The 576,716-nt window shown below is 39.4% G+C and overlaps 1 protein-coding gene and 1 pseudogene across 1 annotated transcript; one reads left to right on the forward strand and one right to left on the reverse strand.

Moving 5' to 3' along the window:
• Positions 1-1,274: 1,274 nt before the first annotated feature.
• PKHD1 (PKHD1 ciliary IPT domain containing fibrocystin/polyductin) lies at positions 1,275-485,579 on the reverse strand. The gene is given in 67 exon segments (XM_043591641.1): positions 1,275-4,135; positions 4,137-4,570; positions 30,862-30,984; positions 35,905-36,063; positions 42,794-42,901; positions 50,782-50,869; positions 51,852-51,987; positions 62,080-63,094; positions 136,356-136,513; positions 138,083-138,251; positions 139,387-140,265; positions 144,643-144,795; positions 146,175-146,329; positions 164,526-164,613; positions 166,997-167,110; positions 186,013-186,150; positions 228,770-228,898; positions 234,943-235,008; positions 246,009-246,204; positions 247,600-247,777; positions 261,487-261,733; positions 264,252-264,387; positions 270,215-270,349; positions 274,752-274,857; positions 276,107-276,219; positions 289,851-289,981; positions 290,232-290,288; positions 292,965-293,090; positions 296,384-296,575; positions 298,816-298,973; positions 299,366-299,576; positions 320,509-320,721; positions 340,134-340,290; positions 395,839-395,989; positions 402,497-402,716; positions 408,271-408,414; positions 410,485-412,092; positions 413,825-413,892; positions 414,565-414,760; positions 419,185-419,320; positions 421,549-421,679; positions 437,245-437,520; positions 438,005-438,110; positions 439,902-440,024; positions 440,927-441,111; positions 443,602-443,729; positions 446,478-446,616; positions 449,319-449,494; positions 450,748-450,878; positions 452,751-452,893; positions 453,780-453,870; positions 454,197-454,286; positions 455,291-455,569; positions 456,773-456,887; positions 459,993-460,134; positions 462,759-462,854; positions 464,326-464,427; positions 467,634-467,704; positions 468,545-468,584; positions 469,069-469,133; positions 469,792-469,866; positions 471,145-471,223; positions 474,564-474,621; positions 478,892-479,000; positions 482,783-482,927; positions 483,757-483,834; positions 485,447-485,579. Coding segments are annotated over 67 exon segments (12,237 nt in total). The 5' UTR covers positions 485,499-485,579; the 3' UTR covers positions 1,275-4,114.
• On the forward strand, positions 281,055-281,139 carry LOC122490743 (annotated as a pseudogene).
• Positions 485,580-576,716: the final 91,137 nt, after the last annotated feature.

Here is a 576,716-nt window from a genome sequence, read left to right on the forward strand (position 1 = left end):
TTATGGAGCTGGGCTAGAAGTACACAGTATGGCACTGATCCAAGGGAGAGAAACATACAACCCATGGTGGGCACTTCTCGGTACTGTGGGCATTGTGTTGTGTCTGCCCTTGACTTAGGGTGAGTGTTTGCTTCCCCAGTGTTTCCTCCATATGCATGATGGGAAGGTGGCTCTTTTATAATTGAATCTGATTGAGAAATGCCAAGTCTGTAGCCATACACAAATTTTCCTTATAGGTCCCTCACATAGATGGGATCCTAGGTGGCATGCCCTGTATGACATTCCAGTGATATTCTGGTGAGAACACAGATTTGTTAGCACTCTAATCACTGTCCATCAAGAAACATTCCTTTCCCAAGCTGGAGACTTTACCTTTTCCTTTCATTCCTCTCTGGCCTCTCTTTCTGGTCCATTCATCTTACACTCTCTACCCTCTTTATCTTCGCCTATATATATGTAAGTCCTCCATCCAGAACTAAATGCATTTTATATCAGCAAGTTCTACTCTTGGATGAAAATTAAAGAGATTGCTAGCCTCTAATCAATCATAAGTTGCAGAAAATATTTTTAAAAATTTGTTTTGGTAGTAATGGGTCCTATAAAAACATTGAAATACCAAAAGATAAAAAATTTGAGGTGAAAATCTACCCATATTACTGCTCCATTCCCTAAAGGTAACTATTTTTTTTTCAAAACTTTATTGGTTTCCTTTCCATAATTTTTCTATACATTAACAAACTAGAGGTAAAAGCATAATAAACACATTATTTTGCAATTTTATGTTTTTTTTTTACCCTAATAGTATAGCTTGAATAATTTTCTACATTATTCTACTGGACGGATGTGCCATTAAAGTTGAGGAAATCTTAAAATCAGATACAGTCCAAACAAATTTCCAACTTTGCCTGGACCATTGCAAGAGTTTAGTAATGACTGTTCCTTCATCTATGCAATGTAGAGACAAGTGGCCATTTCCCACATTTTTCAAAAGGAGATTGAGTCTCTTTCCCCTTGTTACAACTACTAATATTGAAATAAAATATATGGTGATAATAAATTAATGATCATTTTGATACTGAAATAAAAGAGAAAAATGATTCTTCAAAACCCAGTAAATTCTAGAAAGTCTTCCAAATGCATTAAATGAATCTTCTGTCTCAAAAGAGACCAGATTGATGGTCTCTTCTTGAGTTGTTCTAAGCAAAGAGAACCCTGGTCTTTTTTCATGTATAAATATAACAAATGTTAGAAGAATATTTGTAAACACGCAAATCTCCATATTCTACCAATTAGACTTCATTTAATTTTATAAAAGTGATTTATCCCTTTTAAAAGATTACATTCAGGAAATGTGATTCATCTCTCAAATATATCTGCAGTTAATCAGAGTGCTATCACATAGGTTGAAATCAGCTGTGTTCTACACTCAGTAGAGTAATTCCTTCTGCTTATAGCTCCTTCAAAATTGACACTGAATACATTATAAATCCTGGAAACAAAATATGGAATAAATGCATGAATTTTAAATGACAGAATTAATTAAAATCCTTTACTGTTATTGACATGTACGGTTTTATAGAAGCTTGTATGAATAATATTTGCATGTGATTTACATTCAATTTCCCCATACTCATTTTTGCATACAGTTTGCATACATTGCAATGTATAGTAATTTCATACATTTAGACTTAGACTGTGAGATGGAAGGGAGCTATTAACTAATCTTTGAAAGGTCTGGGCCTTTTGGTTCTCAGTAGCCTCACTGGGCAACAATATGGACAAATCTGCTGCAAGATACAATTGTGGTCAAACTGGCTCAGCCTGTCACTCTGAGAGACATGAAATTCTGTCTCTGGTACCTTCTCTGAACACAATCCCTAAAACTTCACAGATTGTGGAAACTACCTTATCTCTCATTATCCTTCCCTCTCAGTTTTAATATCCAGAAATATTTGCAAATATTTTTGAACTCTTTAGAATTTTAATTTGTTCACTATCTTGGGGGAAAAGAAGCCACCATATATAAAAAATCAGAAATGGGAAGCAAGAAGAGATTCTTTGAAATAACAGAGGAACATGATACTTTTCAATTATTTATTTCAGTAAAGAGTAAGGTTGTTGCTGCCGGGAAATATTTTTTGAACTAGCCATGTTAATGGTCTGAATAAGTTTAGGTTTGGCCAATAGTGGTGCTTTATGTAACTAGCTCATCTCCAGACATAAATGAACCAAGAGCTAATTGTCCCGTTTTCTGAGGAGAAAAAGAGGACTAGCTTAATTATGGGTTAAAGGATTCTAACTAGACTCCAAGATTCCATGCCATATGCTAGAGCCCTGCTAGTTACTCTGGATATTTCTGGCCACTGTTCTGGCCCAAAGAGTCCATTTTGGCCTGAGGGATTCCAAGCATGGCTAAGGGAGCTTTGATAGATTAATTATGGTTATTCCTAAACGGAGGGATAGGATCACACTTGCTTTCCAGAAAGATTAATCTTTTGGCACATGGATGATTGGTAAGAAGCTAGTAAAGGTTGGGAGGTGGGTAAAGGAGTAGAAATAACCAGTGGTAGCTGACTGAGAAGGATGAGATAGAACAAGGAGTCCTGGTTGACTTCCAGATATCTAGTCGGAGTGCAATGATGCTGTGTATTGCATTAGGGCAGGCATGAAAAGAAGGAGTATGTTTTAAGGCCATCTTAACTTCTCAGTGTCTGTGGGATAACCTAGTGGGAGTTCTCAGTAGGCAGCTAACTATATGTTATAGAGCTCAGGAAATAAATTTGGGCTGGAATTTGTGGTGATAAAAGAAGTCACTGGAATGAAAGGGAGAATGTGTAGACAAACCCAAAGCAGTAGTGCTAAGAATATCATTTTAAAATTCTCAAAAGTCTTAACTTCTGAATTGTTTTTGTACAAAATATTACAGATCTCCAACAACTCCATGTATCTACCAAAGAATGCAAATAGGAGTAACCTCAGAGATCAGGAAGCTACAAAAAAGGTTATAGCTGGGACTAATTAAACTGGAGGAGGCATAGTCTGCCTAAGTCCATCAAGTTATTTCTTTGTAATGTTTTTGAACACTATTAGTGCCCAAACAAAACACAAAAAGGACTTACCCTGCAGAAAGACAGTTTATGCCTCCAGAGTAACTTTCTATAGACCAGATTTCCCACCAATGCCCTTCTTAAACACAGATTACTTGGATTCCAGTTTCTTGATGAACATCAATCTTGATACCTAATTGTTTCTCCCTCAGAATCTAATACAGTGTCATCTTCTTTTCTGAGCAGCTTTAAGGCTTGAAATATCTATAATACATCTAAAGAGTAGACAAAAGGCTGAGAATGTTCCTCACGGTACAAAGATATTTTCCCATTGATGCCTTGCAGATGATGACTTTCTGCCAGTACCCACTATGGGATTAGTTACAGAGCATCATTATTGAAAATTCTGCAATAGAAGAGTATGTTTCCTTCCTCTGTTCTAATTCAAACATAAGAAGGCCTCTGAATCTTTCAGAGATTAGAAAATCCTGGTTTATATTTTGGGAACAGCTGAGAACAGGTTGTTTCTGGAAATTCTTCTCACCTCAGCTATCTTTGCATTACTCTCTTGGAGCATAAATCCTTCTGGATCCAGAGCCAAGGACACAATCAGGCTGCCTAAAGTGTCCTTTTGTTTGAACACTGATGAGCCCTCTGTGAAATGTATGAATTAGGTGAAATTGCCTTTAGCATCCTTCCCCAACTTGGTATGAGTTGACCTTCCACTCTGGCCTTAATTAGAACCCTTAGAACACAGTCTAGAGAGGCTGCCATGACACAAGGTCTTCCCTCCTTCATTGGGCAGCTGTACACATTATCTTCTCCAAAAATCAGTTCTCTGAAAAATGAGTTCACTAATAATCTGCTTGGGCACTTGGTTATCTCTGGTCTCCCCAAATAGTTTTATTCTGTTGTAAATTTGACCCAGCTACTAACAGAAAGAACTACTTAAAATATATATATAACTTTGGTCCATGGACAATTCCCTTCCCCAGATTGTGTTTATATCTTTGCCCTTAATTAAACTCTCAACAAAGCCCCTAAGAACATGAATTATCATGCACCTATCACAGCTGTTCCTGAATAGTTTTCTGGGTGAACTGAATGAAGAGAGAATGGCTAGGTAGCACCACAAGAGTCTTTCTTCTCTTGAGAAAGCCCCACACTGCCTCTTTCCTTGCCCAGTTGGCTCTGCCCCTGCAATTGCTGCCTCTCTTGTCTGAAGTCTGGGCAGAGCAGTAACTGGTGATCTTGGCCTGCCAGCTGGTATCTGACCAACTGTTCTGGGGCCTCCCTTCAGTTCCCAGTCTCCTGCAGGTATACCTGCTGAGCAAAAGAGCCTGGAGCACACGTGTGCCCCTGGGATGGGACGCTGGTAAGACCAAGAGCAGGAGCAACAGCCTCTTCTTGGCGGCAAACTTCCTTCTGGACAGCACGGTGGCCGACCTTCCTTCTGGACACTCCATTCAGTGACTGGTGGGGGAGCTGGTTCAGTTTGTCCACCATCACCTTCATCTTCTTATCTGTGAGAGAAAAGATGTAGGGGGAGACATGGATTTAGTTCTCAAATCAGTTGAGAACCATCACTTTAATCAACAGCATCTTTTCAGGAATGTTAATATATAAAGATTAGGTTGTATCAGCTTATTGATTTGCAAATACCTTTAGAAATATATATTTTTCTTCCTTAAAACAAACAAAAAACACCGCAGGGGTGCTTGGGTGGCTCAGTCAATTAAGTGTCTGACTCTAGATTTTGGCTCATGTCATGATCTCATGGTCATGGGATTGAGCCCACTCATTGGGATCCATGTTGTCAGCATAGATCCTGCTTGGGAGTATCTGTCTCTGCCCGTCCCCCACTCATGTGTGCATGCTCTCTTTTTCTTGCTCTCAAAACAAATATTTAAAAAAAAAAAACTCACTGTATCCCATGCCCAATTTATAATTAATATTATTTAATAAAAATTTGATAATATCACTTCCCAGGAAAATACTTTTTATGATCTAGATAAGTCATCAAGGATTTCTCCTTCTAAGCACAATGTCTTAAATCCCAAAACCAGACCACAGTCAGGCCTTACCAAGCATGCCAACTCCCATTTGTATTAAGAAATTTGAGCTCTAAAATCCAGTCTTACCTAACACTGGTTTTTATGACAAATTCACAATCTGAATATCTTTGATTTTATAAAACATGAATATAAACATATGTAGAGATAATACAAACATATCAATAAACATGTATCCATATGAGTGTGTACACGTATGGTTATATAATAGTGGAAGGAGAGAAGGAGCACCAGACTGGGGTCCCAAAATAAATGTTTAAGTCTCTCTTCCCTGCTAGCTGGCTCTGTGACTTTCATCATGTCTCTTAGCCTCTCTGGACCTCGGTTGTAGAATTTCATATTACTCTCAGGTGCTACTTAACAGTTTACTAAAATGTATTTCATTTTAGCAGTCTTAATTTAATTATAGTTTTCTTCCCTTGACATTTCATTTGTACTTCCACTCCCCACCCCCCCAACCCCCCGCCATTCAACGGAATTAATCTTCAACTCCGAAGAGTACAACATTGGTACTAGCCACGGTAACAGATGATCTGGGCACTTTTGCCCTAATTTGATCCAATTCTTTGAAGGATGTATTATATAAGCAATAACACTTCTAGCCTTTAAAATATGATCATGCCATAAGTGAATGAGCTAACTTACCTATCATATTACTTAGAGAATAAGTAAATGATGATGAACTAGAGCTAGATAGAACTAAATACAGTTAAATGAAACCTACCAAAACAGTTGTTTATGGTATTAAATATGTGAAAGATGGCCTCTAGAAGTGACATAGCAAAGGAACAAAGAATGCAAGCTTAGAATCAAACAAGTATGGTTAGATATCCTGCTTGGTCCCTTACTTGCTGAATATATGTGCAGACTGTACTTACCCTCTGTGTGCCTGTTTCCTCATCTGTAGAACAGTTAAATTGATAGTATCTACCTCATAGAATTGTTTGAAGGTTAAATAAGATGAATCATGCTAAGCACTACCCAGAATCTATGATGTAGTGAAGATTAGATAAGTAATAATCATCATAATTCAAATTGCTAGTACTCAGATAGTACTCATTCTTGCCAGGCACTGTTCTTAATGCTTTATGCCCATTCACTCGCTGAATCCTCATAGCCACTCCATGAGGCTAGTCCCATTATTGTCCTCATTTTACAGATGGAAAAACAGGTATGGAGGGTTGAGTTACTTGTCCGAAGTCACAAAGCCTCCAAGTGTAGACACAAGATTCAAACTTAGCTAGCCTGGTCTTTACCATTTAACATAATTACTTAATATGATTCCATACACATAATTTTTTACTTTGTCCATGTTTTACCTTAATAAAATGTATCCTAAATTAATAGCCTTTTGAATATCTTTATCTCACACAGATGGATATATTATACAGATTCACCTGAAAATAAACAAATATGCACCATCAACAAGAGAGACCCCAGATGTCTAACTTGGGAGTGTCTTTTTTCCCAAGTTTGCCTAAATTTGTATATACATTCCATTCTCACCAATTTTCTTAAATGTCGGCTCTTAGATTTGCATTTATTTGCCAAATATCTGGTTGCTGAAGGTTTGAAACATTTTCATTCATAAGTTTCAAAATTGCCTCAGATTCAATATCTCAAAAGAATGAACTTGTTAAATTCTTCTCAAATTCTACCTTTGTCTTTCTTTACCCTTTTTCAATCATGCTGTCCCTTTCAGGTGCTCCAACTACATTGTAGGAGGAATCATTCTGAGCCTCCAGAAATTCTTCATTGTAGAACTCATCTATTTTCTCACTGGCTTATTAGTTCATTGTTCATTCATTCATTCATTCATTGTTTTCTGAGCACCTGCTATATGATAGGCCTAGAAATACAGCAGTGAACAAGAAACAGTCCTGATAGCCTTCAGTTTATTCTCCAGTAGTGGGGGCAGACAGAAACTAGAATATGCATGGATGGAGCCTGTACTAGGTCCTACTAGAAGCTCCTGGGAACTTCTCCCCTGCTCTCCAGGAGCTCCAGGAAACAGATCTCTAAGCTGATTAAGGTGAGAGCCTGGTAATAAGTGTGATAGCAAGTGTCTAGGTAAAATACTAGGGAAGACAAAAGAAGAATTACTTTATACTTACTGCCTGAAAGATTAGGAAGACTTCACAATGGAGATGACTTGGTTTTGAGGGATAATATTGTGGGAAGATATTCCAGTATACGCTTTGGCATATGCAAAGACAGGAAGCAAAAAAAAAAATAGGTCAAGACACTGAGAACTGAGGTTGTGTATATAGATGTGCCTGTGGTGTGGGGAGTGTTAAAAGAAAAAAAAAAGTAATAATACTTGATAGAGGCAATAAATAAATAAATGCTCTTGAAAACTCTACCAAGGAGTATGGATTTATTTCATAGAAGATGGGGAGGTGATTTTGGAGTAGGGAAGTGACATCTTATTTTCATCATGGGAAGAACAGGCTTTCTATGAGAAGAAAATGAACTGTGAGAGAAAGAAGGTCATTTGAAAGCCTACTGAAATAGTCTGAGCAAGATATAATAAAGAACAATAGGCCAGAGTCAAATATGTTGAAGAGAAGAATAGACAGATTCTGAGTACAAGTTATAACAGTGGTAGTGGAAGGGAAGGTTAGTATTTATTGAACGTCTAGGTATGCATCAAGGACTTTAGAACTATTCTCAGAGATTCTAAGACAGAAGACATCTTGTAATCTAGGGAAAGCAAAACAGTGTATCTCTATTGCATCAGAAGAAAACACAAAACATTTGTAGGTGCACATAAAGATACAAACCAATTGAAAAAAATATTCCTGTCGGGCTGTATTACCACTGGTGGTTATCCAACTTCCTGGTAGTTATATGGGCTAATGAATTTTTCTTGAATGAATACTATAAATATAAGGATGTGAATATATTTTATATTTCCCCCAAGAAATTATAGCTTTTTTGAAAACATGGGCTTGTTCTTACTTTGTTTTCATCTTTTATAGAAATTATTTCATTGTTAACTAAACACTGATATTAGTTTCCTTTTCTGCTAAAGGAATGTTAAAGAAAGTGGGAAGCTTTTTCGGACTAGGTATCTGTAAAGTCATGTCACAGTAACAAAGTCCTTAAGTTCACATTCTGGCTAGTGTTCACAGTGTGTGCATACACGCGTGTGTGTGTACACGTGTATGCGCTCACATGCTCAGGACATGTGATAAGAGTTCAAGTTTTGGAATAGGACAAACTATTGAACCTATGGTTCAATAGTTCTGGGTTCTGGGTTTAGTAGAAAAAGTAATTGAACCTTTGAATTGCAGTTTTCTTGTTAGCAATATGGGATAATTTGGTCTACTATCTCATAATGCTGTCATGAAAGCATAGGAGTTACAACATGTTTTAGCATATTGTAACCTAAGAGGGGCCCTATAAAGCTAAACTCTTGTGTTGCAGTTCTGTTATTGTGATGATGATAATGAAAGTGATGATAATGATGATGACAATGAGGATGACTTGAGGAAGGAACAACAGAATCATTCATAGGAGTATTTCATGGAAATTTAATGTACATACTAGTTTATTCATTATTTTCACCTTCTGTGATTTTTATTGAGATTGGTAGATCAGTTTGGGGGATATTGACATCTTAACCATATCAAGATTTCGAATCCATGAAGATGGTATATTTCTCTATTTATTTAGATCTTCTCTCAGCCATGTTATGTAGTTTTCAGTGTAGAGGTTTAACACATCTGCTAAATTTAGCTCTAAGCATTTATATATTTGATACTGTTTATTATTTTTTAAATATGTAATTTATTGTCATATTGGTTTCCATACAACACCCAGTGCTCATCCCAACAGGTGCCTTCCTCAATGCCCATCACCCACTTTCCCCTCCCTCCCACCCACATCAACCCTCAGGTTATTCTTGGCTATTAAGAGTCTCTTATGGTTTGCCTCCTTCACTCCCTGTAAACTTTTTTTCCCTTACCCTCCTTCATGGTCTTCTGTCAAGTTTCTCAGGATCCACACATGAGCGAAAACATATGGTATCTGTCTTTCTCTGCCTGACTTATTTCATTTAGCATAACACTCTTCAGTTCCATCCACGTTGCTATAAAAGGACATATTTCATTCTTTCTCATTGCCACGTAGTATTCCATTGTATATATAAATGACAAATTCTTTCTCCAATCATCACTTGATGGACATTTAGACTCTTTCCATAATTTGGCTATTGTTGAAAGTGCTGCTATAAACATTGGGTTGCAAGTGCCCCTATACATCAGCACTCCTGTATCCCTTGGGTAAATTCCTAGCAGTGCTGTTGCTGGGTCATAGGGTAGATCTATTTTTAACTTTTTGAGGACCCTCCACACTGTTTTCCAAAGCAGCTGTACCAGTTTGCATTCCCACCAAAAGTACAAGAGAGTTCCCGTTTCTCCAGATCCTCTCCAGCATCTGTAGTTTTCTGATTTGTTCATTTAATCCACTCTGACTGGCGTGAGGTGATATCTCAGTGTGGTTTTGATTTGTATTTCCCTGATGAAGAGTGACATGGAGCATCTTTTAATGTGTCTGTTGGCCATCTGGATCTCTTCTTTAGAGAAGTGTCTATTCATGTCTTCTGCCCATTTCTTCACTGGATTGTTTGTTTCTTGGGTGTGGAGTTTGGTGAGTTCTTTATAGATTTTGGATACTACCCTTTGTCTGATATGTCATTTGCAAATAGCTCCTCCCATTTCATTCGTTGCCTTTTAGTTTTGTTGATTGTTTCCTTTGCAGTGCAGAAGCTTTTTATCTTGATGAGGTCGCAATAGTTCATTTTTGCTTTTAATTCCCTTGCCTTTGGAGATGTGTCAAGTAAGAAATTGCTGTGGCTGAGGTCAAAAGAGGTTTTTTTCCTGCTTTCTCCTCTAGGGTTTTGATGGTGTCCTTACATTCAGGTCCTTCATCCATTTTGAGTTTATTTGTGTGACCGGTGTAAGAAAGTGGTCTAGTTTCATTCTTCTGCGTGTTGCTGTCCAGTTCTCCCAGCACCATTTGTTAAAGAGACTGTCTTTTTTTTTCCATTGGATACTCTTTCCTGCTTTGTCAAAGATTAGTTGGCCATACATTTGTGGGTCCAGTTCTGGGGTCTCTATTCTATTCCATTGGCCTATGTGTCTGTTTTTGTGCCAATACCATACTGTCTTGATGATTACAGCTTTGTAGTAGAGGCTAAAGTCTGGGAATGTGATGCCTCCCACTTTGGTTTTCTTCTTCAATATTGCTTTGGCTATTCGGGGTCTTTTGTGGTTCCATACAAATTTTAGGATTGCTTGTTCTAGCTTTGAGAAGAAAGCTGGTGCAATTTTGATTGGGATTGCATTAAGTGTGCAGATTGCTTTGGATAGTATTGACATTTTAACAATATTTATTCTTCCAATCCATGAGCACGGAATGTTTTTCCATTTCTTTGTATCTTCTTCACTTTCCCTCATAAGCTTTCTATACTTTTCAGCATACAGATCTTTTACATCTTTGGTTAGGTTTATTCCTAGGTATTTTATGATTCTTGGTGCAATTGTGAATGGGACCAGTTTATTTCTCTTTCTGTTGCTTCATTATTGGTGTATAAAAATGCAACCGATTTCTCTACATTAATTTTGTACCCTGTGACTTTGCTGAATTCACGTATCAGTTCTAGCAGGCTTTTGGTGGAGTATGTCAGGTTTTCCATGTAGAATATCATGTCGTCTGTGAAAAGTGACAGTTTGACTTCATCTTTGCCAACTTTGATGCCTTTGGTTTCCTTTTGTTGTCTGATTGCTGACACTAGGACTTCCAACACTATGTGAAACAACAGCGGTGAGAGTGGACATCCCTGTCGTGTTCCTGATCTCAGGGGGAAAGCTCTCAGTTTTTCCCCATTGAGCATGATATTAGCTGTTGGCCTTTCATAAATGGCTTTTATGATGTTTAAGTATGTTCCTTCTATCCCGACTTTCTCGAGGGTTTTTATTAAGAAAGGAGGCTGAATTTTGTCAAATGCTTTTTCTGCAGATTGACAGGATCATATGGTTCTTATCTTTTCTTTTATTAATGTGATGTATCACGTTGATTGATTTGCAAATGTTGAACCAGCCTGCAGCCCAGGAATGAATCCCACTTGATCATGGTGAATAATTCTTTTCATATGCTGTTGAGGTCAATTTGCTAGCATCTTGTTGAGAATTTTTGCATCCATATTCATCAGGGATATTGGCTGTAGTTCTCTTTTTTGCTGGGTCTCTGTCTGCTTTGGGAATCAAAGTAATGCTGGCTTCATAGAATGAGTCTGGAAGTTTTCCTTCCCTTGCTATTTTTTGGAACAGCTTGAGAAGGATAGGTATTATCTCTGCTTTAAATGTCTGGTAGAATTCCCCAGGGAAGTTATCTGGTCCAGGACTCTTATTTGTTGGGAGATTTTTGATAACTGATTCAATTTCTTCGCTGGTTATGGGTCTGTTCAAGTTTTCTATTTCTTTCCATTTGAGTGTTGGTAGTGTTTGGGTGCTTAGGAATTTGTCCATTTCTCCCAGGTTGTCCAGTTTGTTGGCATATAATTTTTCATAGTATTCACTGATAATTGCTTGTATTCCTGAGGGATTGGTTGTCATAATTCCATTTTCATTCATGTTTTTATTTTTTTGGGTCCTCTCCCTTTTCTTTTTGAGAAGCCTGGCTAGAGGTTTATCAATTTTATTTTTTTCAAAACAACTCTTGGTTTCATTTTAGATTCTATATTGTTCATTTCTGCTCTGATCTTTATCATTTCTCTTCTTCAGCTGGGTTTTGGGTGTCTTTGCTGTTCTGCTTCTAGTTCCTTAGGTGTGCTGTTAGATTTTGTATGGGATTTTTCTTGTTTCTTGACATAGGCCTTCATTGCAATATATGTTCCTCTCAGGACTGCCTTTGTTACATCCCAAAGTGGATTGTTGTATTTTCATTTCATTTGTTACCATATATTTTTAAATTTCTTCTCAAATTGCCTGGTTGACCAATTCATTCTTTAGTAAGGTGTTCTTTAACCTCCATGATTTTGGAGGTTTTCCAGACTTTTTCCTGTGGTTGATTTCAAGTTTCATAGCATTGTGTTGTGGAAGTGTGCATGGTATGATCTCAATTCTTTTATACTTATGAAGGCTTATAAAGGGCTGTTTTGTGACCCAGTATGTAATCTGTCTTGGAGAATGTTCCATGTGCACTCAAGAAGAAAGTATATCCTGTTGCTTTTGGATGCACAGTTCTAAATATGTCTGTCTGTCAAGTCCATCTATTCCAATATATACTTCAGAGCCCTTGTTTCTTTATTCTCTGTCTAGAGGTTCTACCCATTGTTGTAAATAGAGTATTAAGTCTCCTGCAATTACCACATTGTTATCAATAAGGCTCCTTATATTTGTGATTGCTTTATACATTTGGGTGCTTTCGAATTCAGTGAATAGACATTTATAATTGTTAGCTCCTCCTCATGGATAGGCCCTGTAGTTAATATATAATGCCCTTCTTCATCTCTTCCTATAGCCTTTAAAGTCTAGTTTGTCTGATATTAGTATGGCTACTCTAGCTTTCTTCTGACTTGCAGTAGCATGATAGATAGCTCTTCACCCCTCCCTTTTTTTTTTAAATTTTTTTTAACGTTTATTTATTTTTGACACAGAGGGAGACAGAGCATGAACGGGGGAGGGTCACAGAGAGAGGGAGACACAGAATCTGAAACAGGCTCCAGGCTCTGAGCAATCAGCACAGAGCCCGATGCAAGGCTTGAACCCACGGACCATGAGATCATGACCTGAGCTGAAGTCGGACAATTAACCGACTGAGCCACCCAGGCGCCCCCCCCCCACTTCAATCTGAAGCTGTCCTCAGGTCTAAAATGAGTGTCTTGTAGACAGCAAATAGTTGGGTATTATTTTTTTTATCCATTCTGATACCCTGTGTCTTTTGGTTGGAGCATTTAGTCCATTTGCCTTCAGTGTTATTATAGAAAGATATGGGGTTAGAGTCATTGCGATGTCTGTAGGTTTCATGCTTGAAGTGGTGTCTCTGGTACTTTGTGGTCCTTGCAACATTTCCCTCACAGAGTCACCCTTAGGATCTCTTGCAGGGCTCGTTTAGTGGTGATGAATTCCTTTAGTTTTTGTTTGTTTGGGAAAACCTTTATCTCTCCTTCTATTCTGAATGACAGACTTACTGGATAAAGGATTCTTGGCTGAAAATTTTTTTCTGTTCATCATGTTCAAGATTTCCTGCCATTCCTTTCTGGCCTGCCAAGTTTTAGTAGATAGGTCTTCTACTACCCTTATGTGTCTACCTTTGTATGTTAGGGTCCTTTTATCCCTAGCTGCTTTCAGAATTCTCTCTTTATCCTTGTATTTTGCCAGTTTCACTATGATATGTTTTGCAGAAGATCGATTCAAGTTCCATCTGAAGGGAGTTCTCTGTGCCTCTTGTATTTCAATGCCTGTTTCCTTGCCCAGATTGGGGAAGTTCTCAGCTATGATTTATTCAAGTACACCTTCAACCCCTTTCTCTCTCTCCTTTTCTTCTGGAATTCCTGATACAGATATTGTTCCATTTGATGGCATCACTTAGTTCTCTAATTCTCCCCTCACACTCCTGGATTTTTTAATATTTTTCTCAGATTTCTCTTTTTCCATAATTTTATCTTCTAATTCACCTATTCTCCCTCTGCCTCTTCAATCCCCACTGTGGTTGCCTCCATTTTATTTTGCACCTCATTTATAGCATTTGTTAATTCATCATGACTATTTTTTAGTCCCTTGATCTCTATAGCAATAGGTTCTCTGCTGTCCTCTGTACTTTTTTCAAGACCAGCAATTAATATTATGACTATTATTCTAAGTTCTTGTTCAGTTATAGTGCTTAAATTGGTTTTAGTATATGTGCTGCCGAAGCAAGCACTTGCTTAAATTGGTTTTGATCATTCGTTAGCTGTTGGTACTTCCTGGAGTTTCTTTTGAGGAGAATTAGTCTGTTTCGTCATTTTGGCTAGATTTCTGTCCCTTATGCCTTTTTAAAGCTTGTGTGCTCTGCACTTGCGAGCACTGTTATATTAAAGGAGGGTCATACCCTGTCCAGGGCCTGGCCCTTCAGGAGGTGTTTTTTCAGGGATTGTTACTTGCTCTCTGTTCTTGTGACTTTGGTTATTTTATTTGCCTACTTGTAGTGATGTTTTGGGCCCTCCAGGTGTGCTTTGATTTGTTCCTTGGAGAAGCCCTGTAAAGGAAAAACTGATAGACAAACAGGAGACAAAAAACATGCAAACACATAAACAAATAAAAACAAAAACCTAAAGACTAAAAACAAAAACAAAAAAAAAACAAGAACACTGACTACAAGTAAAGAACAGGGTGGACGCGGTGCTAATGGAAGAGCACATACAAAGAGAGAAATGACAGGAGTGGGGAAATAGAAAAATAAACATTGACTAGGCAGAGAGACTAAGAGGCTTAATCCAGAGAGAAAGGAACATAAAGAAGGAGGCAGGGAAAACAAAACGAAGATAAAGTTGCCCAAACAGAGAAATTATATGGCTTGATTATTCCAGAGAGAGAGAGAAAGGAGTGTAAGTACCAAGGTGTAGAGCATCTATTAAGAGACTGGATTAAATATGTCTGTTTAAACAAACCAGTAACAAGAGTAACCAGCCTCAGGGAAGGAAGAGATAAGGAGGAGAAAAGGGGGGGAAGGAGAATAGTTAATCCAGACAATGCTGCAGCGCTTGTAGGTAGTAGCTGTCCACAGGGTGTGCTGCTCCAGTGGATATGCAGTTACCCAGCTCAAAGGGGCATGGTTTGGCATTTTCTGAACCCACCTCCACTATGGGCCCTTGGAGTGATCCCTGAGCCCGGCCTTGGCCGTGGGGGCAGGGAATGGTGATCTCCTAGTCTCTTCTCCACAGAACCAGACCCAGTGGACTCTGTTTGAGTCATCCTCACTGTGCTGTGGGTGCAGACAGGGCAGTCCTTCTCACTCCACCAACTCCCCTGACCCTGCACTTGGCTGGGATTCAAAGGCCCACTCCATGCACTCTGGCCCTGGGGAAGCCCCTCTCAGTGTGGGGATGTGTGGTCCCGGTGGCTTTGTGCCACAGCACTTCAGGGAGAACCGCCTTCTCTTACTGTTGACTGAGAGCCTCTGCCCTCACCGCGAGTCCACGGGGTGGTGGACGCAGGCAGGCAGGCTTTGTCTTTTCCCACAGCACTCCAGGGAGATGGCTGCCTTTTCCTCCTGCAGACTGAGCCCTGGATGCAGGCAGGTTTGGTGCTGTCGTGCAGCCCTCTAGGGAGGGAACCACTTTCTCCAGTTGCATATTGAGCCTCTGACCTACTACCACACCAAGGGCTGGCTCACCTCCTCCCCAGGTGTGCAAACAGGGAGCTGACCCTAGTCCGAAGTAAGCCCTGCAGCTAGAGATTGGATTCATCTCAGTCTCAGTCTGAGGTCTTTCTCCTGTCCAGCTATGGTCCCGCACCTCCCTAGCCGTTCTTTCTCTGCCCTTTGCCTCTCTGCAGAAGGGGGTCCCTCCCCTCTGTGCCAGTGCAGCCTTTATTTTTTTTTATCACCCCCAGTTCACAGTTACCCCCCTATCTTTTTTCCAGCTTTCCCATTTTCTTCCTATTACATTCAGTCTCTTTTCTTCCCAGGCTCTGGTGTTCAAATTCCTTTGGCTTCTACACTTCTTTGTTTGAGAGATGCGGGATGTATGGATTCCCCTACTCCTCCACCATGTTGGCCCTGTACATACTAGTTTAAACATTACAAGCATTGTTTTCAAAAAGTATATTTATAACTCTGACATCTTACAGTCCATATAGCTGAGTGTTCAAGTCCAATTCTTTTAAGTACTTTATGTACACATAGTGCTTAGTCTCTGACTGCATTCTCCTCTGAGCCCAAGTCTGAACCCATTCCCCTAATCACCACAGCTCCCACCTGTAAGAATTACCTTAAAAAACACCCAAAGCCTGAAATAACATTTCATCTTATCCTTCAGCATTTTCTGCCTTTTATTCATCTCCCCAAATGCCTCACTTCCTTCAGAAATTACTTCCTAACTCATGCACTCCTTATTGTCACAACACATTGTGTGTAGAGAGGTGTATCAATCTATTTCTTATAAATATTAAGGTATTATGGCTCGATTTAAAAAACAATTTTAGGGGACCTGGGTGGCTCAGTCAGTTTAACTCATACTATATTGATGTATGCCTCAATACTTGCTGACTGGAGTTTCTCATTTGACTTGGGCAACTCTTTCTATCATTGGTCACCTTTCTTTGTATGACAGCCTCGTCTTCCTATTGGGATGTTGAGTTCCTACCAGGAGGGAACTTTTTGTGCCATCAACTTATCTCCCTATTATGCCCAGTCCTATGCCAAGTACTGAGCTTGGTGTCATCTCCATAATTACTGCTCCCACTAGGAGGAAAAGACGTAGTTTATTGAGATGAGCAACTAACCAAAGAACAAGAATATTAAGTTTGCTCCTACCTGACAATTTATTAAAGGAAAAACAGGGCTTTGAATTTTTATTCTTTGGTAAAACCAATACCACTTCATACAAGAGGAATCAAACACAACACGTCACCTATTTTCAACCCATTAAAGATATTGGTATCATGTTTTTGAAAGATCGTCATTGGAAATCTGTTCCCCCTTGTTCTTCAAGTCAGCATCTATTCATAAAAGACTAACACAAGTGTATCTTTCCTTTACAGGCCCAAAACATTTAAAAATCTCCCATGAATTATTTACATGGAAGCTCCAATCAGCAATATACCTGACAGGCTCCCTAGCCAAAATGAAAGTGCGCTGTGTAAAGGTGCCCAGGGAGGCTGGCCGCCTCCCACTGTGAGGTTATAGACAGAACTAAGTCAGCACACATTATATGTCAGTGCTGACATCAGAAGGAATCAGATCCTTTGATCTCAGAACGCCACAGGAAGCTTAGATCTCAGACAAATTAGATAAAAAATGAATTTATAGCAGATATGTGTCCTAAGGCATTCAGCTGAAAGTTTGGGTTTTAGGGAAGGAAGACTAGTGAATAGCAAAACATATGAATTGGCATGTCTCCCCTTTACCTCCACCTTATTGCTGAGTCCCCATTAAAATGGAAAGATAAGATTTCAAATTGCCCCTCCATGCCACATAGAGTCCCATTGGTGGATTTTACCAAGCTTCTGGAAAAAAGGAATAAAATACAGGAACATATATCACTTATCTATGAAAAGGTAGACTACATGGTTTTGGACCCTTTCAGGTTCACCATAGTCAGCTATAACTTTTCCAGCTACTCTTAACCTCCTTTGTCTTCCAAAACTTTCTTGGGCAAAAAATATACGGTGTGCTTATGATTGTTTTAAATTTGTGTGGGTACTACTCACTGGCTTCTTTTGCAAGGGGAACGTTAAGAGTGAATCTCTCCTCACTCTCCCACTACCCTCACTGCTCATATTTTCCCAGCCCAGTCTTTATGTCTTACAGTTTGTGTTGGATGAATTGGATTCAGCATATAAGATTTAATATAACCACATGGATCTTGGAGCCTAAATAGGGTCTGAGGCAGATGGACAACTGAAAAAGCAACATAAAGAATGTACTCCACCCTTGAACTGGGAGGGACCAATTTGGGGGAACAGCATGGAAGCTTTGTTGCTTCTCTCATCCCTGAAATACAGCCAGATAACACTAAACCATCCTGCACACCTAGAAAACTGTTGTATTAATCCTCAAATCTTCACAACCTGAACCAGAGAACTCAGCAAGTACATGGCGTGGAGAGGGGAACTCGGGGAGTAAGCCACTGAGGGCAGGGAGCTGTTTTTGCTTGCAGAGAGAGGATGGGGATGGCAGGAGAGTATGGAAAATATCCCTCCTGCCCAAAAGCAGCTGGAGAGAAAAGAAAGAGTATACAAGGGACTGAAAAAAAAAAGTGAGAAAGGAGAGTGTTTAAATTCTATTAAGACTCTATAGGCAGGGGGCGTGCAGAGTCAAACTCCACAGCTCGATACCTGGTGGTGCTCTGGTGGGAAGGGTTAATCCCCAGGTGTGGAGAGCAAGGTCCTTGGGCCACACAGGGAGAGGCGGTTCCCCTGCTGGGAGGATATTTGGTAGAGGCTGTGCAGCCTCCCCACAGGCAAAGGACAAAGTGGACCTGGGATAACAAACACATTCGTTGGTGATCAAATAAGGACATTAAGTGTAAAGCCTGGCTCCAGACGTGTTTGTGATTTTCCATAATTTGTGAAATGATGCTGTTACACGATCATGCAAACTTTTTGTGGGGTGGGCTGGCACCCAGCCACAGTCTCTAGGCATTGGCACCAGCATGGTCCCACAAACGTTCCTGGATGTGGGCAGAGCAGCCGGCCATTGCTCAGTGAGACTCTCCCCCAGAAGGTCTGAGCAGGTCAAATGTGCAGTCCCTCAAAATTGAGGGGTTGGGAAACACAGTTGCATCTGAGATAAAACTCAGGAGGGAGGTGCTGCATGGCAACCTGACGGCTGGGTCACGGACAGTGTAAAAGCACGGAGTGGATGGAAGCTAGATACCAAGGAGGGATGCACAATTGCTGGTTGAGGAGAGCACAGAATTCTGATACTAGACACTAGGTAGCTGGGTGACGCCATTCTCACCCCTCCCGCGCATGTGCATACACACCTATAGGCACCACAACAATCCACCAAGTAAGCTAGTCAGTGCCATCTAGTGGAAAACAGAGCCATTACACTAAGTCTCACCTAACTGGGTCAACCTCACTCTTCAGGAACACAAGTCTCTCTGCCTGATTAGTTTATGGACTATAAAGTGCTTCATAGTTCAACTTCTAGGGAAAACTGATGTATTTCAATTGTACGTCAATCTGTTTGCTGGGCCATCTATTCAATTTCCCTTTTCTTATTCTTGAATACAGAAAGAGAAGTAGAATATTTTTATTTTCTATTAAAAATGTTTTTAATTTTTTTCTACTATATGTTTTACCTTTATGTAAATTTTTCAAATTCTAATTTTTTACTTCCATGTTTCATTTTATTCTATTTCATTGTATTCAGTTTTTTCAAATTTTCAAACATTTCCTTTTTTTCCTTTTGTTACCATTCCCTTTTTTCTCTCATCTATCAAGCTCAACAACCAGACCAGAAAACCCCTAGCATCCTTTATGTGATTGTTTTTATATTAATTCGCCCAAAAGAAAGAAGAGGAAAACAATGACAGCCAGAGACTTAACACAGATACGAGCAAGATGTCTGAACCAGAATTTAGAATCACGATAATAAAAACACTAGCTGGGGTTGAAAACAGATTAGAATCCCCTTCTGCAGAGATAAAAACTAATCAGGATGAAAAAATTCTGTTACTGAGCTGTCATCTCAAATGGATGCCATAGAAGCAAGGATGGATAAGGCAGAGCAGTGATTCAGCGATACAGAGGACAAATTTATGGAGAACAATGAAACAGAAAAAAAGAGGGAGACTAAGGAAAAAAGCATGATTTAAGAATTAGAGAAATCAGTGACTCATCAAAAAGGAACAACATCAGAATCACAGGGGTCCCAGAAGGTAAAGAGGGAGAAAAAGGGGTAGAAGGGTTATGTGAGCAAATCTTAGCAGAAAACTTTCTTAACCTGTGGAAAGACACAGACATCAAAATCCAGGAAGCACAGAGGACTGCCATTAGATTCAACAAAAACCGACCATCAACAAGGCATATCATAGTCAAATTCACAAAATACTCAGGCAAGGAGAGAATCATGAGAGCAGCAAGGGAAATAAGTCCTTAACCTACAAAGGAAGACAGATCAGGTTTGCAGCAGACCTATCTACAGAAACTTGGCAGGCCACAAAGGGGTGGGAGGATATACTCAATGAGCTGAATCTGAAAAATATGCAGTGAAGAATTCTTTATCCAGCAAGGCTATCATTCAAAATAGAAGGAGAGATAAAAAGTTTCCCAGACAAAAATTAAATGCGTTAATGACCACTGAACCAGCCCTGCAAGAAATTTTAAGGGGGACTCTGTTAGGGGAGAAAAGACAGGGAAAAAAATACACCAGAAGCAACAAAGACTAGAAAGGACCAGAGAACACCACCAGAAACTCCAACTCTACAGGCAACATAATGGCAATACATTCATATCTTTCAGTACTCCAAACATCAATGGACTCAATGCTCCAGTCTAAAGACATAGGGTAACAGAATGCATAAGAAAACAAGATCCATCTATATGCTGTTTACAAAAGACCCACTTTAGACCTAAAGACACCTTCAGACTGAAAGTAAGGGATGGAGAACCATCTATTATGCTATTGGTCAACAAAAGAAAGCAGAGTAGCCCTACCTATATCAGACATTCTAGACTTTAAAATACTGTATGATGAGATGGAGAAGGGCATTTTATATATATATATATATACATATATATATATATATATATATGTATATATATATATATAAAATAAGGGGTCTATCCACCATGAAGACTTAACAATTGTAAACATTTATGCTCCAAATGTGAGAGCACACAAATATATAAATCAATTATTCACAAACATAAAGAAACTCATTGATAATAGTGCCATAATAGTAGGCGACTTCAATACCCCACTTACAACAATGCACAGATCATCTAAACAGAAAATCAACAAGGAAACAAAGGCTTTGAAAGACACACTGGACCATATGCACTTAACAGAGATATTGAGAACAGTTCATGCTATAGCAGCAAATACACATTCTTCTCCAGTGTACCTGGAACCTTCTCCAGAATAGATCACATACTGGGACACAAATGAGCCCTCAACCAGTACAAAAAGATCGAGATCATACGGTGAATATTTTTAGACCATAATACCATGAAACTCAAAATCAATTGCAAGAAAAAAATGTGGAAAGATGATAAATACTTAGAGACTAAAGACCATCCTACTAAAGAATTAATGGACTAACCAAGAAGTTAAAGAGGAAATTAAAAAGTACATGGAAGCCAATGAAAATGATAATACAACAGCCCAAAACCTCTGGGACACAGCAAAGGCGGTCATAAAAGGGAAGTATATAGCAATCCAGGCCTTCCTAAAGAAGGAAGAAAGGTCTCAGATACACAACCTAACCTTAAACCTTAAAGAGCTGGAAAAAGAACAGCAAATAAAATTCAAAATCAGCAGAACCAGGAAATAATAAAGATTAGAGCAGAAATCAATGCCATAAAAACCAAAACAAACAAACAAACAAAAAGGAAAACATATCAATAAAACCAGAAGCTGGCTCTTTGAAAGAATTAACAAAATAAACCCGTAGCCAGTTTGATCAAAAAGAAAAAGGAAAGGACCCAAATAAATAAAATCAAGAATGAAAGAGGAGAGATCACAACCAACACAGCAGAAATAAACACAATAATAAGAGGATATTATGAGCAAATATGCACCAATGAAATGGGAAATCTGGAAGAAATGGACAAATTCCTAGAAACATATAAAGTACCAAACTGAAACAGGAAGAAATAGAAAATTTGAACAGACCCTTAACCAGTAAAGAAATCAAATTAGTAATCAAAAATCTCCCCAAAAACAGGAGTTCAGGGCCAGATGGCTTTCCAGGGGATTTCTACCAAACAGCCAAGGAAGAGTTAACACCTATTCTCTTGAAGCTGTTCCAAAAAATAGAAATGGAAGGAAAACTTCCAAACTCTTTCTGTGAAGCCAGAATTACCTTGATTTCAAAACCAGACATAGACCCCACTGAAAAGGAGAACTATAGACCAATTTCCCTGCTGAACATGGATGCAAAAATCCTCAACAAGGTATTAGCCAACCAAATCCAACAATACATTAAAAGAATTATTCACCCCAACCAAGTGGTATTTATACCTGGCATGCAGGGCTGGTTCAATATTTACAAAACAATCAATGTGATCAGATCAGTAACAGAAAGCACAAGAACCACATGATCCTCTCAATAGATGCAGAGAAAACATTTGACAAAATACAAAGTCCTTTCTTAATAAAAACCTTGATAGAAGGATCTTACCTCAAGATCATACAAGGAATATATGAAAGACACAACACTAATATCATCCTCAATGGGGAAAAACTGAGAGCTTTTCCTCTGCGGTCAGGAACAAGACAGGGATGTCCACTCTCACCACTGTTATTCAACATAGTATTGGAAGTCTTAGCCACAGCAGTCAGACAACATAAAGAAAATAAGATGCATCCAAATCGGCCATGAGGAGGCTAAACTTTCACTCTTCACAGATGACATGATACTGTATATGGAAAACCCAAAAGAGTCCACCAAAAAACTGCTAGAACTAATTCATGAATTCAGCAGTCGCAGGACATAAAATCAATGCACAGAAATTGGTCACATTCTTATACACCAATAATAAAGCAACAGAAAGAAAAATCAAGGAATTGATCCCATTACAATTGCACCAAAAACCATAAAATACCTAGGAATAAATCTAAACAGAGTGAAAAATCCATACATGGAAAATTATGGAAAGCTTATGAAAGAAACTGAAGAACGCTCCTAAAAAAAAAACAAAGAAAAATATTCCATGTACCTGGATAGGAAGAACAAATATTGTTAAAATGTCAATACTACCCAAAGGAATGTAAGTATTCAATGCAATCCCTATCAAAATAACACAAGCATTCTTCACAGAGCTAGAATAAACAATCCTAAAATTTTTATGGAACCAGAAAAGACCCCAAATAGCCAAAGCAATCTTGAAAAAGAAAACTAAAGCAGGAGGCATCACAATCCCGGACTTCAAGTTGTATTTCAAAGCTGTAATCATCAAGACAGTTAGGTACTGGAACAAAAACAGATACTCAGATCAATGGAACAGGATTGAGAACCCAGAAATGGGCCCATAAACATATGGCCAACTAATCTTTGAAAAGCAGGAAAGAATATCCAATGGAATAAAGAGAGTCTCTTCAGCAAGTGATGTTGGGAAACTAGACAGCGACATGCAGAAGTATGAACGTGGACCACTTTCTTACACCACACACAAAAATAAACTCAAAATGGATAAAAGACCTAAATGTAAGACAGGAAGCCATCAAAATCCTCAAGGAGAAAGCAGGCAAAAACCTCTTTGACCGTGGCCACAGCAACTTCTTACTCAACACGTCTCCACAGGCAAGAGAAACAAAAGCAAAAATGAACTATTTGGACCGCATCCAAATAAACAGCTTCTGCTCAGTCAATGAAACAATCAGCAAAACTAAAAGGCAACTGACAGAATGGGAGAAGATATTTGCAAACGACATATCAGATAAAGTTTTAGTATCCAAAATCTATAGGGAACTTATCAAACTCAACACTCAAAAAACATATAATCCAGTGACGAAATGGGCAAAAGACATGAATAGACACTTCCCCGAAGAAGACACACAGATAGCTAACAGACACATGAAAAAATGCTCAACATCACTCATCATCAGGGAAATATAAATCAAAACCACAATGAGATACCACCTAACACCTGTCAGAGTGGCCAACGTTAACAACTCAAGCAACAACAGATGTTGGCGAGGATGCGGAGGAAGAGGATCTCTTTTGCATTGCTGGTGGGAATGTAAACTGGTACAGCCATTCTGGAAAACAGTATGGAGATTCCTCAAAAAATTAAAAATAGAACTACCCTATGACTCAGCAATTGCACTACTGTTTATCCAAGGGATACAGGTATTCTGTTTCAAAGGGACACATGCACCCCAATGTTTATATCAGCACTATCCACAATAGGCAAAGTATGGAAAGAGCCCAAATGTCCATCTATGGATCAATGGATAAAGAAAATGTGGTATGTATATATACATATATATACAATATATATACATATATTATATATATGTATATATAATGGATTATTACTCTGCAACCAAAAAGAATTAAACTTAGCTCTTTGCAACTACGTGGATGGAACTAGAGGGTATTATACTAAGCGAAATTAGTTAGAGAAAGACAAATATCATATGACTTTATTCACATGGGGACTTTAAGAGACAAAACAGATGAACATAAGGGAAGGGAAGCAAAAATAATATAAAAACAGGAAGGGGACAAAACATAAAAGACTCTTAAATATGGAGAAAAAAATAGAGGGTTGCTGGAGGGGTTGTGGCGGGGAGGATGGGCTAAATGGGTAAGGGGCTTAAGGAATCTACTCCTGAAATCATTGTTACACTAGGTGGTAATTTGGATGTAAATTATAAAAAATAAATAAATTATAGAAATAAAAAAACATAAAAAAAGAAGACATATTAACAGTGGGAAAAAAAAAGAATGTACTCCACTTTGGTTTCTCATTTGTCAATCAGGGCAGCAGTTCTGCCTACATGTTTAAGAAGGTATATGCAACAATTAAGATTCATTAGATTTTTTCCTTGAAGAGAAAAATTATATGTTTTGAATAATGCATTGCAAATAAGCTACGGAAATTTTAAAAATATGAGAGAAAAATGCCTTTAATTCCAAATTATATCATGAGTGTTTATTTATTGTTTTATAATATTCTAGCAGTGGATATGTTTTAGTGAACCTGAATTCACTCATGAATCCATATGGGGTTTACTTTGGTATAATTTTTGAAGTGTGAGTCTAGATTGATAAATGTTGTAAACAGTCAAATTTACTAACCCCATTTAAAGACTAACAGTTGTTTTATTTTTATTATCTCTTATCATGTTACATTTATATATCTAATATCTATATCTCATTTATTTGAACTAACATCTGCATATATGCTTATGTCAGTATTATATTGTCTGAAAATAGTAACATAAATATTATTTCTCTGGTTGAGCTACCCATCCCTACTGCCTAAACTCAATTTCTTATTAAAATTTTGGCTTTGGGAGGCCTGGGTGGCTCAGTTAAGTGTCTGACTCTTGGTTTTGGCTCAGGTCATGATCTTACAACTTTGTGGGTTCGAGCTCCACATTGGATTCTGTGGAGCCTGCTTGGGATTCTTTCTCTCTGCCTTGCCTGACTCACACTGTCTCTGTCTCAAAATAAATAAATGTAAAAAAAAATAAAAAAATTAAAAAAATTGGCTTTGTATCATTGTTCTGTATTATCTGAAGAACTTTAGAATCATGATGTTCTACTTAGTATAAAATAATGGCAGCTGCATTAAACCAAAATTAATTTAGGAGTTACTGATTTCTTTGCAATATTACTCAATCCAATTAGAAACATGGTGCAATTCCCTATGTAATCAAGTCTGCTCTTTAAACTATGCAATATAGTTTATTTTTTATATAAAAGTCTAATATACCTCTTGTTAACATTGTTTTCCAAGACAGCATCATCTTTAGTCACTATTATGCATTTCAATATGCCTTCTAACTGTATGCCACTGGCTTATACAATATTATTTTTGCATAGACCAACATAATTTTTGTGTAAGCAATTCAAATTATTTATAAATTATAGCATTTATGGGTTACATCTTTTAAGTTAGTATTAAACAGTTATATCATCTACAATCATGTATTTTCTCTAACATTCTCTTAGTTTTTTTTTATATTGTATTTCCTAGCATTCTAAAATATGTTATAAAGTTGTGGTAATGAGTTATTTGTTTTATCTTAATGTGAGTAGTACCTCTTCTGATATTCCCTTGCTAAACATGATATTGGATCTTGCTTACAGAGAACATTGGAACTCTCCATCTTATTTAGCTGAAAGTCTCTTACCCTTGGTATTTTAAAAAATATTCCCATTTTAAAAATTTTCTTAAGGAATTAAGTGCTAGATTTTATTTACATTTTTAAATTAGGAGATGTTCATATATTTTTAATTATATGACATGGGCAGGCTATTTATTAATAATTTCCAAATATAGTTCTACTTTCCTGGGAACGTGGGACAATTTTTAGTCCAGAGCTGTTTTGGTCTTCCCTGCTTTTGGACATCTTGTGGCCAGCTCTCTTCTTCCCTCTCCCTGTCATTCTTATAGGTCTGTACTTACAAAGGTAAATTCACAGTCCTTTTTATTTAATATTCATAAAATACACCATATACAGTCAATAGGACCCTAAAGTGGTAGACATAAAACCTTGAAGTTAATGATTATAGTCACAAATCCATAATATCTTGCCATTTTTTCATGAATTTTCAGTTCCCAGCACTGGGAACAGAGGTTTCACAAAAAAAAAAAAAAAAAAAAAAAAAAAAAAAAAGTGGCCAAAGACCTGCAATGTCTAGAGAAGGGAGCACTGGGGTCTGCAGCAGTAGCAGTCACACAAAGACAAAGGCAATAGCAAGGAAACTAAGGTGGCACTAGATAGCATTCTGCCTGCAAGTCAGTCACATTTTGCCAATTGGTAGGACCCCAAAGACGTACAGTCATGATCCTGTTGTTTGTGAACCTGAATAAACTTTCTGCATCTCTTTTAGAAAAATAAGGGGGCTTTTTTACAGCAGTTGAAAAAACTGCTGGAATCCAGGTTTCTCTAGAAAGGGAGAAGGGCAGGAACAGGTCTCATTTCATCTTTGCTTTCACCATTCACTCAATAACAATAATTATAAGCAGTCTAATATCCTAATACCCTATGGTAACAGTGCTGCTGGAATTAGAAAATATACAGAATTTATTCAAAAAGATCAGAACTACATGAACACCCATAACTATATTATATATAAAAGGTGTTAAGTGAACAAGAGGGAAGTGTTATAAAAGTTCACACAAGGGGATTATTTATTCTAGCTTAAAAAAAAAAGGAGAAACTGAATTTGATCTGGGATTGGAAGGAGTAGAGACTTTAGGTGTGTAGATACATTGGAAAATGTCATTTTGAAGCTGGGAGAAGTTGTGTATGGGGAATGTTGTCCTGGAGAGAAAAGAAGGACAGGAGGAGTGGACATCTATAATGGGTGTATTAACTAAGACTGAAGTGAAGATACATCTGTGAAACAATATAGGGGAAGGTGGATACCAAAGAGGTTACAGTGGTGTTGTTATTCAAACTTGGTGAGCAAGCGCACAGGGTGGTATGGGGAGCACCAGGAGGTAAAGAGAACTCTGAGGTGTCTCACCTGGGAGATCTGCTCCCTGTTAACTAAATTAGGGGAGGAAGGGAACAGTTGAGAAGGAATAATACAAAATGGAGCTTCGACAGAGCAAAACTAGACTCCCTCCCTGGCATTTCTGTAAACCTGAGTGTGTGCAAACTGGACAACCAGGCACTTAGCAAATGGGATTTGAAACAGTGTGATATGATTTAGGAGCTTGAAGGACTAAACATGTAACTTAAGATAGTGATATTCTTTTCACTCTTGGGGAATTATCTCCAATCCTTACACGTTCATCAAATACATATTGTTTGTTGTGATTGCTTTACACTTAATTGTTGCCTAGAATTGTTCTTTCATTTTACCCAAAATATTATTTTTGTGTCCCAACCAAATTGCACACTCATAAAAGACAGGGGACCAGATATCACCTCTCTGCAACTAACTATACAGAGAAAATCTAATAAAGTACTAAACAAATATCAGGAGGCAAATAAATACTTATCCAATATTTATCGGGAAACATAATCTAACTACATTTAGTAAGCCATTCCAGCATCTCTCATCAACATATTACAAAGACAATAGCTTCTTCCAGGGTTTCTCAGCCTTGGCATTATTGATATCTTGAGCCAAATAATCTTTACTGTGGGGTGGTCCTGTGCATTGTAAGATGTTTATGGTATCCCTAATTTCTTCTCACTAGATGTCAGTAGTGTCCCCCCTCCCTGTGACAACTCTGACAACAATGCAAATGTCCTCTGGAGGTTGGATAACTGTCCCCATTTGTCTGGGATACAGGGAGTTGTTGAGACACAAGCCTTTGATTTTTAAAACTGGCAAAGTTCTGGGAAAACCAGGATAAGGTGGCCACTCTATTTGGGGGGCCAAAACTAGCCTCTCAAGAACCACTGTCCTATGGGAACAGAGAGCCATCTATGTATAATGAATTCTTAAAAACAAACAAAAAAAAATGAAAAAATACTGCCATCGAGGCACACATTTAATATTTTGGAACCCAAAGAGGAAGTACTCATTTTCATTGAAGTAGGAGGGACTGGGAAAGACTTTATGAGAAAAAAACAAAACAAAACAAAAACATTTTTCAGCTGGTGCTTAAAAGCTTCAGGAGGTTTTAACAGGTGAAGATAAGCAATCCAACTGGGAGAAAGTGTGCAGGGAAATGGGTGGGAAGGTATTAGACACACCTGAGGAGGAGTGAGCTAGTGTAGTGAGTGTGGGCAGTGGGCATAAAGGTGAATTGCAAAGTAAGGTTACAAAGATAGGAAGGAGTCATGCCTTTGAAGGCTCTGAGTCTTAAATAACAAGAACCAACAATAAATAACACATATATATCTTACATACAATATGCCAGGAATTGCTCTGCACACGTTAGTAATATTAACTCACTTAATCAGCACAACAACCTTAAGTGTGAGCAGTGTTATTATAGCAACTTTCCCAATGAGGGAGCTGATGGACATAGAGAGGATAGTTGACTTCCTTGAGGCCACAAAGCAAGTCAACAGGAGAGTCAGGATTAAATTCAGTCTGCCTGACTCCTGGCTTTCATGCTCTGAACTGTCCCATTCTTCTGCCTCTCCAACTAACTTGAGAATTCATTAGATCTAACTAGCAGAGTGACTAGCACAAATAAGAATTTTATAAGCTGACTCAGATGGCTCTATATGTCTGGCTGGTAATGGTAAAATATGAGGGATATATGCACCACTCCCTTCCTCCCCCAGTGTAACTCTCCACCACCCCTGTTATATCCACACAATTTTTGGTAAAAGCCATAACATGATGAGTTTACAGTCTCAATATACTGGATGGTGGAAACAGTTCCACCAGCTGAATAATTTTAGTGCTATGGTATTGCTTAGTAAATGCAGTGTGCTTATGAGAGACAGAGCCAATTCCTTTATTTGCAAAGGCCAAAAGTTTAGAAAAAGAGAGAAAAGGGAAACTAAAGTGCCACGGAAATACTGAAATAAACCAAATTTATTTAAAGCTTGCAACAATTAGTTGTTTTGTAGCTGGCAATAATTTCTGAAGAAAATAGGAGATGCCTCATTACTTGCCTTGGAATTGATGCTCTTCAGATTTGGACATAGCTTAGGGAATAAGGAAACAAATCTGCTATGGTCCCTAAGGGAGGATTTGGAGAACACATCTTTCTATTTTTAACCTGGATGTCCTAATAAAATGGCCCCTAATACTCCCGTCTCTTCAATCTAAACTTTTCCGCAGGAACCCTGTCCCTTATCTCATTCCTGATAATTTATTAATAAGCCACCAGATAAAAAATGTTCCTTAATAAAACACCCAGGCATTGTGGACTGCTTAATGTAGTTAATTTAAGTAGGGTAACCGAGATTCATGTAGATAGCCATATTAGATTAGGGGGAGATTAGCATCACTCTTGCTGTTTGCTTAAGAATGCGGCTAAATATGCTGTTTTTCACAGTGCTGAATTCACATGAGCCTTTTCAAACACTTATGCTGAATTTACATGCAATAATATAGACAAGAGGTTTCTAGAAACCAAACAAAGTGGTCTTAGATGGAATCTGGAAAAAATTCCCGTCCTTTTCTATCTTTCTTCTCACACCTACCCACTCCAAGCCTACTTCCGCCTTCTGGCATAGGTCCAGGCTGAAGTATGGCTGGCTAATTTGTTGGGACATTTCTAAAAAACTAACTTCATTTCCTCCATGAGAAAAAATACAAACAGGCAAACAAACTGATATCTACACACACACACACACACACACACACACACACATACACTTGCCAGAGTTTGCTGAACTAGAGGTAGAACAACATTGAACTGCTACATTTTAGTTAAACATGGTACTCATAATCATTAAAATTCATATTCTTTTTTCAAGCAGAAAATATGATAATTGACTATTCCTTAGAATAAATACAAATATTACTCTTTCTAGAGTGTATACTTCAAAATGTTTCAGATTCATAAAAATTATATGAATATTTTTCATCCACTATATCCATGTTTGGCAAATCCCTCTTGTGCTCTACCCACTGTCCTCCTGTTTTCTGTGTCTTAGAAGGGGAAAGGAAAATCATTGGTCTGAATAAATGCTTACCTTTTCTTTGCTTGGCACCAATTCCAATGGTAATATAGAAATATAACAAGCAAAATCATCTAGCATAATGTGCAATGTAAGCAAATAATGCATTTTGCTAAAAGTAACAAAACAACAAAGCAGAGCTTCATAGAGCTGACTCATTTTTAAGGGTTCTGTATTCAGCCTAATTTGCATAGTTGGTATTTGGCAACACCACTGTCTTATTTCCCAAATTCAATAATGTTGCCAGACTGGCAGCTTTGCAATAGCTAAGGGAAAGATTATATGCCTATGCTTTAGTTTTCCCTTTCTCTATGTAACAAATTCAAATGTTAAACCAATTATCATCTACTAAGAAAAAATTATAAATGTCAACTTGAATAATTGGTTAATAGCTGAGTGAATCAGATGGACTTGTATATTCCTGTATTTGGGTGTAATTTCCTTGAGAAGAAGTAACAAAGAATAAAGAAGGGCCTAACAACTAAATTGATCCAGAAACTAACAACCATGTGGAGAGGGAGGCCACAGCTCATCCACGATGGGTCTCTGTTGTGGAAATCATCCCCATTGTCCAAGCTTACCTTCTCCCATCATGGCGTCTTCCTTTTCAGTCTCTACATGTGATCCTTGGCGTTTGGATGAGATGTGGATGTGATTCTTTTGACCATTAGTCTGGAATTCAGAAATATCTCCACTTTTTATTTCTAGAATAATGAAAAAAATGTGAATGTTTCTTGTTTTTTAGATGAAATGACATTTTTTATTTGCAAATGTGCCCTAAGGGTTAAGGTGTTCCTCTTGTATGCCCTCACAAAATGATTGTGATATACACATGCAATAGAATTCATATGATGTATTTAGAGCTTAAGGAATAATGAAATACAATCCCATATACTGACCAGCAACTTTAAGGTTGGTTCAGTAGCCATATACAGTAAAACTAGCCACCAAATAGGACTACTGAACATTTGAAATATGACTAGCTTAAATTAAGATGTGCTGTAAGTGCAAAATATACACCTGATTTTGAAAAACTGTAAAATACCTAATATTCTTATAGTTATTACATGTTGAAATAACTTTTGATAGATTAAGAGGATACTAGAAAATTACATCATGTGCCTCATATTTGTGGTTCATGTTATATTTTTACTGGACAGAGCTGGTATGGAATGTTACAATACTCTTTTTACCTTTTATTTTGAAATAATGATAGATTCACAGGAAATATAAGGGAGGGTTCATGCATCCTAAACCAGCCTTCTCCACTGTTAACAACCCAAATAACTATAATATGGTATCGAAACCAGGAAATTGACATGGGTACAATCCACAGAGCTCATGAAATTGTGTGTGCTTTTGACTGAAGACTTCTATTTCTTTTAATGTTTTATTATTTTTGGAGAGAGACAGACAGAGAGAGAGAGAGACAGAGAGCGACAGTGCATATGAGCATAAGAAGTGGAGGGGCAGAGAGAGAGGGAGACACAGAATCCAAAGCAGGCCCCAGGCTCTGAGCTGTCAGCACATAGCCCTGAGCGGGGCTTGAACACAGGAACCATGAGATCATGATCTGAGACAAAGTCACACGCTCAACTGACTGAGCCACCCAGGTACCTTGAAGAATCTACTTTTGACTGATGAGATGCTTATATTCTATTCACTTATTTATTAACTACACTAATCAAAAATATATTTACATTGTTCATGCCAGGAACTATTCTAAGCAATAGAAAGACAATGAGTAATAAAGATCTGGTACCTGATCTTATAGAGCTTTTATTCTACTTTGGATAGCAGAGGATAAACACATAAATTTGTAATGTAATGTCAGATGCTGCCAGGCCACAGCATATGATCATTTTTCTCAAGGAAAAGCACTTTTGTGATTGAGTGTAGCTCAAATAGCTGATTTTTTTTCATGTAACACCATTTTTAGACTAAAATAACTTGGAAGAACGAAAGACAGATTCTGGCTATTCATTCTGGGGTATCTGGCAGATTTTTAAGTGAATGAAGCGAGTCTGTAACTTGTATGAAACAATTGATAATATTTGTTGCCAGTGATAAAATTCAAGCTTTCATGAGAGATTTAGAATTTTTGACTTCTATCAACTACAAATATTGCATATTTCTAATTCTTAAAGTTTAATATTGATATTAACAAATGCAGTTTTTAAAAAATTGCAGAATGCAATATATTAGCATTTGGAACATCTTTGTAACTCAGTGAAACAATATTTTCCAAATAGCTAACACATATTTCAAAATCATGCATGGATGAGTCTCCACTCAAAGTATATGATAGATTAATTTTCATGTAACGGACTATAAGAGTACATTGTGATGTACCTTTAAGGAACCATCTCTTGGCCAGTTTGGGTGTACTATGAAATAGGATTATCTGCAATTATCTATGAAGGCTATTAAAATACTCTTCCCCTTCTACTATGTATCTTTGTGAGGCTGGATTTTCTTCATATACTTCAGTCAAAACAATACATTGCAGCAAATATAATACAGAAGCTGTTAAGAGAATCCAGCTGACTTTTTAAAAAATTTTTTTAATGGTTATATATTTTTGAGAGAGAGAGAGAGAGAAAGAGAGAGAGACAAGAGCATGAGGAGGGTGAGGGGCAGAGAGGGAGAGGGAGACACAGAATTACAAGCAGGCTCCAGGCTCTGAGCTGTCAGCTGAAAGCCTGACATGGGTCTCTAACCCACAAACCACGAGATCATGACCTGAGCAGAAGTTGGATGCTTAACCCACGGAACCACACAGGCACCCAATGCTGACTTTTCTTAAGCAGACATTAAAGAGTTCTATAAAAGTGCCATTTTTGTCATTATCTATATTTGAAAACATCATTTAAGAAATGTTTTTGTTTGTTTGTTTATTAATTAATTATTTATTTATTTAAGAGAGAGAGAGGGGAAGAGAGGGAGAAAGACATAGAATCCCAAGCAGGCTCTGTGCTGACGAATTGTGCGATCATGACCTGAACTGAAATCGAGAGTCAGATGCTTAACTGACTGAGCCACCCAGGTGCCCCCAAACATCATTTTTGAAATTAAAAAAAAAAACTGTTAATTATGTTAACATATAACGCATGTATTATTATATATATATTTTTAAATTAATGTTTATTCACTTTTTTTGAGAGAGAGAGAAAGAAAGAGAGCAAGCAAGCAGGGGAGGGGGAGAGAGAGAGGGAGACAGAACCAAAGCAGGCTCCAGGTTCTGAGCTGTCAGCAAAGAGCCAGTCGTGGGGCTTGAACCCACGAACCTCGAGATCGTGACCTGAGCCAAAGTCAGACACTCAACTGACTGAACCACCCAGGTGCCCCAATTATTGGTATTTTAAAATATTTTTTTTCAACGTTTTTATTTATTTTTGGGACAGAGAGAGACAGAGCATGAACGGGGGAGGGGCAGAGAGAGAGGGAGACACAGAATCGGAAACAGGCTCCAGGCTCTGAGCCATCAGCCCAGAGCCTGACGCGGGGCTCGAACTCACGGACCGCGAGATCGTGACCTGGCTGAAGTCGGACGCTTAACCGACTGCGCCACCCAGGCGCCCCCAATTATTGGTATTTTAAACTAAATAAGTAAATTTTACATTTTCTCCTTTAATTTCTAATCTGGAAATATTAGTAGATGAACACACATTGACAAATCTCTTTGGAGTTTTCAATAATTACTGCGTGTAACAAGGTCCTGAGATCAAAATTTTGTAATCTGTTGACACAGACTGTGCAGCTGAATCAGAGAATAGTGTCCCATGATGAAGATGGGGAATGATACTTTTTATACTAAAGTAATGGATGTTATAAGGAAGATATAAAGAAAATAAAAAGCAGAAAATGCAAATTACTCATGGAACTAATTACGTGCATTTCACCCCCCACACCCATTGCTAATTACTATACATTTTTTTCATAAAGTTCCTCATGATCTCTTTACATTTTTGTAAAGAAAGTTAGGAGTCTGCATCCAGTCAGGAAAATGTGGGAATTTAATATAGCAAAAAGTGTCCACAGATAGTTGAAAAAGCAAAAAAGAGGATACTGAGGTAATGACATATTAGTAATGGTAGGAAAATCTTCCTCGATAGCTGAGGAACAAAAGGGAAGAGATGGGGTGAGCAGAGCAGAGCTTAGTGGGAGGTCCCAGCATACCTGGTGGGCTTAGCTCTCTCTCTCTCTCTCTCTCTCTCTCTCTCCCTCCCTCCCTCCCTCCCTCTCTCTCTCTCTCTACACACACACACACACACACACACACACACACACACTCCATTAGATTTTAAAGCAAAGACCACAACTTGCATTCAACAAATCATAGTGGACAGGATGAAATCCCATTCTTCTTGAGAAAAACAAGGTGTCCTTGAGTTTCCTTGCAGTTTGCCCAGCCCTACCACGACAGGGAGAGATATCAGGCTGATGCTTGGTTCAAAATAAAGAGGGCATCTCCTGGAACCTCCCTCCCCGGCATCTCTCAGGAAATCCAAGCATTGTGAACCTTCTAGTAGTGGCACCAGACTTCGTTCTCTTTCCTTGCTTATTTTGACTTTCTCTGTTTGCTTCACCTCTTTTGTACTCACTCTTGCCTATCACTTTGGTTTCCTAGCATCTCCTAATATCACAAATGTTTCGTCCACTCATCTGATGGGGTGGAGAAAGGGATCCAGTACCCGGTCTGCACCTGTATCTCTCATCCTCTAACAGCAGAGTAGAAAGAAAGAAGCCTCGGGGTGCCTGGGTGGCTCAGTCGGTTAAGCGGCCGACTTTGGCTCAGGTCATGATCTCACTGTCTGTGAGTTCGAGCCCCGTGTTGGGCTCTGTGCTGACGGCTAGAGCCTGGAGCCTGTTTCAGATTCTGTGTGTCCCTCTCTCTCTGACCCTCCCCCGTTCATGCTCTGTCTCTGTCTCAAAAATAAATAAATGTTAAAAAAAAAAAGAAGAAAGAAAGAAGCCTCTTTCACAGAACTTGTTTCCTTCAGTGATTCTCCATGTATCCAGCCTATACAAAAAAGATCTGCTTCTGGAAAAATGTCCAAGAACATGATTTCCACACTACTAGAGAGGAAAAAACAAACCCACCAAGCATTCTCTTCCCTCTTTTGAATGAGAAGAGAGCATTCCCAGCTGAGTCTTGAACTTACTTTTTGGAAGATTACCTGGGCAGGGGAACATAGTGTTTGAGAGAGAGTGGGGTATGGAGCCACACTGGCTGGCTGTTTCCTGATTGTGTGACCTTGGGCAAGTTAGTTAGCTGTTTTGTACCTCATGGTCCATCTCCATAACACGGATATAGTATTTAGTACCTACTTCATAAGGATGTTGTAAAGATTAAATAAATTCATGTGTATAAAGTACTTAGAACCTGGCCCATGGTGAATGTTCAATAAGCATGAGCTTCCATTATTATTGCTATTATTATTTAAGATTAGGCAATCTTTGACTCTACTGTATGAACTGAATAATTTGGTTCCATGTGGTATACTGTGTTGCAGTTTCATAAAAATTTCTCTTTGGGGAAAGTAAAAGAAATGTTAATAGAGTATACATGATGATATTTCCACCTCCCCTGATATTTTCATACTGAAAAACAATCTACATACTTCTGCTTTTGCTTTTCTTAAACCAACAGCACACCAGACAGCATAGAGCCAGCCATGAGGCCACTGAGCACAGGGAAACAGCCAAGATGATGGTTGACTTCTCTGACATGGTTGCAGGTGAGACAACGAATGACTTTGATCGAGCTGTAAAATTGGCCCCTGTTAAAAAAAAATCCCAATGATAACATATTAATAAGATGTAAGATGCTCATAGGATAAAAATATTATGGAAGAGATATGTTTATAATACCTGCCACTTAGTAGGTCCAATAAATTTTTATTGAATTAAATAATTAAATGAACCAATAATAAATCTAAGATCCGCATATCTGAAGAACTACAAGAATCCAATTCCAACAATAACATACAATTGTTCTTTCCAATTCTCTCCATTGCTGAGGGGACATTCTTCCAATTCTCCCCTTTTATTCTCAGACTTACCTTTTCCACCAATGCAAAATTTCAATTTCACTCTTATGTTCCACTAATTAGAACAGAAATGCTCTCAGCTCTAGAATGTGTGAAATCACTTGCTCTGACATATGTATCCTATTTAAAAAATGGCATGTAACACATCAAAACAGAGCAATGGGGATTCCTACCATGGAGCCAAGAGAATTTCTAATGTCCATGAGAATTTTGTTATCTGGAAAAGTGGGAGGAGGGCAGTGGCAAATAGATAGAGCCACTTTAGTTATGAAGCTGGGGGAAAATGGGCAACTTCCTTTAGAGACAGCATTTTTCTAAGAATTCATCTCAAATCCTTTAATAGACTGAAAAATTTGGTTCTCACTCCATTATTATTTTTGAAATAATTTTGAAATAAAGCTTTAAAAATTCTAAAAAATTAAAAGCTGGGGTGCCTGAGTGGCTCAATCAGTTAAGCGTCTGACTCTTGGTTTCAGCTCAGGTCATGATCGCATGGTTCATGGGTTTGAGCCCCACATTGAGCTCTACATTGACAGTGCATGGCCTGCTTGGGATTCTCTCTCTGTCTCTCCCCTACAAGTGCATGTGTGTGCTTTCTCTCAAAATAAATAAATAAATTAAAAAATAAATAAAAGCTTGCTTATACACATAAAAATTTGTACATAAATGTTTATAGTATCTCTATTCATAATCACCCAAACCAGGAAACAACCCCAGTGTTTTCAACACAGAAATGAATAAACCAACTATGGTTTATCCAGATATTGAAATACTACTTAGCCATAAAAGGGGAAAAATAATAAGGAACAAAAATAGGAAAGGAGGGAGTGAGAGAGGAAGTAATAAAGTCAGGCAGGCAGGCAAAGGAAAGAAAGAAAAAGAAAAAGAAAAGAAAAAAGGAGGGAGGGAAAGAAATAAAAGAAACAGAAAGAAAGAAAGAAAGAAAGAAAGAGAAAAAAGGAAAGGAAAGGAAAGAAAAGGGAGGAAGGAAGGAAGATAGAGTGGGAGGGAGAAAGAGAGGGAGGGAGGGAGAGAGGAAGGAAGGAAGGAAGGAAGGAAGGAAGGAAGGAAGGAAGGAAGGAAGGAAGAAGGAAGGAAGGAAGGAAGGAAGGAAGGAAAGGAAGGAAAGGAAAGGAAAGGAAAGGAAAGGAAAGGAAAGGAAAGGAAAGGAAAGGAAAGCAAAAGGAAAGAAGGAAGGAAGGAAGGAAGGAAGGAAGGAAGGAAGGAAGGAAGGAAGGAAGGAAGAAGGAAGGAAACAAAGAGAAAGGCTATTAATAAAAAAGTAACAACAGGTTTGAACATCAAAGGCATTATACTGAGAGAAGTGTATCTTCAGAGGGTACATACTTTGATTCCATTTATAGGACATTGTAGAAAAGACCAAATGATAGAGATAACTAACAGATAAGTAGTTGTTAGAGATTAGTGGTAGTGGAAAGGAGAATGTGAGGACTGAGGAATAAAATAAGGGAGGTTAGTTAGTTAGTTAGTTAGTTAGTTAGTTAGTTATGAGAGAATGAGTGAGCTTGCACCAGTTGGGAGAGGCAGAGAGAGAGGGAGAGAGAGAATCCCAAGCAGGCTCAGTGCTGTCAGCACAGAGTCTGATGCAGGACTCAATCTCACCAACATGAGATCACAACCTGAGTCTAGATCAAGAGTTGATCACTTAACTGAGCCAGCCAGGTGCCCCATTTTTTGGAAATGTTCTATATCCTGATTGTGGTGGTGATTACATGAATCTGTTAATGCATTTGAATTGATAAAACATATAGAAATACTGTATGTTATTTAAATAGAATAATTTTTAATTTTGCCTATAATTTTGAGGGTGATAGATATGTTCATTATCTTAATTGTGGCGATGTTTTTGTGGGAATATTATAGTCATCAAAATTTATGAAACTGTATGTTTCAAATATGTATGGTTTCTCATATGCCAATTACACCTCAATATAAAAATGAAAAGTTAAAAAAAAAAAGCTTGCCTATGGACATGAGTTAGTGCTAACCAACGATTTTTAAGTAGCACATTTAAAACAAACCAACCAATACCAAACTTCTGCTTTTATCTAAATAGCACAGGAAAAAAACAGAGTTTTTATTTTCCTACTCTAGGAAACATTGTGTTTTTCTTTGTTGTGCTTTCCTTGGGCTGAATCTGATGATTTGATTGAAAGTCACAGTCAGGTTTTCAGTCTCTTGACTCCTGGCTGACTCAGTCCCAAAGCTACCATAACCAAATTAGCTAGAAATGGTTCTCCTGTGTGTACATCTTATACTTGAGACATACTTGGCTTGTTTGTTATTAATTAGTTGCTTTTTATGAGCATGTGAATAAGATAAATCTAGGCCAGAGACGGGGGAATAGATTTTACTGGGGATTTGCACAAATAAAACAAAATTCCTCATTCTTTTATCCATTTTCCAATGATTGGTCAGTAATTGTTTACTTTGCTAAGTGGATAAGTGTTCTCATTCTGAAGATATTTACAAGCTAGTAAATAAAATGAGATGTATGTACAAACACTTGTTATACAAGTCAGAATGTGACACATGCCAACAGAATAAGACCAATCAATTACTCTGGAGGGGGATATTTTCCATCAATGTGGTCATGGAAAGCATCTCAACAGAGAGAGTATCTAAGTGGATCTTTGAAGGCTGAACAAATAAATGCATAAAGGAGAAAAAAGAAAATTGTTTAGGAAATTAGTGTTGAAAAACACTGGGAATTAATGGTGGGAAGCATTTGAGATAAATTTTGGTAGGCAGTAAATGTCAGCTGTAAGGCTCTTGACTATATTCTGAAGGCAGTGAGGTGTCACAGAAGGAAAAACTCTGAGCTGAGAAGTGACATGAACCAAGTGGGATATAGAAGATCAGGACATGGTAGTGTTTAGAAAACAAAGAATGGAAGAGGGGCTGAAGTCAGTGATGCTAGCTTATAAGCCCAGAGAAATACCTGGGTCTAAGGGTAGAGCCCACCAGTAGCTGAACATTGCAAAAGTGTAATCTTAGATGTAATCTCAATGTCTTCACTTACTCATAAACAAATAGTTGTGCCTATGATGTGCCAAGTTTTTCTACTCTCTGAACATACAGTACTGAACTAAGCAGAATTCCTGTCCTTTCTGGAATGTCATTTCTCACAGGGGACAGAGCACATGGGCAGTGGATGAACAAGCAAATGCACTGATACCCTGATGCCAGGTGGCAGTAAGTGCTGTAAAGGAGACCAGAGAGAGGCTGGCAGACAGAGAAAGACTGGAGATGGACAGGGTTGGGAATGGTGGTGGCATAGACTGAGTGATGCAGAAAAAGCCTCTTGGAGGAAGTGACCTTTGGAAGAAACCTGAGTGGAATGACGCATGAGCCCTGTGCATTTCAGGAGAAAGAGTATTCCAGGCACGGAAATAGCAACTACAAGCCAAGATTCTCTGGATTTGGTGGTAAGGGGCATCCTTAGGTCCCTAGGTCCCAGTAGTCCCCGAGGACCCCCTAAGAACTCCCTGGCTCCAAGGAATGCTCAGAGAAAGCACAGCTAGACCACGGTAGTATTAATGAATGGGGAAAGGCAGGGTGGGAAGTCAGTGGGATAAACACGTAAACCCTTCACTCTTGGCAGTGTCTCAGGACGTTCAGATATGAACACGTGAGCTGGACGAGTCAACATATTAGACAGACTTGTGAGGATCCTATAACACATTTGGTCAGACCTAGTTAGTTTCTCAGTTCCTCCATTTCTATAGTTCTACAATAGGAGTAATGATTTACTCTTCTAAAATATTTGTTTTCTATCTTCCATCTGTTCTCTTCTAATGTAAACTTTGTAAAGCTCATTCTGACAGACCCTCACCTCAGTCTTGGTTTTGAGAATTATGAAGAATAATTTAAGGAGAAATACTAAAGAAAAACTTCTCAAGATAATTCCTCAGCCTCTTTTACAAGTTACAGTGAAACCTAAAATAAAGTAGCCATCTAGTAAATGGGAACACTACAGACGGCTCAAAATCACAAGTGTTACTGAGATCCACCATGTTTTACATTTGGCTTTCTAACTTACTCCTTAATCTTGATGAAATATTTAGTTAGTCTTGGAAATTTAAGGACAGAGGAAATGTAAGGACAAAGGACCTTCAAATAATCGGACAAATCTGGGATAAATTATCCAGCTCTGCACATGTTACTTTTTAAAAGACATACTTGGGGATTCCATGGTCAAGAACACTGAACATGTATTGCCACAAAACTGTACTTCTATAAGGACACTTTCATAGGTACTTAAAGGATATCTTCCCTGCAAAATTAATATTAAGAATAATATACTTGACCTTAGAAGGTATTCCCTTTGTGCAGAAAAACTATTTAAGACTTAGAATTCAGGTAAAAAAGTGATTACAGATCTTATCAATGTCATACCAGAGCATTTTCAAACAGGCCCGTTCAAGGTTTATCAAATTCTATAGAACATAGGGTTTTTTTAAAAATATTTAATATTAATTAGGCTCAGTCTTGTTAACTTGTAGAAGATTGGTAAGCTGTAAATGATTTTTGTCCCAGTAAAGATGCAAATGATATCTGTAGACACGTAACCACAGAGGTTACAGCTTTATTGTTCTGTATCCAGTGTGGTATACTTATCTCAGCTGGCTGGCTATGTGATCGATATCCCTCAAATGTTCTTTTTTTAATGCTTTTTATTATGGTATTCTCAAATGCTCTTGAAACCAGGTTGCCATCTTCCTGGTACTCTCACTAGTGAGTTAAGGAACTTCTTGACAAATGCTGATTCACAAAAGCCACATTTTCACTTTTTGAAAAATATACTGTGACAGTTTTAATCGAAGTTTCATGAGGGAGAACTAATATGTCTCCTTAATTAAGCATTCATGGTTGGTCTTCAGGATATCTCACATCAAAATATGGGATTTCCTGACCATCTCCACTAACTAACTGGTTTAAATCCAGCAATGTTGTTCAAATGTATTATCGCACTGTGCATTAACTGCTTTCCACAGTTGCATAGCTTTATTTTTTTATTTTTTTTTATTTTTGAGAGAGAGAGAGAGAGAGAGAAAGCGAGTGAGCATGAGCAAGGGAGGGGCAGAGAGAGAGGGAGACACAGAATCTGAAGCAGGCTCCAGGCTCTAAGCTGTCAGCACAGAGTCCGACCGATGTGGGGCTTGAACCCAAGAACTGTGAGATTATGACTGAGCCACCCAGCCTTCCCCCAATTGCATGGCTTTAGTATCAGACTAATTTTCCAGACCCAAATTAGTAATTGATTATAAATATGTACTTGTTTAGTTCAAATATAGTGTTAGCATTTTTAGAATTCTTTTTGATACTCTCTTAGGTAAGAAATTTTTTCTGGTAAACATGCAATAATAAATAGAAGAGTTACATCTTCTTTTCAATGGATTATTCTGTCTCTGTTAGAGCTCCATATTTTAAAAAGAGGATGTCAAAATCTACACTCTCAAAAAAAAAAAAAAGAGAAAGAAAGAAAGAAATCCATTCTCACTACTCATTCTCTGTAGGAGGAAACTTGGCTCTACCCTTCATGGAAATGCGAAGGAGTGTTTTGCATAGACTCATTTGAAGTTTAATTAATATGTTACCTACTTCAAACTTACTAAGTAGTATTATCCTCTAATAAAGCAAAAATTGTAAAGAACACTTCAGAAGGGAGAAGATTTCTTTTTAAGGTTTTGTCAAGAAGAAGCATATAAGCAATTTACACACACCTGACACCTGTACTTCTAAAGTACCAGTACTTTGGAGGGCCTGGGTGGCTCAGTCCATTAAGCATCTTACTCTTGATTTTGGCTCAGGTTACAATCTCAAAGCGTTCGTTGAGTTTGAGCCCCGCATTAGGCTCTGTGACGACAGTGCAAAGCCTGCTTGAGACTCTCTCTCTCCTTCTCTCTCTGGCCCTCCCCTGCTCACTCTCTCTCTCTCTCTCTCTCTCTCTCTCTCTCTCAAAAAATAAACTTAAAAAAGGTTTTACAAAAGTACCAGGATTTTAAATAGGTATGGTTGTCATTAATGGAATTGGGGGGATGCAGTGGATGAGGAGGGCAGAACTAAAAGATAAGATTGCATCATACTTAATATCCCATGACTCTCTTTCTTATCAATTAAAATTTTCTAATTAATACCCAGCTACATGCCATCACATGTCATAGAAATAATAATACAAAAAGCCCACCCATTCAAAGTGAATTTTCACAACTAGAAGAAAATGTATATTTGGATTCTTCTTCAACAGAATTCTCCTGAGGCTTAATTTCTACATGTGTTCTTGCTTCTCACACCTTAATGATATAACCAAGTGATTTTTTTTTCTCTAAACTATGATGACTTCTTATTCATGATAGGAGCTATTCCCATTATAAAGGAGAAGGGGCTATTTTTTAAAAAAGAAACAGATAGTAAAAACACACTGTGCTGATATTACCTGGAGGGGAAGTGACAGTAAAAATAAAGTGCCAATTTGACCCAGAGATCAAAACTGCCAAGTTGGAGAAGCTCACATAACCATCTTGACTTTCTGCCTGAGTACACCCTACAAACACAGGAACAAAAAGTAAATGTTAGTTACTTATCAAGAGCAATTTCTTCAAGTCTTCTCTATAGAGGCAATTGGACAATAATGGAGAAAAAAAGATTTAATTAAAGAGATAAATCCATCAGGCTTTTCTTAGATAAGTCTTCGAACCAAATAATCCATGGGGCACCTGGGTGGCTCAGTCGGTTGAATGTCTGACTTAGGCTCAGGTCATTTCACAGTCTGTGAGTTTGAGCCCCACGTCGGGCTCTGTGCTGACAGCTCAGAGCCTGGAGCCTGCTTCTGATTCTGGGTCTCCTTCTCTCTCTGCCTGTCCCCTATTCATGCTCTCTGTCTCTCTGTCTCAAAAATAAACATTAAAAAAAAAGAACCTAATAATTCAAGATAGAGTAATAACAGTAATTTAAAGTTTACTATGCCAGACTGTGCTTTATATACATCATTTTAAATAAACTGCTAACAACCCTATAAAATATGCTATTATTATCTAGGAAATAGATAATCTTATAAAAGGTAACATTACTTGGAACTGGGGTTATAGTCCCAAATCTGCCTGATTTTAGGGTTTGCATTCTTAACCACTACTATACATTAACTATTATACCAATGAATGTCTGTCAAGAAAGAAAGTCTATTATCATCCAGGTGTCAGTTTGTAGGCTCTGCCTCTCTTCTATTCAAGGGATCTGTAGTTTATGTGATGGCAGAGTTAGGTCAATAGAGTAGAACCACAGAAATGCATCAAATCATGACTAATAAAGGCTGTCCTGATTTAACAACTTGGATCGTCTGGGCTATGGTTTCCATGAATAAAATGCAAAAAAAGAAAGTTTACATCTTCTGACAATAGGCCATCCATTTATAAAGTGAAAGAAGGCAACTTAACTCAGGATCACATTCACAGTGCCATTAATTAGTCTTCTGACTCCACCACCCTCAAATTACTTTGCTAATTAACAGCTGCTACAGTTCACTCTGGAAATGTCACTATGATTGATATGACGGACAATGAGTTAGCAGAGTGGTCTTAAAGTTTATAAATTGGTTTGAGATCTTTAAGGCTGAAAGGTATCATAAAGATATAATATGCTTAGTGTTACATTTTTCAATTCAATTGCTTAATTCTTTTTGTGGAAACATTGTCTTTCCTCATCAATTTTGCAGAGCTAACTAAAACTTCTTTTTTCAAAAACATCTTTTCCTTCATCTCTTCAGCATCCCAAAATAAATAAAATGCCCAGAAAAAATGGAAATAAATAAGCCAAGCCTCAAATAAATGATAGGCGCCCAAGATAAATGCAGTTTATACTCTTTAAAACCTATATGCATCAAAATTATGGTCAATAAACTCTTGCAAACAATGAACTGCAGAGTACAGATGTTCAACATGAAATCGTTTGCTGCAGTTTTTCCTTTGACAAACGTCCTTATTGTTCCCATCTTTGGAGGAATACAAAGCAGCATTTAATCGAAATGTGTCCGTCGAGCACAGTGAGTCTGCCTCGTAGAACAGCCGCCAAACTGCCTAATGGTAAGTGTTTTAGCTCCAAATGGGTTTGCTTTTGTGTTAAATACCAGCTTGCCTCAGAGATCTCTACAAAGATTCCCATATATATCTATGATATTCTCAGATTTGAAGCATATGTGCCCAAAAGCTGAGGCAGTTGCTGCCAAGTACAGTACATTACTCCAGGGTTCATCATATCACTGGAATGGTAATTGTGAAATATACAAATGCCATCGACAGGCTCCCTGATCAAGCTGGTATAAGCAATGTACTGGCTGAGGGAACTTAGGATGAGATGGGGTGCTAGGCTTGAAGCAAGATTGAAATTCACTACATGACTTACCAGGGAGTGTTACCTGAATATGTTTCTGCAGGGCATATGGTTTACAAAATCCCTTTCAGCCCCAATTCTCCCCCATGTCTATCCCTCTCACCCTGATAACACTAGCAAACTGTTACATCATTAATGTTGAGACTTTATTTTTTTGTAAAAATATTAAGAACATATTTTTTCTACAACTAGGATCTATAATTAAATATGAAAGGTTTATAGGACCCATAAATAATTATCTCAAGTATATAAATTCCCTTTTTTTGTTAATAGATTACAACCTTCTTTTTATAGAGGAGGACACACTGAGACAAAAGAACATAAAGTTAAATTATAGAATAAAAGATTTAGACTGGACATATAGGTCTGGTTCTGTTGTTATTATTTTGTGTTTCTCCAGGAAATACTTAGAATAAGTCAGGTAATCCATCCCAAATGATTTTGGTTCCACTCTTTCTGAAGTTAAAGAGAAGTATTTCATTATGGCTTCAAGAAATACTTTCACTCATATGAAAAAGGGTGTTTTGGTGATGTGGGCATTCTAAAACCACAAAACTTCACAAGATTTTTTCCGTACATCATGACATACACAAAAACGTGTGCATAGAAACAACTTCAGCTCATTCCTCATACTTCTTCAGTGGATCTTCCAAGGAGGACAATGATGACAATACTAATCCAGGTGACTCAGCTACCTTGAGCATGACATTGTTAACTGAATAAAATAGCAATTTCATTCATTTTGCGTGGTCATAATACGATTCTAAGTTATTCATTGAGGATATCTTTGGGATAACTGAAAGAAAACTAATAAAGGATTAGGGGAGGGTGTCAGGAGTGGGGCAAAATAAAGCATGGGGTATGAATATGGTATGGTATAGAATAAGGTATGGAGGATGGGTAAAGGGGAGTATGAGTAAGGTGGTGGGTATAGGTAATATATGAAGAATGGTGAGTTATGGAGTATGAGTGAAGTACAGAATATGAGTAAACTACAAAGGATGAGTAAAGGTATGAAATATGAGTAAGGTAAGGAATATAGGTAACTGAGCTGTACATATAAAAATGGTTATGACAACAAGTTTATGTTGTATATATTTTACCACAATATTAAAAAGGAATATGGGCAAGATACAAACTATGACTAAGGATATGTAGTATGGGTAAGGCATGGAATATAAATAAGGTACTGGATATGGGTAAGTTATAGAGTATACATATGGTATTGCTATGGACTGAAAATTTTTGTGCCTCCAAAATTCAAATGTAGAAACTTAATCTCCAGTGTGTTGGTATTAAGAGGTGGGGCCTTTGGGGAGTGATTATTATTAGAGCCTTCATAAAAAAAAATCCAGAAAGTTCTTTTGCCCCTATTGCTATGTGAGGACAGAGTGAGAAGATGGCCATCTATGAATCAGGAAGCAGGCCTTTACCAGACACCAAATTTGCCAGCACCTTGATCTTGGACTTCCCAGCTTCAGAACTATGAGAAATAAATTTCTTTGTTTATAAGCCACCTTGTCCATGGTGTTCTGTTATAGCAGCCTGAAAGGACAAAGATAGGTATGGAGTGTGTGTAAGGTTTGGAGTGTGGATAAGATATGGAATATGGGCAATATATGGAGTAGAGAATAGGGGTAGATGAGCTTCAGTATCCAGGTGAGGGTAATTGATGTACACATTAGAACATGAAAAAAGCTAAAAATTGATTTTTTTGACACTGTTGTCTTAAGATCAGAAGGTAAGTGAATTACTGTTATATCTTATGAATTTCACACCAAAATGCCAGCAACAGCTAAAAGGCATTGAAGAATGGACCGAATGACATCACCAAAACAGGTAATTTAAAACTACCTAATGGGGCGCCTGGGTGGTTCAGTTAAGCGTCCAACTTCAGCTCAGGTCATGATCTCAACATTCATGAGTTCACGCATCAGGCTCTGTGCTGACAGCTCAGACCCTGAAGCCTGCTTCAGATTCTGTGTCTCCCACTCTCTCTGCTCCTCCCACACTCACACCCTGTCTCTCTCTCTCTCTCAAAAATAAACATAAAATAATAAATAAAAATTAAAAAATAAAACTACCTCATAATGCAATTTTGAATGTTTAATTTTCACATTGGCCAACCTTGGATAGCTTTGCTTAATTATCTTACTTTCTTAATGATGTGGCTTGACTTTGCAAATTTGTGCAGAGAACATTTTGAGATGTCCTTTTTCCTGTGATTTTAAACCTAAGGAGTTTCAGAGTTAACTGTGTTAGTAAAGAAATAACCAAGAAGAGCAAAAATATGAGTCAACAATATGGGTGTTACTTTCACCAAAAGTGAGTAAAATATGCATTGCTGTAAGTGGAAGAATAGAAAATATAGAGTCTATGAGATGAGTCTCACAAAATAAAAAGCATTGCCTGGGCCTTTAAACTGCATTGTTCATGGGGCGCCTGGGTGGCTCAGTCGGTTAATCGTGTGACTTCAGCTCAGGTCATGATCTCACAGTCCGTGAGTTGGAGCCCCGCGTCAGGCTCTGTGCTGCCAGCTCAGGGCCTGGAGCCTGCTTCAGATTCTGTGTCTCCCTCTCTCTCTGCCCCTCCCCTGCTCATGCTCTGTCTCTCTCTGTTTCAAAGATAAATAAAAACATTAAAATATTTTTTTCTAAATAAAATAAAATTGCATTGTTCAGGGGTGCCTGGGTGGCTTAGTTGGTTAAGCATCTGACTTTGGCTCAAGTCATGATCTTATGGTTTGTGGGTTCGAGCCCTGCATTGGCTCTGGGCTGATAGCTTGGAGCTTGGAGCCTGGAGCCTGCTAGACAGATTCTGTGTGTGTCTCTCTCTGCTCCTTCCCTGCTTGTGCATGCTCTCTCAAAAATAAATAAACATTTAAAAAATAATAAAAAATAGGTTTTTTAAATAAAATAAAATTAGACTGTACAAAGAAAAAGTGGATAGGGTGCTCAGGAGAGTAACAAGACTATGGAAATTTGAGAAAATTACACAGCACAGGCTGAAAAGATTTAGTTTCTTAATAAGTAGATAAAGTAGGGAATTCTTAGGCCAGAATAGTTGAAAGCCAACTTGAAAAGATATAGCAGGCAAATTTATAGCTCTAATAAGAGAGGAACGGAATGAGACAAGCCTGAAACAGTAAGAGTTTTGTAGCTATGGAATATCTACTCATGAACTGTCAATTACCTCCTTAAGAAAATTTTCAGAAGGGACTAGTTCTATTTTCTGGAATTACTGTGTAACTTTGCAGGAAAACAAAAGTATAAGCTAAAAAAAACAGTGATGTAAAAAATATCTGGGATTAATTCATGAAAAATTATGTTGAATGATAGGTCATTAAGTTGGAAACTTTATTATTTTATAGGTTTCCTTTTTTCAAAAATTTTTTTTTATTATTTTTGAGACAGAGAGAGACAGAGCATGAGCAGGGGAGGGGCAGAGAGAGAGGGAGACACAAAATCTGAAGCAGGCTCCAGGCTCTGAGCTGTCAACACAGAGCCTGACACGGGGCTCGAACTCAACAGTTTGTGAGATCATGACCTGAGCTGAAGTCGGACACTTCACCAACTGAGCCACCCAGGCACCCCATACGTTTCCTTTTTTAAGGACAAGTAAGAATGAAAGGGGAAGCAGGTGTTCCATACCAGATGATAGTAACAGTTTAGGCCAAAAAATAAATGTAATTAGCAGGAGAGGCAAGATTTAGTATTTCTATGATGGACTTTTCCCCATACATTTTAGTATTTTATTAATTTTTTTTTTTACAGAATCCATGTGAAAGAGCTTAGGCTCATTAGCCAGGTTAGAGCAAGAAATAATCATAAAGTCATGGCTTATTCTTGGAAGGCAGCAATTTTATAGATAAGCTGATATTTTGAACTGGTGAATAAGTCATTTACAAGTTTGTAAAAAGCATTAAAGGCAACCCAAAAACAATAGAAATGTCCTAACCAATTCATGAAGTATATAAGGAATCTGATAAGCTGATTTTTTAAAAGAGTTATCAACCCTCTAATTTTGCTTCTAGTTGTTGCCTGTGCTTTTAATGTCATATCTATGAAATCATTGCCAAGACCAATGTCAAGAAGATTTCTCTATGTATTTTCTTCTAGGAGTTGTCAGGTCTTATGTTTAGGGCTTTGCTCCATTTTTGAGTTGCTTTTTCTGTATGGTATAAAATAAAGCTCCAAATTCACTCTTTTCCATGTGGATATCAGTTCCCCAGCACTATTTATTGAAAAGTATGTCCTTTCCTCATTAAGTATTCTTGCCACCCTTGTTGAATATCAGTTGGCCATATGTTTTTGGTGTGAATTTATTTCTAGGGTCTTCATTCTGTTCCATTGATCTATACGTCTATCTTTAGGCCAGTACTCAACTGTTGTAATTACCATAGTTTTGTGATATACTCTGAAACCACAAAGTGTAACACTTTCAGTTTTATTCTTCTTTTTCAAGGGTGCTTTGGCTATTCAGGATCTTTTGTGGTTCCATATAAATTTTAGAATTGCTTTTGATATTTCTGTAAGAAATGCTACTGGTATTTTGGTAGAGATTGCACTGGATCTGTAGATCACTTTGGGTAGTATGGACATGTTAAGTAAAGTTAGAGAAGTAGGATTACTTGTCAAACTCAAAAGCTTCTGCACAGCAATCAACAGAGTAAAAAGGCAACCTACAGAATGGGAGGAAATATTCATAAGATATATGTCTCATAAGGTGTTAATTTTTAAAATATATAAGAAACTCTTGCATCTCAATAGCACAAAAACTCATAACCTGATTTTTAAAAATAGGCTAAAGACTCAAACACACATTTCTCCAAAGAAGACCTACAAATGGCCAACAGGTACAGTATATGAAAAGATGCTCAACATCCGTAATCATCAGGGAAATGCAGACCAAAACTACAATGAGATATAATCTCACACCTATTAGGATGGCTATTATTAAAAAAAAAAGAAAGAAAGAAAGACAGCAAGTGTCGGTGAGGATGTAGAGAAGCGATAAGTCTTGTACATTGTTTATGGGAATGCAAAATGGTGCAGCCAATGTGGAAACAGTATGGAGGTTCCTCACAAAAATAAAAATAGAATTACCACATGATCCAGCAAGTCCTTCTGGGTATTTATCCAGAAGGATTGAAATCAGTATCTCAAAGAGATATCCAAACCTCCATGGTCATCACACTGCTATTCATACTAGCCAAGATAAGAAAACGATCTAAATATTCATCAACAGATGAATGGATTTTAAAAATGCAATATATGCATACAATAGCAAACCATTCAGCCTTAAAAAAAGAAATCTGGAAATATGTGACAATATGATTATCCTTGAGGACATGATGCTAAATGAAATAAGCTAGTCACAGAAACACAATTCCATTTATATGAAGGATTCCATTTATATGAAGTATTTAAAATAATCAAACTCAGAGAAACAAAGAATAGAATGGTGTTATTTTTACTTTTATTTATTTTATTTTATTTTTTATTTTATATGCACAAGCCCCAGGAAAAGTAAATGAAGCTACCAGTACCTACCAGTACTAGGAGTGAACAGGAAGGCAACAGAGGACAAAGAATGGTAGAAAGGGGAAAATAAACTCTAAGGGGCTGCTCTGGGCCAGGTGTTTGCATTTGCCATTGAATTTATGCTTCATAACATTGAGAGTGTTTCTGTTTCTCCACAGAAACCACATCATACCTATGACTTGCTCCCTGGGCCAGTCCATGGTACTGTAGTACCAGAACCATTTGTCCTGAGGGACATACCCTTTTTCTTACAGCATTTTGAGGATACGGATATTACGAAAATGTTCCTTCATCAGAAGAGGAGGTAGTTCCTTAAGTATTTAATCCCAGCCAATTCTTCCTTTTTACAGATATGGCACTCTAGACTGAGGAAAAGGAGATATCTTCCAAATTACCCAAGATATTGACCCTTACTCACCTTGCTATGAATTCTAGTGGTTGCAAACATTTTCTTGCAGATGCAGTACTAACGTCTCTGAATGTCACAGGTACCTACCTTTCAGCACTGAATCTGATGTCCCTTCCAGGGAAACAGAAATGGCCCAAGGCTCTGAGGGAGGCCCCAAGGACTCTATTCTCTGATTCTGGAAATAGAAAAAATAAGGTGGGGAGAAGTAGATTGAGAAGAGAACTTGGGGAAGTTATCTAAAACATAAAAAAAAAATCAGACAGAATCTTTTATGAAACACATATTCAGCAGAGACATGCAAAGGAAGGAAAATGATAAATATTTTCTGTCTTATGTTAAGAATGTATCAAAATTAGCTTATCAAGAAAAGAGAATGGAGATTATCAAAGGAGAAGTTTGGGCATATCAGTGAAGAGGAGAAAGGAAAGCTAAGTTTACAGAAGAGAGTGGCATTATGTGTTGAAGGTTCACAAGGAAGGTTTGATTGAGAGAAGAGAGCAGGACCACACTGGCCGAGTGTCAGATTACTTCAAAAAGGACAGGTTTCCAAGTGTGGACCTAAATCTCACAGTCTTCCTCCCTGTGCCAACAGGGCAGGGGTACATTTTTACAATAACGAGTAGAAAGCTGATTCAATTATCTCATTTTACTTCTCCCCCACTCCCATGACCTAAATAAGTATTTAAAAAACTAGAATCAGAGGGCATGGACACTAAAATTAGAATTAAGCACAGACGCCTTTGTTGATGATTTACTTAACCACATATAAAAGAAATCATTTAAAATAGCAAAAAGCTATAATGCAGATGTGGTAGCATAAATTCCTTCATTAGCATATGAAATGACTTCTTTGAGAAGGCTAGATCTCCAAAAGATATGAGAGACCTGCTTCAAGAATTTGGCTGGGGAGGAAAAGTATCAGGATTTGATTTTTACTCTTGATCACATTCTGGGCACTCAGAGAAAGTAGAAGGAAACCAAATGTGAGATGGAAGGAAGATGGCAAAAGGGCAAAAGTATTATTAGAGGTTCTCAGTGCAGCAAACACCGCATGGGGCACTCTGTCAATGTGTGACATGGTGGTGAAATCTAAAACATGTGCCAGATATGACATGCTCCCAGCCCTAAAGAGAGGTTGTTACCCATGAACCAGTTACCTGCTTATCCAGAAAAACAAGCTGTGGTTGTACCCTAAGTTCCTTTCCCACTTCTCCATCCGAAGGCTGGACCAGAACCGAGAGAGCATGGGGCCGAATGTATATCAGATTCCTAGTTTTAAAACTGCTTGTATTTCTGGCATGCATAGACAAAAATAGAATAATCCATAAGGTTACAGATATCATGGCAATAACTATTTCTATAATGCATTATTGCCAGTGAAAATATTTGCAGTTGCTTTTGCTTCTAGAAACTTTGTAATGCACTCTATAGAAACATGATCTTAAAATCAAAAAATAAATATATTTTTATTGTTTATGCTTGCTTTTAGCATGGGCAATGGATGGACTGGGCGTGTGGGAGGTGTGGGGAGAAGCACAAATTATGAACTTAGATTTTGTCACCATTCATTAATATCAGTCCCAAGAATGCCTTATCAGACTAAAATATTTAGAAGGTGCAGATATGTTCACTACTCTGCTCAAAAACCAGCTCTCCCCACAAAGGCTCTGATTTGTAGTGTTTTCCAATTTTGATGGTATAAATACTTCTACCATGGCTGATTCTATGACACCGAGATGACGTCATTGGAACAAGTTGGCAGAGGTGCCTGACAGCAAGCTCCAGCAACGGCGCTGTGTTACTTGGAATAGTTCATTTAATCCTAACAACAACCCTTTCGTATTTACATTCTCCACAGTGTGCTTGCACTAAATAGGCTCAATAACTGTGGAATTAATTGATTAATGTATTTTAATTGAATGAAGCCCTCAGGGAGAATAATAACTGAAAATTAATATATGCCAAGCACGTATGGTGTACCAGGTGCTATTCTAAGCTTTCCACATATAAACGCGTTGCATCTTCAAAATAACACTGTGATGTAGGTATTTCTACTTAAACATGAAGAGACTGAGGCCCACAAAGGCTTAAATGCCTTGCCAGAGGTCTCACAAATGGTTAAGTGTATGATCAGGGTCTAGAGCAGTTAACCAATGAGCTGTATCATTTTTTACCTTTCAAGTACATTAATAACTGATGTGACTTAGCAATAAAATGCAATATATATATATACATATATATATATGTATATATATATAACAAAATGCTTATGTAATTCATGATACCTCAAAACAGCTTTTTACCAAAGCTTTGGTGTTTCTGATGACCAAGATAGCTTCATTAAAAGAACATTATACATTATATATCTATTATCTTATTGTCTATTGTATATTATGTATCACAGTCATGCAATAGATTTCTAGCAATTGAATGGAGATATATAGACATCATATAGCACATATATCACCCTAGTATAGAGCATCCATTGTTGACTTGTTCTCAAAATAGCCTAGGTCAGGTATAATAAGGCTTTGATTAAAAAAAAGAAAAGAAAAAAAAAGAGTAGCCTACCCTGCCCCGAATGCTTGTAAGTCAACTACTTTATTCCCTAACCCTTTTTTCCCTCTTATCTAAAGAGAAAATAAAATATTTATTTAACATGGAAGGTGTATGTCAGGTGTATGCCCCTTTTTGGGACAATTAGTCCCAAAAAGAGGAAAGAGTGAAAGAGCAAATAGAGTGGATCAGGAACCATGAAGGTTCTGTAGGAAGCACTTTCTCTTTCCCCCAAGATTCCTGGGAAATGGGGACAGAGTGGGAACATGTGGTTCTAAGAGTCCCCTTTGGTCATCTACCAGTTAAGGCCCTGACCTCTGTGCTAGAATCACTCACTGGGAATTTAACATACACCAGCCTAATCTCATTTATTACTTTGCTTAGCCTGAGTGGGTAAGGATCCTTTTTTTTTTTTTAAGGGGAACAATTTAAATTGGATTTTTAAAATCCATGCTATTAATTCTAACCTTCCATGGGGCCCAGGTTATTGGAAAATTCTAACATTGTTACAAGATCCTATCTCTCCCCTAACCCATTTCTTAAATGCTTTCTCATGTGGGATAGGGTGCAGGCTAGCAATGCGGTTAAAGAAGCTGGAAGACCCCACCAAAGATCCTGACACATGTACAGTGATGTCTGAAAACGAAGAGATGGGAGCCACCGGTCTCAGCACCCGCTGAAAGGCCTATCCCTGACACACTTTAAAGTTTATTGTGAGCAAACATCTCTTATTAAATGTAAACAGCATCTTACTGGAGGTCAGAGACTTGCTGCTACAGCATATCCCAAGGTAATACCACTTTAAGCTCCACATAAACTCTTAAGCAGTTTCTATCCTAAAACCTGACCGTAGGTGGTACAGTTTTTTACGATATGTTATAATAGTGCAATAAATCTGTTAGCTTAAAATCGAATCTCCGTGGCCTTTTAGAGAAATCATCATTAAATGCAGGGTCCTGTTAATGATGCCATCGAAGTGAAATTGTTTAATCTGCTAAGGGGGTGAAAGGTCACCAAATGAATTTTTTATAATACATCAACTTGACACGCAATAGGGAAAACTGTAATAGATAAAAGCAAAGGAAAAGGGCACTGTCTTCTTCTGATAGGTCAATAGCAGCCAAGAGAGTCACTCATCCACTTTCCTTTCACGATGGGGCTCCTTTTGCATTTAATATGGACACCCAATTAATACCTCAGCACCACAGACAACCTCATTTTAGGTGACTTATAGCAATTTCTCCCCCTTCCCTGAAATGAAAGTGATCACAATACATCATAGCATTGTGCGAATTAACGTTAATTGATTCAAGTTACCAAGCAATGATGGGCCACTTATATAATCTAGGCGTTATTGGGTGCTAGAAGGGATGGAGGGAAGATTAGATTCCAGTGTCCGTTGCTGTGACGACGGGAGTCACCTGACGCCTTGTTAGACAGTTGTAAGGTTCTATTGCTGGCCCCAGTGGGGTCGTCAGTAAACTGGAGTGATGTCCAAACATCATTATACGCTGCTCCGATATTAAAGCAAAGGGATTAGCAACTTATTGCAAGCAACCTGGATTTGTCATGGTGCTGTCGTTATCCAATTTCCAACTGCTAATGTGACTGTAGCCTGCAGGCAGAAGGACCTACAGCCAAACTTTAAAAATGGGGGAGGAGAGTTCCCTCCAACCCTCCCAGTTGTAACTGCTATTTAACAGCTTCCAATACCAAGTCAGGTATGTGAAAGAATTTTTTTTCCCTTCAGTGCTTAAGTACCAGCTAAAAAATAAGTAAAGATCAAGAGAATACAGACGTTTCCCAGTTCTGAGATCACCACTATTTACTCTAACTCTTGCTTTTCAATCTGCCAGACCCGAAATGCTTCCTCTGTAGAGGAGGGGATTGTTTCTATTTGTATGGCAAACCTACCAAGCAAACAAACAAATCCTACTGAAAGCTGGCTCTGGGCAAGACCTGTGGGGATGGGCTGAGGGTAGGGGCCTTAGAGATAGTACCTCATTCTTTCTTCAGACTTCACCTTCTCAAAGTTACTAAGTCAGGTTGGTATAATAGTGCCCCATGTTTTGATCAAATGTTTCAGATGTCCTGCATTTTCATTCATTCCTGTTTTAAATAGGCTAGACAGGGAAGAATCTCTATGTGTCCTGAGGGGGCTTGAATTCCAAAGTTTTCAAGATTCCACACTGCAGCAGAAGAAAGTAAGCTCTCTAATCGACTCAGTTTAACAAACATTTTAACCCTTCTATTATGTACAAGCATTGTTCTAGGCACCGTGAGATGTGCAAAGATAAATAAAACACCATGGCCTCTGCCCCTGAGAAACATAGTCACCCCCTCCTCCACCATATAGTTTGTAAGGCAAGAATGACTTTCCTGGCTATCTCTCAGAGGACACACATACCATTTTCCTTATATTTCATAGTCCTTATGCTCCCTATTAAGATTAGCCAGATGCCTTTAGCTGCTGTCAAGTACTAGGGAGAGAAGAGGGAAGAAATGTCTTATGATCTGACAGTTTCCTTCTGGCACTGTAACATGGTGGTTCCAAACCTTATATATTGCAAACACCCAATACATGTTACTGTGCTAACACTATGACAAATCAGTACCCACTATGTACTTCCTCTGCTCTTAGGTCATTACGTGCCTCTGAAAAGCTACTACCTATCTTGGCCTGGCTAATTTCAAGTTCTGGTACATCCCTCAATTGGTGTGCTTACTGCTATGCTCTTATACTTGTTGTTCTTTGAAATTACTCATTTCAAATTGAGATTTGAACAGCCCTAGGTACAGGTGGCAATGTGCCAGGAGTAAATAAAGACACAGAATAAACATGGCACATCTTCCAACATGGTCAATTGAATGGTTAAAACCTAAGTATCTTAGATGAAAATTTTTAAATACTATTTTATAATAAATTTATCATGACTATCTTATCTGGGATAATGAAAACTCTGAATGCACTTATCAAGATCACACACAAACTATTCAAAATGTCCTGTTTGCCTTAGGGTACTGTAGCCTTAGTCTGATCAGGAAAGCAAGATCCAAGATCTATATAATGGATGAGATTTAATATGGGATATTGGTTACACAGGAGTATTAGGATAGCAGAAAAGCCAAACAGGTTACATTTCACTATTTGAAGCAAATATTTGATGATCACTTACTATTCATAGGCACTCTTGGGAACATACTAGTAAGTTCAAGTGTTGACCATCTAATAACTGTTATACAGATAAAAATATACTAAAGTTAATATAACTGAGGTTAATTTTATGGAAAACTAGATTAATGGTGAAGAAGGTTCATATTGAATCAATTTCTTTGTAATTATATATAGAATGAGATTTCAGATAACATATTCTTATTAAATAGTTCTGCAAATGTTTGTTTTGCCTACCCATGGATTTTAAATCTCTACATTTTCACTTGAGCCATATAATATTTTGGACATAATAGCTGTTCAATGAATGTCTGGAAAATAAAACACATTGAAATGCAGGCTTTTATGAGTCCTTATTATATTTACCTCCAACTTTGCCATCTGTACACAGAAATCTTAGTTACTTGATTTTAAGGTAGCATGGTTTAGTTTTGGGATTCAAACTACATGTGGATGTGATGGGTTAATTGTAATCCAGCAGCACTGGATTACAATTAACATCCTATTTATAAGAAAAATTGTAGAAAAATATAACCTGCAGAAGTGGAGTCAAGGATTTATCAGTCTGGGGCCATTTAATATAAGAACAATGGTACTGAAAGGTATCACTGAAGAAACAGGGCTATGAAATAAATGATAGTTTTAACGATGACCATGAAACATCAATAAAAACTGTGAATGGTCCACATTATTTCCCATTTAATAAGGCTGGATAATATGTTGTTGTTTTGTTTGTTTTTACTTTAAGAGATGAAGGTTTTTTAAGAATGTAGTGACAAAAGGAACAATTTTTAATTAAATGGAAGGTTTGCCTATGTAGAGCGTCTCATTTTCCCACAAAACCACATATATGAAATACCATTGTGACAATTTTGCCATTCATACAAAGCAGAGAATTTGTATTCTAGTGAAAAGAAGAAATAGCGTAGAAACATTCTTTCATGGCAGATCGGTGATTTTGTCATGAAGGAGGAAACAGGCAGCTGGCAGTACAGAAATCTCTCCCAGGAAGAACATTCTGCCAGTCTTGGGAAGAACGTCCTTCCGTGTTGAAAGAAGGATTCTGTTCTTGTATACTGTTTCCTAGAACAGCTAGGAAACAGTTCTTGTAGCTTTTCTAGGAAACAGTATATAAGAACTATACTGTATACTGTTCTAGCTGTTTCCTAGACAGCAGGTGACCAGGGGGTATGGAGTGGTTGCACAAGAGAAGATGCTAAATGAGACTGAGTGACAATAGACTTGTTAGTCTTACCAATGGTCTCAGCTAGTTCTCTATTCTATGTGTGCCTGGAAAGTGCTACTTACACACAGTAAGGGAACTTAAAAAGGTACTAAGTTGATGGGCTCAAAAACACACATACATACACTCCTCTAATGTCTTGCTCACCTTCACTAGAACTGTTTTCAGGAGCCAAGCATCATGGCAATGTCATAAACAGAGAGCTTAACTGGAGATAACATATTGGGTTTCTACTGCTGTGTAACAAATTAACACAAACTTAGTGGCTTAAAATAATACAAATGTATTATCTTTGGGTTGTGGGTCAAGACTCCAGACAGGCTTGGCTGGGTTTACTGCTGGAGCCTCTCAGGAAGAACCCACTTCTAAACTCATTCAGATTGATGCTGGAAGTTATTTCCCTGTGGCTATAGAATGAAGGTCCCTGTTTCCTCACTGGCTGCCAGCCAAAGTCCATTCTCTACTCATTCCACCTGCTTTTTTTCCCATGTGATCCCTTCCAACTTAAAAACAGTGACACTTTAGGTCCTTCTTACACTTTGAATCTCTCTGTCTTCCTATTCTGCCATGCAGGAGAAAGCTCTCTTGTTTTAAGGGCTCATGTTATTATTTGGGCCCAGCTTGAAAATCTTGGATAGTCTATCTTAGGGTCAACCATGCCACATAACATAGTATATTCAATAAAGTGCAATCTGACCATACTCATAGTTTCCTGGGCTAAGGGCAGTATGCATCTTTGGAAGGCCATTTTAGAAATTTCACCAATGCTTTGTTATTTCAGTATTAAACTTCCATAAAAGATACAGATAGGTTTAATTTTACTGTATGACAAAGAATAGTATTTAAAGGTGTTTTTAATTGTTTTTTTTTTTTTTTTGTAATGAAGCAGAGGAAAGGGAGAGAGAAGAGAAAGGAAAGAAAATTAAGAGAGTAAAAATCAAGTTTCTTCTGAAAGAAAGGTAAGGAACATAAAATATGTCTTTCTGGGATTCCAGATAAAGGATAAAATATATAAGTAAGACTCCTGTAGAGAACTGTCAGTTTAAAAAGCTAGACTGAACTTATGTTTATCTCTGTGCCCTCTCCCTCTACACTCCACTGAAATTACTTTTAAGAAAAAAAAATTTTAGGATGTCCCTGGAACCATAGTGGAGGGGACGGCCATCTTGCCAGCGCAACCCAACGGAAAGCCCCAAGCAGCACTCGCGACCTGGCGTGAAAAAAGCACCCCCACCCCAAATGCTGCAGCTTAAAAACCCCACCCCACCACACCTGGGCGCGACTTCCCTGACTCCTCTCTCTCTCTCTCCCTGAGTCACAGAACCTCGCCAGAGACCTTAGTTCCCAATAAAGCCTTTGACTGCTAAAATTTTTTAGCTTCTGACTCTTATCTTTACCCTGCCCTGTGCCTGACTTTAACAAAAATAAATAAAAATGGTGCAAAACATGGGTATAAACGGTGTAAACTAACAAATACAAAGAAGGCAAGAGAGAAGTATTGACAACAGAGGTCAATGAAGTTTTGGAAGATGGAAAACAGATTCATGAAATTGACTTAGCCAAGCAGACAAAATTTAAATCCAGATGCCACTAGAAGAGGATAAAGACCAGGAGAGGCCAATTCACTGTATATTATTTAATTAAAAAGTAGAGAGCACTCCATTTCTCTCCCACCATAAGAAGTTGATTGCTTTTTGAAAGCTGGTAGTACTCCCCTTGAAAACTAAATGCCAGCATGGTCTCAATTTGTTGAAATGCATACAAACCCATTAAGTTAACAAGAGTGAACCTCTCAACATTCTTGGTGCTTTTCACTGAAAGGCAAGTGTCCCTATACTGATTCTTCTGTCTCAAGGTCAGTTCATTAGCTTGTCAATGGCTCTCCAGTGAGTTCAATGGAAGTCCCAACTGACACTGATCAAAGTTGAAAGAAACAGGGCTGGCCTGAGGCTTCCACAAGGCTTCAGGGTTGTTTAGCATATTGTGCAATTCTTAGGACCAGGGGAAATCTTGTTAATTTTCATTCAGTCCCTTAGGACAAGGCATTTCTCATTCTGCAGAGATTTATTCAGATATACTCAAGAAGCAGCTTTTCCTTATCTTCAGAAGATTTGCTTTTTACCTTATGTTTGGAAACTCTCTCTTAAAATACCAGAGGGACAGAGAGAGATGGAGAAATGGAACACATCCCAACAGAAAATTGATGCTATAATATACATGTTCAGCAGTTTCTTATTAAATCAGAAATATCGGAGTCAAAAGTGAAAACATAATGGCTATGATGGATGGTGGGCCATAAAGGTGATCTCTGAAGCTGTCTCGCTTCTCCATAACAGAATGATATCCCCCACATAGATGTGTGTGTACCTGAACTTGTGCTGGTTCCACTTTCTTGGCTGGGCTTCCTCTGCTATACCTCCATTGCTTCTACTCTGACTTTTTCCTCTCCTTCTAGTTAAAGGCTCAATATTCACTGAGTCTTTTTTTATACACAATACAAAAATCAGTTGTTTGGGGATGATGACCTGTTAGAAAAGCTAAGAATTGTAAAATCTAAATAGAATTAAGCAGTGGACTGGACTTTTTCCTCTCTAGTCACCTACATATAATATATTTGTTAGAACTTGGTGGGATCTAAATGAAATTGGGCTAAAGGAAAAATGATTAAACATAAGCTAAGATGCATTGGCAATTTTTTTTCAGATTACCATGCATTATGTTATAATGACATTGATAACATGGTGAACGTTTGGTGGTTGGTAAAAATATCCAAGATTTAATAGATTCTGAACAATCACTTAACTAAGAGTATCTTTTAATTCTATAACAATTCATAAATCCCTTCAAGTTTTCTTTTCATATCTCCTATATATATTAATGTGCTGTCCAGAAGAGGAACAACCATTTATACTGTAAGTCAGGTGAAATATGATACAAAAACACTAGCCAAGCTTTCATTTGGATATGTTGCTCTGTATATAAAAAGGCAATCAATGTATTAGTTAGATATGCCTAATGATGTGATGGTGTCTCTGTTTTTGTTCTTATTTTATAGCAAATCCCACATCCACTGAAGATGATATGTGGAAGTAAGTAACATCCCTTAAATATCAATTGTTTATTTATTAGCACTACCACAAATAAGATGAAAAAGCAGTAATAACAGAGTAATCTAAAAGAATATGAATGTTCTAAAATCTCATTGAATAATAAAAATCAGAATCTAAATAATTTTATCTATTTCAGGGACCTAATATCAACTGAATTTGTGCATGGGTTTGAGCTTATTTTTCCAGTGATGGTGACAAGCTTATAGGGAATATCTGTGTTGCTCACCTCTAACCCTCTATAACCAGCAGCAGTCATTTGTGAGATGGTTAGTATTATCTATATTTCTTAAGCATTACAACAAGTTCATCATGTCTCTCAGTCTAGGGTATCATTTTTGGTTCTTTTGCATCTGCTAAAAACTGGAGCTTGGGACTCTAAAAGCCTTGACCCTGTGACAGATATCTTAGATGCACTTGGGCTGGTCACTTTATCCTTTAACTAACAGAACCTATAACATTGAGAGTAATTTACACTTGTTTTCCCTTATTGTGCACTTCCCATGCTTCTTCATTTACTAAGCTCAGAAAAACATTCAGGTATATTTATGTCTGAAATGTCTGTTGAATAGAAATCTGGTGGAGGACTCCAAAATAAAAGCATTTAGAGTAAGTATAACATAGCACAAAGGATGTTGCAGATCTTACACAGCTCTGTGTCATAAACATAGTTGACAACAGTGATATTCCTGCCTCATACAATTTAACAAAGGCATCCCTTTCATGGCTTTATAATCCTAGGTTAAATAAGACCCAATCAGGGTCACTGAATTAGCCTAGTAAACTCCTAGTCATCCTTCAAAACTTTCCTAAATAGAAGTCTTTTCCCCAGTCCCTATAAGAATTATCATCACCCTCCTCAGGATTCAAGTTTTAGCTTATAGCTCTTTGGAATTATGATAGGTAGTGCTTTTGTCCCTCAAGGCAAAGATCATATCTGTTTCACCTTAGCAATCCAGGAATCCAGCCTACTACTTAAATTCATTACATGTACATTCTTTCAATAAATGAATGAACAAATGAACTGAAAACAGTTGTTTTAGAAAAATTTCTTCCTTCAGGCTTTTCACTTTAAGGTACTGAAATATAACATCTTCAACAATCCAAAATATAGAATACTCATAAGAATACAGACTTACTTTAAAAAAGTCTTAATTGAGAATTTATGTCTATAAATGACTCTCTGAGTTTTTATTCTTATCTTCAGAAACAAACAGATTATGTGACTCAGTGGAAATAGATTAACATTTGCAATACACGCGCTAGAGATCAGCCCTTGTTTAGATGTTTTTATAATTAGTACTTACCCATAGCCAGTGATTCCCTTTGACTGAGTTACCAGTAAGGCACCAATAGTTGTATTCAGAACATTCTCTAGTACTCCAGTTTGTTGAGCAGTGATAATCTGGTGAGCCAAATTCTGTAATTTCTTACTTGATAAAGATGAAATCAGTCCAGTGCTCCTTATTGTTGCCAGGTCACCAATTTCAACGACTACTACTTTTGAGATGGTTTCCATAGTAGTTGGTGGCGGGATCCTATATGAGCTCGTTTGCATCATGAGAGGCCTACGTTGACCAACTCTGTAATGACTGGCACAAGTCACAGTTGGGCAATTGAGCTTTCTCTTTGCTTTATTGTCAGCAATGGCCTTTAAGGTTGCTTCACTGCCAGGCATCTCATGAATAAATCTGATTTGGTTTTGGCTAACTTGCAAGAAGTCAGTTAGTCTTTCAAGGATGAGGATTTCCCAGCCTTTTTCTAGGACTGGAAATATCACAGTGAAGGCCAAATGAATGGAAACACCTGAGCGTATTTCAATAGGCTCTTGTCCTTGTAGGACAACATACAAGAGGTTATCCAAGATGCTGAAATAGTTGGAACCAGAAGACTCATCCAGCAATGAGGAAGTTGATTGAACCAGAACAGGTGGAATGAAACTTTTCCCTATGAAAACACGTGGGCTCTGGAGTTCATGGTAGAATATAGCTAAGAGAAGCTTGGAGGTATTTTTGTTCCCTGACAGAAGAAAACGCAAAACTTGGGGAGTCTGATCCACAAAGCACACCTTGGTGATTTCCCTGATGGGTAAAATGGAATAGAAACTAGATACAGACCCTAAAGTAGAACAAGGGGTATTGGCATTTACACTACTAAAGGTGTCAACAAAACCATTAGTAACAGATACAACTGGATATAACTTCTGCATTGTCCAAGTGGTATCAGCATTGTCAAGAATTAAGATCACCTGGTCAGTTTGTTTGCAGATGTAGCCTTGTATGAAGGGTTGGTATGTGCATTTCTGTTCTTCTCTAAATGTACCTATAAAATAAAGGAAAATAAGTGATGTATAAACTACAATCTCTCAAAGATAACTTGTAATCCATTACTCTTATTATCATCTGTAACCTCATGAAACATTTATTGAACTTTTAAGTGTGTTAGATACTGACTATGCAAAGCAGTCTGGGTAAAATATGAAAGGGTAAAATATGTTACATCACCTGTATTATTTAAAGGTAATAATGGACATAATAGCTAGGTGAAAAAAGAATTGAATAAGTAAAATTATTAAGGAAAAGGAATAATCACTAAGGCCTCCATAGTGGGAAAAGGATAGGGGAGATGGGCATAGTAATATTTGAGTCAATGAAAAAAGAGGTAGATTGAGGGGGCTGGAAAAGAGATTTTATAGAGATATATTAAAATTGAAGAGATATACTGAGTCCAGATTGTGAAAGAGTTTGGATTTCAGACTATATAATTTACTCATTCTCTTTTTTTCCAAACATGAAGAGTAAAAACAATACAAAAGGAAAAGAAGAAAGTAGCAATTTGGGGAGTCCTGACATTAAATAGAGCCCAAGTTGAGGATTATTGGGGCTAATCAAGACATTTAGACAAACAGTGTTGTCCATTATTCCCATAATTCCTTTCATTTTTTTTAAAGTAGACTCCATGCCTAACATGGGACTCGAACTCACAACCCCAAGATTAAGAGTTGTATGCTCTACTGACTGAGCCAGCCAGTCACCCCATATTCCTACCATTCCTAATCCACTTGTCTCTGAACCATGAGTAATTCTTATTCTGAATCTACAGGGATAGTTTAACTTCTAACAAACAGAATTCCTTCAATTTAAAAGCAATATTCACAAAATTATGTTGTGTTATTTTCAAGATATTTTAATTTTCCTTCAAGTGCAATGTCATCAATTTAGCCTAAGGATTGGAACAAAAAAAATCTAATTATTATTAATGGAGGGTGTACTACATTTGGGCATGATACCTCCTCCATATCATACCTTCCATATGATATGTGCCAAAGCTGCCTATGATATTAATAAATTTAATTACCTAAGTGTTGCTTTAGGAGTAGGCCACATTGCATACTTGTGCCTCAACAATAATAGCAACAGTAGTAAAAAATATGAGTCAATATTTCAAACTGAATAATAATGAAATTCTAGCATATCAAAATTTGTGTGATTAAGTGCTTATATTACAAAAGAATTGTGTAAAAGCAATGTATTAATGTTCTGCCTTACAAATACAAATTTAGCAAACAAGTAAAGCAAATCCAGAGTAATGAGGAGAAAGGAAATAATAAGTATAACAACAGAAGTCAGTGAAATAGAAAAGAGAGAAACAAAGAAACAAAAACATAGAAAGTAAACAAAGCTAAAATTTGGTTCTTGGAAAACAACAACAAATTAGTTAACCAACACCCCCCCCCAACCCCCCCTAGACTGATCAAGATAAAAAGAAAGAAGGGTGCCTGGGTAGCTCAGTCAGTCAAGAGTCCAACTCTTGATTTTGGCTCAGGCCATGATCACACAGTTCATGAGATCAAGCCCTGTGTTGACTCTGCATTGACAGCAAGGAGTCTGCTTAGAATTCTCTCTCTGCCGCTCCCCTGCTCACACTTGCTTTCTCTCTCTCTCTCTCTCTCTCTCTCTCTCTCTCTGAAAATAAACAAATAAACCTAAAAAAAAAGATAAAAGAAATCATAAATCACCAATTTCAGGGAGGAAAGGATTATTACTACAGACCCTACAGACAAAGGTTTAGACTATTACAGACTTCATGCCAACAAATTCAGCAACTAAGAGGAAACAGACAAATAGAAAACAGACACATTATAAAAACAGAAAATTCAAATTGCTCTAATTTTCTTAAGTAAATTGAGTTTACTAAATTGACTACTAAGTTATTAATTTAGAGATTTAATTATCAAATATAAAAGAATGGCCACTTTTACATAATATGTTTTCTCCCTGTAGTCATATAATATGGAAACACTAATGTTAAATCACGAATTGTTTTCAAACGCATCACACCAGTCTGAAGGGAATTAATTGCTTGATCTTAACAGACATGGAAATTGTGCCCTGAGATTCTGATACAACGGTCTCTACTATAGATACATCATTTTCAAATACGATAGTTAGGTAGACTTCCCTCATGAAAAACCCTTCAATCACACTAGTTCCCCTTTTCCAGACTTTACAAATTTTTTACCTTGTTTTAACACATTTTTTTCCAGTCATGTTGATTCCTGTTGATTAATCATTCACCTTTCCATTCAGTTTTATAGATCTCTGATTCTGTTCTCCCTTCTTTTGATTCAGGAGATATATTGTCTTTTAAAGTCATCTCTACAGATCGCTAAATTTTTGGAAGTGTCCCAAAATTATCACTCTCTTAGTTGAAATGATTCTCAATCATTCTCTGCTCTTAGCTATATGTAGTTTGATAAATTATATAGACTTAGTAGGCTTCAGTGTCCTTAAGGTGTTATTTCTCAAGGCCAGGGACTATATCTCCTATTTAAATTACCACAGGCCTAACACCCTAACTCAAACACAGTAGATGCTTCTTAATATGTATTAGTTGATTGGTGTGTAAGAACTCTTATTTTTCAAATATGTTTTATCTATTCTTGCCAGGTATCTAGTTATAAGATTATTAGTCTATAGCTTGAATACATTTTAAACCAACATATAACAATAATAACTAAATATACTACAAAAAAATATTGTGAGAATTGCCCCCTGAGTTGGTGCTAATACATGAGATAGCTGAATACTTTGAGAAATCCATCTATTTTCACATGAAACCTTAAGATTGAAATTATGACTGATTATATTTATATTAATTTTCTTATGTTCCTAAATTACATTGATTTGACCCTAAAAGAATTCTGTTGTGACAAAGCATTTTTTTCTTGACTAATTCATTAAATAAATACATATGGAGAAACTTGAGGTTTTATTTATTTCTATTCCTGATGTCAGGTGCCTTCCAAAGCTAAAATTAAAAAAAAAATGCGATGATTTATAATGTAATTCAAATATTCTTTTATATAATAAGGTATAGGAGCTATACTAGTAGAATGCACACCTTCAAAGTAGTCCTGTGATAGAGTTCTTTTCATTCATTTATTTATTTTTATTTATGACTCCAAGAAGCTAGTCCACTAGAAGGCTGGACTCCCAAGCCATCTCTACCCTCAGCATCCAAAGCTCCCTATTCCCTTTTTCAGCAATGGCATTGAAGGGAGAAGAATATGATAAACAACCTATGTTGCAGGTGAGACCTTAAGAGGAAGAATAGGAAGGAGAAAAGAAGGGTTTGAATAGGAAGGGTAAGAGAAGGTTTGAATGCACAAGTTCCAGAAAACACAATCTGTGCTTAATGTCTGTGTTGCAAAGCACATGTACACACTGGAGGACCTAGGACTCAGGCCCATGAACAAGCTCAGGAATAAGATGAGAGAAGTCACTGTCAAATTTTCATAATCTGTTGGAATTTTGTATGAGTTAGATTATGAACCCCAGAAACCCAGGCAAGAAGTTTAATAAACATTTGCTGAATTCCTTTTGCATGCTTAATCTGTTAACAGGAAGAAGATTTTGTCACTATGTCACCTCTCTCTTCACTGTTAGGAGTGAGTTACCTTGTCATTATTAAGCACTGTGATGTGATTAAAGATTAAATGCCAGGCACATATGGCTACTCAGATATGCAGGAATTATTTGTTTATTTAAACTTAGTTATCTTTCTTATTCAGATTAACTAGTGCAATGCCAATTATATGCATTGTGTCTAATCCTAATGTCTTCCTTTTTTATATTTTGAAACTGTGTGTGAATATTTTACTTTAAAAGGAACACATGCTTTCTGATGTCTGAGACATTTGGTTGGAGACTTACCACTATGACCTCCATGAAGTCAAATTACTATTTCCTAAGTAAAAAAAAATTCATGAAGCATTGGTTATTATAAAATATTATCTCTATGCTTTCCTTCCCATACCCCCATAAAATGGAAGACATACCTGTTTGATCCAATTTCAGTATAAAGATTTAAATTATTTGTTTCAGTTCTTCTTGACAAAATATAAAACAAACAGGACACTTTTTTCTCCAAAATCAAATACCCTACAATTTTTGCTATCCTATGAATAACACTATAGAAACCTATAATAAATAATGTATTAATGGGGAGACTTCATGGCTCAGTCAGTTGTGTGTCTGACTTGATTTCAGCTCAGGTCATGACTAGGGACATGGGATTGAACACTGCATTGGGCTCTATGCTGAGCATGGAACCTGGTTGGGTTTCATGTTTGTTCTCATTCTCTCTCTCTCTCTCTCTCTCCCTCCCTCCCTCCCTCCCTCCCCTCCCCCCCTCTCACCCCCACTGCCCCTCTTCCCCGCTCATGCTCGCTATCTCCCTTTCTCTAAAATAATAATAATAATAATAATAATAATAATAATAACAACAACAACACATTAATTATATATCAAGGCTTTCCAGCTTAGGAAAGAGTGATTTCTAGCCCACATGTCTCAGAAATCAGAGCTGAGTTTGTTTGACGGTAGCAGGAGAAAGATGATTGGGATGTGATTGCCCCAACTCTTTGTAAAGGAAATAAAGCTACACACAAATAACAATTACCCACTGAGAAAATAAATTATTTACATGGTGGATAAATTATTATAGTTAAGTAGAAATTTTTTCTTTCTTAAGGAAGTTAAAACAGACAAAACCAAAACCAAAACAATTCCACTCAACCATTATATAGTCATCTCTGGTAGTAAAGGCTCACTTCTAGTAGGGATTTCTGCCTTAGAGTTGTGACAGTAAGGATTCTATACAAAGGAAGCAACTTATGCAAGCTTTAAGGTAGTTTCTTTTAAAATGATACTTAATTTTATTGAAGTACATCAATCTAGCATTCAAGATGAGATTGTGAAAAGCAGCTAGTGCATAACTATGATAATTCAGAGCTTCATAACATGTACTATGAACTTGTGTTTAGACTTGTATTTAGACCCTAGCTGAAATTCTGCAGATTAATAGAGAACCCATAAAAAGGGAGAGACTGGTATTGGGGAAAGCAGAAGAATGACAGAGTAAACTTGAGAAGCTAAGGGAGAACAGTGTCCCAAGCCTTTTAAAAACACGTGGGATATGGTAGGTCAAAAGACTCCATGTCTTCTGGAGCAAAAAGACAGACAGAAAGTGTTTGTGCAGATAGAGATGGAAGACTGAAAGCACTCATCGGCTGGGACACGTGAGGCAAGACAAGGTCATCAACTGGAAGTGTGAGGATGTATATTGGGGGCTGGGGATGTGTGAAGAGAGGATGGGTAGAATACTTGCAGATTGAGAAAATTTTTCTTTTGTTTTTTTTATTTTTTTTTTAATTTTTTTTTTCAACGTTTATTTATTTTGGGGACAGAGAGACAGAGCATGAACGGGGGAGGGGCAGAGAGAGAGGGAGACACAGAATCGGAAACAGGCTCCAGGCTCTGAGCCATCAGCCCAGAGCCCGACGCGGGGCTCGAACTCACGGACCGCGAGATCATGACCTGGCTGAAGTCGGATGCTTAACCGACTGCGCCACCCAGGCGCCAGAGAAAATTTGAAATGGTCATTGCAAGAGGGGTGAACCCAGTCTTTCTGTATTTTAGTGCTTATACAATAAGTGAATGCTATTTAAAATGAGAAATAGGGGCGCCTGGGTGGCTCAGTCGGTTAAGCATCCGACTTCAGTTCAGGTCATGATCTCGCGGTTTGTGGGTTCGAGCCCCGTGTCGGGCTCTGTACAGACAGTTCAGATTCTGTGTCTCCTTCTCTCTCTGCCCCTCCCATGCTCATGCTCTGTCTCTCTCTGTCTCTCAATAATAAATAAATATTAAAAAAAATTAAAATGAGAAATGTAAACCTCAGAAGTACTATAAACATGATAAAATCTAGGGAAAATTAATATTATTAACTAATTACCCAGCATATCACAGTATTACTTTTTCCTATTTTTTGGTTGCACACTTTTGTGTTGCTTTTTAAAGTGACAAAATGTTGTAATATCTTCTACAGGAGGATAGAAAGGTAATTCAGTCTTGCCTTTAACCTGGAAGATTAACATTTATTTTCTATCACTAGTAGTTCAGAAAAGTTACTTTTAGCTTCACAACTAATGACTGGTAATGCATCAATGTTTAGAGTTATTGTCAAATGTGGGAAATTCCTTACAAAGTTTTTGTCATGTAGGAGAGCTGTAATACCTGGATAAATTTTTATAGAGTAACTTTTGTGGCATTGTCATTCAAAAACATAGTTCTCTACTTCTTACTTTCTTCTCATGCCTTAGAATACATTCATAATACATGAGACCTAGGGGCTGGCTCCCATGTGTCACAGTATGGGTGAGTTGACATAAGTGGCTAGTAACAACTTTATATGGAAGTGAATTGGGGATGCCTGGGTGGCTCACTCAGTTGAGTGTCCAACTCTTGGTTTTGGCTAGAGAGCACTAGCTGCAGAGAGGGGCAGAGGGAGAGAGAATCCTAAGTAGGCTCCACACTCAGCTCAGAGACCTACACAGAACTCGATTCCACAACCCTGGGATCATGACCTGAGCCAAAATCAAGAGCTGGACTCTCAACCAACTGAGCCTCCCAGGCACCCCCAGGAAGTCAAATTTCCATCTGCATCAACTAGCCTAGGATTATCAAACAATAACCTTTGAAACAATCAGCCCCAAACAGTTAGCATTTGATTAATAACTACTGACTTCCCTAATTTCCAACTTAGCACCAAATGAAGAAAGCCAAATACGTGTCTCTAATTAATCACATAGGATGCCCCATTTCTAATTAGCCTGCCTCCAACTTCACTGTGCCAACAACAGCATCCAATCACCATATACCTGAAGTCTTCCTTTTTTTTCGACCATAAAGCTTTCTCACTCTCTGCCTTTAAGTCTCTGCCAAATGCAAGTGATGATAGCTAACTCCCTTGCAATAGAAAACTAAGAATAAATAGCCTTTGCTTATTCTCATTTGGGTAGTCTATATTTCCACAAAAGTCAAGGTTTTGGATGAGTTATTCACCTTGATAAGAGTGGTTGCAGAGTTAAAATGGAGAAGGAAACTGTGAACTAGTTTCCATGGCTTTCAGGATGAAAAACAGTGCCTACTATGTGAAATAACACACATATCAAGTAGGGAGAGCAGGTAGTGAGTCTAATGACATCAGCCTCAGAGAAGCAGGGGTTTTTTACTTAGTGTTAAAGAATACTCCATGAAAATGTAAAAGTTTGTTGACTCCAGTTTCAGAGTTCCACACAGTACCAGGAGCAAGATTTGGAGAAAGAGAGTCAAAGGTTGGGTAAGCCTATGAAAGAATCAGGAAAGAGATGTGTATTCTGGAGATGTAGATTGTGGTGTTGACTGAAGCAAGAAGGGATGCTATGCAAAATATTTTGTACCCTGATACTCTCTAAGGTGGTGTGGAAGTTGGTAAGTATCAGATGGGTCCTATAGATTTCACAGCGTGTCAGTGGAGGACTCTGGTTACTACTTAAATAAGTCTCAGGTACCTAGATGGTGAAGACCCAGGGTTGTTTCAACTAATATAAAATGGTTGCTCAGGAGAGCTTCAGGTACAGAAATATCTGACAGGAAGTCCACAGACTAATGGAAATGGTACCTGGAAGGGGGACAGGATGGAATAGGGATTAGAATGGCAGAGAAGACTTATTACTTCACTACAAAGATGCCCTCAAGCCCTAAGGTTGGTGGCCCTTCTTCTCTATTACTTTCCTTCCTTCTTCCTTCCTTCCTTTCTCTTTCCCTTCCTTCCTCCTTTACTAAAATTTCCTCACAGCACATTTTATTACCCCTAGTTCATAGACAGAAAAAATGACTCGCAATTTTGCCTCACATAATTACTTAGCAATAGTAATGAGGAAAAGGGGGAAGAGAAAAGCACACTTGTAGACTTCTACCTATGCTTCTGGAAAAACTAAACATAATCCAAATGACTTCATTTTGGCTTGTATTTAGATGCAGGGTCAGCTGTGATGAGTCATACTAGTAGATAAGTGCTGTAATCATCAGGAATTCTCTCTACACAGTCTTGTGAAAGCAACTCACCAAGAGGTTTCAGTTATTTGTCATATCACATACTTGGTGAGAGTCCATTTGCTTTTCTATACTGCCACTTGGGCTTTTTAACATTTTAGCATACGATCCCTGAAGTCTAAACATATAGCTACAGGGGCACCTAGGTGGCTCAGTTGGTTAAGCATCTGACTTCAGTTCAGGTTGTGATCTCATGGCTTGGGAGTTCAAGACCCACATCAGGCTCAGCACTGACAGTATGGAGTCTGCTTCAGATTCTCTGTCTCCCTCTCTCTCTCTCTCTCTGCCCCTCCCACACTCACACACTCTCTCTCAAATATAAATATTTAAAATAAAATAAAATCATATAGCCACAAATTTAACAAATCACGTCTAAAGACTGTAACATTGATTATGCAGTTTTATAGCCAAACTTGGAAACCTGGTGTTCATAAATAAGAACTTTTATTTTTATTTCTCCAGCCATTAGCAATGATTAAGAGACTGGGTGGTTTATCAGTATCTTTCCATCCACATTCCTATGTCATCTTCAGAGTTAATCAATTCTAGTGTTTTAATTTTGATGTGAGGCAAAAATAAAGCACAGGTAAGCAATGCCTTGGGGTCCCAGAGCTGCTATGCGAGTGTAGTTCTTAATTGTAGAAGAGAATACACACTAACCACTTAAGAGAGGTGTGCACAAAGCCAGTAGATATCATCATGCACTGTCCCGGCCACAGCTGACAAAAGCCCATGGTGACAGTCTACCTTCCCTTCTAAATAGCATTTCATCATTTCTTCCTCTGGATTTCTTTCCCTCTTGGTTCCCTCAGTTGGGGAAGGTTTAGTTTTAAGTAATGATCATCCTTCTCACTTGTTTCTGTCTTTTCTTTTCCCACCTCTCCAAATGGCCTTATCTGCCAGTCACAATTTTTGTGGTCTGCAATTCTGATCACTTTTAAATGAAACCCATGCTGGCTTTGGTAATCATAATGTCATTTACAATTTACCACTAAACACGTTTATTCAGTTAGTAGCACACTGGAGAAAGAGAACTCCATATGAACTCACCGTGAAAGGCCTAATCTGATTATTTCCTCATGAAAATCCAGGCAGGGGTGCTTGTAAGAGGGGCTGAGAGGAGAAGGGGAAAAAAGCAAGGTCTGGCCACAGCTGACTTTCATAATCAATGGGAATAGATAAGTGGCACAGCCTGTCAGGGGCGGCCACCCAGTCACCCCAGGGCATTCTTCTCAAAAAGGCAAGAGTGGACAGGACTTAATAAATGCTGAGTGACCAGTGAGTATTGGTTTGGCATATGCTATTGCATTCAAGGTGGACAAGCACAGTGATAAAGTCCAGAAGCTCTTCTGTAAGTGAGGGAAATTAGATTAAGCAGGTTGTATTTGTGTGTGCATGTGTGCACATGAGCCCTTGCTTTGTGTATATTTTAACATTCTAAAATATCCTAGACATACACTATGCTCCATCCACCTTTCTCTAGATTGGAAACCACAGACCTAAACCATAGACCTAAACACCAGGAAAGGAAGTGAGTTAGTTATGTCCGGTGATGGAGGGGAAAGAGGAAGGGGTGTGTGTGTGTGTGTGTGTGTGTGTGTGCGCGCGGGTGCGCGCGCACGCTCAGGTTGCTTCCAGGGTTCTAACAAATATTAACTTTGTGTCAATATTTGTCCTTCCTGTCGTGAAATGAGGATTTTCCACCTCATTTCACATTTGAAAAGAAAATATGCCAAAGGGGTCGTCTTTGCTAGGAAAAAAAATTAAAAGAAAAGGAAAAAAAGAAACAACTTCTATCTTTTATTTAGAAAAATGGGTCAGAAGGAAAGAAAAAAAGTATTTTTAAAATAAATGTTTTGACTCAAAGGCACATAAAATCCTTCCATCTTCCCCTTTCAACAAAAGGGAAAAATTTATATGTTTAAAATTGAATGAAATACATCAACATTAATGATTTTTTTCCTCGAGGTTAACATCACCATTTCCCTCAATAATTTTTTTAGCCATTTTGTGATAGATTTCCCAATTTGTGGTACAGTAAAGTATAGGAGATTTTGACAAAAACAAAATATATAATCATTCTCTTATTTTCAAGAAACGAAAAGAAATCATTTACAATTCTTTTCTGTCAAACAACATTTACACCTCATTATTTCTAATTTAACAAATATATATGGCCACAGATCAAATAAAGTGTAGACAGGTTGAATTTATCCCCATTTATATATGTTATTGTAGACCCTCAGGCTATGAAGAGTGAAACTCCAAAATCTCAAAGCTGCGTTCCTAACTAAATACACGGAGAGTAACTGAAATCTTGGAAAGAAGTATTTAAAAAAGTATTTTGTTCATACTAGAAATAATAGACAAAAATTGTCCACTTTTTTAGAATGGGGAATTCTAGTTAAACGTTAAAAAAAAAACTTCAAAAAATAATGGCTGTGTGTTATATTTACATGGTGAACTTAGAATGGTGTCTTTATGCATCATAGATTCAATGTAGATGACAGAAACATAAGCTTGCTAATTTGGAGTCTAGAATTAGAGGTATGTAAAGTCTATTAAGTGACCACAATATGGTGTACTAGTCAGTATAAAAGAGATAAGGTAGATATGCTTGCACATACACTCATTGACACAGATAGTATTACAAGAAAATGTAATTTGAGAAACTTAAAGTTCATTTATTAAAAAATTAGTGTATTTAGAATTCAGATCTAGGAGCTTCAAAATTAAGGTATTTCCACGTTGTCTTTCATAATTTGTTGAACAGTGGTGCTTAGGAACATAGTCTCCCCTGACATCATTCTAACTGAAAAATCATTCTTGTTAGAATGGTGATTGGTATAGTGAAGTGGCTTCCAATCCATGGGAGTTATGAGGGGGTGGAAAAGAGAAATCCAAGTGCGGAGATAGCAGTATAGGACTATAGGACTACAGATACTGCACAGGAGGGGTGCCTGAGTGGCTCAGTCAGTTTAAGGGTCTGACTTCAGCTCAGGTCATGATCTCGCAGTCCCTGAGTTTGAGCCCCATGTCAGGCTCTGTGCTGATAGCTCAGAGCCTGGAGCCTGCTTCAGATTCTGTGTCTCCTCCTCTCTGCCCTTCCTCTGCTTGCTCTTTGTCTCTCTCCCTCAAAAATAAGTAAATGTTAAAAAAAAATACTGCACAGGAACAGCAAGCTGGAAGTTGTTAGAGGACAAATACATATCTCTGCAGGCATAATGGGCAGATGGACTTCAGGGGCTACAGATTATACTAGGATTTGCCACAACTTCATGAACAATCTCACCAGAGTTCTTGAACCTGTGTCTATTTTCAGTAGGAATACATTTCCAATCTAATCTGAGAAAAATAGAAAACTATATAAAACCAACCATTACATGAAGGAAGGATGCCTGTAAGGCTTTCTGTGAAAGGTCTTTCTGTCTTTATTAAGTTCTTTTGATGAATATTTCCAAATACTTATTTTCTTTTTATACAGGTGTGACTTTGAGGGGAAAAATGATCAGGAGATTAAGTGATAAAATGACAATGAAGATGAGGGAAGAGCATCAGATTCATATCAAATAGACCCTTCTTCTGAATCAATCATTTTTAAATTAAAAAAAAAGTTGTATCGATAAAGTCCATACAAATTTCAGAAGACTATTTTGTATTACTTTACCATATTGAAATGTCACGTATATTTTGGTTAAAATAAGTGGCTTAGAAAAAGTTTTTGTATCTTTGTTATGTGTTGTATTATGATTTGCCCTGCAAACACCAGTGGGCATGTATGGTCTCAATTATGACTTTTATTCTTTGAATACTACATTGAAAACAGCCAAAGCAAATGCAAGGGTTAAGAGATCAGGTTTTCTAGCCAGAGAGATTGTCATTGGACTTCCTAGCTGCAAAACCACAGTCAAGTTACTTATCCATTGACTCAGTTAACTCATTTATAAAAGGGATTGAAAATAACACCCAATCCATTGGCAGATGGACAGGAATAAATGAGATGATATATGTGCAGAGTCGATAAAAAACACATGTTAATAAATATAAGCTGCTACATTAACCATAATCAAACAAGGAGTATTTTTAAAGATAGTTTGCACCCTTCTTTTATGGCACTATCCTTATCTCAAACTACTAACATTTGCCTTGTAGTCTGAAACCACATCTAGAGGTGTTGCAAGCATTCATGATGAACAGTGTTGAAAAGATACAAGTTACAGGTGAATAAAATGCCAAAATGTAGACATACTATCTAAAATTTTAGAAAATATGTGCAGAAAGAAATACACGCACACACACACATACATGTCTCTAAGTAAGATATCTATTTTTTTCCACCAATAAAGACATCAATAAAAACCTGCAAAATTGAAGATGGTTTCAACCCTTTAATCTAATCTTAACTTTCCCCTTATTCTTTTGGAAATACTCTCCACCTCTCTCCCGCTTTCTCTCCACCCTCGGATTTCTTTTTTTGCTAGCAAACCTTGCCTGCCATCTTTGAAAAAAGTGATGTTCATGGTTAGATTACAGGCAGGGGCAGCCAACAGCATTCTTTACAAATACAGGCTGAACACACTCTTTCCCCGGAATGATAAACCTATCACCTCTCCCACCCTCAGTTTGAAGCGGCAGCAGTAATTCTGTTGGATGCCAAAACTAAAATCAATGTGCCTGTGCCATGCCCAGCTCTGAGCTGTGGCTGTAATGAGATTTGAATGGGAAGCCCCGGACACAATAAATCTGCGCCATATGTGACCATTTCCTGTGTCAGTTCCTTTCTCATAACCAGTGGAGACTTTTTTCCCCTCTCATGACCCCACACCATGACTCTGAAATCTTTCATGGCTGCTTATGGGCCTCGGGCTTTTTACAGCAGTTGTATAAATAAATGAATTTGACAGCAAACATCATAACAGTTAGCAGTAATGTGTGTTTGCCACAAGTGCCTATACTACTCACTGGAGAAATGGCAGAGGAAACAGCTTGTTTTGTTACCTAAACAAAAGTAGTTTCGTTTGACAAGTGCTGAAAGAATTAGTCAAATAAACTTGAAATCCACTAGGACTGTTTCTGCCAATTCTCCCTGCCAGTGAAATGTTCCCAGCTCCTCTGTGCCCATGACTCACAAGAGATAAATTTCCCTCTTTTATTCTGAGATAAAGATCTGGGCTGGGAATACAAAACCTTTGCCTGATATTTTATATTAATCTCCTTTGCAAGGCAAGACTGTCATTTAGGGGAACTCAGGTACAGCAAAGAGTTTCCAAAGGAACTTGTGGCAGACAGACCAAGGAAGATAGTTCAGGTAGGTAGGAGGGGAGGTGACAGTAATGACCCACCCCACTGATTACCTGTTGAAAGCAAATTGGAGGTTATGAGGGTTTCCTTTTCCTTCACATTTCCTACATTCAAGAAACAAAAATCTCTACACCAGAAAGTTGCTAAAAGAAAGCAACTTCATTTTCCCTGTATCTCCACAGTCCCAGGAAAATGAAGTTGCCTATACTGGGGGAATTTGTGGTCAATTTAGATAATCACAAAAAAGCATAGATTTTTCTCAGTCATATGGACTGGTTGTCTATTAAGTCCTTAAATTTTTCTACTCCTCTATGGGAATTTCAATAACTTCTCCATTGTTCCAGCTGTGAAAGAAAGATGTTATAGCTTAGTGATTATTGCTATGGACTCTAGTCCCAACTGCTTAGGTTCAAATCCCAGGTCTGCTACTGACTCTCTGTGTGATTTCAGGCAAGTAACTTACATTCCCCCTGTGCTTCAGTTTTCTCTTTTGCAAAGTAGGATGAAAAATGGTATGGTATCAAGCTCATAAGGTGGCTGTGTCAAGTGTATTTTAAAGGGCTCAGGACACAAAGGATAAATGAGGACATTATGCTAAGTGAAACAAGCTGGTTTAAAAAAATAAATACTGCATGATAATACTTATATTTGTAGTAGTCAAACTCATAGAAGCAGAGAATAGAATGGTGGTTGCCAGAGGCTAGAGAAAAAAGGCTCAGAACAGTGGCTGAGACATAATAAGTGTTGTCATTGTTATTATTATTCCAAACAAAGAAACTTGGATAATGGTCTGTTTAAAAACACTAGAGTTCTGGGGTGCCTGGGTGGCGCAGTCGGTTAAGCGTCCGACTTCAGCCAGGTCACGATCTCGCGGTCCGTGGGTTCGAGCCCCGCGTCAGGCTCTGGGCTGATGGCTCAGAGCCTGGAGCCTGTTTCTGATTCTGTGTCTCCCTCTCTCTCTGCCCCTCCCCCGTTCATGCTCTGTCTCTCTCTGTCCCAAAAATAAATAAAAGTTGAAAAAAAAATTAAAAAAAAAAAACACTAGAGTTCTTCCCTAGGATAGCTTGATGTTGGCAGCTGATCTGGTAAATAAAATTAAAAATGTTGGTGAGAAAACCATAAGAGCACCTTCACTGAAGTCAATTACAATTAGTTGCAAGATATAGTATATCACTATTTAAATAAAAATATCATCTGGACCTTGAAAATATTTTTTACATGTAGGTTATTTTCATTCTTTTTTAAAATAGTACTCTTTGTCATGGTCAAGTAACTGTTACCTCTAGAATCTTCTTATACTCAACAAAAGTATCACTGATTAGGGGAATAAAAGTTGAGAGTTGTTCCCAACTAACAGATCTTAGGCAGAATCTACATTCTTCTCTCTGTTTCTATCTTTTTTACATTTACGTATTAAAATGGCTCAATAAAGTGTTTTGTTTATGTGATTATATGCAAGAAAGCACCTTAATATTTTAGAAGATATAGATTATAATCAATATAATAGAAATATTTCAATATAGAAAGAGCCTACTACCTACACAATAAATTCCTAATGTCTCTGTCTTAACTGACTGACAAATCCATTTAAATATTCATTTTTCCATATCTAGTCAACTATTTCTATGGAGAAAGTCAGAAACATTATTAAATGGAACTGTTTAAAAATAAAGACTCTTTAAGCTTTGCTCTTAGAGCAGTGCCTAAAAATGGAAAGAAGTGTGTCAGCTGAAGGTAAGGAACCATGTGACTTTATAAAACAATGATGAGCCAGGAGCAGGCAAAGTAGGTTTTGGTTTTGATTTGCCAGGGTGGGTTTTGCTAGAAAACCAAATACATAAAGTGACTTCATCCTATGGTAAAACAGCTTTAATTGAGACTCCTTTTACAGTAAAATAAATTGAAAATCTCATCTTACCATTGATTCCTGTGTACAGGCCATAATACTACATCTAGGAAACACCTCTGAAACTGGTCTATGAGAGAATAACTTTGTGCTCTAGGAGCTTTACTGTTGAGGAAAGTCATCTGACAAAATGTTTCCCTTGCTACATCTAAATCCTTTTCCAAGATCTGCTCCTAGGATGCATATTCTGATTCACCTTAGGAATCACAAAGGTGAAGAGCACATGAAATGGATAACTCCAGCTATTCACACTCCACATGGCCACCAAGGATGAATGAATAAACACAAAGCAGAGCCATGTCCCCTTTGGCCACTTCTACTGACTCTCAATTAGCAAAACAATACTGCCACCTTGTAAAGTCTGTTTTGCTGAGTTAAAGAGAAAACTGAGAAGGTAGAGAAATTCTAAAAGACCAGTAGGCTTAATCAAGCATTATGCAACTGTGAAAATAACCTCTCATCTATTTCTTCATCATTTTCTGGATATAGGTATGAACACCTATACAGGCTAGGCTTATCTCAGGAAGTGACAGGCTTGTATTTTCCCATCCTCTTGTGGTTGAGTAGAATCATCATTTAGTCATCTATCATTGAGCAGAGGTAAAAAGTGTCTCTTTGGGGCCATAAAATTTAACTGAAAGAGTTTGCAAACTATAGGCCATAGGTCAAGTCCAGCCCACTGGCTACTGTAAATAAAGTTTTATTGGAACACAGCCCATATTATAAACTATTGTAAACTCTGCTTTTGCACTGCAATAGCAGAGTTGAGTAATTGTGACAGAAACTCTATGGACTTGAAGGTGAAATTGGAAATGCTTACTGTCTAGCCCTTTACAGAAAATGTATGTCAATCCCTACTCTAAGAGTTCTAAGTCTGTCTCTGAGGCAGTGAGCAGCAAAGTACAAGATGAAAGCTTATCTCAGCCTAGGTCCCTGCCAACCAGAGATAGACAAGAGTAAGCAACAAATAGACCTTTGTTGTTTTAAGCTATTGAGATTTGCAAGTTGTGCATTATGGCATCCTAACCTACCTTACTCTGATGGATATAGCATCCTTACAATTCTTATGTGTATCTTTTTCTCTGCACATACATAATATATCCTGCTTTAGGGAAGGGAACAAAAAGCATAAGAGGACTTTGTTTTTCTTTTTCTTTTCTTTTTTTTTTTTTCTTGTCCTCAGGAGACAGGATGAGGACATGAAATGTTTGAGTTCTCAGTCAACATTTGGACTGGAATTTTTCCCTTCCTAAAGCTTATCCCAATATATGTCTCATTTAATACCTGAGAATCCATCTTCTCTGTTAAAGCTCTTTGAAAATTTGTCCCACAAATCTCTACAAACCTGCTTTCTTTGCCATGGCAATATAAAGATGAAATTTCCTAAATATATTGCACACAGAAGGTTGTTGAAGTAATTAGGGGAAAAGATTTCCATAAGCCCAGAATTGGCATGCTGAAGTCTTTCAGAATGAGCTCCTGCATTTGGGCTTTGGCAGTTCTAATATGGGTGGAAAATGCATAGAGCTGGCTATCCTTGCTTGTTTTGCTATGTTCAGATCTTCTCCTTTGGAGGAAAAAGAAACAGGTCCATTTTTTGGCAGAAAACAATGTGATCTCTTTCAACTTCACAGAAGAGCAAGCTAACTGGAGAGCCTGACACTGATACTGCTTTTTGGAAGCAGGAAGTGATGGAGGCCATAATGACAGCATCATGTTCCCAGTGTCAGCCATCAAAGGGAGAGCCAAGGGAAATCTTGTCAAGATAAGTGCTGTGATCTGATGGATAGGGACACTAGTTTGAAGATGGCAATTCCAATTTATTTTCTTCTTACTCCTGGTGACCTCTGACAACAAACAGACTACCATGCACCTCAGTTTCCTCATCATACAATAGAAAGCCATATACATGGATATTTACCTACAGAGAGATTGCATAAAAGTTAACTGCACTAATATTTAGGAAATACTACAGGGAAAAGTGAATTGAAAGAGGAGGCAGCCACTCAAGCAATCTGCTCGCTGAAGGCAATAGATATGAGCCAGGAGGGAGAGCGGATGGCAAACACGATTGGATTAACCTGCTACTGTTCAGTCATTTGAATAAATAATTTGTAAGGAGACTTTCAATTAAGATGCTGGGCCAGGGGCTCCCAGGTAAGCCACTTCCAAGTCATCTCTCAAGTTCAGTGGCTTCCCTTAAAACTGGTACAATGAAATTCAGCAAGGTGAAAGGGTTTTAAGGACATTTGGAACTCAACTTTTAGGCACAAAACATAGCTGTATTACTGAGATGCACAACTGGTACCAACATTCAGACAAAATGGCTTATTTATAGCAAAGGTTGTATACAAACTGGGAGGCAAAGTAGTGGCTGGAGATGTAAAAACAGATACTGCAAAACATATCTACAGATGCCAACAAACACTCTATACAGATTCAACTTGGGAAAGAATAACTGATTGGGGCGCCTGGGTGGCTAAGTCGGTTAAGCGTCTGACTTCAGCTCAGGTCATGATCTCACGGTTCATGGGTACAAGCCCCGCATCAGGCTCTGTACTGACAGCTCAGAGCCTGAAGCCTGCTTCAGATTCTGTGTCCTCCCTTCTCTCTGCCCCATCCCTACTTGTGCTCTGTCTCTCTCTGTATTTCAAAAATGAATAAACATTAAAAAATAAAAAAGAATGGTTTTAAAAAAAAGAATAACTGATTAAGCAAAATTTTAGTTATGCTCAACCATATATAAGATTTAAAAGTTTTTAACAGCTATGTACTATGGTTTATATGCAGGGATACTTCACAATGAGTATCAATTGGATGAAGTCTGGTATAGAATCAGGAAGGCAACAGTGATCCAATGAGTTATCATTTTTAATCTTTGTAAATTCAGGGGGGGGGGTGGTGATGAGAAAAAACAGGAAATGAGTATCATTTTCTAGTTTCTTCATTGTATAGTTCTGACATATTAAGCACTGATTTAACACTATATTTTGAGCATTTACCATTATCCTGATTGTGACCTAGACCCTGGGAATATGTAGTTAAAAATAAAAGGAAAGTAACAATGCTTGTCTTCATGGAACGTACTTAGAGTCAAGTTTCTAGTTTTAAAAAAAAAATGCCTTGTTTTCAGATAGTGAACTCAAGAGAAATCTGAGTACAGATATCTGCCTTATTCATCTTAGTATGTCTTGCTCCTGTCTCAGTGCCTGGTACAGTCAAAGGGAAGAAACATCAACATTTTATGAGTGGGTCCTATGCACCAGGTACTGTGAGAGCCATTCAACGTGTCTTATTTTACTTAGTCATCACACCCAGCTGTGGTGTGTTTTTATCGCTTCTATTTTCCAAATAAGGAAACTGCACTTGAAGCTGGACATAAAGGACCCTCAAATGGCAGAGCCAGAGTAGAAGCAGCCTAGATCTCAGAATCACCACCAGGAGCACAACTGCCAGGGGAGCCACCTAGCCTTCTTTAGGCTGAGATGTGAGTGAAAAAAAAATTGTTTTTTCCTTTTGTTGAACAACAGAGATTTGGGCATTACCTGCTAATTGGAGTTAATTACTCTGTGTCACACAATATCCATGTTTTATATGAATAAAGAAATGAATAAGTACACAGATATAAAGAACAAACAAGGCTAAGGTCCCAGTTGGTTTAGAAGAGGTATTAACAGGAAAGGCTGGATATCCTGACTTTCTGACCTAGACTATACTTATCATTTAAGGAAACTCCATTTAGGGAGAGTATTGTTGCCCTCTCTACGAAGTTCACTGAGAACTGGCTACAGATGAGTTTGCCCTCTAGGTGATCACTAGATGGCCAGCTCAAAACTAATTTGGGTAGCCCTTAAAGACAGTGAAAATTCAAAGTTACCCTAAGTTCTGGAAGACAAGAACACAAACAGCATACCGCATGCCAGGAAAGAAAGTCAGAAGCTATAAGCACCTGGTTTAAACTTTGAAGAAAGCGTGGCAAAAGGTCAAGAGCCTATTTATAATTCCTTAGTGATAGCTCATGTGCTTTCTATTGGACCTGCTCTGTGTCAAAGGCCAATTTCCATCCAGCACAATACACTAAGTTAGTTATATGAATATTATTTTAAGAGAAATTCACACACTGAGTCAAAAGCAAAATTAGACCACATCCATCATTGGGGACTTTATCATTCCAGCAACTACAAAATTCTTTTTGCTTGGAATTAAGGCTGATTTCTCCTGAAATGTAGGATTTTCCAGATAAAACTAGCCACCAGTCTTTCAAGAATGGCTTTACAGGTTAATAGAGGCTGCCTCCTGAGAAAAACTATACCCCATCATGCATCTGGCCAGTTCTTTGGTGCCATTCAAATTGTTAGGGGTAAGAGTGGGAGAATTCCTTCCATATCCTCTGAGACGATCATTTTATGCCCCAAAGCTTCAACCTCATTATTCTTATCTTAGAGCATAATTACAATGTTATTATTGGTCATAAAGTTAACCAGATTTTCCTCTCTTTTCTTTTCCTCTTCAACATTTGACTCCATGACCTCCCTCCGCAGAAAAGTCTATGGACTGATTATATGGGAAGAATAGAAGTATTTCCTTCTATTTGTTTAAAATTTTCCCATTGTTAATTTCATTGAGGGCATACTTGCTCTCATATTATGAAACAAGGTAAAGAAAAAATAAAAGAATTTTTACTGCTCCTATAAAATGTGAAAATTTTCACTGCTGTATCTCAGTGCTTCTAAGAGTCTTTACTTTTATTACCTCACCACACAGATCCTGTTCCGCATTTCTATCAACCTGTGGTACATGGTTCACATTATGACACAAGATCCTTTGCCAATGGCTCCCCTGTACTTTGTGCAACTATTCTCCCCTAACTATCCTCCAAAGTAACTTCTTTCTTCTAGCTAAAATCAGTGGCAGAAAGGTTTTATTTCAAGGGCTGGTGGCAGTGGCTGCCAAAGTACTGTCCTAGAAAGGATTATGAAGTCATGTAAGGACTCAGTAGAAATGTGCAATGATGAATTAGTCTACTGGGGTGAGGGGTGGTATATATAGCGGAGTCTCAACAAACTTGCTGTCAGGACAAATGTCACTATATCCACTATGCAAACACCTCTTATGTGTTACGTGAGCTCTCCTTGTTCACATACCCAAATTTCTAGCCAGAGTCCAATATCCAGAATTCTATCCAAATGCTATCCACCAATCCACATCTGATACTTTTTAATATTCTAAAAAGATTTTTCTAACATTCTTCCTGTGCTGATCTCTGGCTCCCTAAATTTATTCCATAATTTGCTGTAATGTTGAAAGTCATGATCACTGGCTGACAAGACCCATTATACAATTTACTCTAAAATTCAAAGTGTTGTTCCAGATAGATGGCAGCTTTGGCTGACAACACCTAAATCTTACCTCATCTGAATTTAGGAAGGCATTAGAGATTCAGGTAAAATGCCTTTTGAACCACTGATTTATGCTCTCCTTGTAAGAAAGGATAATTGCCCTTTTACTTTGTATGTTCAGGGAATTAGACTTGGTAATCTTTAGAAACACATAAAAGCTGGACTTCTTTGCAAAGAATCAGAGTGCCTTACAACACAGAATTTTCTGCTACTTCTTTTGGTCACTCTTCTCAGACCATTCACCCCATCTGGGGCCGCTACCAGTGCATATCTCTCCACTCTTCTTCCAGATAATCATGTGGCTCATTTCCACAATTCTTCCCACTTAGCTCATGTTTCCTCCTCAGTGACGTTCACCTCGATCAGCCTATCCACATGCATGTTCTCATTGTCTCTTACAACACTCTACATTTTAAAATTTTGTCCATAGCATTTATCACTTTCCAACTTGGAAGATAATCTACTGATTTGTTATAGGTGTCGCTTAGTATCTCTCTCCTCTAAAATGTAAGCTCCATAAGGACAGGGATCTTTGTCTAGTTTTACACTTATATAACCCAAGTAACTAGAAGAGTACCAGAAACACAGTCCACACTCAATAAATACTGAATGTTCATGATCTGTTCATTTGTAGCTGAATTTCCTTTTCACATAGAAGATATATATTTAAACTCTATAAGTAAATATTCCTAAAAATATTTTCTAAGAACGACTGAGTGTCAAGGCTACCATATCTTTACGGTGTCAGTATTTTCTCAATACTTCATTTTCCTTTGGTTTTCAGAAAAGCAGATGTTCTTAGCTTCCTGAAATTCTAATACCACAACTGAAGACATAAGATATCTCATTGTAAAAAGTGAATGAGAAGGAGAGGGACAAAGAGAAACAAGGAAGAAGCAGATGAAAGTATTTCCAGTGCTTCCTCCACAGAGAGGAATGAATTATACACGAGGCAACAAGGTCACTAAGTTAGGTGTACGATTTCATCAGATTGCCTGAACTGCAACAAGATTTCAACAAGAATTAGAAGGTAAAAGAAGAAAAAAAATTCTTTTAATTTTTTTAATGTTTATTCATTTTTGAGGGAGAGAGATAGAGTGCAAGCAGGGGAGGGGCAGAGAAGAGGGAAACACAGAATCTGAAGCAGGCTCCAGGCTCTAAGCTTTCAGCACAGAGCCTGATGCGGGGCTCAAACCCACAAACCATGAGATCCTGACGTGAGTGGAGGTCGGACTCCTAACTGACTAAGCCACCCAGGCGCCCGAGAAGTAAACTTTACATTTGTATGGTACCTTTTAATATCCAGACAATTTTAATTCTTGCTATTATATGTGAATATAGATCCTTTATGTAACAGATATATTGTATGCATTGCATTTTAACAACAACATGAAGGATAGTATCTTTACTTAAATTTTACAGATGAAGAAACTGATGCACAGAGAGGTTAAATAACCATAGACACCTATCTATTCAATGGCAGAGTCAGCATCTGAAGCCCTGTTTTAGTCACCAATCCATGAATTTTGCTACCATTTTACCTGCCACCATTTGCCCTTCACAGCAACAAGGCAGGTATGGGAGGTGGTATTTACATTTGCTTGATGAGAAAACAGTTTTAGATAGTTTAGTACTTGCCTAAAGATAGAGTGAATTAATCAAAAATAATATTTCTCCTGACATCTTAGTCCAATATTCTTGCCACAACATGATGGTCTTTATGTTAGCTATAAAATTAATGATTTACCCAATAGTCACCCAAATAGTGGATGGACTTAATGAGTGAAAAATTCAGCCAGGGCTTGATTCTGTAATCTCTGTGACCCTGAAATTATTTTATATTTTAAAACTATGTGGATTAATACTCAAAACATTTTTTAATTATAACATAGAGGGTAATTAAAATATCAGGCTGAATTCTATAAATAGTATTGCCTTGAGGTCCATCCACTTGAATTAACCAAAAAGCACCACTAATTAGCTAGACTTAAGCAAGGGCTGGTGCTAGGCAATGTGACCTTTTTATGTCACATGTCACCAGGATTACATTTTCTCTCTGATATACAAGTCATCGGTCACAATAGGCTGCCAGGATTTGACACCATGGATTTATTTGATGAAGTGTGCAGAAAGTGTGCCTATTGATTCATTAATTTCTATGCTATCTAGAATCATTTTGCCTTATGTGTCCTCCTTTACAGTGTGTTGAGTATATCACCAGGTGATTTATTAAACACAGCCCCGTATGGAAACAAGGGGACTTGGGTTCTACTAGCACTTTTGCCAAAATCCACTGTTCTTAAACAAGTTACCTTGGCTCTCAGAACTCCCAACTTACTTGGAGTTTAAATGATAAACTTAAAAATTATCTGAGACTAAATAAGTCATCATTGAGGTCCCTTTAAACATTCAGCACAAAAAGGATTTGATCACTCAGAGACCATCCCACTAGTCTCCACTCTAATGACTGGACCCCAGCCCTTTCATTTCTAAGGACCCCTCCATCTCTGACATCTTAAAAAAGAAAACTCATCCTCCAGCCAAACCTCCTGCTTTTCAATTAAAAAAGTCTCCTTTTATTTATGATTCTGCTGCATCTATTCCCTCTCCTGACTTCCTTCCATTACTCACCTAAAGGCTACTTCCTTCCATCCTGCCTTGACCCTCTCTTTCATTAGCATTCTCTGACCTCCCCATCTCTCAACTCTCATTCTTCACTCATGTTCACATATAAAATCCCTGACTCTGACAAAGCTATGCATTCACTTCCATCACTTTTGCTCCCAGGAAGTTCAAGAACTCTATAGAAAATCACATAGCTGAAAAGAGTAAAACCACCTATACCTGAAAACTGTGTCATTTGGTGCTATCACAAATACTTGACCTCCAACCTCAATCAGGCCTTCAATGTTAATGAACCCCTCTTCCAGTCACCTCTAGTAGAAGTTTTCTTCTGTTTAAGTCTTTGGTGTTCCCTATCTTTCTACCTGTATGACCAAGTCATCAACTTCATAAATAGATTTGGGGACACAGAGAATTCATGATCACACTTTTATTTCTAAACTTTTCAAATATTCATTATTTTTTATCTCCTTCTCATCTGACTCACAGAAATGGATATCTTTCCTATTTCCCAAGCTAACCTCTACAAAGGTGATCTCATCCCTGTCTCCTCCTGCTCAAACACCACAAATTAGCCTCATCAATCATTCTCTGTTTCTTAGATCTTCAAACTTCTTCCCATAAACTAAAAGCCTGTGTAAATTTCCCATATGATAAACACTGCCTTTCTTCTTTTCCCTTTACTCTCAAATTCCTTGAAAAGATAGGTTTTCTTTTTTCTTTTGATTTATATTACTTATTATTTAGTTTTTCTCATCTTTTATACAGGTCTCAATCTACTGTAGTCTACATGTTGCCCCAGTCACTCTACCAATACTATTCCCAGTAAAGCTATTAGTAGCCTAAGCTTCAGGTCTAGTTCCAAGGTCCAATTGCTTTTTTTGCTGATTTAATTATATTTCCCATAATTATAGCATTTGTTATTAGGGTTCTTAAGGTGCTCTCTCGCCTTAATTTCTAGGACATCATTATGTCCTGTTTCTCTCTAAACCCTGTTATTCCTTAACTGTTATTGTTTTGTTGGGGAGCCCTCTTTCATCCAACCTTTAAGGGAAGGTGTTCTTCAGGATTCAGTTCTTTGCCTTCTTTTCCTAACACATATTCCTTTTGGACAACCTCATACACACAAGAAAGAGGGAGAGAGAAACAGACAATAGAGACAGAGAAAGATAATAGAGAGACAGACAGCATGAGAGAGAAAGAGACAGATGGATTCTTGTGCTAATGGGCCCTAAACTCATTATCTCTCCTGAATGATAAAATTGTAGTGTCACCTACCCTCTCTTTCAAGGAATTTCACACACACCTCAAACACACTATCCTGCAGCCACTCCATGCTTCAATAGGGACTATGTGTTCATACCTACCTACTTACTTAAGAAATGATTAGATTTAGGGGACCTAGAAAGTCACTAGCTTACTTGTCCCTTATCATTTATAGGAACTTATTGGAAGAGGTTCCAACAGAACAGCTTCTAACATTTAAGCACTGATCATGTGCCTAAGACTGCATGGAGTGGTTTTACAAGGACTGTAACAAGTCTAACCTAAAAGTCTATGCTATTTTTTCTCTCCATATAAAAATGCAGAGACAAACTAAAGAGAAGTTCAACAATTTTCTAACAAATAAATGATAGAGAGAGGAATCCCACCTAGCCCATGGGGTTGCAGAGCTGTTCAGTGTGCGATATTGCATCCAGGACGCATATGGGCACTTTCATTTAAGTTACTAAGCAACAGTGGTATAGCCATTACCTCCTTTGCTCACTGAAAACAATAACAACAATAGTAACAATAGCAGACTGTGTGGATGAAGTGCTTACAATGTGATAAACACTGCTTTATAAGCGTTAATTCATTTAATCTTCATAGTAACTCTGTGGCATAGGTATTATTCTTATTCCCATTTTACAGATGAGGAAAATGAGGCATATATGGTTTAAGCATCTTTTCCCTTTTTAAGTAGCTTGAGGAAAGCGAACACTAGGCAGTCTGTTCCAAAGCCCATGTCCGTGACCTCTATGCTATACTCTCTTGCTATGAAAGCACTTTGTTGTGTTTCTTCAAGTTGCATGGAGTGCTAGTTTCCACCATCCCTTCCCTCACTAGCAGCACCAAACCACCTGGCTTTGCCCCAATAATTAATAGCCCTGCTATTATGATGCTTACTTTTTTCTTTCTCCTTCTCCCTGTTTTGGCTTCTGCAAATGTTTTCCTTCTCAGTCCCCCCAGAAACCTACCATATTCTGTTTCATCCTGGATCATCTAATTTTGCTGATCTTTTTACAAGCTACATACTACCTCTACCATCGAAAATAAGAACCACTTGAACCATGACCACTCTCTCCATATAGCCTTCTAAGTTTGAAATGGCCATGTAATTTATTGTTTACACCAAGACACTTTTGAGAGAGATTATATTTACAAGTATGCTGGGGCAGCAAGCGTGGACGTGGGTTGTCCTGGGCAAACAGGCAGTATGGTCACATCACTTTAGACCCACGGAAGATGCAATTCAGCTGCACCACCACACTGTTGCCTCAGGAGATTTAGCTAACAGCTTACCCACTGGCAATGACCTCATGGTTTCTTCCAACAGCACCGACTACATAAGAAAATTCTGCAGAGGCCTTCAAATAACAACAAGCACAAAGAAAACAAGCTTGCCAAAATTTTAAAACAGAAAATGAAGAATAAAAGAATATGATTTAAGGTTCTAAGTCTATATAACCAATGGCAAGTAGACAGAACTGAATAAAAATGGACTTAAAAGTATTTAGTGATATTTCTTTAAATCAGCAGGGTTTAAAGAACAGAGACCTTACTTCTTAAAGTCTTTCCAATAAAATCCTCGGTTTAATCTCAGTGAAAACACTCATTTCTTGTTAAATAAACATTATCTAATGAACAAAGGATTTTCACAAAATCCTTTCATATCTTGTTATTCTCAAGTATAAATTAAAGCTTTTAACTCATCTTTTTAATGCAACCTCAATCTCAACCCTCTAACCTTTCTCTACAGCATTTAATACTGTTATTTCTGAAACATAAAGAAAGACCAACTTGCCAAAAAAAAAGGATATAATACGAAATCTTGAAATTTATAATCCATTAGATTTGTGGTGATCAAGGAATAACTTTTACCTATTCCACCTAGTTTTACCATTCATTTCTATAGATCTTCAGCTTGAGCCAATGCTGCATTTACTGGAGTCTCAGAAATCAATACTCAAGAACATTTTTTCCCTAGGCTGCGATGTTAATAACTGGTGGCCATTTAACATCATTGGTTTAAAATAATAACATATGGATATATGTGGAGATCTCTGAGAAGTACGTTAATTATAAATTCCTCGGGTTTGTGGACACTGTAATGTGTATAAGATTCTATTATGTAACAGTGAACTCTAGAATGGAAATCTTAATTCCCTCTCCTTCCTGCCTTACTATCTTGTATCTGCTGTACATCTGGATGTGAAGAGTAGAAGGAAAATGGCACAATCCCAAAGTGAAATTGTGAAATTGGAAAAGTTTGCCTTTGATGGCTTTTGGTTCTTGGAAAAACAACCTCTCCCACTTTTGGGTTCCCCCAAATATCCTCTATTCCTACAGAAGAAGAAAGAATCTCTTATCCTTACTTGAATTTTGATGAAAACTTGTTTCATAAGATAAGCTAGCATTCCCAGTTTCTATTTACAAGTTTGAACTTTTAAACTCTCCAGTGGATTTAGAAGTCTATGAGTAAAGGAATTACAAGCACCAAGTTTCAAGCAGTGTGACTTTTAGAAAGGGGTTCTTCCCTAGTCTGCAGACCCTTAGCATCCTGAAGGCTGAACTGAAGCCTGCTTTAAGAATTTGACAGTGATGGACACACTAAGTTAGCCAAGAATGGTTTCTGGTCTGTGGCCCACAGATGCATTATTGATCCCCAAGAAAAGGGGAAATGGGGCTAAAAATTTTAGAAGGCTAGCTCTCACGAGCAGCACAGCAAGATTCATGAAAGCCATCATGAGCCCCCCTTCACTAAGCAAAAATCTGCCCAAATGTGATAAAAAGTGATTTCTTTAGTCCCAAACCAAGGACTGAGATACTCAATCCTGCCCCCTATGCACTCTGCCCCCAGCTGATTATTTATGTAAAATCATGTTCTGGTCCAGAGAACCTACTATTTACTATCGTATTATAAAGAGTTTATTTTCCAGATCCAGAATTCAGAGAGACAGAGAGACAGGCAAATCAACAGAATTTTCTGCTCCAAAATGCTTCAAGTTTAAAGATCAAACAGCTGAAGAGAGGATTAGCAAACTAGACGATTATAGGTGAAACCGAGAACTGCAGCCCACAGCTCTGGAGAACTGTCATGGGAGCAAGAGAATCCCAGCTGGTAGGACATGAGTCCCAGAAACTGTATGCCATTGATAGTAAGAGAGGGGGAAAAACTGATGACTGATCCTTGAAAACTAACTCTAACGGAGAGGAGAGGAAAACAATGCATACTCGCCCAGGTTAAAACCTGATACTGGTAACAGTCCTCTTAAGGAGCTATGCTCCATGTGTGGCTAATCAAACATGCTGCAAAATAATTGTAATGCATATCATGAAATTTGTGATTTTGTATTAGATTAACATTGCTTTGCAATTTGCTTGATTACAATAATAAATACTCTCCCTCTATGCTCTGAGTCTGATCTGAGAAGTCCCTAATGAAAATATCTTCAATCCATATTCTGTACCTACCACGTCTCAGGCACTGTGCTCCATGCTAAAAGCACACATTTTCTTTGTTTTATAGAGCGGGGTTTCTCAACCTTGGCACTAATGACATATTGGACTGAATAAATTATTTGTTGTAGAGTCTGTGTGCACTGCAGGATATTTAGCAGCATCCCTGGTCTCTACCTACTAAATGCCAGTAAGTACACTCCCCCCAGCCTCCAGTTGTCACACAAAGATGTCTCCAGATTTTCCAAATGTCCCCAGCGGGGGGTGGGGGGTGGGGGGGTGGGGGGACAAAGTTATGTCAGTTGAGAACACACTACTGTAGAAGTATTCTCTACATACCTGGTCCTCAGGTTATTTACTGTCTTGTAACACAGCTGCCTTCTTACCAATTAAAAACCTCAGCTAGGAGGCACCTGGGTGGCCTCCTACTCTTAATTTCTACTCCTGATTTTGGCTCAGGTCATGATCTCAAGGTTTATGGGTTTGAGCCCTGCATCAGGCTCCCCACTGACAGCGCAGAGCCTTTTTGGGTGAGATTCTCTCTACCTTCCTCTCTTTCTGTCCCTCCCCTGCTTGTGCTCTCTTTCTCTCTCTCTCTAAGTAAACAAACTTAAAACAAACAAACAAACAAAAACAAAACTTCAGCTAGAACTCTGCTTATAAATAACAACAACAAATATTCTCACTGAGTAGAATGCCTAAATTCCAACCCCTGAATGTTTGCAGAAGTTTGTCTCTCACCTGGCATTCATTTAAAAAAAAATCTTCATTAAGAAGCTGTACATGCTAAATAAATTTGCCGGCTCTAAAGCAATGCCAACACACTTAACATCTACCTAGGAGACAGGCAGGTAGAAAAGGATCAAATTATATTGGCCAATTAAAATGTCCCATTCTTAAGGAATCAAAGCATTATATTAGAAAGAAAATGGCAAAAAGTAAATGAAGAGTTACCAGTTTGAGAACTCTGGGGAAGATTTTGGGAATAATTTGTTCTGAGACCATAACACAAAAAGCACTGAACAGTCATCTTACAAATGTAGAGAGGCTCATTTCCTTTTTCTCTTATACAATATGGGACTTCTAACATATATTAAACCTATTAGGTGAGATGGATTTTTTATCTACCAATTCTCACAGCCTCATAGCAGAACAGAAAATCAAATCCTTGAGAATTAGATCAAGTGTATCACAACATTCCTATCATTTGTGATCTAACCAGTAGCATCAAATGGTCAAAATAAACTTAGCTTTTAAGAATATAAAAGAACTTAGTTGTATTACTTTGTTTCTCTTTAGCCCAGGTTTCTCACCTATATCTCAGCAATGAGAATCAACACTATGTGAAACAATGGTCAATGGTTTATAAGGAAGATTTAAATGTCCCTCAAAAGCATCAGATAATTACCTCAGCCAGAAGCAAGATGTTAGACTAGGCAGACTAATGATGTGATCTAGGATGGTAATTCCCATGGTTCTTAAGGAGCACAAACATCAATCATTTAGTAAATACATGGTTTCCATTGGTCTCCAGACTGGGTGGGGAAAAAGAAAAAGAAAAGAAAATCTCAGCAGTGAGAAAACTGCCTAAGTTTTCCTGGCATATCAATATGCATGTCCCTTAAAGCAAGGCTATTTCTAACAACATATTTCTAATCTTTCTTTCAAATTCTGTTATGTTCATTAATGCCAGAATAAACACCAGAGGGGGAAATCTACATAAATGAACAACAAAATGATGGGTTCAAACAAGATTCCAAGACTCTGCTTCAAAATTTGTATTTTTATTTAAAAATTTTTAATTTTATATATTTGTTTTGAGACAGTGAGAGAGTGCGTCCCCAAGTGGGGGAGGGACAGAGAGAGAGGGAGAGAGAGAGAACCCCAAACAGTTTCCACACTGTCAACACAGAGCCTGACATGGGGATCGAACCTATGAAGTGTGAGATCATGACCTGGGTCAAAATCAAGAGTCAGATGCTTGCTTAACCAACTGAGCCACCCAGATGCCTTTCTGCTTCAAATTTTGAATAATTATAGGAGTTCCCTTCTCAAAAATAGTATTTTATGTCTTTTTGAAAAAATTATACTAGGGGCTCCTGGATGGCTGTCGATATAACATGTGACTGTTGATCTCAGGGTTGTGAGTTCAAGCCCCACATTGGGCATAGAATTTAATTTAAAAAATAATAATAAAATAAAATAAAAATTCTATAGGTGAATTTATACCTTTTCACTGCTCCGAAAACTATCCCATGGCTTTCAAAACCCATGGTCTTCCAGTTGCTATGTGCCTGAGAAGTTACCACCTGATTGTAAGTAAGTCTCAGTTGCTTAAATAATTATCTAAATCTTACAGGCTGAGAGACTTTCTTTATTGTATTTTTTAAATATCATACGGTGTTTTTTTTTTCTTTTGGTGCTCATTTATGTGGGGTTCAATAATGTATCCACAATGAAGATACAAGACAATTCCTTTATGCCACAAAACTCCCTGTGCTACAACTTTATAGCAATATTATCACCATGCCCATACCTTTGGCAATCACTAACCTCTTCACTGGTTTTATGGTTTTGTTTTTTTGAAAATGTCACGTGGCTGAAATCATACAATATGTATCCTTTTCATATGGTGTGTTACTCCCACATGTCTTTGAGAATTACCTATTCTACACTATCGATATCAATACATATTGATAGTTTGTTCCTTTTTACTGAGTAGTATCACATGGTATGCACTTACCATAGCTTGTTTATCCATACCACTGTTGAAGGGCACTGGGTTGTTTCCAGTTTTTGACTTCCACAAATAAAGCTGCTCTGAACATTTGCCTATAGGATTTAGTGTGAACATAAATTTTCATTTCTCTACGGTAAGTAACCAGAAGTAGGATTACTGGGCAATATGTTAAGTAAATGCATAACTCTATAAGAAAAAAAAACCTGCCAAATTGGGGCACCTGCGTGGCTCAGTCACTTAAGCCTCCGACTCTTCATTTCAGCTCAAGTCATGATCTCACAGTCCATGGGTCCGAGCCCTGCATAAGGCTCTGTGCTAACAGTGCAGAGCCTGCTCGGGACCCTCTCTCTCTCCCTCACTCTCTGCCCCTCCTGAACATGCATGCTCTCTCTCCTCCCCCCCAAAATAAATAAACTATACAAAAAAAGCCCTGCCAAACGGTTTTCCAGAGTATCAGTTATTTTGCACTCCTACCAACAGTGTATGAGAATTCCATTTGTTCCACATCTTCACCAGCACTTGGTACTCTAGGCTGGCAGTTTCAATCTAACAATGCCAGAATGCCTTTATTAAAAAATATCTTTATCAACTGTTGTAAGATACTACATGCTTAGTATAAAGCAACTATCTCTCCAATTAAAAAATAGCATTATTTTCCAATAAAGTGTTTTGTAGAAAGTACTTTGATATCACACATTTGAAACCACATAAGGGGCACCTACCTGGGTGACTCAGTCAGCTAAGCATCCACTTCAGCTCAGGTCATGATCTCACAGTTTGTGGGTTCAGGCCCCCAATTGTGCTGACAGTTCAGATTCTGTGTCTCCCTCTCTCTGCCCCTCCCCTGCTTGCACTCTGTTGCTCTCTCAAAAATATTTTTTTTTAAAAAACATAATAAAATGTTGTATTTAAACTATAAGATCTTCTAATATTGTATTATCTAATTTGTCAGGTGAGCTCTAATGCCCCTGAACTACTTATTTAATTCTTTTTTTGTGTCTATGGTAACTATGAAATGGACTCTATGCTTTTGGGCAGCCACAAGGTCCAGAGTCACATTCATTAGTTCAACATATATTTGGTAAGAGCTGTTATAATAATAATTAACTGCATGAGTAATCAACATAAAGATGTGCATAGGAAATATTAGCTAAAGATATTTTAGAAGAACCTGGTCTCAGTTCGATCAGTGTTGGGTACTCACAGGAAGCTGAGCTTTAATTCTAATTTCATAGCAATTAATGAAATGACCAAGTGTTGCTGAGAAATTAGTACATATTAGAAACTAAAATATAACACAAATTGTGATAACTGAACAAAGCCCTTCAATTCCAAGCTTCTGGAGAAAGCAGATCAAAAATGCAAACAGAAAGAAAGCAATGAATGGCAGTTTAAAATATCAAACCTCTTTTGATAAATGGAGGGAGACATTTTAAAACTTAATTCTCATCTCTGCTGAAAAGTGTCACCAGACCGCATCTCCTTCCCCCCACCATTCTTTCTGTGAATGTTCTCTATCTTGTCCAGAGTCCCTGTTTCCATCTCATTATTAAGGATCACACCTCGGCTCTTATTCTCTAACTCCCCTGGATCAGGTCTGCAACTTCCTCGTGTTGGGGAACTGCCCACGAGGGACTGCACCTGCCCCCATTTCAGACTCCTAATTCCCTGCACCTGGCCCCTCCACTGGGTCATCCAGAGAGGGAGCCAGACATTAATAGCTCATTTGTGATTCACTAAGGAAGGGATAATCTGCCAGAACCATTCTTCCGCACGCACTTAACACTGCTCCCTTTGGTAAAATGCAGTCCATTACCTGAAAGCCCTGTGAAATTGGCGGGGAATTGAAAACCTCATGCTTATACAGAAGGCTGAGTTGCTTCCTAAGGGTTAGGCAAGTAACTCAGAGGGCTCTACTGCTAACACGATTCTTCAGAACTGAAGCGGCCTGAACATAATCAGTTCACCCTAATTGATTGCATACAGTTTATTACATAACTGATGGTTTTAAACCCCCAGCCAATTAGTTTGTCAAACAGAAGTTAAATTCTTGACTGGTTTATTCAAACTACATTTAGGCAGGATATACAATACAACCCGCCTAATCCAGGCAGTGGAAAATGCAATCTTTTAACAAGTGAAATTAGCAAGAACTTCCCTAGAACTGAAAGGGAAGAAGGAAAGTTTCACTAAAATGCTAACCTTAACTGACCAAACCATTAATTCTAAGTTTCATTTTACCTGGTACCATTCCTTTGCTGTGTAGTTACCGGATTTTGAGATCTTTAAAACTATTCGTACGGCTGATGTCACTGGTAATGCTGCATTTCCAAGTATTAAATTAGAATTAAGCAAAACCCCATCTCATTGGCCTGATGTGTTAATTCAGACTAATCTCTTAGCTGTCTGAGTTATCACCTCTAGTCCTTCACAGATTTTACCAACTTGTAATGTTTGGCAGAGAGATAAGTCTGTCTGATGATTCTTGCATTTATTTCTGAGCATCTCCCTCATAGTCCAGCCCAGCCATTTAAAATCATTATAAATATTTGTGTTTACATTGCATTTTTAGGATTCCATTAATTAAGATTTTTAAAAAAAAAATTTTTTTAACGTTTATTTATTTTTGAGACAGAGAGAGACAGAGCATGAATGGGGGAGAGTCAGAGAGAGGGAGACACAGAATCTGAAACAGGCTCCAGGCTCTGAGCTGTCAGCACAGAGCCTGATGCGGGGCTCAAACTCACGGACCGCGAGATCATGGCCTGAGCCGAAGTCGGCCGCTTAACCGACTGAGACACCCAGGCGCCCCAACCGTTAATTAAGATTCTAATAAGGTAAGTCCAAGTCTTTTCCTAAAACTGAGCAGCTAGAGAATTAAATCAGATAACCACTTTTTACTCAGTACCTGTTAAGCATTCAGCCCTGTGTCAAGTCAAATAGCACACAAAAGAAGGGTCAGACATAGATGTAGATGAGAAGCAATATTCAGGATTTCAGTGTCCAGGCCAGTGTTATAATGTTGCATTAGGGAAATTTTTATAGACCAATTGTTTCTTAAACCTATAAAGTATTTTATAGGATAGGGATCAGAAAACTTTTCCTGTAAGTATTTTAGTTTTTTGCAGATAGAGGCAAAATTGAGAATATTATATGCATACTTATATAATAAGAAAACAAATTTCTACAATTTTTAATTGATAAGATTAAAAATGTTCAGACTTACTGTGTCTCAGATAATATAATTAGCAAAGTAATGGCTATATATTTTCCTTCTAAAACCTCAACAAAGAATAGGGAATTCAAATATAGAAAATTTTCTCTGGGACTCAGAATTATCAGAAATTCATTTTTTATCTTGGAACTGCCAATTTTAAAAACCACTTTGGGGCATTTGTTTTTAATTAGTTTTTTAAGTAATCTCTACATGCAATGTGAGCCTTGAACTCACAACCCCAAGATCGAGAGTTGCAAGCTCTACCTACTGAGCCAGCCAGTTGCCCCCAGAATTGCCTTTGATTAAACAGGTTTCAATTAAATATTTACTACAATTATCTTGGAATTTGTGCTAGTTTATGAGGACATGAAGAGCAATGGCCCCCTAACTTCAAAGCACTCAAATTCAAGGGGAGACAGACAAATAGAACAAAGTACAATAATGGCATATAATGTGTGCTACAACAAAAGTATGTATATAGTGCTATATAAACATTTGTATAAAGTGCTATGTAAACACAGATGGAGGGCTTAAGAAAATATTGTTAAAATTTTTTCTAAAAATGTGTATTTCACCCCTGGCAGTCTTAGTAATAAGGACATCGAACCTCCAGAATATTTACTTGATTAAGAATTACTGTGTTGCTTCTGAATAATCATTCTGATCCATTTTAATTGTATAGCTTTATAGAGGTGAACAATCTAGGTAATTTCCCTAAATTGGAAGAAACAATGAGGACATGGTCAAGAAGTATTTTATCTATATCATACATCTATCATAGTACGTTTTATTTTCTCCTGACAATTAAGATTCTGATTATGTGAGGACTCTAATTCATGGAGAATTTTCCCCTAGAAGTCTCAAAAAAGAAAATGAGGATTTATAAGAAGAAAGAAACAGAAATCCAGATTATTCAATATAAATCCAAATCAGAAGAAACAGGGAGAAACCTTTAATAGTATTAGTATTAGTTTTTATCTTTCAAACTAATATAGCATACAACAAGCAATATACCACCAAGGTCACACACTTATAAATTCAGAAGGAAACCAAAGTCTACTGTCTTCTCTCTCCTGGGGAGGCCTGTGGTGGATTATTACCTGACATGTGACAAATGCCTGATCGATGAAGTATTCAAGACTCTCATAACATTTTACTCTTCACGTATCAATCAGATGATGACTTCAGAATCTCCTTGTACTAGACCAAAAGGCCCACCTTTGGTTTTAAATGCTGGAAAGCTTATCTGGCAAAAGACGTAAAGACAAGGGTCTAGAAGGTAAGATGTGAATTTCCTAAGGAATGTAGGCTATTCACATCTCTGCTATGATTATCCTACTGTGGAGGGTGCTTGGGACATATCCAAAGTTATTTGTACGTCAGAGTCAGGCTAGTCAGGCCAATCCTGATGAAAGGCAGTAGTCACCAGATGAGAAATGATACATTCTTTGCCTTTCCTTATCCTTCCCCTGACATCCACTTCAGTCAATCCATACCTGCACAAAGGGAGTTCACTCTACAATCCCTTCTATCATGGAGCCTATTTTCTAGATAGGTAGACGAGACATAGACAGTCATGAAACTAAAAGAATGATCCAGAAGAACATACTGTCCAAACGTTGTACTGTGAAGGGATGTGGTGCCTGAAGAGGATGCCAGAGCCTTGTGAAGGTGGTTAGATCACAAAGCATCAGATGTTATGCTAATGAACCAAGAGTTTATTCTGTAAAATAAAGGGAAGCAGGTACATAGTTTTGTGCCAATGTTTACAGATAAGATTTGTATTTTAGAAAACTTTGTCCTTGTGCAAACTCTAGAATTATAGAGGTTTAAAGTAGCAAACAAGATATTACTTGTTTACTGCTTTAGCTCAGTAAAGGCTCACACCAAGGCAGTAGTGAGAAAATGAAAACGTATGAATTTAACAGCTATTAAGGAGATAGATTTAGCAAGACTTTGGGACTGTATGAAGGAAGCCACTGAAAGGGCAAGGTGGCAAAGAATTACTAATTTGGGATACAAAATTAGTATACACCCTGTATACAGGGTGGAGGGCAGAAGATAAGGTAGAATGGAGGTATCTGATAGGTGACTGGATGTGCAGATCTGGAAGAGAGGTGAGCCTGGAACAGAGGTAGAGATTTGGGACCCTGAAGTCAAAAGCCAGGGTAGTGACAAGGTCAGGAGGGGAAAAAAGAGGAAAAGGAGGTGGTTCATGAGGCAACTTTAGTGATCACTAACCTTGGAAGTAAGGGTAGAAGGAGACTCAGATGGAGAATATGAGGGGGAGGCAATGCCTGGGGAAGTGGTGGGTCCAAAATTTCCATTCTGAAAGGATCTAGACCAGCAAACAGGTCAGAAGGGGGCTTGAACATTCATTTGCATAGTACTTGAACTAAGAATTAAGAAAATGCAATTGTCCATATCAAGAAAGGGGAATGAATGCTGCTGGATATTATGTACTCACCCAACCCTGGGCCCACTGGTTCCTCTAGAACTGAGAGGTTGGAGAACCAGGGGAGCACATTCCCATGGAAAGAAACCAAAGAAGGATGAGATTGCAAGAATCAGAGAGCAGACTCAAAGTGAAATTCAGCAGAGATCCCATATGTAAGAAAAAAATATCCAGTCAATTTACAATTGCTAACGTTTGCCAGGGCGAGTTCATTGAAGTGATGGGAGAAGAAGCGAAAATGAGTGGGGAAAGATAGAGTAAGAAGAATGAGTCAGTGAGGGCAGATTTTTCTTCAAAGACATTTGACTATGAAGAGATGAAGAAAAATATGGCAATAGTCACAGGGAGATGCAGAGTCAAGGAGCCTCGAGAATAGTTTGAAGACCTAGGTAGAGACTCTGTCTCAGAGCTACACCTCAGAACCCCAAGTGCTAGACCTGCAATGCCTGTAGTACAAACTGATGGCTGCCCTTCTCCAGAAAATGTCTCTCCCACAGGGCCCATTTCCCTCTCAAAGTCCACTAGGAAAGAATCATTTAGTTGGGCCTTGAAAGCTTTTTACAGGTAGCAGTTTTCTATTAGAGTACAAATACCTGAGTAACAACTGGAAATGAGGCCAGGATGGATGCTTAAAGCAGAAAGGGAAAGTGAGAAGGCAAATGTCAGAGAAAACCTTTGCCTACCTCACACTTTTGCCTGAGTTGGCCCCAAATTCAGTCACTAGTAACGACAGAAAATTACGTGTTCTGTAATGGATAGAGTACACTGATAAATCACAGATGCTGTTTAGCTGAAATTATCCTCCACATCCTACATACAGAGAGGCATCATACATAGATTATCAATCTCTAAGAATAAAAATTCAACTTAATAAATGTAATACTAGTTTGGATCAAAATTAAATCACTTAGGGGATACAGATGGCACTTAAAAATGTTAAATGCCCCAGGGTCAAACTTATAGGAATCAATTGTAATCTTCCCTCATTACAATCACAGAAATGAAGTAAGAATGTGGGGAAATCTAAGTCTGACAGTGGTTACTAGGTGACTTTTGAAAGGTACCAGAACATACCTCCCCAAAATATGCCACCTTGGCATATTGATTATTTTGAGCTGAAGACAACTGAGAAGTAGCAGAAACAAGAAAAGCTCTCTGTATTTCCCTCTCTTTACCTAAAGGTAGGAGATAAATTTGTAAAGGTATCTCCCTTCCTCTCCCTATCAGGAAGGACTGAAGTTAATCATCTGAGACTCTAGACCCCTATCATCCCAGACCTGATACAGAGGAATCTACATAACAAACTTAGCATTGTCACCCTTGTCTATCATTAATTTCTTCATGTATTTGCCTTCCTACAATTTGCCATCCCTAGATGTGAAGTCCCTTTATTTTGTCTTGCTACTTTTCTACACAATTAGTGTTCTTTGCTAACATGTTTTAGAAGTTCAAGTTCTTTATTTATTTTTTTTAATGTTTAGTTATTTTTGAGAGAGAGAGAAACAGAGTGTGAGTGGGGGAGAGGCATAGAAAGAGGCAGACCCAGAATCCAAACAAGGCTCTAGGCTCTGAGCTGTCAGCACAGAGCCTGATGTGGAACTCGAACTCATGAAGTGTGAGTTCCTGACCTGAGCCAAAGTTGGACGCTTAACCAGCTGAGCCACTCAGGGACCCCTAGAAGTTCAAGTTCTAACCACCCTTTTGTGTTACTTATCCCTGAGTCCTCCATGCATATGTGTGATGTACATGTTAGTAAACTTGAGTTTGTTTTTATCTCGTTAATCTGTTTATGTTGGTCTAATTTGCTGGACCCCAGCCAATGAACTTAAGATGGGTAGAATTTCTTCCTCCTCTGCACATTCCTCTCTTGATATTTCTTCAACAATTGAAACAACTCACTTACATTTGTGTCTGTTGTGTCTGCTGTCCCCATCCTGAGTTCTCCTTTGGATCATCAATCCTTAGGAAAAACATTGTTTACTCATATATTGAAGAAAAGTCATTCACAGTTTATGTATGCCCAACCTGATGAGGTTGTGGGGTAATGGTGGGGTTCGTGGGGTTCAGAGCTGACAACCAAGAAAGAATTCTTGAAGATGTCTTTTGTGCAAAAAGGTGATTTTATTAAAGCATGGGGATAGGACCTGTGGGCAGGAAGAGCTGCACTGGGGTTGGGAAGAGTGGCTCCTTATATACTATGGGGCTGGGGGAGGTAAAGTCAAGAGGAAGTTTCATAAGGGGATTTTCCATATGCTAAAGACTCATGAATTACTGAAGGCCTAGCTATTGTCAAGCTAAGGTTGTTTTCCCCTCTGTTAAAGCATTAACACTAAGACAGTAGGGAGTTTCTGGAGAAATGTTTTGCTCTGCTTGACTCAAGTATTTGTCAATGGTCTGCAGGTTATAAGGAAATTCAATTTTGTCTGCCATTTCCTTCTTGCCTTTGTTCCCCACATCACTATGGAGGGGAGGGTGATGTTGGGGCTCCAGAAAACTGAGGCTATAGGCTTCTAGAGATTAGGCTATTGATAAGATTGCCTTTTTTCTTGTAATTTACTAGGATTTTTGTAAACAGATAGAAACTCTATCAGTTCAACCATTTGTTTTCTGTCCTTTCCTTTGTCCTTGGGCAGCCAGGAGTGCCTGAGGAATGTCACACATATCCCACAGGGCAGGAGAAGGAGTGCTGTTAGCCTGTACTTTGCCCTCAGCTTGCACTCTGCTCCCTCATCAAACCTAGGCATGTCCCTAGGTACACATGAGCAACTGGAAAAAAAAAACACTTCTAACCTATATAAGAGGTACTGCAACCCCAAGAAGGATCTTACTCTCTACTTGCAATTGAGTGTCTTTCCCCATCTCTATCAAGGACAACTTTATACACCATCTATAATTCCCATTTCACTCTAGGATTTGTCTATATTGGCAGAAAACGTGCAGCATGACTGGTAACAAAAGGGAGAAGAAGGAAGAAGAGAAGGAACATGTAGAAGAAGAGGAGCAACTGGAATAGGTGGAAGAAGACTCCATGAACACCAGAAACCACTTTCTAGCTATTCAATCCTAACACTCACCCTCAGTCCCTAACCTCTGTCCCATTTTCTCTCTAGTCCCATCTCTGGCCAAACTCTTACATGAAAAGCCTAGGAAAATGTGAATCTGATTCTCCTCTGGAATAAAAATGAATTTGACTTCAATTCATTGAAAGTCAAGGAAGTACTATTACCTTCTATATGTGATATTGCCTTTCTCAAAAGTAATAGTTGAGCCCATGACCCTGTCTTGTGCTCTGAGCTGTGGTTGAGTTGCTAAAAGTTGAGTCATTGTTATCAAAATTATTGCAAAGGATCTAAGGATTCATATGCTAATCAAGCATTGTGTCCACTGGAAAAGTAGTATTTGACATGTAGACTCCCACCTTTTTTCAAATTTACATGGCTGCATGGTGATTACTGAAATATGTTCCTTTAAAAGACTTGCTGAATATAGAGTAGCTTTATGTCAACATGCATTTTTCCAATATTAATAGTCAAGAAATTATTACTACAGTGATATTCTTATAAGTTTTTCACGGTTGAAAGTGGGACAGTCACGTGACTGGGAGTCACACTAAGGAAGAACACTGAACTGTAAATTCTGTCTGAAAAAAAAAATTGAGCAGCATCTTAAGCATCCTTTCTACTTTCTATTGCCTCATTTGAGATGTTCCTATTCTTGCATAAGGCCACCTCTAGCTCAAAGCCTCCTTTTTCTAAAAATAAGAACAAGGAACTCCAGTATGATGCAGCCCCATGCTAGGAAGGATGTCTTAGTGAGCAGAGGATGAGCTGGGGAGCTGCCTTGTGGCCCCACTGGCAACTTTGCATGCTTCCACCTGTGCTCTGAACCCTACATCCTCCTGGTTTCTCAAATAACCTTGCTCCTGTACCTTTACTTTATGTCTATTGACTTTTTCTCCTGCATGTTAAAACATGTACAAGACCACCCCTATTTTAGCGAACCCCGTCCCCATTCCCACATCCACCTCTAGCTACCTCCCAATTTCCCTTTTTCCTCCAACCTTTCAACTTGCTAGGCTTCTTGATAAAATGTTTTACTTTCACCATCTCTATGTACTCTCACTCACTCCTCATCCCACTGTTGACTGACTTCCAGCCCTACCATTTCTCTGAAATTTCTTGTATCAAGATCACCAGTGAAGTCTATGTTACCATATCCAATAATTTCTTCTGAAACCTTATTTTGTTTACCCTAGTTGCAGGATTTTATATTGGCACTACCCCACCCATCTTGAAATACATTCATTCCTTGAATTTACTTCTCTACATTATCCAAATTTTCCTCCTAACATGACTGTCTATTCCTGCTTGGGTGCTTTGTGAGATCTTCCTTGCTTTGCCATTCCTTCAACACTGGGAGGCTCTTCTTACTCTATACGCACAAATTTCATTTAGTCCCGTGGTCTTGGTTCTCATCTATATGATGATCTTCAAATCTGTGACCTCCCATGTGAACTACAGAGCTGAACATCTAACTCCTTATTTTATATCACCATTTGGGTATCTAGCATATCTCTTATTTACCATGTCCAAAACTGCATTCTTATTCTCTAAACCTGCTCCTCCAAGGTTGGTTTTCAGTCAGTGTCACCACCAGCCACCTAGTTGTTTCAGGAGGAAAACTAGTTGTTTAAGGAAGAACCTGGAAGTCATCATTGCCTCCTTTCTCTTCCCCATCCCTTACATTCAATCAACCAACAAATCCATCCAATTTTCCCTCACAAATATCACTGAACCCATATATTCGTCAGGTCATCATCCCAGTCTATGCTGCCTCATTGTCTCTATTTTGGTGTTTGACCACCATACTGGACTGCTTTCTCCCATGCAGGTCTGATCACGATACCCCTTCACTTGAAATCCTTTGTGAATCTGTCTCGACCATCAGGATCTTACTCCCTGGGAAAGAGAGGCTTCCTAAGATCATTGGAACAGAAACCACAGTGAACTTTGTATCAAAAGGCAGAACTCTTCCTATGGGGAAAAGAATCATTCTAACACAGTGTTCAAGATCCAGAAAAATATTTATAAAATACTGAGCTTATGGAACATCATAATTAAAAAAGATTTTTGTGGGGCGCCTAGGTGGCTCAGGTGGTTCTTGATATCAGCTCAGGTCATGATCTCATGGTATCATCGTTTGCAGGTTCAAGCTCTGCATCAGGATTCTCTCTCTCCATACTTCTACCTCTTCCCTTCTCTCTCTCTCTCAAAAGAAATAAACTTTTTTTTAATTAAAAAAAAAAAAGGTTTTTGTTCACTGACCTGGAAATTTGCCTATTTTCCAACATAATCCTTGTGTGAAAACACATCCCATATTATAAGTAACAAATATTTAGAAATCAATCCATCTTGAATTTGGAACAGTCAGTATAACTACATTTAAGGAATATATTTATAACAAGTTCTTTTATTGTCTATGCCGTATACAGGTGAGTCACTTTTTTGGGGGGGTGGGTGCATGACTGGGAAATCATACATTCTAGCTAACCGATATTCAGGAGTGGTAAAATAAGTTATTTTGGAGTACAAAAATTAAGAATTTAAATTAACTTCAAGAATCATCTAGTTCAACACCCTTATTTTATGAGTATGCATATTGAGGACAAGGGAAGCAAATGTTCCTACAGTATGTAAGGCTCCTTTGGAATCAGTGATAGCCCTATTTAAATTTTTTCCTGTAAATTTGAATAAAATTAAACATATATAACAACAAAATATCATATTTATATTGTACTCCTTTTTAAGGATTTTGAATGACTTTGAGATTTTCACAACTGAGATTCATCTTAAAGAACATCACACTTCATGTGCACAGGAAACATACCTATCCAATGAAGGGTATGAATTTTACATCTCTTCAAAATTTCATTTTCCCTTCTCTAAATAGTGTTTTGCCACCACTGAGAAGAGCTGCAAAACAAACTCATCAAATATATATTTAATATTAATACTATTAAATATCAATGATAGTATTTATTGAATATGCACAATGTATTAGGCACTAAGCTTATGTGATTCACTTACTCATCAAAACAACCAGATAAATGCCACTAATTAAAAATGAGAAAACTGGAGTTAGGAGCAAATGACTTGCCCCAGATACAGAGCTGGGAAGCAATCCAGATGGGGCCTCAACTCATATCTGAGTTAACTCTGAATCACAACCCTATAATTACCATCTCTTGAGGAGGCTTATGTTGGATACCTCTCTATGCCACTTCAAATCCCCATGGTGAGAACTTTTTCTCCAGCTACCACTGTGGTTCCCAGTTCCATGCAGGAGAGATCTACCTGCCTTCTGCCTCCAGGTCTCTCTGATGCTACTGCATGATGAACCACCTTTCATTCATACATGTGCAACCAGGAAATGTTTGAGTTGGGGTTACCTTTGACCAATCAGAGACATGAATCTGTGTCTTGTGTCTTCTCTCTTTGTGCATGGTTAGTATTGAGATACATTTCATAAGGGTTTTCAGAAGGTCTCACAAGATCAAGTATCTCCTGCAGGCATCTTGAGTTGTTTTCCCTCCTTTATTTCACTACTGCTGTCCCTGACACTTGTTCCCTGGAATCACCTCCCAAATAAATAACCTATGTGCAAGCCTTTGTCTCAGGCTATGTTTTCAGAGGCATCCAGGATAAGAAGGGGCTATTTCCCCCACCATCTGAAACCATCTTGTCTCTACTCCTGAGCTTTATATCACTAATATGCAACAGCTAACATACTTTATCTGAAGAGGAAATCCCCTGTCTCTGATGGACCTGACTTCTTCATTTCCTGTGAATAGCAGAGCTATCTGCATCTGTAGAGTCTCAGGACAGCATTCAGAATATTTGTCTACCTCTGCTGGAAGCCCTTCTGATTAGTCAGGCTCCTTGAGTTGGAAACATAAGGATTTATAATGAAAAAGAATCACACAGTAAAAACAGAAAGAATGAAAAGAAAACAAACCAATAAAGAACCTATCCTATCATAACATTTGAGGTTCTGGTATTTGCTGGCTTTGGAGGGAGTTCAAAATAAATGAAAGAAATGTGTATTTTATTAAATGCTAATATTTAGAAGATGTGAGGGTGGGGGGGAGAAAGGAAAGATAAATGCTTCCAATCACATTTGCAAATATGAAGTATCTCCTAGCTCCTTTAAAATGGTTGGATGTTTTCCTTGCATTTGAGCCACCTACTCAGCTTTGGAAGTATTGCCCAGAACAACCAGAAAATTGTGTGAGGAGTCGCAAATTTGCACCAGCAACCAGCCAACAGAGATGGGCACTGCACTGTGCTCTCAGCCTGGATGTAATATAATAACCAGTCTTTTCTAGCCAAGCTGCAGCTGCCCATCTGACTTCCTCCACAGGAAGAGCCTATTGCTTCTGACCCCACATAGATCTGCCTATAATAAACTCTATCCTTCCCTTGCAACATCTGCTATTGTTAACATGATCTCTGTTTGTCTTGAAGTATAAATAGGCCCCAAGTTTCAAGAGTTCAGAATACACTGAACCATAACAGCATAGCTTCTTCCTTTTCTTCTTGGAAAGATTCTTAGCCCTCTCTTGGATTGTGGAATTCATTTTAAGAACAACAATGAAATAAACTGGAGAGGAGGAAGATTTGGAAGGATCAGGAGTACTTAAGGCAGTCAGAAATGAAGAGTTGCCCCTTGCTTTTGTTTTTCCTATTTTGTAGTAATACAGATTGACCTTCAATGTGAGACATTTTCTGTATTCACTTTTCTCCACATGAAAGTTAAAAGTTTGGGGCAAAAGAAGAAACTAATTTTATTATTAATTAGTACACCAAGTGTTTTTCACTTTTTATTTTACCAAATTTACAAATTTAAATTTTTGCTTGAGCAAGACACTTCTTCTTGATAATAGTGCTTGTTTTCAACAAGAGAAAAGAGATGAGCATTGGTCCTTTCCTCCTAAGTAGAGTATGGATAAAGAGCAAGACACTGAGACCCAAAAGCCCTAGATTTTTAGCCTAGACCTGCCATTAGGTAAATTGACTTCACTCCCCTAAATCTCAATTACTTATCAAAAAAAATGTATGAAATGAGTATTTCATAGCACTGCTAAAGTAGTAAATGAAATAATGCATGTGAAATACTTGATAAGTGGGCTTAATAAATATTAGATGATAATGATTGTCCAGTAGGTGTGATTTTTATCTTCCAGTGAGACTCCAAAAATCTAACAGTTCAGTTTGCTGAACTACCTTAGATAGAGAGAAATCAGTTCTATATGTATCTCCTGCTGAGGGGCTAAAACAAATAAATTGCTTAGAAGAGTGCCTAGCAGGTTGTAAATGCTTGATAATAAATGTTAGTTATTCATCACCATCACTATTAATTTATCATTAATAATGTACAATTATCCTTAGTATTATAATCAGTTTATTGAATGAGCTGGACCCAGTGGGTGCAAGAGAGGAAATATAGTTTTTCTAACCAATTCTCATTTAAATTCATGCTATCAAATGATTTTTCTCAGATCCAGAATGAAACACTAGGTAGATGACATTGCTTTTTGATTAATTTCACATGAGAAATTCTAGTCTAATACAATCTCAAATTCTTCTGAAAATGTCTTCCTTCCCTCAGTTTGGGTCTGCTTCAGGCTGAGCAAATTTGTGATGGAAAAAAGTATTGTTGGCTTTGCACCACTTCCCTCCCTTGATTCCTCTTCCTCTACTCACTATGAAGCCACTGGTTCTCCAGGGTTGAGCCTGGGGCCCGGGATCAAGAGAAGAAAGAGCACTATAGGATAGAAGAGGTCTTCCTTTACCAAAACCATTTGTACAATCTAGCATTGATATCATCTGAGTATTGCAGATTTCTAAAACAGTCTTTTTGGAGTAAGCACCTCCTATGGGTTCCACAGAGATTTATACTAAGGATCTACAATTGCCTGCTTGACATGGTGACCCCTATTCCTGCTAGCTGTTTAAGACTCCTTTAGTAGGGCCCACTCTCTGATGTCTACCTCTCACATGGGGTCACCCCACACCTCTTGGGTGGGTCTCTGTTAAAATGATGCACAATACTCTCCCCTAATAGGCCCATACCTCGACTACCGTTGGCCATCTTTGTTCAGCAAGATGGGAAGAAGGGCCCTCTTCAGCATCAGCCACTTTAGCCAGTATCTCACATGTAGACTCTTTTTCAGCATGTCAAACAGTCTCTGTCTGAAAACCTCTCCTGGTGGTGCTTTAAACACCAACTCGTTTGGATAGAAATATGAGGGCAAGTACTACGCTCTGCCCCTCTGTGAGAAGAGATGGAGAATTCATAGCACACTGAAATTATCTACAATGTGACTCTCAGAACAGTCTTCTTTCACCTCCCACTGAATGTCCATCTTCTCTTATATACCCTGGAAGTACATAAGGGCTGGGTAGGCAGAGGCTGCACCAAGTTTTAGCCACTTCCTTTGTAAGATCAGCATCAACTGTCTTAGTCTGCACTGTCCAACACAGTAACCACTCATCATATGTGCCTATGTAAGTTTACATTTTAATTAATCACAATAAAATAAAATAAAATAAAATTCAGTACCTCAGTCTAGTGAGTCACATTTCAGGTGCTCAATTCTCACATGTGGCTACTGGCTAGCATATTCGACAACACAGATAATGAAAATTTTCATTGATGCAGAAAGTTCCATGGACAGAGGTAGAATTCTGGCATCTCACTTTAGTAGGTGAACTTTTTGTCATTACTTTTGTTGTTTTTGCTATGGTTCTCAGACCTTGGAGCCTCTCCTGAAGCTATAATACAAGTGAAAATTCACATTTATCACTTTTTTATGTAATCATTAAGTAGATAGATTTTGACATTTGGATTCTGGACAAGGGCTATGTCAAAGCAAATGAATACAAGACCATTTTTCACAATGCTAAAATCTTAGATAAAATGGAAATAATTAGAGTTCTCATGATTAAGCCTCAAGTCTAAAAAATATTTACTCAGGCAGAATTAGCACGTCCATCATTTCTGTCCCTATGACAGGACACAGAACAGCATCCACCAAAGCTATTATCCTTTATATTTGTGGTGTTTTATAGTTTATGAGCCACATGAATTAATCTCATTTTTTTTCAAAAGGCAACTATGAAAAGTAGATAGACAGGTATCACTGTAACAGACTAATGGAGCATAAGTGACCTTCCCAAGGTTACAGAGCCAGTAATTGGGAGAGCCACTGTATCCAAGGTTCTTCCATTTCACTATGCACCTTCCTGGAAGGCCAGAAAATTCTAAAAACCAATTCTTACTAACATATAGAGAAAGCAGGAATTCAGAGTTGAATTACTTTCAAAGACCTCCCCAATTTTGATTTATCCATCATGTATGTTCTTCCAGATACCTAGTATGCTTAGAATTAAAATTAAATGCTCTTCTATTAGCAGGATATTGAGAAACACCTGGTCTGATCAAGAATACGTATTCCATTTCCGTCAACAAAATTGGGAGCTGTGTTTTCTCCTTGAGTATATTCCTACTTTGCCTCTCTGCAGCTTCTTGTCATTTACACAACAATACTAGTAGAGTTGATGCCAGTACCTTGGGAGGACATGCGGAGAAATGTATGACCTAATCTGGAAAGGCATTTGAATACAGATGAGAACAGATTGAGAAATGTCACTGATACTGGTACATTTCTGTGCAGGGTAGAAGCTTGTTTACCCATTCTTTTCTAACCAGACTTAATAAAGAAGAAAAAGTATGAATAAGAAATACCAAACTCAAGATAGTTATCTCTGGGAGGGGCAGTGGAGGGGAGTCAATTGAAATCAAGGAGGAGCCTAAAGGGGCTTCAACTATCCTTGTAACTTTGTAATGTTTTACTTCTAAAGATGGATGGTAGGTACCTGGGTCTTCATTATGTTGTGTTTTTTTTTTTAATACCATTGAACAATAAAATCCTTCAAAAGCAACTTTTAGTAATAAAAAAGGAAAGTTAGCAAAGGCCCATTTGCTAGAACGCAGATTATTTTTAAAGGCCCTTTTGTCTTAAATTGTTTGTTGAAACAAGTTTACTCACGTTGTTTGAAGTGTTTTCACAGAACAAGGGCAATAGAAGGTGTAAACCAAGAATGTTCTCTGAATAGGGCTGGCTTTGCCCAAGTGGGCTGATAAAGTGTGGCATGGAATTGAGATGACTTTCTTGTCATTCAGTTTGACCACATGCTTCCTACCAGTCACTAATACACTCCTGAATCTAGGAGAAGGAGCGTTTATCTGAAAACATTCCAAAAGCACTATCAACTTTTTCAAGCTTGGAGTGTAAATATATGTAAATACAAAATATAATACAATGAGTGGTTCAGATTTATTGATAGGCCAGAGACACAAGGGAAGGGCACTCATTCACAATGCAGGGTCAGGAGAAGCTTCACAAAGTACCTCTTCAGAAGAGTCTCAAGAGCTGACTATAGTATACTGTACAGCTCCTGTTTAGCTTCTCATTTGTCTTTACCCTTTCCCATTCTCCAGGCTATGGATCCTAAGCTCTGGCCATAGGAGCGGATCCATCACCAAGCACTGTCCAATCATATGCCCCCCATCTCTTTGGACCCAGTGATTGGTCCAAAGAGGCATACAAGCCAAATAGGAATTATCAGTATTTCCCTAGGCTTGATATACAAATATTGGGAGACAAAAATTCTTTCTCAGCAGGGATTACTAAACTCAACTAGATAGAAAAGGTCCTTTGGCAGCAGAAGGGAATGAGGCCAAGAGTCAAGAGGAGCAGAGACAGACAGCAAGAGCAGAGAGAGGGGCTGACAGCATTGAATCCTTGGTTCCAATTCCTGGTAGGCTGCAAGGGTCAGGTCCTTCTAACTCTTTCTTCTATTCTGTCAGGAACTGGAATATCCTTGTCAGAGGCATAAGCCTACATATTGCTTAAGGTTCTTAGAATAGTGATTCACCGCCTTGCTCTGATTGATATTTTTGAGTGAACAATCAGCTGATAGGCAGGGAAGGGGATTTTGAGAACAGACTGGAAAGGACACAGGCATGAACGCATGAAAGAGCATAAAAGAGGGTAGCTTAGGTTCAAGGGGACTGGGTCTTAAGAAATAAAGCCAATACTGTAGGCAAAATTCAAGCCAAGAAGACAGTTATTTTGCTTTGACCCTCACTATAAGTACCTACCACATGTATCTCATTTCCAAAGGTTAAAAGACCTCAGCAAGGTATTCCAGCGTACAAACCTTTGTTGGATGAAACCTTGCTAATTAGTTTTTCTTGCTACTGGTTAAAAATCTCTGCTGAAAGAAAAAATTCTGCTGCATCTCAGAGCATTAACATTTTAATAGTGGCCTGGTTAGACAACATTCTTCATTATGCTTAGTGATCAATCTTTTCTATTAGAATGCAGGGCTGAGTTGAAGTTGTGGGAGGGATAGGAACCACTTTGCAGCATCCTTCAAATCATGCCATATAGACCACTGTTTGCTTGGCCTACACACAAACCATACTCTCTCAGAAACTGTTCTCTTCCACTGTGTATACCTCACTGCATCTGCCCAATGATGTGGGCCATTCTTTGGTATTCTAGTAACCATTGGAATGCTTAACTCTGTTGCTTACTCTGGGAAAACAAAATGGGGGAAAAGTTGTCTTAATGGAACTGAATCATGAAATATTGTCATTAATGTTCACAGCCTAGAAATGTGGGTGTAGTCACTGTTGCTTTGGAGGTAAAATCTCTAAAGGATACATAAATATATTAAAAACTTCTTTGCAGATTATTTAGTTGAAGTTTAAGCAATAAGGGTATTACTGGCGGGATTTGAAGTTGAACATTCCCCCATTTATTATCTGTCATATGATTTATAGATAAATAGAGATAGTATCAATGAAAGTGATTTATGATATTTCCAGCTTCTTTCACATAAAATGGAACAAGTACAAATGGAGATATAATCAAATAAAAAAGCCTGTAAACAGCATCTAAAGTTGATAATGCAGTTCAATGTGATGATGCATGCATCAAGATGAAGAGAAATATAAATGCAATGCTCATGTGTTTGGAGTTTATTTCTTATTTATGTTGTGGTAAATTATCATTTAAGTATTTATATAATATAACAGCATGAAGGTTATACTATTTTTGTGTTTATGCCGTTAAGATATTTCATTGTTTTATTTAATTCACTCTACAGCCTACCTGGCTAGAATGACCAGGTCTTAATATATTGACACTGCTGTTTCATAGAAACACATAAGAAATAGCCAATTTTAAATACATCTATGAATACATATTTAACTTGAATGTCAGATACTAAAACTTCTGAGACAGGTAATGCAAAATAGAGAATGTGTCAAATTAGGAGTCAGCTTACATTTTAGGCAATTATTTTTCTTACAGGTAAGAAAGGAAATAACGTAGAGCAAAGTTTCTCATCCTCCTCAGCACAACTAACATTTGGGGCTGGATAATTCTTTATCAAGCGGGGGCGGCGGGGCTAGATTGTGCATTGTAGGATGCATAGCAGCCTGTCTGGTCCCTACCCATGAGCTGCCAGTAGCACACCTCCAGTTATGACAACAAATGAAATGCCTTCAAATACAGATGGTTCCTGACTTACAAGGGTTTGACTTAATGATTTTTTGACTTTACGATGGTGTGAAAGCAATATGCATTCAGTAGAAATCATACTGGGAATGTTGAAATTTAGTCTTTTCCTGGACTAGTGATATGTAGTACTATCCTTTTCTGTGATGCCAGGGAGCAGCCATGAGCACAGCTCCCACATCAGCCACATGATCATGGTGATAAACAACTGTACAGGTACAGTCACTTGTACCCATACAACCACAGTGTTTTTCACTTTCCATACAGTATTCAATAAATTACATAAGATATTCAACACTGTATTATAAAATAGACTCTGTGTTAGGTGATTTTGTCCAACTGTAAGCTGATGTATGTGTTTTGAGAAAATTTAAGGTAGTCTAGGCTAAGCTATGATGTTGGGTAGGTTAGGTGTATTAAATGGAATTTTGACTCAAGATATTTTAAACTTATGAAGGGTAACCCCATCATAAATTGAGGAAGATCTGTATTTCCAAATGTCCCCTCAGAGCAAACTCAATCAGCCCATTGAGAACCACAGACTTGGAGGACTTTTGTGAGAACCAAAGAGACAATATCTGTTACTATATTTATAATGTGTAAATTACCTTCCAGATATTATATCTCTTATAATAGCAGAACTAATTTTCCAATATTTTAATCAGACTAATTACACTGTACAATAAATGGCATCACTCTCTTGTAGCAAAAACTTTATCATGTTCTTGGCAAAATTCATAAACCAAGCAAGGTCTAGCATCTCTTCAAGAGCAGGATCATTCTTTATTCATAGTTGTATCTACAGTATCTAATACAGCTTCTGACACGTCTTATCACCATAAATTTTTGTGAAATAAAAGAAAGTCTTAAAGGAGATATTACTATGTGTGTTTTAAAGAATGCTTTAACTTTAGTGAATCTCAACATATGACATGTATGTGGCATTCCAATTAGGAAAGCTTTCAGATGTACGTGCATGGAGTCAGGGCAAGGGGGCATTGCTGAAGAACAAAACATTTTTAATCAGTTCTATCATCAATCATATTTTGATATCTTCTACTAAATATATTCCAAATTATTAGAAAATTGGATCTCCACTGCTACAAGAACAATCCATTTCACCATATTTTATCACCTGGATCACTGCAGTAGAACTACTAATTCATCTCTCTCTTATCTATTGTTGCAAACTTCTATTTCTTCTTCCATAGTTTAAAGTTATTTTTAATGTTTATTTATTTTTGAGAGAGAGACAGAGTATGAGTGGGGGAGGGGCAGAAAGAGAGGGAGATACAGAATCTGAAGCAGGCTCCAGACTCCAGGCTCCAAGCTGTCAACCCAGAACCCTCTATGGGACTCAAACTCACACACCATGAGATCATGACATGAACTGAACTGAAGTCAGATGCTTAACCAACTGAGCCACCCACGCACCCCTATTCTCCCAAAGTTTTAAAAAGGCTAAGTCAATTACATCAGTCTCCATTGCAGATAGAATACAATCTTATGTTCTCAAAATATCTCACAAGGCTCCTCAGGATCTGGCTCTCAACCACTTGTCCAACCCCATCACAGGCTACTCATTTGTGTCCCCACCATTATGCAGTCCCTCTGGCTTTCCTTCCTCCAGTGTTCCTCCCCTCCTGTCTTGGGGTGTGTTTCTGCCTAGAAGGCTTTCTCCTCCACACATAACCTGGTCAATGCCTACTCAATTTCGGTTTCAATTTAAATATCACTTCCAAGAGCATGTTTCATTGATTCCCTGCCACCCATCTCTACCATTCTAAATTATGGTGCACTTATGACACTCCTATTATAGCATTTATCATATATATAATCAAATATTCACTTATTTTTATGTATACATTTGTCTCTTACTGTTTACTTTCCCTAATAAGATATGAGGGGTGGGAATTTTGACGTTCTGTACACCCAGCTCTATCACAATACCTGGTATATAGTAGCTGCCAATAAATACCTGCTGAAAAAATAAATGAATGAATGAATGTGTATACCTTAACACTGACTTTCTAAGGACTTTCTCTAGCAGCAAAGATAGCAGTTCTAGGCTAAAAAGGAGAAGGCAGTATGGCTAGGGGAAGTATTTAGGGGCTGGCAAGACCCAGGATGAACCAATCTCCTACCTCACACTGTATCTGCACCTATTTCTACCATCAGTGCACAAGACTGGCCCAGCTTCTCCTCCCATTGGATGACACCCCATCCCATCTTTGTCATAGTTATTATTTTTCCTTGAGTACCCCAGAACCCAGCAACTAAGCATATAGTGAGAAATTTAGCTCCCATGGTGGGTAGTCCTACCTTTGTGCCTCCTTGTCTCTATACTAAACCACATGATGCCATGCATCACTCATCTGCTCACCCACTTTCAAACAAAAGTTTTCCTCAATGCCATGCACTCATCAGCACTGTGACTTCAGTTTATTTGCTTTCTCCTTCCTTGGCATCTTTTTTTCCCCCTAATGTTTCACCTACCACCTAATTCCAGATAAATTTCAATTTTTATCTCTAGCTGCAATTTACCTTCTAGTCTCTAATCCCAGAGATTCCAGCCACCAGATGCATATGTGAATAACTCCTACCCCATATAGTGGGCACCCCAAACTGACTAAAGGCACAGCTTAAGCAATCATCCTCTGTATCTTACTTCCCCATATCTGCTATTAGAACCTCCATTCCCCCAAAATATGCTATGTTGACCTCCTCAAGTCAGGAGTAGGGAAGCCCTTTCTACTTCCTCTCTTTTGCATTTCTTTAATCTGTACCATCCTCTCCATTCTGATTGCCATCAATCTCCTCTAGATACTCAATGCATTTCCTCTAAATCTAAACAACTGAAACAGTGTCCTAACAAGTCTAACATTTGGTCCCTGCTCCCACTCAATCTTCACCCTACTTCCTACAGCCTGAGTAATCTTTGTAAACTACAGCTTCCTATAGGCTCCTCCTCTATTCAAAAATCTTCAAAGTCACCCACACCCCCACAGCTACTGAAGTAAATAGAAATACTTGAGTCCAGCACTCAAGGGGATCCAAAAATATGGCTCTGCTCTCCCTTTCTTTTCAATGTCTCTCATACTTTAATCTGTGAAAATATCCACACCCTGTGTTATCTGTGTCCTTTATTCATGCCCCAGTGTAGGAAGTTCTTTATTCCTCTGTCAAAATCCCACCCATCCAGTCTGCTCAAAGGACTCTTCCTGTATTTGCAGGTGCTTACCTTATATTGCTTCATTTTAGTCAGATGTTTGGATTACTGTATTAAATGATCTCCTTGAGGGTCAAAGATGAATCTCACTTACATATAATTCTCCAGACAGCCTATGTACAGGAAGGGTCATGGGCATTTAGAAAAAAAACTTAGGCATTGAATTCAGACAGATTTGGATATAAATTTTGACTTTACCACTGGACATATCATCGTAAACAAAGTCCCTAAATTCTGAGAGCCTCAGTTTAACTCATAGAATAATGAAAATTAGGCTTACTTTGCAAGTTATTATAAAGATATGATATATAAAATACCTAACACAAGGGCTGGTATGTGAGAGATACCCAGTAAATGAAAGCTACCATAATAGTAGTATATATTATTACTTTGTTTTAATTTTTTTTTTATTTTTAAGTAATCTCTACACCCAACGTGGGGTTTGAACTTTCAACCCTGAGATCAAGAGTCCCATGTCCTACCAACTGAGCTAGCCAAGCACCCCTATTATTACTTTGTAATAGAGAATAAACACATATTGGTTAAATAACGAAAATTAGCATAATATATCTATCCTGTCCTCCATGAGGTTATAATCAAACTGGGGAAAGAAGTCACCACCATATGCCAACATAATTAACCATTCTAAAAAAAGTAATATGAATGATTGTCAGAGTACATGGTTAGGTTTTAATAGGATGCCTGGAGGCCAGCAAAGAGGAAGTCAAGCTCCACTATGAAGAAGTCAGAGGCCTGTCCTGGTAGCACTCCAAAACAAAACCACAAGAAACTGGATCAAACCAGACATGCCCAAGATGGCTGACAAGATAAGCCAAAGGTCACATTATTTCTTCTTTACAGTACATGAACATGCTAAAATCTCCTCCTTAATGATGCCATGATAGGAACCGCTGACCAAATACAGAAGAAAAAGCACATAGCCCTGCTTCCAAGAAATTCCCACCTCAAGTAATAAATATTATAGCCCTTGTTAACAACTGTCAGTAAAAGACAGAAATCCAAACCCCTCCTGGGCTCTCCTTTGAGCTTACCCTCTCTCACATCTTGAGAATATACTTTCACTTTGCAATAAAGCTTCTTCTGCTATACTTTACTCTGACTAATGCTTGAATTCTTTCTCACAACAAAGTCAAAAACCTGGAATGGGCTGGTGGTTGAGATCTCACTCAGGTCCTAAGAATTCTTCCAGTCAGTTATCATGATGACATCCCCAGTAAGTTCCAAGGTTTTCTGAGGAGAAAGACTTCATTTGTTCCTGGAGTGGAAAGGGCATCCCCTTGAAGGACAGGTAGGCCCTCCTTAAACTCTTAAAAGATGAAATAGCCATAGTAACAGGTACACTCTGAACAGTAAAGGGTTACTCTCAATTGATTTTCATTTTTTTAAGGAAAAAAAGGAGAAGTTTGTTTTAAATGAACCATTAATCACTTATTTACTTTACTAATTACTTTACTAATTTATTTTTTAATTAACTTTTTATTAAAAGACATTCTAATATGGGTGGGGGGAATACTGGCTTGAAAAGAGACTGTAAGACTGGTTTGCAAAGCTATATGATTGCAAAGGAGTCGTTTTATTCCTGGGATCTCTGTGGTATCAACTAAAAATAAGAAAAATGCCAGATATGCTTTCAACAGGAAACTAGAAAGAGGAGATGAACCCAGCTAGTATTTCCTTCCTTAGAGAGGGAATATGGGGAATTTAGTAGCCTTTCTCATGGCTGAGTACTATCAGGTAGACCAGTGCCATAGTTTATGCCTACAAACTGATTGGCTGCTCAAGAACAATTTAGATTCAGGTGGAACAATTTTGAGGGAAGTGGGTAAACCAATGGTTGAGAATTTCCAATAGTGACGATAAACCTACCTCCAAAACTAGACGTGAAAAATGTTAAAAGAATATTTAAAAAGAATACTTAAAAATATTTTAAAATGATATGAAAAATATTAAAGGAATATTTAAAAATCAATGGTGAGATGTTATTTTGGATTTGTTGTATTTCAATACAAATTGAAATATGTATATATTTAATTTTGGAATCACTGAGCATGTTGTCTGAACAATGGCCCCAAGACACCCATGTCTTCATCATCAGACCCTGAGAAAATTGCCTTATATGGCAAAAGGAACTTTGCAGATGTGACTAAGGATCTTGAGGTGGGAGAGTATCTTGCCTTATCCAGGTGGACTCCAAATATAACCATAAATGTCTTCATATTTGTTAGGAAGCCAAGGAAGATTTAACTGCAGAAGAGGAGAAAGCAATATGACCACAGAGGAAAAATTAGAGCGATGCAGTGACCATGCATTTTGCAAGAGGCAAAATGGATAGCAGAACATTCCGGTCACACAATGGAGGAAATTAAGACAAGACCCAACTATGAGGCTATAGGAAGAAAATGGTTGGAGAAATGAAATGCTATAGAAGTACCTCTTATGCCATGTGGCTCAGCACTTCTTGGTTGGGGCTCTTAGCTATGAAGTTAGAGTAGGACCCTGGAGCAGGAGACGTGGTCCAAAATTAGGCTGCTGGAACAGACATGGCCTTTCTGTGACTACTGTGTGTTTCTGCTGAGGGAAGGACCCCTCCCCAGACCAGGGAAGGTGCCTCATGGGTTCATGTGGTTGGCTTCTCCACAGTGATTATTCAGCCACCAATGTGGGAAAGAGAGTGCCTACCCATCTCAAATAGGCATTTTGATCTTTTCTAAGCAAGGCTAAACCATTGCTCCTTGTTTTAAAACTTTTTCTGTTTCTGTAGCTATTTTCATGTTCATAGAGAACCAGGTTGAGGTTTGGCAATTAAAACCTTGTGCATTTTAGAAGAAATGTAACTCAGCATGGACTTCAAAGGAATTTCCCACCACATACTCCATTATGCCCCTATTCCATTTGGAGATATGGGAGGAAAAAGGGAAATACAAAGAAAAAGAAGAAAAATAAAACGGGAACATGGGGGCGAAAAAGTCCAGGAAAGAGAGAGAGACATTCGGGTGCTTGTGCGTGACTCTCTTTCATATGGAATTAATGGTGGTTTAATGGGGTATGAAAGAATGTTTTACTGGAAACAATGAGGAACAATTGTCTAGCTCACGTTTCATTTCACAGGTCATTATTGCATTAAGAAGTAAATCGACCAAGTCCGGTAAATAACAGTGTGCGTATTGCCGAGAGCTTCAAACCAACAATTTTAGCCATTGCCAACTAATATCTCTGTCATTTTAACCCTTACGGGGAAGTGCTAGGGGGCTAAACAATTACAGTCTTCACCCAGCTCTAGCAGGTGAGCATAATTCATCGCCCCTCTAGTCCCTTCTTTTGCAAAACCCAGGAGGCCATATTTTAGCATTGTTGTTTTGTTGATGAGCCAGCCTGTGCCCACTGCAGCTCTGGGGGCCTTGAAAAACAACCCCCATTTTAGTGAGTGCTGCAGGCATCTTTTTAAACAGACTGCTTTCTCTGCAAAATTAATTGCTGCAAAATGCAGTGCTCCCTCATCTAAGCTTTTGCAAGCTCATACTCAGCTATTTAGGTGGGCCATAGATGTGTCTGAGAGAGCCAGGGAAAATGAGCTGCTTTCCTTTATTATAGAAGTTCACAATGGTGTCACCAAGCATCATCAGGCATCGGACATCAAGGAGTTTCTAATGCCTAAATTCTGTTTCCCTTAACTCAGGGGCAATTGGCAGAGGAGGCAAATGCTAGCATAAGAAATAAATACATCAAAGGTAGGGTACAACAAACAGTTGTAGTTAAAATAAATGTAACAAAAGATATATTTAAAGGCTTACCAAAATAATATTTCTTGCTTCAACTTATAACAAAAAATGAGACAAAATTCAGGTTATGAGTCATAATGGTACATAATCACATCAAATAAATCAGGTTATACTGATAATTTTTCCATCAAAACTTGATGTTCAACCTACAGAACAGACACCGGTCATCCATATTTGTACAATGCCTCTGAAGCAAGATAAACTATGTCTTACTTTTTCCCTGAAAGAGAAGAAATCTTTCAGAGATAACGACAGTATTCCAAGTTAATATTTCTTATTCTTCCACCATTTACAACTAAAGCTAAGACCTTACAAAGAACTAGGGTAGGCTGAATAACATCCTCTAAAACATGTTCTTGCCCTAAATCTAAACATGTGAATATAGCAAAGGGACTTTGCCAAAATGATTAAGGTTATGGATCTTAAAGTGGGGAAATTATCTGGGTGTGCCAGATCTGATCCTATAAACCATTCAAAAGCAAAGAAATTTCTCTGTCTAGAATCAAAGAAATGCAGCAGAAGAGAAGACAGGAGAGATTCAAAGCATGAGAGGAACATATTCCACCAGTGCTGGCATTAAAGGTGAAGGAGGCAACAAGTCAGGGAACGTGGGCAGCCTTAGAAGCTAAACATGACCTCCAAGACTACAGGCAAGGAAATGGGGACCTCAGTCCTACAATACCATAGAACTGAATTTACCAAAAACCTGAGTGACATTGGAAGAGGATTCATCCCTAGATACTCCAGAAAGGAATACAGTCCTACCAATACCTTAATTTGGTCCTTGAAAGACTAAAAGCAGAGAAATCAGCCAAGGCTAACAGACTTCTTACTTGCAGAACTGTAAGACAATACATGGGTGTCGTTTTAAGCCACTAAACTTGTAGTAATTTGTTACGGCAGCAATAGAAAACTAAAACTACTGAATCTTTGAGATATGATGCCTGAAATGTTCACGTAATCACCCCAGCCAGAGCCATGATAAATGGTGGCAACAGAATAGTGGTCACTAGTATTGACTTGGTGCTTATCCCAAGCCAGCCTTGTGGCTAAGTACTTCATATACATTGTGTCTTTTATAGCTCTAGATCTGCTCTTTTGCCTGTACAGCATTCAAACAGAGAGAATATGGCCTAGGTGTACGGATAGTCTGGTTTCCACATGGGCAATACTCAAGTAGAGTTGTATCCCACCAACATCACCCAAAAGGGAAGAGATTATTATCCACAGCCACATAAAAAAAATCAGCTTCAACTCCCTTTCTCCATGGCAATTACTTTCAGAAATTTACATTCAATTTTTATTAATATTTCTCCTGTGAGGGAGTTAAGCAAATTGGAATTGGGTCCTACAGGGAGCCCCTAAATCCATAGTAAAAAGATTGGCTTCTAGGTCTAGGAAAATTTCTTTTCTTCTGTGTCCCTTTTCTTGACATGCTTTACATAATAACCAACTCATTTTTCAGGATTCCATTTGTTATATAAATGAGTTTTACTATCATTATTCTTACTAAAATAAGTAATACATATACATGATTTTAAAAATGGCAACTTCCCAGTTGTTCCCTCAGAGCAGTAGTACAGAAGATCAGAATAGCAGAGGGCTAAGAGGCAGGGAGTGTTTTCTTTTTCATTGCATGTTTTACTGTTTTGTTTATTCATTCAACAAAAACCTCTAGGATAATGTCTTAAAAGCAGAGCCGCTGAGTTAGAACTTTTAGATGGTTACCAGATACCAAGAGGCCACATCAAATGATATTTGAGAACAAAGTCTGAGAACTGTTTCTCTACATTTTCCCCAACAATAGAGATGATCACACTTTTTAAATCATTGCCAAAACAATAATATTAATAGTAATTATGGGAGAAGTGGTCACCACTGTCTTAGTAGAGTGGTGGACACTTTCGTTGAGCTTCTCTATTTTAATCCTTGCAATAATCATGAGTATATAATATGGATGTCTCCACTTCCTAAATAGGGAGATTGAAGCTCAGAGAGAATAAAAAATTTGCTTAGAGCTGCACATCTAGTAAGTAGACAAAATCCAGACAGCATGACTCAGTGTAATAGTTCTTAACTTGGACTTTGGGGAGCCTGGTGGTTCACTTGGTTGAGCGTCCCGACTCTTGATTTCAACTCAGGTTATGATCTCATGGTGAGATTGAGCCCCTCATTGGGCTCTGCACTGATAGCACAGAGCCTGCTTGGGACTCTTTCTCTACCTATTTCTCTGCTCCTTTCCTGCTCGCGTGCACATTCATATTCCGTCTCTCTCTTAAAATAAATAAACATTTAAAAGAAAAAAAATTTGTCCTTCGATTATGACAGAAATTGGGCTTTTTATATCTTTATTGGCATTTGTATTTATTTCTCTGTGAAATTGATTTTGGAATCCTTTGAATATTTTTGAAATTGGTTTGTTCCTTTTTGCTCTTTAATATTAGTGAGAATTTTTTGGTACTATAAGGTAAGTTGCTCTTTATGAGATGTAACCTTTTCTTGGTTGTTTTAGTTTAACTTTTGATATTCTTTGCACAAATTTTTAATTCTTATACAGTCATCGAATATTTATCAAATGTTTCCTGGATTTTGACTTATGCTAAGAAAGATCTCCATAATTTTAACAGTACAATCTCACCAATGTTTTCTAGTAAGTCTATATATTCATCTTTAATCCATATGGAATTCATTTTTATTAAAAAAAGGTATACATTCCTCAATTTTTTCCCTGAGTATTCAAATGTCTCTATGTCATTAATTGGATAATTTCTATTTTCTCATGATTTAAAATGTCATCTTTGTCATGAAGTAATTTATACATTTGGATCTTTTTCTGGCCTTTATATTTTTTTGTTCCTTTGAAACATCTACTTTAAGGATATTTTTAATAATTACATTCAAACCGTTGCAAAATAGCATTTGTTTTTACATCAAATCACTGTGCAAATATATGGAGAAAAACCTGAGAACCAAATCAAAGAATCTTCCAGGTCTATAATATTGAAATGAGAAGATACGGGTCGCAAACTTGTTTAGTACCTATTGGTAAGCCACAAGCATTTTATTTACTTATGGGACTGGTCAAGTATCTCCTTCCATTAAAACACGCATGTGTGGGGGTGCCTGGGTGGCTCAGTTGGTTGAGTGTCCAACTTTGGCTCAGGTCATGATCTCACGGTTGACAAGTTTGAGCCCCACATGGGGCTCTGTGCTGATAGCTCAGAGCCTGGAGCCTGCTTCACTTTCTGTGTCTCCTTCTCAATCTGCCCCTCCCCCACTCATGCTCTGTCTCAAAAATAAATGTAAACATTAAAAAAATTTTTTTAAATAAAAAAAAAAACACACGTGTGCACACACACACATACAAACACATACACACACAGAGACACATAAGAATATATAAAGTAATCAAACAAAAAGAACAAACAACATCCAGGGGCACCTGGGTGGCTCAGTCAATTAGCCATCTGACTTTTGATTTCAGCTCAGGTCATGATCTCATGGTTGGTGAGATTGACCCCATGTTAGGCTCTGCACTAACAGCACAGATCCTGCTTGGGATTTTGGGATTCTCTCTCTACCTCTCTCTCTGTCCTTCCCCACCCCTCCCACACACACATCAGTGCACTCTCTTTCTCAAAAAAAAAAATAATAATAATAATTAAATACAAATTCTTACAAGCTTTAAAAAAAAAAAAGAAAAAAATAACAAACAACATCCATCTGTCTTAGATATAAAGTAAGCTTATGTTTGACCTTTTGTCTTCTAAATCTTTCAATACCACCGTAACCAAAGATCGAACTCAGCAATGCAGGATTCTTCTATTATTAAAATTTAAAGATTAGGGACACAGTTGACTATTGAATGAAGTCCAAGAAATCATCCAGGGAGGAGTGAGGGGAGGGATGAGCAAAAAAAGAAAGAGAGAAAAGTAAAGAAAATGAAGACAAAGAGAGGCAGTATATTATCATGGCAAAAAGTCATGTAATTTCATTTACTTACAGATATTCAAAAATAGTCACTTTTGTGGAATATTGATATTTATTGTTTCTTATACAACAAAGCACAGAAATGTGAATAGACATCTCAGTAGAGTGTCCTTCCTTAACTTGAGTAGCAAATTCCCAGTCTCAGAAAACCTTGATGCTTTATGTGGAGGACTGGATATTTGAATGGTAGCTCCTACTAATGGCAAATTGAGATAAGCTTCTTTATTTTACTGACTTATATTCCCAGAAACAAGTAGGTGGTATCTAGAATGGTTTCTAATTCTGAGCTTAGGATCTAATCCCAAGAAACTCAAGCTGCATCTAATGACCTATAAAAAATTACTCATAAGACTGAAATTTAATAGAGATGAACAGAGTCTACTATAAAGGTTAAAAAAAAAATCAGTTCTCTTTATTTGACCTTCCAGAACTAGGGAAGAAAAGATACTCACACGGCAATCATAGCCACATGTAGTCATTCAGCCCTCAAAATATGACTAGTACAACTGATTATTAAATTTAAAGTTGTACATGATTTTAGTTAATTATAATTTAAAGTGCATATGCAATTAGTTATAAGAAACTATTCAGGTATATTTGGGACAACGTGTACATGTGAATCTACTTTTTCAATTGTAAAGTTTATGAAATCTAGATACACATAAAATATTTCTGATGAAAATGTAGTTTCTGAATTAAGATAGGCTGTAATTGTGAAATACAAACAAAATTTCAAATATATAATATGAAAAAATGCAAAATATCAAAATAGTTTTATAGTGATATTAAAATGATATTTTTAATATATCAGATTAAATAAAAGGTATTATTAAATTTAATTCCATCTATTTCTTTTTATTTTTTTTAACCTGCCCACTAAAATATTTAAATTACATTTGTGGTTTGCTTTATTATCTCTACTGGACAATGAAAAATCATTGACAGATTGAAGAATATCAAAAATAGCCAGTTTAGAAAGTGAAGACCTAAAAACAGTCCAACATATGTTGACTAACAGAAGGAATTTGGAATTTCTTTGCTTGAAAGAAACGTATTGGATTATTATATGATCACTGTTTCACTGCTTTGAATATGTAAAAGGCTTTAATATAGAAATAATTAGATCTATACTCTGTCAAACCAAAAGGTAAACTAGGTCACTGGTAGTGGAAATCACAGAAAGAATCCTAACAATTAAAATTATTCCAAATATATTAGGTAGGCCTGTAAGGGAGTGAATTCCCACTTGGGAAAGTTAAAGGTAGAGACCATCTATGCATTGAATGGGAAGTGGAACATATTAACCTTTAAGGAACGATTCAAATTAAACATCCTATAGTCTTTTTTCTTTCCAATCGGCATGTATTCCTACAAACTAATGAATTAATACATATGAGCCAATATTTCCCAAACTATATTCTGAAGTACAGTAATTCCAATGGACACTAATATGTATGAGCAAGTATTCACTAGTTTAAAAGTTTGAGAAATACTGGGTAAAACAAATTTAAATAGTATTCTTAAATTTCACTGCAGAACTTATCAGAACCTTTAAATCTTTTTTTCAAATTTTTTTTTAACGTTTATTTATTATTGAGAAACAGAGAGAGACAGAGTATGAGCAGGGGAGGGGCAGAGAGAGAAGGACACACAGAATCCAAAGCAGGCTCCAGGCTCCAAGCTGTCAGTACAGAGCCCGATGCGGGGCTCGAACTCACAAACTGCGAGATCGTGACCTGAGCTGAAGTCAGACGCTCAACCGACTGAGCCACCCAGGCGCCCCAGAACCTTTAATATCTTAATATACATGACAAATCTCCAAAATGGGAATAGCCAGAGTTTTCAAAGTTTATTTAGCCATGGACCACATTTTGCACAATTTCCTGAGATTAGTGAATAAGAACATTCTTTGAGAATGCTTAAAAAAATAATATATTGAGTAGATCTATACGATTAACTTTGTGGAACAGCTGACTGGCAACCTAAACTTGAATTCTTGACTGTTTCACTCATTTATCCATCCATCTATTCATTTATTCCCACATTCAACAAACGTTTGCTCAGCATATATTACATTACAGGGATTCATACTAAACATTCAAGGATGTTTGCCTTCAAGGTATTCACAGTCTGGTGACATAGCAGACTTAAACAATGGTGGCAATTGAGCACGAAATGTGCTAAAATAGAATTCGGTGATGGGTACAGTAAGGGCATAAAGATCCAGAGCCCCAGTTGCTCTGGAAAACAGGGAACACTCCACAGGGGAGCTGCTACATTGCAACACACCATGTCTGCTGCTAAACACCCTCTTTTACTTGCCTCTTTCATGTATGCCTTGTAAAGCTTTACCCAACACTCTAGGCTCACGGAAAACTCCATTTCCTTCCTAGAGCCTTTGTCTATATCGCCAGGTATACATGGTCTCTCCAGCGCATTTTATGCCAATTTCATATTAATTTTCTCCATCTCATATCCTGCCCCACCCCCCCGCACCAATGCACGAGGGCAGGGATGGTTTCTTATTTACCTCAATGTGTCTTTTTTAACTTTCACCAAAAATATTTTATTTATTTATTTATTTGTTTGTTTAATTAATTAATTAATTTATTTATTTATATGAAATTTATTGTCAAATTGGTTTCCATACAACACCCAGTGTTCATCCCAACAGGTGCCCTCCTCAATGCCCATCACCCACTTTCCCCTCTCCCCCACCCCCCATCAACCCTCAGTTTATTCTCAGTTTTTAAGAGTCTCTTATGGTTTGGCTCCCTCCCTCTCTAACTTTTTTTTCCTTCCCCTCCCCCATGGTCTTCTGTTAAGTTTCTCAGGATCCACATATGAATGAAAACATATGGTATCTGTCTTTCTCTGACTGACTAGGACACCCCAACAGTACATGGTGCTTTGCTCTCAATGGACTCTCAATAAACATCTAAGTTGGAAAAAAAAAACTTGATCAATTTATTGGGGGAAGAGAGGAATCTACAGAAAATTACCATAATAAGTTTTTGATCTCATGACCAAAGCTTTTACTTCATGTTACTCTATTGTTATCACACAGACTCCGGGAGTTAACAGTGGCAAAACGCTTTTCTTGGATGTGACAGAGTCAGCATATTTTATACATGGAACATGACTAACTATATGAAGAAGAGGAATTAAGTGAGGCTTTTTTGTGGTCATTATTATATTGCCTTTCAAAAAATGTACAATAGGGAGACCCGGGTGGCTCAGTTGGTTAAGTATCTGACTTCAGTTCAGGTCATGATTTCACAGTTCGTGAGTTCAAGCCCTGTGTCAGGCTCTGTGCTGACAGCACAGAGCCTGGAGCCTGGAGCCTGCTTTGGATTCTGTGTCTCCCTCTCTCTGTGTCCCTCTCCTCCTACCAAAGTCTGTCTCTGTCTCTCTCTCTCAAAAATAAACATTAAAACTTTTTTCTAATGTTACAGTAATTGATAGTTACTTTTCTAAACCTAAAAATCTATTTGCTACCATGTAAAATGGAAATATGTGAATTATTTAGTTAAATATCTCTCTGTGCAGCACCCCACCAGATGATTCAGACCACACAATGATAATTATCTAGAAGTGGTTCCAAGCCCAGATTTTGGAATCAGACAAATACAGATTTAAATCATGGTTCTGCACATTCTAGCTGCAGAACCATGAAAAATTAGTTAGCTTCTCTAAACCCTTATTTCTTGAAATGCTGAAAAGGGATAACAATCCTTACATGTTAAGGTTGTTGAAAGGATAAATGGGAATGTTTATAAACCACTTAGCATAATGTTTGACACATGGAATATGCTAGATAAATGGTAACTATTATTATTGCTAGTTTGGATGGATAATTGCTAGAATAATGACACAGTCTCAGTTTGCTTTGTTCTGTGTACACAGGACTCTGTGTGTGAGAAAAGCCAATAGGTCTAAGAGAGCTTACATTGGAGAATGTGGAGAAAGAAGGTGGAGGGTACTGTGTACAGTATTGCAGAGTGGTAAAAACATAGGTTCAGTCCTGAAACTTCTATTAATTAGTTTATGGCTTAGGTACGTTACCAAATATCTCTACATTAGTTTCTATATCTATAACAGGCATGGAATAAGAATGCCTATTTCATAGGCTATATTCTGTTGATGGCATTACATGAGATAATTCATCTGCAGGTCTTAGTACAGAGTCAGAAACATGGTGGATACTTCACAAGTATTAGCTGCTCATGGAAGATTTGAGGATCAAGACAATCTCAGGAATAAAGTGTCCAGATTGAGGAGAGGCAAAGGAAATTATTGCCATGGCCCATATGTCTTTCTACATCATCCTTTACAAATCACACATGAAAAACATTCCAACTCAGAGTATGTATGATTTCAAAATGCAATCAAACACTATTACGCCACTCATGGCCTGGAGACTGGGCAAGCCAAGCAGGAGTGAGGGAATCAGGTGAAGGAAAGGTACTCTTTGGGTCTCACAAAGGATCACTGAAAGCTTTATCCTCTTCTGCTTGGGATAAAACTCCCTGCAGCCACGTATCCCAAAGATTCTAATATTTTCTGAGACTCCACTGTGCCTTTATATTTTAATACCCTGACATCTGGAATCCTAAAAGTCTAATGTTTAACCATAAATATCGGCTGAGATTAAAGAGCTATCTACCAAGTTTCAATCTTTGGGGCCTATAATTGCTTGGGAAAAGAGAATGGTATTTCCCCCTCTAGCTAGAAGAAAAAGGCCTCCGCAAGCACAGATATTGGCAGACAAACCGTTTATTCTCTCCATTCTGTTCCCTCACTCCCTCCCTCCCTCTCCCTTCTCCCATTTTATAATACCATCTTGCTGTCATTCCCAGGACAAATGGGAAGAAAGAGAAGCCTAGAAAGCTTTAAAAAAGGACACATTTCAAGATCTAGCAACAAAGAGTTGAGAACACGCTGGCCACTCTGTCTGTGAGCCGCTAAGCGTATGTGTCCCCATTGCTGGAGCTTTCCCATTATTCAGTTGGAAACCACTTCATCACTCCATGGGCTGACAGTCAAATGCCAGCTTTATTTTCTTTTTTATCAACCTCATCTTTTATTTTTGATTTGGGGCCAGTCACTTTTAAGGTCTCCATAATGGTTTATAACTTTCTTTCTCAAGAAGAGACCAAGAAGTAACACCATTTGAAAAATGTTTCTTACCCTCACGTGGCACAGAATGGGAAACTCTCACCTGCCCTGGAGGTGGATTTGACCAGAAGTCCTGGCCAGATCACAGTACTTTGCTGGGAATGATGTCAAGGAAAGTGTGGGAAAAGCTTATCATGAGTTTAGGTTTTTAATATAATGATTCAATGTAGAATTTAAAAAATAAACTTAGCATTGAACTCATTTTTATCCAGTGTTGTGTTATTAAAGTGACATTTTGAGGTCATTCTACTCACTTCAATACTAGGAAAAATAATCTACAATGAAATAAGTTTAATATGTTCTTATTATTCAAAGACTTAATTTAGATTGTAAATACTCCTATATCTTTGTAGTTCATATTCTTTTCCCCTTCAGAAATATAGCCAGTGTGTATGTAAGCAAGAATATTTGTGCCTTTGGTATTTGGCACAGAGAGCAAATTCTTGATTTTCTGTGAGAAATTGAAACTGTTCACTTTTTTAAGTTAAAAATGTTGTCTTCTTAACATCTTGTCTATTTACTTCAAAGGAAGCATATTACTCTAGAGGTAGTGATTCCCAAACCTTAGCACAGCACAATCACTTGGGGAGGGGTGTGTGTGTGTGTGTGTGTGTGTATGTGTGTGTGTGTGTGTAAGTGAGAGAAAGTATGTGAGTGTGTGTGTATGTGTGTGTGTTTAAACACAAAGGTCTGGGACTCACACATATCTGTTGACTCAAAGTCCTCCCAACATGCAAATGAATGTCTAATGTACTAGATAATTCCGATAAGTCAGTTACAGTAGCCACTATCCTAAACACATCAAATTTACCTCATCTGAAAAAAAATTGGCAGGAGAACAGGATTTTTGTTTTGTTTGTTTTAAAATTTCCAGTCTATTGAAGACAATACTTTAAAAAATATAACATAAATTATCTGACAAATTAGACATACAATATAAAAGCCCCATGCCTTATTTATTAGAGTCAGTAGATATAAAACTACTCTGCCAGTTGCTGTGTTTCTAAGTGATACATGTACGAAATTATCTCACTGCAGACTGGTACAAGACTGTGGGCCAGCACAGGTCGGAAGACCACTTGTGGGGTAATGCATCCCTAAGCCCCCACTAGCTTCAGCTTCCTAACTACACTGCCTGTTTCCAGCCTGACTCCCACCCTTTTCCATTTATTCCATGGCTGCATGATCTTATCAGAGAGTGAATAAAATCTTGTCACCGCCTTTCTTAAAACCCTCCAAAAAACACCATCTTATCAAATCACCCTGGCCTATGAAGGAGCTGATTCCTGGTGACCTCCAACTCCTCCCTCTCCCATTAGTTACACACCAGTACTACTGATTTCCTTTTCCACCACCTCTCAGACACTTTGAGGCCATTTTGTCTCAGAGCCTCTGTTGTGGCTGGTCTCTATCCCCAGGAGGCTCCTACCTCTGCTCAGAGCAGTGACTCTTTGCTTTTCACTCAGGTCTCACTAGAAATGTAACTCTGTTTCAAATAGCAACTCCCTGATACACATATGTGCACGCGCACACACACACACACACACACACACACACACACACACACACCTCTCAATCTACCTCTCTAACCCAAAACTCTATACTGTTTTCTTCCTACCTCCCATCACTATTGGAATATTTTCACTTACTTGTTTATATATATCTCTCAGCCAAAACATAAGCTTGACGAAAGTAGAAACACTGTTCACAAATAGAGCTCCCATTCTTAGAGCTTTGGTAGACTGTGGGTGGCCACAATGCATTTGCACAATGAATAAAAATGCCAACTTCAGCACCCAGCAAGCACACAAAAGCTATTCAAGGAATGCTACCTTCCATTTTACCTCCCTTCTACTTTCAAATCAAGGCCCAGAAATTGTAAAATACCATGGAGAGTAAAGCTCTAATTTCTTCCAGTCTTCTTTCAACCACACGGGTACTCCACACGTACAAACTGGCCTGGGAGGTAAAGCCATCCATTTGGAGTCTGGGACATACTGGAAATGACTAAGAAGCCAGAGTGGAAAGCTCTGGCACCTGTCTAGTCCCACCTAAATGGGATATCAATTTCAAGACTTTGTTTTTGTCAGTGATTCTGAATTGTCAGATCATCAGCTGCCTCCATAACCAAAAGTAATCCTTCCCACAATAAAATGCAAATGGTTCTCAGAGGATCTCCTGCTTGGGATTAGCTGCCTTGCACTCTATTGCCATGCATGCTTCAAAGTTGGCTGCAAATGCAAACTTACAGATAAGTACAAATCAAAATTAACAGCTCACTTTTCCCCTGGCTACACACCCTGCATTACACAGATAGCAAAACCCACTGGCACAGTATTCCTTATAGCTGATCCACATGGATAATTTTTGCTTCTAATGCCAGACTATATGACAATATTCCGGGACCTGTGGATATCTGTCTGGCTTGGTAGTTTTGCTGTGAACTTATATGTGCAAATAAAATCTGTATTTTTCAAATTAAAAATAAACCTCTAAGGCAACGGACTCCAAATTATTTATTAATAAAGTTGAGAAAGAACATAAGGGTGCATCACACTCAATACCATTTGGAATAAATATGAGACTTGGTTTGTAGTAGCCTCCATTTTCGTCTCTGCTGCACACCTCTCCCTGTTCTACAGAAGATTATAGATTCTTGTCTTGGAGAGGAAAAATACAAAATAGACATTCCTTCTTTTAAGATTGAATTTGTGCCTTTCTCATCTATCAGATTGTGTACAGGAATTGGAAAGCAGCACAGAAGGGAATGGTTCAAAAAATAAAAAGGGACTTGGATTAGGGAAGGAGGATATATTCATATTTTGGAAGCCAAAGGAAAACACTACAATCCTGTTAGCACCCAGAAGGCACCATTTACAATGCACTATCTCCTTCATTGCAAAAAGACACACTTTGTATTTCTAGAGCAGTAAACAGCAGGTTCTACTGCAGGAATCCTTGAGGTTGGTACCTACAGCAACCTCATTTAAAATGTTATAAAGTTTTAAAACATCAGGAGTTTAAAGCAGTCAGTCATATGTACCTTTCTATATAAATTCAACCACACACACACACACACACACACACACTCATGCTTGTCCACATGCTAATAGTAACTAATACGTTATACTGTGATACCTTCTGGAGTTTTACCATTGAATCATATTTCACAACCAGGTCAGAGAGTGAAGAAAAATGAAATATACAATCAGCCACAAGAGCATGTTTGTTACCTAAAAAGTACATGTATACCACATGGTAAGCAACCATCTGAGTTCATCAAACCACCATATTACTTCCACATGGAGTATTTGATCAACACTTTAGAGATCCTGTTTGCACCAGACATTTCCAAAGTCAACCCCTATGTTTTTAGCACTCGCCTTCACACACCAAAGACTGTTAGTGCAAAAACCTACCACTTCATGCTGAGAAAGGTTTTTTCCTAGCCACAGGAAGGAGCACAACTGGCCTGTGTTTGGAGAAAGCCAAGAGGCTGGTGAGTTGATGTCCAGAAGCATCCTTTAGCCAGTGACAAGCAGGGATTTGAATTATAAATACCTTAGCTTCTTCATAGCTTAGCAGGGATACGTTTCAATCATGTGCCCAGAGTCTGCAGGAGTTCTCCCCCGCCCAGACGAGCTCCAGCTATCCACAGTGGTCACCAGTTTGATTATACCCTTCCTGGCTTCACATTTTTCCCTGTCTCACTTTCCCACTTCTCTGCTTTCCTGACCTCACCCCCCACATAAACTACTATATTCTAAGCCTTGTATCAAGGCCTGCCTTTGGAGCAGCACAAACTAAGACACTCTTTAGTCCTCATTCATTTCTGAAATGTAATTTTCATTAAATACTCTGGGACACCTGTCCCTTGTTACGGATTCCACAGAAATGTGATCCTCACCAAAAACCACAAGCATAGGAAAACCTCACAATTATGTCTGTATTTCTTTTTAAAGCATAAAGATGTTTTTTCTCAATGGTATAAACACCTATAAAAGAGGGATGATTCTTTTTTTTTTTAATTTTTTTTTAAACATTTATTTATTTTTGAGACAGAGAGAGACAGAGCATGAGCAGGGGAGGGTCAAAGAGAGAGAGGGAGACACAGAATCCGAAACAGGCTCCAGGCTCTGAGCTGTCAGCCCAGAGCCTGATGCGGGGCTCGAACTCACGGACCGTGAGATCATGACCTGAGCCGAAGTCGGAAGCCTAACCGACTGAGCCACCCAGGCGCCCCCAGAGGCATGATTCTTAAAACCAATAGAATAACTTTTATGAAAAGCTATTTGAATAGTTATAGCGGTAAATGGGACAGTAACTGCCTATCTTTTTTTTTCTTTTCCTACTCTGCACATATTTTCTCAATATATACTTTCCCTGAATTTTATTCTTCTGTGAAAAAATGTGCTTGCTGGTTATATCCAACAGGTATAACTAACATATCGAAATGAATATTTACTTAGTGTGTTCCATGCACTCAGCACTGACTTTTTAAAAACCTATACTGTAGTCCCCACAGTTTGTCATTCTGTGCAAGATAAGCCTTCAACCTATGAAAATATTTAAGAGAAATTAGAAAAAGTGTTGAAGCATGAAATAGTATGGTAATTAAAAGACTTATGTAGAAACTTCTCTAAATGTCAAATGCTAAAAGTAGCAGGAGTTCAAAGAAGAAAGGAGGAAACAGGTAAAAAAGAGGTCTAAGAAAGTCTTGGTTCCAGATTTCATGTTATGTATAAATCCTTAAGACACTGACCTACATTTAAGCCTCAGTTTCTTCTGTCTGCTCTTGAATGGTTTGGGACAAACAGCATTAATATTCTCCTTGGTTATCAATAATTAATTCACTTGATCAACCCATCAATTAATATTTGTTGAGCATTCCCCAAATATACAACAAACAGGACAAACTTCTTGCCATCATTAAGATTACATTTCAACAGGCAAACAGGGGCACCTGGGTGGCTCAGTTAGTTAAGTGTCAACTTCAGCTTAGGTCATGATCTCATGGTTCATGAGTTCAAGCCCTGTGTTGGGCTCTGGGATGACAGCTCAGAGCCTGCTTCAGATTCTGTGTCTCCCCCTCTCTCTGCCCCTCCCTCACTTGTGCACCCTCTTGCACTTGCTCTCTCTCTCAAAAATAAATGTAAAAAAAACCCTGCAGTTTTAAAAAATAAAATAAAATAAAAATAAAAGACAAGCAGTAAATCAGCCAGTAAATAAGTGTACTTATAATTTCAAGTAGGGGTGCCTGAGTGACTCAGTCATCTAACTCTTGGTTTCAGCTCAGGTCATGATATCACAGTTTGGTGGGTTCAAGCCCCACATCGGTTTCCATAATAACAGTGTGGAGCCTGCTTGGGATTTTCTCTCTCCCCCTCCCCCATTCATGCTGTCTATGTCTCTAGATAGATAAATAAATAAATACATACATACTTACATAAAAAAATATTATTTCAACTAATGTAACTCTCACAAAAAAAAATGAAGCAGGCACAGTAGGGCTAGAGTAATGGAAGAATAATTATTTTAGGGTGGTCAGGGCTGGCTTCTCTGAGGAGCTATCATTTGAACAAAAGGAGCCAGCTCTGCAAAGAAATGAGAACAGGATATTTCAGGCAGAGGAGACAGCCAATGCAAAGGCAACCCCCAGGGTAAGAATAAGCTTAGCATGGTAAAGAAAGCATAAGACCACGATAAATAAAGAAGAGTGTCACAGGGACCAGATACTATAAGACTTATAGGCTTGAAGTTTGCATTTTATTTTAGGGGAATGGAAAGCAATTGGAAAGTTGAAAATATCACTCTTGCTACCTTGTGAAAAATAGTTTATGGGCTAAAAGAAGAAAAGAAAAAAGACTGTTAGGAAGCTATTCTATTCCCTTGTTGGATGATGGTTTAGAAGTGAGAGGGTTTATATCAAAAAAAAAAAAAGAATAAATGCTCCTAGATTTTTTACTTAAATAATCTCATGAACGATGGTACTGAGCACTAAGGTAGGGTCATCTAGGGAAGGAGCAGATTATGGATGCGGATAGAAATCAAGAACCCACTTGGGGCATGTTGAGTCTGAAATGCTGATTGTACATCCCAATGGAGTCAGTTGGATATACCAGACCAAAGTTCAGGGCTGGAGATATAAATTGGAAGTCATCAGCAGTGAATGGCATGTCAACCTTGGATTTAGCAAGATTAGGGAGAGAATAAAACAGATCTGAGAACATAATCCTGGAACATTCCTTCATTTAGAACTTAAAAAGGGGAAAGGAGACTAGAGGAGAAGTATGGAAAGAATCAACCACTGAAACAGAAAGAAAGCCAGGATAATTCTTTCGAGTTATGTGCAACAGATTCCACCTGAACTCAAATGGAAACTCAGAGTCCAATTGTTTGTGGAAGTAGGACAATGATCTCTCCGGGGGGTCCAGCTATTAAAACTGATCACTAAATGGGCTCTGGTTGTATAAGAGCAGAAGGAATTTTGATTACAGGCCCCCCGGGGACAACCAACAGATGGAAAAAAGGAAGGACAACTGCACACCATCTACGCCACCACCCTGAATGAGCGCCTTCAAGTCTGGATGGAAGAGAATTATTGACTCAGATGGCAGAGGAGCTGGTTCCCTGGCAGACTGTGAAACACTGAGCAGCAAGAGTGCTGCTTCAGGTCCCGGTGAGCTCACTACTGAGATGTTCTCACTTGTGCACAGAGCTGCATGTTAGAAATCTGTACCTTGCACAAAGACACAAGCGATCTCATGGAGGGAATAACAATGCTGTAATGACATTGCTTAACCACTCAACATTCTTGTGATAGCAGACTCCAACTCAAAATCAGTTCCTCTCCTGGATATTTTATTCCTGATAGACAAGCCAGCCAAACCACATGCATGCTCCCTGTACTGGAGGCATAAGTTCACATATAACCAACCTGTGTTGAAGAAGGATCCAGTCCATTCTGCTTCCGTTTTAGGGAATACAGAAACTGGTGGTGGCAGACCTAGGGCTCTCCCATCCAGATCCTTAAAGAGATATTTTCTTGGATCTTCACAATCTGATTCAGGGCAGACCAGTATTCCTAAACTTTTCCTGTGAAGATAGACACAAAGCAACTCTCTCATTCCATAAGCAACACAAAGAAAACATATTTGTAGTGCCGCCATGAAAAATAAATGAGGATTTTATTATTAATAATGTGTTATACATAGATAAAAAGTAAAGCTCTATAGAGAATTTTATTTCCCCGTTATATGGGCAAAAAGAAAGACATTCTTGTAACCAAATATTCCACATATCTGAATATATAATTTTGCTTCAATTGCTAATTTTGTAAGAAGCAAGATATAATGAAGTATTCTTAATTCTAATATCTACTAAATATAAAATAATAATTTCTTTATGAAACTTTGGGGACTTGCAGTATTTTAAGATTATTACTGTAAATTTCAATTCTATTTGTGCTATATACAAACAAGGTAAAAATAGATATTCTCATTCAACATGTATCTATTGAATACCTACTACTTATGTGTTGGAGGATACAGTGGTGATAAAGATAGACATATTCCTATACTTTCAGAATTTAGAGTCAGGCAGGGTATATAAACAAGTTATAGGCAATTATAGCATTGAATTATAGAGAATTTATTCAATTCCCCCTGGTCTAATAATTTTAGGTACCATTGGTAATAACATTAAATATTTATTGTATGCCAACCATGTGTCAGGTATTAATAATATAAAGAATCAGATGCTAATATCATTTAGCTTTATAACTATTTCATCCCATAAGTAAGGCATGAATAAACATAAAGAAAATTGGGCAAAGAAAAAATGATAGAATAACACAAATTGAAAATCTCATAATGTTTTGGTACCATAAAAATGGGTCAGGGATGGGCATTAAAATGAGATTACTGTTGGGCCAAACACATTAACTTTCTAATCAGGACAATTTTTCTTGATTCTTTTCTTCCAGCTAAAGGAGTTTGCCCAATATTGTGGAGGAAAGAAAGTAACCCATTCTCCCTGCTCCTAACTTTCCCACTCTCTTTTATGAGAAAAAGAATTCCTCATGTAGTTTTCAGAGAACATATGTTCAAGAACAGTAGTTACAGAAGGTCTACATGCCAAAATATAAGCCACTTCGTACAGTTCAGGGATTCCTGGCAACAGACACAGTCTCCTTCTACCTCCTAGTCCCTGCTCAAGGGTTTCTGAGCCTCCTTCAGAAAACTAGTGACACCATACTCCATGGAAGAGTCAAGAATTGGGGTAAATTTTTTTCCAGTAATTTTGAAAACATCCCAAAGACATATCTCTAATAAGGATAAACAATGAAACAATATCAATAAAACTTTGCATTCTATCACTTTTGTTCCCTCTTTTAGCTAAAAACTGTCACAAGGCTCAACCCAAATTGAAGAGAGAAATAGCCTCTATCTCTGTTGTGAGAGAGACTGAAAAATCTAACAAAAGGCATGGCTGTAGGTGGGGTAAAGAATTGGGGCCATTCAATCAATCCACCTTATCTTTCCAGAAGAACATATTTCTATTCACATTGATGATTTTATTCTCTTTTTCTAAATATGGTTAAGGATTTGAGGAATTGACAAATATTTCACAAACATGGCTTATTGGAAATACTAAAACTGGTACCTGGTCTGCAAAGGAGGAAAGTAGAACTTGTTATTATCTTTGATATTTAGCATCCTGGTCCTCTCTGCTGTAATAGGATGCACGATTCCAGTGTTCTCTACATTGGGCAGGATGCAGACATCTAGGTCATCATTATAGCAACTCTTCACAAAACTAGAAAAGGTGACATCTGAAAAAAAATTTAAGGTGTCATAATATTGGATCATATAAACTATCTACCACAATATGGACTATACAACTAAATATTCTTATACCAATGCAGATCTAGGAGTAAGTTTAAGCTATCCAGGGTAGTTCCAGGAGTTAACATAAATCCTGACTTAAAATATCTGTAGTTCTGGGGCACCTGGGTGGCTCAGTTGGTTAAGTGTCTGATTTTGGCTCGGGTCATGATCTCATGGTTTGTGAACTGATTTCAAGCCTGGTGTTGGGCTCTGTGCTGACAGCTCAGAGCCTGGAGACTGCTTCAGGTTCTGTGTCTCCCTCTCTCCATTCCCCTATCCTTCTCTCTCTCTCTCTCTCTCTCTCTCTCTCTCTCTCTCTCTCTCTCTCTCTCAGATATAAATAAACATTAAAATAAATACATAAAATATAAAATATCTGTAGTCCTTCAAGATGTAGACATTGTATACAAAAGATAAGAGTATATTCCAACACATTAAAGTCTGAAGAGCAATACTTTTCATCAAACTTTTGATCAATATCCAATGAGGAATGAGTACAAAAGAGACCTGATGGAAGAGTAACATCATGGGTTGTGGCCGGATTCTAATCCAGGCTGCCTACCAACTTTACTAAACCTCAGTGAGGCACAATTTCTGCATCTGTTTCATCCTTTGTATAATAGAAAAAGCAATACCTACCTAAGAGAATTGTCATATAATCAAATTAAATAATCAAATTAAATAAAGTTCTTCAACATGAATAAAGCAGTGACTTTTTAATTTTTTTATTTGAGAGAAAGAAAAAGGGGGAGGGGCAGAGAGAGGAGGAGAGAGAATCACAAGCAGGCTCTGTGTTGTCAGTGAAGAGCTTGACTCAGGGCCATGAGATCATGACGTGAACTAAAATCAAGGGTTGGGCGCTTAAGAGACTGAGCCACCCAGGCGCCCCAAGCAGAGATGATTTAAGGAGCCACTCACTGTCATTATCACCACTGTGGTTATCAATAGCAAGCAGATTATCAATTGGACAAGAGGCCCTAGACTACATTTTACCCTCTTGTTGATATAATTTCAGAATGCTATCAAAGATTCTATGCACAGATATATGAAACTACATTGCTTATAAACCAACCATCATACCTTGAATTTTCATAATTCCTGAAATTGAATGGTCATTCCTGACTCTGTGCCAGGGCTCCTGAGGCCACTGATTTGGTTCTGAGGTGAATACAGGCCATAAAATCCCAACTCGACCTCCTCTTGGATTGGAAGGAGCTCGATCTGTTGAAGTCACATTGGCAGCGCGAGGTTTGACTCTGTCCTGAATGCAATCAAAAGAAGAGCTAGTGGCCACAATGACTGAATTCCTAAGTACAATCTGTAAATTTTCAATGTGCCTCTGAGGAGCATAAGACATGTATACTGTTGCCAAAAGACCAATAGCATTATCTACCAGAGTGATGTTCTCTATCTCCACACTGTTTTCCACATGTAGCATGGCACCGTAGTCAAAGTTCTTAAAAGCTAAGAAGCCAGAAATACCGGTACAGTTGTCTAGTCCATTTTCCTTATAGAGATGAAGGCCATGGAGGCTTGAGTGGGCCACGTTGTCAGACCAATGAGCTTCAGGAGAGGAACACCTGTACCCTCGGATATGAAAGCCCAGTCTTTCTGATCCTGCCACGACATTGCCAAAGAGGTTGATGTTCTTTGCCTGGTTCACTTTGATTCCTGCCACCCAAACAGTGGACCATGATGACTGTGTCATCAGAACCAATAGGTTATTAGAGAGAGAGAAGTTCTGACCCTCCAAATCCATGCCATGGCCAACTGTGCCAAACACTACATTGTCATTTAGAATGATCCCATGGCTGGCTGCAGCACGAATGCCCCCACCACAGCTTTGGTGCAGAGTAGAAGAAATTATCCAGGATCCTTCTGATGCATTAGTAAGTTCAATGGATGAATACAATGGCGACCCAAAGTTCTGAATTTCCACATTTGAAAGTTGAAGAACACCTGAAAACAAAATGAATATTATCAGGTACTTTCTCCTTCCTACAGAAGGCAAAAGATTGGCCCATTTATGGGCATCAGGAGATGCAAATTTGTTAATGTAATAGTTTGTTCTCAACACCAGAACTATATTTCCTATGATGAGTCTCACTAACAAAATATGAATCATTAGAAATATCACAGTAATGCATGAAAGGTTTTATGTGCCATCTGAAGAGTGTGGCAATAGAATGGAAGGACAGGAAGGACAGATAGGGAAGAGAGAGAGGCTTTGGAGATGAACCCAGCCAGCCAGGCAATTCTGGGTATTTGCCTCCAGGGCTGGTCAAAGACCTGAATTACAATGAAGAGAGTGTGGATCCCAGGTTTCCTCTCGGTGACCATGTGAAAAGGCTATCACCATCCCCACAAAGATATTGCGTGAAGGAATATCATGGTCAATTATATTAAACAAATACTTTTAAATCATTTTAAACACCCTGTAAAATCTTTTCTGTTTTTATCCTAGCCACACAACAGCCCCTGTCTCATTTTGACAATAATAAGATTCTCTACATCGTTTATGTCAGGAGAGGATAGTGAATTATTTGGTCATACTGGGAAATTTATTTGTACTAATTTAAGTGGATATTATAAAACCACATTATGAACTACACCCACTAGGTTGATTTAAAAATATAATGGGCATTTATATGTCAATGTATATACTTTTGGTAAAATAGATTAAGAACATGATTATAGAAAAAAATGAGGTGAGTTAACAACTATAACAGGTGACTCTCATATAGCCCTCTTTGGTATCAGGGACTGTTTTAAGTCATTTATCAATATTGTGTGTGTGTTTGTGTACATATGTGTGTGCATACGTGTGTGTGTATGTGTGTGTGTATAAACTTTTACCTTCACAAATTCTATGAGGTAGGTGCAATTATTATCCCCATTTCACAGATAAGGAAACTGAGGCAGAGAAGGTTTAATAAGTAACATGCTAGACTTGGACATAGGCAAATGCATTCAGGGGATATACTACTAACCAGCACGCAGGCACACTAGGGGAAGTGGGAGACATGGTAGAATAAAAGGAATAGCTATTCAATGGGATTTACACAACTGGGTTATAGCTAATGTGCCAGTAAGTAGTCATGTGCCCTTAGCTACCCAGGTCACAACTTTATCCATCACTTGGTTTCTTTTTTTTTTTTTTAAAGGTACTGCCAAAGGTGACCTATAAAGTTATTTCTTTTATTTAAAAGGGAGAAAACTATAGTGTTTTAGTAATAATATTTAAAGCTCAAAGGTAGTCCAGACTAAACCCTCTACCTTCCACCCTCCCTTTTCACAGAGGAGAAACTAACACCCTTGCAAATCGGCTGCCTCGAAGGACCACACCATCATCTGAAGAAAGATGAAGTGAAAGACCATGTATGTCTTTCTTGGTAGCCAGACACCAGCATTCCAACATATCTAAATTTCTCAAATGACAATGATTAAGGAGGCACTGGTGGATGGAATAGACATTATCACAGAATGATAAAACATCCAGAAACTACTTGTCTGGTGGTAACATTTTTTTATATAGTGTCCCTCACCAGTAGCACAGAGCTGAAAGGGCTGTTGAACCTGTCTCCATATGACTATGGCCCAAAGGACACCAAATGCTAGATTCCACACATAAATAGCTTATTTTGTAGAATGGAAGATGGTTCTAGAATTTCAGTCAAGGCAATATATCAGTATTATTTTAATTCGTGTTTTTTTAACATCTTATACTTGCATGGTTATAATTCACAGTTTTAAAATGCACAAAATCTTTTTACTTATATGCATTTTTAACCAATGGCTGAAAGCTAATCAATAGTAAATACTTAAAATGTCTTGAGCATTTAGGTAGAGAATTCAGTAATGTTTTTTCCTATATTTCCTTTTGGAAATAACAATTCTAAGTACAAATTGCTGGATGTTATTGGTCATAAAAAGAATGATGGGGTACCTAGGTGGCTCAGTTGGACACTTAACGTGTCCAACTGTGGCTCAGGTCATCCTCGCACGAGTTTGTGAGTTTGAGCCCGCGTCAGGCTCTGTGATAACAGCTCAGAGCCTGCTTCTGATTCTATGTCTACCTGTCTCCTCTGTTTCTGCCCCTCCCCTGCTTGAGCTCTGACTCAAGCTCCCTCATTTAACTCTTGGCCTCATTTTCTACCCTACGATTGTTCAATACCCATAGCTGGCATCCTTGACCGATAACCTGCAAATTCCACCTCATCCAGGTCCTGAGTTACATTAAAGAAAAATACAAGGCTTCTTAATTTAGTGTGGGAAACTGGATTGTATTCTGGAACAGAAAGGGGACATTAGTGGAAAAACTGGTGGAATCTGAGTAACGTCTTGAATTCGGTTGATAGTAACACACCAGTGTTCACTTTTTGATTTTGACAAACGTACCAGAGATATGGCAGATATTAACAATAGGGGAGACTGTGCAAAAAGAACCCAGGAACTCTCGATACCACAGATGCAACTTTTCTATAAATCAAAAATGATTACAAAATTAAAATTTATTTAACAAGGGCTTTGAAATTCAGGCTTCAATTTGGATGTTACCTCTGCCACTTTCTAGCTAGATGACTTTTTTTACTCTTCACTTTCCTCATTCCCATTTATGCAGCACTTAATACATAACAGTTACTATACTTATGAAGCAGCAATGAAAGACCCAACCTTATCCTCAAATTGTTTGCAAGCTTGTAAGTGAGTTTTACAAATAAGCAGGCAATTTTATCAGTGACTCTGTTTCCTCATCTATAAAAATGTTTCACTCACAAAGATATTAAAATTAGATGAGGGGCACCTGGGTGGCTCACTTGGTTAAGCATCTGACTTCAGCTCATGTCATAAACAGCTCCTGAGTTTGAGCCTTGCATCGGGCTCTGTGCTGACAGCTCAGAGCCTGGAGCCTGCTTCAGATTCTGTGTCTCCGTCTCCCTCTGCCCCTTCCATGCTCACTCTCTGACTCTCTCTCTCTCAAAAATAAATAAGCACTAAAAAAATTTTATAAAGATTAAATAAGATAAAATAGGCGTGGAAACCACCCTTAATCCCAGTCTATAACACCTCTTCCCCTGAGGATGATTTAAGAAACCCTGGATCAGCGATGCCGGAGGTTCAGAACCACATCAGTCTTGCTGCTCATTCAGCACTGGCTTGGTGCTAAACTGTCAGAATTGGTCTTCTAACTTGTTCCCGTGACCATGTTCTAGCTTGGCCTGCAGTTTCAGTGAAAGGAGGCCCTGTCTCATTTCTAGAAGACCAGGATTCAGCCTGTGTTTCAGTCTTCTAAAGCATGGTTTCTCAATCTCAACACTATTGATGTTTTGAACCAGAGAATCCTTTCTGGTGGAAGACTGTGCTTGCATTTGTCGGGTTGTAGAATGCATTGTGGGATGTTTAACATCTACCTACTAGGTACCAGAAACTCCCCCAAGTTGTGACAAGCAAAATGTCTCCATATATTGCCAAATGTCTTTTGAGAGGGAGGCAAGGAGAGAAGTCATTTCTGTTAGAACTCGTGGAAACAGATCCTATGGAGAGAGAGTTTGTTCCATAGGCCAGGAATCCTGAACTTTTGATTTAAGGTACAAACACTGCCCTTTACCTTACTGGAGGAACAGATGTGCCAACAAATGGTGTTTCTTTCATACTCAATATGTTTGGTAAGTAGTTATATCCTTTATTCCAGGCCTTTTCAGAGTCTTTTTTTATATTCACATATTCAGTGACTTTCTAAGATGGAGGTACAGTGACAGCCTTTCCCAAATGTATTTGACCAAGAAACAATTATGGAATAATACCTAAGGAACACAAGTTTAAGAAAAATGTCCTAATGAAATAATTGTGCAGCATTCAAATAGAGTTCAAGCTGCAAAGAAATGAGAAAGATTGAACTGATCATTAAAGCAGTCTAGAATATGGAAATCATTTTTATTTAAATTTACGCTATTAATTTATAGCATGAACTGAGGCCTGCCATCAGATACAGCATGCTACTGGGAAAGAGTAATAGAAATTCAAGAAAGAGATAAAATTCAAGTGGTCATTAAATCATCTATAATTTCAAAGCAGAGGAAATTTCACATCTGCTGAAGATGTTTTCTTTGAGGTAAAAATGTGCATATGTGCTGATCGCTAGTATATTATTTTAACGTCACACTGATAATTAAGCACAGATTAGAACTGAAAATTCATAGTTCCTCAGAGCACAAAGGAGCCATCTAATTTTAATGTTTTGTTTTATAAAGGAAAATTCTCACAGCTGGAATTTCTGAGTCTCCCAGATGAATAGGCTCTAATCGGTAATGCCTAATAACTTAAAATTCCGTTTACCTGAAAATTCTTCACTGTTGGACTTTCTAAAGGACCCCACAAGTAGTCTCGCCCTGCATGATGAATCAGGCTGGATTTGTATATTTCGGGTCAAAAGTCCAACCTCTGCAGCCAAACGAATGTATCGGCCATCCTCCATGACATGGACGCTTCCTGTGGCAATAGGAATTGGGCAAGAAAAAAACTTTAAAAACCTATTTCAGAAATTGCCAGCTGGGGACCCAGAGAACCTGACAAATGAAAACACTCCTTTCCCCTCGGAAGTCCTACCAACATTAAGGATGCTTTTCCTCGGGCATTCTCCACAAATGTCAGCTGAGAAATGAAAAGCTCGTTCACATGTCTCTCTTTGGGATCAGAGTGAGAGTGTTAGAGCAAGAATTCATTTCTCCTTAATAACTGTGGGTACTGGGACAAGGAAGTCAGGGCACACCTGTCCAATTAGTGGGGTCCCTAACCTCCTTCCTTAAATTCATAGGCGTGTGACTTGAGTGTGCGGTTATACATTGTCTGTGGACCTCTTTCATGACAGTGAAGAATTCCAGACCGACTGAGGCAGTGACAGAGCTAAAGCAGCAATATATAGGAGTAAAGGGACAAAGAGCAGGGGCAGCATCCTCTTGTGATGGGTCTTAAGTTCAGCACTACCTGAAGGAGCCTCCTCAGGAACAGGAATGGAGCCCCTTTATGGTTTGTTTCACTGCCCTCCATTTTTAAGGCACCTTGCATCCTACTGGCAAAGAATACTGAATATTTCTCCCCTCTCTTCCACTTAAAAAAAATCATCTTCAGAACTATGATTTAGAAATAGATTTAGACATAATCTTGTTGAATGCATGTATTTATCTCTCTCATATCAGAGACAAAAAGATATTCCCTAACCATTCTGTTTCCATGTTTTATTTTTTATTAGAGTTCTTAAATTAAATGTATTTATTAGACTGAACCAGGAAACTCATGGCTATTTATCATTTATGTGCAAATATTTTAACTGTACATAGTGTATAAAACTCTTCACACTTTTTTTGAGGAAATAAAAGTGTTTGGCTGTTTATCTTTCTTTTTGTTAATACTAGTAGTAGTCAGTACATAAAGTATCTGGAAGGACACATCCTGAGCATGAAAAAAAGAAGTCATTATTTACAGTAAGTACTGTATTCTAAGTGGTTGTGTGAGTCAGTGTGCCAAAAAGTGAACTGGAAATTCAGCTCCCATGAGGTTTATTCTGGCTAAGCCATGAAATTACCCAGTGACCTTGAACAAGATGCTTAATTTTTCTGCTTACTTCTAGATTTGCCATTAAAAATAAAAAACAAAACAAAACAAAATCATTCACATCTAAGTGTTCTTTAAAAGTTAGGCAATAAAATTAATGAAGGAATAGAGGTAAAACCTTCTAGGACAGGTCTAGGGAGCAGCAAGGTATTATCCATCCTTCTGAATGGCCACTGGACACAGGATCCCCAGTCAGGTTGCTGTACACATTCTTCCTGGTCCATCCACTTTCCTTAACCAACAAACCAAAGCCTTACCAATGTGTCGGTGTTTGAGCCGTTCATAGATCCTAATATGGTGAGCCTTGACTTCTTTCACAGTGAGGACTTCTGCTTCGTGAGGCTCATAAGAAGAGGAGCTAAGGATGATTTTGTCATGGGGTTGCCAATCCACTGTGTCCTCAACTATAATTCTGTAATAGCATAAAAATGGTATCAAATATACTGAGAGTGCAACACGGATCACCTACTAGTTCCAAAGAGAAAAGGAAATCCACTACAACCACCAATTCCCACCAAGGAGATTGAGTTAGAAATAATAAGCCAAGACAGAGAAAAAGGGCTTTTGTGAAAAATGTAATGCTCATGAAATCACTGGTCTGGCTTATGCGTACAGGATAGCAAAGATATTCTCCAGCCATGAAGTACATGACAAATGAATAAGAGTAAAAGTTCCAGTTTAATATACGCCAACTACACATGGTTTCTTAGAATGGATATCTTTTTCCCTGATTGGGAAACAGTTTGAATAATAAAGATATTTCTGAAAAAAACCTTTTCTCAAATTTTCTGAAGAACTATTATGCCATTTTTGGACAACTTATTATCATGCATTAAGTCTCATACCTTCATGGCCAGACAGATATAATGTCTATCCTAAAGGTGTCACATATTAGCTACATGACCTTAAGAAGTCACATAACTTTCCTGAGTTTCATATCTTCATGTGAAAAATGACAATATTGAAAGCTTCCCTCTGACATCCCAGTGCTAGTGTAGGGACTAATGGTATACATTTATTGAGTGTGCTGTGTTCTAAGTGCTGTGCTGTCTCCACAATATAAACAGTAATAGTTTGATCATTTTTGTTTGTTTGTTTTTTAACTCCCATCAGGTAAAACTTTTGTTCAGTCTTTCATTGCCGCCTAGCTTTTTCCTAGTGAATATGTCTGCTTCACAGTCATTGCCATCTTCAATGGCATAAGTTTATTTTAATAACCTGACTCTTTTGTTAGCATCCACATTTTATCCAGCATTGACAATAGATTCTCCTCTACCTTTCAATGTTCATCCAGGCAATGGGTCCATGAAACATCTATTGATTGAACAATTGGTATGCACCAGACTCTACAGTAGGTGATAGAGGCAAAATGGTAAATAAAACATGTCATTTGTATTTTTTAATAGACTAGATTTTGACTAGTAGACATCTTTAAAGAGTTTACTGCAAGGAAGGAAAAGTACACAATTTCTATATAATATGAACACTAAATAAATAAATAAATTACAGGGGATCATTTGTGGGCCAATGGTAAGAGTCTGCTATGAACCAAAGATTGTAACGAATTCACATCTGTGCACCTGAGGTTGGAGAGTCAGGGAGAGAGTCACAGAGGAAAATAAAAAGATTACTATCAATTGTTACAGTTTTAATGAAAGAAATTAGTCTTATCATTGTTCCTGATTTGTGGTGATACGTAAGTTACAGAATATTAAAGCAACTGCTGGTTTTTAAAGGCAAAGTAACTAATGTCCAAGAGATAAGAGGCACCTGGGTTGCTCAATCAGGTAAGCGTCCAACTTCGGCCCAGGTCATGATGTCATGACTCATGAGTTGAAGCCTCACATCAGGCTCTGTGCTGACAGCCAAGAGCCTAGAGCCTGCTTCAGATTCTGTGTGTGTGTCTCTCTCTGCCCCTCCCCTGCTCACTCTCTGTCTCTGTCTCTCTCTCTCTCTCAAAAATAAACATTAAAAATATTTTTTAATTATTCAAAAAAATTAAGTCTGAGAGATTAAATAACAAAACTCAAGACTAGTTTGAATTAGGACAAGGGAAGACTCCTGATTAAGTCCAGGTTCTTTCCACTAAATGACATTGCCTCACCTGTCTGACTTGTAGTCCTTCCCTGGCTAAATGGTAATGAAAAGCAATACCCCCACATCTCAGAATGATATAAAGATAATCCATGAAATTATGAAAAGTCTGTGACTTATACAATGTAATACTATGGAGTCATTTAAAAGGTACACTGTTGCAGAGCATGAATTATAAGGCATTTTGTTCATGATGTATGGAGTAAAAAAATCAGAATATAAAACAATATGCCCACTTTGTTTTTCAAATAAAAATAACAGACACACACACACATATACACACACACACACAAGACAGGAAAGATACACTGTAAAATGCTAGCCCACCTATAGATGATGAGTTTAGTAGTGATTTTTCACTTAAATCTAAATTTTCTAATTTAACAGGTAAGAAAAAAATACTTTTTTAAAAAGAAAATAAGCCTATGGATATAAAGTCACACCAAAGTCAATGAGCAGCACAATTGAAACTGATCCTTTCCTTCACAGTCAGTATTACCTGGATAATCTTTTTTATTATTATCTATACTGCTGAATAAAGTTCTTCAGACAATAGGTACCATAATGTTCTGAAGAGTTTCTTGTGAAAAGAATTGAAACTCATTTCTTGTGGACACAGGGAATTTTTAGGGCAGGGTCTGTGAGTTCTAAGCTCACCCCGAGACTATCAGCCACAGTGTGGTCTCTCCACAGGACACAGCACAGCGATACATGAGATCTTTTTCCCAGAGGCCCATGAGGCAACAGGAAGGCTCACACCACTCCTAGGGACTTCCAGAGAGCTCCCCTCAGGCCTAAAGAGAGCCCCTGACCCTGGAGTTGGGTGGTATAAGTGTCCCTCCGCCTCTCTCTCAGGATGCCTGCTTGCAAGCCCCACCTGGTTGGGCCAGGATGTATGTGGATGACCGCCCCCAGCCAGTCAGCTCCTGCTGGGACAGACTCCATCTTTCACGAAGACAGCCCTTGCTACAGCTCTGGTACTTTCTATACTGGGAGTAGTTGTGTGCAATGTTGGTAGGATAAAGAGCCCACCCTGTTTGCCTGTTTCAGACCATTTTTGTTTAGAAAGTAGTGCATGTTCTTTAATGTACAAAAGACAAGAGTGAATGAAACATTCTCACATTTATTTACACCATTATCTAGTTCTTCATATTAACTCTAAGTAGGTAGTAATTTAGGGATTGAAAAACAAATAAAAACCAAAAAGTTATGTTCTACCCTGTCTATTCTACATTGTGTCTACACTGTGTACTCACAGAGATGGCTACTTTTACTTCACCGTGCAGGAATTTAATTGTATATAAAACTGAACCTCTCAGAAGCTGAGAGAGACTAGAAGTAGTGGGTCCATATCCCAGTGCATTATCCTACAATTTAAACAGTGATGCAGCTACCAGCTTGTAACTTTTAGGGACTACAATCAAGGCAGTGTATGATATGGTAAGGATGGATACATGTCCTTATACATTTGCCAAAACCCACAGAATGTACAACTCAAAGAGCAAACCCTAATGTAAACTAAAACAAATAAAATCTCATTCCCCAACTTCCTTAAATAAGGCTTCTGCTCCAGCCAGATGAATTTGCTCACTCTCTCAGGAAATAGCTATGTGCTTCTCACCTGTCACTTAAAATACTATTGTTCTTACCCTGCCCTTCAGCCTCATTCTTAAAAATTGACTGAAGTTCCTTTCCCTTCAAGAAATCTTCCCATGGGAGTCGTGTCACTGAACACCCAACCCCTGCTTCTGTTCCACCACAATCTTGACACAATGGATACTGCTGCCTTGCAATTGGTTTTATACTCTTGCCTTCTGTGGCTATTCAACTCTGATACTGTAAGGTAATATTTAATGAAAATATGACCACCTAGTTATATAAACCCTATATCACATAGCAATGTTCTCAACAAAAAGAAACAAAGACCTATTGAAGTTAGTAGCCCAAATTTTATATTAAACATATAAATGAATTTATGGTGACCTTTTCCATTAAGGCTTCTGAAACGTTTTAAGTTCATGAACATTAATCTCTCCTCTATACTCCAGAAGCCTTGGGAATCTGTATCTCATAAGGACCATACATATATGGCAAAGGAGTATGGCCCCTTCTGCTCTGCGTCCACATAGCCACAGTGGTAACTTCAAAGAAAATGGTGGTCCCAGTTATCAATAACTTAGATGGTTCTGTTGGTCTGGGTGAGTATCAGTTTTCCTTAAATTCCAACATCCACACTTCCCACTGATGGTCTTCTACTATTTGGTTACCCTTCAACTAGCCCAGCTATCTGATTATTACTAATGAGAGTCCTATAGCTACAGGGGACAAGATAGACCTTTCTGTTCTGAGCAAAACACACCTAAAACAATAAATAAACAAAAATATTAAAAGAGCTGTTTGCAACATAACTGGACCCAAATGAAAACCATATGAAAAGACACAGGAAACTATGAATAATCACTGCAAAAGTCTCCCAAAAGAAAACCTTTAAAAATCTATAAACAAGATGCCAGCACAGTTTTCTTTATTTAGGCACTAACATTTTATCTAGTTTTGAGAAAATATCGTATTTTTTGGCCAAAAGAACATAATTACAAAAAAAAGAAAAAATGCATAGTTTCAAATTTCATTTAAAAAGTTTTTACAACCATGCATAAAGCATTCATATATAAACACCTACAACTTAAATGCATTTGTTAACTAAACATCAGGGAGGTCTTAATGATGACAGCAGCATTTGACCACAGGCTCAATGTCCCAGATGCCAACATGTTTTCTTCCCAGGAACAGGGATAGCCATAGATAGACTTCTAACACTGAAGGCTTGCTTTTACACTTCCGTTTATTTTTTTTTCATTTTTTCAGTTCCAGGAAATGTACTGCTGACCCTCAGCTGGCATTACACTATGTGAGGTATTGAAGAAATAGAATTCTGTAGCGATGCAGACATTGACGATGATAGGAAAAGCTATCAAAAATGGCAACTATTTGTCTACCTGGCTTCCTTTCTCCTTTATTCGATGAAATCCACCACGTCTTTTCTGAGATCTGCTCTCCTTAACCGCCAACCTAATTAAATGTCCTAGTGAGCACTACTGATTATAATTCCACAAACCCTTTGCTGACAGGCGGGCAAGGGATCTAACCTGCCTTTGTTTGGGAAAGTCCATCCCTTGGGCTTCATTTTATCAGCTTTGCTGAGGTATAGTTGACCAACAAAATATAAGATATTTAAAGTGCACAATGTGATGATTCGGTATCTGTATACGCTGCAAAAAGATGACCCTCATCAAGTTAATGAACACATCCAACACCGCACATACTTACCTTTCTTCATGTGAGAATATTTAAGTTCTACTCTCTTAGCAAACTTCAATTATACAATACAGTGCTATCAACTACAGTTGCCTGGACTTTTGCACAGAAACTAAGGGGAGAGAAAAACTTATTCTCTCTAGTGGTAAAGCTAGGAAAAGCCTGACAGGTCTGGGTTCACTTGTACCCTACAGAATGTAGAAACCTTTTCTTCCTTAGATGCAAATGAGGTTGAAATAGAGAAATGCGAGAGTTGTGGCAGGTCCTGGCACAATCTCCCGAATGGATTAGAAAGGCTAATTTTACTTATTTTTACTATTAGCACGATAACTGGCATGTCCCGAGACAAATTATGAGCCAGAAACTGGCTAAGCACTTTACATTCATCGATTCACTTATTCCTTATAATTACTCTATTAGCAAGGCAGTTTTTCCTTGTATCATAGAATAAGAACTTGAGGGTTAGAAAGAATAGTTTACTCAAAAAATGACACATTTAGCTCATTACACAATTAGAATTGTTACAGTCTGCCGTTTCCCAAAGTTCAAGCTTTTTTCATTGTAGTATACTATTTCCATCCTACGTTCCTAACTCATGTGACTTTTCTCAGCATGGAGACAATGGCCAGTTTGAGATTAGGGCCCACCAGTTCACTGGACCAGACAGAATCATCTTTTTTTATTATTATTATTTCATTTTTAATCATTATTTATTTTTGAGAGAGACAGAGTGTAAGTGTGGAATGGGAAGAGAGAGAGAAGGAGACACAGAATCCAATCAGGCTCCAGGCTCTGAGCTGTCAGCGCAGAGTTGGACACAGGGCTTGAACCTACAATCTGTGAGATCATGAACTGAGGCAAAGTCAGATGCTCAACCTACTGAACCACCCAGTTGCCCCAGAATCATCTTCTTTTGAAGGCTACATATATAATCCTGAACTCCTGCCAATAAATGAAGAAGGCCACCAAATCTGTATTCTAATATTTCTTGAACTAAATTGTTATAGAATAATAATGAAGTTTGAGTAATAAGTGAAATAAATTATGGTGGTTTTTAAAAATAAATGTAAGATTCTCATTTATTAGATGATATGACACTGAATCAAGAGGCTCAATAAATTCTGATTTCCAGAAAAGACACATCCATTCAAGGTAGCAGGCATTTATTAGAAGTTTTCTTTGTGTACTGCAGTGTACTAGAGGCTGAGCAATATAGAGACTCAATAAAAAATATTATGTTTCTGTTCCTGTAGAAGCCACTTGGAGGAAGAGGACATAGACACCTTAAGTAGCTTAGTATCAGTCACAAGGAAGCCTATTTTTATTAAAATGATAAAGCAAAAAACCACATTCCATCACTGAGATGGTAAGAAAACAATGTGTGCTGGAAGGGAGATCAAAGGTCTTGCGGAAGATGTGGTGGATTATAAGGATAAGCAGGAAATGTAAAGGTGAGAGAAAGTGCAAGAGCACTGTGGTGCCCCTTATTTTATTTATCAAGTTTTTAGGGAGTTGGGTAAAAACAGTTGTTCTTGAGAGTCCTGTGTGAAGTGGGAATATATCAGAAAGGAGAACAGGAAGTAACCAAACAATATACATCCAAAGAAAACCATCAGGAATTTGATACAGGAGACAGTAAAAAAGATAAAGTCGGGGGTGATGTCAGTAAAGAAGGCCAAGGTCCGGGGGGAAAGGTTGAGATGGCAAATGATTTGTTATTTGATTCAGAGATATTTCCTTATAAATAACAGAGTAAATTGATGCATTACTCAAGAAACATAGGGAACAAGAGGATGAAGGGACTGGGTAATATCTATACACTTTCTTTAAAAACCAAATGAGATGGGGCGCCTGGGTGGCTCAGTAGGTTTGACTTTGGCTCAGGTCATGGTCTCACGGTTCTTGGGTTCGAGCCCCGCCTCTGACAGCTCAGAGCAAAGAGCCTGCTTTGGATTCTGTGTCTCCCTCTCTCTCTGCCCCTCCCCTGCTCAGGCTCTGCCTTTCTCTCTCAAAAACAAATAAACATTAAAAATTTTTTTTTCAAAGCAAATGAGAAAAGGAATGAGAAAAATATGAGAACTTCTGAAGAAAGTTCCCCATAAACCTACTTTTCTCCCAGTTTCTTCTTCCTAGTGGATGAGAGCCGTCCTCATTCAGTTGCTCAGGTCAAAACTTTTACGGTAATCTTGGGACTTTACTTTTCCTTCTACCCAATCCATCAGCAAATCATGTTTCCTCTGTCTTCAATGCGTATTTCACCATCCCATCCTCCTCCTTCATGACCACCCTAATCTAAGCCACCAGCTTATGTCACTTGAAAGACGGCAATGTTACTGCAGTGTCCTAACAGTCTCTCTGCTTCCACCCTTGATCCTGCAACACTCGGTTCCCCACACAGCATGAATCAGATGCAAACATAAACTGGACCCTGTCCCCACTCTATTCAAACTCCTGCCATGACGAGGATAAAATCTAAAACCTTCATCATAGGATTGATTAAGTAACAATTGAATTTCAAAGAATACCTGTTCACCTTTAAATGACTCAGAGTACAACATCTACTTAATACTTCTAATGGGTAAAAAAATAATTTCTTTAAATCTAAGTATAAATATAACTTCTCTTGACTGATCTGAAATCCTCAAAATCCAACATGTTCTTCATCAGCCTCCCCCAAGGTCAATTTAAGCAAGCAACTATAAAGAGTAACTTAATTTAGAGATCAATTTGTATAGTATCATATAACAAAAGAAAATAATATTGTTTCAAATATCTTACTAAGCCTACTGCCATTGGTAGTATAAGAAATAAGTATAAGTTTATAAAGTTAACATGAGGGGCATTGGGGTGACTCAGTTCATTAAGCATCCGACTTCAGCTCTAGTCTTGATCTCACAGTTCGGGGGTTCAAGCCCCGCATCAGGCTCTGTACTGACAGCTCAGAGCTGGACACTGCTTTGGATTCTGTGTCTCCCTCTCTCTCTGCCCGCCCTCTGCCCATGCTCTGTCTCTCTCTCTCTCTCTCTCTCTCTCTCTCTCTCTCTCTCAAAAATAAATAAACATTAAAAAATATATATAAAGTTAACATGAAATTTTTCCTCTGGAGATTTCACTTTAACATTCTTCATATAATAAACCAATTATACAAAAATAAATTCAGATATGCAATTCTGTTGTCGAAAGTCCATAAAGAGGTCTGAGTAAAATCTGTCCCCATAACAATATATTAGAAAGACGTATTAAACTGACTTTTTAAAATATTTTTTTAAAGTGTATTAACTTATTTAGAGAGAGAGAGAGACAGAGCCAGCAGAGGAGGAGTAGCGAAGAAGGGAGAGAGTATCCCAAGAAAGCTCTGCACTGTCATCACAGAGCTCAACGTGGGGTTCAAATTCACCAACCCTGAGGTCATGACCTGACCTGAAACCAAGAGTCAGACGCTTAACTAACTGAGCCACTCAGGCTCCCCATAAGCTGACTTTTAAAATAAGGAAGACCAGGGGCGCCTGGGTGGCGCAGTCGGTTAAGCGTCCGACTTCAGCCAGGTCACGATCTCACGGTCCGTGAGTTCGAGCCCCACGTCGGGCTCTGGGCTGATGGCTCAGAGCCTGGAGCCTGTTTCCGATTCTGTGTCTCCCTCTCTCTCTGCCCCTCCCCCGTTCATGCTCTGTCTCTCTCTGTCCCAAAAATAAATAAACGTTAAAATAAGGAAAACCAGAGGTCACTGTTTTAAGAAATGGTTTGAACAAGGTCTGTACTCCAGTTAATACTATACTAACATCACCTTGCTGGATTTTATAATGTTTAGGCTATGAAATAGAGAATTCTGAGTGAAGGGTACATGAGAACTTTGTACTAGTTTTGCAACTTCTTATGAGGCTTCAATTATTTTACATTTTTAAGAGGTTTAAAAAAGGAAGGCTCTCCATAAAATGACTGCACTGTGATCATTACATATCATCCATATAAACTCACTAAAAACTCATCATGACTCATACTAAGAAGTTTGGTTTTTAATATTTGTATCATACAGAACACTAGAATACAAGCAATGGAATCAGACAAACCATGTTAAAAAAAAATAAAAATCAGCCCCAGGAACTCCTAGCTTGGAGTTCCAAACTTATAAACTTGGAAATTTTACTTAACTTGTCTCTCCTCAGTTTTTGTGTCTGTAAATGCATATAACAATACCTGACATAGCACGGAGAGGTTTAAATGAGATAATGTACATAAAATGTTTGGTAGATGCCTGACATGGAGTAAACCCACATAAGAAGAACTCAATAAATGGTAGTTATTATAGATCACTTTCATCAATAAAATTGAATTTCTTTCAAAATAGCCTGTAGCTGACTGTGGATTACATTTCTAACACATTCTTTAAAGAAAAATCCATTCATAATGGCTCGTGCCAAATTCCAGCTTGCTAACCTTATAATTAAAGTTTCCTGTTTATCCTTGCTTGAAATGCCTACTTCACAGATCCTTTTGGGTATCAGGCACTTCAAAGTCAACATGACCAAATCTAAACTCATAATGTTTTCCCCAAAATTTAATCCTCTTTTTGTGAATGGCCCCACCATCCATGTCTGCAGTCCAGAAACCAAGAGAGTATCTCACATCCCATACATCTTATATTTTTTTTTATCTCCTGTGTCTAAATCTGCCCACTTCTCTCCATTGGTACTTCAGCTCCTGACCATAGGTTACACTCTCTCTTGCTTGCACCTCCTAAGTAGTGTCCCTAGATCCATTTTTGATGCCTGCTGTTGTCTGCATTGTACCTAAAACGATTTTTTTTAGATATAGAAATGTGTTTATGAGCACTCCCTCCTATCCATACTATCCTCTTAGAAACTTACAACAGTTTTACAATGCTCTTAGAGGGTAAAAACTAAAATTCTTGATATTGCCAGTGAATATGTCCTGACCCATATCTACTCCTTGGAACACTATTGTGCTCGGCCCTTGCTCTCCAAATCAGTCAACCTAACCTTCCTCCAAGTCCCTTGTGTGGTCCATTCTTCCTCCCAATACAGAATCACCCCTTGGGCCTCTGCTTCTCAGTCATCTGTACTGACTCTTTCTCTATCATTTTCTCTTTTTCTTAAGGTTAAAACAATTTTTTTTTGAGACAGAGGAGGGAGAGGGGCAGAAGGAGAGAGAGAGAAACCCAAGAAGGCCCTGTGCTCAGTGTGGAGCATGACATGGGGATTGATCCCATGGCATCAAGACTTGAGCAAAAATCAAGAGTCAGATGTTCAACCAACTGAGCCACCCAGGTGTCCCTTTCTCTATCAACTTCTAAAGATTTAGACCAACCCCAGTCTCATTTCCAGGCTCCAATTTGCTCCTCTGCCTGTCTTCTTGATCAGTGATATCATCTACTTCCTGGAAGACTCCCATCATTTACTGTAAGAGCCCTAAATTACATATCTAATTGTCTCCTTGATATCTTCAGTTCATGTCTTCCACTTGGCATGTCCCTGCCACCTTCCACCTTGGCATATCTGTTCCTCTTCTGGTCTTCCCATCTCAGTGCATGTTTTCACCATCCACCAGGTTGCTCAAAAAATCTGAAGCACTTCCCTCACCTCAACATTCAGTTCATTGGCCTGTCCAGACATGCTATCTCTTCTCTCCATCTCCATTGGCTCCTCCATGGTCCTCCAAGGTCAAGCTGCCATGATGCTTGGCTTCAACTGATCTCCAAACTCCTAGCCCAGCTTCTGCTTTTTTTTCCCCACCATTCATCATATGTATAGCAGCCAGAGTGATTTTCAACACATAAGTCACATTCTATCAATTGCCTTCTAAACTCCTCAGTGATTTTCCAGTCTGACCTCTCACACCTAAACAAGATATCATGTGACTTGGCATCTACCGTATCATACCACTCTCCCCTCTCCTCACTCTGGTACACCTACAGTGATTTCTCTATACCTACTCCCCAAAGGCCACCTCAGAGACAATACTGGATGTCCCTCCTTCACTGAGCTCTCTATCCCAATCTCATCAAACAGCAGTAAGCCTCCTACCATTCAGATCTCAGCTCAAACTTTTCTTCTCCAGAGAGGTCTCCCACATCCAGTTAGTCTAAAAGGGTACCCCATACACTCCACAGTTATTTTTTATTATACCACTCTGTTGCTTTCCTTACTAGCACACTTTATAATCTGCAGCTATGTTGTTTGTATTTCTGTATTAGCTTCTTTATTGTCTATGAAGATATAAACTCCCAGAGGATAGTGATCTCTCCAAATTTAGCTTTACATATATGGTACTTACAACTACACCTAATACATAGTAAGTACCCATCAGATATTTGTTGAATGACTCAATGCTGTTTGCTCTCACTGGTGTGCTCTTTCCACACAAACCCGACCCCACTTTGCTTAATTAAAAGCCATTCATTTTTTAGTTCCCACCTCTGAAATCACTCTGCAGGAAGCCTTTCTCCAACCTCCATTACTGCCTCAGGATCCCGTATTCATGTTTTCAGAATCCTATAAAGCCCTCCTTCATAGCATTTATCAGATATGTATTTTTACATTTACTTTATATTTATTTCATTAATGTCTGCGTGCAGAGACATGTCAATTTTTACTTATTATTGTATCTCTAGGCCATAACTCAATGTTTGACATAGGGTAAGAATTCACAAAAATTATGTTGAATAAAAACAATAATAATGTTCAAAAGTAATAACTACTTTATGAAGAAATTCTGTACATAAAGAAAAGCATACCAGAGCAGGAGCTAACTATCATCTCTCCCACAGGAATCCTTGCTATGCTGTATGTTCTTCCAGACATCTCTATCCACATAGATGCATACATAAATGCTATTTTAGTTTATTTGCAAAAGTAGGCTAATATTAGCCTGAATGCCCACATATCCTCCCCTTTGTCAACATGGATTTCAATCTTCCCCTTTGGTAATGAAATATTTTTAAATAGTGCTTAATTTTGTTTTAATTAACATTTATTTCAACTCTACTAGGGAAGAACATTTTTCTATATGCTTCATAGTCAAATGTATGTCTTCTTTTGGGGCTCGTGTATTCAAACCCTTTAATGATTACTCTTCTAGTACGTTCATATTGCTTTCCTTTAATTCCTAAGTATTCTTTACATAAAAAATATTAGCCCTCCATCTGTACTATTATAAATTGTAAATATTTTCAGGTTTATCATCTGCCTTCACATTTTGTAATTGGCATGCAAAAATACTGATTTTCATGTTGTCAAATCTATGACTTCTTGCTGTTACAACTGTTGCATTTTTTATAAGAAAGGTCTCCCCTCCTTTAATATTACATAATGCTTACTTAAACATTCTTCAAGTAATTTTATGAGCTTTTACATTTAATTTTTTAATCCATCTATATTTTTTTAAGCGAAGCACAATTTGAGAACTTAATTTTATAGTTTTCCAAAGTGTTTACCAATTACTCCAGCACAAGTCTGCAGCTAAATTGAAATGCTAATTTGTTCAAATTCTAAGTGGTAACGCATATCTGAGCCTATTGGTAGGCATTCTCCTCTGTTTTGGTGCCAACAGCAATAGGGTAATTATTCACATTAAAGGAATATATTTTTTCTAGAAATAACTGGTAATGTTGGCTATCTTTAAGTGTTTATTATTCCAAAAGACTTAGAATTATTGAATCAGATTTCAAATGAATATATTTGGCTTGTGTTAAAATTGCATTAGATTTGGGGCACCTGGGTGGCTCAGATGGTAAAGTGTTTGACTCTAGATTTCCACTCAGGACATGATCTCACGGTCTGTGAGTTTGACCCTGTGTTGGGCTCTGCTCTAACAGTATGGAGTTTGCTTGAGATTCTCTCTCCCTCCCTCCCTCTCTCTCCCTCCCTCTCTCTCTCTCTCTCTCTCTCTCTCTCTGCCCCTCCACTGCTCCCACACTCTCACTCTCAAAATAAATAAAGTTTAAAAAAAAACTTGCATTAGATTTTAAACTACTGAGTCTTTCCACTGATATTATGCACCACCATTTATTTTACTCTTTTATATCTCTTACCAGTGCTTTATAGCTTTGTTTCCATTGCTCCTGTCATTTTTCTTAAGTTTATTTCTAGATAATTTAAATTGAAATTTAAAATAGGATTTTACATTAAAATACTCAAAAGCTATTGATTTGTGCACTTACTGAATGCAACTGGTAGTTTTTCAGATTCTCTACTGTGCTAGGACAAAATATATATAATCTACAAATCTGATAATCTACAAACTGATAATTTGGATTTCTTTTAATAGTGACATCAAACACATTTTTTCCTTGACTCCATACATTGGCTAAAACTTTAATAATAATGTTTAATGACTGTTATAATACACAGTAATTTTTAGTGTCAGTGTTTCCATAAAATAGAAAGTTGCTTGAAACAGATTTTTAATTATCTGTTTTATATCAGTATTTAAAGCAGTGGTAATGGCTAAACCACTCTATTAGGAAACATTGATTTAAAGGAATATCCTTGTAGTCTTAATTTACTGTTTATTCCAAGAATGCAAGCTGAATTTTATTAAATGTGTTTCAGTTTTGTACCAAATTGATCATGTTCTTAGTCCATATATATATGGTCCATATATATATATATATATATATATATATATATATATATGGCTTCAATAAATTATACCAAAGAATTATTTCATTTTAAACCATCCTTCTTTGCTTGAATAAATTACAATCATGATTTTTCTTTTTTTCCCTAACAAACTGTTGGATTTCATTTGTTGCTGTTTTATTTAGGATTTTGTCATTTTATTTACACTTCAATATTGCTCCAGTTTTCTTCCTTTTTTTTTTTAGTTATCTTTACAGCTGTTTTAAAAGTTATTTTACACTTCCTTTCTAATTGAAAAACTTCCATATTTTCCTATTCTATGGAATAGATCATACAACATAAAAAGTGTCTGATATTTTAATGATTCAAAGAATATGCCATAGGGGCGCCTGGCTGGCGCAGTCGGTTAAGCGCCGACTTCAGCCAGGTCACGATCTCCCGGTCCGTGAGTTCGAGCCCCGCGTCGGGCTCTGGGCTGATGGCTCAGATCCTGGAGCCTGTTACCGATTCTGTGTCTCCCTCTCTCTCTGCCCCTCCCCCGTTCATGTTCTGTCTCTCTCTGTCCCAAAAAATAAATAAACGTTGAAAAAAAAATTCAAAGAATATGCCATAAATTTATTTCAGCCAAATGTATTCTTGGGAACAAATCTTTGGTAACTTCATGTCTTTAGCTTTTGTTTCAGCTATATTCTTCTGTAGCCAATTATGATAATTTATATTCATACATATAACTTATATTTTTAAATTTCAGAATGGCACTCTATAATATACACATTTTTGTATTACAATTCTAATCTCTTTGGCATCTGTTATACTTGAATTATCATTTCAGATTTTACATATTGTTTTCTTTGTATAATTAAGGTTGTTAAGGACTAAATCATTATCTCTAAAAAAAAAATTCAAGTCTACTAATTTCCTACTTTCTAATTCACCAATTTCTGCCTTTATCTTGCACCAATTAATTTCACTAGACTTACTGGTTATTTTCTTTATGGTTTCTCATATTGACAGCTTAATTTTTTTTGTACTTTACTATTCAAAATGAAAGTATTTAATGTGATGGCATGTTGGCCATGTCTCATGCAATACTGTCATTATTGTTATTTCCTTAGCAATCTGCTGCTGAAATTTTCATATCTTTCATACAAAAGTTATTTAGAAGGTTTATTCTTTCCTTTCTGCTTTTTTATCTTGCAAGAGATTAAGATTGTTGGTTAAGATGTTTTCAACTTCATATTTATTTTATTGTGATCATATTCGACATCATTTTGGTTTACTAAAATTTATTAGGTTTATATTTATATTCTGAGATAAATTATATTTATATTCCTTGTATATATAAATTGCCTTTATTATATTACTCAAATGTCTTCATGCTTTCTCTATAATTTTTAACCTAGTTTAAACGTTAAAAACTCAAAGAGGTAAGTAAATGTCTTTCATTACCATCATTTTTCTATCATTTTTTTTTTTGAGATCTACTTTATAGATTTCTATATTATGTTATCTGGTATAAAGATATAGGTTTTTTTTATATTCATTTATTTATTGCTGACAGACAGAGACAGAGCACAAGCAGAGGATGGGCAGATAGAGAGGGAGACAGAGAATCCAAAGCAGGCTCCAGTTCTGAGCTGTCAGTACACAGCCAGAGGTGGGGCTCAAACCCACAAACTGTGAGATCAAGACCTGAGCCTAAGTTGGATGCTTAACTGACTGAACCACCCAGGTGCCCCTGGTATAAAACTTTCTTGACTACTGGGATCTCCCTAGAGATTGAGGTCCTATTATTAATGTAAAATGTATTTATTTTATACATTTTATTTTTTCTTTTCTTATAATTTTGAGTCTTTTTGTTTTTATTTCAATGATTCATTTTATTCAGTGAATTTTGGATATTTAATTAAATATTTAATTAAAATATTTTTTCTACAGTGGTTTTGTTTTCCTCCAGTAAAAAAAAAGTTGTGATTACATGTTGATATATTATCTAATTTTTTCCTACATAGGGTCATTTTTAAGAATCATATTTTCTTTTTATAACTGGAAGATTTATTCTTTCTTACTTCCGTTGTCTTTTTACAACTTCTTTATTGTTCTAATTCTCTTACTATTTAATTTTATTGTCTTTTTGTGTTTTACTATTTATTTTATGGTTTCTTTCATTCTCTTATCTGGTGATTTGGAAGGTATATATCCTATTCTAAACAACAAATTGACTCATATTTAATTCATCTGGCACTCATACCCCATTGCCAGTTTTCTATGGCCATAGTCCCAGGTAGTGAACCTAGAGTTTTATCTGAGAATTATGACCTGTGATGATTAGTTTATGTGTCAATGTGGTCAGGCTATAGTATCCAGTTATTCTATCAAACACTAACGTAGGTGTTGCTTCAAAAGTGTTCTGTAAATATGGCTAACATCTACAATGAACTGACTTTAAGTAAAGATCACCCTCAATAATGTGGATGGGCCTCATCAATCAGTTGGAAGGCCTTAAAAGCAAAACTGAAGTTTCCATGAGGAAGAGGAAATTATGCCTCAAGACAAAGCTCAAGAGTTTGCAGCCTATCAACCTGCCAACATTATTTTGAACTTACCAGTACTCATAAGCATGTGAGCCAATTTGTTCAAATACATCTCTTTATATATACTATTATATACGCTAATGTATATACATACATATATATACATACATATATACACATATATATACATATAATATATGTATTCTACATATACACACACATAACCTATGTGTTATACGTATTTATATAAACAGAACCCTAATACATTAACTTTTCAAATTTTATGTAGTTTCTTTTATAAGAACAATTAGACTTTGTCTTATTTTAATAACCATATTTACAGTATGATATTTAACTTATTTCAATGCTTACCATTAAAATATATTTTTATATACCTTTACAGTATTCCTGAATTGTATTTTTATTTGTGAACTTTAAATCAATTTAATCTCTTTATTAGAAAACTTTTTGAGGGACACCTGGGTGGCTCAGTTGCTTTCAAGCATCTGACTCCTGATTTGGGCTCAGATAGTGATCCCAGAGTTGTGGGATCAAACCCCATGTCAGGCTCTTGTGCTGAGCATGGAGCCTGCTTAAAATTCTCTCTCTCTCTCTCTCTCTCTCTCTCTCTCTCTCTCTCCCTCTCCCTCTGTCCCTCCCCCACTGGTACACACATTGACTCTAATTCTAAAAATTAAAAAAATTAAAAAATAGAATACTTTAAAAAAAAATTTTCAGTTCTTAAAAAGCAAAAAATACCTTTGTTTGTTTTTACATGTAAATAGCATTTAAGCAGAGTGTCCAATTCTTTGGTCATAATCTTTTTTTTCCCCTAAACATATATATATTTTACACCACTATCTTCCTATATTTAATGGTGTAGAGAATTCTAAGGTTAACAAGCTTTATGTTCCCTTCTGTTTTTCTTTTACTTTGTTCACTGCTTTTTCTTGCACTGTAATTAAATGTACTGAAATTAAATGTAAGTACTCCAAGGTATTTTAGGTAGAGTTTTCGTTATTCTCTCTGTTGTGTTTACTCTGGGGTCTTATTAAAAAGAGAAATTACTATGTGTACTTTGGATACCTTCTCTTTTATGATTTTTAAATTTTTTTTAACATTTATCCATTTTTTGACAGACAGAAAGAGAGCACAAGCAGGGGAGGGGCAGAGAGAGGGTGAGACACAGAATCCGAAGCAGGCTCCAGGCTCTGAGCCCTCAGCACAGAGCCCGATGCGGGGCTTGAACTCATGAAACGCGAGATGATGACCTGAGCCAAAGGTTTAACCAATTGAGCCATCCAGGTGCCCCTCTTTTATGACTTTTGTCTCCTGATTTTGTCCTCTGCATTCAGGTAGATTCCATCGGTGTGTTCTTCATAGTGCTTATGCACTTTGGGGCAGAGGTGATTTCATTATTTACCACTTCCAGTGAGTGCATTATTAAATTCTGTTGTTGCACTTTAAATTCCACAGAATTCCGGGTTCCCGAGTGGCTCATTCAGTTAAGCATTCGACTTTGGCTCAGGTCATGATGTCACAGTTTGTGAGTTTGAACCCCACATTGGGCTCTGTGCTGTCAGCGCAGAGCCTGCTCGGATCCTCTGTCCCCCGCTCTTTGCCCCTCACCTGCTCTCTCTCTCAAAAATAAGTAAATTTTAAATAAATAAATAAATTCCATAAGATTCTTCATATTCTTCATCTCAATCCTATTTTATTTGTCTCTCTCTTAACCAGCTATCATCTCAACTCAGACTATCATGATTTCATGTTTTACTTCATCTAGTATCTCATATAATTCATATTTCTAAAGATTTATTGATAGCAGTAAACATGCATTATCTAAACTTTGCTCCTTAAATAAACTATAGTCTTTTCTGCCTTTGGTTGCATTATTCTACCACAATTACGTTACAGAGATTTTTTTTTAATCTGTCCCTTATTTTACTGTTTATTCATCCTTGAGTTTTGAGTCTTAATCTAAAATTTAATTTCATGTTGTAACAAAATGTGAAACAGGAGCAAACTAACAAACGAGTGCATTCCCTAACATACTCTCATTTCTTACCTCTCGTTGCCTGGGGCGATGTCAGCTGCAAGACGGGTCCAGGATTTCTTAGGACAAGCACCATGAAGTTGGACTTTCCCATATACCCCTGAAAGTAAAAGGAGGAACTGTTGGACAAGAAATTTTAGAGGATTAAGGCCACCTAAGTAAGGCTCATTAGAGAGGTTACTGTGCAGGATATGTTGTATAGAAACTACATATGAAGATGTCCATCTTATCAGACAAAGAATAATTTCTTCAAAACTTATTCTCATTCTCTCAAAAAGCTATAGAGAAATGCATGCTATACAACATCTAGTAATCCAAAAGTTGGGACCACTCCAATGGCTAACTAGTTACATTCTACCATTGTGTGACTCCAAACCATTTGCAGTTCTGTTGGAAGTTAACTGGTTTTGATATTTTATGTTATCGGCTTCATTTTCCAAAAAGCAAGGGTAATTTTATTCCCTGAGGTAAGGGATTTGGTGCTATTAGCTTTGTTTTCAGTGGTTGGACCTCATATTTTTTTGTATTACAGATATCAAAGGATAGATCTCTAGCTCCTTTGTTTCAAAATATAATTTATTTCAGACTCATAAATTTAAGTCGTACCAGGGATATGCTTGATGCGGTTCAGTTTTATTCCTTCAGGTCTTTCCTCTTACGTGTTTTATTGCTGTTTAAAATCACATGTAGCACAATTCCTCATATTCCAATGCTCTCAAAATGTTTTGAGCAGAACCCAAGCAGTAACAAAATTATGATCATGCACTCCTAATGCATGTGTATTTATTTATTTTTAGATAAACATACACATATATGAATATCTTCACATATGATTCAATAAAAGTTCTAACATTTTCTTCCTGTACCCAAATGTATTGTTTGTTTATGCCTGGATTGGTGCATAATATATCACTAATACTGAAATCTAAAGATTTCACAATTTTTAGCAGAAAACTTGAATTAAAAAAAACCCAAATACCAGTAAGGTGCAAATACTATGCTTTGAGTTTTAATACAATGTAAGCAAAAAAAATTCTCAGTTAGAACCCAACCACCTGTTTATGTCACTATCTATATTTTTTTCCATTCTCTAATTCAGAAAAAGTCACAAAACTAAAAATCAGGATTAATGGAAATGCAACAAGTATTCTAACTTTTAAGACATGTCCTGGAATAATCGATCTTTCATAATGATAGTCATATATATATATGCCTATCTCTAAACATTTCATATGATATCATCATCATCATCTTTAAAAATATTCCACCTTTTTCACTATTGGCTAAGTAAAGTAGGAAGGGGAGGAACGTGAAGTAATTTAAAGAAATGTCCAACAACGATTTTGGTGAAAACCAGTTAATTTCCTTAACTGAGTTATGCAGAAAACTAGACTGATCAGACAAGTAGATTTCTTGATCATTTCTAATCATCAAAGATTTACTATAAAATAACTCCCATTCCTTGTTTCAAGATTATACTATGTAAAAAAATTAAAATCTGTAATTTACCCTGGTATCATACAATTTTAAGCATACAGAGAAATATTTCATTCCTTATTCAATTTAATATCAGAGAAAATTTCAAACACACTAGCTTGGCCATATGGCTGGAGTTGAGGATTAAGATGGGCATCCTTTTATACTAAAGCAAAGTTTAATCCAATGTGGTGCTGCACCAAACAGAGTGGATACCACAGGCAAAAATAAATGGAATGTTCTGTTATCCATCTAGTAAAAAAGTAAAAATATTCTTGAACCTTATATTCGTAAAAAGATAAAAGCATGTATGAAAAATCCTTTTGAAACAATAAAGCCCTCTGAAAGTACAGTACTATATTGCAATGGTTACAGTTTTTGAAACTAGGTTATCAAACTTCATATTAGCCTAACATGACTGCTTCCATTTTACTGGGTTGTTGAAATCTTAGAAAATTAGTAATGCCATACAAAGAAAGCAAAAAAAAAAAAAAACATGTTAGAATAAGCAGCTTCTTATACCTATCCCTTAATATGGAGTTATTGTGAGGCTTCACATCCTAGTTATATAATCCTGGTCCCAGTTTCTATGCTTTTACATAGGTCAACTTTAAAATAGGATTTGGTGCTGTGGCAGTACCAAATAAAGAAACTGCCAACCGTGTTTTTTTAGATCAATTAAATATGTATATCAACAACCACATAATATTTATAGTTGATAACAGACTCTTAGTCCAGGCTTTGGTGTCTGACCTATCTGGATATAAATCTAAGCTCTGACACTATAGAGCTGTGTGGCCTTCTGCATATTGTTAATCATCTCTGAGTCCTATTTTTGACATCTGTAAAATGGACACTGGTACAGAAGACCTGGTAAGTGAAATAATAAATATAAATTATCTAGAAGAGTGCCTGAAATTTAGTATGTGTTCTATGAATGTCACTTCTCCATCACAGAAATATACATTTCATTTCATTTTTAATAAAAAGTTATAGTATACTCTTACCAATTGTTCCTGGATCAACATGAATTCCGTTGAAACGGTCACAGAAAACTCCTTCTGAGGCCCTAAGGAGAATCAGAAGCTTTTGCTCTTTTCCTAAGGGATTTTCCAAAGTACCTGTTTACAAAGAAAAGTAATTTAAATTAATTTGAAATTAAAAGAGAGAGGAGGAAATTGTGATGTAATTTAGAGAATGCAAAGTAGATGCTATCATGTAGACTATACACAGAAGAGCCAATTGTCACATGATGAAATGAGAAATGGGGGGAAAATGAGATGCAGTAAACTTCTCTGAGGTAGAGTGGATTGCTGTTCAGCAAATATTCACTCTTCTTTCTCCATTCAGGAAGTGTATACTTCCCTAACTACTAAAATTTAGCCTGTCCTAGTGACTTGTTTTGGCCAATGAAATTTGGGTAGAAGTGATAGTAATACCAATTCTGAGTTGATGCTTTAAAATACTTTGCAAGTTTTCACCAGGTCATTTGCTATTATGTTCCCTGTCATGAAAGGAGAATTCCTTAATGACATCTAGTGCCTGAATGAAGGCAAAGGTAGCAGAGCTGAAGAACACAGAAGCTGCAACTGATTCTAGCGAAAATATTTGTTGTTGTAAGCCAATGAGATTTGGGGAGTATTTGTTACACATAATTACAGCAAAACCTGGCTGATACACTGTCTATGGCTATATCCCCAAATTGCTTTACATGCATCTTAGCATTTAATCCTCACAGCAATCTGGAGAAGTATTATTATTATTTTTTTAAGTTTATTTATTTTGAGAGCGAGCAGGGGAGGGGCAGAAAGGGAGAAAGAGAGTCCCAAGCAGGCTCCATGCTGCCAGTGCAGAGCCCAACATGGGGCTTGATTTCATTAACCATGAGATCCTGACCTGAGTCAAAATGAAGAGTCATGCTTAACTAAGCCACCCAGGTGCCCTAAGTATGATTCTTAGGTCAATTTTAAATATTCATATATAACAAGGCTAAGAGGTTAAAGGACTTGTCCAAATTTATGCAACTAGTAAGTAATAATCTGAATTTAAACAATGGTGAATTTGAACAGTTTCTGCCAAGTGATTATTAAACATGTACTGGGTCTTTCTCTAAACCGAAATTATTCTAGCAGCATATGAAGAAAATCCATTCAGGATATGAAGGTCAGCACGGCTTTTGGCCTTAATCCATCAATGCAAACAGAGGAGTTTGGTCACTTTTGCAGCATACAAATTGGGGACTTTTGCTGGACTAGTCTTAGTATTGACCTAATAAAGGTTATTTACTTCAGAAAATACATCTTAAGATACAGAAAGTATTACAAAGAATTCGTTTTTCAAGAAGAGCCTGGTGAGAAGATAGTTCCCAAACTATATACTGTATCAAACAGGCTGACAAAGAATATCTGTCACCAGATGAGACTTTCCAATTGAGAAATCCCTGAAAACAACCAAAATGAGGCTGCTGATACACTATGAAGTAACTAGTGAACTTAAAATTGCCTGGTTATCATTTTGCTTAAGCCGTTTTTCAGGGGGTGTAAAATCATTCTCCTCCATTGGCATTCCATATATATACCTGGTTAGCCAAAAGGTTCCCATGTGAGTTGTGAGTTTGCAGCTTGCTACATCTTTATGGTCTAGCCTTCACAGCCATTAGTCTATGAGGCACTGTTGAAAGTAAGCCTCAGAGAGGTAAGTGAATCTGCCTGGAGTCAGACAGTGGGTCAGTGGGCAAGGATCAGACCCCACAGCCTGTTTTCCCAGTGAATTGCTGGAGTACACTGCTGTTCCAGGTAGGAATGCCAATCCTCAGCTGAGTGACTAATGTATCCTCTCGGCCCAAACAAAGATGTGCTAGAGCAGAAAGAAGGAAAGCAGGGGAGGAGGAGAATGTTAAGAAAACATGTGTGGTGTAGCTCTTATCTGGCAGTTTTAAGTCTGTCCAGTAAGCCATTTTCCAACTGTGATTTCATTTATTTCACGGAGGGTAGTTTAGATTCTTTGGGGGGGGGGGGAGGGGGCGGGGAATGGCCCAGCACTAAACAGATACCAGAGAGAAAAAAGTAGGACAGTTTTTGCCCTAGAGAAATGTATGCAGAGTCCCACAAAGAGAGTTCAGCGTTCCTCTAAAATCGGAGATTAAATCAATTATGCAACCCCAAACTGCAGCACATGTGAGCTTTCGCAGAAAGTCTGGGCAAGATTAGTCTCTGCTGTGATATTCTGATATATCTGAAATGACCAGGGTTTGAATTTTTTTGTTGTCGTTGTTACATGGGGTAAGGGGAAGACAGGGGGTAGGGACTGGGTAGAAAGGAGACAAGAATGACCTAAGAGGGGGAAAAAATTATGCCATTTTAACATTAAAATGCAGCACCTCTTGAATTTGTAAAAGCTGTGAATGGGAAGCCCTAAAGGCCAGGCTCCTCTTTTATTCTCTGATCTAGCAATCAAAGACAGGTGAGGGCTCTCACCAGCCTGGGATTGGTCCCTAAATGACTGGAGCTACCACTGAAAGAAAGCTCTGGAGATAATACAGTTCCTCTCAGGTTTCCTTTTTCAAGCTGCTTCAAGCTGCTCTAAACTGTAGCAAAAAGCATTTGTCAACCTGGATGAATTTAGATACTCATAATAGAGGGGAAATCATTGTCATTGCATTGCAGAGAAGCCAGGTATTTTTGCATCCACAATTTCATTGAATTCTTCCAACCCTCTGATGGATTATTGCTGAGGAAACTGAGACAAAGACAAAGAGAGGTTAGGTAACTTGTCAGAAATTACACAGCTAGTAAGTGGTGAGCCTGGGCTTAGACTTAATAAGTACCATCCTAGGACATGTGGACATGAGGAACAGGAAAGAAGTAAAGGGAGGTTGCCATTACTTAGTGCGATGGTGGGCAATAGAGGGGAAACAATATGTTCCAGATGCTAAAATCACCTGAGGAGATGGAAGAAAATAAGTTCTGACATACAAAAGATAACTGTTATAACGATTTCAGGAATATGGTACAAATGGATTCCATGAACTTCAAAGGTAAGAAAAAGGGAAAAGAACCTTATATTATTTCATTAACTAAAGTTCTTTGATGGAATCAAGTATAAACCTAGTTTACACTTAAGCCCACTCTCTCAACATGACTCTCCACACCTTGTAACTAAGCCAACACACACTGAATTACTTACTATTCCCTCTATGCTCTCTCCTCTGTGCACATGAGAGTCCCCAGGCTTTAATATCTACACTGTTGTCTTAACTCCTGGACATCCCTCAAAACATGGCTCCAGTGTAGTTTATGTCTAACAGCCTTCTATGATTTCGAATTAGATGCTCTCTTCTGTGAATAAAGATGTCCACACTCCCTGCTGTCCCCCGCCCCCCCCCAAAGAGCTTGTCCTGACAAAATAGTATGGAATATGGACAAAGGTGATTTCCCGAAGTTCTTTACTGCAGTGTTACCTATTTAAAATAACAAACAATTGAAAACATTTTGAAGTAATAAATGATTGGAAACCACTGTCCATTTAGATCCCCTTCCTTTTCCCCAATTTCCATGACATGCTCAAAAGCTGAGTCATTTAAGTCTTTAACACACCAAAACCCAGCTCTGATGCCACCTTTTTTGGGATTCTTCCTTGTCAGCTAAGATTTGGTCAAGTGGCCCCTTCTATGGCTTATGTCACTACATCTAAACTGTGCTGTAAGTCCCTTCTACCTGATGGCCTCCTACTCTCTATAGTGGGCTAATCAAAAGAAAAGACTGTGTACTGCCAGTAGAGTTCATTTATGTTTTATCAGAAATGAAATGAAATGAAAAATTAGGTAATTTTAACCAATCTTTTTGCAGTAAAGAGAAATAAAGAGGAATACTCCAGAGTAAAAAAGACCCATTTCACCAATGTTGGAATAATCTTAAGCATCTATGTGCCTGGCATCAAAGCTGCAGAATAAAGCAAAAATTGACAGAATTACAAGGAAAATAGATATACCTATAATAACAGTGGAAAATTAACATAACTATGAAGAGAATGAACAAAAAGCAGTAAGGATATAGCAGTTTTGAATAATACTATTGGCAAATCTGACATAAGAGTCCTGGATGGAAAATTAGACGGAAAAGAATATATATCATTTTCAGACATGCACAACAGTCACAAATAATGATCATATGGTGACCCTAAAGCAAGTTTAACAAATTTAAAAGGATTGGAATCATAGATGCTTGCTGACCACAGTTCAATCAAACTGTGCGATTTATACAGGGAAAGGTCTATAAAATGAACTATATTGAAATAAAGATTTCCCAGTTATCTAGAGATATCATTAAGAGAGTGAAAAAGCAAGCCACAGAGTAGGCAAAGACATTTGCAATACATATAACCAACAAAAGGTACATTGTAGAATATATAAGTGTCTCCAATAAATCAATACAAAACAGAGAATTCATTATTTTAAAAGATGGCAAGAGAACATCTACTTCACAAAACGATATCAAATAAACAATAAAAAGTTTTAGAGTGTTAATCACATTAGAGATGAGAGAAATGAAAATTAAACAATAATTAGATCTTACTACATACCTGCTAGAATGGAATTAGGTTTAATTTAACTGTATTTTTTATTTTATAAACTTTTCTATATATGCATATTTCATAAAAATTCAAATTTTATTAAGTGATTATTATGTTTTAGGGACACTGATAAATAAGTATTTATTAATCAAAAGAACAGAAACTGGCCAAAATTATATGTTTTACTGCTTTTACATGACATTAATATTTTTATAGCTCTATTGAGATATAATTGACATACATGAAAATGCATATATTTAATGTATACTGACTAAAATTTTAGATAAAACTTTTTTCAAGTCCTTTTCATTGAATCCAAAGAAACAAACGGTATTTCTACATAATTTGTATTTCTGTCCAAGTAAACCTTGAAATTCCATGAGATATCATGATTTATTGCACATGACAGGTTAGGAAATTATCCCCCAAAATTAATTTTGCACATTTCTTCTGTCCTCTGAAGTCAGTTATATGAGCTTCTAACTGGAACACCGCTATTTTTCTAGAGACTTGCTATGTCTATTTTCTTCAGAGCAAAGCCTCCAGAACATTTTTATGATCAGAACCAAACTAGCAAATAAACAAACTAAACCAATTAAATTGTGAAGCAGATTTTATTATGAATTAAATTTTAATTCCTAGTATACATTTGACCCACCTATCCCTAAAACATTCCTCCCCTACAATCAAAACTAGGTGAAAAGGGGCTTTCAGTCCAATGAAATAATGATTGGTTATAAGAGTAACAAGTAGGCACAAGTGATAATCTCTAATCCCTTGGAGAGTGATTGTATTCCAGCTGACAGGTTGTTATCATTGATGAGGCCTGTCATTTTGTCCAACAATTGATAGAATATTAAAATAAAAGTTAAGGGTGCCTGGGATGTTCAGTCAGTTAAGTCTATGAGACTCTTAGTTTTGGCTCAGGTCAAGATCTCGTGGTTCTTGGGATTGAGCCCTACATCAGGCTCTGCACTGAAAGCACGGAGCCTGCTTAGGATTCTCTCTCTCCCTCTTTCTCTGCCCCTGCCCCACTCTTTTTTTTTTTTAATTTTTTTTTTAACTTTTATTTATTTTTGAGACAGAGAGAGACAGAGCATGAACTGGGGAGGAGCAGAGAGAGAGGGAGACACAGAATCTATAACAGGCTCCAGGCTCTGAGCTGTCAGCACAGAGCCTGACACGGGGCTCGAACTCACGGACCGTGATATCATGACCTGAGCCAAAGTCGGACGCCCAACCGACCAAGCCACCCAGGCGCCCCATGCCCCTGCCCCACTCTTGTTCTCTCTCTCTCCAAACAAATAAACTTAAAAAATAAATAAATAAAAGTTAATACATAATATATTCACTCACATACTTGTAAAATGTATAAAAATCCTTAAAACTTTATAAACAAAGGTGAGCTAATTCACTTCTATAAGCCTTGGTTTCTGCAACTTTAAAATAAACATAATAATAGCATAACTTTATTGGGAGTTAAATGATGTGCTGCATGTTAGTAATACATGGCACAGTGTCTACGTATAAAATGTTTTAAATGCTTTTAAAAATGTTGGCTCTTAGTAGTAATAATGGGGGAAATAGTAGCAGTAACAATAAAGAAATGCTACATTTTATAATTAACATTTAAATTTACAAATTAAGAAGAAAGGTGAGCCCTTCCCAACCAGTAATGTTCTCTTTCTAAAGTGCTAGAAACTAGACATTTCAATAGCAAAAATAATAGGCGAATACTTATTTGAATGTCCAGCCCACAGAACTGCAGGAAATACAATTAAATTTATCTCCAACTCAAACACTCTTAAAATAGTTTTCTAAACAAGGAAACAAATTATTTATTCAGTCATTTATTCACCTATTTGCTTAAAATAATTTAGTTTTTCCATGCAAAAATAATTAAATAATACTTAATAGTTATTTTATTTATTATATAATTCACTAATTATTTGAAAATAATTTCTAAAGGAATTTTACTGTTATTGTGATGGAAGTTCAAGTGTCCAAAATATAGTTTCAGAAACACTGATTTAGAAAATATTAAAATATTAAAGACATTACTGTAAATGTGTTTCATAGAAACTGATACCCCAAAAAATAGAAGAATCATTTCTTGTATCAATGTTTTGCTTATATATATATATATATATATATATATATATATATATACACACACACACACATATATACATACTTATTATTATATATAGTGTGATGTTTATCTATCAGAGAACTAGTATCCATCTAAAGATAAAAGAGATATTTCTGTGTTTAAATTCATTTTGAAATACGTATTATTTACCATTGGCTGCCACTCTTCTTCAAGACTCGAAGAAATGAAGTTTAGTGTTTCCTGAACTTGTAAAGAACAAAGCTTGTATGCTCTTGTCCTTATAGTTAAATAAATACAATATTTTAAAGTAACATCCCATTTGTGTCACTTTTTAATTTTATTGCATAACTAGTAATTTCATTAGCAAACTGTCAGTGTAAACAAAAACTGATTTCTTCACTCATGATCCATTTTAGCCAATTTATAAATGATCTCTTTTGCAGATATTTATGTATACCTATGGTAATATTTACACATTAAATGTGTGGTTTATTTGTATTTTCTAAGCATAAACTTGAAAGAGGATATATATATATATTTTTTTTTAATTTAATATATTATTTTTAAACATCACTACAAGATTCCCTAGCTACTGAATGAGTCTAACTACTGGGTATTGTTGCTTTAGGCTAGAGGATATGTTTTAATCTACACTTTTCTCTGGTTTGTCTCCTTTTTATTACTTAATCATCCAATGAGCCTTACAGAACTGTCAGTTTGGAAGGCAATAAACTGTGTATGGATTTTTCTTCTTTAGGATTGAGAAAGTCCCAATCATAGAAGCAATGAAAGAAACTTCCATAGACCCAGTACTTCATTTCCTGACAATCAAAGTCATGTGCTAATGATGACCTTAGGCACCTGGCTACAAATGTGAGACAAGGCTGACAAATACCCATCACTAACTCTGTAAAACAATATGTGACAAGTTTTAAGATAAAAACCCAGTTCTAAGCATAATTACTGAGCAACTAGGCAGCATGTCATGTGACCTTGTTGTGACAGGCCATGGAAACAATGAACTGCCATGTCCTCAGGGAAATTGATGTGTGGGGCATGTCTTTGCTTACCTAGGGATCAAGGAGGGTTCTATTAACTTTTAAAGACACTAATTATTACTAGTAATCCCTCTCTGAAATTCACCTACAAACCATCAGAAGAGAGTTTTCCATTTGCAATTTTATTTTATTTTTTGTTTATTAATTTTGATAGAGAGGGAGGGGGAGCACATGAGCAGGGGTAGGGCAGAGACAGAGGGACAGAGAGAATCCCAAGCATGCTCTGAGTTCTGCACTGAGTCAGATGTGGGGCTCAATCCCATTACCATGAGATTATGGCCTGAGCCAAAATCAAGAGTTGAACACTTAAATGACTGAACTACCCAGGTGCTCCTCCATTTGCAATTTTAAAACTATGAGCTTAAAACACTCTATTGAGCTGAACATTTGGATGAATAACATGTTAATGTCATTGGTATCTAAGACAAAGAACACATTTCAAAGCATAGGAATGATGTCCTCTCTCAGAAGATACCAGTGTAAAAGATGAGTTCAGACATCTACTCATGGACAATGAAATGCAAACATTTCAAGCAATCAACAAACCAATGTTTATGAAACAGGCTTTGAGTTGGGCATTTTTATGAGTTTTTCTCTCCTAGACAGACTAAAAATTGAAAATAGTTCAGATTTGTAGAATATCACCCATTTTTCATTGTTTTGTCATTATTTAATTCCTTTCATACAGAGGGGAAAAGCATTGTAGTCATTTACGCATTACTACTATAATTCCTTCCTCACAGATGTAGACATTTAAGTCTAAGCTAAGGAGACTGAACATGTTACAAGAAAAAGGCATTGAGCTGAAAGACAGACTTAGCTATATCCATTCATTTATATATACACTAATCAATCACACAGTACACTATCTCAACTCTACTATGTACTAGGCACTAGGGTCACAAAATGTCTAGTCTATCATAATAGGGAAGGTGAAACATACCACCTTGTAACAATAAGATGAATGCAATAATGACAATACGAATTAATAGAATAGACCAGAATAAAAGGCACACTGAAAGCTACTAAATGGAGTCAGGAGGTGCTCACAGTAAAAATAGTCCTTGGGCACTGCCTTCAGTTGAAGGATGAGTATTTAAGGTAACTAAAATAGCCTCTAATCCTGGTCCCGGTCTTTATCAGCTAGGAGATGGGAGAACAAATCAGTTATCACACAGGAGCTCAGTTTCCTTATCCATGCAATGAAAACAGAGGATTCACACAATCATTTAGGTCTGTGATATTACTGTTCTAAATCTACTATTAGAGAATACTCCAAAAGTTGTAGAATGAGTTGCTTAATTAGAAATATAATCCAGTTCTCTAGAATTTCCATGAGGATCCTAAACTAATTTCTCTCTTGTTAATATTATACTTATGAGATTATGAAAAGGTAACCATTTTCAGCATAATTTGGCCTCAATTGTATCTTTAAGACTTTAGAAAGCAACCGGGACTTTGCTTCATTTCGTTAAACAGGAACCTTATCTGTCTTCCTTACTGCTGAGTACTCAAGTCTCAGAAAGAATATTTGCCACTGAGCAGGCCATCAATGAAGTAGAAAGAAATGGAAGGAAGCAAGAGGAAAGGGACAGAGACAGGGACAAATCTATATGTAAAACTTGGGAAAATCATATCAGAGGAATTATTTTCTCCTTAATATTTACTAATTTGCCACAAAATAGCATCCAGAAGAAAGTTATTCATGAAAGCACATACAGGTTTAATGACATCAGTCTTATATGGATTACTGTTCATTTTTAAACATGACATTTAATATGTTCACTTATACTTAAGATTACATTAATGCCAAAAAATGAAGTTGTTAAAGAAATGGTATTCAATGTATTAAAAGTTATTGTCCCTGAAATAATGTGTTAATTTTTTCTTTGTTCCACATACAAAATAACGTTGTGTCAAACCTATATTGAACAGTCATTATAAGACAAAATTTAAAAAAAAGCCAAAATAAGATGGCCAGTTTCCTTTCCAACTTTCTTTGCTCTCTGCTAATTTCATACTAATGACTACTCCTTTTTTCTTATAAATTCCCTTCTTTGTTTCAATATATTATTTTCTTGTCATTTCATTTTCCTTCTCCCTGCATTGCTGTTTCTTTTCCATCCTCCTTCCTGAGCTCAGTTTCTTCTATCCGCCCTTTCTTTAACACCATTGGTACTCCCCCAAATTGTAGCCACTTACATACACTGAAATCTAACCTTGAGGTGTATGAGTCCACCTATTCAACAAAAAACTGTGAGGGCTTTCTATGTGTCTGACACTATTACAAGCACTTTAATAAATACTCAGTTAATTCTCATACAACTCCATGAAATAAGAACTGTTATTATTCCCATTGTGAAGGGAAGGAAACTGAGGCAGAGAAAGATCCTGTAACTTACCCACAGTTGTTCAACTAACAAGTGGTAGAAAGGTGATTCTAACTTCATACTACCATTGACCCAGATTTCCCAACCTGAAATGTGGCATGGGTTCTAAAAAACTCACCTGACATCAAAATTGCTACTAGGTTCTAGTGACTTTTTTACACACTCAGTATTTCTATAATTAATTATTCTTTTTTATTTCCAGTGCCCTAGTTGATTCCTTTACAAGGTCTCTCCTGAAACATCTTACTATCTTCTCACATTTTACTGTGACCCTTCCAATATACTGCCTCATTCCCACCTTCCACTGCCAGGGGTGATCTTTCTAAGACCAAATCCAATTATGTCACTTCCTTACCTAAAACTATTCAGGGACTACCCTCCTCACAGCCTTCATGATAAAATCCAAACTCCTTAATATAATGTATAAGGCCAAAAAGCTTCACTGGCTACCACCATTCTATAAAACCTACAATGCAGACATACATATTCCCTATACTTTCCTGAAGGTATAATTCATTTCCACAAAGATGTGCCTTTTGAGATCTCTTCCTTGATCTTTAAGCCCCTCCAGGTTGGAAGATGGGACTCTTCCAATTATGTTTTTACTTGTCTGTCTCCACTATTATATGGAGACATTTCTTGCAAGCTAGGGCTCATGACTGATATTTCTGTACATCCGACTTCTCCCATAGTACTTGGCAAACAATAGGCAATGAGCAAACACATGACAAATTAAAGAATGGACACAAAAATGAAATACTTTAAGCTTATCTCAAGTGTTGTATCAGATTAATGAGATAATCACTACACAAAGAATGAAACTGAGTTTGGCATTTGTGATGCAAATATAACCCTCTAAGCAAGGCTTTGATATTAAACTTTCCTTCTAATTCTATAGCATTCTATCTTTCTACTCTACTAAAAGTCAGTTGATACCTTCTGCCAGCACTAGTTGACTTAAAAGGACCACCAAGAAATATAATTCCACAATGTTAGGACTTGGATCAAATGGCATCAGACAGCAGACATACTTTGGCAGTGCTCTGTGCCAATGTCCACATCTATTAAGTTTGTTTACTAACCAGTCTTATTATCTATTTCATGTTGGGATTTCTTTAGGGTGTGGTAGAATTAGACAGATGGGTTGAAAGTCTTCCTTCAGGCATAATACATATAAAATTGGGCAGATGGGTTCTAGTAATCAACCTTTAGGCCTGCAACACATGGACAAAGCAGGAAGAAAAATAATACACCACTACCTACTAATAGGTAAAAATATAGTGGGGAATAGACAAATTTTAAAATAAAATTTGAAATGTATAAATCAAAACTGGAAAGTTTCCATGTTACTTCCCTTCAAAAGTATAAATTTTCAGGTAGCAAGCTTTTATTATAGTAGTAATTGAACTGAGAAACCTAAAAATAATTTACAAAAAAAAAGACCAATCTTAGCAATAGCTGTCCAACTGAAATACATTTTCTAGTCAGAAGAACAAGGCTCAGTTTTATTAAGTATTTCTATCTGTGAGCTGGATGAAGATTTTATAAAACATTAAATAAATGAGCAAACAAGCTTAATCTGAGAGAAAAAGATCAGAATTTAAAAGGATTTCCCCATTGTGGAAAAATGGATTGAAATGATAAAAAGGTAAGTTAAAAAGTATTACATTTAGATCCCCTAGAACTGAAGGGAAAACAAAATAATCCTTACACAAGTGTACAATGTAGAGATATGTATTAGAGGCAGGACACAAAAAAGAGTAGGAATTTGGGGGGCCTGGGTGGCTCAGTTGGTTGAGCTTCCAACTCTTGATTTCAGCTCAGGTCATGATCCCAGGGTTGTGGGATCAAGCACCGTGCTGGGCTCTATGCTGCACATGGAGCCTGCTTGATATTCTCTCTCCCCATCTTTCTTTGCCCTTCCCCTGCTTGTGCACATTCTTGCTCAAATAAATAAATAAATAAATAGTAAGAATTACAGTTTACAATATAGTTGGCAGGACCAACTGCATAAAGGGCTGGACAGAGAAGGTAGTTCAATGTTTGGAAATATTAATAAAAAGATGGTATCTATTATGGTAGCTAGAAGCTAATTGTGCTGGAGAGCTTCTGTTGATGCCTCCATTTTCAAAGTCTGCCTTTCTTTCCTCTGCTCAGTGCCCCCAGGATACTGTTGACCTGCAGGTACTACATTGAGCTCTCCTTTACTCTGAGCTCCGGTTGGCTTTAGTCAAATGAAGCACAAGCAGGAGGTGAGGAAACAAAGAAAGTGAGATCAAGGTTTTTTTTATATCTATTAGCTGTTCCTTGTACTGAGTTATTTAGTCCCAGACACAAAAGGTCATGGTACTTTCTGCCAGTTATCTCCATACATCCTCTGCCATCTCTAATTCCAGCAAGGACTTCTTTTTCTCACTCCTTTAGGGCAAAGGGTAGTAAGGATGCTCTGCTGTTACTAGCCATGGGGAATTCCCCATGCCATTTGGATTTTTGTGACTCTCTCCTTCATTAACATTTCCTCAAATAAGTCCAATTCAGTATGACATCTATTTTCTGCGAGCACCCTGACAGATAAACTGAAACATCAAATACTTATTACATGCCAAGCACATAGAAGAAACTGTTATGTTTAATGGTTTTAACATTCCTCCAAGGAAGTTTCCATTTTGCCATGTACTTTACTGCTGAATAAATGGATGTGTCCAGAGGGTAATTTGCTTAAGGTCAAACAGCAAGTAGGTAACCAACATGGATTTGATCCCAAGCCATTTGACTTAGAGCCCATGCTGGTCACTGCTATACTCATTTGACTCTGTCAGGGTCCACCCAGGAAAAATTCTTTCCCTCTGGCTTCATACTCTCATAGGAATTGAACAAAGTAGTGTTTAAAGGCAATGTCAGGGAGTGGGGGATCTCATAACTCTGAGATACGTGAACAGAGTACAAATTTGTAAAATCTTTCTGAAAAGCAGTTTGACAACATGTATCGAGGACTTTAAAACATAGACTAATCTGAAAGAGAAGAACTCCAAAGACAGCCATAAAACAAGTAACAAAATGACAATAAGTTAATACCTATCAATAATTATTGTGAATACAAATGGACACTCCAATCATACAGTCTGGTCAAAAGACATGGAGTGACAGATGGATAAAAGGCAAGACCCATGTATATGCTACCTATAAAAGACTCATTTCAGACTTAAAGATACATGCAGATTCAAAGGGACAGAAAAACATTTATTATGCAAATGGAAGTGAAAAAAAAGCCAGAGTAGTAATATTTATATCCGACAAAATAGCTTTAAAACAAAGACTATACCAAGAGACAAAGGACACTACATAATCATAGAGGGAATAATCCAACAAGATATAACAATTGTAAATATTTATGCACCCAGCATGAGAGCAACCAAATACATAAAGCACCCATTAACAAATATAAAAGAAGTAACCAGTAATAATACAATAATCGTAAGGGACTTTAACACACCATTTCCATCAATGGATTGATCACCCAAACAGAAAATCAGCAAGGAAACGGTGGATTTGAATGACACATTAAACCAAATGGATCTAGTAGATATATTTAGAACATTCCATCCTAAATCAACATAATATACACATTCTTTTTAAGTGCACATGGAATATTCTCCAGAACAGATCACATGTTAGGCCACAAATCAAGTTTCAACAAATTCAAAATGATTGAAGTCATACCATGCATCTTTTCCAAACACAATGCAATGAAACTAGAAATCTACCACAGGAAAAAAATGTGGAAAAAGCACAAATACATGAATATTAAATAACATTCTACTAAACAATGAGTGGGCAAATCAAGAAATTAAAAAGAAAATCAAATAATATATGGAGACAAATGAAAATGAAAACACAATGGTCCAAATATTTGGGATGCAACAAATGCTATTCTAAGAGGAAAGTTTATAGCAATACAGGCCTACCTCAAGAAATAAGAATCTCAAATAAACAACCTAAACTTACATCTAAAAGGAACTTAAAAGAAGAACAAATAAAACCCCATATTAGTAGAAGACAAGAAATTATAAAGATTAGAGCAGAAATAAACTAAAATGAAACTAAACAAAAGAACAAATCAATGAAAATAGAAACTGATTTTTTTAAAAGATCAGCAAAATTGATAAACCTTTAACCACACTCCTCAAAACAAAAGAGAGAAAACACAAATAAATGAAATAAGAAATGAAAGAGGAGAAATAACAACCATATCACAGATACACAAAGTATAAGAGATTATGAAACATGATATGCCAACAAATTGGACACACTAGAAAAAATGTATCCATTTCTAGAAATGTATAACCTCCCAAAAACAAATCAGGAAGAAATAGAAAATTTAAACAGATCAATTACCAGGAATGAAATTGAATCAATTATCAAAAAAATTCTAACAAAAAAAAGTTCAGAAGCAGATGGTTTCACAGGTAAATTCCAGCAAACATGTAAAAAAGAGTTAATACCTCTTCTCAAACAATTCCAAAAATTAAAAAAATAGAATAGAAAAGCTTCCAAATTCATTCTATGAGGACAGCAGTACCCTGATACCAAGTATGACAGAAAAAGAGAACTATAGGCCACCATCTCTGATGAACACAGATGTAACAATCCTCAACAAAAGATTAGCAAACTAAATCCAACAATACGTTAAAAAATATCATTAACCATAATCAAGGGGGATTTATTCCTGGGATACAAGAATGGCTCAATATTCACAAACCAATCATTATGATACATCATATCAACAAGGGAATGGATAAACATCATATGATCATTTCAATAGATGCAAAAAAAGCATCTGACAAAGCATAACATCCATTCATGATAAAAAACCGTCAACAAAGTAGGTTTAGAGGGAACATATGTCAAGATAATACAGGTCCTATATGAAAAAAACTACAAGTAGTATCATATTCAATGGTAAATACTGAGAGCTTTTCCCCTATGGTCAGGAACAATACAGGGATGTCTACTCTCACCACTTTTGTTAAACACAGTACTAAAAGTCCTAGCCACAGCAATGAGACAACAAAGAGAAAGAAAAAGGCAGCCAAATTGGTAGGGAAGAAGTAAAACTTTTACTATTTGCATATGTCTTCATACTATATATAGAAAACCCTAAAGACTCTACCAAAAAACTACTAGAGCTGATAAATAATTTCAGTAACATCAAAGGATACAAAATCAATATACAGAAATCCATTGTATGTCTATACACTAATAATGAAGTAAGAGAAAGAGAGATTAGGAAAACAATACCATTGAGGCGCCTGGGTGGTTTAGTCAGTTGACTTCCTCTCAGGTCATGATCTTGCATTTTGGGAGTTAGAGCCCTGCTGTCAGTGCAGAGCCTGCTTCGGATCTTCCGTTTCCCTCTCTCTTTGCACTTCCCCCCTGCTCATGCTCTCTCTCTCTCTCAAAACTAAATACACATTTTAAAAAAAGGAGAAAGAAAACAATCCTCTTTACATTTGCATCAGAAATAATAAAATATCTAAGAATAAACTTAATTAAGGAAGTGAAAGACCTGTAGTCTGAAAATTATAAAATACTGATGAAAGTAAGTGAAGACAACACAAACAAGTGGAAAGATATTCCATGCTCATGGAATAGGAAAACAAATATTCTTGAAAGGTCCATTTAACCCAAAGCAATCTATACATTTAATTCAATCCTTATCAAAAATACCAATAGCATTTTTCATAGAACTAGAACAAATAATCTTAAACTTTGTATGGTACCACAAAAGACCCTGAATAGCCAAAGTAATCTTCAAAAAGAACAAAACGGGAGGTATCACAATCTCACATTTCAAGTTACACTATAAAACTGTAGTGATCAAAACGGTATGGTACTAGCACAAAAAGAGACACACAGATCAGTGGAGCAGAATAGAGAACCCAGAAATAAACCCACAATTATATGGTCAATTTATCTTTGACAAAGAAGGCAAGATTATGCAATGGGAAAAAGAAAATCTCTTCAACAAATGGTGTTGGGAAAATGAGACAACTCCATGCAAAAGAATGAAACTAGACCACTTTTTTATACTATACACAAAAATAAACTCAACATGGATTAAGGACCTAAATGTGAGACCTGAAACCATAAAAATCCTAAAATAGAGCACAGTAATTTCTCTGACATTGGCTACAGCAACATTTTTCTAGATATGTCTCCTGTGGCAAGAGAAACAAAAGCTAAGAGAAACAAAACTAAACTACTGGGACTACACCAAAATAAAAAGCTTCTGGGCCACAAAGGAAACAATCAATCAAACTAAAAGCCAACTAAATGGGAGGAATTATTTGCCAATGACATATCTGATAAAGAGTTAGTATCCAAAATCTATAAAGAACTTATAAAACTCAATTCCCCCCAAAATGAATAATCCAATTAGCAAATGGACAGAAGACACGAATAGATACTCTTCCAAAAAAGACCGACAGATTCTTAATTATAGAGAACAAACTGATAGCTCCCAGAGCACAGGTGGGTGGGGAGATGGGAAAATAAGTAAAGGGGATTAACACATATCATGATGAGCACTGAGTAGTATATAGAGTTGTTGAATAACAAAAATCACTGTATCATACACCTGAAATTAATATAACACTGTATGTTAAGTATACTGGAATTAAAATTTTTAAAAATGTTTCAGAACTAGAAAAAGTAATTGTTGCACATCACTGTGCATGTAGCAAATGCTCCTGAGTTTAACTTGAGTAAAGTTATGTGAATTTTACCACAATTCAAATAAAAACATGCACTTATCCTTAGGCCCATTAATTCTACTTACAAATGTCTATCCTAAGGAAATAATCAGAGATATGAATAATGATTTGAATTCTAAATTGTTCATTGCATAGTAAGGTACTTGGACAAAAAGAAATCTGAATAACCTTGATATTAACAATAGGAAAATGGTTAACTAAATTATTATACATGCATGTATACATACTCACATAGATATGGAATATTAACATTATTAAAACCATGTCCTGGAAAAAGAATGTGCTGAGGAAATTCTCACATTGTTAACACAGAATCCAAAAGATTATCATATTGTATACTCTATGTTTTAAAGTGTGTATGTGTATGTGTGTATATGCATGTGCCAGAAAAAAAATGATTTAAAGACAAGACTACAAAATATAACTGTGGTTTTCTTTACATTTGGGAATATGAATGATTACTTCATATCTGTTATGTAACTTCTATTTGCTTTTCTCCATTTTCCAGTTTTGTATTGGAAAAATAAAAATTATTTTAAAGTATCAATAACTATGATTAAAAAGATATCACAATAATATAACTATGTAATCATAATAATAACAATGATTATAATAACTATGATTTAACTGTGGTTAAAATATTAGGAACTGCAAAATCTGAAAAAGAGAATATTCAAGAAAATGTGAATGAAGGACTATCAAGGGAAGGGAATTTGAAACTCATCCTGTACAGATCAGATCAAAGAACCTGAACCAACAGATATTAGAGAAAGACAGACTGACTTAATAGAAGGACAGGAATTTAAATAGAATTTTTAAAAATGAGAACAGGTTATCTTAAAATGTTTTGATTTTTCTGTCGTTGGAAGTATTTGAGAAATGGCTTGACCATAATTTTTGAGGAATCTTCACAGTGATTTAAACTCTAGACAGGTGGTTAGACCTAGAAATCTCTTTCACCAGAGATTCTAACATTTGGATGCTACCTAATAGAAATATCTAAGTATTTCCATTCCTCACCATCAGTAACTTACTTCTTTGGGGTAAGGTATTACTGTTCCTGGGAATTCTCTTTTAACTCCTTTGGGGGTGGGGGTGGGAGGGGCAAAGCAGATTGCCTTACTGAGTTCAAAAGTAGTTCCTTTGGGGTCAGAGTACATGTGTTTTTTTTTTTTTAATCATTGTATACTTACTTCTTACAACAGTTCCAAGTATACAGTTCACCTATACGAACTCAGACTTTTTATTTGCATAAGCCAATGCACCAGACCTGACTAATACACTAACCTCCAGATCTACACCAACCGCTTGTCCCTTGGCCTCAGCAACATGCTTCATTTCTTACCCGGGGTAGCCCCATCTCCTGGCATCTACTGAGCCTCTGGCCCCTCCACTAGATTCCCAGAGAGCCATGAAACATAACAAAGAAAGACCAAGTTCATGGGTTTGGGGTGAACAAAGTGAACTTCCACCCTTCTCCCCAGCTGCTCCCCTTATTGTCCCAGGATGTGGTGACTCTATAAGGCTTCTCTCAAGGCACCTCACATAGCCAAGCAAATAGCCCTGTTTCCTTAAGCAGCTGTGACCATCTTGTGTTTGCTTTCCCTCTTTTTTCTTTCACTTCCCTTTTGTCACTTCACTGTGATTATTTGCCCCAGTAAAGCATTAGCACATATTTTGCTTTAAGGTCTGTATTCCCAAGGATCCACACTAAGATAGCAATTGAAATTTTACTGTGAGTTAGTTAACCAAAAAATAAATCCTTCTGAAAGCATGAGCCACAGGTAAACTCTCATACAAAGGACCAAAGGGAAGAATTGATCTGTGGCCTGGAGAAGGACAAGAGGCCTGCCATGTGCAGCAGCTGGAGGTCCCTAGGGCCAGAAACATGGCCTGATGACAGTGGGTGGACATCCAAGAATGACCGACCAATCAAAGTCACTTCTGTCTGTGTTGTCTAAAGCTTGCAGAGGAAAAGTTTTACTAGTAAACTTGCCCCTTGCCTTAGCCTCCCCAAACTCTATTAAGCAACCTGCTAGATGATACCATCATTTCCCAAGGCCCTTCTCACAGAGTTTAATTCCCATTATGCTCCCAATCCTTGTGCCCTCTACTCACCAACTTTCAGCTCCCCGCCTACAATGACCATGCATGCCACACTCAGAACATTGCTTCTGTCCACAGGGAATTCTAAAGTCCCCATCACATAGAGGCCTTTGAGGAATGGAAGATTCATATCCACAAGGACAGTCCTGTCTGAGGAAGAAAAAGAAATTGCTCAGACGCATAAGCAATACAAGAATTGCCTTCTCTCCTCTAGTGATTTACCCTGAGATTCTCTAGGCAATTTAGGAGCTGCTTATGTTGCTACCAATGCCAGGCCGGGTGCAGCAACTAGAACAAGTAGTTTTCAAAGGACTAGGCCTTAATAAAGAGACAGGAGTTTAAAAAAATGCATGATTAATAAATCCTTCCATTGGCTAAAAAAACAAGTGTTATGGCCAAAAGGCAGTGTTTATGCCTCAAACAGCTCCCCAGGCCTACTTTAGTGCACATGTATAGGAAAGTTCCCTATCCTTTGGCCCTTCCCTTCACTTTGACTGTAATTTCAGGGAGGCAGAGAAGCAGAGATATGACCTTGGCTTCTGAAGTCAGATGATTTGGATGTGAATCCCAGAACTGCTACTTATTAACTGTATGAACCAACACACTTACCTTTCTGTGCCTCAGTTATCTAATCTGTGAAATGGGAATAATAAAAATGCCTGCTTCATTCACAGGGTTCTTGTGAGGGTGAAATGAGTTCACAAATCTAAAGTGCTTATACAGTACTAGTAAGTAATTCTCAATCTCCTAATTCCTACCATGTAAAGCAAAGGTCTAGTGTGTGCTCAAGAAATGCTGGATATTTTCATTACTGGTACTGTTGTCAATTAACCTGGCATGCTTGTAGAGCTCCTCTGACAACACAAAACCGTTGTTTTCATCGCCCATTTCATAAAGTTTCCATACAACTTCATAAAAAAAAAGAATCAAAGATTTTTGTCTGAAAGTAATAATAAGGCAATACATGAATAAAAATTCTTATTTAAAACAGAAAATATTTTGTGTATGCCAAAGTATTAAGTGTTACTTTCTGAGGCTTAGTAGTAATTCAACACAAATTAAAGATCTCAAATAAATGTTTCTGCTTAAATTTCAAGTACCATAATCAGTGACACATGTAAAGGTTTTAAGGAATTTTGTTAACAGAATTTCATGTCTCATTCCAGGAAACAATGTACCCTGCTGTTCTAAAGGACCTGCCCTCCACCAAAGTAATTTCTCATAGGGTGTCTTTTCTAGTCCCTACTTCGCTAGTTATAAGACTGCCACACCTTCCTGTGACAGAGACTCTAGGGTTGTAAACCAAACAATTTCTCTTTTCCTACAGGGTTCACAGCTAGACTATCTTTTCTAGCCTCCTCTGCATATGGTGAAGCCCATATGACTGAGCTATAGTCAATAAAATATAGGAAGGATTGAAATGTGACCTCTCCAGGCCTGGTTCATAAACTCTCCAGTAGGCACTTTCTCCTTTCCCTTGTCTCTTGGTCGGACAGTAGAACAATGGTTCTCAAGGTATGGCTGTGGTCCAACAACCACCACCTACTCACCCATTCAAAATCAACCCAAGTTTTAGCTCTGCTAGTAAGATATTCCCAGTCTCCTCACTGGATCCACCGCTCCTGCCATGGAAATCTGTCTCTGGTTTGCTATCCCATGATACCCTATACATTCTAATATCAGAACACTAAAACATACTATAATTACATCCATAATTAGTGTGTGTAAGGAGATGATTGTCACTGGGCTGGTCCTTAGTGTAATTATGCCTTTCTCACCCACTGTAACTTTCTTATGGGAATCCATTTTTAACAACCCTTGTGCTTATTGTGAATTCAGAGATAAAGTTGTTGGGTGGCTCAGTCAGTTAAGCATCAGACTTTTGATTTTGACTCAGGTCATGATCTCATGGTCGTGACCTCAAGCCGCATGTCGGGCTCTACATCAAGTGTGGAGCCTGCTTAAGATTCTTTCTCCCTCTCCTTTTACCCCTCCCCTGCCTGTGCTCTCTCTCCCAAATAAATAAATAAATAAATAAATAAATAAATAAATAACAAAAAAAAAGATACAGTTGCTAAATAAAGATTTCCCAGATCTGCGGAGTTTAGGTCCCTACACAACTTAAACTCAAGAGTACATTGGTAACAGATACAAATGAACCATCAGGCTAAGACGAAAATAAATAAATATTCCAATTTCATCTCTGGTGTTTTAAAAACATTCAAACAGGGGCACCTGGGTGGCTCAATCGGTTAAGTGTCCGACTTCGGCTCAGGTCATGATCTCACAGTCTGTGAGTTCGAGCCCCGCGTCGGGCTCTGTGCTGACAGCTCAGAGCCTGGAGCCTGTTTCAGATTCTGTGTCTCCCTCTCTCTCTGCCCCTCCCCTATTCATGCTCTGTCTCTGTCTCAAAAATAAATAAACGTTAAAAAATTTTTTTTTTAAACATTCAAACAAAAGAGTGAAATATCCAGAGAACGTTCTAGGTTTAACACACATTTTGGAAGTTCATGAGTTTAATATGACTTCAAAATTAAGATGCAAATTATTTCACGCAAGCACCTTTAAAAATTAAAAAAGTTCTATGCCAATAACCCCTATCTATTCCAACCTATGGCCCAAACTACCAACATTTGTCTGCCAAGCCTGATTTTAAAAATGATTAAATTGCTTCAATAAATGTTTTATCTCATCTACAGAGTACTCACACGCACAAAAGCATGATATTAGGCTTCGTTTTAACATACTTATCAGTTAAAATAGGACAATTTCCGTCCTTTTGGTCTTTATCACATACTCCTCTTAGAAGAAATTTCTCCTTTTGATTGCCCTATCCATTCCAAATATACCAACAAATTTCACACAAATCGCAGGTAGCTTAACTATTGCAAGCTCCATGAGAACAAAGACCACAGCTGCAATTCTCACATTTACTTGCTCAGGACCTTGAACAGTAGATACTCAAAAATAACGCCAAAGAACATACACATACCCCGCATGTAAAATCTAATAGCTATACAAGAGGAAGTATAGGATGAAGACAAGAGTAGAAACATTGCTCTTATTTTACTTTGAAATTGCCTGGATCTGTCTAGTCACCTTTTCTTCTTTCTTTTCCTCCCGCGTGATGTGTCAAATCTTGTTGAGTGGTAGGAATTCAAAGATGAGGAAGACATGTTTCCCATCATCAGATGAGGACAGATAAACAAATAAGTACAATGCGATATACTTGAAATGATAATATAATTGACCTTTGAGCAATATAGGTTTGAACTGCATGGATCCACTGTATCTGATAAATACAATATGGTACTTTAAATGTCCATTATGTTCCTTCTGATTTCCTTAATAACATTGTCTTTTCTCTAGCTTACTTATTATTGTAAGACTACAATAGATATTATAAGTAACCTACAAAATATGTATTGTTTCTGTTATTGGTAAATCTTCTGGTCAACAGTAGGCTATTAATAGTTACATTTGGGGGAGTTCAAAGTTATACACAGATTTTTGACTGCACAGGGTGGGGGATCAGCACCCTAACTCCCATGTTGTTCAAGGTCAACTGTATATTTTTTCATTAAATGGAGGTTGACCTCATCTTTACTCCCAACTACTTCAAAATAGAAATTCTATCAATGTGCTTAATAAAAAAAATTCTGGAAGATGAAAGAAACAAATGCCCTATAAATATTTGTATCAAGGATATTTTGTACCATAATAACAGAGACTACAGCTATCCACACAAGAAACATAGGCAAAAGAATCCATTCCAAACTAGTCTCCAGAGCAGATCAGCTACACGTCCAAACTGACCAACCCTGAGCTACAATGACAGCTTCTAGTGAATTTCTATCTTTCCCAGGTGTGGAAAGTTAGGATCAATATGCCACTTTCTTTAAGTAGCTTCATTTCCATGAAATTATTCAAAACATTTCAGAAAAAAAATCACTCAGTAACATTTATACAAACCACTTAAAAACATGAATGATAGACCACCTCTAAATTAACTGTGGCCTGATGCTTTTCATCTTGCCTTGCTTTGACCAAGGCTTTTCCATCCTGCTCTGTCAGTGACCAATCTATCCTACTTGAGAGAATGAACATGGGCATATGGAGGGAACCATCTGGAATTTCTGTTGCTCGATGGGAGGCTGATGGGGGAACAGATCTGGAAAGAGACTCCAAAAAGAATTAATGAGTACCAGATGTAATTAAAGACTGCTTTTTCCCCCCAAAGGAGTTTGGGACCAGCCTTGGGGTGGTGCCTCTTGGTTCCAAATTACACCCCCTTTCCACTTGTTCATCTATCAAACACTAAACATCCCACCATCTTTATTTTGGCATCTTGTGCCAAGCAGTATTTTGTTTGTTTGTTTGTTTTCTACCCTTAAAGAGTTGTATTTTGACAATTATAAGGGCAAAGCTTTAGAAATAATATCTGGAAATTTAACGCTATGAAAGAATCACCTGAAATTCCCCATATATCAAATGCAACAACAACAAAGATGCTTTAGTCTTCTGTACATGCACTAGCTACCCTTATGACCAGAAAGCCTGAGCCAAATCAAAAACCAGGTGCCTCTGGACAGAGGGCTAGGGATTTTTTTGTATCAGGACTAATCTGGTTACAAAGCATTCCATGTCATTTTAACACTAGATTTAAACTCTTTTTTTTTTTTTTTTTGCAGCAAAGTGAGAGAATCAAGGTCACTATTGTGTAGCATTCCAAGGGTCTGACACTTGTCTAAATCCTGCAGAAATGAGATCAAGGGCGAAGGGCACAGATCCTGGGAATAATGATGGGGTCACATTAACAGGCATAATTTAGGGCAGGCAGACCCACTACTTGTATGGTACTCACTGTATCGGGCCCCATAACTTAGGTGCTGAAGACAGTTTCCATTACAACCCTGCTATTGTCAAAAACACAGCCTACAACCAACTTTGGACACAGCTCAGACTTCTGAGGGAGAATGATGGCATGCAAGGGCAGAGCAGGACATACAAGGATTATTTGTGGGCTTGTTATGTTCCTGTACCTTCCATAATTAACAAGTACACATAATCTTTTTACATTCAGCCTTAGCCAAAATATCTCCCATAAACATATGAACTGATGGAAAAGTTACATGCTAATTCCATTTAAAACAGTGATTTGTGGTGGTTTTTTTCCTCTGATTGCTTAGCTTTTGGTGAATCTAACGGTTTATCCAATATTCTGTCTATACAATTTGTGAGAATGACTGGTACGTCCAAAGAAGTACTCCAAAAAGAGTGGAAATTCTCATACATAAATGTTTCACAGAGATGAAAGGTTAACATGATTGAAAATTAGTGTCAAGCAGAATAATATGCAGAGATGATGGTATTCATTTATCAATAACTCATTCCCTTTTAGAAAAAACAGAACAAAGAATGCTAGAAGGGAAGGTTGCATTCGTTCTATAACTAAATTCTTTTCAAAGAGCTGCTCACTTTATACCCTGCCTTTTTTTTCAATCAAATCCACACAGGTGGTTTCTTTATTCTACTCTTACCTATCTTTTTTTTTCAAACTGGTCTTAAAAATAGGCAGAAGAGGCAGTTTTCAAAGTGCCCAGAGGCACATGATTCAAGACTGAAAGCCAACTTCCCTAACTCCTTGAAGAAAAACCATCTGCCTGCCTGTGTGTGGGGGAGAAGGAGGGAGGTTGGAGGAAGAGCTGCTTTAACTTTGGAAAATAAATACCCATCCCACTCCCCACTCTCTGTCTTTCTCAATCACATACAGACATGCATGACTCTCATAGTAGAATCAACATTTTAAATTATGATATTTTAATTGATCAATAAAATGTTTAACATACAATGTTTATCTCTTCCTCTAGTCTATACCATCTGTTCTTCAAAAATATTTGAATCTATTTAATAGGAAGGTCTTTAAGCAAAACTACCAACTGTATCAGATCAATCCTCTGAATCCCAAATTCTGAAAGGAAAGCACCAGAAGGTGCTGCTGTTTTCATAAAAATAGAAAAGAATCTGTGCTTTCTCTCATTCCAGGCTTTGTTTTATCTCTTAAATCTTGAGATGGTGTTGTGCTGCTGTTCTCTCCATTAGACCTCAAAGAATTCAGAATGACCCAATATGTGTTGCCATTTTAAAAAACCAACTTGGATATTAAAAAATAATAAATAATGATATATATATAATTGTATATATGATATCATGATATATATAATGATATATAATCAACATAAAAAAAGCTGTACATATTTAATGTATACAACTTACTGAGTTTGGAGATAAGTATATATCTATAACCATCATTATAAGTTCTATCCATCTTTTTCAAAAGTTACCTCCCATCCTTTTTATTATATTAGTACTATTACTATTATTATTATTTTGTGATAATAACACTTAGCCTAAGATCTAGCCTTTCAGCAAATTTTTAAGGATATAACAGTATTATTTCCTATGGCCACTCTGCTGTACAGAAGATCTCTAAGATCTATTCATATTGCATAACTGAACTTCATATTCTTTGTCTACTACCTCGCCATATCCTCCTCCTCCTAGTCCCTAGCAACCAGTCGATAAAAAAGATGGCTGAGGGGTGTCTGGGTGGCTCAGTCGGTTAAGCCTCCGACTTCACCTCAGGTCATGGTCTCAAGGTTCAGGGGTTTGAGCCTCACATCAGACTCTGTGCTGACAGCTCAGAGCCTGGAACCTGCTTCAGATTCAGTGTCTCCCTCTCTCTCTGCCACTCCCCTGCTTGCACTGTCTCTCTCTCTCTCTCTCTCTCTCTCTCTCTCTCTCTTTCTCTCTCTCTCTCAAAAATAAAATAAACATTGAAAAACAATTTAAAAAATACGGCTGAGTGACTGGGATCTCATATGTGGAGTTTAAGAAACAAGACAAATGATCATAGGGGGGAAAAGAGAAAGGAAAACCAAGAAACAGACTCTTAACTATAGTGAACAAACTAGTGGTTCCCAGAGGGGAGATGGGTAGGTGAATGTGTGAAATAAGTGATGGGGTTGAAGTAGTACACTTGTTGTAATAACCACCAGCTGTTGAATGGAATTGTTGAATCACTAAATTGTACACCTGAAAAAAATATGACACTGTACGTCAACTAACTGGAATTTAAATAAAAAAAATTTAAATAAAAAAATTAAATGGGCAAAGGAACTGAATAAACGTTTATTTAAAGAAGACATACAGGGGCACCTGGGTGGCTCAGTCGGTTAAGCGGCCGACTTTGGCTCAGGTCGTGATCTCGGGGTCCGTGAGTTCGAGCCCCGCATCGGGCTCTGTGCTGACAGCTCGGAGCTGGAGCCTGTTTCAGATTCTGTGTCTCCCTCTCTCTGACCCTCCCCCGTTCATGCTCTGTCTCTCTCTGTCTCAAAAATAAATAAACGTTAAAAAAAATTTAAAAAAAAAGAAGACATACAAATAAACAACAATTTATATAAAAGGGTGCTCAATATCACTAATCATCAGGGAAATACAATCAGAACCACCAGAGATATCATCTCATATCTATTAGTAGAACTTTCATTAGGAAGAAAGAAAGAAAGAAAGAAAGAAAGAAAGAAAGAAAGAAAGAAAGAACAAAAGAAAGAAAAAAAGAAAACAAAAGATAACAAGTATTGATAAGGAATTAAAAGGGTACCCTGGTACACTGTTGGTGGGAACAGAAATCGGTGCAGCCACTATGGAAAACAGAAAGGAGGTTCCTCAAAGAATTAAAAATAGAGCTACCCTAAGATCCAGGAATCCCACTTCTGTGTATAACCCAAAGGGAATGAATGACAACAGGATCTCAGGGAACTATCTGAATTCCCATGTTCCTTGGTGTTGCCATTGGAGACAAGGTCCATGGTGTTCTGATGGCTTGGATGTCTTGAGTACCAAAAAGAAAACCTAGACCTTGTAATCCCCAGAAGATCTAAAAGTGAAAAGTATACATTTTGTTAAATATGAGGTCAGATGTTAAAATACAGTTTGGCTTTATCCACATAATTTTATTACTCTATAGACCACTGATGAATCTGTACTAATCATGTTTAGGGACAAAATCCCTGTTCAATCCTTGTAGTGAAGGATATTTACATACGTGGAAAGACATGAACTAGTAGCTCTCAGGTGATGGAGTTATTACATTTTTTTTTGTTACACTTAATGTCAAAGCCAAAGGAGGCACAGAACTTGTCTCCTTAAGAAAAATAATGAGACAGACTTCTAGTTAACAAATATATTTTCACACTTTAACCCTGAAGAAAAAACAATATCTATAAAATAAATGATTCATTCCTGAAAGAAGCTGTTCAGGCTTAGGCCCATGTAGCAAACATTCTATTCAATGAATTTCATTCCCCCATCAAATATTTTCTTCTTTGAAAATTAATCCACTCTTTATGTCTCTGCTTGAACTGAGAGAAAGCAGTATGTCCAGAAAAGGGTGAGATTTTAATTTTTTTAAGCTATTTTTTTCCTCAGGCTTTCAATTGTTTCTTCTAACTGTAAAAAAAAAAAAATCCTAAAACATTATTGAATTTCTTTTAAAAAGATGTTTGTATGTATTTGTTTTAAAAAATTATATCTATTATTTCATAAATATATAATTAATGTTTAAGAGCAAGCTTAGAATATAGTACCTGATTAATAAATATTGAGTAAATAAACTCTATTCTATATTTTAATATGTTGTATCAAAACATCATTTTTGGACAAACTAGCCTATATTTTATTTCCTAAATTCATAAAGTACTTATATATTAATACAAAAATTACTTCTGTAGAGATATAGTGAAAGTTCTCAATATTTCCATATTTTCCATGGTTACATTTTATGAAAATTCACAAATTTTTAAATAAACTACAACAAATTATTTTTATTTAATGCAAAGAGTTCTTGCTTGGGGGTTCCAAAATAAATTCATCTCCCCTTGAATTTAGATACTGTCCCAGAGACCATGATGTTTCCTAGAACTTTTATTCACAATTCTAAGTATTTCAACAATAACATCCAGATTTTACAATCTCTGCCAAAAATCCCAATGCTCTAAAGTGTCTCCATGCTGCCTGGCAAAGTTACTGAAATCCCCATTTTTAGAGTTAATCCTTTTTCATATCCAGGGTATCCAGAAATCCCTAAGAGAAGAATGATATATAAAAGCAATATTATTGACTGAGAGATGTATTCATTCATCCATTCATTTCACTTAGCAAATATTATCAAGTTGTGCTGTCAGATACTGACATGTGCCTAAGAAACAAATACAAATAAAACAAGGCTCTCACTCCACAAAGAGGAGTGAATATTTTAATGAGATTGAGCAGGTGAGTTTTTGATGGAAGTAAGACATAGATCTGAATATTTTTCAGTATTTCCTTCTGATACCCACCAAAATAATCATGGCAAGACTCAGGTAATGTTTCAAAGTAAAGAAGACACTATCTGTTTCTCCCATCCATTCCTGAGAACTCACTGCTCTCATCTGCTCATAGCTCTCCAATAACCAGAATCCCACTCATGTCCCATCTACCTACACTGCACACACTTCCAGGGTCTAAAGGATTCTATAGTTTCAGTCTCTTCTCAACTTTGCCCTCATTTTATCCAGGCTCCAGTCACTAGTACCTGACTAATGAAGAATTAGTGTAGGAAAAATATACTGGCCAATTCATCTGTGACTCTTTGCCCAAAAAGCAGTCTGGTACAATGGAATCCTCACCAGATTAGAATTCAGACAGACCAAAGTTGGAATTCCAAATAAGCCATTCCTTGAAAAAATTGCTTACCTTCTATGACTTTCCATTCCTCAAGTGCAAAATAAGATCAATACGTTATGGAGGTGACGGTAAGGATTAGGTGAAGTACCACATATACAAGTAGAACAGTGCTTGGCATATAACAAGCATAAAATTATTAGCTATCACCTGTTTTGTATATCCAATATATATTATTGAATATCTACTCTATACCTGTTGCTCTGCTGTTTGGTGAGCCAAAGAGGTACAATCCTTGCTCTTATGAAACTTAAAATATTTCTTAAATGTTTATTTATTTTGAGAGAAAGAGAGAGAGAGCATATGTGAGTTGGGGAGGGGTAGAAAGAGAGAGGGAAAAAGAGAATCCCAAAGAGGCTACATATTCAGCAGAAAGCCCAACATGGGACTTGATCTCACAACCTTAGCCAAAATCAAGAGTCAGCTGCTTAACTGTTGAGCTACCCAGGCACCTCAAAACTTAAAATATTTTAGAGAAAATTGACATTTAACCATAATCACACAAATAAATACATGGCACAAACTGAGCTAAATGGTAAAAAGGAAAATGAATGATGTTATGGAGATATCACACTCTAGAGAAAGTAGTATACATGAAAAGCAAGAGACTGGAAACAGACCCATAAGTTCCAAAGACCGAAAAGCAGCACCAGGGCCTGTAGAATCTTGAGGAGAGCAGTGAGGCGAGGGGCTGGAAAGGTAGTTGAGGAAGGAGATCAAGCAGGACTTTGGAGGCTCTGTAACAAATTGGAGACTTTATCCTAGGAATAACATTAAGGCAGGAAAGGCTAGTAAGCAGGGAGATTACATAAGCAATTTGTGATTTCAAAAGAGTAGATGAGGTCAAGAGCCGCAGAAAGGGAGTAAGAGGAATCCTAATGGTTTACCCAACATGTGATAATGCAATGATTAGGGTGGTGAAAGGAGAGATAAGAAAAGCAGACAGATTTGAAAAATAGCTTGGAATAGAATGTACAAGATTAGTTGAAGTGTCAAGAACAACTCAGAGCAATGGATAATGGAAAAGATGACAAATAGTGAAATAGGAAAAGCTGGAGGGGGAGCAAGCTGGCAGCTGGGAAGGTGAGCCTTGGGAATGGAAGAGGATATATACAGAGGATTCTCTCTGGGTTGTTCTAGTCTGAGATACCTGTAAGTCATCCCAGTGGAGATCTCAAGTTGAAAGTTGGACATACAGGTCTCATGCATGGAAAAAGCAAAAAGATTAACTGGCTTCTGATGTTGTCTGTAGGTTGATGACTATCAAATTTATGTTCTCAGGAATCACCAAGGGAGAAAAGACAGTATGAGGAGAAAATACTCAGTATGTGGAAGTCAATGAGGGCTCAAGGGAATTATTTTAATCATATAGATATATAAAAAGATGAATGTATGCTGCAAGAAAGTACAATGAAGGAGGGAAATCTGCAGATAGGAAAAGAAAAGAGACAATTGAGGTACCTGAAAAGCAAGACTGGTTTTTCAAGGCCAGACACAGAGAAGAGCAGGTGATGCTGACCTTTGAGAGAAGGTAAAGCACTTTCTCTGATAGAGAAAGGATAGAAGGTAGGAGCACGTGCAATCTATATACATTCACCTCTTTTCAAGAGGAACCTGAGGGTTGGTACAAAGCATAAACATTAAATACACTGGAAAAATTGTGAAGTTAGGACACACCTTCAGCTTGCCTCTAAATCATATAATATAAACACCAGACTCCACCTGCCAACAAGCAGTCAGGGATGACCTCTAATTACAAAACCCCGTGTGAAATAAATCTATATATGGGGGCATTAGGCTTAGTATTTCCCTAAGAAATTATATTACCTTAACAACATCTGAAGGGGATTCTTTTTAAAGTAACTGATGAAAATTAAATAAAGATGAAGGCTGTAGAAACACATGAAATTATTAATGTTATTAACATGTGTGTGTATATTTCCACATATCAAACCAAAAATATATTTGAACTAGGGGGTCTTTTTAGCCAATCTCAAAAAGAGATTGGTTCCATACTGCAATGTGGGTAAACCTTGAAAACGTTATACAAAGTGTAAAAAGTCACTGTTTAATTTCTTTTATATGAAATTCCAGATTAAGAAAATCTAAAGAGACAGAAAGTAAATTAGAGGTTGGTTGGGGCTGGGGGGGATAGAGGGATCAAGGAGTGATTGCTAAGGGGTATGGGGTTTTTTTGCTAGGTAACGAAAACATTCTAAAATTGATTACAGTGATGATTGCACAACTCTATATACTAAAAGCCATTGAATTGTACACTTTAAGTGGATGAATTATATGGAATGTGAATTATGCTTCAGTTAAGCTCTTAAAAATGAAGAGGTATTGGGGTGCCTGGGTGGCTCAGTCGGTTAAGCGGCCCACTTCGGCCCTGGTCATGATCTCGCAGTCCATGAGTTTGAGCCCCACGTCGGGCTCTGTGCCGACAGCTCAGAGCCTGGAGCCTGTTTCAGATTCTGTGTCTCCCTCTCTCTGACCCTCCCCCGTTCATGCTTTGTCTCTCTCTGTCTCAAAAATAAATAAACGCTAAAAAAAAAAAAAATGAAGAGGTATTTACTGCATTAATACGGAGAAATTCTCAAATTATATCTTTTAAAGCAAGGTGCAACACAGTTTATAATATACTATCATTTATGTAAAGGAATGGTTAAAGAAAGATATATCTATATAAGTGCAATTTAAAATTTTTTTGTATATGCAGCACAGAATTTCTCTAGAAGGATACCCAAAGACTTAGTAATATTGTTTTCAGGAAACGAAGCTACATGGAAGACAGAGATGCAGGGAAATTTTCCAATGAGTATTTTTGTGTTTTGTTTTGAATTTTGAACAATGTGAACTCATTATTTTTAAACATTTTTAAAAATTGTAACTGAAATTAAAAATAAGTGTTATATTTTTTATTTACTACAGGCAAAATTGTAAGTGTGTGTGTGTGTGTGTGTGTGTGTGTGTGTGTGTGTGAGAGAGAGAGAGAGAGAGAGCGAGAGAGAGCGAGAGAGAGAGAGAGAGAGAGAGAGAGAAATTGAGAGTCTTTTCTTCTTATTGTCTTTGCCAGACTTATAATTTGTATCCTCTGCTAGCGATGCCTTGAGAAAGAGAGTTAACTGTCTGCTTTTTTTTTTTTTTTGACTTTCTATTTCTAGTGTCCCTTAGTTTACATTTTGGTATGTAGTGCTCCTTTTCCCATTTATCTGCATCTTTGCCATTTTTGCATTTGGATATTTGTGAAATGCTTCCTGCTGCTTAGTATCTGTGAATCCAGGAAGACTGACTCTGCCATTGGGATTGGGGTTTGGTCCAATGTCTTAATTTGTTCTGATTTCAGGTTTTGCTTAGTAAATTAATATTTAGGCAAAACCAAACTCCAGTACCTTGCATAGATTACACTGCCCTCTGGAAAGTTCTCCGTATTGTATTTTTACTCACTCTTAGTTCCTGGAGACAGCTTCATAAAACAACGATTCATGGGTAGGCAAACAAGGGATTGTAAACATAAAGATAAACAGAAAAATGTAAAAGAGGGATACTAATAATCAATGATCAATTTAATAATCCCAAGGATACCCAAAGACAAAAAATAGATCAAATAGAAGGATCTAGTTTAAAAACATTTTCAGAGATATTTTAGAAATTATATCCATGAAAGCAAAAATAATGAGATGTAAGATATTTTAATTATCAAGAAATTTTTAGCGAATTATAATTAACATACAATGTTATATCATCAAATTTTTAATCAGTAGATTGAGTAAATAGTAAAATGGACAGTGTTAGAAGTTTGAAATGTAAAATCAAGCTCATACATTTTCCCAAAAACAAAAAGAGTAAAAAGAAAATATCATAGGGAAGCTTATAAAACATAACAATATACCCTAAAGTCCTAATACCTATCTACTTAGGCATTTATTTTATTTTTTTTTCAACGTTTATTTATTTTTGGGACAGAGAGAGACAGAGCATGAACGGGGGAGGGGCAGAGAGAGAGGGAGACACAGAATCGGAACCAGGCTCCAGGCTCTGAGCCATCAGCCCAGACCCTGACGCGGGGCTCGAACTCACAGACCGCGAGATCGTGACCTGGCTGAAGTCGGACGCTTAACTGACTGCGCCACCCAGGCGCCCCTACTTAGGCATTTAAAAAGGAAAAAACAAGCAAAAAATCATTAAGGACATAATTTACCATGGTCAAAGAAAAATGTATTCTGATAAGAAGAGTCCAGTGAGTAAGACAAAATACTTAAAGTTTACCAAAGATTAAAACAAGTTACCAACAAAAAATAAAACCAAATGAATTTTGGGTCATGTGTATCAGAAAACAAAAGAATCATCAAAGTTCTTTAGTTGTTCTGTGAATGAATTACTAGAAGATATATGTCAGCGAATGAAAACCAAATCCAGAAAGATGAAGATGTGGGATTAAAAAAAAGTCATATGCAGAGAATCAAGTAAAATTTACAGAGGTCTACATAACTGTTAATGTATAATGTTAATAACATAACTTTCAATAAAATCGTCATCTATAAAGTATGGTTAATAATCATACATATCTAATAATGTTATTATGAAGATAAGAATGTCGATGTATAAACCACATATATATCAAACAGCAAATACTCAGTAAGTGCTTTTATAATCTCAGTAATTTGTGATTATCTGGGGGCCAAAAAAGGTATCTAACATTTTTAAATTAATATTTTCTTGATTAGTAGTGAGGTTCAGAATTTTTTTTCATGTTTTTTGGCCATTTGGTTCATTTCTCTATGACTGTCATTAGTATTTTTCTTCATTCAGAAAAAAATACAGGATATCTTTGTATATCGTAGATAATAATATGTATTCTCATGTGTATTGTAAACAGTTTCTCCTCATAGCTTGAATTTTAGCTTTGCTTATGATTTCTTTGATCATAGGGAAGTTTTTTTGGAAGATCAAATTTACTTATTACCTGCACTCAAAAACATATTGCACATCAAATAACCAAAGTTAAAAAAAAAGGTAAAGAAAAGAAAAAAGGAAAAGATTCTCAACTGAAGACTAACACGTACTTTTATACAGAATAAAACTCCTGAAAATTGATCTTTTCAGTATTTCATCATAGGGAATTTTTACATTCTTATGTAACCAGAATTTTAGATCTTTTCTTTTACTGCTTCCAGATTTTCTGTTTTCTTCAGGAAGGCCTTCCACAGAATATAAATAAGAATGTAAAAAATAATCTGCAATATTTCCTTTTAATTTCTTTATATTTTGTATAGGGCTTTTTAGCTTACCTGGCATGATATGGCTTGGTAATAGAACAGAATTTTTTTAACATATGGGTAGATAACTTTTCCAGCACTGATTGCTTAAATGTAGTCTTTCCCCACAGTTTTGAAAAGCCATCCTAACTACCAAGTAAATTGTCATCTATTCGTGGATCTATTTCTGCACTCTATCTTGCTTCATTCACTTTAAATTTCTCTGTTCTTTATGTGGTATTCTTATGCCAATCCCACACCACTCTGATGCTGAGCTTTATCTTGAATTAGCCTCCAAAAATTAACCTCCTCTTTAAAAAGTCTTGGCTATTATTGTCTATTTGCTTCAACCTAAAAATGTTATAATCACCTTCTCACATTCTAGTTTTTTTTTAAAAAACTACCTTCAATTCTAACTGGGAATACTTGAATTTATAGACTCATGTAGAAGGGAATCTTTGCAATACTGTATTTTCCTGTACTGGTATTTCATTCAACTTACCAAAGTTTTGAGGGTTTTTTTTATATGATATGTAAATGCCTTGTTAAGTTGATATCTAGATATTTCTTAAATCAAAAGTAGAATCTTTTGCCTGTCACCTTTTAAAATTAGAAATGCTGAACAATGGCAAAACTCGGGAGGCGGCAAGATGGCGGCTTAGGAGGACGCTGGGCTCACCGCACGTCCTGCTGATCACTTAGATTCCATCTACACCTGCCTAAATAACCCAGAAAACCGCCAGAGGATTAGCAGAACAGAGTCGCCGGAGCCAAACGCAGACGAGAGGCCCACGGAAGAGGGTAGGAAGGGCGGCGAGGCGGTGCGCGCTCCACGGACTGGCGGGAGGGAGCCGGGGCGGAGGGACGGCTCGCCGGCCAAGCAGAGCCCCGCCGAGTCTGGCTTGCAAAAGCGGAGGGGCCTGACGGACTGTGTTCCCACCACAAGCGCGACTTAGCGTCTGGGAGGTCATAAGTTAACAGCTCTGCTCAGAAAGCGGGAAGGCTGGAGGACAAAGGGAGGGAGAGCTGCTGAGCCCCCTGACAACAGAGCTCAGTTTGGTGGGGAACAGAGGCGCTCACCAGCGCCATCTCCCCCGCCCATCCCCCAGCCAAAATCCCAAAGAGAACCAGTTCCTGCCAGGGAACTTGCTTGCTCCGCGCAAACACCCAACTCTGCGCTTCTGCGGAGCCAAACCTCCGGCAGCGGATCTGACTCCCTCCCGCTGCCACAGGGCCCCTCCTGAAGTGGATCACCTAAGGAGAAGCGATCTAAGCCTGCCCCTCCTGCCCCCGTGCACCTTGCCTACCCAACCCAGCTAATACGCCAGATCCCCAGCATCACAAGCCTGGCAGGGTGCAAGTAGCCCAGACGAGCCACACCACCCCACAGTGAATCCCGCCCCTAGGAGAGGGGAAGAGAAGGCATACACCAGTCTGACTGTGGCCCCAGCGGTGGGCTGGGGGCAGACATCAGGTCTGACTGCGGCCCCGCCCACCAACTCCAGTTATACACCACAGCACAGGGGAAGTGCCCTGCAGGTGCTCACCACGCCAGGGACTATCCAAAATGACCAAGCGGAAGAATTCCCCTCAGAAGAATCTCCAGGAAATAACAACAGCTAATGAGCTGATCAAAAAGGACTTAAATAACATAACAGAAAGTGAATTTAGAATAATAGTCATAAAATTAATCGCTGGGCTTGAAAACAGTATACAGGACAGCAGAGAATCTCTTGCTACAGAGATCAAGGGACTAAGGAACAGTCACGAGGAGCTGAAAAACGCTTTAAACGAAATGCATAACAAAATGGAAACCACCACAGCTCGGCTTGAAGAGGCAGAGGAGAGAATAGGTGAACTAGAAGATAAAGTTATGGAAAAAGAGGAAGCTGAGAAAAAGAGAGATAAAAAAATCCAGGAGTATGAGGGGAAAATTAGAGAACTAAGTGATACACTAAAAAGAAATAATATATGCATAATTGGTATCCCAGAGGAGGAAGAGAGAGGGAAAGGTGCTGAAGGGGTACTTGAAGAAATCATAGCTGAGAACTTCCCTGAACTGGGGAAGGAAAAAGGCATTGAAATCCAAGAGGCACAGAGAACTCCCTTCAGACGTAACTTGAATCGATCTTCTGCACGACATATCATAGTGAAACTGGCAAAATACAAGGATAAAGAGAAAATTCTGAAAGCAGCGAGGGGTAAACGTGCCCTCACATATAAAGGGAGACCTATAAGACTCGTGACTGATCTCTCTTTTGAAACTTGGCAGGCCAGAAAGAATTGGCACGAGATTTTCAGGGTGCTAGACAGAAAAAATATGCAGCCAAGAATCCTTTATCCAGCAAGTCTGTCATTTAGAATAGAAGGAGAGATAAAGGTCTTCCCAAACAAACAAAAACTGAAGGAATTTGTCACCACTAAACCAGCCCTACAAGAGATCCTAAGGGGGACCCTGTGAGACAAAGTCCCAGAGACATCACTATAAGCATAAAACATACAGACATCACAATGACTCTAAACCCGTATCTTTCTATAATAACACTGAATGTAAATGGATTAAATGCGCCAACCAAAAGACATAGGGTATCAGAATGGATAAAAAAACAAGACCCATCGATTTGCTGTCTACAAGAGACTCATTTTAGACCTGAGGACACCTTTAGATTGAGAGTGAGGGGATGGAGAACTATTTATCATGCGACTGGAAGCCAAAAGAAAGCTGGAGTAGCCATACTTATATCAGACAAACTAGACTTTAAATTAAAGGCTGTAACAAGAGATGAAGAAGGACATTATATAATAGTTACAGGGTCTATCCATCAGGAAGAGCTAACAATTATAAATGTCTATGCGCCGAATACCAGAGCCCCCAAATATATAAAACAATTACTCATAAACATAAGCAACCTTATTGAGAAGAATGTGGTCATTGCAGGGGACTTTAACACCCCACTTACAGAAATGGATAGATCATCTAGACACACGGTCAATAAAGAAACAAGGGCCCTGAATGAGACATTGGATCAGATGGACTTGACAGATATATTTAGAACTCTGCATCCCAAAGCAACAGAATATACTTTCTTCTCGAGTGCACATGGAACATTCTCCAAGATAGATCATATACTGGGTCACAAAACAGCCCTTCATAAGTTTACAAGAATTGAAATTATACCATGCATACTTTCAGACCACAATGCTATGAAGCTTGAAATCAACCACAGAAAAAAGTCTGGAAAACCTCCAAAAGCATGGAGGTTAAAGAACACCCTACTAACGAATGAGTGGGTCAACCAGGCAATTAGAGAAGAAATTAAAAAATATGTGGAAACAAACGAAAATGAAAATACAACAATCCAAACGCTTTGGGACGCAGCAAAGGCAGTCCTGAGAGGAAAATACATTGCAATCCAGGCCTATCTCAAGAAACAAGAAAAATCCCAAATACAAAATCTAACAGCACACCTAAAGGAACTAGAAGCAGAACAGCAAAGGCAGCCTAAGCCCAGCAGAAGAAGAGAAATAATAAAGATCAGAGCAGAAATAAACAATATAGAATCTAAAAAAACTGTAGAGCAGATCAACGAAACCAAGAGTTGGTTTTTTGAAAAAATAAACAAAATTGACAAACCTCTAGCCAGGCTTCTCAAAAAGAAAAGGGAGATGACCCAAATAGATAAAATCATGAATGAAAATGGAATTATTACAACCAATCCCTCAGAGATACAAACAATTATCAGGGAATACTATGAAAAATTATATGCCAACAAATTGGACAACCTGGAAGAAATGGACAAATTCCTGAACACCCACACTCTTCCAAAACTCAATCAGGAGGAAATAGAAAGCTTGAACAGACCCATAACCAGCGAAGAAATTGAATCGGTTATCAAAAATCTCCCAACAAATAAGAGTCCAGGACCAGATGGCTTCCCAGGGGAGTTCTACCAGACGTTTAAAGCAGAGATAATACCTATCCTTCTCAAGCTATTCCAAGAAATAGAAAGGGAAGGAAAACTTCCAGACTCATTCTATGAAGCCAGTATTACTTTGATTCCTAAACCAGACAGAGACCCAGTAAAAAAAGAGAACTACAGGCCAATATCCCTGATGAATATGGATGCAAAAATTCTCAATAAGATACTAGCAAATCGAATTCAACGGCATATAAAAAGAATTATTCACCATGATCAAGTGGGATTCATTCCTGGGATGCAGGGCTGGTTCAACATTCGCAAATCAATCAACGTGATACATCACATTAACAAAAAAAAAAGAGAAGAACCATATGATCCTGTCAATCGATGCAGAAAAGGCCTTCGACAAAATCCAGCACCCTTTCTTAATAAAAACCCTTGAGAAAGTCGGGATAGAAGGAACATACTTAAAGATCATAAAAGCCATTTATGAAAAGCCCACAGCTAACATCATCCTCAACGGGGAAAAACTGAGAGCTTTTTCCCTGAGATCAGGAACACGACAAGGATGCCCACTCTCACCGCTGCTGTTTAACATAGTGCTGGAAGTTCTAGCATCAGCAATCAGACAACAAAAGGAAATCAAAGGCATCAAAATTGGCAAAGATGAAGTCAAGCTTTCGCTTTTTGCAGATGACATGATATTATACATGGAAAATCCGATAGACTCCACCAAAAGTCTGCTAGAACTGATACATGAATTCAGCAAAGTTGCAGGATACAAAATCAATGTACAGAAATCAGTTGCATTCTTATACACTAACAATGAAGCAACAGAAAGACAAATAAAGAAACTGATCCCATTCACAATTGCACCAAGAAGCATAAAATACCTAGGAATAAATCTAACCAAAGATGTAAAGGATCTGTATGCTGAAAACTATAGAAAGCTTCTGAAGGAAATTGAAGAAGATTTAAAGAAATGGAAAGACATTCCCTGCTCATGGATTGGAAAAATAAATATTGTCAAAATGTCAATACTACCCAAAGCTATCTACACATTCAATGCAATCCCAATCAAAATTGCACCAGCATTCTTCTCGAAACTAGAACAAGCAATCCTAAAATTCATATGGAACCACAAAAGGCCCCGAATAGCCAAAGGAATTTTGAAGAAGAAGACCAAAGCAGGAGGCATCACAATCCCAGACTTTAGCCTCTACTACAAAGCTGTCATCATCAAGACAGCATGGTATTGGCACCAAAACAGACACATAGACCAATGGAATAGAATAGAAACCCCAGAACTAGACCCACAAACGTATGGCCAACTCATCTTTGACAAAGCAGGAAAGAACATCCAATGGAAAAAAGACAGCCTCTTTAACAAATGGTGCTGGGAGAACTGGACAGCAACATGCAGAAGGTTGAAACTAGACCACTTTCTCACACCATTCACAAAAATAAACTCAAAATGGATAAAGGACCTAAATGTGAGACAGGAAACCATCAAAACCTTAGAGGAGAAAGCAGGAAAAGACCTCTGTGACCTCAGCCGTAGCAATCTCTTACTCGACACATCCCCAAAGGCAAGGGAATTAAAAGCAAAAGTGAATTACTGGGACCTTATGAAGATAAAAAGCTTCTGCACAGCAAAGGAAACAACCAACAAAACTAAAAGGCAACCAACGGAATGGGAAAAGATATTCGCAAATGACATATCGGACAAAGGGCTAGTATCCAAAATCTATAAAGAGCTCACCAAAGTCCACACCCGAAAAACAAATAACCCAGTGAAGAAATGGGCAGAAAACATGAATAGACACTTCTCTAAAGAAGACATCCGGATGGCCAACAGGCACATGAAAAGATGTTCAGCGTCGCTCCTTATCAGGGAAATACAAATCAAAACCACACTCAGGTATCACCTCACGCCAGTCAGAGTGGCCAAAATGAACAAATCAGGAGACTATAGATGCTGGAGAGGATGTGGAGAAACGGGAACCCTCTTGCACTGTTGGTGGGAATGCAAATTGGTGCAGCCGCTCTGGAAAGCAGTGTGGAGGTTCCTCAGAAAATTAAAAATAGACCTACCCTATGACCCAGCAATAGCACTGCTAGGAATTTATCCAAGGGATACAGGAGCACTGATGCATAGGGCCACTTGTACCCCAATGTTCATAGCAGCACTCTCAACAATAGCCAAATTATGGAAAGAGCCTAAATGTCCATCAACTGATGAATGGATAAAGAAATTGTGGTTTATATACACAATGGAATATTACGTGGCAATGAGAAAAAATGAAATATGGCCTTTTGTAGCAACGTGGATGGAACTGGAGAGTGTGATGCTAAGTGAAATAAGCCATACAGAGAAAGACAGATACCATATGGTTTCACTCTTATGTGGATCCTGAGAAACTTAACAGGAACCCATGGGGGAGGGGAAGGAAAAAAAAAAAAGAGGTTAGAATGGGAGAGAGCCAAAGCATAAGAGACTGTTAAAAACTGAGAACAAACTGAGGGTTGATGGGGGGTGGGAGGGAGGAGAGGGTGGGTAATGGGTATTGAGGAGGGCACCTTTTGGGATGAGCACTGGGTGTTGTATGGAAACCAATTTGTCAATAAATTTCATAAAAAAAATTAAAAAAAATAAAAATAAAATTAGAAATGCTATTGCTCATTGTATGTTGTTGTCATTTCCAGTCCTGTTGCTGATCTCTCCTGTTTAATAGGGTTTCCCTTGATTCTCTCGTATTTTTCTAGAAAAAAAAATGATGTGGGTTTACCAATAATTTTTCCTCCTTCTTTCTAGTTGTTATTCCCTTTATATTTTTTCTTATTCTATTGCATTGTCATGCAATTCCAGTAATAGTAATGATGGTAGGCATTCATGTTTTGCTCCTGACTCTAATTGGATGCAGTTAATCTTTCATGGTTATTTATAATGCTTCCTGTGGATTTCTTATAAATATTTTATATCAAGCTAAGGGAAATTCCTTCTATTTATAACCTACTTATTTTTATTATTTACCAGTTATTGAAATCGGTTAAATGCTTTCTCTTTTATACACTGATCAGCCTTTGGGAAAAGTCTTGATGTTCCTACAAAATCCTCTTGATACCACCATACAATAATTTTTCCTTCATGTAGGAAGCACATAAATTTAACACACTTTGATTATTAGCTTTTCTCTTTAGCCAAGACTACAAATAGCTCTGTGCCACATTCAAAGGGAGCCTACATATTACAAAAAAATAAAAAGAATATGGAGCATCTTCAAAAATCTTGCTTAAAAGAGATGCTTAGATTTTATATTTATTTGCTTTAAATCTTATATGAAATAACTTGGAGAAATTTTTCCCTCTGTGTTCCAAATATGCTGAGAGACTTGTAACTAGATAACCACAATTTCTGTTTTTGATTTGTCTGTTCCTTCTTCAGCCCTTATCATATCCTTCTCTCTGCCCCACTACCCTGGAAAAGTTTTCTCTGCTCACTCATACTTAGCTCCCTACAATAAACAACACCTCCATCATTAACCGCCCAAACCCTGTTGGCTCTGGAGCCTTGGGCAATTTGCATAGTTAAGAAACCCATACTCAGAGAAACAGAACTGTAGACAGAGACTGGTATTGTACTTGATAAGGGAGAGAGAGGGAGAGTTAAGCTCTTACCATTCTCTGATTCTCCATATAGTGAAAATTATGCCTCATTATTATAAAAAAAATCAAAGTGTTTTCTTGGGGAAGGAAGAGAGAAAGTTCTAATCTTGCCCTAATGAATTATGTTAATAGAATTTTCCTGAAGTAGGACTATCCTTGCATTCCTAAGATTAAACTCTATTTAATCATTCATGAGTATTCTAAAGCATGGGCACCTTTGATTTGCTAAGATTTCATATCAATGCCCATTAGATTAGACAATCTAGTTTTCTTTCATTGTGCTGTTTGTCCAGTTTTAGAATTATATAGTCTTGAGAATGAATTGGGAGGGTTTCTATCTTTTTTTTCTGGGCTCTAAAAGAATTTATAATACGGTTATTATGTGTCTCCTTAAGGTATGTTTTGCATTTTTTAAGAAGCATCCTAGTGATTTCAGATATAGGTAGGGTATGGATTCAACTTTGGGAATCAACTAGCATGAATAAATGCTTCCGATTATACAATAAAGGATAAGTATTTTCTGCTGCTGTATTTTTTGTAAAAGCAAAAAACTGATGAAAAAAATCTTAAGTGTTTATCAGTAAGATAAACACATGATTCAATAAATCATGTCACATTCCTACTCTGGAATATTATGCACTCATATCAAAAGGATGTGATAGCTTTCTCTACTGATATGATAGAATCTCCAAGATATATTGTTAACTTTTTAAAAAGCCACCTATGAATACTTAGAACACAGTTTCATGCCAAAATGAAGGAATCCTTAGCATGCCATGTAAGAGCTCCAGAGTCAGACCTCTGGGTCCAAATTCTGTCCCTCTACCAATGAACTTCATGGTCTTTAAGTCTCAGTTTCTTGGCTGATAAAGAAGGATAGTAATAGTGCCTCATAAAGTGATTATGAGGGCTACAAAGTGAACACATCTTAAATGCTTATCATGGAGAAGATCTGTAGCAGTAATTTAATAAGGGTAGCAGTAATCACAGAATGGCATTAATAGTATCACTAGTAATAATGTGCCCATTAAAATAATAAGATAATAATATGAGTTGAATCATGTTTTTTTAATGTGCCAGGCATTGCATTAATATTTATTCTCTACCACAAAAGCTTCATAAAGATGCTGTGACATTAACATCTAACAATAGTAGCAGTAATTACAGTGTGGTATTAACAGTGGTATTACTGGTAATAATATGCTCATTAAAATGTTAAGATAATAATACAAATCCAGTTTTTTTTTTAACATGCCAGGCACTGCATTAATGTTTATATCACCGAAGCTTCATAACGATGCTGTGACATTGGCACCACACCTTACACACAGAGAAGCCAAGACTGAGAGCAGATGTTCTTGAACCTGAGCATTCATGAGAATCAATGGAGATGGTTTTAAAACACTACTTATCTGCATTTTGAATGAGCTCTAAAATTAGTAATAAAACAAGGTGTCCATGAACCATGCTTTTGAAAGCCCTGGCCTTAGAGTAACATTCCCTAGATTACACGGCCAGTAAAGTCTGTGTCAGGATTTAAATCTAGATCTGTCTTATTCCTGCTGCTCTACCCCAACTTTCCTTCATGTTGTTTTACAACCAAATAAAGGATTAATGCTTTCTTTTCTTGTTTTATACACCCAATTTCATAATACTATTGGACATGCTTACAATTAGTTTAGGCTTCTATAACTTTATTCTTTCTTAAAAAGTTTAAATAATACATGAAAAATCTTCCTTGTCTAAAATAATATAAAGATATGCTGGGGTGCCTGGTGGCACAGTCTGTTAAGTGTCCGATTTCAGCTCAAGTCATGATCTCACAGTCCGCGAGTTCAAGCCCCACATCGGGCTCTGTGCTGACAGCTCAAAGCCTGGAGCCTGCTTCAGATTCTGTGTCTCCCTCTCTCTCTGCCCCTTATCCACTCATACTCTCTCTCTCTCTCTCTCTCTCTCTCTCTCTCTCTCTCTCTCTCTCTCTCTCTCTGTCAAAAATAAATAAAAACATTTAAAATTTTTAAAAATAAATAAAACAATATAATATAAAGATATGCAAAGCAAAATATCAAAGAACTTATTAACCTCTTATTGGCACCTCTTAGATACCTGCTATTCTCAATTTGGGTTATATTATTCTTTCTAATGTGTGCATTTACTTATATGATGTATAGCTTTCCAAAATATTAAAGAACAGAGCACTTTATTGTATGTCAGTTTCCATCTGAATATCCTGAATCTGAATATCCTCAATGTGATATATCTTTCTGTAACCTTATATTTACATAATTTATTCCCTATTTTGGCTCAGAAAATTCAATTGGAATACCTGTGCTATTTTCTACATCATTTCTTGCTGATAATTGTTTATGGACTTCTGGTTTTAACCCAGCTTCTCTGACCACTGTTATTCAAATAAGCTGAGATCTTGAAAGGCATGTTCAGCCCTTGGCACTGACAATCTGGCATGGCTCTTATTAACGTGATGTGATTTGGATTGGCCTGTGATGGGAGACAGTGGAATTATATGGGAAAAGAGAAGACACTAAAGTAGTAAAATTTGTAAAAATCGTGGTGGAAATTTTCCTCCCAGAGTGAGGCTTGGACTCAGCCCTGCACAGCACAGCTGCTATCAGTGAAATCTATTCTCTTAATACCAACCCATCTTTCCCTTCTTTTTGTCACTGAAAAACTTTGGCGTGAAAATATGAGCACCTTTGGTCCTAGTTCTTTTCCCTTGGAGGGAAGAATATCCCCATTTCTCCCACAGCTTTGGGGAATAGACTCATAACTGGACTTCATGAATAAAAGCTGTGATTTCCATGCAAACTGCTGCTTTCCCAGAAAAAAAATGGAAAAGCCCTTCTCAGCAGTTTAAAATCCTTTAACTATTTCCTTCCCTTTGAACTTGAACTGCCAAGCTGGCTTGCTCTGCCTCCCCTCAAGTGGTACTTCCAAATAAGTAAGATAATTTAAGGAAGCAATGTTAGAAGCCACTGTAATTCATTCAGACCCTTAAAACGTCATAAAATACACACCGGGTGCAGACACCGGGAATGTAAAAGACTTACCACACCTCTCCGATACCCTCAGTTATTACAAACGATTTCCTCACAGGTACTATGATTTAGACCTTAACTTTTAGAAAATAGCAAAACTTGGGTCCTTTTGCAGTAGTCAGTGTCATGGCTCTAAGCAGGCACCAGTGTGTTTTCTCATTTTCACTCTTCCTTTTATACTTGCACCAGAAAAGAAAACAAACAAAAACAGGTGCATGCACACTATGCAAATGAGAAAAGGTAACCTCTGAGACTATTTCACAGCAAACAGAAGATCCTCAAGCTGCTAGCTAGCTAAAACCGCAGGAGGTTTGTCAACCGCCTAGATGCTGAGCCACGGGAGGCCTGCAGGCTGGGAAGGCAGTAAATCCCCAAAGTGCTCTAAACTCTGATTGGCAAGCCACACCAGGCCCCTCGGTTCCTCAGGTGCTGATCTGCAGGAGGCCCATCAACCGTTCAGGTGGAAGGTGCGGGGAAGGAGGGAGGAGGCAAGCTGTGTAGAGAAGTAGCTTGAATGAAAGGCCACCAGCTCACCAGGGGAGAAGGGAAATGGGAGGCACCTACTGGGAATACTAGAGTTCAGAGAACTCCATTAAGAGAAGGAATGAGCCCATTCTCTCTAGCATAGAGTATCTTCTTACCTGTCGGAAGCTCATCTCACAAAGAGCAAGATCCTGGCTCAAGGGTTCTAAATAAATGCTGGTGTTGAATGGTTCCCAGATTGGGTTTGATGGCAGACCACCAGGGCTTCCCCATTGTGATCAGTTGCAAAGGTTCTCAGGGACCCACCACCCCCTAGCCATCCCTTGTATGACAGGACTCTTAGCATGATAGTGACATCTCTCCCTTCAGCTTCTCAAGTCCCTAGAAATACTTTAGCAGGGACTGACTGGGAGTCCCTCTCACTCTTTCAGCTAATCACTCTCGAATTCACCTGTATCTGCTACATGTGAAATCCTGTGGTATAAAAAGGGTGTGGCCTCTGTCCTCGAGGTGACATAAAAGTAAACGGTAATTGCAGAATACAGGCATGTGATAGAAATATGCACAAGGTGGGGTGCCTGGGTGGCTCGGTCGGTTAAAGGACGGACTCTTGGTTTCGGCTCAGGTGTGAGCGCTTTCGAGAATTCAAGCCTCGTGTCAGCCTCTGCGCTAGCAGCAGAAAGCCTGCTTGGGATTCTCTCTCTCCCTCTCTCTCTACCCCTCCCCCGCATGCACCGTCTCTGTCTCCCTCAAAATAAGTAAGTAAACTTTTAAAAATTAAAAAAAAAGACATATGCCCAAGATATTATAAGAACACAAGGAAGGAGAATTAAATCAAATGGGATCTAGAAATACTTTCTGAAAGAGATGACACTAAGTTCAGTGTTAAAGGTATGACTGCAAGAGAGTGTTAACGGTGGGGAAGGGGAGCAGAACCAGGGGAGAGGCGGGGAGAGGCAGGGAGAGGTGGGTATACATGACAGGAAAGGAGCAGACGTTGATTCCATCCAAGAACAGCAAGCAGATGGGTGTGACTGGGCCACAAGACACACAGGGAAGTAGTGGGCGATGAGGTAGGATCATAGAGGGCTCAGTAGACCAAACAACTGAGCCTGAGATTTACCTTGAAAGTACTGAGAAGCTCCTGAAATAATATACAATATCAATACAAGACACCAAGGCCTTAGGAAAATTAAAACTTGCTGCTTTTGACCAGTTTGGTTTTCCTGATTTCCATAAATGTTATGTTCAAAATAAAATAGCTTCTTGAGGTCAAATTTCTAATTTTATATTTTATCACTTAATTTTGAAAGCTTCTGTAAGGGGCCCTTGGTCGCTCAGTCGGTTGAGCATCCAAGTTAGTCTCAGGTCATGATCTCACAGGTTGTGGGTTCAAGTCCCACATCCAGCTCTGTGCTGACAGTGTGGAGACTGCTTGGGATTCTCTCTCTCCCTCTCTCTTCCCCTCCCCTACTCTCTCTCCCTCTCTGCTCTCTCTCTCTCAAAATAAACTTTAAAAAAATAAATAAAACAAAAGCTTCTGTGAAATCATATACATTAGAATAACATGTACCATCTATAGCACATATTTTACTAACAAGCGCTTTTAAAGGGAAATCTTAACACAGTTATTAAACACTACTATGGTATTAAAATTCAAATAAATGCCAAACCCTCCTTCTCTAGATGAGTATAATTTTAATCATATATTCTCAATATTTATTTACTGATAAACTTAAAAATAAATTGATAAATTATATACACGTATCACAATACTAATGTAATGCATGTTATCTACATAACATAACATATACAAAGGTAATAGTTTCAAAGTATAGGATAAAAAATAAATTAAAATAAAGGATTTAGTATTTTCTATCTGCTTTTCAATGTATTATCTGTCATGCCCCATTTTGGAAGCCACAGCATTAGACAGCTAAAAAATGCCTAGACCCGCCTCCCCTACACTCATATATATGCATGTAGACAGATGTCAATATGTCATTCATGAAAGCAAATCAACTAAATTCTCCAGTCAAGCTAATCACTGTGCAGCTGATAAGACACTGAGGCAATAGATCATAAGTTGACACCCCTCTCTCAGCTCCCTGGGGTCATTATGAGGCTTGAGGGATAGCACAAACTATGAAGCAAGTTCTCAATCCCCTTTACAGCACAAGGAAAGCAACTGGGTGAAGTCATAGGGGTAAAGGCAGGATATTTCACTCGAGGAGTGAGAGGGAGTCGTGGGTCTACCAGGATAGCTTCTGCTCTCCTATTGCCAGAATTCTAGAATCTCAGAGACAGATCCGTATTTCTAGGGGCTAATTTTCCAGTTGCCCCTCAGGAGGGTCTAGGAGTCAGCACTCTGAGACCCACGCTACATCAGAGGAACATGTCTGTATTTCCTTTCCAGAGGTAGCATTGCTCATCTTGAATCCTACTCATAAAATCCTGGCCACTTCCTTTTTCCACATGGTTTTAGTAAGAAAAACTGCCACCGTTGTGAAGATCAGATTATAAATAACTGCACCTGTGAAAGGAAAACTCTGCTCTAGACACTCATTCCCTGGATCTCTCAAGAATAAAGCATTTCCATACTTTAGCCCCTCCCTGTGATGGGCTGAAGAGAAGAGAGAGGGGTCTGGCTTGTCAGTGTCCACAGTCTGATTCAGAACTGGAGCCGTATCCCCAAGGGCAGCCACCCAAGGCTTTCGGACTCACTATGTCAACAAATTATTGCACCTGCTGATCCATCTCATATCCAGCAATCAGTATGATGGAGAAAAGGGGCTGGGATTGAATCACCGTTCTGTCCAATTCACCATTCATTCATTCACTAGCTCACTCACTCACCCACTTACTCATTTAACAAAGATGAAAAGAGCATCTACCCTGTTCTGGGCTATCCTGGACACTGGGAGCACAAAGATAAGAAGATCCCATTGGTACCAACAATGTGCTACAAGACAGCAGGGTGATGCCTGCAGAACAGCCCAGCCAGTCCTGACACAGTGCAATAAGTTCACCACCTTTGTGCGATCCTCCATGCGGGTTTGTTAGACATCATCTCCCCACACACTACCACTGCCTGAGAAATGCAGCCAGTAGGATTGGCCCACCGTCACTAAACCAGGCAAAAACCCAGCTCAATCTACTTAAGAGCAAGGTTTTTATCCAGACACTAAATTGCCATCAGGTGATGTTATCATGTAAATAAAGAGCGGCAAACAGATGGCTTCAGACAGGATCCAGGGCTGGCAAAGCATCACTGATGTTACAAATGAAGAAAAGCGAGGACAAGCCATTTGATACAGAGCAGGCCCTGGAGTGCACAGCAGCCTGGCTAACAGAATACCGGTCTCAATAATGCGACCATAGCAAAAAGCAGTCACACCCCACTTATCGATTTTGTTCTTCAGGTGCTACTCATCTCCAAATATGGGGATATACCTCTAACATATATTCCTACCTTTCCCATAAAGTAAATTTGACAGTGGTGTTATCTGTTTAGATCTCTTGATATCACATTGTTTCAAAGGTTTTATTCTGATCCCTCCCAAATGTGTAAATAGTGATAGTGTAATGAACTAGAGACACTCAAAGAATCTGGAAACTTGGATTTGAATCTGTGCCATCTGTGAGCTTTCTTGGGCATCCCTTTTGGGGTCCATTTTTCTCAGCGATAAAATGAGATATAACTGTCGCAGAGATCATTTGCTCCCTCCTAGTGTTTTCCCTCTCCTCAGTAACAAGAACTCCTATTTCTAGCTCAATATATTGTCACCTAGTCAAAAGATTACATTTCCAAGTCTCCTTTACAACTAGTTATGGTCATTCGACTAAGTTTTGGCCAATAAGATGTATGAAGAGGTGTCATGTGTGACTTATAGGAAGAATCCTTTTTTACTTCTTGCTGTCTAGAATGTGGCTGCAATGGCTGGAGCTCCAGTAACCATACTGGACCACAGAGTAACTTTGGGAATGGGAACAACACATGGTGAAGCAATAAGATAAATGGGATCGAAGCCCCTGACACTGTGGAACACACTCCTTTTACTAAGGAGACATAAACTTCTATTTCTCAGATCTTTGTTATTCAAAGAAGACCTTACCTAATACAAGTGAATACCTAGCCCCATAGAGTGCCTGCAAGGATTAGATTGTGTCAGATTACTTGTACTCAGTGTTTCCCTAAAATTCTGGCATCATAAGCTGCTCTGTGAATAAAAGGATTACATGGTGAAATATCTTTGAAAAACAGCACATACTGTATCCCCCTCTAGAAATTACACAATCAATATTACTACATAAAAGCTTTGAAAAGACCAGAGTGAAAGAAGTTATTTTTCTGGTTTAGTCTAAAATTTTCCAAACTTACTTGACTTCATTATCTTTCTTCCATGTGATACTTATAAAAGAGCCAGGTTCATAGGAAACAATTTGATAAATTCTGTATAAATTTATTATTAGTAATAGTTAATATACAAATCATTGTTTTTAGCATTACAATATGGATTCACCTAGTTGGATTCACTTCCGTTCTAGTCCAGGCCCTCATGGTATATGGTTTCATAACCCCCTGAATGTTTCCTATAGCACAGTTGCTAACTTTATCACTTTATACTTGTATATGTGATTACATTTCTCTCTCTCATACTAGGCAGTAATTCCAGGTAGGTATTAGAACTGTTTTGCTCACCATTTTATCCTCAACGTAAGGCAAAAGGCCTGGAACATAATAAATCATGTACCCAATAAGTGTTTGTTCAATATAGTCATGATTCCTGAACTCTGCTTGAATACCAGGCACACTGTGCAAATGGCATGATGGAATAAGTGTAATTCACTTTTGGGAAAGAACATCAATGTTCACTTTCAGGAGAAGTTTTGTTGTTACTTTTTGCTCTCTTGGATAGCACGCAGGCCATTAACTCCTCCATGGCCCATGTGGAATCCTAATGGACAAAACAAAAAAATGCTCCTTCTAAGGGAGTATTATTTAATCCATAAGAAATCCTGAGTAATACTGACCTAAGGATAAATTTGGAGATTTTTAATATGCTTCCAGATAAAGGAAAAAAAAACTTCAAAGTTGTCAGCAAGACCCTATTATTGGGCTCAATGGGTCTGGATGTCCAAGATACATCACTGACATGGCTAGAAATTGGTGTTGCCTATGAGATGGTGCTTATCTGGGGCCAGCAATCAGTGTGAAAAACTTGACCTCTCCACATGTTTTGGAAGTCCCATAGCCCGAGGGGTGTGTTCTGAAAGCAAGACATTCAGGCAAAAAGGTCTTCTTATATGAGGGTTCTTGTGATCTACTCCTAGAAGTCCCAGAACATCACTTCTACATTCTATCAGCCAAACAACTCACTAAAGCCAGCTCAGATTCAAAGGGAGAGAAGTGAGCCCCCACCTCTCCAGCAGAGGAATAGCATACACTTATCGACAAGGACTATATGGCAGCACTTTTTGAAGGAGAACTACAATAACATTTAAATTATAGTAATTAGAACCAGTGCTAGATATTATAATTTAATGCTCTAATTAAGAAGCATATATATCACAAATTTTATTTTTCATATTTTGATAGCTATATTATTATCACTGGTTTCTTTTATAGTACTATTTTATTTTACATATGAAATATATTATTAGGAGGGGTGACTGGGTGGCTCAGTCAGTTAAGCGTCTGACATCAGCTCAGGTCATGATCTCATGGTTTGTAAGTTCGAGCCTCACGTCAGGCTCTTTGTAGACAGCTCAGAGCCTGGAGCCTGCTTTAGATTCTGTGTCTCCTTCTCTCTGCTCTCCCCTACTTGTACTCTGTCTCTGTCTCTGTCTCTCTCTCTCTCTCTCAAAAGTAAAAAAACATTTAAAAAAATTTTTTAAAAAATAAGGAAAAAGATTATTAGCAGAATGGATCTAGGCTTCACCAGACTACCAACCAGACCTAGGGCACATGAAAAGTTAAGAACTCCTGGGTTGTGTAAAAGTGTGGTGACTCAGGAGTTGACAGAAAGCTACCTATGCTATTCCCACCCCTGCTGGCTGGGCTGTGCCGTTAATCACCTTGTCACTAGACAGACTTCTTATCTTTAAAGCTCAGCATAAAAGGAGACTCCAAAAGCAACCTCAAGAAAGTATAATCAACTCAAGAAATGGCAACTATACCTAAACCAAGAATTGGGAAATCATAAATTATTTAATTCTACGTTCCAAGAATATCTGCATGGAAAAACAGACCATGAAGTAAAAAGAAAAAGATGTAATTCAATTAGAGCAAGTGAAAAAAGCCCTGCTCTACATTAAGGGCCCCATAGACAGCTGTTCCTTACTTGGCTGCACTTTCCCAGCCCCAACCGGGAGGGCAAAATGCATATGCAATCACTCAGGTCTCCTTCTCTTGTAAGAAATGCCTGTGTCTCTTCAAAGAATATTAATTCCACGAGACAAATTACCTGAGGGAATAAAACTAGGTAAAATATAAGTTTATGCATTTAAAGCAAGAAAAAATTCATTAATTCTCAACAAATTTGTAACAATGCAGATCATAGAACACGAGGTTGGTAGGAACTTTAAAAGGGATTTCTTAGTGCAGTGACCAACTCGTCCTAGTTTTCCATAGACTGTCTAGAGCACATCACTGAAAGTCCTAGGTAAACCAAAGTGGTTGGTCACTCTGTTTACTAATGACTTTTAAGAAATTAATTCCTAATATCAACACACTAAAATAAATATCAAAATCTTTGGATGCTGCATTCAGTATTCCAAAGTGGAAAGGAATTTGAAGTGCTCTGATGGCCTGCTTTTGCAGGTATTAAATATGACCTTCAATTATTACCTCCAGAATGAAACCTATTGTAAGTATTACACACAGTCCTCCAAATATTTTTAAAAATTATTTCTTGTCCTGTTCTATAGTTTTGTAATACTGTACCTCTTTAGGAAATGAGTGATATCTTAGAGATTATAGCCTATTCTATCTTCCCAAACCAATTGAACTGTACAAATTGGCCAATACTGTTGGAATTAACCTATCATAGGAGCCTATGAATTTAGAAAACTTAGTATTCTTTTTTTTTTTCCAACGTTTATTTGTTTTTGGGACAGAGAGAGACAGAGCATGAACGGGGAAGGGGCAGAGAGAGAGGGAGACACAGAATCGGAAACAGGCTCCAGGCTCTGAGCCATCAGCCCAGAGCCTGACGCGGGGCTCGAACTCACGGACCGCGAGATCGTGACCTGGCTGAAGTCGGACGCTTAACCGACTGTGCCACCCAGGCGCCCCGAAAACTTAGTATTCTAACCAGAGAGTGACCAGAGACAACCTGGTTGTCACCCTAGAAGTGCTGCTCTCATCTGTGAGTAATTGCTTTTAATTTTAACAAAGATATGGGGATCCTCATAGACAGTGATCTCTACAAGGGTTTCCATAAAGATCCAATGTAGATGTGTGAAACTATAAGACCATTAGATATTGCAGCAGCTTTTGCTGCTTTTTGCAGCAGATTTTGACTTACAGCAGCTTCCAGGGAGTATGTAGTTTATCCTTGGGCAATTTCTAAATTGCCCTCCTTGTCCTCCTTGGCACCACCTCCACCAACTTCCTGTTGCTCTTTTCTTGCCTTCTGTTGTCCTACCTAACAACATGGAGTTTCATGATTGCTCCTTCTCTGGTTTCACTTCTTGCCACTTAAATTAGAATTTCCACCTTAAATTAGAATTGTCTCCTACCTGCTCTATAGAGCTATGTGTGATGGCTTCCTGTTGGCTCTCCCCTAGTTCAATCCCCAAGGCCTCCTCAGTCAATGATTCTGAGGATTACCAAATCTAAATCCAGATTCCCAACTAGCTTCCCTCCCAAACTTCTGGTCCACATTTCCATTAGTTACCATTCAGGCATCTAAACATGACATTTAGTATATGTCTAAGGGAATTTATTATCTTCCCTGTTACCTCTATTTCTCCCCCTGCATCCTCTATCTCTACCAGTGGCATCCCTAGCCATTAACCCATGTACAAAATTGAGTACTCTTTTCCATCTTCTTTACCATTCACAATTAATAAAAGGCCAAGACCTGCCAGTTCTGCTTTCCACCATAGCAGCACGGCTCCATAGCAACCACCAATGCATTTATGACTACAACAAAGCTGATAGCTTATATTGCTAAGGTCAAAGTACACATAAAAGTCCTGGAGAAAATAATGCATTGTCCCTTTAAAAAGTAGTTTTAAACTATGCAGGAAGTATGCAGGGGATATATAGAAGAAAGAAGTTGTTATAGTAGCAAAGAAATCACACCTATTGCAACTGAAGGAAAAGCACCAGAGGTGTTTTCTAGGCATACCTGTTACGTTCCTCTGACGCTGGAACACAGGGTGCCCGGAAGGGTATAAATGAATAAAAGCAGTTATTCTCCAAGTGGGGGTAAGTACCACAATGAGCACTGGGTCTCCTACATACTTCACACTCGCCAACACCACCCTGCCCCCTCACCCAAATTATGACCTGAAAACCCTAAGGAAACATGTCCCCTCCAAGAAAACTACTATGATACTAATACTAATGAGCTATGACAATGTTTCTCAGGTGAGTAATGACAGAAAAGGGTTTGAAAAATCACTCAATTAAAGTAGAACTCTAATTAGTTCCAGCAAGTTAGCAAGCCATAAAGAGTGTCAGGGCCTATATGACATTGGATCCCAAGAGAAGATTCTAAGTGAGTTCTAATTAGCCCAGAAACAAACACCATGATTGAGTCAAGCAGAGATTGACAAAGTGAGATGAGGGAAAGGCTATCAACCTATTTTAATATATTTTTAAAGTAATGTTCCTTTTATTGCTTATAGGAAGTAAAAATATCTGCTCTGCTATTAATTTAACTGAATTTAATTTTTATGGAGAAAACATATATAGCTATAAAAACATATGTATATTTTAAATTCCAACTCCTGTTTGGAATTGTCCACTCCTAACAAGGGCACTCTGTCACAGACTCTGGTCAGTAGTTAGGGTTCTATTAATATTAATTTGTAAGAAGCCATTTGAATCGTGGTCATTGAAACTAGAAGGAACTTCCTAAGTTCCAAGTGTGTCTTGTAGATATAATCTTATTTGAAGGAAATAAATCTAAAACAACAACAACAAAAAAGAAACAGTATTCCTTCTTATAAATTTTGGGAGGCAATTGGCAACACTAGGTTGAAAACAAGGAGGCTGAAATTCTGTTCTTATCCTTGGTACAAACCGTCATAAAAGTCTGGGCAATAATAATGCATTTCACTGCATTTTACGATTTCTAAAACACTTGCATTACCTTAGCTCATTTTAGTTGGATTAGATAGCCACTAAATTCCCTACCAGCTTCAACAATTCTATGTCTCTGTATTTTTCCATACATGTATATTTATATTTACTTAATGCAAGTAAACCCACATAAAGACAACACAAAATAAAACAAATTCCTAGATAATCACTGAGTTCATCAAAGAAATCCATACTACAAAAGGATTTTACACCTAGATTGCTTTCAGTAGTGAGCTTCTATATATATTCTTAAATTAACAGACATATGAAAAGTGAGTTTACATTCAATACTTCAAAACTCTTTGGGAAGGTCTATGGAAACATTTCTACCACAAAGCCTGAGATTTTCAGTTTTCCTTCTTGTGGGAAGAATGTGGCCTTAACACCCTTTACCATTAAGCAATGTTCACGGTCTATATTCTCTGCCAAGGAACTGCCTAAAAGGAAGGAGATTTATACAGTATCTAAAGATCCTTTGATCTTTGGTTTTAGATTTTCTTTTTATTTGTTTTTATTTGACAATAATACTGATTAAAGTATTTGTATCAAAAGTATCTCTTAAAAAATCATATTCATCTCTTCTTTCCCGTAAAATCTTAACAAATAGCTTCCCCATTCATATTCTAAATAAGGTAAAAGAAAATTTTGGCTGCTGTCCCTGCACACTTTTAATTTCTGCCCCGAGAGAAATAAAATGCTCAAAATATTTGTTATCTGCTCTTCCCCCTCACCCCAGCACACTCTTCTCTCCCAAGGAGAGACTTCTGGTCGTGCATGTAAAGATTTGGATGTGTGCTGCAGCCGAACACTGTCGTTTGACCCCACCTCAAAGTGAGTAATCTCAGATCAGGGGCCCACAATTATGTTTGGAGGGTTGAAGAATCCTACTATCGGGCAGCAAAGGGCAGTACAAGACCACCAAGCCTAATAGATTCTAAAAAAAAAAAAAAAAACTAAAATATTTTGACCACTCTGGACTCCTGGTGTTCTTCAATTTCTCATTCAGGTAAGCCAACAGAATCTAAATAAATTCTGCCAAGAGAGGAAAAACAGTACAAATTTAGCAGACCCTAACACTCAAACCTTTTGAATTAAGTCAGGTACATCTGCTCTTAATTACATGCATGCACACACACTCACACACATAAACACATACACAGTGGTAGATTAAAGACAGCTGCACATTCTTTGCTTGTCCTCCCATTGAAAGGTGGAGCTTAATTCTCCTCCCTTGTATCTGGGCTGCCTTTAGTGCCTCACCTGACCAAGTGAATATGGTGGTCATGATATTCGGAGACTGTTAAGGTTGGCTCAGAAGGCATGCAACTTCCACCCAGGTCTCTTGGACTGCTCAATCTTAGAGAACTCCCTCTTAGCCTGCCCTTTCTTGGAATCCAGCTGCCATGCTTTGAGGAAGCCCAAGAGGCTCCACAGAGAAACCCACATGGAAAGAAACTGAGGCCTCTTAGCTGACTACCCTGGCTGAGCCCCCAGCCAAAACCAACACCAACTGTCAGCCATGTGAGTGAGTCATCTTAAACCATGCAGCCAAGTTGAGCTTTTAGATCACTATATCCCAGCCACCATCTGGCTACAATGCCTGGAAGATTCAAAACAAGAATACCTCAGGCTTTCCCACAAAATTGTCAGCAAAATAAAATGTGAGGTTTAAGCTATTAAGTGTCTAGGTGGTTTGTTAAATAGTAATAGATTTCATCATAGAATGGATCCCAGTAATGTAGGCTTAAATTTCTTGCCTTTTCAACTTGCTGGTAGTCCAGAATAAATGAGGTAATGGTTTGCAAGACTCTGGTCCCACCCAAATGGGACAACGCCAGAATATTGAAAACTATTCAGGCTACAGGGATATAACACAATATTTATAACATCTGATTTCTAATTGGTTTTGCAGACTTAAATCTCGGTTACATGTATCTTATTCTAAATTAGTTATAATCTCACATAAGAAAAAGGTAAATCAAGCTAATAATGCTATGATTACAGCATTTTGTAGAAATTCTCCCCCCAAAATTACTTGATAATTTATGATCATTTTACCTCATATCACCAAGTTTAATGTGTCATAATTTAAAAAGAAATGCATTAAATATTGCCACTTTTCAACATCACATGGCTTTGAGGAGCTTCTCTGCCATTTAAAATACCCAAGTATTGAAAATCAGAACAAACAGAAGACCTATTCTAAAAGAAAAACAGCATTATCCCATTCATTTCTTCAAATAAGAACAGTTCAAAGTAATACAGAAAAAAAGGAACACTGTGAATTCTAACACACACACACACACACACACACACACACACGTGCAATCTACGCTGGAGGCTATATGATATCATATCTGTACCGTTCAAAACAGAATCCTATCATTTGGAATTAAAACACATTCTCCTTTCATTAAGCCTACTCTGTGTGAAAAGGGTATCATCCTGTCATGGCTGAAATTCCTTCAAAGAAAGCACTGGAAGCATCTTACACAAATCCTCTCAGGTCCTTTCAGGACAAAACGTGGAGTACAGGTTAGCAGGATTATTTCACCCATTGACCGGCTATGCTTACAAAAGTGTGATTTGTATAATATGTTAGATAGAACTTGTTTCCACTCTATAAGATGTCTAGAATGCATTTATACCAATTCTCTCAATATTTAGGGGGCAAAGACAATCAGATATACTTGTTTGTGTGAAGCAAAGTTATCATAAACTATAATGCAAAGCAAATTCTTCATGATTACCTTAGCTTACTCCATATAATACCACCAAGAAGAATTTACGGCTCTTTCAAAATCCAATGTCTATAAAGACAGAACGCCTTGGAGGAAAATGGTACCATACTTAAGATAGTGATATCTTTTATTAGTACAGTAAAGTCCTATTTTTATGGAATAGGATGGGTCTGAGGTCATTCCATAAAATTGATTTTCCAGAAAATGGAAATAGGCAATTTACCCTAAGAATTTTATTGAAAAATTATGCTATTCTATTTGAATAATGATGGGAATGTTCTACACGTTTCCTTTATTAATGAATTAAAATACACAAAACACCATAAAATTATATTAGAGGTTCAAAAGTATCACTTAAATCTTCTTTACCAGTCACTTTCATTTTGTAAAATCAGCAGTTCCATTAAAATCGTATTATGTAAAAATGGGTTTTTACTGTAATAATAGTTATTACCTATTTAGCTCCCAAGGATGTTGTGAAAATTAAATAATAAGCCATTGGAAAGCAAATACAAAGTGTCGCTAATACCAGGGGCCAAGAGGGGCAGTCAGATGGAAAAATGAAGGGAAAGAGCACCTGATACATTAAAAATCACAGCTTTCATCTCTAATTCCATTACTGCCAATACTCTATGCAGTGGTCATGTGTACTGTTACCTCACTGAATCTTTGTAACATTATGACATACATATTAATTACAGCCCTCATTTTATAGATGAATGTCAGAGAAGTTTAAAACTTGTCCAAGGTCACACAATTGGTAAATGTTAAAATCCACATGTGAACCTAGATTTATCCTAGTCAACAGCCCATCCTCTATATCCTAAAACGTTACTAACTCCCTAATATGCCTTTGTGTCTCCTGACCTTCAGATTCTTACTCCATTTTTTAAGGTCCTCTTCCTCCATGAAGCCACCTCTCTTCCATTTACCTGAGACACTTTGATTCGAAACACTTTGATTCAAAACACTTCTATTGCTAACTCCAGCTATTTGTTGTATTATTATGTATTCTGTGGGTTTTTTTTAAGTTTATTTATTTTGTAAGAGTGCAAGCAGGCAGAGGAAGGGCAGAGAGAGGGTGAGAGAGAATCATAAGCAGGCTCCACACTGTCAGCACAGAGCCCACAGCGGGGTTTGATTTCAAGAAACTCTGAGATCATGACCTGAATCAAAACCAAGAGTCAGACACTTAACTGACTGAGCCACCCAGGCGCCCCTGTGTTTTATTGATTCAGCTAAATCCCTAGCGGTTTGAGGTCATGGCTGTATCTGATTTGCCTTTGGATCCCCGGATCAGGAGCACCTGGTACAGAGCCTTGAACACAGTGAGTGTTCCATAAATGTTGCCTAAACTGAATTGGAAAGAAGTGTTAACTTGAATTACAACTACATTTGCTGCCAGATGTAAAGAACATGCTTTTGCTAAAGGCTCATTACATCAGATACCTCTTTGGGAAGTTTCTCCAGTTTTTTCATGTGTATGTACCTAATGGGGATGTGGTAAGATTGAATTCTTTGAGCATCTGACATATGCTATGTACTCAATAAATAGTTGGGTGTTTTTTCCTTTTTAATACCAAGTGAAGGAGACAATATGAACAATAAGCAGGGAAGTATAAATCCTGTATAATGTATAATCTGATTTGGATGAATCAGAACAAGCAGGGCTGGTAAATTTGTCTTTTTAATGATACTATGAGGAGAGCCCTGGAATCGAATTTCTTGTTGCAGCCTCTTTACTTACTAGCTGGATGAACTTGGGCAAGTTACTCAACCTCTTTATGTCTCAGATTCCTCACCCATAAAAAGAAGGACAATAACAAGATCCACTTATAAAGTAGTTGTGAGAATCAATTGAGAAAATCCACATAGAACATGTAGCACAGTGCAGGTCACACATCAAGCACTCAAATTATATTTGCTATTATTATCATCGTTATCATCATCATCAAAACCTTAATTCATAGGTATCTGCTCAAAGAAAAGACATTATTCTTCACAGCCCTGTACAAGTTATAGCTGTACTGTGTCAAATTCATGAAACAAATTCATGATTTTAATTCTAAAATTAAATTATGGGTGGCAGCTTTGAGATTGTGCACTTCTTTCAAGCAGTATTTGTTGTTGGTTTTGTGCCACACTTGGGAGAACAAACTTATTTGATTCAAGGAAGACTGGGAATGAAAGAAACCAAGAGAGTCAGGTAAAAGTCATAAACACAAAACCACAACTAGAAAGGTAAATTCAAGCTAAAGGTCCATCAGAGGTCAAAATATCAGGGTTTGCCAAAAACTTGAAGGGAAAAGTAAACCATAACAGCTCCTACGCAAGACCCCAAACAGAACAATGGATTCAAATGTTCACTGTAAGATCATTTGTTGGGGTTAAAAGATAGCTTATTAGAGAAGAAAAAAGAAGCAACAGGATAAGAGTAAAAACTTTGTTTATTATGTATCACATACTCATTTTCATTCACTTGTCTTTCCATTTGAAAACTGGAAATAATAAACAATAACTGCATGGCATAAAAATATTAACTTCTCTGATTCTCACAATAAGACTGGAGGACCAATGGAAAGATACTTTCTACATCCAACACCTGTACTTCTCCCTCATGCCCCACTTTTTTCCAAAGCACTGATCTGTGCTATTTTTTAATTCTATTTTATTTTATTTCTTGATCTGTGCTATTTAAGAACTGTTTCATGGAGAATCCAAGTCCATCTTATAAGCTGACCATGCATGAACAAAGGAATGAAGAATGACGGAGAATGCCAGGGGCTCCCAACAGTCAGGGCACACAGTGGATATAGTCAACTGCAGTGCCAAGCGAGATAGCTAACATTACTCCTCTCTCAGCATAAAGGTCCCTAAGGATACTAAAAACTTGGCAACGTTGAAAAGCTTCACTTGCTTCCTGCATGGGGTGGGGGAAACAGCTTGCTTAGTGGGAAAAACCATAGCCCAGGGCCAATCCGCTGGCTACATTCATCAAAGAAATGGCTGCAACAGAACAGATTTTTCCCTTCCGTATGGGAATGACTCATGAGCTTGTTTATTCAAAAAGTTACATTCTCCATTGAGAGAAGTGGATGATAAGGGGAGTAGGATGATAATAATAGTTCAAGTTCATACTAGTCAGCCTGCCCTCTCCTGTCTCTCATCTCTCTCTGCACAGCTGTATTGGCACCACTCCAATGCCCAAAATGTGGTTACCATGTTTTAATCATTCTGCCTTCATTTTTTATCCTAAATAAAGCAAGAAACACAACTACTCTTTCTCATTTACTCTTTGCCCTCTTAGAAAGAGAATGCATTGATTCGGTAAGAATTACAGACTTTGTGTCAGACTGCCAGGGTTAAAATCCTGACTGCTGACTTGCAAACTGTGTGAACCTGGGCAAGTTACTTAACTGCCCTGGGCCTCTGTTTCCTTGTCAGTAAAAATAGGAATAAGAATAATACTTATATCACAAAGTTATTATGAAGAGTGAATTAGTGAACACATGAAGAATAATTCCTGCCATGTTGCTAGTTGTACATTTATTGACATCACTTCACAGATGACCAAATATTCCTCTTCCAGTATGGATGTTTTTAAATTCAGGATTACCTTAGGAAGTTCAAATTAAGCCATAAATGAAAGTAGGTCTTTTAGGGGAGAGATATTTGTTCTCTGAAAAATATTTTCTTTTCAGGCTAGGGAGATTTTCTGGGAGTTTCAAGAACTGGCTCGTAAGAAAGAAGAATTTTGGGGGCACCTCACTGGCCCAATCGGTACAGCATGCAACTTGATCTCAGGGTTGTGAGTTCAAGCCTCAGGCTGGATGTAGACATTACTTAAAAATAATAATAAAATAAAATCTTTAAAACAGAAATAATTTTATAAGTATGGGTGTATGTTTCTGTTTATCTGAAGAATCTTCTTTCTTCCATATGTGTGTATATGTGTATATGGGAAGAGAGTTCTATCATCTAGATAGATGATAGATATATACATACATACATAGACTTTTATTTTTCCGTTTTATTTATCAGTTTCCTTTTCCAGCATCTTTGACATATTGTGGCAACAGAAGAGCTTATTCATCATATTTCCTATATTTGAAAAATTCTATATTCAAAGTTTAAAATTTCTGTATTTAAAATATCCATAAAGGCAAAAGAAAAGAATTTGCAAATTGCTTCTTTCCATACACTATGTCTTTCAAACATAAGGACAGTAGAATTGGCTGAAAATCTGTTCTTTGACATATAAGAATAAATCCCATTAGTGGAGTTTTCTAACTCCTTGTGGCATGGTGACTGCCCATTCCACTTTAATGAAGGTAAACAGAGCTATTTTTATCAGATTTCATAGGATTATTAAATTCTTCACCTATATTAATTCAAAAAAGAAAGTTATAGATATAAGGGCCTACAAATAAGAATGCCCACATTCTTTACATGTTGTACAATACATTTAAATGACAGATAATTCCCAACTGGATTGTCTTGGTTCAGTCTATCTGTGATTATTTAATTAAGGGACTGTTTTACTCACTGGGTAAAATCAGGACGTCATCCCCAGGACCTGGAATGGTATGGTTGTGTCCTCCCCAGCCTTCTTCAAGGCCTATCCATGCTTCAGGAAAGGACCATTTTAAAGCTGACTTAGGTGCAGAGGTAGAAGCTACAAAATGAAAGAAAAATAGAAAAGTAACTATGAAAATATGACTCACTATAATAACTCGCAAATTCTGTCTTTATTTTAGGATACGAATGATATTTTTACCTCCCAAGGTAGCTGTCTTTTGATATTTTATAACCTTCCAAAAACCATTTTATCAATTATAAAGCAAGTATTCAATTCTTCAATTACATCTATTTCTAGGGAAAATACATTCTACTTTTGTTATTACACATTTGTGTTTTGCCTTATGTAAATATGGCATATGCTCATCATGGAACATTGGAAAATGCAAATATAGAAAAAAAATAGTAATAATTACCCATAATCTCAACACCTAGAGATAACTGCCATTAACCTTATATTTGCTTTTCCTTCCAGAATTTCTCAGCATTTTTATATAATTGAGATTACATCATATATGTAATTTATATTCAGTTCTTATTTTAATTAGCTTAGCAATTTTAAGATGCATTTTCTAATGTCATTAAAACTCCTTGCAACATAATTTTAATAGGTACATAATATTCTATCATATACAAGGTCTATAATATCCTTAATGTTTGGCATTTAGGATCTTTCCACTTTTAAAATTATAAATAATGCAGTGTTAAATCTCTTTATACAAATCTGCCAGTAACAATGATATCTTCTTAAAATAGAATCTTGGCAATGGAATCACTGAGTCAAAGGTCTAATCTTCTCATAGTTCTTAATGCATATTAAGGGCAATGCATAATAAATCTGGACACCTTTCAGTGCAGTAGTTTACATACAGTTCATATGTTCCAACTGGTTTTTATTGCTTCTGCCACTGATGGTCAAATGGCATTTCCTTTTCAACCATCCACTGGCCACTTCATGAGGGAATGGTAACATAAATCTAATAATATCCAGTGGGGGCTGCCCAATATCCATCATGCACAACACCATGTTGAACTGCACCCACATGTTCTTTTCAGAAGTATGATCCCTAGCACAGAGACAGAGGGCACAGACAGTCTCTCAAAAGAGGATGAGAAGATTCACAGATGATACCAAATGTTATTTGAGTTTTAAGAGTTCAGATAATGTGGTATCTCACGTGATGGGGGGAGGGGGCACAAAAATCTCACCCATTATGCTAATTTCACAAGGATAAATAATGAGTACCTTCTCTACCAAAATTTCCTAAAAAGTAGGGATACAAAAAGGAATAAAAGGCCATTCTTTCCTCCAAAGGAGCAAATAGTGTTGTGTAAGTTGTATAAATAAATCCTGGGAGGATAGAGCTCTGAAGGTGTTCTCTTTAATGGTACCCAACAGAGAGGAAGTGAGACCTTGATAGAGGAGCCTTCCTGGAGAGGGAGCAGCTGAGCTGCATTTTAGGCTTAGTGATAAAGGGAAAGGGTGTTGTGGTGAGACAGAGAGGATGATCATGAGTAATGGCAAGAAATAAGACATTAAGTGAAGGGTCTCTAAACAGTTTGGTGTTGCTGAAAGACAGAGCAAGGAGGAGGCAATTGATGAGGCTGGAGAAATAATCAGAGACCCAAGCATGATGCAACAAAGATGGTAACAAAGATAGAAGAGACAAAGATGACTCCTAGCATAGGTGGTAATGGGCAGAGATGTCCATTAAAACAGAATTGATGAATTCAGTTTGGAAAATATAGAGTTTTGGGTGTCTTTGAAAAGGCCTCCAGGTGGAGATACACAGCAAGCAGGGATTAGATATGAATCTGAAGAATAGGAGAGAGCTCTAAGTCAAAGAGATGGATTTCAGGGTTGTATTTGAAACTCTGAGGATGGTGAGGATATCTCCAGAGGATTACAAATGAGAAGAAAAAAATGTCTTAGGTCAGAACCCTGGGGAATGCCCAGTTACTTTGTCTACTGGAACCCAACTCCCTTGTAATCATGGTCTCATTAAAGCCCTTGGGTAACTGAAAAGTATATAGATTGTGGTCAAGTAGAAATCCTAGGGAATTTAGGGGTGCCTGTGTGGCTCAGTCAGTTCAGTGTCCGACTTTGGCTCAGGTCATGATCTCGTGGTCCATCGGTTCAAGCTCCATGTCGGGCTCTGTGCTAACAGTCAGAGCCTAGAGCCTGCCTCTAATTCTGTGTCTCCCTCTCTCCCTGTCCCTCCCCACTCACACTCTGTCTGTCTCTCAAAAATATATACACATTAAACATTAAAAAAAAAAGAAAGAAATCCTAGGGAATTTAATCAGCACAAAAGAGACACTCCACCAAGGTAATCAGTCATGGTATTGGCACAAGGCTCACTCAGAAAGAGGCTTTATAAATATCTTATAAACACCAAGACTGTAATACCTAGTTTCTTCCCAATTTTGCCTCCTTTCCAGTAATATAAATATTCAGGTGGGGATGGCATGAAGGCTTTGTTGAAATAGCCACTAAGTAGCACCACAGAGGCCAGAGAGAGATGCTCTGTTGCCTTATTTCCAGTGATACTTCAAAAGGGGAAAAACCAGTTTCCTTAAAACCATATACCAAGCTTCAAAAACTCTTTATATCACAGATATTGGAAACAAATTCCTCACTTTGTCATCTTCATTCTAATATATAAGAGAGCTGAAACTGTCTTTAAATGAACAAACTGAATCTTAATGTTCTAAGAATTATTATTATGAACGACTTTGACCATTCTATACCATTCTGCCTTAAGATAAGAACACTCTCATGGAGACATTTCAGTCTCTTGCAGAGTTACTAGATTTCTATAGTTAATATCAGGCTTCTTTGTGCCTATTACTATTAAAGAAAGGTGGGGAGAAAAAAAGAAGCCTACTAGAATTAAGAAGAAGCAGTCAGAGACATGCATGAAGAACCAGGAGAGAGGAATGTTTTGGCAGCCTAAGAAATAGAACATGACCAGAAGGCATAAGTGATCTTGTTAACAGTGAAGTTCTGATAAAAGAGTTCTGATAAAGGATTGACTGCTGAATTTGGCCACCAGAGCATGGATGATCCAGATGAAAGTGGCTCCAGCGGAATGGTTGAGGTGGAACCAGTGTAGATAATAGCAGATTGAGGGATGCAGGGGAGGGAAGGAAGGGAAGACACTGGGTCAGATCATCCAAAACGCTCACTGAGGATTGAACATTTTATGATTAGAGACCCTTAGTATTTTATTTGTCTTCCTAATCTTTACATAAATGAGTCTTACCTTGAAACCAGACTCCATGAATTTTGGTCAGGACCAACATTTATGAGGAGGCCTCATCTTCCTTTCCTCCACAAATCTGTCACTCAACAAAAGCCACAATTTAAGGTGGTCTTAACTTGTTATCTATCTGAACCAAATATTGCCCTCTCCACCTTGATCCTTCATCCACCAAGCTTTTTATAGCTCTGCATCAAGAGGCTAGTCTTTTGAGAAGTTTGCAGCAGAGGTGTCAACTAGAGGAATATTCAGTATCCATGAATTTTGTTTTGTTTTATTTTAATTAAGAGGCACTGACCAGAAGAGGCCAGCAAAGGAGAGGCTAACTACTCAAGACAGAGTCATTTACTGATGGGACAAAATTCAAAAGATGTTGAAAGATGGATTAACTGTAAATAAGAGAAGGGCTGATAGATTCTCAGAAACGTGAGGAAAGGAAATAAACTTAGATCTGTGGGGAAAGGATTAAATTTAGGAAGAGAATATACCTGATTATATGAATGTTCTCATGGCACTATGCACCATATATCCAGGTACCCCCCACTGAAAATACATCATTGGGTAAATGCTCTTCAGAAATATGCATATCTTCCCCCCAAAGTGGGTTTCCTTGCTCATTTTCTCCTCTCCAATATTGTATAAAGCACTGTGGACATTGAGAGGATATAAGTAAGACCATAGTGTTGGAGGAACATGAATGACCTGTGCATTATACACTCATGTTGAATCTCTGAATGGGTTAATATATACAGAGAACTCCATTAATTGTCCCATTCGTTGCTTTCAAAGAATTTTTGTTATTGTAATAAGTTTACTGTTTTTCATACAACTTTCCATTAAGTAAAATACACACTCATATTTAAATTTTGACATTAGCGGTGCACCTGGGTGGCTCAGTCAGTTAAGCGTCTGACTTCGGCTCAGGTCATAATTTCAGGGTTCACAAGTTGGAGTCCTGCGGTAGGCTCTGTGCTGACAGCTCAGAGCCTGGAGCCTACTTCAGATTCTTTGTCTCCCTCTCTATCTGCCCCTCCCCTGCTCATGCTCTGTCTCTCTCTCTCTCTCTCAAAAATAAATAAACAGTAAACAAATTTTTTAAAATAAATTTTAACATTAGCACATATACCCTATACCATGGGAATCAGGGAATATCTTCAAAGTATATTAATATTTGAAATTTCTTCCTGATGAATGGTCATGTACTAGTTCTGTAACTCTGTGTTTTAGGAATATTTCTTGTTCCAAATTATCTTGGCTAGGAAAACTGATTATATATGATTAATTTTAATCTAGGTCATAAATTAGTATATGCTCAAAAGGTAATTTAAACATCTTAGAGTTTATATGGTATAAACTCATATAGAGTTTATATGGCAGAATGAACACTGAATTGAGTTGAGTAACCTGAGCTCTCATCCAGGCTCAACCAGTGAGAGGAGGGACTTAAGCAAACCATTTTATCTCTAGGCTTCCATTTCCTTATTTGTAAAATGAGGCAATTGGATAGGATAGCATGTGAGGTTCTTTTCCTTATTAATACTCTGTAACTTTATGAAGCTTTCTATTTATTTAGCATGTTATAATTGATAGGTCAAGTGAAACATCTTCCAGTTAAACTGACCCCTGCTAAGAAGTCCTAGATGTTGGCCACCTATAGTCACCTTCCAAAGAGTCCTTAATAAAAAATCTTCCTACTAAGTCCTGAGTGGCATGACACCTTGACTATATAGCTGGCTGAGTAATTAATGGCCACCCATAAACAGTCCAGTATCCTCTGAGGGGGCCTGGCATGAGACCTACACCCAACAGATATGTTCTCTACAAATGGAGACTGACCCAAACAATTGGAAATTTGAATACAGAACTGTCAGAGAAGAGAGAATTCCAAGATACTTTTCTTGGTAACACTTATTTTAAAGGAGATTTATTTACTGATTATTTAGTCATTTGATTGACATCCCCATGTGACCATAAGACCCCATGGAGCCAAAGATCATTGCTCATCATTGTTTCCTTCTACATCTTGCACAAGAGACAATAAATAATGCATTCTGAGCCACCTAAAGGAAAATAAGGATAAAGAACAGGGGACATAAAGAACAAAATGTTATGGCAGCCCAGAAACAGTTTTGAAAACAAAGAACTACATTCTTCCCAGTCCAATAAGCATGGAGAAGTAGCCATCAATACATCTAGTTTAGTTTTAGTCTAGTACCTTTTATTTCATTTATTTATTAATTTAAATGAAGGAGTTAGATCATTTTCTGATTAGCATGGACTCTGCTCTGATGTAACACAAAAAAATGCCTGGAAATCAAAGGAAAACTCGGCCTTTGAAAAGATTTGTCCCTGATGCAAAGGCATAAACTTACTCAGGATAAACAAAAACAAACAATGAAATACATTAGAAGGTGTTTATGAGTCTTTTAGTCTTTGAGAATTTGGCTTTTATGAGTTAGAGAGATTTCACAGAACCATCTGACTTTTGGGGAGGATTTGTTTACCCTGATGTCCTGAAATTACTGGGAACAATTAAAGTTTTGAGATACCCTGAATTTTTCTTTCCATTTGGTAGAAGCCTAATGGCCCATCTGCAGATCTGGACTCCGGTGTGCACATATGGTCCATAATTTATGAAATGTGCTTATTTACATGTTTTAATTCTTACTTTCCAATGTTTTGAAAGGCACCCTTCTTATATCTTTCTTTGAAATGCAGACACATTTTTCAGTTATACGGATGACACAATAGGGAATCGTTAGGCATGAAAGCATTGTCTGTTTATAAAACAATTAGATTGAAGGAATTTCTAGAACTATTATTGGAGGACATTCGGCTGTACCAGGCACTTCTATTTGGTGAGCGGGTTAATACTCACCTGAAATAGTAGGGGGCACACCTTCCTTCACCTGGAGAGTCACTTGGACTTGGCCTTCACCTGAAACTAAACACACACACACACACACACACACACACACACACAAACAAAAACAAAAACAAAAAAACACAACTTGGATGTGATGCAAAGAGCATCTTAATACAGAAGATATTCATGTGATAAAGATGGCTTTATCCTAAATTCCTCCCAACTTAACTACATTTTCAAAAAAAAAGTCCTTGTTAGTTAGTCTAACAATTGATTTCCAACATTTGATTTTGATTGCTTTTATTTGATTAAACTTAATTGCAGTGAGGTCTCCAAGAGAATTGACACATAAATAATTACGGAGGGGACCCTTTAGCCATATGTTCTTTGGAGGCCAATGTTGGTCAGGAGGGCACACCTCATAGCCTACTTCCTCTCCATCATTTTGAAGGCTTGGCTTTTAGAATTCATGTGTTTTTCAATAGAGTTCAGATCACCCATGAAATGTATTTGCTTTACCTTTATCCAAACAAATTGTCCTTTTAATGAAGGCTTTCTTCCACCCCCCTTTCTCCTTCATCTTCCAAACCAACTGAGCACATTTAAAAGGCCTGGGGTTCATTAATTTTAAGTGTTCAATAAATTAGTGGAAATAATCAAAAGGCCTGATTCTTTCTGATAATGACAATTTGATGTCAGTATAAACCAGTAGATTAAGCTGGGAACATATGCTCCTTTGCCAAGAGAGGCTGCTATAATTAAATAGTGGATGCATCTACAAGGTGCTCTCACGCCTGATTAATTAGTAATCAGGTGCACCAACTCCACTTTTCAGCAACACCTTGTCTCTTATTGGTTAATTACCTTTCTGCCTTATCAGATGCCATGTGAACCAACACCTCCCACCCTGGAGGGCCCACTGCCGTTAAGGCTGCAGCCTTGAGGACTTGGCCAAACCCATGCTCTCCACTTGCCTTTCCAAGGAAACCTAAACCCTTTCCTCTCACACAGGACAGAGTAGACCAAGGATCACTTTGTCTAATTACAAAGCATACACTTCAGAATATTACAAAACATAATAGTAATAATAATCCTCAAAGAGATCCATGATAAGACCTCTCCTATGCCTCTATTCTTATTTTGATAATTATTCTCATTTAATTTTTCTTCATTATATAGAATGGCTTTCTCCTTACACTGTACATATATTGCGACTAGGTACAATGACCAACAGGTTCTCTATGTGTTCTACTTTATCACTACTTCCAAGGTTTTGCTTATATTCTTTCTTTATCCTTTGTATATTTTACCCATTTTTCTATCTTAAGTAAATAAATAAATAAATATAATGCCACCAGCGCAGTATTTCATCTTTTTTTCTATAATCTCTAACTTACCCACTTGTGAACACACTGATATTGGTATTATTTATCCCAAGCTTGCTCTCAACTTAGCAAATACTTATCAAGCATCAGCTGTGATAAATTTAGGATTGCATTATCATTAGCTCTGTCTCTACATCTTAAAGGGAGGAACTTTCTCCTGTACCTTAGGACATTAGACATTGCTAGACATGTAAACATTTAATTTTCATGGACTAATCTATAAATCCTAAATTTATAGTGCTCAACTCAGGATACCTAGGACTTAGCTGACAATTTCAACAAAATGAGCAAATAGAGGCAGGAAATAACCCTTTTAAAGGGTTATTAAAAATTGTAATATTTTTAAATATTTTAAATATTGTATAAGAATCAAAATCTAAAGAAGGAAAATTGGGAAAAATTCCAGGAATCATTTGGAAAGGGTTATTAGTTCATTTAAAGATTTTATATAAATCATCCTTGTTAACAGCAGCTTCCAAGTAATTGTAGATTTCAGTACATCTGTGTTCTCTTCCTTAAGACAGAGCCACAGAGGTAAAGTAAAAAAGTAAAGTTTCACTTTAAAAAGTCTTTTTTCAAAACCACTGTAGTCATTTTATAATTATTAATTTAACTCAAAATAAGTATAATTTATACTTGTAAGAGGAATGGTTGGGGGAGGGAAAAATGGAGTCATCATTTTTTCACACTACATAGGTCAATAAATTTGAAGTATAGGGAAAATAATCAATGTATCCAAAATCCCCTGGGTGAAAAAAACCACCATAAGCATTGTGCACTGTAGCCATCATGGTGATGATTAACCTGCACACTAAAAAAGGCTAACCCTCACCATATCCAACCCTGATTATAGCCTGTTCCTCTTGTCCTTCCATTCACTAACTCACTTAACTCAGGCCCTGTTCTTGGTAATCCAAGGCTTCCTGGTCAGTGGGCTATCATATCTGCCGCTCTACACTGATGGCTTCTGAACTGCATGACCACTGAATTTGTTCAGCCTCTACACATGCAAAAATGTTCCCCACCTCCTGGGGAGCCTCTTCCCAAAAACATATATTGAAAAGCAATCACCTATTTGGTTAGAACGAGTGTGTGAATACCATTGAATCTGAGGAGTAGTTTCAGTATCCAAAGAAATGGAGAAAAGTTACCAAAGTAGGAAAGATTGAAAAAGTCTGATTTCCTTCATCATCACTTGCACATGGCCCTCTGCAGGCTGGTTCTGAGATGTGAGTGGGTCAGAGGGTTATTCTTCCCCAACACCATTTCCACACCCTGAGAGTGAAGCCAGAGAGAGTGGTGCTGAATAAGGTCTAACACCTTGGGTTTGAATCCTGGGTCTTCCAGTTCCTTGATGTGGGTAACTGACAAGTTCTTCACCATTTCTGAACCTTACTTCTGTGAAAATGGAAATAGTTGTCCTATCTACCTCATAGCGTTATTGGGAAGAAAACATGAGGTAACTCCTGTAACATGCTTAGCACAGTTCTTGGCACATGAATAATAGTGATTATCAACACTGTTATTATGGCATGCTCATTATTCTAGCAGCCAGTTAACAAAACCCAGGAAATATGCTTCTCCTCTTTTTACAGCTGTACCTAATCATGATGAGCCATAGTATTCAGAGTTGTAAGCAACTTAACCAGATCTGCTAAAGTTTGCTAAGTGCTTTGACTCCCTAAAAGGCAGTGTAAATGTGAAGTGTCACTTCCAATTTGGACAAATACAAAGAGGGATGAAAATACAAAGAGGGATGAAAATCTGAGAAAAAAGGTAACGACTCAGGAAAAAAGCCTTACGCAGGCTGTGATATTATGCATGTGTCTTCTCGGTGCTTATGATTTCTAAGTTTGTAATATGAGAGTGGTGAATCTACTTTGTTTATAAACGGAAACTCATTGCAGTTGATCCTTCCCAGGTTGTAAAAATATCTGGTTGGTCCTCAAAAAGAAAAGAAGGCTTTGGGCCAATTATTGCCAAATTATTCTTATGAGTGATATATAATATAAGGTTGCTATAAACACAGAGATCTAGAAGAAAGTGAGAAATGTGCTAAGGAAGAGGAGAGTTACTCAGCCAAATATGATACTAGTGTCTTCCAGAATTTTGTACTGTTCCCGGCAAATTTTGTCCTCACTAGGGCACTAGGGAAGAGAAAAATTAATTATCTCCTTGAGTAGGTCCCATTCTCTGTTGCAATTTTGAAGGGAGAAATAAGTACTTATCCACGTAAAAAAAAAAAAAAAAAAAAAAAAAAAAAACAGGTGGCATTTTAATGGGCCTTGACTCCTTTTGTATTTCATTCTTGATCCATATTCCCATTCACACTTTGCCATTACGTTTACGCACATATTGGGGCCCCTCATTCAGATCACATTTACATAGCATAAGTCAGCCACTGACTACACATGGAGAGAATCTGAAACAGCATCTGCAATTTGTGTCTGCAGATTTCACCCATTCTCTCCCTGACTCATGCCTTCTCTCTCAGTCTCAGTCTGCTCTGGACCCAGGTTCCAGCTCTCTTCTCATGGACCAGCAGTCAAGCTTGATCCTCTCTCTCTACATTCCAGCTTAGCTTGCCCTATCTTCTACACCCACCTCTTCTCCCAAATCTATCTTGCACACCTGTATACTCCTGCTCTGTGTCTCCCTCCCTGTTCAGCAAACGTAACCACACACCCCAGAAATTAGCCTTTTTCTCTTAACCATTGAGAATTACTGGTCCCTGGTAGCTAAAGCTTGATTCACAGGACCATACTTCCATCTGATTTCAGCTTCACAGGGGCAGCAACACAGCCACCTTGGCCCTTTTAACACAGGATCTTTTAAAATCCTTCACAGAAACATATGAAAATCCTGTGATCATCTTTGAGTCTTCCATTATCCCCAAAAGCTTTCATTCATGGAAGGATATAAATTTTTTTGGGTGTAAAAGAACTTATTCAAGACACAACATGGGGCCCCTGGGTGGCTCAGTCGGTTAAGCGGCCAACTTTAGGCTCAGGTCATGATCTCGCAGTCCATGAGTTCGAGCCCCGTGTCGGGCTCTGTGCTGACGGCTCAGAGCCTGGAGCCTGTTTCAGATTCTGTGTCTCCCTCTCTCTGACCCTCCCCCATTCATGCTCTGTCTCTCTCTGTCCCAAAAATAAATAAAAACGTTAAAAAAAATTTAAAGAAAGACACAATAGACATATCTAATATCTACATTAACTACAGTCCTGAGAGCGCAATTAAACCTTCATTAATTAACTCAGAAAACAATAATGATTGTTATTGTGACTCAGTGATGCCTGCCACACTTGTATGGGGCATCTGTCATGTCCTGGATTCTGTGTAGATCTACAGAAGCAGAACTTCCAAGGGAGGGCCTGGAAACAAGTATTCCAGCTGTTTGCCCATGAGGCATATTTAAAAAGCCTTAAAAGGGGCACCTAGGGGGCTTAATCAGCTAGGCGTCCAACTCTCGATTTTTGGCTCAGGTCATGATCTCATGGTTTTGAGGCTAAGCCCTGTGCTGGGCTCCATGCTGGGCATGGAGCTTGCTTAAGATCCTCTCTCCCTCTCTTCCTCTGCCCCTTCCCCCACCCTCTAAATAAATAAATTAATTAATAAACAGACAAATATTTTAAAAATAATACAATAAATAAAATAAAAAACCCTGAACTGAGGAATTTTACAACTTCTCTCAAAAATGTGGTTTGTTCTCCGGAGCAGGTGTTCTTAGCAAGTAAGGAAAGATACCCAGATAAAAAAGAGATCCCTGTGTTCACATTTCTTACTTTTCATCAGTTATACCAAAAATTTGCAGATCACATTATATTCTCAAAATATAAAATGTGAGGTAATGATTTTAGTAGCATCAGTGTTTTACTTTAATAGCTATGAATGTTACTGAATTTTAGAAAAAGCAACTAGGTCATTGAACCCATGATTTTATGGATATTATTGCTTAAAATGACGTTAGGTTTTAAAAATAAGACAGTGCAGGAATTGATTTAAGACAAATCTTAGGAAAATAAAGGTACAAGAGGCATAGGATGTGACAAATGGTGAAGATGGTATCCAAATACCTAAATTTAGGAAGTATAGAGCCCTCAATAAGTACAAGTTTTTCCTATAAATAGGGGGGAAAAGAATTGGTTTACAAGGGTACACACATGAGCTTGTATTGAAACAAACCAACAACAATGGGGCACCTGGGTGGCTTAGTCAGTTGAGTGCCCGAATTTGGCTCAGGTCATGATCTGACAGTTCTTGAGTTCGAGCCCAGTGCTGGCCTCTGCGTTGACAGCTCAGAGCCTGGAACCTGCTTCAGATTCTGTCTCCCTCTTTCTCTGCCCCTCTCCCCACTTGTGTTCACTGTCTCTCACTCAAAAATAAATAAATAGACATTAAAAAATACCCCAAAACACTAGTATACTAGAAAAAGCACCAAACTAGAGTCAAAAAGGCTGACTTTGAATACTGGTTGTACTACCCATTCCCTACATGAACTAGGGCTAGCCACCAGCATCCCTAAGAATTAGCTCCTTAATCTGAGTGATTCCTAGAAAAAGTATTTGATTCTGACTTCTAAGTTTTCCTTTCTTGCTATTTTCTTTCCTTTTCTCCTTTTTTTCCTTCCTTTTCCTTTTGGAAAGAAGTTTCTTGCAACGGACAGGCAAAGTCTCTTTTCATATCGCCAGCTCCTGTTCCATTCTCTATATTTTTGCCATAAAGGTTAGTGCAGGTCCCCAAAGTCAATCCTCTATATTACTGGCAAAAATCCTTGGGGATCTTTGGGGAATGAGTTTTCTATAAGAATGTAAATTAATTTATTAACTAGAATGCTATGGATTGCCTTAGAGGGCCTCAGCATGGGAATGGCGGCAGAGTTTCAAAGGATTATGATTCTGCTCTGCTTATAAAAACCTCCCAAAATGCTCGGGGGAGCAAGTTGAGTCCTCTCTCCTCCACAGATGCTAACAGAATTCCTTCCAAAGGAGTTGTTGGGGGTCTTCTGGACCAGCTGAACAACAGAAGGATGTAGGCAGCAGCCTGCCCTAATCCCCGAGCCCTGAGCTCTTTGAGAAGACAGAAACCCAGGAGGTACCCATGATCTCCTGGCCGCAACCTCAGGAAGACAGACACTCCTTATTTTCAGGATCTCCCAGGTTAACAGCATCTTTTCTGAGCCTTCTGTATGATGTGACTTGACTTCTTCAGGACAACTGGTGCACACAATAAGATCCATCTGCCTTTCTATCTACAGCCCTCTTGCCCTGGAACACAGGCCCGGCTTCTTGCCAAACAGCCTGCCTTTATCTTGGCGAGGGGGCCGTTTGGAGACAGGCACTGGCCAGCCTGGCTAGACATGTCTTTTTTTCCATCAGATCAGAAGAAGGTGGTAGGCAGGAGCCTCTGCGCCTCGCAGGCGCTGGCTCAGCTGCCGCCTCACACAATATCCAGCCCGGCTGCAACTCTGCTGCGAGAGCGGGGCTGTGTGAACCCGGGAGGGCAACTGTGAATGGCTCAGCATCTGACATGAATTTATCACCGGCTGCTGGGTGGGTGGAGGAGAAAGCAAGGGTAAGGGGCTATGGGCGTTTAATGCACCCTGCCACAACCCAACAGTTTGCCCTAAAGAGCCTTTTCATGATATAAAAGGACAGGGTCAAAAGTAAGTTGACCCCTGACAGAATGTACAATTATTAGGAGAGGACTGTGCACGAGCAGCTGCTGGAACCCCACTGGCTCCGCATCGGGCTTCCAAGAGTCAGAATATGAATAACCAACTCAAGATGGTTTCCTCCACCCCTCTCAACCCCCATCACCTCCCCCCAGCCTTTTCCTCCCTTTTGGGGCAAGTCCTATTATATTCCTACAGGAAGAAGCATAGCCCTCCCTAGCAGCTGCAATAATTGTGTTCCTATTGTGATGAAGGCCTCCTCCCGGCCACCCCCCTACAAGTGGCCATTGTGAGTGGAGAGTCAGTGATTATACGCTCCGCCTGATGCTTTGGGGGGACCCAGCTGCCTGAGTGCTGACACACGAGTGTGCGGAAGGCCAGGGCGGGGCAGGGTAGGGGGCTGGTAGAGGTGGAGGCAAGTGGTCGGGGGATCCCGCGTCTGTGAGACGGGACCCTGACACACCAGACCTTTTTCATAAGTCAAGCCCAGAACAAATGAGGCTTTATCAGGCCCCAGTGATGAGCAGTCTCATCTCCCTTTGAAGTGGAGCTGAGCATGGGGTCTAGCAGCCTTTCCTCCTTTGGACCAAGCAAACATCCTTCTTTTGATATGCTACATGCTCATTATCTCTGCCCCATTTAATGATTTTTGATTGAAGGGTGGCGGCTGGGATGCCGAGAAGATCGTTAGAGAGGCTCCATCCAGCCAAGCCTGCAAGAAAGGCTCTCCTTGTGCCTGGGCCTAAATTTGGAATTTCTTAACAGTGTGCGCTTGTTCTTAGAGGCAGATAAGGGCTGAGCGTGAAATTCTTAATTAAGCAATAAATAGAGAGTGGGGTGTCAGCAGATGTAGCCAGTAGCCATGGCAACGGGAATCACATGGGCAAGAGAGCTGAGACTAGATGTAGGCCTCAGGCCTGGGCCTGACTGACAGCTGAAGAATCCTACAAAGCTTGTAAACCAGATTAATTAGCTGACTAATTATTTCATAGCGTTAATGTAACTAAAAAATAAAAATAGTTAACCATGAACTGAAACATCCCTGGAAAAACAGCAGGGAAAGAGGCAGTGGGGAACTGGCTCTGGAAGGCAGAGACGGGAGCTGCTAGTTCATCAAATCGCGTAAACAGAAAAAATGGGCTTGCTGGATTTGACTCTGACTCTGAAAATAAAAGAACGCTTATCCTGCAGTCTTCCCCATTCCCAAGCATGTCATAGAAGTTACAGTTTGGAACCATTTGTCACCATTTCTCACATCAAACGTTGCTCCTCATGGTCCTACCACAAACTATAGAACACGAGTATTTTGCTATGGTCTGTTCCACAAGTGGCTTATTAGGCAAAATTCTCAGGGGCTTTAGAAAGGCAACCTTAACCAATCTTCTTAAAAGATATGTTTAAATGAGCTAGGTTATCTTATTCTATGGGTAACAATTGCTTAAGTGGTATTAAATCTCGAACATGAAAACAATATATCATATATGTCATGTTATCATGAATCTCAGTTATCTTATAAAATCTAGTCAAGGAAAATGGAATGAGACCATTTCAGAAAGGTCATGACATGTACGCTAAGTTCAAGGTATGTGGCATTGCTAATCTTCTAGGAAAAAAAGAAAAAAAATCTAGAGAAATAATCTACTGAGAAAATGTGTAGTAAAGTAACAGGGTACTCTAATCACATTTGAAGATATCTGGGTGTTTTGTACCACAATTCCAAGAGATAAGTAGATATTCTTAACCTCGTCGTATACTTGAAGCCACTGAGACATGGAGCATTTATAATTGTGCGCCCCAGGTGAAATAGCCAGCCACTGATTAAAACCCTAAACCGTAAGCTCTGGCCATGAGCTTTCAAAAGAACCTACATCCCATAAAGACACATTTGCTAAAGAAAGACAAAACTTGCCTTCACAGAGAAGAGCAATACTCTCAACATGTATTATGTGTGCAGGACTTTTTGGTTTTTTGGCACTGGGGATCAATGAGAAGTCTTCTCCCACAACCCTGCCTAGCACTCCCCACCCTATTTGGTCAGTGATCAATGATTATTTAGTAGGCAGCACACTCTAGTGGGGAGAGCTATAGCCAGGAGCTAGAATGCCTGGGTTCTGATTTTTTTCTTTTCTCAACTGAGTCTAAGATGAGTCAGATATCTTCACAATCACACACAAAGCAGCCAAATGGAGGAAACAGAGATAATTGTGATTTTTTTTTAACTTCCTATCCTGAGGGATGTGTGGTAAGGTTGCAAACAAACAATACAAAAGATGGTCCGCTTAGAAGTGGTCAACAAATTAATGAAACACAGCCAGCTGTCAGTGAAGCAGCACTCTGAATGCAAAGCTAGCCAGGAAAAGGAGCATGGTCTCTCCATCCCCCACCCCTGGCAGGAAATTCAATGGACCTGAAAGAGGTCAAGCAGTCTCACTATGATAAAATGAAACTTCTGTATAAACCACCCTCTCCATATAATTTTTTTTTAATATCAGGAATATGTCCACATAAACTGTGAGGTCTTGACTTATGTTCTCCTCTTAGACGAAATATATTTTATGTAAATTATCCCAGTCACATGGTCCAAAAAAACAATTAGGACCCAGACCTATAAAGTCACGTGGTCCAAAAAAACAATTAAACGGAAGTGACAAACTAATCGGCAAAGAGCCAGAACACTATTGCTCAGGGTCTTGGTGAGGTACCAGCAGCAACTACCTCACTGCCATCATGGCCTTATTAGCTTTCCAGCAATAATGCAAACTTTACGGAAAGGATATCCAAAATCATAACCAAACCCACCCAATCCAACACAGCTGCACAGGACACCACCACCGAGGAGCAGAACAAGGCTCAGTTCCCCCTGAATCCTCACATCCTCACTGGACCGCCCAGAAATGAGAACAGAAGTAGCACCAGCCACCTACCCACCCATTCACTCAGAGGATACAGGTGGCACAAATGACCACAGAAACCACTGCATAGAGCACTGGGGATCCTCCTAAGGACCTACAGTCTCCATGTTTATTAATCAACCAACTAACCCTCTGTGATTTCCTGTCCCTTTTCCAACTCCTATCATTTAAAGGTGGAGACCCTAGGTTATTCTGATACAAAGAATTTTGTTAATTAATAAAGGCTATCTACCTAATAAAAATGTTTTAAACTGAAAAATGCATCTATATCATATATACGCTCATATATGCACACAGCTGTACATCTATATATAAATATGCATACTTACACAGATGTGCACTTAAACCATATATGTGAATAAACAGCTTACTAGTACAACTTGCCATTAATTCAATAAATAAGGATAGCAAAGGAGAAGAAGATCTGTAGTTGCATGACTTGATTTTCTTTATGCCACAAATATTCCTTTACCACATTTGGTTTATGTGGCCATTTAAAGTTTGCAGTTCATGAACAAAATCTGACCAATAGACAAGACAGACTCTTCACAAGCATGCTAAGAAATAGAAAAAACAATTTGAAATTAAAATTCTCTTCTAGAATATATATCAAGTGAACCTTGTCACAGTTAAAGTTTATGTCACCTATTTGCTCTTACTTAATGGCTGCATTCAGCTTTAGTGGTAAAACAGTCTCAGGGATCTCTGTCCATCCTGAGTTTTTATAGTTTATGGTTGATCAAATCAGAAATAAAATTTGAATGGTACAATTCAGTGCAAATAAAATATACAACAATCCATTCGGCAAAGACTTACAAATACCAGAGAATTAACCATACTACCCTCTCTGATGCTATTAAAATTTAATAGTCCCTGAGCTCAAGTGTAGATCAGACTCTGTGGATATATGGCTAGGCACAAGGAGAAGGGACACGGAACTCAGGACAACTGCCCAAGCTGTCAGATTTCAGAGTCCAATCATTTCACTGCAACACACGGCTCTCCCCTCCAGTTCCTCATAACTTCATACCACAAACGTTTAGAATTGGAGAGTGAATGGTGGTTTCCCACTGTGTGCCCTCAAAATTCTCATCCAGTTATACTTACCCAGATAGGTGAGTTGCCTCAACTGGGTATTGAAGAACCAGTCACAACCTTGGTCCTGACCAGGTGATGGCAGAGATGGAAGGGACTGCCCTACCCGACTCCCACACCTTATGAGGATGTCAGGGTAAGGCCACGAGACTGTGTGCACGAGCAGGAGGTAATTCCCAGGCTCAAAGTTGTCAAACGTTGCTGAGTACTTTAAGTGAGAGAACAATACAATAATGCTCATTTAATAAGGAAGGCTTTCCCCAGAAAATAGATACAAAGAAAGCAAGTGGAGTAGGTTAGAAACACAGCAGTTCACACCCAGACTACTCTTCTTGCAGAAAATAGGCTTATTTAAATCCACTCCATAATAAATTCGTAATCAGATTACAGAATTTTAGAACATGAGGACGGAAAGACTCTATAAGTTTCTCTTGTTTAACAACCTCAACAGAGAAGAAAAACAAGACAAGTGAATTGACTTGTCCCAGGTCAAACTGCCGTGAGATACAGAGCCAGATCTAGAATTCTTTTCTACTTTTCCCCATCACCTAAAGAGGCAGGCAATGATAGGAGGGCCATCCATTTATAATAGTAATAAGCTAGCACTGTTGGAGTATTTGCTACATGCTCAAGTTCTATTCATACCAAGACATCCAATCTTTCAACAATTCCCTGTGTTACTATTACTGCCCCACACCACAAAGCAGGGGAGTACTGCACCAGGATAGACACAAGTGTATTCACCTCCAGAGTCATCATTCTGCTGCCTTCACCTCATGAAAATTCTCCAAGATGTTCTCCTGGGAACCTCAAGGGAAGGAAATAGCTGTCCTTTCTGAGAAGGTAGGGGAAGGGTGGGAAGGGTTGCTAGAGAGAGGATCAAAGGAGATTCTGCCTTAAACTATGTCCCAAGTCAGACCTGATCTCATGACCTTAAGAAGAATGTATATGAGGAGACAGGAAGAAAGAAATGCATTACAAGGAAGAAGATGAGAATAAAGAAATCCATCGGATTATCTTTTTTTCATAAAAATGCACCCACTTTCCACATGGCTATTCCTATCTTGGATGCCCCTAACCATTGGACTCTTTCAACCAACCCCAATGAAGGTCCAGACCTTCATGTGCAAGTTAATCCTTGACCACAAGATGGCAGTATGCAATGTAAAAATGTTTTGTTAAGACATTTTCTCGGGCTACAAACACTTCTCCCTGGAGAAAATTGGTTCTCCAGGAGTAAATTGGTTCTTCTCCCTGGAGAAGATTGGTTCTTAATCCCTAATATTATAATAATATAATTCTATAGGAGGCTTAGTAGATGTTTTTCATTGTATTAATAAAGTTAAAATTTCAGGTATAACCATTCTGTTATTCAAAGTAAGATTCAAACAGATTCAGAAATTTTCAAGTTTAAAAAATAAAATAAACAATAACCACCATATCTTATACTCAGATTACATTCACTAGGCCAAAATGCTGTGGTGGTTTTAGTTATCAGTACCAGAAGATGCTAATACTTGCAAACGGCTATTTCACAGAAAAAAAAAAAAGATAAGAATCCCTGGGAAATGGTCCATACCAGTAAATGAATTCCTGGGGTTACCTGCAGAGATCTGTTGATCCAAGGGTTCTCAAACTGCACTGAGTAAGTCTCTTGATCCAAGAGCAGAGCCATCCATCCATAAGGGTTAGACAATGTGTCATGTACATAATTGACTATGGTTGTCTTATTTCTGCTGTCAGTCATGATTAAATCATAAGGAACAGCTGGAGCATTAGCTCTAGGGTAGTTTAAAAAGAAAAAAAATGAGTTGTGAGTTATTTGTTCATTCTGGATCTAATCCACTCCTCTCCCATCAGTGGTAATTCATCTTCTATTCTTCCCATGTGTGTCTTGAGCTATCTTGTCTGTGTATCCATGGAACTTTTAGTAAGCACTCTGTGGGTCAAAATAACCCAGTGGAAAGACATCACTGGATCATTAGTGCATTGCACTGGTCTAGTGGGTTGAAGGTAGTAATACTCAGATATGAGGCCACTAATAAATGCCATCTTAATGACTTCATATAGCCAAGAATATATAATAGTATTTTCATAAAGAATTGTCCCTGGGCTGATTTTTGCCCTAGACCAATTTTATCAGCATCAGAAAACATATCATATAGTTATTAAATATTTTTATTGGGGCAATGACTCAGACCCAGAACTTAACGTGCCTAGACTCTCAGAAGCCCACCTCCAACCACCTGGTAAAAATGGCTTCAGTAGCCTTCCAATCACCTTCCCCAGAAAGAAGAGATGACCTGGCTCCTCTCCTGCGTGCCTGCACAATTCCCAGTGCTTACTCCCACCTAGTGCTGGATTTCTTTATTTATTAACATAGACTGTGAGATCTTGAAGTTAGAGATATTTTCTCCTTTTTAGTATCCTCTACTCTGGCACAGGGCCGACACCTATGGGCACTCAAATGATGTTTATTACATGAAAGAAGAGTGAATGGATGAACTCTCTCCAAAACAGCTGGTGCCAACTTCCTAATTTATATAAAGCATTTCTAGAAGTGCATTTTAGCAAATGAGGAAATTGAGGCAGAGTACAGCAAAATTATTATGAATGTCACAAGGTAGAACTAGAAATTAATTAATTTCTACAAATTATACAGAAAGTGATTTTTAAGACTTCACTAGAACATAAAAAGATTTAGCCACATGCTAAGACCCTAAAAGAAAGTCAAAGTGGAGAGAAAATAAGAGGCAAAAGTAAAAAAAAAAAAATCAATACACATTATGACTGTCCTTCCCCCTTCGGTTTGATTTTCATGAGAATCTTCAACTGTGGCATTTTGCTGCAGGCAGATAATTAAATTCTCAAACTAGAGGGAAATGAGACAAAGGAGGATGTTGGGTTTTCAAAGTAAGGTGTGGCCTGAGCATATCCAAAGCCAATTTACAATCCAGTGCATTTTATAGAAAGAAAACTGTTTTTAGTGTTAAATGCTTGGGTACTATGGTCAAATGGGTATAAATTGGGAATCTATATTTGCATACACTAGATAGATGAATTTGGGTAAATCACTGACCCTCTTTAGGATTTAGTTTGCTTTTTCTAAAATGGAGGCAACAACAGTATGTATCTTTGATATATATCTACTGTGAAACTTAGAGATAATATATGTATTCAGTCATCACCACTAAGCCCAGTAATATCTACTCACAGCTCATTTAAAAAAGAACCTCATATATGCCAGATTTGCCATTCTGTACTATTTATTTTAATGTTTAGCAATGTATCCACGGTATTTGGTCATTTAAAAACACACTCAAAACTTTTCATGGTATAGATCCTTGGCCCAGGAAATGCAGTATTTTATACATACTTCTTGTAAGAATAAATGTGTTTCTTTCATTCATTAATTAATAAAATGAAAGGAATTTAAAAATGCTCAGAAATTTGAGGGAGAAAGAAAACTACTCTTTCCCCAGGTTTTCCTATGCAGCATTAACCGAAACTTTAGAAGTTTTGGAGGGGGATTTTCTGTCCTTGGGCTTGGGATATTTAGCATTTTTCATATGTATATGAGGATTCAGACTGGAACTAAAGAACAATCCTAAACTCGTATTTTTAGAATGGACATAAAGGTCATCTATCCTAACTTCCAATCCATTGCAAAAATTCCCTCCAAATTTCTGCCTGTCCCTTCCGCTAGTTATGAGACATTCATATCCTCCCATAGAAGATCATTACATTTATGGAGTTTATTTTTACATTTTAATCTTTAGGCAATCTTTAGAAAGCTAACTTTTCTTCCTTGTATTTTCTAGCCATTTGTCCTCAGTCATCATGACTCTCTATGCCTCCAACTAAAACCGTGCATCCCAGAGTCCCAGGGGATGATCCAGCACAATGTGGCCCAACCAATGCATTTTAAAAAGTCTTATGAGAAATAAATGTAAAACAAATATGTTAAGAAGAGATAAAGTTGGAACCAAGAAATACCAAAGAGGTAGAGAGGTTGGCTGCAGCAGGTATAGTGATCAGTATGTAAAGTGGGATTCCTCACAGTACACAGAATGATTCTGAGTATTTGAGATTCTGCAAGTATCATGGTTTCATGAGTTCAAACCCTGCATCCGGCTTTATGCTGGTAGCATAAAGCCTGCCTTGGATTCTCTGTCTCCCTCTCCCTCTGCCACTCCCTCATTCACTCTGTCTCCGTCTATCTCAAAATAAATAAACTTTTTAACCAATCAATTGGGGGGTGCCTGGGTGGCTCAGTCGGTTGAGTGTCCGACTTTGGCTCAGGTCATGATCTCACTGCTCTTGAGTTTAAATCCTGTGCTAACAGCTGGGAGCCTGGAGCCTGCTTCAGATTGTGTCTCCATCTCTCTGCACCTCCCCTGCTCTCTATTTCTCAAATTTAAAATTTAAAAAAACATTAAAAATTCTAAAAATTAAAAGAAAAATCAACGGGGTAGATATTTCCACAAATGCTTCTTAATTTCAGTGATGTGGCCCCAAGAATCTTCCTGATAATTTTGACTAGAATTAATTCTCAACTTTCTAACAGTATCACATTTATAAATCAATATTTAGGGTACAATTTCTCCTGGTTCTATTGTTTGTAAATCCAATTATTGAAGGGGTCATTTTTTAGACCATACTCTCCATTTTCCAAAAGCTCTTATAAACATGACCTCCTCCTCAAATATTGTAAACCCACTACATACTAACATTAATTCAGTTACGTTTGTCTCTGGGACAGTTGTACCTTCCTTCTGATGCCCTTGTCCTTCTAAGCAGCATCCAATAATCTTATGCTAACTGTCTGATCAACCAGAGACCCATCATAGCACATTGTGATACTAAATTATCCTTTCCTCTTCCTTCTTCATGCATTGCCCTGACTCTCCCATGCCATTCCACCCATCTCAACTAAAGCTTACGTGGGATGCAGTTTTACAGGTACTCATGGGCAGCACCATCTTCGTGTAATTCAATCCATGTAGAGAAGGAGGTTATCAAATATACCTTTATCACAACTGGTAGTGGAAATGGTGCATTCCGAAAACAAATTTAAAATGTCAAACACCCATCTCCCCATAGGCAAGATGCCTTGTGTTGACCATCACTGGGGACCAAAACTCCAAAGTCAAATCATCTCCTATCCTTCTAGGACAAATGCCAGAAGTGACAATGGTGGGCTCTTCTGAAAAGCACCAAAAGAACATCAAGACTCGAAGAACACCATGAAGAGAATTTACCAACCATAATGACTACAATTTTCACTTGCCCTAAATAGCCACCAATTTCCCTGTGCCCTAAATAGCCACCAATCTCCCTCTCTTTACTGTTAATGAAGCAAAGGAGCACAAAAGTATTTCTAATTTGGAGGAGCCAAGGGAGTCTGCATGGGCCATTAGCAGCAGAGAGCTTCATTACTAGGGGAAGAAGTCTCTCCCTGAACTTCTCATGGCTTTATGTGCAAGAAATCAGGAGGCAACCAGTCCATTTTAAATGTTAACCCTTACCTCTGCATCAGCAATAGCTCTGGGTATAATCAAAAAGACAAAAGAACTACAAACCATTCCTTTCCTTTTCTGGTTCAAAGGGGTGCCTTAAGTTTTATTCTTTTTTTTTTTTTAATAACGAAGCTTGTTTTTAATTAAGGGATATTTTCCTTTAGAAATATAGCACTATCACTTGATACAACTTCCCAGCCTAAGTACCAATTTAAAATACTAGTCGCATAAACAGTTTTGTAATTTAGTGCCCATATACTGTGTAGAACTGTTGAATGTATACTGCCCACAAAGGATTTGTTAGGCAATCAACAATACCAATGAGAACAAATATTAACTCCCTGGTTTGTGTTTACCATTAGCTTACTTTTCCTGAGGGTCCATATCTCTGTATTAAGACAAACACTGCATTGAGCTCTAAATGCTCTCAATTCAGAACAATTGTGAAATAAACCCCTTGTAATTACACATCTCCTAAGCCAGACACATCCTAATAACTAGCCTCAAATGGTGCTGCATCTCTTGAATATCCGTGCTTACTGCTGTCACTCTCATCTTTTACTGCACAAAGAGGACAAAATCGAAATTTTGAGCACAGCCAACATTTTTTGTGTGTGACAAAGCACTGCTTGAGCACCCTTTAAAATACATTGAGCTCATAACAAGTCTCTGTCAGAAATCCATCATCCTACCTCTGAGCTGGCACCATCCAGTAATATTTTATATGTATCAATAATTTTTATATACCCTTATTAAGAAACACCTAAAAATATTTCTCCTTCTGAGTAAGACAACTAAAAAGAGGAAGAAAGCCACATTAAGTCTTTACCCCAAACTTTTAATAATCCTCGAATTCACAGGGGTGCCTGGGTGGCTGTCAGTTAAGCTTCTGACTTCGGCTCAGGTCATCATCTCCTGGTTTGTGAGTTTGAGTCCCGCGACGAGATCTGTGCTAACAGCTCAGAGACCGGAGCCTGCTTCAGATTATATGTCTCCTACTCTCTCTACCCCTCCCATGCTCATGCTCTCTTGATAATAAATAAACATTAAAAAATTAAAGAAAAAATAACCCTCGTATTCACATACAAAATAGAACTGGTAAGCAGAGAGGAAGCCATATGATTTAATAATCCTTGTCTTTCTGATGGGTGTACCCCAACATCACTCCATCATGATTTTGTGGGTCTCTATTTCTGTTTGTCTTTTTTCAGAGTTGGCTGAAGCAATAATAATGTATTTTAGAGAAGCCCTGGAATCAACCTAGTATCTCCTCAAAGGTAGTGTCTATAGTTTTTACAGCACACTTAGGACAATACTTCTCATTATATCTTAATCTATGAAGAGAAGAAATAGATGCCAACTATCCTACCTAAGATAATCCTTCATACACTACTGCATCTCTTCTCTCCATCTGTTGAATTCAGCCAGAATGACTACCTCAGAACATGTGAATATCACCATTGGAGTTATGGCCTCAGGGAGTAAACAACCACTTGTCAGGGATATTGAAAAACAATGTTACTATATATCAGGTAGGGAGTTAGACTAAGAAACTTGTCTTCCTGGGGGGCCTGGTTGTCACAGTCGCTTAAGCAGTTAAGTACCTGATTTTGGCTCAGGTCATGATCTCATGGTTCATGAGTTCTAGCCCCACATCATGGGGCTCTGTGCTGATAGCTCCTAGCCCACTTCTGATTCTCTTTCTCTCTTACTACTCCTCCTTTGCTCATGTGCGTATGTGCACACATGCTCTCTCATAAACCAATCAATAAACAAACAAACAAATTTATCTTCCCTTTTCTAAACACACACACATACCAGGGGCTGTGGTGGAACTGACCAATGCTTACTCATGAACTTTGCCAGCCACTCAACCCAAGGCTGTGTTCAGTGACAGCATACCTACCATCAGTAGGAATGAATAGGTCATAGGAGAGTATTTTCACCATGAAATGGGGCAAATGCTACAAATCAGGGCTTTTTATTCTAGAGAGCTAGTTGTTAAACATTTACCAGCACACTACTGTGCCCCTTTATTATTCATGAAATTTAATAACCATGTAGTATTGTTGATGATATTTCTCAGTCTGAGGTCTGTTATGAGTTTTAGATATTTTTCTATTTTATTTCTGTAACCTCTGCTGATAAGAAAGGATAATACTTCTTGGAATTTTCCTGTCTCACTTTTTTTTTTTCTTTTGAGGACTGAAAAGATACCATTAGCAATGCTATGCCTTTATCCCTAGGAAACAGAGTTAGGCGATTATTAAAGGAAAAGCTAGGCCAAAATTTCCATTTGAACTCTTCTTTACTTTTGCATTCACAGAGGCAGGGGGTGCCTTATACTTTGAACACTGACACATTAACAGCAGTTACATAGGTAAAAACTGAACGCAAGCACTACAGGAGAGGATATTAAGCAAGATCTAAGAATCAAGGTGATCAACAAGAACTTTAACCTTTTCTTTTCCAGAAGTAGGAAGAAAGAAAAAGAAGGTATTGGGGCACAATGAATCAAAGAATGTCTTCAATGACTCCAAATTCTATGATTAGCTGGAAGGTTTTGCTGGATCAGTAGAACATCACATAACTGTTGGAAAGTATTCCTTATTTTTGAAGAATTGGATTAAGTTACATTTGAGCTTACTTAATTCCCTTGCCAGGCATTTGCTGCTCAGAAACATAAAATCGATAGCATTTTATTCAGTTAGCAGTATATTTATATGTTTTTTTGTAAATTACAGCTGTAAAATAGACATAAAATATGTGTTTTTACAGATGACATTTATTAAGTACTCACTACACACCAGGCAATGACCTTGTGAGATAAATACCATTATGTCCATTTTATTGATGTGAGAACTGAAGCAAAGAAAGTAATTTCTCCAGAAAAATACTTCTTAGGAAGTGGGGGGCAGTTATGACTTGTACCCACAAATAACTCTTCTCTATTCTTTAGTCTTTTAAAAATAATTTCAAATACATGCTTGTGTCCTATTTTATGTACATCTTATAAATTTAGAGGGACTGGTTGGCCAACCTGCAATGTCTTATAAACTCTTTTAATTTGTCCCACACTCAATAGAGTGAATGATTAGAGAAAGACCATGGTTTGATTTATTGATATTTGAATAAGTCCATGACAAATGAAATACCTGTAGAGTGCTCTAGACAACGATGATGACGACGACGACGACTACTACTACTACTACTACTAGTAATAATAATTCCCAGGTTGTAATTGTGAGGGTTGAGTTCCTATTCTCCCCATTACAACAATGCATCTAAAACACCAGGGAAAGAAAACAGCTGCAACTGCAGGCAAACTACTAATTCAGTAGGGGTGGGTGGGGGTAGAGAAAAGAAGGAATCAGATGTTGAAATGCATCATCTGGCCAACTGGAAGCTTCAGGAAAGCAAAAGCCTAGAAGACATTATAAAAGAACATTCTTAAATATTACATGTTCCTAGGAGTTTGGAAATAAAGACAGGATAGTATTTTAAACTTGGGTCTCCAAAACAAAAGTTGAGTGCCATGAACTCCTCATAAACATGTCCTAACAGGGAAATGGACAGTAAGGACATTAGAGGAAAATTTGGGGAAGTAAATAATTTTTTTGACTTACATTCATTTATTAAATACTAATTTTATTGAGTCACTATGTGTTCAGCATGATACTGGGCACTGTAATTTGAACAAACAAACAGCTAAGCCCTATTCCTGCCCTGTTTACCATCTACAAGAGATGGACAATTTATAGAGCTATACAGGACCTTTGAGTATTGGGCAGAGCAAATATAGATAGCCAACACACAGCAGGGATACCAAAACTTGTTCAGGAAACTCAGGGAAGCTTACTCAAGAAAATAACCTTCATGCTGAGTTCACGGAAACTGAACCTTATGAACTGAAAGGCACAGAGAAGTTGAGCGTGGCTGAGGCATGGGATGTATGGAAGGGATGGCAAAGCACTGAGCGATGATGCTACAACTATAAACGGAGAGCAAGTCATGAAGGACCTGTGAGACAGTAACACTGTGGGATTGTCTTTGAGAGGCATTGGAAGCTCTTAAAAAGTTCTAAGCAAAGGAATGAATGGATGGCAAGACCAGATCTGCATTTACAAAGTTCAAGGATGAGGTCACAGCAAGACAGCAAGCTAACAGGCTGTTGTCATCCAATAGGTGAGAGAAACAGAGTGGGAAACTTGGGATGGAGAGAAGTACAAAGACTGAAGAGGGATTTTTTATTTTAAGAGATAAAATGGACAGGACTTGGCAGGTGATGTATGTGGAAAATGAGGTAAAAGATGAGTCAAGGATGACTCCACGCTTCTGGTTTAGATGACTGAACCATTTGCCTGAACACCCAGGAAGCCTCAACATCCAGAGAGGAACAATCTATGGATAAAGAACAAAAATTCAGTTCTAACAAGTCAAATTTGAGATGGCTAGTATATACTCTAGTGGAAACATTAAAGCATTTTTGCTCAACAAATATAATAGAAGCCATGAACACAAGGCACAAGTATAATCTTAAATTTATAGAAGCCACATTAAAAAAGTAAAATGAGGGCACCTGGGTGGCTCAGTCAGTTGAGCATCTGATTTTGGCTCACTTCATGATTTCACAGTTCGTGAGTTCAAGCCCCACCTCAGGCTTCACGCTGTTAGTGTGGAGCCTGCTTGGGATTCTCTCTCTGTCCCTCTTTCTTTGGCCCTTCCCCACTTGTACTCTCTCTCTAAAAATAAATAAATAAACTTAAAAAATATTTTAAAGTAAAATGAAACAGGTGAAATTAATTTTAATATATTTAACCTACTCTATCCAAAATACTATTTCGACATAATAAAAATAAACAAGTTATTGAGATCTCTAGTTTTTTTCTCTGACATCTTAGAAATATGGACTATAATTTACTCTTACAGTACATCTCAATTGGACTAGCCACATTTTAAGTGCTTCGTAGCTATTTGTGGCTAGTGGCTACAACATTGGACACTGCAGAACATCAGGGCAATTGGATAAATGGGTCTGGAATTCAGTAGAGCAGTATAGACTAGAGGAAAAAAGTCTGGAAGCATCACTCTATGTTTAACTGAAATGGTAAAGTAACCCAGATCACCTCGGAAAAGTATAACTTGAGAAGAAGGGAAAGTGCCGCACAGAACCCTAACAAACATTAACGTTTATTTTTTTAAGTAATCTCTATACCAACATGGGACTTGAACTCACAACTCTGGGATCTAGAGTTGCCGGCTCTACCAACTGAGCCAGCCAGGTGCCCCAATGTTAGCATTTAAGAGACAGGGAGGAGAGCTTATATCAAGGAGATGTGGAAGGAGCACACAACAGACTCTTGGTAATATTATCTTTGTTCCATGTAATTATCCCTATTCTGAAGAAAACATCTATCTAAATGTAGGGGAAGCAATACATCCAGGAACGACGTGAGGCACATCATCATGATGGGACCTCTGGAGAAAAACAGTTGCTGACCTATTTTTCTGAAATGAGGTCCTGACTTACACAATGGGGCTAACACCATCCCTGTTTTGTCAGGAAAGATGGAGTTGATAGCATGAGTCTTGAAGTAATAGAAGCTGGGAAAAGAACACTACCCAGAAGATCTGTAGCTCCTATAGAAAGCATGTTTTTACAACTGGTGAGAGAGAGAAGCAGCAGTCATGTGAACGAAGCGCATTGACATTTTAACAAAACATAAACTAGACTCTGCCTTGGAGAGGGTGGGAATTTCTTCTTCCCCTGATTATAAAGTATTATTACCAACTTTAAATATATGCATATATCTCTGTCAACTCAACTGTTATGGTTCAAGTCAGAGGAAACGATAAAAAAGGAAGTGCCACAAACATGAGTACACATCAGACCTAAATAAGGTAGTGAGAAACAGAAAGAGAAATACAAGGTCTCCAATGTCAAACAAAAAACTTACAGTGGAATTGGACCATGGAGGGGGCCTTCCCAGGAAGAAATCACACTCCAGCCACTTAGCTGTTAGCAAAGGGGAATGGATGCCTTGTTTATGCAACTCCAAGAGGCCTCACGCCCTGCCCTTGGGCGGGGGGACCTCTTGCAGGGGGAGGGAGGTAAGAGCTGAGAGTGAAGACAGCAGGGTGCTTGTGCCATATCAGATCTCCATCAACATGCAACCCCAAAAGATCAAGACTGTGGGAGCTTTGTAAATCAACTCTTAGGGTGCTTGCTCCAGGGCAAATAGCACAACAAATTAATCCTTTCTCCATGAAATGCAGCAAAGTTTGTATCCACACTGAATTCAAATTGCTCATTAGCTCTGACATGTTCCTAATGAGGTTATAATGCTCTGGGACAGAGATCAAGTCACTAAGTACAAATAGCTAGAGATAGAATCATAGGAAAATAAAGTTAGAAGGACCTTAGAGCAGTGCTCCTAAAACTTTAATAAAAATCACCTAGTGATTCTGATTCAGGATGTGTGTGGTGGGACCTGAGGTGGCCCATGTCTAAGGAGCTCCCAGGTGATGCTGATGCACTTTGACTAGCAAAGCACAAGAGATCATTGAATTCAGTCTCCTTATCCTAGAGATAAGGAAACTAGCTCCAAGAGACTTATAATTGGGAGGGTTCTGAGACTTCCCTGAGACTATTTTGGGGTAGTTGGGCATTTGCCTATAGACCTGTGGTGCACCTGAAAAATTTTAAGTAGAAGTGTAGGGAGTAGGGTAGCCAATCATCCTGGATTCCTCGAGGCTGAGACATGAGATTTTCTATTTTACAACCAGGAGAACTCCGGATAAACCAAGACAAGTCGTTCATCCTAGTAAGACTCTTTTGAATCTACTCATAATACTATATCAGGATTATCACCATTTTTACCTTGTCAGTCCCTGAGTGCTGGGATCATAACCTACTGTTAAGGTAACCACCTAAGCATCCTGTCCTGAATATTTCCAAGAATAAAAGCTTAGCCAAGATTATATCTGCAGAGCCTGTTAACATCACATCACTAAGTACCTTTCTTTTTCAATTTTTAAAGTTTTTTTTTATTTGAAAAGAGTTGGCACGCGATGTTACATTAGTTTCAGATATATAACATAGTGATTCAACTCTGTACATTATGTCCACCGCAAGTGTAGCTACCATCTGCCACCATACAAGGCTATTAAAATACCATTGACTATGTTCCCTTTACTATACCTTTTATTCCCATGACTTATTCATTCCACAACTGGAAGCCTGTATCTCCTACTCCCCTGCTTAGCACCTTTCCAAGAGAGAGTCTCCAGTAGTTCTCAAAGTAAGGCATAAAAAAGGAATATCAAAAACACAGTCAAATAAATATACAAACACATCATGCTCTTTTTAACTACACAAATCTATTAATTTTCCCATTTGAAAAGAAAGGCATATAAAAAATACATCACTAACTTTTATAAATCCTATTCATTAAAAACATCTTTGGCAAAATCACTAAACTAACAATAATACTCAGGATGCATCCTTGAGAATGAAAACAGGAAGTATGCACTGCTCAAACGAAATGATTAGAAATGAAAATCTATCTCTCCACATTGCTATTTGCTCACTAGAATTAGAGCCATTAACATCTGATAGACTAATAAACAGTCGAGAAGGCAAAAGCGGAGAATTTTAAGACTATTCAATTTTAGCACTGTACTGCTAAGGTTTCCAAAAGAGAATGTCAGGAAACTAATTCCATAGGCAATTAAAATGCAGACTTAGTGCTGTCCTGATGGCATTGACTTACTGTGGAGTTTACCTGTTTAAATAAGATGCCAACATGGTCTGCCTGAATCACTTGACTTAATATTCATGCACTTAGGACACTTAAAACAATGGAAGGAAAGAAGTGTGGCTAAATATATGCAATGCATTTGAAATAGGTAAAAGATAGAACCCTAGACACTCAGCAATCATTACCTGGAAATTAAAGAGGGCAGAAGCAATCCTATTATGCATTATAAACAGCCTAGCTGCTGACTTAATGGTACTTTGACTAGCATAGCCAAGGAGTCCTTGCTCCAATATTAATAGGAAATGTATTGTACGAATCCAATAGTTCATGAAATTAACAAGGAAAATGAACTGGAGTGGAGCAACTTTGCAAATAATAGGAAGGCATCATCAATTGCTTCCCCAGAGCATACTGAACACTTAAAAAGAGCTTGGGGAGACTACATGTATAGAAATGAGAATGGACATCGTAAGAATTTTTTAATAATACTTCTAATTTAAATATCTTTGACAAAGCAGGAAATAAAATCCAATGGAAAAAAAAGACAGTCTCTTCAGCAAATCATGCTCGGAAAACTGGACAATGAATGACATGCAGAAGAATGACCCTGGACCAGTTTCTTACACCATACACAAAAATAAACTCAAAATGAACGGAAGACCTAAATGTAAGACAGGAAGCAATGAAAATCTTAGAGGAGAAAACAGGAAACAACCTCTTTGATCTTGGCCACAGCAACTTCTCGACATGTCTCCAGAGGCAAAGGAAACAAAAGCAAAAATGAACTATAGGGACCTCATCCAGATAAAAACTTTTGCACTGTGAAGGAAACAATCAGCAAAACTAAAAGGCAACCAATGGGATGGGAGAAGATGGTTGCAAATGACATATCAGATAAAGGGTTAGTATCCAAAATCTATAAAGAACTTATCAAACTCAACACCCAAGAAACAAATAATGCAGTGAATAAATGGGCAAAAGACATGAGTAGACAATTTTCCAAAGAAGACATCCAGATGGCCAACAGACACATGAAAAAAATGCTCAGCATCACTCATCATCAGGGAATTACAAATCAAAACCACAATGAGATACCACCTTACACCTGCCAAAATGGCTAAAATTAACAACTCAGACAACAAGAGATGTTGGCAAGAATGCAGAGAAAGAGGAACATTTTTGCACTATTGGTAGGAATACAAACTGGTGCAGCCATTCTGGAAAATGGTATGGAGGTTCAGCAAAAACTTAAAAATAGAACTACCCTATGACCCAGCAATTGCACTACTAGGTATTTATCCAAAGGATACAAAATGCTGATTCAAAGGGGTACATGCACCCTAATGTTTACAGCAGCACTATTGACAATAGCCAAAGTATGGAAAGAGCACAAATGTCCATTGACTGATGAATGGATAAAGATGTGGTAGATATATACAATGGGATATTACTCAGCAATCAAAAAGAATGAAATGTTGCCATTTGCAACAAGGTGGATAGAACTAGAGTGTATTATGCTAAGCTAAATAAGTCAGAGAGACAAATATGATTTCACTCATATGTGGAATTTAAGTTACAAAACAGATGAACATAAGGGAAGTGAAGCAAAAATCATATAAAAACAGAGAGAGAGACAAACCATAAGAGATTCATATACACAGAGAACAAACTGAGGGTTGCTGGCAAGGTGTTGGGTAGGGGAAAGGGCTAAAGGTATGAGTAGCATTAAGAAGGACACTTGCTGGGATGAGCACTGGGTGTTATATGTAAGTGATGAATCAATAAAATTCTATTCCTAAAGTCTTTATTATACTACATGTTAACTAACTTGGATTTAAATTAAAAAATATAAATTTTTTAAAAAATAAAAAAATAAAATACCACTAGAAAGTTAGAAAATTACTTTTCAAATTCTCTGTTGGTTCCAAGTCTTTTTAAGAAGATGCCATTAGCTCAAAATGTCAACAAGAGGTCATGGGCTAAGTGATCTGGTCCACTAATATTGAAAGTTAGCTGTCATTTGAATAAGCCTCAAACTACCATAAACTTATGATTTGACAACTGTCAAGCGTATTCTCATATCATTTTTATCTAACTAAATACTTTTAATAGGATATAGAAAACAATATCCCTTCAATAAACAGCCCCAACCCCAACAGCCTGAATGATATGCTCACTGGCAAGCTGATCAGTATGGTTAATTCAACTTACAAACCAATAGACATACGATGAAAGTGAACATCTTCCCCACAGACACTGCCATGAACAATCTGACTGAAGCTTGCATTGACCAAACAAGAAGCTGGAAGGGTTTCCATAGAAGCAAGAATATGACTTCTATTTCTCCCAGACAGAGACCCATCCATGTCTTCCAAAATTGCTGAATAAGGAAATGGAAATGCTACTAAATTTGGAGAGTTTATAAATTTCAACTGGTCGGTCTTCACAGGAAATCCACCTATAAATTGGAAGACAGAAAGGCTGTTACACGCGGCACAAAAGACTGTTGTAAGAAATGGCAGCTGAATTCACTAGGATGTTTTAGCACTTTAAACTGCATATTTATAGAGTTATGATTCACTTATTTATTCAAGAAAAATTCACTGAGTGTTTACCGTATTCCAGGATTTGTGGTATGTGCTAGAGACACAGACGGGAACAAGATCAGTATTGGCAATGCCTTCACGCTGCCTGTATCCTGGGGCAGTGATTCTCAACCAGGATTTGCCCTCCAGGGGACACTTGGCACTATTAATAATCATTTTTGGCTGTCACAGGTGGGTAGATGGCAGTGCTACTGGCATGTGGTGGGTAGAGAGGCAAGGACGCTGCTAAATATCCTCACTGCACAGGACAGTCCCTACAACAAAAAATTATCCCACCTAAAATACCAATAGTGCCAAGGATGAGAAACTGGTACAGTGGGAAATAGAGATGCAGATGACTAATTTACTAGCTACTAACTGTAAAGGTGCTGTGGTTCAGTCTTTAATCTTTCTCCTCTAGTTCTTCTAGGGAGTCTACCCCTATCTCTTATGAACCTCATGTTTTAAACATACCCTCAACATTCAATCAATCATGTGGGTAAATATTAATAGTAGCACCTTTTTAAGTATTAGTGGCAGGGCGACACTTGTTGCAGTGTTTCCCTCACCCTGCCTCCATGTGATTCATCAGTAGTGCTGCTGATCCAGCTGACTGGCTTTCTAATTCCCATACCCCTTTCATTAAAATGTAAAAACTCAGCACACGAGTCTCAGTACATGTGCTACTATATTTTTGTGTTACGTACATCATAAATACACAAAAAAGGAAAAGAAAAAAGAAAAAGATACAAATAATTAGTGGCCCAGATGTTTTCAGTCTGCATCCCAGTAGAATCCATGCAGTGAGTTAAGTCATGCATTCAAGACTCAATGATTCTGGGGTGCCTGGGTGGCTGAGTCAGTTAAACGTCTGATTCTTGATTTTAGCTCAGGTCATGATCTCATGGTTCATGAGATAGAGCCCCACATTGGGCTCTGGGCTGCCAGTTCACAGACTGCTTGGGATTCTCTGTCTCCCTCTCTCTCTGCCTCTCCCCCACTTGTTTTCTCTCAACACTAAATAAACATTAAAAAAAAAAAGACTCCATGATTCTACCTCTTGCAATTTCTATAGTTCATCCAATACCACAACCACCCACAGGTCTACAATTCAGTCCTATTGGAGTTTAAATTTTTATATATGCTGTTCCTAATTTCTAGAAAGTTTTCTCTGCCTATCTCTCCCTTGTAAATTGTATTCATCTTTCAAAACTCTGCTCAAGAGCAACTTTATGATATCTTGCCTGATCCCTTTCTTGCTCCCTTCACTGACCTTGTTTAGTCCTCTAGGACTGTACTCATCACACTTAACTACAGTGACCTGCTTAACATTTATTTTTGTACCTAGATCAAGAGCTCCTGGAAGAGAAGAATTATGTATTTTTCATCTTCATACACCCCAGTTCCTCAGACAGAACTGGAATGGACAGTTTTAAGCAAATGAAAGAGATGGCTTAGCCCAGATCATCCAGTGAGCAGACATTCGAGGTCATAAGGAGTAGTGTGCTTTTCTTTAGTGTCCTGTGAATGATATGAAACAGTAAAGCTATTAAAGAACTGAGGGATTTTAATTTGAAGTGAATGCCATAAGGCATTTTTATTCCTATTATTATTTCTATAATCTTAAACTCAGATGCCACCCAAATAAAAACAATCTTTGACTCTGCCTATACAGAAAAAAAAGTAAAGTGGAGACTTGCTGATTATTCATTTAATTAAAAAAACAAACAATTATCTAAATTGGTGATTCAAACCACAAGAGCATATTTACTTGAATTACTTGGTTTGGCTGTTTACAATGATCAAATCAACTAGATTGCTCTCGACTTCTTTTCACCTTGGCCCATGAGTCCTCCAAGGTATTTCTCACTACCTCAGAGATGTGGTTTACAAGTAAACAAGAATTCCTATGGTTCTCTTTAGGTATACACCAAGCCTTGGGCTGTTGAAAACATAAAGTACTCCATTCTGGCTCTTTGGGGAAAGACTGCATGTGTGTTAGTTTATGTTCATATATCTATCTACCCAACTCCATTTATTCAATCAATGAACTGACTTTGAGGCACCAAGCTTCTGGGTATGAATGACAAACCTCTGAGCATGAGGTCATGGTCCCTGCCTTTATGAAGCTCTGAGTCCAACAGAGACAGGGCACCGTAATGATGAAGTACAACAGATGTCATCATAGGGAAAGAATGGAGAGCTAGAAGAGTCATAGTGGGAGTACCTGACCACCACTGAGATTTCCTTTAGGAGATCAGAGAAGCAGTTTCTACTGATGCAATCTTATAATTGAAAGAAATGATGAGTCACAAAGGTTTTGCCACATTTATCATATTACTTGAACGTTGGCCTTCTTTACTGTCTGTCTTATATCTTAAAACAACTTACCTTGTCCTTGGGAACAGCCAGAACAGGTCCTGATGGACACACAGTCAGTGAGATCAAAATTAACAAAGGTTGTGTTAGATATTATCAGTTCCCATCTCTTGGGAGTTTTGATCCCAGCTGACATACACTGGCTTTCCTGTGATTTAGAAAGAAGAAAAAAAAAGACGGGAAGTAGACACATGAAATACAATTTGTAATATGTTAATAAAAACAAGAGAATAAAAAGACAAGCTATAGAGTGGAAAAAAAAATATTTGCAAATCATGATATGACAAAGGATCACAGTAGAACGCACTACCCACATATTACAATGATTAAAGAAAATATAGTGATGATACCAAGTGCTGATAACTTCCACATGGCCATAAAAACTATGGAATATGGGTTTGCATTTTCTTATCAAGTTAAACACACTCTTATCATATGACCTAGCAATGCAATCCCTAGGTATTTATTTACTTTTAAGAAATGAAAATTTACATTCACACAAAACCTTACAAAAATGATTATAATAGTTCCACTTGTAATCACCAAATCTGGGAACAACTCAAATTTCCTTACACAAATGAATGGATAAACACATTGTGGTACATCCATATAGTGGAATACTACCCGGCAATAATAAGGAATAAAATCCTGCTTCTTGCAACAAGTTAGGTAAATCCTGAAGGCATTTGGGAGTGAAAGAAGCCAGTCTCAAAGGTCACATACTATCTGATTCCATTTCAAAAGACAAAATGATAGTGACAGACAATAGATTAGAGATCCCCAGGGGTTAGACTTGAGAGCAAGATGTCGCCACAAAGATAAAGCCTGAGACAGTTAGTTGGGTTGAACCAACTGTTCTGTATCTGGATTATGGTGGTGGTGGTAGTGTTTACCCAAATGTATACGGATGTTTAAAATCATAGAATGGTACATCAAAAAAATAGTTTTACTGTATATTAATTTAAAAATTAAAATTAGAAAATCTAAAAAAAAAAAAACCTGCTCCTAGTATTCTCTGCAAAATCTCTTCAACAAACTCTGTCTAATCAAGTTGTTAGTGTTTCACTGTTCAACACTTGAAAATAATTGTATGCTGAGGATTACCAGACATTTGTCAAGGGTCTCCACCATGAAAGACAGTGATAGAAAGAAAGAAGAAAAGTAATCCAGTGGAGACAAAACCAGTATAGAAATCAGAAGAACATTTAAACACTACCAAAAAAACCACAGAGAAATAACTATATTATAGCCATGAAGAAGCCCAAAACGGGATTTTTCAGAAAAAAAAAAAAAGAACAAAAACAGGAGAGCAGAAATAATCAATTCAATAGAAAAAAATTGAGGAAATATCCTTGAAAACAGAATAAAAAGACACTGAGCAAATCAGAGGGAAAATTAAGAAAAGTAGAAAAACAACCGAGGAGGTCCAATATCCAAATAAAAATTCTTTCAAAAAAGAAAACAAGAAAAATAGGACAGAATTATCAAAGAAATGACTTAAGAAAGCTACTCAGATGGGAAAGATATGTTTTCTAAATGGAAAAATCTCATCAGTTCCCTAATACAGTGGTTACAACGAAAAACCACACAAGGTACATCATCCTGAAACTACATAATACCAGGAACAAGATTCCAAAAACTTCCAAAGCAGAAAAACTAAAAGGTTACATATAACTGACCAAGAATCAGAATATCTTAAACTACTCAACCTCAAAACTAGAAGCTGGAAGGCAGTGGAGCTTTGCCTTCAAATTGTCAAGGTAAAATGAACTGCAAACTGCTATTCCATAACCAACAACCTAGGAATAAGAGGGTCTCCATTTGTAACTCAAAATATTTACTTCCATAGCCCCCACTTTGTTAAGAAATTTACTATTGGCTATGTTCTAATAAAATAAGAAATTAAATCACAAAGGAGGAAAATGTGGGAATCAGGAACAAGAGATCCAATATTAAGGAGACATGCAGGAAAACTCCAAGATGATGGTCAGGAGAAATTTCAGGGTGCATATGTGACACTCTTCTCCCAAACTGCTGGTGCAAGTATAAACACTTAGGATTGTTGTTTCACATTATTTGCTAAAACTGAATGGATATCCCATGACTCAGCAATTTTACAATTTGGCATATATTCAACAGAAGTACATGCACACGAACACCAAGAGACATATGGAAGAATGTTCATGAAATCATTACTGGTAATAGCTGAAAACTGGAAATAATCAAATGTCCATCAATAGCAACTGTTGTATAGGGGTGCCTGGGTGGCTTAGTCTCTTGAGCATCTGACTCAATTTCAGCTCACATCATGATCCCAGGGTAGTGAGTTCCAGCCTGGTGTTGGGATCTGTGCTGAATGTGGAGGTTGCTTAAGACTCTCTCTTTCTCTCTCTCTCTCCCTGTGACCCTCCCCAGCCCTTGCTCTATAAACAAATAAACAAATAAATAAATAAATAACTGTGGTATAGTCATGAAGTGCAATACAACATAACAATTGGAAGTACAAATTATTGAAACACATAAAAACATGAATGGATATCATAGACATAATGTTGTGCCAAAGAAATCAGGCACAAAAGAGTTCCTACTCTATGATTCCATTTATATAAAGATCAAAAACAGATTTCAAATTAACCTATGCCTATAGAAGTCTGAGTAATGGTTCCCCTTTGGCCAGAGAGCTGGGGAATGGGGTTGGGTGGGAGGAGCCATGAAGGGGCTTCAAAGCAACAGATAATGTTCTATTTCTTGATCTGGGTGGTATGTCCATCGCTCTTGCTTTATAAAAATCTGTCGAGTTCTTTGCTTGTGATTGGTGCACTTTTCTCTATAAATGTTATGCTTCCATGACACATTTATTTTAAGAAGTGGAACAGATACTAAAGACAAGTAGCATACAAGAAGGGAAGGAAGAAAGACGCTGAAAGAGTTTAAGGTCATTTCATTGTTCAGGCAAAGTTTAAGGATGCTGTTGCAATTTAGACTTCATTAAGACAAACAGGCCTGTTGAAAATTAAGGTCGATAACTAAAATAACCAAAACAAAATGAGTAACTTTCAAACAGGCAAACACAAAAAAGAGATACCCTTCAAAGCAAGACAAATCAAGTTTGAAAAGTAGAAAAAAAAAAAAAAAGAAAACTGACTGCAAAGTGGGAGGACAAAGTAAAATGGTAGAAATAAGTGCAAATATATGGGAGACATCAGCATGTCTAGTAATTGAAACTACTAGAGAAAATGAGATTTCTCCCAGGGAGAGCAAGTGCATTGAGAAGAGAAGGGGCCTTACAACAGAATGTAGAGAAACAGAACAATCAAAGGTCTACATTAAGGAAGACAAATCCGCAAGTGAAAATAGGAAACAACCCCAGAGAAACAGGAGGAAGAATGAAGCCACCCATCAGCATCTGCCTAAATAAGATACATGTTAAACTACTGTCATCTGCTCAAATTAATTACAATAACAATGAGAAGATAACCAAGCTACAGTTACTTCCCAAAGTCAGGTGACCATAATTTACATCCAAATCAGGCCACTTTTGAGAGTTAAAGGGGATGCTAATGAAACAGGATGTTAAGAAAACCGGCACAAATAAAATACAGTCATACTGGGGAGCATAGTGGTAGGAGAAGACATCTCTTGCTCTTCTGTATTAAAGCCATCCTCCCTGCAAGCTATTCCACCCACCTCAATATACAGGTAGTGTTGACCAGGAGGTTACCAACATACACACAAATATACTTAAAAGACATAATTTATTTTAATAAAAAGTGTTTCCCGGAAAGTAGTGTTTGTTTTAGGCTAGGACTCACTGGTAATGGCGTGCCACCAATTAGGTGTGGGTGGAAGGTCTAAGAATAGATAGGCCACAAATCTAAATTCCTAAAGGAATGGCAGGCACAGAAGACAGAGGCTAAAATCAGAGTTCCCCAACCACAGACAGGTCAGTCCTCCTTTTTTCTCTCTTTTTTTTTCTTTTTAACAACTGACACAGTTTCATGTGGCAATAAAGAGATTCCCAAATAAATCTGAGAAATACTGCATTACATAAAGATGGATAGATATTTTCCTTTTTTTGTTTTTAACCCTATAACTTCACAGAGCCCTTTAAGTCTTAATATGGAATATAAATTTCAGGGGATGGGTGTATGGTAAGCAGAATATGATAATTATAATTAACCTAAGAATCTTGCTTTTCCCAGACCCCCTCTTGGAAATAGCCTTGCGTGAAAAATACTACAGGAAATACTGGAGTAGGCAATGCTCATTGCCAAAGCTATCTTCCACATGTGATTTGAAGAATATTTGACCAAGGGTGAGAGGGTATGCTGGTGATCCTAGCTCCACAATACTGGGCATAGATCTTGGACTAAGATCTATGGATCTTGGACTAAGATCATTTGACCTCTCAAATTCTCCATCTGTTTACCGGTAAATTCATAAGTTTTAACTAGATCAACTTCTAAGGGATAATTAGATCTAAGTTCCATGGTTTTATGCTTTGTGTGCCTAACCAGGATCTAGATCTCTTCTAGAACAAGCTGTTTAATATCTATTCAGGGACTTTTCTCCTGTACTTTCTTTAAAAACTGAGAGACCCTAGGCTGCATTTCATTCCTGGTGAATCACACCCCAGGGACAGAATTATGTTTTATTATCTCGTGACAAACACCCTTTTGGCATAATTTGTATCTTAGTTTGTATCACTCTCCCCTAAATTATGATGTCTACTTAGTATCAATTAAGAGGCTGTGACATTAATTTACCAGGACAGTTAGTGACTCAGCCTGATGGACATTTGTTTTGGCATCTTCTTTAAGGTTATTTCCAAGGAATTTAAAGGCCTTTCATCTACCAGTATCATAGAATCTAAATCCGGGTTCCATCCTCTCTTGAAAATTCTGCAGTCAAAAAAGATTTATCTCTCAAGGTAGTAATCCTTTCAGAGAAAAGGAAAAATGGGCAGGTATTTCCCTCCAGAAAACGATGGTTCAAAAAATATTTAATTAACTTTGAGAATTAAACATAAAAAAAATGAAGCTTAAGAAAATTATTTTTTAATCTTAATATTTTTATCTATACCTATACAATAACCTCCAAGAGCTATACTTATTTAAATTTCAATAGGTCAAGGTATTCAGGACAAAGTAAAGAACTTGTTCTTTCCTTTGTTTCCAGAAGTACAGTAGGTCTCTTTCATCTATGATTGTTATGACAATGTGATATCAATATACATGTAGCTCTTTCTAGAACTCTTTTAAGAACTTAAGGGGATCCATTACAGGTGTGAAGCCTACTAAGACCAATGGCAACCCTGGACTTCCCTTAAGGGGAATTACTACTTCTAGTTCTGCATCTGGGAAATTTGTTTTGCCTCATCTACATTCTGGTACCCTGGTCATGCAGTGGCAGAGAAGTCATCTGTAGTCTGATATTTATCATGTAGAAACCCACGCTTAGGCAAGTATTAGGGAATCATCTAAAGTACTCTAGCATACTATGCAACATAAATTCATGTTACCTCTTTGGTGAGGAGGGGCACTCTAAAAACAATAAGGACCCTATGAACAAAATGTTTATATTGAAACATGGCAAACTACAATACAAAGAGAAAATGTGAAGTTTTGCTATTCTATAACCCTTGTGAAGTAAAGGTAAATTAATCTAAAATCATTAGGTTTATTACTGAATTGCAGTGAAAATAATGCTAAATTGCAACCAAGTAAGAATTTGGCAAGCTACTCATGAATTTTAGGATTTATATGGACTCATAACGTTAAAACCTTGTGTACATTTGAATTTCATCAAAGATACCACCACTGTTACAAATAAAAAGTTCTTCTAACCTCTACCAATTAAACCCAAGATTCACTAAAGAATACTATTAAAATTACATACCCTGGGTCACTAGGGAACCGAGCACGAACAATTCTGTTTTGATAGACAGTCTAAAACAACTACACTAAGGCACTTACCTTGTGGGCAAAATGACCAAGTAATAAGCTGTCAGTAACTGAAGTATTTGCATCACTTTCCAAGATGTCAATTCCAAAATCTCTGCATGAATAAACTTGGAAGTTTTTCAGGTGAAGATTGCTACTTCTAAAAATCTATAAAATAACAGCATATGTTATGGCAAAGGTCTGAGGCTTGGTTTTTCTTGCAGACTTCCTATAGCTTCTTTAATTATTGATTAAGTATAAATAAGCATGCTATACCACATTTAAGCAGCTTTTGTCCATCAATATCTGTACAGATATCCCAAAGTTGCTGTCAGGTCAGTACTAACTAGTCCCTTTTGGTAACATCCCCTCTGTACTTTTCATTTCTCCTCATAATAACTGTTACATTAAAAATGTCAGTGTAAATTCTTCACTTATCTAAAATAAACTTGCAATTGTCAAATCACACAAAATTAATGGAGAAAAACAGAGCATCCAAGAACTCAAATACTTACTATTTTCTTCATGGTAGTATATGTTACTATCATTATAAAAATATATAATTATGAAATAAGTAATTCCAAATGACTACAGATTAAAAATGTGCTATGTGCATATATATTTATGACAACTTGGGTGAGTGGGCCCAAATAGGGATTGAATATTAACAAAATTAGTTTGTTAGAGTTGAAAGAATCCCACTAGTTTGGAGTACAGAGCTCTTGGTTTTGACCTACCACTGATATTAACTAACTATATGATCTCAGGCAAGACATTGAACTTTTCCTGGACTTCAATTCAACCATCTTCAAAATCAAGGTGGAGGTCTGGACTAGCAAATTACCTAACACAGCATTTATTTCTTTATTAAATAGGGTCATATTTACATTCATACCTTCACGTGGAAGTTTCCTATTAATTAAGGCCAAAGTAGCCTTGATTTATCATAGTATCGTGCTTCTACTTGTCAATCGGTCTTTAAGCTTGAATTTTCATGAAACAAATAGCTTGCATATCCCATTATGTATGAGCCAACAGCTTTTACAAAATGATACATCTTTGAAGACACGAAGGTTTATTTAAACAAAATAAGCATAATCTAAACTGTTAACTTGGTAAGAATTGTGACCTATTTACAAGCATCAGCCCAAGATCTGGCAAATATACTCATATTTAAAAACAGCTAACACCTCACATTAGCTAGAGAACCTGGTGATTTTAAAAGAAAACCAACACACAGTAGCAAAAATCATCTATTTGTTGTGTGAATACACCTTTCAGAAAGTGCTTTCATCTCTCTCTTCTAAAAGAATCATTTTGCATTTATGAGACATGGTGAGGAAAGGATATTCTTCTCAACTCTTATTAACATATATGTTCAAAGGTCACACTGAGTTGGAATCCAGCAATTCTTAGCTGTATGACATTAGTGCTCTCCCTTTCGCTTTCCCGCTCTCTCTTTTCCTCTCTCAAGAGTGAGAGGGAGAGCGAGAGTGAGAGAGAGAGAGAGAGAGAGAGAGAGAGGGAGAGAGGGAGAGAGGGAGAGAGGGAGAGAGGGAGGGAGAGAGGGAGAGAGGAATCTCTAGTAATGGCACAGTTCCCCCCAAGGTTATTAAGATCATTAAATGAGAAAATATCAATATCAATGTCATCAAATATGAATCTATGTTTATACACAATTGAAATTTTACCCAATGGAATCTTCTGTTCAAGTATCTGTATACATGACACTTATGTCTAATGACCAGAATATAGTCAGATATACCTAATAATGAAAGTTTACGAAATGTGAACACAATGTATTTTTATTGGATGCAGAAGGTATTTATCAATGTTAAAATTTCCAGAGACATCACTGTTAACATTGATCTATCACTACCTACTCCTATTCACTAACAATGGTAAGAATAAGGGCTGCTACTATGTAAACACAAAGATCCAGGCATCCTTATGGGCACCTATTTAACTCTCAACACAAATTTATCCTTTAGGTATGATTACTCTTTCCACTTTATGAAGAAAAAATAATGGGATTTGCCTAACATCACATACAGAGGACTTGGCTACTTTCACTGAACATAATGTTTCCATAAGTTCACTCATGTTGTAGCATGTAACAGCACTTCATTTCATTTTTTCTGGCTCAATAATATTCCATTCTACTGATATACCACACTATATTTATCCATTTGTCCAATGTTGAATATTTGAGTTTTTTTTCACCATTTGTCTATTATGAATAATGCTGCTGTAGGCATTTGGGTATAAGTCTCTCTGTGGATCTATGTTTTATTTCCCTTAAATACCTAGGAGTAGATAGATCATATCATACACATATCTTTATGTGTAACAATTTGAGGAACTGCCATACTGTTTTCTGAAGCATCTAGACCATTTTAAATTCTCATCGACAGTGTGTGAAGGTTCCAGTTCTCCACATCTTCATCAACACTTGTTATCATTTTGATTCTAGCCATCCCAGTGGGTGTGAAGTGCTATCTCACTGTGGTTTTGACTTACATTTCTCTAATAACTAATTATGTTGAACATCTTTTTACATGCTTTGACCATATGTATATCTTCTTTGGAGAATTGTCCATTCAAATATTTTGCCCTTTTTTTAATTGGGTTGTCTTTTTACTGTTGAGCTATAGGAGTTCTTAATATATTCCAGATACAATTCCCTTATCAGATATATCATTTGCAAACATCATCTCCCATTGTATAGGTTGTGCTTTCACTTTTTGATGAGGTCCTTTGAACCACTAAAATGTTTAATTTTGATAAAGTCCAACTTATCCATTTTTCTTTTGTTGCTTGTTTTGGAGTCATACCTAGGAATCTTTAACTAAACCCAAGATCATGAAGATTTACTCCTTTGTTTTTGTCTAAGATTTTTTTTATACTTTCTGCTCTAACATTGTTTTTGATCCATTATTGAGTCAACTTTTGTAAATAGTATGAGGTAAGGATCCAACTTCGTTCTTTTCAGTGTGGTTACCCAGTTGTTCCAGTGCCATTTATTGAGAAGACTATTGTTTCCCCCACTGAATGGTCTTGGCATACTTGTCAGAAATCAACTGGGTGGATTTATTTCTGGACTCTCAATTCTATTCCATTTATCCATTTTCTCTTTGTGCCCATACCACACTGTCTTGATTACTATTACCTTATAGTAATTTTTTATATAAGGAAGTGTAAATCTCTCTTATTTTTTTGCAGGATTGTTTTGGTGGGAATCACTTTTTAAATTCCCTATCCTGTTAATTTTACTTTATTCTTCTCATAAAAGTGAAGTTACAAAAGCATTCACATTGTTTGAACTTTTTAATTAATTAAATTTGAGTGCACAAGAGTTTCATCTTTAAGAATCTGATTTTTTTGTTTTTTTTTGTTTTTTGTTTTTATGGGTTTAGCATTTCTGACTGCAGAATTTGAGAAAACTGACTTTCATGATCACCTTCTAATATTCTCATTTTATTAGGTTATTTCCTTTAAAATAAAGCTATTCAAGGGCATGGAGACATTGCATAACTCTCTTCAAGTCATGAATTGCTTCTCTGTGTAAGAGGCCACTCAATCAATGTTTCCACTGGATTTGTCACCCCTTTACTCATTATGTTTATGGGAACAAAGTACTGTATAAATTCAATAAGAACAAAACACTAAAGGCAGTTGGGATTCTTCCTGTTAGCTACCCTAATTATACATTTTTGGGCTTTCCCCATCCACAGTTGTCTTCCTCTTGTTGGATATGTGGAATTAATGTCTAACTTTCTTAATGTAACTTAACTATATGTTTTTATTCTATTTCCTGAGTGCCCTGTAAACATATTGCTTCATCTACGTATTTTAGGCTCCAGATTGCTAAATGACAGAGATCAAGCGTATGTAATTTTCTTTGTGTAGCACAAAATAGTGACCCTGGCTAATTTTACAAGTTGCTGTTAAGAGTGAGCATCCAAAGCTTCCTTAACAGAAATCATTGAAGTAATGAAAAGTGAATGATTGAACACAAACTTTTTCCCTTTTGAAGAAAATAGAAGAAAATGTGGCTCATTGATAAAGGTAAGAATGACACTTTGAGCAGGAATTTTCATGTTCCAGGGATGAACAGTACTTTTTTAAGACTGAAGCATGCATTACTCAAGATATTAAGGTACCAAATGCACAACATTTGGGGTCTGAATTCTGCAGCTGGTGGTGCTGTGTGACCTTTGGGAAATCCTTTTACTTTCTGAGCCTTAATTTTTATCTCTAAATAGGCATGGGAGATAAGAAACAGATGACCTCTATGATCTCTCCTGCTTGTAAATCTCTATCACTACAATTCTATTGTTCTCTAGTAGAGCTGCTGAAAAGTCACTGTAGAGGAAATGACTTGACCCTGGTTTTCTGAGTAGGAATTCGTTCATTCAACAACTTTTCCACACATCTATGATGCTGTTTGTCCCATACAACTATGATAATATTGCAGTGGCTCCCATACTATCCCCATTTAAATAGAGATGCATAATAAATCACCATGAGAAAACAAATGACAATTTAATAAAAAACTAACACAGCTTACCTGGGCACCACCTGCACTTCCCCAAACCGTGAAGTTTTGGAACACGGTGAGGCCCTTGCCATTATCCCAAGGTGGCTGAAATTGAGGGTATACAAAGAGGCCACACCTCGAAAGCAAAACAAAGAGTGAAAATCAGCCACTTTCCCTGTTTCAAATGTCCCACTTTTTCACATTGGAAAATATAAAATGAAGGTAATGAGTAAGGACAGTAGAGATAACGTCCTTGACCCCTTGTCCAGTCCAGCATTGCCCATCCCTCAGTCTTTCCTCTCTGTTACCCTCTATCACCTGCTCTTGAATCTCAGCAGATGAAGACTGCCACCATCCCAGTCTGTTCTCCCAGTCTCTCTCTAGGTTCACCCTTCCTAGGGGTGTGGATACCTATGCCTTGCCCATCAGAACATTCTAGAAAGTGAACACCAGCACTGTTCACCCTCAAACTTTTGTTCTTCTCCTTGAAAGTTCCTACTTTCACAGTATTCTGGGTACCTTCTTTGCTCACACTACAGGGCTTCTGACAGCTCCTTGGTAAAACGTCATAATCTTCATGATAAATTCATGACATATGTGCTAATCCTATCTTCAGCTGGCCCTTCAACATAACACAGCAATTGTTCTTAATCCTTATTCCACTCATCTATCACTATCCATCATAGCAGTATTCCTACACTATTATCATTGTAATCATTTATAGCTATCAATTTTTGAGTTCCTACTGTATTCCAGGTGTGCTCTTATGTACATTATATGAGTCATCTCTAAAGATCACATCAAACTTTCAGTGTAGACCTGAAATTTTATAAATGAGGGACCTGACTCTTAAATAAACAACAACAACCAAGCCAATTTTCTAGGAGTAAAGTCAAAATTTGAAGTAGGGCCTGACTTTGAAGTCTGAATTTTTCCCATGTTTCCAACATAATTCCCAGATCTTGCTCTTAGCAGAAGACCTTACTTCCATGTACCAAAGATATTGAACAAGTCCCCTTCCCTATTAATGGGTACATGTCACAGGCAAAGAGCCTCTTCCCAAAGGCTCCTCACCCCACTGGGCTCCTGAGACCAGTCAATCCTGCTTCCTGGTTGCTCCTAATCACTCGGAACTTTAACTTCTCTACTAAATTCTCCTCTGGACACAAAAGATGCACTCTTTCCTGCTGCCCTCTCAAGTGACTTCCCTGTCACTTTCCTTCCCTTCAATACCAAACTTTTATGATCCCAAATGCATACAAAGGCACGTCCATCAAATCTTACATGCATGCCCCAGATTACACCCTCTCTGAGAGCATTGTATAAAAAAAATGTTCAATTATTACCCTTACATCAAAATTACAGATGAATTTCCCCAAGGTTACCTTGTACAAGAATGTGCAATATTCTGACTGAAGGAGAGAAGTGGAGATTGTGATGCCTGGCTGGTCACAAGATGAAAAAAGTAGCCCAAACCAGCAACATACACCCTGTTTCCCTACAGAAATTAAGGATAGTTAAATAATAGTTATTCCAGATACAATGAAGTTGCCAGAGAGAAAGACTCTTCTATGTGAATATTCTGCTTTTTTATTTACTTTCTGTTGAGGTATATTCATACTTCCATTTACTCTTCACACACTGCCATCTTTCCCCCAACCCTGCCTCACCTCAGGGATCAGAAATACTCTCATTTTTCTTCCCCCACACAGCTCAGCTCGACTGTAATTTGTCAACCTTAATATGTGATATCTCATGTTAAAATGTTCTTGTAATCTTCCATACAGGGAATCTTACTTTGTCATCAATCCAAGCCCTCCTCTTTGGTGTATGCAACAGTATATAGGGGCAAAGGCGTACCTTAAAGCCAAGTCTACACAAAGCATCCTCTCCAATCCTTTGAACAAATCAAAGATTTTGCTATGGGATGAAGGCCAGTGGTTGTACTAACTATGCCTTAGTTCTGAGACATGGTGTCTGAGCTCAAACACATCTTGAATCTCCTCAGTGTACTTTATATTCATTAGATTAATCACCTTAATATTTCTTTAATTTTTTTAATTATTATTATTTATTCTTGAGAGACAGAGCATGAGCGAGGGAGCAGAGCACAGCGAGAGAGGGACACAGAATCTGAAGCAGACTCCAGGCTCCGAGCTGTCAGCACAGAGCATGACGTGGGGCTCAGACTCATAAGCTGTGAGATCATGACCTAAACCAAAGTCAGACGCTCAACCAACTGAGCCACCCAGGTGCCCCAACCTTAATATTTCTTTATACGATTTCCTATCTAAATAATTTGATGTATTTTATATGTTCATATAAAACTTAAATTCTCCATTAGACCATATGAGTTTTGGGCTATAATTCTGATCAAATTGAACACAATGGATTATCTTTCCAAACTCGATAATGTACCTACAATTTAATCATCACTGTGTAATATAATTTAAGAGGGAGTAGAAAACTAACTCCCTAAAGAGTTTATTATTGTACACAAAGGTCTTTTGGTTGGCCTACCTAATGTTCACAAAAATGGTTACTTTGTTTCCAACATTTTGTTTATTTTATTATAATTTTTTAGAGACAGAGTAAATACACATGCAAGCAAGGGAGAGGAGCAGAGGAAGAGAGAGGGACAGAAAGAAAGAGGGAGAGAGGGAGAGAGGGAGAGAGGGAGAGAGAGAGAGAGAGACGGAGAGAGAGAAAGTGTGTGTGTCTTCAGCATGTCCCATGCTCAGCTCCGAGCCTCACACAGGGCTCGATCCCACAACCCCTTGGGATCATGACCTGAGCAGAAATCAAGAGTCAGAGGCTCAACTGACTAAGCCACCCGGGAGCCTTTATTTCCAACGTCTTAAAATCAGGAGACTTGATATAAAAATTCAGACTTTCAGTTTTTTAATAATACTGAGCCCAAATTCCTATGGGATAGCCAGGGACCAGCTGAAGCTAAGAAGTGCCCACCTTCTTGGATTATGGCTATTTTTTCATAGGCCACACCCTTTCTGCTTCACTTATATATGATTCTAGCCCAGCCCCTATGGATATCTGAATTTGCAAACTCTAATGTCAGGCAGTAAAGTAAATAGTATGTTGGCTATTCTTTGTTTCAGCAGGAGGGAAGAAGGGCCAACAGACCAAGCTGCTGGACTACTTGCTATGCAATTCTGTGCACGTTTTCTCTCTCAGCCGGAGAGGCTGGTCTGAGGCCAAGATGCTCATGTCTACCTACAGAACAGAACTCAAGAAACAGGCTCCTCAGCCAGCCTCAGGTCTACAGGGACAAAGGAAGCTACAGAGACTTCCACACACTTTATCCCTGATCACTTGGGGGCATGACACGGCCTAGCTGGTAAGACAGTGAGAAAGCTGGAGTGTCCCTTCCATGAGCAACTCATTTCCTGGGAGAATGTGCTACGGGACTAGGACAGCATCAGGTCATAGAAGAGAGAATGTAAAGCAAAAGGGATTGTGATGCTGTGGCACCCAACAAGGCATTAAATGTCTTTCTATAAAACAATACGTCAGTGCCACAGTTACCTATATATAGGGCTTGGTGGGACTGTCCTGTGAATGTCTCGTTAAAACATGCATCTTTACTGTGCATGTAACATAGACTTGTAAAAACATTTAGCAAACAAAAACACTGAAGCCCAGTGAGATTTAAATTTCAGATTGAAAACACTATTTTTTAATATGAGTATATCTCAAACATTGTATAGGATATACTTTACTAAAAATGTATTAGTTATATTTCAAAGATTTAAATTTATCCACGTATGCTGTGTTTTGTCTAGAAACCCTAACCTGGGGCATATAATATATAGATTTTTAGGCCCCACCTCTAGATATTCAGACCTAGCAGGTGCTGAAAGTTATGGTGAAGGGTTGGAGGACAGTATTCTGTACTTTTGAGCACCATAGGTGTTTCTAATTTCGTTGATCTTTTGAGCCCATTTTGACAACTACTTCTCTGGAGGTGACTGAGATACTAACACTATACTGTTTAGTCATCAAGAGCTCCAGGAGTTGTTCAAAGACAGGAGAGACACTGGAAAGAATGAACTTCCTGGTGACTTTCCCATGAGCTGCCTTAGCAGCCCACTGCACATGGAAGCCATGGTAGAAAACCGAAGGAGGATAGAGACCTAGACAATTAGGTTGGGAATCTGTTACCAGATCCCCACAAAAAGCTGATCTAACTCAGTACAAGTTATATTTATTTTCAATTTTTCTTTTCCTTAGAAATAATTACCTTTTTCCTAACTTAGAACCAAGTGTGATAATACTCATAGTAAAGATTTCTTTTTTTTTTTTTTAACGTTAATTTATTTTTGGGACAGAGAGAGACAGAGCATGAACAGGGGTGGGGGGGGTGGGGAGAGAGAAAGGGAGACACAGAATCGGAAACAGGCTCCAGGCTCTGAGCCATCAGCCCAGAGCCTGACGCGGGGCTCGAACTCCCGGACCGCGAGATCGTGACCTGGCTGAAGTCGGACGCTTAACTGACTGCGCCACCCAGGCGCCCCAGGATTTCTAAAGAAGATGCTATTGTCCAGGTACCAGATTTTAGAGTCTCCTTTACTTTCACAATTCTGAATTATGTATTATTATTACAGTTTCACATACAAATCAAAGCCAAACTGAGATACCACCTCACACCAGTCACAGTGGCTAAAATGAACAAATCAAGAAACTATAGATGCTAGCGAGGATGTGGAGAAACGGAAACCCTCTTGCACTCTTGGTGGGAATGCAAACTGGTGAAGCTACTCTGAAAAACAGTGTGGATGTTCCTCAAAAAACTGAAAATAGAACTATGCTATGACCCAGCAATAGCACTACTAGGAATTAACCCAAGGGATACAGGAGTGCTAATGCATCAGGGCACATGTACCCCAATGTTTATACCAGTGCTTTCAACAATACCCAAATTATGGAAAGAGTCTAAATGTCCATTCACTGATGAATGGATAAAGAATATTTATATATAAAATGGAATATTACTTGACAGTGAGAAAGAATGAAATTATGCCATTTACAGCAACGTGGGTGGAACTGGAGGGTATTACACTAAAGGAAATTAGTCAGTCAGAGAAAGACAGATATCATATGTTTTCACTCATATGTGGATCTTGAGAAACTTAACAGAAGACCATGGGGAAAGGGAAGGTAGGAAAAAATGTTACAAACAGAGAGAGGGAGGCAAACCTTAAGAGATTCTTCAATACAGAAAACAAACTGAGGGTTAATGGGGGTGGTGGAGAAGAGGGGAAAATGGGTGCTAGGCATGGAGGAAGGAACTTGTTGGGATGAGCACTGGGTGTTGTATGTAAGGCAATCTGATAATAAATTATATTAAAATAATGAATTAATAAATTAAATAAAATGCTACACTTTTACCCTAAAAAAAATTATTACAATTTCACAAAGAAATTGAATCTTGTAGATGTTGAGTGACTTCCTCAAAGTCACAGAGCTAATAACTCAGAGCCAACTCAATTCATGTCCAAACCTGGAAGTGTCAGAGATTGTAGGCTAAAGGAGAGAAATAAAGGCAAGACCCAGAATCACGATGCCAAACAATGGGGCACAAGTGAAGAAATGTAAACAGTAGGGTGCAATGCAAAGTCATGTCACCAGGTCAAGGGCAGAACCAAAAGGAAGTCCATAGGCCTTCCCAATAGTGGATAAAATATACTGAGCAACATTCTTTGCAGAAGTCAATGTATCATGGACATTCTAGTGGGAGACATTCTAGAGAAAAATTAATTAAGTGTCCAAGTAAATCAGCTCCTTGAAAGATGCATCTGTGGTCATGAGAAAAGAGTAACTTAACCCTTCAGATACCAGGTAAAATCTGTTGGACAAGACTGGAGTATTGTTGATATTGCTACATAAATATAGATTTCCTAAAAATTGAACATCATTTTTCAGTTCAGACTTAACTAAGAGTTGTTCTGTTCACACCAAAATTCCAGACAGTATAAAATCCCTACCATTCCTAGCAAATGGAAAAACAGCATGCTCAGCTCAGAGGGCACAGAGAGTCACATGGGTGAGGATGTGAGCTAATTCCCAGTAGTCAACAGGAAAAGACATTTTGAAGAGTATGTTTAAGGAAGATGAGGGGTCTTAAACTCCAGCATTATGGGATTGAGCATTATCAAGACATCGACATAGAGTTAATGAGGACTGTCTACTGACATAGTTGTTTTGAACAACAGAAGAAAAACTTGAGATTTGGGGAGTATATTCCCATGATTCATCACTTATATACAACACCCAGTGCTCATCCCAACAAGTGCCCTCCTCAATACCCATAACTCAAGCTTTGCACAGTGGCAGTATTGTACCCAATGAGGTTTATCCGAGGTGTGATTATTGCTAATTGAAAACCCAGTGTCCATAACTCATTTTCCCACCCCCCCCCACCACCCACCCTCATCAACCCTCAGTTTGTACTCTGTCTCTTCTGGTTTGCCTCCCTCTCTGTTTTTAACTTATTTTTCCTTCCCTTCCCCTCTGATCTTCTGTTAAGTTTCTCAAATTCCACATGAGTGAAAACATATGATATCCGTCTTTTTCTGACTGACTTATTTCACTTAGCATAACACCCTCCAATTCCAACCACGTTGTGGCAAATGGCAAGATTTCGTTCTTTTTCATTGCTGAATAGTATTCCTGTGTGTGTGTGTGTGTGTGTGTGTGTGTGTGTGTGTGTGTGTGTGTTTATCACATCTTCTTTATCCATTACATCCATCGATGGACACTTGGGCTCTTTCCATAATTTGGCAATTGTTGATAGCACTGCCATAAACATTGGCGTACATATGCCCCTATAAATCAGCACTCCTGTATCCTTTGCATAAATTCCTAGTAGTGCTATTGCTGGCCCACAGGGTGATTCAATTTTAATTTTTTGAGGAACCTCCACACTGTTTTCCAGAGTGGCTGCACAAGTTTACATTCCCAATAATGCAAGAGGGCTCCCCTTTCTCCATATCCTCACCAACATCTGTTGTTGCCTGAGTCGTTAATTTTAGCTGCTCTGACAGGTGTGAAGTAATATCTCAGTGTGGTTTTGTGTCTTCCTGATAAGTGATGTTGAGCATGTTTTCATGGGTCTGTTAGCCATCTGGATGTCTTCTTTGGAAACGTGTCTATTCATGTCTTCTGCCCATTTCTTCACTGGATTGTTTATTTTGGGGTATTGAATTTGGTAAGTTCTTCATAGATTTTTGACACTAACCCTTTATCTGATATGTCATTTGTAAATATCTTCCATACTGTATACACTGTATGGTAGCTAACTTGATAATACATTATCAAAAAAACAAAAGAAAGAAAAGATTGAGATTGTCAGCAATGTCTATGGAACACTAACGCATGTCATGATGAATAATGATGTTAGGACAGGACACAAAAAAGTGTTAAAACTGAAGGAGGAAGTTCTGGCCTGCTCAGGGGCAGAGCTCTGTGTCACAGCCTTTCATACAGCTTAAGGAGTTTTACTCCATTGTGGGCACAGGAGGACCAACAGTAGAGACTCCAAGGACACTCTTTTACTTGTAGCTGTTCTCTATCCTTAGGTTGAGTAAACTCATTTCAGCCCATAGTTTCAGTCATTCTAGACTAATACTTTATTGACTTCATTTCCTAAATGAAAGAAGTTTAGGTATTATTAAAGGTAGCTCTCTGAACCTGAGTAGCCAACTGGCAGTCATTAAAAGCAGTACTCTCTACAGAAGGGGACTTTCAAGAGCCTTGTCCTCTCTAGGTGTGCTACATGTTCCACTAGGAAGCTAGATACATACATACATACACACACACACACACACACACACAACCAAGTAAAGTCAACATGCAGGAAAACTCAAACAAGTTGTTTTAAAACCAGCAATCCTCAACTTCTGCCTCATGTGAGAAGAGGAACCAATGCCCCAGTGCCCTAATCCCTGGAGGACTTCTGCCTCCTGGGAATCATAAGTGAGGACCAGAGTCCTCTGAAAGTTCCACTGACACTGGAAGCCTGACCAGTAGGCATCAGCAAGGACCTGATCGAGGAGCCAGCACATGCTGACACAACCACAATGCTGTTTCCTTAACTTCAGCTTGTTATTCACTGTGTGCCTGAAGGCTCTTTCATCCTGGGTATTTTTAATTAGCCAGCCGTTCCTCATTTTTAACTCAGTTACATACACACTGTTTTCTTTCTTTGTGGACTAGTGGCCTCTTTCCTCCTGTACTTCATTATTTAGGATTCTGAGCATTTTTCCAATTTCCTGAGGCCATTTACAATTCTAATCACATGTCTCATCTACCACACGGAACTTGGCACAAGTGACTTTTGGACATGATGGAATATGAAGTTGAATTACTATTTAAGATGGTAACATGACTTAAGGAAACCTAGGCCTTCCCTAAGACTCCAATCATCTTGGGGTGGCATAGTCCAGGAATGTTGCTGTACAGAGCACAGCCTTTCACAACAAAGAATTATAGCACCTGAGGGGTTCCTGGGTGGCTCAGTCAGTTAAGCATCTGACTGTTGATTTCATAGGATCAAGCCCCATATCAGGCTCTGCAATGACAACTCGGAGCCTTCTTGGGATTCTCTATCTCTCTGTCCCTCCCCTGCTCACCCACTATCTCAAAATAAATACATGCATACATACATACATAAATATATAAACTTTACAAAAAAAAAAAAAAGAATTATAGCACCCAAAATACTAATACTACCATGACTGAGAAACCTGATCTAGACTAGCACTAGGTGTTGTTGAAATAACCCACTCTCCAGTAGCACATCTCCAAATTTTGGTGGAGAGACCAACATTTATATCTTTTTAAACATGCAAATCTGGTATTAGGCATTTCCAAAAAGAACACTTACTAGCATCAAATCCAGCTATCTCAATTCTTTCCTCTTGCTAGCAAACAGGATAAGTGCTCATGATTCTCAACTTCAGAAAGAACAACTGTGGCTGGGTTGGCAAATACAAGCACCCAATATATCTCTTCAGCCCTCACAGAAACACAAGGAAGTAACATGGTTACTGACTGTTACGATTACATGAACAGAACCTTCCTCAGGGAAGTACATGTGAAGTTCCACCTTCCGCATTGCGGGCTATGTCTCTAGCACACGTACGAGCCATGGGAAAGCCCATGAGTATATAAGCACTAAGAATTAGAGAATGGGAGCTTCTTAAACCCCCACTTGTTCTGCAAGTATATAAACAATGAGAAAGGTACATCTCACTTGGACGTACACCTCTATATCATTACCAATGAAATGCTCATTCATTACCAAGACTCTCCCAGGAGGGAAAAGATTCAAATATTTCAAGAATATATTCCAAGAATTACATCCATATTCATCACCTTTGCCAGACAGGTGCTCAGAGAGTACGTATTTTGAGCGAATGAATAGATTTGTAGAATCACCTGCCCTACTGTCATTAGCATTTATGGAACATCTGGGTGAACACATCCATAAATATAAATGCTTTCCAAGTGCATTTTTAGTTGGGCAGAATATTGTAACTTTGGTCTTCTGTTAGCTGGTAAGGCTCACTTTTCTCATAAAAGAAGCACTTGAACAGTCAGATCACATTACTTCCCAGCCCTTTTTACTCTCCATTCCAATTGGGTATGCTACAAATGATTCATGAGGAAAAACCACATATTTATGCAGGCAGCCGGCGGCTTGTGGGGAAGGGTTTAAGGCAAGCAGGGAATTTTGTGTGGAAATCAATTCTTTGCGGAAGTCAATGTATTATGGACATTCAAGCAAGAGAAATTCCAGAGAGAAATTAACTGCCCAAGTAAGCCAGCTCCTTGAGGTGTGCATCTATAATCACTAGGAAAAAAAAGTGAGTTAACCCTTCAGGCAGCTCTTAAATATACATTAGCTATTGAGTGGGGAGAGCTAGAGAACTGAAATTGGCCTTTAAACACAGAATTCCTTACAAAATTGATTCACAAACCAGAACAAATTCCCCTCAAATTAAATGGATGTTTCCAAAGGGCTTGTCTCCAGGGTTTTTCCACGGACTATCCTAAACAGGAGTCTGGTCATGGGAAATTTCCAGTGCCTACATAAACATGGGATACTCTAGCACTCTGAAGGTGAACAGTCCCTGGATATTTGAGAGCAAAGACTTTCAGCCTGAGGTTGACATAGGTTATGTCTACTGAAAAGATAGAGTGATGGAGCCTCTGGACAGATAATGAAATCCCCATAAATGGAGTCACAGCCTCAGATGCTAGACGGTCAAGGGAAGATATCCTGAAAATGGAATGCTCTAAATGCCACAGGTGAAGCATGGAAGAACCACCACCAATCTGTTTTGAAAAGCATGGCAAAGACCTACATAAGGAGTATTCAGAGGAATACATACCACAAGTGCCTCAGATACTCAAACAGGAATAGCATGCTTGAATATCCTATCACTAGCAAGAAGACACAAAGCTCAGGTTTTGCTTCACAGAGAAACTGTCCCGGGCTTGGCTCAGCTGTAGCCTGGGCAGGGAGGCAGGCAGGCCACTTGTTGGTATTAAAGCTAAAAAGAAATATCACACTTGAAATCCCCTTGTCCTATGCAGGGTTGAAGACAAGTGAGCTGTTGGGTTGGCTGACTGGAAGCCAAGGTGAATTCTGTGCACTATGGCAGAGCATTTGGTCCTAGGTTCTGGGTCAGGGGAAACTGGAATCATGTGTAACCATAAATCACTGCAGACATTTAAGAACCAACTGTTTCTTCCCTGCCTGCCCACCAGGCCAGAGACTTTGAGGTCAGTCTCCTATATATGAGAGGAAGGGTTTAGGCTATCACCATTGGTTGTCCAGCCACTAGGATTAAGTCACTTTCTTCAAGTCCAAATAAGGGCTTCAATACAGTTAATAGTTTGCCCCAATGTCAACTTCCTGGTTTTGATATTGCTATGTTGATGGTTGATATCGTGACAGTTATGGTATGGTATCTGAGGGATACCATACTGAGGGATATGGCAATAGTTATGGTTATGGTATCACTGGGGAAAGCTGGGGAAGGGTCCAGAGAAACTCTTGGTTATGTTTTTGCAACTTCTTCTAAGTCTAAAACTATTTCAGAATTAAAAGCTTAAGGAAACAAAAATGAAAAATCCAAATAAATCACACAAATACAATGACTTTTAAAAAAGTATTTTACCAGGGGCACCTGGGTAACTCAGCGGGTTAAGCATCTGACTTTTGATTTTGGCTCAGGTCATGACCTCACTCCTCATGAGCTCGGACCCTGCATCAGGCTGTCAGTGCAGAGCCTGCTTGGGATTCTCTCTCTCCTCCCTCTGCCCCTCCCCCACTTGCACGTGCATGCTCTCTTTCTCTCTTTCTCTCTCTCCCAAAATAAATAAATAAACGTTTAAAAAGTGTATATTTTTGCCAAACCATAAGAACACTTAAAAACAAAGCAGGAGAAAAGGAAACAAAAACTAAGCACACACAAAACTTGACTATGCTCCCTTTAGGGGTAGTCTGGCTCTAAACTACTCACATATAAGACACAGAAGCCACCACCTATGTAACAGTTCCTCAGAGTACAGGAATGTCTCTGTCCTGAATACCAGAGCAACACTACAAGGCAGCAGGTTTCTCTACAACATCTCTACCTATTCCACGTATTACACACTTACACACACACACACACAAACACACACACACATCATTATTGTAGCTTCCTTACCATCCCTTTGGAATTAAGGTCTGCTTCTAAAATATTTTCAAAATTGTCTGTGCACCATTCATATAGGATACACTTAATAAACATGAACTTAAAGCTTGCTCAGTGAGGGGCGGCTGGGTGGCTCAGTCGGTTGAGCGTCCGACTTCAGCCAGGTCACGATCTCGCAGTCCGTGAGTTCGAGCCCTGCGTCGGGCTCTGGGCTGATGGCTCGGAGCCTGGGGCCTGCTTCCGATTCTGTGTCTCCCTCTCTCTCTGCCCCTCCCCCATTCGTGCTCTGTCTCTCTCTGTCTCAAAAATAAATAAACATTTTTAAAAAATTAAAAAAAAAAAAAACAGCTTGCTCAGTGAGTGAAATAGCTTTCATTGGCCCAAAGGGTCAAGAGGAGTTCATAATTTTTAGGTTTTGCCACATGCACCCAGTTATCACCTATGTCTTTAGAGCTGATATATTCTAGACAACAGAATACAAAAGAGACAGCACATGGCTAAAAAAACTGCAGGGTACTGTGCGAGATTTAACACTGAGAGTTAAGTCCCACAGTATTTAAATGCTGCCCCATAGACCTACCCTATGACCCAGCAATAGCACTGCTAGGAATTTATCCAAGGGATACAGGAGTGCTGATGCATAGGGCCACTTGTACCCCAATGTTCATAGCAGCACTCTCAACAATAGCCAAATTATGGAAAGAGCCTAAATGTCCATCAACTGATGAATGGATAAAGAAATTGTGGTTTATATACACAATGGAATATTACGTGGCAATGAGAAAAAAATGAAATATGGCCTTTTGTAGCAACGTGGATGGAACTGGAGAGTGTGATGCTAAGTGAAATAAGCCATACAGAGAAAGACAGATACCATATGGTTTCACTCTTATGTGGATCCTGAGAAACTTAACAGGAACCCATGGGGGAGGTAAAGGAAAAAAAAAAAAAAAAGAGGTTAGAATGGGAGAGAGCCAAAGCATAAGAGACTGTTAAAAACTGAGAACAAACTGAGGGTTGATGGGGGGTGGGAGGGAGGAGAGGGTGGGTGATGGGTATTGAGGAGGGCACCTTTTGGGATGAGCACTGGGTGTTGTATGGAAACCAATTTGTCAATAAATTTCAGGAAAATAAATAAATAAATAAATGCTGCCCCAGATTAAACATGCTATTTTTCAGTCATCAAAATGATTGTGGTATCTTGGAATCTATACTTTTCTCTTTCCTCCCTCCATGCTTTAAGTATGGAGTTACACTTACATTCATTCATCATATCCAATTAATTTTTACTGAACAACTAGTATATTTCAGACACTGTGCTAGGGTCTAAAAGTTGATAAGCTAATGAAAAGAGAACTACAGACTTTTAAGGTCATCAAAGATGGAAATGTCAGGAATACACTAAGGAATAGTTTAATGAGCCTGTGCTACCAGCTTAAACTAAAACCTCATCCTCCAAACATATACGTTGCATTCGTTTTCACTTTTGTACAGTAGATATAAAAGGAGGTAAGTAAATGAACAGAAATAGCATGCAAGGGGAAACAAACAGCTTGCTTTGGACTCCATTTTTTCATTGCTGACTTGGTACCGTTCACAGGTCTGCAAAAGCTCAGGTGACGTATCAGCTTTTTAGATGGCCCTCTGGTCCTCTGCACACAGAACCAACACAATTATTCAAGCAGACAAGTGGCCAGGACACTTGCCCGTGGTACACTGTGCCACTCAGTGGAGCAAAGGCAGATGGACAGCATCCCTGGCATTCGATGCAGGACTTAGATACGCTCCAGCCTCATGCAGCAAGATGAATGGGACAACTTTCCTCTGGGTGTTTCAATGCAGTCAAGTTATGCAGTCTGAGAAGTGTACAAAAACACAGCTCTTTGGGCCCCTAAGCTGCCAGCGTAACTGCACAACAAGCCCCATGATCGCCAACAAGTTAAATGCTGCTCTTGTTGTTCTGGGTCTAAAGTTTGGTTTCCTTCAATCAAAGCAGTTCTGCCTCCTTTCCTTACTGGCATATTAGCTGTCCCTATTAGGCACCTAAAGTGGTGTGTAAGTGCTGTGCTTGGAATCAATGTAATTAAGAGTCTGGAAGAAGGTTGAGGAGATAACCATGACTTTTATTAGGGGGTATTCAGCTAAAAGTAATTAAGAACAGATGATCAGAGAGACAGAGACAGAAGTGCATTCTCTGGGTTCCTCAGAAATCTGGCACAATTGTCATGACTCAATAGATGCTCAGATGAGTGTCCTAGAAGACTGAGAGGCCCTTAACCCTTCGGGACATGATCCACAGGATAGAGTCATTAAAGGGGGAAATGAGGGGCGCCTGGTAGCTCAGTAGGTTAAACAGCCAACTCTCGATTTGGCTCAGGTCATGATCTCTCAGTTTGTGAGTTCCAGCCCTGTGCCTGGCTCTGCACTGGCAGCAAGAAGCCTGCTTGGGATCCTCTGTCTCCCTCTGTCTCTCTGCCTCTCCCTGCTCACTCCCTCAAAATAAAAAAAAAATAAATAAATAAACTTTAAAAAAAATTAATAAAGGCAAAACTAAATGGCCTTCCCTCCTACTCTGATGTAATTCTTCATTCATGGATCTATGGTTAAACTGTACTCTAAAAAATTAATTTCTCAGAGTTTCGGGAGGAATTTGCCCAGAAAAAGTAACATTAAGCTGTACTAAATAATAGGATAAAAGAGGTCATCAGAGTGTGCTTTATTTGTCTTGGAATCTGATGTGATCTCATATACCTCATGACTTTGCTGACCCTCAGTTCTGAATATTCTTAAAGGGTAACAATATATGGGGCACCTGGGTGGCTCAGTCAGTTAAGCATCTGACTTTTGATTTTGGCTCAGGTCATAATCTCACTGTTCATGGGATTGAGCCCCACATCGGGCTCTGTGCTGACAGCGTGTAGCCTGCTTTGGATTCTTTCTCTCTGCCCCTCCCCTGCTCATGCTCCCTCCCTCACTCTCTTTCTCAAAACAAATAAACATTCCAAAAGAGCAACAATATGAACACATTAATACAGGAAGATAATGAAGATTTAATGAGTAATTATTATTGGAATTGAGACAAAAATCAGCAACCACAGCAGACAACTCAGGAAGATATTGTAGTTTGCGTTAATCGAAAGGACCAGAAAGTAACCAATATCTACTTTGTTTTGCTACCTATAGATATTGCTTCAAAGAGTGTTCACAGGAATTCTGAGAGAAATGATTACGTTTATTCTAAAGCACTTGTTTACCATAAAAATCCTTAAGTTGTTTCTTGATACTAGTGTGCAACAAGTAAACACTTTCTACTATTCTACCACTGCCACCACTCCAAATAACTTTCGGAGTTAATTTTATGGCCTCTCAGCTCTGAGCTTCCTGGGAGAACTACAGATCTTACCTCGACAACGTTGGTGGGATTGCGAATATAGATACCAGATGGCGTCAACATTTCAGGACTGGAGAGTCCTTCGGTGCCAGAAACACTGATGATCACATTGTTTCTTATTATATTTCCCTGTACTGGCCAGGCTAATTTAAGAAAAGACAAATCAAACCCAGGGGAGTCACAAACATAATTAAAATTTACATAACTCAATGGTCTTGCTTCTACTAATGCATGTTATGGTTTACATAATGCATACATATGCATATATATATATAAAATATTAAGTATGTTTCACAAATTAAGGTACCTAACATTTTGCCATCAGGCCCGTCTATCAAATACATGACAACTTAAGTATGATGTAATGGATTTAAAAGCACTTTACATATTTACCAATTTTTCTTTCAGAAGTAGCCTCCCAAGAGGTATATCTTCTGTCCATGTCTGTACCTGAGAACAAAAGGTCATGTTACTTCATTCAGCACATTTCATGCCCCCCAGAAAACCGAGGGATATGGCAACGCTAGTTCTTATTCCGGGTGTGCCTTATTTTAAATTTGTTTATATGTTTTTAATCTATGAACCATACAAAGAGAAACAGATTATACAGGATTTTCAGTTCTAGAGTATTGTAGTGAATCAGAAGTTTATCTAAAAAAAATACAGAAGAAATAGATGTAATGTTTCACCTCTTAGGAAGAGTTTAAGTGTCTCCATGATCAAATGCCACATGGCCATGTGTCAGGTCCAGCCCCTCCCCTAGCTGTTCAAATTGGCTACCAACTATTCTGAAGGCTACACTCTTCCCCTGGAAGATGTGGAATGTTCTGGAACAACAGGCTGGACAGTACCTGGGACCCTCATGCCTAAACCAATGAAGTTTGGAATAGAAGAGAATGAAAGAGCATGGGCCATGCTATAGAGAACAATTAGCCATGTATGCAACATCAGTAAAGAGCAGCCCCACAGACCCTTCTCCTCACTAGGTATTTAGGTATTTGGCTCCCCGTTTTCATGAATCTGAGTTTACAAATTCATTTTGCATGAAATCGAGTACTTTATAATACACTAATAAACAAACATTCTAATTTCATCACCTGCAGTATAATAGATGTCCAGAGCCTCTAATTCACAATAAACATTAAGGGCTAAATTAAATTCCTCCTGCAGGTTTTCTTCTTGCCTAGTTAATGTCTATCCCACGTAACTGTTTTCTGCTAAATTAATATCGTTAGGGTACCTTCCTGCACTTCTGCTCCAGGTTTCAGCAAACTTTTCCCCTCACACAGACAAAAGTAAGAATAGACAAAGTCAATCCTACACACGTTATTTTAACTGCCCTGTAGCTGTCCTTTCCCAATCAAAAGATTTTCCTTCACGTGATTGCCACTATTATCCTTAGCTCTTTGTCTTTTAGAGCTGGAGTTTGTTTTAAAGCAAATTTATATGATCCATATTTTCTCACTCAACAGTTTCCCTCTCAGGATTAGGACATTATAGCTTTTTTCTCGACAGATCATTCTTAAATGAAACACATACATGTCCCCACTGATGGTATCACAGAATTAATTTAAATATAAAATACTATTTAACAAATCCAGTTAGAGGCTCACTTTCATTGAAACCTCTGATTTGCTTTTGTATTCCAATACATTCAAAGACCCTTTGTTTATTAATTAATTCATTTCTTTCAACAAATAGACCTACAATGCACTAGTTAATGAGCTAAATGCTAAGGAAACAATGTTCACATGAAAGCTGGTGATACAAATAGACATTAATCATATGATTAGAAACATGGTAGATAATAATTTTAAATCAATAAATAATGATTGGGACTAAAAGAGCTTAAATAGAGGGACTTGACTTAGGAGTGTGGGAGAGAAAACTTTATAGGAGGACAATGAGCAGTATGAGCAGAGGGAAAATCTTGTGTAAAAGCCCTGAGACAAAAAAAAAAAAAAAGTGGTCTTTTGAAAGAATTAAAGTAAAATAGGGTAGCTAGAATACAAAGGAATAGAAAAAGAGCAGGACAAGTTTACAAATATTAATATAGGTGAAATCATGGAGGGGGTCTTCTTTTTTAATTTTTTTTAATGTTCACTCATTTTTGAGAGAGAGGCAGAGACAGAACATGAGCAGGGGAGGAGCAGAGAGAGAGGGAGACACAGAATCTGAAGCAGGCTCCAGGCTCTGAGCTGTCAGCACAGAGCCCAACACAGGGCTCAGACTTATGAGCAGCGAGATCATGACCAGAGCCAAAGTGCAACACTTAACCAACTAAGCTACCCAGGCACTCCACAGAGGGAATCTTCTACGCCAGGTTAAGGATTTAGGACTGTAATCTAAGAGCAATAAGAAATTCTTAAAGATTTTTAAGGATGAGTGATATGATGCAATTTGAGTTTTCTAAGAATACTTCTGGGTTCTGCAAGGGGAATAAACTTTAGGAGAAAAAATGGATACAAGTAATGAAGCAGAGCTTTCTGAAATATGAGCTTCTTTAGCAAGCCTAAGGAGCAGCTGAGAACAGAATTCAGGATTTTTAACTCCATGTCCAACATCAAGGTTTAACATACCATGAGACTACAGAGATTTATTTACATGACTTTGAATTATTGTGGAAATTGCAGACAGTAAATTTGAAAACCTCTCATTTCATATTTATTAAACCTAAATCGAAAGGTCACCTTTAAAAGATCAGTTTCTTATTGGTAAAGTTTAGGAAGCTAATTACAGATGGGTAAATTGAAATTCAGAATTTTAAATTTAATTTTTTTATTATTTCAGACAGAGAGAGTGCAAGTAGGAGGGAGGGACACAGAGACAGGGAGACAGAGAATCTGAATCCCAGACTCTGCTTGTGAGCACAATCTGAGTTGTCAGCCCAGAGCCCAATGCAAGGCTTAAACTCGGGAATGGCAAGACCATGACCTAAGTCAAAGTCATACACTAAGCCTACAGAGCCACCCAGGCTCCCCTGAAATTCAGAATTTTAAACTATGGCCTATTTGTACTGATCAGAGGCTATTTTATAGATTAGGAATTCAAATTTGGGGAAAACTCCTTTTGAAAAAGAATTTATCCTACTCAGGAATGCCAAAATTAAACAAGCTCATTACTTACCCACAAGCAGGGCATGGCCTAAAATATTGTAGAATGTATTACTGTCCACCTTCAGGCCCAAGGTCCTTGACATGCTGAGGCCTCTACTGAAAGAGCTCCACACTGTGCAGCCCTGGATATAGGAATCTGAACAAGAAAGAGTAAGGCAAACATTTGAAATAAATCCTGATGGCTCCTCAGATTCTGAAGATCATTTTCAAATCAAACTATTATATAACTAAGAACATTTTGCCACACAATAATGAAACTCAGGAAATGAGGAGTTGGAAGGAGAAACCAAATCAAGTAAACAGGCCAATGAGCCTCAAAGATAGCAGAGATAAGGAAGGTGGAATCCAAGAGTCAGATGTTAGAGAGAAAACCATCTGAGAAAGATACAGTATGGCCAAACTACCAAAGAACACATAGCTGTCAAGATTTCCAATTGGCCACCATCGTTGGTATCAATCCTCATCACAATAAGGCAGACAGTGACTAGAGAGAAGCCAAGGACAATGTGAACAATATTCCTAAAGGACCAAACCTGATCTTTGAAAATCACATCTTCCCTGAGGAGATACACTCATTATTTCTTCAAGCTGTGACATAATTTTTTTACCTTGCCAGGCAATAATATCCTTGGGCCAAGACAGGCAGAGATTCTTATTCCAAAATGGAAGCAAAGTCAGAGGTTAACCTGAGGATCATGATTCTCACATTGGAATGTGGTAGCTTTATGAAAGCAAAAGGGAAATACCTCTACTATGCTAAAACAAATAGACATTTATTAAAATCATTACATCAGCTCCATGGGTATATTTCATGTACCCCCCTGGCTCAATCAAGTTATGTCAACTGAATCAGTCAATGAACAAACAGTTAATGACTATCAACATATTTCAGGAATTGGGCCTTGTGCTGAAGACATACAGATGAATGAAACTAATTCTGTATTTGTGTAACTTCATTCCAGTATAGAAAACTTACATTAAAACAATAATGGCTAATTAAAGGATAAACCCTGATAAAGGAGTTTTGTATTATTTCCATGTAGTGGGAGATACTGTACAAATATCAAATGTTTGAAGCACTGAAAAAATTACTTTGGTTTACAAGATAATTTGACTTTTAAATTGGAGCTCTCCAGGGGCGCCTGGGTGGCTCAGTCAGTTAAGCATCTGACTCAGCTCAGGTCATGATCTCAAGGTTCATGAGCTTGAGCCCTAAGTAGGGCTATATGCTGATATCCCAGAGCCTGGAGCTTGCTTTGGATTCTATGTCTCCCTCTTTCTCTGCCCCAGCCCCCTGCTTGTGCATGCACGCGATCTCACTCTCTCTCTCAAAAGTAAATAAACATTTAAAGGAGTAAATAAAAATAAATAAATTGGAGCTATCCAGAAAATTCTCAACTATGTCACCATAGACACTGAGCTTTCACATTCCCCTCCATCTTGGCTCCTCTCGCTCGTGTCAGGTACGCTCACATCACTCACCAAGAAGTTAACCCATCCACCTCTGTAGGCAACTGCCTGCTGCAGACTTTTCCTGAGTCTGGATCGCTATTGTACCATTCATTCAATATATGCCAGCCAATCTGAACAACCAGTAAGTACTAATGTGTTTTTAGAGCTATTATACGTGGAATTTAGGGACTGGTAAACCTGTAAAAGTAGCAAGGATTCCAACACCCTCTAACTCTAGTGGCTGGGAACAACTGGCCACACAGGGTACAAGGGCCTTCAGGGCATGAAACAATAAAAGATTCTTTGGCAAGCATGCCGGAAGTTTCTAACCTCTGGGTTAATATGATAACCCCTCCCAGGAAAGTCAACTGCACTTCAACAGAGACCCATAGGGGATAATGTATTAATTCAATGACTTTCAAACTTTTAAGGCACTGAACACTTTTCAAATAAAACCAAATTTAAGGGGTCCCTGGGTGACTCAGTTGGTTAAGCATCCGACTTCAGCTCAGGTTATGATCTCATGGCTCCTGAGTTCAAGCCCCATGTCAGGCTCTGTGCTAACAGCTCAGCTTCAGATTCTGTGTCTCTATCTCTCTGCACCTCCCCACTCATGCTGTCTCTCTCTGCCTCAAAAATAAATAAACATTAAATTTTTTTCAAATAGATAAAAGTGTAGCTATTCTGAAGTAGGTTGGAGGAGGCAGATTGATTTTTGAGCAAGGAAGATTTTGATTATGTTCAATTGATACTTCATATGTGACTGCAACCCTGACTTATACTGGAGCTGGTGCCGCATCAAACTTTCTGAAGCATTATAAGCACCAGGAGATCAAAGAACCAGAGAGTAGTGAACAAAGATACTGATCATACCAGGGCAGTAGGGAAGGAGCCATGTTAGAAACCATCTCCCTAAATATCAAAAATAAATAATATAGAAAAGATTTGGCAAATTAGGATAAATAGAGGTCCTTGGTTTGCATATGATTTCAGGTGAATAAAGAAAAAAAATGCTGCAGGTGTCAGGATTCTGCCCTCAATGGTTACTTGAGCTCAATGATTACTTTGTCATTGCCTGTTGAAATCTTAGCATCTCTCAAGGCCCACATGAACCACCAAGTATGCCCTGATAATCTTTGTCAGACATTACCCTCAGAACACCATCCCTTTTCACGAAAAGCAAAGCTTGAATGTGTCAGTGTTAGAGGTGCTGGGGAGGGTAACTCAGAATGAGAGCTGCTATCTTGAATACTTAGCATCTCTGGCATTCCTATGTCTCTCCAACTTTGGTTTCAGTACCTTTATCTACATCTGGTCATATTCTTCCTTTCTGATTCTGATTCTGTTTTTTACCTAGTTGTTCTTATCTGCATTTGATGCTTCCTGTTCCCTTCTTATGTCTTTAGATCTGGCCAAGATCTGCACCCATCTGCCTGCTCAATGGGCCCAGGGAAACTACCTGGTCCTCAGCCCATTCACTCCCACTTTTCTAAGCAGAAGATTCCTCTGAGTTAGGACCATTTCACATGGAAATGCTTTCTGCTGCACCTGGGCTGTCATAAAAGTGATTATGTGTACTATTTAATATCAGTTTGCCTGCAATCACAAAGCTAGTAAATGACAGAGGTAGGATTCAAGATGTGGTTAGCTCCTTGTCTATTGTACCTATAGTGATGTTTCTCAAAGTGTACTCCACAGACTACTTTTTCTAGAATCACAAGGTTTGCTTGTTAAAAATTCAGATTTCTAGGCCTAGCTTACACCTGAATTTTTCAGGACAGAGTCTCTAACTCTAAATTTTAGTAAACTCCCAAAATAATTTTTGTTAAGCATACTAAAATTAGAGAACCACAGGTCTAGAGTATAATTATCCATCTTTGAACCTCCCATGTACCCTGAATGTAGAGCCTTGAACACGGAAGAAGAGAGGAAAAAAAAAGAAGAAGAAGAAGAAGTCATAGACCTGGACCCGCTTACCTCTCAGAGCTCCCACCAGAGTCAGTGAGCTCAGTTGCCGTTGGAAGGCTTGCCCCAAATCCCGGAACTGCACTCCCTTCAACTGGACCCGACTGGGCTCCTCTGGGAAAGACTGAACAATGACTCTGGCCCCCAGATCCCTGGATCCCAGCATCTTCTCACTCTTGGAATATAAACAGTCTTGTAAATTACCTGAAACATAGAATGAAGTCAGGGGGACCTGAAGCATGTGCAACATGCTTCCAGACAAATCATCCAGTAGGAAAGGTACCCTTGGTGCAAAGGACAAACGATTATTGTTTGTTTCATTTAATAATCTTATTTCCCTTTTACTTTGATTTTCCTCTTTGGATTATTAATTAAAACATCCAATAACTAGGACATGATGTTGCCTTCACTCTATTATTTCCAGAAGCCCCCAAATCAATCACCTTAATTACTGTCACAAAGAGGTTGACTATAACCCACAAACCCAACCTAAATAGATGCTTATTTCAATCCAAAAGATCCCCTGGAGGGAGCATGCAATAAAATGACCTTCTCGTGGTTGATAATTGTAGGGAAGAAATGTGAGCGCTGAATGTAATCACAGCTCTTTTTAGTCTTATGCTGTCCAATGGGGTTTCCCCTTTATTTTGTTGCTTTGCAGTTTGGGGACTTAGCAATAATACCACTGCAGAAATGGCACAGGTCTCCAGAGAAGTAACTGAGTGACATCCTCCCCATCTGCACCCTCAATACCTCCTTCCCAGCCCCTTCCCTAGTGAGGATAACAAATTGCAACACCATAATGCACTCAGGGTACCACTGCAACAGGGTATTGTGGCCTCAGGATCCAGGATACCTTCTGTTGACACGTGGCATTTGGTGGCATGAACTAACCTCAGAACGGGTACAAAATCAACTTCTGAAATATTTCTTCATTATTCATATTAATAAACCAAAATGCTACAAATAAAAAATGATGTACCATTCCACAGTGAATAATTTGCTAACACCCAGGAATAAACATATAAGAGGTAAGTGAAGAGGTGTTTCATATTTGTATGCTTTACCACAATTTTGATTATTATGCCAGTGATGCATAATTTTTTGAGTGACTAGGTCTCATATTATTTATTTGGCTACCTTGTTTCCTCACCTAAGCCCCACACAAAGAAAGTCGAGTGATATGTTACTTTTTTTAATGAATGTTTATGAATTTGTTTTATTTTAAGAATTTTGTAATAACATTTAAGAGTTGTGAAATTGGGGATTTTTCCATTAGGAGCCAACAGACCTAAAATGGCCCAAACCTAAAAGTATCATCTCTCTAGCAGCATAATCAAAGGTAATGTTTTGGACAATATGGTCTGAGAATACCTGTATGAGAACTACCAAAATGGTTTTAACAGAATGCAGATTCCATTTCAGAAGACTTGTTAAAGCTGGCAGTCACTGGATTCTAATCCACTGTATCCAAACCTTTTTCAGAATGACATGTTTGAGAGCTAGGTGACTGGGGTGGTGAAGGGTGGACTCAAGGTCCCTCTCACCCAACGACATTTCAATATTACACCCACATGCATCTATATGTAGACATGACACAAATCTTAATTCCAGCCATGACACTTCTTTCAGGCTCCAGACACTACCAGGGCACCTCTACTCAGATCCTGTCCTGGCATCTGTCTTGACATGTACAAAATTAAAGTCATGATCTGCAGCCTTCCACTCCAAAACCTGTTCCTGTTCCCATCTCACTAAATAGCCTCATCATCCATCCAGAGCTCATGCCTGGGAGTCATCCTTGACACCCACACCATCCTAAACCAAAGTTGACAAATGAGATCTTCACAACATGTGAAAGCCTCATAATCTACAGCCTGGGAAACCAAAACATAACCTACTAAACTAACCATCCCTGAAATAGATGTTTAATAGGCACATCAGTGTGATTCAGTGCCTGTTATTCTTCTAGAAGATAAATTGACTTTTCAACCACTTACTTAAAGTATGTGGTAGTTCACTCAAAAAACAAACTCCAGAAGTGGGGGTGAGGGGAAACAGAAGAGCCCTATTAGTCTAATCAGTAACAATGTGCTGCCTGTGTCTGTGACTCTGGCATTAAACTGATTTCCTGAGAATTTCAGAAGGGGTCTGGAATCAGAGTTAAGATTTCTGGCAAAAATGTTTGGTTTTTTTTCCAGAATATTTTTGCCCCAGAGAAATAATTTCACAAGTGGAAACTATTCTCTACCTCTTTCACTAGGTTGTGGAAGGCAGGAGAAGAAATGACAATTTATCAAGACCATTCTGAATTAAAGAATATTATGAACATGCAAAGACTAAGGGTTTATTCCATTTTGAAAGAAGTCAACAATACTACATATCATTTGACAGTAAGAACATTCTTTCTCACTCATTGACTTTTCAACAAAATAATTCTCTACCTTCTGAACCACTGGCCTCCTGGCATGAAGCAAGGTGCTTCATCCTCTCAGTAGTGAGATTTCCTCGTATGGTAACACTCCTGCTGAGCAGCGCCACTGTGACCTTTAAAATATGGCGTCCTCCAGCCACCCAACTCTCTGTGAAGTTGTGAGAATATCTGAAGGGGGGGGGGGAGAAAAAGACACATCTGAAGATACTACTCCAAATTTTATTAGGAATTGTAAGCCCCTAGATTAGCATCTCTGTTTGGGAGTCTATTTCCTTAGAAGCGCAGATACAGAAGAGTGAACTATGGGCACAAGTATGTGAAAATTAGGAATTCTGCAGATGATTGCACCATAACGCAAAAGCTCTAGAGTCTTCCAAGAGAAACGTATTTAAGAAATATAAATCTTTCAAACATTTCACACTTTATAATTTTCTTATCACAACATCTAGCATTATTTAATATAAAAAATAATCACTGAAAGACAAATAAGTGTCCAGACACCAACACAGTTAAGACTTCATCTTCTTATATCTAAACAGAGCTGAGCTGATATTCAGTACCTCAACGGTGATCTCAGATAGAGGTCTGTAGTGTGCACAGTGTCCACAATGACCATCTCTTCAATGGGTTTTGCACCTTTGACACCTATTCCACTGATGATAACAACTTCATCCCCAGAGTGCCAGTCCACAGCATCTTCCAGAGCCAACACTTTGTCACTGGCATAGGCAGCTGCTCGAAGATGGGTGACAGTTACTTCTGGTAGCGAACCTAAAGTCAAACAAGGAAAACTTATCTAGACATTTTGATAGTTAATAGGAATTTGCTAGTATTCAGCCCAAGAATTCTATAAAACAAGAGTCCAGGAAGGCAAACGTCAGGTTGATGAGCACTGATGCTTTTGGATATTAGGTTTCTCTTCTGTCACATGTTGTAATAAAAATCACGCAGGATTGAACATGACATGGGGTGAAAAACAGAGGAATTGGAGTCAGCCTAAACTTACAATTGAATCATAGTTTTGCCATGTTCTAACCAAGGGTAATATACTCAAGGATGGGCCCCAGTTTCCTCAGCTGCAAAGCAGAAGTAGCAAGATCTTTCCACATAAGGTGTTAGGAGAACTAAATGAGATAACTATGAAACATCTAGCTTGGATCTTCAAATAAGAGATCTAAAACATACTTTAGTCTTTTCATTCCCTGCATCATGCTGTTTTGAAAATGAAATTTAACCACCTCTTTCTTATTACAAATGGGTATTAGACTCTGAATATAAAAGTTCATAACAAGTCTCTAATCTGAAGACTTCAGTGCAACTTACAAATAGGGTTAGTTTGCACTGATTCACGATTACCTTGGATTGGTTGTCCTAAGCCTTGATGATTTAAATGATCCCTTCAAATTCTGAACTGGGTATATCCAAGATGGATTTGCAAAGCAAAGTGGAATATGGGGGAACTTGAGACTCTAGATTTCTTGGTTTGTATGAGGCTCCAGGGCATCCATCCGACCTTCCCCATGCCAGTACGCTCCTCCTTAATGATCAAAGACTCAGGAAGGTAGTCTGTCTCATATTTTACTCTGACCTTTTCCAACAAGGGTCAAAGCAAAGACTTTTTTCAAGCCATTACCTGAAGCAACACTTCAGAAAACACGTGGCTTACTCCCAACTCCTCCTCCTTTCCTCAGTACATTTCCTTCCTCCTTTGCAATAGATCATAATTTACCTTTAGCCCATAGCAACTTACTGTCCTCCCTTGTTGCACTAAAGTAAAATAATAATGCTTGAATCTCCAACTACAGAGGTAGCCGAAAATAAATCACTTTCAAATTATTTTAAACTTCCCTCTTTATTTGTGTCTGTGTGTGCCCAGGCACATGTCTAGGCTTGGAAAGGTCCTTAGGTTAATGATGTAATTTCTGAGGTTTACTTGGGGAATAATTTTATCTTGAAATTATTTACAGAGTTCAAAATTTCTAATTATAGGGCAGGTGGGAATTAAGACATAAATCATCCCAAAAGAAAATAATTTTAATTTTATTTCTTGTTTGTATCTTTTAACCTTTGGTAACAATAAAATAAAATAAAGTCTATTTATATGTATGTGTATGTATATGTATATATATATATATATACATATATATATATATATATATATATATATATATGAATTTCTATAATCCATTCTTGAATGGCTGCATGGAAAATTTTCTACCAAGCACAGAAAATGTTTATCAAAGACAAAATGCTCTTAAACTCTGTGATCAATTGTGCACAGTACTAAATCAATATGCAAAAAACATCTACTATGCACCTATTAACATGCAAGCTCCAGGTGGCAGAATCAAGAATAGGAACAACAAAGGTATTTCTTAACTAATCATTCTTATAATTATACTTAAGTCAGAATGAATGAAAAAAATCACAGAGAATATTTGAAGTGTGTTTTTAACTATTAACATACGCATACGTCCTTTGAAATGTTGATAGCACTTTTGGAAAGTAGAATTATCTCATAACTTATTCACTCTCATAGCAAAATAACATATTTATGTGTATGACCAAAGCATCAGTCTTGGTTGTTTCATCAGTGCCAGCCTCATCTGTCCAGCAACATAGTGGATATTGACATTTGGACAGCTACTGTCATCTGAAACTCACAAATGTCAAAATAATTATAATAATCACCTGACCTAGACCCTCTGCAAACACCTTTTCTTCTTCTGACCATTCTGCATTGTTCTTTATTTAAACCTTGCTAATTTTTTTTAGTTTTATCCCTTCTTTATTTATAACCTGCAGTATCTGCTTACAGTACTCAGTAATAAAGCCAAAATTCCCTTTCTGATTTTTAAAACTCTCCATAATCTGACTCTACTTTACGGCCTTTGAGTCTGTAATAAACTCTATTCCAGGAAACCCAGTCTCTTTGCCTCTTCTCACTTAACAGGATCATGCCTACCTGTATCCCTTTACCCATTCTTCCCCTTCCACCTGTGTGCCTGGCCTTCCTTCTCTGATCTAGTCTTCCAAAATGCAGCTCAAGACCCACTTCTTCCACTGAATTTCATGGAACACTTCAGCCCATCCTTATGTCCACCTCCTCCTATTGACACTATAGAGATGTGGAGTTCTTACTTGAGCAAAAGATATGTTTACATCTGGGATTTAGGTATGCCTGGGTTTGTGGCTAGTTTGTGGGCCATTTGTTTGAGTTGTTTTGCATGGGAGGAGAAACTTACACAAAGGAGCAGATGGGAAAAAAGAGGATGACAGAGACTGCATGGGGTCTCTCAGATACGGGCCCTCAACTCAGCTCAATTCATAAGGATTTGAGTTAACTATTTTGAATATTGCCTTCTGGACATTCACTTACAAACCCCCATCGGATAGACACCTAAATGAGTATATAATGGCCAATATGCTAAAAGCAGAAAAAACAACACAAACATTTATTTAGAACTTGAAACAAACCCAACCCATGCTAAGAAGTTCTAATAGAAGGAAGAACTGTTTTTTTCTTGTTGTTGTCTTCCTTTTAACAGATTGTACAGACTCAAAAACCAAAATGCTTCAAGGATAAGTTTTGATCATAATGAGATGTCAACACTGAGTTCTAAAACTGGGTCATCTGAGTCCAGAACCAAAACAACGGGACGCGTAATAGAATTCCTGAACCCCGAAATAACTGAATTAAATGTACCTGATCAGCTTTGATACTCAAAGAATTATTTTTCTTACTTCATAAATGTTACTTAAGTGCCTCACAAAGCAAACCCACTGACTTCTGAGATGAAGAAAGAATTGCCCACATTGTAAACGTGAGTCATTTCACTTCACAGAACTCTTAGGAAACCCAAGTTGGGCAGCTCCCTTCCTTTCTTTACCACAAATCAAAAAACATAAAAATACAGTTTAAAAAGCTCAATAACTTATAAATATGCTTAAATGAAAAGGGTTATGCTCTTAATGTGTAATTTAGTACAATGTTTAACCACTTTGGGCTTTCAACATTGACCTGTTAACCAACAAACTATTCATTTACTCCCACTAATGACTTCTACTCATAATTGTATTTCCTACAAATTATTGTCCAAGCATTTCAGTGCCATTCATCCATAATTACACAGTCCCAGAGAACCATCTTACCAAATGGGCATGAAGAGAAAGAAAATAATCTTTGTGGGTTAACACACTTTAAAATCACTAATTGCTCTATGTTTATTTTGTAGGACTTCAATCTTTATTCCAAGTGAATAACTGCCAAGACCTTTCCAAATCACTTGGGGGAGGGGAGGTAGTGAAGGAAAAGAAGAGGAAGAGAGAGTGAAGGGAGGGGAGAAATGAAGGAAAGAATCATATTGTTAAAATAATGTTCACGTCAGAATAGAAATATAAAGGAACTCACGAAAGAACTAGAAATAGTTTTCCGAAACACATGCAAATTATTTCCCTCTATTTCCACCTGCAGCTTCACATTATGCGTAGCAAAACAATGAATTCTGCTTTTTCTTTTATGTATATGAACACTTCTCATGCACTGGAAAGACAGACATGAAGGAGGGCACCTGGGTGGCTCTGTCGGTTAAGCGTCCCACTGCTGATTTCAGCTCAAGTCATGATCTCATGGATGTGAGATAGAGCCCTGGATCTCTCCCTCTCCCTCTCAAATTAAATAAATCAACGTTAAAAAAAAAAAGAAAGAACGAAAGAAAGATGGACCTGTCCTCCAGGGTCCATGACCAGTACAAGAAACAGACAAAAGTCACAAATGTACCATTTTAAGTGTTAACACAGAGGGACATCCAGGGTCTACTGGTGCGCAGGTGTGGGTACTTCACTCACACAAAAGGGGGGTTGTTTCTGGGAATGCTTCCCAAATAGGTGATAACTGAGCTGGGTCTTTAGGGATAAGTCATAGTGGGCCAGATGACAAAACAGAGTACTCCAGGCAAAGGTAATGGTATATACAATGATGTGGGCCAATGTGACACATTCAAATAACTGCTATATATGTGACATTGGCAGAATGCACATATGGGGAATGGGGGTTGCTGATGAGAGTCAGTGAGACTGCATCTGGAAGATGAGCAAGACCTACTTAGGAAGGGACTCTCAGGCCCTCCCAAAGAACTAAAAGTTTATCCCAAAAGTAACCACCAAAATAATACTTAATATGGTAACTGAGAAATCAGACTCTTGTGAGACTAGTGATATTTTAAAACCATGAGTACACATATCAAACTGAGGGGAGAGAATCCTTAGTGAGAAACTATATTTACTGCATATTGGGTAGAATGAGAAAAAACCTAAGTCAAGTCCTAAGATGATCAAGGGCCAGCCAGGGGGCAAGCGAGAGCTTGATGTGTTCCAGGAACTAAATGGAGAGAGGGGTATCTGGAGAAGGCAAATGAGATGGCACAGTGTGACTGGTGCAGGACCTTGGTGGCCTGTTTCAAAGGACTTAAATCTAACTTGAAATAGTTATGTGATCAAATTTATGTTTTTAAAGGTCACCCTGGCTGTTGAGTGAAGAAAAGATTGCAGGGAGGTAAAAGGAAAGTTAGAAGTCTATGTAGCAGGCTGTTGCAGTAAATGTAGAAGATGAGTGCATTAGGTCAGATAAGAAGTTTTAATAAGTATTCGGCAGTGGATCTGGAGACAGATATAAAAATCTGAGATATCTTTTGGAGAATCAAGAGGACTGGCTGATTGGATCTAGAGGTAAAGGAGAAGTCAATGGTGACTTACAGGCTGACCAAGAGCAGAACCAAGTTGGTAGATAGATAAACACGGACATTTAGGGAAGAAGAAAAAAGAATCCATTAAATAAACATTTATTAAACACCTATTATGTGCTATGTTCCATGTGCTCTTCCAGCCACTGGAAATACAGTAGTGAGAAAAACAGTCAAAATCCCTGCCTTCAGGTAGTTTATACTCCAATGGCATTCACTTTTAGACATATTAAGCTTTAGATGACCATTTTAGGCAGGTTACATTTTAGATATTAAAGAGAATATCCAAATGAAAAGTCTGAAGCTCAGAAGAGATGTCTGAAGTTACATATAAAGAGAAATATATAAACAGAGGTTAATCTATGTAAAAGAGTGGGATTACCTGGGAGAAGTATATAATTATGAAAAATACCTGAGATCAGGACCATGGGAACATTGTCATTCTAAAATTGAGTAGATGAGGAGAAACCGAAGAGGAGCAATAGAAGGAAGAAAACTAAAAGATGAAGACACACACTTGCCCATAATTAAACAAGACAATGCAGTGGGAAGAAAGTCTTATTCGACCATGCAACTGCCTAAGGACCCATTCTTCCCCACCTCCTTACCCTTGTATTACTGTTAAGGTCTGGGCACCCACCTAGCATCTCTTCGTGTTTGTGTCCTATTTCCCACTGTTCATTCCAATTCCCTTTCTGCATAGTAGCCGGAATTGAGCTTTGAGGGCAAAGGTCTGGAGAGAAAACCCTGCCCTTCTATCATTTCTCATTTTTCCCTTCCTCCTGGCAGCACTTGACCCAAATTCTCTAGTCATATACTATCTCTAACAACAGGAAGAGGTGATAAATAGCCAGAGAAATTGGAGAAAGACTATTACCTATGATTCCACCTTGCATCCGACCGGTTCTCTCTGCTCCCAGAAACTGCATCATGCCACGAGTCTGCCTCTGGGCCACAGAAGTCATTCTAAGGCCAGAGGGACTGAGAGCACCCTCTGTTTCTAGTAATCAAGAAGAATTATGATAGTAGAGCCCAAATGGAGAGAGAGGTGTTCCTGGTATCCCATAGTAGAAATGGACCTACTCTCCATGCAATTAGTCTTATACTCAGTGGTCAGCTGCTGTACTCCCACTAGCATTAAACAGCGAGGAGAGTTAGGGGAAACAGACTGTTGAGGGCTCACCTGGGTCCTAAACCACAAGGTTGTCAGCATTTCCTTGAGAAAAATATATCCTAAATTCCAAACAACCATCTTACAAAGGAACACTTTGAACTCAAACCATTTGTGAATTGGAGATGATCCAATTTACTATACTTCAGAAAAGGAGACTGTGACATTAGCATTAATATAAGACTATCTGGCAGACCAAAGAGATGGAATGGGGTATTTTTCATGTACCATTTCCCTCTGCCCTTGAGAACCACTTGCTGTGATATCTCTGTTGGTCAAAGACAAAACCTGACAGGGAATCCTGCATGAGCTCAACTCTGTATGTGCACTATGAGCCTTCTGCATCATTACTGGTTAATCATGGGTGGTACCAATGGAGCAGGGAACATGTGCCTGCAGGAAGGAGAAGGCTCAACAGAGCAATCCTCTAAATGTGCAGATCAGCTAGCTGTATCCACAGCTGAGCAGTAAACATTTCCACACTGTGATGAAAGGGATTCGAGCACAGTCTGTTCCCAATGCTAAGAAGTCTACCATTTTGTTGGCAGAGGGGTGTAGACTAAGGCTAACCAAGGTTATTTGGATGGTGCAGTGAGCCAAGCCTTTTCCAAAGGCATAAAGGAAAGGCTAACCTTTGTTTCTACCCAATCTGACTTTTACTTTTACTACCATAATTAAAAATAAGTGACTAAGAAGAATATAAACCTCAAAATACCCAGGAAATAGTGAATTGTAAGATATATGAAAACATCTGTAACGCTGTTCCTAGCTCCTGTGAGGATTTCAGGCCAATTAAACAAATGGCATTCTTAGAACTGTACTGGCCAGTCCTTTACATAGAGGTGCAAAATCCAGTTGCTTAGAACAAAAGGCTTCTGTAGCGTGTCTTTAATACCCACTTCTGTTCATTGTCCAAAAAATACGAAAAACTTCAGGTATATTTCTGACCAGATAGATACTTTTTTTAAAAAATGTTTGTTTATTTATTTATTTTGAGAGAGAGAGCATGCGCAGGCATGGGAGGGGCAGACAGGGAGACAAAAAGAATGCGAAGCAGACTCCAAGCTGCCAGCACAGAGCCCAACGTGGGGATCAAACTCACAAACCATGAGATCATGATCTGAGCTGAAATCAAGAGTCAAACACTAAAGCCACCCAGGCGTCCCAATATAACTTTGATAATCACTACTACAGTTTATGGTTTGGAGTGGAGGCAACAATGAGGAACAAATGACTAATTTTCAATAGTGTAATTTCATTTTAGAAAAGCAAATGATACATAATGTTGAATATAAAAATATAGAGAAGCAAAAGAAGACACAAAAGCATCCAGAATCTTACTGCAACAGATTAATGTATGTCTTTTCTTTCCTATAGTTCTTTCCTATGTTCACACGTTGACAAAATTTCATATATAAGTAAATAATTCAACACATACTACGAAAGTGTTCTATAATTCTTGACATAACTTTTTTTTTTTTTGCAAATTCTCTTTACTTAACTTAGTAGGAACATCTTTCAGCTGTATTGTACATAATTTAACATCATGATGGTATCATAGCATCTCAGTGAAAAGTTGTGTATTTTGTTTACAGATCCCTTATTTCTTCATACTCAGTTTCTTCCCAATATGTTGCTTTCATGAACAGTTCAGACATGAACATTCTTGAGCATAATTTTTATACATGCTAATGATCACCTCCTTAGAATAAATTCCTAAAAGTGGCATTGCTATATCAAGGCAATATCAAAGCATACACTTAGTTTTAAGCCTTTTGATATAATCACCAAATTGTCTGACAGGAGGACTCACATACTTATATATCCAGTAGGGGCATACATGGATGCCAGTTCCTCAGACTTTCTACTTTTTTTTTTTTTTTTTTTTTTGGTCAATTTGATTGTTCAGGGGGAAAAAAATCACTTTTGTTTTAATTTGCATTTCTTTGATTACTAATAAGAAGGTAGACAAAAATTCGTAAAAAAAAAAAACAAAAAAGAATCTTTTACTGTCAACATAGGATAAACCTGAGCCCTCTCCACATGCACTCATATTAACTGGCCATTTGCACTAATTACGCAGACATGTCTATTCACATTATTTGCCAGATTTTAAACTTGTTCTAAAAAGTCATTTATAAAAGACATTAATCTGTATCTATATCAGATGAGAACTGAATGTATGATCAAGCTAACATTAACAATCACAGGGAAATGTTGTTGTATTAGTTTCCTATTACTGCTGTCACAACTACAAATTATTGTCTCAAAACAACAAACTGAATTATCTAATAGTTATGAAGGTTAGAATTCCAATTTTAGCTGGTTTCACTGAGCTAAAATCAAGGTGTAAGTAGGATTGTTTCCTTCTGGAAGCTCTGAGGAAGGAAAATGTTTCCCTGCTTTTTTTAGCTGCTAATGGCCACCTAGTATTCCTTGGCTTGTGGGCTCTTCTGTCTTCATGGAGCATCCCTAAATGTCTCTGCTCCCTTCCATCCCATCCTCTTGACTCCTCCTGTGTCCCTCGGATAAATACCAGTGTGCTTACATTAAGCTTCTCTAGGAAAGCCACAATAATCTCGCAATTTCAAAATCTTTAATCATATCTGAAAAGCCCCTTTTGCCAAATAAAGTAATCTTCGTGGGTTCCAGGAATTGGGACATGAACATATCTGGGGCCATTTTTCAGGTACCACAATTGAATTTTTGAATAAATAGTATGGAGAAAACTGACTAGCCATTTGAAAAAAAAAATTAGATAACTGACTTATACGCTATATCAAGATAAATTCCAGATGGATTAAAGCAGGAGTTAGCAAAGTTTTTCTGTAAAGAGCCAGATAGTAAATTGTTTCAGGTTTGCAGACCAGGCAGTCTCTGTTGCCACTGCAACATGACAGAGCCATAGATAATACCTAAACACACAGATGGGCATGGCTGTGCTTCAATAAAAATTTGTTTACAAAAACAGATCTGAACCATGGGCCATAGTTTGCTAACCCTGGATTAAAGACACGAATGTGAATGGATAGATAAATACATACATACAGACAGACAGACAGACACCAGGAAACATATATGTAAATTTTTATATCATCTATAGAGGAAAGAGTTTTCTAAGTGTGACCTCAAAGGTAGAAACCATTTTTAAAAATTGTAGAATTGCTACTATACAGATCAGAAAACATCATAAAAATACTGAAGGTAAATAACTGGGAAAGAAACAGGTTCTTTATGTCCCCATCAAGAATACTACAAAGGGAGCCAAAAGAGGTAAGTCCACACTTGGAATCCCAACACAACCTGAAAAATTAAAATTGAGAAGACAGTTCCAGAAACCTGAAAGGAGTATCTTCTGTCCATCTTTCTGCCACTAGTAAACACCTGGTATGTGTATGCAAATTAGAAGCGAGCCCATGTGTGTCTTACGTGTATGAAGCGGATGGAATGAATGTTTGCTACCTTCCCTTCTGGGCCCCAGTTTAATTATCTGTAAGATGAAAGGAATGATCCCAGTCTTTGCTACTTCACAGAGTTGTTGTGAGAGTTGAATGAGAGGAAAGAACAGGAAGCAGTTTTGAAAATTATAAAGTGCCAGGATCTAGGTAAAATCCAATTTTAACAAATACCGAACATAATGCCCAATTCAACGATACTCTTCCTCCATGACCAGGCTGAAAGCAATACTATTAATAGTACTGCTTTGATGATATATATGGAAGAAATCTCTTTGAAGGAAAAATCACAAGCTCTGGCCCACGTAGCATTCCATTTACTTAGCAATGTTGAATTTCTTTTGATACTAAAAAATGTAAAACATATCAAGTCAAGACTATTATTAACTATTTAATAAACTAAAAGAAGGTTACCAAGTCTGGAGCACTGCAGTGAGGCGAGAGGAGTAGGAGGGGAGCTGGAAAACAAGGCAGAAGGAGTAGGCAGGAACTATATCATATAGAATACTGTAACCATGTTAGAAATTATGGACTTTATCCTAGGAACAATGGGAAGCCACCAGAGGGCTTTGAGCAGCAGCATGATATAAACAGATCTGTGTTTTTATTTTTTTTTTTTAAATTTTTTTTTTCAACATTTTTTATTTATTTTTGGGACAGAGAGAGACAGAGCATGAACGGGGGAGGGGCAGAGAGAGAGGGAGACACAGAATCGGAACCAGGCTCCAGGCTCTGAGCCATCAGCCCAGAGCCTGACGCGGGGCTCGAACTCACGGACCGCGAGATCGTGACCTGGCTGAAGTCGGGCGCTTAACCGACTGCGCCACCCAGGCGCCCCAACAGATCTGTGTTTTTAAAAGATCACCTTGGTGGGGTGCCTGTGTGGCTCAGTCAGTTAGGCATCCAACTCTTGGTATTGGCTCAGGTCATGATCTCACAGTTTGTGAGATCAAGCCCCACGGGGCTCTCTGCTGACAGCATGGAGCCTGCTTGGTATTCTCTTTTTCCCTCTCTCTCTCTCTCTCTGCCTCTTCCCTGTTCACATGTGCACCTGAGCACTCTCTCTATCAAATATAAATAAATAAAAAAATATACATCACCCTGGTTCCAGGGTAAAGAACGAACTACACAGGGCCAAAAATGGCAACCAGTAGATAAACCAGAAAGCTTAAACTGTAAGCCCACACACCAATTGGTGGTATCGTGAACAAAGGTGATAGTAAGGGGAGGCGGGGGAGAAGTAAATGGTAAATGGGTTCAGGATTTATCTAAGAATTAAAATGAGGAGTTGGTGACAGATACAATATGGGGAATTATAGAAAAGGGGAAATCAAGAATGACAGCCAGGTCTCTGGCTGATGGATTACTGGAAAACAATAAACGCCATCTTAGCTTTCTTAGAATAATAATGAGGTTCCTTTCTCGTTTTGGCTTCAGCCAAGTCCTATAGTTGAGCCTTGAACAACAGGGGGTTTGAACTGCACAGGTCCACTTATATGGGTCTACCACAGGACTGTAAGTGTATTTTCTCTTATGATTTTCTTAATAACATTTTCTTTTCTCTACCTCCCTTTATTATAAGAACACAGTATATAATACATGTGACACAGGAAATAAGTGCTAATTGACTGTTTATGTTATCAGTAAGGTTTCCTTCCAGTCAACAGTAGGCAATTAAAGGTAAGTTTGGGGGGGGGGGGGTCAAAAGTTATATGTGGATTTTCAACTGTGCAGGGTGTCAATTCCCCTAACCCCTGCATTGTTCAAGGACCAGCTATGCTCAAGATTGATAACCTTTGCTGCCCATTGCCCTGTATGTACACATTTATACAAAAGAGTGGCCAGTCCAGATCAAGATTCATATGGTCTCGAATCCCCTAAACTGAAAACTGTCTTAAAATCAACCTCCTTCTTTTACTAACACTTTCTAGACATAATCAAATCTAGAAAATATCACAACATTATTATATATTCCTTAATTCTAAATTTTCTATTTTTGTGTTTCTATCAAATGTGGCTTTGGTTTTGCTTAGTGAAGTGACTGATGGTTTGTTAGCGTTTCTTTTTATCCTAGCCAAACTAAATAAATTTGAACATATTAGTATCCGGTAAAGTCTTATTAATTTGGAATTCCAAATTAGTAAGAATAGTAAAAATGTTAGATTGTCATATGTTTAAAAAATAGACAAGCTATTATCTTTACCTACCCATTCTCTTATCCTGGCTACATAACACAGCTTTAATGTTAATAAACTATCCTCCCCCAACCTAAGACAACATAGTCTGGGTGGTTGTCTACACCCTTGCTCCCTCTTGGCCAAAAGAATACCTCTACCCTGGTCATAGCAACAGTTTTTGTGACAGACTTATGACCCAAACAGGGCCAAAGTTAATTCTGAGGTTTTATTCAAGCTTTCATCCAGTTGCTCACAGAACATATATTTCTTAAAAGCCTACTATGAATCCAGGCACTGTTGAAGGCAATAGGAATGTTATAAATGAAAAAATTAAAAAAACAAAACAAAACAAAAAAACCCAGGAAAATCCCTGTGATCATGATATATACATTCTACTAAGGAAGATTCTAGAACAAGTAAAATAAATATGATAAATAAATTGTATATAATATATTAGTGTTAAAAGCTAAGGGGGAGAAAACAGAAGGAGAAATGTGAACACTGACAGGAGTAAATGTTGGAATTTGCTCAGGAGTCAAATGGCTATTGGAAAAGAATCACTCTTCCACATGGAGCTGCAGAGACCCATTTCTGCCTCTAGGAGGGGAGAACCTGACTGAAAATGAAGCCAACTCAAAGGAAAGCAGAGCCTAGAGTTGCAGAAAGGCCTGATGACTTCATTGGAGCACCTGGACGCAGCTGTGCCTCAAGTTTGTTTTATTTTTGTCAGTTACATGAGGCAATAAATGCCCTTATCTTTTGTCTGAATTGAGTTTTCTGTCATTTGCAACCAAAAAACACCTGACTAATGCCAACACTTTCAGGTATATATAGAAACTTAAAGTAGCTTACAATGTGTTTCTAAGTGGGATTCCTGCTGTACTTGGATTATTGAATAGCCAGAACTCATTACTAATTAGCAGTGTGCATTTACATGTAAATACCTAAAATCCTAAAAACCTTAAAAACAGCACATTCACTTTAACGTGTTTAAACAAGTTCTTTAAAGTGTGGGTTATACTCTTAATTTAAGGAACCTTTTAGTACAGACTATTCCAAGGTCACTCTTGTCCAGATCAAGGAATTACAGTGTTCACACTATAACATAAATTTGACTGCATAATGATGATCTACAACAACATACCAGATGGCCAGAACCCCAATGCTGTATTGAAGTTGTTTGAATTTAAGATTATAGAGGCACCTGCATGGCTCAGTTGGTTAAGCAGCTGACTTCAGTCAGGTCATGATCTCACAGTTTGTGAGTTTGAGCCTTGTGTCAGGCTCCATGCTGACAGCTCAGAGTCAAGAGCCTGGTTCGGATACTGGGTCCCCTCTCTCTTTGCCCTCCGCCTGCTCATGCTCTGTCTCTCTCTTTCTCTCTCCCAAAAATATATAAACATTAAAAAAATTAAGAAATAAATAAAATATAAATAAATGAAGATTATAGAAGGCAATGAACAGATGTTAAATTTTCCCCATCAGTCTTCCTCCATTTCTCCCCTCAATTCGATCTTACTTCTTTCCCATCCCTATACCCAAATGAATTACAGCAAAACACACAAACAAAAACTCAAAAATCAACACAGTTGCCCTCCCCTTCACCCCAACATCCTTTGGTGTACCCTTTCATATGGGTGCAAATGTAGCAACTTCTCAAGCAGGATTTCTGCTCGCCTAAACCAACCAAGAGGGTGCAAGCAGGAAACAAAGAGATGATAGCACCTCACAATGTAAGTGAGCCATGAAGTAAGGAAGCAGACACTTCCTTGGGGCTTACAAAAAGGAGACTAATCTAATTCTGTCATCTGAACTATCTCTGGACAGACCCCACCCCAGGCTACATGAGCAACAAAAAGAGGACATTCAAAGGAATTCCCAGAAATAGGGGTGAGTCATCAGCCTGGGTAAAATGGCCATGGCCTTTTCCTCTCCTTTCCATAGAGGTACTTTTCTCCACTTAAAGAAAAAGGGCTTCAAAAGTAGCAATCATAGGGTTATCTGCAAGAAGAATAGCCTGGCTTCCTTCCCCAGGTTGGATGTCTGCACATGCAGCACATTTGCTGCGTTGCCCATGCCTATTTAACAAGGGAAAGGATAATTTGGAAAAGGAGAGCTGGAGCAGGGAAAGGGGTGGTGAGTAGAACATCATTGGTGTGGACAAATTTGTAACGTTCTCCTGGATCAAGTGGATTCTGGGGAAGGTAGCTTGCCTTGAGCCAATGCTCCGGTACTCCACCCAAAATGGGCCCCAAGGTGGAACCTAAGAGCACTGTAAACTCGGGGGGGGGGGGGCTCCACACTGTAAACAGTGGGAGGTCTCCCACAAGGCTCCAACGATCTTGTGCAGAAATCTTTGGAGAAAGAATCAACAGTCAGCCAGTATTATCCAGGGAGGCAGCCACACCTAACAGAGGCTACAACCACAGAGCACGGTAAAAAGCTTGTGAGCCTTCTTGCCTTACCTCTTCAACCTGTCCTAGCACCAAGAAAATATAAAATAAAAAGGATAGGAGGAAAAGCAAAGGAGCAGGGCAAACCCTTGCCACTCAAATATGCCTCAGGACAGAGCCTCTAGAAGGAGAATGGAAGGGAGGATTGCATGAGAACTGAATGAGTTGGAACTGGCCTTTTTTTTTTACTTAAAAAAATTTTTTTAATGTTTATTCATTTTTGCGAGAGAGACAGAATGTGAGCAGGAAAGGGGTAGAGATAAAGGAGGATACACAGAATCCAAAGCAGGCTCCAAGCTCTCAGCACAGAGCCCGATGCAAGGTTTGAACTCATGAACCACGAAATCATGACCTGAGCCAAGCTGGACACTTAACTGACTGAGCCACCCAGGAACCCTGGAACTGGCCTTTAGTAATAACCTTAAATCAACTGGAAAGCTATGATGTCCCAGGTGTTGTGGATTAAGGAAAGAGGAAAAAAAGACCCATCAGAACACGGATTAAGAAAGTGATTAGAGAAAAATAAAGTCTGTTCTGAGTCAGATTTCTAAAAGGTTCAAGTCTCTCAACCATCCCTAAAAATGTACCATTTGCAAAGACCTATGGCCAATTTACACACCACACCAGCTCCAGATTCCCATGAAATCTCAGGTAACAGTTTGTGGTAAAAAGTTCTAGGGGAAGACAAATAAACTCTTCAACATTGAGAAAATCCAAGATCCTTGAAAAGGTGGAAGAAAAACTATAGCATTTACAATAGTTCCCCTATGTCCATTGAGGATATATTCCAAGACCACCAGTGGTTGCCTAAGCCACAGATAGTGCCAAATGCTAGTATCCTATGTTTTTTCCTATACGTACATACCTATGATAAAGTTTAATTTATAAATCAGGCACAGTAAGAGATTAACAACAGTAAATAATAATAAAATAAAACAATCCTAATAATAGGGAATGTGGTCCCACTCTCTCTCAAAATGTTTTCTTGTACTCACCCTTCTTCTTCTTGTGATGATGTGATATGATAAAATGTCTATATCATGAGATGAAATGAGGTGAATGATGTAGGCGTTGTGATGTGTCATTAGGCTAACATTTGCCTTTTGAGGACACATCAGAAGTGGGATCATCTGCTTGCAGAGCTCTTTTCTTTGGTGGTGTAAAACCAAACTCCACTTGAAACCAGAAAATGCAGTAGCCATATAGGAGCAAGTGAAGTATAACATGCACAGAGACTCAGACTTAAGGACTATGAGTGAGTCCTGACAGCATGGGGACCATGGAGACCGTCACACCTGAGGTCTCTTGCCTGCCTATCCACCTTGTGGCTTGACCAAGAACTCCTAAATCCTTTGTTCTAAGTTTGTTTGCACTGGGGTTCTGTCCCTTAAAATCAAGTAATTTAAGAGTAGTAAAGCTACACACCAAAATACCATGCCACTGCTATGGTTTATATTCCAGCCCAAAGAAAAGAGAGACAGAAAAGAAAAATGGGGAAGACTCATGATCTAGAAGAAATAGGTAAAAAGCAGGGGCAAGAGGGGATGTTATGGATATAGAGGGAGACCCGACTGAAAGTGGCTGGTCAGGTGACAAAAGAGCAGAGATCTGAAAATACATTGTTGGAGGGACTGTTCTAAGAGGAGATAGGCTCTGGAAAGTTTCATACTACATCACAGAGTAGATCACAGGAACAGTCCCCAAGCTCTATCAGTCTTGGGGAAAGAAGGAATCATACAAAGAGGAGCCCTAAACTCCTCCAAAGGATCTACATGCCACAGTTTAAAGGATGCGCTCATATTTGTTTTTAACCACTATTTTAGCAATGGAACCCTTGCTTCTAATGAAATATTACTTTGAACACATATATAGAGATAAGCAATGAATGCATTACTTGAGCAATTTAAACCTTTACTGACGGACCCCCAAATACTTCATTGTCTGGGGAATCCCTGAGGCTCCTCCAAGAAATATCTGGATTTTGTGGAGCACAGGATGAGAACCAGGAACACTCTCCTACATTCACGTCTATTCCATGCACACAATACCATGCTTCAAGACAGCCTGATGCCCTTCAGCAACTAAAATAGTGCCCATGATATAGTACTTATAAACAGCATGGAATTTAAATATACTTGGTGCCTTTAGAAGGAAAATAAAACATATCTAAACTTGCTTATTTATATTAGTTCTCTTTTCTTATTTGTTCCTACCAAATTCTTATGTTCCTATAATTGCCTTAGTGTTTTCCTCAATTGTACTCCCACATACCCACTTTTCTCAGAAACTTCCATGTATATTTAATGCCTGTATCTTGTAATTTCTTGAAAAGGACAAAGACAGAAGTCCATTCAAGGCCGTAAGACTGCTTTTTCTCCTAAGAAACTGTCAGCCAAATTTCTCAGGGAGGAACTGGAAATGAAGTGAGAGACATTGATAAATTTCCCTGCTGAACAATCAATAAAAGCCCCACCATCCTGTTCAGACTCCCACTGTGGAAGCAAGGGCCGTAATTACATTGTCAAAAATTCAAGTTGCCCAGGCTGACAGCGGCCCCCTTGAAAAGTGACAGGTGATTGGCACTGGGATTGGGGTAGTGAACCTGGATTGGCAGACAGAGTGGGAAAAGAAAAAGGCAAGAGTGAAATTTCCTTATCGACTACAGCCACCCAACCCTAAGACTGCCACTTGGGAGGAATCCTGAGACCCTTTTTGTCACGTTACCAGAGGGAGCAGGTGACAGAATTGACTAAGCAATCTGAACCCCATCAGAGATTTGGAATAGCCCTCAATCCACTCCCAAACCCTAAGAAAGAGAAAGATGGCTCTGTGTGTGTGTGTGTGTGTGTGTGTGTGTGTGTGTGTGTGTGTGTATGAGCATGTGAAGGTTTTCCTACATTAAAAGAAAAACATGCAACGGGCTTTCAACTCCATCTTTCCTCATGACAGCTGAACAGCAAAACCTGTTTGCTTAGCGATATGAAACCACGATAAAAATCAGCTGGAGCAGAAGGGTTCCAGGGGCAGCAATGAAGAATGAGATAGGAGACAGAAGGTGGGAAAGCACTAACGTGCCGGCCATTTGTGTGATTCTCTGGGACCAGAGCTGGAGTTAAATTAGTACCCATCAGTCAGTCCTCTCACTGTTGGACGTTAGGAATAAAATGCCTGCAAGAGGTCTCCTTGCTGGACAGTGCTCTGCTTCTGGCTATTCTGGGGCCCACGCAAATGGCTTCCAGAAGACTTTCTTGTAACCACACCCAGGAAGGGTGGTTTTCCACCCCCGGGGAGGAGCTGCACCACCAAAGATTGACATCAAAATGTGTTCGCTGGGCAGTGGGAACAGAACAGAAGATGCCTGGGAATGTTGCTACCTCATGATTTCCCAAGCTAAAACCTCTCTCCTGCTCTGATCAGGAGTGGTAGACAAGAAAATTAATAAGGAGAAAATCTCTAGGCTCCATGCCAAATTTTTAAATAGAAGCCCCTCTCCCCTTCCCCCCTACAAGAAAACATGAGATAATTGGCACTGGGTACTGAGTGTTTGGGGTGGGGGAGGGATATAATAAAATAGCCATAACTAATTTTTGCTTGAGTGTTATTGTGTGCCAAATACCTCAGAGTAGTTCACAAGGAGTAGGGCTATGAGGTAGGGACCATGTTTTCCTGGTTTCATGGAGCTTAATTTGCCCAATGTCATAGCTGATAAGTGGCAGAACTGGACAGGTTTCTGATTCCAAAACTATTAACCACTAAAAACAGCATCTCTCCAAGAGTAATCAGTGGGCAACCTGAATCAAATCACGTCAGGGGCCCACTTAAATGCACGTTTCCGGGTCCACTCAGGCCCTCCAAGTCAGACTCTGGGGGCAAGGGCCAGAAACCTGGATTTTGTAAAAAAAATCTCCCGGACAAATCTTTTGTGCACAAGGTGGTGAATCTCACGGCATCACACCAGGAAGCTGAATGAGCACTGGGTCATTAGGGACTTTGGATGCAAAGTAGTGAATCAGGTTGCTCACTGTTTTGCATACGTGACAGCAAAAGAAAATTAGTTTTCCCTTAAAGCCCCAGGGTCATCAGACCCATGGCAGGCCCTGGGAAAAGGCCAGTGAAATTATGTAACGATTTTAGCCTTACTATACTGCCCTGCCAGAGGGGAATCTAAGACCTCAGGTGTGCAGGAGAGGGAGACAGGGGAGGGCTGATGAGCTGCAGGCTGGGCTGGGGGTTCCCTGACAGAGACCTAGAGAAGGGAGCCCTTACCTGGTGACTGCGCTCTCTCCCGTGCAGGGTTTCCTTCACATGAATGAAATGAGGCAATAACATTTCAGAGAGGAAAAATACCTTGTGTTCACTTCGAAAGCTTGTGGCTTATGAGAGGTCCTAGTTACTCCCAAACTGGCAGGACTCTGGGGATATGAGTACAGCAACCTAACCCTGGAAATGCAGGAAAGGAGAAGAGTAGGAGGTGGAGGGGGGGCAGAGAAACAGAAGGAGAGAAGGGAAGGAGAGGAGGTGTCTGCCTTCTCAATGTCCAGTAACATCACAGGGCTAAAGTAGCAACATTGTTTTGTAAACTTCAGAATTGTCAACATATTTTAGAAGCATCTACTCTGCTTTGGTTGCCCCATAATTGATTGATGGTCAGCAATGGCACTAACGATTTTCTTAATTTGACAATTATTTAAACACAAAGGCTTAGGAGTATAGGGTACATTGACAATGCACATGCATATGGTATACTTATGAGCTGTTATGCTGATCCTTCATAATAGAACATGAGCATGGAAAGGGTTGGAATTAAAGAAGCCAAGGAAAAGAATTAGGAGTCCTCACACTTCTGCGTTTGAATTTCCATTTCTAGCAAGAGTTGTGGGTCTGCATTTTACAGGACGGTGGCTTTCAAATCAGAGGACACCCGTGATGCTTCAGAGTCCTTCAGATGATCTACAGAAAATACTGTTCTGTGCCTGCTTGCACTCTCCACCTGTGTTTTTTCAGTGCTAAACAGCAGCACATTGTATTGATGACGTAAGTGGCTGTTGGACTGGAGCTAACATTGAAGACCATGGCTGATGTTTGAATAGATAGAAAACCTTGGTGGATGCTGGGATACAACATCGATGTAAGTTCTTGCTGATGAAGATAGGAAAGAAGAGTCCTCCACAAATTAGAACTTAAGAATCAATATTGTAGACATTTTGAATTTCTCTCCAGATAGTTATAGGTTTTTTAAGCCTTACAAAATACATTCCCAGTGTGCAGCAGTCTGGCTGGTCCAAAGATGAAATGCTTGATGAAAAGATTTCACTTCCTATCATAGAAAGCTAAAAGGGCCAAAAGAGTGCTTTTCAGTAAACAATGACTGAAGCCCATAGATGACACTAGTCCCTCCTTATCCATAGTTTTGCTTTCTATGGTTTCAGTTACCCGTGGTCAACTGCAGTCTCAAAGCAGATGATCCTCATATAGATGACTATACGTCAGAAGATCAATATTTGCCTAACACTGGGTCGCAGTGCCTACCTCATTCACCTCACTTCATGTCATTATGTAGGCATTTTATTATCTCACGTGATCACAAGAAGGGTGAGCATAGTAAAGTAAGATATTTTGAGAGAGAGAGAGAGACCACATTCACATAACTTCTACTATCATATATTGTTATAGCGGTTTTATTTTATTTTTAGTCATTGCTGTTTCTCTCTTATTGTGCCTAATTTATAAATTAAACTTTATCATGGGTGTGTATGTATAGGAGAAAACATGGTATATATATGGGTTTTGTGCTGTCCATGATTTAGGGCATCCACTGGGGGTCTTGGAACCTATCTTCCACAGATAAAGATGACTACTGTATAACAGAGCCTTGACAGAGCAAAATGGCAGAGTCCTCAGCATATGCACACATCCATGTCTAGAGTAATTATTCTATGATAAGTAATGGGGTTTTAGTTTGTTATGCCAGTATAGGAATGCCCATGTAGGTGACATCATGTTTTCTGGAGATTGAGCCTGCATTTTTATTTCCCTTTGGCTCATGCTATGTAACCAAAAGTACATAAGAAGCCAGAGAGAGATACTTAAAGCTCATCATTTTATACTTTGCTGCAGTTACTAACACAAATCTCAATGGCTTACCATGACAAAGATTATTCCCTGTTCACGCTGATGTCGGCAATAGGTGGACCTCAGCTCTGCCCCTACTGTCTTCATTTTGATTCCCAAACTGAAGGAGCCAATCCTACTTGGGACAGCCTCTTCTCAAGCAGAGGAAAAAGGGCAAAATGGCCAAAGCATTGTAACAGCTCTTAAAACTTCTACTTGGCCATGCAGTATATCACTTCCACTCACATTCCTTGACCAAAGCAGGTCCATGGCTAAGCCCCATGTCCCAGTAGGACAGGGAAGTGTGGTCCAACCACTGGGAGACATGAAAGTCCCCTGACGGTGGGTGGAGGTTATCGAATCCTCCTACCGGTAAGTGAGGAAATAACTGGGGACTAAATGTACTCTGTCTGCCACAAGAATAATAGCCACTAGCATTTCTTACTTAAGGAAATAGTGCCCATGCTGTAATTAACTTTGTCGCCTCAGCAACAGATGGTCCAAGATTTTTAAGAGGTTTTACCATTGCCCCATCACCAGCACATGGTCTAGACACCGTTCTACCTCATCTCTTTGGGTCCACTGCTTCACTCACCATGCAGGGAAAGTGTTCCACTCCTCACAGCCAGGAACTTGACACCATATGGAAAGAAAGGGGTAGAGTGAGAACTCCCGTAGAGTTTGATCTCAGCTTTGCCTTGGAAGGGCTTGTCCTTGGATCCAATCCGGAGCTCCCCACCATCAGAAATGAGGATGGAGTGTACCCTGAGCTCAATGGGTCCTGGATCCATGAAAATCAGCTTGCCTCCTAATGGCCAAAGAGAAGATTATCAGTCCCTGGGAGGATAAGGTTCACCACCTTTTGACAGTTCCAATGTCTGATGAAATCCTCTTTATTTATATACATTTGCTGGAATTTAGACTTATTTTATCTTGCTCTCTCTTCTAGAAGCACAATAGAATATGGATTGGACCCCCATGGGTAGACACACTATACCACTAAGCCAGTTGAGGCTGGCTATCACTATTCACCACATCTCTATGTTGTTTTTCATGGCAATATCCTAAATGCCCAGCAATTTAGGACTGGTCAAATAAGGGATGAGAAAGTCACCATTTTGGCCATCAATCAACAGATAAAAGCAGCCTATAAAATTAAGTTTAGAAACAAGTGAATAAGAAATAGGAATAGAATAAAATATGGGGAAATTATACAAATTATGACACTAGGGACTGTAATTAGGGCTGCCATCATGACGTATGCAGCATTTTACCTGGCCAACATTTTACTTCACTTTTGATAATAGACACTAATTTCCTTAAGAAATTGCTCTGCTCCACTCAACAGAGTTGAGTGGGATTGTCAATCAGAGTAGCCTGTCCTACTGTAGTCTAAGCCATGTACCCATGCTTCAAATGAAAATCTGGAGCTCAATGGAAGAGAAGACAAGAAATGTTTAGATTTTAGTAATTCCATTGGCGGCATCTAAATGAGCCTGAGAAGAGGTTTCTATTTCTGAGGCCCCCACCTGCTAAGCCCCTTCAAAATGCCCTGACAGCTATCATTTCTACACCTAATTTTCCAGACTTTCTATCAGTTCTTGTAAATGACCCAATATATTCTCCCTAAATTTCCTATTGTAAAAGAAAGTTGGTTTCCATTGTTAGCAATCAAATAAACTTAACTGATACAGATATGTTTTCTTCAATAACCAAATTTTCTGTGATGTAGGAGTATTATTTTACAATAAAATTAAATTGTGAGAATTAAATACTTAATAAATTAAAACATGCTTTCATCTTTATAATACTTTTCTTTAAAAGAACTTAGAATATTTGTATTTCATATAGAATTTTCCCTGTAATGCCAAAATAATTAAAGCATCCCATCTAAATAACCACTTTAACCTGAATGAGTTACTAAATCTATCTCCCTCCTGCATATGGTTTGCAAAAGTACTGGACAAGACTCTTCTATCCTGTAACAAGGTTGTAAGAGGTTTGATTTCATACTGGAAACATCAGGAGCCCTCTTTTCCACATCCTACAACAGCTTGCCACCTAACTCAGAATGAAAGTCAAAGTCCTGATACTGGGCTGCAAAAGGCCCTTCATGATTTACCACCCACCTCCAGTTCCCCTGCATCATCATCTACAACTCACCCCTTCACTCACCTGCCCTGAACACATTGGCCTGCTGGTCAGTTCTCAGCAGGACTTACTTGTTTTCTGACCTGCTGTATTCTTCTGTCAGGTATCCCTGTGACTCACTCCCTCTTGTTTCAAATCAAATGTTAACTCCTCACTGAGGCCTTCCTCTCCAGGCTATACAAATAGCATGCCCTCACTCCTTACTCAAATGCATTTTCTTTCATAACACTTACCATCAGGCACATTATATATTTACGTGTTTAGTGTCTGCCCTCCCCCCCCCACTAGAATGCATGCTTCATGAGGGCACTAATCTGTTTTGTTTACCTCTGTATTTCATTGTCTAGAACAGTGACAAATAGGTAGGTGGCACTCAATATATATAATTGTAGAGCAAACTAATAAATGGTTATATCATTTTAGAGAATCTGGATTAAGTATCTGAATTTCGTTTATGGATACAAAGAAAATGGCTCAAAAAGCAGATTCTTCTGGGGGCACCGGGGTGATTCAGTCGGTTAAGGTTCAGACTTCAGCTCAGGTCATGAGCTCATTGCTCAAGGGTTCAAGCCCCACGTCAGGCTCTGTGCTGACAGGCCAGAGACTGCTTCAGATTCTGTGTCTCCCTCTCTTTCTGCCCCTCCCCCCTATTCACACTGTCTCTCTCAAAAAAAAAAAAAAAAACATTAAAAAATTTTTTTTACAAAACAATTTCTCCTGTAGAAAGGAGAATCTCAGTGAGTGAGCGGCAGTGAAGACCAAGACTCTTCAATTGCTAAATTTAGTCCTAAATCCAATGTGCCAAGTTATTTAGTTGTATTGTTGTTTTCCAGAAATCACAACTGGAAGTATTTACTCAAACATGTACTGGAGGGATGAGAGGGAGAGCAGAAAAAGGCTAAGATGCCCTTAGTCATTTTTGTTTACTTCCATCCTAGCACAGAGATAGTGATCAGTTAACATTTGACCCAATATTCAAACGTGGAAGCCATCTCAACCCTGACCTTCTGCTCTAACATTGCTCTTCCATTTTCCTCAGTCCTCTTCATTGAACCTTCTAGGCTTATATCCTGAAACCCAAACTACACACCATCAGCAACAGTCATAGGATGTTTATGTGGATTTTACCTCTGAAAGTGTTCTCTCCTTTCAGTCACAATTTAGAACACACCCCATGTGGGTACCCAGTTTCTCCCTTGGTAAAATGTGCACAATAAGAGTTCTTCCCTCAGAGAATTATGATGGGATTTCTTTAAGTGAAGCTTACAGATCCCCAGTCTCAGGTCTGGCACCTATTAGACAACGCAGTGGTGTCAAGTGGCTCTTGTCAAACTCACTGTCTGCACTTGCCCCACTGGTGCCATCACTACTCATTTGCACACCTCCCCCAACACTCTAGCACTACTGGTCTCCCTCCTTCCAACATCTCACCATTGGCAGGTCCCCCTTTCCTTGTGAAGCATGGTACAGTGATACATGCTCAGGTAAGCTATTCAAGATGCAAGAAAATGTCCATTGATGTGCAGGCTTGATGCTACAGCAGCACCACATGACTTCCAGACTTCCAGAGGACCTACTGGCAATTTTGACTTTAATTTTCCCTTCCATTGCCATCACAATGACAAGAATAATCATCAAAAATGCAATAATAGTGGGGCGCCTGGGTGGCTCAGTCGGTTGAGCATACGACTTCGGCTTAGGTCATGATCTCATGGTTCCTGGGTTTGAGCCCCACGTTGGGCTCTGTGCTGACAGCTCAGAGCCTGGAGCCTGCTTTAGCTTCTGTGTCTCCCTCTCTCTCTGCCCCTAACCCACTCGCATTCCGTCTCTGTCTCTCTCAAAAATAAATAAACATTAAAAAAATTTTTTTAAACAAATGCAGTAATAGTCATTAATCCTGCTGTGAACAAGAGGGAAGAAATGTGACCTCTTTACTAAAACTTTTCCATTCACAGTCACATGTCATTAATGTCCCAACTAATTATTTTCAACTGGTGGACCATGGATTTGCATGGTATGACTCCTCCATTATAAATAGTCAGGAAATGTGAACTGACCTTGATGAGCAAGTGGTGGAAACAGGGGGCAGACTCTGCCTATTAGCCTCTCAATGACCCTCAATAAGTCCCATAAAATTGCTAGGTCTTAGATTACCCAGTTTCCAAATCTGTCCTACTCAGTGCCTGGGGATGATCTGTTTTCTCATCATTCCCATGCAGGACAGAACCATGCATTCACCGAGACCCTTTCCAGCTTTAAAACATTGGACATCTACATCTTCAAGAATTCATTTGGATGTGTCTTTGGCACTGATGGAGACAGAGAGCTCATGTTTTCCTGATACCACCTATGCTGCAGTGAACTTGGCATTTCACTTGGGAAGAGTATCAACATACATAGTCAGAAATTCAAATAATTCTACAGGGAAAACAATGGTGCTAACACTTATTAAGCCCCTACTGTATGTCAAAATCTTTAGATGTGTTGTCGGAAATGACCTTCAAAATAAGTCTGAAGTCAATATCATGCATCATATTTCACAGTCCAGAGAGTGAGAGGTGGGAGAGGTGGTCTCTCTCAGCCCAGAATGAGCAGAGCAAGCCTTAGAACCCAGGACCACCTTCCAGAAGAGTTCATATTCAATCTACATCTGCAAACCCTCCCGGGTCACTTTTTTATTAATTAGAATTATCACAGTTATATTTAAAGAAAAACATGTGTTAACCTAAGTGAAGTTTGCCTGTGGCTTGTTTATATATGTTTTATTTCCATTTTGTAAATGTAGATATACCTTGCCTCATGCAAAACAGGATTTGAGGCAGAATACAAGGATTAGTGGATAAATTTATAAACCTGGGCTTTGTTCCTCATCCCATCAAGCGAAATATTAAACACACAAAAACAAATGGGTAGAAATTTAGAAACATCATTTACTGAGGGGAGCTAATAATGATGCTAATGAAGGGAGAAAATGAATGATTGGTATTGGCAAGAGTACTAAAAACAGGACTAATTAATATGATAACCATTACTTCCTGCTAAAAAGCCTTCCCTCCTTACTTATCAGTGGCAAGTATAAGGAAATCTAGGTAAATTAAGAAGAGAGTTTGATGAGGAATTCATCTCTTTTTAATTGAAATAATTAAAAGTGGTAACAAAAATGAAAGCTTCTCAGTGTGAAAGAATGTAAGGTTTATACCCAAGCTAGCTCTGTTCCAAGGCCCCAAGTGTTATCTCCTCACACTTTATTAGCTTAAAACAAATATCCAGTGAGCTGCTTTGGAGCGTAGTGACTTGAGATAGGAGGGCACAGGGAGGACTTTATTCCTCCACTTTATAGAGCTTGACCACATTTCTGAGCACTGAAATAAAGAGCAGGGCTGAAATCGGCCTGTGGCTGTGACCCTTAAGTTGCTTATTATGATTGTTCATGAAAGCTGAGTATGTCCCACAAGTGACCTTGGGTAATTTTATAAAAATCAATCAACCATCATTATTGTTACTTCCCCTCTAAAATAAATAAATGAACACAACTTTTTACATGTAATCACTCTTTTCCATTCAACATCCCTTTTATTTCTTTTAAAGGGAAGTCAAGGAGACTTTTAGCAGCTAGCTCATGTTTGCAAAGTACATCAAAACCTGCTTTTCGCTAACCCCACAATTAGCCATCCTCTGTAATAACCGCGGAATGATTTGTTGTATGTGTTTTGAAAAAAAAAAATTACACAGTTCTAGCTATTTTCCCCTTTACGGTAAGAATCTAGAGTATAAATATTTTACCACACAATAAGACTCCAAAGGAACTGGCTACGCCTTCTATTTGCAATTCTTTGCCTCCCTTCCCTTGACCCCTCCCCAGCTAGGCCTTTGCCTGACAAGTCTGTAAGAACTGGTCCTATGAAGGTCATGATGGCATCCAGACTGGTGAATCCAAGTCTCGATGCTCTGTTCTCGCCTGTCCTGAGTGGCCAGCAGTATATGATAGGCTAAGTAACTCCTTTCTGGAAAATCCTTCCCCTCACTGGCCAACACTGTGCTCTCCTGGTTTTCCTCCTACTCCCCAAGACTCCCCTCCTAGCCTCCTCAGACTCCTCCTGTTTGTCCCAACTACTGACATGCAGAGTATCTCAACACTCAGTCCTTCTACCACTTTTCTTATCATTCTATGAACAAGGTTGTCTCACCTTGTCCTAGGGATTTAAATACCATCACAGGCTAACGGCTGATGACTCCCAAACTGGTATCTCCAAGGCCCACCTCTGCCCTCAGCTCAAACTCACATACCCAACTACCACTCAATATCTCTCCTTAGATGTCTCACAAGCTCCTCAACTGAGCACATTCAAAAAAATGAATTCCTCACCTTGTCCCACAGATCATCCCACAGTCCTTGCCGAGGCCGCAAATGGTAACTCCATTCTTCCAGGTGCTCAGTCTGAAAATTCTAGCATCAACTTTCACTCTCACAGCCAATTCTCCAAGAAATTTTGTGCATCCTGCCTTCAGAAAATCCCCACGATCTAAGCACTTCTCACCACTTCCACATCTGCCGCTGGGGTCTAAGTCACTCTCATCTCATCCCCAGATTATTGCAACAGCCTCTTAATTCTGCTCCCTGCTTCTGTCCCCACCCCCACCTGCACCACAGGGTCTATTCTCAAAACAGCATCAAGTGTAATTGTTTTCTTTTCTGTGAACCTTGTCATGTCACCTCTCTGCTCAGAGTTTCCAATGGCTCCCACCACACTTGGAGGCAAAGCTGACCAAATCCTACAGACTTGGTCCTCTCTGGCCCAGTCTCACTGTGCTCTCCTTCAGGCTCCCAGTCCTCTGTTGCACTGACCTTCTTACTCTCCCTACTTCATGGCCTTTGCCTTACTGTGTGCAAATCCCACCAACTGCCACTAAACTCCCTCTCCACCCACTCCATTTGCTTAGCAAATCGAACAAAAACTATAATTTACATTCTTGACTGCCTTCTTTAGAGAAATGAACTCTGTAAGAGCAAGAATTTTGGTCTATTTCATTCACAACCATAGCCCCTATACCTACAACAGTGGCTGGTCCATAGGGGAACTTGGCAAGTGGTCAATAAATTCATGTTGAATAAGTAGGAGTTGAAGTTACAGAAGTGAATGAGGTCTCCCAGGGTGCCTGGATGGCACAGTAGGTTCAACTTCCAACTTCAGCTCAGGTCATGACCTTGCAGTTTGTGAATTTAAGCCCCATAGGACCGGGCTATCTGCTATCAATATATAGCCTACTTCAGATCTTCTGTACCCCTCTCTCTCTGCCCCTCTCTGGCTCATTCACACACTTTCTCTCTCTTTCTCTCTCTCTCTCTCTCTCTCTCTCTCAAAAATAAATAAAAACTTTTAAAAAAGAAGACATTAATGAGGTCTCCCAGGGAGATCGTGGAGAGGGAGAACAGAAGAGAGATAAGAGAAACCAACTGTCAAATATTAATATCTGAAAACCAGACTAAGGAGAGGAAGTAGCAAGATTCTTCGGTGTGGGTCACAAAACTTAGGTGAATTATAAGATTTGGAAGGTCCTAGTGACATAAGCTCTAGGAAGAATTTTAAGAACTAGGAAGGTGGTAGATGAAAAGATGTCATTATGTGAACTTTAGAAGGTTTTGGGGGAGAAAGGGTGCAGAGCAAGAGTGCACTTCCTTAGTGGGTGAAAGCCAGGTGATAAAATGAACCCAGTGAGAATGACTCCAGGGTTAAGCAGAGGGAAAGTCAGACGGGAATGGAGGCAAGGCCCAGGTAGGCATCTGAGGACCTCAATTAATTCCATCAATCTATAACCCAAACTAGATAATTCATTGCTCAAAGCCTGAACTCCCTAAATTTGTATACATAAATTATTCCATTTACTTGTTTATATTGATGAACCCCCATTCAGTTTTTTGAGTCAACCTTAAATAATTCCTTAAAACATTTAGCAGCCTGGATCTGGTTACCTTTCCTGTAGTTATACACTCAAATACATAGGGAAGCCTCTGGAATTCTCTCTCTCCCTAGAGAATTGTAGAAAACTATCCATTCAGGGTGGACAGACCCTTTCTCTGCCTGGGTAAGAAGAGCTGGCTGAGCTATCCAGGCCCATTACTGCACCCTACCGGACGGTGTTGCTGTAGGGGTGGGCATCAGGAGGAGGTGAGAGAGAGAGAGAGGAGAAAAGTAGTACTGGGGGAAGGCAGACACAGCCAAAAGCTGTGTTGGGGATGCACACAGCTTCCTTTGTTGGCAAGATCCGGATTAGGCTTGTGCCTGATCCACTGGAGCAGAGCCTAGAAGCCTTCGAGGTGGGCTTGTCCCCAGCCAGAAAGGCGGAAAATCAATTTGGCTGGCAAACGAGAGCCCCCAAGAGCTCAGTGCACGCTCCATAATCCTATCCACTAGCAGCTCAGGAAATAGATGCCTGAGCCCTCACATATTCATGGGGGATGTGAGGCATAAATCAGGCTTTAAGGATTGGGGGCGAAGGGAATGGACTCTCAGGCTGGTTACTAATTAATCAAGCACAGAACACCTAAACCTAGCAACCTGGGAGCAAGCCACACACACACAGGCACGGGCTGCTGCTGCTGCTGCTTTTCCTGATGGTTTTTTTTTTTTTCATTTCAATTAAAATAGATATCGAATGAAAATTTCCCCTTTAGCTGATGCTGCTTATGCATCCCCCCGTTCTTCCTTTAATTAAAAAACATGCTTATTGCAATACTTGCCAGAATCACTTTAACGGTATTTTAATTGTAATGTCTCTGCCTGATTACAAAAAGAAAATATGAACTCAAAAGTATGGGCAAAAGATGTTCTCAGGGTGCAGGAAAAGAATCACACACCTCTCTGAAATGGATGCCATGTGCTAATTCCTTAATTAGCCCAGTATTACTGTCAAACTGGCAATGAAGACTGGGGGGTGGGGGTGGGGGTGGGGGTTGGGTGGGGGGAATATCTGAAATAAAATCACCGACTCAGAGCCACACACTATGGCAGTTGGGAGAAATCATTTTCATCAGCTCTGATTTCCCTGGCAGGATAGAGAACCGCATGTAATGAAGAATGCCATGCTCAGGATTGGCCCTTGCAATGTGGCCAGCCAAGTTTTCACTGTTCTTTGCAAAGGGTCGCACAGCCTTTGGGAAAAGATTAGCAGGGCTATATTCATTGGCTTCCAGTCCTGACAATTCTATATGGCTCCCTTTACTGCTTTAGCCTAGTAGTTCTCAAACTTGAACATGCATCGAAGTCACCTGGAGGTCTCCAAACACAGATTGGCAGGTCTCATACCCAAAGCTGATTTGCTATGGGGCCCCAAAATTTGCATTTCTAGCAAGTTCCCACATGATACTGATGTTGATCAGGGACCACACTTTGAGAACTACTGCTCTAGGTAAATTAAGTCATTGCTCTAAGTGTCCATAGTCTTATGCTGTATACTCTCATCTAAAATCGGTTGAAAACTACAAGGCTGGTATTGCAAATTAATTCACTTCTTCATTCATCCAACATTTGCTGTTATTTTCCACCCTTTCTGCTAGGTGCTGACATTAAAAAAAAATGCAAAAAATACAGTCTCTACAGCCACAAGGTCAGGTAAAGTTTAATTGCCCCCGGTAAATAGAAACACCCTGGTTTTAGTGAATTGGCCAATTTTACAGATAATTGAGAAAGATAAAGATTGTCAATCAGTTTTTACTTTTTTGCTCTGAAACATAAAACTCATTAACTTTATAAATTAATTAACTCTACACTAACTATAAGGTGTAAACATATTCGTGGGAAAGAAACTACTAGAAATATTCAAAGGAACCAAAACACAGATACAAATAAATGCCTTCGTCATTATAGCTATTATCATCAATTGCTACTTAACTAAACCTTGGTTCCTTTCTATCTCTCAAAAAGCATCACTTCCTTTTTCCAACACAGCTTCTGGCATTTAAGTAGTCAAGTTCCTCAGCTGTTCCATGATTTCTAAAAAGTCACTTAAAATCTCAGGGTGGTGGGGAGGAAGCTGTTTGTAAGGAGGAAATGAAAAGACCAGGGGAACAAAAAAAGAACAATCCACAATCACACAAAAGAACAAAAACCTATCTTTTCTTTAAAGTCTATACCAGGCAGATAAAAAAAATCTCTCTAGCTACCAAGTAACTCATTCATTCAAATGATCTCCTTCCTTCTCTCTATCAACATTCAATTAGCATGGACTCATTCACATTTTTTTTAATATTTATTTATTTTGGGGGCGCCTGGGTGGCGCAGTCGGTTAAGCGTCCGACTTCAGCCAGGTCACGATCTTGCGGTCCGTGAGTTCGAGCCCCGCATCAGGCTCTGGGCTGATGGCTCGGAGCCTGGAGCCTGTTTCCGATTCTGTGTCTCCCTCTCTCTCTGACCCTCCCCCGTTCATGCTCTGTCTCTCTCTGTCCCAAAAATAAACGTTGAAAAAAAAATTTTTTTTTAATATATTTATTTATTTTTGAGAGAAACAGAGCACAAGTGGGGTAGGGCCAGAGAGAGAAGGAGACACAGAATCTGAAACAGTCTCCAGACTCCCAGCTGTCAGTACAGAGCCCGACTCGGGGTTCGAACCCATGACCCGTAACACCATTACCTGAGCTGAAATCAGATGTTTAACCGAGTGAGCCACACAGGCACCTCCCAATCACATTTTTTAATAGCCTTCCAACTTGATACATTTCTCGAAGCAGTTCAAAAGGTTCCAGGTCTAATTGTTCTCTGACTATTGTGAACATAATTTGGCTATAGCATAATAACTTCACAAGTGAAAGATCACAGTTGTTTCCTCATAGTATTTATTTATTTAAAAAATGATAACTCCTACCTTTTCCTGACCCTCAGGAATATTACAGTACATGAGAAATAAAAGTAATGAAATGCTTAGTCTCTGATTTTTATATGTGTAAGAATCCTGGGTACATAAGCATCCCAGATTTCCAGTTCTGCTTTTGACCTTGATAAAGAGGATATGGAAAACATTAATCAAAAAAATGAGGTAAACACTTAAGGAGATGGGTGTCTGAGTGGCTCAGTTGGTAAAGCATCTGACTTCAGCTCAGGTCATGATCTCATGATTTGTAGGTTCAAGCCCTGTGTCGGGCTCTGTGCAGACAGCTCAGAGCCTGGAGCCTGTTTCAGATTCTATGTCTCCTTCTCTCTCTACTCCTCCCCTGCTCACACTCTGTCTCTCAAAGATGAATAAACATTTAAAAAAAATTTTTTTAAAAGAGGTAAGGAGAGATCAAACCCTGAAGGACCCTATAAGCCATATTAAGGAGTTTAGGTTTGATTTTAAAGGCTAATGGAAAGTCAGTGAAGGCTTTTAAGTAAGAAAGTTTGAAATATTTATCTTTCATTACTGAAAATATTACAGCTTCTGTGCTAGGAAGGGACTGGTCCCTTTTCGATAGCATTTTTCATGTTACAACATTCAAGTTGTCAAGACATAAAACTGTAAATTGTTTAATATCTATCTATCTGTCTGTCTGCCCATCTATTGAAAGCATGTCCTTTCTCATAGCTATGGCTTATCTTTCATTTAAGGCTAATCAAGCGTGTCTGGGACTGTTCTCTGGAGGTAAATAATGTAAGTCATTGTCTGATTGGGAAAAATAAGGGGTTTCAGAGCCAAGTGTCCCCCACAGTAAAAAGCCTTTGTCTCTGATCTCCTGATACACAAATAGTAAATGAAATTGGTCACTGTCTGGACTAATCCACTAACATTTGAGAATACCAGGAAGGACTCTGATTACAGAGAAATCCACCACTGACGTTAATCTGCCTCTTTAGGTCAGAAATTCATTCATTAGTTCACTCATTCAACAATTATTTGAATACCTACTATGTGCCTGAAGATGTAATGTTCTCACTATACAATGGTGAGCAAAAACAGACCTGGATCCTACTTTCTTAAGTGTATAACCTATATCACCCATTCTCCAAAGGTAGAGGGAATTAAAAAACACACCCTAATATTAAATATGTAGTCACCAGCAAAAGACTAACATATGGAGACACACAAGGTAAAGGGGATTCAGGGTGGGTTTCAAAAAGGCAGGTCTGTCTGGGGTGCCTAGGTGGCACAGCTGGTTGAGCATCCGACTTCAGCTCAGGTCATGATCTCATGGTTCAAGAGTTTTGAGCCCCATGTTGGTTTCATTGCTGCCAACAGAGTCGGCTTCGGATCCTCTGTCCCCCCTCTCTCCTGCTTGTGTCCTCGCTTGCTCTCTCTCAAAGATAAATAAAACATTTAAAAAAAACCAAAAAATGTCAGATTATTTCTTTCTGGATGCTGACATCTTCACGAGGCTTCCTCTTTTGACTACTGCAAAACTCAGCCCATTCTGGAGCACCATGATTGGAAAAGTGGGAAGAAAGCACATTAACTCCTTTATTGCACTTCCCTCCTAACAAAGGGAAAAGAGTCACCATCAATTCCATTTTCTGCATTGATCTCAGGACCAGCACCTTACTCAAAGCTAAAGGAGAATCTGTGGCTCCCTCAAATTTGAACTCAGGCCCTCGGTTTCCTGACCAAACTTCAATAAGTCAAACTTGCTGCGCTGTGTGCACATAATTATCCCATCCCCTGCCTTGAAGAGTAGCTATGTTTCAGCTGGGAGAAGAGTCAATCTCCTTTTTCCACCAACTTTTAATCACTTTAAACATACCAATTTGTAACAAATTTTACCAGCCCAAATAACCTTCTCATGTTGACCAATATATTATATACTTAAGAAAGAAGGAAATATTAATGCAGAATATTTCATTTTTATCAAAACTCCAGCCTGCCTGCGGTTAGATTTTAAATCCATGCTGATATCTGTGAGGTCGAAATTATGGGCACTGGGTAATCTGCCCAGTGACTCACAGAGACCGAATGCACACGGAAACCACAAGCTATGTCCCAGGGCAGTCCTGCCTCATGGCATTCCCAGATCACAACACTGGTAAAGCATTACCCGAAGCCCGCACCTAGTGAAACTGAGGCTGATTGGGTGCTAACCACAAGGAACAAAGTGTAGAATCCTGAGGATTAAAAAAAGGCTGTGCTGGGTACAGCACCAAAAACCTCACTCTGAAATCCTCAAATCCTTTCCAGGGATGAAGAAATTCCACAAAGAACTTGATAGTGGATCAAGAGAAGATAGCTCATCTCAACGAGCCAAGAATATTCATTTGCATACCACAGAAATCCCAAATATACTAAAGAGATCTCAGTACCTTCAAAACTGTAGACCACAAAAAATCAGAGAAAACAAGACCATATTCTGAACAGCACCAGAAAAACACACTTCCATTAAGTCAAAATAACAAGGAAAATGGAGACAACCAAATGGACAGACTCTGCTCCTGCCATCTCTGTATCTTTCCCTCTCCTGCCATAGAAAGAAAAGCACTTCAACATGTATTCTGAAGATAACAGAGGCAAAAGCAATACAACGTCCTTATTACCAAGCTAATTCTTTCAGTAATCCAGTTTGCTTTGTATATAGAAGCAGCCACTATCTGTAAATAAAATTGCAACTTAGGCCTGATATTTCAGCCATCTCTTCTGTTATCCCCATCAGTCCGGAAAACAAAACAAAACAAAAACTATTAATTGGGTGTTTACTCTGGACCAAGCCCTGTGCTGAGGGCTTTACAAACATTCCCTCATGTAATATTCAAAACACCCATCTGAGTTGCACAATACTTTGTAGACTTGCCACACAATAGAAAACAAGTAAATGATAGTCATCATTGTTACTATTGCTGTCATTATAATAGACATGACCCTAATGAGGAGAAATGTGAGGTTTATGGAGGTTATGCAATTTGCCCAAGGTCACAGGACTAGTAAGAAGCAAAAACCAGATTCAGACTGTTTTCTCTGGCCCAAAAGCCTGCTAAGCATTTAACTGCTTTGGTATACACCAGTAGACCAAGAAATAGAAAATCACATTAAAGGAGACCAGTGCACTATTAAGCAGCAACAGAGACTAGAAATAAGTTTCTGCTCAAGCATTTTAAAGGGATGGCATTGTAAGTAGGAAGAAACTGAAATGTCTTCCTTCTGAAAGCCCAAAACCAAGGGAAGATGGGTTTCTAGAGTTCATTCCCCCATTGACCCTTTCTTAATCATTATTTCTAGGCCACTTTATGTCAAACTGCCTGGCCATCAGAAGTGAGAGAAATTCATTGCTTCATTCAGAAAATATGAATGTTTCTTCAACTAGAGACTGCAGACTCAAGATCCTTGTCCAAGATGCATAACGGCTCTGACAAGAGGGTAACATCTCTCCTTTGTTATTATGGCTCATCATAATTACTTGGGATAAAATAATAAATTTTAATTCAGCGATGCTTATGGCCGTCGGGCATCTTAACATAAAAGAACAAAAAATATAATTAATTAAATCAAGGCAATATGCCTATTTCCATCCCAGCTCATTAGTATTAATTGATTGGGTTAATTCTCTTTTGTGTTTAATAGTACCTCCTAAAAATCAATCTAAAAAAGAGGGAGAAATGGAAGAGAGAAGTAGAGATGGTAAGTAAATGAAATTTCTGAATATTTTGTTAATTAACTCAAAATATAATAAATATAGCTTACACTCTTATGGTCACAAAAATAATGTGCCACTTTTTAATAAAGTTCAGGAATCAGTACATACAGCATCATAAATAATGGCTAAAATTTTGCCTCAAAGAAATGTATAATCTTCCTCTCTAAGTTGTACTAATAAGAAAAGACTATCAATTCTATTTTACAGATGTAAATACAAGGAAGGCACAGAGAATTCAAGACTCTTGAGGGCCATATGTAGAGGTACTGTATTAGTTTTCCTGTTGTAGGGGTCTACCTAGTCTTCTACATATTAGAATGCTGGCTTCCATGTATGGAAAAATAACATAGAAGATGCAATATTTTCATAAAGTAGTTCTAAATATAGTTGTTAGGTGATCTAATTTCACTTTTATGTAACACTAATCCTTTTCTTAAAGTGTATATATTCTCACGTAGAATGTCACCTTTGTAATGTGGGAATGGAGGAGAAAGTGCCTCAACCAGTGATACTTTTTGTTTGTTAAAATCTTTTGAAAAGATTATTTCTGGCTTGAAACTCTTCATGCTTTATCTTGGCCCATAGATGATATCAGAAACCGAAAGAAAACTCCACTCAGCTATTTTTGTGATACCATGAATGCGTATGAGAAAGAGAGACAAGGGTGCTGAGATGGTTCAGTCAGTTAAGCGTCTAACTCTTGATTTCGACCCAGGTCATGATCTCACGGTTTGTGGGATCGAGCTTTGTGTCGGGCTATACACTGACAGCGTGGAGCCTGCTTGGGACTTTCTCTCTCCCTCTCTCTCTATCCCTCCCCCACTTGAGTGTCTGACTCTCTCTCTCAAAATAAACTAACATTTTTTAAAAAGGGAAAAGAGTAACAGAGATTCAGAGACTGAATTACTGTTGATGATGATGATTCAATCTTAAATTTGAATAAACTTTTTATTATCCCTCAAGTACTTTCACACACTGTATAGTCAAGAGAAGATATTATAGGTTTAGAGCAATACTAGCAACCAGATTTTTGAGAGTTGGAGTCCTTTACCAGTTCCGAATGCCTTTTAGAAACAGAAAAATAACTTACCAATGGATTTTATATTTCTCACAATTCACAGTGGCATACACTTATATATAGGTATATGTATGTAAATATATGTATTTATGTGTATATATGTGTGCATATATACATGTGTGTTTACATGTGTACCTATGCATACATATATACCTATATATGTAAGAACAACTAAAGACAATAAAAGTTAGGAAAAGTGATAATTAAGAAAGCAAGACTTTAAAAATTATGTTTTTGGGGGGGCGCCTGGGTGGCTCAGTCGGTTGAGTGGCCGACTGGCTCGGGTCATGATCTCGCGGTCTGTGAGTTCGAGCCCCGCGTCGGGCTCTGTGCTGACGGCTCAGAGCCTGGAGCCTGTTTCAGATTCTGTGTCTCCCTCTCTCTGACCCTCCCCCATTCATGCTCTGTCTCTCTCTGTCTCAAAAATAAATAAACGTTAAAAAAAATTATGCTTTTTAAATTTCATACGGGATCTGAACTCTGCATCATTTTAGCTGTCCATCAACCATAAGCACATGGTTTCATTCAACCATCAACACATACTCAGTACCTACACACTGAAGAGACAGTAGTAAATAGATTGGTGAAGTCATTTGCCTTTTGGAAGTTATGCTAGCAGAGGAAGCAGATTATGAACCGACAAGTAAATTTATAATATGTGAGGATAAATTGTTATGAAGAAGGTAAAGCAAAATAAAAGGAAAGAGAATAGTAAGAAGTGGTTGCAATTTCTGAAAAGATGACCATCAAGGCCTCTCTAATAAGTTGATATTGTCTCAGAGAACAAACAAAATAAGTGAGCCAGCCACATGCATACCTGGAGGAAGAGTATTCCAGGCAAAAGACATTTTGGGCAAAGGCGTGAGGTATGTGTACACCTGGTATGTTTATAGAAGAGCTGAAACAGAATGAATGAGGAAGACCAGTCAATGAAGGGACCAGAAGTTTGATAACGGTAAGTTTAGATTATTCCTAATGAAATGAGAAGACACTGGAGGGTGTTAGAGGAAAGAAGTACAAGACCTGACATATTTTTAAAGGATGTGTACAATAAACTATTGGGGGGTTACTTTAGCATATGGCATAAGAGTCAAACACCAATGACTTAAACACATGAAGTCTTTTTCTTCAATCATGAAATAACTTCAGAGGTGAACAGTCCCAGTTGCAGTGTTACTACTGGCAACTCCAAAATCATCAGGATCCTGAGTTTCTTCCATCTTTCTGCTTCCCCATTCTGAATGAATCACCTCATTGTCCAAGATGGCAGCTGAAAATGTAGCTATTATATTTACATTCCAAGAAGCAAAGAAGAGGAAGAAGCAAGGACAAATAGGGCATGCATCCTAATGGGTCAACTCTACTTTAGGAACTTTCCAGATACCCTGTACCACACCTCCCCTTATATCTCCTTGATTGGCTCTAAGCCACAAGGCTATGTCTAACTAAAATGGAGGCCAGGAAATGTAGCATTTTGGCTGGATACTTTGTTGCCCCAAACAAAAATGGGGGGTCTGCTACTAAGGAAGACAAAGAATCAGAAACAGGGGAATCGATTACAGGGCCATTTGAAATGGTCCCAGCCAAAAATTATGTTGCTTAGAACTAGATTGGTACCAATGGATGTGTTGATCTATGAGACACAAGTCAAAGGTCCAGACAAGATTCACTGATGGATTGGTCATGGGATGTGAGAAACAGAAATAAGTCTAGAATGTTTCCAAGGTTTGGAGCCTGAGTCACTGAACATGAACAGTTCCAATAAGCAAGATGGATTCTCTGTGTATATGAATGGTCAAAACTTATCTCAGACATAAATGATAGGGTCTTCACCTCCTACCACCCAATCCTAATCTTACAGTCTTGATACCCACTCCTCTGGAGTATTCTGCCTTACTGCTTGCAACACATATTTTAGAATTAGAAATTTTACTCTTTTGAGGTGCCTAGGTGGCTCAGTCGGTTAAGCATCTGACTTCAGCTCAGGTCATGATCTCACAGTTTGTGAGTTTGAGCCCCACATCAGGCTCTGTGCTGACAGCTTAGAGCCTGGATCCTGCTGCGGATTCTGTGTCTCATTCTCTCTCTGCCCCTCCCCCCTTGTGCCTGCCTGCCCCTCTCTCTCTCTCTCTCTCTCTCTCTCTCTCTCTCCCTCCCTCCCTCCCTCCCTCCCTCCCTCTCTCAAAAATAAATAAAAATGTAAAAAAAAATTTAAAAAAAGAGAAATTTTACTCTTTTGTATTTTCTCCCTAATTAGCTTCTCTAGTGATAATGCACATTTATTCACATTAAGTATTAGTCTTCACTTTTTCTCATACCTCGTACAAATTCCTAGGCCACTTAACAAGTATCCAGAAGGCATGGTTGAATCAAATTGGATCTGTGTGGCTTCCCTGTTATCATTCTTTCTAGAAGCTATGACCCATCTATGTATGATAAAAATCTCAGTTTCATTCCAGGCAACCCTGCTCTCTGCCAACAACTCCTGTACCTATTTGTACAGAAACCAGTGTCTGCTACTTACCCTCACATTCCTACCAATGGCCCTACTCTCCAGGAGAAAGAGGGGATCCTTCAGATAACTCACTCTCCCTCTCCACAGGATAAGAGTTTACTCCTCTAAATCTAGCTCACTTATTCCAAGTAAATTCAGATTGAAATATATTGCCTGGACCAGGAGTATTAATAAAAGCCACTTTTACAAGGTGACAGGTTGAGACAACTACTTGCATTATTCAGATGTTGAACTCTCCAAAAGTAAGAAATCAAGTGTATATTCCTCATGCCACTGCCTTTCTCTTACCCTTTACTTTCTGATGCCTCTTCTCCATCTTCAGTCTCTGGCCCTATCGCACCATTGCTTGATTGAACAATTACCTGGAAATAATGGGACATCTAGAGACTCAGTTGAGCTAGACTTTTAGCTGGAAAAGTTCTCCCAAATAATATCAATATAAGGCAAAGACCCTTGAGAGCCTAAAGGTCATCTCATCCTTCAGCAGCATTTGACTCCTGGTTAAAGGTCTACAAAGAACATTTTTTAAATGTTTATTTATTTTTGAGAGACAGACAGACAGACATATACAGGATCCATGTTATCAGAGCAAAACCTGATGCAGAGCTCGAACTCACAAACCGTGAGATCATGATCTGAGTCAAAGTTGGATGCTTAAGTGACTGAGCCACCAAGGAGCCCCTACAAAGAACATTTTTAACCTGAGATTATAAGTCTAAAATTTTCCTTTGTCATTGCTAGTCCTTAGGTAGTTGATGTCCATCAATAAGTCAGCATTCCCCAAAGCCACTGGTCATACACACACACACACACACACACACACCCCACACACACACACACAAAGACAGGTCAATAACCTAAGCTGACAGACAATTTTTCCTAAAGGATACAAATTAACTGATTTGCCTGAACACTTCTTCCTTGATATCAGAAACACACATACACACACACACACACACACACACACACACACACACACACACCTTCAAAATATAGAATGTGAAATGCCTAATCAGAAACCTGATTCCATCCATAAGAGACAGATATCCATATTACATTAGTTTATCCCCTTCAGAATATTTTATTTTCCCTTTATTTTCCCCCATGCTCTTACTCTAACAAGAACAAATGCCCTTGTAAGTGTTAAACATATTTTTTATAAAGAGTAATGTTTTAGTGCAGAGTTTTATAGCTACCCATAACTAATCACATTTCCAAAGCTATTTTCATTTGCCAATGAAGACAGTCACTTTGATAACCATTCCTTATTATCAGCCACTGAAGTAGGCAATGATTTTTATTCTCATTTAACAGATAAGGAAACAAATGCTCCAAGAGGTGAAATAAGTGACTTAGTCATTTGGTGATGTGGTGGAGAAGTTGAAATTTGAATTCTCATCCAACTTCCCAGACCCTAGAGCTATGTGGCCAGATTTTCAATAAGAAAGCCTATTTCTATGACTTTTCAGGGGACCAGGAAGTCAAAACCACAACAGGGTAAGAGCAGGAAGAGATTGCTTTCTTGGCAGGGAATTTCAAACGCAGCAACATTAACCACTTTCAGAGCATTTTGCTATATTGTGGGGGCTTCCCTGGACAAGCATGACTACAAAGTGCCTGAATAAAGAAGCATATTCTTTGGTAACATTGTTAACCTTCTTTTATTTGAAAAAATAAAATAATTAAGCTCTGTGCTTATAAGAGTCAAAAGAAAGGGCCTTCATTTTGAACACTCTGACCACTTCTTCCTTTTACATTAAAATCTCAATTTGTTCCCAGAATAAATTCTCAACCAAGTGTTGGAACTTATCCAAAAAGTTCCCCTCCCTCCTGCCCCCAAAATGAAAGAATTATATATGGTAATGCCACCACTGATCTCCAAACTCCACAAACCTTTAACGTGCAGGAAGCTGAGGATGCTTGTGTTGGTGTCAAGCAGTAGCAATTGGCCATTCTCCACTGTGACATTGTCGCCATCTTGTGGCACTCTCTCAGGAAACCAACTGTAAGCCCTTGACCATCTCAGGCAGAACTGAAAGGAAAAGTTGCCCTGGAAAACAGTTTTAATGTTTTATTTTGTTTGGTTTAAAGCATAATAGTATGGAGGATCAACCTAAATGGAAATCTCTTAAACTAAAATTAATTTGCATGTAACGTTAAACGTCTCGATAAAATTAGTCACCCTCTCTTGACTAACTCAAAAAGGGATAAATACAGAAGGGAAAAGTTACACTTGAAATGTCTCTGTGTTGGCCACTGGAATTCTCCAACAATGTGGTGCTGCTCATGTTTTCTTACCTTTTATTTTTCTCCAGGACAAGTCCCTTTCTACTGAATAGAAGGGTCGATTCCATTTTTTATTTTTATAGACATGTATTGAGTCTTGAGCAAAAAGTCATAAATATCCTGGAATCGAGAGAATTAAAATGTTCTGCTTGATGGGTGGCATTTTGCTTTATGTAATTGGTATCATTTTTCATTGGCTCTACTGCCAAGGGTCCTTGTTTTATAGGAACATTCCTCTTTCCAAGTCCAGCCTCCCACTCTGTCTCTTTTTGATATTTTTGTTGCCTTTCCCTCTATGCCTGGTGCATCAGTGCTGAAAACAAAATGCATAAATGAAATGCCCACTGACTTCAGAGGATAGCTTGAGTGAGTGATGGGCAGGGAGCGAGGCTGAGAGGGGCCCAGATAAAGAAGCACCCCCTCCCCACTCAGACTCCAGTCTCCCTCACAGAACTGTTGGCTTTTCTTTTAATTTATGGTCACACTGAAGTCACATGTTTTTCAAAAAAGGAATGTAAAAAACCACAGAAAGCAGTATTCAGCTCATGTAAGAGGCCAAGAACATGTCTAAATATCTTGTGCAGTTATGGGACTATAATTATGATAAGTATAATAAAATCAGAATAGAGAAGGTATTTCCCTCGAGGTAGTACATACATGTGTCTGCCTCTTTCCACACACTTCTTCCCACCCAGATTCTCACCAAATATGAAGCCTGGGTTCCTATAAAAGAACTGCCTAGAAAGTCCTCTTGTGAGGTGTTAGAAGCAGATAGGAGAAGATCATTAAGAAGGGAAGGCATGTTTATAATACCAATAACTACACCTACACAGAGATAGTACCCAGAGAGAGTATTTCTGAGAGAGAAAATGGAAAAGTGTGTAGCCAGAATAGCCAATAGGTTTTCCAGGAAAGTGTACTGACCCCCCAACTCAATAGTTTTGAGTTGTACACCCAACCCAATTGCCAACAAGCCTTTGGGATAAGGAGAAGCAGTGTTTTTTTTTTTATTCTCTACACCTACAAAGGAGAAAAAATTTCATGACTCTTCCCAATTTAAGAGATGGATAAGTAGCACTAGCACCATGAAAAGAAGGGGCTATACATGAGCATCTTTGTAAGTCGTATGAACTATATCCCCATAATGGCCATCTGTAGACTCAGAAAGTATGAAAGAATTTTAGCTCTTTACTGATTTCACACTGAAGTTAGGCAAAGGGAAGTAAAATTACACAAAGTGGCCCTTACAGGCTATACATTATATGTTCTTAGAATCCCTTAATTCATTTCCATTAAATCTAAAAAAAGGAGAGGGAGGTAAATAGGAGGAAACTGAAATGGAATAAAGTGGTGAAAAGGTGGGAGAGGCTAAACTGAATAAAGACAGTAAAGTCAACTGTAGAGAAGATGAACTAGATTATTGGTCACATTGGCTGGAAGTCCAATCTAAAAGAACTTTTGAATAAGCCTAATTAGGTTCCTAGAAGATTAGAAATGGAAAAACTCTAGAGAAATCCTATCTCTTCATTTTAAAGGGAGTTTCTCAGCTTAGAACAGTTTGAGGTAGAGAGTCCCTCAGTGCCACCATGATGGAATCAGAAGCTTAGGAGGTAGGGCCCAGGGAACCATCATTTTAATGATCCCTCAAATAACCACTTCTGCATCAAAGTTTGAGGATGAATTCAGGGCAAGGGCTAGAGGGAAGGAAGATACATCCCAAAAAGGAACCTGGACACTTCCTTCAAACCAGTCCCTGAAGCACAGGGTCTTAAGGAAGGCCAGCAAGCTGGACAAGATTGGGGTGTGGATGAGCTCTAATGAGTTTGAAGGATTCAACAACATAACTCTTCCTGAGACATTAACCTAGTGGTCAGATCTATACCCCACCTACAGAACAACAAGAAAAAGAGGCTCATGACTTTGACAGTGGAAAGATCTGGAACAATTAAACATTAATGAGGTATGTGAGGGAGTCAAAGGAAAGCAATTCCATGGTCTCTTGCATTAATTACTTTGAGAACATCATAATACTTCCAATTATCACTGATATCTGTTATCTACCTCTAAGTGAACTTTTAAGATAACTTTCTGTCTTGCTCTGAAGACCCTGTATATACATACACTAGCTACCTTCCATGTGTTATAACATCTTGGCCTGGCCTGTCAACCTTCAAAAATTGCTACACTAAACCCCAACTTGGCAAGTGGAAAGGTTAAATATTGTTATTTCCTCTTCACAGTTGAGGAAACAAAGGCTCAAAGAGTTTAAATGATGTGTCAAAGGCCACAGTGGTAAAAACAGATGGAATTGATACAGAGAAAGCTCCCAATTTAGGCCATTTCACTCACCTTGGCCTCTCCTGGAACACTCTTCCTCAAAATCTCTGCTGGCTCACTCTCCTACTTCATTCAGGACTCTGAGCAAATAACACCTCCGACCCTACCTCCTTAGTAAAATGGCACCTCCAATAACTCCCTCTCCCCAACACTGTTTAATTCTGGTATGAGAGCTTTAATTCCATGTGTATTTATCATCTATTGAGCTTACTCAAATGAAAGCAAAGACTTTGTGTATCGCCCCACCCCTAAAAAGTATCTGACATAGTAAGTACTCAATGGAACTCGAGGGGATAATTTCCCAAGTGAATCATTTCTAAATGAACTCCTAATCCCATACATGCATTTACAGATGTTATACACACACATAAATACACATGCACATGAGTGCAACCACCTTCCTGATACAATAGTTAAACAAATAGGTGGAAACTAAAATACTTAAAAATCTGTACCCCATGGGTTTGGCATCCACTGGGTTTCACTCACATTCTTTCACAATGCTTTCTGCATTTTCAAGCTCTATTCAAACTTAAACCGAATGATGATGAGTGTATCTAAATCAAAACCCAAGACTCAGATTCCCTTCTCCCTGTGAAACCTTTTGTCATTTTTTTTCATTTACCTTCAGTTTCTCTACTTAGTGTGGTATACCTCAAATGAACATAAATGTTAAGCATTATGTTTCAAGAGACCTAAGCTTCCTTGTGCCAAACTACTCTTTAATATAATAATGGTACCTTGAGATGTATAAATTTTTGTTGATGATTCATGGTACAGTACAAAACAGTGACTAAATACTAAAAGCTCTAAAGAGTTAATGCAGCCTCGGGGCACCTGGGCGGTTCAGTCAGTTGAGCTTCTGACTCATGATCCCAGGTCATGATCCAAGGGCTGTGGAATCTTGGATTGAGCCCTGCATCAAACTCTAAGCCCCACATCAAGGTCTGTGCTGAGCATGGAACCAGCTTAAGATCCTCTCTCTCTCTTTCTCTCTCTCCCTCCCTCTCTCTCTCCACCTCTTCCCTGATTGCTTTCTCTCTCTCAAATAAAAGAAATAATAAAATAAAAATAAAAAATTAATGCAACCTCAACTATGTACCAGCTACCTGGGGAAGTAGAAATTATCGCCATAATTGCAAGTTGTCAGTGAACCCGTAATTACAAACATACAATTTTAGCTCTTGACATTTGCAGAGGCGACACACTGGTAGTGTCATTCCCCATGTCAGTGGCAGCCCTGTGACTACCAGGGCAACACTCCATTAAACCGTGAGACTGGCACACTTTCTAATCACTATCACTTTGATCCAATCTAGCAAAAAAGAATTCTAAGAGCATTTAAAAACGTTTCTTTATTTTTGAGAGAGAGAGCAGGGGAGGAGCAGAGACAGAAAGGAGAATCCCAAGTGGGCTCCACTATGCCACCAGCTCAGAGCCCGACATGGGGCTCAGTCCCACTAACTACAAGATCATGACCTGAGCCAAAATCAAGAATTGGAGTCTTAACCAACTGAGCCACCCAGGCGCCCCTGCTAAGGGCATTTTAAAAGACATCTTGTCAATATATCTGAAAGTCTCTGAATTGATGCCAACACGGCGTTTTTGGTGAAAACCACGTTTTGTGTCACCAGCTCCGCCTATTGGTCAAAGCAGTTTTCACCTCCACCTAATATAATAAGTTTCTTCCACTATTGTTCCTAACATGCTCAGCCATTAGCTTTAGTTTTCTTCTTTGAGATAAGCCAATCACTCATTTCCATCCTGCAAATGAACAAAACCATTTCCGGGGTGCCTGGGTGGCTCAGTCGGTTAAATGTCCAAATTCAGCCCAGGTCATGATCTCACCGCTGGTGAGTTCGAGCCCCACGTTGGGCTCTGTGCTGACAGCTCAGAGCCTGGAGCCTGCTTTGGATTCTGTGTCTCCCTCTCTTTCTCTGCCCTTCCCCCACTCACGCTCTGTCTCTCTGTCAAAAATAAATAAATGTTAATATCCATTTAAAAAAAATTTTTCCTCACAGGCCTATAGGGTGGAGGTGGAAATAGAGATTTAAGAACTATCCAGAATTCACCCTCATCTTTTACCTCAGCCCATATAACTGAAAATAAACCAAAAAATAAAATATATACATATAAGTTTATGCCTACATATATATATATGCATGTGTACATGTGTGTATGTGTGTATATACATATATATACACACATACACACACGTACACACACACACACACACACACACACACACACATATAGATATAGGCACAAACTTCCCTGCCTCAGCTAGGAAGCTTATGCAATTTGTTTTCTTCTTGCAGCATGTCAGCACTTCTCTGAACTTCGGGAAATGTGCAGTGTCTGCAAATCTTACATGTCACCTTAAATGTACTTGCAACACCACCAGAGTCATCTTGAAAGAAGTCATTGATCAGCAAGCTTGAGCACCAAGCAGCGCAGAGACCTATCTGTGAGCAAATGTGCTAAGCTGGGGTGCTGGAGGAGACAGAGGAGGGAAATCTCTCTAGTCAGTGTCTGCTGGATGACAAAGACAAGGAAGAAGTGTTCTGACACCTTACCAGAATGCCTTCTTGAGCATGCAAGCTTTGGAAATAGGACAAAACAGGTCCCTGTGACCAACATTCTCTCCACCCCTGACCCTTCTTCATTTTCTCAAAAGTATTTATTATCACTGAAACATGTATATCTGTTTATACTCTGCCAACCACTAACAAAATGTAAGCTTCACAAGAGCTTCTTGAGTTTCTGCTATATCCCCAGTTCCTCCAATGCCTGGTATGTACTAGGCACCCCAAAAATATATTTGAATGAATGGTCAGCTCTCATTAGGGCTCCTAATCACTATGCCATCATTTAACTTTTTTAATGTTTATTTATTTTTGAGAGAGAGAGAATCAGTGCATGAGCGGGGGAGGGGCAGAGAGAGAGGAAGACACAGAATCCGAAGCAGGCTCCAGGCTCTGAGCTGTCAGCCCAGAGCCCAACGCAGGGCTTGAACTCACAAACTACGTGATCATTATCTAAGCTAAAGTCAGATGCTTAACCGACTGAGATACCCCAGCGCCCATAACTATGCCATCATGTAAATTATCATTTTAATAACTGAAATTATCAGATATAAAGCCACAAATTTGGGGGGCACCTGGGTGGCTGAATCAATTAAGCATCTGACTTCAGCTCAGGTCATGATCTCGCGGTTCGTGAGTTTGAGCTCCACGTGGGACTCTATGCTGACACCTCAGAGCCTGGGGCCTGCTTCAAATTCTGTGTCTACCTCTCTTTCTCTCAGCTCCTCCCCCACTCATGCTCTGTCTCTCTTTCTCAAAAATACATAAACATTAAAAAAAATTCAAGCTGCAAATTTTTTTCAATGCTCTTTCACATAGAAATATTTTTAATTTTTATAAAAACAAATTTATTTCTATTTTCTCTCATGACGTCCTCTTATTTTATGTATAGGACACCCTTCTTTCATTCTGACATAAACATCATTTATGTGTTCTTGATTTGTACGGTTTTATATCTGTATGTTAAGCCTCAAAGAATTTGGAATTTATGTTGGTGAGAAGTTTCCCATTTTTCTTTGTTCCCCCCCAAATAATTAACTTTCTTCAAATCATTTATTAAATAACATTTGCTTTCCCAACTAATAGTCTTGGCTATTTTAATAATTGTTTTATTATGTTGGGCGATATTAAACTGGTTACCCAATTAAAATCCCAAACCTTTTATATATGACCTGATGTGAAGTCATCTCTTCCAGGTACATGTGACCTTATCCTTCTTCTTAAGGTTCTCATATTATCATTGAGAAAAAGACAAATAGCCATACAATTAATATAAAGTGTAATAACTAAAGGGATAAACAAGGCACCATGAGAGTTCAACAGATTAGCTGCCTGACCCAGGTGGAGATTGCCTTATAGGTAAAATCCAGTTTATTAATCCCCTTTTCTTCTTCTTCTTCTTTTTTAATCTGAACACTGCAGATAAATTAACATGGGCTGAGATTATTTCAGCTGATTATGAAACAAAAAATGCTTATTTTACAAAAGTCAACTATCCACAAATCCAGGATTACAAATAGAGCCCCTGACCTATAATTTAATAACTCCTTAGGGAACAAAAAGGAAATTAAATTAGTTTGGCATAATTTGTTCTTACTGAGCTCATGCTGGCTCTAAGTGATCACTTTCTTTTCTTGGTGCTTATACACCCTTCATGATTATGAGATAACATAAGAAAGTCCTTGCACACCATCCGGCACATTGACTACTCAAAGCCATGGCAACAATACCTTTTGCCAGAATTTCACCCAGTTCAAATTTACCCATTGTACCTGTTAGAAAACTAGGCTATTTACTAGCTTACCTCTCAGTTCTACACATATCCTATACCCCATTATTTCACAAGAAATATTGGTATTAACTTAATGCTTCTTACATATAAGTTATTTTCACACTTTTGAGCTTCAGGGGACTATTAGAGTCTGCAAAGAGAACAAATTTACAGAGCCTCTCTTTATCTTTTCTTTCATGTGCATCTTCACATCTCCTCTTACAATGTCTCTTCTGAATTATAAACTTGAAGATCGTTCCACTTGCCAGAGAAATAATAATGACAATGATAGCTATAAATCCTTGCATGCGTCTCATGTCCCAGGCACACTGCTAGGTATTTTACTTATACTATCACTAAATTTTCTCAACTTAAAAACATACATAGTACCCTCTCTACTTTGAATTTACAATTTTTTGAATTTAGCAATTAATAATAGCTAACCATTTTTGCATGCACCTAACAGAAATAACCCCAATGAATAATCCCAGTCTCTCTTCAGCCTTCTTGCCTGGAACTATGGAGCAGGTGGATCCCTAGATTCAACAAATATTTATGGAACACCCATTGCCCACCAGAGACTGATGTAGGCACAAAACAAAACAAATCCGTGACCTCATGGAGCTTATATTTTAGGAAGACAAAGTTAAATATACAAAATGAATAATGTGCTCTGAAAGATGAGGAGGAGGAGGAGGAGGAGGAGGAGGAGGAGGAGGAGGAGGAAGAAGAAGAGGAAGGAGGAGGAAGGAGGAGGAAGAAGGAGGAGAAGGAGGAGGAAGGAGGAGGAAGGAGGAGAATGAAGGAGGAAAGAGGAGGAAGGAGGAGAGAGGAGGATGGAAGAGGAAGGAGGAGGAAGGAGGAGGAAAGAGGAAGAAGGAAGAAGAAGGAGGAGGAAGGAGGAGGAAGGAGGAGGAAGGAGGAGGAAGGAGGAGGAAGGAGGAAGAAGGAGGAGGAAGGAGGAAGAAGGAGGAGGAAGGAAGAGGAAGGAGGAGGAAGGAAGAGGAAGGAGGAGGAAGGAAGAGGAAGGAGGAAGAAGGAAGAAGAAGGAGGAGGAAGGAGGAGGAAGGAGGAGGAAGGAGGAGGAAGGAGGAGGAAGGAGGAAGAAGGAGGAAGAAGGAGGAGGAAGGAAGAGGAAGGAGGAGGAAGGAAGAGGATGGAGGAGGATGGAAGAGGATGGAGGAGGATGGAGGAGGATGGAGGAGGATAGAGGAGGATAGAGGAGGATGGAGGAGGAAGGAGGAGGAGGAAGGAGGAGGAGGAGGAGGAAGGGGGACGAAGCAGGAGAAGGAGGAGGAAGGAGGAGAAAAAACAGGGTGAAGAGTATCAGAAGTGCCAGGGTGGAAGGAGTTATTTTACATCCAGCCATCAGGGACTGAGCCTGTGATAAAGTGGAGTGTGAGGAGGAGTGGAGTGAGAACCAGAGGCTATCTGAAGAAGACCTAAGGAAGGATCATGCATAGAATGCCACTGGGTCAGCCAGGCGGGTAGGCAGGGTGGTGCTCTGAAAAAAGAAAGAGTGCACGGCTCTATAACCTTCCTGCCGATGCAGTGGGATGTTTGTTTTTCCCACTGCAAAAAGGTTTCAAGTTCTTTACTTGCCACAGAGAAAAGAATCATATAAAATATTCAGTAGTATATAACAGGGTCAGCAAACTACAGCTTACATCCAGTCCACCCACTGTTTAGACAAATACATTTTAATTGGAACATGGGTCTGACTATTCATTTACATATTGTTTACAGCTGCTTTGAGTTTGTGACTATATTGTTCACAAAATCTAAATTATTTACTATCTGGATCTTTATAGAAAAAGTTTGCTGACTTCTGGTATGTTCCAATTCATACTGTCACTATAGAAATAAGGATTGATATTGTCAAAGCACCTGTAATATGCTCAGTACAGTACATCTATATACTGTGTCAATATTTAAATATGTTCAAAATGAAACTTTCTATAATTAAAAATAAATAAGTATACTACAGGGTTTGGGGACTGGCAAGCAAAAACATGTTAGTAAAGAATATACATCGAAATACTGGAAACTGGTTCGATTCTCCTCATTTTCCAATAAGCAATAAACCAGTTCTCTGAAGACTACATAAATGCAAGTAAAAGTGTGAGCAAGTGTGTGTGTGTGCCACACACACATGCCAATGCACACATACACACATAGAGCCAAATCAGAAGATTGACAGATACATGCTAGCCTTTTCCACAGAGCTGACACACTGCCATTTAACCAGCGAGCACAGAGCATGTGTTTCTGTTCCCAGTCACTAGTAAGAGACAAGGTTAACATTTTAAGTGATGGACTACAGTACGTTATTTCCCCATGCAATGGACCCATGACTGCACCGCCTTTGAAAACACTTAATTTCAGTGATTGAATACACGGGAGTACACTTTCCCTGCTATGAACCTTTGACAGCTCCTCAGTTTCATACACCAGGGGAACCTTTTCTCCCCTCCTTTTCTTTTTTTCCTCCCCTTTATACCTGAAGGGAAACAAAATGAATATGTGGTGGCAGAGGGGAAAGAAGGAAGCCAGATAATGAAAACCCATTTATAAGCATCAGTGTATTTTACAATAGAAGTATTCACTGCCATCTGCTCTAATTACTTTTAATGTTTGGGCTACCATCTTCATACAATAGAAATAATGATCTCCTTAAGGGCAAAAAGAAAAAAAAATTTACAGAAACAAACAAAAGTTGATTACATTTAGCTCCCAGGCTAAAGAAGCATCAAGCTACTTTGTAGTGAACAATCAATTAGGAAAGTGGGTAGATCTCTGATTAACACAAACAAATTGGGTCCCCTTTGTGGTTCCCTCCCACTTTCTCCTTTTCCCATCTCTTTGGAAGAGCTGTGCCCACAGCTCACAGACAGCAAGGATCTGACTAGGCACATTTCTGGGTCTGAAGTTATTTCACAGCTATTCCTTACATTTGGATCAGAACCAGACAAAGCTGAGCCTTCTTGTTCACATCAGACATGCCCTACTTTGAGAAATACTGAATATAGAAATGGATATTCTACTAAAAGTACAGATCATCTCATGAAGTTCCTGGGAGGCAACCCAAGATCTGAACCCCTCACAGGAAGCTAGAATTAACAGTCTCATTGAAGTCTCCAAGAATAGAAATTACCCAAACTGGGCCCATTACTTGGTACTCTGGGAGAGTCGAGGACTAGGTGAAATAGTAGAGTCCAGGAAGACATGGAATACATCACTGCAGTGCCAGCAGAACCTTGGCTTTCACAAAAGTGTGTCTAGAGACCTTCTCAAATCCTCAAATTCAAGCATACTATCTGTATTAAAGAAGAATCCTGAGGTGCTCCCCAAAATTCCTGCACCTTGGTGTACAAGCTCAGCACAATCCCCTCTCCTTCAGTAGAGAGTTGGTGAGTACAATGGGATATCACTTCCACGATTAGGTTTTGGCAAGGGTGAAAGAAGGAGATGGGCTTCAACCTATCAGGAGAGCCCTTAAAAGATAGATCACTCCACTGGCCTTGAAGGAGCAAACTGCCATATCATGAAGAGGACCTTGTGACTGGGAACCAAGAGTAGCCTCTAGGACCTGAAAATGGTCCTTGGCCAACAGCCAACATGCAAATGAGGACTCAGTCTTGCGGTTGAAAGGAACGGACTTCTGCCAACAACCTGCAGAAAGACCTTGAGCTCCAGATAAGAATGTAGCAAGGCTGACTCCTTAATTTCAGCCTCAGGAAACTGGGAGCAGAGAACCCAGCTACTCTGTGCCCAGACTTCCAACCCAGAGAAACGGTGAAATAATAAGTAGGCATTGTTCTAAATCACAGAGACTGTGGTTATTTGTTATGCAATGCAGCAATAGAAAATGAATATGCCACTATACATCTCTGGAAAGTCTTTTCATTTGTTTGCACCTGGGTTTCCCCCACTTCACTGAACTTACTGCTCAAAAGAATGAATAACACACCAAGTTGGGATGGCAGTATTGGCCAATGGCCAGCATCTTCTCTCACTGCTTAAGTGACACCCCGCCCACACACACACACAGGACATGAAACAGAATTTTTTAAATTTACAATTCCAATAAGTTTAAATTAAGACCTATAGAGACCTTCCATTTGTTCAGGAAGAGCTAAGACTACTGAAGATAAACAGAAAATGCCAGCAAATGCTGTCTTCACAACCTCTTTGTCTTTAAGCTGAAGAAATACAAAACTTTCCTGATCCAAAATGTGTGCCCTTTGGGAGATACTAAGAATATTAAGTCTATATTCTGACTCTACTTCTGAGAATAGTATTTGAATATAATTGGCTCTAATAGCACTACTCTTTGGCTTACGTTTCTTCCTTAGGACAAAAGAGGATCTGACTTTTTATTCCCTCACTGAAAAAAGAAAAAAAAAAAAAAAGACACTGCCTTGCTGGGTAAAACCAAGCTCAGAAACCAGAGAGATCCATTTGGTATCTGGTATCTTCACTGATCTTGATTTAATACCTTTTCCCTCATCCTTTAATCTTCAGGGTAGGATTAATATACTTTTTGGGGAGGACAAAGGGAATGTTAACTTAGGTTTTTAGCTCTCCTGATATCAAAATAGCATCACATTTTATCTTAGAGAATTCATGTATGTATTGCCTGGTATTTAATGATGCAAAAGTTATACATTTTAAGGCTAATATCACAAAATTATCAGTCCTACTTGAGGAAGGAGAAAGATGAAATAATGTGTTTCAGAGCTGGGATGAGATCTCGAGTATCTAGAATTTGGGGAAATCTCCTGGGCACTGTGGTACAGATGCCTTTTTTATATATACAGATTGTGCTGATTAAAATCATTGCCATCATCTTTGAGAACATTCACTGGGTGCTCGCTATGGACCAGGCATTGTGGTACCTACCCCTGTACCCATGAATGGATAATTAGATTTCTAAGCTCTTAGAGCCCAGTTTCAAGTGCAGTGTTCCCTTTACTCCAAACACATCCGCCACACACTGTCCCTTTTCTGCCAAACTCTGCTTATTGGCTCCAGATGCAATGAATCATCTACTGACTTGAGTGACATTAGAGGTAAACACCAAGGTAAAATGTAGAGATAATTGAATAACACCAACTACCAGTAACAGCAGTCCAGGCAAAGGAGGAAATAGACCCGGAGATTTCAGATAGGGCAGTCTGATGGAAACCCTCCACTCTCAGGATCAAAACCACATGCCATTTGACATGATGGAAAAATATCTGTGTTTTATTTTTCCAAACTTTCAAATGTCAGTTATCAGTATGGATAGCAGCAAGCAGGTGGTGACATAATCTAAATGTCCCCATGATTAAAAATAAAACATCCAAAAATCAACTACCTCTATTTAGTATATCAAAGTAGTGTGCATTAAGCTATTTCTAAAATATCTATATTTTATTTTTTTATTGCTGGTAAATAAGATTAATGTATGCATTTTCCTTCTAGCATACTCTTCTTCAGAGAAAAACCTCATAAAGCAAAAATGTTTCAAAGCCTTTTCAAAGATTCATCAAGCTCAATATAATTTCCAGATAGAAAAAATGGACTTTAATCATTTGCTTTACAGTCACCTGGAATTCATTGTACACAATGCACATAACATATAAACATGGGCTTATAACATATACACCTAAGTTTATATAAACATTTGAAAAACTTTCCTTATTATGTGTCTTTAAAGGCAGAAAATCCAGAACCTTGGCAAGTACCAAACAATCCATACACATAGTTATCACCCAAGAAGCTCCACAAAGCTTGGAAGTTTGAAAGCCACAAAGACCTCTATGAAATGAGCCTTAAAGCATCAGTAATCAGCTACATAGAGATTCAATGCTAGACTAATTCAATAAACAATACTGGACAATGATCAGAGGCCATGATGCCTCTCAGAACACATGCAAAATGCCTTTCTGCAGAATTCTCTCAATTTGGGAGAATTAGCCCCTTGCCGGAAATCAGTTCATTAACTTGCTAAGGATTAATTATTCATGTGGCCTCTATTTTCCCTTAAGAAATAGAAACTTCTCTTTTCCCCATTTTCCCATCAGAAGAAATAAAGCTCTCCATAAGTCCCTCTATTACTTCAGGGTTGCTGAAGGCTTAGATGTATGTTCCAACGCACTAGTCTCCTCTCGTCCACCAGGGATACGTTCCAAGACTCCCCATGGATGCCTGATACGGCAGATAGCGATGAACCCTATATATACTATGCATTTTTCTATACTTGCATACCTCTGATAAAATTCAACTTATGAACTGGATGCAGTAAAAAATTGATAGTAACTAAAAACATAGGGATTATAACAATATACTGTAATAGAAGTTACGTGAATGGGGTCTATCTCTACCTGAAGATTATCTTGTTGTACTGTTCTCACCCTTCTTTTTGTAATGTTGTGAGATGGTAAAATGCCTATGTGATGAGATGAAGTGAGGTGAATGAGTAGGTGTTGTGACATAGCATTGGGCTACTAGTCAGATAGAGTATCGTCTGCTTCCAGACTGCGATTGACTGAGGGACATTGAAACCAGGGGAAACTGCGACCATGGAAAGCAGAGCTGCAGTTAAGGGGGAATAACTGTATCTGGTTTTAAAAATGGGAAATGAAATGACTACTACAAGACTGCTCATGGAATCAAGCAGGAGTAGAGTCAGGACAAAAGCCAAAATTGAAGTGACTTACTTTTCCACCAAAGGCATGTACTTTTATTTTTCAAATTAACATAGTATAAGGAGTGCTTCTAAACTGTTCTTTATTTGAGAAAGAGAATGTGTGCATGTGCAAGTGGGGGAGGGGGGCAGAGGGAGGAAAAGAGAAAGAGAGAAGCCCAAGCAGCCTCCATGCTCAGCGCAATGCCCTATGCAGGGCTCGATCCCACGACCCTGGCATCATCACCTGAACCAAAATCAAGAGGTAGACGTTCAACCAACTGAGCCACTCAGGCTCCCCTAAAATGTTCTTGATGGAGCAATCACTCTGCATTCCAGTAGGAATGGGCCATTCCAATGATCCCATGAAAAAGCTAGCAAGCATATAGCACAACTTTCTATTATTCCTGCTCTCCTACTACTTGATAACTTTCTGACATCCCTTTCTCCAGATGAAGTTTCCCTTGCCTAGGATCAACCCAAAGGAGTTTTTGCTGTTGTTCTAGAAAATCGAGAAAAAAATGGCTTTACCTCTTTACCAATTACACATAGCAGAAAGAACTAACTCTGCCTTGTTACTCCCTCCTCTTTCCCACTGTACTCAACCAATTCAGGAGGGAGGGTAGTTTTTAATCTGTAAGTCTGTAAGTTTCTTATATGGGAGACCAAAGCAAAGTAAACCTAAACTTGATTTAGTTTAAAACATTTTTAAACCTTTGAACATTTTGAGAACATTTATAGACAATGTAATGTACATTTGCAATTGACATCTTGCCTGATTCCCTAAGCAACCAAGATGATAAGAAGGTATCTATAGAATGTGTAGAGGCTACACGGCAAAAAAAAAAAAAAAAAAAAAAAAAAAAAGACAAAAAGTGCAGCTTATTTACATTCTTCAGACCAAGCAAGAGACTTGGATTTTAAAGATAAAACTTAGGCCAATTATAATTTATATAAAAGATGTCTCTTTGTTTTTACACAGGAGAAATCTTCATGATATTAAATTCGGCAATGATTTGTTGGATATGACACCAAAAGCACAGAAACAAAATAAAAACCAGATAAAGTGGACTTCGCCAAATTAAAACTTTTGCATATCAAAGGACATTAACAATAGAGTAACATAGAATGGTTGGAAATTCCATTCCATGGAATGGAAGAAAATACTTGCAAATCATGTATCTGATAAGGGATTAATACCCAGAATATATAAAGAACTCCAATAACTCAGTAACAAAATCTCAAACAACTATATTTAAAATTGGGCAAAGGAGGGGTGCCTGGGTGGCTCAGTCCGTTGAGCGACCGACTTTGTCTCAGGTCACGATCTCACAGTTTGTGAGTTCGAGCCCTGCGTCAGGCTCTGTGCTGACAGCTCAGAGCCTGGAGCCTGCTTCTGATTCTGTGTTTCCCTCTCTCTCTGCCGCTCCCCAACACTCATGCTTTGTCTCTCTCTGTCGCAGAAATAAATAAACATTAAAAAAAATTTTTTTAATTGGGCAAAGGATATGAATAAACGTTTCTCCAAAGAAGATATGTAGCTAATAAGGATATGAAAACATGTTCAATGTCACTAACTATAACCATAAGGAAAATGCAAATCAAAACCAGAGTGATGGGGGTGCCTGGGTGGCTCTGTCAGTTAAGCATCTGCATCTTGATTTCAGCTCAGATCATGATCTCATGGTTTGTAGAATTGAGTCCCACATTGGGCTCTGTTCTGTTAGCAAGGAGCCTGTTTGGGATTCTCTCCCTCTCCCTCTCTCTGCCCCTCCCCACTCATGCTCTTTCTCTCTCCCTTCTTCTCTCTCTCAAAAAATAAATAATTATTTAAAAAAAAAAACATAATGAGGGCACCTGGGTGGCTCAGTCAGTTAAGCGTCTGACTTCAGCTCAGGTCATGATCTCGCAGTTTGTGAGTCTGAGCCCCACGTTGGGCTCTGTGCCGACAGCTCGGAGCCTGAAGCCTACTTCAGATTCTGTGTCTCTCCATCTCTTGGCCCCTCCCCTGCTCATGCTCTGTGTCTGTCTCTCAATAATAAATGAATGTTAAAAAAAATTAATAAAAAAAAATAAATAAAAACATGATACCACTTCACACCCAAAAGGATGGCTATTAGTAGAATCAATCAATCAATCAATCAATAAAATATCAGATTTTTGTGAGAATGTAGAAAATTGGGATTCTTGTGCATTGCTGGTAAGAATGTAAAATGATGCGGCCACTTTGGAAGTGATATAAACATAGGATTGCCATATAACCTGACCTTTTGACTTCTGGATATATATCTAAAAGAATTGAAAGCAGGGACTCAAATATTGGTACACTCATGTTCACAGTAGCATTCTTTACATTAGCCAAAAGTGAAAGCAGCCCACACACTCATCACAATAAATGGACAGAAAAATGTGGTGTGTGTATATATATATACAATGTAATATTATTCAGCCTTGGGCTCCTGGGTGGCTCAGTTGGTTAAGTGCCTGACTTCAGCTCAGGTCATGATCTCACCATTTGTGGGTTTGAGCCCCACGTTGGGCTGTGTCCTGACAGCTCAGATTCTGTGTCTCCCTCTCTCTCTGCCCCTCCCCAACTCATGCTCTGTCTCTCTCTATCTCTCAAAAATAAATAAAACATTAAGAAATATTATTCAGCCTTAAAAAGGAAGAAAATTCTGACACATGTTACAACCTCTATGAACCCTAATATGCTAAGAGAAGTGATCCAACCAGCAAAGGAAAAATATTGTATGATTCTACTTAGATGAGGCACCTCTGCTGTCAAATCCATAGAGACAAAAAAGCAGAATGATGGTTGCCAAGGGCTGGGGGCAGGGGGCATGGGAGGTTATTGTTTAATGGCTACAGAGTTTCAGTTTGGGAAGATGAAAACATTCTGGAGATGAACAGGGGTGATGGCTGCACAACAATATGGATGTATTTGAACTGTACTGTATGACCGAACATAGTTCAAATGGTAAATTTTGTTATACGTATTTCACCACAATTTAAAAACTGGGGGACTCAGTTAATTAAGTGTCCGACTTCGGCTCAGGCCATGATCTCACAGTTTGTGAGTTCAAGCCCCGTGTCAGGCTCTGTGCTGATGGCTCAGAGCTTGGAGCCTCCTTCAGATCCTCTCTCTCTCTCTCTCTCTCTCTCTCTCTCTCTCTCTCTCTGCCCCTCTCCCGCTCATGCTCTGTTCTCTCTCAAAAATAAACAATTAAGGGGTACCTGGGTGGCGCAGTCGGTTAAGCGTCCGACTTCAGCCAGGTCACGATCTCGCGGTCCGTGGGTTCGAGCCCCGTGTCGGGCTCTGGACTGATGGCTCGGAGCCTGGAGCCTGTTTCCGATTCTGTGTCTCCCTCTCTCTCTGCCCCTCCCCCATTCATGCTCTGTCTCTCTCTGTCCCAAAAATAAATAAACGTTGAAAAAAAATAATAATAAAAAAAAAACATTAAAAAAATTTTAACTGGGGGGAAAAAAGATGTTTGTTTTTATTTAAATCACTAAACTTCTTGAGGTGCCAGGGTGGCTCAGTTGGTTACGCTGCCAACTTTGGCTCAAGTCATAATCTCACAGTCCGTGAGTTTGAACCTCATGTTGAACTCTGTGCTGACAGCTCAGAACCTGGAGCCTGCTTCAGATTCTGTGTCTCCCTCTCTCCCTCTCTCCCCTCTCTCACACACTCTCTCTCAAAAATGAATAAACATTAAAAAAATTAAAATCACTAAACATCTTGGGTTCTCGAGTTCTCTAGACCAAAGCAATAGATTAAAATGAAATTTAGGCAGTTGTTTTGATGCTCCTATAGACCTCGTGAGGAATTGAGGAATTTTAGAGCACCCAGTCTCCTCATGTTTTAGAGAGGGTATTGGAGCCCAGAGAAGTTAAATGACTTCTTCAAGGTCCCCCAAAAACACCAGATGAAGGAACAAAAAAACAAAAAAGAAGATAAGTCTCAGCATACGTGTCTGCCTTTTTGCTCTGTGGAGTGTGTGTTTGCCCACTGTCTGTGTGTGCATGCACGTGTCTACAAGGCCTCTCTGGTCTAGTCCCTGTTCACCTCTCTGGAGAGGCCACTCACCTACCTGCTGTGTGACAGCACACAGAAATCACCTGTTTCCCCCAGCCACACTCTATTTCACACCTCCACGCCTTTAGTCAGGGGGGTCACCTCTACTACCTCCCTCTAGAAGACCTTTCAGCCCTATTCTATCAGGCAAATGCCTTCTCAGTCTTCAAAACCCAGGTCATCTGCCTTTTCAGTGAAGCTTTTGCTTGTGCCTCCCTCACCCTAATGCAGAACTAGCTGTTCCCTTCCCTCTTTTTTCTGCTCCCAATGGGCTTTACACTTGCTTCTTTCGTACTTACCCCACACCATGTCACTTCACAGTGTTTAATATATGGTAATATTTTCTAATCCCACTCTCACTTCATCTAAGCCAAATGAGAGGGAATTCAAAGGAAGCAACAGGATTGCTTAATGGAAAAGGCACTAGCATTTGATTCACACCTGCAAAGTCTACAGGTGAGAGCCTGGAGCCTTTTCCCTGCCCAGCAGCAGAGGGGAAAGAGGGCACTGGGTTGGGAGCAACTACATGTCACTGCTAGACAAAGGTGATTGTGTGTCCCATCAAAGGGAACAGATATGAGGTGCTACCAAGGGATTTTTGCCAAGAGGCAGACTAGATTGCTAGGGGAAAGCAAAGTCCCCCACCCCAAAAAAGCAACGGGCCAGCAATTCAGAGACAGTGCAGTTCAAGGACATTGGCAGGATTTCTAATGGGCCCACAGAGAAGCCCATGAGAGAGCTAACAATTGTATGAAACCCACCCAGAGGACACATGTTAACATGCTTTGTTGCTGTGCCTGCCACACATGATGTGTCTTTCTGCCGTCATCCTCCCTCACCCTGGGCCGACTCTTAGAAGTGGGAAGGAGATGAAAAGAAGAAATAACGGTTCCCCCAGTGGAGGTTTCCAAGCCATCTGGGGTTGGGGGAGTCTTTAAAAACTGACTGAAAGTTTGAGGTTTTGAAATTACACTGGACTGAATTGGAGTTAGGTGATTATTAGAGCCCAACAAGACTAACACACTTAAAAGCAGGTCATAAGGACTTAAAAATAGTCCTTATTCAGTAGGAAGTTATAGGAGAACTTGGCCAGGGTCATTTCAGTGCTGAGAGGCTGTCAATGCCAAGAAACTTGAGGGGAAAGGTGGAACAGAGGCAAGGAACTGGAAACAGCAATGGTGTCACCCTTTCAACAAGCATGTCTAGAAGGGAAGGAGTGAACACAACCAGTTTGTAAATGGAGCCATAGGGTCCAAAGAAGATTAGGGGAAATTTGGAGTTCCTTAAGACTGAACAGTTTATATGCTAAGGAAAATGAGCTAACTGAACAAGAGACACAGAAAATGCAGCAACGGGTTATTAAGGACATCAAGTTGTGCCAAGGCAGGAGAAGAGGCAATCTAGAACACACAGGCAGGGACCAGCCTCCTTCTCTGGTCATCCCACCAATACTGGTAGTCCCCAAGTGTCCATCCCCTTCTTCTTCATCTGCCCTTTCTTCCCAGATATTGTCACTACCTCCCATGGCCTCTATTATCATCTACCTTATAATAATTCTCAAATCTGTATCTCAAACACTTGAACACTCTCCTTAATTCTAAACAGCTGCATTTCTCCATTTGTATGTTACACAGAGCACTCACCCACAGCATGCATAAAACTGCATTCATTATTTTCCCCTTCCCACAAACTTACTCAGCCATCAATACCTGAAATATTGCCTAATAACACCACCATGCACCAAATTACAGAGTTCCTCCACATGTAAACTACAGACATCTACAACTCCTCCTACTCTTCACCACTGACATCCAACAAGTCACCAAACTGTGATCAGTGCTTCATAAATGCTTCTTAGTTCATTCTTTTATTTTCCATGTGCAGGGTATCAGAGTTGTTCAACTCTCACCTGGATCTTCTTGTCTACAGGCTCCATGAGGACAGAGAGCAGGTCTGTTTGTACATCTAGAGTTTAGCACAGTGTGTGGCTCACAGGTGTTTAATGAACACTTATTAAGTGAATGAATGGATGGTGAATGAATGACCACTGATTGTAATAGCTTATCTGGTCTCTGCTTTCACTCTGCACACATCCCTCCATTCTTCTCTCCACTGCAAATACTGGTACTATTCTCTTCCTAGAAAAATTAGCATCATTAATTCATACATTCTCTCTGTCTCTCTCGCTCTCGCTCTCTCACACACACACATACCCCTACCCCCTCCCTTCCCACAGACACACTTAGCATACACAGGTTTGAAGCTTACAAGAGAGCTGGTTGCCAGTGCCCAGAGCATAAAGTCTAAATTCAAGTAAGTAGAGAACTCTCTGCCCCATAACATAACCCTCGCCACATAATTGCTCTCCCCAGCCTGATCTCTAGCTCCTCCCGATGCCTCGCCTGGGACATGTACCATCCTCAAGCTATACCAAAAGACACACTGCCTTGTGAACATATCATGACCATGCTTATGTATATGTTCCTTCTCTCCTGGGCAAGAGAGTCATCTTTCAAAGACTAGCCCTATTTTAAATTTGCCTGTGATGACTTTTTTAGGCTCTTGAGAAACCATTCTTCCCTCAACACCTGCCCTGCACTCTGCTTTCCTGCTTTTGTGGTCCACATTTATGTCAGTGTTTTACCTTACTAGATTGTGAGTTCCACAGGCCAGGGACTACATCATAGTCACCTGTACATTACAAGTCACTAGCACAGTACACGGCACATAGTGGGCACTTCTCAAGTTAATTAGACCAAATTAGTGAATTAGACCAGCTATGTGGAACAGGCAGGCCACAAACAGTGGATTGCAGTGACACCAAAAGCTTTCTCTTGCCTGAAACTTTACAATTTCTTTGTCTTCTGTTAACGTTATTTAGTGTTTTTGAAAAGATTTCCGAATATATCAAGGCATAACTCAGACTGCTGGCATTGTGTCTGCCAGCCGAGTGTGTCCAGAGCTGCTGCAATAAATTGATAGCACTTATTTGTAATTTGCAACCCCCATTTGCATGCAAATAATTGATGTGCTAGAGTCCATAAAATTGATTTTTCTCTTAAGTTAAATATTCTACCTAGAATCTTGTTAGTGTATCAATTAATGAAGTTTTACTATATTCAAGCAATAAACATTTATTGAGCCATGTACTGTGGTAGACCCTAAGGCAAAAATGATAAATAACATAATTCCCTGCTCTCAGGAAGCTCACTGTCTAAAAGAAACCAACATACAAGCCAATTCTTACAATACCACACATCCTTGTTTCTTTTCTTAAAAAAGGCAAAATCTAGATGTGTACAGGAAAAGGTAGAGAAGATAAAAGCTAAGAGAGTATTCTTAGGAGTACTTCTGAGTATATAATCCTACTCGAAGAAACCTATAATTACTTGGCTTTTAAAAATAAATCATTCTAACTTTTAGTACTCTTTTTTTTTAAATTTTTTTTAACGTTTATTTATTTTTGAGACAGAGAGAGACAGAGCGTGAGCGGGGGAGGGTCAGAGAGAGAGGGAGACACAGAATCTGAAACAGCCTCCAGGCTCTGAGCTGTCGGCACAGAGCCTGACACGGGGCTCGAACTCACAGACCACGAGATCATGACCTGAGCCAAAGTCGGAGGCTCAACCGACTGAGCCACCCAGGTGCCCCCTAACTCTTAACAATATAGCCCACTCAACAGGATCCCATATTATTAAATCTTTATCTGTGAGCCAAATATCACTGAAATCTATAAACAATAACTGAACACACATCCATTTATAGAATGTAACTAGATTCCTCTTAATAGCAAGATGGTAGACTGCTTACAATTAATGACCTTTGGTAGCACAGCAAAATTTGTCCAAATCAGTTAACTTCTTTAAAAAATCTAAACAAACTATTCCATTGTTTTGATGAAAAATGGAAAAAAGCCACAGGGCTCACAAACCTCTGTTTGGGGCTCACGCATACGCCGGAGAGAATCGCCATAACCCCTCTCAAGACACCCCCTGCTACAACACCATCCCGATAAACACTCAACCTTCATATTCTCCCCAGGACCCTCTGTCTCAACTCTGATTGCAGTCATACAAAACCACAGTGCAACACAAGCCTAAATTCCTCAAGACAATTGTGGCCACAGAGCCCAATAAGAGAGGCTCCAAGATATCCATACCAGACCACCTCTGAGGCATCTGTCCTGGCTCCTTAAGCCTCCCACACCACACCCTGAAATCCAGGCCTTGCTTCCTCTGTTCAAGGAAGGAAGTACACTACAGTGTGCTACCAGCAAAACCCAGAATCAGAAGGGAGGTCAAATTGACATCAAATTTGTAATTGATAGCTTCATTATTAATTATTTTGTCATGGAATTTAACACAACTGGCCAGCCCACAATCACAGCTGCACAAGTAAATTCAGAGCAGGTTTTTAAAACTTAGTCTTCGTCTGGTTTTCCCAGGTAAGCACAGTGGTGAGAACCAACCAGACTACAAATAACAGGGGTGCTTGCTTGTATTAATATTTTCATTTGCAACCTCATTACTGTGTCAACGGAATCTCCTTGTGCATTTGTATTCAGACAAGGCTGGAAACAGCATCTGAACACATAATCATATCACAGTGTGTTTCTCCCGCTCCAAAGCTGAACCTTCTGCCTTAACACTTTCACAGACTCCTCCAGGCCCACTTCAAACAGACAAAACACTCCTCCTAAAACTCAAAGAAACATCGCAACACCTTTGTAATAGGCCTATTTCCCAAGGGGGGGATAAAAGGACAAGGCAAATTAAGGGAAATGCGGAATATAAACTTGAAACCTACTGTCAATAAAACCCAAAACAAACTCGAAGCGGAGGTGAGGAAAGCAGGGGGAGGAAAAGCAATGTTAAATGGTCATCTTTCTTCTCATTTTATTTGAGGAAGTTAAGTTTGCACAGCTCCTTACAAGCTGTCTTTGGCTAAAATCACTATTAATGAGCTTTGACATTTGAAATTTAACTGAGCATGAGTTAACAGCTTCCAGCACTGCACCACCCATGAAGGCAACTGGAAATGTTTTGCTAGGGCCTAACAGTGTGTTTATTGAAAAGACACAGCTTTCAAGAGAAAGTGTTTATAGCAACCACTTTACCTGCTATCCCTGCCCTGTGATGTCTGTTTGGTTTCAGGGTTTGGGGGCTTTTCTTTAACTCCTTCAAGTCACTGCTCTAATTGTTTTTCAAGTCTAGCAGGAAAACGTTAATGAAGTTCTTTGCTCCACAGCAACCTGGATCACAAGGACAGACTGGAAAACTTTGCGTTATGACAAAGGGCCAGGCCACAAGGTAAAAAGAAATGAACCCATAGAGAGATTTCAGCTCACTCAAAAGGCAAGATGAAAATACTTTTTTTTTTTTCCGTAGCATTAAAAATATTATTTTCCCAGAGAGGATACAGTGAATAGACTGATGAGGCTGGGAAGATGTCATGGATTCTTCTTAGGTAAAATTCTGGTTCAGTGAATGGAAGTGAACGCATCATGAATCAAATAGTTTCCCCAAGAGAAAGGCCTACAAGGAAGCTATTCACTTTACTGTTCACCAAAGAAGGTCGTAGGCACACAGAATTGTTTTTAAAAAGGGAGTGCAATGGGGCTCCTTGGTGGAACAGTAGGGTAAGCATCCAGCTCTTGATTTTGGCTCAGGTCATGATCTCATGGTCATGAGACCAAGCATCCCATCAGGCTCTGCACTGATAGCATGCAGCCTACTTGGGATTCTCTGTGTCCCTCTCTCTCTGCCCTCCCCAGCTCATGCATGTGTGTTCTCTCTCTCTCTCTCTCTCTCAAAATAAATAACCATTTTTTTAAGGAGTACTGGGACACCTGGATGGCTCAGTCAGTTAAGTGTCAGACCCTTGATTTCGGCTCAGGTTGTGATCTCACAGTTGATGAGTTTGAGCCCCAAGCAGAGCTCTGTGCTGAAATCATAGAACCTGCTTGGGATTCTCTCTCTCCCTCTCTCTCTGCGCATCCCCAGCTTGTGTGCATGTTCTCTCTTTCTAACAAATTAATAAATTTTTAAATAATAAATAAAGAGCACAATGGAAAAGAAGGAATGAGCTTGAGATAAAAGTATATTCGCACACACTCTGCCCTTGTACAAAGTTTGTATGTTGTCAGCCTCCACCTCAATGACCTATTAAAAGAGACTGGGAGTGGGGCGCCTGGGTGGCGCAGTCGGTTAAGCGTCCGACTTCAGCCAGGTCACGATCTCGCGGTCCATGAGTTCGAGCCCCGTGTCGGGATCTGGACTGATGGCTCGGAGCCTGGAGCCTGTTTCCGATTCTGTGTCTCCCTCTCTCTCTGCCCCTCCCCCATTCATGCTCTGTCTCTCCCTGTCCCAAAAATAAATAAACTTTGAAAAAAAAAAAAAAGACACTGGGAGCAGGACTCTGAAACTCATGCCACAGTCCTAAGAACATTGTTCTGTGTCAGTGATCCCGTACAGACTCTGGACTTTAAACATGCCTGGATGCCGATATTGATATGAAGCTCAGAACCAATGCCCTTTCCCAAAAGCCAGTGTTACATTGAAGAATTTAAGGGTATCCTTTGCCTAAGGCATTCCTGGACCAAGTAAGAGTAAAAGTAAAAGGAGAAATTAGACTCTAATCTGGAATGCCTCTAAGGAATGCAAGCAAAATCTCAGTTATAAAGAAAAGGAAGTTCAGAATCTGTGAACTAGAAGGCACATGTGATTTCAAGGCTTTCATTCATCAAATCAAGGCTAGACCACCCCTACAACACAAAGGAGGAAATCCTCAAGGATGACACTCAATCATGCAGATAATTCATGGTTCACAAATGAAGGAATGTGGGAAAAGCGGGAAAGGTGGGCTTTGTCTCCAAAGATATTTTTGGAAGTACTGGATTTCATTTTCATAGAAACATCAATTATTCAAATGTAATTCTTAAAAATAACATACAGAATCTTTGTTGTATGTTCCCTTATTATTGTATATTACAAGACTTCTAAATTATTTCTAGAAGTTATACAATGGGCAGCTTTTTAAGTTTATTTATTTATTTTGAGAGAAAGAGAGAGAGCAGGTACATGCAAACCGGGGAGGGGCAGAGAGAGGGAGAGAGAGAATTGCAAGCAGGGTCCCCACTATCAGCACAGAGTCCAAAGCTGGGCTTAGTTTCTCAAACCATGAGATCAGACCTGAGCCGAAATCAAAAGTTGGACACAACCAACTAAGCCACCCAGATGCTCCTAGGATATTTTTTAAAAATCTTCCCACTGTAGGGGCACATCGGTGACTCAGTCAGTTGAGCATCTGACTCTTGATTTCACGGCTCCTGGGATAAAGTCGCACATTGGGCTCTGCACTGACAGCATGGAGCCTGCTTGGGATTCTCTGCCTCCCTCTCTCTCTGCCCCTCTTTCACTCACGCTCCCTTTCCCTCAAAACTAAACAAAATAATTTTAAAAATTTTTAAAAACACCATAAAGATAAGTAATAGCATTTTGCTCTAACTCTGTAAGAACACTATACGAGGCCCTGACGGTGACAGGCACAGCACTGATGCCTCACAAACTCCGCCAAGAAGATGACTAATGAGAGATGGGGGAGGGGAGGAGAATGTGGCAGAGTAGTTGCCCACTGAACCTCACGCACTTCTGCAAGAAATATCTTTTAAGGCTTCTCTCGGAATCTTTTTACTCTGATTTTGCACATGTATCTATTAAGATTTTGTTACCTCATTCCTTGGTGAAGAAAAGAAGGATGGATTAGATGAAGGGGAGGCTGCCGACAGCAACTGGATGTGACACCTGACCCCTGGAGCTGACAGCAAAGGAAGGGACAGAACATATCAGCACAGTCATGGGTCACTTAGTGAGGAGCACACACATTCCTGTGATTTCGATACCACCAGGGTAGAGGTATTGCTTTTAAGAAGTAAAATAACGGGTGTTTAGGCAAATGATGCAGAAGCATCAAGAAACCATTTCATTCCACTGCCTATCCTCAGTCAAAAAAGCAGAAAAGCCTCTACTGTTTTATAAGATAATACGCAAAATAAACATGGCTAGGGATTTAAAAGGAAATCTTTGGGTTGCCCAGAAAATTAACTCCTACATTATTCCTCATTCCCCAAGGAAAATAGAAGAGTGAGGACTTTGGTCTAGGAATGAAACTTAGACATGTTATTTAGTCAACAATTAGTGACACAGCACCCACTAAACTCCAGGCGCAGTGCCAGGGGCTCAGACCATCCCTCAGGTGTACATAATCTAAAGGGAAAGAAAGGACGCCCGGTGGCTCAGTCGGTGGCTCAGTTGGTGGCTCAGTGGTCTTGACCTCGGCTCGGTCAAGAACCTGCTGTTCGTGGGTTCGAGCCCCATTTTTGGGCTCTGTGCTGACAGCTCAGAGCCTGGAGCCTCCTTCTGATTCTATGTCTCCTTCTCTCTCTGTGCCTCCCCTGCACTGTCTGTCTGTCTGACTCTCTCAGAAATAAATAAAGATTTTTAATAAATAAAATAAGTAAAGGGAAACAAGTATACTAGCAGGTGCTGGGTATATCAAACAGAAGATAGGGGGCACCATGATGGAACACCCGATGCCTGAGGTTGAGGGCAAGCAAATGCATGGCACAGTCTCAGACTCAGTTGTTTCCTCACTCACTGTAATCTCCCCATTTTGGCAGCATTTTAAATTGATTTGAATTTGGAAAATAGCAAAATAAAAACCAAAACAATTGAAATGCTCAGGACTGAAGGCGAGAGCCTGGGAGGAATGATAACTGTAACAATAATAATGGTAAACACTGATTGAATTTATCAGACATCAGGCACTGCACCAAGACCCTTCCTTCCACAACCCTATTAAAACCTCACAACAACCTTCCGAGGGATCCATCTTGGTCATCCAATTTACAGATGAGAAAACGGAGACTTGCAGCCACCCGGCGACACATACCCAAAGACAAAATGCTAAGAGTGGTGGAGTGAGGTCTTCAAAGCTCTGTCTTCAGACATCAGGAGCCTCTGCCCTAGAGAACAATCTAGAGCAATATAATAATTTGTCTCAATACTGGTAAAGTCTCCAGAAATCTGAAATTATGAGAAAAACATAGCCCCAGAAAGATCTCAAATTAGACCAAATCACCAATCAAAATGTACACTCCATTTTCTGCCCTCATGAGGGAGAAGTTCTTTTCATTCAGATCTTTTTTCCTGAAGATGTGGACTTTCAGCATCACTTTCAGTGATTCCGTGGAAGACCCTCTGGTCTTCAAATCACAGCAACTGTTTTCTTTGACCCGTTGAAGAAAATAAGCTTCGGAGTGGGCAACACACATTCAAATGCCACATTCACCATTTACTGTGTGACCTTGGAAGTCTCATAATTACCTGGAAGCTCAGTCCCTCATCCGTAAAATGGAGAATTTTTTTTAAGGGTCATTATAATGAGTTAGCTAATTAAGTGAAGACTAACTCAGTGCCTGACAACAGGTGCTTAGTGAGTGCCCTTGCTTACTCTTGGCCTCTCTCATACTTCTTAAACAAAAACAGGAGAAAGATTTTGTAAGATTCAGTTGTTACGTTACCATTTATGGCAAAAATATTAAGAAACAAAAATAATTAAAGCAAAACCAACTTTCTTGGGTGATAAAAATGCTCTATCCCGTAACTTTGAACATGGGCTTCACAGCATATGTGTCGATGAACTACACATTTAAGACCTATGCATTTTATATGTAATTTATACCTCAATAAAAGAGATAAATTCTTGACAAGATAAACTTTAAGTTTAATATCACAAACATATTAATTCTAAGAGCTCGCCAAATTATACAGCATATATTTTATATTGCCGAACTAGAAACCGGTAAAAGCACAAAAATACACACTATATACATTATTCATCTAGCTCTAAAATTTTATTCTCCCACCGTGCTCCCACTTTAATCAATCCTATGGAAGTTTCCAAGAACCAGTGTTTCATTGCTTTATAATGCAAATTCCACATTACAGTTTTCTGTGCAGTAACCTGGCCATATTACAGTCAACCACCACCACCACCTTACCTACTGGAATCCACATTAATATGAGAAATGTCAGAGGTGAATAATGCTTTAATACTTCCAGAAGGTTTTCTGAGGTGCCTGGGCAGCTCAGTCAGTTAAGCATCCAACTTCAGCTCAGGTCATGATCTCGCAGTTCATGGGTTTAAGTCCCGTGTCAGGCCCTGTACTGACAGCTCAGAGCCTGGAGCCTGCCTTGGATTCTGTGTCTCCCTCTCTCTCTGCCCTTCCCCAGCTCACGCTTTCTCTGTCTCTCCCAAAAATAAACAAACATTTAAAAAGTCTTAAATAAAAAATGCTTCTGGAAGGTTTTCACATCTTTAGACTCATTTAAATCTGAAAATTTTGCAGGAAGATGTTGTGAAGCACTACAGGCATTGTATCCATGAGAGCAATTATGGCTCTAAGAAACTGAACCATTGAGTCAGGTCCCTTAGTAAGATGGTGTTAGCAGAGACTAGAAGCCATGTCTTCCAACATCAAGTTCATGTTCTTCCCTTGCTCTGATGCCTCTGACAGAGGAAGGAATGACAAAACAAAGGGGAGGCCTCCAGCTTGTGCCAACTAAAGATGACCCTGCACAGGACTGGCTAGTGAAAACCAAGTATGTACACCAAGGGGCCACATTGTTAAACTCCTGTGACCTTAGAAAAGGATGAAATCTGCCTATAATAGATTCCTCTCCTCTTTCCAGAGTTGTTTCTGGGGACCAAGACTTTTATGTCTGACATGACTGTTTTCAAAGGAGAATATTAATGCCATGGATCCACTCCAGCCGTCAGACTCTTTGCACTAGAACCAACATTTCACCTTCTACAACACTCTATGAGGGAGAAAAAAACCTAGATTTTTCCAGGTCAAATTAAAAGAAAAAAAAATTCATAGTAATTAAAGCCATATTCTTTTGGACAAAAATACTCAGTTCTTCTTTCTTTTCCTTTTCCCCTATAAAACTTGTTTCGAGGCTAAAGGGAGCCAATTAAAGTTTCTATTATCATGAAATAGAATTCTGTTGGTGCAGGAAATACTGAGCAAAAACAATTTTATTCCTCCCTCTCCAAAAGTGTATATAGGTGCTTGTGAAAAAAGCTATGCACGTGGGCACACCTGTGGGTGTGTGTGTGTGCCCGAGGAAGAAGACAGGAAGCTATTACAGAATTGAATTCCCATGTCCACTACAAATAATGTAAGAATAGCATATTATAAAGTCATATTTTTCTATTATCTGGTGGAATTTCATTTTATTTGTTTTGGATCTTTCACTCTTGGAGTATCATTATTTTACAAAGTTCCAGGCTAATTAATGTCTGTAATTTCACCTCTCCTAGAAATTAAAAAGACAACAATCCCCATCAGTCCATTTAAAAATTTCAAGAGAAAAAACAAAGACCGTAACTGCATCTGCTAAATTCCCTGGAATAGCTTAGGGTCTCTCTTAATTTAAAAGAAAAAGGGAGAAAGAAGGATGAGAAGGTGAAAAAGAAAGAAAATAGAGAAGGAAGGAAGGAAGGAAGGAAGGAAGGAAGGAAGGAAGGAAGGAAGGAAGGGAGGGAAGGAAGGAGGGAGGGAGGGAGGGAGGGAGGGAGGGAGGGAGGGAGGGAGGGATGGGAAAGGGAAGGGGGAAACAGCGATTTCACTTATCCCATCTGTGCACCTAGCAGCCGCTTTTATTGTTATTTATTTATTTCCTCCCCTTTTGAGCTAGATCCTTTTTTCTCATTTAGTCCGACAGAGATTGTCCTCCTGGAGTGACCTTTTATTCTTTCCTTTTCCTTCACCCCTCCAGGCTATTGCCCTCATGCCAGTAACTAGATAACACATTCTATCAAAGATTTTTTTTTAAAAAAATCATTGGGAAGGCACTAGGGCTGATAGTGGCATCAATCGTAGCCTGACACGGGCTGGGGTCAACCATTTATCTCTTCACATAGCCTGTGGTTACTTTAGCGGCCATCTTGACTTGCTACATCTTAACAACCTTGTGCAGATGTTGCCTCTCCCAGCACTGATAATATCTGCTCCCAAGTCCTTTTCTTCCCTTGTTTGGCATATTTCTTTGTTTTATTCCAGTGGACATCTTTTCATGCAAAATCAGGGTAGGAAGCCCCTCCCTTCTTTCAGAGTCTTTCCATATTCCAAGACCAGGGCTGTGAAAGCATCTTGCTTTGGGGGCCAAAATTTTCAAAGTAAAATTGGAACACTTTTGTCCCTTAGTTAAATAAAGCCATGTCCTTGAACTTAAACTGTTCACTAGCATTGGTCTAATTTTACGAGACATGAGATTTTATTGAAAGATTTAACACATATTTATTTTCCAGACTACTCCATCCTTTTCCCATCTCATTCTCTCCCCACCGCTGCGTGATGTACCATTTGCGATCATTTTAGTAACTTATTCAGCAGGCAGCATCATGCTTAAGAGAAAGCTTAACACTAGGCAGACTGCATTTCACAATCCCTGCACCAGCATTATTAGCCATGGGGCCTAGGGTAAGTCTCTCAACCTTCAGAAGCATCCATTATCTTATCTGTAAAATGGAGCTAATAATACATACGCCATAGTGCTGTGAAAATAATTTATGCAAAATAGTTATGTGCCATGTGCCAGTTACATATAAATGCTCAATATACCTGAGCTACTATGTATTCCCTTAAAGTTACTGAATTTTCAGTTGCTCAAGCAATGAAATGCGAAGCGGTGCCCAGCATGCCCCACCCCATATGCAAAAATTATCCTCACTGCCTATTTTTCTTTTTTTTTAATTTTCTTAATTTTTTAACTTATTTTTGAGAGAGAGAGAGAGAGAGAGAGAGAGAGGCAGCGAGCATGAGTGTGTGTGGGGGGGGGGGGGGCAGAGAAAAGGAAGACACAGAATCCTAAGCAGGCTCCAGGCTCTGAGCTGTCAGCACACAGCCTGACATGGGGTTCGAACTCACCAACCATGAAATCATGACCTGAGCCAAAGTTGGACGTTTAACCTACTACTGAGCCACCCAGGCGCCCCTAACTGCCTATTTTTCTACAATTATATCTTCATTTATCTTCTTCACTTATTTATCTCCAAGAATTCTGTTATAAAATGCAGATACACCTGAAGAGTTTTAGACTGTGTGAACTTCAACCTTAAATAGTTTAATTTGAATAGAAAATAGAAACAAAAGAAAGAAAAACTAAAAGGTACTCAAAGTAAAACATATATATGAACAATTTTTAATCTAATCTCCAGATGCCTCATGTTGCTATAGATGCAAATAAATGTGAAATATAGTCCTCCTTTTCGTTCTGTATATGTTCTGTATAGAATACTAAAGTGTGAGAGATTTCTGGGTTAAAATTTGCTTTCATCCTTAAATTCCTATTAGCAGATTCCCTTTTTCAAACATAACCCATATAAAATAGGCTTCAATTAAAGGTTGAAAAAACAGGGGCACCTGGGTGGTTCAGTGGGTTAAGCATCTGACTTCGGCTCAGGTCGTGATCTCATGGTTCATGAGTTCAAGCCTGAAGTGGGGTTCTCTGCTGTCTGCACAGAGCCTGCTTCGGATCCTCTGTCTCCCTCTCTCTCTGTCCCTCTCTTGCTTGTTCTCTCTCTCTCTCTCTCAAAAATAAAAACATTTTTGAAAAATAAAAAAAAATTAAAAATATATAAATGCTTAAAAAGTTTAAAAAACAAAAATAAGATAGTGGTTGAAGGTTGGTAATATGTTACTCTCTCTACTTTTACATGCAGTTGACCATTGAACATGGATTCACTTATACAAGGAGTTTTTACAGTATATAAATTTCCTCTTCCTTATGATTTTTTTTTAAGGTAGGAGCAAAGTTCTTTATTTTTATTTTTTTTTTTTTAATTTACATCCAAATTAGTTAGCATACAGTGAAATGATTTCAGGAATAGATTCCTTAATGCCCATTTAGCCCATCCCCCTCCCCCAACCGCTCCCCTAACCCTCAGTTTGTTCTCCACATTTATGAGTCTCTTTTGGTTTGTCCCCCTCCTTGTTTTTATATGATTTTTGTTTCCCTTCCCTTATGTTCATCTGGTTTGTCTCTTAAAGTCCTCATATGAGTGAAGTCATGATTTTTGTTTTTCTCTGACTGACCAAATTCACTTAGTATAATACTCTCCACTTCCATCCACATAGTTGCAAATGACAAGATTTCATTCTTTTTGATTGCTGAGTAATACCCCATTGTACATATATACCACAGCTTCTTTATCCATTCATCCATTGATGGACATTTGGGCTCTTTCAATACTTTGACTATTGTTGGTAGTGCTGCTATAACCATGGGGGTGCATGTGTCCCTTCGAAACAGCACACCTGTATCCCTTGGATAAATGCTTAGTAGTGCAATTGCTGGGTTGTAAGGTAGTTCTATTTTTAGTTTTTTGAGGAACCTCAAAACTGTTTTCTAGAGGGGCTGCACCAGCTTGCATTCCCACTTTATGATTTTCTTGATAGAATTTTCTTTTCTGTAGCTTCTTCTATTATAAGAACACAGTATTTGATACTTATAAAATACAAAATATGTGTTCCGGATGGCCAACAGGCACATGAAAAGATGCTCAATGTCGCTCCTCATCAGGTAAATACAAATCAAAACCACACTCAGATATCACCTCATGCCACTCAGAGTGGCCAAAATGAACAAATCAGGAGACTATAGATGCTGGAGAGGATGTGGAGAAATGGGAACCCTCTTGCACTGTTGGTGGGAATGCACACTGATGCAGCCACTCTGGAAAACAGTGTGGAGGTTCCTCAAAAAATTAAAAATAGACCTACCCTATGACCCAGCAATAGCACTGCTAGGAATTTACCCAAGGGATACAGGAGTACTGATGTATAGGGGCACTTGTACCCCAATGTTTATAACAGCACTCTCAACAATAGCCAAATTACGGAAAGAGCCTAAATGTCCATCAACTGATGAATGGATAAAGAAATTGTGGTTTATATACACAATGGAGTACTATGTGGCAATGAGAAAGAATGAAATATGGCCCTTTGTAGCAACGTGGACGGAACTGGAGAGTGTTATGCTAAGTGAAATAAGCCATACAGAGAAAGACAGATACCATATGTGTTCACTCTTATGTGAATCCTGAGAAACTTAACAGAAACCCATGGGGGAGGGGAAGGGAAAAAAAAAAGAGAGCTTAGAGTGGGAGATAGCCAAACATAAGAGACTCTTAAAAAATGAGAACAAACTGAGGGCTGATGGGGGGTGGGAGGGAGGGGAGAGTGGGCGATGGGTATTGAAGAGGGCATCTTTTGGGATGAGCACTGGGTGTTGTATGGAAACCAATTTGACAATAAATTTCATATATTTTTAAAAAAATACAAAATATGTGTTAATCAACTGTTTGTTATCAGTAAGGCTTCCAGTCAACAGTAAGCTGTTACTGGTTAAGTTTTTGGAGAGTCCAAAGTTATGCCCTGATTTTTGACTACACAGAGGGTCAGCTATTTAAACATCAATTATAATTTACGTTGTTTATTAAAAAATTAAAGAAAAGGGGCTCCCGGGTGGTTTAGGCAGTTTAGCATCAGACATCAGCTCAGGTCACGATCTCATGGTTTGTGAGTTTGAGCCCCGCATTGGGCTCTGTGTGGACAACTCAGAGCCTGGAGCCTGCTTCGGATACTGTGTCTTCCTTTCTCTCTCTCTCTCTCTCTCCCTCCACCACTTACACTCTCTCTCTCCCTCAAAAATAAGTAAACATTAAAACAAATTTTTATAATTAAAGAAAAATTAGGTCTAATAACAATATTGCCTTAAATACACCAATTGCATGGTTCTTCCAATTTTACCATAGAAGTGTATGACATTCCTGTAAGAATAGGGCCAATTTCCCTTGATTCTCAAAGAGATGGATTCTTAGGATGGAGCACAAAAGTCTTTAAAATTGTCTTGATGATGGATTTTATGGATAGATACATAGTCATAGATGTAAATATATCACCCCACGCATTACCAACATTAAATTTATGACCTTTTCAAATTTACTCATACAACATACAGAGAATGCCTTTAAATTACTTCACCAAATTATCATAATTCTATAGTCAATGCCTGTAGACATTGAAATCAGGAGTTGCCATCTTTAAATGTTCCAGCTTGAAGGTTACAAGGTGAAGGTGCCAAGAAAGGCTTAAATGGCTGATGACATCACTGGTCATCATTTCCTTGGCCACAATCAAAGCAATGGATGCTGAAATCATGAAGGATATTTTTTGTCTCTTTCTACTATCTCTTTAAATTTTCTACTCTAAACATGTAACATTTTTGTACTAAGATGAAAACGCATTTTCTCTTATTTGGCATACTAAAGCACTTAAGTGATATTGTAGAGATGACAAAATGGTAGGAAGAGTGAAGCTGGAATTTTGGGTCAATATAAAATTGGCAAGTGCTTAAACCATAGGAAACATCTGTATCTCCCACACCAGCATCCCTCCTCCTTACCTCACAAGATGTACTACCCCACTCCCCAGAAAACTAAAAAAGGAAAATTAAATGGACATCCCGGAACTACAGATCTAGCTTCCTATTACATCACTAAAATAATATAGCAAAGAAACTTACAAGGTTCTCTCTAAACTGCCAAATAAATAATTTCTATTAAATATTACAGTGTCAAGACTTACTGAAAGAGTTCAGAAAGATACCAAGAAAAAAATCAACAATGTCGAGTTGATTATCTCCACATCTGCAACCCACAGGAAGACACAGGCAGCCAATAGTAAAACTTATGGTTTTATTTCTTTTTAAGTTTATTTATTTTTGAGAGACAGATGGGGGGGGGGGGGCAGAGAGAAAGGAGAGAGAGAATCCCAAGCAGGCTCCATACCACCAGCACGGAGCCTGAGGTGGGGCACAAAAGTCATGAACCATGAGATCATGACCTGAGCTAAAGCCAAGAGTCAGATGGTTAACCAACTGAGCCACCCAGGTGTCCCAAAAACTATTATGGTTTTAGAAGCCAAATGCCTTCCTTTGAAATGGAAGGGGCTTTTTAAGTAAAACCACCCTTTGTGTAACATTTCTTGGGTAATGGTATGACTGTTTTGTGTTTCCTAATGTCTACAGTCTCAGAAAAGTTTCTGAAAGTTTCGCAATGAAAGTTTTGATAACTGATTTCAATCTAGTGACCATTAACCTTATGTTCATGCACATATTCATTCATTCTCTTGTAGTCCTTACAAAGCAGATGTAAAAACTAGGCCTTACAGCACACACTACCCTACCAAGATAAATGCGCATAAACACACACACACAGGCACTTCCACTCAACTCACTGCCGGAGCAAAAGGGTAGGGAAGCAGGAAATCTCCCTGGAAGGACCTAGAACACAAGTGGTAGGTTAATGCCCACAAGAAGGTGTGGTAGGTAAAGTGGGCAGAACTATGTAGCCAAGCTCATAGCTGAGGTTGAAGCTCAGGAGATCAAATTTTAATGTACTTATACTTTTTCCACTACCCTGAGATCTACTTCCACTAATCGATATAATTTTACATATTTTGAGAAATGTTTACAAAAGAGAACAGATTTTCTTTTCCTTTTTTTTTTTTTGAAATATTTTTTCAAGAGAAAATTAGCAGTAATAGTACGGGTTCTAGAATTCTTTTATCTTTTGAGTCCGTGCTCTGCCATTTACCAGCTGTGGGTCCTAGAATAAGCCAATGGCCTTTCTGAGAAGTAACTCTGTGAATTGGAGATGATAACAGCAATCACTTCAAAGCTTCATTTTGGAGGGGCTCCTGGTGGCTCAGTCAGTTAAGTGTCTGACTCATGATTTCGGCTCAGGTCACGATCCCAGGGTTGCGGGAAACAGCCTCATGTCAGACTGTGCTGAGTGTGGAGCCTGCTTAAAATTCCTATTTTCTCTCTCTGTCTCCCCCCTTCCTCTCCCCCACTCCCTCTCTCTCAAATAAGAAAACAGATTAAAATCTAAAAATAAATTAAAATAATAGTAATAATAATACTAATAATAATAAAACTTGCAGTTGAAGTCAATGGCTTCACTCAGCTCCTGACAAGAAATAAGTATTCTGTTAATGCTATCACTTTCTTTTAGTAGAGGTAGTGTTTCTTTGCAATAAAATGGAGCATAGGGACACCTGGGTGTCTCAGAGGGTTAAGCAGCCAACTCTTGATTTCAATTCAGATCGTGATCTCACAGTTTGTGGGTTCAAGACCTGCATTGGGCTCTGTGCTGACAGCATGGAGGCTACGTGGGATTCTCTCTCCCTCTCTCTGCCTCTCCTCCCCCTCTCAAAATAAATAAACTTAAGGGGCGCCTGGGTGGCGCAGTCGGTTAAGTGTCCGACTTCAGCCAGGTCATGATCTCGCGGTCCGGGAGTTCGAGCCCCGCGTCAGGCTCTGGGCTGATGGCTCAGAGCCTGGAGCCTGTTTCCGATTCTGTGTCTCCCTCTCTCTCTGCCCCTCCCCCGTTCATGCTCTGTCTCTCTCTGTCCCAAAAATAAATAAACGTTGAAAAAAAAAATTAAAAAATAAATAAATAAACTTTAAAAAATAAATAAAAATAAAATAAAATGGAGCATATACCTCTCTACATGGCTTCAGACCTAGCCCTGATGTTTTTCCTTCCACTTTCCTCAGTCTTACCAAAACAGCAATTACAGATTTTGTTGTTTCATTCCGATGTTCAAAAACTATTGGTTTATGCAGGTAAAGTGACACATCCTGGGAGAAGAAATCCAGCAAGGAAGAAGGATTAACTTTTGACGCAATGGTCCTGGATTAGATGGAATACGGTGTAAAGATGAATTTAAATGCTAGAATGGCTCTCCAAGAGATCTCTTCAAGAAGCTACCAGTACAGGAAAATATTAAGACAGTTTTACCGAAACAAGGAGCTGGGAACTGTTCCCCATGAATTTTCAAGGGTCCCTCAGGCATGGACACTGAAGGCTTCAATGAGTGTGAGGTTAGAGGACCTGAACTGTAGACCAAATTGCATGCCACCTAGCAGAGTGAGGCTTTTTTCCAGGGGCAGTGCATTGTTAGCATATAAGAAACATTAATAAATTCCTATCTCAAATGTGGAGAAACGTCGCACAGGAAAGAAACCAGTTTGCCCTCTCACCGCACCATTCTAGCTCTGGGTTAAGAAGGTACAACTTTCAGTGCTGCTGGGACAAGGGTCCCCGTTCAAACCTTCGGTCCCTGCTACCATTAAAATTTAAAACCAGATTCCGACCCATCACGTAGTGGCACCAGAGGATTGCAATTTCATCCAGCATGATTTTTATTAGCCTTGCAATTTCTTAATGGGCTCCCCTGAGGGCTGGCTGGTAGAAACCTGCACTACCAGTCCGGATTTGCTACAGGCAGCTTAATAAACATGGCAGATGCCCCGTGACAATTGTCATAACATCCGACCAGGGTGCAGAAGGCAGAGCTAAAGGTTAACAAAACCACAGCTCAGGTGGCAGGGAGGCGAATGGGGAAAATACGGGAAGCCGTAGTCATCTGAAGGAAAAGACTGCTCGCTGGATCCACAGTTCTTCCAGCGTGGCCAGAGTTCCCAGGAGCTGAGCAGGCAGCTCGCCGCCTCCTGCAATCAGCATGTTTCACACACCTCATCAGTGTCACCACTCCTGACATCTCATTATGCACCAGAGGTGGAAGTGGACAGGTATGGAACACCCGAACTTTTCCTTTTCTTATTATTTCTGCAGCACACCATGAAGCTGGGAGTTAATTAAGTCCTGTGGGACAGACAATCAGTGTCTTTTTTGCTAGGTTAAATTACATTATATACAGATACAAAAAAAGAGAGAGAGAGAGAGAGAGGGAAGAAAAAAATAATCCCTCAGCTCTTTCCTGGTGAATAGAGTATGTTAGAAATATCATGATTCCAAACTGGAAGCTGAAGTTGATATAGCTCCTTAGCATACAGGGTCTCTAATGAAGTCATGTGACAAACCCACCAGGGATCTTCCTCCTCAGAAGATCTCAAAGCACTTGAAAAAGCACTTTTAAAGAACTTCTTGCCTCAACTCAGAGAGAAAGTTGATTGGGGGATGACGGTAAATCCTATATTATAGGTAGGAAAATTCACTCAGCCATTGTAGAAGAGAACACTTTTTTTGGATTTGTAAAATCATAGACTGAGAAGAAACCCTCAGTGGTAACCCAGAATCATAGAATGTGAGAAGGAGCCTTTTCCCTTACAATGATCTAATCCAAAATTTCCACAGGGAGCCAATAGGTGTTACATGGGAAAAAATAAATAAATAAAATTCTTATGACCAAAGAAGTCTAGGAAAGGCCAAGTTTGACAGAGTAAAACTGTACTTTTCTGCAGGACTCCCTAAGGCTCGAATGTATTCCTGGGTGCCATGACTCACAGAATGGAATGACACCTGCAGCATTTCCCAAACTTATCTGACCACAGACCCTTTTTCTCCAATGTGACATTCTCCATTGCTAACTGCCTAAAGAACTCATATTGGAAAATGCTGATTTAGTCCCATTCCTCATTACAGATGAGAAAACTGAGGTTTTCCTCAGGACTTGCCTATACTCTCACAAGTAGGTATTACCCATAATTACCCATAGCATTCTCTGTAACTTACCAGGAATGTAGAACACCAGGAGTCCCTATGCTTCCTCTCACTTGGTAAGTCATTCAGCATTTCTCTATACTTCCTTCAGAATACCCATCTTCAATCCTCTCAGCTGCAGCTTTAAGATGCTTCATTTCCTTATGCCCTTGTCTCAGTATTGACCTTCACCTACCTGTATCTGAGCACCAAGAGAACAGCAGCTACCTGTGTCAGGACTAACCTGGCATCTAGGTCACACTTCAGCCAGACTAGGATTCTGACTGATATGCACTCTAAGGGATATTTCATGAGACAAAGTGGTAGCTATGAAATTTATAAAGACTCTAACAGCTCTACATTTTCTCTTGGATTAAATCCACTCTTAGTTTGACATCAAGACCGCTCATGTTTCCCAACCTTTGTTTCCAGTCACTTCCTTCCCCATTACTTCCTTTCAAACCTTATATTCCAGCTGAATATAATTACTTATATATAAACCATGTCTTCCCACCTCTAGCACTCTGGAAAAACTGTCTCTTCACTAGTATATACCTTTGCTCCTTATCTCCCTTTATCCTTACAATCCTCATAAATTCAGTCCCAGATCAAATGGCACACCCTCCAGAGAATTCCCAGATGATAAGTTTTCCATCTAGATGATGCCTTGGCCTTCAATGATTTTCCATAATAAAATGCAAATATGTTTATTACCATGTTTATGACATTTTGCTCATAGTACATTTATTGGGTTCTTAGATCTCTATCAAACAATACCTTCCACAAGGTAGGGGTTGTAACTGATTCATCTGCAGAGTTAACACAACCCTTCCAAAGTTAAAACCATTTTATCCAAGCCCTTCATACTTTCACAATCTTCTGTTGTCTCTCAAAGTAACCATCTAAAAATCCCATACATGGGCTAATATGCTCAATATCTGAGGAGGACTAAAGGACAATAATTTCAAGGAGTACCTTGCTTTCTCTGCTGGTCATATTCTTCCATTCATTCAATTTCTGAGTAAAGTCATCAGGTAGTGTCCTTCAAACTCTTATTAATCAATGCCAGGAAGAAAGAGAACAAAATATATTTGCTTCTGCTTGGCTGTGCATACGTTTCCCCTCTGGGAAGGGAAAGAAATTAAATGGCACTGCTTTTGGGTGACTGGTACTGGAGCTGTGAGCCTAGTAGTCGAGGTCCTTGCTTTGACATTAATTCATGGAAGGGCTTTTGTCAGTGACTCTGTCAACTTCACTCCATGTAAATAGGTATTTATTGGGCAGGGACACTAAGAGGCTTAAGTAATTAATATTTGTAATGTGTTTTAGAGGACCGATTATGAGAAACAAACCCTATAACAGACCATTTCTTTCCCTAGATAGTTTTTTTCTATGTTATTAGAGGAGGGTTGACTCGCATAGAGCTGAATGACGAGCCATCCCCGTTGGGAGCTGGTACATCATAAAAACAAACACTGTCATTTTGAATCAGGAAGATTGCATATCACCAAAAATATATATGTATAACTGATTTAGAGGTCCTGCAGGCTACTGAAGGTGTATGTGTTTTATGTGGTTATTATGCTTCCTTGTTTGCTTATTCGTTTGTTAAAAGCGAACACTCTACTGAGTTCTACAGGAGATTTACCAATTCTGTTTCCTTTTCATTTAGCCAATTCTCTTATACAGAAGAGGTGCTTTGTTTTCACACATGTAAAAATGCCATGCAACCGCAATGCATTAAGTTATCAAAAGGGATCAGTGAGGAGGACCAGAGGAAGAGGCCTTAGTTTAGAGCCACTAAGAGAAACGTGAGGCCATTGTAGTCAAGCGCTGGGTGATCCCCCCAACTTCCATTCTCAGCTTCCCTTCATCAATAGCCCTTCATCAAGATTTTTCTTTGGGGCATCACTGAGCTCGTATTCTCACCCCGGTGTTGGAGTGAGATTAGCTCTATTCTAAGGTCCACAGTGAACACTCATTGACCGAAAACAACCACCAAAGCCTATCTCCCTGCACACAGGGAAATGTGGTCAAATAACTCAATTTGGACCGATGAGTCATGAGGAGACATTTGTTGGGAGGTCTGGGAAAAAAGTGTCCTCCTTCTGAGACTGCTCATTAAAGACCCTTTCATTCCCATGTAACATGAAGAGGAAAACAAGCAGCCTTGGGAGCTACTGGCAACCATCTTGTGGGCCCAGAGGAGGCAGTCCTTGCTTACATCTGACCCTCTAGAAGGTAGGGCAGAGACATGGAAAGAGCCATCCCAGAGCCATCCCATTTGTGAGTCCCGAACTGCTAGATCAAGCCATACCTATGATTCCTGAGCTTTCCCATTCTGTGAGCCATTCTGTGAGTCTCTTTATCATTTAGGTCTATTTAAATTGTGTTTTTTGCCTTGTGATTAATGTCTTTATAGCAGATTTTTTTTTAAAGTAAAATTTAAAGAGATAAGAGGGTATGCATGTACAAAAAATACATATAAATAGGTGATATAGAGCTATGGGTGTAAGTATAGACTATAGATATAAATATATGCTCCATTTTAAAAATGGATTCAACATTATGCACAATGTCCCAGAGTGACTCTTAGGAGGAAATAAACAAGATATTTAGCACAGGCAGAAATGCCAGAAATAGCCAAGTCTCTCCACAAACCCCCAGATTTTGCAACAATATTACAAAAGAAAATAATTCATCTCCCAGCACTAGAAAATCCCACAGAGGATCTTCAAAAGATAAGAACTGTGAGTGAGAATGGCAGCACATGGGGTACCTGGGTGGTTCAGTCAATCGAACGTCTGTCTCTTGGTTTTGACTCAGGTCATGATCTCATGTTTCGTGGGTCTGAGCCCCATGTCAGGCCCTGCGCTGACAGTGCAGAACCTGCATGAGACACTCTCTCTCCCTCTCTTTCTGTCCCTCCCCTGCTCTCTATCTATCTATATCAAAATAAGTAAATAAATAAACTTAGAGAGCGAGAGAATGGAAGCACACCACCAGTGAAAGGGAGGAAAATAGGAAACAAGAATATAAAAAGAAGCTGATTTTGCTCCTCTAAATCCTATCCGGTCCATAATATCTGTCACCTTATTGTTCAGCTTGTCATATCTGCCATCAAGAACATGAACCAGGTCATGATTCCATGTGGATTCATGGAAAAGAATTAAATACACCATGTGGAAGGCAGGGAGTCAGTCATAAGGCTAAAGGTGAAGGACGATGTGGCTAGTCACCACCTAGGACTGGCTAGATTATATGCAGTAACAAACGATCTCAAATTATCTTATAATTGTTTATTTCTTGCTCACACAAAGTCCACTAAAATATTGGCAACTCTCCAGGGTAAAACAACTGTCCTCTATACATTGACCCTATGCTCTGAGCCATGTAGTCATCATGGCAAAGGAAAAAAGAGGGCTGGAGAGTCAAGCCCTAGAAATTAAATGTTTCTACCCACATTTTAAGCAACTCACATGGCCCATCAGCCCTTAAAAGGGTGGGAAAGTGCAAAGCTTCATTGTGCTCAAAATAGTCAGAACTGGATACTATAGATGGCTATCACAGAGGAGAATAAATGCAGAACCATGATAAATTCTCTTGGTTAAAAAAGAGAGGCAGTTCTGGAAAGTCACTTAAATATCCATTAATCTTAGGAGGTTCCTAGCACTTAATTGGAAGCAAGGAAGCATTTCACAATGATTCCTTCTGAGTTATAGCTGCCTCTCCCATCAAAAGGAGGTTCTGAAGAAATTAGTACAGTGGTAATCATATCCTATAAAGGCCAGAAGTTCTTTTGTCAAATCAACAGAATCAACACATGCCTTTCCTGGTTTTTGTTTGTTTGTTTTTTAATGTATAAGTTCCTATGAGCGATTTATTTCTTCAGTAAATGGCTTCTTCTACACAATTCCTTCCTTCCTCCTTTAGAAAGGACACATTGCCCTCATTTTAGTAAAGCCAAGGTGATCTCTTGGTGTCTATTTTATGGAAAAGCTGCCCTCATCCACATATTCTTTCCTTGACTTGCATTTATGATGTTTCCATAGAGAAGGACAGCCAGAGAGATAAGTTGAAGCATTGTTGGGGTCAGATACACCTTCATCGATACCCAGGCAGTAACCTACCATCAACAAACATTAGCCAACAACAAAGAGCCACAAGAGGTCCTGCCTGACTATCCGACCAGTGGCCAAAGCAATCCATGAAGACAGCTGGACAACAATAACTAAATAAACTATCAAAAGGAATATGGCATATGTGCCCTCCATTGATCTGCCCAATGACATTAGTTCAGTTACCTCAAAGCTGAAATGAAGCAGTAAGAAAAGAAGCAGAATGTCTGAAATTATGCAGGAAAGTCTATGCCTGAGACTACCATTTCACAGACTCAAAAACAAGTTAACATCATCCACCCATACGAGTGACAGTGCCATAAGGACAATCTCCACTTCTGGGTAGCAGTTTTTATTAAAAAGCAGTTCAGCACTCTCTTAACTCTTTTAATTTTTTAATGTTTATTTATTTTTGAGAGAGAGACAGAACACAAGTGGAGGAGAGGCAGAGAGAGGGAGACACAGAATCCGAAGCAGGCTTCAGGCTCTAAGCTGTCAGCACAGAGCCCAATTCAGGGCCTGAACTCACAGACCACCAGACCATGACCTGAGCCGAAGTTGGATGCTTAACTAAGACACCCAGGTGTGCCTTTAAAAAAATTTTAATTTTTTTTAAAGTACTCTCTTATTTCTATCCAACACCCCTGCTTCTATTCTGTCCCCTTTCTCTCCACCTCTAAAGCAACCCCCTGAGAGACAAGAGTTCTTTCTTTCTTTCTGAGCTGGATGTTCAGTTGATGCAGTCAGTTTCCATAATGCTTTCAATGCTTGAAAAACCACATTCTCTCTCATCCAAAATGAGATGTCCTTCCCATTCACTTTTACCCAAACTTCTTCACCCTCATAGCTCCAGCTGCTGCTACAGCTAGGTAGTCAAGGCCTCCACCCTCCTCTCATATAGACATGTATTTCAGGGGCAGTACCATGGTTCTTCGAAGAAAGAGCAGAACTCAGTCATGGCACCATCATCAAGGACCTTGTAGAAGAAGATGAATGACTGAGCAAACAAGATTTCAAAGAGGACATCACTGAGTAGAAAGCCCCAGTTTTCCAAATTAACTGAACTGCCTGTTGTATTTCTTTCTTTTTAAATACGTAATTTATTGTCAAATTAGCTAACAAACAGTGTATACAGTGTGCTCTTGGTTTTGAGGGTAGATTCCCATGTTCCATCACTTACATACAGCACCCAGCACTCCTCCCAACAAGTGCCCTCTTCAATGCCCATCACCCATTTCCCCCCTCCCCCAACCCCCATCAACCAGACTGGGATCATTATTTGCCATTTCAAATAATCATCAAATACTATATTAGACTCAAAACTGAGAACATTTCAGTTTTTAGCACAATTAAAAATGTTTAACATGCCTAGTAAGAAACCACATATCCAAACACTTAGGAAACTCCTATTGTTGCTTCCACCAACACAGACAGCACATCATTCCTACTATCACACCACACCACACCACACCCACAAATCTAATCTACATCTAATTTCTGACATCTAGTCAGCTACTATCTGAGACCCTTCACGCCTGGGCAGCTACTCATTGTTAGGTAGCCTCTTAATTCTTCACCAGGCTTCAGGAAGATGTGATTCACCATAATGTCTCCAGAAAATGAACTAATAAACCCCTGAAAAAGCAAGCTTTTCTCTCAGATGAAGAATTAAATATACTGATAAAGTAACATATTCATATATCACAATTTTCACATTCTGTCGTTTCACATTCTGTGGATTTCCATATAATCCACCCACGTCACAGATGGGGAAACTGAGACAGGAGAGTGGAAAACAAGTTGTTCAAGGTCACCAACGAGTCAGCAAATAAACTAACTTGAGCATCTCTGGTTCTTCATTCATCAAGCTTCAATGCCCTGTAGAATCCAAAGAACTCTATTATAGGGCCAGCCTACCACCCAAAGCAATTTCTTAGCACCTACGCTTATCTGCAAGCTAGCTAAAGTCTCATATTTGGAAAGTCTCAGAAAAAATATAATCATTACATTCCCAGAATCAGACCCAAAATGAGCCCATGTGTTTTTGCATGACATTAGGTTCCCTGAGAAAATTCCACACAGTATTTATTTAGACCAGAACGGTTTCCATTTACGAAGCTGTACTTTAGAAGGAAATAATCATGTCATGTCCCAGTGGGACTGCCCTCTGCCTGTCATTAATAGAGTCATTTTCACAGAGCTAATAAAACTCACTGTTTTCCAATGAGAACAGAAACTATTATTTTAAGATAAAAGTTAAGAACAAATTTACCTGAGATGATTCAAACTCCTGTGTAGTAATACAATAATTACTTAGTGATATTATAATACCTAAGCATGATAAGGACCTTTTTTTTGGGCCACAATGTGATAGAGTCTTTGAAACCATAGCCTCATTTGCTATTAAAATACCTTGGTGAAAAAGGAACAACAGGCAATGTCATGAACTCATTAAATATAAAGAGTCCTTGAGAAACAGAGAGGCACAATTAATTTGTTTGGATGAATTTAAGCCTGCATTCAGGCCTGAATTCTCTCTTTTTAAAGAAAGAACAAGAGAGAGAAGCCTTCAAAGTCTTGGGCTCAATGAAGTGGCAAGGCCTCTTTTCCATAGCATGTTCTGGTTAGGACAATACCACAATAAACAATGCCACAAATTGTGACACCTTAACTGTTCATAATGGTTTGCAGAACACTCACACACTAACTTTCTTAATTGTATAGTCCCACTCTGTATTCAACCAGAGGTAGTAATATCCAGCATATTATGACAGTTTCCTATGAATGAGACATTGTGCTAACTGCTCCACATGTATGAAATAGAAATTCACAGACAAGAAATTTTGCCCCATGTTCTATACTAAGTAGAAGGATTAGTGTTAGGGTTTTTATTCAGAGCTCAAGCTCATAACTACTATGGCATAATGCATCTTGAACTTAGTTTCCTCCTGCTACCACCCCTTATAAGGATTGCCTTCCTCCCTCCAAAACCTGGAAGTCAGAGAGTACTAACCCTAACCACTGGAAAGGTTAAGTGACTTGCCACTCTCTCAAAATCTGATAGGACATTGCCAGAACTACAAGCCAGGCCCCAGGAGTCCTGTTCAACCATTTATCCCATTTGTCTCTGCTATCTGCCTAATCATCCTAAGGAAGTAAAGTCCCTTTCAGATGTGAAACCATCTGCCTCCCAATTCACCCTGTCCTCACAGTATGTAACTGGTATACATTAGGGGCCTCACTTCACAGAGAAACTACAAGTGGTTCCATAAGTTTTCTCCAAGTCAGGGAGGAATGGTTGTATTCTTACATCTTAGGTCTCTGGCCTAACAACCAGCTCAACCCTGCTTTCAACAGCACCTACCTCCACAGGCACACAAGCTCCATGATACACACTGAATAAAATGTCGTTTGAAAGGAAAGGAGAAGAATAGGAAGAGAAGAAGGAAGGGAGGGGAGGGGAATGAGAGGATAGGAGGCAGAGGAGGGAAAGGGGGGGGAATAGTAAGAGAAGAAAGGAAAGAATAAGGAAGGAAAACAAAAAGAGACAACAAAAAACAAAAGTGAAAAAGTGTTTTTGTATTTCAGTAATAGGAAAAAAAAATCAAAGAGGGAATGGAAGGTCACTTCAAATTAGCCTCTATCTAGCTACATATACTTTTAAAATGTACAATTTGTCACATCACTGTATTACACCAATTTTATAGGTGAGTCCCCTTCAACAAAAGTAAACATTAAATTAAGCAGTAGTAAATAGTAAGCAGTAGTAAGCTTACTAGTAACCCAGTACAGGTATATACTTTTATCCACCCATCCATCAAAGAGGAATCCAATATAGATCCCCCTCTCAGAGAATTTAGCGTCTAGTTGGGAGAGAGGAGATTTTAATAATTATAAATATTTTTAATAATTTTAAAAGATAAATTCCTTAAGACAAGTATGATACACTACTATGAGATTTCCCAAAAGGAAAATCCTTCAATTTGTATTAAGGAAAATACAATCCTCCTGAAGGAAGTGTGCACTGAAGAGCCCAAATAGAATTTAAAAACAGAAGTCCCTAAAGATGGTGGTAATTTGACCATTTGACATCAGGGTTGTCTGAGAGCTATTTTGTGGTCACTAGATAAATAGATGTGGCGAGAACCCTGTGGAGTCTTTGTCTTGTCGACTCAAATAACACACTTGAAGACCACAGCTTTAATCTAAGCACCTTTAACTGAGAAACCATCCCTATCACTAGTGATGTTAAGGATGGGCATGAGGCTGGGGCGCCTGGGTGGCGCAGTCGGTTAAGCGTCCGACTTCAGCCAGGTCACGATCTCGCGGTCCGTGAGTTCGAGCCCCGCGTCAGGCTCTGGGCTGATGGCTCGGAGCCTGGAGCCTGCTTCCAACTCTGTGTCTCCCTCTCTCTCTACCCCTCCCCTGTTCATGCTCTGTCTCTCTCTGTCCCAAAAATAAATAAACGTTGAAAAAAAATTAAAAAAAAAAAAAAAGGATGGGCATGAGGAAGGTACTACTCAGCCATGATACTCATTTGCATCCTTCTTTTCTCTTCCTGCTTGTGATCTATACCAGCTGCCTTCATTTCCTTGCCACTCCTCAACCCTACCAAATCTGGTTTTTCTCCCCACCAATACCATCCTACAGCCTTAAGTTACTAAGGATCTCCTCGTCATGATATTTTTGACATATCTCATCACACCTTCCTTCAATCCCTCCCCTCTCCTGTCTTTCATGATACTGCTGCAAGAGCTTTCAAACATACATTTAGCAACAGAACCCTTCTTTCAATTGAGATCTTAAAGCTCCAATTGATTACCATAGCTTTAAAGTAACACTTGAAATGAAGCATTGTAAGTACTCAAAATTTGTTCTTTTTCAAGGTAGTTTTGGCTATTCCAAATATTTTCCATAATATTTTCGAATCTGCCTGGAAATTTCTACAAAAAAAAAAAGGAACCTATTGGGATGTTTTGTTGGAATTGCAATGACTCTAAATGTTATTTAGAACATACAACTGAACTGGAAGAACTAACATCTTAACATTACTGATAATTCCAATAATGGATCTCTTAAGGTTTCCTCTAGTTTAGATTCATTAATCTTAGATTTGTGGGTTTGTAATTTTCATCAAACTTGAAAAATTTTTGCCATTGTTGTATTAAATATTTTTTATTTCTTTTTTAATATAATTTATTGTCAAATTAGCTAACATACAGCATATACGGTGTGCTCTTGGCTTCAGGTGTAGATTCCTGTGATTCATCACTTACATAAAACATCCAGTGCACATCCCAACAAGTGCCCTCCTCAATGCCCATCACTCATTTTACCCACCGCGCCACCCCGTTCTACCCTCAGTTTGTTCCCTGTATGCAAAAGTCTCTTGTGGTTTGCAGGCCTGTTTGTAACTATAAAAAATATTTTTTTCTTTTTTTTTAAATGTGTATTTATATTTTTGAAAGAGAGGGAGAGAATGTGAGGAGAGGGGCAGAGAGAGAGAGAGAGAGAGAGAGAGAGAGAGAGAAAGGGAGAGGATCCCAAGCAGGCTCCATTCCTGTCAGCACAGAGCCCAATTCGGGGTCTGATGTCAAGAATTGTGAGATCATGACCGTTCTGAACCGAAATCAAGAGTCAGAAGCTTAACCGACTGAACCACCCAGGTGCCCCTCATTGAATACTTTTCTGTCCCTCCTACCTCTACATCCTTTTCCATACCAGCTCCCTACATTAAGTGCCCTGAACTGTGATACCTGATTGCTTCTTCCAATGAGATTGTTTCTCTCTGCTTGGGTTCTATTTCCCAGTGCTGTGTTTGGAACTGTACTCCCAGACAGAAAGCCACTCTTCATGTGCCCCAGCCCCTTCTCTCAAGAACCACAACCTTGTGCTATTATCCAATGTCCAAAATTTATTCTGACAGGTTTTGTAGTTGGTTGTGGCAGGAGGGTAAGTCTAGAACTCATTAATCTCTCATGGCCAAACCCAGAAGCCCTTCCATTCACATTCAAGAGCAATGCACTAAAAATCTAAGAGGATGATCTAAGTTGAACTTCATGAGGCTTTCAAATATAAAAATCTGTGGGTCTTTACTCTGGCTGAATCTCTCCAAAGAAGGATCTTCGACTCCTTTCTAGAAGGAGGAGAATTTGGGTTGCCAGAATTCCAAGCTGGGCAGAAGAAAGAATTTAATGGGATCAAGGGAAGTTGACCTCTCTCTAAAGAAAGAAGACTTTCCATTCATCTGCCAGATTTCAGTACCATCCACCATCCTCATCTCCTTACTTTTGCTATCAGCACCTAATTAATATCTCACTAATTCAATCTGTGTACAAATTATGCCTCTGTCTCCTAGTGGGAGGGGTAGGAATAGATATCTGGTTGGGTTGGCGAGCAGCAGTATTCTGGGGATCTTGCCATTCTTTATAGGGTATTTCAAATAATCCACACACACACTTAATTTTTAGCATCCTGCTTCAGACCTCTTTCCTGGTACTTACATTTCTGTAAACCTAAAGCTTGTTTAGGGTTTTTTGGGGCAAATTGTCTTGCCTTTTATAGAAATTTCCCTTTGCAGGAACTTAAATCATATGTGCCTTTCATCTTCATATAATGTTTGTGTTTGTGTTACAAATACCTCATTTTGTCAAAGAAGAGATTTATGCCTCTGTTTCTTGTTCTCCTTTTAATATACCTAACTTGAAACAGGTTCCTGACTCTGCATGGTTAAGAATCTATTCTTATCTATAGTAAGTTTCACAGCCACATTTTCAACACTTTTTATCGTCGGGTTTTTTTTGTGTTTTTTCGGGGTTTTTTTTGGCTGTTTTGGGGGATATTGGTTCATTGCTGTTTTGGGGGATATTGGTTCATTGCTGTTTCTTGTATCCCATATCATCTCCATGCCTGAATTAATTTTACAATTTGCCAGAGTATATCATTTTTAAGAGAGTGCACAAGGGTGATAAACTTTCTGAACTTTGTATAGTGTGCATGTCTTTATTTTGTTCTTATACCAAATAGTATTTGACTGCATATAGGATTCTAGGTTTAACATCATTTTGCAGATAACTTGAACAGCATTGTTTTCAGACTTCTTTTTTCACTGATATGGCAGATCAGATGTTCAGAGAAACCTCTTCCAGTTAGCACAACTGAAATTGCTGGGTGAAACATCTGGATCAGTCAAGTGAATGTAAAGGAATCCCTTTGAGGCAGAAATGGGGAGAATGTTATGTTCCTGCCCCTCCCTCCTTCCCTGGAGTTTCAAAGTTGCTATGGGTTTGACTGAGTTTAACAAGGGTCCTAACATCCATAGTAGACAAAATCCAAACAAACAATTCCTCTCTGTTTTATGGGCTAAACTTAAGACTTCACCCTGAGAGCCACAAATCCAACCACTTCATGTACAAAGGGAAAGAGAGAGGGAGGGAGGGGGTAGCAGGGAGGGAGTGATGATGTAGAGGGAGGGAGGAGAAGGAAAAGATTGGGAGAGGGAGACAGGGAGGGATGGAGAAGGAGGATAGGAGGGAGAGAGAAAAATTGTCAACCCAGCAATTCCCACAATCAATCCCTCTGTTAATTACCCCGACTCAGTATCTGCCCTGGCCCAGCTTGGAATTTCTCCCAGAGTTCCATAGAAAAGTATAGCTTAGGGGCACCTGGGTGGCTCAGTAGGTTGAGCGTCTGACTTCAGCTCAGGTCATGATCTCACAGTCTGTGAGTTCGAGCCCCGCATCAGGCTCTGTGCTGATGGCTCAGAGCCTGGAGCCTGCTTCCGATTCTGTGTCTCCCTCTCTCTCTGCCCCTTCCCTGCTCATGCTCTGTCTCTCTCTGTCTCAAAAATAAATAAAAACATTAAAAAATTAAAAAATATATTAAAAAAAAGAAAAGTATAGCTTATATTCTATCAGTTCTCTCCAAACTTGCTTGCTTTGTGTTTGTTCTACTGTGGTTTCTCTACCCATCCAACCCAATCCACTATTTGTCCTTCAGAAATCCTTCAAAACTGCTGGTTGTCTTAGAGCACCTTATAGTGTTTTCCAGCATTCTTTGAATTCTTTGCTCTAATAGATTTTCTTTTTTCAGTGTATCACAGTAATACATAGTAGGCATAATTAATGCCTTGTAAAGAAAAGAAAAACATACCTGAGCTGAAATGAAAAGAAGACCATGATGTATTCATTCATTTGTAAATCCATTCATCCATTCCATAATTTTTAATGAGATCTGCCACATACTGGCCTAGTTCAAAGCATTTGGAAACAGCAGTGGCAAAACCAAGTTCTATTCAAAGGAGCTTATATCCTAGAGTTCCATTAGATTTTTTTATTATTATTATTACAGGTTATGAGGAGCCTGGGTGGCTCAATTAAGGGTCCAACTCTTGATTCTGGCTCAGATCACAATCTCACATTTCGTGAGTTACACCAGGCTCTGTGCCGACAGCTTACTTGACACTCTTCCTCTCTCTCTGCCCTTCCCCTGCTCATACTGTCTTTCTCAAAAATAAATAATAAAAACTTTTTAAAAATACAACTTGAAGAACAAGATAAATAACACAATAGCATTTTTGTGTGGAAATGGGTGTGGGTACACCTGTGTGTGGGTGTGTCTGTTTCCTTTCAGATAAGAATCTTCAGGGGACAGGATTAGAGAAGCAATATGTGATTTGGCTTGTTTTAACTACCCCTGTTTGCATTTCTATACTGTTAGTACAATTGATTCAGTCTCTGTTCTAGGCACTTGGGATATACGAGTGAACAAGGCAGGTCAACATTTCTGCCTTCTGGAAGATCACATTCTAGCAAGTCAGACACTAAACAATAAACATAATAAATTAGTAACTGATGTAGCATATTGGCAGGTGATAAGGACTATGGGAAAATAGAACAGATTAAGTGAAATTACAAGTATGATATATGGAATGAGCAGCAGTGGGGCACAGTTTTAAATAGGGTGGTAAAGGTAGACCTTGATGAGGAAGCAACATTTCAGCTTTTACATTTACATTACATTTATAAAAGTAAAAGGTTATATCTCAAAAAGGAGGAGGAAGAGTATTCAAAGTAGAAGGAATAGTCAATGCAAAGGTTTCAGTATGGAAGCAAGCCTGGTAGGTTCCAAGAACTGCAAGGAGCCAATACTCCTTCCTTGGAAGGAAGTTCCAAGCCCGACTTCCAAGGGCTTGGAACAGAGAAGGTACATGTGACAGAAATGAGGGGTAAATATAGAGAGGGACTGGAGGAGGGGGTTGGTGCATAAAATGGCCCCTTAGGTCAAGTAAGAACTCAGCTATTAATTGCAAGAGAATTTGGGAGCCAATAGAAAGTTGGTGAGAAGAGTGAAATCATCTGAGATATTTCGAAATGATCATGAGAGTCCCATTAAAAGAGCCTGAAGGGAGGCCAGGGTGGAAACAAGTGAACCAGTTGGGTGAGTCTTGTAATACTCAGTAAAGCATGGTAGTGATGACGATAGCTGACTTGGTACAAAGTAGTCAGATTAAAGGTACAATCAGCATAATTTCCTGATGGATCTGACGTAGAATTTGGAAGTCCAAAAATGTCTCCATGACCTGAACAACTGAAAAGACACCAACTCAGTCCAGGACTATGGTGGGTAACAAGGAGCAGCACAGACAAGCAGGGACAATCAGGAGTTGAATTTAGAATCTGAGAGATTTGAGGTGCCACTTCCATATCCAGGGAAAGAGATCAGTAAGCCTTAAGGTTCAGGAATCTAAAGCTCAGGAGAGAGCTTTGGGATGGAGGGGAAGATTACAACTGGGGAGTCATGAGCATGGATGTATATGTTATGTATATTTCAAAAATTTGAAGAGATCGTTTTCAAGAGTCGGCATGCCATTTTCTTACCTACCACATTTCCTTTTCCATATCTTTGAACACTTTGACTAACCCAAGTTATCAAGTGCAGACTATCGTGTGTGTTCCTCCTCTCCATTCCCTCCACTACTTCCCTAGTTCGGTGCTCTGTCGCCCAGTTGAGATGCTCCTGCCTCCCGTGGCTTGCCCAAGTTACCCCACACACAACAAACAGATAACACTGTTTTGTGTGACTAAAGCACACCTGTGATCATGCAGTAACTGCTCAAAGATAACCCGTCACCTGATGAATTCAATGGCCAAACACTTAGCCTTCCATCACAATCCCAGCCTACCATTCCAAACCTACAACTCACTAGTCCCCTTCACACACATCATGTTCTTTGCACTGTCCCTATGGGTTCTTGCCTCAGTGACTTGTGCATCCTGGTTCCTCTACAGAAACACCTTTCCTTGGCAACCCTGAATGCCTAACCCCTGCCCATTCTTCAAGGCATGATACAAATGCCACCTGCTTCAGCAGACCTGGATGACTGCCCCATATGGAAATAATCTTTCCCACCTCTGATACCCCACTTGACAGTAGGGGAATAGCACAGCATGAGCAACATTTTCCTAAGAGCAGCAAACACATATGAACACAAGAGAGATTCTGAAAGTAAGATGGTCCGGGGACAAACAGATTTGGATAATACTCCACACAAAAGCTCTCTCTTAGAAATTCGCATTACGTGTTCACATGTGAACATTCTCAAAAGTCCTTTGGGGGAGAAAAAATACATACCTTTCTTTAATCCAGCTGTCACAAATGTATTTGACCTTGGAACACTTGCATCACAAAATACTCATTAACATTTTATGAAAGATATGTTCCAAGGTTCTCACCTAGTACTTAGAGCTGGAGACCTGAATTCTAGTCCCAGTTAAGCACCTGTCAGCACTGGTTTTCCCCAGATTCAGGTCCAGATAAGGCAATTGTGTATGCCTACACAGGTAACAGGTCAACACCACACCTGAGAAGGGAAAACAGACATCCCAACACCTATAGGGTAACCATACATACCAGGACTGGTATCTCCTAGACACTGGCACTAGCCTAGTAGATTTTCACACACAAGCCCAGCTGGTTCGTAAAGATTAAATGGTTTACATCCCTCATAATGATTTATGGCCATGTGGGCTATGATGCCAAATTACTAGGTGTGTGACCTTTGTCAGGCCACCTCTCTTTAAGGATCTGTTAGCTCATCTCTTGAATGAGGGGGCTTGTCTGGATGGTGCCAACATTCCATGCAACTGTGATTAATGGACACTATGTGTCCAGCTTTGAACCTCACCTACTTCTTATATGGTCTCTCTTCCCTATTATCCCCTAAAGGGGTCTCTTTCCATGTTACTTTTTATTTCTTTCAGAGCATGGCAGAGAACCTTGAACATGGCTGGATCTCAATAAATACATGCTGCATACAAATTTAAAGAAGACTGAGGCATTTAGACCTCTGACAAAAATTCAAAATTACTCCTTGAGATGATGAAAAATTAAATGGAATCTAAGAAGCAAAATGATCTGGTCAAAGCAGCAAGCCCCATACAGAAATAATGGCAGATCATTTGCTAACACTACTACCAACAAACTAGCCCTGCCAGTATCAGCTAACACTGGACATTTGTCTGCTGTGAGGAGTGGTTACAATGGCTCACATGTTAGGATATGAACCTCCAACCAATCTTATTAGGTGGGTACTATTATTATCCCCACTTTACAGATGAGAAAACTGAAGCACAGAGGGGTTAAGCAACTTGTCTGAAGTCCACCAGGTGGCAAATGATATGTTCAAACCCCCACAGTCTAGCTCTAGAGCCCGCACTTAGGCACTGTGCAAACTGCCTCTCCCTCCCTTTCACTGGCATTCTTCACACGAGCATCCCAACAGCCCACATTAGTGCTCAGGCAGAAACCGGGGCTTGGGAAGGCTTCAAGGTTACTCAGTGTCCTATGGCTCTCGTTCCACAATACAACACTGATACACAATACAATTAGCAAAGTTACTGCCCTATGATAAACATTTGAGCTATCGCTGACAGCCAACTGCCAAGAGAGGGGCACGGGGGGCACCTGAGTAGCTCAGTCAGTTAAGCGGCTGACTCTTAATTTCGGCTCAGGTAGTGATCTCACGGTTTGTGAGTTCGAGCCCTGCATCAGGCTCTGAGCTGACGGCATGGAGCCTGTTTGGGATTCTCTCTCTCCCTCTCTCTGTCTGCCCCTTCCTGCCCCACTTGAGCACTCTCTCTCCAAACAAATAAATAAACATTAAAAAATAATAATAATAAACAAAAACTATGCCTACAAACCCAGGAAGTATAGTTTGGGATTGGGAAGGTTTAACCGAAGCAGCATTCAGTAGACAATCTCATGTAGTGTGCAGCACATAATAGGCACTCCATTAATGTTTCTTCCAAATCAAAGAGACAAAAAGGAAATCAAAGAATTGCTTTCATAATGAAAACGGCACCTAAGGGAGTAGGTGCTCAATAAATATTATTTTTTATCCATGCATCATGAGAAGTCCAGAGAGTTGTAAAAGATGATCTGATATAGTTCCAAAGAGCCCTCAGCCTCTGATTTCAATTCTCAAAAACTCCCTGAGGAGGCTATGGACACTCTCTCTCAGTGGGGACTTTTAAGAACACATTCTTAGGGGAGCCACTTGGAGGGGTGGTTTAGATTATTTCCAAACAGATAAATTAAGGTAAAGAGGCTAGACCAAATGCCCCCACAGTGCTTCCCAGTTCTAATTTCCATGTAATCACCTCAGAAGCTGAAGCTTCCACTCTGATCTCCATGGAACAGATGAACCGGATGGACCAGCAGACATTGCCATCCCGCCAACTGAGGATGGCTGAGTGATTTGGAAACCTTCCAGAAGGGCCTGGTTAAATTGAGGGCCATTTATTTCATGAAGAAATAAACCACAGAGAGCCCCTTTCAAACATGCACGCAGAAAGCAGGACAAAATGCGGAGGAGATTATCTGTTCAGAATTTGCTTTAAAAGAGCCCAGGCAGCACTCATTTATTTTTGAGAAAATATATGATTAACCAGAGTTAACTACGAATTCAGATGTTGTGCATTAGACCAGCTTCTCAAAGTTTGAGAGCATTTAATATTACATATCGCTGCCATTTGGACTAAATTGTTTTTTTAATGTACACAATATTACAAATTTAATTTGAGCTGTTTGAATCAGTCTGTAAAAAAGATTTGATTATACCTGAGTGTTCTGGCCCCGGCTTTTCCGTATCTCAGTAATCTTGGCGGTAATTGGCTGATTAGGCGTCTCACACTCCATCTTTGCCTCAGTTTCCATGGTAATGTTACAGGAGCTATTATAGATGAGAACTTCATCTCTTTCCACTTTAGGGCTGAAACGAGAGGGGAGGTTAAATGGGGTGTCATCAATCTTAATGAAATGCAATTATTTTTACTCTTATTAATCATTGCAAGCCATTAGCTTGTGGCAACTACAGGCCACCATTTGTCAAATTTTGCAAATTTCCGTAATTTTGTTTCCATTCTTTTATTGTTTATTTGTTTTCCTTTTATCTGCACACCCTGCAATGAAAATGCACATGGTAAATATCTTTCGCTGAGGCCTTTCTCTTTTCCGAATCTATTAGGAATATTAGCAAAAGCTTCTCCAAAACCCAACTTAACAAGCAATGTGCACACAATACTTCCAGTGCCAAAAATGGAAGCAAATGTTGGGAAGAGGTGTTTTTTTTTTTTCTTTTCCCCTTTCCTCTTTCTGTTCTTACTCACACTTAGTGTTGGGGGAGTGAATTGCCTGAATCCCCCCAGGGCAGATGGAGAAATTGGAAAACCCACACAACTGGCTAACTGGTCCCTAATTCCAACTGTGAAAAAATGAGCTCATTTAGGCTTTCAATTCCCTCTCCCCAGCTGATGGCAATGAGGCTCTGTTGCTAGCAGTGGAACATTAACTTAGTAAATTAATTAAACTTACTTAACAGCCCAGACTAAGGAGATTCGATATATGTGCCAGTTATACTACCAGCCACTCACTTTAAAAGTCCTCTTGCTTTAAGGAGAGAAGCCAGACTGGATTTAAAATGAAAAACAGCAGTGTAGCATTGCAGAAAGTCTAAAAATATGCTGTGTAGCAGAGGTGAAAGCATGGTTATTGCAGGCTATTGTCCCCAACAGGTGTGACATTTACTCAACAATAATCCTGGCTTTAGGCGTTGTTGCAACTAACTCAAAGAGTATTAGTAACAATAGTGCATGATGTCTTATACTTTTCAACAGTTTCATTTGTATGATCTCATTTTGGCCAGTAAAGTAGGTAGAGGCATAAAGAACATAACCCACACAGATCAGGAGATTCACAAAAGGCCAAACGTAGCAGTATAGCAGTTCCAAGATGAGAACTCAGGTGTCCTGTCTCCTAGAGCAGTACTCTCAAGTTTTGAGATGCTGTTTAAACATCAGCATGAAGAATGATCGGTCTTCTTCATGGGAAGAAGGGAAGACGAGGAAGGGTCATGGAAAGAGCAAAAGTTCACTCACTGCCTGAGAAACTATAAGTCATGCCGAACTGGAACCTCTTTTCTCAAATCAATGTCAACATGGTTTCTCCCACAATTTGCTAGAAATAGTGAAAAGGATAACTACCATATCTACTTAGTCTTCAACTCTTCATGATAAAATATTCCCAGCTTCACATTCACCCAAGTCATGACTTCCATGCCCCCCGTACTCTGGACTTACTCTAGATGGTCCATATTTTAACATCATGTGGCCCAGAACTGAACACCCATAGTTTGTGTTAACCACTAGGGCCATGGTCTGTGCTTATCTGAGCTCTCCCTCCCATGGCAACCAACACTGTGCTTGTTTTGTAGCTCCATGCTTAAATTAAGGTGGTGGTAAATTCAAAGTCTCGGATCCACAACTACCTGAGGATTTTACCATGTTGCATTTGTTCATGTGATTTCCTGAGAAGCATTAGCATGCAGAGGTTAGGCTTGAAAGCAGGCCAGCTAGATATGAATCCCCCAGCTGATATTTACCATCTCTAGGACGCTGTGAGGACATTACTCTCTAAGCTTTGGTTCCCATGTTTATAAAATGGAGTTATCATTATCAGGTACCTATTTTATAGAGGTGCTGAGCAGGGGGGGTGAAATGCAACCTACAAAATGATTTGTAAAGAATCTGGCACACAGTGTTTGAGAGAGGCAACTCATTACAGTTTTTGGTTTAGTGGTGTTGGCGATATTATTGTTGAAATGGAAATGTGAGAATTGACATTCGTTATTGTTACATGTCTTCTCACTGATGTGGACCCATTGTTCTAATGCATTTTGAACCTGGAGCCAGTTGTAACTCCAAATCCATTTAGCTGAGCCATCATCCAAGGGGTAGACAGAGCCACAGGGTAAATAAAGCATTTGCTCCTGAAGTGTCACTTGTTCTCAAAGATTCAGGAAAGTAATTTAGCTTTTATATTAAAATGTCATGTAATATTTTGACAAATATGGCAACATGGTGGAATAGAATGCAAAGTTCACATAGGTTTTTCAAATAAAACACCTGACTTCAAAGCCAGTGTGTTAGGCCACTCAACTTTGCAGCTAGAACCTTTCTTTTGCCACTCGGGTGGGGATTGGAGATGTTGGAATAGTTTGAGAAACTCTCCCTCTATATTTCCATCAGAAATCACTTATAAATTTATCAGAAAGTAAACAAATTTGGTTTGCCACCCATTATTTTCCTTATGAATCAGTACCCAGATAGCTACAAATGGTCCTTGAGTTATAAAGATTTGACTTATGATTTTTTGACTTTATGATAGTATGAAAGCAAGATGCAGTTAGTAGAAACTGTATTTCTAATTTTGAACTTGGATCTTTTCCTGGACTAGAGATATGTGTTACAATCCTCTCTCATGATGACAGGCAAAAGCAGCTCCCAGTCAGACAAAATATCATGAAGGTAAACAGTCAACACACTTAGGGCCATCCTGTCCCTATACAACCATTCTGTTTTTCGTGTTTTAGTAGCCAATAAACTACATGAGATATTCAACAATTTATTATAAAATGGCCTTCATGTTAGGCGATTTTGCCCAACTGTAGGCTAATATAAGTGTTCTGAGCATGTTTAAGGTAGACTAGACTAAGTTATGATACTAGGTATGTTAAGTGTATTAAATGCATTTTCAACTTATAATATTTTCAACTTACAATGGCTTTATTGGGTCATAACCTCATGGTTAAGTCGAGGGAGATCTGTAGTTTTATTTCTGAAAGCTCACAGACCATATGATTAATAATTCATTCTAGAATTCTGTCAGGGATAACACAAACTTAATTGTCTAAATTTCCAGAATCCCCTTTTACCCTTTATAGGGAAAGAGTGTTTGTCTGTCTCCTCTGTCTGCTCTGTGGCCCACTCTTATCTTCATTACCAGCAGTGGATTCTCAATCCTACCAACAACTAATTTGTACTCAGTGACACAAATGATCTAGAATACAAACTTGAACTCAAGGAAAGGAGTAACAAACTTCCTATACAACCTTTCTTTTGGTCTTGGTTTTCTACCCTGCTAATGAGCCTTCTACTGCCCTTTCCAGGATCTTCATCAGCAAAGACTAGAATAAAATGGAGTAAATCACCCAGCTCCTCTCTCATGCACTGTCTTCCCTAATCATGTCATACTGCTCGGAAAGAGTTAAAACCACTTTATTTTAATGTTTTTTTTTTTTTTTTGAGAGAGAGAAAGAGAGCATAAGCAGGAAAAGGGCAGAGAGAGAAGGAGACACAGAGTCTGAAGCAGGCTTCAGGCTCCGAGCTGTCAGCACAGGGCCCAATTCAGGGCCCAAACTCATGAACCAGAAGATCATGACCTGAGCTAAAGTCAGCCACCCAACCCACTGAGCCACCCAGGTGCCCCTAAAACCACTTTTTATTATCTTAGACCTTTTTTTTTTAACCAAGCTTTAGATAATATATATATATATATTTTTTTTCTCCCCCCTGGTTATCTCCCTGGAGACTACTTTTCATTAAAAATCCATCATCAAAATTAGCAGAGACACCAGGATATCAAAAATAGACCACTGGGGCACTTAAGTGGCCTAGTCGGTTAAGCGTCCGACTTCAGCTCAGGTCATGATCTCACAACTCATGAGTTCAAGCTCTGTATCAGGCTCGCTGACAAGGCAGAGCCTGCTTGGGATTCTCTCTCTCTCTGCCCCTCCCCCCTCCCAAAAAATAAACTTCAAATAAAATAGACTAACATTTACAAATTTTCAGAGTTTCCTAATAGTTATTATTCCATGTTTTCTTCCATAATTCTATCAGTTAAGTAGTACAAATGGGCACATTTAAATATGTGTGTGTGTGACACACACATACACACACACACACACACAGAACATATATGTGCAGAAAGACACACAAATATTTATTTTGAGGGAAGGAGATAAACAGTTTTGGTCCAAATGGTGGCAAAAAGATTTCTAGAACCTAAGTTTCCTGACTCCTAATCTATGGTTCTTTCAGTTGGTCTGATCAGAGCCCAAAGTAAGCAGGTAATCTTGGATACGCTATCTAGGACAGGCAACAAAACATCGGCAGTGTTTATGTCTCCCTCAGTTAGCCTGAAATTGCTTCTAGTGGTTCTGGAATATCATTGAACTGCTCACTTCAGCCCAGGCTCCCATCACTGATGCTGAAGGCACAGCATCAGGCCAAGTACACTGTCATTCAGAGGCTTGGTTTCCAGTCCTGACACCACCAAGGCTAGACTGTGTGACTCTGGAAAGATATTGTTTCCTTAGAATAGAACCTAAACTCTAAACTCCTTACTTTGGCCTCCAAGACCTTAAATACTTTTCCAAGCTCACATAGAGAACTTTCCTTCCTTCTTACTCTACTTCTGTCCTTCTGGCCTCTGATAGTTATGTGTTTTCTGGTTATTAAATTGGTATATGTTCACTAAAAAAAAAAAAAAAAAAAAACATAAAAACCCAATAAATAGAAGTAATACTCCAACCACATAGGGTAGGCATTCAACATTTTAGACTACATCCTTCCAGTCTTTTTTCTAATCACCTGTTATATGCATGTATAAACACATACTATATGTACACCTTTAAGATTAAATTGATGCACTATTTTGTGACCTGTACCTTTTACCTACCAACATATTGTAAGCATCTCCCTTTCCAGTTAAATATTCTGCATCATGACTTTTTTTATTTTTATTTATTTTTTTTAATTTACATGCAAGTTAGTTAGCATATAGTGCAACAATGATTTCAGGAGTAGATTCCTTAACACCCCTTACCCATTTAGCCCACCCCCCTCCCAACCCCTCCAGTAACCCTGTTTGTTCTCCATATATACGAGTCTCTTATATTTTGGTCCCCCTCCGTTTTTATATTATTTTTGTTTCCCTTCCCTTATGTTTATCTGTTTTGTATCTTAAAGTCCTCATATGAGTGAAGTCATAGGATATTTGTCCTCCTCTAATTTTCTGTGTCGTGATTTTTAAAGGATCTTGGTATATTAGCATTTGGATTCATTCTTTATTATTAAACACTTCATTTCAAATTTTTTGTTATAACTAAAACTTCAAAAAATGTAGTTTTTCCAAAGTATTACATATTTCTAACTGCTTTCTTAAAATCCCTAGAAGTGAAATTACTGAAACACAGCAAATGAAAAATTTTAAGTTTATCAGCGCATATTGCCAAATAATGTCTATAGAAACAGCATAACTTTTAATAGGATCTAAGGTTCAGTTTCCTCAGAGACCTCCTGCAGTAGAGAAGGACATAGAAGAACCTCAGAGAACCCTGGGAATTTGGTGAAGTATTCAAAATTCAGTGGAGCCAGGACCTGATATGTGCTTCTTGGTATCCAGCATTCATGAGTTCTGAAATCCAGTCCTGCCTGAGTACAACCTCCAGTACACTGTTTCCTGTATGATCTAAACAGGGTTCTTCACAGCTTCTGGAAAACAACTAGCCCAGGAGGTTCCTCTCTTCCTATGATGAATTCGTACTAAAACACAGGCTGTCTTAGGACATCAAAAAGTCAGCCTGCCATGAAAAGGACTCGTTATCTCTTTCATTCTGGGATATCAATCTTATTTAGTTTTATTTTTGAAGGGGCAAATAGGCCTTCATTAAAACATCAGGTATAAGCACTCTATCTAGACAAGAAATCAAGAAGAGTGCAGGGTGATATTCAGTGCTGAAATTACATGCTGCATGAGAAAAGAATTGCTAGTGGAAATTAGGCCGTCCTGAGTCACCAACATGATAACACATTTTCCTTCAATTTGTTTAGAAAAGGGGTTTTTACCTGGAAAGTGGTGCTATTTGTTTGTTTTCTAAGTTCAAAAATTCTTTATAAGCTTATGGCTTCTAAATCCTAAGTCTACAGTAATTCTGCCTGCACATCCCCCCTTCTTTTGAATAAACATTGTGCAATCTGCTGGATTTCTCTATGACTTTTTTTTCATACTTGTGAATCTGTTTGGAAAGAAAAGAAAAAGGAAAGGGGAAAAGAGCCTTCTGTTTTTCATAATGTCTAATCTTTTTCCCCATTGGCATTCACCAGATGTTGCTTTGGATCGGAAGATAAATATTAAAATCTGAGCAAGAACAAAGCGAGCTGTTTACTGGGCAGATTTTTCAGATGTTCTCTGGAACACTTGAAAAGACAGGAGATGCTTTGATATGCAGGCTGGCTGGAATCCACAATGGAATGGTCCCTCTAACAAGAGTGGTAGGCCCCTGAGGCCATGTCCACCCAGCCTGCAGCTCCTGATGGTTCCATCTGTCCATTGGCCATGCATCTGTGGGGAAGGTCAGTGAGGGAGAGAACAGGATTACCTGATGAAGAGGCCTGAGAACCATGGAAACGTTGACTCTGTCCAATGATCTGGTGCCAAGAGGCATTGGGGACCTTCTTCACAAACGTACAGGTAAGGCCATGATTGGGGCAGTCTCTCTGTCCCCACGGTGACAGTCAAATCACACTGCACATAGGTGCAGCTAGAGGCTTCACAGCTCTCTTCCTCGTGCTTCAGGCCACACAGGAAAGCCAAGGACACTGCAGGAAACACCATTACATTAGGTAAAAACCACAAAAAGATCGGAAGGCCTCACACTATCACATGAATGCACTTCATGTGTTGTCCCTTGACCAATATGAAAATTATCAGTTTACATTTCTTAAAAATGCACTTTTTGGGGCGCCTGGGTGGCGCAGTCGGTTAAGCGTCCGACTTCAGCCAGGTCACGATCTCGCGGTCCGGGAGTTCGAGCCCCGCGTCAGGCTCTGGGCTGACAGCTCGGAGCCTGGAGCCTGTTTCCGATTCTGTGTCTCCCTCTCTCTCTGCCCCTCCCCCGTTCATGCTCTGTCTCTCTCTGTCCCAAAAATAAATAAAAACGTTGAAAAAAAAATTTAAAAATGCACTATTTGGGGGCACCTGGGTGGCTCGGTTGGTTAAGTGACTGACATCGGCTCAGGTCATGATCTCATAGATTGTTGAGTTCAAGTCCTGTGTCAGGCTCAATGCTGACAGCTCAAAGCCTGGAGCATGCTTCAAATTCTGTGTCTCCCTTTCTCTCTGCCCCTCCCCTACTCATGCTCTGTCTCTCTCAAAAATTAACATTAAAAAAAATTTTTTTAATGCACTACATGTACAAAATACATACAGAAGAATACAAGCAACACTTTTGTAAAATATGAATCATAAGAAAAACTCCTATGAGTTTTCTTGTGTGATAAAACAAGATACAGTTGTGATACTAAAACAGTTGTGATACTCTTTAATCTGTGTCTCTCCATCAAGACCATCATCTTCCTCCTCATCCTCAGAAACAGCTATTTGCATTTTTTAAATCGCTTTCTCACATGGGTTTGTTTTCCTAAATGATTGTTTTGTTTTTGTATTTTATACAATAGAATACATATGTTTTTGCACCTGCTTTTTTCCACTCAATATTACATTTCTAAGATTTATCAAGTTCCATATTATCACGTGAAACTTGAGCATACATTTTCACTACTGTTTTATATGGCATTGTGTGAAAGTACTACAGTATATTATTCTCCTACCAATGGATTTTTGGGTATTTCCCAGCTTTGCTACTACAAACACATACTAATTTTCCTCTAGGTTATATGCCTTAAAGAAAACTGCTTGTTCATTGAGCAGGTACAAGTTCAATTTTACAAGACAGTGCTATATTGTTTTCAAAGTGCCTGTGCCATTTTATATTCCTACCAGCTTTATTAGTGAGTTTCCATTACTGCACATAATTACCAGCACTTGGGACTATCAGACTCTTAATTTTGGCCAGTCCAGTACAAATACAATGGCATCTCATTACTATGTTAATTTGCATTTGCATCATTACTTTTTAAGTCAAAAAAGTTTTTATATGTTCAGTAAGAATTCCAATTTCCTCTTCTGTGAAATTCCTATTTCTGTCATTTGCCCTTTTTTTATACTGGAATGTTTGTCTTTTTCATATTGGTTTGTGTTCTTTATGTATTTTGGGTACTAATCCTAGAAGGTTCTATGGTTACTAATACCTTCTCCAGATCTATGGCTAGCTTTTTCATTCTCATGATGGGATCTCTTGATAACAGAAACTCTTGATTTTTACCTAATTTTGACTATTCACGTTTTATAAAGAAGAAAAGCAATTCTTTGAAGCCCTGTGACCCTTAAGCTATTTCTCTCTTAGTAATGAGATACAACATAAAAAGCATCAACAAGGTAGACCAGCAATAACCTTAAAGAGGAAAATAAACAAGTCTCTACATAAGATGGTTTTGGAGCAGCTATATTTGAAAACCTTAATAAAGTGAAAAAGAAAAAAAAAAGAATAATCTCTCTAGCTTTCTTCTGCAGCGAACCCCCAATGCAAGTATGCAACAAATATTACCAGGGACCATGGGCTTGAACCCAGCTGCCCTGCCTATCTCACAGTGCTGCATCTAACAAGGGGTACATGAGATAAGCAGATGTAAGAATGTTTGTAGTTGTTCAATCACATGCTAATATTATTAGGGTTGCTGGTACATTCCAAAGCACCTGAAACATAGTAGGTTCTGTGTGTCTGGAATTAATTACAGCAATTAAATCAGCTGACAGTAGGACTCTCCTATGGGTGGATAAAACATCAGAACTTTCCAGTTAGTAAGCCTTTGGGCAAACATAGGCTCAACACCTATAAAATAATGAACTCATTATGGGTGATTAGGTGGACGCAAATTGACAAGGTGGATTAAGTGACATTAATAACTTTAGCTGGTCATGCCTCATGGAAAAATTAGAGTTTCCATGAATAAGTCATGCCATATAATTCAAGGTATACATGCAAGAAAGAGGTGCATCAAAGATCTTGCTGAGCTTTTAAAAAAAATACAAAGTATTAGTTTCACCGAATGAGATGTTTTAGCCACCCATCATATGAAAAAGTAAAATTCATCTTTTGTTGGAAGTGTGATTGAGGAAGAAAGGTAAAACAGAGAGGACACCAAAGGCAGCAAAAAGCATTTCCTCAGAGCCCCACCTTCACCGCCCCTGCCCCACTCATGAAAGCAAACACGTTAGCAAGCAAAACAATAATTAGGAAAGTTTGAGTTCTAGGCTGTCATCCACAAACTGGAATGACTTTAGAGTGCAAAATCACACTAAGAAATAAAATTCAGAGCATGGGTCGGAATTCAAAGTGACCTTAGTAAATTAGAGAAATTATAGAAATAAACAAAAAAAAGAATGAAAATAGTAAGGCAGTAACCACAAAAGAAAAAATAAAACTCATGTAAATATAAGATGAGGAACATCCAGCTGTGCACAACCACGTCAGAAAGAAAGAAAAAATTGGAATAATTGTAGGTAACAGTAAGATTATAAACCAGCAAGACAGCGGTGCAATTTTAAAAACAAATACGGTGCCGGATTATACACAGGCATCTCATGATGCTACCCAATAGAGCCAGGAACTTGCTTACACAGAGGGGCTACCTAGTTATGAAAAAAGGTAGGAATGCAGAGAGGGCTTTACTTGTTGGAAAGTTTCTGATTCATTGGGTGGCCCCAAAATTTGCATTTCTAACTGCTCCAGCAATATTAATAATAATATAGTCCCAATAGTAATAATGCAATTCTCATGTCTTTGAGAACCACTGGATTAGAAGGTCTGAGATTATGCAGCATTCTGAAGGGCTGCCAGCTGATTAAGTTTGAAAAAAAGGAGCACAGGGGTGCATTGGTTAAATAAAAGGATGGATTGCTCTGACAACAGCAATGGAGAAACACATATAAAGGTTGCTGTGGTGAAACAGTCCTCTTAAAAAAACCTTTTAAAATATAACAGATTCTTTTTGTTGTTGTTCTTTAAAGTTTTTATTTTTAAGTAATCTCTACACCCCACATGAGGCTCGAACTCCCAACCCAGAGATCAAGAGTCTCACGCTCTACCAAGATTCTTAACTAAACTGGTTATATGCAATCCTATATGAAAGTAAGGGAATTACTAATAGTTCCTAACAATTTGTGAGGCACATTTTCTGGGATCATTCAATGTCCATAATAGACCTACTTGCTAGAAAAAAAAAAAATACACAAAAATGTACTCAAATTGTTTTATATGACTCAGGATGTTGATGGAATCCTTGAGTACCATCCTGGATCTTAAGAAACCAACAGAGTTGGATTCCTCAGTTCCTCTCCATTTTTAGACACTGTAATTAAAAGTCTTTAAAAAGACTTTTTCTTTACGAAAGAAGAAAATAACTCCAATTATCCATTTCCCTAGAGTCAATGGCAGTTCTGGCACAATCAGTGAGTGTTTGGTGACACCTAGTGGCAAAGGTCAGAGTTACAGATTCCAATTCCTGTTTCCCTTCTTTAAAAAAAAAAAAAAAAAAAGGAATTTTGAGAAGTCCTTTCCTAAAATGTAATCAAAACTTTTAAAATATAACAGAGTTCCTATTCCTTCTTCTTCTATAAGTTATCAAACTTCCAATACCACAATTTATCTAACCCAGAAACTTCAGTGATATTTATTTTGTATTTCTAAATGAATTGTCTTGACATAATACCAAGGACTTTTTAAAAGTAAATTAATTTAAGCTGTGTATGAAAGCCTTTTTAAAAGACTGTAGCTGTATTAATTAAATATTGTAACCTAGAAATATGGAGTCATGGTTTTCTGTTTCCACCATTTCCCAATTCCTTCATTTATTCTTTCATCAAGCATTAACTTTGCACATGCACTGTTCCAGCACGGGTCTACATGCTGGAAGTAGAGAATTAAACAGGCAATGTCTTAAACTCATATCTACTGTGTCTTTTTTTTACTGTGTATTTATTTTTGAGAGAGAAGCACGTGGGGACATGCAAGTGGGGGAGAGGCAGAGAAAGAGTGAATCCCAAGCAGGTTCCACACTTGTCAGTGCAGACCCTGATGAGGGGGGCTCCATCCCTTAAACCACGAGATAATGGCCTGAGCCAAAATCAAGAGTCAGTCGCGCAGCTGACTGAGCCACTGAGGCACCTCCCAGTGTATCTTAAGTTTTCAAGTGTGGAATCCCAAATGCTCTTATATATATGATGATAGGGAACTCAATTCCTAGTCTGTATTTTAATCAGGGATCATAACTCCTCCTTTTCTCGCTCTCCATCCTCTTCTTGCCTGAGATAATCTAATGTAAACTGCCATCATCAATTACCCATCAAGGAGTTTTTGTCCACACTCAGATACAGTGATGCCTTGATCACTCTGTAAATCCTTCACCCACATTCAGGTTGCAGACACATAAGTTAGGAATATAACTTAAAGCACTATTCAGAAAGCATGTATGCAAATGGTTTCTAAGTGCACAGGTACAAGATTTATGATTATACAAACAAGTTAATCACCTGGCTAAGCAGGTCCTATAGTGATGATGACAATTTCTTCCCTTCGATTTTTTCTTCTAAAGCTCAGTGGGTAACCACCATGTGTTGTAATGGCACATGATGGGACTATCAAAGCTTTACACCTTTATTTCTAACAAAGACACAGCTTCCTATACCACAATTCACTTGATGGCTATGAAGCTTTAAGCAGTGAGAGATCATGGTGTTCTACTGAATAAATACCTGGGCATTACAGAATAAGAAAATGATGTTAATGTTGGCTCTTTTGCTTATAATAAAAATTCAAGAACTGAGCACACCAGGCAAATATGCAAGAGGTATCCAGCCTACTTATCTAATCCCTATACTAGTACCTCAAGTAAGCAGATGTTTTCAGCAATCCCATCTCAGAACAAGACCAAAACATTGTTTTCTCTATGATGCCTAAGGCTGTCAGTGAAACTAATATTCAGAACTCAGAATTACTTCCCCCACTGTCGCATGACTGCAATTGAGAACATAGGTGATCAATTTTCCATTGCCATTAATAGGATAAAAGTTACTGTGAACCATTTTAATAGGCAGTCCCATCTAACCTTTTACATGGGGTGTAGAGAAATCCTCTTCACAGGAACACACAGAAAAGTTAGGGATCAAGACAGCATTAGTTACAGAAATGGAGTTAACCAAAGAATATCATTTCTATATACACTCTTTAAAAAAATATGTGGTGTTGTTACTGACCATCCAGGGGCAGAACCAAGCAGCTAAAGGCTGACACCGTAGCATTAGCCAAGACTTGGCAGGGAGCACCACACACAGCAGCTGAGATGTTCCCTGGAGAAAATCCTGCTCCAAACACATGCACAAGTCTTCCACCCAGGCAGCCTTCAAAACAAAATAGAAGTTCATGATCACAGAGGCAAATTTCTCTTTCTTTAGTTAACTCAGAATTCAAATCCATACTTTCTTGCTGCCCATCATTCCTTTTACGCCCTCCAGAATCCACACAACTGGCTTTAAGCTCCTGATACAGAATTTAGTGTCTTGCCACTAAGCTCTGTTCTCCAGAGCCTGAAGTCCGTCTTCTGTCAGATTCCAATCATATTCAACAACCTATAAAAATGTAATAACTTTTTATATAGAAAAGTAATGTTTATTTATCATTCTTAAAATTTTTTATACACAAGACTATACAATTAAAGTAAAAGTTCCCCTAAACCCCCTAGGCTCACTCCCCAGAGGGAGCCATGTTTGTTTTCTCATTAATCATTCCAGAATTTAAGCATATGTATTTTTATGCAGAGAAATCTTTCTATCCATATTCCTCTACAAGAAGAATTTGTTTTTTTAAAGATATAGCATATACAATTTTCCATGTGTATATGTAAATACACTACTTACAGTTCCATTATATGATTGTGCCACAATTTATTTAGCAATTTTCCCACTGATTGACACTTTCCTTATTTCTCCTCTCCTGTGACAAGTAATAATGCTGATGAACCGTACATTAACTTGAATAAAACTGGGGCAAACTGTTAGAAGGGGGATTTCTAGGTCAAAGGAAAAGAAGGTTTTAGATTTGATGGATATTACCAAATTTCTCTCCAAAATAAGATTGTAGCAGTTTACCCTCCTGCCAGCACTGTATGATGGCACCTATTTCAGATGGGTAAAAGTACGACAGTTGTTAACAAACACCATGTTTTGTGTCAGTATGAGAACCAATTAAGGTAAATGTCAGCTGGACTCTCAGACATGTGGCAACCTCTAGCTCACAAGGAGATAGAGTTCCAGGGGCCACTGTCCTCATGTCAAGATGCTCACAGGCACCTGACAAACCCAAGAATAAGACTTTGCTTAGGGTACATTTCACAGCCCTGCTCTCACATCATAAAAATTGTGCAATGTTAGGGGCGCCTGGGTGGCTCAGTCAGTTGAGTGTCCGACTTCAGCTCAGGTCATGATCTCACAGCTTGTGAGTTTGAGACCCGCGTCAGGCTCTGCGCTGACAGCTCAGAGCCTGGAGCCTACTTCAAATTCTGTGCCTCTCTCTCTCTGCGTGAACCCATTCGCATTCTGTCTCTGTCTGTCTCAAAAATAAATAAACATTCAAAAAAATGTTTTTAATTGTGGAATCTTAGAAGAAAGGGGAACTAGGGAGCAACCAGCCTAAACCCCTTTATCTGATGAGGAAGCTGAGGCTTAGAAAAGGTACCCAGCTAAATTACTACAGACATGGGACCAAAATCCCAATCCCTATAGCATTCCACCCAGCTGAGCCCAGACAAATTTGTTCTAAGAATTGGCTTAGCAAGCACTTCATCAGTGTAAGATTCAGCTCCCATCATTTCCTCTGTATTTTGTGCATCATAGTCAAATTTAAGCTATCTCAACTGCAAAAAGGCTTTACGTGAACAGAAACCGAAACCATCACTGGAAGAAAAGGCAAGGCAAATTTCAGTATACATATCTAAAAGGAAAAAACAGTTGAACCAATGCAACCATAGTGTGAAACTGGACTATTACTGCTGGGGTATGAATTAACCTGTGAAATACTACAAGGTGACAAAAATTAATGATACTTAATAAGTTTAACTCAAATTGGCATATATGGCTAAAAATAGGTGAAGGCATCTATGTTCTACTTACTTGACCAAATTTTGAGCTCCTACAAATGGTATTAAGACACAAATTAAATCAGGGTAATGAATCAAATTAAAATACAATCACACTTAAAGAATATGCACAAATTCCTTGATAAAAAAACAAAGCCTCATACAGGGAGTGTGACAAAGACAAGTTTTAAGGAGGAAACCAGGACTATAAGAGGCCAACTGGGCTTCTCTCTCCTTCTGTCATTCAGATTGAGGTTGATTTCCTATATTTTAGAGTAGTAACCATAGCTATTAATTCACTTACATAAAGAAGATCTGTCTTGTTTGTTTGACTTACCAAAGTTCTCAGTTACTGCCAAAATAGTGACTGTAGATGTGAACACCAGGACAGATGAGGCCCACCCTCTTGAGAGGTCGTAACCTCTGACTGGGTACTTCCCAGCAGGAAGGGATGTGACCACACACTGGAGAACCGTGCGGTTGCCAGAGACACCCACACAGGGTGACATCCCAATAAAAATGTCAACATTTGCTGCTCCTGAGATCTGGGCCACCACAAAGGTTAAGATGTCATCAGCCTGAGACATAGAGAGCAATTCTGGGGTGAAGGCATTGCTGTAACCAATGACTCCCATCTGGTATGAAAGTCCATCTACCTCTATGACCAGGGCAACAGAGCCATTTCCCGCAGGAACAACACACTGGATGAGCTTGGTGCTGATGCTCACTGTCAGGCAGGCCTGCTGGCCAATGTAGACTAGTGTGCTGTTCTCTCCTCTCAGAGCTGTGCCCTTCATGGTCAAGAGGCTTCCACCATGTATGCTGAAATTCTTGGGGAAATAATGAAACACTTGAGGCAAAATGTAGAAGTGCCTGGAAACATTACCAAAACAAGCATATCCATTTCTTGTATGAACAACGGATACATAGTGGAGTCCTGGGGTCAAGTCACTTATCCAGCATGAAACATGGCTTGCATTAAAGAAAGTTACAACGCAGGGAAGGTGATTATCCACAAACACCATTGGTTCATCTGCTGTGATGCCCAACTTCTGACCCCTAATCAGCACCATGGTCAGAGACCCACTGATGTTAGTGGTCAAGGCATCCACAATGGGAGTTGTCTCTTCCTGAAAGAAAAAAGTGCAATTGCCCTGACACTCGCTGGGTAGCCCATTGACCAGGACTGTGATGTTCAGGGTGAAGGAAGCATCAGGCAAGGGGTCGCCCACTCTGTTAATCTGGCACAGGATTGTCTGGTCCCACAAGCTCAAAATCACACAAGTAAAAGGCCCTGAAAGGTCAACATGAACTGACCTATTCCTAGACTTGAGAGCTAGTCCCCTCACTGTGAGTATTGTCCCGCCACAAGCAGACCCATGTGTTGGCCAGATAGCTGTTATCCGAGGTGTCATCACAAATTGCTGGGGCACTGCAGACATGTTAGCAAACCCCATCTGCTTTTGACGAACTTGGAAAGGATAGATGCCGGCCTCCAAATGGTGAAGAGGAAAAGAGCACCCAGACAAGCTCATGTTGTTCCTTAAAAACTGTGTCTCAAGATCACAGTTCAAGACCCCCAAAAGGATCACTGAGTTGGACAGGTTATTTCCCTCCACATAGAGCCTCAGGCTGCTATTCGTGATTTCTCCTCTCATGGCAGTGACCACTGGTGTTGCTCCTGCTTCATACATGAAGGTAAAGCCCTTCCCCACCAGGCTTGGTGAACGTCCTTGGGCAAAGGACACATTGCCAGCCCAGACCTCCACGGGGGCTGGCAGGGCAGGAACACCTGCATCAGGCAGCAGGGCAGCGGGTGGGGTCTCACACCAGATGATCGACTCTGTAGAGTTCACGATGTCACAGGACCGATTACCCACAAGCACCCAAACCAAAGCTGGGTCCCTGCTGAACCCTATTCCCGAGATGCTGAGGATGGTTCCACCTAAAGCATGAACATCGAAAACAAAACTTAAAACCTGATATTCAGAACTAGGAACTCACAGCATCTGTCTAACCACAGCACAATTAACTGGAAGGTGGGGTGTTAGGGAAACCTCAGCTATTTTGCTTTACCCCATCAACATTAAATTTGTCATTTTGCCAGGAGTTAGATGGGCTGAAATTCACATAATAGTAAAACAATATAAATTGTTATACAGGTGAACAATGTTTATAATATTTAAGGCAAAAAAATCTCATATGTATTTATAAACCCTAGAAGCCACTTCTGTCAACTTTTACACTAATGAAAAATCTAATTTCTTGAAGTGTTCTTGTCATCTGCTATGTTATCAGACATGTTAGTCCCTAATGTTCTAATATATTATGTAGAGAGAATGTATGTACATATATAACATATACAATAATGAAAAATCAAATTCCCTAGACTTCTTGTCATTTGCTATGTGATCTCACATACTGTCCCAGATTATTCTATATGTTATTATGCAGAGTATATATTCCCATAGTCCATATATTATGTAGGTATATGTCTGTGTGTTGAAACATATCAAGGGACACTGAAATATTGAAACATGCTCATAATCCTGTTGCTATATTCCTAGACTTTCTCTCTCTAGTTGAGGGATGATCAAGCCCCATCTTCAGGATTAGAGCAAGGTACCTCATACCTAAACCTGTGGCACAGGCAAGCAGCTTTTTTTATGTTTATTTTACAGAGAGACAGAGCATGAGCAGGGGAGGGGCAGAGAAGGAGGGAGACACAGAATCCGAAGCATATTCCAGGCTCTAAACTGGCAGCACAGACCCCAACACGGGGCTCGCACTCATGAACTGCAAGATCATGACCTGAGCCAAAGACAGAGGCTCAACCGACTGAGCCACCAGGTGCCCCGAGGCAAGCAGCTTTAAAAAGGATTTACTAGGGGTGCCTGGGTGGTTCAGTCAGTTGAGCGTCCGACTTCGGCTCAGGTCATGATCTCACAGTCTGTGAGTTCGAGCCCAGCGTGGGGCTCTGTGCTGACAGCTCAGAGCCTGGAGCCTACTTCAGATTCTGTGTCTCCCTCTCCCTCTGCCCCTCCCCTGCTCATGCTCTGTCTCTCTCTGCCTCAAAAATAAATCAAACACTTAAAAAAATTTTTTTTAAGTATTATACTCAAAAAGGAGCAAGTGTTATTTCATACACTATCACAATGATTTAGTCACATGCAAATATATAGATTTTAAATTTTTTTTTCTAAAAATGAATAGTTTTCTCGATTTCTGTCTTCTCCTCACATCTCCCATATTGGCTTGTGCTTCTAACCACCTCTGGGTCCTTCACCTGAATCCCTAGAGGAAAGTGAAGCCACCAGACTCCTTCCTCCTCTCCTTACACATGCAGTATATAAAAGGCTAAAGTAAAATGCTCTTCCCTTGTTTTTCTAATATCCTCTACAGGTACGCTACCCATTGGATGCTTCAGCCTCTTTCCCCTAGAAAAACAAAACCAGGCACATCTTCTTTTCATGAAAATTCTTTATTTTCCTGAGCTCACTGGGCTAAAGAATCACCAAGTTTTCACACCCTTGTAAGTGCACCACTCAGTTCCCAGAGCACAAGGAAAGCCCCTCTCCCTGCTGCCCGATTACTGGTCTCATCGGTTCAAATCCAGGAACAAAACCTGAATATCCAGTGAGTACACCTGCTGAATCAATGATACAAGAATCACTCACCCAGAAGAGAACCACAGCAAGGCTCCATGCTGAAAACTTCTGTATTGTACCGGATGTGAAGATCAACCCTGCAGAGAATGGGGAAATTGATATGAAATAACTGTTTTAGAAAGAGAGAAACGGAGGGGAAGAACAGATATGAAGCAGTGAGGGAGACAACTGTCAATGGAACTGTCACAGAGAAGAAAGGACACAGTGGGGGAAAAATGTTGTGTGGGACATCTTCCTTGGCCTGTATCATGTGGTGGCATCAGCCCATACAGGTTAGCCAACTTTCTGGAATGCGGGGAGGCAACTTCTGGAGAAATACTGGGCTGAGGGACTTAAAGGCAAAGGCAATCTGAGCATGCTTTGGCAATAACTGTAAGCCATTTATTCAAAGCCCCAGACACAAACTTATTGAAGGTCTTATTTAATCACAGACTCAAACTAAAGCACAGAATATTCCAACACATAGAGATGCTCACCCCACCCCCACCTTCACCAAAAGCCATAACATCTTAGTTCCTGAAAGTTCTCTGTTCCCCAACTATTAAGTCAAACATTTCCCTTGGATTGGTCTTGGGAGTGAATCATCCTTTAGGGTCTCCAAGATTTCTTCAAATTGCATGATTCTCATGTGTTTATACCCTAACCTCAGAAGTAGGGGAAAAAGTGAAGATCTAACTCAAAACTAGAATTCCTCAACTGAAACTAGACCAGCAAAAAGACCTAAAATTAATGGCAAGTGTGCACCTCACCCTTGTGAGCGAATGCTGACCCCATTGATGGAGACTGAGATTCTGTGGAGACTGACAGGCAGCGGGGGCAGCACCACCTCCAGACCCCGAGCCATTTGTACATGAACCAGAGCCACGGTGTCCTGGATGCAAACTTCCACATCCAGATCTGTGTAGTTCACCAGAAGTGCCATTCCAATGAAGAGGGTCTCACCTCCTGTGTTAAAAACAATGCATTAGCCTCTGTGATGCGAATTTGTGGCCTCAACCACTTCGTGGATTTTAAACCTATCTTTCAGGATTAAATGCATGATCGGTCCTGTGTATAACACTCCAAACAAGCATTTCAATACCAATCTCACTTCTAACAACTCTTGTCATAAAACTTCTAACAACTCTTATATAATAGAACCACCACTATAATCCCAATTGCCAGGACATTTGTACTCAAGAGGCACTAATTTAACACCATAGAAATGTAAATCAAGGGCAAAAATAAATCAAGAAGTAGTTTGGGGAGCTGATGGTCTTCACAACCAGCACACAGCACCGCAAAGCCCTTTCTTTAACTTACACTTTCCTGCTGATACAAGTACAAAGCTCGATGTCTGCGTGTATTGAACCGCTTAAAATTGTTGTACAGGAGTACAGTACCACAGCATGCACAGACCACTTTCACACACACCGTCTCATTTCACCCTCACGCTATCCTCATGACATACACAGAGCAGGTAGTAGAAATGGCATTTCACTTTTGACAAAACTAAGGTTTGGCAGCCAATGTCTGATAGCTACTTAAGGGAAATATCAAAGCCTAAGTCCAGTCGTCTCTTATATTTCGATACCTTTTTAATTTAATTATCAATTTCACTAAAATGTCATATATGCTATGAACACTTCAATTCCTTTTACCTTAAATATTTATTGAGTACCAAGAAGGAGATGCCACAAAGGGCACAAAAAAAAAGTTAAACACAGACCCTGCCTTGAAAGAAACCTCAAAGATGGCACAATGGTGCCAAAATAGCTTCAGTACAAGACATGACACACGAGAGGTAAAAATTAAGCAGTGCGGTTGTTCAAACGACAGCAACATTCTGAATATTAAGAAAGACCTCGTGGGCAAGATGGTGCTTGAAATTCTACTTGAAAAATAAATCCCCAGAGAAAGCGATAAAGAATAGGCAGTTTACAATTCAACTCTAAAAACTTCATAGTTTTACCCAAAGTCTTTTGGAGCATTTTCTCATTTAAACATCCAGTGGCTTGGGGCCCCTGGGTGGCTCAGTGGGTTAAACGTCTGACTTTGGCTCAGGTCATGATCTCGCAGTTTGTGAGTTGGAGCCCTGCACTGGGCTCTGTGCTGACAGCTCAGAGCCTGGAGCCTACTTAGGATTCTGTCTCCCCCTCTCTCTGCCCCTCCCATTCTCATGCTCTGTTTCTCTCTCTCAATAATAAATAAATGTTAAAAAAAAAAAAGTTAAACCTCCAGTGGCTTGGAAAGAAAGAAAGAGAATTGGGTGACTTTCTGGGAGATCAGACGCATGTACATAGTCATGTACTCTATGGGAAGAGGCCAAGTTGATGGGGAGTCTATGGCTAAAGACCAAGAAAGCAATTGTAAGGGGTCTTTACCTAATTTAGTAGACAGCAGAGATTTCCAAAGGTTTCTAAGCAAGAAAAGGATAAGATAGAAGCTTTCTTCCAGTCTATTAGATTAACTGGAGAGATAGGGAAGGAGAAATCCAGTCTTCAGACAACGGAGTTCAACAAGAGCCAGAAATTGAGAAGGCAATGGCAAGAGTGGAAATAAATGTACATACCTCTCATGTGTCTCACAGAGACACAGCTTAGGCTAAAGCATCTCTAAAGCTCCTTTAGCAGCTGACATTTGAGAACTACAGAGCAGGCATCTACAGAACTGCACAGCCAATCAAGATGAGGAGGAGAAGAAGCTATTTGAAAGAGAAAAGTCAAAGACAAGGGGTTGTGGGGTGTTGGGAAGACTGACCCTACATGCAAATCCTTGCTCTGCCATTTTCCCACCTGTGTGAGTCTGGATGACTCACTGTGGGCTCTCAAAGTCTTAGATTTTTCATCAGTAAGATGGTAACAAAGTCCACCCCTTCTGGTTTGTTGTAAGGATTAAGTTATATACCCTAGGACAGTTTCATTCAAAAGTCCTCCATTAACTTTCATTTTCTTTCTTGCTCCACATCCTCCTTACTTCTGTACATCCAACCTCATTTCTATTATGAAGTCTGAAGCCTCAGTGTAGCGACCTGAAAGGACTTCAGGGTTGAGCAGAAAAAAGGCATGACCATGAGGTGGCAATAATATGAAAAGGAGCTTTATATGGTGGTGCTTTGACAGATTTACATGGGTGCAAAAATCTCACAGCATGAGACCTTCCAGAGGAAACAATAGGAGACCAAAACCCAGAAGGGGAGGAAGGCAAAGGAAGTCCCTGTGGACAGGGAGAGGGGGCTTATGTGTCTAGATGATGTCACTTAGGAGTAGTCTCTAGGGTGGAGACCTCCAAAGGCATCAGTGGTTTACACTCTCTTACAGCCACCGTTTATCTTACCTATCACTAGCAGACACTATAATTTTGCAGGGTATGCAAAAGGAACAGACTCTAAAAGGCTAAAAATCTATTTGAGGGAGGTTATATTTAAAATAATTGGTTATGTGGGACACCTGGGTGGCTCAGTCAGTTAAGCATCCAACTCCTGATTTTGGCTCACATCATAATCCCAGGGTGGTGAGTGGAATTGAGCTTCCCAATTTGTTTGGGACTCTCTTTCTTTCTCTCTTTCAAAAATAATTTTTTTTAATAATTGGTTATATAAAAATTTGAGTTTGATACTGGCATGTTTTTGAACAAATGGGTACCAGCCTGCTATCAAGAAGTAAAAAATATAGGGTCAATATACACAAGACATCTTTGGCTTATCTATATAACACTCAGGATCTGGCTGAATGATGCCATTTATTCAACAAAGTGTTTGTTGAGTATTTACTCCATGTTGGTTCCTGAGTTCAGTACTTTTACCTCCTTTACCTCCAATTTTCACAATAACCTTGAAAGAATTATTCCCAGTTAGTAGGTAGAGACACTAAAGATAAAGGAAGTTAAACATCTTATCCAAGGAGTGGTTGAGCTTGGATTCATTCACATCCAGGGCTGCCTAACTGCAAAACCCCACACAAATGGTTCTGCACATCATATTCTTCCTCCCCTTTTCCCTGCCCCTCCTCCTTTCTTTCTTCAATTTCATCTTGGTTTCACTGTTATCATCAATATCATCATCTCCTGGATGGAGATTTGTAGTATTCCAGCTTTCAAAGGAGACTTTCCCAATAGGGAACCACTCTTGGAGATTTTATAAAGTGTTCCTCTTTATTCTGCCTGTAGAAAGATTTAAATGTAAGTGTAAATTCTGCAAATAATGCATCATGTTGTATATATCAATTACATGAACTCCTTGGTTTCTTGGTCAATTGTCAAGCTAATCCTAGATGCCCCTGAGGCACTGATGCAATGTATTTATTCTTTTCATTACAGGTAGGAAATTGTATTAAAAGCCAAAATCACTGAAATCTGAATAGAATACAGAACTCCCTCCTCTCTTTCCTACTTTGTTGGGAAGAATCTATACTGCTAAGGAATTTTACACACTTTGGTGGCCTGAGGCAGCAAATTCTTCTTCTGCACTGAGCTGAATAATTTTGAGGAGCTAAAGGACACTTCCTTTTATTTATGTACTCTGGAGCAATGGAAAATGAAAACAGTATCAGAAAAATTGAGTCCAGGCTTTTTCTTTGGAAAATATATTGGCCTTTTGTAATAAAATTCTTAGATATGGCTGCCATAAACTCTCTGTTATCTGGCATTCAGTTAACCAGAAAGGCACATTAGCTGGAACTTTTTCAAATTGATATGGTATGACATGACAATATGTTGTTACAAATCCATCTTGTCATATCATCTGAATTATCGAAGAAAGACTACATTGTTTTACATAGTTCTATACTATGTATTTTTATACATAGTATGTTTCAAGGAATAAAAATTCTTGGTTAATCAGAACACTCTATTCTCTAATTATATCGAACATCTGCTACAATTGAACTTGATGCCAAAAACATCGGTATTTTACACTAAACTATGAGTGGTTAACTCCTTGGAATCTGCATCCAGACTGCTTGGTCTCAAATCACAGCTCTGTTACTTACTAACAGTAACATCTTAGACAAGTTATTTAAGTTTCCTGTTCCTTAGTTTTTTTACCTGTACAGATAATAATCCTGTAAATTAGTGGTAAAGATTAAAGTCTATTATGCCTGTGCTATCATTAGTACATAGTAGGTGCTGAATAAATATATATTGAATTATTATCTTTGAATTCTCATGTCGTTTTCATGGTATAAATGGTCTCAGTTTTACAGAGGCAAATACCAACATAAGATTTATTCAGTGATGGCTGAAATGAAATAATTGATGTTCTAGTTTTGAGAAAAATAACTTCCATCCAAAATATAATACTATCTTCAGTATAATTAAGAGACCATTGTTTGTCTTCTTTACAGGATCAATGGTCTAAAAATAAAAGGATGCTGCAATACCATGTATTTTACCTGCTGTACTGCTTGTGTTTCTGCTCAGAGAAATGATCACTGGATTTAAAGAGGAGACGTATGTAAATGCCATGGGAAGAACAGCAGAATGGTCCCCTCTGATCACAGTCACATTCACAATGGGTCCATCTTTCCCCTGAAAAATCAATTTTTAAAATCAAACTTCTGAAAATAAGACTAACATGAGAGAAGTCCATATAGAATTAGTTTAAAGGGTTAATTTCAAGAAAAAAGATTTTTAAGTGTATTGGTACTTTCAAGTCTCCACCTCACACACACGCGTGCACACACACACAGTGACAAGTACTTAGAATAGGCAAGTGTGGCGTCATGATTACTGATCAAAGAATAAATAAGAATGATTTACAATTAGCACACCAATTGGTTCTGCAAAAAACTGCAATTTCAAATAAACATCTATACCTAGCTAAACTATCCATCAATTATGACAAACTTTCAGACATGTAAGTAACTCAGAAAACTTCGTTCCCACGTATTCTTTCCTAGGATGTTTCTTTAGGCTAGGACCTCATAACATAAACAATAGCCCCCCCCCCCAAAAAAAGGAAGATATGAACTGTGAAAGTGTATCTATCCAGGCGAGCAATCAAGGGCAGTGCTAAGAAGAAATACATGAAATAAACCAAGAAAACACTAAGTTAGATTGAAACAAGAGAACAAAGAGCTTCATGGAAAAAAATAACTGATATGATTAATTTTTTTACAATAGATTTTTATTATAAAGAAGACATACAAAGAAAAAGAATTAGAAATTTCAAGAAAAAAACTATAAAAGAAAAAATATTACCTGATACTTCCCACATCATTTAAATAGTTTTAGCAATTTATTGATTTAACAAAGAAATGGTATTATAACTGCATTCAAAGGAATTAAAAGGAGATGCTTCAAAAAGGGGACTTGTGGAAGAGGGCTAAGGAGTAGGAAAGCATAATTGTTTTACTATTTTTCTTTTAACCTTTGTATATATAACTGATCAAAATTTAAAGTTCTTTTTAATGCTTATTCTCTCTAGCAAAAGAAATCGAAGCCATGCAAATTTTACCCCTTTAAATAGTAAATACATATGAAAGCAATAATACCCAGTGTTGACTATGTCAGAAATGAAACACTCACCCAGTGATGGTGGGAATACAAATTAAAAAGAAATTTCAGATAACTGGATACTACATAACAAAAGCTTTAAAATTTAGATCAATTTATCCTGAGAAAAATAAATATGCTTGAAAATACACTTTTGAGAACGATCAAATTTTTATTGTTTAAAACTGAAAATTTTGAGAGGTGTCTGGCTCATTCAGCCAATTAAGTATCCAACTCTTGATTTCAGCTCAGGTCATCATGATCTCATGGTTGTGGGATCAAGCCCCACATCAGGCTCTGCACTTTCATTGCAGAACCTACTTGGGATTCTCCCTCCCTCTCTCCCTGCTCCTCCCCTGCTTACATGCACACTCTCTCTTGCTCTCAAAATAAATGAACTTTTTAAAAAAGAGATTTTGAAAATTATTTCAATATACAATAATAGGGAATTGTTAAACAAGTTATGATACAACTATATATTGGAATTCCATACAGTTTATATGTACATGTGAGCATTTCATAATATTTGAATAATTGGATAATATAAAAACGTGGGACCAGAGATCAAAGATGATTCTGAAACCTCCCTTCCAGGGATCTTTATTTGTTCAGTAAACACTCATCCTTCAGGGTTATGGATGTGCTGAGAATGTTGATGACATTGAAGTCAACTCTGAATAGATATTTCAACTTCCGCTGTGAGCATAACTGCCATCAGCAGCACCAGGAAGAATGTGGACTCAAATCACCTCATAGGCTATGAGATAGCACTAAGTGAAGAAGAAAGGGAAAGCTAAGGGGCTTGTTTTTAAAAAGGGAAAGGGGAAATAGTAAGGAATAATTACGAAGGTATTTTATAGGAACCAGTCATTCTAGAAGTTTCTAAGTACCACCATTCATATCCATGCCAGAAAACAAAACTGCTGGTGAAAACGGTTATTGTTACTTGCTAAAGAGAGAAATGAGATAATATACATGCAATACAGATAAATTTGTTTATTCTGTGGCACTATTACTCACTGAGAGTGTGAACTGGGAACGTGGTTGTTTTCTTGTAAAAGAAATAAGCTGATGGTGATTGCAAGCCCCATTGGTGGAGTCAGACTCCCACTTTATTGCAGCATAGGCAATATAAACAATATTACCATACTCTCATGATGAAAAGGTAATGTTACTTAATTAAGTTCTAAGAAAGGATTCATGAAAAACCTTACACTACACGCTAATAGTGGTCACCCACCCAGGGAGGAGATTCCACTTACTCTGGGTGGAACTTTGCATTGAATTCTTCTTGAATTGTTTGTGGTGATATTGATGGCACAAGACTGAGATCCAAATAACACCAGGCTAACATCTTCCAAACCAGAGCCTTGGACAGTGGCCCAGAGCCCTCCTGTAATAAAAACAGCATTTCCAGATGGAATGAAGAGCCCTACAGGTAGATAAAAATTAATTATCCACAAGAGAGAGAAAATGAAACTAAAATATGATGCTTCTTAGTCAAAACACAAGTCCTGCTCAAACTGCAGGAATAAATCTGACACTAAATATATAAACTACTATACAAACATGGAGAAATGGTGAGTAGAGGGCAGACAGAAGGAGTCATACATCCTGGAGATATTTAAAAATAAAACATAGATAAATACTGCCAAGAGTCACAGAAATAAAGTAGATGGTCTTTGAAAACTCTTCCTTCACTAGAGTTTTGTATTATCCCACCAATCCTATACAGCTTATTCTCTCATCATGATACAAAGAGTTGGGGCCCAGAGTCAGGGCCACAGATCACTCTCCCACTTAAAGCAGATCATTTGTAGCATTGTTCCTGAGTTCACTGGTTCTTACTCCCTCATCTTTAAATGACAGCCTTGGACGTTCCAGCTTTGTGATTCCATACTAGGTTCTAGGTTCTAGTCTCCATGATGGTGTAGAGGTGACTAACACTACCACCCACAGCCACCAGGATTTCTGTAATGACCACTGAATAGCAACCACAGAAACTTCTGTCTCCTCACTGCAGACATCAGTAAGAAGAAGCATTGTACCCATTATAGTGACATGCCACACATATGGATGACCAGCACTTAATCAAGCTAATGAACAGAAAGCCCACTTACTATTCTTAAGAGCAATAATTCCATTCTGCCATCTCCCCAGAAGGGAATAAAAGAGAGGCAGGGAAGCCACTAAGCAGGGACACATACCTCTTGAAAATAGGAAGTAGGTGCAGGAGCAAGGTTATCTTCCCCAATCATGTTAGGGTGAGAAAGCAGAACTTATCCAACCTGATGAAAACCTTTCAGGAGAATGTGGGGGCGGGGGGCGGGGAGGGGGATTATTCCCTGAAGTTAAATATGTGAACTTGTCCTGAAGATTCAGGGCAAGACTACAATAGACTTCAGAGTTAGAGAATAAAATTGAAGAAAAGACCTGGTTTACATTATCAACAAAAAAGATACAATATCCGAAAACAATGTTGATAAGAAATATTCAAGAACATGAAGAAATGTGAAAAAAAAAACCCATGAAATACTACTGAGGAACTTAACAAGATTAAACCTTAATTTAAAAGGGGCACCTGGGTGGCTCAGTAGGTTGAGCATCTGACTTCAGCTCAGGTCATGATCTCACAGTTCATGAGTTCAAGCCCTGCATTGGGCTCTCTGCTGTTGGCACAGAACCCGCTTCAGATCCTCTGTTGTTCCATTTTGCATATATGTGAAAATAGCAGTGTTAAGGGAATATTTTGGTATTATCAAAATTTTAAATGTACATAACCTTTTGACTCAGTAATTCCACCTCTAAAAACTTACAGTGCTATTTTCTTTTTTTTTTTTTTTTTTTTCAAAGTTTATTTATTTTTGGGACAGAGAGAGACAGAGCATGAACGGGGGAGGGGCAGAGAGAGAGGGAGACACAGAATCTGAAACAGACTCCAGGCTCTGAGCCATCAGCCCAGAGCCCGACGCGGGGCTCGAACTCCCGGACCGCGAGATCGTGACCTGGCTGAAGTCGGACGCTTAACCGACTGCGCCACCCAGGCGCCCCCAGTGCTATTTTCAAATATATGCAAAATGGAACTACACATCCATATACAAAAGAATGAAGTTGAACCCTGTTTGGGATTAAACTGTGCCCTCCCAATTCATATGTTGAAGTCCTCCTCCCTTCTAGTACCTCAAAATGTGACATTATTTGGGAAGAGGGTCATTGCAACTATAATCAGTTAAGATAACATGAAGTCATACTGTAGTGTGGGACCCTAATCCAACATGACTGATATCCTCATAAAAATGAAAAATTGGACACAGAAAAGACTGGGGTGGAGGGAAGCACAGGTGCCTGGGTGGCTCAGTTGTTAAGCATCTGACGTCAGCTCAGGTCATGATCTCATGGTAAGTTTGAGTCCCATAACAGGTGAGTTTGACTCCACTTCAGGTGAGCTCAGGCCCCACGTCGGGTGAGCTGGGTCCCCACTTTAGGTGAACATGAACCCACTTCGGGAGAGCCTACTTCCTTCTCGCTCTCTCTCTCTCAGTCCCTACTGGGATTCTCTCTCTCTCTCTGCCCCTCACTCGAGTGCGCTTGCTTGCTCCCTCTCAAAAAGAACCGAAAGAAAGAAAGAAAGAAAGAAAGAAAGAAAGAAAGAAAGAAAGAAAGAAAGAAAGACAAAAGAAAAGTCACAGGGAGAACACCATGTGAAGATAAAAGCAGGGATCAGGGTGGTGTTCTTGCAAGCCGAGGAATACCAAACACCACCAACAAAGCAAGAGGATAGGGGAGAGGCATAAAACAGATTTTCCTTCACAGGCTGGTTCAAAAGGAATCAGCTCTGCTGACACCTTGATCCTTAATTTCTAACCTCAAGAACCATGAGACAATACATTTCTGTTGTTTCAGCCATTCACTTTGTGGTACCTGGATAAGCAGCCTTAGAAAACTAATACAGACCTCCAACTCACACCATATTTAAATATCAAAATAAACCAAATACCTACATGTAAAAGCTAAAACTATAAAACTCTCAGGAAAATAAATGAATAAATCTTAGTAACATTGGATTAGGTGATTATATCTTCAATATGACACCAAAGCACACGTAACAACAACAAAAAAAAGACAAACTGGAACTGACCAAAATTAAAAACCACAAACCATGCTGCACAAACCATGAGAGAATTGAACAAAAGAAGAAAGGATCAGAGAAGATCTATAAAAACAACCACAAAGTAATGAAAAGGCAATAAATACATACTTATTAATAATTACCCAGAACATAAATGAACTAGAAGCTACAATCATAAGACATAGGGGGTTAGAATGGATAAAAATGTAAGAGCCATCTATATGTTGCCTACAAAAGACTCATTTCAGATCTAAAGACACATGCAGATTTAAATGTGAGGGAATAGAGAAACATTTATCTTGCAAACGGATGTCAAAAGACAGCTGCGGTGGCAATACTTATATTAGAAAAAATGGACTTTAAAACAAAAATTGTAATAAGAGACAAAAGAGGACACTAATAATAAAGGAGATAATCCAACAGGAAGATAGAACAATTGTACAAATTTATGTAACGAACACATGAGCACCCAAATACATAAAACAATAACAAATATTAAGAGAATCATAGATACTAATACAATGATAGTATGGGATTTTAACAGCCCACTTACATCAATGGACAGATCATCCAAACAGAAAATCAGCAAGGAAACAATGACTTTGAATGACACAGGGGACCAGATGGATCTAGCAGACATCTTCAGAACATTATATCCTAAAACAGCAGAATACACATTCTTTTCAAGTACATATCAAACGTTCTCCAGAATAGATGACACCAGAGGCCACAAAACAAATCTCAACAAATCCAAAAAGACTGAAGTCATACCATGCATTTTTTCTGACCACAACTCTATAAAAATAGAAATAAATCACAAGAAAAAATCTGGAAAGACCACAAATACATGGAGGTTAAATCACATGCTACTAAACAATGAATGGGTCAACTAAATAACCAAAGAAGAAATCAAAATTTACATGAAAACAAATGAAAATCAAAACACAATGGTCCAAAATTTGGGGGATGTAGCAAAAGCAGTTCTGAGGGAATTCTATAGTAATACAGGCCTACCTTAAAAAGCAAGAAAAATCTCAAATAAACAACCTATCCTTACACCTAAAGGAACTAGACAGAGAACAAACAAATCCCAAACCCAGCAGAAGAAAGGAAATAATAAAGATTAGAGTAGAACTAAAGGAAATAGAAATTAAAAAAAAAAAAAAAAAAAAAAAAAAAAAAGGAACAGATCCATGATACCAGGAGCTGGTTCTTTGAAAACATCAACAAAATTGATAAACCTTTAGCCAGACTGATCAAAATAAAAAAGAGAGAGGACCCAAATCAACAAAATCAAAAATGAAACAGAAAAAAATAACAACCAACTTGACAGAAATACAAAGGATTGTAAAAGAATATTATCAAAAGTTACATGTCAATTATTGGACAACCTAGAATAAATTCTTAGAAACATAACTTACAATAACTGAAGCAAGAAGAAATAGAAAATTTGAACAGCCATTGGGCAATGAAATTGAATTTCAAAAAATTTCATTGAATTTGAAAACATTTCATTAAATTCAATTTCATTGCATTTCAAAAAATTCCCCAAAAACAAACATCCAAGACCAGACATTTTCATAGGTGAAGTCTAAGAAATATTTAAAGAAGAGTTTATATCTATTCTTCTCAAACTATTCCAAAAAAATAGAAGATGAAGGAAAACTTCCAAATTCATTCCATGAGGCCAGGATCACCCTGATACCAAAACCAAATAAAGACACCAGAAAAAAAGAGAACTAGAGGCTAATAACCCAGATAAAAATAGATGCAAAATTTCTCAACAAAATATGAACAAACTGCATACAACAATACATTAAAAATATTCATCAACATCAGATGGGATTTATTACTGGGATGCAAGTGTGGTTCAATATTTGCAAATCAATAAACATGATACACCATATCAATAAGACAAAGGATAAAAACCATATGATCATTTCAATAGATGCAGAAAAAGTATTTGACAAAATCAACATCGATTCTTGATAAAAAAAACTCTCAGGGCACCTGGGTAGCTCAGCTGGCAAAGCCTGCTTGGGATCTTCTGTCTCCCTCTCTCTCTACCCCTCCCCTGCTCATATTCTCTCTCTGTCTCAAATAAAATTAAAATAAACTCTCATCAAAGTAGGTTTAGAGGGTATATATCTCAACATCATAAAGGCCTTATATGAAAAACCCACATCTAACATCATCCTCGATGGTGAAAAACTAAGAGCTTTTCCCCTAAGACCATGAACACAATAAGGACATCCACTCTTGCCATTTTTATTCAACATAGTACTGGAAATCCTACTCACATCAATCAGCCAAGAGAAAGGAATAAAAGGCATCCAAATGGTAAGGGCAACATAAATTTTTCACTATTTGCTGATGATAAAATACTATATATAGAAAACCCTAAAGACTCCACCAAAAAAAAAAATTGCTAAAACTGATAAATGAATTCAGTAAAGTTGTAGGATATAAAAACATTTATATATACTGCCTTTCTATATACTAATAATGAAGTGGCAGAAATAAAAATTTTTTTTAATTCCATTTACAATTGCACAAAATAACAAAATACCTAGAGATAAATTTAACCAAATAAACGAATGATCTGTACTCTGAAAACTATAAAATACTGATGAAAGAAATTGAAGACAACACAAATGGAAAGATACTCCATGCTCATGGCTTGGGAGAACAAATATTGTTAAAATGTCCATATTATCCAAAGCAATCTACAGATTTAATGCAATCCTTATCAAAATACCAACGGCATTTTTCACAGAACTAGAACAAATAATCCTAACATTTGTATGGGACCATAGAAGACCCTGAACACCAAAAGCAATTCTGGGGGGAAAAAAACTGGGGGTATCACAATTCTGACTTCAAGTTACTTTAAAACTGTAGTAATCAAAACAGCATGGTACTGGCACAAAAATAGACACATAGACCAATGCAACAGAATAGAGAGCCCAGAAATAAACCCAAAACAATATGTTTAATTAATCTTCAACAACAAAGGAGGCAAGAAAATGCAATGGGAAATAGTCTCTTCCACAAATGGTGTTGGAAAAACTGGACAGCTACATGCAAAAGAATGAAACGGCCCACTTGCTTACACCATACACAAAAATAAATTCAAAATGAATTAAGGATTTAAATGTGAGACCTGAAACCATAAAAATAATAGGGAACATCACAGGCAGTAATTTATCTGATATTGGTCATAGCAACATCTTTTTAGATTTGTCTCCTGAGGCAAGGAAAACAAAAGCAAAAATAAACTATTGGGGCTAAATCAAAATGAAAAGCTTCTACATACCAAAGGAAACAACCAACAAAACCAAAAAACAACCTACTGAATGAGAGAAGATATTTGCAAATGATATATCTGATAAAGGGTTAGTATCTAAAATATACAAAGGGCTTATACAACTCAACACCAAAAGCAAGTAATCTAATTTAAAAATAGGCAGAAGACATGAACAGACATTTCTCCAAAGATGGCCAACAGACACATGAAAAAATGCTCAACATCACTCATCATCAGGGAAATGCAAATCAAAACCACATTGAGATACCACCTCACACCTGTAGAATGGCTAAAATCAAAAGCTCAAGAAATAAGTGTTGGCAATAATGTGAAGAAAACAGAACTCTCCTGCACTACTGGTGGGAATGCAAACTGATGCAACTACTGTGTTAAACAGTATGGTGGCTCTTCAAAAATTAAAAATAAAACCATCCTACAATCCTGTAATTGCACTATTGAGCATTTACCCAAATACAAAAACATTAATTTGAAGGGATATATGCACTCCTATATTTATTGTAACATTCTTTATAATAGTAAAATTATGGAAGCTACCCAAGTGTCCATCAACAGATGAATGCATAAAGATATGGTGTATATATATACAACGTGTGTGTGTGTGTGTGTGTGTGTGTGTGTGTGTGTGTGTAATGAAACCTTGCCATTTGCAATATGGAGGGAGCTAGAGATTATAGTTCTAAGGAAACTAAGTGAGTCAGAGAAAGTCAAACACCACGTTATTTCACTCATATGTGCAATTTAAGAAACAAATAAACAAAGGAAATAAAAGACAAACCAAAAAACAGACTCTTAACTATAGAGAAAAAACAGTTACCAGAGGGGAGGTGGGGGGATGAGTGAAATAGGTGAAGAGTGAAATAGGATTAAGAGTACACTTATCATGATGAACAATGAGTAATATATAGAATTGTTCAATCATTTTATTATACACCTGAAATAATATAACACTACATGTTAACTACACTGGAATTAAAATTTTTAAAAATTAAAAAATAACTTCTGTGCTACAAAGAATACTATCAAGAAAATTAAAAGACAACCCACAGAATGGGAAAAAATGTTTGCAGCTCATATATATGATATGAGACTCTTATCCACAATATGTAAAGAATTCTTATAACTCAACAATAAAAAGAAAAATAACCCATTTTTTAAAATGACCAAAGGATTAGGACATCCATTTCTCCAAAGATATAAAAATGGTTAATAAGGATATGAAAAGATACTCAGCATCAGTAATTAGGAAAATACAAACCCAAATCACAATGATGATAGTTTCTGGTTCAAGATATCAATGGAGGAAGACTCTGAACTCACCTCCTCCACAGAATGTACCAAATTATACCTGTTAATACAATTCCTCCTCAAGAAGAACTGAGAGCTGAAGGAACAACAACTAAACAACCAACGACAAAGAGAATGGCAAGAGAACAGTAAGAGAGATGGAAACAGGATAGCAAAAAGAACCCCCATCCCTGATGCTGCAAACAGTTCTGGGGAAGAATATTACTGAAGGACTGGGAACGGATCCCTCTGTCCTTAGGCACACAAAAACACCTTAAGTTTAAAAGAGCAACTAGAGGGATGTCTGGGTGTCTCAGTCGGTTTAGAGTCTGACTTTTGATTTCAGCTTAGGTCATGATCCCAGGATCATGGGATCAAGCCCCATGTCCAGCTCTGGGCTGAGTCTGAAGACTGCTTAAGATTCTCCCTCCCTCCCTCCCTCTCTCTGCCCCTTTCCCCTGCTCATACATTCTATACATACATACATACATACATACATACAGCAAGAAAGCAAGCAACTAGCATGTAAAAGAGACAACACTAGAACTCTGTCATGTGGTGGAGGAGCTGCCAGAAATCTATATGGACCAAAAGGACTGGAGAACAACATGGTTTACATTCCCATCCTGCTGTAAAAGCCTAGACCAGAGTAGCGTTCAGATACCATAACAAGGATGTTCCATCATGTTGGTGAGTTTGTGACTTCAGAGAGCTAAGGGTCCACCTTGTGGTGCTGGGGCACAGAAAACAAGCCATGGATTTCTGAGGATATCTGTTTGTTTTAATTTGTAGTGTTTTATTTTTACTTAAATTTGTCTTGTTTTGTTTTTATATTTTTCTTTTTTGGTTTTGTTCTTTCTAGTTCTTTTTTTCTTTCCCTTTTTTTCTTTTCTTCTGTCTTTTTATTTTATTTTATTTTATTTTTATTTTTCTTTACTTGTTGTGTAAAAAGCCCTGGTTTAAAAGAATAACTAGGGGCGCCTGGGTGGCGCAGTCGGTTAAGCGTCCGACTTCAGCCAGGTCACGATCTCGCGGTGCGTGAGTTCGAGCCCCGCGTCAGGCTCTGGGCTGATGGCTCAGAGCCTGGAGCCTGTCTCCGATTCTGTGTCTCCCTCTCTCTCTGCCCCTTCCCCGTTCATGCTCTGTCTCTCTCTGTCCCAAAAATAAATAAACGTTGAAAAAAAATTAAAAAAAAAAAATAAAAAAAAAAATAAAAGAATAACTAGCATTGGGGTACCTGAGTGGCTCAGTCAGTTAAGCATCCAACTTCAGCTCAGGTCACGATCTCATGGTTCATGGGTTTGAGCCCCGTGTCAGGCTCTGTGCTCACACCTCAGAGCCTGGAGCCTGCTTGAAATTCTGTGTCTCATTCTCTCTCTGCCCCTCCCCCACTTGTTCTCAGCCTCTCTCTCTCTCTCAAAAATAAATAAATGTAAAAAAAAAAAAAAATTTAAAGAGTAACCAGCATACACTGCCACAACTCTAGACAGTAAAAGTCACCAAGCACACATAGACTACATAGGGGTCACCATACCCAACTACACTCCTAAACTTTAGAAGAAGTAGCATTTTGCCTAATTTATAGAAAAAAAAACACAGAAAGTTAAGCAACATAATAAGACAGAGGAATATGCTCCAAAACAAAGAACAAGAAAAAAAATCTCACTAAAAAATTAAATGAAACAGAGGGAAGCAATATGCCAGATAAATAATTTAAAGTAATGATTGTTAAAATACTCATGGGGCTGGAGAAAAGAATGGAAGAATTCAGTGAGAGCTTCAATAAAGAGATAAAATATATTTTTTAAAAAAGAGAGTTGAAAAATATAATAACTGAAATAAAAGACATACTAGAGGGAATCAACAGTAGTTTAGAAGATGAAGAATGTGTCAGTAATCTGGAAGACAGACTGATGGAAAGCACACAAGCTGAACAGCAAAAACAAAAGAGAATTTTAAACAGTGAGAACAGATTAAGATGTTTCTTAGACAACAGCAAGTGAACAAACATTCACATTACAAGGGTCCCAGAAGAAGAAAGAGAAACGTACAGATAACTTATTTGAAGAAACAATAACTGAAAACTTCCCAAATCTGAGGAGAGAATAGACATCTAAGTCCATGAAACAAGGAGAATTACAAACAAAGTGAACCCAAAGAGGTCCACACCATGGCCCATAATAATTAAAATATCAAAGGTTCGGGGCGCCTGGGTGGCGCAGTCGGTTAAGCGCCCGACTTCAGCCAGGTCACGATCTCGCGGTCCGTGAGTTCGAGCCCCGCGTCGGGCTCTGGGCTGATGGCTCGGAGCCTGGAGCCTGTTTCCGATTCTTTGTCTCCCTCTCTCTCTGCCCCTCCCCCATTCATGCTCTGTCTCTCTCTGTCCCAAAAATAAATAAACGTTGAAAAAAAAATTAAAAAAAAAAAATCAAAGGTTAAAGACAAAGAGTAAATACTAAAAGCAGCAAGAAAGAAACAAAAAATTACTACAAGAGAAAAACTATGAGACTATCAGTGGATTTTTCAGTAGAAACTCTGCAGGCCAGAAGGAAGTGGCATATATAGTCAAAGTGCTGAAAGAAAAAAACCTTACACACATGAATACTCTACCCAGCAAGGTTATCATTCAGATTTGAAGGATAAAGATTTTCCAAAACAAAGGATAAAGGAGTTTCTGACCACTAAACAAGCCTTACAAGAAATGTGAAAGGGACTTAAGCGGAAAAAGAATGGCCATAATTAGTTATAAATATATGAATAAAAAGATGTGAAATATGACAGCACATAAACTGTCTTTTTTTAAGAATGTGTTTGAATTCAGAGAACTCCCTTCAAAATCAACAAAAACAGGTCAACACCACGACATATCATACTGAAATGCAAAATACAAAGACAGAGAATTCTGAAAGCAGCTATGGACAAATGGGCCTTAACCTACAAGGGTAGACACATAAGGGTAGTAGCAGACTTGTCCACTGAAACTTGGCAGGCCAGAAGGCAGTGGCAGGAAATATTCTGAGTGCTGACTAGGAAAAAGATGCAGCCAAGAATCCTTTATCCAGCAAGGCTGTTATTCAGAATAGAATGAGAGAGAAAGACTTTCGAAGACAAGCAATAACTAAAGGAGTTCATGACCAGAGACTCTTAAAAACTGAGAACAAACTGAGGGTTGATGGGGGAGTGGGAGGGAGGGGAGGGTGGGTGATGGGTATTGAGGAGGGCACCTTTTGGGATGAGCACTGGGTGTTGTATGGAAACCAATTTGACAATAAATTTCATATATTGAAAAAAAATTTAAAAAATTAAAAAATAAAAAATAAAAAACAAAAACAAAAAAAAATAAAAAAATAAAGGAGTTCATGACCACTAAACCATCCCTGCAGGAGATCCTAAAGGGGACTCTGTGTGTGGAAAGCAGCAAAGGCTCCAAATGACCAAAGACATCACCACAAGCCTGAAACTTACAGATAACACAAAGACACTAAATCCATATATTTCAATACATTCTGTGAATGTAAAAGGACTAAATGCACCAATCAAAAGACAGAGGGCATCAGAATGGATGCCAAAAAAAAAAGATACATCTATATGCTGCCTACAAGAGACTCATTTTAGACCTGAGGATACCTGAAGATTGAAAGTGAAGGGATGGCAGGGTGCCTGGGTGGCTCAGTCAGTTAAGCATCCGAGTTCCACTCAGGTCATGATCTTGCAGTCTGTGGGTTCAGGCCCCGTGTCAGGCTCTGTGCTCTGGAGTCTGCTTCAGATTCCATGTCTTCCTCTCTCTCTGCCCCTCCCCCATTTGCACTCTGTCTCTCTCTCTCTCTCAAAAATACATTAAATTAAATTAAATTAAATTAAATTAAATTAAATTAAATTAAATTAAAAGAAAGAAAGTGAAGGGATGGGGAACCATCTATCATGCTTTGGGATGTCTATCCACTGATGAATGGATAAAGAAGTGGTATATATACACAATGGAAAACGACTCGGCAATGAAAAAGAATGAAATCTTGCCATTTGCAACAACGTAGATGGAACTGGAGGGTACTATGCTAAGTGAAATAAGTCAGAGAAAAACAGATATAGGTTTTCACTCATATGTGGAAGTAGAGAAACTTAACAGGAGACCAAGGGGGAAGGAAAAGAAAAAAAAAATAGTTACAAACAAGGAGGCAAACCATAAGAGACTCTTAAATACAGAGAACTGAAGGTTGATGGGGTGGGGAAAATGTGATGGGCATTAAGAAGAGCACTTGTTGGGATGAGCACTGGGTGTTGTATGTAAGTGATGAGTCTACTCCCAAAGCCAAGAGCACAATGTATACACTATATGTTAGCTAACTTATATAAGTTAAATTATATATTATACATACGTATATATAACATATAAGCTAAATTATATATTTAAAAAAAAACAATGTGTTTGAACTGAAATGACCAAATTAATATCGACTGTTATTTACTTAGGATGCTTACATATGAACCTCATGGTAACCACAAACCCAAAACCTATGATAGATACACAAAATAAAAAGATAAATAAAGCCAAACAGAACACTACTGGTACTCAACAATCACAAAGATAGAGAACAAGAGGTTCTTTATCTGCTGGTGGGAATGAAATATCATGCAGCCATTTTGGAAACAGCTTAGCAGTTTCTCAAGAAGTTAAACATAAAGTTACTATGTGGCCCAGCAATTCCACTTCTAAGTATATACCAAGAGAACTGAAAATGCACATCCACATAAAACCTTGTAAACACACATTCATAGAAGCATTGTATGTAATAGCCACAAAGTGCAAACACCTCAAATGTCTACCAAGAGATGAAGAGATAAATAAATATGGTATATCTATACAATGGAATGTTCTTTAGCCATAAAATGGAATGAAATACTGATACATGCTACAACACAGATGAATCTTGGAAACATGCTCTGTAGAGAAGCCAGACACAAAAGGTCAGGTATTGTGATTCTACTTATATGGAATGTCCAGAAAAACAAATCTGTTGAGACAGAAAATAGATTAGTGGTTTCCAGGGATCAGTAGAGAGGTGAAACAGGGAGTGACTCCTAATGGATAGAGGATGTCTTTCAAGGTGATGAAAATGTTCTTGGAATTACATAGGGGTGATATTGCACAACTTTGTGATACATGAATACAGAAAACCGCCAAACTTTACACTTTTAAGAAGTGAATTTTATGGCATGGAAATTATACATCAATGTGTTTAATTTCAAAAGATGATGATCTGAGCCAAAAAGAGAGTCCCCCCCCCCAGGGAAGCTCTATATATTTCTAAGATATACTGCCCTGGTCCAGCCCAACACTGTCTCACCCCTGGATGACTGCAGTAGTGTCCTATTTGGTGTCCCTGGTTCCACCTTTGCCTCCCCACAGAATATTCTCACATAGCAGCCTACGTCAGACCATGTCAATTTTTCCAGTGAAATCCTCCAGTGGCCCACATCTCACAGAGCCAATAACCTTTCATTGTCCCTAGAGCCATCTGACCTGCTCCTAGTCACCTCCTACCCCTCTCCCTTGGTCCAGCTATTCCAGCCACAGTGACTTCCTTGCTTCTCTCAGAAGAAAGTGAGCTCATTCTGACTTAAGACTTTATCATTTGGTGTTCTGTCTAGAATTCTCTTCTCTGACATTTCCCCAGGACTCATTCCTTGACTTCATCCATTTCTCCATCGTCTAGCACCAGCAGGTCATTCCTCCAAAGGTCATTTTGTCAGCTGACTGTATCCCCAGCACTAGTAGTGCCTGGCAAAGAATAAGAGCTAAACCAATTGTTGTTATCATTGTTACTGTGGGCATTAATAATAAGTTGCAGAGGAGGGGAGACTGTGCCACTCCCTTTGAAAGTTGAGGTGCCTCACAAGGATCCATACCTACCGAGAAGGTAACTCTATCTCAGCACAGAAATGGGCCAAAGAAGTACATAGGGGAAGCCAAGATTTACCTCAAAAAACCTTTCAAGGGTGCTTCTGCATATGGGCAAGTAGTTTAGAATGTTATTGATTACATTACGTATGTATCCATTACATGGAAGGCTATTCTATAAATTCTTTGCTGCTAGGCCTCGATCTGGTTCTCTTTAAACTCCCAATAGCAGCCTTTCTCAAGCTGTACTATTCATAGAAATTGCCTGAGGATCCTGTTAAAGCGCAAATTGATTCAAGAGGTCTGGGGTGGAGCCTGAGACTCCATGTTTCCAACAAGCTCCCAGACGATGCAGATCCTGCTGGTCCAGAACCACATTTTGAGTGCCAGGATCTTCAGCATCTAGCACAGGGTTTTACAATGTTGACTGATTGATGGACACTGGTGGATACTCAGTAGGTGGCAAGGCAAAGGGCAGGTTAATAGGGAGAGTTTATAGGCATTAGCAATTAGGGAAGTAGAAGCTAGAGCCTCTCTCTCCCCCTCCCTTTCCCCTTAGTCTTACTAAAAGTTCACTTGCACTCATCAGACACTATCCCTTCTCTGAGTTTTCCATCTTTTACTAAAGTATAGAAAGATGATGTACAATCCTTCCAGACAAATCCCTGCCCTTCACATTGTTGGTGCAGCATGCCCTGGCAGGGTGACCATCTCATCCGGTTCACCTGAGATTTTCCAAGTTTTAGCACTAAGAGTTCCATGACCCCATTTTAAACTGAAAATCTTGTGTTCTAGGAAACCCCTCAGTCCCAAGAAAACAGGACAGTTGGCCACCCTACCTGTGCAAAGCACTCTGCATAGGGAATACGAACATGACAGGGTCCCATGTCTGCTCTTGAGGGGTCTGCAATCTAATTTGGGGGAGGGGGGTGTGAAGTTGAACAAAGATTGTGTGACCTGAACTGCAATGTAATTTTATAGGAAGATCAAAGCCTCTCATAAATCTAGGGAGAAAACTATTTTAGCCCCTAAATTCAAACCAATAATTATTGGGTTCACAGAGATTATGATCTTTGACCCTGAGCACCACATATCATCTGATTCCTTCCTGAAACCACTAAGAAATAAGAGGAAGCTTACTCTGTTTTTGTGCAGAGAGGGGGTAAGGTGGGCCTCATAATTCACTGTGCTAGGTAAAGTCAAGTCAGAAATGAGCTGTTCCTTTGAGCAATGGGTCTATAGCCAGGAAGTGATGCTTTAAAAACAATGTTCTAAGCCACAGTTCTTTGACCAAGAGAATAAACAATGACAAAAATCCTAGACATTAAGGAAAGTAGTTTTGTTCTAAAAACCTTACATCAACACATATCAGCATGAGCATTCCTGAGATGCTTGCAATCTGGATGGGTTGTTTTTAACTAGTTGTGCCCCTCAGAAGGCCTGGAGAGATCCTTGGTTCCCATAGCACTAATGTACAATCCTTGGGGCCAATGCTGATAAGACCCACTTCTCTCTGTGTACCCCACTGCTCAAATGGTAGTAGGCTTTGCATGCTGGCTAAGTATCCAACTGTACATCAGTCTACAAATATTTGTGTACATAAGGCCTCTGCTTCATATCTGCAATTTTTTTTTACTTTTAAAGATCCTTTCCCACCTGTTGGCTCATATTAGTCTCACACAAAAGTAGGAGGCTTGTAAGTTAGACATCATTAGGCCCACTACATAGCTAAGACAGAATGGCACCACAGAAGAAGCAAGATACTGAGCATTTAAACATTGCTGTTTGCATTTAGCTCCACCTCTTTCTATTGGAAAGCCTTGGGCAAGCCACTCTTCTTAGAACCACCATTATCTCCTCTAAAAGATAAAGATAATAATTCCATCTTTGGGGCATTTAGGGAGTGTGACTACCCAGAAGAGGTACTTAATAAAGTTATTAGGAAACTAAATCCCATACAAGTAACTGAAACTCCTAAGGTCACACATCTGACTTTTGCAGGACAAAAACCCAGGTACATGTCCTAACTTCCAAACTAGTATTGTTTTCACTAGACCAAATTGTCCCAGTGATTCAGTAACTAATCCAGTTATTCCTGACATCATCAGCCAACTATGATCCTTTACGTGGCACGTGACTTCATTTAAGTTCTCAAGTCTGTTGCTCATTAGAAAAAAAAAATGCTGATGGCAGAAAACAAAAAGTTGTGAATCACAGTGGATATAGAATTTATCACACAACAGGACTAGATTCCTGTATATAGGCAAGAATGTTAGCTTCAGGGAGTCAGATGCAATGTGGGGTGCTCCCCAGATTACCAATTTCTGCAGCTCTAGAAGGTTCCACAGCATCCAATCTTGGTTCCACGTGTAGGAAGAGGCCTTCACCACTAGCATTTATGGCACGACCAGAAGGTCTCACCAACATGGAGATTGGATGCATTCCAACAGGTAGCTGCTGTGTCTGACAGACCACATTCGTTTGGTTTGAGAAAATAACTCTGCAATTCGTTTTGTTCACTGTAACATCCAAGGCCTGAGGGTCAATAGAGAAACTAGTTCCAAAAATATAAACTAGTAGGTCCTTGTCACCATCTTAAAGAAGGAAAAAGATAAAAAGAACAAAGTTCTCATCACTCAGTGATATAACTCCATTCAAGAAAACTCTCTCTAAAATCAAATGTTCATTCCCTCTCACCTTCCCCTCCCAAAATTCAAGGAGTTGAATGCTGACTCAAATATTGAGCATCTGTATTTATCATTACAGTATACAGCCCCCTTTTGAAATTTTCTCTAATAATAAGAGATCACTAGTTAATTTTTTAATGAAAAAAATGAAAATAAACAACATTTCAAAACAAGGGACAAAAAGAATAAAACATTGTACGTTACCAAAACTCTACCTGATTCCATTTCAAACCATGACCATAGAATTTAGATTGGACAAAAAATATACTTTCTGCTGCATCTCACAACGTCCACCCCATGAACTGATGCCCCTTCCCAAGTACATGGTCTTTAACAAATCACTCTGAGTCTGAAGTTCATGACCACCCCAAGGCCAAGTCACAAGTCATACCAAGGGAATACCACACAGAGTGGACCTGGGGAGTTGACCCTTCAAGGTACTGGAAAGAACAGGAACCTGAGCAATGGGCTGGTATGTCATTCACATGCACAACCACCTGAGAAAAGGCAAAGTAATTAAAGGCAAATGTATGCATTTCATGTGCTCGAGAGTATTCATAAAGCACTTGTGAAATTTGCCCAAATTAACATGTTTAATGACTCATTTCTTCTCTTTCTTCTATTTCCCAGTAACAAACCCTAATGAATGATTCAAACATGTTAGGCTTTCTTAAAATGATGGTAAGTATGCTGAAATCTAACATTTCTACACTATGCTAAATATTGAGTAAATTTCCTCCCTGTAGTAAATTTAATAAAATTCAAACTGCACAAGGACCTTTTTTTTTTTATCATTCTAGATTATATTCAACTGGATACTTGTGAAAAGTCCTTTCTTTGCTGGTACATGCCAACAAAGTAGGCACCTTCCTTCCACCATACTACATAGATATGTTACTGAAGAATACAGTGTACTTGGACATTGGTTTGGGGTCTTTTGTCCTCAAATGGTAGGTCCCCACTAGGAAACTACATGACTTTTCCTCTCACTGTTACTAACGTTAATCTGGTAGAATTCTACAATACTTGGAGATGAGGAAGGTGAAAAAGATGGGACTTGTTGGATGCTCTACATATAAAACATGGATTAAAAGCACACACCATAGGAGCACCTGGTTGGTTCAATCGGTTGAATGTCATACTCTTGATTTTGGCTTAGGTCATGGTTTCACAGTTCCTGGGATCAAGCACCGCATTGAGCTCTGCCTTCTTGACCCCCAGCCTGCTTGGGGTCCTGTCTCTCTCTCTATCTCTCCCCCACTTGTGCACATGTTCATTCTCTCTCCCTCTCAAAATAAACTTAAAAAAAAAAAAAGCACACACTACATTATAATACTGTAGGGAAAGGATATTGGGATGGCATGAAGGCAGAGGTGATAACATTTCAGTTTTGGGGTGCCTGGGTGGCTCAGTCAGTCAAGTATCCAACTTTGGGTCAGGTCATGATCTCATTGCTTGTGGGTTCAAGCCCAGTATCGGGCTCTCTGCTATCAGCACAGAGCCGACTTTGGATCCTCTCTCTGCCCCCCCCCCACTCTTCTCTCTCAAAAATAAATATTAAAAAAAAAAAGAACATTTTCATTTTACCTATTTTATTCATAAACACACAAAAAATATAATCAAAATGTTGGCAACTATTAATCTTTGGTTTGGATACTGAAGTACTGGTTATATTATTCTTTATAGTTTTCTTATTTTACAATTTTCTCAAAAGGAGATGACTTATAACAAGAATATGGTCAGATGAGAAATACAAAAAGATATTTTTAAATGTTTGTTTATTATTTATTTTGAGACAGCGTGAGCAAGGGAGGGGCAGAGAGGGAGGGAGAGAGAGAATCACAAGCAGGCTCCACCCTGCCAGCACAGAACTTGACGCAGGCATGAGATCATGACCTGAGCCAAAGTCAAGAGTTGGACACTTAACTGACCGAGCCATCTGGTGCCCCAAAAAAAGACATTTTAAAGAGGAAAAGACACTGACTTAGCTCATTTACTTTCCAGTCCCACTGTGTGGAGGTATAAATCCTATGTAGCCAGAGAGGTTCTCCATTTTTTGTACAATAATAATAGCATCGATAAGTGTAATAATAGCATGCTGTGTTTACAAAGAACTTATATTTTTGGAGTGTTTTTCATGCACTGTGGAAATAGAAAGATGACAGCCATAATCATCTGCTTAATGCATTGGAAAACTGATCCTTGAAACTGGTCCACATTACAAAACAGGAAGGGACTAAGACACTTGAAACTACTACTTGTACTTTGGGTGGGCCATCCACTCTCACCTGAGTGCACTGGTTGGCAGTAACCAACATGTCTCCAAATATGGGTCCAAGAAAAACTCCACCATCATAGACCACACGCATGGTTGCCTCAGGGTTCACTCCAGTTAGATTCTCATCAGAGACCTGAGATGGTTACATTTCTGGTGAATTCTGTGATAGAACAGAAGTCTAATCTAATGGAAGTCTATATCTAATGATAAAGTGTCTTTTCACATTTTATTGAAGGTAACCAGATAGCTAGAAGGTGAAGATGGGGTGACAAGGGTTGAAGCCTGGAAACATAAGAGTAAGTAACAGCTCATGAAAGCCCCAATAGACTAGACGAATATCTATTTGCAAGCAGAGTTGTCAAAAAAGGCACAAAAAACAATCTTCTCTGTCTTGAGATATTTTGTTTCTATACACTTTTCTATTTTATATGTTTGCAGTCCAAAATATTAAAATAAAAGGTAAGGGAAAAAAGTTCTATGAGAGAATTCTCATCCTTCTTCCAACTCCACCCGAGTATTTTGTTTGAAAGTCAAATGACCTACAATACCATGGAACAGGGATAAAATTTCAGCTTGGGTTTCATTTTGTAATAACCAAATGCTAGATGATCATTAGATTATTTTTTAAAACCCTAAATATGCAAGAGCATCTGGTTTTGTCATTATCCAGAGACAGCAAATCCTTTTCTAAACTTCCTTCTGCTGTGCCATCTGCCTCCATGATAATCTAAGTCAATCACATCTGCTTAAATTATCCAATAACAGATGTAAAATTATTATATGGTGGACACTGACCAACAACTACCTACCCTAAGTTAGGGAAGGAGATGTTGGGTTTAAATTGCTTTTTTAGGGACATGAGATACAAAGCATGTCTTGAAAACTTCCCAAAAAAAGATCATTGAACCCCTTTACTTGAATTTAGAACAAAATTGATAATTTGTGACAGTTTTCACTCATGTAATTCTGGGTTTTTTTCCACAAAATTTCTTCAGAACACCAAATCCCCACTACCAAAAGGGATACCATACATACCCTGATGAAATTGGGCAAATCTCCAACCTGGTTGGACCAGGAGAGGGTCCACACACGTTCATAGCAAGACTTCAGATCCTGCATTACAGTGAAGTCACTGACGTTGAGGTACCTAGATGTAAAGTTATCGGCATTGTTCTGTAAGAGCTTGCGCAGGTGACTAGCTGAAATACTCACAGGAACATCTGTGGGACAAGATTTTGATACATAAAAAAAAGGTACTAATTACCACACAGGGTTTCATCATTAAAATTACAGAGAATAAATGTCAAGATGCCCACTAAATATGCAGAAGACCCTCAAGTTCAAACTATGCCTTCAAGAGAAATCCCAGCCCAGTTAAACCATTTGTTTCCTACAGCAAGTACAAGTAGCTGCCTACTTTTTACATTGTGATACCTTTAATCAGGATCCCATCTCACAGCAAGCACAGAGCATAGTCACATCAGACAAAACTATCTCAACTGTCAACTCAAAATATACACTCCAGACACCCTGGTAATGCCTGAAAGCCTAATTAAATAGTGGGTTTTCCCTGGAAAAACTTAGCCGACCCTGTGAACAGAGAAAAGTTGGCCACTTTTCACAGGGAGGAGGGGGGGAGGGGTAGGCACACAGCAGCTGACACCCATAAAAACTTAGCCAACCCAGCTGAGGAATGTTGGCATTTCACTTTGGTTTCTCTATTAGAATTCTTTTAAGCTCAACCACCTGCTTCCCCATTCCACATCCCCACAGAGAAATAACAACACTCTGTGCTTAAGCCCTGCTTGTGTTTGAACACTGATTCTTGCTTTACCAAAAGTTTCCATTTCATTAGCTACTCCCAACAGCCCTGTGAGGTAGGTCATTTGGGTATCCTAACGCCTAACTTTAGAGATGAAGAGAATGAGACCCAATGAGTTTCAGAAGCTTGTCAACCAAGCGAGACAGAATTACACTTAACCCAGAATACCTTCCAACTACTCAAGAGTCTTCCTCTTGAATTCCACACTGCCTTGGAGTGTTAATAATACACCACTATATTTCTAAAGGACAAACAAGATTCTCCTCCTTTTAAAAAAAAGGTTGTTCTGGGGTGCCTGGGTGGCTCAGTCAGTTGAGCATCCAACTTCAGCTCAGGTCATGATCTCATGGTTCATGGGTTCAAGTCACTCACTGCTCACTGCTATCAGACTCACTGATAGGACTCACTGCTATCAGAGTAGAGCCCACTTTGGATCCTCTGTTCCCCTTTCTGCCCCTCCCCCACTCACTCTCAAAGGTAAATGAACATTAAAAATAATAATAATATAATAAATTTAAGAAGGTTGTTCAACATTTACCTAATGGGGCCATTGCCACTTCCAAAGGCCAAGTTAAGGCGGACTTTCCTGGATTGTTTTCAGTGAAGTGAAGAGCATCACAATAGAACATAGTGGCAGGAGGAGTATGTGCAGACAGGCTGCAGCTCATGAAAAGGGAAGCAAGACCCAGGGATGGGGCTTTCATTGACACAGGGCACTATTGGCACCTACCCTTTATCAGACTCCAATAGCCCATGGCCTTCAACTTTTTCTAAGTGGCCCTCTTAAAACACACCTTTCCTGTCACCCAAGAAGATTCTCGCGAGTCCAGCATCTTTCTTCTTGGAAGAGCAAAAGACTTTTGGACCATGTGCCAATTTTTATACAGCCACTCTTGCACTCTCCTGAGCCTCCTTTCCGATTCTCCTGTGGTTTTACCATATAAATGGCCTTCACTTCTATTCCTTGTTCTTTGTGAAATGTGTTTATTCTTGAAGATTTAGAAAAGGTTCTACACTAATCACATTGAAAGCTCTTTCTACATTGTTATGACCACTGACATTCTCAATAGCATATGGTGTCACCATGGAGTTTACTTTGAAAGGACCATGGCTACTGTAGATCTTGGCCTAGGACTGATCTGATAAATACCTGAGTTCACATCCAGACCCTGCCATCAACTACTTGTATGACCTCTGGGCAAGTTCCAGTATATTAGGCTCAATGGTGGCCTTCAGAAAAATAGGTCAATGCCCTAATCCCTGGAACCCATGAATATTTCCTTATAAGGCAAAAGAGTACATATTATACTATGTTGCAAAAGATGTGGTTAAGGATCTTGAGAAGAGGAGTTTATCCTGGGTTACCCAGGAAGGCTCTAAATGCAATCATATATATTGCTATAAAAGAGAGAGGAGGTTTTGAGACAGAAGAGGAAGAGACACTGTGACCACAGGAATTGGAGTGACTTAGCCATGGAATGCAGGCAACCACCAGAAGCTGGAAGAGGTAAGAAATAGATCCTCCCCTAGAGCCTTCAGAGGGAGTGTGGCACTGCTGAAGACTTGATTTTGGATATGTGGCCTCCAGAAATGTGAGAAAATAGATTTCTATTATTTTAACCCATGAAGTGTGTGGCGATTTGTTATGACTGTCCCAGGAAGCTAATCCACAGAGTTTCTACATCTACAAAAAGTTGGGATATTAACAACAATATGGTACTGTTTTTGTCCAGATATTTAATTTTAAGGTCACTTTCAAATGCTGGAGAAATCAACAAAACAACTTTAAGACTGTCACTCTTCCTGACAATCTCTCAAGGTGTTGTTCGCCTGGGAACGCCCCTAAAAATGGAAATGAGAAATTGGTGCACTCCAGTTGCCCCTTTACCAGGAATCACTGTAGTAGGGAGTTGGATGCGGAAGTATCCTCCTAAAGGTGGACTTGCCCTCTGTATTCTCTGTGTTGTCACCTGGACCAGCCTGGGCTCTTCTTCTTCACCTTCAGTGGGCAGAGAGCTGTGGCATGTTAAAACCAAAGCATTAACCACAGTAACCATCAAGAAGTGCCACTCTAGAAAGAACAGAACTCCATCTCGCAGACCAAGTAGTCTGCTGTGTTTCCAGGACACAATCTCAACCTCCCAAATATTGGGCGTCCCTGTCCCATCATGGAAGAAGTGTAGCGTAAATATTAGGATTCTTTCAGAGTGTTATACCCTTCCCCTACACTGATCCTGGGAACACATGGAGGCAGAGTAAAAAGTGACGACTCTGGCCTCCACACCTCTGGTCCTGAAGCACCGAGGGGACAGAGAACTTGGCATCCTCCAATCCCACTTGCATCACCAATGAGGAGTCAGTGCCCTGTTCCACAGATGCTTCCCCACTCTCTATCCCCGCCTGAAACACAGGCCACTCCATCTAGCCAACTGCTTAACTAATGCCTGTGTACACAGTGCCTACCGAATCTTGCTTTTAATATAATAAATGGGCCAAACAAATCATGACACACTATGAGACAGAATACCATTCAGCCAATGAAATCACATTTTAGAAAAATTATCACATTGCCCATTAATGATATGGGGAAATACTTAATTCATACCATTATGTGAAGAAGGTACATTGCCAAATATAATATGTAATTTATGGTCCCAATTTGAGGTTTAAAAAGAAAATACAGAGAGCCACAGCATAAGAGACTCTTAAAAACTGAGAACAAACTGAGGGTTGATGGGTGGTGGGAGGGAGGGGAGGGTGGGTGATGGGTATTGAGGAGGGCACCTTTTGGGATGAGCACTGGGAGTTGTATGGAAACCAATTTGACAATAAATTTCATATATTGAAAAATAAATAAATAAATAAATAAATAAATAAATAAATAAATAAAAAGCAAATACAGCACCAGGGTGGCTCAGTTGGTTAAGCGTCTGACTTTGGCTCAGGTCACGACCTTGTGATTCATGAGTTTAGCCCCCCATCAGGCTCTCTGCTGTCAGCAAGGAGCTCACTTTGGATCCTCTGTCCCCCTGTCTCTCTGCTCCTCCCCTGCTCACTCTCTCAAAATAAATAAATAAACTTTAAAAAAATAAAAAGCAAATACAGTATAGAGTATACATATTATATATACAAAAACTGCTTAGGAAAAATGGATAGAAGATGAATCCAGAGGCACCTGGGTGACTCAGAGCGTCTGACTCTTGGTTTCGGCTCAGGTCATGATCTCACGTTTTCTTGAGTTCAAGCCCCACGTCGGGCTCTGTGCTGACAGCATGGAGCCTAATTGGGATCCTCTGTCTCCCTCTCTCTCTGCCCCTCCCCCCAGTCACACTGTCTCTGTCTCAAAATAAATAAACTTAAAAAAAAATAATATGCGTCCAACATGTTAGAAGTTATCTCCAAGCAGAGGGATTATGAATGATTTTTTTTACCTTTTTCTAAGTCTTTTTTTATTTTCTAAATTTTCAACAATGAACACATATGATTTCATCAATATTATCTGATGTATTTACTTATATTAACTTATGTACATGTTGATTACTTATAAGTTATCATTGATTACTTATAAGTTATTATTGATTACTTATAAGTTATTAACTTATGTACATGTTGATGTACATAACTACAACTATAAACAAATAGTGATGGTGTCTGCATTGGGGGATGAAGCTAGCAGAGGCCAGGCCAAGGGGGTCCTTTCTTGCTGAGGTGGGAGACTTCCAGAAGTAGTTAAGGGACTTGAGGAAATCTCAGGAAGGCATGTTTCCAGGACCATTCTATTGTGGATCTGTTCACAGTAACCTAAATTAGCCTCTAGCCTGAGTTAAAGCTTTGGCACTTGGAATGTAGGACTACAGCCTGGCTAAGATGGCTGGCTGCCCGTCCACCTCAGCTCTGTCACTCCTTGATTCTATTGATGGTTTTCACATCTTTCCCACCCAGAGGGCCCTGGAACACAGAGGCAAGGAAAGTAGACCACAGATTCAAGCTCTCTGCCCCTGTCTTTTATATGCCATCCCAAGCATGGTATGTATGAGTAGGACTCATTTTGGAACATGTTAGAAAACGATGCAAAGAAAATTTTTAAAGGCAGAGCATCTTAATTCTTCCATCCTATTAGGGTTTAAGCGAAAAATTAAAAGAACAACTATGTGAAAAATTAAAAGAACGAACTAGAGCATACATGTGTCCAGGAGTTTGGAGGAGCCTGATAGTTACTGCTTTGTAAACTGGGGATAGACTGTTGACTATTAAGAAGCAACGCTTATGAGCATCTAGTGCCATCTGGTGGTAAATTCTCAGAAACAGCTATTTTTATTCCTTAGAGTATTTCATTTCACCTTAAGAGAGTCCAATAAGATTAATATATGGGAAATGAATGAGGGGAGTGAACAGAAAACAGTGGTAATGGGAACCGCTGAACAGCATAAAAATACAAATACTTTAAAACAAATTCACTAGAAATTAGTTCTCAAAGCATAGTCCCCAGACCAGTAGAATCAGCATTGCCTGAGAGCTCATTAGAAATGCAAATTACCAGGCCCCCCTTGAAACTTAGGGAGTTAGAGATGAAGTGGTTAGGGCCGAGCAATTTGTGTTGTAATAAGACCTCCAGGTGAGTCTGCTCCTACATTCCTGAAACTGAAAACTGTAGCATTAAGCAACAAGTCAGGTAGCTCTTCCTGATTAAAATCCCACCTCTGTGTCCCCACAGGTCAACTAACAATCCTAAGAAGGGACAAGTAAGCAGAGACCTCTCCCTACCTTGCAGTGATGAGTGGGAGCTCCTGGCCACAACCTGCCAACCAAAAGCTTACGTTGTAGACCGGAGGGGATCCCACCACAGAGAGCAACTCCACCAGATTCCCACCTGGGCAAGCTGTTCCAGAATCTGCCTGGGAAACTAGAGACCAATGATGTGATCGTTAGCAAGCAACTCAAGATGGAAGGCCCAGTGTGTGGGAGATCCCAACTGCAGATGCTGAGTTACTTAGGTCTCAACACACATTTAAAGCAGAGGTTCCTACCTATCTGCCACCATGAAAAGCAAAGGAAGAGTAGATAGAAGGAGTCAGTTCCTACCAAAAGGAAAATATAAAGGCATGGTTTAGGGAGACAAAAACGAATTCCATAGCAAAGTTTGATAAGCCCCAACCCAGACAAACATCCCTCCCTAGGCTGTTGGAGGCACCCACACAGAGATAACCCATCGTCGTGTGGACTGCTACCCTTTCCTTCTTCCCTTTCCAAGGCCACTGGCAACTCCAGGAATGTACAGCTAATCTTCTTCAGGAACACTGAGCACACAGACACATACTGGATGTATGTGAGTGTTCATCAACAGCATGAGTCAGCACGTGTGCAGAAAAAGTGCAAGCTGTGAAACAGACTACTGTTAAAATACTGATTTTGTACTTCCATTTGGCTAAATATAGTGTCTCTGTCTCCTCTGTAAAGTGGGAATCACAATACATCAGTCTGCATGGCAGGGAGAGTTTAGTGAGGTGGCAGAATTTAAGTGACCAGCACAATCTATTTTAATATCCTCTTCCCCTGGGTAAAGGATACCTTCTCCCCCAAGACTGTACAATGGAGACAATGGACAGTGTAAAGGCAACATCTTGACATCCCCCATGCTTATTTAGCACAACACAGGCTCAATAAATGTTTATTTGCTCAGCACAGTATAGAGTCATTGAAGGCTTGGCTCTGGTTTCCAGATTGCAATCTCCCCCATACCCCAGCTGCATGATTTGGGACAAGATACTCAAACCCTCTTAGTTTTGGCTTCCTCATCTATAGAGTGGAGATAATAGGACCACTTCACAGGGTTATGAGATCTAAATGAGAAGTAAATGGTAGCCACCGCTAGATAAAAGCAACTTTCACAGAGAAGATTAGGTGAGAGAATATAAAGTATGAAGTATGAATATCGGGCCCAATTGTATAGAGTTCATCTTGCCTTTAAATAATCCTCAAAGCAAAGTCATCACCAGCAGGGAACCTAGACAAAGTGGGAAAGAGGCAGCTTTACCCAAGCCACCCTGCCCTTCTTGCCTCCCTCTTCACCTCTCCCCTAGATGGTTCTACATACTGGAGCATCTGATGGTTAAAGGTGGGGGCAGTGAGAGGGTGCTATGGATCCTGGGCTTCCCCTTGGGAGCAGGGAAAGAGTATCATCTAGTTCTGAGTTCCCCAGCCGGTGGGTTCAAGCACACGAAATATTGATCCCCTCAGCACTCTGGGAATCTAGATGGCATTTAGAGGGTCACCAGGCCCCAGCCAGTTGTCTTAGGCCCCAAGAAATTCAAGTAATTATCCCAGCACACCGTGTAAATATTGTCATCATCTAAATGTGCCATAACATGAACAGTGTTTGAAATAACTCAATCTGATCCAGATGCCCCAAAAGCACTTAAACCAATGAAACAGGTAAGAGAATTCTGAGGGGTGCCTGGGTGGCTCAGTCAGTTGAGCATCTGATTCTTGATTTTGGCTCAGGTCATGGTCTCTTGGTTGTGGAATCGAGCCCTGCATCGGGCCTCACATTGCACATTGGGCCTGCTTGAGATTCTCATATTCTCTCTCTCTCTCTCTCTCTCTCTCTCTCTCTCTCTCTCTCTCCGCCCCCCCCCCCCCACTTATGTCCCTGCCTTGCTCTCTCAAAAAAAAAAAAAAAACATAGAATTTTGAGGAGTATCATAAAGTGATGAGATTTCAGGGCTGAAAGTGAGTCCTCTTGCCACCCACCCCCAAGCTCTTCTGTTCTCAGCTCTGCAGTTTTCAGGCAAAAGACTAAAAAAGAGAAAAGGCAAAGTGAGCAAAAGTTGGAAGCCTGGGAGCTCCACCAGCCTCAGTCAGACCCCTGATGAGCTCTTGGTCCCCAAGACTCGTGGACAAGCAAGGCCAAGGGAGGTTACTGTGCCTAGGAGACCTCAAGGGGGATTTGATGGAGGAAAGGGCCAGCCAGGCCTGAGCTCTGAATGGTAAGTGGGAGGAATCTGGATGGGCAGAAAGCAAGACAAGCCTGTTCTCATGATGACAGTTACTCTCTCCCCTTATCTGAGTCTGCCTTGAAGGCATAAATGAGACCTTTAGCCCATTTATAGAGCAAGATATTACCTTGTTCCTTCCAGCACTTTGCATGACAGATATTAATTCATGGGGAGGTGGAGAAATCCTGCTGGACTAATAATAGTAATAATAACTGCTTATATTATTGAGCACTTACCATGATCTAGGACCAGTAATGACTTCATTACATTATACTTCAGTTAGCTTTCACAGTAATTCCATAAGATAGGGCCCTGATTGTGCCCATTTTACAGATGAGGAAACCAAGTCTTCTTAGCATAAAAGTGGTAAAATTGGGGTAAGAGCACAGAAGCAAGAGCAAGCATTGGATAAATAGTAAAAAAAGGAATTAGCTAAGGAGATATAGGCAACAAAGATGCACAATCCCAAACCCATCTTCTTTCTAGAACCAAGGCAGACAAGATGGGGAATCACGTGTTCTCTCTGCATTAAGAGAAGAACAGCCCCCAGCAGAAAAGTTTGAGGTTGGCATTTGACAGGCCCATTGACAAAAGCAGATTGAATGCTCACCTGTTACGTTTGTGTCCGCAATAATAATTTCATCCACATAGAACCCACTCGTCTCCTGAGACAGAGGGAAGAGGTCAATCTGATGAACCAACACAGAGGAGTTTGCCAGAGGCAGCTGGGAATACTCAGGGTGATGCACACAAGACTCCCAGAGGTCAATGCAAGTGAACTGCCAGCTGAAAAACAAGACCACAGGCGAAATGGACCTCTCTGTGTGCACCTGAGACCCTTTCCTGAAGAACCCAAGTTCACAGACCTGGGGGCCTGGGGACTGTGCAGCCAGGAGAGACACCCTAAGAAGCCCTGCACCCAAACAGTCCTGTGTGCCCCAGGTACAAGCCTCCTGTCCAAGACAGGCTCGGCTCAGCCTGTGATATCACACAAGTGAGGCACACTTCAAGGCAATCATTTGTTCATGACACTCAATGTCAGCATTTTCAAATTACAGTATAATTAGGTTTCTTAGGCAGGTATATGTTAGGCTATAACCTCAGAGAAGACTAACATTCCTGGACACACTCAGGTTTAAAACCACTTACAAAACCCGTAAGAGTTATATGGAAAGAACACTGAATCAAGGGATCAAAGATGCATGAGTTTTATTCCAGAGTCTTTGCTTACTCACTGTTCGAATCTTAGTGACTCCCAAATTCTCTGGGTCCCAATTTTTCTCATCTGTAATTTCAAGCAATGGTCTCTGAAATCTCTTCTAGGAGCACCTGGGTGGCTCGGTCAGTTAAGCGTCCGACTCTTGGTTTTGGCTTAGGTCATGATCTCACAGTTTGTGAGTTTGAGCCCCATGTCAGGCTCTGCACTGACTGCTTGGGATTCTCTCTCTCCCTCTCGCCCTCTCTCTCTCTGCCACTCCCCTGCCCACTTGCTCTCTCTCTCAAAATAAACAAACATATAAAATAAAATAATAAAGTAAAATAAAATCTTATCAAATAAAAATCTCTCTTCCAGATATGTTCTATGATTCTATCCCTATGAAAAGTGTCAGAGCATTTCTAAAACGTATTCTATTCCTAACAATTAACCACTCTTAAACCTCTTAGTCAAATAAAATGAATTCAGAAGCCCTAGTTAGTATCTGAGGCCCAAGGGGCACCTGGGTGGCTCATTCAGTTAAGCCTCCGACTGCGACTCAAGTCCTGATCTCACTGTTGGTGAGTTCAAGCCCCACACCAGACTCACTGCTGACAGCACAGAGCCTGGAGCCTGCTTTGGATTCTGTGTCTCCCTCATTCTCTGCCCCTCCACCACAAATGCTCCCTCACTTTCAACAATAAACAAACATTGAAAAAAAATTTTTTAACATCCAAGGCCCAAATTAAGAGATCGTTAGTACCTCATGTAGACCACTGTCCCCAAGAGAGCTAATGATCCCAGCTGGAAGAATTCCCACCACACCTCCCCACAGATTCACTACCTGTTGGGACTGGTCCCTACGAGACTCCAGTCACAGGTGGCGTTCTTCTTAACAAAGTTTTGAAAGTCAGTTGTGAAAACCACAGTCACCTTCAGGATGTTAGTCGTGTGGCCTCTGTATGCAATGCACAACTATGGACACCAAATAAGCACATGAGTTCTGTTAGTGCAAGAAGCAGCCATTCAAGCAATGAGTAATGAAGGGAGTCCACCTCCCTAGAAGCCTGCCTCGTGTTGTGAGAGAGCCATCCCAGGTCCTCTACTCCCGAAGTTTACTAGTCTCATTAAAAAAAGATAATCAGAATAAATTGTTATTTATTCCACAGAGAGTTATTAAATGCCTACCACTGGGCTAGGAAGTTCGGATTTTAGAGTATCTCCATGAGAAAAACCCCTATTCTGACCTATGCAACCTTGAGCAAGTCACTTACCCTCTCTGAGCTTCAGTTCCTTAACTCTAACTCACTGGCATTCTTGGTTTCTGAGTTCAATAAAATTGCCCCGGGGAGACTTTATAGCAAGATTTTTCCACTGTTGATCTTTTGGACTGGATAATTCCTTTCTGTGAGGGGGCTGTCCTGTGCACTGTGGGATGCTTAGTGACATCCCTAGAAACTAGCCACTGCATGCCAGTAGCACTTCCCCAGGTGTGACAACCAAAAATGTCTCCGTAATTGCCAGCCTTTCCCAAGGAGGCAAAATTGCCCCTTTGGGAGCCTCTACTGTAGAGGAGAAGCCAAAAGATGCCCATCTAGTCCCAGCTCCCACTGAAACTGATCAGAGATGGAGTTTCATTTTATTTATTTTGAGAGAGAACATGTGTGCAATTGGGAGAGGAGCAGAGAAAGAGAGAAAGAGAATCCCAAGCAGGCTCTGCACTGTCAGCACAGAGCCTGACATGGGTCTCGAACCCATGGACCATGAGATCATGACCTGAGCCGAAATCAAGAGTCAGACTCAACTGACCGAGCCGCCCAGGTGCCTCTCGGAGATGGAATTTTGATGAGTATTGGAGAATGATATGATTTCAGGGATGAAAGAGAATCCTCTTGCCACCCACCCCCAAGTACTGCCATGAGTTCAGCCACCCCCTTGGGCTCACTCAGGGGCCCAAAGAGCAAACAAGCTGCACTCTTTCACGAAAGATGGCAGCGCTTGACACAAGGGATTGAAGTTATTCAAGAAGTGTGCTGGTCAATCCATCAGTAAACAAATAACTATAAATAACAGTAACTAGCATTAACTAGGTCCTAACCACTGCATACACTGCAACCTTCAACACAATTCTAGACCTTACCACTACCCATTTTACAGAGGAGTAAACTAAAACAAGACACTGAGGACATATAGGGGGGGTAGAGTCAAAATTCAAAACCAGATAGTCTAGAGGTGTCTGCGTGGCTCAGTTGGTTAAGTGTCCAACTTCAGCTCAGGTCATGATCTCATGGTTTGTGGATTCCAGCCCCACATCAGTCTCTGTACTGACAGCTCAGAGCCTGGAGCCTGCTAAGGATTCTGTGTCATCTCCTCTCTCCACCCCTCCCCTACTCGAGTTCTGTCTCTCTCTCTCTCTCTCTCTCTCTCAAAAATAAATAAACATTTTAAATTAAATAAAATATAAAAATGTAATTAATAAATTAAATAAAATTAATTAAATAAAAATTAAATAAATATTTAAATAAAAATTTAAAAATTATAAAATAAAACAAAATAGTTTGACTACAGAGTCTGCACTCCCACCTAGTGAGCAAAGAAAATACTGGAGCTTATAAAAATGTCCATAGGTCTCACAGCTAAGACAAAGGCATCTAACTAATAAGAACCAGAAGTATCTGTTCACCACTTGAAACAGCAGCTAAGAAACCTGGAACCTCAGCCCAAAATGCCTTGGGCAAATCATGGCAATCACTCTTTCATGCTCCTGCTTTGCCAATCTCAATGCCAGAGAATAATGCCAACCCCTCCCTACCCACTTCACCTGGCATCCTGATGACTGCTACTTACGTGTGTGTACCGATCTAGCCAGTAGCCCTTCTGGGCAGCCGGGGGTGTTAGGACAAGGTGTCGAGGCTGGTGGAGGCTGAATCTCCCACAGTAGGGCTCTGTCGCACTGGTGAGGTCCCCCTCAAAGCTGGAACCTTCTGGACCTGGATGCAGATAAAATAGGAAGACAGGCATAAATGTTGAATAAGACAGCTTCTTGACATGTGTAGAGGGATTGGGTTATGAGTGCACCATGACAGCAGCCCTTCAGCCCTCAGGTGAGCTGGGCCAGGCTTGGGCTTAAAGGCTCCTGCTGTTAAGAACCCCATTCTGCCTGCCACAGAGCATCAAACATCTATTACCATTTTCTGTATGTACCATGACATGAAAAACTGTTGAGAAGCAAAAGAGACAAGGAATGCTGACTGGAATTTAGTTCACCTTAGCATTTTAAAAACATGCTCTCACAATTTTAGAATTTGCTAAGACGACTATTTCACGTAACAACTTCTTTATTTGGATACAATTTGGGGCGCCTGGGTGGTTCAGTCAGTTAAGCATCTGACTCTGTTTCAGCTCGGATCATGACCTCATGGTTTTGTGAGTTCGAGCCCCATGTTGGGCTCTGCACTGACAGTGTGGAGCTTGCTTGGGATTCTTTCTCTCGCTCCATCTCTGGCCCTTCCCTGCTCACACTGTCTCTGTCTCTCTCAAAAATAAACAAAAAAATTTTTTGAATTAAATAAGATATGCCGTTTTAGGGATTTTGTTCCCGCATGCATGGTTTGCCTTCCCCCACTGTATGGAATGGGTAGTACTGAGCTCCACCTGACAGATCACCGCGAATGCCTTCTCTTTCTCTGGCACCCACACCAAGGAGCTTCCTCCCACGTGTGTAATCACTCTCTTGGCCACTCAGGGTCCAAATCCACTTTCCATATCTTAACTCTGGTGGCAGGAAATGAAGATTGTTCCCATTTTACAGAATAAAGAGAGAAGACCATGGTAGAGAAGAGGATCTGCATTTGTCAAGCCAAGGACAGCGCATACCTTGTTCAAATCCAAGCCAGAGTAGGATGTTGGCCGAAAGGGGTTCCAGTTGGCATTTGACTGCAAGTAACTTCTCAATAGCTACTTGAATCTGTTAAAAAAAAAAAAAAATTGTCAAGGGGCACCTAGGTGGCTCAGTTGGTTAAGCATCCGACTTCGGCTCAGGTCATGAACTCACAGTTTGTGAGTTCAAGCCCCATGTCAGGCTCTGTGCTGACAGCTCAGAGCCTGGAGCCTGCTTCAGATTCTGTGTCTCCCCCTCTTTCCGCCCCTCCCCCACTCATGCTCTGTCTCTCTCAAAAATAAGTAAACATTAAAAAAAAAGTTTTTTTTAAAACTGTCAAGAGTTTATACAGTGGGAATAAAGACACCCACCCCCAGTTCCCCCACCCGTCATTATTGAAAGAACTTTCCCACCTGATGGGCTGTGGCATTTGCAGGGACTGGCTGGCTAGAGACATTGTCCCACGTAAGGAAGAAGTTCCTTCTGCCAGACAGAGTCAGCATCTAAAATGTCAAGAGTGACAAGACTGAATGACATATGCTAATCAAGCCAGAGAAACTCAGGATATATCTCCTCCGCTTGCTATCTCCTTTTATTTATAATTTCAATGTTGTCTAAACTCACTATCACCTAGAGATATCTAGGGACCAAGTGTCATCACCGAATGGAAACGTTCCCATGTCTATCCCCCTGTTCATCCGTTCCTCTTCTTTTCTGTAGGGTGCCAGACTTAAATGTTCCCACTGAATGGCCTCCTTTCAGCCCTTCTCACCATCACTCTTTCCAGGGGGTGGCCTGGTGGGCAAGAGCAGCCACATGGCACGCTACACTCTCTCAGACGCTTATTCAGTCTCTGCTTTGCTGCTAGCATGTTCCCTGACAGGCACGTTATACTTTTATTATGAAGTAAGATCTATCCTCTTATATCACTTGCTCTTTTCTACTTCACTCTGTGGTTATTTGTGTACATGTTTTACTATTAGACTGTAAGCTTCAAAAGCAGAGTCCATATTGACTCATCTTTGTACACCAAAAAGTGAATTGAAAGTACACGGAGATAGTTCAACAAAAATATGGGGCACATCTGAGAGACCCGAAAACCTTGACCTTCGCAAAGTTGATGTAGAAAACACCATCTTTCCCTATGGGTAAATAGGGCCTGAATCTGTAAAAGCAATGGGATCTTGTGCGTGTACACATATGTGCATGCCTACACAAGTGTGTATGTTTGGAGGACCATATCTCTACACTGGGGAAAACATTTCCAAAAGAGGACTTACCTGGAAACTTGACCATGAGTAAAGTTATATTCATAATAAGACTTTGCGTTTTCTTCTTAGATGTCTTCACAACCCCTATTGGATAGATATCCTATCTCATGGGGAGCAGAGTTATCATTACACCTCAAGTCTCCTGGCTCCCAGCTAGTGATCCTTCCACTAGACAAGACTCATTCCAGAGTTCAGCCCCTGACTCTAACCCCACAGGACAAGGAAGAGACACAAACCTGGATTTCCGGAAGTCTCTGGGCATGGATTCGGATCTGATGCTTCTCCCGGAGGTAAGTGCTGACCACAGCGGGGCTCAGCCAGGTGTTGTGGATCTGGACACCAATTCTCATTCCCCTGCTGGGGACCCTCCCATAATGCTCTGCTTCCAGGTAGTACCTGGTACCACCAACCAGCTCTAATTTGGGAGTCTTCCGCTGCCAGGTCCCTTCATTCCCATGATGCTCCCAGGCATCAAACCAGTCAGCAGTGCCCACGCTGATGGAGGCCACTTTCACCTGTGGCCCAATAAGCATGTCACTATCAGAACTATGAAGCTTATGAGCATTTTTTTTCTCAATTAGCAAATGTCTGGACAGCTATGAATAGGGTCTTTGGAATGGTCTGCTTTTCCAACAAGTTAGCTCAGTCACACTAATGTCTGTGGTTGTATACGATCCTCCACTCCCCCCTCTGTCTCTCTATCAAACTGTATTCAGATGAGGCTGGATGGGCCATGTATAGAGCAGAGAGAGCCAACCTGGAAACCTGGCTTTACATGATACTATGGACAAAATAGTTCTAAGCCATTTGAGAAACCTAGAAGGACTTGACCACATCAGAATCTATGATGTTTCTCTAGCCAATCAGCAAAGCAATTTCATAGAAGCATGTTAATAATTTGAGGAGGAAATGTGGTTCTTTGTCAATGGCACTATTGAATTTTGGCTTTTTGTTAGAAGCAGTTTTTGAGAGAGAGAAAGCAAGCATGAGCAGAGGAGGGGCAGACGGAGGGAGAGAGAGGGAAGGAGAGAGAAAGAGAGAGAGAGAGAGGGAGGGAGAGGGAATCTTTTAAGTGGCTCCATGCCCAGTGCAGAGCCCAACACAGGGCTCGATCTCACGAACTGTGAGATCATGACCTGAGCTGAAATCAAGAGTTGGACACAGCGGACTCAGCCACCCAGGCACCCCAAGCACTTTTTCTTATTCTTCAAAGCTGATCAGAGAATTCCTAAATAAGAATGGCTACATCTCTACCCAAAAATCAGTGCAAAAGGCACAAGTTTTAGAATCAGACAGATAGGAGTTTGAGCCCTAAATATGCCTCTTATGACCCAAGTGACCCTGGATTGACCACTTCCAAACCTCAATTTCCTTATCTGGAAAATGGAGATAAATATACTCAGCTCACAGAGATGCTGTGAAGATTAGAGACAAGGTATATAAAATGCAGCTTAATGCCTGGCTTCGAGTAAGTGCTTAATGAATGTGCCAACACATTCAACCAAATTCATTTTCAACAATTAAAATCATATCAATTAGGTCTCAATTTTTTTAAATTAACAAAAAATAACCCCATTCCCTCCACAAAACAAAACATTAAAATCCCTGGTTGCTTAGTGGCATGTTACAACTATTAGTAGAATATGAGAGCTTTAGTATTTTTTTTAAGAATGAAAGACTGGGGACAAGAAAAAGGAAAGTAAGAGGAAGGTGAATACCTTGGTCCTTGGGTCCTCTGACTGACTGAGGTACAGGGAAGCTTGATCATCAGCCTGGACCCAGAAAGTGTAATTATTGGTCTCTGGAGCCACAAAGAATCCACTGAGCCGTGCTCTGGAAAGCAGAGAAACACAGAGCAGTGTGAGCAACCAATGCCTGAATCACTGACCCGACAAGTGGGTGCCCTTGTACGTTATTTTTCTTTATGGCGATGAGGAACACGGGACTCTTGTGCCACAGGAGTGGCCAGAGTACTCTGTAAACAGCTATTCCTGTGGCACCTGCTAATCATTCTCTCAACACATCTCTTCGCAGTGGCCATGACTACCTTCACAGTCATGTACCTTTGGGAAAGTTGCAGCCGCAGCACGGGACTGTCTGGAGGCTTAGCATTTACTAACAGCTAGTGGATTGTAGGGGCTCAATCAATAGAAATATTATTCTTATTATTAGAAATAAAGAGATCACCAATAAGAATTTGCTCTGACTTGTTCCAGAACCTTGGTTTCTTGTCTCCTACTCCAACATATCATACTTCATGAGGTATATTAGATCATTCCTCTGGCTAAAGTCAGTTATTAGCTGCACCACATGTGTGCGTATGCATAGCTGTAAGTGGCAATCACAAATTAGCAAATGTGTTTCCTGTTGAATAATATTACTTGACTTGTGGACAACACTTTGAAGTTCTTTATGAAGGGGGTAAAGTGATAGGCTTAAAATAGCCCCAAATAATGTTAAGAAAAGCTTCTATTTTATCTCCCTCATGGTGGACATCAAGGTCATAGAAACAGGTGTTTATGTGAGGTTTCACAGACTGGTGGCTCTCTTTAAAATATATTCCTATGGGTGAAGAAGGATATGTGCATAATGAAGCATGGTAGACTTGTAGAGAAATCACAAGACTTGAAATCAGAAAAAATCAGAGCTTAGTTCTGCTACTTGATAATTGTATATAATATTAGATAACTTTCTAACATTAGAAAAGCACTTTACCTATGAGGGACTATAGTTCCTCATCTGCAAACTAGACCTATAAATACATCTTCAGTTGTGGCATCTCATGAACTAACTTGTCTTCAAAGGCCTAGAGCATAGTAATAAGTCAATATATATCAGTTGAACTGAATAAGATCAGGAGATACACTGGATACACTGAGGAATGTCAGGACATGCCGTCTTGCCTTGCTCTGTTGGCTGAATGTGCACATGACAAGGCTGGTCATTCCTCAAGATAATGACCTTGCTCTCAACCTTCTATTCTTGGTGTTGTTAATGTTTGTTTATTTTTGAGAGAGAGAGAGAGAGAGAGAGAGAGAGAGAGAGAGACAAAGATAGAGACAGAGACAGAGCATAAGCAGGAAAGGGGCAGAGAGAGAGAGGGAGACAGAATCTGAAGCAGGCTCCAGGCTCTGAGCTGTCAGCACGGAGCCCGATGCAGGACTCAAACTCACAAGCCGTGAGATCATGACCTGAGCCAAAGTCGGACGCTTAACCGACTGAGCCACCCAGGTGCCCCTCAACCTTCTAAACCTCTTTCAACACAATGTTGTGTTTAATGTAGGTTATCAGTAAATAATTTTTAATTGTTTGAAGGTCTACTAATTAAATGTTATCTCACAAAAAGAGGGTAGATTTGCTCTGAGTTTACCAGAAACCTCAATACCTACAGAGAGTATTTTTCTAATTAAATATTATGGCCCACAGAGAAAAGTCCACTAAATGTGTCAACAATTCCAAATTAACAGACATAACCTACAACTTCGAAGAAGGTTGCAGGCAATTTTATGAAACATAAATGTTTAATGTTTAAGATAAACTCGTGACCTTAGTAGTAGAGACAGATATGGCTAAGTAATGATCAAACTATCTCAATAAATACCAAGAATATTTTCTGAAAATCATTTTGAAAATAACTGCTTTAAAGGTCCATAAATATAATAATTTATCAATTAATTAATATGCTAATTTTTTAATTTAAAATTTTTGAGTTGTAAAGAAATGAAGGACAAAGAGAATGGAAAGAGTTACTCTGATTTGTGGCTCCTCCAAATGGCTGTTAAAGAGACACTCCATGCAGGAGGTACATAGAGTCAAATGTTCTTTTGTATTTTGAGGTGATCTCTCTTCTTAACACTCCCCCACACACTGAATATTGTTGAAAGGTTTTCCTTTGAACATTATTGATGATTCTCAGAAACCATGATAAAGATGTGTCATTACATGCCACAAGGGACCACAACAATTGCCACTTTAAAACTATGCATTGGTGGTTAAATACCCAGTTGGTAAGGCTTCTGGGACAAGAGACTATTCTGTTCACAGATTTTCTTCCCTACTTGGCTTCTTCAAGGTCTGAGATTCCCTGAACGGGGAACAAAGTCTTTCATTCCACAACTGAGTTGAAATTTAAAATGGCCAAATCCTTGGAGGAAGGCACAGAATGGCTGGAATTCACATTCAGGGGTCATGACCAACCTCTTGAGAGGACGTTTGGAAAGAGAAGAAATCCATCACACTGTCAAGGATCCATCCCTCTGTATGTACACTGAGAGCACACTAAGGAAACAGTGTGTCTAAGCAATTCTCAACTTTTTATATTTTTAAGACCACTTTAGGAAACTACACATTTCAGTCAGGTCCTCGAAATGATTAAGAATATTCACAGCAACACTAACAGGAATACCATAATCACATTGCCATAACTGCTACAGAAAACAATGCCCATAATAGCTTCCCCTGCTATTCACCAGCCACTGGGTTGACCTTTGGCACTGAGTAGTTGTTCCAGCAGACATGCTTGCTTTCCAGCCTTTGCTCCCTCATATGACCAGAAAGCATATGCTTGCTTCTTTCTTTGGCATCAGCCAGATGTTGGTTTCATGTCTTAGCCACGTACCTACAGCAAGTTTTACGGTGCTCTCATCCAAGTACCCTGGCTTACCCAGATTAATGTTCCAATTACTAGTCGTATCCAAAGCAGACTATAAACTGACTTGTAGAAAATATAAATTTTACCTATTGATCAAAATTCAGCATGTACCTAAAAAGGCTTGTGCTATACCAGCATGACCACTACCAGTTGAGAATATTGATCAAACTGTTGTTGAGTTGGTGGCTGTTAGAGTTTTTCCCCTGGAAACCTCATTGCTTACCTATCTCCTGGTCTCATCTAGGTTAGTAAAGACACTTTTGATATAAACTTTTCCTACAGCATACCTGAAGGGTTGCCCTTCTTTTGACCAAAATCCAAATGGAGAACTGGCATTAGGGACAATCTGCCACCAGTACCCAGAAGTGGCTGCAGTCAGATCCAAGCCCTCAGCAGCATCTCCAACTTCAAAAAGCAGCCCTCGATTGCCTGTAAGACAAGTATACCTCAGAAACATCAGAGGACCTTCATCCTCCATTTGGGGAAATACTTTACCTCAGATAACACAGTGAAGATGATCCAGCTACTATCTACAGAGGTGAGTCAACTGAGACCCAGATGTTGCAGTCATGTGAGAGGTTCTATAGATAACACAAATGTTCCAGAAAGCAGAAAATATTGCTTGGTGTAGGATTTAGCCTCTTGGAAAGATACACTTGATAAAAAGCAATGATAAAAAAAAATATTGGGAAATATTTTCAAGGGACCAGAGACAAGTAGGGAGTCTTTTTTAATGAGAGTGTCAGGGAAAGAGAAACAGTCCTGTGGAGAATTGACAGAGCAAACAAATGCTGTGATGGAGTACAGAAGGACAACATGAACTTGGGCTCTGACTTATCTTGTTCAGGAGAGAGTTTCAGTACTTTAAGGTCTAGTTCAACCTGGGAACACTATTCCCTACAACCCTTTGTTCCCAGAAAATTGGCAATCCTTAAATTTTTTCACGTAACGGCCCCAATTTGTGGACTCACACATGGAACAAATTACATGCCGTACAGCTATGATGTGTTATTTTTAATGATATTTTACTTACTAATTTGTGTTTTATATTAAGCAAACTCTGACACCAGAGGTACACATACAATCAATATTGCATACTAACTTGGACTGCGGGTGCCACTATGGAATCATACATGTGTGGATTCAGATTCCAGCTTTGCCACTTACTAGACCTGTGGCTTTGAGCAAGCAAACTGCTTAATGCCTTCATTCTCTGAGAATCAAAATGGGGTCAATGATAGAGATAACGCACTAAAGACTAAGGGGGATTGAGTTATACGTCAATTGTATCTCAATAAACCTGGGGGGAGGGGGAATGAGTCAATTTGACAATTCTGGCAAAAAAAAAAAAGACTTAGGGAGTCTAAACTATATACACAAAGAGCCTGAAATATGGTAAGTTTTCAATAAAGGATAGCTGTGGTAATTATTATTATTTTAAACTACTACTGTTGTTCCCTGTTAAATCCAACACAAAAAGGAAATAGAAAAGGAACAAGCAGAAAAATAAGAGCGTATTTAATCTACTACTTGGATTTGTGGATAACTGTTGTGATGCCTGCCCTGTGCATGGAAAGATGTTCTGGGCAACCCTGGCCTCCACTCAGGAGACCAGCTGCACCACCACCACCATCTTGGCTGTAACAGCCAGTTGTTGCCAAATGTGCCCTGGGGACCATTGAGAACCACTGCTTTCGCAGTAATTTGCCCTACTTTCATAGAAGAAACTTCAAAAGGTCTTCATAAAGGACGTTAACTCCCAAGAACAGCTGCATTCAGCTAATTATCCTACCACTACCCAAGCAGCTAAAGCACTGAACGAGGGGAGAGCTCTCTATTTCCTGACAGGAAACACACATTCTCTCCAGCACTTGCTTCAGTAGTTTTGTTCCCTTGGATAGGAGCTCTCCTTGAGTAAAAACTGCAGATCTGGGACCTGAAGAATGCTCAAGCCAAAGCTTTTGCATGCATTTTCACACTCGAATGGCCTTTCTTTAGCAAGGTTTCTCCCCCTGCTGGGTTACTTTCCCTGTAAGTGCCGAACTTCTGGAGTTGAGCTCACTGTCTGTGGTTTCACCATGAAGTCAGCCCCTTATGGGGCAGGTAAGGAATAGAGACATGCAGCCTGGGGTTCCAGGCTACATAACACACCAACCACCCTTAGTCCCTAACTACGCCTGAGCTTGCAGTTCTAACGCTCACCAGAAAAGTGTTCCAATGGTGCGCTTTTAAGCTGCAGCCCTGAGGCGGAAGCTTTACACAGAAAGGAACAAGTAGAACCTGCCACCTTGCCTCCCCCATTTCTGCCCACTTCAGGCATAAACTTGAGGCAAAGGCATGATACATCACTACTTTTCAAAGAAGCAGACAGTCACCCACAGGGAAGAAGAAACAGCATTTAAATGCACCCCACTCTGCCCCACTCCCTGGCCTTGTCTAGTGCTGCTGTTATGAGCACAGGAGAGGACACTCTAATGCTCTGGTCTTCTTAGCCAATGGGCTCACAGCTGACCACAGTATGGAGCGAGGCAGCTTTGGGGTTTCCACCAGTAGCTACAGCAATGTCTTGATTGCAGTTATATTTTTTCTTTTTTAATTTTTTTTAACATTTATTTACTTTTGAGAGACAGAGCATGAGTGGAGGATGGGCAGAGAGAGAGGGAGACACAAAATCCAAAGCAGGCTCCAGGCTCTGAGCTGTCAACACAGAGCCTGACATGGGGCTCGAACTCATGGACCGAACCATGAGATTATGACCTGAGCTGAAGTTGGATGTTTAACCGACTGAACCACCCAGGTGCCCCTTTTGCAGTTATACTTTATGCATCAGGTCTCCCCTGAACCCCACTGGCCATTTGGTTGGGGCCAGAAGTGCAGGGTCACTAAACATCGGAACAAAGCCAAGAAGCTCTCTGAAAGGAAAGTCCTCACAGTGGTATCACAGGCCCAGAGCTCACTGAGCTAACCAGTCAAACGGCTGAGAAAGCAAACACTTATTTCCACTTCCCGGCCCCTCCTGGTGGTAACTAGAGGCCCTTGTACAACGTCCTTACCTGCCTGAGGAGCAGTGAGTCTTGCACCTTTTCCTGGAGCCCTAGTGGTGCACTCAATCTTCCTGGGAGACACATGTCTAATATCACACGGAATGCCTGGGGAGAATTTTTTTAATTAGATAAATGGAGAGAGAGAGAGAGGTATATAGGTGTGAGGCAGGACATGACCCTCCTGAAGTAGACAGGCTCCTATTCTAAGGTAATGAACTGGATATGAGTAATATAGCAAAAGTTGTCCCCACCAAGTGAAGGAGGTCAGGAAAGGGAGAGTGCAAGGCAATAGGGAATAGGGCAGCTTCCAGTAATTAGAAAGAAAACAAGGCAATGCAGTGCCATTCACTGAGAATGCACAAGCTTCTGCTGAGTGTGGGAGAGTAAAGGTGAAGTGAGATTGTGAGGATGTTTTCCTGCAACCTTGGTAACACCAGCCAGAAGAGCCTCCCACCTGGCAGAATAAAAGGTTCTAGATGGGTACCACAAAAGGATTTCCCAAGATGGAATTCCAGAAGAATCTGCATAGCAAATGCCTGCCCAATCCAGTTTATCAAGAGGACTAAGGAGAAGGGTGGGGAGAGGGGTGGCCTTCTAGTAGAAGTGGACCTTTCTGAAGACACAGCTCTACCTTTCCCTTCTCTTCATTCCCAGGATGAGGACACCCGAGGGAATTACCCATGAATTTTTTTAATTTTTATTTTTTATTTAAATCCAACTTAGTTAACATATAGTGTAATAATGTTTTCAGGAATAGAATTTAGTGATTCATCACTTACTTATAATACCCAGTGCTCATCCCAACAAGCGTCTTCCTTAATGCCCATTGCCCATTTAGCCCATCCCCCCACCCTCCACCCCTCCAGCAACGCTGTTTGTTCTGTATTTAAGAATCTCTTATGGTTTGTCTCCTTCTCTGTTTATATCATATTTTTCTTTCCTTCCCCAATGTTCATCTGTTTTGTTTCTTAAATTCCACTTATGAGTGAAATCATGATATTTGTCCTTCTCTGACTTGTTTCACTTAGCATAATACCCTCCAGTTCCATCCACGTTGTTCCAAATGGCAGGATTTCATTATTTTTCATTGCCAAGTAATATTCCATGGTGTGTGTGTATTTATATACAACATCTTCTTTATCCACTCATCAGTCAATGGACATTTGACTTTCTTCCATAACTTGGCTATTGTTGATAGTGCTGCTATAAACATTGGGGTGCATTGCCCTACGAATCAGCATTTTTGTATCCTTTGGATAAATACCTAGTAATGCAATTGCTGGGTCATAGGGTAGTTTTATTTTTAATTTTTTGAGGAACCTCTATACTGTTTTCCAGAGTGGCTGCACCAGTTTGGGAATTGCTGTAAATTAGGAGTATGTCCATAGACTGTCCCTACAGGACTACAATCCCACCTAGTCTCAAACAAACAGATAAAATACCTTAGAGCAGGATGGCGTAATGAGTCAGAAGAGGCAAAAATTTCTTCTCCCCACTCACTGCATGCCATAAGAGATACATAATCTCCTACAACATTTAAACTATGAACTATTTTCAGCCATTCTAACTTAGTTACCTGCAATGGTAACCCGGGCAGGATTGTCAAAGAAGTCTCCCGTAATTATAATGTCTGTTTTTCCCCCAAGGCTCCCAGATTCTGGAAACACAGATAGTATTTCTGCAAAAGAAAAAAAAAAAGTAAGCTTCTGAACATAGAATATAGAATGTGACCCAGATAATATAATAATAGAAGGCTATCACTAATGTATTCCTTACTTTAACTTTCTAAGACCAGCAATGGTTGGAATTTTTTCTAGTTATAGTCACTTAAAATGCATATAATAAGGACTTACCTATAACAATATGTATAATACATATAATACAGGATCAATATTTCAAAGGAAGGGGAGATGCAGTCACTCATGCTAATAGCAGAAATCCTTACATACCATGATGCTTTCTTAGGAAACCTGTCACCAGATCTCAAGTATTCAATTTACAAGTCACAGAACAGTAGGTTTTATGTTATGGAGAATCAGCTTTGGATGCACCAGGCCAAGCCTTGGTTCACCTGTTTGAGTTTGCAATTTGCTCTAAGCAAGAGAATGAATTGCACCATCTTCAGGAGCCTTGCCCTCCTTCCATCCCACATGCTCTTCTCCCTGTGTACACTCACCACCTCAAACATGTTTTTCCATGCTTCCTCCTGACTGCTTCAAAATCCCACTGTCATATGCCACATATCCCCCAGAATGTAAGATTTTCTGGTCCTTTCCTCTCCTATGATTCAAACTTGACCATTCTAAGTTCTATTCCCTCAAGGGGAAACAGGAGTTGTCTTCTCCAACAAACTGAAGACACAAAGAAGCTAATTATGAATTGTTATGGGTTTTATCGGGGCATTTCTTATATAAGCTCCTACCTATGAAATAGTATAATTATGACATGCTGGGCTAGCACAATTAGAGAGAGTACATGAAAGTGCAGAGGGGAGGATTAGGAATAGAGCTAGGGTCTATGGAATAGAAAGAAATTTCTAGAAATGATTCCTGAGCTGAATCTTAAAGTGTGAATTAAAACTGGCCAAGTGAAGGAAAGAAATAAGGCAAAGGATGTTTAAATAAAGCAAACGATAGCCTCTGTGGAGAGAGGCTTCATTTAAGGTCCATTTCTGTGTTGCTAGAATGGGAAAGACAGAACAGGAGAAGCAGATGAGGAAGAGACCAGAGGCTGGTACCATTTCCTATTGAGAGTGGGAAGCCTTTAGAGGGTGGTAAGGGAGAAGCATCAGATGTGTGTAGACAATGGTGGTGGTGATGTAGAACATGGATCTTTAGGGGACAGAGAACAGATCGGGGCACCTTGGAACCACTGTGGCATGCCAGGCAAAAGACGATGGGATTCTGAATTGAGGTAGTGATTGTAGAGATAGAATGGATACATCATATTTAAGAAATTGATAAGGGGTCTAATTGCAATAAGTAATCTAAAACCTTATCAAGAAATTGATGGGAGGTAAAACCAGCAGAAACTGGTGACTGAGTGGATCAGAGAAGAGAGAGGGGAGGAAAATCGTAGATGAATCCCAAGATTCTTGCTCATTTACTTCTTTCAACAGCTTTTGGAGTTAGAAGGACAAACACCACTTTGTCCACTTTATAGATATTTAATTACAGCTCAGAAAGCTACATGACTTAACCAAAATCATCAAGTAAACAAATGAATGCCAGCCCTTGGGGAGCTCAGACCAGTGTCCTTTATAATAGTCCATATTCCCTCTCCCATAGCCTCCTCAGCTACAAGAAAGTTCTAGGGGGCGCCTGGGTAGCTCAGGCGGTTAAGTGTCCAACTTCAGCTCAGGTCATGATCTTGTGGTTCGTGGGTTAGAGCCCTGTGTCAGGCTCTGTGCTGACAGCTCAGAGACTGGAGCCTACTTCAGATCCTGTCTCCCTCTCTCTCTCTGCCCCTCCCCCATTTTCACTCTGTCTCTCTCTCAAAAATAAACATTAAAAAAATAGTTCTGGCCTGGAGTTCTTATCCCAAGAAGACATCAGTACTGGAAATATGAAATAGCTGTGTGATTAGAGATTCCTGTCAGCCTATCTGGCTGGTTCAACAGTGTTAGGCAAATTCACCAGGAATCTTGGGGTCAGATGGCCAGGAGAGTGGACGTCCCATCATAAATTGTTTACGTGCATAAGATTTTGAATTGGATCTGCATTTTTCTGGCACTGGGACCTTTGGTTACTTTGTCCTTCTGGGTCTGTTTCTTCATCTGTAAAATGAGCCTAGTACTGTCTCATAGTGGAATTAATATTGAGAGTGCATGTACTCAAACTACTCAATAAGGGCCAGCCAGTAAGTTGCTTCTTCAAACTTACTCCCAAAGAGACTAGCTATACTGGTTAAAGAAAATAAAGGAGGGGCGCCTGGGTGACTCAGTGAGTTGAGCATCCAACTGTTGATTTCGGCTCAGGTCATGATCCCAGGGTCATGGGATTGAGCCTTCCATCGGACTCCACCCTGAGCATGGAGCTTGCTTGGGATTCTCTCTCTCTCCCTCTGTTCCCACCTCTCTAAAATAAAAACAATTTTTTTTTAATTTTTAAAAGATGTTAAATAAAAGGCAGAGATCAAAATTCAGATTTTGCAGAATTATCCTATCTAGAGAGTAAATAACATTTGCCCCTTGACCTATGAAATTTCTTGCACTTTTGGCAAAGGTTGATCTTATTGCCCCTGGAATTTGCACCTACTTCACAGACATATCTTCAGTGGCTTTGGGATTGTCTTCAGCACTGAAGTCTAAGTACTCTTCTTTAGTGATCAACCCTCTACTACTGAATTGCATTCACAATTTCATGCAAGTTTCCAATTTCAACATTCATTTTTTTTAGTATGGAGGTTTGCTCATCTGATAGCAACACTGTAGTCTAGCATCAATATCAGCAAGTCATAAGTTGTTGGATGAATACTCAACTGTAGCTTAGCATGAATATCAGCAAGTCATAAGTTGTTGGATGAATACTCAAGGTGAGGTGTTAAAGTAACTGAAAAGATGCACTTTTGTACTTTTCAGTGCCATCGCTCTTCCATCATTCCTCAGAACATACAACAAGGGTGACCTCCTTTCTTTCATTCAGTTTATATCCACAAACTTTGCATAGAAGTCCATGATCGACCCTCTTTTAATATGGCAACCACATGTGACACTCACACAAGCAACTTATTCTCATCCAAAGCCGAAGGGTCTTCCATCACTGTGGGGACAGCCTCAGGTGTTCATGGTCATAGAGAAATGGACAGGAAAAAGGGAAGGAGGATTCTACATTCAGCGAGGTGTGAGGGAAGCAGTGAGGAGGACAGGGAGAAGGAAAATTGTACCTGAATATGTCTGGTACAGGAAAAGCTCCTGTTTAGCACTGACCAGCCATGCATTCTTGTGTACCATGGACCTTCCAAGACAAAGTTTTGTTTTAGGTGAAAAAAATCATTTGAGATTGCATTTTTTAAATTGGCTGCCTAAAATGAAGATCATGGGCCAACGTCTCCTGATCTTTATAACAGTTTAGATATCAGTTCCTTTTGACAAATAGAGAATGATACCGATGAGGCAATGTATGTTTTGCGATTTAGAAAATTTTTGTATGACAATGATTACATCTACTTCACAGGGTCACAAGCATTAAATGGAATGATGATGTGAAAGGTCCTGGTAAAGAGTTGGCCTACAGTAGATATGCAATAGATATTAGGGTTATTCCTTCCTAAATTCGAGAGAAAGAGAGAGCCTCCATATCTGGGGCTATGTTACTGCAGGTAATTATGTCACTATCACCACAATGAGATTAATATCAGCTAGATAGCATACTTTTAAAGAAAATCCCTGACAAATTATATAGTGTCAGAACATTAGGTAAGGCATGCAGGAATCATTCACAATCATAATTTCCTCTCCAAAGCTCTATGAAATTGGACCCTTTCCATCTTGAAGAAGGCATTTGCTAGACAACGCATTTCATGGAACTATGTTCTGTTTTAAATTTACAGTATTATGAGATTACTTTTTACTTAAGACCTAATTCCCAAAATTTTGTGCCATCATCCCATTGAAACATCTACAGTACCTCAAGACACAATTATATTCACCTAAGTAAAAGAAACCAAGCAGGTTTCATTATGCTACTCTGTCTGTTTGGAATTTTCCATTATAAAGGGTTCAAAAAAGTAAGCAAAACAAGAAAGAGATGGATAATACAAAATGATAATAAATCTGCTTACTCCTCATTACTTACTTTCCTTTGTTAAATACTGAGAAACTAACATTCTGGGAGCCTGTAACAAAAAGAAAGACATTAACACAAGAGTCTCTATGTATCATCTGGGCCAGGCCATTGCTACCCTAAACCCAAGGACTCCAGATATCACCAAGTGACTGCCCAAACCCGTGATTTCATTAAGAGTGCCCAGAAAAAACACCTCCCAGATTTAGCACCATCAGTGTTGACTTCCAACAATAAAAGGATAAATGTAGTAGCGTAAAGCAGTTAAGAATTACAGCAGTCTCACAGTTTGACTAAACATGGGAAGCCTGGCTCTACTGGTTACCAGCTACAATTTTCTCACCTATAAAGTAAAAGTAATTCTACCAACTTCACCAATCCACTTATTGTGAGGATTAAATTAGCCTTTTAAGGAGTTCTCAATACATGGTAATTACTCTTTTCATGCTTGTGAGAAGCATTCTTGAAACAGTATTTTTCTGATACAGAAAAAGAAACAGAAAAGACTTTAAACTTATGCCACTTCCTGAACGGACCAATGTAGTTGCCTTCCACACGGCACTGCAGGGTCCCAAAACCATGGTCTTCCTGAAGAGGATAGCTAGAGAGAGAACCAAAACCTGAGGTGAGAATTATCAGACAACTCAGAAGTTCTGACTCTTTAGCCAGGGAAGTAAAAAATAAAAGGTGAGTTGGCCAGCAAAAATTGGTAAATACTTAAGGCATAATGAGTTCATGGGAGCAAACACTAGAACAGTACTAACTAGAGTTCTTGTTGATACATATGCTATCAGGCAAGCATGCAGTGTGAGAGAAAAAATTTAACTTGCTCCCAACCTCTTTTCAGACCTCTCCATTCTTTCCAAAACCTTTACAACAAGGAGAGAAAAACCCTTAAAAAAGAAAAAAATCTATTATTGGGGCTCCTGGGCGGCTCAGTAGGTTAAGTGTCCAACTTCAGCTCAAGTCATGATTTCACAGCTCGTGAGATGGAGCCCAAGTAGGGCTCTGCATTGGGTGTGAAGCCTGCATAAGATTCTCTCACTCCCTCTCCCTCTACCACTCCCCTGCTCCTCACATTCTCTCATGGTTGGTCGGTCTCTCTCTCTCTCTCTCTCAAAAAAAAAAAAAAAGGTGTGAGTGTGTGTGTGTGTGTGTGTGTGTGTGTGTGTGTGTGTGTGAGAGACAGACAGAGAGAGACAGAGAGAAACCCACATGGAAGAACCTAAAAGCATGTATTAGGCAGGAAAGACACTCACCAGCTTCCTGTCTGCCTGTTTACAAGAGAGCAGGCTGTGACCCAGTTGTCTCCTTGAGCTTCCAAGATCAATGGACTAGATAAAAAAAATGGGGTAAAAAAGACATGAGACAATAGTGTAAGTCTCTCAGTAAAAATTCCTAGCAAAACTCAGAGGAAACACTGTTATGAGCATTCTTCTCTGGATTTATGGGGCATCCCTGAAGGTGGCCAAAGCCTGTCCCCTGAGGAGATGTTGAATCAACTCTCAGTCTGAAGGTAAGCAATGCATAGCACTGTTTCATGGTCCACACCTTCACACTGCAGAAAGAGCATTTCCCTTTTCCCCCAAAATCCTCATCATACCCACATTGGCTATATTGAGTCTACATAGAACTACTGTGGAGTCGATGCCTCCATTCCCCTTTTCAATGTTATATCTCTGACCAAGGCTGACATGGGACCAAGCAGTGAATGTGGCATACTATTAAGGATGTACTTGGGGCTTGTATCCTCCAAAGAAAGAGTCATTTCCTTTCAAGACGAGTTCACCACTACTTAATGCCAAAAATGTAGATCTGGAGAGTAGCCAGATCATGTTCTCCTCACCTAGGGCAGAATCACAGAGATGGAACAGAAGACAATACCCCCCTCCTTTCTAGGAGTACAAGGAAAACCAGACACAAGTATATAGAATCCACTCAGCTACAGTAAGACTCGGTTTCTTCTACCTTATCAAGCCTGGCTATAACTACTTCAGATATTGCAAAATCACAGTTGCTTAAAGCCTCCCCGAAACACAACTTCAACACATTGCCTCTTGTTCCTTTCCTTCCCTAGCATGCATGATTTAATAGTACCACTTTCCATTTTAAAGTGTCTGGCCATCCTCATTATTCCCAGAAAACAGTAAAATTCAGTGGCTCTCAGTGCCTTCTTCCATGTTTTCCTCTGATCACACTAACAGAATTCCTAAATGCACAAATGGATACCAACCCAAGAAGGAAGTTACAATGGTCTTTAGGGTTCACATGTTGTTTTACAAAAAAAAGAAAAAAACAATCATTTCAGCCTGAGAAACAAGGGAGAGAAGGGGAAGAATTGAAAAAGAAAACCCACAGATGCAGTTACAGCACAATTCACGCTGAGCCCAGAGTGACTAGTTGTCAGTAAATAAATGGACCAACTTAATCGACCAGTTGCAATTACATTAACAAAGTTTGCTGAAGCCCAACTCACCAGGGACCATAAACTGCAAAGAAAACAGCAATTCTGTGCCAACTGCTCACAATTTATTGCTATCGGGGAAGCTGGTCTGAGGAAGCAATCCAGCATGTTTGTAACTTGTTGAACACAGAAACTAATACACGCTTACCTATCAATGTACTCCGCATCGCAATCAAATGTTTCTGGTCTTCCAGTGATAATCCAACCATACACATGTATTAGTTCTCCTGTTTTAAGAAGATTTTTGAAATGTAACACACTTCGCTCATACTGTAAATTATAACATAAGCAATTTATTTTTGGTACCATCTATTTAATACAGCCAAACTGGACATGACTCAGAATATTAATGCTTTTTTTACAAACTGTACAACAGGAAAGGAGTCTCAAGTATGATCCAGTGATCAATATTACACATTAAAAAGTCTAAAATAACTAATTATTGCAATCACAGAGTCAATCAGCTACGTACAGAACACAAAAGCAAGAACAGGTCTTCCCCACAGTTCTATGAAGTATGAGGCTTTTGGGAAGAAGGGCCAGTTTCCACACACGGACTTGTTCTACCCTCTTGGCTGTGTGTAGATCATCACCTAACGTGGGATTTAAGACCACGGTGCCTTGGGGTGCTCTGCATTTCATGACACTTTCCCCTGGGCACTTGCTAATATGGAAAGCCAAGGAGGTTCATGTCACATGATCTGGATGGGTATTTGGGGATACTAGACTTTCTTCCAAATCTCAGAGGACAAAAGATAAATGTCAAGGATGACCCAAATGGATGGGAACTCAGAAAGGAAGGCATGAGATAGAACAGAATTACAGCTTAAAGATGGGCAATTGCACATCTCATTCATTCAAAAATTATGCTCATGTTCAAAGATAGAACAAATTGAAGACCTGCAAATAGTTGGTGTCAGCCTTGCCCACTGACAAATGGATGACTTCTACTGCTGAGTCTCCTCTATGTGACTCAGAGATTTGCACTAGGTAACAAGTATTTACTTAATACACCCTCTTTTGAGTTCAAGTTCAAGAGAAAGTGCAGGCATCAGCAATCCCCCCTCTCAGCAAGGTGGACTCTTGGTACTGTCCCTACCCAATCTGTTCATAGTTGGTGAGAAAGGAATCTGTGGTGAGAAAGGAATCTGATGTCACTCTTTCGCAAAGAGTTTGGGGGCCCCTACCGGATATTTCTTCCATAGTTGAAAACACCTAAACTCAGTTCTGTAGAACTACATGAGGCAAAGTTTTAAGCAAGCACACCATAGTAAGGTGATGTAGTTCAATTTCACCAAACAACCCCACAACCTGGAAATGTGTGCCTTCCAAATAATTAGGAAATTTAACCATATACACTATAATCTTACAGCATCACAAACAATGTTAAGAGATGAGAGCAGTTTTGGTTAATGAGGTAAAACAATAAAGGTGGAAAAGAAAAGAGCACTTAAGGGGATCATGAAGTCACCGAAGGCAGAAGACTTTGAATCTCTTCATGGCCACATTTAAAGTCACAAAAGAACATTACCAAGAAGTTGTTCCCTTCATGCTGTGGGTGCTTTATTAATACAAGAAGACTTTTGTCTGTGGTCACTGGATGACTGACTGGCACTGAAACCATGGGAACCTTCCGGGAAGTATGAGAGCCACTCACTGTACAGATGAATGGGTAGAAGGGGCTGGAACCTAATGCCTTAGACAAAGATCACAGAAATGGAGAAAGCCTAGACTCTGGAGTTCTTTGTTACTATTAACAACTGGCAAAATAATTTCCCTTCATTTTAATAGAGCTAAAGTATTAATTCCCTGGCTTTGATGGGCATGATTTCTTGCTTTCTGGGGCACAATTTTAAAAATTGGCAATAAGTTCTAGAAATTGGGAATTTTGTGAGTGGTTAACAGTCTTGCTTCTAAATAAAGAAGTCCAATAGAGCCTGAGAAATGGCTAAGCCAGCCTATGGTTCTGGGTGATTCTCCGTCACAGTGGAGAACTGTTAACCACATATAGAAACTCAACCGCTAATGGAACATCATCTCTCCTGTCCCCACCACCTCCCCCATCTCCCTGGCTGCTATTCTGGGCAGACTTCCCAAATGAAATGAGAGTAATCATCTGGAAAATGATTTCAAAGATGTCACCATGTGGATCCTACCCGGAGGGACCACTCCAACAAGGCCAGCCACCAACCGTTCCCCCAGAAGGGGGAAGATATAGTGTGCAGCTCTTGGACTGGGTGGGAGAAACGGGCCTGACAGATCCGTGTCAGCCAATGTCCCACTTCACACCTCTCATGGCAGGCCCCTTCCTCATCCCTCACCCTGTGGACTTCTGCCATCTAAACAAGAGCTTTCTAACACCAGAGCAGCAAGGACCCAATGTCTGCATGCGACTTTTAGAGCACATTTTCTTTTTAATAAAACATGATCACGTCTTGATTATTCAAATGGAAAGGAACAGATCTCTGAATAACCCGCATAAAAAAAATCATGCTGGAATCATATTCTTCAGTATATAATTTAAATACACACATACATAATCTTGTGTCTACACACACACACACACACACAAAGGGCAAATACTTTTCAGCAACTCAGATATTCATTGTGACATTCTCGAGCAGTCAAGACATTCAAAACTAGATCAGTTTATTCATTTAGACACAACTACATATAAACATTTAGCAATTTGTATTCCCATAATTACACCATCTGGAAACCCTGAACAAAGGGAAAAATCTGAAATAGACCTAGGAATTTGCCAAGAATCAGACAGCAAATTATACATAATCCTAGCTTGTATTTACTACTTAGTTGTAAGGCAAGCTTAGCGATTCTTGAACCTATTTCTTAGCTGCGATCCCCTCTTTTATGTAAATCTCAACCTTCTCTCTCTTCTTCACTTCTATCCCCTGGCCTTTGCATGCCTGTGTGCCCTCTAATTCACAAACAAACCCCCAGTGTAAGGATCAGGGTTGCTGGTCTTGCATGTGGTATGCAACACCACTCAATGCAAAACAAAACAATGGGTACACCTGCCCACTCTGGATTCTGCCTGCCTGGGTGCAAATCCCAGCTATACACTTAATAGCTGACTTTAAGCAAGTTACTTAACCTTTTGGTATCTCGTTTCCTCATCGGCAAATGGGAATTATAGTCCCTATGTCATCAGGTTCTTGTGAAGATCTGATAAGATAATATATGCCAAACACTTAGAACAGAGCCTGGCTCACAGTAAAGTTCAAAAAAGGTTTGCTATTATGCAAACAACTATAAAATTAAGAACAATGATAATTTTTATTTCTTCCATGCTCTGGCAGTACCTGGCCTCTTTTCCTTTTCATGTTTGGATTCCTTTTGTTATCAGTGAAGTCACAGAGCAAAAGAGCCCACAGGTGAAACCAAACCAGATTAAAAGTAAACCAGACGTTGACATTTATTTTCAAACCAGCATCAGAGAAGTTCAGTGTTCCCATTTATAGAGAGCACCCACCTGGGTAGAAGAGTTTTCAATAGCTTTAGCAAAGGGATCCATAATTATTCCTATTTTAATAGGAGATTTCTTACCTGGCACTCCACTCGGTGGTATAACGTGGTAAACAATGGGTGTCTGCCCCCTGGAAAACTGTTCAGGAAAGGTTATCATAAGGGAGCATTCCATTAGAATATCACAACCACAGACAAGAAGCAAAAGTCATTCCTCATCGGATATTAGTCAAAGATGGTAAATGGTTACACTTCCTCAAATAAATGTACATCTATTTTTTATCCTCATAATACAACTGTGAAGCAGAGTTAACAGGTATTACTATAGTTTCTCCACAGAGAAAGTAAAGGGAATTTTACCAAGGTCATGTAGCTCTCTGTCCTGTACCATATTGCCGAAACTTTGGCAAGTCTGTTTCCACCAGCCCACCTACCATAGCCAGGAACACATTTCACCAGAGAAATAGGTAGGTAGGCCACCTTTAGAATTCCATTATTGTAACTTGGTATTTTGGAATCTTGAAGGATTTTAATTTTCTTGGCAAAAATTTGCTTACTTAAGTTGAAAGGATTGCAACTTAAATTATCATCAACACCTTTGTAGGAATGAGCAAGCTACAAAAAACTAGAGTGGGTAGGCACACAAGTGAGGTGTTTGTTGAGAAAATGGATCATGGCTCTCAGGAGAAAAAAGGATTCAAATGATTCAAGGAATGGGAAGCAACATTACTCTTTGAGAAGGGGGAAAATAGCCCTGATGGAAGAGGTGGAAGTCTATGAAAGCCTGGTCATGGCCCTCCAAATCAGCTTTCTATGTCCCTTCCCCCAAAGTATATTCTCTGCTAATCACATGCTCTAGAAAGGCAGGGACAGTGCCTTACTCAGTCATGGTTATACTCTTATGCATAGCATGGTATACAGAAGACATTCAAATTTTTGTGAATGAATAAAGTGGCCCCATCTGAGATGATTGATATGGTACCTGGAAGTAGAGGGGAGAAAAAGACAAGTCCAGGAATTTCATCTTACCTATAGGCATCTGAGTTAGTCCAAGATTAGTGCATTTCATAGTCAGGGCCAGTGTGAACAGAGAGGCATAAGGATGGACTGACCAGGCCAAGGTTTGACACATGAGCTAACAACATTCAGGAAGAGACTTGGTTTCCCCCTCATGTGACCCTCACTCTCAACCTCCCCTAGATGCCTACACAGCCTTCATTCCCCATAAACTACACTGCTTCCCACTTGCAAATCAAGCGAAAGCAAATTATTTAGCTTGGCCTGCTTCCAGCATCCCAGGAGTTCACCTTCCCAGGCAGAATACCACCAAAGAATAACTCCGTTGTTAATCAACAGCCCTAATCAGAGGAGAGAACCAACAGACATTTCAAAAAAGCTAATGGTGGCTCGGCAAGTGTAAGTTTTATGTATTGATCCACATGGCTACACAGCCTGCCATCAAGGCTAGTTTCCTCCTTCTAAAAGAGGGTTAGAGAACAGGTCACAGAAAGTATGTACAGTCAGGAGGTCAAAGTAAGAATGCCATGACCTCACCAATTGGGAGCTGGCTCTGATCTCACCAAAAGATAAGGATTAACACAATTTCACATGCCCCTGCCAAACATGCACTCCACACCCTGGACTCCCAGCCTCCTACTGTACCCAGGCCTTCACCTCTCCCTGAGGTGCCCGTGGACACTGCCATTGGAAATATATCCTAGGAGCCTCATGAGGTAGAGTAGTGGTCACCACCTCCCCTTCTCACAGACATTAGAAACTGAGGCTAAAGTACAATCAAGTCCAGACCAAATAAGGACACATGCGTCTGGATTTCCAGTTTGAAATGTAAGATCTACCACTCAGTCTGTGAGCCTTCCACCAGAAGCATGGGGGTGGGGGTTGGGGTGGTGGCAGGGGGAATAGAGTGAGTCCTTGATCACTCCCTCCCCTTCCTTAACATGGTGGGGTGGCTCAGAGTTAAACCTCAGAAAGAGCTTCACTTGTGATTCCCTCTGAGCTGACATGACATAAAAATGGTGTATTTCTAAGGAAAACAGGCTCCGTCCACCCACCAAGCGAGAGACATGACAAAGTGAAAAATTAATGAGCTTCCAAATCAAGCTTCCCGCACGCTGATCCCTGAGCCCGAGTGAGGTCAGCCTGAGTGAGATGGGGGAGAGGAAACACAGCAGATCAGGATAGCGAAGCCACAGCCACCAGCTGCTTGATAAACCTTCTGTGAGTTGTTCAAACTTGTCAGCGCCTGCAGCAGGCTCTTTGAAGTGGACTGGCGAGATGGAATTAATTTTTAATACTCACGGTTCCCCCAGTCCCAAAACAAAGAGACACACCGTGTTTTATTTAGCTTGGAATGCCTCTCATTAACTGCATCCCCTGGTGATTTTTCATCAACTCGCCAAGCTAGACGAAGCACTTGAGGACTTGTTTTCTTTAATGTGCAATTTTAGGAAGTGCTTCTCTTCTCTCCCCTTGCTCTCCCTCCCAATCTTTAATAAGTAGGAAAACTACTATCTGGGGTGAAAGGAACATCAAAACCAAAAACAGCATGGTGGTTAGGGAGGGTGCCTGGCCATCCATCTGCTGTTACATCTACAGAGACAGTGTAGAGGTGGTGGTGTGGGTCTTAATAAGAGTGGTTTTTTTTCTTTCTGCTGCATATGTGCAGAAGCAAAATTCCAGAAAACAAGCTTCTCTTGAAGTGAGAGACAAGCTGTTAAATGTGAACTGACAGCAAATTCCAAATTTGTAAACGGACTGCCTACATAAAGAGTGGATGGTAACAGGGATGATTTGGGGGGATGAATTCTTGCTCGAAAGGAGCATGAATGACTAATACTGTTATGAGCAACCCTTCAACAGAGGCACCCTATGGGAAGTACAATCATCACAAGGAACACTGTCAAACCTCAACCTTTTGTGAAAAGTCTAGCACCTTCCCTTTTGAGAGATTGGTGTGAAACTAATCTGAAATGGACAATAGGCTGAACCAAACATAAAATTAAGACCAAGTATACATATTGCTTCTCCAAAATAAGTTAGGCATTAGCTCATAAACTCTCCCTCTCTCTGCTTCCATTTGGCTCTAAGTTTGAAGGAGAATGCCATCAGCAAATGCCCTTTCAATCTCAGGTTGGAAAGAGTAGCAGAAATAGAGCACAAAGCAGAGGCAGAGGTACAACTTGGGTCCTGAGTCCCTTCATCCTACCAAGACTCAGGAGAATTGCAGCTATTAAATGAAACACTGACCCACGATGATCATCTTTCTGGCTCCTCTATGGGCTTCAGTTTAGAAGATTTAAAGTCTGACACAGGTTCAAATCCTAGTCCTTTTCAATTCCACATGTAAGTGAAATCATACAGTATTTGTCTTTCTCTATCTGACTTATTTCACTTAGCACACTACCCTCTAGTTCTGTCCATATTGTTGCAAATGGTAAGAGTTTATTCTTTTTTATAACTGAGTAATATTCCATGAAGGAAGGAAGGAAGGAAGGAAGGAAGGAAGGAAGGAAGGAAGGAAAGAAGGAAAGAAAGAAGGAAAGAAGGAAAGAAGGAAAGAAGGAAAGAAAGAAAGAAGGAAAGGAAGAAAGGAAAGGAAGAAAGAAGGAAAGAAGGAAAGAAAGAAAGAAAGAAAGAACAAACAAAAGAAAGAAAGAAAAAAATAGATGGACATCTGGGCTGCTTCCATGTCTGGGCTATTGTAAATAATAAACATAGGGGTGCATATCTCTCTTCAAATTAGTGTTTGCATTTTCATCAGATGATTATCAAGAAGATAAATCCCTGGATCATATTTCTATTTTTAATTTTTTTAAGAAACCTGCTTACTGTTTTCCACAGTGGCTGCACCAATGTACATTCCCACCAGCAGAGGGAATACAGTCAATAACATTGTAATAACTCTGTATAATGACAGATTCTAACCTAGACTTATCATAGGGATCATTTTGTAATGTATCAAAGTATCAAATCACTATGATATATACCTGAAAGTAACAGGACATCATATGTCAATAAAAAATTAAAAACCAATTTTTAAAGAATCCTAGTTCTGTCATTTACTACCTAGAGGACACAGGAAAATTATTGAGGAGATGGGCAAATTATTTCATCTCCTGAGCCTCAAGTCACTCATCTGTAAAACCACGATAATAAATAGGTACCCCATATAATTGTTGCAAGCATCAAATTAATGTACATAAAGCATAGAACCTGACATCCAAGTGCTCAATACTTAACTTGCATTGGTACAGACTCAGAAACCCCACAACCACCATCCACCTTTCTTCTTACCCTGGCGAAGCAGACCCTGACTTGTAAGTTGCCTGTCGATAGCACAAAAACTCCCTCAGACAGCAAACACACATTGCTCCATCCTTAGAACCCACCTGGAAAGTACAGTTGTCCCGCGGTCCTGGACTTGGGCTGCCTACCACCTGTCCCCCAGAGTGCACTTCCAGGTAGTACAGCCCCTCATGTGCTTCAGACAGCAGGGATCTGCAGGCAGAAAGTGGATGTCCTTGTGAATCAAAGACAGAATTACCAAAGCCAGCCGCCCCACCTGACCACTTTAAATTTCCTCCCTGCACCTGTGAAATGGCGCTTACCAAGGATTCCTAGGTCTATTTGCCTTCTAGATCCACTCACCTGCTAGACTTTAAAGATTGGATCCTCAGGAAACCATCAAAACCCTAGAGGAGAAAGCAGGAAAAGACCTCTCTGACCTTAGCCGTAGCAATTTCTTATTTGACACATCCCCAAAGGCAAGGGAATTAAAAGCAAAAATGAACTACTGGGACCTTATGAAGATAAAAATCTTCTGCACAGCAAAGGAAACAACCAACAAAACTAAAAGGCAACCAACGGAATGGGAAAAGATATTTGCAAATGACATATCGGACAAAGGGCTAGTATCCAAAATCTATAAAGAGCTCACCAAACTTCACACCCGAAAAACAAATAACCCAGTGAAGAAATGGGCAGAAGACATGAATAGACACTTCTCTAAAGAAGACATCCAGATGGCCAACAGGCACATGAAAAGATGCTCAACGTCACTCCTCATCAGGGAAATACAAATCAAAACCACACTCAGATATCACCTCACGCCACTCAGAGTGGCCAAAATGAACAAATCAGACTATAGATGCTGGAGAGGATGTGGAGAAATGGAACCTTCTTGCACTGTTGGTGGGAATGCAAATTGGTGCAGCCACTCTGGAAAACAGTGTGGAGGTTCCTCAAAAAATTAAAAATAGACCTACTCTATGACCCAGCAATAGCACTGCTAAGAATTTGCCCAAGGGATACAGGAGTACTGATGCATAGGGGCACTCGTACCCCAATGTTTATAGCAACACTCTCAACAATAGCCAAATTATGGAAAGAGACTAAATGTCCATCAACTGATGAATGGATAAAGAAATTGTGGTTTATATACACAATGGAGTACTACGTGGCAATGAGAAAGAATGAAATATGGCCCTTTGTAGCAACATGGATGGAACTGGAGAGTGTGATGCTAAGTGAAATAAGCCATACAGAGAAAGACAGATACTATATGATTTCACTCTTATGTGGATCCTGAGAAACTTAACAGGAACCCATGGGGGAGGGGAAGGAAAAAAAAAAAAGAGGTTAGAGTGGAAGAGAGCCAAAGCATAAGAGACTTTTAAAAACTGAGAACAAACTGAGGGTTGATGGGGGGTGGGAGGGAGGGTGGGTGATGGGTATTGAGGAGGGCACCTTTTGGGATGAGCACTGGGTGTTGTATGGAAACCAATTTGACAATACACTTCATATATTGAAAAAATAAAAAAAATTAAAAAAAATAAAGATTGGATCCTTCGGCAAAAAATGTAATTGTTTTACTGAAAGTCCTTAAAATTAAAAAAAAAGAAAACCTGTCTTGTTTGTCAGAATCGTAAGTTCATGGGACTTTAAGACTTGGAAGGGACATTGATAGATAGTCTAATTCTAGTTTCCATTAAAAATTTTTGACAGTTCCAAATAGATTAAGATATTTATGTGTGTGAACACCATAGGTCAGGGGCAAAGTGGGGCTTGAATCCTAGGCTCCTCCTGATAAAAGGAATTGATTTTACGTTACCCCAAAAATTCTTGACTTCATAATATTCAAGCAGCCCATGAACACTTCATATACCCATCAAGAAAGTCCTAGACCCTCTCTCCTCTTTTCACAAATATCACAGTGATTTCTCTGCCTCTTTGATGCTGCCATTCATGTTGATTTTTCTAAGAGGGGGAATATGATCAATAAGGAGCTAGCATTAAGAAGTGTGTCCCCTACAAACCTTCTCATCGAAATCTTCAGTATGACTTTAAATATTTAAATCTGCACCATCCAATGCCATGGGTGGTTAATGAACACTTGAAATGGGGCTCATCCCAAATAAGATGTCCTAGGAGTGTAAAATATACACTGGATTTTGCAGACTTGGTGTGCAAAAACTATATAAAATATATATCGTTAATAATTTATATATTGATTACATATGAAATAATATTCTGGATATGTTGAGTTAAATAAATTATTACAATTAATTTCACTTGTTTCTTTTGACTTTCTAATGTGGCTACTAGAAAATTTTAAATTACATTTGTGGCTTGTGTAATGTTTTGATTAGACAGTGCTGATTTAGAGGCTATGATCCCTGTTTTGGTGAAAGCAGATACATCTTTATGATAATGAATATGAGAGTACTGATGATAAAATGTGCATTTTTTTCACATTGGAATGTTAACTGAACAATACTTTTTAACCAATAAGCACATATAAGACATAGTGTTTCTTTTCCTCTAAAAAGATTATTTACATCAACGGTGCATCTTAAAATCATTAGTATGGGGGACACCCATATTAATTAGTATGGCTCAGTCTCAGTTGTTTAAGTGTCCGACTTCAGTTTAGGTCATAATCTCACAGTCCGTGAGTTCAGCCCTGCATCAGTTTCTCTGCTGTCCACACTGGGCCTGTTTTGGATTCTCTGTCTCCCTCTCCCTCTACCCTTCCCCCCAGCTCTCCCTCTCCCTCCCTTCCCCTCTCTCTCTCTCTCTCTCTCTCAAAAATAAATAAATAAACATTTTTAAAAAATAAATCATTAGTATGTTGGAATTGAGGGGATAGATCTCAGAGTTTTGATCTTCAGAGTTTCATGGCAAGTTCTTGCAGGAACTCTATGCCCAAGTATACCATAAAACCTAAGGAAAATATGCAACCCAGTTTTAAAACCAACAGCAGGGCTATAAGAAAGTTCAGTTCAAGAGACATTTATAGACCATCTTCTCCTCACAAGATACTGTGCTAAGTACCGTAAGGACTACAAAGGTGGTGTTAAACACATCTCCTGTCCTCAAGGCACTTAATTCTAGGATGAATCTGAGAAGTGAACAACAGGCATAAAGTCATGAGAAACGTAGAGCTGAGGCACAGGGCTGCTGAGGCCACACATGCCATGCCTTTGTGTAAACTGCAAAAGGTGCTTCCTCCTCAAAGGTGTTGTAACCATCACTTGGATTTCAGCCCCTATTTGTCCCCCTTTCAAAGAAGGGAAAGATCACACTCAGTTGTATGTTCAGGGAAGAGGTGACATTCGCAGGTTAGGATTTCCGTAGACAGAAATGGAAGACAGGGAGCCTTGCTGAAGGAGGGAACAAAAAACAAAAGGAAATGATGATTTTTTTTCTCTCAACCAATGATCCACTTTCATGCAGCATCTCTAAGATATGAGTGGGGAAAGAATGAATGTGAAAACTTTGTAAGCCAAAAACAAAACAAAAAAAAACTTAAGTAGGATGATAGATAGATTACCTGGAATCCTGTACAAATCATACCAAAAAGGAAATACACTGAGGAATAAAGCAAATTTCCTTTCTAACTAGTTTTGGGTTTATGCTCAATCATTAACGATTATGCCTAGTTCAAAAGATGAGTTCTTTAGATGGTAAAATGGCACTATTTATTGAAATCTTGATAGTGACAGAGCTCCTTACCACCACCACCACCAAGAAAACACAGATGAAAACACAATCCAACCCCTCCTTATAAATATCTCAGGTTCTCAAAAATCTTCCTTATATTCTCATCCTCCCTTAGGCCCTAGAGCCCTGATAGGGAACTCTGGTGAAGCGTATTCACAGGCAACCTTTTTAAAGCTGTAGTTGATAACCACAGTCAGCAAGGGTTGCTCTACCAAAATCCACGGAGATAAGCAAAGCACTCAACCTGTCTGATCTTTCTCACACGCTGACAGGAGTACCTGGTCCTGCACATCACCAGTGGCAAATCCAAGAAGACAGGAGAGACGTCACAAGGGATGCTCGGCAGGCCAGGCACAACCACGTTCACCAGGTGTATCTCCAGCTGAGAGCCATTGGTAGGATAAAGGAGCTCTAAGTGCAAACCTAAACACCAGGGAAAAGGGAATTTGAGGCTAAACAGAGCTGTAATCCACACAGAACATAAAAACATGGCCACACAGGAGCACTGTGAGACACTGAGCTTGCCTAAGGATTAAATTACTACTCCTCATTTCCAAATGCATTTATGACTGCTGTGTAAATGAATGTTCTCATTTACGAGTGTATAAAAAAGAATTTTCTCTCTCTCTTCAGGTCCATCCACTTAAATCCAGGAATTTTTCAGCCCTCTGAAAATTCTTTACACTGGTACAGGTGGGTAAACTAAGCCATGGTTTAGAAGTTCCCACATACAGGGGCACCTGGGTGGCTCAGTCAGTTAAGCGTCCAACTTCGGCTCATGAGTTCGAGTCCCGCGTTGGGCTCTGTGCTAAAAGATCAGAACTTGGAGCCTGCTTCAGATTCTGTCCCCATCTCTCTCTGCCCCTCCCCTGCTTGCACACGCTGTTTCAAACATAAATAAAAATATTTTTTAAAAAGTTCCTACATATAGAATCATCTGCAAGGAAGCAAACTAAGATTCTGGGGAACACATTGCTAAGTTCTATGCTGCACTCTTCCCTATCTCATCTACAGTTCCTAGGGTCCCATCCCCACAGCTTGGGATAAGAAGGTGGATACAGGCATAAAATGGTGTGATGTGCTCTGTTTCTGTGATATCAGCAAGTGAGCATGTGGAAACACAGAAGTCAGTCAGTGGGTCCAACACCCTTCAGGCCCTCTTTTATACCTGTCCTTAGCCAAGGAAGAAGACTCACATTATTTAGGATTCTTAGTAAGTAAGAAACTTGCATTTGGTAAGACCCAAACCTACCATCAAAAAGGACTGTGATCCACGTTCCCCCAGCAAGACTACCTTCTTCAGGCTCAATGTGGAAACGCAGGGAAGACACTGTAAATAAGAAAAACACTGGTTTTGAAGTTCAGATTCAATACACCTGCTTCCCTAACATTATAAAAACAAAATTTAGCATTCCTCAGAATCACCAGGAGGGCTTGATAAAGCACAGATTGCTGGGTCCCACCCCAGAGTTTCTGATTCAGCAAGTTTAGGGTAGGGCCCAAGAATTTACATTTATGACCAGGTGCTGCTAGTTCTACTGGTCTGGGGATCACACCTTCAAAACTTTGATCTTAAGGAAAGTTCTGTCTGATCCACTCTTCTTGGACACCCAAAAACCTAGTGTTCACCAGAACAATCCTGAATTCCTACTTTCTTTGGAAAGGACCTCAAGGACACATTTGGCTTCTAATTAAACACATAATATCTCTTGTTTCTTTCCCACCCTTTAATCAGGTAGTCATAATTTAGCCACCAATTATTTCTTACATATCCACTTCCCAGAGAAGAGGAGAAACTTCTAGAAGTTTCTGTTCCTATTTAAATCCTCCTGTCTCCATTTACCATCCTCTAGTTTCCTCCTTTTAAATATATCAGAGCAACTCCCCAGAAGGATACAAAATTCTGTAGATGTTTGCCTTGCCGTCTCAGAGAGAGGCTGAAGCATGGATCAGGGCTGGAATTTCCTTGAAAACAACAACAATACTATAGGACTACACATGCTAGGCTAGATTGGGTTCTCCCAGAGAGACCATTGGCTGAACATGGCAACCAAACCCTCATCTTTGAAGATCTCCTGGACATGCCTCGGCCAAGGCAAAGTAAATTCAAGGAGCCATCAAAAATCAGTCAACTCCTCAGTGAGGTCCTAGATAGGCAACATACTATCTATAGAACATTTTTCAGTTCTTATATCAGAAAAGTCAAAGGATAATCCAGGCCATGCTAACCCTGGGTAGCCCAGGGCTTCCATGTACATTTATGTAGGTGGCATACTGCACAACCGAGGATGGTGGGGAATCAGTCACATCAACACAATTATTCACAGCAGTCCCAGCCAGGCCAACCCATGCTTCCCCCTCAAAAGTGTATTAGATACTTCTACCTAAAGCAGACCAAAAACGAATACCATAAAAAGATACCAAAGGTAAGTAAGCTCACAGAGAAAGTTAGAGACATGATTTGAGGAAAGAAGAGTTTAATACAAGCAGTTATTAACTGCTAAGACAAGATAAACTATTCCCTTTGGGAAGATAAAGCAATAAATCTAAAAAGAATTACATCACATGGCTCAAAAACGAATTCTAAAAAGAAGGTTATAAATTATTATTAGAAGCTCTAGATTATGACAGCAACCTCCATTGGCCATTAATTCATATATATATATATATATATATGAATGTATATGTGATTATGTATATGAATATATATGTGTATATATGAATATATATGTAAGTATATATATGAATATATACATATATTCATAGCTATTTAATATATAGCCTACTAAGCAGAAAAAAATAATTTTTAAGCAGAGAAAATTTACACCCAGAGCAGATACTTGAAGACTTTCCCCAGATAATATTTTAAGTATCAGTAAAATAGTTCTCAAGGCAACTTGTTGTGCTCTATCTATAATCCCTTCGAAACACATCCTACTCACCTGCCAAAAGTAGTATTTCAGCATTCATCAGAGAGATCAGCCAGCCAGTCATCCTGTCCACTTAAATCAATCCTTTCAAAATTGCTCAGATATTGAAAGCATATTCAGTTTTGTTGGAGCAGCATAGCTTTTGTGCTTTATAAAAAAATAAAATGACAAATTACTATCATTTTTTACTTACATACTACTACTTTATGGGGCCAAAACTTGGGGAATTAAGGAAGTGATACCTACATGGCCCTAGAGTCTTCAAATCGACCCACTATCCTCCCAAGCTCAGGAGAAAAGAGTACTCTAAGAATCTCATATAAAATCATCACTATTTCACCTCCTCCCCCTTTCTCACCAACTTATTTTATGCATGTTTAAGCTGGGTAAATACTGATAGCCTCTTTCAATAACTCATTACGGAAAAGCTTAATTTAAAAAAATACTAAATTCTAGATATCAAGATACAAGTTAATGGTAGTTGCGGTGTAAGGAGTAGGGTAGGTTGTTTTGTTTCTAAAAGAGTCTCAGGGGCACCTGGGTGGCTCAGTGGTTAAGCGTCCAACTTCAGCTCTGGTCATGATCTCACAATTCATGGGTTCGAGTCCTGCGTTAGGCTCTGTGCTGACAGCCCGGAGCCTGGAGCCTGCTTTGGATTCTGTGTCTCCCTCTTTCTCTGCCTCTCCCCTGCTTGCTGTCTATATCTCTCAAAAATAAATAGACATTAAAAAAAAAAAAGTCTCAGTCCTCCAGGAAACCAATCAACACAAAAAAGTAAAAAGCTTAACAAAGCAAATGTTAAGTATGGTACTGAGTTGAAAAAATGATACTAATGGGAATTTGGGGAAAACGGTCTCGTCCTCACAGCAGAGGAGAAAGGGAAGAAAGAAATGGAGGAAGAAAAAGCTGGAGCCTCCAAACTAGACCCCATGATTTCAAGGTCTCTCTACCCCATTCCACAGGCCCAGCTTAGCTGACCTATCTTCCTTAAACCCTGTCCTTTACTGTGCCATTTTTCTGCTCAATGCTTTTTTAATTCAATGCAAAACCTCCACCACTACTAAAATGACCCTAAGAATACCTCTCAGGATTTTTAGCAAGATTAACTGAGGTGCTATATGCAAAGATATTAACACAGGGCCTAACACGAAGGAGATACCCCACAAATGTTTTCTTTTCAAGGGCTCTCTATTTCCAATGCAAAGCCCTGGCTCTGACTTTTCAGTCTAACCATGATCTGGCCCCCTACCTTCCCAGCTTTCCCTGGCATGACTCTCCAAACCGAACGAACCCTTCTCGGCACTGGACAGTTCCCCTCACCACCTCTCAGACAAGCCTTCATCAGGTCAGCCCCTTTCTTGCCTCCTGAGGGCAGCTTTCTACACTCCCCAAACTCTCTCATTGCGTAATGAAAAGCTGTCCTTCCTTCACGGCCCAGCTCAGGAGCTGCCTCCTCTGTGGTATCTGTCCCCCGTGTTGGTTCCTATGCTGCTCCATTCCACAGAAGGCAAGGAGAGACCAAGGAAAGAGGCAGACAGACCACTCCAGATTGGAAGGCAGCAGGCTCAACAAGCAAGGAAACTTACCTACAGGGTTGTCTTGGGCATCCTCAGGATGAGTAAATCTCTGCACCTGCCTGCCTGAATCTTAAATGTTTCATAGAGGCCTCAACCGGATTCAAACACATATACCAGGCAGGTAGTCTCAGCACCACAGTGCTCTCTCAAGGCTGTGACCTGGTGGTCTCTCAGACAAGTGGGAAGAGTGTACATTTCAAGCACAGGGGGAGGGAAAAGGAGCCTCCAGGTCAGCTCTCAGGTCAACTGGAGGTCATGACCTCTCGATGATCCCTCCTCCTAACCATTGTATGCAATCTCACCTGCGCCTTCTTCTGCTGTGCCCAGAGTGGTCAGCAAGGGCTTTCACCAGCACCGACCGAGGTGGCTCATTTGACAGCCACTTGGCTGCACTTAGAGGCAGATACCACAGCAACACTATAGGCACATGCAAAAGAAAACATAGATTAAGATAATGATCCTCATTATAAGTAACATTTTTTCCCATCAAAAGTCCCATGATCCAAACCGTTCATTTACCAAGTCTCCAAGGCGGGGGTCAAACTGATGAGGTTTTTGGGGGTGATAGTAGGGTTCGTGGGGTCCGGAGCCCACGACGAAGAAAGAATTTTTGAGGACATCTTTGGTGCAAAAAGGTGACTTATTGAAGCAGGGGGCAGGACCGTGGGCAGAAATTGCTGCCCTGGGACCATGAAGAAAGACCGGTTATATCTATGGGGTTGGGGAAGGTAAAGTCCAGGGGAAGTTTTTAGTGAGGTTTTCATATGCTAAAGAAGCCTCACCGGATACTGGAGGCCTAGCTATTGTCAAGCTAAAGTTGTTTTTCCCTCTAGCAAAGCATTAATTAACAGGAAGATAGTAAGGAGTTCCTGGAGAAACATTTTACTCTGCCAGCCTCAAGTATTTGTCAATGGGCTGCAGGTTACAAGGAAATTGAATGCTATCTGCCATTTGCTGCTGCCTTTGTTTCACATATCTCTATGGAGGGGTGACAGAAAGTTAGGTCCTGCAGGACTGTGATCTCTACCAGTTTATCATTTGTTGTTCCCCTTTCCTTTGTTCTTGGGCAGCCAGGAGTGCCTAGGAATATCACACATATCCCACCTGGGAGTGGGATGTGGTGTTTGCGGCCAGTCAACTTGCCTTATGCTCCCTCATCAAAATCACTCAGGGCATTCACTTGTGTTTTTGTGATTTAATTAGCAGACTCAACAGGTGTGAACAGACAACATTCTGGCACAGGTGCCTCTTTTAGAGGCAATAATAATGTCCAAAGCCGTCCTGTTTTGGAGGATAGTTTTTCTCATTAGAGACATTTGTGTATTTGGTAAGGACAGACTTTTGCTGGCTATCGTTTAAGGCTTGCTGGGTGAATGCAGTAAGGGCTTCTGTGTGTGCCATGACATTCTATAGGCCAATGGAGGGACAAAGACGGTGGCCAAATTGTACCAGTTGAAAACAGAACACACCCACCTGGCCTTGAGGAGGGGGAGTTTGGCAGCTTTAGGCACCTGACCTGGTTGTGCATGCCATACATGTGAGCCAGGAGAGGCAAGGGAGAGGAGATGAACTGAGGGGAGCATATGCCAGATCAAGACCTTCACCTTCTCCTTCTTTCAATGATGCACAGTCCATTTCAGGCATAGTACATTTCAACAGGTCCAGCTTGCAGCAGGACAACCGGATCCCAGAGGAGACTGAGCAGTTCCCTTTTACCAGGGATGTGAAGTAATTCACACATTCCGGCACAACATCCCATTGCAAACTCCAACAGATAATGCCTTTCCCAGGTATGATGGGCCTTGGTGTTCTCAGCAGCATTGCACAGTGATCCATAGAGAGTTGGGGCAATGGCTGTTTTTCACGACTTCATATCATTGCCATTTTTAGTGTCTTACTAGGAGTCCCCAGTCTGGTATATGATTTTTCATTTGAATGTATTAAAGTCTGGAAGAGTATTTTAGCCCATCCAGCCCAATTATTTTACTTGTTAGTAGTTTAATCTACTGCTTTCATATTACATTTTTTCATTCTACCAACCTGGTTGCTTGCAGGTTATAAGGGGAGATGGGACCTACATTCACTGCCATGTTGTTTTGCCCAGTCTTTTACATCATGACCTTTGATTTTTGTTTTTCTTTGTTGTTGTGGTTGTTGTTTTAAGTTTAGTTATTTATTTTTGAAAGAGAGAACGCGCGCACACACAAGCAGGGGAGGGACAGAGAGAGAGGGAGACACAGAATCCAAAGCAGGCTTCAGGCTCCATCACTAGTTGGGAACTCCAGTGGATGGCTCCAGACTCCTTTGGTAATGGCCTTGGATGTTGTTTAGAACAGACATGATGTTAGTGCATTAACCTAGTCACTGTATTTGGGGGGCAATATGATATCCTTGGCCATATGCCATCTTATTTGGGTGCTGTAGTGACCTCTCTTCATATGTGTCCAATCTGCTTTATCTACGGATGGATCAGTTGCTAAGGTTTGTACCTGGGCTAGTGCTTCAGCTTCCTAGATTGCAACAGGGTGTCAGTACCTTACAATCTGGGATGTGGAAGACAGTGAGGACTACTTCAGGCTCTTGCTGATGGACCAAAATGTCTTTCTACATATCCTGACCCCTCAAGGACTTATTCATGAATATCTATCCTTTGGCTTCCAATTATTTAAGCCATAGGGTTCATCTCTGTAGTAAAGTCCAACTGTCAGTGCAAAGGGTTAACAGGCAGGATGCATTAGTGATCACCAGCCAAACCACAGGGTTCAGCCCATTGGCTGTTGAGGTTTGTTCCTACTTCAATCCAGATGGTGTTGGTGTTGGTCTGAATGGTAATTGCAGTCCATATAGAAGGTTGCCCTGACTAGACCCATCTCTATACCAGGCATGGGTAGGAATTTCCCCCATTTCCTCTCTACAGGCTGCCAGGGCCTCAGGAGCTACCACAGGAAGAGGGGTGGGAGCATCTGGAGGATCTACATACTCAACATGGGCTAATAGCACCCACATTTTTGAGACAGTGGGCTCTCTCTCCTCTGCTGTGAATAGCCAAGCCACTTAGTCAAAGTGGGGGTTTGGCCATGGCAGAGGCGGGTCAATGGGACATATTTTTAACACATCTCTTGATGGGACGAGAAGTTTCTATCATGATATGCTGTTCCTTCATGAGACACTCTACCAGGAGGAACACTGGGAATACTGCTAGGAGCCATTGTTCTATGGGAGCATATTGGATTTCTACCCCCTTCTAGAGCTGGGACTAAAACCCTAGGGGTACTCTGTCCTTTGGTTGTCTCTGTTATAGTGCCCAGCCCATACCTTGTGGAGTCACAGACATGGTAGCCCTGCTTGGGAGAGGCCCAGAGCTTTAATCTCCTTTACTAATATTTTCGCTTTCTCAAAGGCAGCTTGTTGTTTTGATCCCCAGTTCTATATGTACCCTTTCTTTACTAAGTGGAGTATGGGGTGGAGACATGGTACCAGGTACAGAATAAACCTCCAAACCCATACAAAGGGTTGCATCTCTTTCATATTCTTAGGGGTTAGATAGGCTCGCACCTTATCAATCCTAGCTTCTGGGATGACACGCATCTTATCCAACTAAACAACCAAACACTTCGTGGCAGTGCCTTGGCCCTGAATTTTCTGTGGGTTCAATGCCTGTCTTCTCCTGCACAGATGTTTTAGCAAAGCCTACAAAGTATTCTGCAGCAGGGACTAGTCTTCACATGTTAATATTCTATCTCATCAATGTAATGGGCCCATTTTATTGATGTGAAGGAGAACAGGGACAGGTCTCCTATTACCATCTGGTAACATATTGTGGAGCCGAGTAGGTAGCCTTGGGGAAGCACCTGAATTGTCCATTTTGCCCCTCCGACATGAAGGCAAAATTGGTCTTGTGACACAGTAGCCAGTGGTATACTGCAAAAGGCATTTGCTAGTCTGGCATAGGATGGTACATTCATAGGATTGTGTCCAAGGCATCTACAATGGTAGCAATGTTGGGCACAGCCATATGCATAAGTGATGGGCACCACATTAGTCAATTTTTGGACCCTATGATCATCCTCCATGAGCCATCTGACTTTTTTTTTAATTTACATCCAAATTAGTTAGCATGCAACAATGATTTCAGGAGTAGATTCCTTAGTGCCCCTTACCAATTTAGCCCATCCCCACTCCCACAACCCCTCCAGTAACCCTCAGATTGTTCTCCATATTTACGAGTCTCTTCTTGTTTGTCCCCCTCCCTGTTTTTATATTATTTTTGTTTCCCTTCCCCTATGTTCATCTGTTTTGTCTCTTAAAGTCCTCATATCAGTGAATTCATATGATTTTTGTCTTTCTCTGACTGACTAATTTCACTTAGCATAATACCCTCCAGTTCCATCCACATAGTTGCAAATGGCAAGATTACATTCTTCTTGATTGCTGGGTAATACTCCATTGTATATATACACCACATCTTCTTTATCCATTAATCCATCGATGGACATTTGGGCTATTTCCATACTTTGGCTATTGTTGATAGTGCTGCTATGAACATGGGGGTGCACGTGTCCTTTCAAAACAGCACACCTGTATCTCGTAGATAAATGCCTAGTAGTGCAATTGCTGGGTCATAGGGGAGTTCTATTTTTACTTTTTTAAGGAACCTCCATACTGTTTTCCAGAGTGGCTGCACCAGCTTGCATTCCCAGCCATCTGACGTTTTTACTCGCTATACCCCTCTGTTGAAAGCGTTATGGGCAAGGCCTGCAATACCCACTCGGTGCAGTTCTTGGATAATTTTCCTATTTCCTTGTGTCTCCCAAGCAATTTAACAATTGTTTGACACAAATATTGTTTGACACTTAGCATTCTTCGAGGGGGTGGTGGACTTCCTGATACCCAGCTAGTGTTTCTCCTCAGCACTGGTTTGATTACTGTAACCTGGAGGCAGAATTCACCGATTACGTTTTGCAGAGTTTGACCTTGTAGGATATCAATGTCCAATATATCCTCTGGCATTGAAGAAATAAAAACTTTATATTCTTGTCGGGGAGGTTGCCCAATTTGTAGTGTCAAAGGATCTCCCTGACATATGTTTATCATCTGTGACCATCAATGGTGCTGAGGGAGCCAGAAAACTTCTGAGGGTGACCATGCATTAGAGTGCACTTAGCTCCAGTGTCCACCAGAGCTACCATTTGCTAATTTCTGGGGAACCAGTGAATAGTAAACAGCACATGAGACCTCTGACCTCCTTCAATGACCCTCACCTAGAGGCAATCCTGGGCTGCATTCTATATGGAAGTTGTGGGAGGCACCCACCCCAAATAGGACTGTATCCCCGAGGCCCCTGCTAGAGAAGGTGGGCAACAGGGATGGTAGGGGCAAATGGAGCTTGTCTGAACTGTTGTTCAGGTTTTAAGGTTTTCCATAGGCTGACCAACACAGCATTGGGTTGCCAGTCTGTCTTTTCAGGTGGAGTCCTGACAGCAAGGACATCAAACCAAGGTTGCATCCTCATTACTTTGATCAGATCTTTTACAGCCAGTTGCAATAGCTTTTAGGCTTTTTATTTTTTGGTGGGGAGAGTGCAAGCAGGGGAGGTGCTGAGAGAGGGGGACAGAAGATCCAAAGCAGGCTCTGCATTGGCAGACTGACAGAAGTGAGCTCAACGTGGGGCTCAAACTCACGAACTGCAAGATCATAACCTGAGCTGAAGCTAGATGTTCAACCAACTGAGCCACACAGGTGCCCCACTTTTTGGCTTTTTGAGTTCCCCCTCTGTCTCAGGTGTTTCCCACAGCCCATACCAATTCCCATGATTTGTAAGTTTCACCAAGATCAGCAATGGCTTGCCCAACATCATAAATGTCTTGTCCACACTTGGACTCAGCATGGATCTCAGCAACCCATACCAGGAGTGAGGGCACACTGGAGTAACTTGGCTTTCATTTTTGCAGCAAATGTGCCTTCAAAGACAAGGGCATAGATTTACTATCTCATTTCCAATTCCCTAAGAATTTGTTGCACCTCCTCTATCTATTTCCACAGACCCATGTGCCCAGGAGATCCCCCCTTATTGGGCCAAGCCTCCCTGCAGGCTAGAATAATCCAATATGTAAAGAAGTGAGTCCTTTGAACCCCTGAGCACCGTGCAGGTATACTGGAGGGCAGATATGTGGTGACGTTGCTATCTTCTCTGCCTCCTGGGCCTGGTCAGAGAAGCTACATGAACTCTTTTGTCCATCTCACAGCATCACTAACCATGCCCAGATACTCACCCTGACCTTTTGCTGGATTTTGGCAACTGTATCAGTAAGTTCAGCAGGAGTGTATTCTCTCGTGAATGTTTCCTGAACTGGGGGCTGCCCCGCCAGCTGGGCTTGCCATTGCTGTGCTTTTGTTCTTCTTTGTATTAGGGGTGAGATGACACAGGGTCCTTTGTCCGTTTCACAACAACCCCCTCAACATCCTCCTCTTTGCTCTCCTCACTTCCCCAGGGATTCCACTTCCTCACATCCCAATCAGGCACTGTCATACGTGCTGGAATCTGAATCCAGGGCATTTTTTGCCTTCCTAGCTTTGAAACATGGCTCACAAAGTTCTCCAACTCCTCCTTCTGCTCTCCCACTTTGTCTACCAGCCCCAGAGCCATCAGACTGGTGGATACCTGCATGTCCTTCTTTAATCTCAGCTCTGCTTCCAACTTTCTAACCTGAGCTTCAGCCTGTAGCTGGGCATCAGTGTCTGGCCAAACCACCAATGGCAGAGGACAGCCCACTGCAGGAGATATGCATTCCCCTTCTCTGCCACAGTGTACTCTGTTCAGTTTCTCCAACAGGTGCATTAGTCCAGCTGGTGTTTTCTGGTGTCCCTGTACTCCTATGGTGGTCCACAAGCATCTACCATACAAGCCACCCCTCCCTGCTTAGAGGTCACTGGTCAATCCAGAATTTCGCTTGCAGATACCTTTTCTTTGGTCTCCTGGCTGGATGGCCAATTGTGGTCTTGCAAACTGGCCCCCATAACTCAAAGTTCAGGGAGAGACCGAAGAAAGAGGCAGGCCACTTCAGATGGGAGACAGCAGGTTTAGGAAGCAAGGGAATCTACATATGAGGCTTGTCTTGAGCAGCCTCAAGAGGAGTAGATCTCCACCCCTGCCTGCAGAATCTTAAAAGTTCAAATAGAGGGTTTAACTGAGCTTAGTCACACATACTGTCCAGATAGGCTCAACAACACATAACTATCTCAGGGCTGTCTCCTCTAAAACATCTCATGCGGTGGAAACAGGGGGACAGGGGAGAGGGTGAGGAGACTCTGATTGTCCGTGTCCAGCTCTGGTTAACCAGTGGTCATGTCATCTCAATGACCTCCTCCAACATCCAGCCATTCCAGTTCTTGTTGCCCTTTCCTCTCTGAACCTTATGTCCTAAGCAGCCTGGACCACGTAGTGCATATATGCTTATTCTTTTAAATTATCTGTTCCTCAAGTCTAGAGCCTGGTCTTCTATTTCTACAACCATCTCTGTGCAAAGGTCCCACACAGTATTTAGTAAATTCTAATCGGTGAATATATATTTAAAAACTCTATGCCTGGTTTATCTAACCTGAAGGAAATGACTTTCACACATGAGAGATGAGCAGAATCTATGGAAGCTCAGCTAAAGAGCCAAATGCCTTGGATAATGTCCTGATGCCTGTTCTGGAGAAGCTGCCGAGCTCCTCCCGGGTACCCCCAAGTCAGAGGGCACAGACAAAATTCTTTGAAAAAAACTGGCTATGAAATGTTCTAAAAGTTAAAAACTTCTACTGGGCTTTTACCCAAAGAATACAAAAGCACTAATTCAAAAGGATATATGCACTCCTATGTTTATTGCAGCATTACTTACAATGGCCAAAATATGGAAGCAGCCCAAGTGTCCCTCGATAGATGAATGGATCAAGAAGATGTGGTATATACACGTATACAATGGAATGTTACTCAACCATAAAAAAGAATGAAATCTTGCCATTGGCAACAACATGGATGGATCTAGAGAGTAGATCCATCCATTAATGCTAAGCAAAATAAGCCAGTCAGGGAAAGACAAATACCATATGATTTCATTCATACGTGGAATTTAAGAAACAAAACAAATGCACAAAGGCAAAAAAATTAGGCAAACCAAAGAAAAGACTGTTAACTATAGGCAACAAACTGATCTTTACCAGAGGGGAGATGGGTGAGGGAATGGGTAAAATAGGTGATAGGGATTAAGAGTGCACTCATCTTGATGAGCACTGAGTAATCTATAGAATTGTTGACTCACTATGTTATATTCCTAAAACTAATATAACACTGCATGCTAGCTATATGGAATTAAAGTCAAATTTTTTTAAATAATAATAAGAGTTACAAAATTTACAGAATTAAGTATATGTATATATCACTAAATATACATTTAATTTATATTTTTAAGAAAACAGACTAGCAAAAATACTTACGTCATTTCAGAAAATATAAAAGCCATAATAAACTCCCAGAAAAAAGAATATCCGCATGAAACTTAGAATAAAGTATCTTATAGGTATGTCTTGATTAAGATAACCCAATATATAAAATCATCTATATTTAATTAAACTCCACAAACATTTATTATATTCCTAGTACATGCGGGGCCCTGTGCTAGGAACTCAGGAAACAGAGACAATCTGAGTATATGCCTTCAAGTCCTTAGCAGATGAAGTAGGGATGGAAGCCACTTGCATTTATGAAAGGAGATCTGTCATGTCTCAGTGGATTCAACATGTTTTCCTGTAAGTTGCAAAATTCTCTACATTTTTACATCTATTTGGAAGAAGATTCAATTTTAAAACATTCAATTTTCCAAAATACATCTACTGCATAGGGAAAGGTACCCAAGAGTATTTGCTACTCCATCCAAAGAACAGGATTTGACTTGCCTGTTACACCCTACAGAATATCCTCAGCACAGAAGAGTCAATTTTCAGTCTGGCTGCATGATTTTAATATTTCATTTCAATGCTTGCTCCCCAGCTTGAGACAATATAAGTAAATATTTACTTACACGTTGGTTTTCTTAAAATTCTATGCTCAGACCTGCACTGTTTCCTCTAGAATAGAGCAATCGAATCAATAAGTATACTTTTTCTTAACATGATTAATCCAATAATTCTTCCTAAGGATAAACTCAGCCTCCACTTAATTCTTTTAACCAGAGAATTTCCAACCAGAGGAGAGTGGTGTGCATTTGGTCAAGTCTCTCTCACCTTCTGCCTCTCTCTGCTCTCATTCCTCCGCTTCCTCTTTTCCTCCCTCCCCAATAAGCTTCCCCTCCCTGAGAATTCAGAGACAGAGTGGCAAGGTTGCTAATACAGACCGTCCATTTCCTTTTGTTCACCACAACATTGGCAAGGGGTATAATACCTAGAAAAGAGAGGGCAGAGACATTTCTGAATCAAACGGTACCTTTTCTGTTCCTGTCCCATTGTGACTCAAGGGAGAAATTATCTTTCCTTTCTAAATGATCTTGTTTCTTTCTTGACAAGCACCGATGGCTGTGTTATCTGGTTAGAGTCCAGCCCTTAGCTACCGTGCAGGTAACTCACTCATGTTGGACTGTAACTCACCTAACTTGTTTGTGTTCTGGCCAAACATGCGCCAAAGTAGAAGTTCAGAGCTGACCATAGGGCAAGTTTAATGATTAACAAAAGCTACTTAGGCTTTTTCCTCTGGGTCTTTTATTAATGACCAAAGAAAGAATGTCTTACATTTTTCTCCACTTACTGCATGTGCCCAAACAAGAATTTTAAGTAAAGGTCCACCCTGTGAGACAAACAGAGATTGAAAGAATTTGCCAATAAGTCAGTGACCAAACACAGGGCCCAGGACAAAGGGCCACTGGAAAGCTGGTCCCCATTCATGACTGGTCTCTTCATTAACAAGAATGACTGGTAAGTTCTGGGCTGATACTCTCACTACAGGGGTGGGTCTAAAGAAGCAGAGAAAGGAAGTGACTTTTTCAAAGTCTTGCTAAGAAAAAGCCCACTAGCCCTCTTTGTTTTTTTTTACTTTCTTCCCTCCCTCTTGACCTTGCTTTCTTGACCAAGAAGAGGTCCTTGACTTTTACTCATCACCTTCTAGTAGGACCTAGACCATGGGTCTCAGTCATTGGTTTGACTCTCTTGATAATCAGAGATCAAGCAGACCCAGAAGGTCAACACCAGCCACCTTTTCCATTGGTTCATGTCTGACTTCTTTGTCTCTGTCCCATCATCCATTCCAATTTACATCACCAGCTTTCTTTTTTTTTTTTTTTTCAACGTTTTTTTTTTATTTATTTTTGGGACAGAGAGAGACAGAGCATGAACGGGGGAGGGGCAGAGAGAGAGGGAGACACAGAATCGGAATCAGGCTCCAGGCTCTGAGCCATCAGCCCAGAGCCCGAGGCCGGGCTCGAACTCACGGACCCCGAGATCGTGACCTGGCTGAAGTCGGACGCTTAACCGACTGCGCCACCCACGCGCCCCAACATCACCAGCTTTCTGATCATGTCAGTCTATGCCCAGTGGTTCCTGACCAGAAGTAATTCTCATCTTTTCCCACCCTTTCCACTGGGAGAGGAGGCTTTCCCGTAGAAATTGATAGCCCTGAGTGTCCACCTCAAAGGACTATCAGCAGACGTAGGAAGTAACCTCAGTAAGACCAGATTTAATACATGGAGATACAGCACAACTCTGATGATAATAGTGAACCTATCCTTTAAAAAGTACTGGAGGTCATACCAAATCTGTGTGTATCAGAGCTTGCCACCAGCAACACGCAAGATGCTCTTCTTCATGCTGTAGCCACCAGTGTAGAGACAGGGTGCCTGACCAGGCTGGGCAGGTACAGAATCAACCACTCTGCCATGCTGCCTGCCTGCCTGCCTGCTGAACCTCAGTTTCCACCTGGATCCCCCCCAACACAGGTCAACAAGCACCGTCCGAGCCACACTTGTGTGCGTGGTGCATAAGTAGTGGGAAGGAAAGGACAGACCAGGTATGGGAAGATAATCAAAGGTGATTTCAAAATTATTGGTATTTTTTTATTTTTGTAAAGGAAATCATATTCATGAATCACTTAGCTGATTCAACATTATTTTTTAAAAATATAGCATAGTGCTTGTTGTCTGGAAGGGGGACAGAAACATGATCAGATTATATTATTATAGTGTAGTCAAGTCTCCTAATAAAGACGTAGCTCATGTTTTATTTCTTGTTACTTAAGCCAAAGGTTTCCAGAACTTAATCTCATCCATCCTTGAGTAAATAGAATATAATGGATATTTATAATTCTTTTTGCTAGCCTAGCTGTCAAGATTTTATCCAAAAGCACCCCAATTTTCTTATGGGTAGATTTGTCTCTTTGTTCTTGACCAAAAGAAGCCTAATGGGTTTGGCTTCTGTGCTCTAGGAACTTCTTGGTAGGTGATCAAGCTCTATTGTTAAAGAAATGAAAAAGGAATGAACCACTTACTGCTCCAAGGCCTAAAAGGAGAAGTTGTAGAACTCTACAGGGAATGGTATGTCACCTGGAAGCTTGGGGAGCCTCAAGTATTCCCGTCTTCCACCTCATCCCCTTCATCCACCTTCCCCTCATCCACCTCAAGACCCCCAAATATAGGTACAGATCTAAGTTTGACCTCCAGATATCTAATCATACTCCAAATTCCCTCTCATATAGAAAACCTAAATAAAGTCTTGAACTCAGGTCTCTGACTCAATGATAAAGACAAACGCTCCTCAGAAGGAAGTCTGACCACAGTTCCCCACCACCACCACAACACAGGCAGCCATGCCCACCCCCAGACATTGACACTATTCCACAGGAAGCTATTTCTATGAGAGTACATGAAATCTTGGCACAAAAATTATTGTGGGAGCCTATGAAGCAAACTCAGGGAGATCAAAGGAGAAAGTTATTCTCTGACCCTTTTCTCTTGGATTCTAACACCACTCTGAATTCCTGGGGACTAGCACCTTTGGGAAAAGGGGGGAGGGAGATGTATGGGAATACACCTAACAGATCCCCAATTATGGAAAGCAGAATCAATAAGGGTCTAGCTGTTGTGCTCTGAAGTTCATCACCACATTTGGCCTAGGCCATACTCTACAGGCTGCTCCCAACTAAGGAGTGAATAGGACAGGAATAGTAAGACACAGGACTCCTCTCATGAAGACTTCAGCTTGAAGACTCCCCAACAAACTTGCAGAACCTTCCTTAGACCTACCATAGTATCCTAGGATGCTTCTACTGACTTCTCCTTCACTTGGGGTTAGTCTGAGAGCTCTCCCAGCCTTCCCAGTTCATCCCCATTTTCTCTCTTCGGCACTTCTCCCTTGCATGTACCACGCCACCCCTTTCTGCTTTTCCTAAACCTTGGCCACAACTCTTAGAATAGTCCCTTTATTAATTTTTCAGCCTGAATGTTCCATCAGCTTCCTACTGGAACCCTAACTGATACAGACACTCTAAGACACAGCTAAGTTCCCAAATGAGAAAATGTAGAGTTCTAAGTCATCAAAAACTGGAGGGTATTGTGCTAAGTGAAATAAGCCAGTCAGAGAAAGACAGATACTATATGTTTTCACTCATATGTGGATCTTAAGAAACAACAGAAGACCATGGGGGAGGGGAAGGAGGAAAAAAAAGTTACAGAGAGGGAGGCAAACCATAAGAGACTCTTAAATACTGAGAACAAACTGAGGGTTGATGGGGGGTGAGGGAGAGGGGAAAATGGGTGATGGGCATTGAGGAGAGCACTTGTTGGGATGAGCACTGGGTGTTGTATGGAAACCAATTTGATAATAAAGTATATTTTTAGGGGCGCCTGGGTGGCTCAGTCGGTTAAGTGGCCGACTTCAGCTCAGGTCACGATCTCACGGTCCGTGAGTTCAAGCCCCGCGTCGGGCTCTGTGCTGACAGCTCGGAGCCTGGAGCCTGTTTCGGATTCTGTGTCTCCCTCTCTCTGACCCTCCCCTGTTCATGCTCTGTCTCTCCCTGTCTCAAAAATAAATAAAACGTTAAAAAAAAAGTATATTTTTAAAAAATTGGATGCTATTGTAAATGTGACCTCATGAATAAATACAGGCTGGTAATGCCTGGCATCATTTGAGTTATACATGTCATTTCCAAACTGGATGCTGCATCTCTCTTTTTTTTTTTAAGTTTATTTATTTATTTTGAGAGAGAGAGAGTGCAAGCAGGGGAGAAGTAGAGAGAGAGGGAGGGAAAGAGTCTCAAGTAGGCTTGGTGCTGTAAGAGCCCAACGTGGGGCTTGAACTGACAAACTATGAGATCATGACCTGAACCAAAATCAAGAGTCAGAATCTTAACTGACTGAGCCACCCAGGCTCCCATAGATGCTGCATTTCTTAAGGAAAAGAATTATCTTTACTTCTCTGTACCCCAGAGCATTTTACACTGTACCTTATATATCTTGGACATCCATCTGAGAAAGAACACCGAGTAGATGAAGACCATGTAAGCCAAAACTAGGTTTTAAATGGAAACTCAGAAGGCTCAATGCATTTTGCTTTTTTGCTTTCTCTCCATCAAATTTTTTTTGTATGCTCTTCAAATTATAGACATATTTCTGACAGAAGGCAGAGGCAGACCTTGGAGCAGGACATTAATACGACCCCTTTGTTTAAGTGAGAACTTCCTCTTACTTAGATGAAGTAAGATGAGAAGGAGGATCCCTGAAGCTCTCATTCTCCAGAGGCCACGTCCTATGTGACCAGCCATGGAGCTATGGCCCATGTATGCTGCTTCTGTGCTGTCAGAATCCTCGCCAGGCAATTCCCCTTTCACCTGTATAATATAGACCCAGCTGGTCCTCCTTCCTTCTCAAGGATTCCTAGTAATCCTTTTTCATGGAGAAACAAAACTAAAGCAGTGATATTCTCTCTGGTTTAATATCATACTCCTAATTAAATTGAAATCCCTAAGACAATGGATACCTGCACTCAGATTTGGCAGGGAAACAAATCTGCTCTACCAGAGGGTCTAAACTATGGATGAAATGCATGCTTCATAATTTCTTTAGACAAGTTTTCTTTCCCACTAAATAAAATTACTCAGAAGTAATTTGTCATTACTGCCTCTGTCCTGAATCAGTTTTGCTCATTAAATTATTTGGGTAATAATGACCCCACTTATCCAGAAGCTAAACTGTGGTGACCTTCATCATTTTGACATGAGTCCTGAAAACCAACAAGGCCCCTGGGGGGCGCAGATGAAAACAATTTACAAAACCCACACACTTGGGAGTAACATTGCACTGTAGGTAGTTCCTCACTCAGACAAGTAGAACTGACTAGCAACTCTAACATCATAGTGTCTGGAGCGACATGGTGCTATATGCCTCAATCATCCTGAGGGCACCATTGGATTTCAACATTCAACACAGCTGGGCTCATACCAACAAAACAGAGCAATCAGAAAGCGGTGAAATTGGGGCACCTGGATGGCTCAGTTGGCTAAGCGTCCTTCAGCTCAGGTCATAATCTTTTTTTTTTTTTTAAATTTTTTTTTTTTCAACGTTTATTTATTTTTGGGACAGAGAGAGACAGAGCATGAACGGGGGAGGGGCAGAGAGAGAGGGAGACACAGAATCGGAAACAGGCTCCAGGCTCTGAGCCATCAGCCCAGAGCCCGACGCGGGGCTCGAACTCCCGGACCGCGAGATCGTGACCTGGCTGAAGTCGGACGCTTAACCGACTGCGCCACCCAGGCGCCCCCAGGTCATAATCTTGTGGTCAGTGAGTTCCAGCCCCGCAATCAGGCTCTGTGCTGACAGCTTAGAGCCTGGAGCCTGCTTTGGATTCTGTGTCTCCCTCTCTCTCTACCCCTCCCGTGCTTGCTCTCTCTCTCTCTCGCTCTCTCTCTCTCTCTCTCTCAACACTAAATAAACAGAAAGAAGGAAGGAAGGAAGGAAGGAAGGAAGGAAGGAAGGAAGAAAGGAAGAAAGAAAGAAATCAAGTTCATATCGAAGTGTAGAATAGCCACCTCTCCCAATTTACCCTGACTAGGAAGAACTTTTCCAAGGATACTTTCATTGCTAACTGACACAGGACAAGTCCCAAAATGGTTGACCATCCTCCAAGAAAACAGGGAAATAGTATAATACATGTTAGATCTTATTCTAAAAAAACTAAACACTTTATGAAACACATTGGCACTCAAAGGGGGTAGACTTCAGTTGCTCATAAAATTCACTTATGTGGAGTAACTCGATGCTTGTCATGTCAGATAAAATAGATGTTGCAATATCCAATGTCTTTCAGATGGCAGAACGATCCTTTGCTCTGAATTTGGAGCATCTGTGAGAGATGTGGGCAAAACAGCATATGTCAGTTTCTGAATTACAGTAAAGCTCCTTCTCTGGGGGTTCAGCAGAATTTAAAATAAATCATACCAGCAGGGAGCAACAACACAAAAGCAATTAATTTTTTTCCAGTTTGATACCATGTTACTCTCTGAGTCCAGAAGCCCAGCTGAGATTTCAGAAGTATATCTCACACTTAGTTTTAAAATTATGACTGACAGTGAAGTCATACATTTCTGCAGCCCAGTTGAATGCTTGCTTTAGCAGCAGAATATTATGATACAGTCAAGTTCTATATCTCAGAGGAAATTGTTTTAAAATGGAAAAAGTGTTTGCCCCTTCTCTGGCAAATGTTGCACAGCTGATAAAATAGCACAGAGTATGATACCTGATATGAGGGACATATAGGTGATAAAAAGGAGGGGATTCTAAAAGTCTAGAGATAAGACTGCCTTCAGAATTAAACAATGAAGATTTCACAGTAAGTTAATGCATGAAATTACTCAGTAAGACTTAAGGCTATTCATGTATCTAAAGAAAACCATTCAGATAGCCTATTTGTGAAGATAATGGAATGTGGCAATTTTTTTTAAATGGTCAAATGACAAATTCTTTGTCAGCTATCTCACTGGAAGGAGAGCCCATGTCTCCCTCCTCTTGAAGCTGGATGGGCTTGTTACTCACTGAAAACTAACAGACGGTATCAGAAATGATGCTGCCTGACTTACAAGGCTAAGTCAGAAAACGCAATGCAGTTTTGCCTCATGTATTGGAACACTTATGCTCAGAGCTCTGAGTCACCCCAGCAGAAATCAAACTACCCTGGCCAGGTCGTAGGAAGCCAAGCCACATAGAGACACCTCCCATCGGTACTCCAGTTAGCAACCTCAGACACCACACCCATGAGTGAATGGTCCTTCATACCATTCCAGACCCCAGTCGTCCAGTCACCACCATGTGTCTTCCTATCTGAGGTCTCAAAAATCATGTATTAGAGGCAAGCCTTCCCTGCTATGCCCTTTCCAAAGTCTTGATCCACAGAATCTATGAATATAATAAAATGACTGCCAATGCCACCAATGGTAGGGTGGTTTCTTATGCAGCGGTGGTAACCAGAATCAGCCCTAAAAGCTTGGAAATAGGTGAGTCCAGGGATAAACACTCATGTGATCCTCTAAGCTCTGAACTAAGAAGTGTCCCACACTCCTTACCCAGTTGTTAATTCCTACTCATCCTGAGATCTCCAAATGACTATCCCACAGAGAAATTTCCTCTGAGACTTGAGGAGATCCCCTCATTATATACACTTACTAAGTCTTTATTTCTTCATTGTAGCACTTAATCCAATAATATTTAAATAATTATTACTGATGTATTAAACTCTGCATGCATCATTATTGATGTAGGTGAAATGGGTTTCTTTTTCTCTAGTCACTGCCTTCAATCATGCTCATCAAATCTTTTTTGTTGTTTTTTAATAACACTTCAGGCAAATCTCATAGCTTGCAGCTTATTTCTATTTGTTAAAACAAATCCAGTCCAGGTTAAATGTGAATAAAGTGTGCAGCTGAAGTTAATATAGTATTATATCAATGTCAATAGATTGTCAATAGATATCAATATATCAATTATATCAATAGTATTATATCAATGTCAATTTCCTAGTTTTATAAAGGTTCTATAGTTATGTATGATATTACAGTTAGGGAAAGCTGGATGAAGGGTACACAGGAACCCTGATTTTCAGAATTTCTTGAATTTTAAACTATTTTGAAATAAAAGTTTATTTAAAAAAAAATCTAGTCCATCTCAATGAGTTCCACCTGGTGTGGAGAAGGTTACATCAGGTATGTACCAGATGCCCTTAAACACTCAAACCCTATAACCAGCCCCCAGATCTGATCCCATGCCACTAAGCAAGCATCTTGCAGGTACAGGTGCTACACCACCCAGGATTTGGGAGAGAGAGAGCTATACCAGCCGGGATTTGCCACATCACAAGTAAATCAATGAGCATTGGAGGATAACATAGCAGTCGCTTAGGATTTGGTGAAAGAAAACTCATCTGAGACATAGAGCTTCCTTGGTACGCTGGCCAGTTGAGTTTCTGAACCATGTTTTACCCTGAACTTTGGTAACTTGCCTGGGACAGTAGTACCACCCATGAACACTTGTCTGAATGCCAGCCAGACTCCAGTCTCACCATATGTGGAGTGACCCCTTTTATTTTGGTACATCGTATCTGACACACTATAGGCATTCAACAAAGGAAATGATGGATGGATGGATAGATGGATGGATGAATGGATGGATGGATGGATGGATGGATAAATTAATAAAGTTACAAACCATGAACAAGACTTACAGCAACACATTTGCTATGTTGACTGTGTCTGAGGCACTGAGATACATCATGCTGGGAACATTCACATCCTAAAATAAAACCTTGTATTACTCTTGTTTTTTACTATTTCAAGATATTTTTCCCCCACACGTTAACTCACATAGTCCTTACTACAGTCCTATGGGTTATTGCGACCCACTTATTGTGACTCCCAGAAATATCAAGGAAGCTCTTCCAAAGTCACAGTTAATTAATGTAGAATAAGGACTAGAAACCAAAATCCCTGGATCACAGACTCTAATGTGTTTCCCCACATTGTGTAATTGGTACACACATTCTTCTGTGAAGACTGAATAGGCATGAATGCCATGAAGTAGGCTTAGGACTTGAATAGGCACCAATGCCATGAAGTAGGCTTAGTAAGACTGACTTGGCAAAGTAAGAGGCACTTAGAAAGAAACTTGGCCCCCAGGAATATCCCCAATGCAGACAGACACCAACAACAGTCCTAAAGAACTGACCCACAATGAAAATGTGCTGTCATTAATTGCATTCATTTGTTTCTCACTTGGTGAAGAAACTAAATTAGGAGGTGGAAAATCAGAACCTCAGACTCTAATTCGATCCCTTCAAGCAAAAAAGCAAATGTCCATTGAGTACCTGTGATGTTTTCCTAAACTCTGTGAGGGCTATGATGTAACCTTTGCCCTCTAGAAGTTTTTAATCTACTAGAGAAAAAAAATAGAACACTTACAAACAGATCAACATAAGGCAGGAAGCGCCATAGAAGAGGAATAAGGGATAAATCCAGAGTAATCACTTTATTCTTAGATAAGTAGGGAGGTCTTTGGAGCAGCTGACATCTACGTGGGATGTGGAAGGATGGGTGAGATTTCTACAGCTGGAGAGAGGAGAAAGACTGTTTCTTTGAACAGGAACAGAAATAGAAAAGTACAGTTGCAAGCTACCTACTGAGAAACAAAGCAAAATAAAGCTGAAGATCTGGGGCACAGTCAGCTGGTTTCGGGGAAAGGATGCAATGCATGGTTTACATGTAGGGGCACTAATGTTTATTGGTATGGTGTGGAGATCCACACCACAGTCCTATGCTTTGCCAGACATTTCTGTGGTCACATCCCAGAGCCAAACTGCCATGAACATTACAGCTATATGTACAGCAAAAAGAAACAAATGATCTTTGTGTATGAAAAAAATTCACTTATATTACATTTCTAAAGAGTAGGTTGATATAAGGAGAAAAAGATCATTGAAAAAAAGAGGGTCACCTGGTTGGCTCAGTTGATTGAGCATCCTACTCTTGGCTTCAGCTCTGGTCATGATCTCACAGTTTGTGAGATCAAGCCCCACATGGGGCTCTGTGCTGAGCCTGCTTGGATTCTCTCCCTCACTCTCTGCCCCTCTCCCCACTCACACACACACATTTAGGTGGCTAGTGTGCCACTGGACCCACACTTACCTTTGGGCAGCGTCTCCCACTCTCGTCTTACCCTTGCACCCTGTGTCCTCAGCCAGGACACCCACTCCTGGCCAAACTGCAGGGAAATAGTTATACTTAGCTCTTTATGTTGTTATTACCTGTATATACCAGTAACATCTCCTTGAGACATAGATGATTTCTCCATATCTTTTCAATTTAGACATTGATACCCCAGTTTGGATCCCCAATGTAAGTTGAGAAAAATGTAGAAGCAGAGCCTGGGCAGATTCAAAATAGGACAGATTCTAGGGCCCCTGGGTGACTGAGTTGATTAAGCATCTGACTTCAGCTCAGGTCATGATCCCAATGCTCATGGGTTTGAGCCACAAGTCAGGCTCTATGCTGACAGCTCAGAGCCTGGAGCCTGCTTCAGATTCTATGTCTCCCTCTCTCTCTCTCTCAAAAATAAATAAACATTAAATTTTTTAAAAATTATTTACAAAATAGACCAGATTGTGATCATTATAATATCCAACTTTTTCATATTTAAAAAGCAAGCAAGCAAATAACTCTTAATCCTATAAGACACTCATGGATTTGTTTAAGTTAAAATAAATGGAACATATGGGAAAGTGGAGTCCATGCCGTGGTAACATGTTTCAAACCTGGAATTAAAAGCAGAGTTTCCAGGAGTGGTTTCCTGGTTTGTAGACAGTCCTCAGAAACAGGCAAATTATTCACATTAACCTGAAATGTGAACCTCTGTACAAAACCATCACTCTTCATTCATTAATTCATCCAACAAAAATTTAGCAGGTGTCTGGGGAAGATGAGCACCTCTGTGTGACTCAGAGGTGCCTTAGGAGATTGAAAGAGATACAGATAGATGGGTAAGATGGGCCAACTTGTGAAAAGTATTTTTGGCCATGCTACAGAAACAATCCTTTTACCTGTATGGGCTTTGGAAAGATGCCAATGCTTTCCAGGCCACCAAATGACATCAACAGACACAAAAGATAACCGGCAGCTGGGTAGATTGGCAGAGTGGAAATTGGATGCTGGAAGAGATGTGATGAGCCCTTGGGAATAATTCGAGGAAAATGGGTGAATAGGAAAATCATGGTTGCCTGAACTCCAGCAGCAGCCAGAGGAGAACAAGTTTGAAAGGAATTTCTGATACAAATTCAGGAGAACTTGGCCAATGCATAATGTAACAGAAAGAGATAGCAAAGATGAGTCTGGGGTGTCTAGTTTGGGCTGCTGGACCAATGGGGAGCTGGACAAATGGCAGTATGATGACTGAGATGTGTGGTAGAGGCTATTGGTGTCCAGCTCAGAACCCCTTCACCAGGTTGGTGTACCTATATCCCAGCTACCATGAGTGCAGTTTCCCTTGTAGCTCTGCCCATTTCCGGAGAATCACCCTCAGCCCTGGAAGCCACCTTGCCTGGGATGCCTGGGAGATTACACCCTCACCCCAAAACAGATCAAAACCATTGATTGATGGATATGGAGCTCAAAAGGTGAGCCCTTGGATCACAAAGGGCTCCATGGTACTCCAGAGCTCCCCCAGCGATCAGGCTCAACCATGTCTTTGCCTGCCTTCCAGGACCCTCAACCCCATTCCTTTACACATCATCTCCTGGGGTCATTCTTCAATAAGCACCTTGCCCAAAGATGTCATAGGCTCTGATTCTTGGAAAACTGACCTGAGACAGGCAGCGAGATAACTGGAAGGAGAAGATAAGTTAGAGACAAGGCAATTATTTTAGTTTGAGATGTTTCCAGAGAACCTGAGATTTACAAGAAAAAGGGCATCTGGAACCAAAAATCAGAGGAACGTGGCATCCAACCTGTGACTTCCTAGCCTTGCAGTCTTGGAAAAGTTGAGGTGTTCTGAGGTCTTGCTGACTTCAGCACGGTGTTGGGTGGTACTTCAACAGCTGGAGACTAAGGCCCATCACCTTCACCTTGAGCAGCTCTATCATTTTACCTCAGGGTGAAGTTCAAAATGTTACCACTTTCTGTGCATGCCTAGAAGTGAAAAATTGAGGAAACCACCGCTTAACCTCCCTGCAGCCCTGACTCTCCATCTGTGAAATGGAAATTCTTATATTCCAGCTCCAGGGGGTAGTCATGAGGACAAGATGAGAAAACCCAGCATAGCAGAGTCAAGAGTAAGCCCCAATGAATGTACTTAATATTAGTGTTACCACCCAGAGGGACACCCAGGAGGTACCACTGCTCAGAGAAAGTCTGAACTGATGTTGGCTTGGCTACTGGGCTTTTATCCAAATGCTTATTTCTTTCTTCTTCCTTCTTATTAAAGGAAAGCAGGAAAGAGTGTGCCAAGTGTGACAGAAGTTTGATTATTCTCTATGAGGCATTCATGTATTTTTTACATGAACTTGAAGGTGGGAGGATTGAGGAGAGGTGGGGGAAGACAAATGAAACCAGGATCTCTCCCCAACATTGCCCTGAACTTCCAGTGTTCTTGTAAATGAGTCACGTCCTTCATCTCAGAACTTTGATGGCACTAGGCATGCCTTATTTTTTTAATGTTTATTTATTTTTGAGATACAGACACAGCACAAGCAGGGGAGGGGCAGAGAGAGAAGGAGACACAGAATCCAAAGCAGGCTCCAAGCTCTGAGCTGTCAGCACAGAGCCCCATGCAGGGCTCAAACCCATGAACCATGACCTGAGCCAAAGTTGGATACTTAACCGACTGAGCCACTCAGGAGCCCTGGCATGTATTATTTGTAAACAACTGATATAGAACTTCAAAGGAAGCACATAGCCAAGCCAGAGACATGGTGGGAACACTCTGAGATGCTAAGTTTTCAAATGCAGCATGGAAGAGATGGTACGCAACGGCTTCTGGGATCCAGCTCTAAACCATGCCAAGAATGCCCAATTGCTGACTCCCCCTAACCCTGTGCATAGATGGCCAAACCCTTTATGCCAATCCCAGAAGTGTGGCTTTTAGCCAAGCCAGATGCTACAAGAGGGTTTTATTTGACTTTCTGCCACCCTCTGACAAACTTTCATATTTACCACATTAATCCATGGCCTTTAGAGACCATGACTTCCAGAAAATAAAATGTATCTAATTCTTACCTTAAATTCCAAAACAAATAAAATAAAATGCAGAAGAAATAAAAAGCCAGTATGGTAGACAGAATTGACTGACTGACTAAATACCTCCCTCCCAAAGATAACCACATTCTCATCCCCAGAACCTGTGACTATCTTACCCTACACAGCAAAAGGGACTTTGCAGATGTGATTAAGAATCCCAAGATGGGGAGGCTATCCCGGACTATCCATGTGGGCCAAATGTAATCATAAGGGTTCTCCTAAGAGAGGAACAGGAGGATCATCATCAGTAGAAGTGAATGGAAGCCAAGGTGATGTGACATAAGAAAGGGGCCATGAGCCGAGGTATGCAGGTGGCCTTTAGAAGCTGAGCCTGGGGGTCTCAGTCAGTTAAATGTCCAACTCTTGATTTTGGCTCAGGTCATCATCTCATAGTTCATGACTTCAGCCCCCTGTTGGATTCTGCGCTGACAGCTCGGGGCTGCTTGGGATTCTCTCTCTCCTTCTCTCTCTGCCTGTCCCCCACTTGCACACACTCGCTCTCAAATTAAATCAATAAACATTTTTTAAAAAAGGAAAGAAAGAAAGGCAAGGACACAGAGTTACCCCTCGGAAACTCCAGAAGGGACCAGCACTGCTAACACCTTGGCTTTGGCCCAGGAGACTGATTGTGGATTTCTGACTCTCAGAGCTGTAGGATAATAAATCCATATTGTTTTAAGCTGTAAGGTTTGTGCTACTACTGGAGCAGCCACAGGAAACTAACGCAGCCAGGAAAGTTGTCTTTGGGTGCCATTAAAGTGCGTATGTTCCTCTTGAAAGACATTGATGCCAATATCCATAAAACATAGTGGGCTACTTAGCTCCTAAGTTATCCCTTCAATATTTCACCCTCTCTCTCCTCCTGCCTCCTTAAGAAGGAACAAAAATATTCAAGGAGCAGGTTCTCAAATGACATTTAAATGCACACACACACACACAGAGGCTTGAAATATATCTTTTTTAATGTTTATTTATTTATCTTGAGAGAGAGAGAGAGAGAGCAAGCGAGGGAGGGATACAGAAAGAAGAAGAGAGAATCCCAAGCAGGGTCCTCACTGTCAGCACAAAGCCTGATGTGGGTCTTGATCTCACAAACTGTGAGGTCGTGATCTGAACCAAAATCAAGAGTCAGGTGCTTAAATGACAAAGCCATCCAGGCACCCCCGGAAAAAATTTTTTCGCTTAGGAGCAGGGGAAGTCTGACTTTTTGATGCATAAGTAAAAAAGACTGGAAGGATATAAAGGGTAATAGTTAACTTTTGAGTAGTAAGATTACGGGTTATTTTTATTTTCTTCATTTTCTTTACCTTAATGTTCTTATTCTAAAACAAGCACACGTAATTGCATCATAAAAATTTTTAAGTGATATCATCTATGATAACAGTACTGTCTTTTCTGTGACTCTAAAAAATTTTGTTTTGTAGAAGCTGTCAAGGTCATATCCCAAGTTTAGGACAATTGTAAGGAAAATTCAGCATCTAGCTGAGCCCACTGGGGGGCAATGTTGAGCCCTTGAAGATGAGCACAGAACCAGGTTGCTGTGAGCAAATACCAATTAGGAAAAGATAGCCATTCAAAATGTAAAATTTCAGGCACCTCAGTGCCCAACCTGGCCCAAAATATCTTCCCACCAATTAGCCTCACAGACCAGCATTAGAGAAACTTCTTTTATTTAAAAGAGACTTAAAAAGTATATTCTGTGCAACTGAATAATTTAGAAAGGCAATCCGTGAAAACACAAGTTCTATGGACAAATATGTTTAGAAAATGCTAAGAGCTATCCCCTTCCTTAAAGATTTATGAAGTAGATTGAGTTATTAAAGCCTCTGAAAAGTCCTGCAGAAAGGAATCCTATTTAAGATGGGGTGCCCAGGTGGCTCAGTTTGTTAAGCATCCAATGTCAGCTCAGGTCATGATCTCACAGTTTGTGAGCCCGAGCCCCACATCAGGCTCTGTGCTGACAGTTCAGAGATTCTGTGTCTCCCTCTCTTTCTGCTCCTCCCCCACTCATACTCTGTCTCTCTCTTCTTCAAAAATAAACATAAAGGGGCGCCTGGGTGGCGCAGTCGGTTAAGCGTCCGACTTCAGCCAGGTCACGATCTCGCGGTCGGTGAGTTCGAGCCCCGCGTCGGGCTCTGGGCTGACGGCTCAGAGCCTGGAGCCTGTTTCCGATTCTGTGTCTCCCTCTCTCTCTGCCCCTCCCCTGTTCATGCTCTGTCTCTCTCTGTCCCAAAAATAAATAAACGTTGAAAAAAAAAATTAAAAAAAAAATAATAAATTTTTAAGATGTTCAAGTATCTCACAAATACTTCATCACAGATCCTTTATTTTACTTGCAACCAGTATTTCTGAACATTCTTGGGAATTTCTGGTGTAATATTGTGATTTGTAACAAGAAATATATATATTTGGTCTTCTTCCCATTTCTGGCACAGAGCTCCTAAAATCCTTGGAATTTGCTCAGTAATAAAAGCAATAAAGGTCATTTGATATTAATAACAAACCTTTTTTCAAATACATCTGACTTTATGTTAATGAGGTAACTTTTGTAAAGCACCTGAGGGTGGGGGCTGGTTGCCAAGGGAACCAACCATGTGATTAGAGGGTTGGAACTTGTAACCCCACTCTCCTGATGTCCAGGAAAGGGAGAGGGGCTGGAGATTGAGTTCAATCACAATGGCCATTGATTCAATCAAACATGCCTAAGTAATGAAGCATCCATAAAAACCCAAAAGAACAGAGTTCAGATAGCTTCCGGGTTGGTGGAGATGTGGGGGAGAGTGGAGCCCTCAGAGAGGATGTGGAAGCTCCCTGCCCATTGCCACATGCTTGCCCTATGCATTTCTTCCACCTGACTGCTTCTGAGTTATGTCCCTTTATAATGAATTGGTAATCTAGTAAGTGAAATGTTTCTCTTGAGTTCTGTGAGCCACTCTAGTAAATTGACTGAGCCCAAGGAAAGGATCATGGGAAATTCTGACTTATAGCCAGTCGGTCAGAAGCACAGTTAACAACCTGGATTTGCAATTAACATCTAACATTGGGGCAGTCCTGTGGGACTGAACCCTTAACATGTGGGATCTGACACTATATCCAGGTAAATAGTATCAGAAATGAGTTAAATTGTAGGACACCCAGCTGGTGGGACAGAATTGCTTGATGTGTGGAAAACCCACACATCTGGCATCAAAACGAAGTAGGGTTGTAGTGAAGTATTGAGAGAATGTTTTCTCACTTTATCTGGTTTAGAGAGTTGAATGCCAAAAGCCCCAGTATGTTACTTGAGAGAAGTAATGTATTTCCAAACGCCAGTTGGGATTTCAGAAAATGATTTTTCTGTAGTTTGATAGAGTTTAATCATTCCCAAGTCTAGGTGACTGGTCCACATCTACCCTTCTAACTGCTAATGCATCCTTTATTTACCAAAGAACTTATGAGATGGGCTAGGAGCAGAGAGATTTGATCTTAAAAGTCCTGGCATGTAGGACCAATGCAAGAGCTTATAGACATTCTAGAAGTAGGCAATGGCAACATTGTTTTCTACAAATAGGAGTCTTCTCATGGAACACCAAGCCAGAGAGACCCCACATATTTAAGTATATTTCTACAAAGAGGTGACTAAATAAAGGTGTGCTGGCTCTAATGTGTCTCTACACATTGTCCTCTGTCACTAGGGGAAACTGAGGCAGCTTAGCAAAGTTATCATCACTGGGTAGCCCATATCAATCCCCTGAAGATATGGGGCACCAGAATGATGGGTGTTAGGTCTAGAAGAGAAACAGTGTGTAGCTAGCTAGATCTATACCAGCAACGCATGGGAGGGAAAAGGAGCCTGGGGTGGGAAGGGGAGGAGGGGAACAGGAGGTTGTAAAGCAAAACATAGTCAAACGTCTTCAAAGTCAGAGACATGACATCCATTTAACCATGTCCTTGCTGATCTCCTAGGCTAGGAAGCCAGAGGATATTTGAATCATCAATCTATCAATAATCAATATCAATATTATTAATACCTATCACCTAGTGCAAGCCCCTTATTTTAATGATGAGGAAACTGAGGCCTGGAGATTGCAAATGACTTGCCCAAGATCACACAGCTGACTAGGGGCAGAGCCAGGCCCAGCCCCAAGGCTTTCCCACTGTACCTTCACTTTACCTTAAACAGGCACCCTTCCCTATCAGAGGCATTTGACAGATGGAAACTCTGAGGCACATTGTGTGTGATTTTTCTCAGGCCTCTTTAATAAGCCTGAGCCTCAGTTTGCCACCGTGCTTTAAGGAGGAGCCGTTTTTCCCAGTCCTCCATTGCAGGGGCAATGAGAATTAATTCTAATGGTTGAAATATAAGGATAGAAAGCAGACCATACTGAAACCAAGACCTCTCAACTCAAGCCCAGCTGAACCCCAAAGAATGGGACCCAGACAATGTTGGCCCCCTGTGGTAGAGTGTAAGTCCCAGTACGAATCATTCTCTTAGTTTCCTCTTCATTACCCCAAACTCTCCCTAACAACATGTCTATGCAGATAAAATATGGATAAAATGAGCTCCAGGTACGGAGTTACATAACTCAAAGACACACAAAATAGTGCTCAAGGGGAATGGGTGGGAATGAAGAGAAGCCATCCCACCTGGCTGATTGGCTTGATTATTTTGGGCTGCACAGGGGGAGTAAGGGAGGAGACAGGTCTGGAATATTGATAGCATTCCACAGGGGTTGCTATTTCTGTGTTGTGCTGTTTAGCTCTGCCTGGCTGCCTCCTTGAATCCCTGCCCAACCACTGGATCACCAAATCAATGCAGTCCCCTCTACAGGTATGGGATCTAAGACAGTCACCCTATTTGAGGAAGGTGACTGTTAAAAGGGGTTGGTCCAGAGTAAAAAGCTACACACAGTCTCCTGGGCAGTGACTGAAGGTCACTGACTTAAATTAGGAACTAGATGAGGTTCACCTTCTGACCTCCCGCCTTTGTCTTCTCCCTCCTCTTCCTTACCCCTTGCCCCACATTTGCTTTAGAAAAGTATGCCAGCCAGGGCCCTTCTCCCAGGGTCTTTCAAAAGACACACAGATGTGCACCATCAGCTGAGAACACCTTCTAGTAAACAAACTTTTTTGGCTGTATCCCTCTATCTGTGGGACCCTCTTGGGGTCTAGTCCACTCTGTACACATGGAGGCAGAGAAGCTACAGTAGAGAAGACTGAACATCTTACTCTGACTCCTGCTTCAGCATGAACACAGGCACATCTCTCAATCTCTCTCTTTCAGATTCTTCCTCTACCAGCTGAAGAAGGTAATTTATTTCTTTCAAAGATCACATTAGAGAATAACTGTGATCTACTTTGCAAACTGTTAAGTGCCCTCCAATGCAAAGAATTGGTGTTATTGGAATGTTTTACTATGATGGATTCATGCATAATGTGTGAATTTAAAAGAGAGAGAGAGATGGCCCTGGGAATGAAGGTATTAATGATATGTTTCAGAGCCAAAGGACAATTAAAAAGAAAATGAGGATACTGATATTACTATGTGTTCAATTAATTTTAATAAACTATAATTTAAATTATGAAATATTTCCTAATTATTTCATATTTATGAAATAATATTTATGAGGTATTTCATAATTCAAATTTAAATAAACTTCATATGTATTTTAAATATATTTTTTTCAAATATATTTTTAAGCTCATTTTATTTATTTGAGAGAGTGCAAGTGGGGAAGGGGCAGAAAAAGAAGGAGGGAGAATCCCAAGAAGGCTCCACACTGCCAGCACAGAGCCCAACACAGAGTTCAGACTCATGAAACTGTGAGATCATGACCTGAGCTGAAACCAAGAGTCAGACACTTAACTGACTAAGCCACCCAGGTGTCCCTAAACTTTCATATGTTTCAAATTGGATTGGAAACTAAATTGGAATGAAATAAAATTTTCAAGGAAAGGAAAAATAAGGTTAGATGAAACAAATAATTTGTTATTTTTTGATGTTTTTGTTATCTATTTATTTTAATGTTTATTTTTGAGAGAGAGAGAGAGTAGGGGAGGGGCAGAGAGAGAGGGAGAGGATCTGAAGAGGGTTGTGCACAACAGCAGTGAGCCCGATGTGGGGCTCGAACTCACAAATTGTGAGATGGTGACCTGAGCTGAAGTCAGAAGCTCAACTGACTGAGCCACCCAGGTGCCTCCAAATAATTAATTTTTGAAAGTGTGAGTTGCTACTATTTTGATAATTCACTTCCACGAAAAGTTGAAGTGAAAATTGGAGGTATCTGCCTGTCTTCCACCCCCAATCCCACCAGAAGACCCCCTTTCACCCTGGGGCCTTGTGACTCATCGCTTCTCTTTGGAGCCTTCTTATCCCCTACACACACTTGACAGCCATCCGCATGGCTTCTCAAGGGCAACACGAGATTCCTGAAACATGATCCCAGCTTGCCATCCTGGGACAGTTGTTCGCAGTGGAAAAAATCTCCCTGTGGTATTCAGCCCGATTTGCAGCTTCTGCTGAGGAAGGGGGAAAATGTGCAAGGGATTTGGAGGCATGTGGCCCTCTTGCCCCCACCTGCTCCCACTCCTCCCAAAGGGAGGCAGCTGCCTGTTCTCAGAGCTCACCATCTCCTGCCCAAGAATTAAGATCTGATTGTACTCCCAGGTGCTTTTTGGTCAAAAGCTGCCTAGAGAAGCCACAGAGAAGACCCCAGCAACAAGCAAGATATTCATTCACGGCAAACAGCTGCCACAAAGAAACCTGAGTGGAATCAGAGTGAATCATGCTAAGTTGTTGAACGCAACCAAATTTGAATTTAAAACAAAATTTAACAGGACAATCAATTGAATCAGTTTAAAAAGGGGGAAAGGGGGGGGTAGGGGATGAAAAAGGACTTGTATTTTCCATGTATATCCTTCTACACTGAACCTTTTTACAATAAATATGTCAGTTTAAAAAATATTTTAAATAGAAAAAGGAAAAAAAAACAGCCAAAAACAAATGCATAGTTTCTTACAACTATTAATTCAGATTGAAACAAAGATACAATGATATCAAAATGTTCATGGAACTATACCAAGATCTATCCATGTTCAATTTAAGGCATTTCCATTAGCCCTGTGCTCTTCATTAATTTCTTGGGCTATGTGTCCCCTGCCCCCATGCAACACTGAATAACTGTGGTCTGAGTACAAGTCCAAAAGCTTCAAGAAAAAATTACATCCACTTGCAGCTGGGTTAGGTGACTGTCACCATCCTCTCACACCTTCTTCATAGCCAGTTCAGTTGTTGGGGAAGACTCAGGTGATGCATCAGGGAAACCCAAAAACAGAACTCAGTCAAGACAGAGTTGCAAGAATGTCCAGGGTAACCCTGATGGGAGGGTCACAGGTAGGAACGTTTAAGTCTCCAGTTGGCCATTGAGAGTACTCTGACATTCAATACAGGGGTGATTTAGCAAACAAGTCTTCCCAGAGAGAAACAACCATAAATGCTAGAACCATTAAAATGTTTGATGAACTTTTGGTCTCACAGGTGCAGCCTGATACTGGTTTTTGTTTACAACCTACTACCATGGCTTCATATACTATCTTTGTGCTGATGACTCAACTGTTCTGAGCTCCTGACCTAAATATCCAACACAGTATTTCCACTCCTCTATCTCCCAGACATGCGAAACTCAGCAAGTCCAGAGACTTTGAGCCCTTGATCTCTTCCTTCTCCAGTGTTTTGTTTCCAGGAATAGAACAACCATTCACACAGGTACTCACACTAGCAACCTTAAATTCATTCTCGACACAGCTCGGCTTCCCACTTCTAGTCAGTCACCAGCTCCTACACATTCGGCCTCTTAACTGTATCAAATCCACCCACTCTTGCCATCCCCACTGCCACAGCCCTAATCCAGGCCACCACTGTCTCTCCCCCAAACTACTGCAAGTTCCTCCTACCCTGTCATCCAATTGCTACACTTACTCTCCATCTGTTACAAATCTCCAAGTCAATCTTTCTTTTTTCAATGGAAATCAGATATTCATCTCTTAAAACCATTCAGTGACTTCCCAGTAAATTCCAGAATTTGTAATGGAAACTACCAAGTTCTTCCTTTTTTTTCATTCATTCAACAAATGTTTACTGAGAATGACTGTGTGCCAAGCACTACCCAAGCATGGGCTATAAGAGTGAACAGAACAGTCAAAACCCCTTACCCTCTTAGAAACTACAGTCTAGTGGGAGAGAGTAAAAATAAACAAGTGAATAAAATATATCACAGCTTAGACTGTGTTAAGTGCCAAGGAAGAAAGTTAAGGAAAGAATAAATGAAATGTCAGGACAGGGAGTAAAACTGGCGATATGGAAGGGAAGGGAGTCCCCAGATAAAGACATGGAAGAATGAAGAGCAAGCCTGCAGATGGTTCAGTTGAGAGAGCTCCCGGCAGAGGGGCAGCAAGTGTGGAGTCCCTGCTTGGTCTGTTCAATGTTTAGTGAGCAGGCTGGTGAGACTAGAGTAGAGTAAGAGAGATGAGCTCAGGGGAGCTGGTGGTTGGGTTACAGGGAGGTACCTCAGACTGTATAGGACCTTGTAGGTCATCAAAAGCACAAGGCCTTGACTTACCCTAAAATGGGAAGAAGTAAAGGGTCATGAGCAGAGGAGTGACTTATGAGCACCCACTATGTCCCAGACACCATTGTAGGCATGGGGACTGAAAATTAAATGAGATGATGTTTGTGTTCCCACAAGGGCTATGTTCCTTTGGAGAGAGACAGGTGAAGTACAAAAAAATAATAAATGAACAAGATGATTTCAGATAGTGAGAAACCTGAATAATAAAAAATAAAACAATATGATCTAATGGGGGTGACAGGGTTGCCTAGAAGCTTTATATATCCAGGGAATATTCTGAGGCAATGATGTGCCAGCAGAGACCAAAATGTCCAGAAGGAGTTGGCATGGGGACAGAGGATTCCACACGAAGGAACAACAAATGCAGAGGGCCTGAAGTGGGCACAAGAAGGAATGTCTAAGGAATGGAAGGGAGGTCAGTGTACCTGGAGAAAAGAGCATTGGGATAAGTGACAGGGGGTGACATGAGAGAAGTTGGTGGGGTTCACATAAGTTATGGAAGAGGTCATGGTAAGGCTTTTAGATTTTATTTTAAATTGTATTCTTTTAATTTTTTTATGTTTATTTTTGAGGGAGAGTGAGAGAGCATGAGCAGGGGAGGGGCAGAGAGACACGGAATTCAAAGTGAGCTCCAGGTTCCAGCTGTCAGCACAGAGCTGGATGCAGGGCTCAAACTCTAGAGCCATGAGATCATGACCTGAGCCAAAGTTGGATGCTTAACCAACTGAGCCACCCAGGTGCCCTGATTTTATTTTCAATAAAATGGAACCCTAGTAGAGGGATTTAAACCATAAAATAAAACATTCTGATTTGTGTTTTGAAAATTCTCATGGCTAATTAGGTACAAATTGATCAAAGGGAAGCAAGAGTGGTCATAGCCCAGGCAAGACGTACTGATGACTTGGAATACAGTGGTGATGCACCAGAGGAGACAGGTATGGACGATATTTGAGGGGGCTTTCTGAGAGACTGGATCTGAAGAGTGAAGAAAAATAGAGATCAAAGATGGCACCAACCTGGACCTGGAGACTGAGCTACTGAATGTCATCTTCTGAGGTGGAGAAGAGACAGGGAAGAATATAAAGTAACTCTTAATTTGGCCATGTTACATCTGAGGTACTTCTTAGACTTCCAAATGGACAAGTCAAGTGAGAAGTGGGATAAATGAGGTAGAAGGTTAGGGAGAGGTAAATCTGGGGTCGTCTGCCTATGTGGAAATGAGGTCAAGCCACGGGGCTGAATAGGCTCGCCTCAGGAGAGATTACAGCTAGAGAAGAGTTGGGGGTGCCAGAGGACTCTAATTTTTACAGGCCAAGCAAAAGAGAAAGAGCAGATGTAGTAACTGAGAAGATGCAGCAAGTCAGCAAGGGAATGGTGGCTGCAGAGATACCAAAATGCGACGAGAAAAATAGTTGAATTTGGCAACTTAAAAGTTATTAGTGACCTTGTAGTAGCAATTTCACTGCAGAGAGGAAAAAAATCCAACAGTTAAGGAGAGAAGACAATAGAAGTGAAAATATGGATAAGGAGACAATAGATTTCTTTTTCAAGATGTTTTGCCATGGCAGGTTTTCATTGTTGCTAATGGTGATCATGGAGCACACTTGTATGACAACAATGGAAATGATTCAGGAGAAAAAGAAATTGATTCTCAATACGGGGCATCGTGCTGTGTTCAGGCCTTGTCCTAATTAATTTCTAGTTCCCAAGTTGCATTCCAGTTAATTTTCCTACCTCCAGAACCACAGGTTGTGTCTCCAGCTGTGACCAGTCACTGGGGAGAAGATTGTCCTTAGTCACTGGGGAACTGGATGCTAGAATATGGATGGATCAACTCAAACCCATTAACTTGACTGGGAAAGAACTCCAATATGGGCATTGGAGGGTGGGTCAGCAGCAGCACCAACATAATATGCAGCTGGTTATGGTTCACTGCCATACAAAACAAGCTGCTTCTGGATTTAGGGAATGTTCTTAATATACAATAAGTGTAGACAACTCCTCAAGGACAGGAAGGGCTCCTAATTCATTTCAATATCCACAGCACCTAGTATAATAATAAGCACATGGAAACTACTCAATAAAGTTTGTTCGTGTAAAATGGTAAAGAAGAAAGAAAGGATGGAAGGAAAGGAAGGCAAGGAATTATGTAAGATGAAATATTGTTGTCCTTAGAGTTCTAATGGCCAGTGTAAGTTTCCATATGTCTCCTTTCCTTAAAACTCTTCAGTAACAGGAATAAACTAAAGAACACATTAAAATTCAAATGTATTAATAAGCCATCCCTTTGCAACACACACACACATACACACACACACACTCACACATACTTTACATAAAAACACATAATTTATGTATGGTGTAGGGTTCTCTCTCAGAGATAGGCACGGGACCCCACTTGAATAGCCAAGGTTTTTATTTGCAAAGGAAGAAAATGAAGTAGAGACAAACTGACAAGATTGCTCTTCCTCATCTGTAAAAAGCCATGTATGATGCCATAAAGATAACACGGTAGGAAACCCCTGGAAGACCCAGAGAAAGGATGCTTTCTTATTGACCTCACAATGGGGAGGCTCTTCAATGCTGTCTTAGAAATGGGAGTCAGCCCAGTGGTAGAACAACTCACCAGGTGGTCGGGAAGACAAGTCTAACTAAGGAAATCTAAAGGAAAATACAGCCCATGGATTTTTTTTTTTTTTGTACCCAAGAAAGAACCCGGAATACTGCAACTCTGAACTGGATTAGAAAACCAAAGGGAAATCTATCTCAAGCGTAACTGCTCCTGTTTCACTCCCTCCCCTTAGAAAGCCACTGGATCTGCTTCTGCAAGCAATTTATGGCTCATGCAGCTGCTTTGACAACAGGTTTGGAGCTTCTTTGGTTTCAGCCATCAGCTCAGCCCCGTGCAGCCCTGCTATATGTGTGGGGACTTAGGAGGTGTGCTCCCGGCCACCCCCATCAAAAGGACAGCAGATGTTCTATATGTGGGGAGGGGTGAGATTAATGGGTCTCTCCCTCTACACCCTTGCACCCAAAGAGCATGGAGTATGAACTTGGCTTTCTGCAAGCATGATCAGGAAGAAGCTAAGAAGATGAACTATACCACTCAGTGGCATAGATGGAGCTTCTCACACTTTGGTTTATTTTTGACACAAATGCATGGAAGTGGAAGAGGTTACCAGCCAACTTCCTTGCCTTACAGTAAAGTAGAGATGTTACTAATTCTTAAATCATCTTCAGCAAAGTCCTCTTTCTGTTATGATTCAAACTATTTACCATGCATCCTACTGGATATCATAACACCATGCTAGAACTGAACACATAATCAACCCTCATAACCCAACCACCACCAAATGGTGTCTTTCTGAATTTCTTCCTTCCCTCCAACCCCCGTACAGTAGCCAAGTCTTGAAGTCCTCTTTCTTTTTTTTTAATTTTATTTTTTTTAATTTACATCCAAATTAGTTAGCATATAGTGCAACAATGATTTCAGGAGAAGATTCCTTAATGCCCCTTACCCATTTAGCCCATCCCCCCTCCCACAACCCCTCCAGTAACCCCCTCTGTTTGTTCTCCACATTTAAGAGTCTCTTATGCTTTGTCCCCTCCTGTTTTTTTTTAAATTTATTTTAACATTTATTCATTTTTGAGCGACAGAGAGAGAGACAGAACACGAGCAGGGAAGGGGCAGAGAGAAGGAGACACAGAATCTGAAGCAGGCTCCAGGCTCTGAGATGTCAGCACAGAGCCCAACGCGGGGCTTGAATTCACGAACTGCAAGATCATGACCTGAGCCGAAGTCAGACACTCAACCAACTGAGCCACCCAGGCACCCCGTCCCCTCCCTGCTTTTATATTATCTTTGCTTCCTTTCCCTTATGTTCATCTGGTTTTGTCTCTTAAAGTCCTCATATGAGTGATATCATATGATTTTTGTCTTTCTCTGACTAATTTCGCTTAGCATAATACCCTCCAGTTCCATCCAAGTAGTTGCAAAGGCAAGATTTCATTCTTTTTGATTGCTGAGTAATACTCCATTGTATATATATATACCACATTTTCTTTATCCATTCATCCATTGATGGACATTTGGGCTCTTTCCATACTTTGGTTATTATTGATAGTGCTACTATAAACATTGGGGTGCATATGTCCCTTTGAAACAGCACACCTGTATCCTTTGGATACATACCTAGTAGTGCAATTGCTGGGTCGTAGGGTACTTCTATATTTAATTTTTGAGGAACCTCCATACTGTTTTCCAGAGTGGCTGCACCATTTTGCGTTCCCACCAACAATGCAAAAGAGATCCTCTTTCTCTGCATTCTCACCAACATCTGTTGTTGCCTGAGTTGTTAATGTTAGCCATTCTGACAGGTGTAAGGTGGTATCTCATTGTGGTTTTGATTTGTATTTCCCTGATGATGAGTAATGTTGAGTATTTTTTCATGTGTCGGTTGGCCATCTGGATGTCTTCTTTGGAGAAGTGTTTATTCAAGTCTTTTGCCCATTTCTTCACTGGATTATTTGTTTTTTTGGGTGTTGAGTATAATCATCAAGACAGTTTGGTACTGGCACAAAAACAGACACTCAGATCAATGCAATAGAATAGAGAACCCAGAAATGGACCCACAAATGTATGGCCAACTAATCTTTGACAAAGCAGGAAAGAATATCCAATGGAATACAGACAGTCTCTTCAGCAAGTGATGCTGGGAAAACTGGACAGCGACATGCAGAAGAATGAACCTGGACCACTTTCTTACACCATACACAAAAATAAACTCAAAATGGATGAAAGACCTAAATGTAAGACAGGAAGCCATCAAAATCCTCAAGGACAAAGCAGGCAAAAACCTCTTTGATCTTGGCCCCAGCAACTTCTTACTCAACACGTCTCTGGTGGCAAGGGAAACAAAAGCAAAAATGAACTATTGAAGTCCTCTTTCAAATCCAGCCACCTCTCGCCTTCCCACAGCCATTCTCTCCCTCAGGCACCATCACCTTCTGCCTGAATGACCCTCACTATCTCCTAACTAGCCTCACTCCCCAAGACTTGTCACCTTTCAACCCTTGTCACCCTGAGGGCAATACATTCTTTCTCAAGAACACATAAGATATTGGGGTTACCCCAGCTCCAACCCTTCAACAAATAGCTCCTCCAGGGCCTTCAGGTTGAAGTCCAACTTCCCCAGAATGGTACTTGTACATTCCACATTAGGACTCTGCCTGACCATCTTCTTCTCTGTCACTGGCTGATTCCTACTTACCTGCTAGTTCTCTGCTTTGACAGTACTTCCCTATCTCGCTGAGGTCTAACAGCCCTACTATGTTCACCCCTAGTGCTCTCCATTCCCCTGGTCTCTGCACTTATCAGACTCTGTCATAATTTCCCATTTACCTGTCTATATCCCCAACCAGCAGAGAGTAAAATGCACACACAGTATTTCTTAAATGAATGAACAAATTAACTAGTCTACCTATTCTCCACATTCCCCCAAACCAGAGTCAGAAAGATACCTTCATCCCAGCCATCCACCACTTTTCTGGTTAAAACTGGCAAGAACAGTTTAACATTCTATGGAATAGAATAGAAACCCCAGAACTAGACCCACAAACGTATGGCCAACTCATCTTTGACAAAGCAGGAAAGAACATCCAATGGAAAAAAGACAGCCTCTTTAACAAATGGTGCTGGGAGAACTGGACAGCAACATGCAGAAGGTTGAAACTAGACCACTTTCTCACACCATTCACAAAAATAAACTCAAAATGGATAAAGGACCTAAATGTGAGACAGGAAACCATCAAAACCTTAGAGGAGAAAGCAGGAAAAGACCTCTCTGACCTCAGCCGTAGCAATCTCTTACTCGACACATCCCCAAAGGCAAGGGAATTAAAAGCAAAAGTGAATTACTGGGACCTTATGAAGATAAAAAGCTTCTGCACAGCCAAGGAAACAACCAACAAAACTAAAAGGCAACCAACGGAATGGGAAAAGATATTCGCAAATGACATATCGGACAAAGGGCTAGTCTCCAAAATCTATAAAGAGCTCACCAAACTCCACACCCGAAAAACAAATAACCCAGTGAAGAAATGGGCAGAAAACATGAATAGACACTTCTCTAAAGAAGACATCCGGATGGCCAACAGGCACATGAAAAGATGTTCAGCGTCGCTCCTTATCAGGGAAATACAAATCAAAACCACACTCAGGTATCACCTCACGCCAGTCAGAGTGGCCAAAATGAACAAATCAGGAGACTATAGATGCTGGAGAGGATGTGGAGAAATGGGAACCCTCTTGCACTGTTGGTGGGAATGCAAATTGGTGCAGCCGCTCTGGAAAGCAGTGTGGAGGTTCCTCAGAAAATTAAAAATAGACCTACCCTATGACCCAGCAATAGCACTGCTAGGAATTTATCCAAGGGATACAGGAGCACTGATGCATAGGGCCACTTGTACCCCAATGTTCATAGCAGCACTCTCAACAATAGCCAAATTATGGAAAGAGCCTAAATGTCCATCAACTGATGAATGGATAAAGAAATTGTGGTTTATATACACAATGGAATATTACATGGCAATGAGAAAAAATGAAATATGGCCTTTTGTAGCAACTTGGATGGAACTGGAGAGTGTGATGCTAAGTGAAATAAGCCATACAGAGAAAGACAGATACCATATGGTCTCACTCTTATGTGGATCCTGAGAAACTTAACAGGAACCCATGGGGGAGGGGAAGGAAAAAAAAAAAAAAAGAGGTTAGAATGGGAGAGAGCCAAAGCATAAGAGACTGTTAAAAACTGAGAACAAACTGAGGGTTGATGGGGGATGGGAGGGAGGAGAGGGTGGGTGATGGGTATTGAGGAGGGCACCTTTTGGGATGAGCACTGGGTGTTGTATGGAAACCAATTTGTCAATAAATTTCAGGAAAAAAAAAAAATAAAAAAAATAAAAAAATAAAAAAAATAAAAAAAAAAAAAAAACTGGCAAGAACAAAAAACAGCAAAGAATCACAGGAATATTGTAGCACCTGAACACAACATTCTAAAGCCCAAAGTGACATGATATCCTTGACCTGAGCCATGCTCAGATCTCATCCCAAGCAAAACAAAACTCTTCCTTGTTTCTGTGCTTTTCTGTAGCCACTGATACATCTTCTCTTCTCATTCAAATTTTCTAGAAAAGTAGTTTATGCTGGCCAACACTTTTTCCTTTTCTTCACAACCCAATGTCAGCCCTCACCACTCCATTGAATCTGGTCAGACAGCATAATTATTTTTATATGCATCCATGTTGTCATGTGTATAAATATTCCTTTTTATGACTGAGGAGTATTCCATCATGTCTCTATGCCATAATTTGTTTATCTACTGACCTGTTGACAAACAACTGATGGTTTCCAACTTTCATTTTTACAAAACAAGCTGCTGTTGTGAACATTTGTGCAAAAGTCTTTATAGGGACAAATGCTTTCTTTTCTCTTAGCCTATGAGTGGAAGGCTAGATCACCTGGTAGGTGCATATCCAGCTTTCTTAAGAAATTGCCAAACTGTTTTCCAAAGTGGTTGTGCTAAGTTACTTTCCTACCAGCGATGAGTGAGTTCTATTTCCTCCATATATTCACCAATACTTGATATGGTCAGTCTTTTTTATTTTAGACATTCTAATAGGTATCTCATTATGGTTTTATTTCACCTGTCCCTAATAACTGTTCAGATTGAACATCTTTTCATGTGCTTGTCATCCATATATCTGCTTCAGTAAAGTGTCTGTCCAAATCTTTTGCCCATTTTGGGGAGGGGGTAGAAGGCATTGTTTTCTTATTGTTGCATTTGAGAACTCTTCATATACTCTGAATATATTTCTTTATGAGATATAAAATTTTGCAATTACTTTTCCCTGTTTGTGTCTTATCTTTTCATTTTCTCACAGTGAGTTCTAAAAAAAACAGAGGTTTTTAATTTTGATAAAGCCTAATTTATCTTTTTCTTTTATGAATCATGCTTTTGGTACCTACCCAAGAAATCTTTGTATAACCCAAGGTCACAGAGATTTTCTTCCATGTTTTTTTCTGCAAGTTTTGTAGTTTTAAGTATTACATTTAGGCCTCATCCATTCTGTGTCCCAACACCACTTGTTGAAGGACTATGCTTTATCCACTCAATTGCCCCTGCACCTTCATCAAAATTCACTTCTATATACGTGTAGGTTGGGGCGCCTGGGTGGCTCAGTCAGTTAAGCGTCCGACTTCGGCTCAGGTCATGATCTTACGGTTCGTGAGTTGGAGCCCCGTGTCAGGCTCTGTTCTGACAGCTCAGAGCCTGGAGCCTGCTTCGGATTCTGTGTCTCCCTCTCTCTCTGCCCCTCTCCTGTTCTGCTCTGTCTCTCTCTGTCTCAAAAATAAATAAAACATATACGTGTAGGTTTATTTCTGGACTCTTTTATCTGTTCCATATTCCATTGTCTCTCTTAAAGCCAAATATCACACTATCTGGATTATTACAGCTTTATAGTAAGTCTTCACTGTAGGTAGTATTATAGGAATATTATAGGTATGTCAGGTAGTGTCTGATCTCCAATTTTGTTCTTTTTCAAAGTCGTTATGACTTGGCTCTTATGAATTTTAGAATCAACTTGTTATTTTCTGCAGGGATCCCCACTTGCAGACATTTTGTTTGGGGTCACATTGAATCTATAGATCAATTTGGGGAGAACTAATATCTTAACAACACAAAGTCTTCCAACCCATGAACAAAGTGTATCTGTCCATTTATCCGATCTCCTTTAATTTCTCTCAGCAGTGTTCTATAATTTCCAGTGAAATTGGCCTTGGTCTACTAGGATTCTTAGTTCTGTGTCCTCAACTCAGAGCGTCTTCTGGGCTCCAGATGGGCCCCACCTCCCTGCACCACAGCCTGGTAACTGTCTCAAAGTAGTAAGTGGAGGAAATCTTAAAATAAACCTCATTTGTTTCCATCTCTCAGGGATCACTCTCCATTACCTGATGTCCAGTTTCCTGAAAATCATGTTTTATATATTTTGTCTGGGTGGGTTTTTTTTTCTTTTTCAGGCAGGAGGGCAAGTCTGTTCCCTGTTACTCCATCTTAGCAGAAGCAATAGTCTCTACTAAGCTGATTTTCTGTCTCCCCAATAGAAAATTTCTGTTTCTGGCTTTCATCCATTTTTCATGCTGTTCCCTCTATTTGGAGTGTCTTTGTCCCCTAATTCACCTGAGTAAATCTTGTTTATGTCTCAAAACTCAGTCTAGATGTTTAACTTCTCTAAGGATATCTCCCATGTAAGTGACACTCTTCCTCCCCTTTGTTTCAATATTATTCTGTGAATGTGTCTGCTTCCTCTTTTAGCACTTTCTATTCAAATTATGTTTATATAACCTTCTTACCAACATCATTATAAGCCCTCAAAGAGAGGAGCCACAGTTTATTCTCTATCTAGTGCCTTGTAAAGACCTTGGCACATAGTAGGTACTCCATAAATATTTGTTAAACTACATCTTTGAGCCACAAAATATGAACAATGAGTAAGAAATACTCCATCCCTTAGAGACTATAATCTCCAGGGATGGAGTAGGGCAGGGTTGGGTGCCTCCTTTTGAACACAATAATTTAATTCACTATCGTTCAGTGAAGTAAGCTGCTTCTAGAAGCTGGGTTGCTGGGTCGAAGAGTATTTTTAAAATGGATGGTTACTGCCAAATTACTTTTCAAAACAACTATCAACTTGTACTGCCAATAATGTGTGGGAGTTTTGACTTCTTTCCATCTTCACCAACACTAAGTAGTATACTTTATTTTGGTTTTCCCAATCTAATGTGAAAAATAGTATTGCTAAAATTATATTTCACTGCTCATTAATGAGGTTGAATCTTAAATAAATTAATATTTGTTAGATATTTATGTTTAAACTCTGAGTATCTGTTTATGACTATACTGGTTATTCTCTTTTCCTCCTCCCCATCACAGATCCATTCTTCACCCTTCTGTATCCTGCTCTGCTTGTCTGCTCAGGCTCAGATCCAGAAGAATCCAGGAACTAGAGGGAATCCCAGCTCTCTCTGAGCTTCAAGAAGCCATTCCTTTCCCTTATGCCTCCAGACCTAGGAGTGGTAATGACTTCCTCATTTTGCTGGTACCATTGTTGTTTGTCCCCAATTCTGGTCTCATCTCTGTAAATAGTACCTTCATTAAATTTCTTCATTGAAATCTTTGAGTAAGCTGCTGTTTTATGCTGGGAGGTGACCAATAAAATAACCTTTGCCAATTTTTCATTGTAATTTTTACTATCTTACTGATTTGTAGGAGCTCTTTATATATGTGGATATTTTACTTCTTGGATGATATACATGTTACAAATATTTTCTCCCAATCTATAATTTGTCTTTTAAAGTTGTCTTTGTATTTCTCCACCATACATAAGATTCTTCTCCTTTTTTCCCCTTGGTTTAGCCTAATAGTTGCAACACTAAACCTGAAATACAATGCACACTCACTCCCATATTTAACTAGAAAACTTCTTTATATATCATTCTTAACTATTTTCCTGTGGCCAGGTTAGATTTCTCTGGGAGTTACTATAACCTTGATTACATAAGGCTAATTCAGCACCAAAATTCCGCCAGTCTCCTGTTCATAGATTCTTTAGAAAGAATTCAGATTGCCATAGGCCTTCCAGTCATCTATAACTGCTCTCTCTTTAGCTGTCCACTGGCATAGGTAGGAAAGATATAACTTTCCTAAAAGACTATAAACTCCAGAAAGACAGGGATTTTGTCTCTTTTTTACCACTCCATCCCCAGCTTCTAACAACCTGTGTTTATCACAATAAATATCTGTCAGATGAATGAATGAATTTCACAGGAGAAGGAATAACATTTTCTCTCTGCTCCTGAATTCTGTACCATTGTGTGATATATCCTTGATATATAAACATAACTGATGTTGGGCCAAGTATTATTCCTTGAGAATAAAGCTTTTTCACTCTTTCTAGCCTACAAAATACCCCATAAATATCATCTATGTTCCCTAAGAACCTTTAGAAATGCAGTGCAGGGGAAGAGCACACAGAGGGGAACAGTCGGACTTCACAGGCAGATCATTTATTTGCCCTGGAGCAAGTATCCTGATAGAGTTGTGGGTTTTTTTTTTTTTCTTCATCTTAAAACTATAACAGCAGCTTCCCTTCATGTTGGGTATATGTAGGGATTGGGGCAGCTACTCAAAGATAGGAAGCAGGAATACTGTCAATTAGAAAAGGGGGTAGAATCAAATTTTTACTATTTTTAGGCGGGAGAAGGTGAAGATGAGGGGCAAGGGAGCCATGACCTGAAAGGTACAGAAGCAGTGCCCCGGGAAAGCAACTACCATAGGAAGAACCGATGCATCAGAAGCTGTGCTGGCCTTAGCAGGCTGTCTATCCCATCATATTAGTAGAGCCATTCATTTAACATAACATTCATTCCAATCATTTAGGATATATTCATGAACAAAATATGGGATTTATATTTTAGCTATCATCCTTTCTCTGAACATAAGCCCTACTTATCCACCCTCTAGATATGGCATATGTGGAAACATGATCCTACAAGAAAAAATTACCAAATAACTATTTGTTCACCTGTGGAGTCAACCCTTGATACCCAGATATTTGTAATCCCTAAGGGGACTACATCTAACTCCAAACAAAGTAGGGAAGGAAGGATGCCCATGAGAGGATGCCCATGAGAGGATGCCCATGAGAGGTCTGCTGAGTACCCCAAGCTGGGGGTGAAGAGGTATGGACACTCCCATTACGTGTTCTTTCATTCTTTTAAGTTTATTTAAACTAAATAAAGTGCGAGTAGGGGACAGGGAGAGGGAAAGAGAAAATCCCAAGCAGGCTCCATACTGCCAGTGCAGAGCCTGACACAGGGCTTGAACTAACTAAAGTGTGAGACCATGACCTGAGCCAAAACCAACAGTCCAACGTTTAACTGACTGAGCCAGCCAGGCACCCCTATGTTCTTTCATCCTTATCAAACAATTCAAAATAAAATACAATTTATTTTGGTAGAATCCTCTTTTGCATCCTCTCCTTCGAACACAGGCTGAATATCAAACATTTACCTGGGTTTTTTTTCTCTTGTTGCCCACATCAACCACATTTAATAAAAATTCCCAAATGTGATTCCAGTGTAGTTGGAACTAATTAATGATTACCATATCACAAAAGAGCTGAGAGGAAACCTTTCTCAGAAACCACTCTGACTGACTTCTCCATTGGACATCCAGCTCATGGCCCCACCAGCTATAGACCCACCTTACGGCCAGCCTGGTGGTTTGTTTTCAAAGGACCCAAGACCCTCTTCTGAACACACTGGTGTCTGGGGTCCACTAATCTTCTCAGGGTCTCCTCCCCTTGCCCTAAAATTCTAGGCTCTTCCTCAGAACCTTATTTTTCTTCCCTGAGAAGCTAAAATGCCATCTCACTAAAAAGTATTTGAGATTATACATCTAGTGTTCTCTGCCCAGGAGAGATTTTGGAAGAGGTTTCAGCATGAAGACCTTTTGTCCTTTGGGAGAATTTCTTTCTGTTCAACAGGTTTTTGTTTTAAACATTAACTAGGCAACTTGCCGGTCTCGGGCTTTAAGGGCAGGGCTAAGCTGTGGAAACAGGTGGGAGTGCTGGTTTCTGTCGATGGAGCTAGGCCAGGCAGTCTGTACTAGTCATTTTCCTGATGCCCTCGTAAGGACCACCCTCTCATTTCTCCTTGAAATGATTCTCAGGAGATTGGGGATCCATCTCAACTAGGTCTATCAGAGGACCAGGACAGGAGATTCCAGTTTTTGTGTTGGAAAAAACCAACAAGAAAAAGGCTTACTTCACCCCCAAATCATTGCAAAAAGGGTATTTCTCATCCCTAGCCTTTTGTGGAAAGGGGGAGGGAATGGGAGGTGGTAATTCAGAGGCAGCGGATAGGGAAGAAGGAAGGGGTTTCACCAGTTGCTGCTTAACAGGAACTAAGGTTTTTATCTGTAACCTGCGTTTCCACTGGACAGCCACCTACACTGGAACGTGATGGCAAATGAGGTGTCATTAACCCAAATGTCATGGGCCTTGTCCTTACTTATGTGCTCATCAAGACTTTAGCTTCCAACAATTCTTTTTTTTTTTATTTTTTTTAACATTTATTTATTTTAGAGAGAGAGAGACAGAGAAAGACAGAGTGCAAGCAGGGGAGGGGCAGAGAGAGAGGGAGACAGGCTCCAGGCTCTGTCAGCACAGAGCCTGATGTGGGGCTTGAACTCACAAACCCTGAGATCATGACCTGAGCCGAAGTTGGAGGCTTAACCGACTGAGCCACCCAGGTGTCCCTAGCTTCCAATAATTCTCCCCCAAGTATGTCAAAATCTCTGAGACTCCTCAGGGAGGTTTTTATTTATTAACTTATTCACAGATATATGCACCAGCTACCAAAGGCCTCTACTAGGTACCACTGACAGTTCCTGGAATACTACAGATTAAAAAATGGATACTACACTGCCTTGTGTACAATATGATTAAACACCCCCTTGGACTGAACCATTTTGCAAACTTAATTTTTGTTCATCATACATAAATATTAATAAAATTAGAAAGATAGAAATGTGGTTTATTATACTTATGTGACTAGTCTCCCAGATGGAATAAGTGATATGTGAATCTACCATTCCATTACTGAAAGAAAAAGTATAATTTAAAACAGTGGAATCCAATCTGACATTATGCATAAAGTAGATTTTTCATTGTGATTAAAAAATGTAAAAGGGAATTACTTGGACTCTCCCTCTGTTTAGATCTCTGCCTACTTTTGTATTCTTAGACATTTTTTCTACTGGAGTGAACTTATTTCTCCATTTCTATATGCATGTACATTTAATTCTATAAAATCTGTGACCCCCAAAATTTTATGGGCTCTGAGGATATTAATACTTTCTTTACTTAGCTCCATGCCATAACAGTGTAAGCCTTTAACTTGAAGGAAGTCAACCTAGAATACTATGAAAATGGACACTTGGTTCCTCAACACTTCTTGCTCCCACCCCAACCCCAAACAAACCCTCTTCCATTGGTTAGACCTGAGGTCTGAAAATTAAAGTAAACAAAGACCTTCTAACAGGTACATGGGCATAGAAAGTTCTAAGGGAACCACTTCCAGATCCTTGCCTGGAAAATCTCATCTCCTTCCAAATCTCATCTCTTCTTACTACCTCAATCCAGTTCTCCTTTTCTACTACTTTCAGAGCCCTATTTCTTGCACTCAACAAGAATATATGATGCCTTTAATTCCACCTGATTCTTCCTAGTGTGAATTTTCCTGAGGTACAAAAAAAACTTCAGAGGTGATGAAAAAAAGGGGAAATTTGAATGTTAGAGTTGCAAAATCTGCTTCAGTCAATGTACCATGAAACTGCAGTACAGCTCCCTCTCTTTCTCCTCTTGATGTATTTCTGTTACTGTAATGTATGGCATTAGAAATAGGCATTTGGGGAGCTCCTGGATGTCTCAGTCAGTTAAGCACCCAACTCTTGATTTTGGCTCAGGCCATAATCTCACAATTCATGAGACTGAACCCAGCATTGAGCTCTGCACTGATAGCATGGAGACTGCTTGGGATTCTCTTTTTCCCTTTCTCTCCACCTCTCTCTCTCTCTCTCAAAATAAATAAGCTTTAAAAAATGAGTTTAACAAAAAAAAAAAAAGACCAAAGATAAATAAACATTTAAAGAAAAATTAAAAAAAAAACCAATGAACTAGTCTGTGAAGGTTTCATGGATGCAGACAAAAGACATGAAACTTGTGGGTCAGAGGCTATACCCTTTATTACTCTCAGCACAGCAAGAAGCACCAGCATGAAGTTAGTTTGCTTCAGTTTCCTGTGACCTCCAAATCCTGTAGAGGCAATGCAAGTCAGTGGATGGACTTAGGCACATGCTTTGTACACTGTGGGTTTCTATCACACCAAGCCTGGGGGATTCAACACTTCCATAGCAAGCAGAAGAACATCTGCTCTTTTTCTGGGGAGAGACGTTACCTCACCTCAAGGTTGCTCACTGCCCTGGGAAATGGCACAGATAAAAAACAGCCAGAGCCTTGCATTCTTGCAGACTCGGCCAAACTCTGCAGGGACACTCGGGGTCCAGGTGGACTGCCTCTCCCAACAGAACACACCCATAGCTGGGTAACAGGCTCTTTTTGCAAATTACGTAAGTCCCATTTCTTAGCTTTCAAAATAATTGAAGAACCTCAGCAAGTTGTGAGTGATAGATCATTAATAATAATTTTTATAATAGTATTCTATGTAATACTACACATTATACTACATAATTTCTGGCATAAAACTCAAATGTGGATGAAAGAGTTTTGAGAAATTTCCATCATAAAACTCCTTCTCCTCCCATTTTCTTATTTATGCAAATAAGTGCTCTCAGTATTCATATTTATAAGTGGAAAAAAAGAAGAGAGTCAATGCCAAACTTCCTCCCTAACAATTAGTAATGTCCATCATGGATGTATGAACTCATGGAAAAGTTTTTAAAGCCCTATCGATTTCATGAGATATATTTCCAACAAATATTAATTTTTAGGTTTAGTAATTATTATTTGAAACATATTTATGGTATTTGAGGAACTGTTTACTAGTAAGCATTGTAATGATAAGCTAATCCAAAAGAAAAACATTTACTACTCTGTAGCCACAGAAAATAAGACAATTTTTATTCTAATGTTTAATTAGAAAGTTTTCATCTTAAATTTAATTTCAAGGTTTGTACATATGTTTGTTGTAGCAAAATCTGATAAAGTACCAAATTAAATACTTTCAAACATAAAGCACTACATTAGAATAAAATTTTTTGTAAGAAATAAAATGGAAGGGCACCTGGGTGGCTTGGTTGAGTGATGAACTCTTGATTTAGGCTCAGGTCACGATCCCAGGGTGGTGAGATCAACCCAGAGTGGGGCTTCGCATTGAGTGTGGAGCCTGCTTAAGATTCTCTCCCTCTCTCTCTGCACATCTCCCCCACTCTAGTTCACTCTTTATCTAAGAAAGAAGAAGAAAGAAAGAAAGAAAAGAAGGAAGGAAGGAAGGAAGGAAGGGAGGGAGGAAGGAAGGAAGGGAGGGAGGGAGGAAGGAAGGAGGGAGGGAGTAACCCAGGTTTTCAGGAAAAGAAAAAAACATTACAGAATTCCAACTGCCTAGAAGAGCTCACTTTTGTATTCCTTTAATGAAAGATGATGAGTGCCAAATTGCTATGGATTGGGTTTCACTGGATATATTTAAAATAATGATATAACAGGGGCACCTGGGTGACTCAGTCTAAGCCTTCAACTTTAGCTCAGGGCATGGTCTTGGGGTTTGTGAGTTCAAGCCCCACATCAGGCTCTGTGCTGACCGCTCAGAGCCTGGAGCCTGCTTCAGATTCTGTGTCTCCATCTCTCTCTGCCCTTCCCCAGCTTGTACTCTGTCTCTGTCTTGGTCTCTCTCTCAAAAATAAATAAACATTAAAAAAATTTTTTAATAAAAAAACTATTTCTTTCTCTGCATTGAAATCACATGCCCTCTTGTTATAAAATGGGGGGGAATCACATGACTGCTAATCAACTTTCATTTAATATCTCTTTGTAAGCTAAAGAGAGTTAAATCACCTTTCTAGTTTCTTTTTAAGTTCTGAACAAGCCTCAAATGTTAAATTTATAAAGAACAGGAAAAGGAGAGGAGAGAGCAAAAGGATGCAGAAATGGAAGGAAGGAAGGAAGGGAGGAAGGAAAAGAAGGAAAGAAGGAAGAAAAGGAGGGAGGAAAGGAGATATAGAAAGGAAGGATATGAACAAAGAAACAAAGAGAAAGCTTTAACACTACATGCGCTGTCAAACCAAACCAAGCAACTGGGATAACCTTTGTGTTGATTTAAGCTCACATCTAACCAAATGAATGTTCCATTGTTCCCACCTGTTTCACAAACAGCTTCAACTGTTCTGCCTATGACCTGCTTTGGCTCTATCCTATATGGAATCTGCACTCTTGGAATCCCCCACCCCTGAACTCCCCCACCACGGAGTTGGCCCTAGCAGCAGCTGGGAAAACCTCCTGGGGAACAGCTGGTCCCAGGCCCCACATTTCTGCCGTTACCCAGGGTAAAGAGTAGTTGTCCACAGTCAAGGTATTTGGGGGACACACTTCATTAACACTTCCCATTTATGCAGTATTATTTCATTGACAGATAACTCTCACAAGCATTTATCTCTTTCAGTCTCACTTGAACAAACTTGGCAGACTCAGTAACATTATGAATCAGGTCCCAAGTTCTGGGCCTGGGTTCTGACCCTGGGCTCTGACCCATCACTCCATGAGTGATACTGAGGAGGGAAAAAAGTCACTCTAAGACTCACAACTTTATTTCCTTAGTACAAAAGGAGAAGACTGTATTAGATGATCTCCTCTTAAAATAAACATTTATGGACAAATGCCTCAAAGCAAACTTCCTTCCCCCCAGTCAATTCCATCCACCGATGAATGAAATTCAAACGGGCCCCTGACCTTTATCACACTCCTTACTGTTTACCCACTCCAATATGATGAAAGGATGATGAGGGAAGAAGTTCAGATATTGTCACACCTCATCTTTAGATGAAGAAATTGAGGTGAGAACTGGGGATTTCTGGCAATCACACAGAAAGTAGCAAAGTCCTACCTTCTATTTTGGAGGAAAAGCAATGAAAGCATTTTGGCAATGAAAAAGTTAACACAACTTTACTCCTAACACCACCTTCATAGACATCCAGCCTCCTCAAGGCTGACAACTGTCAACTGGATGGTTGAAAAGAGGATAATCACCTGATACTTTATTTGATCTCTGATCTATGCAAGCCAGTTCATGGGGCCATAAATGCCTCTATGTCAAACTTGACATTTTGAGCACATTTTCAAATTGCTAATTCCTTAAAGGCAGAGATGATGTCTAAATTGAAACCTTCATCTCCAAGTGGCTCTGCCCTATGTGTGCCCTGCACATCCTTGTTGATTTGTTTCTCCCGTATCAGGGTGGGTCTATCCTTGACAACTGGGGACCACATTTAGCCAAGCAGCTGCCTACTGGCATCTAAAGCTTGCAATATGTAGTTCTGGCAACATCTCAAAGGATTTATTATTATCGTCCATGATTTCATTATTATTATTATCATCCTTATGAAATTCAGTAGCTGAGCCCACTACAAAGCATTAGACCCACGTTTAACATGGAACAGTCTGTTTTCTGCATTCTCCCCACAGTTGTGGGATTCTCCCCTTTTGCTCATTGTCAAAGGGCTCTAAAGACATAGCCTGCGGTCATAAACAGGTCAGTCTGAGTATTCCCTTCACCACCACTGCCCTGTCCCAGTGTCGCCTTAGGTTTGGTATTGGGGGTATGGGAGACTCTTCAAGGGCTTTTTACCAAACAGGACGCAATTAGAATATGATACAAAGTGGGGCACCTCGGTGGCTCCGTCAGTTAAGTGTCCATTTCTCAGTTTGGTTCAGGTCATTATCTCATGGTTCATGGGTTCAAGCCCCAGGTCAGGCTCAGCGGTGGCAGGGCAGAGCCTGCTTGGGATTTTCTCTCTCTCTGCCCCTCCCCCCCCCTTCTATCTCTCTCAAAAATAAATAAACTTAAAAAAAAAAAAGAATGCCATGCAAAGAGCACTGACCTGGGGGGTCAGGAGATACCCCTTCTGTGACCAAGGGCACATTAACTGTGCCTTGGTTTCCTCATATATTAAATGAGGTAACCAAGTGAGATTATCTTGAAGATTAATCTTGAATACATTCTTGCTCAGACCAGCTCTAATTTTACCCTGTTCCTCGCTTCTGGAGATTTCCACAGGGAAGAGCATCTCACTAGAAAATATCTCAGGAAAAAATTTTCCCCACCCCTCATGTCCACCTCTACTTCACTCATCGATTTTCCTCATTAAAAAAACAACCTGGTTTCAGGCACCTGGGTGGCTCAGTGGGTTGGGTGTCTGACTTCGGCTCAGGTCATAACCTTGCAGTTTGCGGATTTGAGCCCCACATTGAGCTCTGTGCTCAACAGTTCCCTTAGGATCCTCTGTCTCCCTCTCACTCTGCCTCCCTCTCAAATATAAATAAACATTAAAAAAAAAAGACCTGGTGTACCCCAGACTTTAGAGAAAATAAAAGTAGCTCTTTATCAGAGAAATCAGAATTCCTCTCTTCAAATGCACTAAGGTTTTAAAAGGGGGGGGGAGGGGATTGACTAGGAGTTTGAGGACTTGGGTTTCATCCCAATTTTTTCAATAATTAGCCATTTAGCCCTCAGCAAATCCCCTTACTGTTCTGTACTTCTGATGGCTCATCTCCCAAATTCAAATAGCAATACCTCTCTGACCAACCTACCACAATCTCTGAGGCTCACAAGAAAAAGTGACTTGAAAATGTAAAATATAACTTTGTATACAGAAAAGTCATCAAATTAAGATCACTTCCCTCTTTTGACCCTAGATAAGTCTCAGAACTAAAAGACTGATACAACATTAAAAAGATGCGTGTCTTCCTATCAGTGGGGTGGCTGGTGTGTTTATATTTTGTTGTAGACTTTTGGCAAACTCCTTTACATGGTTTACCTAACAAACACTTATTAGGAGCTCACTGTGTGCCTTATACTAAAGACAAGGGAAGAAATTAAAATGAACATAAACTTGACTTCCAGAAGTTTATGTTCAAGATTTACACACACACACACACACACACACACACACAGAAAAATTGTAAAACAAATTTTAAAACAGTATAGTGGTATGGTAAAGTGTATATACACCTATAACAAATACTTAATCCAGCCACATTGGGACTGAGACTTTCAGCAAGAGGAAAGATGGTGTTGACTAGTGTTTGGGGCAAGCTACATGGCAAAGACAGAACTGGAGACAGACTGAATTAACAGGATGAGCAGTTTACAACAGCAGACTTTCATAACAAATGCCAGAATTAAGTATGAAAAAGAATTTTAATATTGGGGTTGGAGAGAAATGCTTACTTCTCTCTATATTCAATAGCAACAGATTTCAGACCATGGTTTTCCTGATGATAATTATCAAAGATTCCAAATTTATATTTATTGAATTTGTAGAAGTCATACCAATATAGTATTACTCTTTTTAAATTAGGTTCTCTATAAATGTCTGGTCTAAAGGACTCCTTTTTAAAACACTGAGATTTCTTACTATGATTATATTTTCTCAAAATGGCTGCTTTGTGCCCAAGGCCTTGCCAGAATGACCCCTCTACAAAGCACTGGATCCAGCCATAGGTTAATTAGTATTTCCTGAACACTCTGGACATTCCAGCTTCCATACTTTTGCTCTAGCTGTCCCCCATCTAGGAAAGGTCTTCCCTCACCGTCCAGGTATGGATGGCCTCCCTAACTTTAGGACACAGCTGAAACCCATCCACCATTAAACTGACTCACCACTTAACAATCTCTACTTCTGAATGCCAATAGTTCTTATCTTCTATATTATCACTTTGCAGTTATCATGTCCTTTTTTTTAACTTTTTTATTTTTGGTATATTTTTCTAGATAGAGGTTCTATCTCCAAAAGAACCTGTTTAAGTCTCTCACGGAAGAGAACATGGACATTCCCAGTGCTTGGAACATCAAGATTGACAGGCACTCACTAAATATATATTATTGCATCTAGTCAAACCCCAAACTAGCCATATTTTCCATAACTCCACCACAGCCACCCTCCCGTTTGAAAATGCCCCAAAACAAGTCAGAGACAAACTAAAATGTCTGTGTCTGAAGCAGTATATATTGACATAGCTTAAAAGAAACCCAGTATCGAAAGACGGGGATTCATTCACTGGAAAAAAATTACTGTTCTTACTCTTTAAAATAATACATGCCTCATTTCAGCATATTTCATTAACAGAAGCATTAATATAGATTTGCCTATCTGAAAAAGGATTTAGCAAAGGACATTTCTCCTTGCCCATGGGACAGCTGAAGAGGTGTAATTTAACAGCTTTCAGAGGCCCGTCACTGTGGTGATTGAGGTGGACAGAAGGCATGGACATGACCAAGGCCCTTAAAAGACACAAACAGGTGGAGAGTGTGCTGGGGGTGGGCAGAGGGCTGGGGACTACAAAAGCAGGAGGCTCGCTTGGAGAGCAGGGACAAGAGAAGGCAGAGGGTGAGGCTGGCAAGGAGCAGGAAGAGGGGAGGGGACATGGGACGCAAAGTTGCAGCTGAACAGGACACAAGAGGAGGTTAAGTAACAATAAAAAACAGACCTAAGAGAAAGACAGGCAGCTGAGAGGAGGGAGCACAGGGGAGAGATGACAGACCATTGGGGCCAGGGGCATACATACAGGAAGACAAAGATGGTTCCTCTGTGTGTGACTAGAAGGCCGGCGATTCAAAGGAGAAGAGTAAAAGGAAAGAAAACAGGGTATAAGTGAGGAGACAAAACAAGTAATAAGTGCACAGATACTAGTTAAATGCTTTCAAAATCACCAGGCTGTTAGGCTGAGTTGGAGGAAGCCTCACAGCCATACCCAGGAGGGGACCCTCAGTAAGACAGAGGCAGGCAATTTAAGTAGCTAGCTACTGAGGTAAAAATGAAAAAAAAAAAAATAGAAAATGGAAAAGGTGAGAAGCAGGAGAAGGAAAACCCAAAGGAGACACTGGCCCAGAAACCTTTTTAACTTTCTGTAAGAATCTTCAAGGCCCCAAACTAGGCCAAGATTCTGACTGACATTTCTGAGCTCACCAGCTGCTGTTTCCTTGAGAGAATTCTGACAGGAAGGCATAGAAATGCAAGCCAACACTGCCAGCTCTGAAAAAAAAAACACAAATAATAACAACCCATGCTCTAAACACCTCAATGGGGCCAAAGCCTGCCAGGGAAGAAGGCGTACCGCGGAGGGACCCGCCTGCAACTTTCCCCCAGGTATGTACTGAGCTGTTCCCAGCCTGCTTTCTCCTCTAATTGTCCTCTGGCCGTTCCTGCCTTGCCCATCTGTCTTGCTTTCTTTGTGAATTTTCGGGAAGCCCCGCAGGCGATCTGCTTCTGTCATCTGAAGCCAGCACAGCGGCAGTGTCTATGCAAGCAGGTGAAGCCCCACATTCTGCTTATCACATGGGCGGGGGAGGACCGCTGGAATCCAAGTCTGTCAGGCAGACCTGGGCGAGGGGAAATGAAGGAGAGAAATCACCCCTGCCCACATTTTCAGTGCATGGGAGTGATTTGTTGGCTATGCAGACAGTGGACTGGTTTCTGTGTGCTGGGTTTGAAGCAAAGGAAAGAGGGTGGGCGTGGAGATTAAGGGACAATGAAACACAGCTCAGCTTGAGGGGACAGATCTGGTGCAAATAGCCTAGGAGCTAGTCAGTTACCTAAAGAAGAGCTAGGGTTTTAGGAGTGATGCATGGACACTTGACAGCACATGACCTTGAACTTTCCGCTTCCCCTTTCAATGCCTTGGTAAAATACTTTGAATGTAGGTTGAAATTTCCCTAAAGCAACTCAAAGGACTTCTTTTCTAATATGTAATTCATCTCAAATATTCCATCACTGAATGAGAGTAGTTTCTTTGGACAACCCCACAGACATCCCCACTAACATAGTGTGAAATGTTACATCTTCCTAGAAAACTAAGAAAGCTAAGTCCCTGAGCAATGTTATTTCTTTGGAAAACGAGGACAAGAACCAGATTCTCTGATGTGTCTCCTGGACCTTAAGCAATTCTTAATGCCCACTCAGTGTAATGGGTGCACTTTTTCAAGAAGTAAGAGTTTTTGGAGCTAAAGAGCATTATCATTAGTCTGGATTATTACATTATGTTATGTTATATAATCATGATAATCCCTCCGCAAATATGAGGTCATGTGAGTCAGTGAACCCCCTGCTGGGCTGTCTTTCCCTCAAGCTGAAAACTCCTAGGGATTTAGTAATTCAGCAACTTCGTAATTTCACAGACAGGGGTTGCCCTCTCTTTGCAGTGTTGACTATCTGTCTACACCCCATAGGTATACAACCACACCCCTGAAGAGGACCTCCACCTTCCTGGCTTCTGCATGGCTTTACTCTTTTTCCTTATCCCCCATCTTTAGGAAGCTCAGAACATAACGGCCAATTTCTTACCCTCGAATTGTTCTGCCTCAGAAACATGGAACTAGAGCTGTGGTTCTCAAAGTGTGGTCCCCAAACAGCATCAGAATCACCTGGGAACCTGTTAGGAATGCAAATTCTTAGATCCTACTCCAGACCTCCAGAATTAGAAACTCGGGAGCCTGGGGCCAAGCATTCTGTGCTTGAGCAAGCCCTCCAGATGACTGACACATTAAATCAGGAGGTTTCGATTTTTTTTTTCTTTTAATGTTTACTTATTTTTGAGAGAGAGAGAGAGAGAGAGAGAGAGAGTGTGTGAGTGGGGGAGGGGCAGACAGAGAGGGAGACACAGAATCTGCAGCAGGCTCCAGGCTCTGAGCTGTCAGCAGAGCCCCACACAGGGCTCAAACCCACAAACTGTGAGATCATGACCTAAGCCACAGTCAGACACTTAACCCACTGAACCACCCAGGCACCCAGGAGGTTACAGTGTTTTAAAGTAACCTTTTCCCTTTAACACGCAGAGCTCAGCTCTCCGTATAGGTGTGACTCCAGTCACCTATAGAGGTATGGCTTCTAAAAGAGACTCACAAACAACCACCTCTCAGTCAGTGCCTTGTGTCCTTCATCTGGAAAATAGGAATATTTCTAACATAAGCCACCTGTTGCAGCACTGAGTGAGGTGGTGGTATTTTATCTGTTCCGCCCTTCCTGTGCAAAAGACCTTCCCTGGATTGTGCGGGAAATCACAAAAGAAGTAATCAGGATCCTGGCCCTGTGAGAGGAGATGTATGAGTTAGAGGTACACAAGGAATCCATCAGCAAAGTAAGATGTGCCCCAGCACAGGTCCAAACAATAGCAACTAAGAAGAGAACAAGAGAAAACTTTCTGGAGACTGTGTCTTTTGAAATTAAAAGAAAAATTTTTTTAATGTTTATTTTATTTTTGAGAGACAGAATGTGAGTGGGGGATCAGCAGAGAGAGGGGTAGACACAGAATCAGAAGCAGGCTCCAGGCTCTGAGCTGTCAGCACAGAGCCCGACACGGGGCTCCAACGCTAGAGCTGCGAGATCATGACCTGAGCCGAAGTCAGATGCTTAACTGACTGAGCAACCTGGGTGCACCAAGAATGTGTCTTTTGAACTGAGGCTTAAAAAGAGAGTAATTTTAACTAGTGCAGATGAGCAAAGAGAAAAGAATATTCCAGAGGGAAGCTGAGCATAGGGAACATTGGAAAGATAAGACATTAGTGGGCTGGTGTGGACAATAGTGCCTGCTCTTCTTTCTGTTCCTAAGAGGTTAGCTGTTCGTGTTACGAAGAGGCATCACCTCATTTCTGGGTCTAACCCTTTGCCCCCGAGTTTGCACAAATTCTTCCTGTAATCCAAACTATGTAATGTTTCTTTACTGTAAAATGAGTCCTTCCCACTATACCCAATTTTGTTACTTTAGCATCCATCTCCCCCCCCCATATTATTAGATCAATGTTTTTCAAAATCCTCTGCCTGCTTGCTATAGAATAAATTAGAAGTGGCTGTAAAAATGCAGATTCCTGGGCCTTGGCCCAGATGGCTTATTTCAGTATCTTTGAGAACAAGTCAAAAGCATCTACATTTTGACAAGCACCCTTGTGACCCTAATGCTCACTCAAGTTTGAAAGCAATGCTTCCAGAGCTGCCCTTTGCCAAATTTGCCGAGCATCACATGGCCGTTCCCATGGAGATTGTGAGTCCATGGCTGTGGAGTGAGGTGGAGGGAAAGAAGTTTTAACAAGTGCTTCTGTGGCACCAAGGATCAGGCCAGGTTGGGAAATACCGTGTGTTAGAATGAATAGGTGCTTTGGCTTAGAGAGGAACTCCCAAGTCATAGGTCAGCCATTCACTAGCCGTGTGATTTGGGAGAGTTCCTTAACCACTCTGTGCTTCCAAGTTACTTAACCTGCTGGAGACAGTCTTATCCTATGTAATAAACTGTACTTCACAGAATTGCTGGAAGTGTGAATAAGTAACTGCCTTAGTATAGCACTGGCTCCCTCTCTACCCCTCTTCCATCTCGCCTGAAGTCCCAGCTCTGGCTTTCCAGCTCTGATGAGAAGCAGGGCAAGGACAACAGTGATGGGGAAATGCCACCAATCCTTACCTCTACAGAGAGTGGTGGCAGGACAGGGAGAGAAGATTGACTCCTGGAGCTAGCCTTGCTCTTGGCTGCCCTGGGAAGCCGAAATGGGACCCATGCCCATGATTGAATCAACATTCAGAACGGGCTAGTCCTCTAAAAATAGCTAGACATTCTGGCTGAGCCTTAGGAAAAATGAGGTCCTATCCCAACATACTACCCCACGCTTGCCTTAAAAGGAGGGCCCTCTGCTTTATTTCCTACCTCCTCAGCCAGCTGACGGTAAGCCCCAAATAATTTGGCTTGTACCTTGGTGAACTCCAGAATAGCTTGTTTCATGGGAAGCTACCAAGAACACCCATAGTGATAGCAGTCCATAAGGTCACAAGTGCTCAGATTTTGGGAATGACCAAATCCTTTCTGTACATATGAAAATATCAAAAATTGTTTTTTATAGGTAATTTTTATAGGCAAGCCAAAATTGCAAGCAGAAATATTTTTGATAATATTTAAGCTTTCTCGAGTATCTTACTACCACTCCTTTCACAATAACAATTGTCATGTTAATGAAACTCTTTAAAGTAGATCAAATATAGGGACTTCCCATGCAGTGAGTAGTTTCGGTTGCTGTATTCATATTAAGTATATATGAAATAATAGTGATCATAGTAAGAGGCCACTTCTTATACTGTGTTCATGGGACCTTACATAAGTGTATCTCATTGAAGCCTCCTGTTGAGTAAGCATTATTATTCTCACTTTGCAGATTAGGAGACTGAGGCTCAGCGAGGATAAGTAGCTTGCTCAAGGTCACAGAGCCAGAATGCACAGATGCCCATGCCATGCTCTTCCTCCCTACTGCCTCCAATAAAGATTACATCATGTTACTTACATTAGTTAGTTACACTGTGTTCTCCCTCTCTTAACCCATCCTGGATGTGTCCCAAATCCAAGAGTCTTTCTGCTGACCATCAATAGGAAATCCCCATTCTCACTTCTCCGTGATGCTGTGTCTGTCATTTATGTTCAAATACTGCCCTGCTCAGAGAAAGAAATAGGAAAAAACCTGTGATTGCTGCTTATGCTTTCGATGATGCTTTTACTGTTACTTAAGTCCTGGAAGCTTTGTAACTATACTTGCTTCCCAGGAGCTAGGGAAAGGACCCTTTTCTAATTTAAGGCTTTGAACAATTGTCTGATTACAGGGCAGAGGGAGGGAAATAAATCTTGTTTTCAATAACATATTGAATGACATTTTCTATTGCCATCAGTCTGTTCTCCTAAGAAACTCAAGACCCTCACATATGCTATCTCATTAATCTTCAGCCCATCCTGTGGTAGGCAGATGGGGTTACAGCTATTTGCAGACAAGTGGCATAGGATCTGGTACAGGGATGAGGGACAGAAAGGTCACCAATACAACCCATCACACAAGTGGCCAGGTGACACATCAACCCTCCACATTCTTCCTATTAACACTATCTACCAAATTCAGAAGATTTGGGCAGGTAGGACACCAAATAAAAAATGTGGGAAAAAACTTCCATCCAATTGCCATGTCCATGCCTTTGCCCTGTGCAAAATTCAGAGAAACGTCTTACTATTCCCCAACCTAGATTTCTTACTTACAATCACTCCTGGTCTGAAATGTTTTAATTCTACTGATTGCAATTGTTTGTTTTGTTTTGTCTTTCCAGCCTAGCTTGTGTGTCATTTTCTAATCTGTTCCATGAATTTCTTCCTTTGCATGTTAAGTTAGGTGACCAGGGACAGCATCACGAGGGTTTAGACAACACTTTCATCATAGATGTTCCCATTTCACACTTTCCCTTCAGGTTCAAAATTCTTTGTAGATTCTCAGTTAAGAGAATTTAGGGGGCACCTGGGTGTCTCCACTGGTAGAACATCTGGCTCTTGATTTTGGTTCAGGTCATGATCTCAGGGTTGTGGGGTCGAGCCCTGAGTTGGGCTCTGTGCTGAGCATGGAGCCTACTTGAGATTCTCTCTCTCTCTCTCTCTCTCTCTCTCTCTCTCTCTCTCTCCCTCCCTCTCCCCCCCCCATTCTGCCCCTCTCCTGTTCATGCTCTCTCTCTAAAAGAAAAAAAGAAAAAGAAAAAAGAATTTAAAAAAGGAATTTACTTTCTGGGACTCAAGAACAATTGAGTAATTGGTTTTTAAAAGCTTTTTGTTGCTGTTGTTTTTCTGCAGATTTTGAAGTGAACATTTTTTTAAATGTTTATTTATTTTTGAGAGAGAGACAGAGTGCAAGCGAGAGAGGGGCAGAGACAGAGGGAGACACAGAATCCGAAGCAGACTCCACGCTCTGAGCTGACAGCACAGACCCCGATGTGGGGCTCAAACCCACAAACCGTGAGATAGTAACCTGAGCTGAAGTCAGACGCATAAGGAGCCATCCAGGCGCCCCTGAAGTGAACTTTTAAGTAACCTTTTAACCATATAAGGTTGGGCTTGATAAAGACAAAGATATTCATACCCCAATGCTGGGGTAGCACTATCTTGGGTATCTCACATCATTTCCCTGGATATCTATTTCTTTTGTATTCTTACATGAATTAATCACCTTCTGGGTGTCAGTTTACTCAGGAATGGCAAGTCTTTTAAACCTGGCTCTTTCTAGTTCTTTGGACCAAAAAACACAATGGTCTTTCTCTCCTGTGCAAACCCTCACTCCTCCAACTGACATGCCAAACACTTCGGAGGATCTTGATCTGACAGATTTTACCAGTTAAAATGAAACTTTACTCAGCTCATACATTCCCCGGTTCACTGGAAGAGATGAGACATTCTCCTCTTCTCAGAGGTACAGGCACATCTTCTCCTCCAGCCCCACTATCTGTCCTCCCATCAGCCCCTGCTGTTGATTGACCACCACCCCAGACCTGGTGGGGGAAGGGCAGGCCCACATTCTCACTCAGGTGAAGCTCGCATTTAACTATAGGGGAGAGCCATGTTTTCACAGCAGAAGCTTATATAGCCATTGGGTCGAATTAACTGGATGATTCCCAAGACCAACCAGTGAAGATTTTGACTGGGTTGCCTAGGACATTTTCCTATTTTCCTGAGAAAAAATACGGTTTCTAAGCCTCCACCAGCAGCAGCAGCAGCAGCCCAAGTATACAGCCATAGAGGAAAAAGTGGGCTCAGAGTTAACCCATAGTGCTCCCTTCCTTTCCTCTCAACTCTTATACCTTCCCAGCCTGTCTCCGTGGGTTGATCAAGACTGACCCTCCAACCCGATTAGTTTTTTTTAAAGGATTACCGTGTACATATAGGTAAACCCATTTGTTTCTATGGCCCTTATTTACAAAGCCAGATAAAAATAATAGCTACTTTATAGAGTAGTGAGGATTTAAGGAGATCATATTTGCAAACCACAGAAAATTATCCCTGTTATAGGTATGCTTGAAAAAAAAAATTGTTCTCATTTTTAGTACTTTTAGTAGTAGATTTCATTAACTGCCCTTGTCAGTGCCTTGAGCTTCACAACTTCTTTGGGATACAATTCTTCTTTTGGCATCCTCCCTCTTTCCATCCATCTCTCTGTTTCCAGAGAATCAGATGCCATAAATCTGAAAACCCCATCTCCTTCCAGCCAGGGTGGCCTGTCCAGACCCAGAGTGGCAAGACAGCTGCGAGGGTCCCTCACTGTTCGGTGGCTCAGGCCTCACAGATTGCAGGGCAGGTGAAGGGCTAGGGGGAGCAGAAGCCAAACAAAAAGATCTTTCCCACAATGAACAATCGTGCTTGGAATGCTGCACCGGCAGCTGCGGCCCATCAACACGTGCCCACAACAAATGTACAGTAGGAAACACAGGGGGGCCCGGATGTGTTTCCATGTGGGAGATGCTCTCTGCACACGTGCAGAGCAGTTCACTGCTGGATTCTCTCTTAAAAAAAAGAAAAAAATTTCCTTTGTGGGATTCCAAACACTAAAAAAGAGTCATATTGAAATATATAAAGCAGTAGCTATTAAAATAATTACTAGTAATAACAAAGATCATAACTGCACCAAAATAAGTCAGTGAAACTTAGGGGCTGCTTATTTCTGAACAAACTGTAGGGGAAGAAATCGAGCCGCTAAAGCACTGTCGTTCCACACCACACTGTTCCAGGGTGGTCTGGGGGCAATGTAGGATGGCACAGACAAGTCCTTCTTCTAAGTGTCTGCACATCGCTGGGGAGGAAAGTGCCGGTGGCCCACATCAGATGTGCAGGGCTGGACGACAGGAGAAGCCAGGTCATGGCCAAGACTGCTTCCCGAGGCCACATGCTTCTTTATATCCCCATACGGATTACGTTGCTATGGAATGTAAGGAAGTGTGTGGTTTCGGCAAGTGCCTCTTCGCAGGCCCACACCGCCCTCAGCGGAGGTTTGACCCCCGTCCTCAAAGCTTTGTGCCTCCACCCCACCCTGCCAAGTGTTTCCCTCTGCAACCAAGCAGGAGTCTCTGAATCCTGCTGGGCCCCTCTCCCACTCACCCTTCTCTCCCTCCTGAGGCTGCATGGCTAAGCCCAGCTTCAGGCACGCTGACGGTTGTTTGTCCCAGGCTCCCAGATCCCACTCCCCATGCCACTGGCGGAGAGAGGCCACATCACCTAAAGGTTTTTCACACTGTCATCCCTCACCCTTCAAGTTCTTCCCTCCAGTCATTTTGCTTCTGAAATGGGAGGTTTCTACTAACCAAACTGAATTGTGATTCCTTCCTATCCATCTGCATCACTCCCCAGTAGAACCATCGGTGTCTATGGCACTTTGCGCAGTTCAAGGGCTTTCCCTGCAGGCAGGCAGGAGCTGTGAGGCCCAAGAGACTGCAGTCTGGGTCCCAGGATGTCTCCTGGCTCTGCTCTGCCACTTTGTCCACATCACATCACAGCCCGGTCACAAAGCAGCACTGTGTGAAGCTGCTTGCTGAAGAGGTTTGAGTACTCCTATAGTGATCCACTCACCTAATTGCCTAAGTTCCTTTTTTTTTTTAATTGTTTATTTTATTTTTTTTATGAAATTTATTGACAAATTGGTTTCCATACAACACCCAGTGCTCATCCCAAAAGGTGCCCTCCTCAATACCCATTACCCACCCTCTCCTCCCTCCCACCCCCCATCAACCCTCAGTTTGTTCTCAGTTTTTAACAGTCTCTTATGCTTTGGCTCTCTCCCATTCTAACCTCTTTTTTTTTTTTCCTTCCCCTCCCCCATGGGTTCCTGTTAAGTTTCTCAGGATCCACATAAGAGTGAAACCATATGGTATCTGTCTTTCTCTGTATGGCTTATTTCACTTAGCATCACACTCTCCAGTTCCATCCACGTTGCTACAAAAGGCCATATTTCATTTTTTCTCATTGCCACGTAATATTCCATTGTGTATATAAACCACAATTTCTTTATCCATTCATCAGTTGATGGACATTTAGGCTCTTTCCATAATTTGGCTATTGTTGAGAGTGCTGCTATGAACATGGGGGTACAAGTGGCCCTATGCATCAGTACTCCTGTATTTTAATTGTTTATTTTTGAGAGAGCACGCGTGCAGGCAGATGAGGGGTAGAGAGAGGGAGACAAAGAATCAGAAGCAGGCTCCAGGCTCTGAGCTATCAGCACAGAGCCCCACATGGGGCTTGAACCCATGAACCATGAGGTTACAACCTGAGCCGAAGTCAGATGCTCAACCAACTGAGCCACCCAAGTGTCCCACCTAAGTTCCCTTCTCCACTCTTCCCTGAACCCCTGTGTCCCCAAGGAGTTGGACTTAGACAGCAATCACCTCCCCCACATTTCAGAATGAGAGAAGAGGCTGAAAGGATCTCTCCCTCCCTCACTTAAACCCCAGCTGTGGATGGCCTTGTGCCTTCCACAGCTCTGCTTCCTGCTGTCGGAGTGCGTGTGTGTGAGATGACAGCTGTGCCACACTCAATCTCTACTGTGGGTTCTTCAGCAGAACCACAGGATTTGACAGATGCGAGCCGAGATGCAAAAGAGAACCGAGAAGCGGCAAAAAGGACGGCGTGGGAAGAGGAGGAAAGGGAAGGGGAATGCAGAGTGGCTGGAGGTGAAGGGGACCACCACTCAGAGGTGATGGTGCCAGAGCACACTGGGCCATGCCCCTCCATGGGCTTCCCACTACTAATTCCGGACACCAGGCAAAGGTCTGATGGCCTTCAAGGGCACGCCAACCTGTGCTCCTTGGGGGCTGGAGGGAATTTAGGACAACGTGGGGGAATTACTGGAGATGTGGGGCAGCTGCAAGACTGAGCACAGAGACTACAGTTTTAGATCAGTGGTTCTCAGCTGCAGGAGAGGGTGCCCCTCAGAGCACATTGGGCGATGCCTGGGGACATTCCTGGTTGTCACAACTAAGGAGTTGTACCGGCATCTAGTGGGCCAGACCAGAGATGCTGCTAAACAGCCTACGATGTGCAGAAGAGCCCTTCTCAGCAAAGGCTTGCCTGGTCCCAAATGTCCATAGGCTGAGATTGAGAAGCCCTGCCCTAGACAGTGGTGCTTTGAATGAATAAGGTTTCTGATGTGGGCATATTACGGCACACTCAATATTCCAAAGAAATGTACTGCCCTTCTTTTACAGACATGGGTCAGTCTTCACATCTGTAAAATAGGCAGATGACTCAAAGTTGTACTTCTTAAATATTTTTTTAACGTTTATTCACTTTTTGAGAGACAGAGACAGAGTGTGAGCAGGGCAGGAGCAAAAAGAGAGGGAGACACAGAATCCGAAGTAGGCTCCAGGCTCTGAGCTGTCAGCACAGAGCCCAATGCAGGGCTCGAACTCATGAACCGTGAGATCATGACCTGAGCCGAAGTCGGATGCTTAACCAACTGAGCCACCCAGGGGCCCCTCAAAGTTGTACTTCTTCCCAGTGACAACCCTTTCTTTTTCTAAATCATACCTGCTCCAGAGATAGTTCTCCTTTTCCTACCCTGAGGTTGGTTTCATTTTATCTACGGGGAAGGGGCCCGTCGCACAGGTGGGGCAGGATGTGAGTAAAGAGAGGAGACAGGTAATGAAGAGTATTGTCCTGAGTTGAAGAAATTGCCCTCAAGAGGTTTGTTCTGACTTGATGAGCAGGACACACGTACTTTTTCCATCATGATTTCACTGCCTGGCTGACCTCCGCCCCCACCGCTGCCTCCTCCCATGCTCCCCACGAGCAGCTGAGAAGCACAAGGTTAGCCAGAGGAAGAGCTTGTGGGCAGCAGCCCCAAGGCCCCTATGTCATTGATGTGAAGTAGAGGGAGAAGGTAAGATGCCTAACTGCGGAACCAGGAGGATGCATGCCAAGGCAAAGGGGATGCAGTACAAGAAAGAAGCTTCAACATGGCTCCACGCAAACAATCTAGGTGGTCTGGCCCCTGCTCCCACCTCCCTCCACCTTCAAAGTGTGCTTTTCCCTAGTTGCCACATCTACAGTGCCTTCTTGATGGCATGGACTTCTGGAATATCTGACTTATTTCAGACAGTCCATTTGGCATATGTCTGCTCGACAGGGTAAACCAGTTCTACTTTTCCTGATCAGTGATTTCCACAACTTCAGAGATGAAATGAAAATACTTGCAGCCAAGGGAAGGGAAATATGTGAAGAACAGGCTGAAGTTGGGAGTGAAACCTTTGGCCTCAAAAGCAGGCACACTTGTCTCCAGGACTTTCCCACCATGCTTGAAAGTGTCTACTGAGCCCACTAGGGACTTAGCACTGAGCACCTTTCCTTTGTTATCATTAGGTCTGACACTGAGGCGACAAGGTAGGTATGCTCCCTGACTGTACAGATATGGACACTGAGGATTACAGAATTTATGTCACTTCCCCAAAGCAAAAGAGCCAGGAAGCATCAGCAGAATTTGAACCCAGATAAGTGTGACCCCAAGGCCACATGCTCTCCACTCTATTACACTTCTCTTCATTGGGAAGAGGAAATTAAAAGAACAGTCAAGAATAGCCCTAAAGGGAGGAAGACATCCTTCTGGCATTCTTCAAACTCTCCTTTCTGCCTGTCTCTTGCCCTATCTGCTCAAATACATCATGACAATAGCCAGGCTGCATATCTGGGGAATGTCTCCTTCTTGATCAGCTTTCTGTCCCCTTGATCACACTTCCCCAGAAACAGGCAGAAACTAGTGGCCCATCTGCTAATCCAATAGTCTCAACCTTCAGCTACATCAGAAACACTTGACTGGCAGGTAACACAAATGCCTGGACCCACCCCCAGTGTTTTGGGCTGGCAAATGTTATCTTCCTTTTCGAGGTCAACGAACAAGTTCTTACACACTGAGATCCAGCCTTCTCCTTTAGAAACTACAAGAATCAAAGATATCCCCACCTCCCTTGAGAAACTAGTCAATTCTATACATTTGTCAAAAAAAAAAAACAACCTCAGTGTCTATCACTAGGAGAATGACTAAATAAGTTGTAATATATTCACATGGTAGAAAACCATAAACAATGAAAATTAATAAGCTACAGCTGCCATATCAATATGGATGAATTTTACAATATCATTTTAAGTGTAAATACCAAATCATAGAGGAATACCTATGGTGTGGTACCATTACATAAAAAAGCAAGCAATATGTTGTTTAGGGATAAATGCATAAATGATAAAAACTATAAAAAATAACATTTACATTATTTTTTAAAAAGGAATTCAGAATAATAGTTGCCTCTGAGGGGAAACTAAAGAGATAAATTGGGAAATGCATTTAGAAAGCCTCAAAAGTATTGGTAAAGTTCTTTTCCTAAGGTAGATGGTTATTTGTGGGTATTGGTTTTATCATTATGTGTCATAGCTTACATATGTATTACATGTATTCTTTTATAAGTACGTCATATTTGAATTAAAATTATAAATTTTAATTTATTTTAAAAATTAAAATGTAAGATATTCAAAGAATAAAGACCAAAATGTTATCTGATTTTGGAATATGGGAGGAGAGAGAATTATGGAAGACTTTCATTTTCCATATTGTACAATTCATTATCATTTTAGTTCCTCACAGTGTTTATATTTGAAAAAAAAATAAGGATAGAAGAAAGAAGGTAAAACAGAGTCATGTAATGCAGAGGACAAGTCACGTGTGGCTTTCACAAGCCCTGTGAGAGGGCATTCTGGAGTGGCAAGTTACCAGGATTTGATTCATGCTAATGCTGGTTCTCTCTGTGTTGCAGGTTTGGAAAAGCGATGTGTGGCTATACCAAGGAATCCTCACCCTAGAGGCTACAGTCACCTCCCAAGGGAGCTGCCCCCTGCTCTGGCTGGTCAAACGGAACCAAGTCCGTCTTCCTGAGAGGTTTGGTCCCCTTCAACCAGCTACAGCAGGGCTGGCAATGCCCAGTCCTTGGAGAAACAGAAGAGATTCACCGGAAGCTGAAATTACCTACTAATGCTTCCCTTAAGAAAATGACTCTGATTTTGTCATATACTCTCACGCTCCCAGCAAGGGAGAAGAGAGGAGCCCTGGGTTCAAAAAGTGGACAAGATTTTCATGCTCAACACATGGAGCTCTGTGCCCTTGCAACCACAATTAGACCTACTCACAGGCTCTTGATACACACATCATCAGTAAAGATTTTGAGGATCGAATTTGTACCAGCCAGGGGAAGAGCATGGGACCTAGAAGACAGGGCTCCTGCTCACATGGGGCTAACAGTCTGAGTAAAGAAATCAGACATATGAATATGGCACAATTTAATGGAATTGCAGGTCAAAGCATGCCTAGTGCTAAGACATAATTCTTCTTACATAGACCATCAAATATGCCTGGCATATGGCAGGCATCAAATCCCCACCCATCCATTCAGCCCAAGATACCTGTTTACTAAGCAATATACACATGACTCAATTTCTTGATCTGTAGAATGGGGATAATAATCATAACACCCACCACATATAGTTTTATGTGCAATGAAATGAGAATACATGTAAAGGAGTTAGAAAGCTCTCAATAATTATTACTTGTTATTAATAGAATAACCTGACCTGTCTTTCCAATTTCTCTTCCAAAATGTATATCTCTGACATTGCACCTAGGAGGGTGCCCAGAACTTAGCTAGAGCTCAGTAACATTTGTTATTTGAATTCCAGAAACATGTGTGACTCACATGCTGCACTCTGACACAGGGCGGGCTCATAATGCCCAGACCCCACCAAGTCTTCACACACGGGAGATGTGGTGCTTTTCTGCACGCATCTTGGAACCTGGGAGCCCTGGGTTTGGATCCTGCCCCTCTCATTTATTTGCCCTGCTACAGCCTCTCTGAACTTCAGTTAACATTGCATGAACCTTAGTTTCCTCATCTGCAAAATGGGGACAATGATACTTAACTTCAAATTGCTTTAAGGATTTAAAATGGTAATGTTGGGACGCCTGGGTGGCTCAGTCGGTTAAGTGTCCCACTTCGGCTCAGGTCATGATCTCACATGTCAGTGTCTGTGCTGACAGCTCAGGGCCTGGAGCCTGCTTTGGATTCTGTGTCTCCCTCTCTCTCTGCCCCTCCCCCACTCGTCCTCTCCCTCTCTCTCTCTCTCTCAAAAATAAACACTTAAAAAAATTTTTTTAATAAAATAAAAGGGTAATGTTGATAAAGAGCCAAATCTAAACCCTCAAGAAATGGCATCTGTTGTTGTTTTACTATTGTATGTGGCGACAGCTCGAGGACAGTATCGTGTCCGCAGGCCTGACAAGGGGGAGATGAGATTTTAGAAAATAAAAAGAACTCAGAAAATTAAAAAAAAAAAAAAACTCACTATAGGATCTTTTTCTTTTCCAACTATTAATTCTACTACCATGTAACATGCATCCATCCTTACATGAGTTACGAGTTACTAGTATGTAGTAAGTTTTACTTAAAAAAAAAAAATGCGGGGCGCCTGGGTGGCGCAGTCGGTTAAGCGTCCGACTTCAGCCAGGTCACGATCTCGCGGTCCGTGAGTTCGAGCCCCGCATCAGGCTCTGGGCTGATGGCTCAGACCCTGGAGCCTGTTTCCGATTCTGTGTCTCCCTCTCTCTGCCCCTCCCCCGTTCATGCTCTGTCTCTCTCTGTCCCAAAAATAAATAAACGTTGAAAAAAAAAATTAAAAAAAAAATGCTTCCTTCATGAGACTGATAGTATCATCCTAAAGAAATATCCTGCCTGGAAAGCCTTCCTTTGTGGACGGCACTGAGATGCTAGTCTGTAACCACCTGTCCTCCTGAGTACATGGAGGCCACAGAGTGTGTATTCCAAGGGTGTGGAGTTTAGACCTAAGTGCAGCAGCCAGAGTGCCCAGGCTCAAGTCCCAGCATTCCTACCCCCCACCAGCTGTGCCACTTTGGGAAAATTACTTGACTTCTCTGGCTCTCCATTGCTTCATATGTAGAATGGAGATATTAAAAATAGCATCTACCTCATAGGGTTTTTGTGAGAATGAAATAAAAATACAAGTAAGCATATAAAACTAGTGCTGGGTGCATAATAAGCTTTTAAGGGTTTTTATCTTTGACAATGTACCTGAAATGTTCCTGACACTAAATTGGTGTTCAATAAACACTTATTTAATAAATCACCTTTTTCTTTTTTTATTCTAATCACAAACTATGGGATCATGCAATTTCTGGTTCAACTATTTCTGCTTATCTCTTTAGACATAGCACACTGGGGACACTTGGGGGACTCAGTCAGCTGAGCATCCAACTCGTGATTTCGGCCCAGGTCATGATCTTATGATTGGTTAGATCAAGCCCCAGATAGGGCTTTGGGCTGACAGTGTGAAGCCTGCTTAGTATTCTCTCTCCTTCTCTCTGTCCCTCCCCTGCTCACTCTTGCATGCTCTCGCTCCTCTCTTTGTCTCTTTCAAAATAAATAAATTAACTTTTAAAAATAAATAAATAAACATAGCACACTGATGCAAACCAGTAGTGAGGGGTGGGATGCTGGCCAGCTCTGTCTCCCCAGTTCTGCAGTGATGTAGCTTCCCCAAGAGCTAGACACATGCCTCTGGGGGCAGCAGCAGGGGGACCCTAAAGCTCAGTGATAGAGCTCTGAAGCAGACACCCAAAGAACAGAGGGTTCAATGACATGAAAACAAATATGACATAGTCAAAGACTAGATGTACTTAACAAAGAAAGGACCTTTTCCCTGTGTGAGAGCAGAGGTCACGTAGGTAAAGATTAGATGAACAATGACAGGTACAGGTGGTAGGAGACCAAAGAAAGGGCCACTTTAAAATCTGGGATTTTATGGCTAAAATACCTGATGAAACTGGACAGGACCATGTAAGTCTAAGATAAATGATGTCTTCCTCTAGGTTAGGGAGCTTAACTTGAAAAACTCCTAGCCACCCCCACCAACTCTGGGTGATTTTGGAAACAACTCGGTACCCACAGCAGGTCATAGGACTTCTGACAAGAGTCAGAGAACGTGGGGTAAATATTACCACCCAAATTCCCACAGCCTGGCCCTGGACCACCCCCATCTTTGAAGGCCATGGGATGAAAACAGTCCCAGCCATAGCCTCCATCCAAACGCAACCCTGAGAATACAACCGCAATGCAAGTTCCTGTCTGATCTTCATAAAACTCGAAGAGAAGCAAATGTACCTCTGCTCCTGCTAGCCTCTGCCAAAGAGAATGGCAGAATCTTTAAGAAAATGTGTATTTTCTGCTAAGTGTGAATGTTCATGATAACTTTTTCTAAAGGTCTCACAAGACCAAACTGCATTTCAGTAAGGAATCCAGCTCAGTCACAGAGTCAGGGCATCGTGCCCTAGGCTCGTTCCTGCTCATCCTGCCACAGCCCCTTTTCAGAGCAGAAATCTAGGTTAGGCCACCCAGCGGGGCATGTGGTTTTGCTGCTGCTGCTGTGTCCCTTCATGAATGTTCCTGTATAATCATCATTCCTATGCCAGGAAGAGGCAGCACATGACATCACAGTGGTCAAAACTGACAACTCTGGGTCACCTTCAAAGGCATCCCACCCCCACATGCGGCAAGCATGCTCTCTAAGAGGGAAAAAATGATACCACAAAAAGTGCTGAAGGAGCTCTTCCCCACAGGAGTTGATGGAAAATAGTGCTGGGGCGATCGATCTTGCAGAAATTCAGAACAAACAGGAAAATCCCATTAGATGAGGTTCATCAAGGTTTTCTTTGTGCTGGCAAGACTCTTGCCCAACAGGCAGCTCTTACACTGCAGTGGAGACTGAGTCTTGGTATTTACTCTCTAGAGCACAATCTAGCAACACATATCCATTGAGGATGCTATTATCTTCTCTGTCCTGAATCCTCCCCTCCTCTGGTAACAGCTCTGCCCCTCTTTAGTGAACACTCTCCTTAAAATTCTTCCTCCATTCTACTCACCAGGTTTCTGTGAAAACCTTTCATGACCACACACTGCTAAGTAGTCCCAGCAAGCCTTTTGTGGGAATTTGGGCTGCGGTCTATAAAAAAAGGGATATACTTCCTTGGAGACCTAACATGGAAGGATGAAAAGCTCCACAACTAATCCTAGTATGTCCCCCAGTGTTCACTAAAAGAGAATAAACCAGTTACACCAAAAACAACAAAAAAAAAAAGCAAAAGAACAAAAAACAAAAAAAAACAAAAAAACAACAATGATGACAACAAAAAAAAAAAGAGAGAGAGAGAGAGAGAGAGAGGAGATACAGAGTCCTGGAGGCATTTATGTCCTGGACGCACTTATTCCCAAGACCCAGTTCCTATATCCTATACCCCTTTTAAGGCACTTACTACTGAAATGCTGTCACTTGGAAACAAAATACATATTGTTTAGTGACAAATAGCATGATCTAATTTTATTTAAAAAAAACATACTTTATGTATGGGTTGATAAAAATGCAGAAGCATCTAGAACAAAGTTTCAATAGTAACTATTTCTAGATGGTACATCTCAGGAACAGTTCTCCGAATTTTCTAAATTTTTCCCAATGAGCGTGTATTACTTGTATAACAAAAAGCACAGATTGTTTAGATTATTATAGATTTTTACATTCTTCTCAAATGTACATATGTACAAAGTTTAGATATTTAAAGCTTTTAATGAAAAATAGTAGTCCTCTACCCCATCCCCAATTTCTACTCCAACATTGGCATCAATGTCCACAAGCAATAAAACATATTGTTTGGAGAAAAACATAGGTCATTGGAAATAGGTCTTTGGAAATGCATTTCGGGGGTGTTCTGTGAGTCAGGTGAGGCCATCCTTGCTCTGAACATAACCATCACTTAGGGCACAAGCCTGATGGCTCCTCAAAAGGTAGGGCTGAATTCAGACATTGACTCCACCCCAATGGAGTACCCCTTGAATCCCTGCAGGCAGAGGGACCTGCAGAAGTGTGGGTGGGGTCATTAAGGAGGCCTCTCTGTCCAAGGACCAGTATGGACCCTGCTGTGACCATTCTACATCCCAAGGAAAGAAGTGTCATACACATTGTTGGCATAAAGGTGCAGCTGAAAACTCTCCTTCGTGCCCCACATAAATCCCCTTACTATGTAAACCCATTTCCTCTTGAGTTTTTCTCAAGGGAAACCAATAATAGCTGCATTTTCATCCAGTCTGCACCACCAAACTTTTCAGTTCTTTCTTATTTAAATTTTTAAAGATTTATTTATTTATTTATTTATTTAAAACACGAGTAGGGGGAAGGGCAGAGAGACAAGAGAGAAATCTTCAGCATAGAGCCTGATGTGGGGCCCAATCCCACAAACCATGAGATCACGACCTGAGTGGAAACCAAGAGTTGGAGGTTAAACTAACTGAGACACCCAGGCGCCCCTCAGTTCTTTCTTCACAGAGAGCTAATATATAGGTCTCATATACTTAGAGAATTTTCAACTAAAATATCAGAAATTCTTTTCCTCTTCATAGAAAAGCATACTGTTATAAATAAAGAGTGCACTAATGAAAGCACACTTACAAAAATACAGAAGCACACGTGTACACAGCTCAAAATTCCTGATATTCCATGGCTTGTCTCATGGGGCCATGTCCAAGTAGTTTCTTCTCCCCAGGGATTTAAATCCTCCTATAGCCTTTTTCTTCTAGTTAGCAAAGACACAAAGTAATTTCTATTTTCTTATGATTCTTGTGAAAAAAAAGATCAATATGAGAGAAATAACTATATATCTTGAATGTTGCCTTTTAGGGGTGCCTGGGTAGGTGTCCAACTTCAGTTCAGGTCATGATCTCCTTCCAGGTCAGGTTCTGTGTCGGCCTCTGTGCTGACAGCTGGGAGCCTGGAGCCTGCTTCGGATTTTGTGTCTCCCTCTCTCTTTGTCCCTCCCCTGCTCACACTCTGTCTCTCTCCCTTAAAAATACACATTAAAAATTTTTTTTTTTAATTTCTTGTGTTTGCCTGACTACCTCATATTTTACTATGGTTATTTTGGAGCAGCTGTTTTGACCCCAGTCATGTTTGGGTACTTATCTCCATTTTCTGACTCTAAAAACAATGCATTTGACTTTTCCTTATCACCAAGTTGCATGTGTAGCCATACTCACATCTCCCTGAGCCTTATCTCACCCCAGATCCCACTCCATCCCCGAACTTTCCCCAATCCCAGACTTCTATCCACCCCTATGGGGTCATTCAGGGAAGAGGAATGATGTAGTGAAGGTGATGTAGGCAGGTTACTTGGTAATCTATTTCTTATTAAAAAAAAAAAAAAGGTAAAGGTTCATGCCTCCTCTTTCTGTTCTCATTGGAATAGATCAGCGGCCACATCACAATGGTTTTTAAAAATACCCCTTCAGTCAACACATCCAATAGTGGGCTTAGGGCCCAAGGCCCCAGAAGGTACCTGAAGAAGGAAAACCCAATGTTGTCTGACAGCAACTGAAGTCTGCATAATGGATCCTCAAAGGGAATTTGCACATTTTTTTTCCTTTACTTTTTAGGTTTTGCAGAGAAACACTACTGGTCAGAAGAATTCTACCCATTGACCTAAACTCATAGTGATGTGCTTGTTACTACCTGACCCTGCCTGACTCAGCTGTTGAGCATATGTGACAGTCCTCGTGACCTCTGTCTCCCTTTCCCATCCCCCCTACCCCCCCACCTTCCCCACCCCCCACCCCCCACCCCCCACCTCCACATCCTCTTCCCGAGGCAGCAACTGTGGGCACCTTAGAGAACTAGAAACATGCCATCCCAGAAAAACAACCACCTGTTGACTGCCTTTCCTGAACTTTAACCTGCCCAGCCAAGGGCACTCACTAAAGCACAGTAGCCAGAATGACCCACTGTTCTGCTTGACTTGTCTAAACTGGAATGCTGCACAGTGGCAAGAGGCACATGCCAAAATAAAACACTCTCTACAGCAAAGAAAACCTTTCTCCCCAACCTGTGCCAATAGACGCAGCGCCACCCCCCCCCCCACACACATAGGGTAGAGAAATAAAGTCCAGAGATGGGAAGAGAAAGGGAATCCTTTAAAAAAATAAGCTTCTTGTGTTACTGAAATTCCTTTGGCTCCCAGCCTTTCCAAGTAGCAAATGGCACCTTCAGTCACTCTCTGTTGAAGCTCGTCAATGTGCTTTATTCATGACCACAGACATGCATGTCAGGAGTGGGGTATGTGGGCCAGGAGGGCGTGGAGGGAGGTGCAAAAGAGTGAAGAAAGAAGGAAGGAGAAGAAATTGGAGGAAAAGGAAAGGGAAGTATTTTTAAATACTAGGAGCAAATACCATATTCCTGAATTGTAGATCTTCCAAATATGTCACGGCATCTTGGTTTCTAAGAGCAGGAGGCAATAACGCCTTCTCAAACTCTAATTCTCAAATTCCAACAATGTAGTGTGGTTTTATTTGATCCACAGAAGTGCTTTTTTATAGAGAAGGATTTCAGAAAGATGTCTAGAGAAATGGATTTGGAGAACTTGGGAGAGGCCGGCATTTAGAAAAGAAAAATCCAATGGGAAAAGTAAACACTAAAAAATACCATATGCATTATTAACTTTAGATATTTCTGTCACCTTATTTTTTTTTATTTATTTATTTTAAAAGAGAGAGGGGGGAGAGAGAATGAGAGGGGGAGGGGCAGAGAGAGAGGGGCACAGGGGAATCTGAAGCAGGCTCTGTGCTGAGATCATGACCTGAGCCAAAGTCAGATGCTTAACTGACTGAGCCACCCAGGTGCCCCAAGATATTTCTGTTACCTCATTATCTTCTCTCACTTTTCTTCCTCATTCCCTGCCTCTTTCCCATTGTGTTTCCCTGGCTCCCTGGAGGCCCCTGCCTCAATTCTGCATGCTCTAGCAGGTTATAGTCCTAGCATCACCCCCAAGGTTCCTCCCGAGCCCCCAGCCCTTCAGTGAAGTGCAGGAATGTCACCAAGCTTCAGACTGGCTGAAATCCTGAAACTGAGCCAGAGAATCTTCCCTCTCATCAGCTTAAAGGGGAAGGAGGACAAAAAGGCGAGATCAGGAAAAGCCAAAAGTGTCCTGGGGGTGAGAGCTTAGCTAAGCATTAACTGGGGCCTCTGCAGAGAGTACCCATTACTTCCATGGCCTTCAACAGGGAGACGTGTTTGCTTATCATTAATGCCACTCCACCTTCTCCCAATGAACACATCAAGGACATCCTTAAATTTTACAGTTGGAGTTCTTTACAAGTGACTCTAAAAGCCTACGACATAGTAACTTAGAATTCTTCTGAGAGGAATTTTTGCCCCTTCCCAGAGGCTGGTGTGTGGAAACAAGTCATTTAGGAAGTGAGTGAGCCCCAGCGGGCTACCCTGCATCTGCCCCTCGTTTCTCCAGTCTCGTGTAACCCTCACAACAACATAGGTATCTTTATCTTCATTGAAAGATGATGAAATTACAAAATCATTTAGGCAGTCTCAAGTGTTCTGGAGCAGTTCAAGACAGAGTCAGAGAGTATGATCTGAAATATGCACATGAGGGAAGTAACCCAAACCAGGAAAAGATGGCCACTGCAGTCAGGCATTGAACTTTACCAGGACTGATGCATAGGGGCACTTGTACCCCAATGTTTATAGCAGCACTCTCAACAATAGCCAAATTATGGAAAGAGCCTAAATGTCCATCAACTGATGAATGGATAAAGAAATTGTGGTTTATATACACAATGGAGTACTACGTGGCAATGAGAAAGAATGAAATATGGCCCTTTGTAGCAACGTGGATAGAACTGGAGAGTGTTATGCTAAGTGAAATAAGCCATACAGAGAAAGACAGATACCATATGTTTTCACTCTTATGTGGATCCTGAGAAACTTAACAGAAACCCATGGGGGAGGAGAAGGAAAAAAAAAAAAGAGGTTAGAGTGGGAGAGAGCCAAAGCATAAGAGACTCTTAAAAACTGAAAACAAACTGAGGGTTGATGGGGGGTGGGAGGGAGGGGAGGATAGGTGATGGGTATTGAAGAGGGCACCTTTTGGGATGAGCACTGGGTGTTGTATGGAAACCAATCTGACAATAAATTTCATATGTTAAAAAAAAAAAAGAAAAAGAAATGAGTCAGACAGAGGAAAAAAAAAAAAAAAAGAACTTTACCAGGAGCTTCCTAGCAGTCAAGGCGAGGCGGAAATACAACAGTTCAACAAACTAAATAGCTTAACATTTCAATCTTTATACTATTGCTTAAGGTATCATCTGTATTTGGTTGTTAGATAGAAATATGCTGAAAGAAATTCCTTCAACGAGCCAGGGCACCATTGGAGTTAACCCTTTTCTGACTCACTGGAATCTGGTAGGCAAATCTCATCCTCCACTTCATCCTAATACATCAATACCACCAGAACCTGTATTCTTGGTTTTATTTTTTTTTTAAATTTTTTTCAGTGTGTATTTATTTTTGAGATAGAAAGAGAGAGAGAGAAAGGAAGACAGCACAACTGGGGGAGGGGCAGAGAGACAGGGAGACACAGAATCTGAAGCAGGGTGCAGGTTCTGAGCTGTCAGCACAGAGCCCAACGCGGGGCTCGAACCCATGAACTATGAGATCATGACCTGAGCCGAAGTCAGACGCTTAACCGACTGAGCCCAGGTGCCCCTGTATTCTCGGTTTTATTGAAAAGTACTACTTGTTTGTATTGGTTTCCTTAAAATAATAACAGAATGGCTTTCACTGTACAAAAAAAAAACATGCATCTCAATAGATGGCCAAGAAAAGAGGCCAATTCACCAATATCCAACATGCCAAATGATTACAAAAATCTCCAAGGAATATATTCTTCTTAAGGATATATTTTTTCTTATAAGCATACTTGTGATAAATATACTCATGAAACAAGAAAGTGTTAAGTAAATATACCTGGAGGTCTAAGACCACCAGAAAGTCCAGACTCTCTAAAGATGAACACTACCAAAACAGAGTTAATATTCACTTTAAACTTGCCCAGAAAATAAAAAAAGAGCAAATGTTACCCAGTCCATTTTATGAGACTAGTGTAATCTTAATTCTAAAACCATTTATGAATAATACAAATTCTATTATCATTTTCATTTATGACTATGTATGTGATATCTTGGGTAAAATATTAGCTAAACAAATCTAAAGAGTAATAAAACAAGAACATGTTATGAACAGGTACATTTCCCCCCTAAAAGAATGCAAGCACAGTCCAACATTTAAAAAACCTATCGATATAATTTACAGTAAAAGAGTAAAATTATCTCATTATTCCAATCGATGCAGAAAAGGCATTTGGTAGATTTCATCAACTATTTATAGTTTTAAAAACAACTGTTAACAAACTAAGTTACATTTCAACTTGGTAAAAGTTATACACCTGAAAACAACAGCAAACAGTACTTTATGAGAAACTTTGGTGCATTTCTTTAAAGATAAGGCACAAGATAAAGAAACTCCAATGTCATAGATGGCACTGGAGGTCCCAGGTGACAGTAGAGGGGTGAAGGAGAGGTTTACAAATTGGAAAGGAAGAGATAAAGCTGTGACTGTTTGTAGATGACATGATTATCCACCCTACCCCACCCCCATAAATACTAATAGAATCAATAGGCCAACTATGAGTAAAGAAAAAAAGAACATTTAGCAGGGTAGCAGGATATAAGATTTAAAAAGAAAAAAAAAGGCAACAGCATTTTTCAACATCAGCCATAACAGCAGAATATGTTTTAAAAATAAGATACCAGGGCACTAGTTTGGCTCAGTTGGTTGAGCATCCAACTTCAGGTCACGTCATGATCTCAAGGGCTCTCTGCTCTGAGTGTGGAGCCTGCTTGGGATTCTGTCTCCCTCTCCCTTTCCACCTCCCTGCTTCTAGGCTTTCCCTCTCTCAAAAGCACATAAACATTTAAAAGAAAAAAATAAGATTCCATTTGGTGTTGAAATAAAACTATTCATTCTCTTAACTGAAAAAAGTTTCTTTCTGAAAACTTTTAAGCTCAATAAAAGACATAGAGAATTATTTCAATAAGTAGAGATGCATTCTCTGCTCTTGGACCAGATGGATGATATCATACAGAGATCACTTCCCCCCATTAACCTACACATTTAATGTAATCCCAAATGGAATTACACTTGGATTACTTACTTTTTTCAGGAACCAATTGCATTTAGTCAAAAATTAATGAAAGAATAATTATTAACCGCTAGTTAAGTCAACTTAAAAAACAAGGTAGATATCTTACTCTGCTACATATTAAGACCCACCATGTTAAACTCATTGAAACAGAGTAGGTTGGTGGCTGTCAGGGAGTGGAGTGTGGGGTGAACGGGGTGATGCTGGTCTAAGGGTACAAATTTTTGGTTATAAGATGAATAAGTTCTAAGGATGTAACATACAACATGATGGCTATCGTTAACAATGCTACATCATATACTTGAAAATTGCTAACAGGATAAATCTTAAATGTTGTCACCATACAAAAAAGTTAACTATGTGATGAAATTGTTAACTAACCTTATTGTGCTACTATTTTACAATATACATACATATCAAATCATCATGTTGTGCACCTTAAGTTTCTACAACGTTACCTGTCAATTATATCTCATTAAAGCTAAAGGAGGGGGAAAAAAGGACCTATCAGAAAGCCACAACCGTAAGTTAGTTCAGTGTAGTATTGATGCAAAACAGAGAAATAAGTCAATGAAACAATCAGAGAACTCAGAGGCACACCGTCTACATAGGAAGACTTAATAGCATCAAAATGGCCCCATATGTTGACCAGGAAAAGATGGAGTATTTAGAAGATGATGTAGAGAAAACAGACTCCTTTTATAGAAAGAAATACAACTGGTAGGTAGACTCCAGGTAAAGATTTAAATGCTAAAAGTATAGCTCTGAGGTCAATAGAATAAAATACATAATAAAACTCTGATACCTAGGGGTGAAAAAGCACGTCTTTTTTTTTTAATATATGAAATTTATTGTCAAATTGGTTTCCATACAACACCCAGTGCTCATCCCAAAAGGTGCCCTCCTCAATACCCATCACCCACCCTCTCCTCCCTCCCACCCCCCATCAACCCTCAGTTTGTTCTCAGTTTTTAACAGTCTCTTATGCTGAAAAAGCACTTCTTAACCAAATCTCAAAACACAAAGTGAAAAAAAGAGGCGGTGAATCAAATTACATAAAAACTACTGATTTCTGTTCAGAAAGGAACTCCATGGAAACATTAATAGACTATAGATTCAGAGAAGTCCTTTGCAAACTATAAATCAAGTTTGTAAGTCTAAACAAATAAAGTTTATAGATACTAGAAATCCTGCCACTCAGCAATAATACGAAGGAACTATAAAGTTAACAAGCCTAAAAAGAGATGTTCAAGTTAGTAGTAATCAGAGAAGTGCTAATGGAAACAACAGTGAGATATGACTTGACACATATTAAATTTGCAAAACATTTGGATCTGCATAGAGGAACTCTTGTGTTCTGAAAGAAGAAAAGGCTGAAGAGAGTTATAGCAGGTCTCAATAAAACAGATATGACCGTACCTGATGATTCAGAGTTTCCACTCCTAGATATAGAACCTAAAAAAATTCCCACCCAGGTCTTTTGTAAAAGCACATGGTCAAGGGTATTATTGCAATGGTACTTAGAGGCAGAGGGAAGTTAGCTGCAACCTGGTACCCATCACTGAGAGAGGAGCTGGGTGAAATGTAGAGCAGGTCCACCATGGGGTCAGAAAGACTTGTCAAGGTGTGCTCCTAATCACCTGAATGGCCTTTATGGTGGAATCCTGAGCAACAAATGAGATCTACAACATAGTATCACTTGGGCAAGTGAAAAATACATATGCACAAAACAATATCCATTCTGCAAGAACACATAAGAGCAAAAAGATACAAATTAAGCTCGTTGTAATGCTTGCCTAGGATGGAGCAGGGGAAGATGAAAAGAGGAAGTGGGAATAAAATTAAAGAGGGAGAGAAAGAGAGGCTTCCAGCCAATCAATGGTAATGTTTAAAAACTTGAGAATCCTATGATCCTATGTTTTCCAAAGAAGGGGAAGGGAGGATAGATTCATGAAGAAACATTAATATGCTCTTGAAAATGAAGACTTTCTTACGGTCTTTTGTCCATAAATGAGCCCACTATCACCACCACCCCCCACAGTCCCCATTCAGCTTCCACCTGGCATCCAAATGCAGCAGCAGGAGCTGGGGCAAGAGCAAGTTTAACATCCCTTAAAACAAAGTTATAAGAGTAGGTCACCCAAAACTGAATGCTTAAAAACAAGCAAATGTGGTACACTGATCGACTGATGAATTGGCCTACAGGAAATTGATTTTTGGAAAGCTGACATAGAGCCATTAGGAAAGCCTAGGTTCTAATTCTCTTTAACCGATTTCCCATAACACATTGGAACAATGCCATTTTCCTGGCATCAGTTCTGTATCTATAAAATTGGGGAAAGGGTCAATGGGAAAAAAAATCAATTTTATAAGCCAATGAATATTCAGTAGGCCCCAAAGCCAAAGAATTAAATTGTGTAGCTTCCAATCTAGCCGGTTCCTTCATGCAAGGACAGCAATATTCCTTCAATAGTTACTGGACACCTACCATGCACTAGGCACTGTGGTAGAAAGGCGTGCAGATTTCAAATTTGACATAAAATCTACTCCTAGGGACAAAACTTTCAAAGACTGTATACCTTATAAGCGACCAAAGTATAGCATAATTGAGGAAATGTTACATAAAATAAATATGTCTATAATTACTAATGCATTTTGGGTAGGCAAAAAAATTACCAGAAATATTAAGACTAATAGCACTTGATATGCTTTGTTTCTTTTCTTCTTCTATTGAATTAAACCCTGCCCCCCAAACACTGCAAAGAAAAAGCTTTAAGTGCTCTTCAAGTGAAAATTTTGCCTTTAAATCTGCATCCTATTCCAAATACAAAACAGTCTTCTTTTCATGTCCTCTCCATAGACAAAAATCCTTGTAATATTTTGAGCATATTATAAATATATATTCTTAATATTCCATAGAAGCAACAATCCTAGTATTTCAGAATGCTAGGCTGGAAGCATCCACATAGGAATGGAATTTCTAGGGCTTTCTCCTGAAGAGCAGAGGAAGTCTGTCTCAGTGACTCCCCACCCACAGTTGTCTGGGCATGTTCTCTCCACCAGGCATTTCTGGGAGTCCCCATAAGAGTTTGGTCATGTTGTTTCTAAATGGTCTCTTAGGTATTATGTAACTTGTGGAACCAAAACTTTACTTAGAAGACTACCACGTAGCAGAAGTGAAGGAAGTAGCAGTGGTAGGAATGAGGGTCCCAATGCCACCAGTTAAGCACCCCCTTCCTTCTCATCTCTCTCTCACTGGCCTCCTCACATGTGGAGCCACCAGCACACTACAAATACCAGGGGGATTTGTAAACCAGCGATCCTGTCCACTCCCATGATTTTACAGAAGAGAAAATGGGACCCAGAGAAGGCGAATATGACCAAGGTCGACTTCAGCTCAGGTCATGATCTCACAGTTTGTGAGTTTGAGCCCTGTGTTGGGCTCTGCGCTGACAGCTCAGAGCCTGGAGCCTGCTTCAGATTCTGTGTGTGTGTGTGTGTGTGTGTCTCAAAAGCAAATAAACATTCAAAAAAATTTTTTTAATTCACTGCCAAATCTCCTACTTCCAGTTTCTTCTCCCTCCCTGGCCATCCCAGCTTACACGTCTGTTATGAAGCAGTGGTTAGGAGCATGGACACTAAAATCAGATCTCTTGGATTACCATTCTGGCTGTATCACTTATCAGCTGTGTGATTTGGATGAATTACTCAACCTGTAGATGTCTCAAGGCGATAAAATGAATAATGATAACCACCTCATAGAAGTCTCATAAATATTAAATAAGATGATCCATGTAAAGCACTGAAAACAGGTCCTGGTGTCTAATACACTTACATTAATACTGGTTATTATTATAACATTCAAATGATCAAAGCATTATGATAAATGCTAGCTTTGTTAAGAAACACTTAATTTGATCATATGCTACAGGCAAACACGACGAAAATACTCAATCCACTTTGCTGAACATAAAAAGAGAAAATTATTATGGATATCCAAGGTTTCTGCTATTTCTCAAATTTGCCACCAGATGACAGCAGTTGATAATAGGAAAGATAGGTCAGACCAGACAAGGAGTTGATTAATGCTTCCTCCATTTGCCACATCAATAAGAGCATCCCTTCACACCTCATTACACACATAGGTTTGTAAAGCCCTGTCAAAGAGTAGGAATAAATTCCTCTCTAGAAACTCTAAAATGCATGCTGATAACAAAGGTTTAAACGTAGAAGAATACACTGTAATAATATACATATAGTTATTCAGCATTTTGAGGAAATAATGCTAATAAATAGTTAGAAAATATAGAATTTGCATTGAACCAGATTTTCACGGTGAATGTGCTCTATGTCCAAGCCAAAAGGAGCAGTTATTCACAAAATAAGATCCCAAGCGTGGGGGGGGGGGGGGGCGGGCACAGATTCCAACTCATTTGACTTTTAAATGAAGCATTGAAGGTAGGGTTTATGTAGAACACAGGGTTGTATCAGTCTGATTAAACTCAGAGAACCAAGTGAATCCAGATCTTGCTCAGTCTTCCCAGCCTAAGTTATGCTGCCAGTGGCTACCTGCGGACCTCAAGAGAGTCAGAGAGAAGGCGGTATGAGGATTGCTCCAGGGAGCTGGTATACAAATTAGCCTCCTGAGTCCTTGGGCCAGACATGAGGAATTCTAGTCCAACAGGTCCAAGGTTCCACCGGAGGGCACCATTCATGAACTATATCAAATAATCCATTGAGAGTATCAGCTCAGAGTCAAACAAGTTGCGTTCAAATTCTGGCTTTGCCATTTGCTCTCTGGCTGTCTTTAAAAGTTATATTTCACCTGATTTTCTGATTTATGAACTGGAAAAATAGTACCTTTCTCAAAAGCTTATAACTGAGGATTACATGAATTTTAACTAGTGAGCAGTCAATAAATGGTAGCTACTACTTCTATTTTTTTTTTTAATGTTTACTTATTTTGAGAGAGAGAGAGGCAGAGCACAAGTGGGAAAGGGGCAGAGAGAGAGGGAGACACAGAATCTGAAGTTGGCTCCAGGCTCTGAGCTGACAGCACAGAGCCCGACGCAGAGCTCAAACCCACTTGCCGTGAGATCGTGACCTGAGCCAAAGTCAGACACTTAACCAACTTAGCCACCCGGGTGTCCCTAATATTTTTATCATCACACAAATATTATATGCCAGGCTCTGAGGATACAGTAGAGAATAAGATAGAGATATCCTTCGCAGGTCAGATATAGACAAACAAACACATATTTAGTGATAAGGGTTATAAAAGGGAGAGAATAGAGTGCAGTGGGAGCCAATAAGAGGGCACCTAAACCAGTCTGAGAAGCAAGGGAAGGCTTCCTTAGACAAGTGAAATCTAAACTGGGAACTTAAAGATGGTAAGTTTTATCCAGGTGGAATGTTTACAGCAGAAGGAACAGCACCCGATAAGCCCTGGATTTCAGAGATTGCACTTAGCTGATGGTTAATAATAATGACTGTTAACACTCTCCAAGAGCTTAGTATGTGCCAAGCACACGTGTAAGTACTTTACGTGTATAAAATGCATTTGCTCTTCAAAATAACCCAATGAAGTCCTATCGCAATCCCCATTTTGCAGATGAAAAGACTGAGTAGAAGACCGATTAGGCCACACACCCAAGGGCACATATGCAGTAAGTGACGTCCCCAGGATTTGACTCTGGAAACTTGAATTGTAAGGAACTGCTAGGCTCTATTGTCTGGGAAGAACAAGCTCTAATGAGTATTCACTAATGTAAGTTTGCAAAGACCCCGAAAAGACCAACACAAACCAAAACACAGATCTCCAACACCATCAAACAGTACCCAGGAATCAATATTATCTCTCTGAGGTCCGCAGGTCTGAGAATGAACCAGGGATTGCCCAGCACCCCCAGGACGTCTACAGATTAGACTAGGGAACGGCATGAGCCATCTGTCACCACAAAGACCTCTCTCAAGGAGCTCTCAAAAGCTATGCTGTCCAACAGTAGCCACTAGCTATGTACGGCTATTGAGGACTTGAAATGTGGCTAATGGGACTGGGGGGCTGAATTTTAAGTTTTACTTAATTTTTATTAAAATTTAAATTTATAAATTGAAGCAGTGTAACATATTTCTATGTTAAACACAAAGTTATGTTTTGGTAGAGCGGCATTTCCTTTTATTTATTTATTTTTTATTTTTTTAATGTTTATTTTTGAGAGAGACAGAGATAGAAGGCAAGTGGGTTAGGGGCAGAAAGAGAGGGAGACACAGAATCTGAAGCAGGCTCCAGGCTCCAAGCCATCAGCACAGAGCCCAACGCGGGGTTTGAACTCATGAGTTATGAGATCATGACCTGAGCCGAAGTCTGACGCCTAACCGACTGATCCACCCAGGCACACCGAACGGCATTTCCCTTTAACTGCTGCCTCACATAAGGCATTGTATTATAGTGTGTGCATTGGCAAAGAGTGTCTTTTCTAATTTCTCATTAATGAACTTTGGTATTGTGTGTTAAAACAAAAATATTTTAGATATATTGGGTTTAGTAAGATATATGATTAAAATTTATTTTTACTTTAAAAACATTTTTAAATTACTAATGTGGCTGATGTGTTATCTTTGTTGCACAGTACTGGTCTAACGGAACCCTGGAGGTTACATTCAGAATCATTATCCTATCATCAGGGAAAAATCTGAGATAGAGGATTTTGTCCCTCACACTATAGGAGCTATGCTTATGCTTTAAATGTGTGAGTTGCTTGAGCTTAAGTTAGAACAAAACACAAAAATCAGCTTACAATTTCTTTTCTTTCTTTCTTTCTTTCTTTCTTTCTTTTTTTTTTTTTGAGAGAGAAAGAGAGCAAGCAGGGGAGAAGGTCAAAGGGAGAGGGTCAGAGGAAGGGGGAGAGAGAGAGAGAGAGAGAGAGAGAGAGAATATGAAGCAGGTTCCACACTTACCGCGAAGTCCGACATGGAGCTCGATTCCACAACCCTGGGATCATGACCTGAGCCAAAACCAATAGTCAGACATTCAACCAACTGAGCTACCCAGGCACCCCTGAGTTTAAAATTTCTTAGCACAACTGGTTAAATCCATGCGTTGCATTATAAAGAGCAGTGACTAGGGAATCAGACAATAGGAAGCTCATAAACTAGCCTGAGCCTTGACCAAATTCTTTAATCTCTTCACACCTGCTTCCTCACTTCAGGTGAGCTAGAGGCTTCCTAAGATTCATTGACATTGTAATCTTTCATGATTAAAAACCAAGTTATCAAAATCCATTCTGCTCTAGGTCAGAGAAAAACCAGTCCACAGTTACAAATTCAGCAAGGTAACATCTAGGAAATGCCCTTGAAAGTGGAGGAGGAGAGCATGGACAGAAAGTGGGAAGACCAGCACAAGACCTTTACCCACATTGGGACAAGGTTTGCACACTCATCCACTTGGGTGCTCACACAGCTCTTCTCCCTACACCCTCATTTTCTGACCTTGCACAGATATTAACCCAACCCCCAGCCGAAGACTCACAAAAAGATGACACAAACCTTGAGACCACTCATTTACTCACCTAGCAAATATTTCGTGCCTATATACTATCCACAGGCACATGATAGATGGTAGGGATACAATGTTAGTAAAACTGAAAAAATGCCTGCCCTTAGGGAGCTTAAATTCTGGCAGAAGAGACATTTAAGAAAGCACTGCACAGATAACTATTTAATTTACTACGAAATATGAAGAAAAAAACAGTAGATGTGAAGAAGGCTTCTTAGAGCAGGACCACCCATCTTGTCTAGATGACATTTCTGACATGCCTGGCAAGCCAGTGTAGCTTAGTGGTGAAGAAATAAGACTGTGCAGACTGTTGGGTTCAATGCCCAATCATGCAGCAGATTGGTGTGATTCCCGGTGCACTGGTTAGCCACTCTAGTCTTTATTTTTCTCATTTGAAAAATAGAGTTGAGCATAATAATACTATCTACCCATGAGTGGCTAGAAGGAGTTGGGGGGGGGGGGGGGGCAATACACAACACTAATAGGCCAATTAGAACATCCTTGGCAAATAGTAAGCACTATTTCCCAAGGGTTTGCTATCACGGGAGATTCCAACAGATTTTGGAGATCTCTCTGAGATATCCATTTGCAGCTGAGCCCATGTTAGATACTTTCTTTACTCACAGTTGGTAGAGGAAGATTTTCTTTGGGGCCTGAACCAGTCTCCCACGCACAAATTACAAATGCTAGCTGACACCTCCCAGGTGTCAGCACTGAAACAATTCCTTCTATAAATTTCCATACCCAGAAAAGTAGCTGATAATTCACAGAAAAGCAAAAATTGGGGGTTGATAAACATGAGAAAGATTTTCCACATATACTTGTCTTCAAGGAAATGTAAATTACAACAGCTAAACGCAATTCTCTGTGTATCAGTTAGCAAGATATGTATGTACTGTTATTAATCTCAGTGCTTTTTTTTTTCTGTTAGTTTGAATTCTTATGGTAACAGTGCCAGTAAGGATTCAATTCAATTCATTCATCTCATTCAATAAATTAAATAATGTGTATTCTCCTTGCTAATAGTAATATAAATTCAAACCCAGGTTTTCAGAAAGCCACTTGACAACATGTAACATGACTTCCAAAAACGTTCATACCCTATCAGTTTAGGGTCCTGAGAAAATAATCTAGAGGTAAAAATTTATATGCAGAGATGTTCATCATGTTATTATAGCAGTATACTAGAAATAGTCTAATTACCCAGCAATATGGAAATGCTAAATTCTGGTATAGCCACAAAAAGAAATTTTAGGCATGCATTAAAAAATTCACAAAGACTTTTCATCATATGGAGAAATATATATCATAAAATTTTAAATGTTTTTAAATGTCAGATATAAAATTGTATATCCAGGCTAATTTCAGCCACATATGATGATAGACATAGAGAGATATGATGCTTTATGAGGTGCTGGGGTGATTGGTGAATTTTTTTGTTCATATATTTTTCCGCAGGTTCCAGTTTTTCAAAATGTACATAGAAGTGTTATTTGCTTCACTGTTCTTCCAAGCTGGTACCAATAGGTATGGGCAGGATCGTAACGGAAGCTGAATTTGAAACGGTACCTACAGGTCATGGAGCACCCATTCAAGCCTGCAACCCCAGGATTTAGGAATACAACAGACAGATCTCTGAGCACACCATGGAGTAGGAAAATTTATCCTTTGTGCTTTCAATATTGTCTCTTCACTTTTCTTCGTCCTACCCTTACTCCCAGGCTTCCTCTCTTGGCTTCCTAGGTACCCTTGGAGTATCAGGAAAGTACTCTTGTAAGTAGCACCCACAACCGTGTGTTTAACATCCCTTGTTTTTAAAAAAAAAGAGGGTTTCAGAGAATGGGCAAAGCTTGTAAGCAAAGACATTTAGCTCTGACAGTGGCATTCCAGGCACTACCTTGACTGCCTGGTGGCAGAAATGTGACACCCAGACCATGTTTCCAAGATGTATAGTCAGTCCTCCTAAATGCAAATGCAGCCCAGAATGTGGTGTGTGGAGCTTTACACATTCTGACTCCTTTCCCTGCAGACAAGAAGGTTTTCACTCACCCACAAGGATTTTCAATCTTGACTCTGATTCTTTTTTTTTTTAATTTTTTTAACATTTATTTATTTATTTGAGAGAGAGAGAGAGAGAGAGAGAGCACGCAAGTGCACAGGCAGGGGATGGGCAGAGAGAGAGGGAGACACTGAATCCGAAGCAGACTCCAGGCTCTGAGCTGTCAGCACAGAGCCCGACGTGGGGCTCGAACCCATGAACCATGAGATCATGGCCTGAGCCGAAGTCGAATGCTCAACCAACTGAGCTATTCAGGCTCCCCTTGACTCTAATTCTTAAGACTCATCCAAATGTGGAGTGAATCTCACTACTGGTTGTCCTGGATCCCCACCCAGCGTCAGGCTCCTTTAAACACCATCAAACCTAAGATCCATGTATCAAATCAAGCGTGTTCACAACAAACTTTTCACTTATCTGCCTCTGCATGAGAATAACAAAGGTGTCTGTAGCTTTCCAAGAGGGCCCCCCCCCCTCCACAGAAGATTCTTTTTATTTTGGAAGCTTGTATTTTGATGACCAGGAATGCCATGAGTAAACCCAGCTTCTGGGGCCTGGCAGTCCTTGGCTGAGATGCCTGAAGGACACACAAAATTACCCCAGACTTCCTGATGTGCCATATGCAGGAAAGTGGATTGTTTTTTCCTGCCTTGTGCTAAAATGCTGGTACTCTGCAAAATGGTACGTCAAAAGCATCTAAAGAACACAGCTCATAATTACATTCATTTTTATAAAAGATTTTTAAAATTTTGAACAAAATATTGTATCTTCTGACCATTTTTCCTTTCCATGTGTATTAATATTAAATAAATATTTTACATTTTTATTAAAGATAAATCACAAAATCCTTATTGTTCTAACAGGGAAGACTTAATTTCAGTTAAATTCTATTCTTCCTTATATTTCATGCATTTATCTCTGATGTGTTTTCCAAGCTGTATTTTTAATTGCTATCTGGTTGGAAACATAAATTCAGAATCATTAGATTCTTATTATTCAATATATCTTTCCCAATACATGCTGTTTTTGTTATATTCGCAAGTCTTGAGAGCTTCTAAACCAACTGCTAACTTTCATCCATATATATCTTTTTATTTCTTGTTAGGGATTGAATTGTCAAATTTGTAACTTTGGTCGGAAAGTCTTTTTGTAGGGAAATTACAATCTTTTCACCTTTCTCATTCTGTCAGTTTGTCATTATTGAGCTATGATCTCTTTCATTTGCATAGTTTCTGTAAGTAAACTTGAAACTTTATTTCCTTAGAAAATAGGTCATAAAATCATCTTAACTGAATCCAGCTATTTCACTAACCTTTGAAGATCAACCACTGTTGTAATCCAACAGTTTAAATTATATTAACCTATTTTGCTAACTCAGCAACATTTGGCCTTCCTGCTAAGAGATATAAGCCATGGATCCTTCTTCCCTTAATAATTTTTTTTTTTATTTTTTAAAAAAATTTTCATGTTTATTTCTTTTTTGAGAGAGAGAAAGAGAGAGACAGAGTGTGAATGGGGGAGGAGCAGAGAGAGAAAGGAAGACACAGAATCTGAAGCAGGCTCCAGGCTCTGAGCTGTGAGCACAGAGCCTGACATGGGACTCGAACTCACTCACCATGAGATCATGACCTGAGCTGAAATCAGATGCTTAACGGACTGAGCCACCCAGGTGCCCATTCCCTTAATAATTTTAATAATACCTCTTAACAAAGAAATTTTATATACTTCCTCTTCCTGCCCTTAATTAGACTTGATTGACTGAAATCTATTAGCCATTCTTCTCTTATACCTTAAAGCTCTAACACAGGATCTAATTTACCAAAGAATTCCACTTAGTTAATTTGGATTCATTGAGTTCTGAAGTATCTCTTTTCAAAAAAAAAAAAAAAGTCTTACTTTTTTATGATATTTAATAGATGGGGAATTTAGAATACATTGTTTCAGGTACTTCAGTCTTAAGTATATTCTTTCCACCCTTAAATAGTACCAACTCAATTCTTCTTAGTACCTAGTATTTTTAAATGCCTGTAGTGAGTTTGTCACATTACCATCTATTAGCAATTAATCAATTATGGATGAAGAACCATGGTTTAGCAAGCTTGCATACTGCATAGACTGCAGAAGAGCCAGGATTTGAACCCACATGTCTGACTTACAACACTTCTGGAAGAACTTAGGGTATTACTGAGGAAAACAAACTGCACACAAATAAATGTCAAATCATTTTTTTAACAAGTGATACACACAATATGTGTCATCAGTTGGACTCTACGATGAGGGCTTATTTTGTAAAAGTCCCCAAATCTACTTTATGATTAAAAACCAATGCTCTAGAAAGAAAGAGGAAGAGATTTGTCAGAGGTGCAGTAAGGAGTTACAGCATCATGAATTTGAATATACGAAGGACAGTTAGGCTACAGATGGGTATTTGGGGGTGGGAGCACTACAGGGGAACGACCCACATCTACCCATCAGAGCTGCAGAAAGAGGGTTCTCACTAACTGCACCACGTGCTCCCCATTACCCAGCTGACATGGTACCTCTTACCCATCCCACTACACCCTATCACTTTCCTAAGTTTCCTCTTCTTCAAAACAGCTTAGATTCACCTTTTTAAAAAAATTTTAATATTTATTTATTATTTTGAGAGAGAGAGGGAGAAACAGAGAGTGAGGGGGGGGGCAGAGAGAGAGAGGGACACACAGAATCCGAAGCAGGCTCCAGGCTCTGAGCTGTCAGCACAGAGCCCAAAGTGGGGCTCAAACTCACAAACTGTGAGATCATAACCCGAGCCAAAGTCAGACGCTTAACTGACTGAGCCACCCAGGTGCCCCTTGGATTCACATCTTCAGAACATTTTTACCAAACACTAAAAGAAGAATTACCATAAATAAAAGGAACACAATGAAAAAATGTTGAACGTATAAGATAACAGGAAATTTAGATAGCTAAACTCTAGTCACACATTTCTTAATCAACAAAATGTTCTACATACATAGAGGTCACTGTTCTTGCCACCTAAAAGAATACTCCCACCCAAAACCATTCTGAGTGGCCCTGAAGATCTGTTTTTTTCTGAAATTCAGTTCTCAATCTCTCCCATACTCCACATGGCCCCTGCATCCCTCAACCAAACATTTCCATCCTACCTCCAAAATCAGTGCTCTGAATTGGCCCAAAGCTGTGGTTGCCTAATCTCTGAGATTAGCAAGAGATTAGCCCTTTCCCAAGAAAAGCCCTTTCCCAAGCTGAGCCTAAATCTTGAACAGTCTGACACTCAGGAGGCTCTAGGATCATTTTGCAGCTCGTGAGTTTGAGCCCTGCTTCCAGCTCTGCACTGTCAATGAGGGATCCCACTGCTTGGGATTCTCTCTCTCTCTCCCTCTCTCTCT

The sequence above is a fragment of the Prionailurus bengalensis genome, chromosome B2, assembly GCF_016509475.1.
Source record: "Prionailurus bengalensis isolate Pbe53 chromosome B2, Fcat_Pben_1.1_paternal_pri, whole genome shotgun sequence".
Lineage (NCBI taxonomy): Eukaryota > Metazoa > Chordata > Mammalia > Carnivora > Felidae > Prionailurus > Prionailurus bengalensis.